The sequence below is a fragment of the Perognathus longimembris genome, chromosome 7 (genome assembly GCF_023159225.1).
Source record: "Perognathus longimembris pacificus isolate PPM17 chromosome 7, ASM2315922v1, whole genome shotgun sequence".
Classification (NCBI taxonomy): domain Eukaryota; kingdom Metazoa; phylum Chordata; class Mammalia; order Rodentia; family Heteromyidae; genus Perognathus; species Perognathus longimembris.
In genome coordinates, this window is record NC_063167.1 from 25,113,657 (window position 1) to 25,675,400 (window position 561,744).

The 561,744-nt window shown below is 43.5% G+C and overlaps 7 protein-coding genes, 2 long non-coding RNA genes, 3 other non-coding genes and 2 pseudogenes across 32 annotated transcripts; 9 read left to right on the plus strand and 5 right to left on the minus strand.

The window, feature by feature from the left end:
* The first annotated feature begins 22,074 nt into the window (after window positions 1-22,074).
* On the plus strand, window positions 22,075-22,180 carry LOC125355876. The gene has a single exon (XR_007211797.1). It is a non-coding gene; the product is annotated as a U6 spliceosomal RNA (small nuclear RNA).
* Window positions 22,181-24,116: 1,936 nt separating this feature from the next.
* Window positions 24,117-41,162, plus strand: Akirin1 (akirin 1). Its single transcript, XM_048350949.1, has 5 exons — window positions 24,117-24,508; window positions 29,599-29,739; window positions 34,915-35,049; window positions 38,312-38,383; window positions 39,644-41,162. Exons 1-5 carry the CDS (start codon window positions 24,292-24,294, stop codon window positions 39,652-39,654), a joined length of 576 nt encoding a protein of 191 aa, XP_048206906.1. The 5' UTR covers window positions 24,117-24,291; the 3' UTR covers window positions 39,655-41,162.
* Window positions 41,163-51,413: 10,251 nt separating this feature from the next.
* Ndufs5 (NADH:ubiquinone oxidoreductase subunit S5) lies at window positions 51,414-56,792 on the plus strand. The gene is made up of 3 exons (XM_048350951.1): window positions 51,414-51,496; window positions 54,951-55,168; window positions 56,605-56,792. The coding sequence occupies exons 2-3, from the start codon at window positions 54,953-54,955 to the stop codon at window positions 56,707-56,709; spliced, it is 321 nt and encodes a 106-aa protein (XP_048206908.1). The 5' UTR covers window positions 51,414-51,496; window positions 54,951-54,952; the 3' UTR covers window positions 56,710-56,792.
* A 31,315-nt stretch (window positions 56,793-88,107) lies between these two features.
* Macf1 (microtubule actin crosslinking factor 1) lies at window positions 88,108-445,510 on the plus strand. Of its 17 annotated transcripts, XM_048350958.1 has the most exons (101): window positions 88,108-88,161; window positions 88,871-89,141; window positions 224,572-224,633; window positions 238,359-238,448; window positions 243,014-243,091; window positions 247,116-247,208; window positions 267,047-267,213; window positions 268,418-268,530; window positions 268,630-268,736; window positions 269,278-269,397; window positions 269,542-269,637; window positions 270,603-270,730; window positions 270,817-270,910; window positions 271,109-271,263; window positions 273,032-273,305; window positions 274,589-274,717; window positions 275,500-275,577; window positions 277,362-277,523; window positions 279,387-279,491; window positions 280,045-280,140; window positions 281,352-281,477; window positions 284,065-284,217; window positions 286,732-286,886; window positions 290,449-290,575; window positions 291,458-291,641; window positions 292,024-292,193; window positions 296,729-296,907; window positions 297,586-297,724; window positions 298,331-298,524; window positions 300,512-300,674; window positions 301,697-301,780; window positions 303,040-303,147; window positions 303,360-303,458; window positions 305,125-305,277; window positions 306,131-306,219; window positions 308,325-308,460; window positions 312,424-317,787; window positions 318,635-318,784; window positions 319,886-320,101; window positions 320,201-320,350; window positions 320,851-321,084; window positions 324,151-324,300; window positions 325,866-326,099; window positions 328,007-328,231; window positions 330,418-330,936; window positions 331,624-331,800; window positions 332,052-332,175; window positions 333,097-333,305; window positions 333,695-334,012; window positions 336,362-336,528; window positions 338,043-338,199; window positions 340,158-340,275; window positions 345,787-345,849; window positions 346,453-346,694; window positions 347,585-347,714; window positions 349,084-349,283; window positions 353,250-353,745; window positions 354,392-355,863; window positions 386,042-386,203; window positions 386,390-386,560; window positions 388,126-388,292; window positions 389,923-390,082; window positions 390,648-390,974; window positions 392,486-392,570; window positions 393,082-393,323; window positions 393,998-394,204; window positions 396,048-396,167; window positions 396,850-396,957; window positions 397,934-398,152; window positions 399,275-399,478; window positions 400,286-400,294; window positions 401,199-401,430; window positions 402,175-402,401; window positions 404,208-404,330; window positions 404,429-404,530; window positions 405,997-406,098; window positions 406,191-406,364; window positions 406,456-406,611; window positions 407,026-407,223; window positions 407,641-407,769; window positions 408,417-408,590; window positions 411,272-411,427; window positions 411,531-411,737; window positions 411,870-411,989; window positions 412,666-412,835; window positions 414,101-414,260; window positions 414,942-415,136; window positions 415,469-415,597; window positions 417,311-417,454; window positions 417,816-418,004; window positions 420,186-420,306; window positions 420,906-421,069; window positions 422,454-422,616; window positions 424,201-424,355; window positions 425,538-425,612; window positions 426,944-426,961; window positions 431,664-431,781; window positions 439,449-439,660; window positions 440,127-440,237; window positions 443,150-443,279; window positions 444,053-445,510. In XM_048350958.1, the coding sequence occupies exons 2-101, from the start codon at window positions 88,922-88,924 to the stop codon at window positions 444,307-444,309; spliced, it is 22,533 nt and encodes a 7,510-aa protein (XP_048206915.1). In that variant the 5' UTR covers window positions 88,108-88,161; window positions 88,871-88,921; the 3' UTR covers window positions 444,310-445,510. The 17 variants fall into 17 exon arrangements, with proteins under 17 accessions (XP_048206915.1, XP_048206924.1, XP_048206921.1 ...); XM_048350960.1 differs by lacking the exons at window positions 88,108-88,161; window positions 88,871-89,141 and adding an exon at window positions 107,453-107,721; XM_048350962.1 differs by lacking the exons at window positions 88,108-88,161; window positions 88,871-89,141 and adding an exon at window positions 162,211-163,129.
* Window positions 404,664-405,866, minus strand: LOC125354960 (annotated as a pseudogene).
* Window positions 413,095-413,587, minus strand: LOC125354961. The gene is made up of 2 exons (XR_007211573.1): window positions 413,462-413,587; window positions 413,095-413,188 (listed from the first exon to the last, which is right to left on the minus strand). It is a non-coding gene; the product is annotated as an uncharacterized LOC125354961 (long non-coding RNA).
* Window positions 421,421-421,526, plus strand: LOC125355766. Its single transcript, XR_007211703.1, has one exon. It is a non-coding gene; the product is annotated as a U6 spliceosomal RNA (small nuclear RNA).
* A 5,407-nt stretch (window positions 445,511-450,917) lies between the features above and the next one.
* LOC125354277 (bone morphogenetic protein 8A-like) lies at window positions 450,918-478,205 on the plus strand. Of its 2 annotated transcripts, XM_048349882.1 has the most exons (8): window positions 450,918-451,248; window positions 464,605-464,794; window positions 465,169-465,317; window positions 474,545-474,739; window positions 475,148-475,227; window positions 475,738-475,857; window positions 476,417-476,443; window positions 477,376-478,205. In XM_048349882.1, exons 1-8 carry the CDS (start codon window positions 450,918-450,920, stop codon window positions 477,523-477,525), a joined length of 1,242 nt encoding a protein of 413 aa, XP_048205839.1. In that variant the 3' UTR covers window positions 477,526-478,205. The 2 variants fall into 2 exon arrangements, with proteins under 2 accessions (XP_048205839.1, XP_048205840.1); XM_048349883.1 differs by lacking the exon at window positions 476,417-476,443 and having other exon boundaries at window positions 475,738-475,848.
* Window positions 466,571-468,133, plus strand: Oxct2 (3-oxoacid CoA-transferase 2). Its single transcript, XM_048349881.1, has one exon. It carries the CDS (start codon window positions 466,571-466,573, stop codon window positions 468,131-468,133), a length of 1,563 nt encoding a protein of 520 aa, XP_048205838.1.
* Window positions 478,206-488,569: 10,364 nt separating the features above from the next.
* LOC125355658 lies at window positions 488,570-489,752 on the plus strand (annotated as a pseudogene).
* A 4,119-nt stretch (window positions 489,753-493,871) lies between these two features.
* On the plus strand, window positions 493,872-500,669 carry LOC125354964. The gene is made up of 3 exons (XR_007211574.1): window positions 493,872-493,884; window positions 494,175-494,180; window positions 500,545-500,669. It is a non-coding gene; the product is annotated as an uncharacterized LOC125354964 (long non-coding RNA).
* Pabpc4 (poly(A) binding protein cytoplasmic 4) lies at window positions 495,820-509,524 on the minus strand. Of its 4 annotated transcripts, none has more exons than XM_048350970.1 (16): window positions 508,815-509,524; window positions 505,870-506,063; window positions 504,980-505,095; window positions 503,638-503,777; window positions 503,380-503,474; window positions 502,856-502,993; window positions 502,328-502,423; window positions 500,617-500,889; window positions 500,044-500,131; window positions 499,818-499,937; window positions 499,293-499,379; window positions 499,071-499,198; window positions 497,616-497,709; window positions 497,239-497,369; window positions 497,019-497,120; window positions 495,820-496,121 (listed from the first exon to the last, which is right to left on the minus strand). In XM_048350970.1, exons 1-15 carry the CDS (start codon window positions 509,005-509,007, stop codon window positions 497,031-497,033), a joined length of 1,983 nt encoding a protein of 660 aa, XP_048206927.1. In that variant the 5' UTR covers window positions 509,008-509,524; the 3' UTR covers window positions 495,820-496,121; window positions 497,019-497,030. The 4 variants fall into 4 exon arrangements, with proteins under 4 accessions (XP_048206927.1, XP_048206928.1, XP_048206930.1 ...); XM_048350971.1 differs by having other exon boundaries at window positions 499,866-499,937; window positions 508,815-509,316; XM_048350973.1 differs by lacking the exon at window positions 499,293-499,379 and having other exon boundaries at window positions 499,866-499,937.
* Window positions 502,054-502,187, minus strand: LOC125355808. Its single transcript, XR_007211740.1, has one exon. It is a non-coding gene; the product is annotated as a small nucleolar RNA SNORA55 (small nucleolar RNA).
* Window positions 509,525-538,210: 28,686 nt separating the features above from the next.
* Heyl (hes related family bHLH transcription factor with YRPW motif like) lies at window positions 538,211-556,215 on the minus strand. Its single transcript, XM_048350974.1, has 5 exons — window positions 556,062-556,215; window positions 547,433-547,499; window positions 545,894-545,977; window positions 544,005-544,086; window positions 538,211-539,243 (listed from the first exon to the last, which is right to left on the minus strand). Exons 1-5 carry the CDS (start codon window positions 556,139-556,141, stop codon window positions 538,591-538,593), a joined length of 966 nt encoding a protein of 321 aa, XP_048206931.1. The 5' UTR covers window positions 556,142-556,215; the 3' UTR covers window positions 538,211-538,590.
* Window positions 556,216-561,744: the final 5,529 nt, after the last annotated feature.

Below are 561,744 nucleotides of genomic sequence, written 5' to 3' on the forward strand. Positions count from 1 at the left end.
ATGTGTGAGCCACCAGCACTGGCTGCCCCTGAACTTTTTCCTCAAGGCTGTTGCTTTATCACTTGAGCCGCAGTTCCACTTTCAGCTTTTCGGTGGTTAATTGCAGACAAGTCTCATAGGCTTTCCTGCCCTGATTGGCTTTGAACCATAATCTCAGTCTCCTGAGTAGCTAGGATTACAGGTATGAGCCACTGGTGTCTGAAAGATGTTTTGTTTTGTTTTGGTTTTTTTGCGCTGGTACTAGGATTTGAACAAAGGGCCTGGGCACTATCCCTGAGCTTTTTTGCTCAAGGCTAATGGCTCTAGCACTCGAGCCACACAGCTCCACTTCTGGCTTTTTGAGTGGTTAGTTGGAAATAAGAGTTTCACAGACTTCCTCAGTTCTCAGCCTTCTGAGTAGCTAGGATTATAGATATGAGCCACTGGAACCTAGTGATTTATTTGTTTGTTTGTTTGCCAGTCCTGAGGCAAGGCCTGGGCATTGTGCCAAGCTTCTTTTTTCTTTTTCTTTTTTTTTTGCTCAAGGCTAGCACTCTACCACATGAACCACAGTGCCACTTCCAGCTTTTTATGTGTATGTGGTACTGAGGAATCAAACCCAGGGCTTCATGTATGCTAGGTAAGTACTCTACCACTAAGCCACCTTCCCAGCCCTGGTGATTTATTTTTGAAGCCAGGTGCTCTCTCTGGCCTCAAAATCCATCTCCAAAGTGCTAGGATTTCAAGTATGTGCCAACATGCCTGGTGATTATCTGTTGTTTTCTTTTCTTACAAGGTTCTCATGATCTTGCAAAGATTTTTTATCTCTAAATAAGATTGCTGGGAATATTACGCTCCGTGAATCACTGCTGTCTGGTCAAGTGTCCCAAATATATTCACAAGATTATTTCTCACCAGATTATTTCTCACAAGATTATTTCTGACATAGGATTTCTTGCTTGAGTAAGTTTGAGAAAGGCTTCATATTGCAACCCTCTTTTAAGGTCACTACAGATGCCAGTGTACCCTGATGCCTCTAAGAAATCTTGCCACAAACAAGTCGGTTCAACTTTGCTTCACCCAGCACTTCTCAAACTTGTCTGACCTCTTTCCTGTAATTCTTGTTGTCATGCCAGTGCACAGGCTCATCCTATGATACTGGCAATGCCCTCTAGAAATAGATGATGCACTAAATAGGATAATTCTTGCTCAATTTACTTATAAGTGTACTATGCTGGGTGCCAGTGGCTCATGCCTGTAATCCTGTCCTAGCTACCCAGGTGGCTGAGATCTGAGGATCACTGTTCCAAGCCAGCCTCGGCCAGGAAGGTTTGTGAGATTCTTATCTGCAATTAATCACTAAAAAGCCGAAAGTAGAGCTGTGGCTTAAGTGGTGGAGCAGCATCCTTGAGAGAAAAAAAACTCAGGGACAGCACCTGGGCCCTGAGGTCAAGGCCCAGGACAGGTCAAAAAATAAATAGATAAATAAATGTGGTCCTTAATAAAACCATACTAGATAATTTTGGAGACAATCATTTGGTTATATTAATATAGGCTATATATTATAGTTACCTTTTCCTTGCTTGTTATTATTCTTTTTTGTTTTGTTTTTGTCAATTGTGGGGCTCAAACTCAGGACCTGGACGCTGTCCCTGAGCCTCATTGAGCTCAAGGCTAGTGCTCTACCACTTGAGCCACAGCACTACTTCTGGTTTTTGAGTGGTTAATTGGAGATAAGACTCTCATAGCGACTTTTCTGCCTAGGCTGGCCTCAAACCACCATCCTCAGATCTCAGCCTCCTGAGTAGGATTACAGGAGTGAACCATCGGCACCCAGCTCTGCTTGTTATGTTACAGCTGGTCATCAGTGGCTCATGCCTGTAATCCTAGCTACTCAGGAGGCTGAGATCTGAGGATCACAGTTCAAAACCAGCCTGGGCAGAAAAGTCCATAAGACTTTTATATTTAATTAACCACCAAGTGAGAGAGAGCCATCCTTGAGCAAAAAAAGCTAAGCAAGAGCTTGAAGCTCTGAGTTCAAGTCACAGGACCAACATATATACACACCCATACTATATATATATATATATATATATATATATATATATATACACACACATTTATATACATAGGTGTATATATGTACATATAGAGAGAAAATAGAGACAAATATACACAACATATAAAATATACTATACAACATATATATGTTATGTATGTGCATCTTGAGCTTGCAAGAAAGGTGTTACATCACTTAAAGAATGCCTCTAGCCCCTTTTTTGGTTGGCTATTTTTTTTTCAGCATATGATCACTTTTCTTCTTTGAAGAATTTTTTTTGCCAGTCCTGAGCCTTGAACACAGGGCCTAAACACTGTCCCTGGCTTCTTTTTGCTCAAGGCTAGCACTTACCACTTGAGCCACAGCACCACTTCTGGCTTTTTCTATATACGTGGTGCTGAGGAATCGAACCCAGGGCTTCATGTATGCAAGGCAAGCGCTTTACAACTAAGCCATATTCCCAGTCCCTTCTTTAAAAAACTTGTAAGGACTGGGAATGTGGCTTAGTGGTAGAGCATACAGGTTATTCCAATCTGGGCCAGGCCAAGGACACCACCCTTGGTCCCCAAGGGACAATAGCCCCTCACCCCCCCAGGTGGAGCATCTCACTGTGGGCTTAGCCAAGGACATCGCCCTTGGTCCTTAAGAGATCATAGTCCATTTTTAGTTTTCTACTTCCTTGTTAAGCACTATAAAAGTCCACCCCAAAGTCCAGTCCCCAGGCACAATCTCCAAACCCCTGGGAAGGTCTGTGCCCTTCACTATTCCTCAAACAGTCCTTGCCTGTTGATGATCAAGTTCAGAATCCAGCCTATTCCTTTTCCATTTTCCTCCATTTTCCCAACAGTTACAGCCATTTTTTGAGTTCTCACTTTATACCCAGCTCATGCTGGGCTGTGACCCTCCTACTTCTGCGGTGACAGACATATGCCACTGTACCCAACATGCATCTACCACCATGCTCAGCCATTGAGTGAGATGGAGTCTTGCAACTTCCATGCCTGGACCAGCCTTGAACCAAGATTTCCCTGACTCCTGCCTCCCAAGTAACTATAATTACAGGCTTAAGCCAACATACCAGGTCCTTAAAAACAAAAATTTTAAAAAAAGGAAAAGTCTTTGCTATGGTATCCAGACTAGCCTCCAATTTCCAGGCTCAAGTAATCCTCCTGCCTTGGCCTCCCATGTAGCTAAACTACAGATGTGTAATGTAGTATGGAGGTCAGATCTGGCCAGCACCATCATTGGTCACATGGAGAGTTGTTGTACTTTCTGACATCCTGTCTTGATGAGTGTGCCTGAATTCCTAGAGACAGGGATGTACACTTGGTTTATAGGTTACTGAACCTGTCAGTCAAGTGCCTGGGACTGGGAGCTTCTTATGACTCAGTCCCCTGACCTGACCCTATTTAGGGCCAGACCAGGCCAGACGCCATTATGCCATGACACATATCTCTGTCTCGGAGTCCTGTGTCCTATCTCCTGGTGCCTCCAGTGACCATGGCTTCCCAAGTCAGCTCTCTATTGGAGCTGAATTTTTTTTTTTTTGGTATTGCTTTTGTTCTATCTCTCCTCTCTGGTGTGTTTCCTGACAGTGTAAAGGGTATTTGTGGGCTGCAGGCCTTTGTAACAATTGGCTGCCTGCAGACTGTTAATGTTGTAATAAAGACTCCAAGATTTGATCCTTCAAAATGTGGCTTCTTGGATAATCTACTATATAGCAGTACAACCACACCGAACTTTTTTTTTTTAAGCTATAGATAATTTAATGGAGTCAATTATGAGCAGCTCATGGGAAATAAATATGAAGAACAATTCACAGGCGGGAAAGCTGAGACCTACACAGAAAATGGTAAATACTATGCCAAGCTAAATTTCAGAATTACTGTAGACAAGTGACTGCTTTGTGACACTCACTTTCCTAGCTCTCCTCAGGCACAAGTATCTGTCATGGTTATCTTTTTTTTTTAATTAATTGGACATAAATTTTTTTACAAGGTGTTGTGCAAAGAGGGTGCAGTTACATAGTAGGGCAGTGTGTGCATTTCTTGTGATATCTTACGACCTGTTTTTCTATCCCTTGTCTAGGTCAGGTTGACATATATGCAATATACAATGTATCAAGAACATATACAGTATTCACAGACTTGGTCTCTACTGTCTCTCCGTCTCCCTTTGTTAACAGTCATATATCAGGGAGATCATGCCCCTTTGTTTTCTGTGTTCTAGGCTTGTCTCACTCAACATTATTTGTTCAAGTTCTGACCATTTCCCTGCGAATAACAGTATTTCACCATTCCTAATCGCTATGTAGTATTCCATTGTGTATAAGTACCATATTTTTTGGATCCATTCGTCTGTGGAGGGGCATCTGGGTTGTTTCCATATTTTGGCTATTGTGAATTCACACTGAACTTTTTAACTCTAATTTTTTCCAGACTATATAAAGGCACAATTTACCCCATCAGGCACTTAGAAATTCTGACACATGGTTTTAAAATGTTACAGTTCTAGCTGGGGAGTCATCTCTATTAACAGTATTAGTTACTTCAACCAACATCCTACCTAGGAGGCAACTTAAAAGATAATTTAGCTGGGTCTGTAAATTAACTTCAAGCTGAGAACCCAGCCCTCTGACTTAACTTCTGTGCTGTTTGATCTGAACTGTTCCCTGCTGCAGTCACTTTACAATCACCTTGGAATTAAGGAGAGATGGGATTCACAGATAAGCTAAACATCTTGGGTAAAAAGGCAAACGGCCCCCTCTTAAGGCAATACTTTCTTATCCTGAAAACAGCCAAAAACTTAGGAGACCATCCAGCACACAACTTGTTCCCACTCCTCTCCATTGAATAACAACCATAAGGACAAAGACTGAGATAATAGCCAGACAGGCCACAGCTGTGACTCCAGACACTTTTAACCAAGCAAGCCTGATTACCTCCTGCCCCTAATTCTCTCTATTTAACCTGAGGTTGGATTTATTAACTAGCCTTCACTGGTCATAAGTCAACACAGATTTCCATCAGTCCTGGCCTGCTCTACATTTTCCCTTATTATCATAACATGGTTGATATAATGTTACTTTACACTTGAGCCCTACATCAAGTCCAAATGCCTCCTAACCAAATTGTAACTATAAGATTATTACAGGAAGGTCAGCAGAGCTATCACTTTCTTATACCCTTGAGAGAGGAATTCAGGAAAGATGTGAAATGTAGTGAAAGTGATAGGAAAGTTTCTTATGAAAGGAATACCTTCAGGGCTAGGAATGTGGCCTAGTGGCAAGAGTGCTTGCCTCATATACATGAAGCCCTGGGTTCGATTCCTCAGCACCACATATATAGGAAAGGCCAGAAGTGGCGCTGTGGCTCAAGTGGTAGAGTGCTAGCCTTGAGCAGAAAGAAGCCAGGGACAGTGCTCAGGCCGAGTCCAAACCCCAGGATTGGCAAAAAAGAAAAGAAAAGAAATGGATACTTCCAAAAAACTGGAAGCAAGTCTCCCCCAGGGTGAGATTTGGGGATTTGGAATTTACTAAACTGACCATGAGAAAGTCCTAGTCTCGAGTCCAACCCATGGGACTTCCTGAAGTTTCTGTTGAACAACAGTATCTGGAGGCTGGGGAGGTTTACAGAATTGCAAAGTATAAAGGAGTATCAGGTCCTTGACTTCAATGGTATCTTCAGGGAACTGTTTTTAATGCACCCCAGGCTTGAATAAAGCCTTTGTTGTGCCAAGTTGCAAGACCACCCCCAAGAAGACCACCGAGATTCAGACACTCCGAAATGCAAAAGCAAGGCAAGGCTTTATTTAACGAGCTGCCAACTCGGGCCTCGTCCTACCCACCGACACAGCGGAGGTTAGGAGGAAGCCCCGAGCTGTGATTACACAGGGCTTATAAAGGCAAAGAACAAGGTTACAACAATCAGCTGTGCAAGCAAGATTAGAACACAGGTACAAATCTGATTGGCTCAGGGTTCGATTCTAAAATGGGGTTCACGTGGTGGGGCCTGACTTCAAAGTCTGGCACCTCATTTCCCCCTTTTTCTTTTTGGTACATGGGAGCCAATCATGGCTCCATTCTGTCCATTTCAATCGCTTGCATGTCTAGGGGATGACATAGAGGTAAGGCATGGGCCAGTAGGGCCCAATGTAGTAACCAAAGGACTTGTCACAATTTCTTACAAGAATAGTCTCTGTACCTCTGTTTTGCATGTCTCTAGTTTATCCTGCCTCATCTTCCCAAAAACAACTCTGGTCCCTTGATTTTAAAGGGGGGCTGATGGGTGAAGATCATCCATCTTCTGTAACTTCTTCAGGCTGACTCAGGGGCGTAGACCTTACCTAGCCAGGAACCTACAACCTTAGTCTCAGTCTTGAGGCGAAGGCAAAGCGGCTAAGTTGGGTGCTTGGAGACCTCCCATGTTCCATCACGGTAGTTGTCATCCAGTGCAAAGGGGTCAGCTGGCCTGGCGTGGAAGCAATGAACCCAAGTGGCGATGCCGTCTAGGGTCCCTTCCACCGTGGTTCTTAGGATTTCAGTCCCCTGGTCTGAATAAATGGGGGGGGGGGGTAGGGACAGAAGCAGAATTATATACATTATTTCAAAAGGAGTAAAGCCAAGCTGATAGGGAGAATTTCTTACTCTAAGCAGAGCAAAAGGAAGGAGTGACACCCAGTCTGCGCCAGTCTCTAAGGCCAGTTTAGTTAAGGTCTCTTTTAGAGTCCGATTCATTCTTTACCTGTCCTGAACTCTGGGGTCTATAAGCACAATGCAATTTCCAATCTGTCCCCAGTGCTATCCTCTCATTTGACAAACTTACCCTTACTAACCATTATCACAGATGACTGGCAAATTCCTGCCCAGTAGACAGACATGGGCATTGGAAAGGCATGCTTATGAACTATTCTTCTAGGACTTCCCGGCTTTAACTTTTGAAAGGCCAACAGTAGTGACTCTAGGATCTGACACCATCTCTGCCATCCAAGCAGCGGCTTACTGCCTCTGGATGCTCCATCACTTTTGTCCCAGGAGGAGTGACTTTCGACTTGGACTCAGGGCCTGAGTGCTGTCCCTCAGCTCTCCAGCTCAAGACTAGCACCCTACCACTTTTGAGCTCCACACCACTCCGTTCCCAGCACTCTGCTGGCTAATTACAGACAAGCCTCTCGCAGGGACCTTTCTTTGCCCGGGCTGGCTTCGAACCGCAGATTCAGATCAATGAGTCTTATAAGGGGCCACTTTACTCCAATTATAAGCAACAAGGTGGTCCACACAGAAGTAGTTTTTAAGCATGCTCTCTTACCTGGAACTTATTAAGGGTCAGTATTAGATCTTGACAAACTTGTAGGAATCACCTGTGCTTCTCTGTGGGCCTGCTGGAAACTGTTACAAAAAAACCTACAAAGAAGCTGGAATGGCAATTAAACATTTTGGTAGCCATAATTCTCCTTTTCTCACTTTGCAATAATTATTTAGGACAATTTTACTTCCAAATTTCTTCCAAAAGGCTACAAAAACAAAACAATTAATACAAAAGGAGGAAAACACACAGGCCTAAGAAAAGTTACGAGTTGGAGATCTCCCAAGCTGGCCCACAACCTCCTACAAGGGTGGAGAAGGAATGGACCCGAGTTGGCCCACAACCTCCTGTAAGAAGGAGTGGACCCGAGTTGGCCCACAACCTCCTGCAAGGGTGCAGAAGGAGTGGACCCAAGTTACGAGTTGGAGATCTCCCAAGTTGGCCCACAACCTCCTGCCAGGGTACGGGAGGAGTGGACCCAAGTTGGCCCACAACCTCCTGCCAGATAAGCAGAAGGAGCAGACCCAAGTACAAGGTGGGCGGGTTGAGTCTCGTTTAGGAGGTCCTCCTGGTCAGTTCCGGCCAAAAACCAAACTGACTCGCGCCCTACAAGCAAAAGCAAAACAGACAAATTACAGGACAAGACAAATGAACAGTGCTGTTTTCTTACCTTCGGAGTCTGGGATCTCGGGGTCTCTGGGGCTATCCCGGACGAAACCCCAAATGTTGTGCCAAGTTGCAAGACCACCCCCAAGAAGACCACCGAGATTCAGACACTCCGAAATGCAAAAGCAAGGCAAGGCTTTATTTAACGAGCTGCCAACTCGGGCCTCGTCCTACCCACCGACACAGCGGAGGTTAGGAGGAAGCCCCGAGCTGTGATTACACAGGGCTTATAAAGGCAAAGAACAAGGTTACAACAATCAGCTGTGCAAGCAAGATTAGAACACAGGTACAAATCTGATTGGCTCAGGGTTCGATTCTAAAATGGGGTTCACGTGGTGGGGCCTGACTTCAAAGTCTGGCACCTCACCTTCAGTTAGGTGGGTGGGGAACTGAAAAACTTCAGGTGGCATCCCATGACTTTGGTAGCTTTTTTTTTTCCCAGTCCTGAGCTTGAACTCAGGGCCTGAGAATTGTCCCTGAGACTCTCTGCTCAAAACTAGTACTCTACCACTTGAGCCACAGAGCCACTTCTGGCTTTTTCTGCTTATGTCATAGCAAGGAATCGAACCCAGGGCTTCATGCATGCTAGGCAATCACTCTACCACTAAGCCACATTCTTGGTCTTTTTTTGTTTTTCTGGCAGTGAGGCTTGAAATTAGGGCTTAGGCACTGAACCTGAGCTTTTGTGTTCAAGGCTAGTACTCTACCAATTTGAACCACAGCTCCACTTCTAGTTTTTTAATGGAAATAAGAGTCTCATGGACTTTACTGCTTGGGCTGGCTTTGAACCGTGACCCTTGGATCTCAGCCTCCTAAGTAGCTAAACTTAGTGGTGTGAGCCACCAGCTTGGTAGCTATTTTGATCTTGTCATCTGTGAGTCTCTCTGAGACTTTGGATTCTTCTTGTCATGGAAACCCCTTATGTCTATCTGCTATATAACATTTTTCTCTTTGAGGACAGGAGGCTGTAAGACCCCTTCATTTCAGTTTACCTTTGCTTATTCTGGTCCATGAAGGCTAATGGCTACCTACCAAGTTAAATAATCTGGTGTCAATTGGGGCCCTTGCTAAACAAAGGGGAAATGCAGTTAATTCCTTTCTGAATTTGAGTTAAAGAACACAACAGTTGCAAGTTATCAGTCCTGAGTACCGGGGTACTTCTGTACAGCTGAAATGACATCTGGAAGTGCTGAGGCTGTAAGTAGTACAATTTCCTTTAAGTTGTTGTAAGGTAAATCAATCATGAAAAACAGAAGCCACATTTTGAGAGGTCGAATTTGTAATGTTCGGAGGAAAGAGACCGCCATATGGTTCAGGCAGAAAGTTTGTTGGGGGGGGGGCGGGCAGGAAGAGCAAACTGCCAACCCACACTAGATGGAAGTGTGCGGAGAAGAGGGGGAAAAAAAGGGAGGGGACTGTAGGTAAGTGGAATTATATAGGAAAAAGGGGAGGAGGTGTGTCCACAGTGGATGTAGAAGTGATCTCAGAGCCTAGGGAACCTCTCTCACAGTCTAAAGGTGTCATGACCAAGGCGGTTCAGGAAGTAACCTCAGCAGATGAGGAAATGATGTCAAAGCCTGGGGTCCTTAGCTGATTTAGCCAAGTGATTGACAGTCAGGTGATTACTGGTTTCAGGCAGGTGAACAGGAAGAGGGGAGGGGGCTGTTCTCCTGGACAGACCTAACAGAATTGGGAGTCTTTATTGAAGGCCGACGAATGCAGATGGATTATTGCCTCAAAGACCTGCAGTCCCTCAAACACACTTCACACTGTTAGAAAACTGAGCCATGGGAGCAGAAGACAGAAAGAACAGAAAAACAATACCAACAACCCAGATCAACTCCAATGGAGAGCTGAAGTGGGATGTCATGGTGATGTGAGGAGAGCCAGGAGACATGGTGTAATGGCACCTGGGCTGCACCTAAATAGTGTCAGGGGCAGTGGGCATGTTTGCAAGAAATTCCCAAGTTCAAGGCACAGGAGTGACATGCCCAGTAACATATGGTCCAAGTCCCTGCCTCTGCCTCTTAGAATTCAGGCACACAGATCACCTGGGAGGTAAGACTTGACCTTCCTCCACCATGAAGACAAGATGGTACCAGTTAAGCCCAATTCTCTATTGACCACCTGGCCAAAATGGCACCAGCCATATTCTTGATAGATGAAGGTAAAGTCCCACCCCCAGGGGATGGGTGTCCCTGAATTCCTAGAGGCAGGGGTGGGGACTTGGACAACAGGTTTCTGGGCCTGCTAGTCTTGTGCCATTAACTTGTGAGACTATTGAGCTCCCTGTGACCCTGCCCCTAACTGTAATATGGAGGTCAGATCTGGCCAGCACCATCATTGGCTGTTGAAGGGTATCATATTGACTCCCATCTCAGATTAAAGAGAGCAGAAGCTGACTCCATTTTCACCAAGATCTCCCCTTCCCTATCCAGGGAAGTTCCCCTTCACCAGGATAAGATTATGTAAACTACTTGACCACCTGAGCTGTGGAACGTTCAAGGTTAAACCAGTGCCCTCCCATGAGTAGGCGTATCCACCTGCATCTTGTGAGCCCCGCCAAACCCATGCACCAAGTCTAACTAGAATGATAGGTTGGTTCAAACATAAACTATGAGACAGACTGTAACTCTATTGGCCACCTGCGTGTGACCTGGCATGCTCTGTAATTGTTGTAACCTCATTGGCCACCTGTGTGTGGCAGGCTTGACCATGTGGTGTTTGCCTTTATAACCCGACCCCGAGCATGGCCCAGGTCTGCATGGTCCCAGCTCCCGAGTCTGGGCTGCGACCCTGCTGGCCAGTGTACTTTTTACTTCTCCAATAAATCCATCTTTTTACTTGAGATTGTCTCTGAGTGGTGGACTCTTGGAGGGATGGGAGATCTCCTCCCCTTGGACCCCACTACATGTGGCCCCCTCCTTGGAGGGACCCCATTACAGTCACCATGTGGTTCCTCTTCAGCTCTCCATTAGAGTTGATCTGGTTTATTGAGATTGTTTTTCTGCTCTTCTTTCCAGTCCTGGTGAAGTGCCAGACTTTGAAGTCAGGCCCCACTTTACCACACAAACCCCACTTTACCACATGAACCTGAGATAAGCAGGGCCTGTGAGCAAACCTAGGACAAGCTCATTAGGGCCCAGTCGGTCTAGAACTCTAACTGCTTGGAATGCTTAACTCTGACTGCCCCCAGAATGCCTCAAGCCCTGAGCCAATCAGATTTGTACTGTGTCCTAATCTTGCTTGCTTGAACACCTGATTGTTGTAACTTTGTTTTTTGCCTTTATAAGCCCTGTGTAATCGTAGCTGGAGGCTCCCTCCTAACCTCCTCTGTGTCGGTGGGTAGGACGAGGCCCGAGTTGCAGCTCACTTGAATAAAGCCTTGCCTTGCTTTTGCATTTCAGAATGTCTGAGTCTCGGTGGCCTTCTTGGTGGTCGTCTCGCGACTTGGCACACACTAGGGCTTGAACTCAGGGCCTGGGCACTGTCCCTGAGCTCCTTTTGCTCAAGGCTAGCACTCTACCACTTAAGCCACAGCACCATTTCTGGTACTTTTTCTGTTTATGTGGTGCTGAGGAATGGACCCCAGGACTTCATGCATGCCAGGCAAGCACTCTACCATTAAGCCACATTCCCAGCCCCACTTTCTGCTCTTTCTTTACTCTCCTGTCCTCATGGCTCAGTTTTCTACCAGTGTTAAGTGTAAGGCCTACACCCAGGAGAGCACTAAGCAGATGCCCGAGCCTGTTCAAGTCTGCACCCAGTATCTGCCTTATCTAGGAAACTGGCACACCTGGAGGCAGTTACCTCCCCCTGCTCTGAGGTCACATCCAATCCACCTGGCCATACCTCCCGCCCTGCCCTAGATAAGGCAGGGCCTGGAGGTGGTTCAGCCCTTCTCTCCAGCCATGCATTATCTGGGCCACAAGCCAGCAGTTGGGGAATAAACTTTTCTCTCCTGCCTGAATACCATGTGGTGTTCTCATTTTTTGGCAACCTACCTTAATAAACCTTACACTAAGTATATTCAAGGCTACAAGTTTTGGGGAGGGATGTGTCCCCCTGCAGTTGCTGGCTTTCTAATAAGGACTCCTAATTTGGTCTCTCAAAATGTGGTGGCTTCTCTATATCTTGCGACTAAATTCCCAAACAAGAGTTCCTCTGAGTGAGCTGCTTGGCCTTTTTACCCTCACACAGATTGTTAAACAGAGGGTTTGTTGTATCAGTCCTACAGCTTCTAATGCAACATTGGTTAAAATGATCATGTCTTTCTGGCCACCAGGGACTTTGAGATTTTTTTTTTTGGGGGGGGGGCCAGTTCTGGGCCTTGAACTCAGGGCCTGAGCACTGTCTGTGGCTTCCTTTTGCTCAAGGCTAGCACTCTGCCACTTGAGCCACAGCGCCACTTCTGGCCGTTTTCTGTATATGTGGTGCTGGGGAATTGAACCCAGGGCCTCATGTATACGAGGCAAGCTCTCTTGCCACTAGGCCATATCCCCAGCCCGAGATTATTTTTTTTTTGCTGTTTATTTTGCTAATATCAGGGTTGGAATTCAGGGCTTTGTGCTTGTACAGCAGGTGCACTAGTGGTGCTCTTACCACTGGTGTTAGCATCCCCTACCTCCTTCCTTAGGTCGTCAGCACCTCCCATTAGCCCCCAGATCCATCCATCATACCTAAACTCGCTGCCCTAGAACTATAATGAGCCACTCCTATTCACCAGTAAGACCTATCTACTTCCCCTTTAGCCCCAGAGAAGCTGCCACCTGAGTAAGGTACAGCCACTATGTTGCTCCTGTAATATGGAAGTCAGATCTGGCCAGCTCCATCATTGGCTGTAGAGGGGTGTCAGATTGACTCCATCTCAGATTAAAGAGAGCAGAAGCCTACTCCATCTTCATTAAGATCTCCCCACCCTATCCAGGGGAGTTCCCCTTCACTGTGATAAGATTGTAAATGCTCAAGGTTAAACCTGTTCCCTCCCATGAGTAGGCGTATCCACCTGCATCTTGTGAGCCCCGCCAAACCCATGCACCAAGTCTAACTAACATGATAGGTTGGTTCAAACAGTTACTATGAGGCAGATTGTAACTCCATTGGCCACCTGCCTGTGACCTGGCATGCTCTGTAAGTGTTGTAACCTCATTGGCCACCTATGTGTGGCAGGCTTGACCATGTGGTGTTTGCCTTTATAACTAGACCCTGAGCATGGCCCAGAGCACGGTCCCAGCTCCTGAGCCTGGGCTTTGGCCCTGGATGGCCAGCCTGCTTTTTACAGTCACTGTCCTAGCTCCCGAGTCTGGGCTGTGACTCTGGCCGGTCAGTATACTTTTTACTTCCCCAATAAATCCATCTTTTTACTTGAGACTGTCTCTGAGTGGTGGCCTCTTGGAGGGATGAGGGATCCCTCCACCCTCGGACCCCATTACATTGTGGTCCCCTCCCTTGGAGGGGACTCCATTACAGCTCCCTCTCCCATGGGAGATATGCCCCCACTAATAAACTTCTGTATAAACCTCCTGTCTGTGACTATCTCTGCATGGTCCCCTAGGATGGCTGGGACATATCCTTTCAACTAGGACCACACTTTTAGACCAATTTTTGCTGGTTATTTTGGAGACAGAATCTGACCAGGCTGACATTGAACCCTCAGTCCTCTGAATTTCAGCCTCTTGAGTATCTAGGATTACAGGTATAAGCCACCCAATGGCCTTTGGATTGTTTTAGTTGCCAGTATGGGTTTTAGTGGCTCCCATTTATCACAGATGGCCTGAAAGTGGACCAACCCTCCCAGCCTACTGTTTTACAACTTCAAGTAAGGGGAAACCACCCCATGAGTCCCCACCACTTCCTGTAACATTTGTTCCCAAATCCTAATTTTCACATTTTACTAACGTGAAGGATAAATACTAAGTAAGAAAGTTAACCCAATAGCGTGTTAAAGTATGCATAACTTCTAGTCACTCAGAAGATTGAGATCTAAGGATCATGATTAGAAGCCAGTCCAGGCAGGAAAGTCCTGAAGATTCTTTTCTTTTCTCTTCTCTCTCTCTCTCTCTCTCTCTCTCTCTCTTTCTTTCTTTCTTTCTTTTTTGCCAGTCCTGGGGTTTGAACTCAGGATCTGAGCACTGCCCCTGGCTTTTTTTTTTTTTTGCTCAAGACTAGCACTCTACCACTTGAGCCACAGTGCCACTTCCAGGTTTTTCTATATATGTGGTGCTGAGGAATCAAACCCAGGGCTTCATGTATGCAAGGCAAGCACTTTACAACTAAGCTATATTCCCAGCCCCCTAGAGATCCTCATAACCAATTTACCAAAAGCCACAAGTGGAGCTGTAGCTCAAATAGTAGAGGGGTAGTCTTGAGCAAAAAAGCTCAGGAACTTAGTTGGACACTGGTGGCTCATGCCTGTAATCCTAGCTACTCAGGAGGCTGAGATCTGACAATCGAGGTTCAAAACCAGCCTGGGCAGGAAAGTCCATGAGATTCTTACCTCCAATTAACCATCAGAAAACCAGAGGTGGCACTATAGCTCTAGTGGTAGAGCACTAGCCTTGATCTGAAAAGCTCAGGGACAGGGCCCAGGCCCAGAGTTCAAGCCCACAACAGACAAAAACAACAACAAAAAAAAAAAAAACAAAACCCAAACTCTGGAACTTCCTGTCCCCATAGTTAAAGCCTCAGGACCCTCACTAGATAGATAGATAGATAGATAGATAGATAGATAGATAGATAGATAGATAGATAGATAATGAGGAAAAGCTAATGGGAAGGGAGGGATGAAAACTGGGAGGGATGTCAAGTCTTTCTGGAAAAGGGTGGGGAATTTTCCAGAAACTCACACTCCAACTATTTTTGTTTCTTTCATCTTTCAAATTAGCATCACAACAATTGTCAACTGTCTGATGCTGGAGGGTGTGTCTTTTAGCATGCCTGAGGTACTATAAAAACATTAGAGATTTTCTGGCTAGCTGTCAGCACTTCCTGTATCCAACCCACTTGGGCCAGCCCACCTGCAGAGGTGCTTCTATCCCCCAAAGATAAACAGGATTAGGGCAGACAGAAATTCAGGCAGATCACATAGGCAGTACACTCCATAATTCTTCCCCATGGATGCAGAGCTTAGCTTTGAACCCAAGTGTTCAGGCATCAGATTTCAGCCCCACCTTGGCAAGGGTTGGTGTAGGTTTTCCAAATGTTTAAAATAGGAAGCATTGGATGCTATGTCAGATTAACGATGGTTTTGCTCCACTCTCACTGAGAGATGAACCTATTTCCTTCCTCTCTTCTCCTCCCCTTCCCCTCCCCTCCTCTCCTTTCCTCTTCTCTTCTTTCTTAAAACTGAGTATCAAATCCAGAACCTTGCTAGCTCTACCACTGAGCCACTCTATCCCCCTCAAATCTGGACTGGCCCTGTGACTTGCTTTGACTCCGAGAATTTGGAGGATTTGATGTCATCTGTAGCATCTGTCTTCAGGTCATGCGAAGGAGGATCGCCTTGGACAACAGACAAAATCAATGAAGCTAAAGATTTCCTTGAAAGCAGCTGAGAATGTGGCTTAGTGTTTGAGTGCTTGCCTCGCACGCATGAAGCCCTGGGTTGGATTCCTCAGTACCACATAAACAGGAAAAGCCAGAAGTGGGGCTGTGGCTCACGTGGTAGAGTGCTGGCCTTGAGCAAAAGAAGCTCAGGGACAAGTGCTCAGGCCCTGAGTTCAAGCCTCAGGACTGGCACACACACACAAAAAAAGATTACTACAAAAGACAAGCTAAAGAATAACAAATGTCTGGTGAATTTTAAGTTCATATTTGTGTGTATAAATACCAATGTTTTGCAATAAAATGCCTCAGAAAGATAATTTTTTAATGATATAGTATAATCTAAAAAAAAAAGTACATTAAAAACCTTCAACAGGATTTTAAAGATTTTTTTTCCCCATTCCTAGGACTGGAGCTCAGAGAGAGCCTGGGGGCTGTCCCCGAGATTCTTTCGCTCAAGGCTACCTCTATCAATTGAGCCACAGTTCCACTTATGGCTTTTTCTGAATAGTTTATTGGAAAGAGGAGTCTCAAGTCTTCCCTGCCTGGGCTGGCTTGGAATCCAGATACTGAGAAGCTAAAATTACAGGCTGCAAGCCATCAGTGCCCAGTTATGTTTTTGAGATAGGATTTTACTGTGGCTGACCTTGAAATTAAGCTCTTCCAGATTCAACCTCACAGACATCATAGGCCTGTGCCTGTTGTCTGGATATTTCTTTTCCTTCCTTCTTTCTTTTTTTTCCCCCTCTTTCTTTCTTTCCTTCCTTCCTTTTGTTTGTCTTTTTTTTTTCTTTCTTCTTGGTGGTATTAGTATTTGCATTCAGAGCCTTGTGCTTGTTAGGCAGGCACCCTATCACTTCAGCCACAGACCTAAACTCTGTGTGTGTCTGTGTAAGCACAAGCAAGTGTGCCAGGACCTAGAGCGCTCCGGTTTCTTGCTCACTGCTGGTGCTATAGCACTTGAACTAAGGCTCCACATGGAGTCTTGCACACTTTTCTGGCCAGGCTGGCTTCAAACTTAGTCCTCCAAGTGTGAACCACCCCAACCCTATTTACAACTGCGCACCCGGCAGATGTAATGATGAGCACATACCAGCTGCCAAGCTATTGGTTAAGAATGGGGTCTCACTACTTTTGCCCAGGTGGACCTCCAACTACAATCCTCCTGATCTCTGCCTCAGGAGTAGCTGGGATTACAGTATGAGCCACTTACACCAGGTTGCTTGTTTATAGAGCTGTGTAGCTCAGATTTGCCTAAAACTGGAGGTCCCCTGCCTCAGCCTCATCGAGTACTGATTTCTAGGTAGATGCCACCATATACAACTAGGATTTGTTTTTTCCAATTTACTTTATTGTTATTTTTATGAGTTATTCTAGTGAATTATCAACCCCAAAGAACTTTGGGAACCCCCAAATTAATAACTAATAGGTGGCCCTGGGATGCCTGAGGGTGAGTAGAATCTGAAGTAAAAGCAGTCTAGTTGGAACCAGGCCCAACACTCTGTGACCTTTGGGTTAACTTAGGAGGTTGGTGCTAGAATTTTATTACAGTGTATCAGCTGGTGTCAAGATCAAAAGATATAATTAAATTAAGGATGCGGGCTGGGAATATGGCCTAGTGGTAGAGTGCCTCGTATACAAGAAGCCCTGAGTTTGATTCCTCAGCACCACATATATAGAAAAGGCAAGAAGTGGCACTGTGGCTCAAGAGGTAGAGTGCTAGCCTTGAGCAAAAAGAAGCCAAGGACAGTGCCCAGGCCTTGAGTTCAAGCCCTAGGACTGGCAAAAAAATAATAATAATTTATTTATTTATTAAGGATGGGCTTCTTTGGGGAGAGGATTGTTTTTGTGTTTGTATGTGTGTATGCTAGTCTTGATCCTTGAACTCAAGGGGTAGGCACCATCCATGAGCCTTTTTTCTCAAGGCTAGCACTCTCCAGCTTGGGGATATAGCTCCCCTTCTGGCTTTTTTCCTGGTTAAACACAGGGTGGTTGGCTTCAAAATGGGATCCTCAGATTTCAGCCTCCTGAGTAGCTAGAATTGCAGGCATGAGCCACTAACATCTGGCTGTTCCTCGTGTTTTGCTTGTTTGTTTGTTTGTTTGGGTTTTTTGCCAGTCCTGTTCTTGAACTCCGGGGCTGGGTACTGTCTCTGAGTTTCTTTTGATCAAGGCTAGCACTCTACCACTAGAGCCACAGTGCCTCTTCCGGCATTTTGTGTTTATGTGGTACTGAGGAATGGAACCCAGGGCTTTATACATGCTAGGCAAGCATTCTACCACTAAGCCACATTCCCAGCCCCTATTCCTCATATTTTTTGAGACAGTCTCAACTGTGGCCACAACTAGCCTGAAACTCACAATCCTCCTGCCTCAGCCTCCTGAGTGCTACAATAACTAGCGTGTACACACCTGGCTATAAGTTAAGGATGTTGAGATGAGGAGTTTCCTCTTTACTACCCAGGTGGATGCTAAGTATAATCACATATGGGTCTTTAGTGTTTGCTGTTGTTGTAGCTAAGATTATAGGTGTAAGCCACAAGCACCCAGTTATATATAGCATTCTTTGATCTCCATCCCTCAATACCCTTTTCTGGTCGCCCTAGACAGCCTCCTTTGTACACTCCTTTCCCAGCATTATCATCACCATCATCATTTTAGGTCTAGATTTTATATATAACCGAAAATAATTCCATATCTGGCTTTTTGACTGGCTTGCCTCAGTCAACATGATGATCTTTATTTCCATCCATTTTCCTGAAAATGACACAATTTCATTCTCTTCTGTGGTTTCTCCATCGAGTATATATACCACATTTTCTTTACCCATTCATTAGCTGCTTGGCATCAGGCTAATCCATAGCTTAGATGTTGAAAATAGTGCAGCAATAAAAGTGGGTATGCAGGAAAACACTGTTTATTTATTTGCCAGTCCTGGGGATAATCTGAGTGCTACCCCTGAGCTGGGGCTTCAGCTGTCCCTGGCTTCTTTTTGCTCAAGGCTAGCACTCTACCACTTGAGCCACAGCGCCACTTGTGACTTTTTCTGTTTATGTAGTGCTAACCCACATTCCCAGCCCTCTTCATGTATTTATTAGATATTTATACTTCTGAGAATATTCTGTTTATTTTCCCTTTATTAATCGGATTATTTGTTCTTTTGCAGTTCAAACTCCTTCTATATTGTAGATATTAATCCTTTACCCATTGAATAGCTGGCAAAGATTTTTCTCTTAGTCTGTGAGTCATCTCCTTTGTGTGCAAAAGCTTTATGATCCATTTTTTAAAATAGCTGCATTAAATGCAACACAATTCATTGGATCACTGCTTGAATTATACATATTCTCTTTAATTTCAGTGTTCAACCACTGTGAACAATGCCACAATAAATGTCCTCGAAGCTATCCTTCTGTGCTTTTATTTATTTCTGTTGGTTGTGGGTCTTGAACTCAAGGCCTGGGGGCTGTCTCTGAGCTCTATTGTTCAAGGCTAACATTCTACCACTTTGAACCACAGTTCTATTTCTGGTTTTCTGGGGATTAACTGGAGTTAAGAGTTTCATGGACCTTTCTTGCTTGGGCTGGCTTTGAACCATGATTCTCACATCTCGGCCTCCTGAGTAGCTAGGATTACACACCTGAGCACCAGCGCTCAGCTCATCTGTCCTTTTATAATATGCTTACATTGAAATGGGATTTTTTTTAGATGAAATGATACATATTACTTATTTTTGCAAGTGCTACAGTTTGGAAACAAATTTATACTTGCTAGTCAGGTGCTCTACAGCAGTTATGCCCCCAGCTCGCACTCTCATTCTCTTTTGTTTTCTCTCTCTTTGTCTCTCTCTCTGTTTCTGTCTCTCTGTCTCTCTGTCTCTGTCTGTCTCTGTCTCTGTCTCTGTCTGTCTTTGTCTCTGTCTCTCTCTCTCTCTCTCTCTCTCTCTCTCTCTCTCTCTGTCTCCCTCTCTCTCCTCTGGCGCTTGGACTCAGGGCTTGAGCACTGTCCCTGGCTTTTTTTTTTTTTCTCAAGGATAACATGCTACCACTTGAGCCACAGCTCAAATTAATTTGTGCAAATAATAAAAAAGGTCCAGTGCCCATGGCTCATGCCTATAATCCTAGCTACTCAGGAGGCTGAGATCGGAGGGTCTCACTTCAAAGCCAGCCTGGGCATGAAAGCCCATGAGATTCTTATCTCCATTTAACCACCAAAAAGCTGGAAGAACAGTGACTCAAGTGGCAGAGTACTATCCTTGAGCATCTACCAGTGCCTTTTCATTGTGATATTTACATACATATTTTTAGTTCTATGCTCTCATCAGATCCTGTCCTTCCTAGTATTGGTTACATAATATTTAATAAATTTAATATTTAATAAATATTTAATAAAATATTTGTGGTTGTCATTGATTCATAACAGTCATTTCTAACAGACTAGATGTCCTATGAAGGCAGAAAGCAAGACTTATTTTCTTTCGTTCCTTTTTTTTTTTTTTTGCTGGTCCTGAGGCTTGAATTCAGGGCCTGAGCTCTGTCCCTGAGCCTCTATGTCCTCAAGGCTAGTGCTCTACCACTTGCACCACAGTACCACTTCCAGCTTTTTCTCTTTATGTGGTACTGAGGAATCCAACCCCGGGCTTCGTGCATGTTAGGTAAGCACTCTACCACTAAGCAACATTCCCAGCCTGCAAGACTTATTTTCTGTTTTGTTTTGTTTTTGTTTGCCAGTCCTGGGCCTTGGACTCAGGGCCTGAGCCCTGTCCCTGGCTTCTTTTTTGCTCAAGGCTAGCACTCTGCCACTTGAGCCACAGCGCCCCTTCTGGCCATTTTCTGTATATGTGGTGCTGGGGAATCAAACCTAGGGCTTCATGTGTGGGAGGCAAGCTCTCTTGCCACTAGGCCATATCCCCAGCCCGCAAGACTTATTTTCTATTGAAGTATCTTTAACTGCAATACTATGATACCAATCTAGGGCTTAGCTTATAAGGGGGTCCTCAGTTAAAGAATATGTGGGTGGGTGCATATACATGACTTTCTGTATCAGCAGAGCAAAGTAAATCCGGCCTGTAGTGCTCTCATAAAATGACACAACACTGAGTGGCCCTTTCAGGACAGCCCATTTGCTTCTCTCAAAAACCTCTCTAGGTAGGACAGTGTCATCTGTAGCATATAATAGGATATACTACCTACTCCGCAATGTGGTCCATCAGCTTTCAGAGATGGAGAGAACAATAACTGCCATTTATTCATTTGACCAATATTTATTCTGTGCCTATCCCAGCTATATTCAAACACTGTGCTGGAAATGGGGAAACTCATATGAATAAGATCTGGTTATTATTTTCAAGAAATGTATATTTTGAAGCACAGACTTATAGGCAAATTACAGCTTCCTCTTTTAAAAGACTAATATCACAAGGCATGCTCAAAGTTTTAAAGAATCACAGTGAGTGACTATCAAAACATGTAGCAAAACCCTAGTTAAAAGAAGTACTATTTAAGCTGGACACTGTTGGCTCATGCCTGTAATCTTAGCCATTCAGGAAGCTGAGATATGAGCATCAGTTCAAAGTCAGCCCAAGCAGAAAAGTCTGTGAGACTCTTATTTCCAATTAATGCTCTCAAACCCGTGAAGTAAAGGTATGGTTCAAGTGGTAGAGCACCAGAGAAAAAGCTAAGGGATAGAAAAAGACCACCATTGGCGTTGATTTTGATGCCCTTGGCTTTTATTAGATGAAAAAAATCTCAATATGCATTTTATTTTTACATTGTTGCACAAGTCAGCTCTTCCATCATATCATTCAATTTTTCCTAATAAATCCATATGAGAAACTACCTTTAGAATTTAGTAATACAGAAAACAAAGCTATGTTCTGTTTTCTTTCAGATGAGTTCCCTGGCATTCAAGAAGCTAGAACTAAACTTTATGCCATATTGGTTACAGATATACTTAACTTCAGGATAAGTAGATCTCAATGTTTTCTCGGCTCTAATGTTGCATTTCTTGTTTGTTTTTTTAAATCTGTCCTATTGTAAACCTCCTTTACTTTCTTATGAATAACCAATGGGCTAAAATAGATATACCTGGGTTTGAGCTATAGTTCAAAAGGTATAGCTTATGCCTAGCATGTCCAAGACCCTGGGTTCACACCCAAACACCACACACACACACACACACACACACACACACACACACACACACACACTATATATATATATATATATGTCGGTTATGAGACTTGAACTCTCTGGGCCTGGGCGATGCCCCTGAGCTCTTCAGCTCAAGGCTAGAGCTCTATCACTTGAGCCACAATGCCACTTCTGGTTCTCTGGTAGCTAATTGGAAATAAGAGTCTCATGGACTTTCCTGCCTGGGCTGGCTTTGAACTGTGATCCTCAGATCTCAGCCTCCTGAGCAGCTATGATTACAGGCATGAGCCACCGGCATCTGGCAAAATAAATAAATTTAACATTTGGTGGGTTCCATCATCTTAGAATGATTTCTACTACTGTAAAAAAAAATAAATGTGTGCTTGCTTTGGCTATACATATACTAAAATTGGAACCATATAGAGATTAGCATGGCCCTTGCACAAGGATGACATGCAAATTCGTGAAACATTCCATATTTTTTTTTTTTTTTGCCAGTCCTGGGACTTGGACTCAGGGCCTGAGCACTGTCCCTGGCTTCTTTTTGCTCAAGGCTAGCACTCTGCCATTTGAGTCACAGTGCCACTTCTGGCCATTTTCTGTATATGTGGTACTGGGGAATCGAACCCAGGGCTTCATGTATACGAGGCAAGCGCTCTTGCCACTAGGCCATATCCCCAGCCCACATTCCATATTTTTTGAAAAATAAAATAAAATAAATGCAAAAGTACATGACCTATGCCAGGAGGGCTGGAGACATGGTTCAAGCCATGAAGCTCCTGTCCAGCAAGTACAAAGCCTTGAGTTCAAACCACAACACTGCCAAAATGAAATTTTTAAAAATTTGGAAGAAACTAAAGAAGACCCAGAACAAATGCACAGGAAAGAAACCAAATGGAAAGAACAAAATGGAGCTGGAGATAATGTGTGTCTATTTCCAAGTGAAGTGTTGGGCACTTTTAGTGTCATTGTGGCTAGTGGAGAGTCTGGCATTTGGACTGTTCCGGAAAGCCAATCATAGAGATATGTTGAAGACAGATCCCAGGAGACAAAGGCTTTAACTTTTCCAACACTGATTCCTCTGATGACCTGTTGAAAGCACAGAAACTGTTCCCAGGGAAAAAACAAGCACAGTTTCTGACAACAGAACCTTCCTCTGTCCTATTCATCTTTCCAGGAAAATAAAAGCACTTTTCAATTAACACTGCAACAACATTTCAGACAGACTTGAAGTAGAACCTGCCAGAATTGCCAAAAGCAGAGGAATAGACTGGCAAATCTTAGATCAATTTCCAACTAATATCACTCAGATGATTTAAAGCCAACTGGGTAGTTTTCTGGTGGTTTTTGTTTTGTTGTTATAAAGGTGATGTACAGAGGGGTTACAGTTAAATAAGTCATGTAAAGAGTACATTTCTTCCTTTCTTTTTTCTTCTTTTTTTTTTTTTTGTCATTTGTGGGGCTTGAACTCTGTGACTGGGTGCTGTCCCTGAGCTCTTTTTACTCAAGGCTAAGTGCTTCCCCACTTTGAACCACAGTGCCATTTCCTGTGTTTGAGTGGTTTATGGGAGATAAGAGTATCATGGACTTTCCTGCTCATGCTGGCCTTGAACCAGGATCCTCCTATCTCAGACTCCCGAGTAGCTAGGATTACGGCGTGGGCCACCAGCCCCGGGCCAGAGTTTACATTTCTTTTGGGATAATAGCACCCCTTATCTCACTCCCAGTAGGTTTTGATTTTTTAAATAACTTTTTGTAAAACAGATCCATTTGATGAGTTGATTAATTTATGTGTCAACTAGCCCTGAAACCTCTACAACATAATTTTCAGCGCGTTTGTGGGCTTAAACTCTATCTTGATTATACTTCTTTCTTTCTTTCTTTCTTTCTTTCTTTCTTTCTTTCTTTCTTTCTTTCTTTCTTTCTTTCTTTCTTTCTTTCTCTTTCTTTCCTTTCTATCTACCTACCTACCTATCATCAATAACAGTTGAGTGCAGGTTTCTCTGGACTCAGCAGACCTTCAAGAATCACCTCCTCCTTTATCCTAAGAACAAGGTGTGGGGAATCTCCCAGAAGGAGGTCACCAGGCCACCCGGAATTCCCAGCCCCCCTCGCCGCCCCGCCCCGCCCCGCAATCTCTCACCCAGCCACTCCAAACTGTCCCCTCCCCCACACCCGTGCCGCGCAGGTGCGAAAACCTAAGGGGCCACCCCGGCGCGACCGCCCTGGAGGGGGGCGGGGGGACGCTGACGGAGGGAACTGGGACCCTGGGAGGGGCGGAGGCGCGGGTGGGGGGGCCCTCCTCGGCGTTGCCTGGCAACCGCCTCTCCTCCCAGACCGTTCCACTTCCTCGGCGGGGGCGTCCCGGGCCGGGCGGTGGCCGACAGACCTCCGGGAGCGGCCCTCTTCCGGCTTCTCCCCCCTCTGTAGGGCGGTGGCGAGTGCCCGTGACGTCACAGGAGGCGGGGCCAGCGCCGCTGCCGGGTGCTGGAGGCGCCATTGGAGCCGGCTCGGCTTGTGAGCCCCGGTGAGCAGCCTGAGCTCGGGCCACAGTTTCTGCCGCGTCCGCTCCTGGTCCCTACCCCCTCAGCGGAATGGCGTGCGGGGCGACTCTGAAACGGCCTATGGAGTTCGAGGCGGCGCTGCTGAGCCCCGGCTCCCCAAAGCGGCGGCGCTGCGCCCCTCTGCCCGGCCCCACACCAGGCCTCCGGCCCCCGGACGCCGAGCCGCCGCCGTTTCCGACTCAGACCCTGTCGCCGACTCTCCAGCAGCCCGCCTCGCCCGGCAGCGAGCGGCGCCTCCCAACTCCGGGTAACCTGCACCGCTGCGGGCTTGGCAGGAAGCCAGCCTTGGGGGGGGTGGGGGCGGAGAGGGTCATGGACGCCCGGGTGAATTCCCCCGCACGGACCCCTTCGCTTTGAGAAAAGGGAACTGGGGTGCCGATGGGCCTGGTTGCTTCCGGGGACGCGAGATATCCGGGAGGGTAGTGGCCCCTCCGTGCAGACGTTCGGTTTTCCTGGAGCTAGCCTGGCGGGGTGGGCGACGAGAGCTAGCCGGGAAAGCCCTTCAGCACGGGGCCTCCGCGTCCCCTCCCGCTTCTGCTGCACTGATCCGCCCTGTGGATCCAGTGGGCCGTGGGAAATTGGATTCTGCTCACGAACTCGGCCTTGAGGGGGGCGGGGGACGGGTTGAGGCGGAGAGGCGTGAGTTTGCCACCCAGCCCCGGGCTGTGGCTGGTACAGCACCCACCCTACAGCTTCATTTCCAGAAATCTTTAGGGACCCCAGGCCGCAGGAACCGTGGAATCCGATTTCCACTAGACCGTTTCTAAAGGACTGGCCCTGTTTTACTGTATGGCTATTGTCTTGTACCATATATGGCTTGAAAATGGGTTATGGGTTATGCCGTTGGCCAGAACTTGAGAATCCTTCAACCTACAAGAGGCTTGGTAGCAGGAATTCAGCTCTCTAGCCCAGGGACTCTCCTTCAACAAGGCGTTCCACTTCAGCCAAGGAAAGGATTCATGTGACGGTGAACATACCTATCATATTGCAGGAGTAGAGGGAGGGAGTGCATCAGCATTAATATTCAGCAGTTTCAAAGGGCTTCCAGAACGAAGGACTCTCGAAAGTGAATGTTGGCAAGTGATTTCTTTGTTGTTGGTTTTTCTCCCCTATTCTCAAGCTAAGCGAAACCTTGAAGATTATTCTTTAGTCACCTCATTAATTAAGTGGTTTTTACATTTTATTTCCTCGTCTCTGTACATCAACTATGCAGATTTCAGGCCCTTCTCACACCAAGATCCTTGCAGTGAATTTAGCTCTCCCTGACTTACATATTTTCTTTAAATTGTGTCTGCTCTTTACCCTGGACCCACTTTTTTTCCCCCCTTTCTGTTTGCTAATCCCCAAGAGTCATTGACTTATTACCTAACCTATCACGTAGGAACTCTGTTCCTTAAAATTCCATGGTCATTTAATGTTGTACATAGTCCATACACATAATGAGGTAACACTTGGAAAAGTGTTTTTGTAGTGTGGGGGTGCGGTTAGGCTGTAGTTGTACTAACTGGGGAGACCGAGAATTGCAATTGCTTGAGTCCAGGAGTTCCACACATGCCTGGGCAACAGAGAGCCCATCCCGTTTCACAAAAGGGGGGAGGGGCAGGGGCACAGGTGTCCACTTGCAGTGATGTTACAGGTTTTATGTAAGTCTTTGTTTCCTTAATACTCTCTTCCTAGACTAGTTTCTTTGTGGTTCACATGAGAAATTATTTGGAAGCCTAAACATGGCAGTGCTGTAATGAGGGCATTGGGGGATGAGGGGGTACCCATTGGACATTGAACTTAAGGCCTCTAGTATGTGTTGGAGGAGCTATCCCCAAGCCCTCTTAGTTATGTTTCTTAACATTTTCTTTGTAGTGCTTGAGATAATACCCCAGGGCCTCATGCTTGCATTCACTTCGCCACTGAACTATACCTCCAGGCCTATGTTTCTTAATGCTTACTGGAATTTGGTTCTCTCTTGAAAGAAATATAATGCACTAAATAATTCATTATTTGATGCTTTGGATTTAAAACAATGGGGGAGAGAACATCCAATGCTATACAGTTAAGAATAAAGTCAGAAAATCGAGTTTAACCATCTGGCTTCATTTTGTAACATCCCAGTATTATCTTGAGGATTGTAAACTTCTTCCAGAATTAGTCAAGACATTTTTTACTTCACTTTAAAGAAAGGATCTGTAGGGTGGGGGATGTGACTCAAGTGGTAAAATGCTTGCCTAGTAAGTGGAAGGCCCTGAATTAAAATATCAGGACCATCACTGGCCCCTTGCCCCCCCCCCAAAAAAAAAGATATATAAGAGCAGCTTTTGGGGAAACAGCCTAAGAAATGAACCTTTCAATGTCTTTATTTCTTTTTTCTTTTTCTATTCTTTTTGTATTTTCTTTTTTGGTACTGGGGATCGAACCCAGGATATAGCACTTGCCTAGGCAAGCACTTTGCCACTGAGCTACATCCTAGCTTGTAATTAGATTTTTAATAAGTGGATACCCATCAGGGAGGGGCTTGCCATCTCCAGAAATGGTTTTGTGAGTGTGGAGTGGGCACAGATATTAAAGTTAATTGATTATGACTTTAGAGTTGGAGAATACCTACTAGATTGAGGTATTTGGGGAGTAGGGGAGAAGGCTGGTGAGAAACCTTTTTAAGATCTTTGAAGCATCATATTCAACCTTGTAAGGGCATCAGGGGTGAAGGAGTTTTGTTGTGAAGAACTGTTCCTTTTCTTTGGACTCCTTTATATTGTTGCACTTAATCAGTCTTTCCAAAAGAAAAAATATTGTCTACTGTTAAAAAAGGAAAATTTTAGTGTTTGCTTTTTTATGTGGCCTTTTTTATTTTTTGTTTGCTTGAGGGGCTTGAACTCAGGGCCTGAGTACTGTCCCTGAGCCTTTTCCGCTTAAGGCTAAGGCTCTACCACTTTGAGCCACAGTGCCACTTTGGTGAGTAGTTCGAGATCAGAGTTTCATGGCTGGCTTCAAACCGTGATTCTCAGATCTCAGCCTCCTGAGTAGCTAGGGTTGTAGGCATGAGCCACTGGTACCCGGCTATGTGACCTTTTTCAGAGGAAATTACATCTCTTCCTTTTTATTCTGTAGATACTATTGGAGTTGGTAGTCCTACTAGTTTCATGGTTGTATCTTTCCATTTGTTCATGGAGAACCTGAGTCAGTTAGAAGTTTATCAAAGGCCTTCTGTTCTTAGGATCATTGTCTTTCATACCTGTTCTTTCTTGTTTCAAATCATTGCAGTTCCTTACATCCTTGTATTGAGTCTGGCAAGTATTTACTTGAGAAATCTGGTTTTTAAAAATGGAGCTTTACAAAATCAAGGATATAAGAAAACATGAACTTGGCTGGGGATATGGCCTAGTGGCTAGAGTGCTTGCCTCGTATACATGAGGCCCTAGGTTCGATTCCCCAGCACCACATATACAGAAAATGGCCAGAAGTGGCGCTGTGGCTCAAGTGGCAGAGTGCTAGCCTTGAGCAAGAAGAAGCCAGGGACAGTGCTCAGGCCCTGAGTCCAAGGCCCAGGACTGGCCAAAAAAAAAAAAAAAAAAAGAAAACATGAACTTTGTAGCATTCTTAGTGGAAAGCATTGTTAAGCATTGTTAATCTTATATTCTAGCATAGAGGATTGAGAGGACTGAGGTGTAAGAAAAGTTACCTAGGTATGGAGGTACTTTGAGAATTCATATTAGGTTCCTGGGCCATACAACTGCTTGTTAAGTCATGTTAATATTACTAGCAATATTAGTATTTTTATTTTGATTCTCACAACCTAATCAGGTATTTGAAATTTTTACTGAAGAACTAAAGATCCTAAATGACTTCCCAAAGTTAGTTACATAGAGGTTGGGGATTAAACTCAATGGAAGACTACTTGCCTAGCAAGTGAGTGCCTAGCCCTGAGTTTGGTCCTCAGCTGGGGGTGGGGGGAGTTAGTTACATAGGTAGTAGGAAATAATAATAGTTTCTACCATTAAGTATAAAATGTATACTAGAATAATTTGAGTAGGGAATAAAAATTTTCTGAGTTTACTTTCATTTATTTGTTTTTATTAAGGAAAATGTAATATTTATACTACAAAAATGAGTAACTTGAAAAAAAAATCCTTCCAGATTTTTTGTTTTTGCTAGGAGTATACTTCAAGGTAGTTAGTAATTGGTGTTTCCTGGACTCTGTTTAATAGCATTACCAAATTTGGTTGTGATTACCTTGACTCAGAAAAATCTGAATCCTAACAAATATTAACTCTGGTAGGATAAGAAAATTCTTTTCCAAGTCCTGATCATCAATTTCAAGCAGTAAATCTGAGCTCCAGATTGTGAACATAATAGTTTTTGTTGTTCTCGTAAGAGCCTTATGAGAAATAAAAGCTTCATTCTAGAGAGCTTATTCATCCTTTAATACTGTAGTTTGTGAAAATGTAAAACTTGCAGATTGGTGCTGAGCACTAATCCTAGCTGTAAGGCTGAGATTGGGGATTGGGGTTCTAAGCCAGTTTGGGCAGAGAAATCCACAACACTATTATCTCTAATTCACCAGCAGAGCTGCAATTTGAGGTATGGCTCAAATGGTAGAGCAAAAACCCAAGTGAGTTCAAACACCAGCACTGGCATTAGAAAAACAAAAATGACTTTATAAACAAACCTTACAGATCAATAGTGCGGTTTCTTTTACTGTAAATTGACAAAAATCTCCCTGCATACAGCAAATCTATCATCCTTATCTTCCTTATAGGAAGACAAATGAAGAGAACTGTCTGGTGGCTTATGCCTAAATACCTGCTATTCCATGCATTTCCGAAGTAGTGGCAATAAGAATACACCATCTCAGTGGCTATAAAAGGAATGTTTTGTACAGTATAAACGTTTACTCTTTAATATTTGTTTTTTTTGGGTTTTTTTTTTTTTTTGGCCAGTCCTGGGGCTTGGACTCAGGGCCTGAGCACTGTCCCTGGCTTCTTCTTGCTCAAGGCTAGCACTCTGCCACTTGAGCCACAGCGCCACTTCTGGCCATTTTCTGTATATGTGGTGCTGGGGAATCGAACCTAGGGCCTCATGTATAGGAGGCAAGCACTCTTGCCACTAGGCCACATCCCCAGCCCTACTCTTTAATATTAATAACATGTAGGGAGAGATGGAGACCTGCATACTAAAGGGATTAAAGGCGAGTAAACATGTCCTCCTTCATTAATGATGGAGCTCAGTGGTAGAGGATTTGCCTTTGACCTCCAATGCCATGAAGAAAGTGCTTTATTTCACCTTCTAGAGAAAGGCTGAAGAAATGACATGATAAAATAACTGCTCAATTTTTTTATTTATTATTAGAACAAATTTTTCAGAACATAAAACAAGAATATAGTCGTTTTCAGAAGTGGAGACATTTAGAAGTTGTTCTCAATCAAAGTGAAGCTTGTACTTCAGAAAGCCAACCTGTCTCTTCCACACTCACAGCACCCAGTTCTCCAGGTAAGTGTGCTTAAATGTGTTTATAACTATATAACTGCCATGAGTCCATTAGCTATTTAAGTTAAAGTTAACTAAAGTAATATATAGATACACAATTACCATTAACCACATATGGATGATGTTCTCTTTGGTTTTGTTGTGTGCCAGTACTGGGGTTTGAACTCAGTTCTGGGGCCTAGGCTATTTTCCTTTTTTGCTCAAGGCTAGTGCTCTACCACTTGCCACAGCTCTACTTCTGGATTTTTGGTGGTAATTGGAGATGAGTCTCACAGATTTTGTTAGGGCTGGCTTAAAACAGTGATCATCAGATCTCAGCCTCCTAAGTAGCTAGGATTACAGGCATGACTGTTGTATTGAGCACGCAACTCGAAGACATTTCCAGATTGCAGAAACTTTTTTTTTTTTTGCCAGTCCTGGGCCTTGGACTCAGGGCCTGAGCACTGTCCCTGGCTTCTCTTTGCTCAAGGCTAGCACTCTGCCACTTGAGTCACAGCTCCACTTCTGGCCATTTTCTGTATATGTGATGCTGGGGAATCGAACCCAGGGCTTCAAGTATACGAGGCAAGCGCTCTTGCCACTAGGCCATATCCCCAGCCCTGCAGAAACTTCTGTTGGACTTTTTTTTTTTAAGTGTTTTTTTATTTTTTTTTCCGGGGGGGGGGCAGTCCTGGGCCTTGAACTCAGGGCCTGAGCACTGTTCCTGGCTTCTTTTTTGCTTAAGGCTAGCACTCTGTCACTTGAGCCACAGCGCCACTTCTGGTCATTTTCTATATATGTGGTGCTAAGGAATCAAGTCCAGGGCTTCATGCATACGAGGCAAGCACTCTTGCCACTAGGCCATATTCCCAGCCCCTCTATTGGACATTTTTCAGTGTAACATCATTGAGATGCTGGATGTAGAGGATATGTGCTCAAAAAATAAAATTTCAGCAGGGTGCTGATGGCTCACGCTTATAATCCTAGCTACTTAAGAGGCTGAGATGTAAGGATCATGGTTTGAAGCTGGAGCAAAAAAGTCAGGAATGAGACCCATCTCCAGTTAACTACCAAAGAAGCCAAAGGGGAACTATGGCTGAAGTAGTAGAGTGCAGGCTTTGAGCCAAAAGAAAAAAAAGCTCAGGGACAGTACTCAGGCTCAGAGCTCAAGCCCCAAGACACATGCACACACACACACACAACACACACACACAACACACATCTCCAAATTGGAAGGTGTCTTCATGGTTATTTAGTGAACTGGCCTGCCTACCATACAAATAGTAAACTGGTAGTCATTGTTTTGAATTTATTTAGTGGTAATGTACTTCCTCCTTTAGCAGTAGAGGAATTTGTTCCCTCAAAAAGTATTCCATGGCTGGGAATATGACCTAGTGGTAGAGTGCTTGCCCGGTATACATAAAGTCCTGGGTTTAATTTCTCAGCACCACATATACAGAAAAAGCCAGAAGTGGTGTCGTGGGTCAAGTACTAGCCTTGAAGGAAAAGAAGCCAGGGAGGCCTAGTGGCAAGAGTGCTTGCCTCATATACATGAAGCCTTGGGTTTGATTCCCCAGCACCACATACATGGAAAATGGCCAGAAGTGGCGCTATGGCTCAAGTGGCAGAGTGCTAGCCTTGAGCAAAAAGAAGCCAGAGACAGTGCTCAGGCCCTGAGTTCAAGCCCCCCAGGACTGACCAAAAAAAAAATTATCATGGGGGCTGGGGATATGGCCTAGTGGCAAGAGTGCTTGCCTCGTATACATGAGGCCCTGGGTTCAATTCCCCAGCACCACATATACAGAAAACGGCCAGAAGTGGCTCTGTGGCTCAAGTGGCAGAGTGCTAGCCTTGAGCAGGAAGAAGCCAGGGACAGTGCTCAGGCCCTGAGTCCAAGCCCCAGGACTGGCCAAAAAAAAAAAAAAAAAAAAATTATCTCCAAGGTTGAGCTTGACTGTGGTACATTATATGTGTGTATAGAAATGTCACAAGGAAGCCTCCCCTGTACAACTAACCATGGTAATAAGAAAATCTAATAAAAAATTGTCTCCAAGCAGGGTGCCAGTGGCTTACACCTCTTAATGCTTTGTTTATTTGTCTTGTTTTTGTTGCCAGTCCTGGGGCATGGACTTCAGGGCCTGAGCACTGTCCCTGGCTTCTTTTTGCTCAAGGCTAGCACTCTACCTCTTGAGCCACAGCGCCACTTCTGGCCTTTTTCCATATATTTGGTGCTGAGCAATCAAGCCCAGTGCTTCATGTATATGAGGCAAGCACTTTACCACTAGGCCATATTCCCAGCCCCTACAATTGTAATTCTTGTTGCTCAGGTGATCTGAGGATCACAGTTTGAGGCTAGCTTGGGCAGGAAAATCTGTAAGACAACCACCAAAAAGCTGGAATTAGAACTATGGCTCAAGTAGTAGCATTGAGTAAAAAAAGCTTAAGGACAGCACCCAGCCCCAGGACCAGCATAAAATTTTTAATTTCTGGCACCAGTAGGTCACACCTGTAATCCTCTTGAGGCTAAGATCTGAGGATCGCAGTTCAAAGCCAGCTAGGGCCTAAGAGTCCCTGTGAGACTCTTATATCTAATTAACCATTCAAAAACTGAGATGTGGATCAAGTGGTAGAGCACTAGCCTTGAGCACAAAGAGGTTCAGGGCTGTGTAGCACCCAGGTCCTTAGTTCAACCTCACAACCAACAACAACAAATTTTTCAGTTGTCTCAAGGGACATGTGATATATACCTATAATCCCAGCGGTCTTCTAGCATTTGGGAAACAGAGGCAGAAGGATCTCAAGTTCAGTTTGAAGACAACCTGGAGTAGAACACAATGAGACCTTGCCTCAGAACAAAACAATAACAACAACAAAAATTCTGTCTTCCAGACACAAACAGGTGCTTGCCAGGAGCTGGAGGCTGGGGAGAAAGTACTTAATGGATAGGTTTATTTTTTAGGGCATTGGGAATGTTTTGAAGCTAGATGTGATTGTTGCACAACATTGTGACTATACTGAATGCTACTGAATTGCTTTGAAATGGCTGATTCTCTGTTGTGTGAATTTCAGCTTAATAAATTATTGTTCTTTTCAGTCCTGGGGAGATAGCATCCCAGAGCCTTGTGCAAGCTAAGCAAGTGCTGTACCTGTGAATTCTACACTGTGAATTCAATAAATAATAAGTATTATTAATATTATTATTTATTTTGAATAAGCCACAACTTCAAAGGCTTTGTTTTGTTTTAAGAGGTGATACCTTTAGCCATGTCCATAGCTCTCACATCTGAAATCATAGCCATCAAGAAAGTGAAAAATGTAGTTCTGAGTTTCCTATATTCTACTGGTAAAGAAACAGGGGAGACATTAGAAAGAGGTTATAACACATATGTAAGCAATGGATTCTATCATGTTACCATAGAAAGACATTCTGGTTCTAATGATAGGTTTCCATGTTTCTTTCCCACCATTCCAGTGGATGTTTTGGTTTCTAACGTGACTGTTTCATGAACCTTTAATTCTTTTCACCCTAGATTCAAAGTCTGTCCACTTCCTGTTTTATTGTTGGTTAATTAGAGATGAGAATCCCAAGGATTTTGCTGCAGTCTGGCTTCAAGTTGGATCTCAGCCTCCTGAGTAGCTAGGATTATGGGTGTGAAGCCACTTGTGCACAGCAAATATTTTGAACAATTCCCTTGGTCTCCTGGGCCTTAAGCTCCCCCAGACTCTTACCAAAATCAGCTATGAAGCCTAAATAAAAGATGCCAAGCTCTGCTGCAGAATGTATGTTTCTTTGTTTTGTTTCTTTGTCAGTTGTAGGGCTTGAACTCAGAGCCTGGGCACTGTATTTGAGCCTCTTTGTGCCCAAGGCTAGTGCTTGAGCCACAGTGCCACTTGTGCTTTTTGGGTGGTTAATTGGAGATAAGAGTCTCACAGGGACTTTTCTGCCCAGGCTGGCTTCGAACCATGATCTCAGATCTCAGCCTGCTGAGTAGCTAAGATTACAGGCGTGAGCCACCAGCGCCTGGCCTAGCTAGTATATCTTTTATATCATCTTTAAATGTTTTGTTCTTGTTCTTTATGACGTGAGCATAGAGTATGGGCTCAGAATATCATGGCATCAAAACTGTTCTTTGGTATGCAGGTCAATTGGCACACCTGGATACATGTTCCTTTTGCCTCTGGCTTTGCTTTATAAAACAAAGATTAAGAAGCAAGTGTGATTCACACCTGCAATTTCGAGACTAATGGTAGCACTCAGGAGGCTATGGTAGGAGAATCATAAGTGAGGCTAGCTCAGGCTGTGTTAATAAGATTTTGTTTCAAAAAACAAAGTCAACAAACTTTGGTGGAAGTATTCCAGGTAAGATAGTGAAAATTTTTTTTCCTGAATAGGTGTTGTTTTTCCTGTTTTTGGCTTTATTTTGGTGCTGTTCCTGAGACTTGAACTCAGGGCTTGAATACTATCCTTGAACTTTATTTGCCCAAGGCCAGCACTCTATCACATGTCATAATTCCACTTCTGGCTTTTGGGGGGTTAATTGGAGATAAGAGTCTCACAGAGGGCTCAGAATGTAGCTTAGTGGTAGAGTGCATGCATTAAGCCCTAGTTTCTATTCTTCAGTATCACATAAACAAAAAGAGCCGGAAGTGGTGCTGTGACTCAAGTGGTAGAGTTCTAGCCTTGAGCAAAAGAAGCTCAGGGACAGTGTCCAAACCACTAAGTTCAAGCCCCAAGACTGGCAAGAAATAAATAAAAATAAAAATGTCTCACAGACTTTCCTGCCCATTCTGGCTTTGAACTGTGATCCTTAGATCTTAGCCTCTTAGGATTAGAGCATAAACCACCAGTACCTGCTTAATTCCTGAACAGTTTTTCTATATTTTGAAGACTTTTTTGTTTTGTTTTTGTTTTTGTTTTTTTGCTGGTCCTGGGGCTTGAACTCAGGGCCTGAGCACTGTCCCTGGCTTCTTTTTGCTCAAGGCTAGCACTCTACCACTTGTGAGCCACAGTGCCACTTCTGGCTTTTTCTGTTTATGTGGTGCTGAGGAATCGAACCCAGGGCTTCATGCATGCTAGGTAAGCACCCTATCACTAAGCCACATTCCCAGCCCCTGAAGGCTGTTTTTAAAACACAGTTTCTGTTTTGGATCATAGAACTGGGATATATTATATAAATTAAATGTTTATCTTCTGGCCAGGTTCTTCTTGGATGAAGAAGGACCAGCCTACTTTTACCCTTCGACAAGTTGGAATAATATGTGAGCGACTCTTAAAAGACTATGAAGAAAAAATTCGGGAGGAGTATGAACAAATCCTCAATACCAAATTAGCAGGTGGGCTGAGAACAATCACTGTGCTGTTGTTTTTAATAGGATTCAGTATGAGTGAACCCTCAGTTAAATAAAGAAAGCAAGCCTTTAGAAAAGGATAGCTTTCCATAAGAGGGGTTAACTGAATTGTGAGCATTGAGGTTACTTTTTGGTGGTGGTATGCAGGTTATTTACATATTATACGGAAAATTTTCTAATTTGCATTTCTGATGCATAAATCAAGCTCTTCATGTAAGAATCTTCCATATGAATAAACCCAGGCATTGCATAAGCCATTTGAGCTAGCCAGCTGGTAAACAAGTGGTGGAATATGTTAGGAATCTCTCAACAGGTGTTTGGGAAGAGTGCAGAATTGTCATCATACTCAAACTTCTGGTGGGAGTTACTTTGTAGATGTGGGAAGTTGGGCATCCTGTGATTAGGAAGTTGTAAAATAGAATAAAGCAAGGAGAGCCTAGCTAAGACTAGAACAAAGATAGTGATTAGTGGTGGCAAGAAGTAGAGCTTTATGTAAAAGGAAGGGATCTGAATCATGAATAGGAAGTAATGCATGTTTTAGCCAGGTGCTGGCAGCCCGAACTTGAAGTCCTAGCTATTTGGAAGGCTGTGGTGGTTCTTGTTTGGAAGCCAGCCGTGGTGTGGTGGTATGTGCCTGTTATCTCAGCTGCATGGGAGGCTGAGATTCCAGGCCAACCGGGCAGAAAATTCTTGAGACTCCCATCCCATTGGGAGAAGCTGGGCATGGTGGCATGTGCCTGTCATCCCAGCAATGACAAGAAACCTAATAAGTTAGGCAGATTTCATTCCAGACATATACTTAAGTAGGAAGTAAGACCCTATCTCAAAAATAACCAGTGCTAAAGAGGGATGAAGGTGTGACTAAGCATTAGAGTGCCTGCCTAACAAGCACAATAATGCCCTAAGCTCAAACCTCATTACCACTAAAAGAAAAATGCAGATTTAGTGAAAGAGAACAATGTTGGGAGTAGAGAGATTTTAGGGAACATATTTTACACTGATCTGGTGACCCACGTAACATGTTTTGTCAGAATACTCATAGATCTGCTTCAAATTGGGACCTGTTGATGAGTTGGGAATGTGGCTTAGCGGTAGAGTGCTTGCCTAGCATGCATGAAGCCCTGGGTTTGATTCCTCAGCAGCACCACATAAACAGAAAAAGCCAGAAGTGGTGCTATTGCTCAAGTGGTATTGTTTGCTTTGAGCAAAAGAAGACAGGGACGGTGCTCAAGCCCAGAGTTCAAGTCCCAGGACTGGCAATAAATAAATAAATTGGGACCTGTGGGGTTAAGCGAAGTTAAATAGGTTTGCTTATATAGGACTAACTAGATCCTTTATTAACTAATAAAATAAGGAGATACTCTGTAATCACTCCCTCTCCTACTCCTTACCCAGTATTTATTCCTATCAGTTGGCTCTTAAGTCACTTCCTTGTTCACAGGAATAGGACACCTTCTGTCTTTCTAATAGTTTCTCTCCTTAGAAAGTATATTTCTGCCAGAAGCTGGTGGCTCATGTCTGTAATCCTATCTACTCAGGAGCTGAGATCTGAGGATTGTGATTCAAAGCCAGTCAGGCAGGAAAAGTCCCTGTGAGACTCTTAGTCCAATTAAGAAGTGGAACTCGGGCTGGGAATATGGCCTAGTGGCAAGAGTGCTTGCCTTGTATACATGAAGCCCTGAGTTTGATTCCTCAGCACCACACATACAGAAAAAGCCAGAAGTGGCACTGTGCCTCAAATGGTAGAGTGCTAGCCTTGAGCAAAAAGAAGCCACGGACAGTGCTCAGGCTCTGAGTCTAAGCCCCAGGACTGGCCAAAAAAAGTAAAAAAAGAAGTGGAGCTCCAGAGTGGTAGAGCATTAGCCTTGAGCAAAAGAGCTCAGGGTCCCAGTGCCCAGGCCCTGAGTTCAAGCCCCACAACCCCAAAACAAAACAAAACAAAAAATTGGTTTATTTCTGTGCAACTGTCTTCATTTGTATTTCTCTTAGTTTTCTGGCCATCTGACTGTTTCCACTCAAGCTTTTCTGTTTATTTCTGTCTGTCTGTGCAGGGGATTGAATCCAGGGCCTTGTTTATGTTAGGAAAGTGCTCTACTATATGAACAACATTCACAGCCTGTCTGTCCATTCATATTTTACAGTGTATGCACTGAATTTTTTGTGTGTGTGTGTTTGTGTGTGTAATAGTCCTGCGGCTTGAACTCAGGGCCTGGGCACTGTCCTTGAGCTTTTTTTGCTCAAGGCTATAGCACTCTACCACTTCAGACACAGCGCCACTTCCAGCCTTTTCTTTGTATGTGGTACCAAGGAATGGAAACTGGGACTTCATAAATGCTAGTCAAGTACTCTACCACTAGGCCACACACTCAGCCTGCACTGAGATTCTTAGCAAAGAAACATTTCAAAACTTCATCTTTAGGAGATTTGTGAAATTTGTTGGCTTATAGTAGTAAGCACCAGTCTGTGTTGAGGCCATTAGTTTATGGTAATAAAATTACAGCATGAGAAAGGTCATTGTGGGAATTTAGTGTGCATGCATTCACTCGCATGCCAGTCCTAGGGCTTGAACTGAAGGCCTGGGCACTGTACTCCAGCTCTATTGCTCTGCTACTTGAACCACAGCTCCACTTCCAGCTTTTTACTGGTTAACTGAAGAGTCTCACAGACTTTTCTGCCTGGGCTGGCTTGCTGGGATATAGTCAGTTAGTGAACAACAAATCTAGGAGTCAAGGATTTGGATCTAAAAGCAACAGCTCTCGTTGTCATGTCTAAGGAATATTTGAGAAGAGGGTAGAAAACTCAAAGTAGGAAGATAGCTCTCATCTTTGACACTTTGATTCTTGGAAAGTGGCTGGGAGAAATGAGGTTTGGGGATAAGTATATACTTCCGTGTGTGCATGCGTGAACATGTGTGCCAGCATGTGCGTGCCAGCACTGGGGCTTGAATTCAGGGTCTAGTTTTTGGTCCTTTAGCTCTTTTCCCTCAAGGCTGGTGCTCTACCAATTTGAGCCACAGTTCCATTCCAGGTTTGTTGGTTAAAGATAAGATTCTTGTCTGCCTGACCTGGATTTAAACCTTAATCCTCAGATCTTAGCCTCCTGAATAGCTAGGAGGACTATAGTAGTGAGCCACTAGTACCCAACTTAGAGTGTGTGTGTGTGTGTGTGTGTGTGTGTGTGTGTGTGTGTACGTGTGTGTACGTGTGTGTGTACGTTCTTTGATTTTCCCCCCTTTTTCCCATCACAGAACAGTATGAATCATTTGTGAAATTCACACATGATCAAATTATGCGGCGATATGGGACAAGGCCAACAAGCTGTAAGTATGCCAAGTTTTTCTTTGATATGTTTAAGATCTTTTTATTTTTTGCCAGTCCTGGGGCTTGAACTCAAGGCCTGAGCACTGTCCCTGGCTTCTTTTTGCTCAAGGCTAGCACTCTACCATTTGAGCCACAGTGCCACTTCTGGCTTTTTCTGTATGTGTGGTGCTGAGGAATCAAACCCAGGGCTTTCATATATGCTAGGCAAGCACTCTACCATTAGGCCACATTCCCAGCCCAAAATGTTTAAGATCTAAGAACAAGATTTTCATTTGAAATATCTTGTCTCCTTAGAGCAAAAATCCCCTGTGAGATAAAATAATAGCTATGAATACTTAAGTGCTCAAAAGTACTGTTATGCCTTTTTTTTTTTTTTAAATGCCAGTCTTGGGTCGTAAACTCAGGACCTGGGTGCTGTCCCTGAGCTCTTTTGCTCAAGGCTAGTAGTGCTCTACCACTTGAGCCATAGCTCTACTTCTGGATTTTGGGTGGTTAATTGGAGATAGAGTCTCATCGACTTTCCTGCTCAGCTTGGCTTCAACTGTGATCCTTAGATCTCAAGCTCCTGAGTAACTAGGATTACAGGCATGAGCCACCAGTGCCCAGTACTAGTAAGCCGTTTTTGTTTTTGTTTTTGGCCAGTCCTGGGCCTTGACCTCAGGGCCTGAGCACTGTCCTGGCTTCTTTTTGCTCAAGGCTAGCACTCTACCATTTGAGCCACAGCGCCACTTCTGACCTTTTCTATATATGTGGTGCTAAGGAATCGAACCCAGGGCTTCATGTATACGAGGCAAGCACTCTTGCCATTAGGCCATATTCCCAGCCCTAGTAAGCCTTTTAAGTCTTTACCAAATATGTTTTCCTATGGTGTAACCATGTGAGAAAGGAACTATTTACCCCCATTTTTATATGTAAGGCTAGTGGTTAGAAAAGTTATTTGCAGAATCTTTTATAGCCAAGATTTGAAGCCTGTTTCTTCTCCAGAAAATGGTTCCAGTTACTGATCAGTTCTTTGAAGTTCATTTCTTAAGCTATCTTATCAAGTGTGTGGTCAGAATTTCTTAATTCTAAACATCTTGAAACTATCAGCTACTGAAAATGTGAATTATATAAATAGTTTGTCTAACCTTGAGCCAGGTTTCTTAAATTCTTGAAGTTTAGTACCTTGTGGTTCAAGCTGTTTATCACATTTACTATTAGTGAATATAAAAAGAATCATGAAACTACTTATTTCAGTGGGCTTGTCCTTTTATTTACAGATGTATCCTGAAGCTCTTTTGCATATCTGGGTACCAGGTTTGACCTCAAGAGATGGCTGCTGTACACTTTTTGCAACTGGTTTGATATCACATTTCGCTCCAACTTTGCATCCTGAGAACACTTCAATGTTTCTGCAGGCCCATTTTATACAACTTGAAAGACCTTAAAACTTTCTGGTTGCCACAAGCATATCTTTCTTTTCTGCTCATCCAATAAACAGCTGTGCCCTACTGTGATAGATTTTACAAACAAAAATACCTGGAGCAGCAGTTTAGCAAAATATGCCTTTGGTGGCAGTCAACAAATGGAGTTTCCCCAAGCACAGTTCTGTAAGAAGTGTGTGAGAGAATGTGTGTATGTTTGTGTGTGCGTGTGTGTGTGTTTTAAGTTATTATTTGTATTGTGCAAATTTTTTTTTAATCTTGGGGATTCTGGCTGTGAATTTAATGCACGACAATTATGGTTAAAAACATTTGCTTGGTCTACAGAAAAGCATTAATGTTTTGTGACCATATAAGTTGTAACAGTGGATTGTTTTATGTGTAGGTATTATTGTTAAAAACAGGGACTGTTTCCAGGCACAGAATATGAATCTTAAGTTAGAGTGGACATTAGATGTGATTATGATGAAATAGCGAAGGTCTTCGGTCCTAGATCTACAAGTGCGTGGTGAGAAGTTAGAACAAATTGGAGATTGGCCGTGGACATATGGACTCTGGCTAGCCGTATTAGAAAAATACTTTGACTCCAAGCCTTAAAATACCCTGTGGAGTCTGTGCTCACCTCATTCACAAAGAGCTCCCTGGCCACCGAACCTCTACAGGGATAAGGTCTCCCCTGGAGCAGGAGCATCAGAGTTTACTCCGGAACATAACATAGGTGAGCTCCGGGCTGGGCCAGGCCCTGGCAACACTGCTACTTGGGACGAGCCACTTCACCTTTCAGTTATTAAAAAGAGAATTTGGATCCTTGCATCCAAACTTCTGAGGTGTCCATATTCAACTGCTTGAGCTTTTTTTTGGCAACCCCCTGCCTGAAGTTGCTTATATAGACTGTTCTTCACCTTGTTTCCAAGGCTGTGGAACAGAAAGTAGCCTCTGTTTTGAGGAGGTGGAAGTTAAGTATGCATTTATTTTTTACTGTGACTTGTTCAGGACCACATTTTACAAAATGCCTTGTTTCCTTTGCTATTGTTTCTGGAAAGGAAAGTTCTATTAAAATTGTTTTAGTTTGAATATAGAATAGGTTTTTTTAATTACGGCTTATTTTGAAGAAATTCTTGAGTTATAATTCAAATATATGCCAATACCTTCCAAAAGTAAGGTAATATTCAGAGACAGTTGTTCTGATCAGATGGCTTAGAGAAATTTCTGGGATGTTCACATTCAAAGATTCTTTATTGATGAATGTCTTTGACAAATCTAACCAAAAACTGCAACATTATTCTTTGTACATTTTCATTATATAGTGTTAACAAGCTTAGTTGCAAACAAATAAAATACTTAAGCTATTTGTTTACCTTGCTTTCTTAATACTGTGATAATGTTTATTCAGATAACTTAAATGAAGCTGCTATAACTATTTCAACATTGCATTCAACATTTGACCAGTTCAACATTGCACTGACAGTTTAGGTTTATCAAAAGCCCAACACTGATTTTTAATAATTAAAGAATGATTTTATTTCATGTTTGAAGGGCATTTTTTTCCCCTAGGGTAGCTATTTGTTCCTGAAAGAGACACAGAGCAGTGGCTATAATGCTATAGTAGGTAGTCACACCAGAACAAAGACAGGAGGATGATTCAAGGTGGGCATTTCTTGGGCTCATTAAAAGCCTTTTTTTTTTGGCCAGTCCTGGGGCTTGGACTCAGGGTCTGAGCACTGTCTCTGACTTCTTTTTGCTCAAGGCTAGCACTCTGCCACTTGAGCCACAGCGCCACCTCTGGCCGTTTTCTGTATATTTGGTGCTGGGGAATTGAACCCAGGGCTTCATGTATACGAGGCGAGCACTCTTGCCACTAGGCCATATCCCCAGCTCCTCATTAAAAGTCTAGACGGCTGCCTGCTTCATTGAAGATTTGCAATAGGTTACTTTCTGTTGCAAGCGTCAACCCCAATTACTGTTGAGAAGTAAACTCTGAGTTTTTTGTTGTTTCGGGTTTTGTTTTGTTTTTTGCTGGTAATCAGTGTTTTAACTCAGGGCTTCAGATTGATTGACCGGTAATTCTGCCACTTGAGTCATGTCTCCAGCCCAGGCTTTTTGAAGATAATTGTGGAGATGGAGTTTCACTTATTTTGCTGCTAGGGTACCCTTGAATTTTTTTTCTTTTTCTTTGCTTTGGTGAGTTTTCACATAGGGTCTAGAGTTTTATTAGGGACCAGCCTCAGATGGTGATCTTCCTAGTTTCCTACCATAGTTGGGATTTACATATGCTTACCACCACTATATCTGGCTATAGTGAGTTTCTCTTAAGAAAAAAATTACACTTTCTGTCATGGTACCCACCCTCTTGCTTAATGTGAAATATCTTCTTGGATTAAGAAAAAGTTGCCTCCTGAAGCCACAGGGTAAAATAACACTGGCTAGATTTGGACATCGCTTATAAACTACATTCATTTACTGTTTACAATCCAGAAAAAAGCTGGAAAATGGGGACCTGATATGCAGTAGATCTCAGACTAGCTAAAGAATGATTTCCTCAATCTTGATTTCTAGGGTTTTGAAGAAAGAAAAGAAACAGCCTCACCTGGTGGCTCCTGCCTCTAATCCTAGCTACTCAGGAGCCTGAGATCTGAGGATCATGGTTCAAAGCCAGCCCGGGCAGTTAAGACTCATCTCCAGTTAACCACCAAAAACCAGGTGCTGTGACTCAAGTAGTAGAGCACGCTAGCCTTGAGCAAAAGCTCAGGGACAGTGCCCAGGCCCTGTGTTCAAGCCCCAGGACTAGCAAAAAAAAAAAAAAAAAAAAAAACATGGATTTTGCTGCCCAGCTGGATTCAAACTGCCATCCTCCGCCTCCTGAGTAGGTAGGATTACAGGTGTGAGCCACCGACACCCAGCTTCTAGTGACGTAAGTGTAAAAGGAATAGAGTTGTCTATGCCTGAGTCAGAGGACTAAAGGGAAGATCACAGCTCCTGGGGCAATGATAATTTCAAGAATTAGATTAGGGGTGTAGCTTAAAAGTGGATATCTACATTGAAAGTGCCTGTGTTTTCTAGTACCTAACATCTACAAAAAATACAGGTAAGTAAAAATTTGGAGCCAGGTGCTGTAGCTTACTCCTGTAATCTCCAGAGGCTGAGATCTGAGGGTTGCCTTTAAGAGGCCAGCCTAGGCAGTAAACTACCTGAAAAAACCAGAAGTGGAGATAGCCTTAAGGAAAAAAAAGCTCTAGGGACAGTACTCAGACCCTGAGTTCAAGCCCCAGGTCCAGCAAAAAAGAATTTGCGTACATCTTACATGGTGATTTTATCTGCCTACTATGGAGGGTTGGTGGGCTAGTATAACTCTTAAAAGAATGGATGTGTATAGCCTTGAAATTTCACCCCTGCTATGTGGGTGATTTGTTAATGTGAACCATAGTTAACTGTAAAATGGGGCTTAAAGTACAGCATTGTCTTTTCTTTTGTCGGTTGTGGGGCTTGAACCCATGGCCTGGACCCTGTCAGGATTGCAGATATGAGCCACTGGCACCCCGCTAGCAGCCTTCTTTATAATGAATGGGCTTCCTTAGATCTAAAGATAAGCACCTCCTGTCCTCAATAGTTATTTTCAACTTCTCGCATGTCCCTTATCAACATCGTCTCAAAACTGCAGCTAGGTATGATGGCTGAGACAAGTGGATCACCAGTTTGAGGCCAAACTAAGCCATATAGGCCTTGTATCAAAAAGTATTTCAATTTGTTCTTTTTAAGACTTTGAGTAAGGAAACAATAGATGAGTAGCTTATTAACTGATCACTTTCAGTTGATCTCTGTTCATTATTGTAGTCAGATCTGGTCAGAGCTATCGTTGGCCACATGGTGATTTGTACTATCTGGTATTTTGTCCTGATGGATCCCTGGAGACAGGGATCTTGGTCTACAAGTGCCTGTGACTGAGAGCTTCCTCTGACCCTATCCCCTGACCTATTTAGGATCAGACCAGCCCATGTACCACTAGCCATGCCATATGTCTCTGTGTCCATGTCATGTATCCTGTGTCCTCATCTCTGGTCACCATGGTGTCCTAGTTCAGCTCTTCATTGGAGTTGAATTGGTTTGTTGGTATTGTTTTAGTTCTTTCCTCCATGGCCTGTTTCCCAACAGTGTTAAGGGTATTTGCGGGCTGCAGGCCTTGTGGGCTGCCTACAGACTCCTAATTAATGCTCTAATAAAAGATAACAAGATTTGATCCTTTAAAATATGGCTTGTCAGTTAATTTACCATATAGCATTTTATGTTATATGCTGTCTTTGTAGTGGAAGTCAATGAGCTAAAAGTTCTATGGGAACTCCTCTTGAGTATGTATAACATAACGTCCTAGCTTTTTTTTTTTAAAGAAAATTGAGCCAGGTGCTGATGGCTCATGCCTATAAATCAAGATCCTTAGGCTGCGATCTAGGATCGTAGTTCAAAGCCTGCCTGGGCAATTAATCACCAAACTAATCACCAAAAAGCCAGAAGTAGAGCTGTGGCTCATTTGGCTGAGTGCCAGCCTTGAGTGAAAAAGCTAAGGGACAACAACCCTGTAAGGTCCACCCAGAGAGAGTTCCGGGCAGATGCCCCCACCTGGTTAAGTCACCACCCAGTTACATGGGTAATAAGCATACCTGGAGGCAGTTACCTCCCCCTTCCCTAAAGTCACATTCTAATCCACCTGGCCACACCCCCCTGCCCCTGCTACTTAAGGCCAGGCTGGATAGGGGTTGCCCCTTCTCTCTAGCCAGCTGGGTGGAGGTCACCCCTTCTCTCTAGCCATGTATCACCTTGGCCACAGGCCAGCAGTTTGGTAATAAGCTTTATCTCCTGCCTGAATACTGCGTAGTGTTCTTTATCAGCGACCTACTTTAAAAGCCTGACAAACCCAGGCTCTGAGTTCAAGTCACAGCAAAAAAAATTAAATTTATTATTGAACAAAGCAGATGAGGTGTGCTTAAAATTCTTGTGAGACAAGACAGGCAAACTAGTAAAACACTTGTAACATCAAAGAGTTGAAAGTGAATAAAATGGCAATGCTAGACAGTAGGTGTCTATTCGATTATAAAACTTCTGAAAAGTCTGTTGGGTTGTAAGACTGCTCTGAAGAGTACATCATGGCATATTTTGCACTTATCAGAATTAATGTTTTTTGTACCACCTTTGACCTATTATTGCTAGCCTTGTGTATTAATGATGAGTGACCAAAGTTTGGAGTACTGGGTGCCAGTGACTCATACCTGTAATCCTAGTCAGGAGGATGATGATTCGAAGCCAGCCTCTGCAGGTAATTCTGAGAGACTTCATGTTCACCTGAAAATTGCCAGGCTGGAGGCTGGCTCAAGTGTTGAGTGCTAGCTTTGACCAAGAGCATGAGGTCTGAGTTCAGTCAAGCCCCCAGTACTGGCACACACACACACACAGACACACACACACACACACACAACGTGACTGGTCTTTGTTCATTGTGCTGCCTTAAAAACTACTTGGGGATCATTTTAAGCCCAGCTTAGGTTTGCTCTTGGCAAGCCAAGCTAAGCATGTTAGTCATTGCCCTAGAGAAGCTCTGCCTGTTGGACAGAAGTGTAATAAAATCCCTCTGTTGTATTCTGTGCTGGTGGCAGCTGGGTATTTCTTAGGTTGCTCAGCTTCCCAAGCAGGTTCCCTTTATCATTTAATTACTCTGATCTCAGGAATACTGACTCATTAATAAAGCCATATTAGCTTATAAAAACATGCTCCACAGTGTGCTAACTTACCACGAGTATGTAAGGCCCCTCTGGCCTTACCCCAGTGTGTTTTGTTCATGTAATCATGCCACTTGGGAAGCCTAATTAAATTCAAGGCACCTCCATATTTCAAAATGGAGTGCTAGGGACGGAATGTTTGATTTACCTCCTGTTATGAGCTTGGCAGTTTTCCCTGTTCAGTGATGCTTTATTTATTCAATTTGACGTTTCCTCCATCCCCCAAATAGCACGCCCGTAGTCAGCTTAGAAGGGGACTTGTTTCCGTTCTATTCCAGTGAAGCACACACTTTTTCTTTGGATTTCCATTGCTTCTCTGGCTGTATGCCGAGGGAGGGGTGGCCCAGCGCGGCAAGGGACACAGCCCTACATACAGTTCAGTGTGCCCAGTAACAGACGACATGTGCGTGGAGGCTCCCTCAGCTTACGCCCGGGGAGTGTGGGCCGGAAACCGTTCAGGTCGGGACTGAACTCGCTGAATTAGATCCCTAAAGGGACGGCTCTGTCCGTCAACAACCGCGGGGCTCGTTCTCAAGGTGGAACCGAGGGGGTCCTCGGCCGGTCCGTGGAGCCCACCCCCATCCCAAGTCCCACTGGAGACCGAGCAAGGCCACGCGGGGAGCAGCTGTGAACGCTTTCAGAGGATGCCCTAAAGCTTACAAGCTAAGATGGAAGGCGTGACGGCTCGGGCTTGTTTTTCTCTCTGGTTCTTTCGCTTCCTTATTGGTTTCCACCCAGTTCAGGACGCACCGGGCGCGGGAATGAAGCGGCTGGGGAAGGGGCGGGTGGGGGAGTTCCAAGCCGCCCCGCTGCCCGGGGTTATATCCTCGCCACGGAAGCCTAAGTTTCCCAAGTCCACGGGGGCCATGGCAACGGCGTTGGCCCGCTCTCCGCATGGGATTCTGGGAGTTGTAGTTTCTCGGCCTTGGCGTGGAAAAGGGACGTGACCCCCAGGTGTCCTGCGGACCGCCCTGACCCCGAGGCCGGCGCCGCGCGCCCCCGTCCCCGTGCCTGCCATGGAAGTTTTCCGGCGCGGCCGGACCTCCCTGGTGCCGCGGAAGCGTGCGAAGTTGGGAGACGTTCTCTGATCGGCTGAAGATGGCCCGATAAACTTGTGTCGTCGGCTGAGGCGTGGGCTATGGTGGGAAGCCAGACCATTCCAGAAGTAACGGTGCCTAGAGCCTGGGAAGCGCGGAGCGGCTCGGCTCGGCCCGGCCCCCCACACCAGGGTGGCCGTATCCGAGGATTCAAGGAGGAAGACGTGAATGTCAGGAAGCCCCGCGCCGAACAGCCAACTCACTGCTTCGGGTTATCCTTGCCTCCCCGATGAGCTGGCCTTCCGCCCTGGCGGCCTATCTGCTCTAACAGGTCACACCCACCGCCGCCGCCATCTCTCCATCTCAGGAACTCAGCTAGGGCAACGGCAAGCGGTAGGCAGCTGTTTTCATCCATGAGCACATTTGACTTTCAGGAAGACTGCACTCACAAAGCCTTCCGTTTTGTTTTGCTTTGTTTTGGGGGTTTTTTTTTTGTTGTTGTTTGACCTCAAGTTCTGCTCCAGGTTGCTCTACCACTTGAGCCACACCTCCCCTTCCAGCTTTTTGCTAGTGAACTTGGATTTTCTTTTGGTCCAGCTCGTCTCCAACCATGATCCTCAGATCTTAGTCTTCTGAGTAGGATTATAGGTGTGGGCTCCAGGTACCCAGTTTCTGTTCCCATTTAATCAAAAATCTAAGAATTGGTAGCTCAAAGATCATTTGCAATCCGGGATTTGTTTGGCCAGCACTCCCCTTTCCCCCTTTCTGTGCTGGGGATTAAAACAAAGATCTCACAAACTAGGTAAGCTTTTCACTATAATCTCAGTCCCTGGGTTAGCCAGCACTTAAAAACAAAAATATGAGATACTCTATTTTAAAATGTGAGAAATCACACGTCTAAACACTAACAGAGGCTGGATATGTTTGCACTCACCTGTAACACTGACCCTCAGGAGACTGAGATGGGAAAATTGAGAGTTTGAGGTCAGCCTAGGCTACATAGGATGACCCCATCTCAAAAAGAGCAAAGATTTAAAAATAAAAAGGAAGAAAAGGAAACATTATTTGCTTCTCTTGAAAACTGGGCCAATTTGACAATTTAGGGCCTTGATTACAATTTGGAATCTTAACAACACTTATGAGCTGGAGCTGAGTGGCTGCTGATTCCTTTGGATAGAAGCATACAATTTTCAGTTTGTCCACTTTCTAATAGTAGTTCTGTTTCTCAAACTGAGGCCAGTTAGCAGTTACCATTTGTCATGAACTTTTGTTGATATTTCCTTTCACTGAGCTTTGTTAGCAGTTGACTTGCACAACTTTGTACTCCCCCCACCCCCAGTTCCTGGGACTTGAACTCAGGGCTTAGGTCACTGTCCCTGAGTTTTGTTTTTGCTCAGTGTTTAGCATTCTACCACTTGAGCCACAGGTCCACTTCTGGCTGTTTGGTGGTTAATTGGAGATGAGTAATACAGACTTTGCTACCCAAGCTGGCTTTAAACCAATATCCTCAGCTTTCAGCCTCCTGAGTAGCTAGGGTTAGAGGTGTAAGCCACTGACACCCAACAACTTTGTGTTCTTTATACATAGTGTTTTTTTTTTCTTTTTGAAACTTATTACAAAGCATGATATCACAAGATACATTGATTTTCAGTTCACATTCAGTCATATCTTTGGGGTACAGACATGAACACTAGGTATAAAGAACTAGGCACAGGGTATGTATGGTACTTCTGAGGAGTAACAATGAAGTTTGTATTTAAGAGTGACTTGTCATGCAAGAAAACAATCATGAGGGCTGGGAATGTGGCTTAGTGGTGGAATGCTTGCCTAGCATGCACAAAGCCCTGGGTGCCATTCATCAGCACCACATAAACAGAAAAAGCCAGAAGTGGTGCTGTGGCTACAGAGGTAGAGTGCTAGTAGCCTTGAGCAAAAAGAAGCCAGGGAAAGTGCTCAGGCCCTGAGTCCCAAGCCCTAGGACTGGGAGAAAAAAGGAAGGAAGGAAGGGAGGGAGGGAGAGAGAGAAAGAGAGAATGAAAGAAAGAATGAAAGCTGGGAGATAGAAAGTAACAAATAAATTGGAAACTTGTTGAATATTTGATACACAACTCCAAAGTTGCCTAAGTAACTTGGAAGATGTTAGCACCAAAATCCAAGAAATTGGGGAATGCTAGGGGGTATTGCTTGTGATATGAGTACATGCCTAGTATATGAGGCCAGGGTTCCATCTGCAGCACTGCAGAAAACAAGGAGGAGCAGAAGAAGGAAGAGGAGGAGGAGGAGGAGAAGGAAGGTAGGCATATAGGGCGAAAAGGGGGGAGGAAAGGGGTGAGAACTGGGAAGTGTGATGATAATACTTTATCACTAGTACTTTCTGGGCAGAAGCCATGACTCACCAGTTCCATACACCAGTACTGAGCATGCACCAAGCACTCATAAAGCTAGTTGAAATGAGGTCTGGATAGAGTTGAATTGCAAAAGCCAGTTAAGTTGTAGCTCTTAGGATTGTTCTCAAGAATGAGAGATCTTTGGCTTTGGAGACAATTAACCCATTTGTGGAGAATATCTATACAGAAGTCCTGTAGCAAGCCAGTTGTGTATAGAATGATTCAGGCCAGGCTGGGATGCATAGACCATGTTTAAGGAAAAAGTCCTCTGAGGCAAAGCAGAAATTAGGACATTAGGTAGAATTGTTGGGCAATAAGACCCGGAAGGTTGGAAGGATGAGTAGGTGAGTGTGTGTGTAATGTGTACTAGGGCTTGAACTCGGGAATCCTGCTCTCATTCTATCTGAAGGATGGCTCTCCACCGCTTGAGCAACACCTCTAACCTGGCTATTTGTTGTTAGTTAATTAGAAATGGAATCTTGAGGATTTTTCTGCAGAGGTTCCTTTAAACCTGCATCCTCAGATTTCAGTGTCCTGAGTAGCTAGGATTACAGGTATTAGCTACCAGCACTGGAAAAGAAGGGTAGACTTCTCAAAATGATTTATTTTCATAGTGCATCACTTAATAGAGAAGAAAATATTTAGCCCCAATCCACTAAATATTTATTTATATGCACAACTATCTGTATTGCACACTCCATAAAAAAATGTACATGATAAACCAGATGCTGGTGGCTAATGCCTGTAATCCTAAATACTCAGCTGAGATTTGAGGGTCGATTTTCAAAGCCAGCCCAGGCAGGAAAAATCTGTGACTCTCATCTCCAGTTAACCACGGAAAAAGCTGGAAGTGGAACTGTGGCTCATGTGGTAGAGCACTAGACTTGAGCCAAAAAGCTCAGGGACAGCTTCAAGGCCTTGAGTTCAAGCCCTAGAGCCAGACACACACACACACACACACACACACACGCAGTAGAGTGGGGGCTCGCTACAATGAAACAGGGTTCCCCCCCAAGGGAGGGGATTCCTGGTTCCCCCAAGAGTCCACCACACATTCTCCAGCTACAAGATGACAGAAAGACAGATTTATTGGGGAAGTAAAAAATGAACAAAAAGTGGACCGACCGGCCTTGGTCACAGCCCAGACTCGGGAGCTGAAACTGCCGACCACGTGTGCAGGATCAGGGCCCAGACTCGGGAGCTGGGACCGCCGGCACGTGTGTAGTCCAGACTCGGGAGCTAGAACCATGCACACCTGTCCAGACTCGGGAGCTGGGACCGCGTGTCCGGACTCGGGAGCTAGAACCACGCACACCTGTCCAGACTCGGGAGCTGGGACCGCGTGTCCGGGTGGCCCTCCAGCCTAGTTATAAGGCAAACATCACAGACAAACTTGCCACACGCAGGTGACCAATGAAGATACAACACTTACAGAGCATGCTAGGCTGCACGCAGGTGGCCAATAGAGTTACAGTCTCTCTCATAATAGCTATTTTTTTTTTTTTTTTTGGCCAGTCCTGGGGCTTGGACTCAGGGCCTGAGCACCGTCCCTGGCTTCTTCCTGCTCAAGGCTAGCACTCTGCCACTTGAGCCACAGCGCCGCTTCTGGCCGTTTTCTGTATATGTGGTGCTGGGGAATCGAACCTAGGGCCTCGTGTATCCGAGGCAGGCACTCTTGCCACTAGGCTATATCCCCAGCCCTCATAATAGCTATTTGAACTAACCTATCATTCTAGTTAGAATTGGATTTAGTTAGATTTAGAATTGGATTCTAGTTAGAATTGGATCTAGTTAGAAATGGATTTGGCGGGGCTCACTTGATGCAGGTGTATACGCCTACTCATAGCAGGTTCCCTTGAAGCTCCCAGTCCTCAGGTGGTCAATCTACATAATTTATCATAATAAAGAGGAGGACACAGGTTCCCTTGAAGCTCCCAGGCCTCAGGTAGTCAATCTACATAACTTACCATAATAAAGGGGAGATTCCCTGAATAGGGTGGTGGAGGGCTTAGTGGAGATGGAGTTGGCTTCTGCTCGTATCTGAGCTGGAGTCAACCTGTAGTCCCTCCACAGTTAATGATGGCACTGGCCAGATCTGACTTCCCTATTACAACACACACTACACAATATTTATAAAACAGGTAAAAATACATGTATATTCTATTTTCTTTCCACATTCCAAGGTATCATTATCACAGACACTTGATGTGTGCCCTCAAACATACTCGTCCGAAAATCGGATACAAGAGGGGTGGAGGGGTCAAGACAGTCGTGCAAGCTTAGGCCACAGTCAGGTCCAGGAACTGTGACTGTCCCCTGAGGACAAAGAGATGGGCGCGCAGGCGTAGAGAGGTGGGTTGGTTTCCATGGCCGGAAGCGGGCGGTTCCCGGTGTCGCCCTGCAGACGTCGCGCTGCGGGCGTGCTTTGCGGCAGGCAGCTACGTCGCCTAGCAAGTCCTCCATTCACGTCCCCGAAGGAGACCAAGGGCACTGCGGCAGACGGTAGGATCCGTTTCTTGTCTGCGCGACACTTAAAGTTTTAGTTTGACACACTTACGCTTAGGGTGTCCCCTTCCTCCTGGACAGAGCTCCGGTTGTGCTCTCTGCTTTCCTAGGCCCCTTTAGTCTCAGGGGTGAGGAGGCGGAGTCCTGGAGGCCGCACCTGGGTCGCGTCTCCCCGGCTTGGCTCCCCCCTCGGCGGGATCGAAGCTTTGGCCTTGTGGTTCCTAATCCGGAATCCGCGCTTCTCATCCGGGTACTCGCGGTCCTGGCGTGGCTCCGCTCCGCGAGCTTCTCGGCGTGCCTCGGTGCTGCAGCGCCCCTAGGCCTCCGCGGCCACAAACCCAGCCAGCACCTCACGCCGCGGCCCTCGAGGGAAACAGAGGCCGAGCCTCGCTCGGCATGCCTTTAATCCTCCTGAGGGGGAGGCGCCTCCTCCACCCCGCTGTCACCCACCCTCCCAGGCTCCTTCCAGAGGGCTCTGAGCAGGCCTCTGGTGCTTTCCTCCATTCCTACTGCAGTATCCTGGCCACCCAGGACCCGCACCCACGACGAGAGAGTCACCAGCACTCAGTCATTCGGGCTAGGAGTCTTTATTTAGCTGTGCTCAGCGCCTGCTCTCCACCATCGCCATGGGTAAAGAATAGCAATGAGCCACCGCAGGGCTGGCTTTTTAAAGGTAGAGGCTATGCATTCTACAGCAGGTGGTCATGTAGCATGCTTGGATGCGGTTGACGCAGGGGGGTAAAAGCAAGACCCAAATGGGTTGACCTAATATCAACTTTATTTTAACTACTGTTACCATGTCCCCTAAGATGAACTGAGCAAGCAAAAACAATCCAACACTCAGTCATAAGTGGACCAGCCTGACAGTCACCATGGCATTTCTGTATCTACTATTATGGTTGCTACCTAGATGCAGAGAGGAACAGGGGCTACATATATTTTTAAATGCCAAACTACAAGGAAGTAGTCTCATGATTGGGGGTACAGGCCTCTAGCATGGAGTTATAGAAGCTGGGTAAAGTCTTAAGACAGTGAAATTTTATAAGCCCTATTGTTTGTAGGAGCTGTGAGGGGGCTACACTTTTCCTTGGTTTTCATACTTAACCTAGAACGTAGCAGCTCACAATAGAAATTAAATCCACCAGTAAATCTGCAGTGCATACACCATTGTTTTGCATTTGTGTGTGCGTGTGTGTGTTCAAGTCTTGGATTCAGAACTTGATGCTTGAATCATGCCCCCAGTCCTGTTTATTTATATTTTGTTTCTGAAGGAAGGGCTCACTAACTGTCCAGACTGCCCTCAAACTCCCTCACAGTCCTGGTGTTAATGTCTTACACCATCATCCCTGACTCCCAATTTTTCTCATTTTAATTTTTATTGTAAAGACAGTGTAGAGAGGGGTTACAGTTACATAAATCAGGTATTGAGTACATTTTTAAGTGTCACCTCCTTATTTTTTTTGAGTCTTCCCCCCACCCCCATTTTTTTTACCTTTGGGATTTTTTTATTTTTTTATTTTATTATTATTATTATTTTTTTTTTTTTTTGCCAGTCCTGGGCCTTGGACTCAGGGCCTGAGCACTGTCCCTGGCTTCTTTTTGCTCAAGGCTAGCGCTCTGCCACTTGAGTTACAGGGCCACTTCTGGCCATTTTCTGTATATGTGGTGCTGGGGATTCAAACCCAGGGCTTCATATATACGAGGCAAGTGCTTTTGCCACTAGGCTATATCCCCAGCCCCTGGGATTTGTTGTATCATATCTCTGTCTCTTCCTTTCTCTTTTCTTCCTCCTCTGCCACTCCCCTCCTTTTCTCTTTATTTATTTATTTATTTATTCATTTATTTTATTTTTGCCAGTCCTGGGCCTTGGACTCAGGGCCTGAGCACTGTCCCTGGCTTCTTTTTGCTCAAGGCTAGCACTCTGCCACTTGAGTCACAGCGCCACTTCTGGCCATTTTCTGTATATGTGGTGCTGGGGAATCGAACCCAGGGCTTCATGTATAAGAGGCAAGCGCTCTTGCCACTAGGCCATATCCCCAGCCCTCTCCTTTTCTCTTTAACATTAGATATTTACCCTGTGTGTTATTTCTTTTTCCCCCAAGATGTGCTATCTTCGACTGAGCACCAGAATTCAATTATCCATTTCTTTTTTTTTTTTTTTTGCCAGTCCTGGGCCTTGAACTCAGGGCCTGAGCACTGTCCCTGGCTTCTTTTTGCTCAAGGCTAGCACTCTGCCACTTGAGCCACAGCGCCACTTCTGGCCATTTTCTGTATATGTGGTGCTGGGGAATTGAACCCAGGGCCACATGTATACGAGGCAAGCTCTCTTGCCACTAGGCCATATCCCCAGCCCCAATTATCCATTTCTTTACTGTCTAACATTCAAGGGATTTGAGGGTTTTATTTGGGGGGGGGGGCAGTTGTTTTTGAGCAGTTGCTGAGCCTCTGCTTGGTCCCTGCCCCCAAAGCAGTCATTACCCAACATGGGAACCATACAATTAAATAGTCCATTTCAGTGATATAACATATACCCTGATGGAAGTTGAGTGTTGTGGGACCTCAGATTCAGGGGTGCTTCTTAAGAGAAAGGCCGTTAAAGTTGATTGAGTAGAAAAATAAAGAAAAATTTTGTACTTTTCAGTTTTCTTCAGTCTTTTTTTTTTTTTTTTTAAGAATTGGGTTGTTTGAGACAAAACATAGGGTTTGTTTGTTTTTGTGCCAGTAGTGGGCTTGAAGAGCCTCTTAGTCTCACTTGACTTTTTCGTTCAAGGCTGGAGCTCTACCACTTGGGCCACAGCTCTGTATCTGGCCTTTTGGTGTGGTTTATTGGAGATAAGAGTCTCATGGACTTTCCTGCCATGGCTTCAAACCCTCATCCTGAGATCTCAGCTTCCTGAGTAGTTAAAGTTATAGGTGTGAGTCACCAGTCCCCATTAAAGCAGTGTTTTTGACAAGAATGACCTTACCAGCTGAGTGCTGGTGGCTCACATTTGTAATCCTAGCTACTCAGAAGGCTAAGATCTGAGGATGACAGCTTGAAGCCAGCCAAGGCAGAAAAATTTGGAGATTATCGCCAATTAATCAACAAAAAGCTGGAGGGGTGGTTCAAGTGGTAAAGGGCCATCCTTGAGTAAAAAAGCCAAGAAAAAGCAAGAGGATCTAAGTTCAAGTCCCAGTACTCACACACACACACAAACCAAAAAACAAACACCATACCAATATGCAAAGAATTTCAGTATATTTGTTATTTCTAATTTTCGTTTCCTTCAGAATTGTTCAGTTGCCACAACTGAGAAAACAAACCTGTCAGTGAACAAGTTTGGTGAAATGAAATTGAGAGAATACTGCTTCCTGGAAGGCTTATCATGATTAACTATCTTACTTTGTTCTTAGAAATGGCACATTTGATTGCACTCTGTGGCATTGCTCTCCTGTTTCTCTTCTGTTACAGACATGCCCTTATTTGACCTGCAGAAAAAGCTGGGCATTAGCGTAGATCGTCATTTGTCAATCCAGAGTGCTGAGCAACCCTTCAAGATTGCTTCTCGATGCCATGCTTTTGAAAAAGAATGGATAGAATGTGCACATGGAATTGGCAGTACCCGGGCACAGAAAGAGTGCAAGATAGAACTTGATGATTTACAAGAATGTTTGCAACGAATGAAAACGGTGAGGAAGGGCTGGGGATATGGCCTAGTGGCAAGAGTGCCTGCCTCATATACATGAGGCCCTGGGTTTGATTCCCCAGCACCACATATACAGAAAATGGCCAGAAGTGGCACTGTGGCTCAAGTGGCAGAGTGCTAGCCTTGAGCAAAAAGAAGCCAGGGACAGTGCGCAGGCCCTGAGTCCAAGCCCCAGGACTAGCCACAAAAAAAAAAAAAAGAAAGAAAGAAAACTGTGAGGAAGTGATAGAGATGTGAGCTAAACAAAGTCCTTATCTTTGAGTATACTTTTTATAAAGTGTGTGTGCACACCTGTATCTCAGTACTAGAGCTTGAACTCGGGGCCTGGGCACTGTCCCTGAGCTTCTCTTGCTCAAGGCTAGCACTCTACCACTTGAGCCACAGCGCCACGTAGGCTTTTTCTGTTTATGTGGTACTGAGGAATCGAACCCAGGGCTTCATGCATGCTAGGCAAGCACTCTACCACTAAACCACATTCCCAACCCTCCCTAAGCTTTCTTGCTCAAGGATAACAATAGAGTCACAGCTCCACTTCCAGCTTTTTGCTGTCTAACGAGATGAGAGTCTCATGGGCTTTCCTTTCTGGGCTGGCTCCAAACCAAGATCCTGACCTAGGCCGCCTCAGTTGTCTGAATGTGCCAATCCTGGGGCTTGAACTCATGGCCTGGGCACTGTCTCCAAGCTTCCTTTGGTTTGAGGTTAGCATTGTAACACTTGAGCAACAGCACCACTTCTGACTTTTTCTGAGTAGTTTATTGGAGATAAGAGTCTCATGGACTTTTCTGCCCCAGCTGGCTTTGAACCATGATCCTGAGATCTCAGCCTCTTGAGTAGTTAGGATTACAGGTATGAATCACTGGCTCCCAGCTGAGTTCACTCTCTTTTTGAGGGGAGTCCTGGGGAGTACTTGGGATCTTGTGCTTGCTGGGCAGGTACGTACTCTACTGCTTAACCGTACCTCCAGCCTTCTTTTTTATTTTTTATCTTTTGTGGGGCTTGAACTTTGAGGCTGGGCACTGTCCCTGAGCTTACGGTAACACTACCACTTGAGCCAGTTTCACTTCCCGCTTTTTCTGTTTATGTGGTATTGAGCTTCATGCATGCTAGGCAAGCACTCTACCACTAAGCCACATTCCCAGCACTTATTTCATATTCTTTAAAGATGGACTTGAGGGCTTAGAGCATTTATCTAGCATGTGCCAGGTCCTGGGTTTGATTCCCAGCATGTGCGTGCGCACACACAAACATACACACACAGGAAAGAAGGAAAAAAAAGATAGATTTTATGTCAGTGGCTCTCTTGAATGAAAAGCCATCCTCCAAAGTTTAAGATGAAACCACAGTCTTGTTTCTCCTGTCCTCTCTGGCATACATTTCTCTTTTTTTATATGTTTGTTTGTTTGTTTTTCCTTTTGACAGATAAAGCGAGTGCACCGCATCCAGAGGCAGCGGGCTAAGCTAATTGAAGAAGGGAAATACACTCCTCCACCTCACCACCAGGGCCAGGGGGAGGTCAGGCCCTGAGCAGGTTCTCTGTATTCCTCTGGGAAGATTGCTTGCTGGAAATCTCTTCCTCATAGTATATAAAATAAATGATTGCTTCACTTTATTCATTTTATTTTCTCTTGAATCATACTTCTTGTTTTTTGGGTTTTTGGTGGGTTTTTGTGTGTGTGTGTGTGTTGTTTTGTTTTACCAGTCCCTGGGGCTTGAACTCAGGGCCTGAGCACTGTCACTGGCTTCTTTTTGCTCAAGGCTAGTACTTTACAACTTGAGCCATAGCACCACTTCCAGCTTTTTCTGTTTATGTGGTTTTGAGGAATTGAACCCAGGGTTTCACGTGTGCTAGGCAAGCACTCTACCACTAAGCCACATTCTCAGCCCCTGTATGAGATACTTTTATGTTTTACTTTACATTAGCCTGGTTAGGAGGTCACAGTGCTTTCTTTTGTCAGTCGCAGGGCTTGAACTCTGGGCCTGGGCACGCACTGTCCCTGCGCTCTTCAGGTCAAGGTTAGCATTCTAACACGTGAACCACAGCATCACTTCTAGTTTTCTGGTGGTTAATTGAAGGTTAGAGTCTCATGTACTTTCCCAATTGGGCAGGCTTTGAACCATGATCCTAAGGTCTCAGCCTCCTGAATAACTAGGATCACAGGCATGAGCCACTGGTGCCCAGCATAGTGTTTTCTCCTGCTTCCATTCTGGCTTATTTCTGCTACACAGACAGAGTATAGGAGGCATGGGGAAGACAGTGGTGGTTTAGTGGGGCCATAAAGCCTAACTTCAAGGCTAACAAAGTGCCAGCTTCAGATAATTTATCTTTTTTTTTTTTTTTTCAGGCAGAAAGTTTATTGGTGGGAAAGCAAACTGCCAGACCACACAAGATGGAGGCATGGAGGAGACAGAAGGGAAGAAAGAAGAGCAAAAGAGAGAAAGAGGACAAGAGAGAAAAGTTAGGGGGAAGCAAGAGAAAGTAAGAGAAAAGGAAAAAGACCAGATAATTTGTCTTCTTTTTTCTTGCCAGTTCTGAGGCTTGGACTCAGGGCCTGAGCACTGTCCATGGCTTCTTTTTGCTCAAGGCTAGCACTCTGCCACTTGAGCCACAGTGCCACTTCTGGCTGTTTTCTGTATATGTGGTGCTGGGAAATTGAACCCAGGGCTTCAGGTATGGGAGGCAAGCACTCTACCACTAGGCCATATTCCCAGTTTCCCGCCCCACTCTTGTCTTTTTTGAGAAAAGGTTCACTATATAGCCCAGGCTGTCCATCACATTGTGATGACAGAAATCTCTACCACCTGCAGGCTGGTATTAAACACGTGCAGGTACTACATTCCTTTTTTTAACTAAGTTTCAGATGGGTTTTCAGTCACTTGCAATGAAAAGAAATTCAACAGGATAGCAAATACATCAAGGGTAACTTTTTAATCTTAAATTATTATTATAAAGGTGATACACAAAGGGATTACAGTTACATAAGTCAGGAAAAGAGTACTTTTCTCTTTGGACTGGGTCACCCCTTCCCTCACTCAAAGTTTACTGGTTTGACTTTAGGAAAGCTTAGATGAAATGACTTACCTGGTATCCAACAGTGGAGACACTAGAACCAGAATGTGGATCTAGGTCCGGATTTACCCTCTGATTTGGATTTTATACAGGCCTTGGACAATACCACTGTACTTTTTCATGGGAATTACAGAATAGGTATATGCGAGAACTCCTTAGCAAACTGAATTCCAGAGAGAATTTATAGGTGAATGGGAAGCTTGGTTAGCTTCTAATACCACCAAAAATTAAAATGGGAGAAGGGACAAGAGAGGCAGAACGGTGTGTGTGTGTGTGTGTGTGTGTGTGTGTGTGTGTGTGTGTGTGTGTGTGTGTGTGTGTGTGTGTGTGTGTTATGCTGATCCTGGGGCTTGAACTCAGGGCATGGGCAAGGTCCCTGAGCTGTTTTTGCTCAAGGCTAATGCTCTACCACTTGAGCCGTAACTGCATTTGTTTAACCTTCCTCCCTGAAAGGGATTCTTTAAGCCTGTGTATGAAGTCCTATGTGAAAAATAGGCAAACTCTTGATTGACTCATGTGTGAAACTGAATAGACCATACCAGAACTAACAGAGCTTGTGAACTAACATGGTGGATTACCATGCAGGTTTTCAGATTTATCTCCAGTAGCACACGAATGAGGCAGACCAGAATAGCATTGCAAGCATTTTGAAAAGGAAATTGTCTTTGCAATGACAGCCTACATAATTAAATCAGGACTGGAATTAAACCAAACAGTGCCAGCTAAAATAGAAAGTTTAAGTAGGATGTAAAGTCTCATAACATGCATAATGTCCAAGTTTCAATACAAAAATCATGGCTTGAGTGAGAAAACACAACATGCCAATGCAAAGATGATTCAGATGTTGGATTATCTGTCAAGGATTTTCCTTTTTTTTGGGGGGAGGGGGCGGTCGTGGGTCTTGAACTCAAAGCCTGGTATCTGTCCCTGAGTTCTTTTTGCTCAAGGTAGCACTCTGCCACTTTGAGCCATGGCTCTGCTTCTGGTTTTCTGGTGATTAATTGGAGATAACAGTCCTACAGACTTTCCTTCCCAGGCTGTCTTTGGACCACAATCCTCAGGTCTCAGCCTCCTGAGTTTCTAGGATTACAAGCATGAGCCACCAGTATCTGGCCTGTCAAAGATTTTAAAGCAAAGTAAGGCATCAGTGATTCATGCCTGTAATCCTAGCTACTCAAGAGGCTAAGAGCTAAGGATCACAGTTTGAAGCCAGCCTGGGCAGGAAAGTCTGAGACTCATCTCCAATTAAGCAACAGAACAGATGGAAGTGGAGCTGTGGCTCAAGTGATAGAGCACTATCTTTGAGCAAAAAAGCTCAGGGACAGCATCCAGACTGAGTTCAACCCCAGAACCAGCAGAAAGAAAGGATGGAAGGAAGGTAAGTTAAAGCAAACAAAATTGCTTCATTGAGTAATTACAAGTTCTTTTGAAACAAATGATTTTTTTTCAATCTCAGTAAGTAGAAAATATTAAAAGTAGGAACTTATTTTTAAAAATTCGGGGTTGGAAATGTGTCTTAGCAGTAGAATGCTTGCCTAGGATGCATGAAGCTCGGGTTCAATTCCTCAGCACCAAATAAACAGGAAAAGCCAGAAGTGGAGCTGTGGCTCAAGAGGTAGAGTGCTAGCCTTGAGCAAAAAGAAGGCAGGGTCAGTGCTCAGGCCCTGAGTTCAAGTCCCAGGACTGGCCCAAAAAATAAATCAGCCATGCACCAGTGGTTTAGTAGACAGAGATTTGAGGATCACAGTTTGAAGCTAGCCCAGAGAAGAAAGCTTGTGCAACTCCTTTCTCCAATTAATAACTAAAAAGCTGGAAGTGGAGTTGTGGCTCAGATGATAGACAGGTAGCCTTGAGCAAAAAAGCTCAGTAAGGGGCTGGGAATATGGCCTAGTGGCAAGAGTGCTTGCCTCCTACACATGAAGCTCTCAGTTCGATTCCCCAGCACCACATATATGGAAAATGGCCAGAAGGGGCGCTGTGGCTCAGGTGGCAGAGTGCTAGCCTTGAGCAGGAAGAAGCCAGGGATGGTGCTCAGGCCCTGAGCCCAAGGCCCAGGACTGGCCAAAAAAAAAAAAAAAAAAGCTCAGTAATAGCACCAAGGCACTGATTGAGTTCATGCCCCAGGACCAGCACAAAAAATCAAGTTGGGGCTTTGGCTCAAGTGGTAGAGCACTTGCCAGTATGTACCAAGCCCTGGGTTAGATTCAATCCTCTAGTATCACCAATACAAAAGACAGCCTGAAAGTAATTAAAATGAAAAAATCAGAATTGAGAATTCAGTGTGAAAATGAGCAAAAAGAGTCCATGAACTTGGAAGACTGAGCAGCAATGCTGTCAAATAAGGACCAATCTGCCTTTTTGCAGTAGTCCAAAAGTTATTGAGGGCTGGGAATATGGCCTAGTAGCAAGAGTGCTTGCCTCATATACCTGAAGCACTGGGTTCAGTTCCTTAGCAGCACATATGTAGAAAACAGCCAGAAGTGGCTCTGTGGCTCAAGTGGCAGAGTGCTACCCTTGAGCAAAAAGAAGCCAGGGACAGTGCTCAGGCCCTGAGTCCCAAGCCCCAGGACTGGCAAAAAAAAAGTTATTGAAACAAGTTTTGTAAAAGTTTATTCACAAGGCAGCCAAGCATGTGGAGACAGGAGCAAATGTGCCTCCTCAATAGCTAATGTGGTTTCTGTGGGAAGTTAGGTCATTGGGGTTATCCAGTGAAAGGGTCACAGATTTTTCTGCCCAGCTGGTTTTGAACTGCAATCCTCATATCTCAGCCTTCTAAGTAGCTACAATTACAGATGTGACCCATTGTCACCTGGCTTTTGCAAGATTGATTTATTATTATTATTATTATTATTATTATTATTTTGCCAGTGCTGGAGCTTGGGGCTGGACCTGAGCACTGTCCCTGGCTTCTTTTTGCTCAAGGCTAGCACTCGACCACTTGAGCCACAGCGCCACTTCTGGCTGATTTTTATATATGTGATGTTGAGGAATCAAACCCAGGGCTTCATGTATATGAGGCAAGCACTCTACCACTAGGCCATATTCCCAGCCCTGCAAGATTTATTTTTGTAGTTGTAAAAGTACAAAACAAATTGGCAGCCAATTTATGTCTAAGTAGCAAAAGACCCAAATAGATATTTCCATTCTCAGCACTGCAAAATAATTTTTAAAAATACCAGCTGAGATACTAGTGAAGCACACACATGGGTGATGGGAGGGAACAGCCTTGGATGTGAGGCCCAGCATTTCTAGGGGAGGCCACTCTGAGGTCCCTGCCTGGAATCGTCCTTTCCCCATCAGCCTGGTGGACACCTAGAGGACCCTTTCAATTCCAGTGACCACTCAAATTCCTGGAGTTGGTACCTGTCATTTGAAAGCCAAAGATTTGAGCAGAAATGACCTAGGTCAGGATTACGTACCTTTTTTTTTTTTTTTTTTGGCCAGTCCTGGGGCTTGGACTCAGGGCCTGAGCACTGTCCCTGGCTTCTTTTTGCTCAAGGCTAGCACTCTGCCACTTGAGTCACAGCGCCACTTCTGGCCATTTTCTATATATGTGGTGCTGGGGAATCGAACCCAGGGCCTCATGTATAGGAGGCAAGCACTCTTGCCACTAGGCCATATCCACAGCCCCTACTTACCTTATTTTAATGCCAGTCCTGGGGCTTGACTCAGGGCCTGGGCATTGTCCCTGAGCTTCTTTTGCTCAAAGCTTGCAGCTACAGCACCACTTTGGGCCTTTTCTGTTTATGTGGTGCTGAGGAATTGAACCCAGGGCTTCATGCATGCTAGGCAAGCACTCTACCACTAGGCCACATTCCTAGCCTAGGCTTACTTACCTTTAATCTGCATGTCATATGGAGGCATGTACCTGCCAGCTTTGGCTGAAAATCCCAGCCAATCAGTGGTCATGGCTCCTGCTGCCCAGACAATAACTCCAGATATGAAAGGGATACCAAAGCCAGGTGCTGGTGTCTCACACCTGTAATCCTAGCTACTTAGGAGGCTGAGATCTAAGGATCTGCATTTTGAAGCCAGTCCAGGTAGGAAGGTCCATGAGACTCTTATCCTCCAAGGAACCAGAAGTGGAGCTGTGGCTCAAAGTGGTAGAGCACCAGCCTTGAACCAGAAAGCTCAGGGACAGCATAACTGACAAGGAAGGAAGGAAAAAGAAAACCACCAAGTTGCAAAACCTTATTTGGAGCCACCAGTTCAGTAGATGTGTCACTTGTATCATAATATCAAAACTCCCAAGTCCCAGCCTGGGCCCACCATGGAATCTCCCTTACCCAGCATCCATCCCAAAAGCGAGACCCAAGCACATCCCCTGCCCACCCAGGAATTAGAGTGTGGGGAGCAGCTCCTAGCTGCTTCGGCCAGAATGAAGTGGTTGATGACAAGGACACCAATCATATTCCCTTGTGTCTGTCTGGGTAAGACCTGGTCAGCATTCTCAGTGAGTAACGGGCTGGCCTGAAAATCTAGCCAGGCAGAATATTATCAGCTGTCCCGGAAGAGTCCCAATAGTGAGCAGATGGCACATTCAATTCAGGGTGATTTGGAGAGAATTTAGGAAAGGAAATGTGTGCAGGAGTGAGGCAGAGAATCTATAAGGAGGATGCAGTACTGTGAGGCCTGAAGAGATGGGGCAGGGGAGCAGTCATAGTGGAGACCAGCTGAGAGACAATGACCTGTGGCTGGGCCAGCCTGCAGAGAAGAAGCTGCAGCAGTTAAGTACCCAGGCTTCAAGTTCCACCCACCTGGACTCCACCAGCCAAACAACCAGAAATGGAGGACCAGCAAGCCCACTAATGTCGTCTTATCAGTCTCCTAGGGTACAGGATGAGAAGCCAAACTGGAGGGACCAAAGGAACACTGCCAGCATAGAAGCAGAAAGATCTGGATTCAAAGCCATTCTGTCTCTTTATAGCTCTCTGGTCTTCAGCAACTCACATGCCCTTTCTGAGCTATAATATCCTCAATTGCAAAGTGCAGATCATTTGAATTACATCAGATTCCTCTGATAATTAACCAAACACACAGACACACACACACACACACATACACACAAATATACACCACTTAATTCAGAACTACTTTGTATAAAATAAACACTCTGTAAATAATAGTTTCCGCTGTTGCTTTTCTCTTCCTCTTATTTTCTTATCTCCTGCTTGTTACTGTTACTAGATTATATATGCTCAGGCCCTCTCAAAAGATCTCTTGGAAATGGGTTTCTTCCTGTCTGTTCAGTGCCCTTGTCTCCTCATGATGCATTATGGCCAACACATCTTGCAGGATATGTTAAACTGGAGTCTTATTTTTTTGTAATTTATTTATTAATTAAACACAAATTTTTTGACAAGGTGTTGTGCAAAAAAGGTACATTTACATAGTAGGGCAGTGTGTACATTTCTTGTGGTATCTTACACCCTGTTTTTCTTTCCCTTCCCTGGGTCAGGTAGACATATATACAATACACAGTATACCAAGAACATATACAGTAGTCCCGTGGCCTACACCCAAGAAAATTCGCCTAGGGCTTTAAATGTAATGTCGATATTAGACAATATGTCAGCAGTAGTCTTATATGAACGTACATACATAGCTTTTGAACTATTGTATTGTATTCCACTGAGAGGTCAATTTTTGACCTTTATATGTTGAGTAGTTGTTTGGTTTTAGTTACATAATGTTGGGTCGCTGACCCAGTCCTGTGGGAAATACCATTTGACAAGCAGTTTTTGGTTTCACAGACCTGGTCTCTACTGTCTCTCTGTCACCCCTTCTTTTTTTTTTTTTTTTTTTTTGTTCTTTTTGCCAGTCCTGGGCCTTGGACTCAGGGCCTGAGCACTGTCCCTGGCTTCTTCTTGCTCAAGGCTAGCACTCTGCCACTTGAGCCACAGCGCCACTTTGGCCGTTTTCTGTATATTTGGTGCTGGGGAATCGAACCCAGGGCCTCATGTATACAAGGCAAGCTCTCTTGCCACTAGGCCATATCCCCAGCCCCTCGTCACCCCTTGTTTTTTTTTTAATTTCTTTTTTTTTTTTTGGCCAGTCCTGGGGCTTGGACTCGGGGCCTGAGCACTGTCCCTGGCTTCTTTTTGCTCGAGGCTAGCACTGTGCCACTTGAGCCACAGCGCCACTTCTGGCCATTTTCTGTATATGTGGTGCTGGGGAATTGAACCCAGGGCCTCATGTATATGAGGCAGGCACTCTTGCCACTAGGACATATCCCCAGCCCCCGTCACCCCTTCTTTTTTTTTTTTTTTTGGCCAGTCCTGGGCCTTGGACTCAGGGCCTGAGCACCGTCCCTGGCTTCTTCCCGCTCAAGGCTAGCACTCTGCCACTTGAGCCACAGCACCGCTTCTGGCCGTTTTCTGTATATGTGGTGCTGAGGAATCGAACCTAGGGCCTCGGGTATACCAAGGCAGGCACTCTTGCCACTAGGCTATATCCCCAGCCCCCCGTCACCCCTTCTTAACAGTCACATATCAGGGAGATCATGCCCCTTTGTTTTCTGTGTTCTAGGCTTGTCTCGCTCAACATTATTTGTTCAAGTTCTGACCATTTCCCTGCGAATAACAGTATTTCACCATTCCTAATTGCTATGTAGTATTCCATTGTGTATAGGTACCATATTTTTTGGATCCATTCATCTGTGGAGGGGCATCTGGGTTGTTTCCAAGCTGGAGTCTTATTGACAGATCAAATCATTCTGTGTTGGTTTCCCAGGGACTGAAGGCCTCAAAGAAGCCTGGGCTGGGCAGGGACAGAGGGCCAGCTTCCTGGGCATTTCTGTGCTTTTTATCAAAACAGCAAAGAGGAAAGAGAGGGCTTGTCCTTTCTCACATGTGGTCAGAAGCAGTGTGGCTACTCCTTGGCCCAGAAGACTAGAGGTGGTGAGCTGGGACAGGGAGTGGTTTGGATTAGCAGCAGAGAATTGGTGGCTTCCTCTGGATCTCTCTGGGAAACATCCTGATGTGCGCTGAAGCAGAGGGACTAGGTGGATCACAAGGCCTGTGTCTGAAAACACCTGCCTGGAGGTGGAGTCTGCTGCTTCTCTGTGCAGATGGGTTTCAGAGTTGCTGAGGCAGAGCTGGCCAGGTGAGCAAAACATTAGAATTTACGAGGAGAGGGAAAAAACCAACTGCTATCATCTAGATCTTGAATGTCCCCTAAAGACTCATGTGTTAAAGGTTTCATTGTCAGTCTGTGGCACTGTTGGGAGATGGTGGGACCCTTAGGAGGTTGGGCCTGGAGGAAGTGTGGTCACTGGAGGGGTGTCCTTGTGATTGTATTGGTGCCCTGTATTCTCTATTTATCTGTCTACCTGGCCATCTCTCTCTTTCTTTCTCTTGCTCTCTCACTCTCTCATTCTCTCTCCTGTTTCCTGGCTACCATGAGGTGAACAGGCCTCTTCCACCACATGTTCCCACCATGATACACTGTGCCACAGCACAGGCCTAAAGCCACAGAGACAAGTGACCATTGACCGAAACCTTTGGAACTGTGAGCTAGAACAAACCTCTCTTTAGAAGTTGATTATCCCAGAGTCAAGAACAGTGGTATACATCTGTAATCCCAGAGCTCAGGAGGCTGAGGTACGAAAATAGAGACTATGGCTAAACTACATAAGGAAACCCTGCCTCCAAACAAAACAAACAGCACCTAGAAAATCACACACATACACACATATGTTTTCTCAGGTATTTTGTCATGGTGGAGTGCTTGTCTTGCATACATGAAGCCCTGGGTTTGATTCCTCAGCACCACATATATAGAAAAAGCCAGAAGTGGTGCTGTGGCTTAAGAGGTAGACTGCTAGCCTTGAGCAAAAAGAAGCCAGGAACAGTACTCAGGCCCTGAGACCATGTCCCAGGACTGACAAAAAAAAAAAAAAAAGGAGCCATGTGTGCAGTCTCTCTCTTAGCACCCTGTAGGTCTTTCTACTGCAGCTTCCACAATACTGGGTTCTGGCTGGAGCTATCTCTACAGCATCGTTGGCTGTTTCAGAGCACAGAGCACCTCCCCTTGGGGCTGTGTATGCAGAATCCAAGGCTTCTGCTAACTTCCCTGGGTCTGTGGGCCTCTGGCTCACTCGGCAGTGTTTCTACAGAAAGAGGTCAGTAGCCTTAGTCATGATTAGGGGTTTCTCAGGAGTAGAAATTAGCAGGAGGAAAGGTTGTCTTTTTTTTTTTTTTTTTTTTTGGTGTTGCTCCAGAGTTCTACCACTTGAGCCCTAGCTCTACTTCTGGCTTTTGATGGCTAAGTGGAGATAAGAGTCTCATGGACTTCTTGCCTAGGCTTCAAACTGTGTACATTCGATTTCATCCCCCTGAGTAGCTGCATGAGCCACCAGCATCTGGCTGGGTTGTCTTTTTAAATTGTGACTGCTCAGAACAGTATGTGCCAAAGCAGAGATTTTATGCTGGGCAAGACAGAACATTTCTGCAGTGATGTAGTAGAATCCTTTAAGGATCCTGCCAATGGCTCCCTTTCTCTTCTCACATCCAGGCTTTGCTATGGCCAGCACTTCCTGGAGATGACACAAGCTTGGTCAGAGGTGACAAATTTACGCCCCCTGGCTGTGTAAGGATTGGTGAGACAGGTTTGGAAGTTAGCATAAGACACTGGTGGCTCACTCCTGTAATCCTAGCTACTCAGGAGGCTGAGATCTAAGGATTGTGGTTTAAAGCCAGCTTGGGCAAGAAAGCCCGTGAGACACTTATCTGCAATTAATCACAGAAAAAGCTGGAAGTGGTGCCATAACTCAAGTGGTAGAGTGCTAGCCTTGAGCAAAAGGAGCTTAGGGACAGTGCCCAGCCCCAGAATTCAAGGCTCAGGACTGGCAAAAAATAAAATAAAATTCCCATCTATAGGGCAGGAGTACCCCTCCCTCCCTCCCTCCCTCTCTCCCTCCCTCCCTCCCTCTCTCCCTCCCTCCTTCCCTTCCTCCCTCCTTCCTTCATTTATGCCAATTCTGGGCTTGAACTCTGGGCCTAGCATTGAACATTTTTTCTCTCTCCAGGATCGAACTCTACCACTTGAACCACAGCTTTTGGTGAGTTTTTGGAGATAAGACTCACAGACTTTCCTTTTCGGGATGGCTTTGAATACGATCTTCAGATCTGGGCGTCCTAAGTATTTAGGATTATAGGTGTGAGCCACTGGCACTGGGCTCCAAGAAAATTTTCTTTTGGTAACACTGGGAATTGAACTCAGGGCTTCATTCATGCTAGGTAACCACTCTACTCCTCAGGCCATGGCCCTAGCCCTTTTGTTTTTATTGGGTTTTTGAAATAAGGTCTTGCTCACTGCCTGGGCTAGCCTCTCATTTGAGATCCTCCTCCTGCGGAGTAGCTGGGATAACAGGCATGCACCACCACATCCAGCTTAAATTTTTTTTTTTAATATTGTCTTTAAAAAGTACATAGACAGTGGAGCTTCCTGGATACTGATGAAGGTGAACTATGCAACACATGGGTGGAGATGGGAGGGAGGAGCTGGCAGAGAATGAGTGGACGGAAGACACTACGAAAGGAAATGTACTCATTACCTGACTCATGTAACTGTAATCCCTCTGTATATCACCTTTATAATAACAATAAAGTAGTTTTTAAAAAGCATTTAGAATAAGAATATAAAAATATTTATATAGCCAGGCAACATGTCTGTGTTTTAAGCTGTTAATACAAATCAAAAAAGTTTTCAAAAGTAAGTTTATAAGTCAAAGAAGTTAGAGGGCTAGCCTCAAACTTGAGGTTCACCTGCCCCTGTCTCCTGAGTGGTTGCCTAACATGCCTATATCCTGGGTTCAGTACGCAGAATTGTCAAAACAAAACAAACCACTGAGGGCTGGGGATATAGCCTAGTGGCAAGAGCGCCTGCCTCGGATACACGAGGCCCTAGGTTCGATTCCCCAGCACCACATATACAGAAAAACGGCCAGAAGCGGCGCTGTGGCTCAAGAGGCGGAGTGCTAGCCTTGAGCGGGAAGAAGCCAGGGACAGTGCTCAGGCCCTGAGTCCAAGGCCCAGGACTGGCCAAAAAAAAAAAACAAACCACTGAGGAGGTTAAGATTTGAGGATTGCAATTCAGTGCCAAGTCTAGGTAGGAAAGCCTGTGAGACTCTTATCTCCAATTAACCACCAAAATCCTGGAAGAGGAGGTGTGGCTTAAGTGGTAGAGTGTCAACCTTGAGTGAAAAAACTAAGGAACAGTACCCTGGCCCTGCGTTCAAGCCCCAGTACTGGCATACAAAAAAAGAAAGAAGTAAAGCAAGAAAGGAGGGAGGGAGGGAGGAAGGGAGGGAGGAAGGGAGGGAGGGAGGGAGGAAGGAAGGAAGGAAGGAAGGAAGGAAGGAAGGAAGGAAGGAAGGAAGGAAGGAAGGAAGGAAGGAAGATAATCTGTTAACTTGAAATCCTGCACTTCCTGAAACAATGAGGGGAAATGAAGACATTTCCTTGATGAGGGGGCATGAATGGAATTTGTCATGAACAGACTTACCCTATAGCAATTCCTGAAGGCAGTTCCCAGACAGGAAGGAAATGGTAACAAAAGGAATCTTAGAGCATCAGGTAGAATTAAAGGAACAACAGAGAATAGTCATCGTTTGAGTATTTAAAACTATGTTTTGTTGTTGTTGTTGTTTTGTTTTGTTGCCAGTCCTGGGCCTCGGACTCAGGGCCTGAGCACTGTCCCTGGCTTCTTTTTGCTCAAGGCTAGCACTCTGCCACTTGAGCCACAGCGCCACTTCTGGCTGTTTTCTATATATGTGGTGCTGGGGAATCAAACCCAGAGCTTCATGTATACGAGCCAAGCACTCTTGCTGCCAGGCCATATTCCCAGCCCCTAAAACTATGTTTTATATTTGAGAGAGATAGCACTGATGTGGCCGTGATTATTTGTAGGTGAACTATTTCAGACAATTACATTACCAGTAGGAAGGCCAAAGGGATAAAAGTAAGGAGTCTACAGTTCATTTCATTTGTTGAAGTGTCAATGCAAGTAGAATATACAATGATATGTGTATATAATGTAATAACAGAAACCACTGAATTATATGAGGAGATGTGCTCAAAATGCTGCAGAAAAATAAAAATGCAACAATAAGAAAAAGTTCTTTTGGCACTGGTGGCTCAAACTTGTAATCTTAGCTACTCAAGAGGGTGAGATCTGAGGATCATGGCTTAAAAACCAGCTCTGGCAGGAAAGTCTGTGAGATGCTTATCTCTAACCAACCCTAAGCTGAAAGTAGAGGTATGGTTCAAATTGTTGAGTTCTAGATTTTAATGGAAAAAACTAAAGGACAGTGTCCAAGCTCTCAGTTCAAGCCCCAGTGCCAGTACATAGATGGATGGATGGATGGATGGATGGATGGATGGATGGATGGATGGATAGATAGATAGAATGATCCAGTAGGTCAGGCACTGATGGATCACACATATAATCCTAGCTACTCTGAAGATCTGAGGATCCCAGTTTGATCCCAGCTCAGGCAGACAAATCACAAGACTTATTTCCATTTAACTCAGCAAAATGCTGTAAGTAAAAGTCTGGTTCAAATGGCAGAGCACCAACCTTAAACAAAAAAGCTGAGCCAGAGCAAGAGGCCTCAAGTTCAAGCCCCAGTACTGGCACTAAAGATTGAAAATGAAAGGATCGAAAAGGTATAAAGGGCTGGGGATATAGCCTAGTGGCAAGAGTGCCTGCCTCGGATACACGAGGCCCTAGGTTCGATTCCCCAGCACCACATATACAGAAAACGGCCAGAAGCGGCGCTGTGGCTCAAGTGGCAGAGTGCTAGCCTTGAGCGGGAAGAAGCCAGGGACCGTGCTCAGGCCCTGAGTCCAAGGCCCAGGACTGGCCAAAAAAAAAAAAAAAAAAAGAAAAGGTATAAAAAGCTTAATCAAAGAAAGGGAAAGAAGAATGACTCTAAGATGAGGTAAGTAGACTTTGTAATAAAGAAAATTACAAGGGCATTGCATAAGGAAAGAAGAGACAGCCAGTGATGCACATTTGGCAACATAAACGCGTATATACCAAACAACAGAGATGCAAAATAACTGAAAGGAGAAAGACAAATTCATGATTAGAGTTCAGTGCTAACACTCCTGCCTCATAAATTGAAACTACTAAAAAGTCAAGAAGACTTTAAAGCCCAATTCCCACCATTACTCCTAAAGGATATAATTGACACTTATAGAATATTTCAGGGCTTAGCGGCAGAGTGTTTGCCTTGCACAAAGCTCTGGGTTCGATTCCTCAGTACCAAAAGGGGTGCTGTGGCTCAAGTGGCAGAGTGCTTGAGCAAAAAGAAGCCAGGGACAGTGCTCAGGCCCTGAGTCTAAGCCCCAGGACTGGCAAAACAACAACAAAAAAAGAATATTTCATCCAAAAGCAGCAAAATCACATTCTTCCTGAAGCACTCATGGAGACAACACCAATAATTAAATGCCATAATCTCAAGAGTTGAAATTATGCTGAAGTAAGGAGACTGGGTCTGTGCTTCCCCTACATAATTATCCCTTGATTTCCCCTGATTGTTTTCCTAGATGCTTTGCTTTTTTATTAGGTTTTTATTTTATTTATTTATTTATTTATTTTGGCCAGTCCTGGGCCTTGGACTCAGGGCCTGAGCACTGTCCCTGGCTTCTTCTTGCTCAAGGCTAGCACTCTGCCACTTGAGCCACAACGCCACTTCTGGCCGTTTTCTGTATATGTGGTGCTGGGGAATCGAACCCCGGGCCTCATGTATACGAGGCAAGCTCTCTTGCCACTAGGCCATATCCCCAGCCCTTTTTTATTAGGTTTAAATGTCCTCATCTGGTTTGCTTTGCTTATGTATAACACCTTTTTTTGTTTTTTTGGTGTTTGTTTTTTTTTTTTTGTCAGCCGTGGGGCTTGAACTCTGGCCTGGGCATCATCCCTGAGCTCTTCAGCTCAAAGCTAGTGCTTTACCACTTGAGCCACAGTGTTAATTCCAATTTTCTGGTTGTTAATTGGAGATAGGGTCTCATGGAATTTCCTACCTGGGCTGGCTTTGAACTGTGATCCTCAGATTTCAGCTTCCTGAGTAACTAGCATTACAGGCCTAAGCCACCAGCACCTGACTCATAATTTGGCCTTTTAAGTGGTGGCTTCTGTTTCTCAAGATTGGGTTTCCTTACAACAATGCAACAATGCAAACTACAAATTCATAATGGAAATTCATTACACAAAGGCAACCACCATGAAAAATCTCTAAATACTTGAAAACTAAATTAGTTTTCTAAATAATCTATAGCTCCAATTAGAATTCTCAGAAAGAATATAAAAATACATAAACTCAACCAGGTGCCAGTGGCTCACACCTACTGTAATCCCAGCTACTCAGGAGACTGAGATCTGAGGTTTGCAGTTTGAAGCCAGCCCAGGCAGGGAAGTCTGTGAGACTCTTATGTCTAATCAACCACAAAAAAGCTGGGAATGGAGCTGTGGCTCAAGTGATAGAGCACTAACCTTGAGGAAGAGGAAAAGCAAAACAAAACTCAGGAACAGAGCCCAGGCCCTGAGTTCAAACCCAAGGATGGGATACACACACACACACACACACACACACACACACACACACACACACACACACTTAACTTGCCAGGTGATGGTGGCTCATGCTTATAATTCCTGCTTGCTACTCAGGAAATCTGAGGATTTCAGTTCAAAGCAGCCCAGGAAGACATATCTGTAAGACTTATCTCCAATTAACCAGCAAAAATCCAGAGAGATATGGCTAAAGTAGTAGAGCACCTGCCATGAGTCAAAAGGTAGAGCAGGCGCTTCAGGACCTGAATTCAAGCCCCATTACTAGCACACATATGCACACACCCAGATCACCGAGCACATCCGTGCAAGGATTCCATTGCCTCCTCAATGCTGGGTGTGAACTAGAAGTAGGTATATGCATATCAAATAAAGATGTACATAGGACTGCGGGAAAAGTGATACTATGGCCTATAGTCTAACAGACATCTTTAGATTGAATCTTACTAACATCTAGGGCCGTTCACTCTTTTTGTGGCCCAAGTAATAAGCATATAAAAGTATCCATGTCTTTCTTATATTCTTACCATCCTAGAGAGGAAATGTATGAAGATATCAGCGTAGGAATTCTGGACCTGAGGCAATTGTTCTGCAGCATGTGCTTGGTACTCCTCTTCCTGTATCCTGTTTTCTTATTAGACTGTGAGCTGGAGGACAGGGGCTTTTATAGATTGTTACAACCCTCTTAGTCCTAACAGGTCACCTGCATTCAGCAGCCAGCCAAGCATTCTGCACCAAAATGCATAGCAATTAGTAATATGAAAGAAAAGTTCATATTTCAGAAGGAAGGAAGAAAGGAAGAAAGGAAGGAAGGAAGGAAAGATGAAAGGAAGGAAGGAAGGCAACATCTCAATTGACTTGTGCTTGTTCACAAGCTCTGTCCCCACAGGTTTAGGGAAGCCTGAGTTATCCATTGAAGTCCCAGCTTTAGTTTTCTCCCTACAATCAAGCCTTACCCTGGGCTAGTTCCAAGCATCTAGTTCCTGTTTTGTCCTTTGGTCTCATTTTAAACACTTGGGCTACAGCTCACTCACTCAATATTTATTGAGCAGTATTATGTGCTATGCTATTTTCAGAACTATGAGTAGAAGTAGAAAAACAGTAAGAATCTTTGCCCTCACAGACCTTACAGTCTATACTTTTCCCTTGAACCTCATCTCCATGGCTGATCCTCATTTTTCATTGCTTATATCACAGGCCTTTGTCCCAGTAAGAAATGATCTGCAAAGCCTCTATGGCTGTCATCTTCAAGACCGTGCGGCATTGCAGAGCAAGTTCTGTGCTTAGAACAGACAGACCCATCAAATCTTTCCTCCAGCTCTCTCTAGCTGTAAGTGAGAACTTACGCAAGACAGCCATCCTCTCCAAGCCCTGATTTCCTCATCTGTAAAATGGGATGATGACACTATATGGCCGGAAGGATACTGAGTATATGAACAAAGCATGTGGCCTTGAGCCTAAATAGTAAGAGTTTAGTGAATGTGCCCGTGTTGAGTTTTGTATATCAAAGTCAGGAGGCTTGAGTAGAAGGCTCAGGAAGGAGTCTCAGTGTGCACATATAGAAACACAGAAATGGAAGAGTTTATGAGCCAGGAGCTGGCAACTCACACCTACAAACCTAGCTACTCAGGAGGCTGAGATCATAGGACCAAAGGTCAAAGGGCACAAGGGAAAGATGTGATACCATCCTGTGTGCTATCAGTGAAAGCCAGCTGGGGAACCTGCCTGCCATGCTGGCTGCCCAGTTCCAAGGAGCCCCTCCAGCACCAGAGGCCAGTGCAGGCCCACGAGAAAACCTGGACTTCTGCCCTTCCTGGCAGTGACAAGGCTGTACCCCTGTTTTCCCCCAAAGGGCTGTGTTGGAGGAGACCTGCTCAAATACAAGGAATGAGCAAGATGCAGAGTTTTCCATATCTAAAATGACTGAGCCTCAATCAAAAATCACAATCTGACTTGAATAAGAAAAAAAAATCAATAGGCACCAACACCACAATGATAGGGCAATTAGAATCATTAGAAGAAGATATTGAAGATCCATCATAAAAACAAAACAAAAAAAAAGCCTCAATGTGTAGGGTGTGTCCAAATAGGAACATCCTTAGGAAATGAAAACAAAACATGTAAAAGCCAGGTGTTGCTGGCTGACACCTATAATCCTAGCTACTCAGGAGGCTAGAGAACCAGTGTTCAGAGCCAGCCCAGGTAAGAAAGTCCATGAGACTGATCTTCAATTAACCACCGAAAAAAAAAAAAAAAAAAAAAAAAAAAAAAAAAAGGAAGTGGAGCTGTGGTGGAACACCAGCCTTGAGCAAAAAAGCTCAAGGACAGTGCCCAGGCCTTGAGTTTAAGCTCCATGACTAACTAAAAAAAAACTCTAAAACAACCAACTTAGAGTTTCAGCCTGGCAATGGTGACTCATACCCATAACCCTAGCTACTCTGGAGGCTGAGATCTAAAGACCAAGGTTTGAAGTACCCTGAGTAGGAAAGTTTATGAGACTCTCATCTTCAATTAACCACCAAAAAGCCAGTAGTGGATCTGTGACTCAAGTGGTAGAGGGCTAGCCTTGAGCACAAAAGCTCAGTGACAAAGCTCAAGCCTGTCCCAGGACCAACCCCCCCCCCAAAAAAATCAACCCCTAGAGTCTCAGGGAAGAAATATAAAGTCTCAACAGTCAGTAGAATACTATACGAAAACAGACAAACAAAAAACAAGAAGCAACAACCAAAAAAAACCCTCAAACAGCAAGTAACATAAGATACTCATCTCAAAGGAACAACAAAAAATAACAACAAGAACAACAACAAAAAAACCCTAGCGAACAAATAAGATTCCCACCTCCACATTTGTCAGCTACCACCCTAACCGTTATTTTCCTTCCCTTTACTTCTCCATTCTTAGCTCCTCACAGCTTGGTTCTAACTCCTCACCTCCACCCCAATCCTCAGTGCCTGCCAGTGCCCACTCACTGTGCAAACCTTGCTGTTCTGGTTCCAGCCCGCTTGCCAATGTGACTCTGTGAACAGACAGCAAGTACAGCGCAGGATGTTGGCCTTGCACTGCCTCCCCCATCATTAGAAACACCATCAACAGAGCCAGCACCTGCACTGCATTCATGTCACAAGAGACTTCATATGACCCTCACTTGGAACCCTTCAGCAGTTTTCAAGTCACACTTAGAACAAATCCCAAGAAGCTTTGCACAGGCTTTACGGCAACCATCGCATCTTCTCCTACTCTGCCCACCTACAACCAGTCCTGCCTTGAAACTTCTGTACTTGGATTTCCTATGCCTAGAACATTCATCTTCCACTACCCAATGTCAACTACCAGCCATACTCAGCCGTTGCAAATGGAGGTGCACCATATGTATGAAATGCACACTGGACTAAGTTCACACACACCCAAAAGTACTGAAGTGTTTTTTCACATTGATATTATTTTCCCCAAGACAGAGTTTCCACTATGTTGTACAGTCTGGTTTTAACTCGTGGGCTCAGTGATTCTCTTGTCATAGCTTCCCGAGTAGCTGGGACTTCTGAAATGTACCAACCATGTCTGGCTGATAGCATTTTGAAATGATATTTTGGGATATGTCGGACATATAGGCTTATCTCCAGGATTGAATATGCTGTGAGTTTCTGTATACTTGTCCACACAAATGCACAACCACCCCCAACATTAACTACACACACAATAGTGGTACCTTTGGTACCATTTGTGAGCTTACATTGAGTGATTGTTATTGTCCAAAGTTCATAGTTGATATTAAAGTTCACTCTTAGTGTTGTACATGGTGTGTGTGTGTGTGTGTGTGTGTGTATGTGTGTGTGTGTGTGTGTGTGTGTGTGTGTTTCTGGAGAAGGAACTGAGGGCTCTACTATGCAAACACTTTACCACTGAGCCAATCACTAGCCCTACATCTCCCAGGTTTAAAGTATATAAAGCATATGCATTGTTGTAATGTCATCAGCATAGTTTCACAGCCCCACAAGTCCTCCATGGTCTGCCTGTTCATCCCTTCTTCCCCAACCCCTGGTCACCACTAATTTTCACTTTTGCAAAAGTGCCTACTAGAAATTTCTTGTGTGTTTGTACTGGTCATGAGTCTTGAATTCAAGACTTGGGTGCTGTCCCTGAGCTGTTCTTGCTCAAGGCTAGCCCTCCACCACTTGATCCTCAGCTCTACTTTCTGCTTTTTTGGTGATTAAATGGCTGGCTTTGAACCGTGATCCTCAGATCTCAGCCCACTAAGTATAGAAACAAATTTAATTGCATATGTAGTTTGTACTATTTTTCCAGGCAGCACAGTTCTACCTGCACCCAGGCTGCCTGCCTTCTTCTGTCCAGTTCTCCGCTTAAACCCTCCTGAGTGATGTTTCCTCAAGCCATCCTGCTGCTCTCACTGAGCTCCCTACTTCTGTGTCCTTTCTCTGGTGCTCACTGATAACCGCATCCCACTGCACACTTGAGGTATTCATGGAGTACCTGTCTCCTATAGTAGATTTACCTCTCTCTCTCTCTCTCTCTTTCTTTCTTCTCCTTCCTCCCTCCCTCCTTCCCTCCTTCCCTCCTTCCCTCTTTCCCTCCCTCCCTCCCTCCCTCCCTCCCTCTCTCCCTTCCTCCCTTCCTCCCTTCCTCCCTCCCTCCCTCCCTCCCTCCCTCCCTCCCTCCCTCCCTCCCTCCCTCCCTCCCTTCCTTCCTTCCTTCCTTCCTTCCTTCCTTCCTTCTTCTTTGTCTTTCTGCGGTTGTGAAGCTCAAACACAGGGCTTTTCAACATGCTAAGCATGTGCTTTAACAGTGCGCTCCACCGCTCAGCCCATTAGATTTTAAATGTGTGACAATGAAGACTTCCTTCCTTCCTTCTTTCTTTCTTTCTTTCCTCCCTCCCTCCCTCCCTCTCTTCCTCCCTCCTCCCCTTCCTCCTTCCTTTCTTCCTTCTTTCTTTCCTTCTTCCTTTCTTCCTTTTCTTTCCTTTCTTTTTCAGACAGGGTTGCAATATACAGCCCAGGCTAGTCTTTTAACGTGCTGTATAGCCCAGCCATGAACTCACAATCCTCCTAGCTCAGCCTCCCTGTTCATTACAGGAATGAACTGCCACCCTGTCTACCCCTATCTCTCTCTGTGCTGATTCTGAACTTGGTTGACTTTCTTCAGCATCCTGTACTCTCGTTCAACTTCAGGTCTTTGAGGACATTGATCTCTGCTGGTCAGTCTGCTCCCAGCTGTCCTCGCTCACAGCGTTCACGCACTCTCTCACTCAAGTTTCCATTCACTAACAGTATCTCACTGAGGGATACAGAAGGGAAGAGCACAGAGAGCATCCAATTCTCATAGAGTTTACTACCTGATGGGAGAGTCCAAAAGTAAATAGGTAAAGAAACAAACAAGATAACAAAGGAATATTCATTACGAATGATGCAGGAAGAAGGGGGGGTGCTCAAAAATAAAAGGCTTCTGTGAGAAAATAACTGTGCAGATGAGTCCCAGATGATTAAAAAAAAAACACTAGGCTTGCAATGACTTTAGAAAGAATATTCTTTCTTCTTTCCACTCCTCCCCGCAAACTAGGACTTGAACTTGGTATCTGATGTTTGCACTCACTAGCAGGTGCTCTACCATATGAATCATGCCTTCTACATTTAGTAAGGACAGTTCTGCCAACCTCCAGGATGGAAATAAGATTCACTTACCAAAGGAATAGGAGGAAAGCCTGGGTTGTTGGAACCCAATGAGCAAAAGGCTCTGAGATTAGGTCTAAGAGATAAGTGAGGGACAGATTCTAGACCTTTGTAAGATGTTTATATTCTAGTCCAAGTGCTAATTGGAACTGTATGTGTGGTGACATGGCATGATTTATATTTTAAAGGATTTACTCTTGGTTACCACATTGATTAGAATGGATGAACAAGAATAGAAACAAAGGGTTAGGAGTTGTGGATCAGGTGGTAGAGTGGCCTAACAAATGAGGGCTTTGAGTTCAAATGAAGATTATAAGAGAAAATGTGAGCCAGACACAGGTGTCTCCTGTCTACAATCCTAGCTGCTCAGGAAGCTGAGATCTGAGGATTACAGTTTGAGCAGGAAAGTCCATGAGACTTTTGTCTTCAATTAACCACACAAGTGGAGCCATGGCTCATGTGGTAGAGTGCCAGCACTGGGTGAAATAGCTGAGGGGATCCAGACCCTGAGTTCAAGTCCCAGTATTGGTATAAACCAAAATAAATAAATAAGAATTCAGGCAGAAGCTAAATGTGGTAACTTGTGCTGTAATCCCAATTCAGAAGGCCGAGACAGGACAATCAAGAATTTGAGGCCATCCTGGGCTGATTCTGTAACTATGAGTTCAGGCCAGAAAGCCTAACTTGGAGGATTTCATATGTTTGGCCATGTACCTCAATATGCAAAATAAAGGGATGATGGTGAAGGAAAGAGGAAGATTAATTATGTGGTACAGGCATACCATGGGAAGAAGCAAAGTAAGCATGTCGGCCCATCTTCCAGGTACAGACATGAGCTTTAGGTTTAAACAGAGGAAGAACTGGGGCAGGGGAGAGAAGTGTAAGTAATGAAACAGGCCAAGGGTGGCCTGGCTGACCATTATTTCAGTTTTGGCTCTGCTGGGTTTCCAGAGACATGGTTATCCCTGGTATCACCTGAGGGGAGCAACCTGGTGTGTGCTGAAGCATCCCTCCCATTAGAGCATTCCTCCCACTCCAGGTGCAGCCTCCTCGTTTATTTGCCTCATCTGTGAGGCAATTACCCTCATTTGGAGATGTCTATCCTGTGGGACATCCTGTGAGATACTGCTGGTCCTTCCCTTGGAGGCTGTTTTGGTCCCTTGTTATAAAGATGTAATCAGTCAGTCCTGTCCTCTCTGGATTCCAATATGGCTGAATTGACTTGAGAAAGAAGGACTCAGAGCAAAGAGAAATACAATATGGCAGCAGGGATGTCAAGCTTTTATGCTGCTTCCGTGTAACTTGTGGGCCCACAAAGGAGTCAGTGCTTTAAAGCCAAAGTAGGATTTTCTTTCAAGTTGTATTATTATTATAGACGTGATGTACAAAGGGCTTACAGTTACACAAGTCATTTCTTTTGGAACAATGTCACCTCTTCCCTCTTGCTCTCTCCCAGTTTCCCTCCCATCCCTACCCACAAGTTATATAGTTCATTTTCAACATGATGTCTAGTAAATACCACTGGCAAAAGCAGTTTATAAATACCTGTTATAGCTTCTCTTTGAACACCTAGCACAAAATTTGGCACCTGCACTGAGTCAATGCTTAATTAATGCTAGATGAATGGGGAATCATCCTCCTGAAGCAACTGGAAAGTGCAGGCTGGAGGATCAGGTCAGGACTCCAACAGTCATGATGGTAAGAAATTGTTCTGGCCCCTCCAAGCCCAATAAACCAATTAGGAAATGGGCAAAGGAGTTAAAGAGAGACTTCACAAAAGAAGAGATAAACATGGCAAAGAAACATATGAGGAAATGTTCAACATCCCTGGTAGTAAAGGAAATGCAAATAAAAACAACCCTGAGATACCACCTCACTCCAGTTAGAATGGCCTATACTCTGGACTCAAGCAATAACAAATGCTGTAGGGGGTGCGGGGAAAGAGGAACCCTTCTCCATTGTTGGTGGGAGTGCAAATTAGTACAACCACTTTGGAGAACAATATGGAGGTTTCTCAAAAAGCTCAATATAGACCTACCCTATGACCCAGCCATACCACTCCTAGACATCTATCCTGAACAACAGGTCTTAAGATATCAAAAAGACATTTGTACTTCCATGTTTATCGCTGCACAATTCACAATAGCCAAAATATGGAAACAACACAGATGCCCCTCCACAGACGAATGGATCCAAAAAATATGGTACCTATACACAATGGAATACTACATAGCGATTAGGAATGGTGAAATATTGTTATTCGCAGGGAAATGGTCAGAACTTGAACAAATAATGTTGAGTGAGACAAGCCTAGAACACAGAAAACAAAGGGGCATGATCTCCCTGATATATGACTGTTAAAATGGGGTGATGGAGAGACAGTAGAGACCAGGTCTGTGAAACCAAAAACTGCTTGTCAAATGGTATTTCCCACAGGATTGGGTCAGCGACCCAACATTATGTAACTAAAACCAAACAATTACTCAACATATAAAGGTCAAAAATTGACCTCTCAGTGGAATACAATAGCTCAAAAGCTATGTATGTACGTTCATATAAGACTACTGTCGACATATTGTCTAATATAGACATTACATTTAAAGCCCTAGGCGAATTTTCTTGGGCGTAGGCCACGTGGCTACTGTATATGTTCTTGATACATTGTATATTGTATATATGTCTACCTGACCTAGGGAAGGGAAAGAAAAACAGGGTGTAAGATATCACAAGAAATGTACACACTGCCCTACTATGTAACTGTACCCTTTTTGCACAACACCTCGTAAAAAAAAATTTTGTTTAATTAATAAATAAATTACAAAAAAAAAAGAAAGAAATTGTTCTGTAGCTGGGCACTGGTGGCTCATAATTGTAATCCTAGTTCTTCAGATGGCAAGATCTGAGGATCATATTTGAAGTCAAGAAATTTCATGAGTCTTATCTCCAAATAACCACTAAAAACCAAGAAACGGAGCTATGGTTCAAGTGGTAGAGTGCCAGCCTTGAGCAATAAAGCTAAGGGACAGTGCCTAGGTCCTGAGCCAAGCCCCAGTACATACAAGCACACATGCACACACACACACACACACACACGCATACACATATACACAGAAGTTATTCTGTGCCCTTCCAAGACCTTAAGGGCACCCTGCTCAGATGTTTGAGATTTGAGATTCCAAGAATGCTTGCTTCTGAGGGCCTGGCCTTGGTTGGGGAGGGGAGGAGAGCCCTCAGTAGGCCTAGAAGATGTATGGAAGGAAGCCAGTGATTTCTAAGTGCCTGTCACCTCTATCAGCCCCCCAAATACGCAAGGACAAAGACTTGATCAGATTCATTTCCATGTTCCCAACAAAACCCGAGCTCTTCCCAGAACATAGTATTCCTCAGTAAAAGATTGCTGAAATGAACTGAAGCCCAGTAGTTCAAGGTCACTGGTAGGCTGCCAGCTACAAAGTTCTTGGCAAATCTCACCAGTAGCTCAATCCTAGGGTAACACAGTTGTAACTACAGACGCAGCCCTGGGATTCACAGCTGAATGTCCTAAATCCAGAAACTTCCGGAAGCTCCAACTTCTAACAGCTTACAGCATGAATAATTCAGAACAGGCCTTGTGGTCAGATTTGCGAAGGGCATTGAGGTGGAAGAGGAAAACCTTCCAAGGTCTTCTAAGCAGTGGGTGGATCTTCAGGCTTCTTAGGTGACTTGGCAGCCCTTCTCATGAGCCCTGGCAGCTGGCACTAACTACTGAGACCCTGCCCACTGCTCCTGGCAGCCGGGCAGAGGTTCACTTTCATGCTCAGGCTCCTTGTATTCGGCCAAGGCTTTCAGCCCTAGCTGCTCTCTCACCAGGGAAGGGCCCTGGCCCTCATTTCTAAGATAAAAATGACTGTCTCATGCCTCTGTACCTCTTAGCTTTTCCCATAGGAACCTTAGTGTTTAAATTTTTTATTTAAATATATATGTATGCGTGCATACATGAATACAGCCTTTGGGATGAAATCTGGGGCCTTGCTTACTCTAAACTAGTGTTCTGTCACTGAGTTACAATCCTAGTCCCTAAAACTTATTTTTAACTGAGGAAAGTTACATGTAGTCAGCATTTACAATATAATGGGTGGGGGGGGGGTAAAATGGTTACTGGGGTTTCACCTCAGGGCTTTGTACTTGCTAAGCAGGTTCTGGTTTGTGTTTTGGGGAGATAAGAGTCTCAGGGTGTCACTATGTAGCTCATGCTGCCTGAACTCATGACCCTTCTGCCTCCACATCTCCAGTACTGGAATTATAGGCATGCCACACTATCCTTGGCTCTCTAGTTGTTGTTGTTGTTGTTGTTTGTGCTGTGGATCAAACTCAGGGTTTCTGGCCTTCCAGGCAGATGCTATACCATTAAGCTATGCCCTGAGGCCGATCATGATGTTTTTTAAAAAATATATATATATGGTATAGAATCACTAAATCAAATTGCAATGTATTACCTCATGTCATTATTTTGTGTGTGGTGAGAATGCTTAAAATGTACCCTTTTAATAATTTTTAAAAACATGCAATTTTTTGGGGCTGGGGATATAGCCTAGCGGCAAGAGTGCCTGCCTCGGATACACGAGGCCCTAGGTTCGATTCCCCAGCACCACATATACAGAAAACGGCCAGAAGCGGCGCTGTGGCTCAAGTGGCAGAGTGCTAGCCTTGAGCGGGAAGAAGCCAGGGACAGTGCTCAGGCCCTGAGTCCAAGGCCCAGGACTGGCCAAAAAAAAACCAAAAAACAAAAAAAACATGCAATTTTTTTTTTTCCAGTTCTGGGCCTTGGACTCAGGCTCTGCACTGTCCCTGGCTTCTTTTTGCTCAAGGCTAGCACTCTGCCACTTGAGCCACAGAGTCACTTCTGGCTGTTTTCTGTATATGTGGTGCTGGGGAATCGAACCCAGGGCTTCATGTATACGAGGCAAGCACTCTTGCCACTAGGCCATATTCCCAGCCCCAAAACATGCTATTTTAAAAAATAGTACTGGGGTTTGAACTCAAAGCAAGTACTCTACCACTTGAACCAACCCTCCAGCCTATGCATTATTTTTTTTTAATTTAGATAATACTTTATTAGTTTCTGTAATCAAATCCATGTGGATAAAATTTTTATTTTATTATTATTAAGTAATTGTGCGTGTAAGTATTCTGCTTTCTGGCTAGCTCGTTTTTTTGTGTTTCTCATTCTTATTATCATTTTGCCAGTCCTGGGACTGGGTGCTGTCCCGGAGCTTCTTTTGCTCAAAACTGGTGCTCTACCACTTGAGCCACAGTGCCACTTCCAGTTTTGTTTTTTGTTTTTTGAGTGTTTATTGCAGATAAGAGTCTCACAGACTTCCTGCCCAAACTGGATTATACATACCATCCTAAAATCTCAGCCTCCTCCTCCTAGCTAGGATTACAAGCATGAGCCTCCAGTGCTCAGTGCACTTATTTTTATTATCTGTTGTTACTATGTTACACAATAGATCTCAGAAACTTGTCCCCTAACTGAAATTTTGTATCTTTTGGTCAATACATTCTCTTCCTCACCAGCCCCAGATAACTATTCTCTGCTCCTATGAGTTCAATTCTTTTGGACTCTACTTAGCAAGGTCGTGTGACAGTTGTCTTTCTGTGCCTGCCTCTTTTTGTGATGCACTTTTCAAGTGAGTCCATATTGCTGAAAATGAAAGGACACCCCTTCCCCCATTTTTTCAGTCCTGGCTTGAACTCAGGGCCTGGACACTGACCTTGAGATCTTTTGCTCAAGGCTAGCACCCTACCACTTTGAGCCACAGTGTCACTTCTGGTTTTCTGGTGGTTAATTGTAGATATTGGTCTCATGGACAGCTGCCTGGACCCGCTTTGAACCATGATCCTCAGATCTCAGTCTCCTGAGTAGCTAGGATTACAGATGTGAGCCACTAATGCCCTGCATTTTTTTTTAAGGCTGAATAATATTCCATGATTAAGGAACTTAAGTCTCATAGGAACTTAAGAACCAGACTGCAGAATTCTCTTGGTCTGAAGCCACTGCAGGTTTCTAAGGAGAACATATCACAGAAGGAGCCGGCACTATTAGCTCAATACAGTTTCAGTTATAGTTGTGGACCCCCAATATTTCCCCAGAAGACTCAGAGGTACCTGTGGTCTAAAGAAAAGAGCCTAGATTCATTTCTTGGCTTTAGGAGGGTGCAGAGCAATGTTTATAGTGTGAGATTTGGCACCAGATAGGCCTGGACTCAAACACCAGCTCCAACATGAGTTTCCTCTGTAGGTTTTAGTAAGTTGTTTAGCCTCTCAAAGTCCCTGTTTCCTAATTTGTATAATGAGGATAATAAAGATAGCTATGACAGAGAGTTTGGGGTATGGGTCAATGACATACACAAAATGCCCAGAACATTGTCTAGCACTTAAATGTTTTGGTAAATGGTGCTTCTTTCCTTTATTTATTGTGGAAGAATGTCTGCAAACCCTGAAACCCAGTAGGCAGAGAACCTCCCGTCCCCTATCCATTGTTGGTCCATGGATGATTCAGAACCTTGTAATGTGTGTGTGTGTGTGTGTGTGTGTGTGTGTGTGTGTGCACGCGCATGCATGCGCAAGTATGTGTTTGTGTGTATATGCTCTCACTGCACACATTGGCCTACTTACTGTGCATGCTGCATGTAGAACCCAAGGTCTTGTACACACCAGGTAAATGCTCTACCACTGAGCCACACCTCTTGTCCCTGAGCCTCATTACCTTTGCCAGAGACTACTGCAGTAGTCTTCCTATGCAACCATCCATATGAATCTTATACCAGCCTGTGACTTACTTTCCCCATTGTTACTGTGTTTTTTAGACAAAATCTTATTTTATAGCAAGTTGGTCTGGAACTCTTGGTTTTCTAGCCTCTACCTCCTGAAGTGCTGGAATCACAGACATGCATCACCATGCCTGTTTCACTCTTCTACTTTGGTACCTTCTTTGGCTACTCAAATTGCAAATTTTAAGGGCTGGGAATGTGGCTTAGTGGTAGAGTGCTTGCCTAGCATGTGTAAAGCCCTGGGTTCGATTCCTCAGCACCACATAAGCAGAAAAAGCCAGAAGTGGTGCTGTGGCTCAAGCAGTAGAGTGCTAGCCTTGAGCAAAAAGAAGCCAGGGACAGTGCTAAGGTCCTGAGTTCAAGCCCCAGGACTGGCAAAAAAAAAAAAATTTGCAACATTTAGGCCAAATTTCTTAGCTTGAACTTCAAGGACTTCTGTAAATGCTCCAAACAAGCATACCATACCCACCCAGTCTTCCATCATTACAGTAAAAAGAGCACATGATATAGATTAAAAAAAAAAAACAGGGCTCCAGTCCTGGGCTCACTTTAACTCTTGATGTGTTTGAATAAATCATCTAGTCTTGGTCTACTTTTATAAATGAGAAGTCGCAATGCTATTCCCCGAGTTGCATTGTAATTCCTAGTTCTCTTGTTGGACTGCAAGCTCAGTAGAGCCCAAGGGCAGGGATCCAATGTGTCTTATTCTCCCTAGCATGGAGCGGAACACATAGCAGATGTTCATTTGTGCATTTCGTTAATGGATGAATGAATAAGGTTGTGAAAGGTACTGAGGTTTGAACTGAGGATCTGGACACTGTTCTTTAGCTTTTTGCCTCAAGGCTAGCATTCTATTACTTGAGCCACTTCTGGCTTTTTGGTGGTTAGAGAGAAAGGTCTCAGGGGACTTTTCTTCCTGGGTCTTTCTTTGAAGTGCAATCTTCAGATCCCAGCCTCCTGAGTAGCTAGGATGACAGACAGACATGAGCCTCCACAACCTGGCTGAGGATTAAATTTGACACCTCCCAGGTAAAGTACTTTGCAGGTTAGCAGGAGACATGCCCACATGGTAGTTGTTTCTACGCAGGTTATCAGTGAAGTTGGAGAAATGTCCTCCCTTTCTGGACATACTGGTTTATCTGTACCATGAGAGGCAAGAAGGCACTCCTGGTTTATTTTCTGTACCATCAGCTCATGCATGCAGGAGTTCAATAAATGCTATGTCAATGGATGATACTTCTGAGATTCTACCTGGAAGTGGTTATGTTTAATCCAAGAGTGTGAATTCCCTCTTCAGGCCTGGTCCCCCTATTCCATTTATTCCCGGGGAAGATGAGCCCTCTCTGCATTCAGTTCCCGCGGGGCCCCAGGAGTGGGGACCCAGTGAGTTTAGGGGCAGTGGGCAGGGGGGGAGGGGCTGGCAAGGGTAATTCCAGAGCATGGGGCCGGGGCAGAGGGACAGCCGGCGGCCTGGGGCCGGCGGAGAACGGCTCCCAGGAGGCAGGCCGGGCAGGCTGGCCAGGGTCAGCGCGCGGCCGCGGGGCAGGGGCGGAGAGGTCGGTTGAGCAGAGGGCGGGGAATGTGGGGTGTGAATTGGCCCTGGGGACACCAGTGGCCTCCAGGAAGGAGCCGGTAGTAGAGACTTAGAGAGAGAGGACCGCGGGGAGCACGAGAGGACGCAGGGTCAGCGCGGAGGGGGGCGCGGGGCGCGCGGCGGCGCGGGGGTGGGGTGCGGGGCGGGGAGCGCGCGTGGGGGGCGGGGGGCGGCGTCGGCGCTGGGGGTGGGGTGCGGGTTGGGCGGCTGCGCCGGCTTCGCTTCAGCCGCTGCCGCTAGGGCGCGGGGGGCGGGGGGCTCGGCGCCGCGAGCTCGGCCATTGTGGGCGCCGCTCCCCTCCGCTCCGCGGTGCTCCCCTTCTCGGGCTCCAGCCCCGGGCGCGCCCCGCTGCAGCCGCCGGCCTCCTCCTCCGCCTGCTTCCGCTCTCGGGGTAAGGCGCGGGCGCGGGATGGGATCCGGGCTCCCTGCCCGGTGCGATGCGCGGGGTGCGTGGAGGCGGCTGGGGTGCGGCGGTGGATCGCGCGGGGCGGGCCGCACCCCAGCCCGGGGCAGGGGCTGGCGGGGGTGACCGGCGAGGACACCGGGGCTGTGCCGGGCCCCGCACCTGCAGTCTCCCGCGACCGGCCGGCTGCGGGGATGGCGTGGAGCTGGGGCTTCCCGGGCGGGCGCTGCCCAGACCAGAGGGAGGCGTGTTTCCTGGGAAAAGGAGGCGCTGGTCCGTGCGCAGACGGCCGGGGGTCCTGCCCGAGCGGGACGCTCGCTGCCCGGCTGCAGGGCTCGGCCGCTGGCCCTTGCTCCCCTGTCGGTCCTCGGTCACGCGTCCCCGCTCTTTGTCAGCCACGCGCGCGCAGCGGGCACGCGGACCCACCCCGCGCCGCCGCCGGCTCGCGGCGCCCCTCCCCCGCCGTGGGGAGGGGGCGGAGGCCAGGTGGGGAGGGCCGCGGCCGAGGGGCGTCAGGTCAGGTCCCCAGATGGCCTTGGCCAGGGGCCTTGCGGGGGGGGGGGGGGGAGGGGGGGGAGGGCGGGAGTGTGGGTGCGCGCTTCTGTGAACACGAGATGGATGGAGTGACCTGGGTGACTGAAGGGTGACATGCGAGGCCACAGGCCAAACAGGTGTGTGTGAGGGGCCGGAGGCCCGGCCGGGCATTGCTGAGGAGGGGCCGGGTCTCCCTGAGGTGGCCTCGCAGGAGCAGGAGCGGGCCTTTGTAGTAAAATGGGCGTCTAGGAAAGGAATGGGCGGCTCTGACACGAAGCAAGCGGTCTGAGAGGAGGAGCGTTTTCCTGCCTGTGCCTGAGGTCAGATGGAAGCACAGCCTGAGTTTCCTGAAGCCTGAGGCTGTCCCTTCAGCCCCTGACCTGGCCTGAAGGGGAAGGTGGGCACCAGAAGGTAAACGTGGGGATAGGAACCAATGCTAGGATAAAGGGCAAGGCTGTGCTAGGCCCTGAGCCCTCTCCTTTCTACCTTCTGTGGCTGGATCCCAGCTTGATGTTTCAGGGCAAGAGGACCCACAGAGCTCCTGGCACAAGGAGTCGCTGGCAGGGCTATTCTGTCTCTTCCTGGCTGGGTCCTCCTGCCCCGTTTGATGTTGCGTTTATTATTTCTTAGTTCTGTGTTTATGGCGAGCATCCATCTACCAGTGACCCAGGACTGGCTGTCTCTGTTCCTTGCTGCCTCCAGGCTGAGATTCCCAGAATCTAGAAACTCTGCTAGAAATCCATGGGGTCCAGCCATTTAGTCCAGTTTCCCCGCCTCCACTCAGCCCTTACATGCAAGTATTCTCCTTAAAGGGAAAGTCAACAGCTCCTGATCTTCTGGACCTTAGAGCTGAAGTGAGAGCTAGTTACCTGGGCTGTGTTTGGGGCCTGAAGGAAGGCTGACAGCTGAAGGTATGCGCCATCTTGGCTGTGGTGGAGCCTTTAGGGTGGTGGGCCATGAGTAGCAGATGGTTCTGGGAGTGAGCTTGGCCTGGTTGGGGGAAGGTTGCCCAGTCTGGCTGGTGGAGTCCAGCTGGCTTCAGAATGATTGTGCTTCCACTCAACTCCCTCTACTCACTAAATGGCCAGTATCATCTCCTCCACCCCATGCTTTACAACTTATTCCCACACAGACCTTGCAATGAGCCAATGGATATTTTATCTAACACTTGCTATGTGCCATCCATGGCACCAGTTCATTTTACTATGTTTTTAAAATGTCCTCTAAGGTGGAATATCATCTCCATTTTGCAGATGATGACACCGAGTCTCTGAGAGGTGGAGTGATTGCCCTTGATTACACCAATTGTAAGTGGCCAAACCAGAATTTGTACATAATTGTATCTACTGTACTTTAAGTGTAGTACTTTATCCAATTTACCTGATGGAGAAATCCAGGAATGTGTGTCTATTATAGAGCACATACTTTGTTTCCTGTCTGCCATTGAGATTGTTTTAATTTTTCAAAAATGCTTTTTATCTGTTACCTCATTTGTTGTTTTTGGTCTAAGACCAGAACTCAAACTTGGTACCTGATGCTTTTGCTCATTGGTTAGTGCTCTACCAACTGAGCCACGCCTCCAGCTTTTCATTTTATCCTTATAGCCTTTCTTGAGGAATTAAAAAAGTTGTTATTATAAAGCTAATGTACAGAGGGGTTACAGTTCTCATAAGTCAAGTCATGAGTACATTTCTTTTTCTGGAGGAGTTTTTTCCTGGCTAGTTAGAGGTGCAGTCTTGAAGACTTTTCTGCTTGGGTTGGCTTCTGATTTTGGTCTTCTAGATCTCAGCTTCCTCAGTACCTAGGATTACAGGTATGAGACTAATCCTATTTTTTTAATACTATCCCCAAACCCCAAGAATGGTTGTATTATCATCATCATTTTGCCAATGAAAAGCTGAGATTGAGATTGGTAAAGGTAAAATCAGTGGCAGAGTTAGAACTAGAATCACAGTTCCCAAGTCTCAGGGTGCTCTGTGTGAACCTTTCTATTCACATTCATTTTCTTTCCTCTAGATCCCTCTTCCTGGATTCCCAAGTCCTCTTGCTGCAGCCCCTGCCTGGGCCATGTCTTCCTCAGATGAAGAAACGCTCAGTGAGCGGTCCTGTCGGAGTGAGAGGTCATGTCGGAGTGAACGGTCTTACAGGAGCGAGCGGTCCGGGAGCCTATCTCCCTGTCCCCCAGGGGACACCTTGCCCTGGAACCTGCCCCTGCATGAGCAGAAAAAGAGGAAAAGCCAGGATTCCGTGCTGGACCCTGCAGAACGAGCTGTGGTCAGAGTGGCGGGTAAGAAAAGTCCCCCACAATAAACTGGATGCTGTGGGTATGAGGGAAGGATGGGCCATCGTACTTGGCGTATGCTGGTGGGTAGAGAACCAAAAGGTCCTTAGGACCAACTCAGCAGCTATCTAAGTTGTTATTGCTCTTGTAAAGATCCAGGAAAAGCTTGAAAGAGAAAAACTTATCCCCAGATGCTACTATGACTCTGTTCTCAATCTATATCTCCTTCCCTTCAGTTAGTTTGACCAGTTCCCTTCATGGCCTGTCCACCATAGTGCTCTGACTCTTCACTTACTCTTTTCTTCTTTCTTTTTAAAAAAAATAATTTTAATTTTTTATTGTGTGTATGTGGTACCAAGGAGTTGAACCCAGGGTCTAATGCATGCTAGGCAAGCATTCTACTACTAAGCCACATTCCTTGCCCTGCTTATTTACTCTTTTTCATTTTGGTGATACTGGGGCTTGTACTGAGGAACTTGTGCTTGCTCTGCTGGTACTCTACCGTGAGCCACTCCTCCAGCTTTGCTTTTGGGGATGTTATTTTAGAGATGGTGTCTCACAGACTTTTTTCTTTTTTGGCCTAGGCTGGCTTTGAATTATGATTCTCCTGATCTTGCCCTCTTGAGTATCTAGGATTACCAGCTTGTTACTTTTATATTGGAAAGGTTTGTTTTTTGTTTTTTTTTTTCAAATCACATCTCAGACTTTATAGTTATTTTTAAAGGCCATGTAATATTTCATGACTTTCTACATCTTCCATAGTAGACAGTGTTACAGTGAACAACCTGTTTAAGAATAATTTTTGACTTCTGTTGTGTTATTCCCTTATAAGGAAGTCCTGGGGAAGCTGGTTCCACTCCTTTTTTTTTTTTTTTTTTAGTTCCACTCTTCTTGCCTCCTGACAGCATGCACACCTTCTCCTGTGACTCAGTGTGGGATTGAGGATTGTTTCTTTCTGTGCCTGGAGGTGCCCAGTTCTCTCCCACCAACCTAGGCAGTATTTATTTATTTATCTATTTATTTAATTTATTGCCAGGACTGGGGCTTGAACTCAGGGAGGCTGGGCTCTGTCTCTTAACTTTTTTGCTGAAGGATGGTACTTGAACCATAGCTCTACTTCTGGCTTTTTGGTGGTTAGCTGGAGATAAGCATTTCAGTCTTTTCTGCCTGGGCTGGTTTGAACTCAGATCTCAGCTTCCAGAGTAGCAGGATTATAGGCATGAGCCACTGGCACCTGTCTTGGCAGTGCTTATGAATACAGGCTTTGGAGTCAGAGAGGTAAGATGCTAGACTGCTCCCTGCCACTGACCAGTCTGAGCTCTTATCCTTTCTGAGTTTCAATTTCCTTGTCTTATGAATGTCCCTGTGCAGGGATACCTTGAGGATTAGATAAGATCAAGTGCAGAAAGCCCCTGCATGGTTTTGGGTTCAGTAAAGGCATAAATAGCTCTCCCCCCCCCCACCCGGGGTGTGCTCAGCATCTCAGCACGCATCCTCACAGCCCAGGGAGAAAGATAGAGCAAGGTTGTGGCTAATTCAATGATGTCACTGGCTTTCAATCTATCACCAAGGCCTGTCCTGAAGTATCCTTTGTGTCTTTCAGATAATGCACCCATTCCTCTACTTTATTATCTCTCCCCTGGACCTTCCAGTTAATCTCCTAACAGTTCTCATCCTCTCAGTTTTGTTACCTTTCCTCCATAGGACTGACAGAATATTTTATTCTAAAATGCAAACCTCAGGGCTGGTGATATGGCCTAGTGGCAAGAGTGCTTGCCTCGTATACATGAGGCCCTGGGTTCAATTCCCCAGCACCACATATACAGAAAATGGCCAGAAGTGGTGCTGTGGCTCAAGTGGCAGAGTGCTAGCCTTTAGCAAAAAGAAGCCAGGGACAGTGCTCAGACTCTGAGTCCAAGCCCCAGGACTGGCCAAAAAAAAAAAAAAAAAAAAAAAAAAGCAAACCTCACTCTATGAGTGGACTGCTAATAAAACAGGTTTGGTTCCTCATTGCCTGTGTGGAGTCAGGACGTCAGCATAAACACTCATCCAAATCAGATCCCATTTCTACCTGTTCTCCTTTACCAGCTGCCACCTCTGTGCCAGCCCTGTGACAATGTACTGTAATTTGCCCTTCAGAGGTATGCAGCTTGCAAGATCAAACCTCCAGCCTTTAATTTTCTTCTCTGCAAGATACTGGTAACCCCTCCTCCTCTTTTAAGTGCCACCTCCTCTGTCCCTAACATCCCCGACAGTGCCCAAAGCTTCCTCCTCCACTCTCACATTCAGACTCTCCTCCGTGTTCCTTTGCACACTGGAGCAGTTACTCCCCAGGGAACCCATCACTCCCTTGGGACTGTGAGCAGTTTGGGACTGTGACTTGCTTACGGGTTGACCCCCAGTGACTTATACAGGGCCTTGCGTGTGCTAGAGATCAACCAATATTGAATGACTGAGCAGAAAGCAAGGAATGTTTAGAGGATAATATGTGACAGACTGTGATCCAGGAACAGGCAGTGGGCTCTAAGAGGAACTTAGACAAGGAGAGGGTTATTGTGGGCTTAGGAATTGGGAGTGGATTTTGGCAGGGGTGAGCTCCATCATGGTGGAACCTGGCAGGTTACAGTTTGAACTCCTGGTGGGCAATTAGGGATACCTCAGAGGAAGTCTCAGGCCCTCCCTTTGAACATATAGCATCTGCCAGTAACAGTTTCAGAGCTGTCCATAGGGTGCCAGGAGGGCTTTACTTGTCCCTAATCTTGAAGGGCCGTGACTCAGGGGCCTCTGAGTCACAGACCTTCCAGTCTCTGAAAGGCAGAGTGGCTGCTTCCTTCTCCCTCCCCTCCCCTCCCCACCCCTTCCATCCCTTTCTTTTTGCTGGTACTGGGACTTGAACTCAGGGTCTTGTGCTCTCATTTGACTTTCTCAAACCTGGTGTTTTGCCACTTGAGCCATACTTCCACTCCTGCTTTTTGCTAGTTAGTTGGAGATAAGAGTCATATTTGTCTGCCAGGACTGGCTTCAAACTTTGCTCTTCAGATTTTCAGCCTCCTGAGTAGCTAGGATTACAGGGCTACATTCTCTCGCCTACCCTCCATAAGTTGTGCTCATTTCTAGATTGCTTTGTGATGATTTCCTCTTCCTCCAGTCCTCCTGGAGGAGGCCTTGCTATCTAAGATTCTGAGTCTAGGTTAAAAATTGAGTGGATACAAGGGGCCTTAATTCCCAAGCAGTGTCTCAGAACCCTGTCTGGTCAGCTGAGAGAAGGGCCAGGTGACTGCTGGGCTGTGTTTCTGGCATGGATGCTGATCTTTGCATCCTGACACTGCTGAGTGTCTGTCTTGAGGAGGGGGCTGGGCCAGTGAAGCTGAAAATGGGGAGATTGCCATGGTTAAAAATAACTGTGTGCTGCAGTTGGGCGTGTTTCTTTCACAGGAGAGAAGCAAGGCAGCTGAGACGAGGCGGGACTGCTACTTTAGGGTCTGGCTAAAGTCTCCGTGTGGTTTTAGATTCCGCCAATCTGATGAAAAAGGCAGCCTTGCCTCTGTGGGAACTCCTTCATGTAGGCGCAGAAGGGGCATGGCTGCAAAGCCCTGGATGCCCTGAAGTTCTGTTAGCAGATCTTTCCTTCTGAGAGGAAATGAAGTCAGGCTCTCACTGGAAGCCAGCTGTGGCCTGTGCAGTTTTCTCTTTCCTCTGGGTCTGGGTTGTGAAGCTAAGTGGGGTGTCAGGATCAGCTTCGCTAAATACAGAGACTTCCTTTTCCATGGCTACCTCTAGTGTCCTGAGCTTGAGAGGCCTGATGTGGGCACACTGCGGGTCACCCGTGTCAGAGGAGAATCCACATATATCAGTCTGCAGAGTCAAGACTCCACACCTGCTACAACGCTTCTTCTTCCTTCTGTCTCTCCATTTTCATCCTTTCCTTCATTTACTTCCTCCCTCCTCATCGCCTGCCCTATTTTTTTTTTAACTCCCTAAGCCTAGCCACACTGAAGTGTTCCAAGCGTTACTTAGGACAATGCTTCGCTTCCGTTCATCAGGCTTTTGGCTTCTGCAGTGACTCTCTAATGATGCTATGAGCTAGGCAGGACACCTGCTAGCATCTGAGGCCTTAAGGTTGTTGCCTGTCATCATACAGGATTGGCAGACACAGATCTTCTAACTCTAAGCACATGGCACTTTTCATTCCTCAGGCAACCAGGCCAGTCTCCCTTTTCTGCCTCTTCGGCAGGGTGTGATGGAAAGACTTGCTCTCCAAAATCACTTGAGAGACCTTTTGGTCACTTCTGGGAGAAGCCATGCCATCTGGCCTATGGGGGGAAAAGGAGAGGGGAGTGAGTGACAAAGATGGAGCATTGGTTCTTCCTCCTTCCCAGGCTATTTTTGTTGAGTATAAGAAGTAATATCCTGGGGCTGGGGATATAGCCTAGTGGCAAGAGTGCCTGCCTCGGATACACAAGGCCCTAGGTTCGATTCCCCAGCACCACATATACAGAAAACGGCCAGAAGCGGCGCTGTGGCTCAAGTGGCGGAGCGCTAGCCTTGAGCGGGAAGAAGCCAGGGACAGTGCTCAGGCCCTGAGTCCAAGGCCCAGGACTGGCCAAAAAAAAAAAAAAAAAAAAGAGTAGGAAGGAGAGCAGGAAAAGGTGATATTCCTGGAGTCTGTAGGGAATGGATGAAATACAGGGTGCAGGATAGGTTTACAACTGCACACCTCTAGAGGGCATCACTCACGTGTGTTCCATTGTAGATTTGTATATTTACTGTGAGAAATTTCCTGCAGATGGCAGAAAAGTCTCTAGTTTCGGCTTGGGCAAGGATGGGTAAGGATTCACCATCTAACCCACCAATCGGATTCATCATCTAACATCCATATGCAAGCTCTGCTTGGTTTGTTTTTGTTTGAAAAAAATTATTTTTTTTTCTTTTTGCTAGTCCTGGGGCTTGAACTCAGGGCCTGAGCCCTGTCCCTGAGCTTCTTTTGCTCAAGCTTAGCACTCTACCACCCACTTGAGCCACAGCGCCACTTCCAGCTTTTCTGTTTATGTGGTGTTGAGGAATCAAACCCAGGGCTTCATGCCTGCTAGGCCAGCACTCTACTGCTAAGCCACATTCCCAGCCCCTTGTTTGAGTTTTTTTTTTTTTTTTTTTTTGGTGTTTTTTTTTTTTTTGGCCAGTCCTGGGCCTTGGACTCAAGGCCTGAGCACTGTCCCTGGCTTCTTCCCGCTCAAGGCTAGCACTCTGCCACCTGAGCCACAGCGCCCCTTCTGGCCATTTTCCATATATGTGGTGCTGGGGAATCGAACCGAGAGTTTCATGTGTTGGAGGCAAGCACTCTTGCCACTAGGCCATATTCCCAGACCCCTCGTTTGAGGTTGTTTTTTTTTTGGCCAGTCGTGGGCCTTGGACTCAGGGCCTGAGCACTGTCCCTGGCTTCTTCCCGCTCAAGGCTAGCACTCTGCCACCTGAGCCACAGCGCCCCTTCTGGCTGTTTTCCATCTATGTGGTGCTGGGGAATCGAACCGAGAACTTCATGTGTAGGAGGCAAGCACTCTTGCCACTAGGCCATATTCCCAGCCCCCTTGTTTGAGTTTTTGAGACAACAGCTGGCTATGTAGTCTAGGTTGGCCTCAAACTTAGGATCTTCCTGGCTCAGCCTCCTGAATGTTGCCCAGCTCCTTCCTGTTCTTGTCATTAATATTTAAAAGATAGCTGAAGATGTGGTTCTTTCTTATGGAACTCAGGATAGAAGCCAAAGATTAATTACATCCTCCTATGCATTGTGGAGCCTAGGAGCACAGGATCTCAGGCTGGATGGATCTTCTAGTTAAGCACCCACAGGATTCTTTCTTGAGAACCCTCAGAAGGTGTTGCTGAAATAACCATACCAATAGCCACTCTGTTGGGGCCTCCCCCAGGAAGCCCTCTTTGACCTCTCTAGGCAGACAGCAGTTTTATCTCTCCCCTGCCCTTATCAGTTTTATATTAAAGTTTTCAGTTGCCAAGTTCATTTTCCTCTATCAGATGTGCAGCTCATTGCAGTCAGGAGTCCCATCTTTCATTTCTGTCCCAGGCAGACAGCCCTGAGCGAGTGGTATGCAGTCAGAGGAGGAATCCTGCTCTTCCCCTTTGTCTACAGGTCTCTCCTCCAGGAGATACCACTGAGAAGATAGTGACAGCCACTTGTCCCTCCCTTCCTTCTTTCCTTCATTTATTCAATTAAAAAATTGTGTGAACCCCATTCACGTTCCAGGCACTGTGAAGTCAATTAGATCAGAGGTCAGAAAGCTTACACAAAGTGAACTCACTTTTTGAGGCCTGGATTTCTTTGCCTATACAATAGAGGTAACAACACCAGTTCCCAGTAGCCTTTGAATGATCAGAACCTGCTGGACAAACGTGGGTTCATATTCATGTTACTGCACTTAGCAGTCATTCTTTGTAGCTACCCAGGCAACCAGGGGAGGCCAGCAGTTTCCCAGGCCAGCAAGGAAGGGGCTCAAGCCTGTTAGTTCTGTCCCTTTCCTTTGTTTGTTCCAGGGCTTTGTCGGAGAGCAGATGAAAGTGGTTTATCATGGCCAAACCATGGGTGGGAAGAAGGAAAGGAAGGAGTGAAAAATGGGACTCTAAAGACAATTCTACAGGGAACTCTAATTCCTTAGCAGGCAACCCCCCCCCCCCCCTTGTCCTGGCTCTTCCAAGCTTTGTCCTTTTCTGAGCTCTCTTCCTCTTCCTGGCAGTGTGCTCAGAGTCCCTGGCCCAGTCCTGGAGCTTGGTTTCAGTAGCAAGAGAGAAGGAGAGGCTCTGGAAAGTGGGACAGAGTGAATTGTAGCTACATGCCACCAGCTCAGCTGCAGCTCTTTGAAAGCAAATCTGGGTCACATTAGCTGCAGGGATGGAAAATGACCACGTGGGCAAAATCTGCCATGCGGGTGACAGAAAAGACAGCCAATCTATCCTTTCTCTGAAGTTTAGGGTCCCTGTGGGATGGAAGCTGTCAGGGGAGGTGGTTGCTGTGTTGCAAGGTACAATGCTGGCCTTATCATCTTTCCTAGTGACTTTCAGGTGATGCAGAGTCTGCTCCGGAGGCAGGAATGCAGAAGAAGGACTGGTTACTGTGGGAACCGTGGAAGGCTGTCATTTCTCAGTCCCATGGGCTCAAAGATTAGATGTCCATAGAGGAGCTGTTGCTGCAGCAGGATCTAGGGCTGTACTTGTCTTTATTTCAGCTATCCTTCCCCTGGGAAGGACTGTGGACATACCGGAATGTAAGCATTACTAATCCATCATCACCAAGTGCTATACCCAGCTGAGGTCTATTCCTGTTAGCTCTAACTGGGACCTCCAGCTAGGCCTGGCCCTGTGACTGCTGGTTGCCACTGTCAGTTGAACCTGGCCAGCTTCCTGGTCTGTCGTGGCTCTCCTGTAGTGGGATAAAAGTGTACTACTGGCTGGAATCTTTGCCTGGACTGAGGATGCTGCTCCAAAGATGCTCTGGAGACCCTGTAATTAAAAAAAAAAAAAGTATCATGGGGAGGTGATTGATTGTGCCCCACCCCTGTCCTGAAAGTTACTAGGCATTTGCTTTGTGGTCAAGGGGAGGATTCTTCCTACAACCTTTCTGGATATGTCTCTGGGCATGCCCCTCCTTCTGATACCCTCACTTGCTCCTTTCCACAGTGGCTTACTCTTCTACTTATTCAGGCAGGAGAATTACTTCTTTGAGAGTCAGTTGGAGAAGCTGGGAATATGGATTAGTGGTAGAGTGCTTGCTTTGCATGCATGAAGCCCAAAGTTCAATTCCTCAGCACCACATAAACAGAAAAAGCTGGAAGTGGCGCTGTGGCTCAAGTGGTAGGGTGCTAGCCTTGAGCAAGAAGAAGCCAGGGACAGTGCTCAGGCCCTGAGTTCAAGCCCCAGGACTGGAGAGAGAGAGAGAGAGAGAGAGAGAGAGAGAGAGAGAGAGAGAGAGAGAGAGTGTCAGTCAACCAGAGTCATCATTGTTTGTTATTTATTTTTCTTTCTTTTCTTGTGCTTGTAATGGAGCTTGAATTCAGGGCCTGGGCATTCAAGGCTAATGCCCTACCATTTGAGTCACACCTCCACTTCCAGCTTTTTTGGTGGTTAATTTGAGATGAGTCTCCTGGACTTTCCTACCTGGGCTGGCTTTGAACCATGATCCTTGGATTTTAGCCTTCTGAGTAGTCAGGATTATGGGCATGAACAACTGGTATCTGGCTTGAAGTTCTTGTTTTATCACTTGTCACCCTGGAAAGTTGCTAATTTTACTGAGCCACACTTTCTCATAGTTAAAGTAGAACAAGAGAGCTGCTTCACTTGCAGAGTGGATTAAATGAGATTAGTGCAAGTCAGATAGTAGGCTTTATGTCTGGTATGCAGGAAGCCTTGATATGCATTAGCTATTCTTGACTATCATTCATTCACTCACTCACACTTCTCTTCCGTGGTTTATGAATGTGCTGATTTACTCTCTTGCTCATTCAGTGGTCACTGTTTGTTCACTTAAACAGTCATAGGGCTCCTTTGTTCTAGACTCTGACTGGGCTTTAGAGGCCAGCTCCTTCCTGCCTGTGAAGGAGTGATGCCCATAAACAAGAAAAGGAGAATTTTAAGGAGGTTCTGAGAGGCAAGGGCCTCCTGCTTCTGACCCTCTGCAGCTTAGAGCAATGACAACATTTGACCTGGCACTTGGAAAAAACAGGAATTTGCCAGGACCCCCTGAAAAGAGAGGGCACATCCCTCTTTCTTTTCTTGTTCTCCTTTCTTTGGCCACTGGAAAGAAGCAAAATGGAAAGAGAACAGCTGATGGGAGTTAGGAATTAGTGAATGAGGAGGCTGGTTGAGGAGTTATCTGTAGACTCAGTTCAGGAGCTCCTGAGAGTTCATGTCATCCAGAATCCCCTAGTAAGTAATAGATGAAAAGAAATTATTGTGTAGAATCCTAGATGCATGCTGGTCATTTTATATACACGACACCTAAGTCTCCCAGAACCCTGGGAAGTGGATGCTGTTCTCAACAAAATAGTTGCGGAATTTGTTAGGTTGTCTAGTTAGCAGTGATCTGGGATTCAACATTCCCCAGTGTACATAGCGCCCCCTGGAGCCTCATATGCACATTACACCTTCCAGAGTTGTTCAGTGCTGTGCTTCAGTTCCAGCAGACAGCAAAGCTGTTTGCACTTTTCAGATATGCACTGAAGTAGGGAGAGCAGTATTTTTTTTTTTTGTGGGTTGTGGGGCTTGTACTCTGGGCCAGTGCACTGTTCCTGAGGAATTCGGCTCAAAGCTGGTGCTCTACCATCTGAGCCATAGCTCCACTTCTGGTTTTCTGGTGGTTAATTGGAGATAAGAGTCTCACAGACTTCCCTGCCCATGCTGGCTTTGAACCACAATCCTCAGATCTCAGTCTCCTTAGTAGCTAGGATTACAGGCACGAGCCACCAGCACCTGGCAAGAACAGTATTTTAAATACCCCCCAACAAGAGTTATCTACCAATTGTGGCCAGTTTTATTTTATCCCTACTTCAATTCTTCCTCCCTTGTTATGTTAAAAAAAAAAAGTTCATCTGTGCATAGGTGGCTCAGGCCTGTAATCCTAGCTACTTGGGAGGCTAAGACTTGAGATTCAAAGCCAGCCCAGGCATGAAAGTCTGTGAGACTCATCTCCAGATAACTACTAAAAAGCCAGAAATGGTGCTATGGCTCAAAGTGGTAGAGCACTAGATAGCCTTGAGTAAAAATAAGCAAAGGGACAGTGCCCAGTCCCTGAATTCAAGCCCCAGGACCGGCACACATGCACAAAAAGTTCAGGTAATCAAACACTTTTGTTCTCCATGCCTTTTTTTGTTTTGTTTTGTTTTGTTTTAAGACAAGGTCTTGGGCTGGGAATATGGCCTAGTGGCAAGAGAGCTCGCCTCGTATACATGAAGCCCTGGGTTCGATTCTCCAGCACCACATATGTAGAAAACGGCCAGAAGTGGCACTGTGGCTCAAGTGGCAGAGTGGCAGAGTGCTAGCCTTGAGCAAAAAGAAGCCAGGGACAGTGCTCAGGCCCTGAGTCCAAGCCCCAGGACTGGCCAAAAAAAAAAAAAAAAAAAAAAAAAGACAAGGTCTTATTATGTATTTTAGGCAACACCATTTACTAGTTGGGGATCCTACAAAGTTACTAACTTCATTGAGCCTTTTTTGTTGCTAAAACAGAGGAGCATTGCTAGGTAGATCAAATGAGATTGCAGGAGTAAGATGCCTGGCCCTATGTCTGCTATACAGTTAGCCTTGAACTGTGATCCTTCTGCCTCTCAGTCTGTCTCAGAGGTGTTGGGATTGATTACAGGCATGTACCACCCCACCTGGTTCCTGCCTCATTTTAAAAAAATGTGTGTTTTTTGAGAGGGGTACTGGGGTTTGAACTCAGGGCCTCAAAGCAGGCTAAGCAGGTACTCTGCCACTGAGCCATGCCTCCAGTCCTGCCTCCCTTTTTAACCATTACACTGTTCTTTCCCTAGTAGTAAATATATTCGTTTGTCTGATTCAGAGTTCTCATTTAAAGACTGGAGTTAGTGTCAGTTGGCTCACTGCCCAGAAGCTTCTTGAGGGATTCTAGCTCTAGTGCTGAGCTCCAGGGACAACATGACACATCTAGTGTTGCTCAGCCAGTCCTCTGGTCCTTCCAGCTGAGGTTCATGCTCTGCTCCCAGAGCACAGAGCGAAGCTCACAGCATACTTGCTCTGCAACTGAAAGCTGAGTTTTCATGATGATTGTGGTTTGTTTCGCCTGTGACACTTCTAGCTTGTGGATCCTGGTACTGAACTAGGAGTCTGCTACTGTGATTGGGGAAAGTATCCCCAAGAAATAGATTTTAAAGATGCAGTTTCAAGAATCTGAAGTTAAGATTTTTGAAATCACGGAGGAAGGGAAATTTGTTCTTGTGAGGATCTTTTTGTCCCAGACCTGCCTTGAAGCTGGTGACTGTAATCTCACTGAGAACAATGGCCACCACCCTTTAGGGCTCTTGGGGCCTCAGGGATTTTGTGCTTAATTCCAGTCTGCCTATCTGACCCTTTAGAAGCTAAGGTGGTATTGGGAGGAGAGATGTTTCAAGTGGAAGGAAACTTCATAGGTAAATAGCAGGGAGCCTCCCTATGCCCCAAAGAATGTAAATTGACCGTGCTATTTAGTGGGAACCTCAGTGGCCCCCTACAGGATGAGACCCTCTTCTGTCCCAGAGTAGGAAGAGAGATTGGGTGTAGTTAAGTGAGGCTCCTGATAACCTGATCTCTCTCTCTCTCTCTCTCTCTTTCTCTCTCTCTCTCTCTCTCTCTCTCTCTCTCTCTCTCTCTCTCTCTCTCTCTCTCTCTCTCTCTCTCTCTCTCTCTCGTCATTCCTAGGTCTTGAACTCATGGTCTGGGCACAGTGTCCTTGAGTTGTTTTGCTCAAGGCTAGCCCTCTACCACTTTGAGTCACAGCTCCACTTCCGGTTTTCTGTAGTTAATTGGAGATGAGAGTCTCATAGACTCTTCTGCCCTGGCTGGCTTTGAACCATAATCATCAGATCTCAGCCTCCTAAGTAGCTAGGATTACAGGTGGGAGCCACCAATGCCTGGCTTAACCTGATTTCTTCAAGAAGGAAAATAGGAGTTGTACTCCCATACATAGAGCCTCGAGACTGGAGAGGGACCAGTAGCTTCTCTAACCACTACTGATTGTTCTGTTCCAAATGCAGGCTTTGTGCTTAGTATGTTACATGTTGTTTTAGACTCAATTATCAAAACAACCTTAGGGGGCAGATGTGCTACACTAGAGGAGATTGATACCTGCAGAGTTCTGTAGCCTGCTTGAGATCCCTAGCCAGTAAAGGCTCAAATTGGACCTGGCCTTTGCTCTGCCTAGGGAAACCCATTGCCTCTCCCATTATAAGGCACAGTAGGGTGATTACAGCTAACGTCTGTATTGTACTCAAGGTTCATCGAGTCTTCACACCCATTACTTCCACTGTGCCATATGAAGCAGTGGGTCATGTGGGATAGTTGCCTATCAGGAGTCCACCCTCTGTTCATCTTCCCCACAAAGGACAGGGGATTCTCTGGTTTTGGCTCTGACATGCCAGAGAAGGGAGATGATGAGACTTGGCCAGTTACTATGGTTACCCAGATGGCTGGGTAACCATTTTGAGGGTTGCTATAGTGACAGGCTGCCTGGTGGCAGGGATTTTGTCTTCTTGGGTGGCTGGCACCCCATGTAGTCTTCTTAAATTAGAGATGTTACACTTTCCTAACGGAAGGGGGCAGCATGAGAGTGGGCAAAGTCCGCTTGGGGCAAAGCTTAGGAAGGGTTTCCAGGAGCTAAGAAGCAGGGAACTTTGGCTGGAATTGGCTATAGCTTATGTCCAAGAGGCTGGAGAAGCTGGGCTTGAAGGCAGGACTGTTGCAACTGGAATTAGGCAATTATTTTTTTCCCCAAGTGGGGGCTAAAAGATAACACTAAGCAGCCTTTGCAGAGTCTGACACCAGCTACTGTGGGGAATGTAAAAGATACAGAGGCAGCCTACCCATGCAAGGAGGGATGGAGAAAACACACACCCCTTACTAGCAAGAGTTATTTATAAAACTTCAATTAGCACATGAAAAATAGTGCAGCATGAGCCAAGTGGGAAAAGTGCTGGGAGCAAGGCTCCTGAAGGCTGGAGAGGAGCACTAGCAGGAGGAATGATTTTGCACTCTTCTCTCTCTCTCTCTTTTTATTTTTTATTTTTGCCAGTCCTGGGCCTGAGCATTGTCCCTGGCTTCTCTTTGCTCAAGGCTAGCACTCTGCCATTTGAGCCACAGCGCCACTTCTGGCCGTGTTCTATATATGTGGTGCTGGGGAATCGAACCCAGGGCTTCATGTATATGAGTCAAACGCTCTTGCCACTAGGCCATATTCCCAGCCCCTCTTTTTCTCTTCTGTCTGCACAAGAAGTTCCATTGACTTGGGTTCTCAATTATCCCCTATCACCAGATCCAGCTTCTACCCCCAATCTCCATGCTTCAGGAGGCATTACCCGTGTAAATCTATTTGTCTGTCTGGCTATCTGCAGCACCAAGGAAGCAAATATTTATTGATCATCTAGTTAGGCTCTCTGATGAAGATGAAATAGATGTCTGTGCCTTCAAAGCCCTGAGGAACAGGGAGGCTGAGGAGACAGGCGTGCAGCCACTCACAGTACAGATTGTGGGAGCCCCAGAAATACAGGAAGGAAAGTGCAGTTGGGATTTTGAGAACCTTTTTTATTTGGGTTGATTAAAAATAATTTCATGTTGCAGATGCTGGTGGTTCACACCTATAATCATAGCTACTCTGGAGCCTGAGATCTAAGGATCCAGTTCAAAGTCAGCCTGGGCAGGAAAGTCCATGAGACTTTTATCTCCAATTAACACCCCCCCCCAAAAAAAAACCAACAACCTCTAAAAACAACAGCAACAACAACAACAAAAAACCCTGAAGTCACTGGGTGCTGGTGGCTCACACCTGTAATGCTAGTTATTCAGGAGGCTAAGATCTAAGGATCGTAGTTTGAATCCAGTCAGGGCAGCAAAATCCATGAGATTTTTTTTGTGTGTGTGTCTGCCAGTCCTTGGGCTTGAACTCAGGGCCTGGGCACTGTCCTTAAACTTCTTTTGCTTAAGGCTAGTGCTCTACCACTTGAGCCACAGTGCAACTTCCGGTTTTTCCTGTGTATATGGTACTGAGTAATCGAACCTGGGGCTTTATGCATGCCAAGCAAGCACTCTACCACTAAACCACATCCCAGCTCCATGAGTCGCTTATCTCCAATTAACTACCGGAAAACTGGAAATGGAACTGTGGCTTAAAGTGGTAGAGCACTAGCCTTGAGCACAAAAGCTTAGGGACAGTGTCCAGGCCCTGAGTTCAAGCCCCACAACAGACCCCCCCCACACACCCAAAAAAAAGAAAAGAAAAAAGGCTTGTAGTGGAACTGTATGGAACTCAAGTGTTAGAGTGCAAGCCTTGAGGGGGGAAAAAGGCTCAGGGACAGTACCCATGTTGAGTTCAAGACCTAGGGCAGGCACATAAAATGAAATAAAAATAACTTCATGGGGCTGGGGATATGGCCTAGTGGCAAGAGTGCTTGCTTCATATACATGAGACCCTGGGTTCAATTCCCCAGCACCACATATACAGAAAATGGCCAGAAGTGGCGCTATGGCTCAAGTGGCACAGTGCTAGCCTTGAGCAAAAAAAAAAAAAAAGACGCCAGGGACAGTGCTCAGGCCCTGAGTCCAAGCCCCAGGGCTGGCAAAAACAACAACAACAACAAAAAAAACAAAACTTCATGTTGGTTTTTCTTTGTGAACTTTTGAATAGAACTTCAAGAGATGGAGTTGGAGGAGGTAGTCCTTTCAAGCAAAGACTTGGGGTTTGATTATAGGGAAAGATGCTTTTTATGAGGGTATCATGGTGGATCAGCCTGAAAAGGAAAGTAGACATCAAAATATGGAGGACTTTGAATGCTAGGTTGTAGATAAAGTATTCTGTGAGTTACAAATCTTACTCTTGTGTGTATGTGTGCTCATGCATGCTTGACAGGGATTAAATCTAAGCCTTGTGCATTCTAAGGATTCATTCATTAACTATATTATCCCCAATCTACACTATCTTGTGGAATACTCTAGCTTAGTCAAAAGACACAGACAACTAAATATTTTGGGATCATCTGGTTCACTCATTTGTGCACTTAATCAACATTTTAAGCAAATATTTAATGAGTCCCATGTATATGCTAGGTTCTTTACCACATCTTAAGGGTCCCATAGTGAGAAAGACAGATAAGAGTGAGCTCTGGGCCTTACAGAGCTAAGGAGTTAGGAAGGATGAATAAGCTGAGTTACATAGCAAGACTTTGTCCACACCCTCAAAGAAAGGATGAAAGACACTGAACTATAATTTCAAATATCATGAATATTATAGAGGGGTGCAGGAAGACCCAAGGGACTAAGGAAGGGTTCCCTGCAGGAGTTTCCATGTGTGGAAGTGAGGCAAACTAAGAAAGGAGAGTGGCAAAGGGTTGTAGCCTGAGAGAGAAGCAGGAGGGAAGGCCCTGAGATGAGAGAGCACATTTGAGGGAATGGAAGCAGGCAGGGCTTTAGGGAGAAGGGTCATTGAACAGTAAGGAGAATCCAAGGGCTTTATTGCCTTGTGTTACCATACTCTACCACTAGATGTCCTCCTGAGTCCATGCCACCTCCTGTTTCTTCCATTGCCACCTCTTTAAAAACGCAACTGCAGGCTCTCACCCCTCAGGAGCAAAGGAAAATCATAGGCCAAAAGGAGAAAGCCTCAGACCTTCCCAGTTGTGTGGTCTGGCTATAAATGTAGACTCTGCTTGAAAAAACAAAATGAAACTTACCCTTGTGGACTTCCTTCTTCTTCCCATTACCCCTCCAGGCAGCTTTGTTCCTCCAGGCTTATAAAATTTTCTCAGCATAAAACAGGAACATCAGCCAAACATGTGGACTTCCCCCTTTCCATTTATTAGAAAAATACTTAACTCCTAACTCTCATGGAAGTATTTAAGTACAATTTTTGTCAAGAGAGCAGCTTGATTCTGAGAGGTATCCTAGCCACAACCCAAACCAAAACTTTTCTTCCTGGATTACTTTATTTATTGAGACAAGAGGAAGGGTGTCTCACTATATGTAGTCTAAGTTGGCTTTGAACTCAAGATTCTCTTGCCTCCGCTTCTTGGGTGCTGGGATTAAAGGTACACACCATTATTCCTGGCTTTACCCTATTTATTAATAGGAATTTCAATCTCTTTGCTTTCTCCTTCCAGATATCCAGGTCTTTAAGACAGCTGTAGTCACAGAGTAGACTCAATTCTTTCCTATTCCTGCTATTTATTCAGCTTTGGCAGGTTCTTGAAGAACCTGCTCATATACTGATGCTTGTACCAGACCCCAGAGAGAGATGGAGGGTTTTTTTTTCTACTGGCTGCAGTGAAAATGAGGCAGCAGATGTCTATAGGGGATGAGGGTGGAGGCGTGTGTATATTGTGCATTTGTGTATTTGTGTCTAGGCCTTTTTAGCCCTACTGGTATAAAATAATCTAGGAAATGCAGTGACTCATCACTGATCAAGAGCCTCAGAGTTAGCATTCTGTGTTCTCTGCTGTTTATGAAAAATGTGCTTGGGCCATCAATCACCAACTTCTTCATCCTGCATTCTCTGCTAAAAAGAAAAACTCTTTCATTTACTTAAAAATGAACCTCAAAGGTATCTAACCCCCCCCCCTTTTTTTTGGTACTGAGGTTTGAATTCAGAGCCTTGTGTTGCTAGGCAGGTTCTCTTCCACTTGAGTCATGCCTCCGGCCATTTTTTGCTTTAGTTGTTTGTTTTTTTCCAGATGGGGTTTCATGGCTTTTTATCCCCCATAAGTGGGCCTGAGACCTTAATTTTCTTACTTATAACTCCAAGAAGCCGGGATTTCAAAGGTGTACACCACCATGCCTGGCACCTTATTTCCTTTCTTTTCTTAGACTGAACTCATTTTCAGCTGATGCCAAACTGTGAACTAGGGTTTTTCCCCCTAAGCACTGAGGATTAAATGAGAAAGAAATAAACATTTGTCCAAGGATCTTTCCTGTCCTTCTTCAGGCTTACCCTTATGATGTTGGGCAGTCTCAGCAAAACTTGATGAGGGAAGATATGATTAATGACTTGCTCACCCAATTTCTGGTTGTGGTGTGATGTGGAAACCTATTACTGAGCCTATTAATGCAAAGCCTCATTTGTTTTTCTTGTTATTAATGTGCTGAGCATTGATTGACCAAATATTTGGCAGTAATCAGTAAGTACTAAGATACAGTCTCTGCCCTGGGGTTAAGGAGCTCCTCCTTCAAAATTCTGAGAATGAGCCCAAATCCCAATTTTGGCTGCTCAGTGTTACAGGAAAAATTTCCCCCCACTTGATCATGTGCCCAAGTGAAATTAGCCACTCTAAACTTCTAGCCACAACCACTTCCCCAATCCCCTGAAAAAAAAACACCTAGTTAATATGGGAGGATAGAGGTCGACTAAGCCAAATACAGGCTAAAAACATCACCTACATATGTCACACTTCTTCATTCACTGCTTTTGATCTCAGCACAGTCTGTGAATATTGCCATATCCAGTGATATACAAGTGAGTGAAGGATCCAATGAAGCTGGGAACTCCTCCACCAGAAAAAAAATCCCTGACCATATGATTAGTTTTCTCTCCTCACTCTTTCCCTTCCCTGGTGATGGAGAATAATTGGCTTCCTTCTTTCTGCCCTGACCAGTTAAGCTCCAGAATCCTTTCTTTGTTTCCTAACAAGTCCTGGTTCAGTCTCAGGTTCCTCTATTTCTCTCCTTTGATCCAAGTCCGTCTGTTCAGATGGCTGTCACAGTTTAGTGATCCTGTTGGTTCTATCCCCTGTAGATTTATGTCCTCCTGTCTCTCTCATTGGCCCCACGGGACAGTCACAATCCTGTTTTCACCTCCCTCCCGGTTGTCATTTTCAGGCTCTGCTCCCTGGCCTGGTTTCCTTCTTGCTTAGGGGTCTTGTCCCCACAGCTTCGGGTTCCGTGTCTGCTGTCGGTGGACGACCCTTTGTTCTGGGACTCTTTGTGGAGTTCCCTCCGGCTTCACACCGCAGTCCCGTCTGGATCTCGCACCCCAAGCTCCCTCTTGTCCTGGCGTCGCCCCGGTTCTAGCTGTGGCCCCGGGAGGCCAGGCATCTGCAGGCTCCCCCGGTCCGCCTTCCCCCAGGGTTTCTCTGGGCTCTCCTCCAGCAGCCGCCCGGGCCCTGCGCGGCTTTTCCCCAACGAGAGGGGGCTCCCCGCCTTTGTCCCAGCGCGGGGTGGAGGTCAGCTCAGCCAGGGTGGCTGCCGCCCACCGGGCCGCGTCTCCCGGCCCCTGCGGCCCGCCCTGCCTTTCATCCCGAGGCGCCGGGGGGGCCTCCTACCGGCGGGCCTCGCGCCGGGGCCGGCCTCCCGCTTTCCCGGGCCCGGGGCCGGGCGGTGGTCGGCAGCCCGCGGGGACACCCCCTCGGGGCCCAGCCGGGGGGCCGAGGGGCGCGCGGGGCGGCGAGGGCGGCGGAGGCGGCGGGCCGAGGGGCGGGGAACCGGCCGGGCCTGGCGCTCCTGACAGGAGGAGCCGCCGCCGCCGCGCCGGGGCGGGCTGAGGGAGGAGCGGAGCCGAGGGGTGGGGAGGCGGAAACGCCGGCCGGGACCGGCGGAGCGCGAGCGGGCTGAGAGGAGCGGAGCCGGGCCGGGAGGGAGCCGAGAGCCAGAGCCAGCGAGAGCCAGGGTGCCGCCGCCGCCTCACAAAGGCCGAGCCTGGGGCCGCCGCCGCCGCCGCCTCCTCAGCCTCCTCAGCCTCAGCGCGCGGGCCTGGAACCGGCGCCCCCCCCGGGGCCCGGGGCGGCGAGCGCGGCGCGGGCGGCCATGGCCGGCTACGTGCCGGGTCAGCAGCCGGCCAACCGCAGCCAGGAGAAGGAGTTCGTGCAGGCGTACGAGGATGTGCTGGAGCGCTACAAAGGTAAGGCCCGGCCCGGAACCGGCCGGAGCCCGAGGCCCGCGGACGGGCGGGCGCGGCGGCCTGAGCTGCCCGGCTCGGCGGGCGGCAGGTGGGGCGATGCGGCGGTGGCGGCGGGCGGGGTCGCGCCCACCCCGCGCCCCGCCGTGGAGCCGCTTTTATTTACGGACCCGACCTGGGAAATCGTCTTCTCGCGGCGGCCGGCGCCTGCGGATCGCCCTATTTATTCACCGGCTCCGGCTGGAAGCAAGGCGAGACGCCGGGGTGGCCGGGGAGAGCCCCGCTGTTGTGGGGACGGAGGAGGAGTTGGGCGCGAGGGCTAGCCACCCGTTCTGGGGTCGTCCAGATCGGGACCCCCTGCGTGCCCGCCCCGGGTCCTTCGCTCGCCCGCTTTTGTCTCCTAGGACTCGCGTGCAAGCCAGGATGGTGAAGTCGTGGGGGGCGAGTGTGCAGGGTTGTGTGTGTGTGTGTGTGTGTGTGTGTGTAGCAACTCTCCCCTCCCCTTCATCTTCACCCCCCCCCCCCCCCAATCCTGGAGGTCTGTGCCTGATCAGGGCCAGGGTCGATTTCTTTCTGCCCCTCAGAAATCATGATTGGTCTCGGAGCTCGGATTTCAGCCCCTGGAGGCGGTCTTGAGAAGCAGTTGTGCGAGTTAATGCCTAATCGGATCCTTGGGTGTAGGCAGAGAAAGTTTGACAGGCCAGAGGGCTTGAGGGCTGCCAGTTCCTAAACTGCTGTGGGTGCCCTGGAGTGGAACTCCAGCATGGAGACTGGTCCTGGGAACTCCCCTTCCCCTTTGATCTTTAGCCTTCCAGCCTGGGATTTTTGCTCTGGGCGGCAGTCTAGTTGTGCTTACCACTGGGGTGGAGATTTTCCCGGAAACTCCATAGGTAGCACTTTTCTCCTGTTTTATTTTAGCTCTGGCCCTTGTGACTAGCCTTGCGTTTCTTTTCATAAGGAGGGGAAACTTCAGCCCTTTGACTGGGTCCAGCTTACTTGTTTACGACACCTACCCAGTGAAGGGAAACTAATGAAAAAGCTGTAAAGCCTCTCCCCTCCCTCCCCTTTTCTTTTCTTGTGGCATTGGTGGCTTGGGAAATGCAGCAGGGAAAAAAAATAGATGAAATGTTAAAATGGATCTGCTAGGGATTCTGGCTTGTTCCCTTCTGCACCAGCTCCTGTAAGCTGTCCAGATTTTCCTGCCTGCAGCAAGTTTTCTGTCAACCCCCTGTGGTCTTTCTTTTTAAGAAATGTGGTTCATTTCAGAGCACAAAGAGGTTAGATTGTGCTGTTGAACTTCATTGAAAAAATACTGCTCAGTGAATGGTTCCATTAAGTTTCTTTTGCTGGCTTTGAGAGGGAGGAGACATTGGGGCTGTCCCTGGCCATGACTGGTTTGAAAACCAGCAAAATTCAAACAAAAAAATAGATGAAGGAATCTCAGAACCTCTCTGAATCAGATTGTGGTGGCCTCCAGCTGAAAGGAAGTTGGACTCCCACCAGTTGAGACCTGGAAAAAAAGGGGAAGTAGGGCTTGTTCCCCCAGAGGCCGCTGGTGTTCTGTCCTCTTTAGCTGTCTCACTTACTTTGGCTTTCCTCTGGAGTTTGATCAGGTGTATAGGAATTTGATTATTTCCAGATACAGCCCCTTTGCTGGAGGGGAGGAATGGTTGGCTGAAGTCAATAGGTTTGAGCTGTAGGAGGGGGTTGTGCAGTGTGCTTTCTGCTAGGGGCGGCACAGTCTCCCCTCATTGCACCAATCTCACCGGGAAGTCAGAGTGCCTTTGTTACTCTGCTGTATGGAATTCCTGCATTTTCCCGACTTTGAAATCCTCTTACTGCCTTAATTGGAGCACTGTTTGCCTAAGCCTGGGAATGTGCTGTAATCTATTAGAGTGACTTGGGTAGGTAGTTTGTGAGGGATAATGCCAAGAATTAGTTTCAGAGAGATGGGGGGGGGGTAGATATTAATGATGATTCGTAGATATAAATAGATATTAATTAATGATTGGGTGGCCTCCAAATTACTTGGTTCTCTATCGCTCTCCTACTAATTTGTAGTCACTCCACTCTACAAAGTAAAGGGGAGTTTTCATACACAGAAGGGCTCTGGTTTTCAGCTGGAAAAGCTGCCCCTGGGAGGGGCAAGGTGAGATAACTCGTGTATTCATGCTGTGAAAGGGAGCCGAGCTATGGATATTGCAGCTGCATTAGGGATGGTTGTCAGGCATGGATTTTTTGAAACTGTACTTGGCAACTGTTTCCCTGTGTATTGGTAGTGAGCATGGTCCTGGCAGGATGAGATGATTCAGCATGGACATAAATGCTCTTCCTCATTTCCTAAATACCCCCAAAGGCTCTTTCAGCTAGATGTCCAGTAAACAGGAGGCATTAGATGATAATTGGGGACCCTAACATTTCACAATGGGCAACAATCAAGAGAACCAGGGTGTATCCTTCATCAAGGATGAACTCTGTATTGGTTGTGACTTGGTGTTAGGCATGGAAGATGCTAGAATTATGAATGAGATCTGGTTCCTGTTCTTGGTATTCACATGTAGCAAAGGAAAGATGTATGTGAACAAGTAGATATGTATAAAATATTGTAGAGAAAAGAGGAGGGGAGAGTATCTCTATGGGGTTCCTTGAGAGGCTTAAATTTTTTTTTTTTTTTTTTTTTATTTTGAGATGAGTTCTTGCTATGTAGCTCAGGCTGGCCTCAAACTCAAGATCTTCCTAATTCCCCCTCCCCTCCTGGGATCCCCTACTAGGTATGCATCACTATATTTGGCTTAGTTTGTTGTTCTTGCTGTTGAATTATTTTTCTTTTTTTCTTTCCTTTTTTCCTTCCCTCTGTCCCCTTCCTCCTCCTCCCTTCCTTCCTCCCTCCCTCCCTCTCTCCATCTCTCTTTGTGTCTCTTCCTTCAACTCCTACAAACTTAGCTAGTATTTACCACTGAGTTATACCCAGCCCTACTGGGAGATTTGACAAAGGAAGTGGCACTTGAGAGCTTTTAGGGATGAACAGGATTTAGCCAGATAAAAGAGAGTGGGGTGTAGGGGGAAAACAGAGGGCATGAGTGCCTGCCTCGGATACACGAGGCCCTGGGTTCGATTCCCCAGCACCACATATACAGAAAACGGCCAGAAGTGGCGCTGTGGCTCAAGTGGCAGAGTGCTAGCCTTGAGCGGGAAGAAGCCAGGGACAGTGCTCAGGCCCTGAGTCCAAGGCCCAGGACTGGCCAAAAAAAAAAAAAAAAAAAAGAAAACAGAGGGCATAAACAGCGCATGCAGTATGTTTAAGAGAGATAAGTAATTGGATGTGACTGAAGAGTTTTGGTGGGAGAGCCTAAGGTCCTGCTTGTAAAGAATCCTTCACAGCTTCTTTACATGGGCCATGGGAGAGTCACTGAATGCCAGTTTTATTAATCATGGAATTGTATCCTGTGGTGGATACTCACATTGCTGCCTGGACACTTTCCTGAACCAATGTGCTTATGGAATGTAATGATCAGAAGGTTGCTGACTGAATATGAAAATGAAAGATGGACCATTTTAATGAATATTTCATCTAAATGACAGTAAAGTTTTTGTCTCTGGATTTCCTCTTTGGTGTTCTTAAAGATGCCAAAGGAAACTAAAAAGAAGAGAGAGGTAGAACTAGGATCTGCTTCCTTTCATAACATATATTACAAAAGGAGGCCACATAGGACCAAGTTTAGTTTAGATTTTGGAGAAGAGGTTTAAAAACACAATCTGGAAAAAAAATAACACAGTCTGGGCCCATGATGGTTGGTTAAGCAGAAAGAAAAATAACATACATTGGTTTAGACAGAATTAAGTTTTCTGTTTTCACAAAACTTTGAAGGTTAAAGAATCTTAACATGCCAGAGAACATTCACATTTCATCACTGGTTATGTTGACTATCTGGTGCTTATAAACTTCAGGGTTTGAGCCCAATGCCTATGTCTCATACCTGTAATCATCTCTACCCAAAAGGCTGAGATCTGAGGATCTCAGTTCAACATTAGCTGAAGCAGGAAAGTCCGTGAGGCCCTTATCTCCAATGAACTACCAGGAAGCCAGAAGTGGATCTGTGACCCAAGTGGTAGAGTGTCAGCCGTGAGTGAAAAAAGCTAAGGGGCAGCATCTAGGCCCTAAGTTTAAATTAAGCTCCACTACCAGCACACATACACATGCACTCATACAACTTTTCAGGATCCTTGGTAGATGCTATGAATATGTAAAACTAGTTAGAACTGATGTTTATAATACCAAAGGAAAGAACTTACAAAACAGTACACTAAGAATTAATTATGTACCGTCTATATATTAATACATACAACTAACTAGGCAGTTTGACAGTAGTAAAAAGGTTACTAAAGCTGGGCACTGGTGGCTCATGCCTATAATACTAGCTATTCAGGAGCTGAGATCTGAGGACCATGGTTCAAGGCCAGCCTAGGCAGGAAAGTCCAGGAGACCCTTATCTCCAATTAAACAGCAAAAATCCAGAAGGGGAGCTGTAGCTCAAGTGATAGAATGCTAGCCTTGAGCAAAAAAGCTCGAGTTCAAGCCCTAGGACCAGCAACTCCTTTCCTTCTCACTTTGCTACTAAAGCAAAACTAGATTTCTTCAATCTTGGGTTCCAGTCTTGGTCCTTAGGAAGCTTGCTTAACTTAAGCTTAATGTGGTGGTACAAACCTGTAATCTCAGCTGCCTGGGAGGTAGAAGTAAAAGAATCAAGGTTAGAGGACAACCCAGGCAAAAAAAGTTACTGAGACCTCTCAAAAAACAAGCTAGGTAATCCTAGCTATGCAGGAGGCTGAAGTATGAAGATCACAGTCATAGGCTAGCCTCAGGGGTGTAGCTCAGGTAGTGGCATTCTTACATACAAGGCCTTGAGTTCTGACTCTGGTACGGGGGGGATAAAAAAAGGAAGGTTGCTTAACCTCTCTGATCTTCAGGTTTTTCATCTGTTAAAATAGACATGATGCCTGTAATCCTAGCTACTCAAGAACCTGAGATTTAAGGAACAAGGTTTGAAACCAGCCCAGGCCAGAAAGTCTATGAGACTCTTTATCTCCAATTAACTACCAAGAAGGCCAGAAGTGGAGCTGTGGCTCAAGTGGTAGAATGCTAGTCTTGAGCAAAAAAGCTAAGGTACAGTACCTGGTCCCTGAATTCAAGCCTCCAGGACAGGCATATATATACACACAAAAAGAAATGATGAGCCAAATGCTGGTGGCTCACACCTGTAATTCTAGTTATTCAGGAAGCTGACATCCAGAGGACTGAGCTTTGAAGCTAGTTCAGCCAGAAAAGTCCTTGAAACTCCATCTCCCAAATAACCAGCAAAAAGCCAGGCCAGAGGTATGGCTCCAGTGGTAGAGTGCCCTCTGAGCAAGCTCGCCCATCAAGCTGGAAACCCTGAGTTCAGACCCTGGAGCCAGCAAGAGAAAAAGTGGGGGAGGGATGCCAGTGAAAAGGAGGAAGAGTGAGCAAATGCAGTCAGTATATTCAATGTACATTATATAAAAATTGAACTATGTAACTTGAGAGTAAGGATGGGAAGGCGGGAAATGGGTGACAGTGATCACCCGATTTAACAGAATCGAAGCCTCTTTGTACAATTACTTAATAAAAAATAAGGATAATAATGCTAACTTCTGGAGATCCACAAGTATATAAATTATATAAATAAGGTATTAGGCTATTATTATTGAAAACATCTTTTTTATGTATATAATGCTTTATATTTGATATTTTGCAAAGCTGTTTCATGTTCATTATCTTATTTGAGCTTTATGATATTATACAGATAACCGAATAAAAGCATACAAGATTAAATTTTCTTGTTTATTTACAATGTTTCGGACTTCTTGATGAAGGTTCCACATTGTATCACAGAGGGAAGTTTTACAATGAGAGCATTGACGTAGGTTAAGTGAGATAATTTCTGAAAATGTCATTGGATTGTAATTGTTAGTAATATGGTTAACTTTTAGTTTCAGGAGTACAGGCATACTCTTGAAGTGGCTTACATTTCTACATCTCTGAACTGTGAAGACTTCTTCCTCTTATTATACAGGAAATTCCATGGTATATACATTATTGAACCTTCTGTATAACTGTGATGTAGCGTAAAGTGATGAGATTTTGCTAACAGTGTTTAGGAAATATAGACTGAGGACATGGGGTTGTTTAAGCATGATATAATGCTCTGAGGAAACTTCTTGGTTAAATGTGACTCAGTTTTGAAGTTCCTTTTAGAACAAAGTCCTAGAGTTGGAGTGGATTCCTTCTAGACAGAACAGTAGGGTAATTGCTACTTCTGGACATGGACACTATTAATTCAGAAACTGAGTCAAGCCCATCTGCTGGGAAATCACAAGCTTTGGCCACATCATGCTGCTGAAATAATAAAATGTGTGCATGTACTAACTGCTTTTGGAGCTTCTGCCTTGTCTTGGACTTGCTTGGCAAGTGATATAATACAAGCCAGGGAAATGCATCAACGAGGTCTGTTATCCTGGTAGTTTTCAGTGCCATGTCCAGGAGTTAGAGATCTTGCTGGGAAGAATACTTCACAGTGTGTATCTGGAGATAAGATAGAAATATCCTAAAATAAAAAGTCCTGGCCCTTTCAGCTTCTCATAATTTATTATATACATTGAATTTGATTACTGATATTAAGTTTCTTTTCTTTCTTTCTTTCTTTTTTTTTTGGATGGGAGGATGTTAGGAGGGTGCTAGGGATTGAAGTTAGGGTCTCCTGGATACCATGAAACTGTTTTACCTTTGAAACCCTACCTTCTCTTCTTCTTCTTCTTCTTCTTTTTTTTTTTTTTTTTTTTTGAGATAGGATTTCCTGGTGTAGCCATGGCTGGCCTGGAAAGTCATAACCACTTGCCTCCCAAGTGCTAGGATTACAGGTGTACTGTGCTATGCCAGCCTTCTCTCATAGTTTGGTTGGAGTTGAGACTTCTTTTGTATAGATTTTGCCGGGGGGGTGGTGGTGAAGGGGAGTTAACTGATTTCCTGGCCAAGAAGAGCCATTTCTGGCCTATTAGCTTGGCTTATAGTATGTTGGAATGTTTATTCCAAACTTGTAGTTTCTGGGCTGAATTATAATGACACTCTGATTCTTTGTTTCCACCTGTGAAGGATTTGACTTGCCCTGGGTACCCAGCTGCCCCCGCTATTATTGCTCTACTCCAACTGGACTGGCCATAGCATACTTATCCTCCTTCTCATTCCTGATTTTGTGCCTGCCTTTATGTCTTCTGGAATGCCTTTCCCTTTCTGATTATTCAAGTCTCATTTCTCTAGTATTAAAGCTAACACATCCGGCTTTCTCTGATTAAATGTCTTCCTTCTCTCATCTCTCTCACAATATTTACTTAACAGTTTGGTTCCATTGTATACTGTTAAAGGAGGCTTGTATTGTCTCACACCTGCTAGAAGTGTTTCTTTAATGACACAATGCTTTTCCAGTATAAGGAAAATATAGAGCCTTTCTAAAAAGTTGAAGTACAGGGGATGGGATTCAGGATTTCACACTTTTTGCCTAGGCTGGTCTCCTAGGTAGTTCACCTTAGATGTGAACCACCACTCCCAGGTTATTTGTTGATAACTTTTGCCTCAGCCTTTTGCCTGTGATCCTTCCATTCTCTGTCTCTGAAGTAGCTAGGATTACAGGCATGAGCCTGCAGAATCCAGCTTGAGACGTTTACTTACTTAATTACTGTTATTATTATTATTATTATTATTTTTGGCCAGTCCTGGGCCTTGGACTCAGGGCCCGAGCACTGTCCCTGGCTTCTTTTTGCTCAAGGCTAGCACTCAGCCACTTGAGTCACAGGACCACTTCTGGCCATTTTCTATATATGTGGTTCTGGGGAATTGAACCTAGGGCTTAATGTATACGAGGCAAGCATTCTTGCCACTAGGCCATATTCCCAACTCAATTAATTAATTTTTTGAGGTAGAGTCTATGTAGTCAAGGCTGCCCTCAAATTCATTGGGTTTGTATTTGTCCTCCTGCCCCAAACTTTCCAGTGCTAGATTACAGGCATGTACCACCATGCCTGGCTGAGTAGGGGATTTTTACTTCTCTTGGGTATTCTGTTGATTAGTAGGGAATTTCCTTTCAAGAGAAATGTTTTCACTTATATTTAATTTTTTCTTTTCATTTTATAGAAGTAATATGCTTACTTGTAACAAATCACAAGAGTATAGAGAATTTCACATACTGTTTATATGTGTGTGTGTGTCGTTGGGATGAAGAGGAAGATAGATGTGCTCAGAGATAGCTGTGCTGGGAGAGAACAGAGAATTCAAGGACAGACCCTTTGGGTCTGAGAATTTGTTCTAGCTATGTAAAATTGTATTACAGTGTAAATATGTGTTCCTAGCACAGGCACGTGCATTCTGTACTCTAAATCACTTTCTTCTGCATGAGCATGTATCAGTCATCAGGGATGATTTGGCTAGTCGCCTAAGACTAGTTAATTAATTGGTCAGTAATCATCCTTCTTTTGGGCAAGGGCTTTGCCAGCTGTGTTGCACATTTCTATAGTGATTGTTGTTCAGGAAAGGTAAACATAATTCCTTTATTTTTATTTTTATTTTTAGTTCAGATGTTTTTCAATCCGCAGAAACATGCTGGATTGAGACACATAGGAAATGATTTTCTTTGGCTGTGCCTTTTAAGTCAGTCAACAGTAATGAATACGCCCACAGTGCACTATACTTTGGTAGTACCTGGGTGCTCATGGCTCATGCCTGTAATCCTAGCTACTTGGGAAGCTGAGATGTGAAGATCATGGTTTGGAGCCAGCTCCTTAGGCAGGAAAGTCCATGAGACTCTTATCTTCAATTAAACACCAAAAAGCTGGAAGTGGAACTGTGTCTCAAGTGATAGAGTGCTAGTTTTAACACAAAAGGTCAGGGATCAAGCCAAGCCCCAGGACTGGTACTTTTGAAGTAAGTAGTACTGGGAAGATGAATGGGTTACTTAGAAGTATAGTGAGAATGATATTAGGATTAGGGATAGAAGAGGAAGGTCCTGAAATCAGTGTAAAGAAACCCGTGTTTCATACAATGGGCAGGGATATTGGGCAGAAGATGGATGGAGCCAGCACGGGAGTAGTCATGAGGTTAGGTTAAGAGATGAATGATTACGAGAAGGTGGTGGGGCTGGGAATATGGCCTAGTGGTAAAGTGCTTGCATCGTATACATGAAGCCTTGTGTTCGATTCCTCAGCACTGCATATATGGAAAAAAGCCGGAAGTGGCGCTGTGGCTCAAGTTGGCAGAGTGCTAGCCTTGAGCAAAAAGAAGCCAGGGACAGTGCTCACGCCCTGAGTCCAAGCCCTAGTACTGGTAAACAAACAAACAAACAAAGAGTCTCAAGAGGTAGAGTGCTAGCCTTGAGCAAAAAGAAGTCAGGGACAGTGCTCAGGCCCTGAGTCCACGCCCCAGGACTGGCAACAAAAACAAAACAAATAAAAAAAAAAAGAGAGAGAGAAGGTGATATATTTGAGACAAAATAGAATTCTTTTCCTTCTTGTATAAAAGGGTGTTTTTTTTTTTTACTTTTAATATTTAATTCTTTTTTTTTTTTTTTTTCTGTCTGTCCAGGGGCTTGAACTCAGGGCCTGGATGCTGTTTCTGAGCCTGTTTGTGCTCAAGGCCTCTTGAGCCACAACATTATTAGTTTATTGGAGATAAAAGTCGCATGGACTTTCCTGCCAAGGCTGGCTTCAAACCACCATCCTCAGATCTCAGCCTCCTGAGTAGGATTACTGGCATGGGCCATCAATGCCCAGCAGGATTTAACTCTTCAAATTGTAAGATAAGATAGGGCTGTGCATTTGAGCCTATGACTAAAGATCATGTTCTTTGTCTTCTCATCTAAATTAGCAAGTGCGGAGTGCCCCAGGACACCAATTCTACCCATTGCTTATGTGCTTCTAGCAAGCAAGAATTGCACAAGAAATCTCCCAAATCCCCTCTGAAATCTTCACTTGTATCTTCATTTACTGATCTCTCCTTGTCAGGGGCTTTGTTTGGAGGATCCATTTGTATACTTAATTATTAAACATCTATTGAATTTAGACTCTGAAGCAGAGAGTAGGCAAATTGTTAAGGAAACCAAAATACTATCCTTGCATCTCTGATCTTACAGCTGAATGGGAGAAACACATTAGCAAACTGACAGACATTACCTGTTGTAGGGATTGCTGTGCTGTAGATAAATGCTGGCTATAGTAGTAATAAGGGGGTACCCACTACAGCCAAGGCAAGGAAGGCCAAAGAAGGCTTCTAAGAGGAAATGAAAGCCTGGGCTGTTACCTGAAGGATTTGAGACTCTTTGGGCAAAAATATGGGTAAGGGGCATTCTGGGCAGTGTGAACAGAAGTATGGGAATGAAAGAGCTTGATTGTAGAGCCCAAGTGAGGCTGGCATTTAAGATGAGAGGGAAGAAGAAATGTTGTGAGGTAGGAGAAGTAGGTTGTGAGGTAGGAGAAGTAGGCAGGCCTAAAGTATTGACTGGATTTTTATACCTTACTGTATAGTGTGGACTTTTTTCTAGATACTTTTGGTAGCATTAAAGGCTTTTAGGCAAGATGACTATGGTTAGGTTTACATTTTAGGACTACTTCCTCTCTGGGAGCAGTGTGAAGTGGGTGGGCAAGAATGGTGACAGGCCAAATAGGAGACACATAAAGTAATTGAGGCAGGGAGTGATGAGTTTAAAGTCTGTTTAAAGGCTGAAAAAGTAGAAGAGTGGCAAGTGAAACTGTGCAGGGGTAAAATCACTTGTTAGATGACTAGCTGGATGTGTGATGTATGATGAAGAGAGGGAAGAACCTAGGATGACTTGCAGGCTCTGGGTTGGGTGTCTGTGGGTGGGTGGTATCATGAACTAAAATAGGGACTATGGGAGGGGGAAGGTTATTTCCAGAGGAATGGCAGCCACAAGATTGCAGAAACTTCTGAGTTCAGTGAGGCTGTGTTGAGGTTTCAAGGGATGCTGGGGAGTCCTGACGTAGGCGACAGGTGCTGGAGAGTGGGAGCTCATGAGCCTTGTGAAGGAGGCAGAAGTCAGCTTATTGAATCAAAGCCATAGTGGTAAGGAAGGTTACTTCAGGAGTAGGTATAGAATGAGAAAAAATTGAGTATAAAAACTTGGGAATCTTCAAGGGGAGGGTGATTTAAGATGATGAGGAAGAGTGTCCTTGGAAGGAAATTATGTGTAGGGAAAAGGAATGGCCAGAGAAGTTGGAGCAGTGGGAGTGACATGAGTTTGTAGGAGAAAGGTGTGGTGGGGAAGGTGTCTCATCATGTCAGAATATGCTGAGGTCAAGCCAGATGTGGATTTTAGGTGTCAAATCTAGAGGTCACTTTAGGAAGAAGTTTCTCATTTTTGTTAAAGGAAAGTTGTGGGACGTGCTGAAGCAGAGTCAGTGAGCTTTGAAACTGGACTTTGGAAGAACAGAAAGGAGGAAGGTCTCATAGAAAGGCAGATGTAGTGTGGAAGGAGTTGTGATAATTGTAACTTAATGAACACACTTACCATGTTGAAGTGTTGTTAGGAAAGAGCTAGTAGAGATGAGATATAATAAAATTCAAAGAAAGGATAGTACATGAAACACAGGATCAGAGGCAAAAGATACATGACTTTGAGAAAGGTCAGAGTGAAGAAGAAGGCAAGAATGAAAGCGGCTGAGTCAGTCTGCTAGAGGCATAGGAACTTGAGAGAATTTCTCCTGATACTCTTATTTTCTCTGAAATAGTGGCAGAAGTCATCTGCTGAGAGGAGAAAGAAGTGTGTGTGTGTGTGTGTGTGTGTGTGTGTGTGTGTGTGTGTGTGAATGTGAGTGTGTGTGTATTCCTTCTCTTTAGACCCAAAGGACTTAATAACCTATGTGAAGATGATCAGGGAGACAAGTGAATTGATCTAAGAACAGTTTTCTAGTACAGGTTTGATACAAGAGTAAGTAAGGGGCCAATGCTCGTGGTTCACACCTATATACCTAGCTACTTAGGAGGTTAAGATATGAGGATCCAGGATTGAAGCCAGCAAAGCAAGAAAGTCCACCAGACTTTTACCCTTCCCTCCGCCCCTGGCCCCATTAACCAGCCAAAATCTGGAAGTGGAGATATGGGTCTTGTGGCTCAAGTGGTAGGGTGCCTGTCTTGAGTGAAAAAAGCTAAGGCACCCAGGCTTTGAGTTCAGGTTCCAGTACTCTCTCTCTCTCTCTTCTCTCTCTCTCTCTCTCTCTCTCTCTCACACACACACACACACACACAGAGAAAGAAAAGAAAAGAAAAGAAAAAGGTCATTGTAGTTTTCCTAAAAATATAGCATCTCCTTGATAATCCATAGTTTGTATGATTCTCTAGATGGCTTGTACTTTTTAGTTCTAGCAAAATTGTTTGCTCCTTCAGGAAGAAACCATGTATGATTTTAACAAGTTCTGAGCAGAAACTAATTATATATTTGTTAATTTAATTGGACTTATATGGGCAGGAACATCCATCATCCTTCTCCTCCTTACTGCTAGGGATCAAAACCAGGGCTGCACATGCTATACCACTGGCAATCCTAGCCCCTGAGAGGAGCACCTAGACTTTTGACAGAGAAAGAATCTCTCCATACCTGTGTTCTTTTCTTTTTCTTTTTTTTTTGCCAGTCCTGGGGCTTGAACTCTGGGCCTGAGCACTGTCCCTGGCTTCTTTTTGCTCAACGCTACCACTTGGGGCTTTATGCATGCTAGGTAAGCACTCTACCACTAGGCCACATTCCCAGCCCTTCCATATCACTTTCTGATATGAAGAATAGAATATTCTTTTATTTGAGAGTGAATTCCAGCCCTATGTTCCACACAGACCCCATAGGCTACTCTTCCCCAGTAGTTGGGTTTAGAAACACTTGTGGGCTTTGCTTTCCCATGAAGATTACAGGATTAGAATACCCCTGTTCTGTGTGGACCAGGCTTGTGAAGACCCGGTTCTTTGCAAGAGCAGACAGAGGGGCTATTGTGGAAGATACAGCCTCCTTCTTGTTTTTGTTGGCAGACAGAGGCAGCAAATGTGATGGATTTGTACTCATGACTCAGAGCCCTCTCTGCCTTACCTTAGCAGGTTCAGTTTAATCACAACCTTTCAGATGGTGAGAGTGTCCTTCAGAGTTTATCTGACCTTTATATCTTAAAAGAGTATTAAGTTTCCTTTGTCCTCTATTTGGTTGTTGTTTTTTTCACCTTTAGTCTACTGTAGAGGATATTTCCTAATATTTGAGGCCCAATTCAGAATTGACTTCAGTCTTAACTGTATTTGGCATATCCTACATCCTTTTGTTGTAAGTTGGCTTGTTCCCCTGAGTGTAGCTTGCTTTCTGATTCTTGTTTTGTAAATTTGGACTCTGTATCTGATAAATTTGTTGTGAGTCACTACGGGGTGTGGTAGGTAGTATCTTCACTAATTTAGATTATCTTTGATTCTTGCTTTATCCTGTGCCTTTTCTCTTTTGGTGTGTGTGTGTGTGTGTGTGTGTGTGTGTGTGTGTGTGTGTGTGTGTGTGTATCCCCAGGCTCTGGTTTCATTTATTGCTGTGGATGGTTGGAGTGGGGGTGCTGCCACTTTGCATTTGTAGATTCCCTCTAGTATCAGCAAAAAGGTCTTTATTAGATGGGTGCTAGTGGCTCACGCCTGTAATCCTAGCTACTCCTGAGGCTGAGGTCTGAAAATTGTGGTTCAAAGCCTGGGCAGGAAAGTGCAGGAGACTTTCATCTCCAATAAACCACTAAGACAAAGCTGGAAGTGACGCTATGGCTTAAGTGGTAGAGTGCTAGCCTTGAGCACAAAGAGGCTCAAGAACAGCACCCAGGCCCTGAGTTCAAACTCCAGGACCTGGAAAAGTCTTTATTAGCAGATTTTGAATATACTGTAGTATATATAACATTGAATAAGTAAAATTTATAACCCTCTGTCTGCCTCTGAGGAGTTTACAGCATACAGCAGACATTACAGATGACAGAAGACAATAAATAACACATAAGTGGCTAAATAAATGATGGATAGTTACTTCCCATTTACTTGTGTTCACCATAGAAGGTGTCTTAAAAGAGATTTGGTAGGGGGCAAGAGAAAAGATAATCTTTTGCTCTAGCTAGGATGGCAGGATGCTGCTTCTCATGTCTCTTTGGTGCTAGGCAGTTGCTCTTTGAGATCCTTTCTGATTTGGTCTTTTTTTTTTTGTTTGTTTTGTTTTTTTTGGCCAGTCCTGGGCCTTGGACTCAGGGCCTGAGCACCTTCCCTGGCTTCTTCCCGCTCAAGGCTAGCACTCTGCCACCTGAGCCACAGCGCTCCTTCTGGCCGTTTTCCATATATGTGGTGCTGGGGAATCGAACCGAGAGCTTCATGTGTAGGAGGCAAGCACTCTTGCCACTAGGCCATATTCCCAGCCCCTGATTTGGTCTTTTTTTTTTTTTTTTTTTTGCCAGTCCTGGGCCTTAGACTCAGGGCCTGAGCACTGTCCCTGGCTTCTTTTTGCTCAAGGCTAGCACTCTGCCACTTGAGCCACAGCGCCACTTCTGGTCTTTTCTATATATGTGGTGCTGAGGAATTGAACCCAGGGCTTCATGTATACGAGGCAAGCACTCTTGCCACTAGGCCATATTCCCAGCCCCCCTGATTTGGTCTTATAGGATCTTTTCACCATGTCACATTTCCATATAGCCAGGACAGGATCCCAGTAGGGCTCTCATTCTGTTGTGCCTTGTGGCTGAAGAGGTAGGCTCTAGTTTCCTTCCAGCAGGGACAGCTCTTAGAACACGTGGCTACTCTGGCACAATGATCTTTGTAACATGAGGACTTTTATTCTAGACCTACTGCAAACACTTGTGTGCCCACAGATACCACCAACTGAACAGCAGCCAAGGCTACCTCAGCCTGAGCATAAGACCTTATGTTGGTTAAAGAAGCTGGCTCATTCTACCTTTAGCCACCTCTCTAGGGCAAGAATGAAGGATATGTTCCAGTCTTGGCTGGTTAGTTGCTCACATAGAAAACAGGGACCAGACTAGTGGTGCTTTGAGATCCTTACATCTCTTAGAGGATTGGTTGTTTTTAATTAGTGTTATTATTATATAATAACAATATTTGTGTAACACTGTAATATCAGGGGCTGGAATTTTCCTTTTCTTTTCCTGTAGGAGAGACAGAAGGAGCACCAAGTTCCCATCTTTCAGGTTTCCTGTCTTTGGTATTCTGCATGCTTCCTTGTAAAGGGTAAAACAGTAGAGGGAATGGTCCAGGCCATGGCATGAATATGCTGTTGTGAAGGAAGGGATGAAAAGCAGATCTGGTGTAGCTGTAGCATAGATGCTATGTTAGTAACTGAAGATAGATATGTGGCTGAGTTAAGGGGATTAACGGGCTGAAAATGTTTATGTCCTTAGTTGCTTCCCTTTGTCTACATATGTTAAGAGAAGAACCTGAACCCTAGAATTCTTTTTTCTTCCTCTTCTTGATTGCATCCTATTTTCTGACTTGGAAAGGTGTACAAACCTCCAAAAATAGGCTTCTGGTGATATGGAAAGTTAAATAAACAAAAGTTCTATAGATTGGAAAGGTAAGTAGTGACTTGATTGTGGTGTTTAAGTATAACATGTGTTTTCCTTGCAATTTACCACAAGTCAAAGCTACCTACCTTACAGCATTCATTACTTAATTCTTTGTGTTTATTGTTCATATTTGTCAAAAATTCCCAACTTAAGCATAGCCGCTTTGAAGGTCTACATTGTGTCAAATGAGATACATATGATACACTGAATGAATAGTGATGGTTGTAACATGCCTAACTTCCAGCATATTTCATAATGGGTTTTTTCATGTGATAGTACCACAGACATTGCAAACTTGTTATGTCTGAAATGAACGTTATTGGCCCTCTCCTGGTTCCCAGATCTGCCTCTTGTCCTGTATTGTCTGTTTCAATCAAAGCCTGCCTTGTTCATCAAGTGGTCTGAGCCAGAAACCTGGGCTCCATTTCTGTGTCCACCCTGTCCTGCAGCCTGCCCAAGCAGCCAGTCTTTCACCAAGTCCTGTAGATTCCATCTCCCAGGTTTCTCTTCATCTATCATCTCCCCACCTCCACTGGTCATGTGTAAGTCCAAAGCCTTATTATTTCTTACTTGGACTGCTGTGTAAGTTCTATTAGCTGGTTTGACTTCACTTTTTATTCTCCACCAGACTTCCTTTATCATTTCTACCAGAAAAAATGTCTTCCAGAGCACAAAATTAACCATGTCTATACCCTGCTTCAAAATCCCTCAGTGGGGCTGGGTGCCAGTGGCTCACATCTCTCATCCTAGTTACTCAGGAGGCTGAGATCTGAGGATAGTGGTGTGAAGCCAGCCTGGGTAGGAAAGCTTGTGAGACTCTTACCTCCAATTAAGTGCTAAAAGAGCTGTAAAGTGGTGGCCCAAATGGTAGAGTGCTAGCCTTGAGCAGAAAAGTTCAGGGACAGTGCCCAGGCCCTGAGTTGAAGCCCCAGAAGCAGTGCTGATACCTGCATGCGTGTGCACCCCCCCCCCCCCATACACATGCATATATATGCACACATACACGCATCTCTCAGTGGGATTTTTGCTTGTGTTATTTGCTTCATTGCCTATAGGATAAACTTCAAGTATGAAACAAACAAGCAAAAACAAAAAACCTGTGATGCTTTAACCCTGCCTGCTTTTTTTTTTTTGGTGGGGGGGAGGGTCGATCATGGGGCTTGAACTGAGAGCCTAGGGGCTGTCCCTATGCTCTTTTGTTCAAGGCTAGTACTCTACCACTTTGAGCCACAGCATCACTTTCAATTTTCTGGTGGTTAATTGGAGATAAGAGTCTCAGACTTTCCTGTCCAGGCTGGCTTTGAACTGTGATCCTCCAGTCTCAGTCTCCTGAGTAGCTAGTAATATAGGCATGAGCTACCAGTACCTGGTCCCTGCCTGCTTTTATAACTTAGTTTTCCTTGTATTTTTCTCTTTATCAGTATGATGCTATGTTCAGCTTCCTTAACATGCCAGACCTGGAGACTGTCTCTGTGGCTTTCCTTATTCATGATTTTCTCTCTGCCTAGAATTCCTGTTTCACTTGTAAACCTAACCTCTGCTTGCAAATTCGTTTACACTACCAAGCACGGTTGAAACAGTGTTATTGTTAGAAGCTTTTCCTGACCTTGTCTTCTCTTGTTAGTTTCTCTCCTCCCTGTAGGTTATATATTCTTCTGATAAGCATATCAAAGAGTATTGTTGCTTGGTTGGTATGTGATTATCTCCTTTCCCTTCTCTAGTCTTAGTACAGTGCCTACTATGTATAAGTGCAGGAGAAATGTTTGGTGAATGAATGGTACACACATAGATTTGCTATAAATATTTTACACTGCATGAAGTCATGTCTAAAATGAGAACATAATGCAGGCCAAGAACAGCCTCTTTCCTAAATGTCTGGGATCAGAAGTGTTTTATTTTAAAATTATTATTATTATTTTTTGCTGGTCCTGGGGTTGAACTCTGGGTCTGGGTTCTGTCCCTGAGCTTCTTTTGCATAAGACTAGTGCTCTACCACTTGAGCCACAGTGCCACTTTTGGCTTTTTCTGAGTAGTTAATTGGAAATAAGAGTCTCATAGACTTTACTGCCCAGGCTGGCTTTGAACACAATCCTCAGGTCTCAGCCTCCTGAGTAGCTAGGATTACAAGCATGAGCTACTAGAGCCCAGTTCAGAAGTGTTTTAGATTTCAGATTTTTTTTCCAGATTTTGGAATATTTATATATGCATAATGAGATATTTTGGGACCTAAGTCTCAATTCATTTATATTTTATATATACCTTACATACATAGCTTGAAATTTGTTTTATGCTTTTTTAATTTTATTTTTAAAGACTACTTTGATGCTGGAGATTGAACTTTGATTTCTCTTATGTGCACACTTAGTACATAATACCACTGAGTTACACCCCCAGCCATATACAACATTTTGAGTACACCTGCATATTTTGGCTGAAATTTGTAACAGGAGGTCAAATGAAGAATTTGCACTTGTGGCAGCATGTTGATGCTCAAAGAGTTTAGATTTGGGAGCATTTGAAGTTTCAGCTTTTTGTGTTATGGATACTTAAACCCGTATTAAATAGTAGAAGGAAAAATTACACTGACTCTACGGGATTAGATTATGAGATGCTACATAATTTTTGTTCCTCAAGAACTTCAACTTGGGGGCTGGGGATATGGCCTAGTGGCAAGAGTGCCTGCCTCATATACATGAGGCCCTGGGTTCGATTCCCCAGCACCACATATACAGAAAATGGCCAGAAGTGGCGCTGTGGCTCAAGTGGCAGAGTGCTAGCCTTGAGCAGAAGGAGGCCAGGGATGGTGCTCAGGCCCTGAGTCCAAGCCCCAGGACTGGCAAAAAAAAAGAACTTCAACTTGGGAGGTGAGGGCAGGAGTATGTTGAGCTCAGAGCCAGTTTGGAAGGGTACAGTAACTTATTCAAGGTCATGTTGTAAATAGCAAGTTGTAAAAAAAGAAAGTTTCATGAAGAAGGCTGTTGAGTACTCTCATGAAGTGCCTTATTTCTTCATTTACCCAAGACAGGGGGCCAGATGTTCTTCTAGGGCTTAAATTAAAAAAAAAAAAATTATTGTCGAGTTGATGTACAGAGGGGTTATAGTTACAAACGTAAGGTAGTGAGTACATTTCTTGTTACCTCCTTCCTCATTTTTCTCCCACCTTTCCTCCTCCCTTCCTCCCCAATTCCCCCCCCCCACTTAAAAAAAAAGATATCTGACTCTAATTTGAATGTATGGCTAGCTTACCATCTGTTCAGGGTTCAGTATGACATGCTTGTGTGCTGTGTGCTTTATGTACTAAATATATAAGGGAGCCTTTTTCAGAGTTTTAAGACCAAAGTAATTTTTTTTCCTTTATTGTCAAAGTGAATTACAGAGGGGTTACAGTTTCATATGTAAGGCAGTGAGTACATTGTTGTTCAACTTGTTATCTCCTCCCTCATTTCCCCACCTCTCCCTCTCCCTTTCCTTCTCCCCACCACGAGTTGTACAGTTGGTTTACACCAAATGGTTTTCTAAGTATTGCTTTTGGAATTGTTTGTCCTTTTATCCTTTGTCTCTTGATTTGGTATAACCTTTCCCTTCCCTAGTTCTAATACACGCACACACACACACACACACACACACACACACACTCATATACAGTATCCAGGGTATTAAGATCAGATACAGTGATAGCGGGGGTGAAACCACAGGAAGGGAATACAAGAGAAAAAAAAGGTATGGTTTCACATGACATGTTGAAAATAATAACAACAATGATATAACACTTGTTTCCATAATGTGGAGTTCATTTCACTTAGCATCATCTTACGTGTTCATAAGGGCATAGATATTGGGCTATTGTGATCTTCTGCTATGACTAGCCTAAACATGTACTAATTATTCCCTATGAGGGAAACCATAGAAACCTGTTTCTTTAAGACCAAGGTATTTTTATCCGATAGAGAATGATAATGTTTATAATAAAGTTTCCTATGCCATTTTCTAAATTCCATCTCAGAATTTCAGAAAGACATAGGTCATCACACCTCTATTTCTCAAACTCATTTTCCCTTTTGGAATCTTAAAATTTTACTTCATTCCTGTTCATATTCTGTTTGTTTATTTGTTTATTGTGTTGTTCCCATGGCTTCAATTCAGTACCTGAGCCCTGTCCCTGAGTTTTTTTTTTTTTTTTACTCAAGGCTAGCACTTTACAACTTGAACCACAGCTCTACTTCCATTCTATTTTGGTGTTTAATTGGATATAAAGAGGCTTCTGGTCTTTCCTATTTAGACTAGCTTTGAACCTCAGCCCTCAGATCTCAGTCTCCTAGTAGCTAGGATTACAAGTATAAGCCACCAGCACTCTGCTTATTTTTCATTTTTTTGTCTGAGTCTTCCTCCCACCTAGAGTACAGATGCCTTAAAAGTGTAGATTTTTTGCATAAAGTGTAGCCCTGTAATCCCAGCAGATCTAGAGATCAAGGCCAGCCCTGGCTTTGCCAGAAGATCCAGAATGATCAACAACACTAGAAGCTAGTTGCAAAATGATTTGCAACCTGGAACTTCATAATGACGTGAAAAGCAGAATAAAGATATATTCAGATAAGCAAAGTCCCCCAAATATTTATTTACCTCTCATATATCTTTTTTCAGGAAGCTACTCAGTATTTATTAAATGAATGAACTAGAAATGATCAATACAGGTCACTCTTGTTCCAGATAAGGAAAAGAAGCATGGATGGGCACAATATTTCACTCAAGGTCACATAACCATTAGTGCTAAATAAAACCCAATCTGTTTACTGTGTGGTGTTGTAGTATTGTTAGAGAGATGGAGCTGTGTAGCACAGACTCGCTTGGAACTTGTGATCCTCCTGCCTGGCCGCCTGAATATTGGAGATGCAGGCATGTATCTTAAGCCTGATGCTTACTTTTTTTTTTTTTTCCCCCCTCCCTGTGTTGGCACTAGGGCTTGAACTTATGGCACCGTCCCTTGGCTTTTTCACTCAACATTGAAGTTCTACCACTTGAGCCTCAGCTCCACTTCTGGCTTGTTGGTTAACTGGAGATAAGAGTGCCATGTACTTTCCTGCCCAGTCTGGCTTTGAACCTGGATCCTTAGAACTCAGCCTCCTAAGTAGCTAGGATTGTAGGCATGAGCTATTGGTGCTTGGATCATTTCTTTCTTTCTTTCTTTCTTTCTTTCTTTCTTTCTTTCTTTCTTTCTTTCTTTCTTTCTTTCTTTTCTTTCTTTCTTTCTTTCTTTCTTTCTTTCTTTCTTTCTTTCTTCTTTCTTTCTTTCTTTCTTTCTTTCTTTCTTTCTTTCTTTCTTTCTTTTTTAATAAAGTGATGCTTAATTCTAGTTTCTTGGTGATTTGCTATTAATGTGTACTATGTGCCTGTGCACTTCTTTGTTCAGGGATGGATGAAGGCAAGGGAAAGAAGCAAGTCTATACTGAGGCCTTACTAAAGACCATATATTTTTTTCTCATTTGACCATTACAAACAATATCCCATAACACTCCAATGACATCGGTAAATTTAGCAGCTGAGGAAACAGAAGCTTAAGGTCCTAACTTCCCTGAGGGTCTAACACCTAATGAGTGATGGAACTGAATTTTTAAGCCAGTCTGATTAACTCCACTTGTCAGTAAGCCTTGTTGTCTTAAGGCACAGCATAGTTTTTGGATTTGACTGAGCTGCTTTTGGATTTTTGCATTAGACAGCTCTTGAAATTGGTCTGATTTGAACCACTCATGTGATATTGCGGAAGGTGATTGCATTAAGAGAAATCTATGGAACAGTGGGGTTGTAGAAATAGGAATCTGTAGAGCTCTTTTTTTTTTGTACTTAGGGTCTGGGTGCTGTCTCTGAGCTTCTTTTGCTCTAGACTAGTGCTCTACCACTTGAGCCACAGCGCCACTTCTGGCCTTTTCTGAGTAGTTTATTGGAGATGAGAGTCTCATGGACTTTCCTGCTAGGACTGGCTTCAAGCTATGATTCTCAGATCTCAGCCTCCTAAGTAGCTAGGATTACAGGTGTGAGCCACTGGTACTTGCAATCTGTAGGGCACTTCATACAAAAAGTAATACTATGCTAGTCACCTTGCAGTCAGTTATAGCACATATAATTCAGTTTTCAGATTTCCTTTTAGACCCAGGTTCAGAGCAGCTATAGAAAAGTAATCATAGGGCTGGGAATGTGGCTTAGTGGTAGAGTGCTTGCCTTGCATGCATGAAGCCCTGGGTTCGATTCCTCAGCACCACATATACAGAAAAAGCCAGAAGTGGCGCTGTGGCTCAAGTGGTAGAGTGCTAGCCTTGAGCAAAAGGAAGCCAGGGACAATGCTCAGGCCCTGAGTTCAAGCCCTAGGACTGAGAAAAGAAAAGAAAAGTAATCACAGTCACACTCTTGTGCATGCTTTTCAGCACCAAGAGCACAACAATAAAACAGTATCTGATGGGGCTGGGAATATGACCTAGTGGCAAGAGTGCTTGCCTCGTATACATAAAGCCCTGGGTTTGATTCCTCAGAACCACATATATAGAAAAGGCCAGAAGTGGCACTGTGGCTCAAGTGGCCGAGTGCTAGCCTTGAGCAAAAAGAAGCCAGGGACAGTGCTCAGGACTGGCAAACAAACAAAAACAGTGTCTGAGATGTAGGACAGAGAGAGTGAGAAAGGACCAAGCCCAGATGAAAGTAGCTGTTTCGATAGTAAGTAGGCAGATGATAATTACCTGTGTTGCTCAGAGATCAGAACTGAGAGTGGAGGTGGAATGGGTCACACCCATTATCTTTGGAGGAATGATGGGAGTGAACTCTTAGTTTCCAGTTTACTTCAGAAGCATTTGCTTACTTACCATTGAGAGCCACAGAGGGAAAGTCACCTTTGAGTTTGTGCAAATTATCCAAGCATAAGTTTGAGATTTTTTTCATCTTTTGAATCTTTGTTTATTAAAGACATGGGATTTAGCAAATGTCCTACACAGCTGTGTTTTTTTTAAGTTATTAGAAAAAGCTCTTTAGATTCCATAGCCAATCTTTCTTAACTTCTCGCTAACTTCTCAGGTAGCCTGTCTTAAATAGGAGTGTGGAAACTGAGTAGAGAGATAGAAGAGGGATTAAAGTAGTAGAGAAATAAAGGATGAATTAAGAGGTCTCTTTTATCTTCTTGGAGTTCAAGTCCTTTTTATTAACTAATTGCTGAGATCAGGGGTAGAGGTAGAGATACAGCAGGAGGATAGGTGACAGGGAAGAGAACAAATTGGTCCTTGGTGGTAGTCCAAAACCAGCAGCATTGATACATGCTACAGCACCTGAGAGCTACCACAGGCCTGCTGAATTAGTCTCCATCTTAGCTGGATTTCCAGGGGATTCTGTGAGCATTAAAGTTGAGAGGCACCAAATTTGTGATGAATTGGTTAAGGGCAAAGGACTTGGGAATGAATCTGACATACCTGGTACACATCTCCCTACCCATACTTGGGGAATTGGTTGGACCCAAGGCCTCATGAATGCTAGGCAAGTACTCTACCATTTGAGTCATGCTCTCAGCCCTTTTTCTATTTGGTTTTTGAGGTAGGGCCTTGCTGTCTTTGCTGGGGTTGTCCTGGTACTCTATCCTGGTTCTGCCTCCTGAGTAGCTGTGAGTATAGGTGTGTACTGCACCACCAGACCTGGCATTAAAAACTGATTTGGCCATTGATTAGCTTTGTGACCTTGGACACATTGTTCAACATCTTTGTGCCTCAGCTTTTCATCTGTGGAACATAGGAATTCCCTACTTCATTGGGCTCTTTCATTGATTTATTATATTACTATTAGTGCACTGGGGTTTGAACTTAGGACATCTTGCTTTCTAGGCAAGCAACCACTTGCATGGTACCTCTAGTCTATTTTATTATTTTGTTTGAGTGGTTCTGGGGATCAAACCCAGGGCCTTATGAATACTAGGCAAGTACTGTACCACTGAAGTATACCCCTGTTTACCCGTAGGGCTCTTGAGAGTAATGAAATATTGGTAAACTTAGTAATTTGTGTCTTAATTTTAATGGTAATAGTAATGTCTATAATACATGAGTGAGCCTGCAATGGAGTAAATAGTAAGCATTATTGCTAAAAATTAAATTAGATAAACTTCAAGAAATAGCCTCTTTTCTCTCATTGTCTTTGAATGAGTACATTCATCTGCATTTTTCTGTATCAGAGTGTCTATACTCTGTGTTTTGCCTAAAATTATCTTGTAATGGTAGTCTGGGCTACAGCAATAATTAACACATACAACATCACAATGTACCAGGCACTATTTTAAGTACTTTATACATTTATGAATTCATTCACTCATTAGAGTTAACATGTAAAATAAATATTATCTCTATCTTTGGATGAAGAAACAGAACAAAGATGTTAAGTGACCATGGCCATAAACAACAGAGCCAAGATTTGAACTGAAACAGTCTGATTCCTGTATCTGCTATTTTTGTATATTGCCATTGCTCTTAAATTTACGTGATGTCACAGAAATGACACTTCGGTTGGCTACTTGATTCTGCCAATAAGTTATTTGTGATCATAGTCAACTAACTTTTCTTCTTTGGGCCTGTTTCCGTAGTGTAAAAATGGAAGGATTAGATAAGATTTATAAGGTCTCTTTAGTGATTCATTTAACATTCAGTGATTTCAATAAAAAGTTTGGAAGAAAATCATATCTTGGGAGTTCGTTCAAAATTACTTGTTCAAGCAGGTTAGTTTAGTTAAGAACATGGGGTTTGAACCCTAGCTAAGCCATTTCCTGGTTGTATGACCTTGGGCAACTTACTTAGACTTTCTGAATTTGGAATCTATTCATTACTAGTGGGAAGAATAGTTCATACCTTGCAGGGATGTCATGAGATTTGAATAAGATAATGTGTATTAGCACCTAGTATGTATGAGGCAACTACATATGGGTACACGTGAGTTTCTTCCATTCTTCCAGAAGAGGGTTGGAGAAGCAGATATACACCAGAATCAAAGGATTTCAAATCTCTGTCCTGCTGTCTTTTCTGTACTGATGTTCTCACTGTTGGGAAAATGAGTGCCAAGAAGTATACTGTTTTTAAATAAATATGATTTACTTATTGATTGATTTTTGAGCTGCCACAAGAAAGTACCACAAACTGGGCAGCTTAAATAGAAATTTATCATTTTACAGTTTTGGAGGCTGAAGTTTGAAGTGAAGGTGTCAAAAGGGTTAGTTAGTTCCTTCAGAGGTCCTTAAGGGAGAATCTGTTTCATGCCTCTCTCCTAGCTTCTGGTAGCTTCAAATGTTTCTTGGCTTATAGATAATATTTTCTAGTGCCTTTACATCAGCAGTAGGAGGACTCTATCTGTGAGTAGATGTCCCTAAAAAATATTGTAAGAATTCCTGTCTCATTGGGTTAGAGCCCACCATCTTAACTCTCTTATTTGTGAAAACCCTATTTCCAGATACAGTCTTAAGCCACAAGCCAGGTATTATGGTATGTGCCTAAACTAGCTATTTGGGAGGCCGAGGGAAGAGAATCACTCAAGTCCAGAAGTTCTAGGCTAACCTAGGTAACACTTGAAGCTCCACCTCAAAAACACAGAACAAGTCACATTCATGGTTGCTGGGAGTTAGGGCATCAGCCTGCCTGCCTTCCTTCCTTCCTTCCTTCCTTCCTTCCTTCCTTCCTTCCTTCCTTCCTTCCTTCCTTCCTTCCTTCCTTCCTTCCTTCCTTCCTTCCTTCCTCCCTCCCTCCCTCCCTCCCTCCCTCCCTCCCTTCCTGATACAGTGCAACCTATAACAGATGATTTAAGCTAACCTGAGAAAAGGTGCACATGCGACACTGACTTTTGCTGGTCCTTTAAAACTTATTGCTGAGATTGTGGATACAGGTAGAACCCAGGTTACCCACTGTCCTGCTAATTCTATACTTTGGTTTAGCAGCATTTAGAAGGGAGCTCAGACGGACCTGATTTGTAGTTTGGATGTAAGATACTTCTCTTGTCTGGGCTGAATGCATTAATAATTCTAATAGTGCTTGTTATAGTTGAGTGGTGTGTGTGTGTGTGTGTGTGTGTGTGTGTGTGTGTGTGTGTGTGTGTTGATCACTGGTCTTGGTGCTTGAACTCAGGGCCTGGGCACTATCCCTGAGCTTTTTTTGCTTAAGACTAGCACTCTACTACTTGAGCCACAGCCCACTTCCAGGTTTTTAGTGATTAATTAGACATTAGAGTCTCTCAGGCTTTCCTGCCCAGGCTGGTTTAGAGCTGTGATCCCCATATCTCAGCATCTTGAGTAGCTCAGATTACAGGTATGAGCCACTATCAGTGGGTGTTAGTTGAGTTTTGCCACATGCCAGGTATATGTTAAGCAATTTACACATTACCCCATTTAATTCTTACAAGAACCCCACAAAATAGGTTATTATTATTATCATCATTATTATTTTTACATAAGAGGAAAGTAAGGCTGAGCCAGTGAAACAGCTTGCCCAAAGTCACACCTACTTAATTGTAAGGCAGGCATTCAAGTCTAGCTTTGTTGGACTTCAGAACTTTAACTCTTAACTACAGTATTGTTTCCCCTTCACTTCCTAGAATAGAACTGTATGGCTTAAGCCTCCTTTTTTCTAAAAACTTCTGGTTCTGGAATCCTGCCAACTAAAGGGGTTAGGGAAATGACCTTCACTTGCATGTTTGTGAGCTCCTATTGTATATGAGTGGGAAAGGGAGTATGACTTCAGTTGACACTTTTTGTTTAGTTTTGCCAGGGGTCCTTAGTCATACTTGAGCTACTTCAAAAGAGAAGACCCTAGAATTTAAAAGGAAAACAATGCAAACCTACTATGTTTATCTATCTGTATTATTATTACAAAATCATATGCATTCATTGTAATACATTTAAGCAGAAAGTACAAAGAAAAAAGTATAAAAAGTGAAATTTCACTTCTTAGGTTGCCCTCCCCCCCTCACCTGGTTAGGGTCACCACTGTGTGTATTCTTCTAGCTCTTTGCAATGGCTGGGTACCTCTTTACTCTTTTTTATTTCCCCCCGGTCATGAGGCTTGAACTCAGGGCCTGGACACTGCCCCTGAGCTCTTTTGCTTAAGGCTAGTGCTCTACCATAGTGCCCCTTCCAGTTTTCTGGTGGTTAATTGGAGATAAAAATCTCACTGGGACTTTTCTGCCCTGGCTGGCTTTGAACTGTGATCCTCAGATCTCAGCCTCAGATCTCAGTAGCTAGCGCCCAGCTCCTCCTTATTCTTTCATCTTGTTTTTCCTCTTTACTCAGAAGAGTGCCCCCCCTCCCCTAGTTGTTTTTTGGCAGTACTGGGGATTGAACTCAGGACTCCACACTTGCTAGGGAGTAGTTCTACCACTTGAGCTATACCTCTAAGTCCTTTTTGTGTTGGTTAGTTTTGAGGCAAGATCTCTATTTTTATGATTGTGCCATCCTGGGCTGTGATCCTACTACTTGTGCTTCCTTACATCACTGGGATGACAAGCCTGCACCACAGTACCTAGCCATTGAGTGAGAGGGAGTCCCATGAACAGTTCTGCCTGGGCTGGCCTCTAAACTTCAATCCTATCATTTCTGCCCCCCACATAGCTGAGATTATAGGCTTCAGCCACCACACTAGTTGCCTTATTTTTATTGCTTTGTGTCTAGCTTACTTTTTATTTTCCATTTCATTAATAAGATTTATGTCTTTGCTCATTACTCTTATGTCTTTATTCTTCCAGTATGAGCCTTGCCTCCCCCACCTCATAGTAAAATCCTATCTACCTTTGAGTTCAGTTCAAACCCCATTTTCCTTTAATCCTTTGCAGTCCATCTAACCCGTGATCAGTGATTCTGCTTCTGAACTCACAACATGCATTTCTACTGCCAGTTGACCATGAAATACTTCATATCTTTATTTGTGTTTTATTCTTTGTTATTTAACTTCTCATGTATTTATCCAGTTAGATGGTGCTACTGGGGCTCATGAACTATTATTTCTCTTTCTATTCCTCAGTTTGTCTAGCACAGTGCCCTATATTCAGCAAGTATTCATCAAATGTTAATGTGATTAGATTTAGCTAGTACTTCACACCCTTTTAAAGATCTGGTGCCCAGTGCCGGAAGCCCGAGGAAACAGCCCACTGACATCATTTTGGCTGCCTGTCAGGATGGGGTGTGTGCCTGAGAGGAGTATGACAGAGAAATACCTGTGCATCAGGTTATGTTTCCTTCTCTGCTGGCTGGGTGTCAGATTCCACACTGAGGAAGAAAGATACTAAGTGTGGGAGGAGGGCTGGGAAGGGGATAGATGGGAGGATGCTAGCTACATTGTTAGACGTGAGGATTTGGCTTTATTAAAACCATAAATGAAAAGATGGTGCAATACAGAGGAGCCTCTTAGAACCGGTAGGCTAATTTGACAAACTGGCTTCTCTGGTTGGTGCAAACCAGTTATTAATTGCCAGTTATTATTGTTATTTTTTGCAATAAAACTGTACCACCCAGTTATTTACTTTCTCATTAAAGTGAGTCTGGAGAAATGACTTAGGTTTAAATTGAGAAATCTGAAACAGGCAGGATAGTCAAAGTGGAATAAGGGATGGTATAATGCTTTTTCTCATTTGTCTTAACAGTTGGAGTAGATGAGACCTCCCTTGCATCTTATCAGTACAGATTTGTACTGGAGTGACATAAGACTTATTTTTAGAGCTATTACCTTCTTTTGCCCCAACTTCCTTCCATCTTTTACTCACACTGGTCCATCATAGACTAAACCAGGTATCATTCTAGTCCTTAGGTTCAAGTGTATAGTGGACCACCCTGCCTTTAGCTAACCAGGCTATAATCTAATCCATGTGTCTGTTTCCCCTTCTCACCCCAAATGATTGGAAGGCAGAAAAAATAGAATTTCTGTGCTTTAGGAGTTGTAACTCTTCTGTATTTTGTTGCTTGATTTAGGGTCTTAGAACCTGCTAATATGTCTATTCTCTCTCTCTCTCTCTCTCTCTCTCTCTCTCTCTTTCTCTCTCTCTCTCTCTCTCTCTCTCTCTCTCTCTCTCTCTCTCTCTCTCTCTCTCTCTCTCTCTCTCTGTGTGTGCGTTTGGTCCTGCGGCTTGAACTCCGGGTTTGGGTACTGTCCCTGAGCATCTTTTGTTCATGGCTAGCACTCTGCCACTTGAGCCACAGCTCTACATGCAGCTTTTTGGTGGATAGTTGGAGCTAAGAGCCTCATTCTGGCTTCAAGCCATGATTCTCAGATCTCAGCTTCTCAAGTAGCTAGGATTATAGGCATGAGCCAGCAGTGCCTAGCTTTGAATAATTTTTTGTTTTGTTTTGTTTTGCCAGCCCTGGGGTTTGAACTCAGGGCCTGAGCACTGCTTCTTTTTGCTCAAGGCTAGCTCTCTATCACTTGAGCCACAGCGCCACTTCTGGCTTTTTCTATATATGTGGTGTTGGCTTCATGTATATGAGGCGAGCACTTTACCACTAGGCCATATTCCTAGCCCCTTGAATAATTTTTGTACATCATTGAACACTTGACACTGTCTTTGTAGGGAGAATTTTGGTCAATGGGAACAATGTAGGTTTTGATGTCTAATCCTTTCTTTTCAGATAAGTCCTCCTACGTGTCCCTTTCTCTGGCCTTGGGAGGGACAGACAGTTGGGAAAAGTTAATATACTCATCTCATTGTTCAGGTCAACTTTTCTGGGTGTGGTGTAGAACTTCCTCTGAAAGCTGACTCAAGAGTTCTTTTCCATTGTGGAACTGTTCTTGTTCTTACATGTCACTGCAATTTACTGGCTTGGAATTTTGGGCAGCATCATTTAGAGGTGTTAAGTTGGGAATGAGAAAGATAAAGCCTCTTAGAGGTTCTCTGTGAGAAAGGTTTGTTTCACTGGTTAATCTAAGTCTCCTGAGATGCTATGAGAATAACTGCACAAGTCTAAACACACACACTTCCATTTTGATGTGACCCATCTCTCTGAATAAGTTAATTTGCCTTTCTGTCTAACATAAGACTGAGCATTTGATGGGCTGGGAATATGGCCTAGTGGCAAGGGTGCTTGCCTCGTATACATGAAGCCCTAGGTTTGATTCCCCAGCACCATATATATATAGAAAACGGCCAGAAGTGGCGCCGTGGCTCGAGTGGCCAAGTGCTAGCCTTGAGCAAAAAGAAGCCGGGGGGTGGGGGGGCTGGGGATATGGCCTAGAGGCAAGAGTGCCTGTCTCATATACATGAGGCCCTGGGTTCGATTCCCCAGAACCACATATACAGAAAATGGCCAGAAGTGGCGCTGTGGCTCAAGTGGCAGAGTGCTGGCCTTGAGCAAAAAGAAGCCAGGGACAGTGCTCAGGCCCAGAGTCCAAGCCCCAGGACTGGCCAAAAAAAAAAAAAGAAGCCAGGGACAGAGCTCAGGCCCTCAGTTTAAGCCCCAGGACTGGCAAAGAAAAAAAAAAAAAAAGACTGAGCATTTGAAATAGAGCAGGGATAGCATGTCATTCATTTTTGTATCACTGATGTTTAGCATAATACTAAAGGTAAGTGTTCATAACTGTATATTGACTTGAATAATGAAGGGACACTGTAAATATGTTGACTTTAGACAGATGCATGCTAATCAAACTGAATTGGGAGGCAGTAGGAGAAAGTGGAGCTAGATATAAAAGAAATAAGAAAAGCAGTTTCCTTTTCTTTTCTTTTCTCTTTTTACCCAAGAATTTTTAAGAAACAGTTGTGCAGCTCCTTTTTATGAAAGAGCATTTAGAAGTTGCAAGTGTTACTTCCATATCTCTAGCTAATGACCCTGGACAAGCCTTTTAGTTACTGTGACCTTCTTTGTAGCAAGGACAAAAGATAACCTGCCATTTCCTCTCAAATGGAGGGATGGATAGTTTTCAACCAAGGGAGGGACTCAGAATTAGATTGGGATTGTTGGGGTGAGTACTGATCCCCTACCAGGCAAACATTATAGAAATATCCAACTGTTAATATGATTTCTGTTAGCAAATAAGATAGTCTCAGTTGCTTGTTTGGCTTGTTGCCCACACCTAGTCACAACCTTAGGTTGGGTGGATGCAGAATTTAAGTATTAGAGTCACATAGCTCTTAGCAAATATCCCTTGTATTTCTCTGAGTATTGTGCAAACATTATTCTTTGGTTCTTTTCCTTCTTTCCATCAGCAAAAAGTAGGAAGTTTGTGGGATGTGCTTTTGGTAGACATTAGAGCATAAGGTACTTTGCCCAGTTAACTGGTAAATGACCAACAAGATGGCCTCGTTCAAAAAGTACTAGACTTTTGCTCCTTACCCAAGAAGGGAACAGGGAACTTGGCTTAGGTTCTGATCAGCTGATTTCCTGTCTCTATAAGGATGATTTCCCACCCCCACCCCCTTCCTTCTGGAAGAAATGGATATTTTTTCATTTCCTGTTTGATAGCATATTTTGTGAATACCAGGAGACACTTGGTGCCTATAAATCACTTTGGGTGTGGGGTGGGAAGGAAGGAGGCTGCTTTTGTTTTCAGCAGAACAACTTTGACTTGAAGCATATCCATGAACCTAAGCTCCTGTCCCCCTAGGAGACTCATAGACATAAGAGGATTGTTTTGAATCCTTTTCCTGGACTGTGCTTACTTTACCAGTATTGCTGGAGCCCTCATTTTCTCCACCTTAGGTCAGGAAAGCTCAGTTCTTCACAGGACCTACATGTTGTGGATTATTACAGTCTTTTTTATTATTATTAAATTGTATTGATCAGGTGATGTGCAGAGAGGATATAGTTACATAATAAGGTAGTGAGTACATTTCTTGTCATATTTGTTACACCCTCTTTCATTTTTCTTTCCCTTCCCCAATTCAGATAAGCATATATACAATTATTACAGTCTTAACCATGTCCTGTGGGTAACTCTTTTTGTAACTAACTCTGTTGGGAAGCAACTGTCAGTCCCTGGTGGAAGTGACACAATCCTTGGGATGGCACCTGACAGGATGCTCCCTGAGCCTTGACTGAGCTGGGTTTAGAATCTGGCTGTCCAGATTTCCTGTCCTCTCTCCTCACTAGCAGACCTTTATTGCTTCCTCTCCTGGAGGGGTTGGTGGGGAGCTGGTTGATTAAGGAGGAGCGCCACCTGTGGACTTGCATAGCCACTTCTGTTTTCCTAAGCAAGAGCTGCCTGTCCAGTCTGGCTTGTTCCTGATGCATCTGGGCAGAAAGTGGAGGACTTGGAAAAGAGAAGCAGAGAGGCAGTCATTGTGATCCCCTTTGCTTGTAGTGAAGCTTTGCATAGGGTTTGGAGATCTAGTTTTGAAATATAGAAACTCTGTGTGTGTGTGTGTGTGTGTGTGTGTGTGTGTGTGTGTGTGAGTGTGTGTGTGTGTGTTTCCTCTTGGATCATGGAAAAGTCCTTTAAAATTCTCACCTCCAGAATAAAGAGGCTAAGCGAAATTGCATTTTCCGGTTTTGTGGGTATTACAAGCAGCTTTTCTTGCTGTTTTAGAATTCTGCATCTTTGTCTGCTGAGTTTATCAGTGAAGTTAAAATGGATGTCCTTAACTTCTAACCAAGACATTTTCCTTTCATCTCTGGCTACCATATTCCTTTTCTAATAGAAAATTCTTATTTTTATTCCTGCAGCTACCAGGTACCTTTGCTCCTTGCTCCTGGGTTTTTTTGTTTGTTTGTTTGTGACTACTTTGGAGTATCAGATAAATTTCCCCTGGAAGGTGAAAAGCAGTATCTTACAATGGAGAGGAATTCTGACTTTGGAATTCTGATCTCTGTGACTTTGGATAACTATTTAATCTCTTCACTGAGTATGCTTCATTGAATCCTTCATTTGAAAAATGTTGGTGTTAATCATCGGTAGGATTTTTGTTATGACTTTTTTTTTAAGGAGTGGTGTGGGGATTGGACTATGGCATTGTACTTGCTGGGCAGAAACTGCCACTTGAACTACCCTTAGCTTTTTTTTTTTTTTTGCTTTTGGAACTTAGGACCTGGACACTGTCTCTGAGCTTTTTTGTGCTCAAAGCTGGTGCTATACCACTTGAGCCACAGCTCTCCCTACTTCCAGCTTTTTTGGTGGTTGATTGGATGTTTTGTTTTGTTTTTTTGGCCAATCCTGGGCTTCTTTTTTGCTCAAGGCTAGCACTCTGCCACTTGAGCCACAGCGCCACTTCTGGCCATTTTCTGTATATGTGGTGCTGAGGAATCGAACCCAGGGCCTCATTTATACGAGGCAAGCACTCTTGCCACTAGGCCATATTCCCAGCCCCTTGGTGGTTGATTGGAAATGAGATGCTTACAGACTTTCTTGCCCCAGCTGGCTTCACACACTGATCCTCAGATTTTAGCCTCCTAAGTAGCTAGGATTATAGGCATGAGCCACTGGTGCCCAGCTTGCTTTAATTATTTTGCAAATAGGGTCTTAAATTTGAAATTGTCCATGTAGGCCTCAACTATGATCCTTCTGTTGCTGCGTAGCTGATACCACAAGCACACATTACCATGCCTAGTTCTTTTTTTTTCTCATGAACTTTTTGCCTAAGCTGGCCATATCTTCCATGTAGCCTGAGCTACATAGTGCAACCATGTTCAGAAAAGCTTCATATTTGTGCTTTGTTGAAGGTCACTATTGAAGGTGTAAAAATGAATTTTAAAACCAACCGACCAAAAAGAAAGTCACTTTAGGGAAACATAGATTAAATATGAACGACAGTAGGGGGCACTTGAATGACTGTGGAGTAAAGACAGGCACAAGCGTGTTCAGTTTGAAATCTGAGCTTGTCCTTGTTCCTTGGAAAGTTCAGGTTTTTTTCCTTGTGCAACATTATGCAAAACTGACAGATTTTAAAATAAAATGCTTCAAGTGACCAACAAATTCTTTTTATTCTTTAAAAATGGACTGCTTTATTACTTGACTTACGAAATGGTAGCCTCTCTATATAGCACCTTAATAGTTAACAATAAAATTATATAAAAAAGAACTTCCTTCACAGTGGGTTGTGTTAAACTTGTTTCTTTTATTTTCTTTTAAAATTATTAACAGTATAATAAAGCTAAGTGCTGGTGGCCCACACCTGTATCCTAGCTACTCAGGAGGCTGAGATCTGAGGATTGTGGTTTGAAGCTAGCTGGGGCAGAAAAGTCCACAAGACTCTAATCTCCTATCAACTACCAAAAATCTGGAAGTGGAGCTGTGGCTCATGTGGTGGGCTTCTAGCTTTAAGAGAAAAAGCTAAGGGACAGTATCCAGGCCCTGAGTTCAAGCCCTAGTAACCACATAAAAAACAACAAAACAAACAAAAATAAATTATTTAACATAAGAACTTTTAAAACTTTCTGTTTTGGGGCACAGGTGGCTCACACCTGCAGCTCATCATGAGGCTGAGACCTAGAGGATGGAAGTTCAGAGTCAGCTTTAGGCAGGAAAGTCTGGGAAACTCTTATCTCCATTTAACCAGCAAAATACTGGGCTGGAGGTATGGCTCAAGTGGTAGAATGCAAGCCAAGAGCAAGCAAGCCAAGAAAGAATGCAAAGCCCTGAGCTCAAGTCCTAATATCAGTCTTGAGAACAAAAACAACAGAAACCTTTGTGTAAAACAGTCTGTAGGAAGCCTTACTTTATTTATTTGTGATGCCAGGGATTGAACCATGACCTTGAACAGCTAAGCACCGGGTCACTGAGCTACATCCCCAGCCCTTTTACCTTCTGTATTGACAGATTTCTATTACCTTTGGTTATGTGCTGCCTGCCAAGGATCTTGCTGAATCCTGTGCAAAAACAATGAGTGTAAAGAAAACAGAACAAAGCAGAAAGGAGTGTATGTCCTAATTTATTTGCATAGATGGCCCAACGTATACTTACTTGAGCAGTGACCAAGAAGGTTGAATCCTTTTCTCTTTATTTTACAAGCCAGTTAGACAAATTCAGACTTTTCTCTTATTTGAATAATGATGGTCAACAAAAGCCAAAACAATCCTTAAGATCTGTCTCTTTCATTTCCTGTGAGAAGCTTGGATAAGGAATAACAGTATCATTTTTCAAGTTGGCCATGGTACAAACTATATAATTATAGCATTCCATGTTCAATGCATATGATGTAGTTAGCTCTTAATCATCTTGTGGAAATGAAGTTCAGGATATGCTGAACACATCGGATTCACAGATCATTCCTAAAACCAATCTCATCCAACTGTTTTGTTAATGACTTCTACTTGGATTATTAACCATGCTTGGTGGGAAGAGAAAGAGATTCTTTTCCTTTTGTTCAGTCTTTGCTTTCTTTTTCATGTTGTCTCCTAGTATTGTCTTTATGCCAGCATAACTAGAAGTCTTCTTGTACATACACTAGCTTTTCCCTCTTCTGTGCATTGCTCATCCTGTTTACTGTATCTGGAGTTGTCTTGCATTTCTGCATCTTATTTGCTTTTCCATGTCCATTTCAAATGTGACCTTTTGGGGTTTTTTTTTGGGGGGGCTGCCTTTTCTAATTAATGCAGGTATTGTATTAAATCATATCTTCCTGAACTTTCATAATAATGAAAAAATTCACTTAAAAGCAACTTTAACAATAGTGGACAAGTAGTGTACATACAGCCTTTTACAAAATACTTTCATATGTATTCTTTTGGACCTCACAGATAGTTTAATGTTCCTGATTTGTGGCTGAGGAAATAGGCTCAGGAAGGTAAGTGATTTGTCTGAAGTTGCTCATAGTTGGAACTGAATCTAAAGCATAGGACTTCAAACCCTGTTTCTTTTTTGCTGGTTTGAACTCAGGGCCTGGGCACTGTCCCTGAACTTTTTGCTCAAGGCTAGCACTCTAGCCCTCTACCATTAAGCCACATTCCTAGCCCCAAACTCTGTGTTTCTAAGCCTAGAATGGTATGATGTGCTGTAATACTGGCTACTTGGCTATAGGAGAGTTGCAAGTTAGTCTAGACAACATTGTAGGAACCCATCTCAACAACCAAACAAGAAAAACCAGACATAAAATCCCATATAATATCTGGTCCGTTACTTTGTGCTGATCTTGAAGGAAGGGTTAATGCCTTCTTGTGCCCTTTCATCTCAGGCTATTGTGCATAACAAGGTAATTAACATTTGAAAGGCTGATGGTGAGTTGGGAAGATGAGAGCATGTGCCTAGCATAGCACCTAGCACATGCGTACATATGTACACGCAACTATAATTGCATATAACCAACTATATATAGATATAACCAACTTTAGTTAGTAAGAGGTTATGGCATTTACTGTGTCATAAATAATAGGCAAGTTCTTTTTTTTTTTTTTTTTTTTTTTGCCAGTCCTGGGGCTTGGACTCAGAGCCTGAGCACTCTCCCTGGCTTCTTTTTACTCAAGGCTAGCACTTTACCTCTTGAGCCACAGCAGCACTTCTGGCTTTTTCTTTTTATGTGGTGCTGAGGAATCAAACTCAAGGCTTTGTGCATGCTAGGCAATTTACCGCCAAGCCACATTCCACCCCTCCCTCCCCCTGCCACATGAGTTCTTTACAGGTGTTTTCTTCCTTCTGCAGTACTAGAAATCAAACCCAGGGCCTTACTCATACTTACTATGTTACTGGGTTACACATTCCTAGCCTGATATTAACCTATTTAATTTGGATAACCTATCTCTATTTCACACTTTTTGAAGTGAAGAAATAAAAAATCTAATGACCTACCCAAAGACACATAGCTGATTTCATACTGACAATCAGTCTGGCTGTAAGTACACACACTCTCTTAACCATTATGCCATAATTAGTTGTTCAGATGCTTTTACATTATTAAGGTCCTTCTAGTCTCCTCTCTGTGTTGGGTGGGGCTCAAATATAGAAAAGGTGAAACAGCATAGCTTGAGAATATACTCTTGTGGTTCTCAAACTTGAGTCTGCATCAGAATCACCTGGCAGGCTTGTTAAAACAGATTGCTAGGTCCCACCCCAGTTCTGGCTCAGTCTGCACTGAGTTTGGGGTGGGGCTTGAGAATTTGTATTTCTAACAAGTTCCCAGGAGATGCTGATGCTGTTGGTCTGGGGACCACTGGTGTAGAGTAGTGGAGTTAAGAACATGGACTCAGGCTGCCAACATTTGAGCCTCGGACAAGATCTTATACTTTTGTGTTCTTCAGTTTTCATCTGTAAGATATTTTACCAATAGCATTTATATCATAAGTCTTAATGAGATTGAGTGAGATGATATGTGGAGTGCTTAAAATGGTACTTGGAGCATTTTGTCTTTGCTACAGTATAGTGATAAGACACATTTTTTTCTTTCCATGAAGGTTTTAGGGGCTGGTTATTAGACTAAATCTAATAAATAATAAAAATTCTGAAATTGCCTGATGGCTCACACCTGTAATTTTAGCTAATCAGTAGGCTGAGATCTTAGGATACCAGTTTGAAGCCACTCTGGGCAGATAGATCTGATGAGTCATATCCAATTAACTAGCAAAAGCTGAAAGTGTGGAGGAGGTGTGGCTTAATTGGTAATGGCACATTGGCCCTGAGTTCAAGACCCAGTACTACATACATAAAATAACTTCTAAAAATCAAGCATGACATGATGTAGTTCTGATCCTGAAGTACTTTAGATTCAGAGAGATGAAATGTGTATATGGTGAGGTGCAGGGGAGGCAATGGGGAAGCAGTAGTAGAAGTGTATGGGACCAGAAAACAATGGAAATTTTACAGTGAGGATTGAGAAAGGTTGGGGTTGTGTTTTGGTTTCACTTCCAGAGAGCTTGAGAAAGTAAGGTGCCTGTTCATGGTTTGCAGGAGAGATGATGGCTTGTCTTTCCCACTCATTTGCCTCTGGGATCTGGTCTTAAGGTGAAGTTCCTGACAGCATTTCCTTTTTTTTTTTTTTCCTGTGGGAAACAGTGCCAAGGAAGTAGTTTGCTCCTTGCTTCTGAGCTAGGCTGTGCAGCCTTTCTCTTGTACAGCTGCCACACATATTTCTGATTCTTGCTGAGAAGGGCAGTTGTTAGGTTTGGAAGTCTTTACATTCCAGAGCCAGCTGGACAGCTGACCCTCTGGTAGCTGTTTTCCAAGCTGTGAGCTCTCTGTGGCGCCTCATCTGCCTGGGCCCCTTCTTACTGACTTTGAAGCAAGATTCTATATTTAGTGAGCTATCTAGTTAGAAGGTTGAAGGGGGAGTCTCTCCTACCTTAAAATTCTGGATGGAGTATTCAGGCCTAGGATAAGATGAATCAGTTAGAAAAATTTAATCCTTTCCTTATACTCAAATGACAACGTACAGTGCTAAGAGTGCACCTTTAACTCAAAAGTAAAAGGCAATGTTTATTTTTGAGTGTCCTAAAGAAAGTATATTTTGGGGAAGGAGCCATTCAGGCAGCTCCATTTATGGTTGAGCAATGCTTGGTATTCTACCGAGGGAGCAAAGAAACAGTGGGGAAGAGCTTAACATTTGGAGTTTTCACCTCTTGATCTCTTCATTCAGAGATGATTAGGGACACCTCATTAGCCATCCGAGGGGAACAAGTATTTCCTGGACTTATTTGAGCCTCAGTCCACATCCTGGGCGTCTTCTGTTCTCCCAGGCTGCTGAATCACCACCTAGGAATGGCAGTAGCCAGGTTGCCGCCTGGAGCACCTGGAGCGCTGTTGGCATGTTGTGCTGTTGACTGGTCTTGGTCTCTTAGACACAGTTTGGGCCTCTTCTCTTCTGGCTGTTGGAGTGATAGGCTGAGTCTTAGCTCTTTCTCCAGCTTGTTCCACAAAGCACTGACCTACTTTTCAGGGACAATTAAGTGTTTGTGAGCAAAGGAAGGCGGTGACCTGAGTGAAGGTGAAGCTGAGCTGCATTTAGCAAACATTGGAGTTACTTTTTCCATCTCACACAGCAGGGCCCATCTCAGTCCAACAGCAGGATGAGACTGATGTGGGGGCCACATTCCAAGATGCTTATCCAGATGGCCAACCAACTATTGAATTCTTACTCTTTTTATCAATGGACTTTACTATTAAAAGTTAAAGTTACCTTTCACGGTCATTGCACTCTTTGTCTTTTGAATGATAGGAGAAAGGTTGGAAGTGAATTGTCAGTGTGAGCCACTAGTAGTGTTCTGTTAATTTGTAACATCTGAGAGGATTTGAGAGGGTTTGAATCTTTTTTTTTGTACTGGGCTGGTATTGTAGGTTAGATGGGAGCCCTGATTTTTAGGGAACCAAGTAAGTAAACAGCTTATTTAGGTTTCCTGTACTTCAGAGGCAACAAATAAAGGATTAGGTCAATCATGTTTTTTTTCTTCTTTCCCTTTCCCTCTTTTTTTCTTGTCTGTCTGTCCTTGCTTACTTGCTCACTCACTCGCTTACTTTTTCCCTCTGTCTCTCTTCCCTTCCTTCTTTTCTTTTTTTCTCCCTTTTCTCCTCTCCCCCTCCCCTTTCCTCCTCTCCCCTTCCCCTTTCTTTTTAAAAAAATTTTCCTTGGGCTGGGTATGGAACAAAGGGTAAGCACAAGGGTGCATGCTAGGCAAGCACTCTACCATGACACCTTCAACCTTCCAATTTTCAGTGAAAGGAAGTGAACCCTCTCATTCTGATGCTGGGTATTACTTACCTTATTAGCAGGCTCCTGTTTTTGCTTTGCTGTTGAATTGTGATTATTATGCTGGAGTTGTTCTTCCTGTTGTACCTTACCAGTGGGGGCTTCACAGAGTCCAGGTTTAAGGCCTTGGGGGAAAACAGTGACTCTTGTCCTACATTGACTGACCCAAGATGCTGTGGGAATTGCCAAACTAGCAATTAAGCAGTTTCTTAAACTTTTGATTTCAGCAACTCCACATACATGAGAATGTTCACCTCTGTTAATTAAAAGAAAAATTATTGACATGTCCAGCAAAGCACATCAGATCTCAAAGCATAAGAGACCGCCCCCCCCCCCCCAGCATTGGGATTACTTCTATCAATCTTTGAAGTGTCAGCTCCATTTAAACAACCCATTTTCTATATCAAACATGGCCTGGAAAGTGAACCTGGCATCAGTCCTGGTCATACAGATGGCCACATCTTCTGGGTGAAGGGTATTTTAAATGACCTGAAATTGCTCTATTCCTCCTAAAAACCCAGATTCTGTGCACAACCCCCTTTCTTTTACTTTTTATGTTCTTTTTGGTCTGTGAGATCTTGTATTTCCCAATGCTGTCTACCACACTGTTTCTGGGGTTGATGCTTCCTTGATCTAGTGTTTTTTTGTTTTTTCTTTTTCTTTTCTTCTGCATACTCCTTCCCTTTCTTCAAGGCTGGATCCATATTCATTTTTTGCACTGAGCTACTGGGTGCTGCATCATACTGCTGACCAACTCCTTTATAGATTCATGAGTGCCAGCCACAGCTTGGCTTACCCTGCCCAGAAATCTTTTTATTCTTTTGTCCTACAGCAACTATTCCAGATTGCTTCCACTGTCCTCAAACTCTTCACTGCATCTCATCTTGTAAACTCTCAACCAGTTATTCTGTTTTAGCCCCACATTTTTTTATGTATCAGTTTACCTGTAGCCTTACTGACTTTACTTCATTCTCTCCAAGTTTAGAAGCAGGTTCTGGAAGCATGTATAGATATTACTTTATATACTTAGTTTCTCCTCTCTAGTGACTGTTTATAGGTTTGCTTCGCCCTAAGAAAAAAATTTTAAGTTTATCTCATTTTTTTTTTTGGCCAGGCTAGCACTCTCTAACACTTGAGCCACAGCGTCACTTTTTGGCCATTTTCCCTATATGTGGTGCTGGGGAATTGAACCCAGGGCTTCATGTACACGAGACAAGCACTCTTGCCACTAGGCCATATCCCCAGCCAGTTTATCTCATTTTTTAAAAAAAGCCCTTCAACTCTAATAGCCTCTCACATTTTTTTAGTCTTCTTGACCCATCACAGCCAGGCTTTGTGCCCATCATGTGAAAAAAAAAAAATCCCTGAAGTTGCTATCACTTGTGATGACCCACTTGCAGAATTCAGTAGCCTCTTTTTGGTTCTCATGCTGTGTGGCCTTGTCACAGTATTTGATATCTTTGGGCCCCCTTTTCCCCCCCTCAGTCTGCATTTTAAAAAATGATTTCCCCCACTTTAAAACCTACAGAAATTCAAATGTATCCCATCCCAAACTGAACTTATGGGCTGGGAATATGGCCTAGTGGCAAGAGTGCTTGCCTCCTACACATGAAGCTCTCAGTTCGATTCCCCAGCACCACATATATGGAAAACGGCCAGAAGGGGCGCTGTGGCTCAGGTGGCAGAGTGCTAACCTTGAGCGGGAAGAAGCCAGAGAAGGTGCTCAGGCACTGAGTCCAAGGCCCAGGACTGGCCAAAAAAAACAAAACAAAACAAACTGAACTTATCATCATCTCCCATTTTGCCTATACCCAAACCTGCTTCTCTTCCTATACTCACTTGGGATACCAAGCCACTCTCCACCTGTTTGCCCAAGCTAGGAAATTCAGTTTTGTTTGTGCGCTCCAGTTGGATACAAAATTCTGTTTGTCCAACCCAGAAAAATCTCAGCAACCGTCTTTTTCTGGCTGGACCTACTGCCTATTCCAGATCTTCATCTTCTCTGGCTTTTGCCAGTGATCATGCCACATCCCTTAAAAAATGCATTCTTACTTTCATCTTTGGTTTGTGCTGCTTCTTCGACCTTGAGTGAACTTTCTGCTTTACCGGCCTCACATGCTTCTTCATACTGTAAAGCAATCTTTAGCTCTGATGAACTGGTTTTTATGGTATTCTGCTTCCTGTCTGCCACAACTTTACATCTAGTTCTTAGGGTGCTTTACACATTCTTTTGTATTTTTACTTATCATCTTATTTGCAGTTATCTGTTTGTCTGGCTCTTCTAGACAGGAGTTCAGTAAAGGAAGACTATACCTTTTTCATCTTGGCTTCTTTGGTTGCATTGTGTTTCAGTAAAGTTTTTATCCCCAGATAAAAACTGTTGGATATTAGTTGTAATAATCTCCACCCTCCCTGTGTGTGTGTGTGTGTGTGCACATGCATGTGTGCAGTCGTGAAGCCTGAACTTGGGGACTGGGCTCTGTCCCTGAGCTTTTTTCCTCAAGCTAGCACTCTTACCATTGGAGCCAAGTTCTGTTTTTGGCTCTTTTGATGGTCAATTGGAGATAAGAGTCTCATGGATTTACCTGTCCAGTCTGACTTCAAATCACAGTCCTCAGGTCTCCGCTTTATGAGTAGCAAGAATTACAGGTTGTGAGCCACCAGTGCCTGACCCACTCTTCCTTTTTATTTTACAAAATGGTCATGTTTATTGTGGGAAAAGTGTAAAATAAACAAAAGCATAAAACTAAAATAACCTACTGTCCTACTATTTATAACCACTGTAAACTTTTTTTTTGGATTTGTATATAAGCCCTTCACATCTGCATATAGAATTTTGCCCACTGTTCACAATTTGCCTTAGCTATCTAAGGAACTGCTTCTGATGCTCCACCAGAAGTTAGTTTCTAGTTTCTTAAATGCTAATGATCTTTTGTTCTGTATAATTTATATTTCATATTAGCGTCCTATTATTATGAATTCACTGTTTTCCTCTACAGGATTGGAAGCTCCTATAATTTGGGAACTTTCATAAATTTTTTTTACCTCATTAGTTTACTATTATGTATATGTGTCCAAAATTATTTAGTGATTTCTGGCGTGAATGGAACCTGCTTTTATTTATTTTATTTTATTTTTTTGCTGTACTGAGGTTTTAATTGAGAGCCTCATGCTCACTAGACAAGCACTTTACACATGAGTTATGGCTCCAGACTTTTTTTATATTGGTGTGCACTGGTTCTTTTCATATAGGTTCTGTGCCGGGGCCTGTGTCTAGACCATGATCTGCTTATTTTATGCTTCCCATCATCATAGCTGGGACGATGTATGAATGTCACCATGCCTAGCTCCTTCTGTTGGTTGAGATGGAATCTTGCAGACTTTTTCTGCTTGGTTGGATTTAAACTGCAATTCTCCCCACCGCAACCTCCCAAACAGCTACAATTGCGAATGTGAGCCAACAGTGTCTGGCTGGATTCTACTTTAAAAGTACTAGCATAACACATTAATAATTATTGTATACCTAACACCTAATAAAATTTTTGCTTATTTTATGTTCATTTTCCTTTTTATGCTTAATAATTAAGATATATTATGGGAGGGGAAGGGAAAAGCAAAGCAGGAAATGAAAATTCCCTTTCATGGCTATTTTTTGTTAGTCTCCAGATTCTTTTCTTTTTAATTTATTTTTATTAATTTACTTTTTATTATTATAAAGGTGATGTACAGAGTGGTTACTGATTCATAAGTTAAGTAATGATACACTTCTTTTTGGACAATTTTCACCTCTTCCCTTGTTCTCTCCCAGTTTTTCCCTCCTGTTCCTACCTACAGGTTGTATAGTTCATTTTTAGCATTGTGTCTAGTGAGTACCACTGCTACATTTATTCACCTTTTGTCCTTCCATTTCTGTTCCTTCTCAAAGACAGATAAGCGAACAAACAAGCAAATAGAAAAAGAAAAACAACAACAAAGAGAAAACGTGTTGTTTCCATTTCCTGGGGTTCATTTTGATAAATATTACTTTATATGATCAGAGGCACATAGGCATTGTGCCTTTGTGTTCTTCCCCTAAGAGTATCCTTCACTGGTCTCACTGTGTGTGAATACCTAACAGTTCTGTGTAATTTATCATGTCTCAGTTTTCCAGACTCTTTTTTTCTTTTTTACAGTCCTGAGGCTTGGACTCAGGGCTTGAGCACTGTCCCTGACTTCTTTTTGCTCTACTACTTGAGCCACAGCGCCACTTCTGGCCTTTTCTGTTTATGTGGTGCTGAGGAATCAAACCTAGGGCTTCATGCATGCAAAGCATGAAGCCATATTCCCAGCCTCTTTCCAGGTACTTAACAGTGAAGTATTCCTGTCTAGCTTCCATCCAGCTCCTTCTGGTCTGCTGAAATTGTTGCTGTCAAGATCATTAATCACCATCTAATTGCCAAATCCAATGGCAAATTTTCAGCTCTAATCTTCTTGACCTTTTTAGGCACCTAATACTGTGAAACACTCCATCTTTCTTGAAAGTTTTTCTCCTTTTATATAATCTTTTGTGATCTGATCTCTCCTAGTTTTCTTCCTTCTTTATTTCCTGATTCACTTTCCTTTACTGAACCATTAAATAAAGATGCTTTCTAGAGCTGGGCTCTAGTCTTAGGAGGCTGAGATCTGAGTATTGTTTGAAGCCAGCCAAAGCATGAAAGTCTGTCACTCTTACCGCCAAAGTGGTGGTGTGGAGCTGTGGCTCAATTGGTAGAATGACACCCTTGAGCAAAAAAGCTAAGGGACAGCACCTAGTCCCTGAGTTCAGGCCCTAGTAGCAATACACACATGCACACACCCATACACTTTTGTCTTTGGCCCTCTATATTTTTTCTTAAGGAATCTCATTCATATTTATCTGCTGTGAGGACTCTGGACCAGGTTTCCTTTTTGCTGTTGTTTTTGGTCATGGGGCTTGAACTCAGGGCCTGAGTTTCTTTCCTGAGTGACTTTATCTTTGAGTACCAGAGAGCTTCTTTTGGATGTCTTGTGGGTATCATTTACTCAATATTTTACACACTGAATCTTTATCTTCACTCTGGTAAACCTTTTTTCTCCTATTTCTTATTTTATTTAAGGCATTACCTTTTACCTAGTTGTACACATGAGATATTTGAGAATCACTTGACAATCTTCTTTCTTTTTTTCCTTCTACCCTACTCCACCCAACTCAAATAAAACTGTGATTAAGTATGGTATAATTCTCCTTCATATCTCATATCCCTTCATTTCTTCTGATCTCAGTGTAGCTTTCTTTGAGATTATATTCTTTCTCAGCATGACATTATAAAAGTGTCCAAACTGATCTCCTGCCTTTTTCCTTGCTTCTACCACTTTCACTCCTTCCAGAATATTCTTTGTAAAATCAAAATCTGATTACAAAGAAAGTTACACCCAAACTTAAACCCTTTCAATGTCTTTCCATTGTTTTTTTTTTTTTTTTTTTGGCCAGTCCTGGGCCTTGGACTCAGGGCCTGAGCACTGTCCCTGGCTTCTTCCCGCTCAAGGCTAGCACTCTGCCACTTGAGCCACAGCGCCACTTCTGGCCGTTTTTTCTGTATATGTGGTGCTGGGGAATCGAACCTAGGGCCTCATGTATCCGAGGCAGGCACTCTTGCCACTAGGCTATATCCCCAGCCCCTCTTTCCATTGTTTTTAAGGGTGAGGAATCGAATCCAGGGCTTCATGTATACGAGGCAAGCACTCTTGCTACTAGGCCATATTCCCAGCCCTTAGGGTGAATTCTTATTTCTTTAGTGTGGCATGCAATGCTTTTATGTATTACCATCCCTCCAAGGTAGAGAGCACCCTACATTCCAGCCATATCAAATGATTTCATGCTCCTTAAATACATAACATTCCCTCTTTTCCACTGTCTGAAGCACTTCTGTTCCCGTCAATCTCTGAGGTTGTAGTTAAGAATAATCTTCTTGAGGAAGCCTCCCCATGCCATATATTTAGCCAGTACCCTAATAATGTGCAGTTATGATATTAGAAATCTTTTGCTATGTAAAAATGCTACAATGATGGGCTGGGGATATGGCCTGGTGGCAAGAGAGCTTGCCTCGTATACATGAGGCCCTGGGTTCGATTCCCCAGCACCACATATACAGAAAATGGCCAGAAGTGGCGCTGTGGCTCAAGTGGCAGAGTGCTAGCCTTGAGCAAAAGGAAGCCAGGGACAGTGCTCAGGCCCTGAGTCCAAGGCCCAGGACTGGCCAAAAAAAAAAAAAAAAAAAAAAAAAAAAAGCTACAATGAGTGGCTGAGTGTGGTGTCTCATCCCTATTGTTAATTCTAGCTACTTAAGAGAGGAAGATTGGGACCAAGCCAGGAAAAAGTTAGTGATAACCTCATCTCACAACCAAACTTGGTATAGTAGTTCACACATGTGATCCTTGATACAGAGATGTACAGAGGAGAGTATGGTATAAGAGCTCCCTGGGTAAAAGTGAGATCATACCTGAAAAATAAACTAAAAGCAAAAAGGGCTAGGGGTGTGACTCAGATATGAGCGCACCTTCCTAGTAAGTATAACACCCTGAGTTCAAACCCCAATATTGCCAAATAAATAAATAAGAAAATAAGTAAAGCTACAATGAAAACTCTTGTATGTGTGTCATTTTGCCTATTTGTATCCTTAGGGAAAACTTTTAGATGTGGAATTGTGGGGTCAAAGGCTATAGATATTTATAAATTTGATGAATAGATCAATCTATTGGTACTGGTACTGAGGTTTGAATTCTTGTTTTGCTTTTTTGCTCAAGGCTGGCATTCTATCACTTGAGCCACACCTGTACTTCCTGCTTTTTACTGGATAACTGGAAATAAGAATCTTCTTGGATTTGTCTGCCTGGGCTGGCTTTGAACCTGATTCTTAGCTCTCAGCCTTCTGAGTAGCTAAGATTACAGGCATGTGCCACTGGTACTCAGCTACTTTAATCTTATAAATTAATATTGGAAGTATTCAAAATGGAGAGACAAAGGATAAAAGACAAACCAATGCAACAGCAATACTTACAAAACTATATGCTGCAAACCAACTGTACAACTCATTGGTGGGGGGAGAGGTGGGGAGGTGAGAAGGCAGGGGGAGGGGGTGGAAATGAGGGAGGAGGTAACAAGTTGGATAAAAAATGTACACACTGAAACTAACCCCTCTGTACATCACTTTTGTCGGGATCTCTGAGGCCCCTTCTCCTCACTTCTCCGGAGGAGATGCTCAAATGTTGGGGTCTCGAGGACCCCTCCCCCCCCCATCTCCCAGGGGGAATGCCTGAACCTCGATTCTATGGAAGAAACTCCGCCCTACCCCTCATACCGGCAGGAGTAAGGCGTGTCCTTTCTGGACTGCTCTAGGCTGAAGTGGGATGCTGAAATCCCTTCCTCGGCCCCCCATAATGTGTCAGGAACCGCAGGACAAAGATAACGGGAGACGGCTGGATGGTTGAATGAGTCTCAAAGGATTTAATTGGGAGGGGGGTTTATATAGCGGTAATGGCAGGAAAGGGAAGGACTTGGGCCATTGGCTAAGCCGGGCTGCCCATCAGGTGATGTCATGAAACTTCCGTTGTGGGCTGGACAACCCTATCATGGTGGCACGCACGTGTTCACCCCCCAGGGGTGGGGGGCTTCTTTTCTGGTTGAGGCCGGAAGGTGGGAGGGGCTCCCTCCCACACTGTCCCAGGGCTGGGGGAAGGGCAGCGTCTCGCTCTTGGCGCCCTTCCCCCACCAAGGCCAAAACTGAGTCCCCAACAACTTTGACAACAAAGAAATAAATAAATTTAAAGAGAATAGAAGTAAATAGATAAACCTTAAAAAAGAATGCCTATTAAAGGTTAAGAAGTGTTCTTTTTTTTTTTTCCCCACTAATCCTGGGCCTTGAACTCAGGGCCTTAGCACTGCCCCTGGCTTCTTTTTTGCTCAAGGCTGGCACTCTACCACTTGAGCCACAGTGCCACTTTTGGCCTTTTCTATGTATGTGGTGCTAGGAATCAAAACCAGGGCTTCTTGTATACGAGGCAAGCACTCTTGCCACTAGGCCATATTCCTAGCCCCTTAAGAAATGTTCTGAAAAAAATATTTGAAGCATATACAAGCACAGCTATAGGAGATACAGATGTGCCCATTATTCATTAAACTGATGTTGATGTTCTCATTGAGATTCTATCAGGAATTTTTAGCACTTAGGTAATTTATGGTGGTGCTCTCCTACAAATTTCTCAGAACTCATACTTTTGAGTTACCATTATACCCTGTCTTGAGCTTTTAAAAAATAGTGTCCGTACTGGGAATATGGCCTAGTGGTAGAGTGCTTGCCTTGTATACATGAAGCCCTGGGTTCAATTCCTCAGCACTATATATATAGAAAAAGCCAGAAGTGGCGCTGTGGCTCAAGTGGTCGTGTACTAGCCTTGAGCAAAAAGAAGCCAGGCACAGTGCTCAAACCCTGAGTCCAAGCCCCAGGACTGGCAAAAAAAAAAAAAAAAAAAAAAAAAATAGTGTCATTGTTAGCAAAAAGCAGCTTCAAAGGAAAATTCCATTATACTGTTTTTAGAATCAGGAATCTGAATTCTTAAAATTTGTTTATTTTGTCTCTTTCCTCTGTTCAAAAACAACAAAAGAATGCTACTGGAAGTTGGTGGTCTTTTTTTGAATACATGTTTGCTTTTCTGGCAGAGGAGTCCAGGTGAATTGAGCCAGCAAGCTTTATTCTCCTAGGTTTGTTAGAATAACCAAATGTGATTTTCCTAAAAAGGCAGCTTATCTTTTTCTGACTTGGAAGCACAGCTGTATCCTCTGGAAACTGGCAGAGCTGATGATTGATACTGTTTTTAGAGGAGTGTGAAGCTGTTGACTTGTTATACCTGGCTGCTGAACTGTTTCAATTGTTTTGTTGAAATAACTTGCCTGCCTTCTCATCTCTGCTGGTGGTTCATAATGTCATCTTGTGGATGACTTTTTTTTTCTTTTGATGGTACTAGGGATTGAACTCAAAGCCATGTGCTTACTAGGTAAATGTTCTATCCATTTGAGCCACACCCCTGTTCTTTTTGGGGTTTTTTTTTGCCAGTCCTGGGCTTAAACTCAGGACCTGAGCACTGTCCCTGGCTGCTTTTTGCTCAAGGCTAGCACTCTAGCTCTTGAGTCACAGCACCACTTCTGGCTTTTTCTGTTTATGTGGTACTGAGGAACCCAGGGCTTCATGCATGCTAGGCAAGCACTCCACCACTAAGCCACATTCCCAGGCCCCCCCCCCCCATTCTTTTATTTTTAATTTAATTAAAAAAGTTTTTGATTGAGTCTCATGGGGACTATTCTGCCTGGGCTGGCTTCAAACCTTGAGCCTCAGATCTCAGCCTCCTGAATAGCTAGGATTATAGGCATGAGCCATCAGCATCCAACTTGTTTTCTTTTCTTTTTCCTTCCTTCCTTCCTTCCTTCCTTCCTTCCTTCCTTCCTTCCTTCCTTCCTTCCTTCCTTCTTTCCTTCTTCCCTCCCTCCCTCCCTTCCTCCTTCTCCTCCTCCTCCTCCTCTTCCTCCTCCTCCTCCTCCTCCTCTTCCTCCTCCTTTTTTTTTTTTTTAATAGGACCACAATCCTCCTACTTGTGTCTCCTTTGTAGATAGGACTACAGGTATACCTTTATTCCCAGCTTACTGATTGAGAAAGGGGGTCTGGCTGGCCTGGCCTCTCAAGTAACTGGGATTGAAGACAGGAACTACTGTGCCAGACCTGGTTGATGACTCTTATCTCTCTGATCTTTTTCTTAGGTCTTCAGGATCCTTGACAGTGAGACTTTTAGGTTATTTTATCATTTTATAAACAGAGGGAACTTTAGTCTTAGGTAGGGCTGCCATCTGAATTCATGTAGATACAGGTTCACACCCTAGTAGTTTTTTTGTTTGTTTTTTGCCTTTTCTACTTTGCTCAGTATTCCTACTCTGTTCCGTCTTATTCATAAGCAGTAAATGGAAATGCTATGGACCACATAGCCAAAAGGAGAGTGAGCTGATTGGAAGGTGTGTGTCCTAAAAGCAAGGGACCTCTTTAAGGTTATTGTCAGGGGCTGTGGTATAGTCTGGCCTAATCTACACCATGTATCTCTGCAGGCCTGGGAGGGGCAGAATTCACTGAACACTTTTGGGCATACCTTCCCTTTAGCTACTTTCTCTTCCCAATAAGCATGATACATGAATTCTTCTGTCTTCTCCTCATTGCCCCATGTAGAGGTAGCATTGGCTTTAGGACAGTCCTTTTTTTCATATGGTGAACTCATTTTTTTCCCAGCTGACCAGAGTACCACTCTATAATCCAACCCTTTCTCCCTGTCCCTATTGCCAGGGGGAAACAATGAAGAAAGTGATCTTTGTTGTTCCCCGAATAGGTCTCTGAACCTGGCACTGCTCTTGTTACTGAAAGTAACTTCTGAAGTCACTAAGCACAATTTTGCTCTCTTCCTAGGTCAGCAGCTGCTTTTAGGTAATGGTGAAAATGAGCTGTCAGGGGTCAGTTGTGCCTCAAAGAACATTGTGTATTTATATGATGTGGTACTGTGTCTTGAAACCTCTTTGGGCTTATCTGAGAGTGAGCAGTTGGGGAGTCAACTGTACACTTAGCTTAGTTTTCCTTTTCTCTTTTTCTTTCTTTCTTCTTCTTCTTTTTTTTTTTTTTTTGGTTAGTCAGAGGGCTTGAACTCAGGGCTTGGGCACTGTGCCTGAGTTTTTCTGCTCAAGGCTAGCTCTCTACCACTTTGAGCCACTCTTAATCTGGAGATAGGAGTCTCCCAGACTTTTCTGCCCTGGCTGGCTTTGAACTATGATCCTCAGATCTCAGCTTCCTGAGAAGCTAGGAGTATAGGCATGAGCCACCAGTGCCTGGCTCATGACCTGCATCTTTGAGCCCCAGGAGACATTTCCATTTGTTCTTCCTCCTGCATTTTGTTGATGTTGAGTTCTGTGTCCCTGCCACCTAGGCCAGTGCCTGGTACCTGGTGAGTGTGAGAATGAGTGATTGGGCAAATTTCTTAATCTGGCTGTTCAGACTTGGTATCTCTGACCTAATATACAGGTGCCCAGTGGAAAGCACTGATTTCTAAAGACGTCTTAGGGAACTATGAGAACTACAAGTAAGGGTTCTTTCTCTTTTCCTTGCCCTAGATCCTTCTTAATTCTGCTGGCAAGCTTGTGTTCTTCTTTAGGAACAGTATCCTGAACCTGACTCAGGCCTTCATTTCAGCTCATGGCTCTTGTCCTCTCTGGAAGGACAGGGTATTTCTTTTCAGTAATCACCCCATCACTAAGAGTCACAAGCCACAGGACTATACCTCATGCACTGTAGTCTGGACTTCCTGATCTGGCTGTGTTCTGTCAAGTTCCACTCAACTATTAGGTGTCTGTGCCTTTGTAAGGGCTGGTGGAAACAGCAAAGCCTGTTTTTCCCCTCTGTCAGCAGCTGGCCAGTGAGTGCCTGTGGTTTGCCAGATCTGAAGCTGTCCATATTTTTCTGTATCAAACATTTAGGTCAGAATCTCTGTTGCCACCTGAGAGTACCTCTCACCATTCACCCTTGTGGGTCTTACTGGAAGATAAAAGATGAGCAGCCATAAAGAGTGTACAGAGGTGTTTGGATTATCGTGCTTTGAAATGCTGTTTCTGGGACAGTCTCTGTCACCAAGAATGCAGCTAGTGTCCAGCTCATTGCAGACCCCCCCCCCACCCCCAAGTTGGAACCGTCACTCATTCCATTATTCTAAACATCCTTGTTTTTGTTTATTTTTTATCAGATAACATGCTATTCAACAATTTTAATGGTGAAATACACAGGAAATGACAAACCAACGTGTGTTATCTTTTAAATACACTTAGTTCAAGTGGCTATTTTAAGTCATTTGTTCCTGCAGTTAGATTGCTGTTGTCTAGTCTGCTTTCCTACTTGAGGCGGGAAGAGTCACTGGGTAGACTTCCTGCTGAAAGTCCCAGCTCTTCTCTCTTTGGTCAGTCATTCCTTTATGCTTTATTCTTTCCAGCACCTGTCTTCAAATTGCACTGTGTTAGTTGCTTCCAGATCATGACACAGAAGAGATTGTAGAGATCAGCCTTGAGGGTTTTTTTGGGCCAGTCCTAGAGCTTGAATTCTGGGCCTGGGTGTTGTCCCTGAGCTCCTTTCCTTGAGCTCCTTTCATTCAAGGCTAGTATTCTACGACTTGAGCCACAGTGCTACTTCCATTATTTTTTTTTTTTCTGTGATTAATTGGAGATAAGTTTCACAGACTTTCCTGCCCAGGCCGGCTTTGAACTGTGATCCTCAGATCTCTGCCTCCTGGGTAGCTAGGATCACAGGCATGAGCCACTCACTCCTGGCAGTCCTGAATTCCTTCCTTCCTTCCTTCCTTCCTTCCTTCCTTCCTTCCTTCCTTCCTTCCTTCCTTCCTTCCTTCCTTCCTTCCTTCCTTCCTTCCCTCCCTCCCTCCCTTCCTTCCTTTGTTGATTTTGGGGCTTGAACTCTGGGCCTGGGCGTTGTCCCTGAGCTCTTTAGGTCAAGGCTAGTGCTGTACCATTTGAGCCATAGCACCATTTTCTGTTTTCTGGTGGTTAATTGGAGATAAGAGTCTCATGGATTTTCCTGCCTGGGCTGGCTTGGGACCGAGGTCCTCAGATCTCAGTCTCCTGAGAAGCTAATATTATAGGCATGAGCCATCGGCACCTGGCAGCCCTGAATTTCTTTACTTGAGGTTACAAAAGTTTATATATAAGTGAATATGCTCCTATATTCTTATTTTTAATCACATTCTCAGTGGAGCTTGTGAAAAATGAATTAGCATTTTATAAGAATTTTGAACAGGGGGGGCTGGGGATATGGCCTAGTGGCAAGAGCGCTTGCCTCGTATACTTGAAGCCCTGGGTTCGATTCCCCAGCACCACGTATACAGAAAATGGCCAGAAGTGGCACTGTGACTCAAGTGGCAGAGTGCTAGCCTTGAACAAAAGGAAGCCAGGGACAGTGCTCAGGCCCTGAGTCCAAGGCCCAGGACTGGCAAAAAAAAGAAATTTGAACAGGGGCTGGGGATATGGCCTAGTGGCAAGAGTGCTCGCCTCGTATACATGAGGCCCTGGGTTCAATTCCCCAGCACCACATATATAGAAAATGGCCATAAGTGGCGCTGTGGCTCAAGTGGCAGAGTGTTAACCTTGAGCAAAAAGAAGCCAGGGACAGTGCTCAGGCCCTGAGTCCAAGCCCCAGGACTGGCCAAAAAAAAAGAATTTTGAACAGTTCACATTCTAGTAGCAAAGTTAAATTTTGAGACAGAGTTTGAGTCTATATATTGATTCTATAACTGAAGTTCTTTCCACTGAACTTTGCTTATCTGTACTTTTCCTGGAGAAACAACTAGAATAACCTCAGGAAAAAAAGCAAGATCTGAATTTTATTTAGTATTTGTCTTTCTCAATCTACAGCCTTATTTCTTAGATGAGGAATCCAGGCTCCATGTGTCATTCTAATAGCAGTGTATCATAGAATCTCTATTTGACTTTTTCTTTTTTTTTCTTTTTGGTGATAGCCCTGGGGCTTGAACTCAGGGCCTAGGCACTATCCCTGAGCTACTTTTGCTCAAGCTAGTACTCTACCACTTGAGCCACTGCTTTACTTCTGGCTTTTTTTTTTTTTAAGGCAATTTATTGGAAATAAAAGTCTCACATCTTTCTACTTAAGTCAGTTTCATGATTCTCAGATCTCAGCCTCCTGAAGTAGCCAGGCGTGAGCCACTGATACTTTTTTTTTTTAATGAAAAACTATGTCTTACTACCTAAATTCTGTTCTTGAAGCATTAAACTCCTTTTTATCATATTTATCTTGCCCATTAAGTTATTTGTCCTTTCTTTCCCTCTCTCTTCTCTCTCTCTCTCTCTCTCTCTCTTTCTCTCTCTCTCTCTCCCTTTTACTGGGGTTGAAACTCAGGACCTTGTATTCAGTGGGCAAATGATTTACCACTTGAACCACACCCCCAGCTCTTTTTGCTTTACTTTAATTTTCAGATAAAGTCTCATACTTTTTTCTCAAGATCTGTCCCACACTGTGATTCTCCTTCTTGTGCCTCTCAAGTTATTCTTTAAGAAAAGCAGTCACAGAGCCAGGTATGATAGATGGTGCATTTCTTATAATCCCCGATACCCAGGAAAACAGAGATCATAGTTGTAGGACAGCCTAGGCTAAAAGTTAGCAAGAACTTATCTCAAACAACAGACTGAGTATGGTGGTCTCAGTTACATGGAAAATAGAGGTGGTATAATTATGGGCCAAGACTAACCCCTTAGTAAAAAGTATGAGACCCTACTTGAAAAATAAGCTACTAGAAAAAAGCGTTAGGGTGTGGCTTAAGTGTAGAGTACTTTCTAGTGAGTGTAAGACCCCAAGTTCAGACACAGTACCACGAAAAGAAGAAAAGGAGAAAGAAAAACCCCAAAGTATATATTTACATTCTCATGACTTCTTCTCAGATTTGTACAAAGTAGCATAAAAGCTTGGATTAGGGTTGTTTTTTAATTAAAAAAGATTCCCTTTTTTCCTGGTTCTGGTGGCTCATGCCCATACTTCTAGCTATTCAGGTGATTGAGATCTGCAGATCCTGGTTCAAAGCCAGCCTGGGCAGACGAATCCAAGGAATTTTTATCTCCAGTTGACAAAAAAAAATTATATATATATATGAAATAGAGATATGGCTCAAATAGTAGAGTTCCATCTTTTTTGGCGGGGGAGGGGCACTGGTCCTGGGGCTTGAACTGGGACCTGTCCGTGAGCTTCTTTGTGCTCAAGGCTAGTGCTCTACCACATGAGCCACAGTGCCACTTCTGGCTTTTTTTTTTTTTTTTTTTGCGTAGTTTATTGGATCTAAGAGTCTTATGGACTTCCCTGCCCAGGCTGGCTTTGAACTGCTATCCTCAGCTGTCAGCCTCCTGAGTTTCTAGCATTACAGATATGAACCACTGCGGCCCAGCTTGTTGTTGTTTTTTTGTGCTGGTGTTCTGAGGCTTGAACTCAGGACCTGGGTGCCATCCCTGAACTTTTTTCTCTCAAGGCTAACACTCTGCCACTTGAGTCACAGTTTCCCTTCTGGCTTTTTGGTGATTCATTTGAGATAAGAGTCTCATGGACTTAGCTGCCTGGGCTGACTTCAAATTGTCATCCTCAGCTCTCAGCCTTCTGATTATTTAGGATTACCGGCAGGAGCCACCAGTGTGCAACTGAGTGCCATTGTTGAGTGGAAAAAGCTAAGGGACAGCGTCTAGGCCCTCTGTTCAAGCCCCATCTTCAATAGCAGCTTCTTATAACAATAAAACAATTTGAAAACAAATCACCTGGTTGAAATAGTACTTCAAAATGGGGGTCACCCAGTGATGTTTTGGCAGCATTTTTTCTCCCCAGTTGTTTAGAAGAATCCTGGGTGTTATGCTTCCAGCATTTAGTGATGAGCCTGACAGTTTCAGCTGTCTTCCTCTCCCTTCCTGGGACTGTGTTGAAATGCAGTGCCCTGCCTTGTGTGGCTGTATTCCAGTTTATAAACATGACTTCTGTAAGAAGGGAGCAAAGTTAGCTGTTTATTTTGTCAAACCTGGCCCTTCGTCATGTGATATTTGCCCAATAGCTCCTGTTGTAGTGACATTCTTGTGGTAAGTGTGGCCCCTTAAAAAACTTATTTTTCAATGTTAAATGAACTTCCAGCTGGTGTCCTGAAAAACATTTAAGCATCTCTCTCTAGAATTTAATCAAGAGAAGCAGTAATACTACTGGAGCCTGGGCCTGGGTCTAGAGCGGAGGTGGCAAATGATAGGCAGGAGCTGTTGTGGTCTCTGGGCTCATTTGCACAGAGGAGGAGCTGGCCTTTCCTGGGGAGGTATTTCCGCTCACTGCAACAAATGAGCGCACACAAAGGGTTGTAATGTAATGAGGCTTCTCTGGTGATGTCACTTGTAAGTGTGGTCAAAGTCCAGTTCTTGGGGTCTAGTAGAAGCAGGAGTAGAGATCAGTTGGTTTGTGTTCTCTCACTTCCCGGCTGTCATTGCACCACACTGCCTACTTCAGTCACTAAACCAACCCAGCCCGGCTGGCCATGAACGCTTATAAGTACCAGAAGTTCCTGGAGGGACTGAACAATCTTAGAGGTATTACAATTTTACTCTGTTCTTTGTCCTTGCTGATTGTATGAACGTTTGTGGTGTGTGTTATGTGAGGGGGTCTTTTATTTTCTATCAACACCTTACAGGCTTAGGAAAGCCCTCCTACTCTTAGCTGACTGTATTCTTTATGTGTTCAGGTAATCATGCAGACAGAATAATTTATAAATGCAATCCTAGGTGAGTAGGAAAGAATACCCGTATTTCAGCAGCAGTCTGTTCTCTAGCTTGAAGGGGCATCTAAGAAATGTCCCTTACTCTCTTGAGCTCAGCAGGGCTCTGGGCACTCCCTTTTTTTCCTAAACCAGCTGGGTGGTGTGGGTGGAAGGCTCTTGCCATGGGGCCCTGCATTCCCACCTATGTGTAGCTAGATTTCTTGGGCAGGGTTGTCTAGTTACCTGTGTCTACAGTGAGTCAGTTTGCCCTTTAGTAGAAAACAGGGAGTGGGAAGAGGGATAGAGGGAGGAGTGCAGGTTGATGGGCTATAAATGCTTTTTGTAAAATATAAAGCAGTGATTTTGAATTGCATAGTTTTTTGAGTTAAAATAATGTTTAAAGGAAAGAATTTTTATTCTTTTTATCATCAATGAAGTCTTCACTGACCATATATGAGTAGAATACTATCAGATAGGACAGTGAAGGATTTTTTTGCCATTGAGAAAAATTACTGAAAATATTTTCATTTGTCTTCTTTAAAAAACAGATGGGCTGTTTCTGTGTGCAGAAGAGGGTGCCCAAACTATCTCTTTCATTAGCAGTGAGGATTCTAGACTCAGAACGTACATAGGGCATGAAGAGAGTGGGAGAATGTAGAGAGTGGGAGAATGTAGAGGGAGGAAAAGAGTAAAAGTGTTGTTTTTTTTTCAGGAATGAGATGAATGGTAGACAAGGTGTGGGTAGGAAATCTGGATTCACTTTCTGCTAAAGTTTGTAGATGCTTAATTTCCCTTCTTTTACTAACTTTTGAAGAGCTCTGTTTCTAGGAAACATGAAAAGCTTTGTGTACTACTAAGGGATATACATGCTGAGCATTCCTTAGTCAATCATCCAAAATCTGAAATCTGAAACTTAGAGAGTGCCATGTCAGCTTTCAAGTTTAAGATTTCTGAGTATTTCAGTTCTCTGGTCTTTGGACTAGGGATGCTCAACCAGTAAAGTCTATGCATATATTCCAAATCTAAAAAGATCTGAAGCACTTCTGGTCTTGAGCATTTCAGATAAGGGATATATCAACCAACATAACCATAATAAAGTACTGCTCTGTTAAGTGTCTGTCTATCTTTTCTTCCTCATTCTCTCTCTGCACCCCACACAACTGTTTCAATTTTTTTATTTCTCAAAAACTTCCAACAGCTGGAGCCAGTCCCTTTTAGGTTCATGGTTCTATATTCTATAAGCTCATCATGTATCAAGTGGGTCTTAGTAAGAATGAATGACATTAACTGTTGCTCTCACTTCCCTGTCAACAGAAGGTTTAGAAGGGCAAAAGGTCTGGATCCTTAATCCAGTCTCACAGGGAAGCAGTGGGAAGAGGGGACAGCAGCTCTTCTAGTTCTTGAGTCTTGTTACGGACTGGATATGGGGAGGTGCTAGAATGTATACTTATCCCATATAAAGGCCCTGTTCTTTGCCATTTTTAGTCTTAGAGAGATCCTTCTGTATTTCTGGGCATGATTATCAGTTTTTTGTGTTTTTTTTTTTTACCAGTCTTTTTTCCTTTTTTGTTTATAAAACACATTACAGGGGCTGGGGATATGGCCTAGTGGCAAGAGAGCTTGCCTCCTATACATGAGGCCCTGGGTTCGATTCCCCAGCACCACATATACAGAAAACGGCCAGAAGTGGCGCTGTGGCTCAAGTGGCAGAGTGCTAGCCTTGAGCAAAAGGAAGCCAGGGACAGTGCTCAGGCCCTGAGTCCAAGGCCCAGGACTGGCCCCCCCCCCAAAAAAAAAAAAAAACACATTACAGAATTATTGAACACAGCCCACATATCTTTTCAGTAGAAGAAGAGGGTCAGAGTAAGAATCTTAAGCTTTGCTTAGGATTTTAGCTTCTTGGTGTAATTTTTATAGCTTGTTATCTGTGCTGTCATTGTTTTGGTAGAAAACTGCTAAGGCTTTCTGAGGATGAACAGGTGGTAGAATGTATGATGGGGGTCCTTCTTGTTCTCCTTTTATAAAATATGCATGGAGGATTGAACCTTTTTTGGGAGGGTCAGTCACGGAGCTTGAACCCTGGACCCTGGGCCTGGGTGCTGTCCCTCAGCTCTTCAGCTCAAGACTAGTACTCTACCTCTTGGGCCACAGTGCCACCTCTGGTTTTCTGGTAGTTAATTGGAGATAAGTGCTTCTTGGACTTTCTTGCCTGGCTGGCTTTGAAACGCGATCCTCAGATCTCAGCCTCCTGCTCCTGAGTAGCTAGGATTATTTCCATTAGCCACTGGTGCCGGCTTTTTTTTTTTTTTTTTGCCAGTGTTGGGTTTTGAACTCATAGCTTAGGCTCATAGCTTAGGCACTGTCCCTGAGCTTCTTTTGCTCAAGGCACGCACTGTACTGCTTGAGCCATAGTGCCACTTCTTGCTTTTTCTGTGTATGTGGTACTGAAGAATTGAACCCAGAGCTTCATGCATGCTAGGCAGGCATTCTACCGCTAAGCCACATTCCCAGCCCTGAATCCTTTTTTATTCCCTAATAAGAGTGGTCTTATTCCCCAGTTTCCTGTGCTCTCCTGACATTCTCAGTCTTGGCTTGATCCTCTCAGGCAAAAAGGTTTGAAATCACACCAAAAGGTTATTTTTTGTTTTTAGAATGATTCTACTGAAACATATTTGACAGTCATGTGATTTTCTTAGTCCACATAGAAAGTGGCTGTTTTTTTTGTTTGTTTGTTTGTTTTTTTCTTTCTCTCTCCTTTGCCCCATTTATGTTAGGAACAAACAGGAAACAGACAAGATGTTAACATACTGTAAGAGTCCTTTATGGTGTTGAAATCAGAGAAAAGACCACAGCACAATTCCCCCTCCATTCTCCCCACTCTAGACACTGGAATTCTACATTATGTCCTCTGGCTTTGTCTGTACCTCTTAAACGGGACTCAGAAGCACTTATTGCTATGGACATTAAACAGGAAGGTGTGTATGGGGGGAGTGTGTGCATGCATGTATGCTAGTACTGAGGCTTGAACTCAGGGCCTGGCACTGTCTCTTAGCTTTTTCACTCAAGGTTGGCATTCTGCCACTTGATCCACAGCTCTACTTCAGGCTTTTTGATTCTTAATTGGAAATAAGAGTCTCACAGACTTTCCTGGTTTGATTTTGAACTGTTGTCCTCAGATCTCAGCCTCTTGAATAGTTAGGGTTATAAGCATGAGCTACTGGCACATGGCTGCATATTTATTAATATTATGAAATAGGGCTGGGAATATGGCCTAGTGGTAAAGGGCTGGCCTCGCATATATGAAGCCCTGGGTTTGATTCCTCAGCACCACATATATAGAAAAAAGCCGGAAGTGGCACTGTGGCTCAAGTGGTAGAGTGCTAGCCTTGAGCAAAAAGAAGCCAGGGACAGTGCTCAGGCCCTGAGTCCACACCTCTGGACTGGCAACAAAAACAAAACAAATAAACAAAAATATTATTATATAGGTTTCTACCTTGTTATTTATTATTTTGTGAGCATACTTTATGATCTTTTTCTGCAGCATGATTTTTTTTTTTTGTACTAATACTGCTCTCACTTTTCTTTTTTCACTCAAGGCTATATAGTACTTTACCACTTGAGCCACACCTTCACTTCCAACTTTTTTTACACAAGGTGATTGAGGATAAGACTCTCATAGATTTTTCTGCCTGGGCTGGCTTTGAACGTTGATCTTCAGATCTCAGCCTCCTGAGTAGCTGGGACTGCAGGCATGAGCCACTAATGTGTTTTAGTAGCTAAGTAGAGTTCTGTCGACAGCATGACCATTTGTTTAACATTTCTCAATTGTAGAGTATATATCTTTCTAACTTTTTATTTCTATAGATGATAATGTACATACTTGTAAATAAAATTTTCTTTGCTTTAGATAGATTTCTAGAAGTAGAATTATTCGACCTTTAGTGTTTTTAGGGCTCTGGACTTTTTTTTTTTTTAAGCAGTATCACTCTCACCATGTAGCCCATGCTGGTGTCCAATTCATGCACCTTCTGCCTCCACCTCCCAGATGTCATGATTATGAGTATGTACTTCCATGCCAACTTTGGATGTCCATTTAAAATTTATTTCACTTCTAAGAGCTACTGAGGGTAAGAGTTTGCAGCAGTGAATATTCCTCTGGTAGCTCCCAACCCTTTCTTCAGGCTTAGTGACCAGCTGGCTCAGATGTTTTTATTGTCTACTTAATTTCATGGGGCAACAGGTGCCAAGTTTCTCTCTCATTTAGTCAGCAGCTCCCACATGTCTTCATCATCTCACTGCACTGTTGTACTCCAGTGTACTCCCCAGCTTCCCTCCCGTGCTGGGGAGATGCTGACTGGGAAACTGTAGTACCAAGAATGACCTAGCTGGCTGGGCGCTGGTGGCTCACACCTGTAATACTAGTTATTCAGAGGGCTGAGATCTAAGGATCGTGGTTCTAAGCCAGCTCGGTCAGAAAAGTCTGTGTGAGATTCTTATATCAAAAGCCAGAAATGGAGCTGTGGCTCAAAGTGGTAGAGCTAGCCTTGAGCCAAAATGCTCAGAGCTTGAGGCCCTGACTTGGCTGACAAAAGAAAAAAAAAAAAAAAGACGAAGAATGACCTAGCTAGTGCCATGTGGAAATCTCACAATGGAACCCAGATTGGTACCATATTGAGATTGTCTTTGTATACCTTCTGTTACTGAACTTGCACTTAAATTGAGCTACTTGATGTGATAGAAATAGGTTGACAGCTCAGCTGGGCCAATACCCAGGCTCATGATAGGTGCCTGCCTCTGGAAGAAATGGTGCTTGTTCTATGTTTAAATGACCATATTTAAGTCAAGTGCAAGTGGGATTCTGTTGCTTGAGACCAACAGCCTTAGAGTAGAGTTGTGATGAGAGTACCTTCTTGTTTCTGCCTTGGAATCTTGCAAACAATGGGAGGCTTTCTAGCTGTTTGGAGATGAAGCACACGTGTGGGACTTAATTGTGCAGTAGTCAACAAGAACGTCTCCACAACAGCCAGAATAGTGGAACATGGCTTGAGTCACCCACAGTATGGCATCCTTCACCAGTGAGAACTATCTGCCTCTCCCATTCCCAGAGCCCTGAAGGAAACTGTCACAATGGTATGATTCTCTTTCCTTTAGGGACTCTGCTGGTCTGCATACTTCTGGGGTGAGGCCTGTCATCTACTTTTACTGCACCAGGCATCTAATAGCCCTGTACTTGTTTGAATGCATGGAAGTTTTGCACTGCATTTTTTTTCTCCTTTATTGTATATATTTTAGGCTTATTGCATGTCACCGAGCTAGAATGGGACACCAACTCAAGTTCACTTTGGGGCTAGTTTTGTTACTGCTGGTAGTGTGTTGGGGTAATCATGTGCTTTTTGTTACAACTGGGGGTGGTTGTGCACTATCCCTTGTGCACTATTGCCTTCACCCTGCTTGCCTTTTCTGTAAGTCTAGCAGTGTAAATTGCTGTGTCCTCGCATCTTTTGCCTTGTGTTTTTGGAAGTAGGTATTAGTATTGCAAGGTTATGGTCCTCGTCTGGTACTACTTGACCATAGTATCTATTGTCTGTTCTATTAGGAAGCTCAACTGTATGTCTGCTATTCATCACAGCAATTGCAGGAACAGACCCTCTGAATGAATATGCTACTAAATAACAACTTTTGTTCACTACAGGTGATGGCAGGAACCTTTTGTAATTTACTATATCTTGGATTCCTTTGATTTGGAAGATTTTTTTTTTCCCTGTACTATGGTTTGAGCTCAGGCCCTCATGCTTGCTAGGTGAACACTACTGCTGAGCCACATTATCAGCAGCAGTATTATTATTATTGTTGTTATTATTGCACTGACATTATTATTATTATTATTATTAATTATATAACGGCCCTGGGGCTTGAACTGGGGCAGGGTGTGGGCACTGTCTCTGAACTAGTTTTTGCTCAAGGCTAGCATTCTACCACTTTGAGCCACAGCTCCACTTCTGGTTTTTGAGAGGTTAATTGGAGACAAGTCTCACAGGGACTTTTTTCCCCAGGGTAGTTTCCAGCAGGAACTCAATCCTCAGAACTCAGCCTCCTGAGTAGCTAGGATTACAGCTTCTGCCTCCTCCCCCCTCCTTTTAAAGGAACTTTTATACTACAATCTCATCTTTACTTTCCTCACATAATTTCCTAGAACACCTTCAGTCCAGACAAATTCATCTCCTCATTGTGCCTCAAGCATCCCTCATTCATTCTCCCTGCTTGCCTTTTCTTCCTTCCTCCCCCGCCCTTTTTTTTGCCAGTCCTGGGCCTTGAACTCAGGGCCTGAGCACTATCCCTGGCTTCTTTTTGCTCAAGGCTAGCACTCTATCACTTGAGCCACAGCGCCACTTCTGGCCATTTTCTATATATGCGGTGGTGGGGAATCGAACCTAGGGCTTCATGTATACCAGGCAAGCACTCTCCCACTAGGCCATATTCCCAGCCCTGAAAGTTCTATTTCTTTAACTCTCACAGTGCCTAGTTTATGCCTACCTAGCTTTAAAGGGTTATTACTGAGCCCTTATAAAGTGTAGGAACCAAAGCAAATAATTGTTTGGTTCTACAAATATGTAGGACCACCTGCCATGAGTACTCCACTGGGCATAGGATCCAGCAACAAACATCACAGTAACAAGACTGGTTATACTGTACATAGCAGACACTAGGCAAATATTTGTTGGTAGATTCAATTTGAGGAAGCCAGGCAAATGACAAGAAGTGAGGGACTTTAGAAAGTAGGCATAAATAAACAACTTACAGGAGAAAGACATTTAAAGGGTTTATTCAACATCAGTTTACTGTGTGAGGGATGTATTAGCAACTATGACAAAGCCTCTCCCTTGTAAAACTTACGTTCTATCATTTAGATTTTTTTTTTTAATGAAAAGTACTTAGTGTTAGATGAAGTCCATCTGTAGGAAATCAGCAATGAAAGAGTTAATCTGTTTCTGGGTCTTTAGGTTTTGTTGAAACAGATGGTTTCTTTGCCTTAGGGAGTGTTTCTAAGAGAGATTAAAGGACTGGTCTGAAGAAGGCCTGAGACCTCTCTTGCTTACCCCATTGCACACACACCTGCTCTTGTGGCGCCTGGTGGGCTATGTGACTTGTCTCCTACTTGATCGGCACTTGTTTGCTGGCTTGCAATTGTGGCTATAGAGCTGTCTGTGACTCTGCTTTCTTGATTTTTATTTATTTTCAGAAATCAATGAAGTCTTATTTTAGTTTAACAGATGTTGGGATTGTCTTCCTTTATGATTTACATTTACACAATTGCAATCCTTGTGGTGTGTGTACATATATATAAATATACACACATATGTATCTCCCTGATTTAATTTTTTATTGTAAAACACACATCAAATTTACCACTGTAACCATTTTAAAGTACACGATTCATTGACCTTAAATTAGTCACAATAATGTGAAATCATCTTGACTATCTAGTTGAGAATGAAGAACTTTTCATGACCATAGATGAATCTTGTATGCATTAAACAGTCTTTGCATATAGCCCTAGTCCCTGGCAGCCACTATTCTGCTTTACAATTTGCTGATTCTGGGCATTTTCTATAAATGGAATCTTTGTGGCTTCTTTCACCTGGCATATACAAATATGTTTATAAACCTTTTTCATGTGACATAAGATCTTTTTAGTGTTTGCTTGCAGCCATATAATTTTATCTTGTTGATAATGGTTTTCACCTAGCCATTCTCTTATTACTGAATATTTAAATTGTTCCAAGATATTACAGGTATCAGAAAAATACTATAATGAAGTTGTATACGGGCAGCTCATTCCTGTAATTGTGTGTGTGTGTGTGTGTGTGTGTGTGTGTGTGTGTTCAGGATGATCATAGTTCAAGGCCAGCCTCAAAGACATTATAAGACCTCCTTCTCAGTAGCTTGATGTGATGGTGCACACTTTTCACCCCAGCTGCATGGGCAATTGAGATGGGGAGGATTGCATTTGGGAGACCAGCCAAGGGCAGAAAGGTTCATTAGACTCCCTCTCAAAGGAAAGAAGTTGGTTGTGGTTGTGGTAGCATATGCCTGTCATTCCAGCTATACAAGAAGCGTAAAATAGGCCTAGCAGAAAACAAGACCCTATTTCAAAAACAGTCAGAGCAAGAAGGACTAGAGGTATGGTCCAATGTTATAGTGTCTACCTGTTGAACATAAGGAAAGGCCCTGAGTTCAAACCTCAGTACTACCAAAGGGGGGAAAATGCTACAGTGGACATCTCTGACTAGTCACTGCTTTTTTTCACAGGACTCTGTATGTTGGATGTCAGTTGCAGAAGAGTCATTGTCCCTGACTCAGGATGGTTTAGCTAGTTATCCACTTCTGTGGATAAACAGCCAAGTAGTGAATTTTATTCTTTGCATGTAAGATCTTGATGGTCAAGGAATGGCAGGGAAATTTTTTTCTATTCTAGAATTCTTGACACTTCTTTCTACCCTCTAGGTATAGAAAAGAATTGATAGTAACAGTTGAAGTTGTTTTTTTTTTAAATCATTTACTCATTCAACAAATAGTTGAGAATTTACTTATATGTCAGATATTTGAAACTTGGTGGTGGGTTGGTTTGGCTGAACAATGCCTTTTGTTCATGGACCTTTGATATTGCCTTGGAGCAAGTCTAGCACCTACTTCCATGGTAATGAGAGAGGATCCAGAGGCTTGAGCCACATGGGGCCTTATTACCTTATGGTATAATATCTCAAGGTTTGGTACTATTATAGACACCAATCACCAGTTTGGGCTGTTTACTCCAGGAGATTTCAAGGCCAGGCTGACTTCATAGAGCTGTTCTTGTTCACTACTCCAAGAGAGTACAAACAGGCTGTGTGATATGCCTCTGAGCCTGTGACCTACTTATAGTTTTGTTCACTAGTTAAGGCAGCAAAGAGAAGGGGCTTGTTGTTGGGGTATAAAGGCTCCAGAAACTTTTCAGTAGTTACATTGCTGTGTTCATTGCAAGGGGTGAAGTTGGAATGTCACATTTTGAGTTTATCCCAGGTATATCTGGGATTAGGACTTCTTGAAGCCTTTTAAATATTTGAAGCCCATTAAATATTTGTTTACTTGTTGTGCTAGGGATTGAACCCAGGTCTTTATAAATGCTAGATGAGTACTTTGTCAGTAAGCTGCATTTCTGGTTTTGTTTGTTTGTTTGTTTTTTGCCAGTCCTGGGGCTTAGACTCAGGGCCTGAGCACTGTCCCTGACTTCTTTTTGCTCAAGGCTAGCACTCTGCCACTTGAGCCACGGCACCACTTCTGACCTTTTCTGTTTATGTAGTGCTAAGGAATTGAACCAAGGGCTTCATGCATGCAAGGCAAGCACTCTACCGCTAAGCTATATCCCCAGCCCCATTAAGCTACATTTCTAACCCTGGCAAAAAACTCTTTAATTTCTCTGTAACTACTGGGAAAATGTAAACCACCCAAGGCTATTCAGGTGGAGAAAGTCCTGAAATAGTGGAAAGTGTTAAATTGCTGAATTGTTGATTTGGGATGAAAAGCTGAGAGGCTAGAAAGAGTGCCAATAGTTAGGCCTGATGGCTGTCCTCCTCCACCTCCCCTTGTTGCTTTCCCCCCAATAACCAGAATTTGATCTTCAGAAATACATCTTCCGATTTATTTTTTCCCCATATACTTGAAAAACTGTTGAAAATCCCCTCTCAGGAAGACTGCAGAGAAAGGAAGGGATAGCCAGTTAGGAGCAGGACCTCTATTCTCTCCACACCCAGGATTTAACCCAAAGGCCTAGGGTTACAGTGGGTGGCTGTGTTTATTTTCCAATGGGCTGCCTTTACTGAGTGGGAAACAAAGGCCCAGTGCATAGACCATTTGCACAAGCCTAACATTTTCATATTTTTTTCTCTGCCAAAGAATCTTTGGTTAGTGTTAAGAATAACTAGTCTGTCCATGGAAACACCAAGGCCTTTTGTCTGCCACAAGAAAAGGGCTTTTGATTAAGGCTCTTCTCCCTTTCTCCCTGTCTCTCTCCTTTACCCCCCTCTTCTTTTCCTTAAGCTGTTGTGCAAAGCCTCAGAAGGTGCTGTTTGTGGGAATTGGTTCTTTGTGCTCTGCTGTGCATTCATGCAGAGATGAACTACAGTGAAGTCTGTTCAACTTTTGATGATTACTTTTACCAGCCTTCCTTTCATCTTTCATGAAGACCATCAAAACCATAGTTCCTGCAGGACCTGCAGTAGTGATCTGACCTTGATTTCTATATTATCACTTAGTATGGTTTTGATATACTTAATATTCTTTTTTTTTGGTCAGTAGTGGGGCTTGAACTGTGGGCCTGGGCTCTGTCCCTCAGCTCTTCAGCTCAAAGCTAGTGCTCCAAGCATCACTTCTGGTTTTCCGGTGGCTAATTGGAGATAAGAGTCTCATGGACTTTCTTGCCAAGGCTGGCTTTGAATCGCAATCCTCAGATCTCAGCCTCCTGAGTAGCTAGGATTACAGGCATGAAGCACTGGTGCCCGGATACTTAATATTCTTAATCTGACTCATTGGATCAGTTTTGTAGCTATAAAATGAAAAACTTTATTATACCATTTGATAGCATTATGAGAATTAAATGAGTTCATATGTAGGAAATACCTAGAAGCATGCCTATCACATAGTGTCACATCAGTATTATTACTACCAGCCACAGAATATGGCTTTTATAAATTAGTTAGCTAATATAATTTTTCACAATGCTGGGAATTGAACTCAGGTCTTCATAAATGCCAGGCAAGCTTTCTGATCTATTCCCTACATAGTAACAATCAATTTAATAATAATAATCAGTTAAATAGTAATAATGTGTTATCTTACTGATTACTAATTACATATGTGGCAATTTGCAATTAATAGGGCTTTTTAGAGTGAAAGGAGGCAGATGTTCCTAGTAGTCGTCGTCGTCGTCGTCGTCGTCGTCGTCTTCTTCGTCTTCTTCGTCTTCTTCTTCTTCTTCTTCTTCTTCTTCTTCTTCTTCTTCTTCTTCTTCTTCTTCTTCTTCTTCTTCTTCTTCCTTTTCCTTCCTTCCTTCCTTCCTTCCTTCCTTCCTTCCTTCCTTCCTTCCTTCCTTCCTTCCTTCCTTCCTTCTTCCTCCTCCTCTTCCTCCTCTCTCTCCTCTCCCTCTCTCCCTCCCCCTCCTCCTCCTTCTTCTTGCTAGTCCTGGGGCTTGAACTCAGGGCCTGGGCCATTGTCACTGAGCCTCTTTGTGCTCAAGTGCTCTACCACTTGAGCCACAGCCCCACTTCCGGCTTTTTCTGAGTAGTTTATAAGTCTTGCAGACTTTCTTGCCTGGCTGGCATTGAACTGTGATCCTCAAATCTCAGCCTCCCGAGGAACTGGGATTACAGGCATGAGCCTAATCTTCTTATCAGCAAAGAGAACGATTCATTTTCTGTGTGGACATATCTCAGAAGTTCAGATTCTCAATTGAGTATCAGCAAGGGAATCTGCTTTATTGTGAGGAACTTAGTCTTTGGCTACAAAGAATATTTGCAAGGGAGAGGTGGTCATGACTTTCTCATGGTTTTTCTGAAGACTATGATACTAATTGTGCCACATAAGAGCTTGAGCCATGGCTGGGAATGTGGCCTAGTGGTAAGAGTGCTTGTCTCATATACATGAAGCCCTGGGTTCGATTCCTCAGCACCACATATATAGAAAAGGCCAGAGGTGGCGCTGTGACTCAAGTGGTAGAGTGCTAGCCTTGAGCAAAAAAAAAGCCAGGAACAGTGCTCAGGCCCTGAGTCCAAGCCCCAGGACTGGCCAAAAAAAAAAAAAAAGAGAGAGAAGAAGAGTTTGAGCCAGATTATAAGGAGAGCTCCCAGTCCTGCAAATCCACGGTAGTAAAAGAAAAAGGAGGCATCTCAAGTAAAGAGAGCATCCATGGGGCTGGGGCTGGCCCATGACTTCCACAGGTATAGGAGTGTTATTCATGGAAGTTAGAGTAAGTACCTAGCCTAGATTTCCCTGGCCACAAAAAAGAGGCATTTGGGGCTGGGGATATGGCCTAGTGTTAGAGTGCTTGCCTTGAATACATGAAGCTTTGGGTTCGATTCCTCAGCACCACATATATAGAAAGAGCCAGAAGGGGTGCTGTGGCTCAAGAGGTCGAGTGCTAGCCTTGAGCAAAAGAAGCCAGGGACAGTAAGTAGTCAGGCTCTGAGTCCAAGCCCCAGGACTGGCCAAAAGAAAAAAAAAGCATTTGGATGATCTTCCATAAGCCTCTGGGCTGTTTTATGAACTGCCACCTCCTTTACCAAGGTACTAGGGTGGCCTAGGAAGTGACATGGAAATTTTTGTCTTGTCACTTTCTGTATTGTCCTTAGTTTTTAGAAAGGGCAATTTGGTTGGCTTTCCCTTCCCTTTTATCCTCTCCTGCAGTGTGATCTCATTTTACTTTCCTGCAGGAGGAGGTTAGGTTATAAAGTAGGATTGCAGCCCAGGCTGGCACAGCATAAAACAAGACCCTATCTCAAAAAATAGCCCATGACAAAAAGGGGCTGGAGGAGGTGTGGCTTAAGTGGTAAAACCCCAGGCTGGCAAGCTTGGGCAAGTCTGTAGCCCTGAGTTCAATACTGAGTGTGAAGGCTGGGAGAGGGGTTTACAAAAGACTCTTGTCCAAAGCTTTAAAGGCAGGCAACCACTGTGATTTGGAAGAAAGGCAGTCAACTATAAGAGCTCAGTTCCTATGTTTTACTGTGTCAAAACTAGCTGTGTGATCTGAGGGCAAGAGTAGAATCAGTTTTATTTTTTTATGATACTGTGAATTTAGGGTCTCTTGCTGGCTAATCGCTAGTGTTTGTGTAGCAGGAATTTTCTGATCCGTGAAGTCGTCAAATTTTTATTACTAAGGAAGCCTCCCTCCGACCCACACCCATTTCTAATTGGCATTAGTAATACAGATAACATCTTTCGGAGTCAGCTTTAAGTGGTGAATTTGGGAAGCATCTCAATTTTGCTTCATGTACTGCTTACTTTGTTTACTACTACAGCAGCTGTGGTAAATGGAGAGTCATGGCCTTCTACAGTGCCCTTAGACAATTTGCAGTGACCTCAAGTCTTGAGAAACATTTGTGTGAGAATAATGCTGAAATCCTGTAGCTATTTGGCTCCAAAGAAAAGCTGCACTGCCACGGTAATAAAGCTCCCCATTGAATAAATAAAATGGTAATTTCCAAGAGTCAGAGTGGTAATTATTTCAATCAAGTTGAGATATGGGATCACCAGTAGAGAAGGGGATTCCCGAAGAATCTAGAATGTCAGGGAAACAGTCATTTCCAACTGGTCAGGGAGAGCATGAGGCTTTTAGGTTGTCTCTGTCCTCAATAAGACAGGGAGTCCATAGAGATTAGCCACCAGTGCACTACTTCACAGTTATAACTTTTTCCTTTTTTGTGTGTGTTCTGGTCCTGGGGCTTGAACTCAGGGCCTAGGCACTGTCCCTGAGCATTTGTGCTTAAGCTCTAGCACCCTATCACTTGAGCCACAACTCTGCTTCTGGCTCTTTGGGGTTTAATTGAAGAGTCCCATAGACTTCTCTTCCCGAGCTGGCTTTGAACCTTGATTCTCAGATCTCAGCCTCCTGAGAAGCTACGAATACAGGCATGAACTACCAGTGCCTAGCTTATAAATTTTTCTTTTTAAAAGTACTTGAAAATATGGAACAAAAGTTTAATGCCTCACAGAGGGTGCACATGTATCAACTTCCTTCCTAGAATCCTAAATAAAAGAAATATATAGGTGCATTTTCTCCTGGGAAAGTCAATTGGGATTTCCTTTGCCCTTTTGTCATACCCTACTCCTTGAGAGGTAGTAAGATCATTTCTCTTCTTTCTTCTTCCCTTACAGTTCATTCCAGTGGGGCAAAAAGTCACTGGACTTGGCGACATTCTTTCTGCAAAGATTCTTGAGGCATGAGGGGTCAATGTGGTTTATTTTTAAATTCTAGTTCCTGGTTAAGGGACTGCAGTTGTCTTTACTGAATTCCCCTGGGGAAGTTTCCAGTTGCCCAGGACATGGCCCCTCCTCCCCTAAACCACCATGTCTTTGCCCAGTACATTCCAGCAGTCTTCAAGTTCTCTCAAGAGTGAATTGCTGGTCTGGTGGCCCTCCTAGCCCTTCATAAGACAAAGCCATGGCATGAATTAGGTATCTACTTGGAAGGCTGAAGGAACAAGTGGCCTGTGACCTTAATATAAAACTTCCAACTGATAAAACGGTTTTGTAGTCTTATGTATATGCAAAGTTTCCAGCCAGCCATCTGTGGTTCATGCCTATAATCCTAGCTACTCTGGAGACCAAGATCTGAGGATCAAAGTTTGAAGCCAGCCCTGGAGACAAATCCAAGAAACTCTTATCTCCAGTTACCAACAACAAGCTGCAAAGTGGATGTGTAGCTCAAGTGGTAGAGTGCCAGCTTTGAGCAAAAAGCTAATAAGCAAAGGCTTGAAGCCCTGAGTTCAAGCTCCAGTACTGGCACACAGAAAAGGAGAAAGTTTCCATGTACTTTCTCATTAGCTTAATTTATTATTTTGTGTACGTGTGTGCGCATGAGTATGTGTGCATGTGCGTGCATGCATACGTGCACATTGATTTTGAGGCTGGATCGTAGGGCTTCATGTTCTCCCTCAGCTTTTGCCACTCAAGGCTGGAGCTTGATGACTTGAGCCACATCTCCACTAAAAGTTTCACAGCAGGCCGCTGGTGGCTCGTGCCTGTAATCCTAGCTGCTCAGGAGGCTGAGATCTGAGGATCATGGTTCAAAACCAGCTAAAGCAGGAAAGTACGTGAGACGCTTATTTCCAATTAAACACCAGAAAACCAGAAGTGGCGCTGTGGCTCAAGTGGCAGAGCACTAGCCTTGAGCTGAAGAGCTGAGTGATAGCACCCAGGCTCAGAGTTCCAGCCCCACGACCGGGGGGGGGGGGGGGGGGAATCACAGACTTTTCTATTCCAGCTTTGAACTGTGATTATCGGATCTCAGCCTCCTGAGTAGCTAGGATTACAAGTGTGAGCCACCAGTGCCCTGCAGTTTAAACTGTTTTCTTTTTCTTTTTTTTTTTTTTGGCCAGTCCTGGGCCTTGGACTCCGGGCCTGAGCACTGTCCCTGGCTTCTTCCCGCTCAAGGCTAGCACTCCGCCACTTGAGCCACAGCGCCGCTTCTGGCCGTTTTCTGTATATGTGGTGCTGGGGAATCGAACCTAGGGCCTCGTGTATCCGAGGTAGGCACTCTTGCCACTAGGCTATATCCCCAGCCCCTTAAACTGTTTTCTTGATGGTCTCTTTAAGTAGTCTAGAGTTTTCTGGGAACTTACTGGAGACATTCAGAATATAAGGAGTTAAGCTGCAGTGAACTTGTAGAGAATGATTAAACAGTGATTAGGTGATATTTTAACTTGTTTCAGGGAAGAAATGGCAGTCATCAGGAAAAATAAAAAGACTCCTTTGCTGTTTTGACTCAAATCATCTTGGTAGTCCAGGTCTATCTGCCCTTAATCAGTTTCATTTTTAGCTGTAGAGTACATTCCCCCTCCCTTTTCTATACTGATTTCCTTCTTAGTCTTATATTTTGTTGTTCCATTTTATTCTAACTTTTGATAGTTTTGAGCCTCATGCTTGTTAGCCAGGTAGTCTACCACTTTTGAGCTACACTCCTCTAGTCCATTTTTATCTTCTTTTGACCAATCCTAGGCTGGAACTCAGGATCTGGGCACTGTCCCTGAGTGTGTCCTCCCCCCCCCCCCCCCAGTCCATCATGGGGCTTGATTTTAGGGCCTGTGCACTGTCCCTGAGCTCTTTTGCTCAAGGCTAGTGCTCTGCCACAGAGCCACAGCTCTACTTCCAGTTTTCCGGTGGTTAATTGAAGAAAAGAGTCTCAGGGCCGGGGCTGGGAATATGGCCTAGTGGCAAGAGAGCTTGCCTCGTATACATGAAGCCCTGGGTTCGATTCCCCAGTACCACATATATAGAAAATGGCCAGAAGTGGCGCTGTGGCTCAAGTGGCAGAGTGCTAGCCTTGAGCAAAAAGAAGCCAGGGACAGTGCTCAGGCCCTGAGTCCAAGGCCCAGGAATGGCAAAAAAAAAAAGTCTCAGGGCCTTTCCTGCCCAGGCTGGCTTTGAACCATGATCCACAGATCTCAGCCTTCTGAGTAGCTAGGATTACAGGCATGGGCCACCAGTGTCCAGCTTCTCTGAGCTTTTTTGTTTAAGGCTAGTGCTTTACCACTTTCAGCTTGTGTGTGGGTGTGGGTGTGCATGGGCACATGCACGCTCATGCATATGATAAATTGGGTATGAAAGTCTCTTGCCCAGGCTGTCTTTAAACAGTGATCCTGAGGTCCAAGCCTCTTGAGTAGCTACTATTATAGGCATGAGCCGTCAACAACCAGCTTGGTCTGGTTATTTTTTATTTTATTTTTTTGGCCAGTCCTGGGCCTTGGACTCAGGGCCTGAGCACTGTCCCTGGTTTCTTTTTTTCGCTCAAGGCTAGCATTCTGCCACTTGAGCCACAGCGCCACTTCTGGCCATTTTCTGTATATGTGGTGCTGGGGAATCGAACCGAGGGCTTCATGTATGGGAGGCAAGCTCTCTTGCCACTAGGCCATATCCCCAGCCCCTGCTCTGGTTATTTTTGAGGTAGACTCACATTTTATCCAGACTGGCCTGGACTAGGGTCCTCCTATTGTGCTGTAGCTAGGATGACAGATGCATGTCACCTGTTGTTGAGATGGGGTTTTGTGAACTTTTTGCCTAGGCTGGCCTCAAACTGCCTGTTTGAGTAAGCAGGATTGCAAGCATGAATTCCTATGCCAAATTCCTATATCGCTCTAGTTGGTCTAGGAAAACCTGTTCCATTGAATAAATTTGGAGTGGGATTCATATGCACTACTGACAATTGTTTCTTAAAGATGTAGAGATGAAGCTGGAGTGTTGGAAAGTCATGGGGCTAGTGGGAAAAGCACCAGATAGAGACTTGAAGAGACTTGAGTTTGAATTTCAAATCTGTTAATTAATGATGTGATCTTGAACAAATTATTTAATCTCTATAACTTTCAGTTTTCTATTTGTGTAAAATGGGCTGATGATTCCAACCTGTTAGAGTAGGAATTAGAACTGTGTATGCAAAAGCATTGCCTGATGTACATTATTAGACATTTGATTATGTTTGGAAGTAACTTTCCTGTGTGATTGAAGAGGTCAGAGTTGATGGTTTAGATTGTCTTTGACTAGCTTTCTCTCATTATGACAATCCATGGTACTTATATTTTAGTATAAAACTGTGCTTTCTTTTGTCTTTATCAGCATTTAATAGAGAACCAAAGGAGTGAGTTTCTAGTCCCTGTAATCTCCATCACCTTTTCCATTTGTTTTAAACAAATTGAAGTAAAAAATGTTTGCTAAATAAACCCAGCATTTAGGATTAATATTGCTTCCCTTAGATCTCTAAGTATTTAATAAGCATAAAGAAGTTTTGAGTGTTTTAGCTTCAAAGTATCAGTAAACAATGACTGAGATTGCCTTTTCTTTTATGTTCACACATTGGAATATGTAATAATTATATCCCAAACTGATGTGCTGCAATTCCTATCAATCTCAACTGGATTCCCCTCCCCCCGCCCCCCCACTAGAAATTGGCAAGCTGACCCTAGAACTTAAATGAGAATGTAAAAGAGGACTCACATTTTCTAATTTGAAAATTTATGTTACAGTAATTAGAATAGCGTGGTAATGGTATAAGAGTATATTGATCAGGGGCTGGGAATGTGGCTTAGTGGTAGAGTGCTTGCCTAGCAGGCATGAGGCCCTAGGTTTGATTCCACATACATAGAAAAAGCCAGAAGTGGGCACTGTGGCTCAAGTGGTAGAGTGTTAGTTAGCCTTGAGCAAAAAGAAGCCAGGGACAGTGGTCAGGCCCTGAGTCCAAACCTCAGGACTGGCAAAAAAACAAAAACAACAACAAAACCCAAACAAAAGAGCTTTATATATTTATAGTTTGATAATTTTTGATAAAGATGCTGGGATAATTTGATGTGGGAAGAATGTCTTTTCAACAAGTAATGTTGAGATAACTTAATATCATTTCATAAATCAATGAATTTGGACCTCTATTTTATGCAATATATGAAAGTTAGCTCAAAATGAATCATAGAATTGGGAATGGTGATACACACCTTTTATCCTAGTCACTTAGGAGGCAGAGGCAGAAAAATTGTTAGTTCAAGGTTAGTCTAGGAAAAGGTAGTGGGAAGACTTGTCCTAGAGAGAGAGAGAGGAAAGGAGGGAAAAAGAGGATATGGGAAAGAAGGGAGAGTCTTAGACCAAGGAAAGGAAGAAGTAAAGAAAGGAAAAAAGGAAGACAGACTGGGAATGTACTTCAAGTGGTAGAATTCTTGCCTAGAATGCACAAGGCCCTATATCCAGTTTGCAGTAATATGCACACAATTATAGACCTACATGTAAGAGTTGTAATTATGGAACAATTAGAAGAAAATTTAGGAATGAGTCTTAGATTAGGCAGTGGTTTCTTGGATATGACCCTGAAAGCATAAACAACAACAAAAAGGAAAAGAAATACATTATACTAGACCAAAATTGAAAACCTCTGTGCTTCAGTGAACATTGTGGTTTTAGTGAACATGAAGAGGTAGCTGGACATCAGTGGCTTTCACTTGATTTTTTTGTTGTTGTTTGGTTTAATTTTTTTAAATGTTATCTTATTATAAAGGTTGTACAGAGGGGTTACAGTTACATAAGAAAGAAATTTGTACAATTCTTGTTGAACATTGTTATCCTCAGGCTTTTTTTTCCTTCTCGGTTGTGGGGCTTGAACTTAGGGCCTGGGTGCTGTCCCTGAGCCTCTTTGTGTCCAGGGCTAGTGCTCTACCACTTGAGCCACAGTGCCACTTTACACTTGTAATCTTAGCTACTCAGGAGACAGATCTGAGTATCACAATTTGAAGCCAGCCAGGTCAGAAAAGTCTGAGAGACTTATTTCCAATTAACCAGCAAAAAGGCAGAAGTGGTGATATGGCTCTAGTGGTAAGCCAGCCTTGAGTTGAGCAAAAAAGTTAAGAGCCCTGAGTTTAAGCCCCATTTCTGGCATTACTGACATGAATGTAAAATAGTGCAGCTGCTTTAGAAAACAGGTTCCCAAAAAGTTAACATAATGTTACTATTATTTCCTAGCAACTCTATTCCTAAATATATACCCAAGAGAATTAGAAACATATTTGCAGAAAACTCTTATACAAATGTGCATAGCAACATCATTCATAATAATCTCCTAACCCAAATAACACCAACTGACAAATGGGCAAACAAAACATGTCATCTTTATACAATAGAATGTATTTTGGAAGTAAAAATGATCATTGCTAAAGTAGATCCACTGTGGGACTTGTAGGCTTAGTAAAAGGCAGACACAAAAGACTGAATATTGTTTGATTCCATTTATAAAGAATAGACAAATCCACAGAGACAATAAGTAGATTAGAGGTTGCTAGGGGTTGGGGGATGGGGAGCCTGCAAGTGACGGCTAATGGTGGGGGGTGATAAAGTGTACTAAAATTAGATAATGGTGATAGTTGCACACCTCTGAGTTGCAGAGTATATGCTAACACTCATTGTAACTGTTAATAAAATAGGAATGTCACCTGTATGTATGAATAACATTTTGTCACTTTTTACTTGGCCCTTTATTCCTGCTACTGTGAATCTTGAAGTTGGTTGGCTTTCTTGAGGCAGATTACAGTTGATCAAAACCTCAGGTTTGCAATCATCTTGTAAGAAATAATTGATGGAGAAGAGTTGATAGCATGTTGTCAAGAATCAACCCTTTGAGGTAGGTGCTCTGAGGCTGAAGCCTCTCCACCTCAGAGTTGACTTTACCTTACTCTAGTTCTTATTTCATTCTTTCAATTATAGGTCCTTCTTGAGTAGCCTGTTTTTTGTTCTGGTTTGCAGCCACATTGCCAGCTGCACCAAGAAATATTTTTTTGAAATTTTTTCTGCCATTCTTCTGCCAGGCTGTTCTTTTGGGGGAGAGGTATGGAAGAGCAACTGGAAGAGCCGCTGGGTGGCGCCCTGCCCCCAGAACATTTCTGGAAAAGAATGGCATGCCTGGAAGAGGCTCAGGCCTGTATTGGCAGGAAGAAGTGACTCATTTTTCATCAAAGGAATTTCAAAGAAAATATAATGACAGGATGATGTCAGAAAAGCAGGTGGAGACAGGATCTTTGATTCAGGTGTTAGAAGGAAGTGCTGAATGGTGTGGTTGCCTGCGCATTCAGAATGATTGACTGGCATAGATCATGGGAAACATCACTGCCTTTTAATTTCTTGCTCAGGAGCCCTGGTGTGGGCAGTACTTGACGTTCATGTGCCCCCAGAGTATGTGGTCAAGTCTGTGCATGTGCTGGGTGTGTTTGTTTGGATCACAACATCCTGTTGAAGTCATAGACTTCTTTCATATTCATTGTGCCATAAGTGGGTTCTTGTGTTCTGTACATCATTTCCATGTCTAACAAGGTCAGTGTTTTGGAATCGAACCTCATCTTCTCATGGTGCTGGTAGAGAGACATGGCATTTTTCTTGACATATTTAGATATGGAAACTTGCCTTAGTATCAAAATACCAAATCTTAGCGACTTGACTCTATTGCCCAAGTACTCTGATTCCTTCTAGTATTTTTGGAAAAAGGTCCACCTATGGTCTATCACATACACTCCTTCCTTCCTTCCTTCCTTCCTTCCTTCCTTCCTTCCTTCCTTCCTTCCTTCCTTCCTTCCTTCCTTCCTCCCTCCCTCCCTCCCTCCCTCCCTCCCTCCCTCCCTCCCTCCCTCCCTCCCTCCCTCCCTCCCTCCCTCCCTCCCTCCCTCCCTCCCTCCCTCCCTCCTTCCTTCCTTCCTTCCTTCCTTCCTTCCTTCCTTCCTTCCTTCCTTCCTTCCTTCCTTCCTTCCTTCCTTCCTCCTTCTTTTTTTTCCAGTCCTGGGGCTTGAACTCAGGGCATGGGTATTGTCCCTAAGCCTCTCTGTGCTCAAGGCTAGCACTCTACCACTTGAGCCACAGCACCACTCCTGGCCTTTTCTGTTTATATGGTACTGTGGAATGGAACCTATGGCTTCATGAATGCTAGGAAAGCAATCTACCACTAAGCCACAGTCCCAGCCCCACTCTTTCCTTTGGAGTAGAAGGCCCTTGTGGAGTGTATGTATGTACGAAGCTGATAAAGTGCAAAAGGAGTTAAAGTCAGAAGAAAGGATAGTAGGTTTTGATATCTTTATATTTTGAAAAGGAGTAAAGTTGAATATTAGGCTCCCATTAATGTTAAAATTGTGAAAGAGACTCCCTGTTATCCCTGTGCCTTAGAATCTACTGGCATGTGTGTGGTTTTAAAGTTAAGAGACTTACACAAGAGAAAAGTTAAAGTTTATTATTAATGTTCTACTTCAGGTGTTAGTCTTCTTAAGGAAGGTCATGGGCAAGATGGCTTAGTGAGGTCAGTTGTTATTTTGGGGATTCTGGAATCAAATTGTTCATCTTAAAATGCAAGGAGATAGAGACTTTTAGACCACATAGGACACTGATGCTACCAAGAAGCAGAAGGCATTATTACTTCTCTAAGATTTATCATAAACAAGACAGAAAATTTTTTTAAAAAATTGAGTTTGAAAATGATGGAGGAAAATTAACTTCTTGACACGGTCTTGCTTCTTCCTGGTTGATCATGAATTCTGTTTTTATATGGTATTACTAGGTGCACCTTGGGATAAAAACCAATCACTGAGTTTGGGTTAGTAGGAAGTGAGTCAGGAGGGACTGAGTCAGATAACTAACTTCTTGGAGAAGGGTACTGGACTACCTGAGCTTTGAGCCAGTCCTCATCCCTGCCAGCTGGGCTTCTCTTCATCTCTGTGAAATAACAGATCATTAGCAGAGACTTTTCACTAAAGTGTCAAAGGACCAGAGAGAAATAATCCTTAGAACAGGCTTGATTTGGAGCCTCCCTGAGGAAACTTTGTGATGCTGTTTCATAGATTCCTCTCTGACTCATTGAGTCCTATGATTATGAATAGAAGAAGCCATCTTGACCTGAACATGTTCTTGTACCTGCCACATGAGATAGACAGATTCTTTCTTGCTTTGGTTATGGGCCAAAGGCCTTTAATTATGAGGTGGAACAGTGGCAAAAGAGAGATAGTCTGAAATCCTAGTTAGCCCAAATGTTAAAAGAATCCACATGAGGGCTAAGATTTTAAATCTACTTTTTTTTGGTGGGGCAGAAAAAATTATCCTAAATAGGATAAAATCTAAACTAATCTTGTCATTTAAATCTCCCATAATCCAGCCCAAGTTTCTTTAAAACGAAAATCTCCCCTCCCACTACCACCAAAGACATAGTCTCACTATGGGGCCCTGGCTAACTTCTAGATTCTCCTGCCTCAGCTTCCTGACTACTGGATTACAGGTATAAGCCATCATACCCTGCTTAAAACTGTATGTAGCTTCTTGCCCCTTATCCTTGTAGGATCAAACCTAGTTCCTCACAAATGCTAGGCACATTATCACTGAGCTATACCCCCAGTTGTGTCCCACCCCTCAATGATTATTATTATAATTGGATGTTTTGTGTTGATGTCGTACAATAATGGGTTTTAGTTCTTTGTCCCCATATCTTTAACACATACACTTTGACTTTCCCCTTCTTCCCCTTATCACAGATTATTTTGGTAATGCAAAATATTGCTTAGCTGAGCCAAGTAGTATATTATGATCATACTTTCTTTTTTGACCAACCTTTCATTTTTCCTAGAATTAATGATTATCTCGTTTTGTCATTTATGGTTCTGTGTATTCTAAGCTTTCCCAAAGGGATTCTAAGGCTCTTTGTCTCAGTATGCTAAAACATACCAAATAATCTTTGAGTCCTCTGTGTGTGTATGTTTGTGTGAGTGACATATCCTCTAGAAGCTTTCTCTTATTACTAAATAACTCTAGACTAGGACTAGGTTGCTGTCCATGCCTTTATTAAATCTGTCATCCAATGGGGGAGGGACATATTAAAGAATAATAGAGGAGGTGACTATGATCAAGGTGTATTATATGCATATATAGAAATATGATGAAACCCATTTCTATGTACAATTTAATATTGTACCTAAAAAGCTAGTGACATTGTCCCTGCCTGCTGGGCTAGATTTACCTCCCCTGGTGCGGTGATGCTAAGCTTACTCCCTTATCAGTGCTCCCCTTTTCACCCTCTCCCCTGGGCACCCGACCAGCGGGCAGCCAAGGTGGAGCAAAGGGACACTGGCTATCCTAAGGTGCACGTGGCCGAACGAGATCCCCTTTTCCTCCCTCCTTACCCACCAAGGAAGCCAGGCGCAGGCGGATCTCAGAGATGCTTCGGAGAGCAATCCAATTTAATCGGGAGGGGCTCACAGTAATATAGTAGTGATGACGAGGATTGAGCATGAGCTGGCGATAGGCTGGTGAGCTTGTCCATCCAAGAGCAGCTCCCAAGGACCTCCCTCATGGGCTAAAGTCACTTCCCATAGTACCGCCCTGTGGGCAAAGCCCGTGAAAGGAGAACACTTGTGCTCACTAGCGCAAGGTGGGGGATGGTCTCAAAGCTACCCCTTCTGGTTCTGGACCCAGAAGGAGATAGGTGTGGCTCACTTCCACACTGCCCCAGGGCTGGGGGAAGGGCGGCTTCTTGGGAGTGCTCTCCTCGCCCTTCCCCCCTTAAGGCCAAGATGAATCCCCAACACCCGCCCCAAGAAAAATGTCCTCATTACATGCCTTAGGAAACAGTAAACCCTCTATATATCACCTTAATCATAACAAGAAAAAAGGCTGTCATCTTGGACTTCATCATCCTAGGAAATTTCTTCCCCCTCTCTTCCTTATTGGATCTAATGTTTGTGGACATTGTTATACTTTGTGGTTTATTCTATTTTTTAGTTGGGGTCATCATATCTTCGAGTAGCTTCCTGAGAAAGGATGTGTAGGAGGAAAATAGTATTGAGACTTTGGTGTGTGTGTTTTGGTACTGGACCTTAGACCCCTTGTTTAACTTTTTGCTAAGAGCTACTGCTACGAGATCTCCCTACCTCTTGTACTACATCTTCAAATTTTGCTACTTAATTGGAAATGAGAGTCATGAATTTGTCTTCCCAGGCTGGCTTAGAACCACAATCAGCTTTCTGAGAAGCTAGGATTACAAGTATAAGTCACAATTGCTGAAGATATTTTTATTCTCCTTTTCATGTGATTAAGAGGTTAGGTATAGACTTTGGATTGTGCCCCTCCTGTTTTCAGTGTTGCTCTCCAGAAGTCTAATCCATTCTGGTTCTTGTGTGTATTTATCAGCACCTGGCCTTGAATTCAGGGCCATGTGCTCTCATTGGAGTTATTATTATTACTACTGTTATTATTATTTTTGCTCACAGCTAGCACTCTACTACTTGAACCACACTGGCAGTGACCAGTGTTTTGTTTTTTAGAGATAGGTCTTCCTATGTAGCCTAGGCTGGCCTTGAATTTGTGATCCTCCTTAGGCTAATATTTGACATTTAAATTTAAGAGACTCTCTAATCTGAAAGATGGCCACCAAACTGTACAGAAGGAACTTGGAAGAAACAGATACAATAGTAGATGTCACAGGACACTTTTTTTTTTTTAAGTGAGGGGGAAGGACAAATAGGGAGGAAGAGAGAGAGCACAAGTGAGAGAAAACAAACATCCTCAACAGTCTTAAAAGGCAATATTGGGGCTGGGAATATGGCCTAGTGGCAAGAGCGCTTGCCTCCTACACATGAAGCTCTTGGTTCGATTCCCCAGCACCACATATATGAAAAACGGCCAGAAGGGGTGCTGTGGCTCAGGTGGCAGAGTGCTAGCCTTGAGCGGGAAGAAGCCAGGGATGGTGCTCAGGCCCTGAGTCCAAGGCCCAGGACTGGCCAAAAAAAAAAAAGAAAAGGCAATATTGGCATAAAATGAGAACAAGTACTATATAAAAAACATTCAGAGAGTAAGAAAACAATGATCAGAAATGAGAAAAATGATAGCACAAAACAATTCTTAGCCAATTAGTAATATGGGCCTGTCATCCCAGCTAGGCTGGGATGTGTGTTAATAGGAAGATCATGATCCAAACCCACCTGAACATACACCCAGACCCTGAAGGAAAAATAACCAAAGCAAAAAGATCTGGGGGTGGAGGTGGGGGCTGGGGATATGGCCTAGTGGCAAGAGTGCTTGCCTCATATACATGAAGCCCTGGTTTCGATTGCCTAGCACCACATATACAGAAAACGGCCAGAAGTTGCACTGTGGCTCAGGGACAGTGCTCAGGCCCTGAGTCCAAGCCCCAGAACTGGCAAAAAAAAAAAAGAAAAGAAAAGAAAAAGAGCTGGGGACTCTCTTGGCAGAGCACTTGCCAGGTCCTTCATTCAACCTTAAGACCAACCCTTTCTCATATATACATGCGCACACACACACACATACATACACACACACACACGAACATACATATATACATACAGATGTGTGTGTGTATGTGTGCACGCAGCATTTGCATTCACACATACATTTTAAATAAAAAAAACTAGAAGAAAGCCATGCATGATGGTGCACTGCACACACTTGTAATCCTAGCACTCTGGAGGCTAAGATAGAAACCTCTGAAGTTTCTTGGTGATCTTCATATTTTATTTGTTTATTTGTTTTGTTTTTGTTGCCAGTCCTGGGGTGTGGACTCAGGGCCTGAGCACTGTCCCTGGCTTCTTTTTGCTCAAGGCTAGCACTCTACCTCTTGAGTGAGCCACAGTGCCACTTTCGGCTTTTTTCTACATATGTGGATGCTGAGGAATCGAACCCAGGGCTTCATGTATACGAGGCCAGTACTTTACCAGTAGGCCATATTCCCAGCCCCATCTTCATGTTTTAGAGGTAAGTCCTAAAAGACTAATTAATGAGACTCTTTGACTGATATGTTCTTAATGAATAACTAGGTAGAGGAGATTGGTTTCCCCCTAGAGGAATTGGCCAGTTTCCTATCTGGGGCCTTTGAAGCCTGGCAGCCAGAGTTTTGACATTGCCAAGCAGGGCAATGGGGCAGTGGGGAAGAGGCTATTGTCCACTTTGCCAAAATTTGGTTAATGACATTGTTTTCATGAGACATTTCTCTTGCTCTTGACCTTATGTGTGCCTGAAGACTTACTATAAATTGATCTTATTTTCAGCTTTTTAGCTTCGCCTTTCCTTTCTCTTCCTCTCTTAAGCCTACCCGATCTTTATGTTGTTCTGCAGTACAGTTTACCTCAAATTCTTCTCCTTCTCTTCTCCCCACAGTCCTGGGGCTTGAACTCAGGGCCTGGGCATTGTCCCTAAGCCTCTTTTGCTCAAGGCTAGCATTCTACCTCTCGAGCCACAACACCATGTCTGGCTTTTTCTGTTTATGTGGTACTGAGGAATTGAATCCAGGGCTTCATGTATGCTAGGCAAGCACTCAACCACTAAGCCACATTCACAGCCTACCTTGATTCGTATTGCATCTTATTCCTACCAGGCATGAATTAGAAAGACATGCTGAAATTTAAAAACAAAATGAATTAAAACAATTTTTTTTGTAGTGCTGGGAATGAACCCAAGAAATTTAAATGTGTGATTATTTGTTCATCTACCCTCCGGTTTATCAAACTTGCCTAAGTTTCTGAAGACTGTAGCATTTATTTACCAGCACTTTTTTGAGGTTTCAGGAAGGAATAGAGTTAACTAAAATTATTTAGAAGTGAACCTTTTCACTTTTCACCCCCCAGCCTCCCCATGCACAAATCCGTGTTCTGTTTTGTTTCATTTTGGTGGTACTGAAGTTTTGAAATCAGGCATGCTACTAGGTAGGTGCTCTACTGTCCCAGTCACACCCCCTGCCCTTTTTGATTTTTGTTTTATTTTTCCCAGAAAGGTTCTTGGTTTTTTTTTTTTTATCAGTGCTATCCTTAACCACATCGTCCATCCTATGCCTCTCTCTACAGCATTGCAACCATGTACATACAGTCTGTTTTTTGATGTGATCTCCATGACTTTTTGCCTTAGCAGCCTTGAAGCTAGATCTACTCAGTCTGTATCTCCTGGGTAGCATTTGTACTTTCTCTTTTCCATTCTCTTCCTTGCACCATCTCTCCTTGAATGTCTGCTTTTTAGACTATTGAAATCATAGATATTCTTCCAGACCCAGATTATGTTGCTTATCCAATGAAGCCTTTTACTAATTCCTCCAACTGGAAATGACCATCTCATTGACTGAATTTCTAAAGTTCCATTCCGGAGTTCTGTAGTCTTGCCAAACTCATGACAAAGTATATTATTGCCTTATATTAAAACTTCTTGGGCTGGGAATATGGCCTAGTGGCAAGAGTGCTTGCCTCCTACACATGAAGCTCTTGGTTCGATTCCCCAGCACCACATATATGGAAAACGGCCAGAAGGGGCGTTGTGGCTCAGGTGGCAGAGCGTTAGCCTTGAGCGGGAAGAAGCCAGGGATGGTGCTCAGGCCCTGAGTCCAAGGCCCAGGACTGGCAAAAACAAAAACAAAAAAACTTCTTGCATGCATATTATTTCTGTAGAAGATTTTAAGGGGCAGTTTAAAGGCTGGCTTTGTATTTTTTTGTTGTTGCCAATAATAGTTAACATAATATGTAGGCAAATAAATATTTCATAGAACCATGGGATTTTAGAGCTTGAAAAGAATTTAGAGGTCTGGAATGTCAGCTTGTTTCATGAATGGGTAGATAGATACAATGTGGTTATGTATATTAAGCTAGGGACAAAACTGGAACTATAACCTCATTCTTTAGTTTTTTTAAATTGCCAAATGAATCAGTAAAATCTGATAGATGCTTAACTAGATAGTTTGATTAATCTAAGGTTAATCAGAGGGTACTTTTTGACATTCATTTGTTCATTCATTCATTTATCTGTGAGTGTTTGTGGGTCCTAGGGTTTGAATTCAGGGCACTGTCTCTAAACTTTTTTTTTTTTTTTTTAAATCAAGGCTAACACTCTTGAGCCACAGCACTACTTCCAGCTTTTTGGTGGTTAATTGAAGATAAGAGGTTCACAAACTTTTCTGCTCAGGTTGGCTTTGAACCGTGATCCTCAATTCTTAGGCTCCTGAGTAACTGGGATTACAGATGTGAACCACTGGTGCCTACCTTTATTTAAAATTTTTATAAATTGAAAATTTTGTAAATATATTTTTGGCATTAATAGTTAGGTTTATATTACAAGCTTGTATATTCTGAATTGTGTCAAAATTCTCAGTTCTGTCAAAACTGACTAGACTCTCGCAAGGTATACCAGTATTAGAGAACCATGGATTATAGGTAAGAAAAAAGTGTAGGCAGTTGTACTGAAAGGACCCTGAATTCAAGAGAACTTGAAACAGTTTTGGGGATGGTGTTGGATTTATTTACCTAACAATAGAGTGTAGACCTAGTTGTGTCCTATTTAACTAAATGTTTGCTATTTGACAGTTCATCAATTATTATTGCTTAAAGAATCTTTGAAGTAAAACATCTATTTCATTCCCCCCCCCCCCCCCATAGCTCTCTACAGTGATTTCTAGAATGTTTGAGCTAGCGGCTACAGATTATTTCAGGGTATCAATACTCCTGGTATTGCTGTTTGGAGAAAGTGGAGTTTTAACTACTGTGTATATCACTGAGTATAAATTGCTGAGGATCAAGTGTACCAGTCACTGATCTGTAAAGCCAGATGCTGTCCTTGTCCCCAATCTTATTGTGGACACTTGAGGGTGGGTGGACAAGTACTAGAGGCTGCTCCCTTCCTCAGAGACATAGACAACACCAGGGCTTTGCCTTACAAGTTTTTTTGGCATATGGTCTGATAATGGGGCAGCTTTGTAGTCTCCACTAAGCACAGTTGTTGCTAATGAAGCGTTCTGTGATTGAATGAACCCTGACTTCCAGGCCAGGTTGGGTCCTGCCTCATGCCCATCCCTTTTGGTTTTCTCCAAAGCAGAAGCTGTAATCTGCAGATCTTAGTGAGAAAAACATTTATTATCCTCCTTGCTACTTCTGCCTTTGTCTGTTTCTTCATTGCCACCTGGCTGCTGTTAGAGGGAATCCTCTACAATTCTTGGGTCACTGCATGCTAGCTGAAAGGAACTATTGAGAGGAACCATCTCTGCTTCCAGAATGAGCCATGTGTTCTCCTTAAAACTGAAAACTGCTACCCAGATTTCCTTTTATGACTTGTTAAGTCAGAGACAGCTGGAAGGATGCAATGGGGAAGCATTACTCATAGGCACACACAGTGGCCCTGACTGGAGGGGGGTGGGGCGGCGGTGGTGGTGGTGGTAGTCTGGGTTGTGCTGAGTGTCAGCTCAGGAATGGGAAAGTCACAGGGCATTGTGGGTAGAGGCTATGTGCCAGTGACTACGCCTTCTCTGTTCTACCCCTTCCTCCACAGGACTCATCAGAAAGCCACACACACTGGGATCCACAAACACAGTTGAGGCAGCCATTAGACTAGGTACCTTCATGGTGACACTGTTCCTATGAAAGGATTGGCTTCCTATGTCCTGGGTGTAGAACATCACTAGAATAAAAATAACCCATGGCTATAACATTTAGTCTTTTTAGCCAGGTGCCAGTGGCTCAGGCCTGTAATGCTACCTATTCAGGAGGCTGAGATCTGAAACCCTTATCTCTATAAGGCTGAGATCTGAGACTCTTATTTCTATAAATAACCACCAAAAGCAGGAAGTGATGCTGTGGCTCAAGTGGTAGAGCACTAGCCTTGAGCAAAAACGCTCAGAGACAGCACCCAGGATCTGAGTTCAAGCCCCACAACCTGGACAAAAATAAATTAAAAAAAAGTCTTCTCTGTCTGTCCAGTAGGGGTCACTGGAAGATTAGGCTCTTAGTGACAGGAACTGTCACTAATTGTGTGAAGGACAGTCAGATTCCTTGTCCTTATCAGGGCATCTTTGTATATTAAGTACTGTCTTATACTCTCTCTCTCTCTCTCTCTCTCTCTCTCTCTCTCTCTCTCTCTCTCTCTCTCTCTCTCTCTCTCTCTCTCTCTCTCTCTCTCTCTCTCACACACACACACATACACACACACACACACACACAGATCACACTCTGTACTAGGAACAAAAATTGTGAACTTATATTAAGAACTTGGTGGCCGGGTACTGGTGGCTCTTGCCACCCTGGCTCATACTTGCTACCCTAGCAACTCACGAGGCTGAGATTTGAGGATCAGGGTTCAAAAGCCAGCCCTGGAAGGAAAGTCTTTGAGACTCTTTTCTCCAATTAACCACCTAAAACCTGGAAGTGGAGCTGTGGCTCAAAGTGGTAGAGCAGTAGCTTTGAGTGAAAAAATTTAGGGTAGTGCCCAGGCCCTGAGTTCAAGCCCCAGGACTGGCAAAAAAAAAAGAATAACTTTATAAACTTACCAAGTATTTGAAGAACAACAGATTATTTCAGATTCTAGATATTTGTAATTTAGTCTTGTTATGCTGCTGCCCAGACTGGTCTCAAATTTGTGAGCTTAATTTATTCACAAATGCTAGGATTATAGATGTGAATCACCATGTCAGAATGAATCACCATCCAGATTCTAGGTGAAGAATGAACACCAAGGCTAAGATAAAATTGGTTTTATTAATAAGATTTAAGGGGCAGTTTTTGAAGAAAGAAAATTACTAAGTATCTAATTATGTGCTCAAGTAATTTACAAATATGAGTATTCCTTATTTCAATTTTATAACCATTCTAAGAAACAGATTTTTTTTATGTACATTGTATGCCATGAGTACCTGAAGTACAAAAATAGTAAGTGGCTTCTCCTGAGTTTCCATAGTCATGGGATGACATTACTAGGGAGGGTTCCTGTTTGATTTGATTTTGTTTGCTTTTGGTTTTTAGACTCCTTGCCAGGGGACATGAGGACAGAAGGTTTTATTAGACAATAAGCAGAGCCTGGTGGTAGATTCTGCCAATAAAAAGACTAAAATAATAGTTCTTCCAGGGGTCAGCATGTGGAAAGAAGTTGGAGATCTATCTTTGTCATCTTCTTCTGGTTTAAAAAATAATTTCATTGTTATTATTAAGGTGTTGTACAAAGGGGCTACCATTTTATAAGTCAGGTAATAAATACACTTCTTTGGACAATGTCACTCCTTTCTTAATTCAAACTTGGTACCTGATGCTTTTCCTCATCATTTGGCACTCTACTAACTGAGCCAGGCTTCCATCTCTAAAGGTTTTTTTTGTCTTTGTGATCAAGTGGCCCATTCTTCCTTCTCTTCCTTTAGGGTTGCTGCCAGGATCTAGTAAACTATCTTATAGAGGTCTAAAATTGGCTATTTGTTGTGTGCAAAGCCTGGTTTCCATGGATAATTTGCTTTTCTATTGTTGGCATATTGGCCTGGGCTACTCAGCGTATTGTATTGTATTTATTTATTTATTTATTTATTTATTTATTTATTTATTTATTTATTTTTGTGGCACTGGGGTTTGAACTTAGAGAACTGAGTCATGTGGAGCCATATCTGCAACTTTTGTTTTGTTTTGTTTTTTGCATTAGTTATTTCTAAGATAGGGTCTTTATTCCTGCCTGGGCATAAGCTTGGATTGCAATTCTCCCCCTTCAGCCTGCTGTAACTAGGATTACAGGTTCACACCACCACATGCAACTTCTGTTGAAATGTGGTTTTCTGGACCTTTGGTTTTCTGGACCTTTCTGCCTGGCCTGTTTTGGAACTGCATCCTTATCTCAGTCTTTCACTAGCTGACATGACTAGTACACATCAACCATGTCCAGCTCTTGGTTGAGAAAAGGGATCTTGTGTGTATGCCTATGCTGGGCTTGAAGCATAGTCTCCTGATTTTACAGTAGCAGCTATAGCCATCATGGAGCTGAGATTATAATCATGAGCTCCTAGCAGCTGGTTTTCTTCTGAGCTTTGAATATGGCTACCTTCTGCTAGATAACAACCCACCAGATTATTTCATTGTTGAGGTCCTCACAACCACTTTGTCATCTGGGCAGCCATAGAAGAGCTTCATGTCCTTTCACACTCTCCCATGTTCAAGATGTCTCAGGAAAACTGCTCCTAGCCAGTCCATACTAAAGATATTTCCAACTAAGAATGTTTTTTCCTTTTTATTTGGAAAAACATTTTTTTTAGATTGTACAGGGTACTGTTCACTCACTGTAAATGAGATATATTTCTGGACAAAAGTAATGATCCTTGGCAAGGTTCAGGAGCAGTGTCTATAGACAGGGTTTCTTTTTCTTGTTTCCTTTTCTTCGTGTATTTAAGAAGTTGACTACCAGCGTTTCCCTGAGGGGAAAGAATTAATACCTGGGTCTTATTATTTTGTTGGAGAAATGGTCAGAATTCCAGAGAAGAAAGATTACTTAAAACGGTAATGTGGCTAGGTAGTCACCATTTTATTTCTGAAGCAATGCTTCTGAAGTTTACTTGCACTTATCATTGAGTTGATGGCTTAGAGCTGTTAAATATCATATACTTTACCTTGACTTTCCTCTTAGCATTGACCACTAATAAGCACGGATGCTGCTAGTCGTAAGAGCAATAGTTAACACCAATGGGTTAATATTTATTGTCTTTCAATAGTTAATGCTTACTGTGTGCCAAATATTCCACAAATTTTCTCATTACGGTAGTACTTATTGTCCCCATTCTACAGATGAGAAAATTAAAGATTAAAGGGATTAATTGATTCTAAGACACTAATGGAGATTGTAAAGTCAGAATTTGAATATTAACTTTGGTTACCAGATTATGTTAATCTTATAGTCTTGGGCAGAGAGACTACTAGCTCTTGAGTTTAAGAGTAAATTTTACAGCCAGGTGCCCATGGCTCATGCCTATAATCCTAGCTACTCAGGAGCTGAGATCTGAGGTTTGTGATATAGAGCCAGTCCAGGCAGGAAAGTCCCTGAGACTGATCTCCCAGTAAACTACTCAGAAAACACTGGAAGTGGTTGCTGTGCCTCATGTGATAGAGAACTAGCCTTGAGCACAAAGAAGCTCAAGGACAGTAACCAGGCTGTGAGTTCAAGCCTCAGGACTGCCCCCCGCCAAGTGAAATTCACAAGTGTTATAAGTGTTATTCCAGAGCATCTTTCACTGTATTTTCTATCCTTGCTCTTTAGCGTTCCTTTTATTGGGGTGGGGTGGGGAAGAGGGGGGAGTCCCTTCTCAAGGTTGTACACTCTTGCGGAGACCATTGCACTTTAGATTGTTGAGCTGGACAAGAAGGCCACCAGTTTGGATCTAGGGTAGAATTTCTGAACTATAAATCATCTTCTCTCCAGCTCAAAGAAAAAGCAGCCTTTATTTATGTTCCAGTCACTGTTATAAAAAATGCTCTCCAAGAACCATTGGTGTCTACCACAATAGACACAAAAATAAAGAATTGTCTCAGCAAGGCAAAATTCTGGAACACAAGCACATAGAGTATAGGTAGGCTGCTCCTCTATCACTCACACAGCAGGCACTGCCCCTTTGCTCAGATTGATTGAGCTGGAGTTCACATTCTGCTCCTGATTGACTAGTTTGAATAGGGTAAAATGTATTTAAGGTGACTTTGAAATAAGATTAACAGCACCCTCTGCTGTTTTTTTTTCCTCTGCTATTTCTTGATCAGTCGGAGTTCTGATTTGATCTTAAAACCAAGTAAGACAAAACCCTTACATTTGAAAAACCCTTCTTTATCCCCAAACAAGAGCCAAGCCATGGAAATTTTGTTGTTGTTGTTGTTCATGGGGCTTGAACTCAGAATTTAGATGCTGTCCCAGGACAGCATTTTTTTGGTGGTGGCCGGGGCATGGTGGGGAGGGGGGGTCAGTCATGAAGCTTGAACTTGAGACCTAGCTACTGTCCCTGAGCTTTTTTGCTCAAGGCTAGTGTTCTGCCACTTTGAGCCACAGCTCCACTTCCAGTTTTTAGGTGTTTTTTTTTGGAGTTAAGAGTCTCATGGCCTTTCCTGCCCAGGATGTCTTTGAACCAGGATCCTTAGATCTTAGCTTCCTGAGTAGCTAAATTACAGGCATGAGCCACTGGTACCTGGCTTAAAGCAAGAACTTTTATCTTAAGAACACACTTTGAGGGCTGGGGATATGGCCTAGTGGCAAGAGTGCCTGCCTCGTATACATGAGGCCCTGGGTTCGATTCCCCAGCACCACATATACAGAAAACGGCCAGAAGTGGCGCTGTGGCCAGGGACAGTGCTCAGGCCCTGAGTCCAAGCCCCAGGACTGGCCAAAAAAAAAAAAAAAAAAAAAAAAAAAAAGAACACACTTTGATAGAAAAGACAGTTTTTCTCACTTCACTTTCCCTTTAAACTTTCAGGTAAATTGGATCTTGAACTCAGGCCTAGGCACTGTTTGAGTCAAGTGCCACTTCCCATTTTCTGGTGGTTAATTAGAGATTAGAGTCTCCTGGGCTTTCCTGGCCGGGCTGGCTTTGAACCATAATCCTCAGCTCTCAGCCTCCTGAGTAGTTAGGACTATAATTGTGAGCCACCAGTGCCCAGTTTAGAAGTTTATTTTAAAGTTATTTGGCCTGTGTGTGTGTGTGTGTATGTGTGTGTGTGTTTGTGTCTGTTTTATCCACTAGGCTTGTATATTAGTCCTGCTGCAAGATGAATGATTTTCCAGATATGTTTCTAGGTATTCTACTGTATATTTTGATGGTCAAAATAGTTACATTCCCAGAAAAAATTATAAACATTCTTTATTTGTGGTTTACTGGACTCAGTTTCGCTCTTTTTAGTTTATATCCCTATATATTTCCTTTTTATGGATTTATTTATTTATTTATGCAGTGCTAGGGATGGCACCCAGAGTTTGCATATCTCTACCACTGAGATATATCTATATATCCCCAAGCCCTTGTAACCTACTCCTTAGACCCTCTTTTTCAGCAATTATGTACTCACTCATCCTGCAAATGGTCATTTAGTAACCAAGACTTTAGCAAAGGCACGCAGGCATTCATCTAGCTTCAAAAATTTAATCTAGTGAGGGGCTAAAAATATGTATTCAGCAAGGTGAGGATGACTCACACCTATAATCCTAGCTACTTGGGAGGCTGAGATCAGAAAGATAGCGGTTTCAGGCTGAACTAATAGATTGTGAGACCTCTTCTCAACCAGGAGCTGGATATGATGGCCCCTGCTTGTTATCCCTATTATCACAGGAATGGAAAAATAGGGAATTACAGTCTAAACACCTGCCTGGCAAGCTGTGAGACTTTGTCCCGAAAAGGCTGGAGATATGGTTCATCAGTAGAGTGCCTAACTAGAAAGTGTCAAGGCCCTGAGTTCAAACCTCAGTACCACTGAAATGAAACAAAACACTACATTATAAAGTACTAAACACCATGCATGAGAAACAGATTAAGTATAAATCAAGGGAAGGAGAAATCTATTTCTAACTGGGGTAGAGGGAAAGACAAGGGAAAATTCTGTTCAAGTATTAGCTTCTTTTTTTCCCCTTCTGGTTCCAAGACTTGAACTCAGGGCCTGGGCACTGTCCCTGAGCCTCTTTGTGCTCACAGCTAGTGCTCTAGCCCTTGAGCCACAGCACCACTTTGGCTTTTTCCTGCCCTGGCTAACTCTGAACCTGCAATCTTTGGATCTCAGCCTCCTGAGTAGCTAGGATTACAGGTATGAGCCACCAGCACCTAGCAAGTATTAGCTTTAAGTTGGTGCACAACAGTGAGATTTTGAGAGAGTTTTAATTAAACTGTCATATGTGTATCTGAAATAGCATAGTGAAACCCCTTGGTATAATTAATATACACTAAAGAAAAAAATAAATCAGGGCTGGTACTCTGGCTTACTGGTAGACTGCTTGTCTAGCATGCATGAAGCCCTGGGTTCGATTTCTCAGTACCACAAGCAGAAAAATCCAGAAGTGGTGCTGTGGCTCAAGTTTTAGAGTGCCAGCCTTGAGCAAAAAGAAGCTCAAGGATAGTGCCCAGGCCCTGAGTTCAAGTCCCAGGACTGGCAAAAAAATGCACAAAAGTAAAACAGATGTGAAACCCATTGAAATTGTTTTAGAAGAGGGGAGATGGATAGACAGGTTAAGTTTGAACAAGATACATTGTGTGCATGTATGTAAATATAAAAATGAATAATGTATGTTAATTGATGAGGTAGAAACGAAAATTATTCAAGAACAAATGAAGGAGATATAGTAAAGCCAGAGTGTTTTCGATTTTAAGTGCTGATAGGAGATTGAAAGTTCTAGAATGAATTTACAAATAAATATTTATGAGCCATGCATGGGTAGTGGCTTATGCCTGTAATACTACCTACTCAGGAGGCAGAGATCTGAAGACCACAGTTCCAAGCCAGTCTGGGCAGGAAAGTTTGTGAGACTCTTATCTCCAACCAACCACTAGAAAACCAGAAGGAGAGCTGTGGCTCCAAAATGGTAGAACACTAGCCTTGAGCACAAAAGCTCAGGGACAACTCCCAGGCCCTGATTTGAAGCCTCACAACCCACAAACAAACAAATAAACATTTATGGAACATTTAAGATATACCATGTATGTTGCAGGGAGATTAGTCTATGAATGAGGGCAGGTTCAACAACTGGGAGACTGGATTAGTTAGATTAGTTAGGCTATTGATGTAATAAATTACCAGTTTCCTGAGACTTTGTATAGTCTAAGTAATAGTCAGTGATCCTTGCTGCTTCTCCAAATAATGAAAATAGCCAGTAGTTACTGGGCAGATAGTAAATGCACTAAGTCATTCAATCCTTCATATAACTCTGGGACAGGTACCCCCCAATATAATGATATATAATATGTACAATATATACATATACAATATATAATATGTATAATATATTATACATGCTATAATGTACAATATAATATATAGTATATATTATATATGTGTGTATACGCATACATGTGTATATATGTGTACATACATATGTACACACATATGTCTAGATTTGAACCCCAGCTCACTGGGCTTATAATTATCATGCTACTATAATGCTAATGTATCTACTTACTATTGGGAGGTTTTATTTGATTGTATTAAGCAATACTTGGGCATGTAGATAGATTCTCTGGGCCTTTGCATGTTTATCCTGGTCTCAATACCACTTTTCCTTTCTTGTTCTTTTTGTTCTTCCTTTTTCTTTTCTATTCCTTTCCTTTCCTACCCCTTTCCTCTCCCTCCCTCCCTCCCTCCCTCCCTCCCTCCCTCTTTCTTTGTTGTTGTTGGTCATGGGGCTAGAACTCAGGGCTTCCGTGCTGTCCTTGAGCTTTTTGTTCAAGGCAGTGCTCTGCCACTTGGAACCACAGCTCTACTTCCTCAGTACCACATTTCTAAACCTTGGGCCAAATCATGGCTATCTCTTAAATAAGTTCTGTGAAGCCTATCTCCTTTGTCTGTTAGCAGCTAGGTGCTATGTGCTCATGGGAGGAAACAGATAACAATAATTTTAGAATCAAGCTTTGATATCATTCACAGAAATCCAAAGTGCAAGATCCTATCAATCATATGCTTCTCTCTTTACCAAATTTATAATCATACACACACATATATGCACCCTTATACATATACATACACACATACATACTTTCCCTTTGTAAGTATTTTTTTTTACCTTCTATATTTTAATTATGGAAGATGTTAAAAATTTGGTCTTTGTCTACTGAAGTTATGAGTCTTATGGATAATAGTAAATAAATAAAACTCAAAGGCACTTTAAAAATGAAACATGCGGCATATCTTCTGGGCTTGCTTTGGTCAAACATTAAAGATGCTCTGGAGTGTTGCATAGTTTGAGATTTCTTGCAGGTAGTAGGTATGGGAGACCATCTTAATTGCTGTGGGTGAATTAATCTCAAAGTGAGGCAGGTCTAAGGTCTTAATGAAATTCTGAGCTAACCCATCTTCTTTGGTGGTTTGGTTTGCCTATTTGCTGTTAGAAAGAGATTTCCTGGGGGTTGATAAATATGACTTTAAATGGCCTGTTCTTTGCATAATAAATGATCTCTAAAAGGAAAACTAGTCATTCTCTTCTCTAACCACTTCCTGTAAGTAGCAGCACACAGATCCATCTTAATTTCTCTAAATGAAATGTATTTCTAAATGTATTTAATCTTCACATGTGCAGTTCCTCTGCCCCTTCTCTCTTCATACACTTTACCTATCATTTGCAGAAGTGATATTTTCAAGTATAACATGCTATTTTAAGAAAATCTTCAGTCTAAATTCCTTTTGATCTCTTACTGTCTTCTCTAGTAATAAGGGTAGATTCTGAATGTTTCTTGATAGTTGAGCTTTGGATCTTTTCCCTAAATTTTTTCCAGGTATTTTTGAATGAAACAGATATGGTATATGCTTTTTTAATTATAACAGTTTTATAATGGCTTTGGTAGGCAAAATAGGCAAAAATGACATTAACAGTATGAATTAATGGCAAAGACAGCATTGCTGTGTAATGTGTTGACGTTGAGATCCCTCCCTCTCCCTCCCTCCCCCTCCCCCTCCCTCCCTCTCCCCCTCCCTCCCCTCCCTCCCCCTCCCTCCCCTTCCCTCCCTCCCTCTCCCTCCCTCCCCTTCCCTCCCTCCCTCTCCCTCCCTCCCTCTCCCCCTCCTTCCCTCTCCCCCTCCCTCCCCCTCCCTCCCTTCCCTCCCTCTCCCCCTCCCTCCCCCTCCCTCTCTCTCCCCCTCCTTCCCCCTCCCTCCCCCTTTTCTGTTTATGTGGTACTGAGTAATAGAATCCAGGGCTTCATGTATGCTAGGCAAGCATTCCCACATTCCCAGCCCAACCTCTGAGATATTTATAGGGATTAAATGAAGTAACATATATGAAGGTGCTTTATTGTAGCAAACTAATAAATAAGTTTCCTTTCCAGTCTATCTTTGGACATCATAGCCCAGAGGCTTCTCTGCTTCTTCACAGGAAAGGAGTATTGTAATCGTTTCCTTGTCCTCATGTCTTGCATTAGACATAAGGCATTTTTTCTTTTCCTTTCTTTTTGTCAGTCCTGGGGCTTGAACTCAGGGCTTGGGCACTGTCCCTGAGCTTCTTTTGCTCAAGGCTAGCACTCTACCACTTGAGCCACAGCACTACTTCTGGCTTTTTCTGTTTATGTAGTACTGAGGAATCGAACCCAGGACTTCATGCATGCTAGGCAAGCACTTTACCATGAAGCCACATTCCCAGCCCTGTTTTTTTTTTTTTGCCAGTCCTGAGCCTTGGACTCAGGGCCTGAGCACTGTCCCTGGCTTCCTTTTGCTCAAGGCTAGCACTCTGCCACTTGAGCCACAGCGCCGCTTCTGGCCGTTTTCTGTATATGTGGTGCTGGGGAATCGAACCTAGGGCCTCGTGTATCCGAGGCAGGCACTCTTGCCACTAGGCTATATCCCCAGCCCCCCCAGCCCTGTTTTTTAATTCACTGAATGAATGAACACTCCATTTCATGAAAGAACTCTCCCTGCTCCTTTTCTTTTTCAGTTTTGAGAACCGAACACCCTCACACAACCTAGGCAAATGCGGCTACCAGTGAACTATATTCCAGTCCCTTTTCAACTTTTTATTTTGAGACAGGGTCTTACTAAATTGCCCAGGCTGCCCTCAAACTTGAAGGCCTGCTATTTCAGTTTCCTAAATGACTGGGATTATAGGCATTGGCCACTACCCCATCCCTGTTTTTTAACTGAAGTACTCTGTTTCATAAGCAAGAGTTCCAGCTGTGTCTTTAGTGAGCTATATCATAGATTTTTCCTTTTAAGTGCTATTCCTTTCAGCAGACATTTCAGTACATTTTTATACCAAGAAGAGTTCTGGACATTTCCTCCCTCTCATTGTTCCTTTTTACATTTTACATTTTACATTGTTCCTTGAAAGAATTGTTTTTATTTGTTGTCATTGTTTTCCTCCCATTTGCTCTTGCATTATTCTGGATGCTATGAGTTGGCATTATCAGTCCTTCCTCTCTCCCTTCCTTTCTTCTCTCCTCTCTCCTTCCTCTTCCTCCTCTGCACGCGTGCGCACACACAGACACACACACATGCTCCTGTACTCAGGCTTGAATTCAGGACCTGGGCATTCATTCTCTTAGCTCTTTGCTACAGGCTGGCACTTTAGCTCTTGAGCCATACCTCCATTTCAGGCTTTTTGGAGATAAGAGTCTAATGGACTTTTTCTGCCTGGGCTGACTTCAAAGTATATACAGCCCTCAGATCTTAGCCACCTGAGTAGCTAGGATTATGCTTGTGAACCATTGGTGCCAGGTTCCAGTTTTCTTAATTTGAGCCATTATAGCCAATGTGTCGTGGTGAAGTGGGAACATTTTTTCAGTTGCTGCTTTACCATCTTTGGCACATTTTCATTAGTGACCAGGCTCTGGTTTTGTGGAGTGATTGTTTTCTGCTGTGACTGAATTCCTGACGGGTAGCTAGTGGAAATCATCTGGCAAAATATTCTGCCCTCAAAAAAAAAAAAAAACAAACCCAAACCAACACCCTCCAACTGGACGTGTAGAGCAGTTTGCTTTTCTGGCCCCCAAGCTTCCAGGCTTGTTTCCTGTGGGTCCTGTCTGTGTGGGTCCTTTCTAAGTGACTATGGAAGGGTTCCCCTCTGGCAGTGCCAGGGTACTTGTGGTACTTGTACATCCTTGTGTAATTTGCCTCCTCCCTGCGAGCAAGTTTTCTTAGTGCTTCTGTGACTTTTTTTTTTCTTCTGGCTACATCCAGTGAGGCTGGAACAGAAAGTTAAGTGTGACATCCTCTGACCCTCTCCCTTCTTGTAGAAGGGTCTGAGGTTTGTTTGTTTAAGCTCAACGGAGGATGCCAAAGATAGAGGTTTGAGTCATCTTGACACTGGCTTAGACTCCTTTTCACTCTCCTCGTTCCTCCTTCTCTTTCCCTTCCCCTGCTGGCCAGTTGTTTCCTGGGTTTGGTCTGTGAAACACTGTACAGTTTTAGCCCCAGCTGCTTGCTGAAAACAGTCAGAGACGAGATGGAGGAGAAGCTACCAGGAAGTTTCTGACAACTCTAAGCTACCGCCTGTGCCTCTGAACTGATTGTACGGGACAGCAGTAACCTCAGGAGAAAGGCATCCAGAGGCAGCTCTGAGCTGGGCTTGTGGCTGACTCAAGGGAAGAGAAAGGACAGGCCTGGAAATGCCTCTTTTAGATTCATCTTATTTGCCACCAACTCTCTTTATTTTGACTCATATTCTTGGAATTGTCGGTGTTCTGTATTGGAAGAGATGTGCCAGCAGCAAAGCAGGTAACTGGTGCCAGTGGTCTTTGCTCTGCTGTGGGGCTTTGAGGGTTGAGGGCAAACAGAGATCTTCCTACTTGCTTTCCTTAAAGGGATACTGTGCTTTTCAGCTGGGCGCTGTCAGAGTTAAGAATGTGTTTGGCTGTACTGATTAAACGGGGTAGCCCTGAGTTACTTGGGGACCCAGACTCCTCCTTGTTCCATAAGGCTGTCTGGCAGCAGGGTGCTGGTTAGATGAGGTGATGTCTGAGTTCAGAGCTGGAGGGAAGTGACTCCTGTGCTGCTTAATGTCCTTCCTCAGAGAATAGGGCCCTTCTTTCTTTACTTTTTCAATCTCAAAGTGGATTTTTGGATCCTTGTCTTTAATGGAACATACAGGAAGTCTGTCACTATTCCCCAAATATACATGTGAGACAACTAGTGGAATTGAAGAAGTTCTTGGATTTGGTATATTTTTGGTAAGAAAGACAGAAGGAAAGAGTCAATTGATATCCTGCTAAGGTGAATCCCAAAACACTGGGGTCTTTGTGTTCTCATAGATTGATACTGTTCTCCTCTGGGAGAACTACATAGTTTAGTTCTGCATACCCAAACCATCCTGTTCAATACTAAGATATCAATTGTTCTGTTTCCTAGAGAATCACATTATGCTAATTAACAAAAATAAAAATTAATGCCATTAGAACTCTTTGCATCACATATTGCTATCAGTTATGTTTTATTTCATTGACTTCTAACTGTCCAATATGGGAATCAGCTTCAGGTTGAGCTGATTCTAAATTACCATAGCTGAGAATTAGTAAGATCTGACTTTGCTTGTGTACACCATTGGGTCTCAGTGATCAACTGACCACCTTCATGCCAAAGTATCTAGTAACTTGTATCTTTGTCCCTTACAAATTAAGATGGACTTGATGATTTATTACTTAATTTTCTATTAAAAGTTCATGAATGCTTGACAGAATTAGTATTAGGTCCAGTCATTTCCCACTGCCCCTTCCAGTAAGTCCTAGAAAAGCTTTTGACTAAATGTGCTGGTTGCAGAGTGTGACTGTCAGTGGGAACAGACATAGGAATTTTGAAATATGTTTGCTGGTATAGCGGTGTGTTTAAAAAGGTACTCCTTTCCTGTATTTGAGCTTAGAAAGAAAGAGATAGGCAAGCTTGAGTGTTTTGGTCTTATTATTTCTTATATGAAACAAGAAAAGAAATATTTTGATAGAGGCTCTTGATATTTCTAAACCCGTAATTGGTTTAGAATAGCTTAAAATTTTATCTTCAGTATAGAATTTTCTATAGAATTTAAAAACCATTGCCTGTATTTTAAGTGCTTTTATTTTATGTTATAGAAATATTAACTTTATAAACAACAATGAAATACTTGAAATAAAAGGGAAAATGTAAGTGCTTTTTATTATTTGAAATAATTTTTACTCTGATACTTAATAGGTTTGTTAGAAATGCACTATGTTCCACTTATCTGTAAAATTAGAGCAGTTGCTTTTGGTTAGAAATCAGGGATGCCAAAAGATTCTGAAGTTATTTGTATTTTAATTTCAACTTGGAAATGTATTTCATCTATTAATATTTTTGTTTGTTTTTGCCAGTCCCCTCACCTATTAATTTTTATGAAAAAAAAAGATAAACTATTGCAACATGCCAAATTGGACATGACTAGAATAAAATTACTCTACCATCTCTGCATATGTATTTGTACTACTCACAAATACATACATAATTTAAAACATGAAAATGATCTCTTCTGATTTTTTAAAAATCTTTTTTCTTTTTGTCTTCTGGTCTTTTTGTTGTTATTTTCTTTTGGTGCCAGTCCTGGGACTGGAACTCAGGGTTGCTGTCCTAGAGTTTCTTTTTGCTCAAAGCCAGTACTCTACCACTTAAGCCACGGCTCTACTTCCAGCTTTTTGGTAGTTTAGTGGAGATAAAAGTCTCTTGTACTTTCCTCAGATCTCAGCTTCCTGAGTATTAGGCTTACAGGTCAAAGGCACCTAGCTTTTTTTTTTTTTTTTTTGTTGTTGTTGTTTTAGTTGGGACACACAGAACATAGGTCTTGTACCTAATAATTTGAATAAATAAAATTGACTTACACCATTGAGTTTTGGTGTCTTCTATTTATTCAATTCAGTATATAATTTGTCAGAATGTTATGACAGTTGAATATTGGTGGACTAGATAATCTTTAAAGTTTTAGTGCTACACTTTTGAGATACGGGGTTCTAATAAATCCTCTGTGTGTGTGTGTGTGTGTGTGTGTGTGTGTGTGTGTGTGTCTGTGTGTGTGTGTGTGTGTGTGTGTGTGTGTGTGTGTACCTGGGACTTGAACTCAGGGTCTGGGTACTATCCCTGAGCTTTTTTGCTCAAGGCTAGTGCTTTACCATTTCTGTTTTTGTGTTTTTTTAAGAGGGTGTTAATTATAGATAAGAGTCTCATAGACTTTCCCAACTAGCTGACTTCAAACCATGATCCTCAGACCTTAGCCTCCTAAGTATCTTAAGATTTCAAGGGTGAGCCACTGATGTCCAGTTTATGTGTAAATTTTTTAAAAACCTATGTTTTCCCTTAAAGGTTGCAACATATTCTGTTTTGCTTTTAGAATTGGAAGGGTCCTTACACACTAATGGGTCCTTCTTCCTACTTAGTACTACTCTGTCAAAAGTCAGCATTTTGCTTGAAGGTATGATTATAGCTTATATAGCCTATGGACAGTTGGTTGTGTTGGCAACAGAAGAAGGTGTGTGTGTGGGGGGCTTGGTACAGGGGCTTGAATGAACTTGGGGCTTTATACTCTCTTAAGTCATACCTTCAGTCTAAGAGAAATTCTTTTTTAAGCTGAAAGTTGCTTATCTATAATTTATACCTCTTTTTTTTTTGGCCAGTCCTGGGCCTTGGACTCAGGGCCTGAACACTGTCCCTGACTTCTTTTTGCTCAAGGCTAGCTAGCACTCTGCCAACTTGAGCCACAGCACCACTTCTGACCTTTTCTATATATGTGGTGCTGAGGAATCGAACCCAGGGCTTCAAGTATACGAGGCAAGCACTTTACCACTAGGCCATATTCCCAACCCAACTTATACCTCTTTATCTAAATTCTGCCCAGCAAAGATCAAGTCTGCTCCCTTCTCTAGGCATCAGGATAGCTTATAAATAGTTGACATTATGATGTGTGATTTTATAACTGTGTTCTTGTACTCCCTTTGGACAGTTAACTGTATTACTTTAACAGTTAACTGTTTTACTTTGAAAATGTGGTTTGGCATGTGTGTGCAGAAAGGTAAAGTAGTCACTGGTAGTGATTGATGAAATCAGGTTATATGATTCAAGTATGTGGGTTTTACCATCACATTCCCAAGTCACCATCTCTAGCAAATGTGAACAAGATGTAGAAAATCATAGCAGTTTTTACTGAAACCATAGGATAACTTTGACTGGTATTTACAATTTTAAATATTAAAAAATTTTAGGGGCTGGGGATATGGCCTAGTGGCAAGAGTACTTGCCTCATATACATGAGGCCCTGGGTTCGATTCCCCAGCACCACATATACAGAAAATGGCCAGAAGTGGCGCTGTGGCTCAAGTGGCAGAGTGCTAGCCTTGAGCAAAAAAGAAACCAGGGACAGTGCTCAGGCCCTGAGTCCAAGCCCAGGACTGGCCCCCCCCAAAAAAAAATTAAAAAATTTTAAAAGCCTGTCGAGGGGTTGGGAGTGTGGCCTAGTGGTAGAGTGCTTGCCTAGTGTGCATGAAGCACTGGGTTCGATTCCTCAGCACCACATACACAGAAAAAGCTGGAAGTGGCGCTGTGGCTCAAAGTGGTAGAGTGCTAGCCTTGAGCAAAAAGAAGCTCAGGGACAGTGCTCAGGCCTTGAGTTCAAGCCCCAGGACTGGCAAAGAAAAAAAAAAAAGCCTGCGTTCATATAGTAATCTCATCCTTAAAATTTCCTACTATATTTGAGTCTTTTGAGATTTTCTTTGCTTTATGGCTGTTGAAATAACTTCCTTTCCCTCCCATCTTGTCTTCTAACTGTAGCCAGAATGATCTTTCTATGACAGAAGGTTGTCTCTGTCATTCTCTTTTTTAAAATCCAGAGAGTTTGCTACTGTTTGAAGAAAGGACAAGCTCTTTATCATGACATACAAAGGGGTTTCTATGATCTGTCCTCTGCTTGGTTCATGAGCTTCATTTCCTGTCTTTGCCAACAAACACCCGTAGATTTCTGCCAAAAATGTCTACATCCTCTTTTCGACTGGGCTGCTTGTGTTTGTCTTTGAGGTAAGCAGTTAATTGCCCTTTGACTCTGGAAAGTCTTTCTGGACTAGAGCAAAAGTGTGCCTCCTTATGATCCTATAGCACTCTTGGTACGACTTCTTCAAACCTATATTACCATCTTGCTCAGCTTCTCTTTCCACACTAAGTAGACTATGTTAGACTAAGACCTTTGAGAATAGGGACTCTTATTCATCCTAGCATCTCAAGTGTCTGAGACACTTGGTATTGGTCATTATTATTTGATTAAACAAATAAAAGAATTAACTAGGCATAAGCTGTAGCAGGAGCCATGTATATTTAGAGGGCTTAACTTCATTTTATGTGTGGCCTATTGTGGATAGTGTATATTGTTTAAATGAATAAGTATTAATGAAAAGTACTACATTATTTTATTTTTGTATAGAAGAAATACATTGTTTCTTAGCTATAAAACTACTCAAGTGTATCTGATAATTTTGCAAGAAATATTTGAATTTTTTCTGTATTTATAAAAGGATAAATTTTCCTTAATTTGTGAAATGAAAGCTTTGAAAATCTTATCTCTTATGGTTCTTCCAATTTCCAACATTTCTCTAGGAGGACCAGCCAAAATGTTCTTAGTCTCGACCATGTAAAGTGTGACCTGATATTGCATCATAAATGACTCTGGCAATTCCATCACTGTGTTGGGTCATATAAAACTATAAATCAATTCAAAATGAGCTAGAAGTTATTTATCTTTGTTCAAATTACTACAGCAGTAGATTTATCATTTATTTATTATTTATTTACATATTGTGCTAGTACTGGGGTTTGAAATCAAGGCCTTGTGTTTTCACTCTAGCTAATGCTTTATCACTTACATCACACCTCCAGTTTTGGCTTCTTGCTGGTTACTTGGAGATGTGATTCTCTTGGATTTGTCTGCCTAGCTGATTTTGAACCTCAGTGCTCAGATCTCAGCCTCATGAGTAGCTAGAATTACAGGTGTGACCCTGGTCAGTATTAGATGTTTTAATCTTCCTTTTTCTATTCCATCCTCTAATCCCTTTTTTTGGTAGAAAGACTATCAACCTTAGCATCAGAAGATGTAGACTTCTGACTCTTTTTCTTACTACTATGTAAGGTTGGAAAGGTTACTTAATTCCTATGGACTTCAAATGTCCAGTCTATCTCTTTTAAGTTTCTATGATTCCAGTTGCTGCAATAGCCTGGTTTATACTTGAAGGTAGTTTAGAATTATGGTGAGAGAAAGTTTACTACCTGGAGTCAAACTCTATTTTTGTTTAACATAACTTGTACTTATTATTGTTATTATTTTATGGTTAGAACCATTTTTAACTGTCTCCCTTCCCCCCCCCCCCCCCACACACACACCATGGGCTTGAACTTAGCTCTTTTGCTCAAAGCTAGCTAGTGCTCAATTGGAGATAAGATTTGTCTCACAGACTTTCCTGCTTGGGCTAGCTTTGAACCTTGATCTTCAGATCTCAGCCTCCTGAGTAGCTAGGCTTACAGACATGAACCAATAGCACCCAGCTTTAGCTTCTGTTTTCTCATCTGTAAAATGGGTTTACAATGTAGTGTGGAGTCTTGTTCCTTTTAATGTTAGTTTCACTGTGTAGCCTAGTCTTGTTTCAAATTCCAATTTTCTTGCCTCAGACTCTTAACTGCTGAGGTTATAGGCATACATTACCACACCAAGCTGTTCATGGGTGAGTTCTTAGAATACATTCTGCACATATTAAGGACTATATAATTTTTCTATAATTGGTATACATTTTCATGAAAAATATCATTGAAGACACAGTACCTTCCTGTGGGCTACTGGGATAAAGTACAATGTTATAGTGAATTAGAATTGTAACAGAAATCAGTGAGGGAATATATTAAAAAGTTAGTGATATATTATTAATTTCTGTCTCATAGAAGAATAATACCTGCATTTGTTTTATATTCTTTATTATTATTATTATTATTATTTTATTTCTGGTTCTGATGCTTGAACTCAGGGCTTGGGTGCTGCCCTGAGCTCTGAGCTTTTCTCCCCCCACCCCTCCCCCCCGAGCTTTTTTGCTCAAGGCTAGAGCTCCACCACAGCTTTACTTCTAGCTTTTTTGGTAGTTTATTTGAGATAGGAGAATCATTGACTTTCCTGCCTGGGCTAACTTTGAACCATGATCCTCAATCTTAGCCTTCTGATTAGCTAGTAGTACAGGCATGAGCCACTGGTGTCTGGTTGCTTTATATTTGTAATAGTGGGTGGTTTAGGCATTTTAGGAATGAAATTAAATATATAACTTCAATTATCTGTAATACTGTAAGAAAGCCAACAGCTATCATTTCTCAGGTAACTTCCAGCTACATGTGGAAATACTGGATTAGACTTTTTCCCTCCACTCAACCTTTTTAAGATGAGTGGTAGTAGCCTTTTCCTACCTGGACCCAGTGAAATGATGAGAATGGTCTATATAATCACTATACCAGCCCATTTCTTCTGGAGAATTTAGAACTGGCTGTCCTATTCCTAGTCCTGTCTTCTGTCAGTAGTAGCTTCTGTTTTGAAAACCAGAATCTACTGGGAACACAAGGAAAGGCCTTGTGTGAATCCTCAGTGGCTTCTTGGAAAGTAGGTTCAGCGTGGCTGCCAGGGAAGTGAAGAGATGGCAATGTTTGTTCACTTTCCTAAACTGTACTAGTAATGATTACATTGATTTTTAGAGACTGCAAACTTACTTTTTATTTCTAGAAGTTGTTTCATGTATTCATTTGGAGGGCTATGCTCTAAATCTCTAGTCAGCAATAGTTGGGAAGTTTTAGTTCTTAACCTAGCTAAGAATATTTTGGGGAAGGGATATAGTATCCTGTTGCCAGATTGTTTATTCAGATTTAGATTTCTCTTAGAGGCAATAGGATATAATAAAAAGCACAACTTTGAAACTGGATAAGTAAATGTGTAATTTTGATCAAATTGCTTAACTTTTTATTTCATAGCATATTTTGTTGCTAGAATGGAAACATTAATATCTTTTAAAGAATTGTTGAGTTTCGATGAAGTTGAATTGTACTTAAAGCTGTTAACACATTATCTGTGAATGGTTATGGTAGATGCTCAGTTCATTTTAACTTAGATGATTTTGTGTTAGAAATTGGGGTATGGAGAAAAAAAGTTCTTAAACTCAGTGAAATTCAGTCTGTCAAAAGAAGAAGGTTACTAAGTATGAATTCAGAAATGTCCTCTTTTGTTTTTTCTATTTCTTATGCATTCTTTTTACTAGGGCAGGTATCTTCTAGGTAGAGAGGACCTTTCCTTTCCAAGGCTAAGGGGTGTCTAATGGGGTAGACACACTGTGGACCACTATCACTGGTTACTAGGGTAAGCAAGAGCTTAGATAAAGATAGATAAAGTGAGCTGTGAGGCTGACTTTCTTAGTAAGCAGGAACGGGATTATTAGCAGCAGTTAGTAGGCAGAAGCAATGCCCAGTGTGACTGAAGGAAGTTGTCAGGTGACTGAGAAGGTCACAGAGTTTGCTAAACTGAGTGTCTAGGTAGACAAGCTCTTGTTTACATTTTTTTCTCTTAGAGTCTTTTGGGTTAATCCCAGGAACCTTGCTTTTCAAGTTGTTTCTCTCCCCTCCTCCCACTCCTACCCCCCTTTCAGGAACAGGATTGACATCAGTATTAGCCTAAAGAAGTCATTCTATTTAGAGAGCTAGGGCAGAGGGCCAGTGATTAGGCCCTTATCGGCAGCTGGGCCTGTTTCAGTGGTGGGGAGCAGGACTAGAGCATGTATCCTGACATCCACAGAGGCAGAGGCTTTGCTCTTCTGTCCCCTGTTTGGGTCAGAACTGTGAAGAAGCAATAGATAGCTTGGGCCTTTTGAATGGAAAAAGCCGTTCATTGTGTTTCTTCAACATTCCAGTGTCTGGTACAATTAGCCAAGACTCGGAAAACAAGTTGGACAAACAAGCAAGCAGTCTTCCACTGATGGATAAAGGGATTTCTGACACAGTTGAGTTAAGTGTACTGACTGTAAAGACAAAATGGGAGGGTCTGGGAAAAGGAAGGAGGTTTTGAGATGTCATTTTCTGACTGGATGAGGGGAAAGAATGGAGCAGTCAGCAAACAGTATTTTTGAAGCTGATGAAATCTGTTGAACTAATTTGTGTGTGAGGCTGGCTGGGGTGCTGGGCAGCTTTGTAGACCAGATAGAACCTTTGGAGAGAGATTGTGACTCTTACTTTTGGGAAACTGTAAATGTGGGGAAATGAATCTCCTTTTGAATCTAGAAATGTCTTGTCAGTGGACAGCATGGCAAGACCTCAGTTGGCTAACACTTTAGGTGTACCTCTGCCTGACAAAAGGCAAGCCTGAGGAGCAGGTTGTTGGGCAATGGATGCACTGTTCTTGACTTGGCAGTAAAGCTTTTTAGTTCACTAGTTCTTCTACAACTAAGATTGATACAAGCGTCTGTTCTTCAAATGGAGAATAACCCCCAAACTAGCATCTGTCTGCTTATTATTACCTTGACTGGAATTTTGCAAGTGAACCTCCCAGCTTTGCTCATCTGGAAACTTGAGTTGATGCCATTTGTGAATGGTGTGCTCTCTGCCTGAAGACCTGAACCTAAATTTTGAAAGCGCTCCAGGGAGGAGCTTGCTCTCTGACCTCATGGGAAGAGGAGGTCAGTAGGAAGTTGTGGGTGGAGCCACTTCTCTATTCTACTCTGTTCATCGCTCACAGCCCTTCGCTGTGTTTCTGTTCACCTCATAGACTCTTTGAGAAGCTGCAGTTTCAGCCACTATCTAGCGACTCTTTGGGACCCCTTCCTTTTAGGTGAGGCCAGCAGACTCTGGGCGCCATGTGGCCCTGTTACCAAGATGAACACGAGTTCAACGCCCGCCTGGTTTGCCGCATGTGCTGCATGGGTTAGTATGTGAAGGTTTTCCCTTGCCTGGGCCTGAGGATCCTAAATAACCCTTGCTTTGTTTTGTTTTTGACTCATAGGAATGCACAGTCTTTGAAGCCCTGTAGGCATTACAACATGTGAGCTTGTTAAAATGTGGTGTGGAATGGACCAGGGTTCCCCACTTCCTGGGGAACTTCTTTCTCTTGTAGTGACTGCCAGTTAAGAGCCCAAGCTTTGGGTGTGGGAGTTATTTTTATAGAAGCTGAATTCATGCTCATGCTTCTGCTTGTGTCAGGAAGCTACTTTTAAGTTACTCTTGTATAGTGTTGAAAGTCCAGGGTGTATTTTTAGCAGAAGTTGGTTGGTTAGTTAGTCTACCTCTGAGCAGGCTGGGTTGGGTGGTAGCGGTGGAAGGGAGGAGTCATGGCCTAGGTTTCCTCTTTGGGGACTATTGCTTTTTTTTTTTTTCCTGCCAGTTGTGGTGAAAAGAAAAAAGACTTGAAGACAGTCTTAGGACAGGCACCTACTGAAAAGTTAGAGGCTGGGGAGAGAGTCCTTAAATTAAATCTTCCTTGATAAGAGAGGAAGATTTATTTAAATAATGTTCTGTAACTGAGCAAGTGACTTAACCTTTTTGGCAATAGATTTCCTGGTTGTCAAATTGTAGTCTACTCCATAGGATGTGCCCATTCATTGGTTTTGGCTTCAGGCATCAATTCATCCATCTTCTCCAAGAAGAGGAAAAAGAGAGAAATGTGTGTTTTTATTAAGCTAAAAATCACTTAAACAATTGTTCTTTATCTGAAATTGGCCTTCCTACTTAAAAAATGTAAAATAACCTTTATTGTATGAAAGCATTGTTATTAGATGATAGTTTCTAGATATCTTTAGCAATATAAAAAATGATAACACGTTCAACTTCTAATGTTCTGTTTTGGAATGTCTGTTGGTCTGTGACATCTAAATTTGGGAACCAGTGGATTAATAATCTAATATCTTTTGACTTCATACTTTGGAGTCAAAGTTTTATACTTTGGAGAACAAAATTTTGACTCAGATTAGACAGCTCTCTCCTAACGTAGGAATTGCCGGTGGTTTGAGCCTCAGAAGAAATCTAGAGGAGCAAAGCTGTATTTCTGATGTTGCTTAGGTTCTTAATGCTGCCAAATACGGAAGTGCTTTTTTTCCTTTCTGGACACAAGGAAGGGTAGTCTTAGTCTGTTGCTGCCTTGCCTAGCTTTTTATTTCTTGTATCATTGTAATTTCCTCTGTGGAATCAGAAAGATCATCTGCATCCGAAAGTGTTCAGAGATATGACTGTGGGGCCCCAGTGCTCTTTTTTTTTTTTTTTTGGTCAGCTACTGGGAAGTATAAGGAAGGTTATTTATTTTTATGTATCTATTTATTTTTTGGTGTGGATTCTGGGGCCTGGGTGCTGTCCCTGAGCTTCCACAGAGCCACTTCTGACTTTTTCTGTAGAGATAAGAGTCTCACAGATATTCCCGCCTAGGAGGGCTTTGAACTGTGGTCCTCAAATCTCACTCAGCCTTCTAAGTAGCTAGGATTATAGGCATGAGCCACCAGCATAGCTTGAAGTTTCTTTGTTTTAATTCATTAATTATTTTGGTGATGACTGGGGCTTGAACTCAGAGCCTGGATGCTGTCCCTTAGCTTTTTACTAAAGACTTAGGCTGTACCACTTGAGCTACAGTTCTACTGCCATCATTTTGGGTTGTTAATTGAAGGTGAGAGTCTTTTCTACCAGGGCTGGCTTCCAACCTCAGATCTCAGCCTCCCAAGTAGATAAGACTATAGGCATAAGCAACCAGCACCTGGTGGAATTGCTTTTTGAATTGCAAAGGTGATACACAGAGGAGTTTCAGTTACATCAGTCAGGTAATAGGTACATGTCTTTTTGAACAGTTGTCACCTCTTTTGTCATTTTCTCCCAATTCCCCCTCCCCATTTTTATTGAAACTTTCAAGGCAAAAATCATATACCCCACAACTCCTCCTACCCCATTTAATCTTCAAAAGACCTTGTAGCCAGATAGTTAAGAAAATGAGTCTTGGTAAGAACTGTCTGTAGACACCATGTCTGTAGTGATCTTACAGATAGTTCTTCGAGCTATAAAAACTGGCAAAATATCTTAACCTTTACGTGTCTTGTTATACTCATTTGTTAAAAGGAGACTGAATTGAGACTTCCCTACTGGAGTCATTATGAAGAGTATATACTATTAAGGCATTTAGCTCAGTGCCTCCCACATAATAAGTTCATAAATAGTGTAGTAACATGTGAAATATAATAAAAATCCAGTGCTAGTCATCATCAATTCTTATACATCTGATAGCTATACCTGGTTTGGTGGAGTGAGGATTCCTTTGGGCATTATTTATTTATTTATTTATTTCATTGGGGGAGGGGGGTATTACCATGGCCATGTGCCTGATCCAACTCGGCCAGACACAGGACTGCGTCTTCTTTCTGGAAAGTAAGGCTAGCTGTAGAGAAGTTAGGCCTTCTTCAGAAATGAAACTGTTACTCTTCACTTGCTTGAAATTGTCCTTTTTTTTTTTTTTTTAAAGCCCTTCAGGTAATTTTGATGTGGCTAGTTCACAGACTGGTATTTAGCAACCTTTGGCTAGTCCAAACACTTAATTTTATAGATGATACCCAAGCTCAAAGAGGGAGGGGAAAGTATCATAAAAAGGTTAAAAACCATAGGCTAGAAACGGGGAAATCCAAGTTATAGATTTTGTTCTGAACTTGTATGACCTTGCTTCAGTTTTCTATAATCTTGTACCTTCATTTTTTAAAGATAAATTTTAAAGACATTTGTTTAGTGTTTGTTTTTTTTTTGTTTGATACCTGCACAGAGGTTTGAACTCAGGGCACTTGCTTAGCCTCTCACCACACCCTCCCTCTGAGGCTGGTATTCTACCTCTTGAGCCACACCACCGCTTCTGGCTTTTTTGCTGCAAGAGTTAGATAACAGTATTTGTCTGTCAGAGCTAGATTTGAATCATGATCCTCAGTTGTTAGCTTTCTGAATAGCTAGGATTATAGGTGTGAGCCATCCATGGTGGCTCAAATTTGAAGTTTCTTAAAACTCTGGCTCTATCTACTTTGCTTTTCTGAATGTAATCTATCAATGAATATTCTAGAAAATTTTGCTCTCTCCTTCCTCTTTTGTTCTCCACTTATGGTTCTCTATATCTATGCTTCTCTTTTGCCACAGTGCATACTTTTGGCTTGTTCCTCCCTTCCCTTATTTCTGACTTCCTCCCTCCCTTTCTGCTCTCTTTTCTTCCCCTTAGTCTGGTCCTGCCTTGAGGGATTGAACTAAGCACTAGCTCCACAATTCTTTTCTTCTTTTTTCCTTTCCATTCGCTGTCCTTGTCCCTTCTCCTTCCCTTCCAGTATATCTCCCCACCCTTCATGCTCTCCTTTTCTTTCCTTTCTCTGATTTGAACTTGGTGCCTCAAAATTGCTAGGTAACACCCCACTGCTTGAGCCACTCCACCACTTGCTTTACTTTTTCATATAAGATTTTGCATTTTTGTCTAGGACCTTGTCTCTTCATACCTCTCTCTGCCTCCCAAGCAGCTGAGATTGGGGAGTGTGCCTACCAGATCTTTTTCTCTACGTTTCCTGATTCCAAATAGTTCAAAGAATTATTATAAATGTAGATTAGGGTTTTCTAAGAAATAAAGTACATTTAAAATTTTGTATTGATGATTATCTAGAGTTTTCACTTCTAAAATCTCAAGGAGTCTTCATTGAGACTTTGCTAGTCTACACCACCACTTGATGATAGATGCTTCTTGTGAATCTGTATTTAAGTGATAGTTTCTCTTGATTATATAGGACTATGTTGAGTTCTCTTAGTAATAATTACACGGAGGCAGCACAATGTAGTGGTTATGTGTCCTGATTTAGAGTCTGTTAGACTTGGATTTAAATCTCAATTCTACTACTTACGGTGTGGTTTTGGAAAAATTATTAAAAATTTCTGAGCCTCAGTTTGACTAAGTGAAATGAGAATGAGAATGCATACTTAGATTTGTGAGTGTTAAGTAAATAATAAGATGGCAAGGTCTTCCTGTCGTGCTTGACACGTTAATAAATGAAGTTTCATGTTGATCTTATTTCCCGAAGTAAACTTAAAGCTTTCTAAAGATAAGACTCATTTAAAATGCTGGTATCGCTTTATTGCTAAATACATTTTAATTGTAGTATCTCCAGTGTAGTCCATTTCCTTTGAGCAAGCATGGAAGTATTAATAAGACAAAGTTTTCTGGTTTTTGTTGTTGTTGTTTGATAGTTTTGCTGGTCCTGGAGCTTGAACTCAGGGCCTAGGCTCTGTCCCTGAGCCTTTCTGTGCTTGATCAAGGCTAGGGCTCTACCACTTGAGCCACAGCACCACTTGCGGCCTTTTATGTTTATGTGGTACTGAGGAATCGAACCCAGGACTTCATGCATGCTAGGCAAGCACTCTACCACTAAGCCACATTCCTAGTCCTACACAGTCCTCTGGATTCAGATGTGACAAGAATAGTTTAGGAAAGCTGTAAGAAGGGACGTCTGATTGGGAATACATGCTACCTCTTAAAAGTAGTCCTTTAACTATCATTTGAGATCAATTCTTAGTCTGACTTTGAAAATATCTTAATGTGCCCTTGTTGACAGAACTTAGGCACATCTTGAGCTCTCGATATGTATTTAAGAATGAATACCTTGCCAGGCTCTCGTGGTTCATTCCTGTAATTCTAGCTGCTCTCTCCTATAAATTCTAGCTGCCCAGGAGGCTGAGACCAGGAGGACTGAGGTTCAAAGCCAGCTCAGGCAGAAGTGAGGTGTGAGATTTTATTTCCAGCTAACCAATAAAGAGCCGGGTTTGAGATTTTGGCTATAGTGATAGTGCACCTGCCATGAGTGAAATGTGTCCCTAAATCAAGCCAAATGTGTCCCTAAATTCAAGCTCTGGTACTGCACAGAAAATTAGAAAGAGTAAAAGAATTTTTATTCTTTGAAATTGTTTCAAGAAGGGAAAGTGTGGGATAAGAGAGAGTGATAAGTGGAGTGAAGATGCTGGGGATACACTGGTTTACATGTGTGAAAATGTGAGAGTAACTACTACCCTCCATGTACAACTAATACATCTAAAAATGAGTATTCTTGAGTTCTAAATGTTGATTTTTTTGTGTGTGGGAGTGTGCCAGTCCTAGGATTTGAACTCAGGGCCCTGGGCACTGTTCCTGATCTTTTTTGCTCAAAGTTAATGTAAGGTCCACCCCCGGGAGAGCTCCATGAAGATGCCCTCCTCCCCCCCCCCCACCCCCCACACACCTGTTTAAGTCTGCGCTCAGTATCTGAGTTACCTAGCTAACTGGCACACCTGGAGGCAGTTACCTCCTTCTCAGAGGTCACATCCAACCCACCTGGACCTGGCCGTATCTCCCACCTTTTCCTATATAATCTGGCTCAACACGGTCCTCGCTCTCCTTTTCTCTCTTAAGTCTCTCTTGCTCTTTTTCCCTTCTTCTTTCCCCAATGTCTCCCCATGCCTCCATCTTGTGTGGGCTGGCAGTTTGCTTTCCCCCCAATAACTCCTTTCTGCCTGAACCATGTAGCTGGTTTCCTTTCTTGTGAACCTTATAGTTAACACTTTACCACTGAGTTACAGTTGTACTTCTGGCTTTTTGGTGGTTAATTGGTTAAGAGACTCATGGACTTTACTGCTCAGGGCTGCCTTTGAACCACAATTTTCAGACCTCAGCCTCCTGAGTATCTAGGAGTATTAGGGAGAGCCACTGGTATCTGCCTAAATGTTGAATATTTAAATTGGGGGGGCAATGGTGCTGGTTACTGGGCCACTGTCCCTGAGTTTCTTTGTGCTCAAGGCTAGTACTCTACCACTTAAGCCACAGTGCCATGTCCTATTTAAAGAAGTATAAAACATAGACTTTGGCTCCAAAGAACATAGTTCAGATAGAGAAATGGGACTTACATACAACGATCTCTAAAAATAGGCACAGACTTATTACCAAGTACATTGGGCAAGCTTTTAAGGGCCAAAGGCATCCAAATGTTTGAATCTTAAAAAGAGGAGGAGTAGGTTGAGAAAAGTATGTTTGAAAACTCTGAAATCAGACTGATTGTAGTTGAGTTAGACAGTGATGAGTCTAGTTAGAGATAACATTGGAAAAGTGTAGAGATTGTAAATTCCTGCAGGTCAAAGGCCAGGTCTTGTTTTTGTTTCTCTCGTAATCATAAAACTTAATGAATAAGAACCAGAATTGAATTTCATAAGGTTGTAGGAGATTATGAATATGAAAACTAAAGAGCTGGACTTGATCTCTGGTTCTTAGGGAGTCATTAAATGATTCTAAATAAAGGAGTGGCATGCGTATTGTAGTATTCAGATTTGTTGAAATCAACTCTCTATTCTTGCCATAGCTCTAGACATCAAATCTGTATCTTCAATTCTTATAGCTTTTATGAATTCTAGTCTTAAGATTTCAGCTGTCTGCAAGGAGATCCTAACACTTTATTACTTATCTTCTACTTTACCCAACTTGTTCTCAGCAAACCTATGCCTCTTATTTTCATTACGGAGGGAGGCACCACTCTCCACGTGTACTTCGGCTAGAAAAAATAGACTTATCTTGAACTCTCCCTTTCCTTATCCCACCAAATCATTAGTTACAGGCCTTCCAGTCTTGTGCTACTTTATCATGAAGCTCTGCTTGCGCTCTTTTCATTCCTGTTTCCTCCATGCCTTAGTTCAGGCTATTAAATTGTTGGATTAATTGTTGGAATTGTTGAATTAAAGCTCCCAAGGAGATGGAAAAGGTAGGGTACAGATGTCAGGTAGAAGGATAGACTTAGATTGTGGGGAAGGTCATCTCTGCCAATGAAGGTAAAATAAAGAAAAAATTAGGGAAGATACTGGTAGCTTCAAGTGCGAGACCTGTAGTAGTAGTCTCTATAAGTTGAGAACAAGTATTACATCCTTCTAATTAAATACTTCTAATTCAGCAACCCTTAAGGAATTGATGTCATTGGTCCCTGAGGTGTTAAGTCCAAGAATTTGCTATCTGTTTGTAGCTTTTGCTGGGGCTGATATGATAAGAACATCAAAATTAATTTTACCTTTGACTGTTTTCTTCTTTTTGAAGGGTACTTTCTGAGAATTATATCCTTGGTATGAGGTAGAAAGATTTTGGCTGGTCCTGGAATTGAAGTAGAAATTTATGTGTTGGAAACCAAACCTAGAACTTATTAAATAGTTTGAAAGTTTGAGCTGTTTGGAATATTCTTAATGTCTGGAGTATTCTTAAAGTCTCAAGTTTGTTTCTTGGCTTCCTCAGTGAATTTCCTCATAAAATGTTAAGAGATTGAACTTTAGACACTGAAATATTTCTTATCCTGATATTTAAGTCAGGGAAGGACTTGCATGAAATTGATTTGTCAACATAGGATCCTAAAATAGTGCCCTCTAGCTCTTAGGGGCAAAAAGTCTATAAAACCCTTTTTTCTGAGGAGCTTATGTCTTAGCTCTAAGCTGTCCAACTTGTCTTACAGAGGGCTTGTAATCAGGTAGCCTTTATTAATAACAGTATTCAGAAAAAGTACTTTAATCTTTTTCTTCCTGAACAGAAAGTCAGTTACTTAGCTTTTGGAAGTAACTGGTAAGGCCACCAGGTTTGCCTTATCTTCCTGGAAGAACTTAAATGAAGGAAATAACTTGGTAGTTGTAAAACTAAAAAGATTTACATCTTCAGGTCTAAAAGAAAAGAGGTAGTAGACTAAAACCAAATGCATCCACCTCTTCAAAAATATTGACTAGTTTAAAAGAAACATCTGTATACCTTTCTGTTTATGAATTATTTGACATCTACAGCTAACATGTATACTTTAGAAATTTTAAGAATGAATGAATTCTAAAAATGAACAAAACTTGTATCTTTAGAGTAAGAACTTTGTGAAAGTAGAATTAGACTGTAAGTGCTAAAAAATTTTGGAAGACTGAGAGACTGTTGGGAACTTGAGTTGTCAAGAAAGATAGCCAGAATCATTTTTCTCAAAATACAAATCTGATAAAGCCATTCTCCTATTTAAAGTCTTTCAATGCTTCCTCTTGCCTATAGGAATACTTTGGGCTTTTTATTCAGCTTGTTATGAAAGGTCATGATTTTGTCCACTGCCATTTTATCTAGTTTTAAGTTTCATTGCTACCTCAAAAACATCCCATCATCCAATCATCCCTCATTCTGTGCAGTCTTATGAACATAAATTATTTCTTGTCTTCATGTGTTTTACATTCCATATAACTTAATGTCACAAATCTCTTTACTTCCTACTTAATGTCTAGTCTTTTTGTTTTGTGGTCCTAGAGATTGAATCTCAGGACCTTGCCCCTAATAGATAAGTGATCTACCACTGAGCTACAGTCTTCACCCCTTCCACTCCCTTTTTGTGCTGGTTCTCATGCTAAAACTCAGGTCCTGGACATTGTCCTTGACCTTTTTTTGCTAGTGCTCTACTACTTCAGCCACAGATCAACTTCTGGTTGCTTGTTGGTTACTTGGACATAAGAGTCTCTCATGGATTTTCTCGCTTGTGGTTTCAAATTGTGATCCTCAGATCTCAGCTTCTTGAGTAGCCAGGAGTCCCTAGCACTTGGCCCTAGTCTTTTTGTTGTTGTGGTGGTGGTGGTGGTAGTAGAGCCTGAACTCAGGGCCCAGGCATTGGCCTGGCTTAAAGCTAATGCTCTACCACTTTGAGCCACAGCACCACTTCTGGTTTTCTGGTGGTTAATTGGAGATAAGAGTCTCATGGGGACTTTTGCACTCGGGCTGACTTTGAACTGGAGTCCTCAGATCTCAGTCTCCTGAGTAGCTAGGATTACAGACACCTGGCACCTGGCACTAGTCTTTTTTTTTTTTTTTTTTTTTACGTGAGTTACTCTTCTATGAAACTTTTACTACCTTCCGTTTTTTTTTTCTTTCCCTACTCAGGTAGGCTAAAATACTTCTGTATGAGAGTTGTGCTTCAAAATGCAGTGAAATTACTTTTTTTCTTCAGTTTTGAAGGTAGGGATTGTGACATTGATATTTCTGTTACCAAAGCCTAGTTTAATAAAGACTTTATCTGAATAAAAAGTGAATAAACAATGTCAATTTTAAGGAAGAAGTAGCATTTGGAGAGGTGGGGAGAAGGAGAAATACCATGCAAGGAAGAAAAATAAATAGTATGGTGTTAGTGATTTAGATGAAACTATAGTTACAGGTTGATATGATTCAGTCTGCAAATGACATGAAATGAAAAACGTTGAACAGTAGTAACTTAGACGTAGATGTTAAGTTCACAATGAACATAGCAGTGGAAAGTTAGACAGCAGGTGAGAGATCCTGGGGTTAGTGAGGGAAGCTTTGAATTACTTAACCAGGTTTGCATAACATCAACTTCAGTAATTTTAGCTGCCCTTAACAAATAGTATACAATAAGAGTGAGTGATTGGGGCTGGGAATATGGCCTAGTGGCAAGAGTGCTCATCTCCTATACATGAAGCCCTTGGTTCAATTCCCCAGCACCACATATATAGAAAACAGCCAGAAGTGGCGCTGTGGCTCAAGTGGCAGAGTGCTAGCCTTGAGCAAAAAGAAGCCAGGGACAGTGCCCAGGCCCTGAGTTCAAGCCCCAGGACTGGCCAAAAAACAAACAAACAAAATAAAGAATGAGTGATTGAAGATCAAGAAGATAAGGTAATGAGAGATTAATGAATATGACTTCTGAATAAATATGTCTAAAGAAGGAATGAAACTCTGGTATGGCATTTCTCCTCCTCTCTCCCCTCCTCTCCCCCTTCCCTTCTTCCTATCTGTCCCAGGATTATAGTTTGAACTCAGGACCTGTCCCTTAGCTTTTTCACTCAAGGTTGGCTCTCTATCTCTTGAGCCACAGCTCTAGTTTCATCTTTTTGGTGGTTAATTGGAGATAAGAGTCTCACAGACTTTTCTGCATAGGCTGGTTTTAAACAGTAATCTTCAGATCACTGTCTTGTGGAATAACTAGGATTATAGGCATGAACCACTGGCATCTGGCTATAGCATGATGTTTTTTCTTTATTGTCAAAGTTATAGATTCATATGAAAGGCAGTGAGTACCTTTCTTTTTCTACTTGTTACTTCCTCCCTCATTCTCCCTCTTTCCCCCCCTTCCCCTTGTGGCATGATTTTTGAGGCACATGGTTCTGTCTAATTAGTAAAGTGGCAATATTGTGTGTTTGTTGTTGTGTTTTGTTTTTGTTTTGGTGGTGGAGCTTAGACTTAGTGCCTGGGTCCTGTCCTTGAGCTCTTTTGTTCAGGACTAGTGCTCTACCACTTTTATCTACAGTCCTACTTCCAGTTTTCTGGTGGTTAATTGGAGAGAAGAGTCTTACAGGCTTCCTGCCCGGGCTTTGGACTGGAATCCTCAGATCTCAGCCTCCTGAGTAGCTAGGGTTACAGGCCTGAACCACCTTCACCTGGCATCAATATTGTTATAACCAAAGAGAAAATTTGTATAGGTCAAGCTTTCCTAACAAGTCATTGTCAACCCTTTAGAGAGATCCTAAAGAAAGGAGTGTGTGCAAGGCAGAGGTTTGGGACCTTGTTGCATGCATAGCACTAAGCCAATTGCCTTCTCTGTTTCCTTTGCAGATGAGCGGGACCGGGTTCAGAAGAAAACGTTTACCAAATGGGTCAACAAGCACTTGATGAAGGTAGAACTCCTTCATATGCTCCTCTTACTGCTCTTTTCCTTCTCTAAGTTCAAATTTCTTGCTATGGGCATGTCTGTAAGGATTTGCATGTGACTTACTCTTTCCCTCTCCTCTGTCTCTTCCTGTATAGAAAAACAGTATTAATATGCTACTATCTCAGAATCGGTTGAGGATACCAGAGCATGATACCCAGGATTCTAAGAACACAGCTCCTATTTAAAAAAAAAAAAACAAAACATTTAATAAATGATTTCTTTTTCATTTACTGCTTCCTTTCTCCACTTCCCTCCTCTTCCCCCCCCCCCCCCTTCCTCTTCCCTGTTCCTCCATGGGAAGTAGAGTTCGTAGGATCTAAGTTTAAAGTCACAAAAATGCTGCAAGAACCTACTTGCAAAACAAACACTTAAAAAGGACTAGGGGTGAGACTCAGTGTTACAGCATTTGCCCACCAAAAAGTAAAATAAAGTACACAAATCTTTTCGGGGGCGGGGGAGGTAGGGAGGAAGCACTACTAAGATTCCCCCTCCCCCCCCCCCCCCCCCCCCCCGTACTGGGGCTTAAACTCTGGGCTTGGGTGCTGTCTCTGAGATCCTTTTTGTTCAAGGCTAGCACTCCACCACTTGAACCACAGCACCACTTCTGGCTCTTTTTTCCCCCCTTTTTCTCTAATTAATTTGGAGATAGTTGTCTCATGGGCTTTCTTGCCTAGGCTGTTTTTTTTTTTTAACAAAAGTATTTTATTTATTTATTTTTTTTGGCCAGTCCTGGGCCTTGGACTCAGGGCCTGAGCACTGTCCCTGGCTTCTTCCCGCTCAAGGCTAGCTAGCACTCTGCCACTTGAGCCACAGCGCCGCTTCTGGCCGTTTTCTGTATATGTGGTGCTGGGGAATTGAACCTAGGGCCTCGTGTATCCGAGGCAGGCACTCTTGCCACTAGGCTATATCCCCAGCCCAAAAGTATTTTATTTTGAATAATGTGTTATCTTAGCTTGAACTGGTGGCATGGCTCTAGTAAGTAAAGAAACAGAAACAGAAAAAGAAACAGAAAAAGCTGATGATGTGAGACTGGAGTATAATCAATTAATCAATCAATCAATCAAATTACACCTTCTGTTTGCCAACAAATCTCAGTAGGTAGGTACATGCTTTTTTTTAATTTTTTTATTTTTTTATGTGGGGCTTGAGCTCAGGGCCTGGGCACTATCCCTCAGCTTCTGTGATCAAAGCTAGCACTTTACTAGGCTGGTTTTGAACCATGATCCTCAGATCTCAGCTTCCTGAGTAGCTATGATTACAGGTGTAAGCCGCCAGCACCTGGCTTGTACTGAATTTTTAACTCAGAGCCTTATGCTTGTTAGAGAGGTCCTCTACTTCTTCTTCTTTTGGTCTGGTTTTTTTTTTTTTTTTTTTTTTTTTTTGCCAGTCCTGGGCCTTGGACTCAGGGCCTGAGCACTGTCCCTGGCTTCTCTTTGCTCAAGGCTAGCACTCTGCCACTTGAGTCACAGTGCCACTTCTGGCTATTTTCTGTATATGTGGTGCTGGGGAATCGAACCCAGGGCTTCAAGTATACTAGGCAAGCGCTCTTGCCACTAGGCCATATCCCTAGCCCTGGTCTGGTTATTTTTGAGATAAGGTCTTGCTTCCTAATATGGTACCACCTGGATCATGAACTATTTTAGACTTCTCCTTTCATAGGATGACAGTTGTATGCCATCAGTTGAGAAGAGGTCTTGTGAACTTTTCTGCCTGGGCTGACCTGGAACCACGATCCTTATCCTAGCCTTTCAAATAGCTAGAATTAGAGCTATAACCTACTGGTGCTTGGCCAAGTAAACACATTTTAAGTCTTCAAGTGATGGGTGTCTGCATAAAATTTTCCACCATGGAATTGAAATGACACAGAATATTTGCAGAACAGCTAGTATTGGGGTAAATTTTTGTTGTTAAAATCAAGTCAGAGATTGATTACTAGTGGCTCATGCATGTAAACCTAGCTATTCAAGAAGCTGAAATCTGGGGCTGGGGATATAGCCTAGTGGCAAGAGTGCCTGCCTTGGATACAGGAGGCCCTAGGTTCGATTCCCCAGCACCACATATACAGAAAATGGCCAGAAGTGGCGCTGTGGCTCAGGTGGCAGAGTGCTAGCCTTGAGCGGGAAGAAGCCAGGGACAGTGTTCAGGCCCTGAGTCCAAGGCCCAGGACTGGCCAAAAAAAAAAAAAAAAGAAGCTGAAATCTGAGGATCACAGTTCAAAGCCAGCCTGAGCAGGAAAGTCCATAAGACTCTTATCTCCAATTAATGACTAAAAAGCCAGAAATAGAGCTGTAGAGTGCTAGCCTTGTGCAAATAAAGCACCAAGACAGTGCCCAGGCCCCGAGTATAAGCCTCAGGACTGAGACAGACAGACAGACAGACAGACAGACAGACAGACAGACAGACACACACACACACACACACACACACACACATCAAGGCAGAGGCATGTTACAGTGTTGTCCACTATGGCATTCAAATTAACATGAAGTTTGTGAGTTCTAGTAATTCCTGCTGCTCTAGGAAAAGCCCATGTTTCTTGATCCACTCTCTCAAACCGAATCTATGTATCCCAGACCAGCTTCAAGCTTACAATCTTATTGCCTCTACTTCCTTAGTGCTGGGATTATAGGTATGAACTACCATGCCCTGCTACATAAGTGATTTCTTAATTGCCACATTCATTTATATAATTTTAGCTTTCCCTTACTTGACTTCTTTGTAGCATTTGACACTTTTGTCTATGCCTTGAAATCTTCTCTACTGTTGACTTGTATGTAGAGTACTGTTTTTTCCTGAATTTCTTATTCTTAATGTCTGTTTTCTGCCTCCTTTCCTGACTTCTCTTCCTCTGACTGAACTTTCCATGTTGATGTTCCCCAGGTCCTAACCTGGACCATTTTCTTATCTTGTTCTCTGTATTCTGGAGCATTGTCATTTTTAGTCCTGGGAATTGTTTAGTTACCAAAATGTAAGGAAGCAGAAGTAGAAATGGATACAGGACAATCTCACAGAATCTCATCTTGATGCAGTTGGGTTTTATGAAAATGAAAAAAGTTATCAGACTGCTTTCTGTTTCTATCTTTATGAAGCCTCATGTTCTTTCCTCTTTTTGTATGTCTCACACAATCATTTTCCTGCATTTCTTCCATGTTTTGTGTGATCTGTAATGTTGTCCCTCAGTTGGGACACCCCTGAAGCCACATGTCTCCAAAGGAACAAGTAACAAAATATAATTGGTTGTGTTATGTCAAATCACGAGCAGACCACCAAGAAGGCCACCGAGACTCAGACATTCTGAAATGCAAAAGCAAGGCTTTATTCAGGCGAGCTGCAACTCGGGCCTCGTCCTACCCACCGGAGCAGCGGAGGTTAGGAGGAAGCCGGAGCTGCGATTGCACAGGGCTTATAAAGGCAAAAAACAAAGTTACAGCCATCAGGTGTTCAAGCAAGACAAAAAACAAAGTTACAGCAATCAGGTGTTCAAGCAAGCAAGATTAGGACACGGGTACAAATCTGATTGGCTCAGGACTCAAGACATTCTGGGGGCGGTTAGAGTTCTTGACCGGCTGGGCCCTAGTAAGCTTGTCCTGGGTTTCCTCACAGGACCTGCTTATCTCAGGTTCTCGTGGTAAAGTGGGGCCTGACTTCAAAATGGCTTTAGTCTGGCTCTTCAGTTGGAGTTTTCTTCTTTTTTTTCTTTTTTTTTTTTTTTTCTGGCAGTCCTGAGGCTTAAACTCTGGACCTGGGTGTTCCTGGGCTCCTTTTGCTCAAGGCTAGCTCTCTACTACTTGAGCCACAGTGCTACTTTTGTTTTTTTCTGTGGTTAATAGAGATAAGAGTCTCACAGATTTTCCTGTCGGGGTTGGCTTCAAACTGCGATTCTCAGATCTCAGCCTCCTGAGTAGCTAGGATTACAGGCGTGAGCTGCCAGCACTGACAGAGTTTTCTTTTTCTTTATAAGTAGTTGTCCATCATGGTTCAGGAAACTGTAATCCAGATGGTTATGTAAATCACACGTGGCTCCGTAGGGCCCCTTAGGACTGAGGACTGCAAGTTGGGGTGATTTTCAAAGTATAAGACCTGGATTTAAAAAAACAAAACAAAACAGTGGAGCCCTTTTCTTAATTCTTACCCAAAACAATGATGGGTGTTTCTCAGATATACTTTACATATTCATCTGGTGTTCTCAGGAGTATTTTTTTGTTTGACACGTCTAAATATTTCCACTTCTGTATCTAGTTTTCCCAGTTTGGTGGATACCTTGATTTAGTACTTCTGGTAACCTGTCTCTTATTACCAAGTCAGGTAATGATGGATTGTTTGCACCCCAGAAAGAGTGCTTGGATCTGTCTTCTCTATCACCTCTGGTCTTGTTTCGTGCATTTTCATCTCTTTCCTTGACCACCATAATGGTTTTCTAACACAATGTTCAATAATAACAACTACAATAATACTGTCTGTAGAGCATATTGAGGGTTTCCTACAAGTCATTCTATAACAAGTCTTTTACATGGATTATTTCATTTAATCCTTCAGTGACTTTGTGCTGTAAGTTCTATTAATAGCTTTATTTTATCAGTGAAGAAATGAGGTCTAGAGAGGGTGTATAACTTATTCAAGGTCACACTCCTAGAAAGAGGCAGAATGAAACTTTAGAATTCAGGCAACTTGAACTTTATAACACATGCTCTTAACCTGTAATACTGGCCCTGGTTTCTGCTTACCTTTCTAGACTCATAGTGCCAAATCCCCCTCATACCTTAAGCTCAGGCTAAATTATGTGGCATGCTAGTTTATGCTATATCTATGTCCTGCTGTTCCCTCTGCTTGTGGTCTTGTCCCAAAGTGTGGTCTACCTACATAATACCAACTTAACTGTTTCAATAAATACTTTTCTAACCTTCCCATATGGGATCAACTACCCTCTCTTTTGTGCCCTCTGGTATTTCTTTGTACTTACCTTATAACATTTACTAATTTAGCATCTTTGTGCTAGGCTGTAATTTGAATACAAATATTGTATTTTAGTTTTTATAGTGTAAGGTTTAATAAGGATGGAAGAGAGACAGGGAGAACAAACTAGCTGTAAATTCCTTCGGTGGTAACTGTTGGCTTTAGTTGATGATAGATAACGGTCATGATGTAGACCCTTCACAATCTGGTATCAACTTACCTGTCCAATGTCATTTCCAGATTCTCCTGTGTAACCTGTGCCATAGCCATACTAGTTAACTCTCTGCTCTCTAAACCCTGTGTACCTTTACACCTCATCGTATTTTCTCTCTCTCCAGAATACATATTGCAGTGGGCTGTTGCCCACTAACTCTTCCAGGATGAGCTTCACTGTAACTTTTCTGAAACTCTGAGCTCCATCCCACTTCCTAAACCATTTTTTTCCCCATCTCTATTCTACATGACTTTGAATTGATGCCTATGTTCATGTAGCAGTCTCTGAAAATTGCTTATACAGGGCTTGGACAATATTAGACTACTTTCTCTGTCAAATACTGCATAGGGATATGAGAAGTATCCAGTAAGTGTTTGTTACCTTGAGTAAATAATGGTTTTGAAGTGCATTTTATCTGACTTGATTCTTACAATAACATCAAAGGAAGTGAAGGTTTTTTTTAATCTTCCCAATTTTTACAACTTATGGAGAATTCGAAAGGTGAAATGACTTTCCTAAATCAATCATGAGTCTAGTGATGAAAATTACTAGCTCTATACCTCCACTTGCTTTCCTTTCATACCATTCTCTAACAGTGTAAGAGTTGAATTGTCCTCCCTCAGTCTTATTCCCTAAACTTTGTAGTTGAATTCAAATGCGCCGGTTCCCCCTCTGAACGTTTGTAGCTGATCCTGCCTGTTGGATCTCAGCATCAGTACTGTGTGATGACAGGAGGCCCAGGGGTGGGGAAAATAGAGGAACACATCATAGCATTGTTAGAAATTGGCAGCCAACCAGAGCTTTACTTAACCCTTGACTATTTTCCATCTCTTCTCAGGCTGTCAGCTGCATGGCTCAAACAGCATTTGTTCATCTTGTGATATTTAGAGAAAGATTTGCCACTAGTCACAGTCATTGCTATAAACTTGAATTCTTTGAGTGTTAGGTTAAAAGATAGGGATCAGGGTTTTGTGTTGTGTTTTTTTTTTTTTTTAACTCAAATGTCCTTGGCTTGGTTGTCCAAGTATACCCATTAATGCTATCTTTGTCAGATAAACCAATGTAAGATTAAAACTAGTTAAGCCTCCCAAGTTTTAGTTAATTTTGTATCTCCCAAATTTCTTTGGGAAAGTTTGTTCTGGAATAAGAAAATGTATTCCTCTTTATTAATTGAGAACATGATTGATCCAGTCTTTTAAGAGTTTTGTTAAGGATGTTAGCATCTGAAGTATGTAAACAGTCTAACTTCGAATGCAAGCCCATGGACCCAAGAAAGAGTTTAGTGTACCCTAACCATCAAAAAAAGAAATATTAGAGTTTTAAATGAGATCTTATTTAAATTATTAACATATACATAATATATAGACAATAAATCTTTAGGTCCTGATAGTTTTGCTGTCTTTCCAAAGATAATATTTTTAAAAATAATGAGAGGTCCTCAGGAGGAAGAAAAAGGCTTTTCTGATTCATTCTTATTAACTTAAGAGCTTAGAAGATGTGATATTTAATGTAGCAAATGGAATGTTTCTTTTATTTCTAATTCATGTGTGTATTCTAGAAGCCATTGGCTTTCTTGGAACTTTTAGTAAGAATTTAGGATACCATCGAAGGCTTTCAAACTCCATGTACTCTACTGTTGCTACCTTTTCCCTTTATATTTGGGACTCTAGTTGAACACAGGGTAACACTGAGACTCCCAGAAGACTGCTGAGGACCATTTGCCTACTGCTACCCAGATAGTACAGGGCCTTTTACACCTCTCTATTTCTTCATGTTTACGGGAAATATCAGAGGAGGTTGGCAAGGGAGTTTATGAGAGGGGTGCAGCCTGCTGGTTAAAGTGTGCCTTTGTTTCCCATGTTGATCCTGTGCAGATGGCTCTGTGGTCATCAGTCTAAACTTGGTGACTCAGGACATCTCAGCCCTCACTAAAAGTTTTGGGCCTACATTTGGACTTGAGATTTACTCTGAATTCTCCATGCTCTATGCCTAAAGTGCCTGTGTACTAAGTAGTTATCTTTTGTGAATTTTATAATCTGCCTCATCTTCAGAGAATCTCTGTAAATCAGGGTTTGTTGGTACTACTATTGGAGTCCACAAATGTTAGAGGATTTTCTTTTACATTTTGTGCTTGTCCTGAGGGCTTGAACTCAAAGTCTAGGCACTGTCCTTGAACTTTTGAGCACTGTCCTTGAGCTTTTGAGCCACAGTGTCATGTCCAGCTTTTTGGTAGCTAATTGAAGATGGAGATTGAGAGCGTCTCAGGGACTTCCCTGCCTGGGCTGACTTTGAAGTACAGTACTCAGATCTCAGCCTCCTGAGTATCTAGGATTACAGGCATGTATTTCCCCCCCCCCCCTTTTAAGGTGAGGTCTTACCTTGTAGCCCAAGTTGATCTCAAACTTGTGAGTTCAAGTCATCTTCTATTTCAGCCTATTGAGTAGCAGGTATGTACACCATACTAGGCTCTAGAGACAGAATTCTTCAAAGAGACTTGCCCTTTGTTCCTGCTCATCCTGTTCCTGTTTATTTTACTCCTGCATTTGAATACAGGTCTCCAGAGTAAAACGTTTAGGACAAGTATAGCCTGATTTTTAGTGTTTGACTTTCCTTGAAAAACGTTTGGAATTTCTTCTTTATAGTTCAGAAATCCATCCAAACTACTCAACTCATTCTTCATTTTCTGTACTTTATAAAGTATAGAGGAGAGTAAAAAACATACTTCCCTCTTGAAACTTTCCTCTGACCTATTTATTTTTCAACATAGTTTGTTCAAGGAAATTGAGCTCTCTGTGTGTATGTGCGCGCACATGCATGCATGTGTACACATGTGTGCCAGTACTGGGGCTGAACTCAAAGACTCACCTTTACTTGGCTTTTTTGATTGAAGCTGGTAGTCTATTGCTTGAGCCATAACTCCACTTCTGGCTTTTTGCTGTTTTATTAGAGAGAAGAGTATCTTGGATTTAAACCTCAGATCTCAGCCTCCTGAGTAGTGAGAATTACAGGAATGAGCCACCAACATCTGTTTGTTGTTGAAATCCCTTAAGGGGGAAAACTGAAAATCTCTCCTCATTTCCTCTTCTGTTATTTTTGTGTATTTTTTGTGGTAGTTTTATTTTTATACTTAATCGGTAATTATAGTCAAGCAAACAAAGATTGAGAGACATAATAAGCTAGTACTCATCGAAATGCTTTAGAATGTGTTGAATTTTGCTATCATAGGTGTAAAACCAAACTGGAATTTTGAGAAGTCATTGAAGCCTTGATGTGAAATTAGCTTCACACTTAGATGTTTCCTTTTAATTTGCAGTCTTCTGTGGTGTTAATATCCTAGTGATAACACAGTTACACTTGGCTCTCAAGCCCTACTGTAATTTATTGAAATAATGATTTAATGCCCACTTCCAAGTTTTATACCCTATGTGCAGGTCTTATCAAGAATAAAATCTCTCTGTTTTTTCCCCTTGCTTAACTAGAGCTTTTTTTTTTTTTTTGCCAGTCCTGGGGCTTGATCTCAGGGCCTGGGCACTGTCCCTGAGCCTCTTTGTGCTCAAGGCTAGAACTCTACCACTTGAGCCACATCACTACTTCGGGCTTTTTCTGTTATGTGGTACTGAGGAATCGAACCCAGGGCTTCATGCATGCTAGGCAAGCACTCTACCACTAAGCCATTTCTCCAGCCTAGAGCATTTTTTTAAATGGAAAAAAAATACAGCCAGTGTAATTACTTTTGGGAGAATAATGTCAAGTACAATAAAACCTGTAGGGGAAGCATATATCTGTGTTCCCAGCTTGTTAGGAGGCTAAGCCAGGAAGATCTCTTGAGTCCAGGAGTTTGAGACCAGCCTTACCAACATAGGAAGCCCTTGTCTCATTTAAAAAGAAAAGAAAAGCAGGTAGATAGATGGTGGTGGCTCACGCCTGTAATCCTAGCTATGCAGGAGGCTAAAATCCAAGGATCATGGTTCAAAGCCAACCCAGGTAGGAAAGTCCATGAGACTCTTAAACCAAATCTCAGGTGGTAGACTGCTAGCCTTGAGCAAAAGAGCTCAGGGACACCCTGACTTAAAGCCCCATGACTGGTGGGGTGGGAGGGAGGGGGGAGTGGAGTGGAGAGAAAAGTAGAGGAATCGTGTATACCAAGTTATTATATTGCTTTTCTTTGGGGAATGAAATCATGATTGTACAAATACGTACCTTTGAGTATATATGCATTGGTTATGGTTTTTAAATTTTTGAGAGGTGGTCTTACTCTGCAGTTCATGCTGTTTTCAAACATACAATCCTCTTGCCTCAGCCTTCCAAGTGCTAGGATTGTAGATATGTACAATGCTGCCCTGTGTGTGTGTGTGTGTGCGCGCGTGTGTGTGTGTATTTCTTTTTTGGTGGGTTGTAGGGCTTGAACTCAGGGACTGGGCACTGTCCCTAAGCTTTTTTGCTTAAGGCTAGTGTTCTGCCACTTTGAGCCACAGCTCTCCTTCTGGTTTTTAGGTGGTTAACTGGTAATAAGACTCTTTCCTGCCTGGGCTGGCTTTGAACAACATTCCTCAGATCTCAGCCTCCTATGTATCTAAGATTACAGACGTGAGTCACCAGCTCCCAGCTTACATGTATCATTTACTGCAATGATAATACCTGAATTATGGGTGGTGAAGTGTGTGATCTTTAAAAAAATAAATTATTCATTTTCCCTAGTTGTCTCTCCTTTTCTTAACCCTTAATGTCAAATAGTTAACTATTTTTCTGATTTTTTAAACCTACCATTTATTTGTGACATGATTTGTGTTACATCACTCTTGAAAAGTATTCCCATTTTTACTTATTTATAGGAATACTCAAATTTTCCTCTTCTTCCTCCTTCACCCCTCTTTTAGCATTTAGTGCTACTAGTATTCCTGTGTTCAATTGGTTGTTTCCTGTTCTTTGCTAGTTGCTTTTTCATCTCCTGCCTTCTAATTTGAGCTACTCCCCAAGGCTCAATCCATAGTTAGCACTCTGTTCTTTGTTGCTTCTCACTAAGAAGCCCAACATTTCCCATGTCTTTAGCTAACACCTCTATGTATGACTTCTATGACCTAGGATCTCAGCTGACCCAGATCAATTCTGATGTTTCCAGCTATTTCAAGAACATTTCCATTTGTAACTCCTTAACTGCTATCTTAAAAATCGACATTTAAAATTGGACTTCTCTTATCAAAAAGACATTTGTACTTGTTTATTGCGGCACAATTCACAATAGCCAAAATATGGAAACAACCCAGATGCCCCTCCACAGATGAATGGATCCAAAAAATATGGTACTTATACACAATGGAATACTACATAGCGATTAGGAATGGTGAAATATTGTTATTCGCAGGGAAATGATCAGAACTCAACAAATAATGTTGAGTGAGACAAGCCTAGAACACAGAAAACAAAGGGGCTTGATCTCCCTGATATATGACTGTTAACAAAGGGAGACGGAGAGACAGTAGAGACCAAGTCTGTGAAACCAAAAACTGCTTGTCAAATAGTATTCCCCACAGGATTGGGGCAGCGACCCAACAGTATGTAACTAAAACCAAACAATTACTCAACATATAAAGGTCAAAAATTGACCTCTCAGGGGAATACAATAGCTCAAAGGCTAGGTATGTACATTCGTATAAGACTACTGTCGACATATGGTCTAATATCGACATTACATTTAAAGCCCTAGGCGAACTTTCTTGGGCGTGGCCACCTGGCTACTGTATATGTTCTGGATACATTGTATATTGTATATATGTCTACCTGACCTAGAGAAGAGATAGAAAAACAGGACGTAAGATATCACAAGAAATGTACACACTGCCCTACTATGTAACTGTACCCTTTTTGCACAACACCTTGTCAAAAAATTTGTGTTCAATTAATAAACAAATAAATTTAAAAAAAAAATTGGACTTCTCAAATCCAGTTCTTATCACCTGCTTATTTCTGTGAGTGGTGAGTTGTTCAACATCACAAGCTTGAAATGTTGGGCATCTTTGAGGGGGGAGTATTGAAATCTTGAGCCACTGGTGTGCAGTAGAGCAGCTTATATGGACTCATGGGAGGCACACAATACAGCTTCAGTAGTTTCATGAGCTTACTAGGCATAGTGATTATTCAATTATATAAGTTATAATTAAAGTATACTTAGAATAAAAGTAGGGAATAAAGCTCTCCACTTCATAGGTATTTTAGTGCATGTTATTTTTTATGCTCTTGATTAATTAAATGCATTATATCTTCGATGGAAATGCTACATATACAATGTCATGCTATTATACATTTCTTATGTTTATATAATGGGAATCAATAATAGCTACAAGTCTGGATTAGGTGACTTTTTGTTTGTTTTAGGAGTGTGTGTGTGTGTGTGTGTGTATGTGTATGTGTGTGTGTGTTTTTGTGTGTTACTGAGGTTTGAACTGAGGGTAGGGATGTTGTCCCTTAGTATGTTCCCCTCAAGAGTGGTGCCCTACCATTTGAGCCACAGCTCTACTTCCTGGTTTTATGGTGGTTAATTGGAGATTAGTGTTTCAAAGACTTTCCTTCCTGTGATGACTTCGAACTGTGATCCTCAAATCTTACCCACTTGAGTAGCTAGGATTACAGGTTTGAGCCACTGCTGCCTGTTTGCTCATTCTACTTAAAACAACAACAAAGACCCTCCCCACAAGTCTTTATGGACCTATATTAGCGTATATTATTTATATAAATGGGGTGTTTTATGACATTTCCATATATGTATACAATATATCTGGATCAAGGTTACTCCCTTTGTTATTCTCTTCTCCCTTCTATAACAATTTTAACATGTTTCATTGTTCTGTTTTCATATTTGTAAATAAGCTACTTTAACCATATCTGTCCTCATCACTCTCTCTGTTCTTCTTCTCTCACCTGCTGTTTCACCCCCCTGCCCCCCACGCCCCTCCTCTCATTAGGTCACTGAGCCAGGCCTTAAATATGATCCTCTTGTCTCAGCCTCTGGATTACTGGGGTTCCATGAAGGCTCTGCCATACTTGCTAACATTCTACTTTGAGTACAGAATGGAAATCAACTTGGAAGAACCTTTACATATAATTTTTTAATCATTGTAGAAAAAACCCAAAACAACCCTCAAATCTCAGAAACATTTTAGTGAATAGAAACGCTTTTTCTAGTGAGCAGCCTGCAAATGTAGTTCTATCAATGGTATATTGGTCCATTTTGTTGGGTTCTCAGATAATAGCCTTTACTGCTTGTTCTGTTAGGTGTGAAGAAGAAATTCAAGAGATTATTAAAGATTAACCCTTAAAATTGTTACCTAGAAAATTAAATTTTGTATATAATCATTTTTTTTTCTTTTGATGGTCATGGGACTTGAACTCTTGGCCTGGGCACTGTCCCTGACCTCTTCAGCTAGTGTTCTACCACTTGAGCCACAGTGCCACTTCTTGTTTTCTGGTGGTTAATTGAAGATAAGAGTCTCAAGGACTTTACTGCCCAGGGGTTTGGCTTTGAACTGCAGTCCTCAGATCTCAGTCTCCTGAGTAGCTATGGATGAGGCACTGGTGCCTAGCTATTTATGTGATTCTCCATCATGTTCTGCCCTTTTTCTCCAGTCTGTTCTGTTTCTGTGTTGTAAGCATCGCCATGGAGGTATTGCTAGATTTGGAAAGAACCATAAGACCTGAGCCACTGTGTGCCCTGGTTTCTCAGAGCCTCAGCTTCCTTATCAGTTCCTTCTGTAGAATAGGGTAATAAGTAAATAAATGTCACAAGGCAGTAGTTTGGGTTTAATAAGTAAAACAAGATCCTGGCTTATTACAAAGCATGGTAGTCCAAAAATCAGGCAAGTTGCTTCATTTCTGTATCTTGTTTCCTTCTGTGTAAAATGGAATCATACTAAGACATATAAAGCATGTATTTCAGTGTTTCACATTAATCACGCTCTTTCCCCCATAAGGTGAGGTCTATTTTCCCTTAATTTTAATTAGAAAATTGGAATTAATTTTCTCACAAGGAAAATAAATCTCAAGTTCCTTAGTAGAAGTACTTGGTAAGAGAGGAGTTAAATCAGAGGCCCACTCTATGAAATGTATGTGCCTAATACTTAGATCCCTTTCAGCACACCACAAAGCTGGACATGGGCTAAACTCATATGTTCCCTATTAACCATACCTTCCTATTTTGGCTCGTAGTAATTCCTGAGAAATTTTAGGTCCTTCTGATCCCTATCTCATTGTCCAGAATATGTATTAAATATGTATTCTTTTATTTCTACATGCTGACTTATTCTTTTTTCTAGACACTGTTGCTTAGTGTGCGCAAATTTGAAAAACACAACTTTAGATTGTTCCCATGTCATGTATATTTTATTCCACTCAGAAAATTCAGAATTTTATAATCTTATTAGTGCCCTGGTTTCAAATTCTTTATAGTTATGTAGAACCAGAAATTCTTCTGAGGATAATAAAGTACTTGCAGATCAAATGAAAACCAGCCTGTTTTACTCTCCTCTGCAGGTCCGTAAACACATCAATGATCTTTATGAAGACCTGCGTGATGGCCATAACCTGATCTCTCTGCTGGAGGTCCTCTCAGGCATCAAACTGGTAAGCTTCTTCTTCTTGTAAATGAGTGGCCTACAAATGTGGCCTTAGTAGTGGTATCTTTATCTATCTTGTTGAGTTCTAGGACAGCAGCCTTTACTGCTTGCTCTGTTAGGTGGAAAGAAGTACAAGAGGTTGTTAGTAGAGTTTATTTCGAATTCAGAGTTTACAGATGATATAATATTGTCAGTGTATGTATTATGCATTTTCATCTTGACAAAAATCAGGAATCATCAAATATATATTTTATTTCTGTATACTGTCTTATTCTTCATCTTTTTCTAGACACTAGGATTTCAGGAACATTAGACTCACACTTAAATGTTTTTGAGTAAGTTTTGTTTTTTTTCCTGGTCTATGTAGACTCCTCATTTTCCCATCTATTGTGATTTGTTTTCTTTCCTAATTTCATGCATTTAGCCAAGGACCTGAAGTTTACATTTAAAAGTTTGGGCGTTTAAAGTTAAATTTTTCTTTTTTCTTTTTTGCCAGTCCTGGGGCTTGGACGCAGGGCCTGAGCACTTCTTTTTGCTCAAGCCTAGCACTCTACCACTTGAGCCACAGCACCACTTCTGGCCTTTTCTGTTTATGTGGTGCTGAGGAATCGAACCCAAGGTTTCATGTATTTTCCAGGCAAGCACTCTACCACTAGGCCATCTTCCCAGCCCCTAAAGTTAAATTTTTCCTAGTTCATTTCACTTTCTCCCTTCTATGATTTGTTGAGTCTCATCTCACAGTTGTACAGAGGTGCTAAAGTTATTGCCTGAGCATACCTCAGAAAGCAGGACATGTGGGCTTCTTGGATAATTAGATATGCTCACTTTGTCCTAAAATGTACTAGAATTAATGATGAGGAATGCCTTCATATCAGAAGCCAAATTCTGGCTCATCCTCTTGGCTTGGCTTATCAGATGTCAGTTTTTTGGTTTTTTAAGTGTTGGGTTTTAAACTCAGTGTCTCACACAACTCTAGGCAGGTGCTATACCACTTAAGCAACCCACAGCCCCCTTTTATGCTTCAGTTATTTTTCAGGTAGGGTCTAATATCTGATTAAATATAGGCCATTGAATAACAGATTGAAGAAGGGAGAAATGGAGAGGAGAGAGAGAGAAACATTTCCCGCTCCCCATTCAGAAAATAGGGGTTGAAGACTCCTGTTGTTCATATTCTTTCTCTTGTGCCATAGACAATTTTAAGTTTTATTTGGAAAAGTTTGGTTTGAGTATTAGAAACATCTGTGGGGAAAAAGAGACCTGAAAATGCACACAGTTTGAGCAGTCTGTGAATCCTAGCCCACTCGCTGCCTTTGGCAGATTCTTAGTCATTGTTTGTTGTGCTTAAAGAACAGAACTTGGCACATTAGAATTCACCGCTGAAGTGATGCTCCATTCCTTCTAGGATTTGGCTTTGGTCTCCCTGGGCCTTTCATTTGGGTTTCGTATCTTTTTTCTGTTTTTAAACCTTTATAGTACAGTTAGCTTTATACTTTTATTTGACAAAAATTGACAGAAACTTTTTTTTCCTTTTTTGGTGCCAGTCCTGGGCCTGGAACTCAGGGCCTGGCCACTGTCCCCAAACTTTTTTGCTCAAGGCTAGTACTCTGCCATTCGAACCACAGCTTCATGTCCAGCTTTTTTTGGAAGCTAATTGAAGATAGGAGTCTCCTTCCTGGTCTAGCTTTGAACCACAATCCTCAGCTCTCAGCCTCCTAAGTAGCCAGGAGTATAAGCGTGATTAATGTAACTAATACATGTTATTTTTGGTTTTCCTCTGGTCTTCATTTACAAATCTAGTAAGTGATCATAATTTTATTTTCACCATGCTAGATGTTATTCTTCAGCACTTAAAATCATGTTTTGGACATTAAGGGTGTTATATTTGATTAACTTATAGTGATTTTGTATTGTAAAGTAAACCTTTTCAGTGACATTGTTTACAAAAGAAGGTAAAAATACTGCATTCTAATTCCCTCTGAAAACCTTCATGTGTTATAGATATTGTCATACCATCTTTTCTACAAATAGCATCCAGGTAATTCTCAGTTCATCTCATGATGTGTTTTTCCCTTAGTGGAGTCACAAAAGCAGAGAGTCTCTTAGGTGGCACAGACAACTGAAGTGTGTTTCAGTATTCAAAGTGTTCCATGTGACCACCTGCTTTAATTTTGATTTGGTTTTGTATCTCTTTTTGGAGGTGTGAGGATATTTTTGTTTTTATTTTCACCTTAAAAAAATATTGCATTCATTTCCATCTCATCTTTGTCTTGTGAATTGCCTGTTCCTCTGTTGTGTCTTTTGCCTTGGTTGGTGATTAAAGGAGCCAGCAGGGCTGAAGACCCTCCGTCTGGTGAGCATGCCCTCCTGGCGCCATACAAACAGCGAGGATCAGGAGGAGGAAGATGATGATGATGTAGTAGGTCCTCCTGGGGATGCCAACATCCCCACTGGCACTGCTGACACTGCAGGGACATCAGAGGCATGGTTCTCTAGGTCTCCAAGTAGCTCAGTCACCAATTGCTTTCATCTTTTCCACCTGGGAATATGGGTCCCAAAGAAAGTGGTTAAAACTAATTGTGCTCCTTGCCACTGCTATACAATCTTAGAGTGGGAATTGTTTTGTTTGTCTGAGAGTGATTGGCACACAAAAAAAATCATGGTGCCAAGACTCTTTGTGACCTGGAGACCCATCGCTTTCTGGTGCCTTGTTGTGTTGTCTGAGTCCAGATTGCAGAACTGTGGATAGTTTAGCTGACAGCATGACTGTTGATTGCTCACAGCTTCACAGTCCAGACTAACTGGTACTTTCTGTATATCTCTCTGGCTCAAGGTTCTCACCTTGCACCTATCATTTGTTTTCAAAACAGCCTGATGTTTGCAAACTCACTGCATGGAAATACTCTGGGTAATCTCTCTAATTGCTGTAGAGGATAGAGATATAACTTGCATGTTCTGAAGTTATTTGTTTTTGATGGAGGGCACATTAGAAGTAAAGTTAGTATGTTTAAAAAAGACTGTTTTCTCCTTAAGAGGCCCTTAATTATATCTATATGTTGTTATATACTATATCTAAATCATATCTATAATTTGTCTGCAAAAATGGGTTAGGCTATATCCTTCCCTATTCTCGGCCCCCTTCCTTCCTCCCTTCCTCCATCTCTCCCTCCTTCCCTTCCTCCCCCCCCCCCCCCCCCCCCCCACCTTTTGTGCTGGTCCTGGAATATGAACTCAGGGCCTGAGAGCTGTCCCTGAACTTTTTTGCTCAAGGGTACCACTCCACTACTTGAGCCACAGCTCCACTTCTGGCTTTTTGGTGGTTAATTGGAGATAAGAGTCTCATGGTCTTTCCTGCCTGAGCTGGCTTTTGACCCATGATCCTCAGATCTCTGCCTCCCGAGTAGTTAGAATTATAGGCGTGAGCCACCAGTGCCTAGCTCCTCCACCTTCTTGAAGTCATATCTTCATCTCACTGATTCTTCATCTGATTGCTTTAGAATCTTGTTTTATAGACTGTCCTCCTATAAGCCCATTCACAATTAGTTGAAATGACTACTAAAAGGATTTTTCCAAACCTTTTTAAAATTTAATTAATTTATTTTTCTAAGCCTTTGACCTAAGAAGTTATCCTACTGCTCAGAGAAATTGTAGCATCTGGTAGAGTATTCTAAGTATAATCTAATGAGAGAGATGTTCCAGTCCAAGTTTAGTAAGATAAAAACATTGGAAAATGAACAGATAAAAATTTCAGAGGCAGATTTCTGTACTACCAGGAAGACAGTAGACTTTTCCCTTTCTAATAGGTCAATACTTAAGTCTTGGACAAGCAACCAGAGGTACTGGTTGGAGAAAGCTTCTCTCCCTTAGGTTGTATTATTACATAAAGGATGAAATGATAGAAAACAACTTTCTTTAGAGTAATTAGTTGAACATCCCCTTATCATTATTTTGTTCTGGGATAATGGGTGACTTTCCTATAGGGACACTCATCTCCCTGGGAGATTAGTTACTTCAGATTTTTGCCTACTGTTGTGGATTTTTTTCCACTTTTCTTGAGCATGTGTAACATCTCATTTCTGTAGTTAGAAACTGGGTAATGCTTGTCAAACTATTATGGTCAGGATTGTGATAAGGTTGCCTCTGTCCATTATTGCACAGTATGTACTTAGGGCTTTCTACCTTTTACCTATTGTAGCATTTAACTGTGATTTTTAGAAGCTGTAGAGCCAGTCTGTATTCCCATTAACCTCACATCTAGAATCAAGCTCTGCCACATACTACAGAAGAACACGATGGAGATGTCATGACACTGTTTGAGCATTGGTGCCCAAATAACGTGTGTGTGGGGGGAGGGGTATGCAGAGTGGTGCAGAAGGCATTTGGGGACTGTAGAGAACCTAGTGAAATACATGTAGACCCTGCTTTTAAAATGGTGCTTTATGTAATGTTCCCATGTCTGGCTTCGGCCATGAGGAATTTTTGTGTTGTCTTTTAATCCTTGAAATGAAAGAGGGAAAGGACATGTGTGGGTAAACTGATATATCTAAAGTTAGCATATCTTTTCTTCCTTTGCAGCCTCGAGAGAAGGGCAGGATGCGTTTTCATAGGCTGCAGAATGTGCAGATTGCTCTAGACTTCCTAAAACAGCGACAGGTAAGACCATCCTGTTTTCCCCATTCTGGTAGAGAATGTTGACATTGGGACATAAGGGTGTTTTCATGCCCCTAGTAATAGTAAGGCTCTCAGTAGATACTAAATCTGGCCAATTCAGTTCGGACTCTTTTTTTTTTTTTGGCAAGCTTGAGGCTTGAACTCAGAGCCTGGGCATTGTCCCTGAGCTTCTTTTGCTCAAAGCTAGTGCTTGAGCCACAGCGCTGCTTCTGGCCTTTTCTGTTTATGTGCCCATCTTTCAAGTTCTTTTTTTTTTAATTAATAAGTAATTATTTTGAGACAAAGTTTTGCTGTGTAGCCCAGGCCAGCCTCAAATTTACTGTCTTCTAGCCTCAGTTTCTTGACTGCCAGGACCACCACACATACCTAGCTAAGAGGACAATTTTAAGAGAAAAATATTTGGAATACAGTAGACCTAAATGTAAAATGGGGAGAAAAAGTTATCTCATTCTTAGATAAGGAGGATATGACTGGGCGGGGGGGCACCAGTGCTTGCAGCTAGCACTCTACCACTTGACTCATGCCTCCAGCCTAGCTTTTTGCTGGTTAATTGGATATGGAGTTCCACAGACTTTTCTGCTCAGGCTGGCTTTGCACCTCGATCCTCTGACCTCAGACTGCTGAGTAGTTAGAATTACAGGCATGAGCCACCAGCACCTGTCAAGAAGATAAAATATTTTTAAACACAAGAAGGGAGAAGCAGAAAGATACTGTAGAGATCCAGTAGTTCAGATTATTCAGAGTTTTAGATAACAAGACTGAGACTTGGCTGAAATGACCTACTCCAACCACACATGTAGAACAGAGCTGAGGCTTTTAAATTCCTCTCTCCTGACCTGTGGGCCACTGTCCATGCTGGTTTCTCCACACCTTCCTTTCTCCCAATTCTTTTTTTTTTTTTTTGGCCAGTCCTGGGCCTTGAATTCAGGGCCTGAGCATTGTCCCTGGCTTCCTTTTGCTCAAGGCTAGCACTCTGCCACTTGAGCCACAGCGCCACTTCTGGCCATTTTCTGTATATGTGGTGCTGGGGAATTGAACCCAGGGCCTCATGTATACGAGGCAAGCTCTCTTGCCACTAGGCCATATCCCCAGCCCTCTCCCAATTCTTATGATGGGACCTAATTCGGGGTTTGAGAGATAAGAGCCAAAGCACAATTGGTATGGTTGCCTTTCAAAGGAAAAGGAAAATCCTTATTCTGAGACACAGGGAAAAGGGCAGAAGCAAGGGCAGGAGCATCTCTATAGAGATGGTTTATGGTATGGAGAAAGAAAAATGGAAAGGAAGTGAATGGTCTAGCTCCTCAGAGTGAGTTGTACAGAATGATTTGGAGCTAGGATTGCCAAGCAACAGCAAGGGTCAACATGACATTACACAGTATATGTATTTTTAGAGTCAGAAATTCTTGGCAACTTGGGAAATTGTCTTTCTCTGAGATTCCATGGTCATTTTCTAATGTAACATTTATTTATTGGTATTTCCCTATTTTCTCCAATACACTGTAGGTTCTATGAGGCCAGGGAACATGACCTAACTTAACATATAGTATCTGTCCTAATGAGTAGTCCATAAATGCATTTATTAAGCACTAGTTGGAATAAATTAACAAATGAGAGGAAGGAGAAGTGGATGCGGGTATTTTGGATGCAAGGAAGCAGCATTGATATGTCTGTGTGTGGAGTTAGAGGAGCCTCAAGGGGGCCTTAATGGACAAGGCAAATTGAGAAGAATTGATTAGCTGCAAGTATAAATAGGGACAAAGAGTAGGTTTCATTACTATGATAGAATGAAAATGTTAACAAGTAAGACCCATGGATTCAGATAATAGTGGGGGGGGGGGGGGGGGGAGAGGAGCTCCAGAGCAGCTCCCAGTAACTCAAGTTGCAGTTATACAGGTAACAAAAGTAGAGCAAAATGACAATCTTTGGAATTGAGAAGGCAGGCAAACTGTTCAGATGGGGTGTTAAAAAATTGCTAAGAAATATAGCAGACAAAAAGCAAAGAAAAGAGAACAAGAGTTAGCTACAGAAGTCATTGAGGAACAATTAATTGATGGAGATACGGACTTGGCTGGTGCTACCCACACACCAATTGTTTTTTGTTGTTTTGTTTTTTATCTGTTGTGGGGCTTGAACCCAGGGCCTGGGTGCTCTCCCTCAGCTCTTTTGTTTAAGGCTACTCTACCACTTTGAGCCACAGCTCCATTTCGCATTTCTGGAGGTTAATTGGAGCTAAGAGTCTCACAGACTTTCCTGCCTGGGATCCTCAGATCTCAGCCTCCTGAGTAGCTAGGAGGATAATAGGCTAGAGCCACCAGTGCCCATCCCCACCCACCAATTTGTCAGTGACTACTGACTAGAGCAACTAAATTCCTAAGTTGGAAGGACTCTTCTACCTCCATGCTCACTTCCAATGTATGAAGATAAGGCTGAGTTATGTGTAAAAAAGTAGAAGAACTTACCCAAGTGGTCATTTGGATAAGGGAGAAGTGAGACTTCTCTGTGGGAGATCATAAGGATGCAGTGGAAGAGATAGAGGAATAACCTGTCTTTCCATCTGTCTTCAGTTGAACAGGGGCTCTGTGAGGATACGATAGGAAAAGCTAATAGGGTCAAGGAAGAATGGTTTACCTGGGACACTAATTTTAAAATCCTGTATCCCAGGAAACTTCTGAGGACAGTTGCTCACCTTAGGGGAAGGGAAGGCCTGTATCTCTTTGCCCATTGTGTTCTTAGGGGAAGTTAGGAGTAAAAAAAGCAGGGATAGAAGGCATAGCAGGGTCTGAGGGATATCTGTGACAAGGAGGAGAAAATGGAAGTGAGGGAGAAGATGAATCTCAGCTTGAAAGAGAAAAGAAAAAGTCAGAGGCTGGGGATATAGACTAGTGGCAAGAGTGCTTGCCTCGTATACACGAGGCCCTGGGTTCAATTCCCCAGTACCACATATAAGGAAAACGGCCAGAAGTGGTGCTGTGGCTCAAGTGGCAGAGTGCTAGCCTTGAGCAAAAAGAAGCCAGGGACAGTGCTTAGGCCCTGAGTCCAAGGCCCAGGACTGGCAAAAAAACAAAAAGTCAGCACTCTGCTGAGTTAATTTTAAAAAGTAACTGGTCAGGCACTGGTGGGTCACACCTGTAATACAAGGAGCCCGAGGTCTAAGGATTATAGTTGGAAGCCAACCTGGGCTAGGAAAGTTCATGAGACTCTTATCTGTTATTAACCACCAAAAATCTGGAATTGTAGTATGGCTTAAGTGGTAGAACACTAGCCTTCAGCTCAGGGACATCACTTTGGCCCTGAGTTCAAGCCCTAGGAACAGCACCAAAAATAAATAAAAGTAACTGACAATACCATGTGCTCGCAAAGTTGCTGATGGAAATACAAATGGCACAACTCTAGAAAATCATTTGGGAGTTTTTGTACATCATGTGACATAGTAATATCACTCCCAGAAATTGACTCTATAAAAATGAAAACATGCTCATGCGTAGCTTGTCCATGAATGTAGGAGCTTTACATAATTGCTTTAAACTAGAAACAGTCCGCAAGCCCTTCAGTGGATGAATGCATGGACACAGAACAGTAAATATATCTATACAATAGAATACCAGTTAGCATAAAAGGAGATTGATTCATTATAGAACTTGGTTGGAGATCTCTAGGCTATTAAGCTAAGTTGGAAACAACAGCAGCAGCAACAACAACAACAACCAGTTGCAAAGGTTGCCTGCTGTGTGATTTCACTTACTTGATATTCTAGGGGGAAAAGTGAAACAAAGGTCCAGAAGCAAATCAGTAGTGGTTAGGAGCTAGAAGTAGGACAAGGTTTGACTGTTAACAATGGGTACAATATAGGGTACCTTTTTAGAGTGATGGATCTGTTTTGTGTGTTGGAATTCATAGAATTTAGACAAAAATTAATTTAACTGTATGGATATAATAAAGGCATATAAAAATCAAATCAAAACAGAAAGTCCCAGAGTTCTAAAACTGGCTTTCCTTCTTTTTTCAGGTGAAGCTAGTGAATATTCGAAATGATGATATTACAGACGGCAACCCCAAGCTGACCCTGGGCCTGATCTGGACCATCATTTTGCATTTCCAGGTAGGATGTGTGAAGTTTGAGACTCCCGTTGCTTGGTTTTTATATAGTCTGGAAAGTTACACTGCCTTATCTAAGCAGAATTTATGCCTTTTTCTCTGTATTTGGCAAGGTGGATGAGAGTTGGAAGGGAAAATTCACATTGGTCTGGAGATAAACTGCTGTATCCTAAACCCAGAACTTCTTAGTTATTTGCCTGATGAATTGGAGGGCATTTTTTGTTTCCTGTTTGTGGCTTGACCCTGTCCTTGACAGTCTGATATAAGTCTGTTTGCTCAGCTAAATCAAAACTGGACTTTTTAGGGACTCAGTATGAGAGGTAGGAAGTGATGTTGGTTTTAATGCTTTAGAAAGGTAGCATGAGATTAATAACCTGATTTGATACTGACTTTTCCTTATCTGAATGATATGTAAAGAAACACCTTGGTAGCTAGAATTGAATATGTGAATAAGCACAGCCTTGTAGCAGCTATATTGAAATCAGCGCCATCTTGAAGTGTTTATATGGTCACATGGCCTTCCCATTGCACCTCCTTCCTGAAATGCAAATTCTTTCAAAGTCAGGGTTGTTATTGGAACAGTTCTATTTTTATTCAAAAGCCTGCTTGTTTTCATAGCACTTTTAGGACAGCCAAACAGAACAATTTTTTTTCCCCAAACTGCTCTCCAGTACTCAATTCTACCCACTAGACTGATGGGTTCAGTTGGTGGGAAAAGAAGGCTACTACTATATAACTCAAGGTACTGATTTCCAGTGTGAGGCCAAGGTGACATCCTATCTAGAGAGTTAGCACCACCTTCTGTTTGAAGACAGAACAGCAGGCGTTTCAACATTCCTAAGCCCCTGAGAAAATGCTAAGAATGCATGCTTGTTTCTTGGAACTCTGGTTTGAAGCCAGCACTGGCACTCTGAAGCATGGGTTGGGTTGGGTTGGGTTGGGAGTATGTAGAGGTAACATTATTTTGGTGGGACCATAGGGTGTCTTGAGCTAGCTCTTAAGTATAGGGATAACAAGAACATGAACCTGGTAAGCATACCCTGGTAGGATGCATCTCCATTTAAGATTAGACTTACCCCTTGGAACTCTTAATAAACAGAGGAGAGGGTTGGATTTGTTGTCCATTTGTTTGCAGCATTGGGGTTAGAATCAGGGTCTCTAGCATGCTAGGTAAACAGTCTACTACTGAGCTGCATCCCCAGTTGCCAGAGGTGGTTTCTTTTTCTTTTTTTTTTTTTTTTTTGCCAGTCCTGGGCCTTGGACTCAGGGCCTGAGCACTGTCCCTGGCTTCCTTTTGCTCAAGGCTAGCATTCTGCCACTTGAGCCACAGCGCGACTTCTGGCCGTTTTCCATATATGTGGTACTGGGGAATTGAACCCAGGGCTTCATGTATACGAGGCAGGCTCTCTTGCCACTAGGCCATATTCCCAGCCCCAGAGGTGGTTTCTTTAGAGAGATTTTTCTTTGATTTTTTGGCCCATAAACTTGCTTTAAAATGAGGATAAATTTAGGGGGTTACAGAATGAAAATTGAATAGGTTAATTAAAACTGCTGGGAGCCAGGTACCAGGTAACTGGTACACTTACAGTCCTAGCTACCCAAGAGGCTAAGATCTGAGGACTGAGGTTGGAAACCAGCCTAGGCAGACAAAACTGCAAGACTCTTACCTTCAATTAACCAGCAAAAATCCAGAACTGAGTATGGCTTGAGTGGTAGAGCTCTTAGTCTTGAGCAAAAAAGCCAAATAGGAGCATTAGGTCAAGTACAAGCCCCTGAGCTGGCACAAAAGCAGAACAAAACAAATAATCAACAACAATAAAACCTTGCTGTGACATGGGCGGGCAACAAGGAAAATATTTGTCTCTGTTTAAAAATATGTTACGGGGCTGGAGATATGACTTAGTGGTAAGGGTACTTGCCCAACATGCCTGAGGCCTTGAGTTCCATCTCCAGCACTGCAAAAACAAACAAAAAAAGTGTGTGTGTATGCACACACACACACATATGGTAATGAAAACATTCAAACATTCACAAAAGTAGAAAAAATAGTATGAAGAATTACCATATAACTTGTCATGTAGCTCAATAATTTATGGTTAATTTTTTTCCCACCCATATCCTATTCCTGTCCTCAAACCCCAGCTGGTTATTTTGGAGGAAACCAAGGATCTCATATAATAGCTCTGAAAGATAAGTACTCTTTGTTTAACAGATCACAGTATCACACCTTAAAAATGAATACTTTTGATTTGATCCTCAACACCACAGAAAAAGTTCATTTTTTTGTAAAACCATCAAATGCCTAATCAATCTTCAGATGATCCTAATTATCTTACTTGAAAAATAGTGGGTTTTTTTGGATTAGTGTCCAAACAAGATGCACATATTGCATTAAATTCTGCTTCCCCTGCAGTCTTTTGTCTTAGGAGGCTTATTAAGATGCCAGTGGCACCTCTGAGATGTTTTTCAGCAGTGACCTCCATTCCTTGCATTGTATTGCCCAGAAACTGGTGGTTTAGATCTAGGGTTCAGTCATACTCAGTTTAAAAATTTTTGCAAGGATAGTGATGTGTGTTGGGCACTTTTAGTGCTGCACGTGAGGATGGACATATATCTGTTATGTCTCTAGTGAGGACTGTAAAATTGATGTATGGGTTCAGGTGTCATCAACCTGATCCATCCCTTCTACATCTCAGTTAGTGGTTCACCTAATAGTTTTATTAGTTACTGATTGTCAGTTCCATTATTTTATTAGAGGTTGTAAAATGGTGATATTCAAATTCCGTTAAATTGTTCTTTACTATTTAGTTAGGATATTTCTGTAAGGAATTCACCTCGTCAACCATCCTGAGAGATAGTTCCTAGTAAAGAGTACATGTTGACATCTTTCCCTCTTTTTATCATTTTCAGAATAATTAGCTCCCTAAGATTCTCCAAGTGACCACTGAAAGTTTCTTTATTGAACTTATTTTTATGTATTTTTGTAGTGTCACTGTGATTCATGGAGTTTTAACAGACTTAATGTCCCAATCATCTATAAATACTATCATATTGCTACATCTCTGGCCAATGTTAGTCTTTCAGGTTAACTCTGAGGCTTTTGACTTGATCCCAGTATCTGATGATTCCTACCCCCTTCCCTTCTCTTTGTGTGTGTGTGTGTGTATGTGTATGAGTGTGTACACATAGATGAGCATGGGCTAGTACTGGGGTTTGAACTCGGGTCCTGGGTGCCATCCCTTAGCATTTTTGCTCAAGGCTGGCACTCTATCACTTGAACCATAGCTCTGCTTCCAGCTCTTTAGTTGTTAATTTGAGGTGGGTCTTATTAACTTCACAATCTTCAAATCTCAGCCTTGTGAGTAGCTAGGCTTATATGCATGAGCCACCAGCACCCAATATTTCCTTGATTCTTGTATGTGAAAGACTTTTCCCCCCCTCAATTTCTGTAAGGAACCAATTCTTTATTATTATTATTTTTTTTATCACAGTCTCAGTGCAGGTGGGTTACTCATTGTTTCTAGACTTTATCTATGGAACTACATATAGAGTATATTTAAAAAATGAATTTATATTGATTTTCCATATTCAAATTTAGGTTCTAGGATTTAATTTAATTCTTTGACTTTGTGTTTTTTCTTGACCCTAACAACAAAAATGTAAATCACCACCTTTTACACAAACATACACATGCCTAATAGCATGTATTTATGTAATGGACATAAATTGAACTAATAATGTCAATATTACTATTAATGAATTATCACTTAGAAATTTGCAATTTTGTTGCAGTTCTTTTTGTTCTTAATGCATTTGAAATATCTTTGTGTGTTGTTAAACCACAAATTCAATAAACAATAAGTTTCATTTATTTTTATTTTCAGTTTTTAAGGATTGCAATTTTTTCAGTTTTATTTTACATTATGTATATCATTTGCATTATTCCAAAGTGAATACCACTTGAGCTATGTTACAGTCCTTAGAAGTTCTTTAGAGTCAGATTGTAACAGAATTAGTTTTCCACCTGTCTTGTTTGTAAAATGCCATTGTATGTCTGGCAAACTGAAATCTGGAAAAAACTCATATTTGTGTGGCTTTATTGTTACTTAGTGCTTAGAATATAGCTGAGGTACCAATCACATTTGTGGAATGAACGAATGGATATGCAAAGTTTTTTTTTTTTTTTTTGGCCAGTCCTGGGCCTTGGACTCTGGGCCTGAGCACTATCCCTGGCTTCTTTTTGCTCAAGGCTAGCACTCTGCCACTTGAGCCACAGCGCCACTTCTGGCCATTTTCTGTATATGTGGTGCTGGGGAATCGAACCCAGGGCCTCATGTATATGAGGCAGGCACTCTTGCCACTAGGCCATATCCCCAGCGGATATGCAAACTCTTTAACCCTGACCATCCATATGGGAAAACTGTGGACAATAAACAGCTAACTGGAAAAGACTGACCGAAAATATGTGAAGAATGAGTAGATGCTAAAGGTCTGATTCTCTGGAAGCAGCAGACTATGTGTTTAGAATGCAGGCTAGATGAGAAGATGCCCCAGAGAAAGTTCTATGATCAGGAGTAACTTAATAGGAGTAACTTATAGGAGCTAGTATAAGAAGGAAAAACCTTGGAGCATATCTCCTTTCCTTAGAGTCCAGACAAAAGAATGTATTTGGATCTCTGAGAGGGGATTAGGATGTCTCATAACATTTAGTTCCAGAAATAAATGGGAAGAAAAGACATTTTATTAGCTTTCTCTACAACTAAGTAGGTGGAAGTGTTCACATTTTGCAGGTAAAGTAATGAAGTCTACCTAGTTAAATTAGTTGGGTCACTGAGCTTGTTTATTAACTGAGCTGAGAATTTGAACATAGTTCTACTCTGCTAAAAATCTTAGAAGTAAACTTAGCCAGAAGTGAGCCAAATGAGTTATACCAGAGCCCTGATTTGTTTTAAATGTCTTTCTCTGCATCTGTTGCCCCAGTGGGCTATCCAGAGGGCACGAGTGTAATCAGCTCCCACCAAATGAAGTATCTATCAGACATAGCCCAAGGTGCTGACTGCTGGATGGGGAGTTAGCATCAACAAAATAATTTTGCTTATTAAAAACATAAGTGTCTACACACACACACACACACACACACACACACACACACATATCTCTGTTCCTGTTCTAGACCAGTTTCTCTCTGGAGCAGAAGGAAATGAGGAGCTGACATAGGCAGACGTTGAAGAAAAGAATAGGTTCACAAACATAAATATGCTTCAGGAAAAACTGTGGAGCATACTAGCTGTTTTGAGCAGCTCTCACCTCTCAATATCAATTGCAGGAATTTGGTTTACTTTTATTTCATTAATGAAATTCAAGCTCAAGCCTTGGAGGGGTGCAGCTTCAGAGTTCCTTGGTTTATGTCTTCATTGCAGGAGAAAGGCTACCAAGAGAATGTCAGGTTGTTTGTTAATGAAATGATTTGCTGTTATCTCTCATGTCATAAGATGGCGCTGCAACTTTGCAGTCAGCTATAAAGAACAGACCTAGGGGAAAAGCATCTACCTGCCACAGTTGGGAGGCCATAGACAGCCTCAGAAAGGGGTGTGAGTACTTTAGGCTTCTTACTAATTTCCTTCTGTGGAGGGCATGTTTTAGGTCTCCAGGAATACACAGAGCCTGGCCAGTTGCTTTCCTCTGCTGCATAGTCTAGATCTGTGTGGTATAGATAAATAGCTGTTGCCAGGCATGGTAATACCTGAGGCAGGAGGGTCCTTTAGGGGTAGAAGTTCAAGACCAGCCTGGGCAATGTAGTAAGACTCTTGTCTCAGAAAAAAGAAAAAAAGAAATCTGAACAGAAGCTGGGTGCCCCTTGCTCATGCTTTTAATACTAACTATTCAGGAAGCTTCCAGATCTTGGTTCAAATCCAGCTGAGGCAGAGAATCTAACTCCAAAATAACCAATAAAAAGCCAAGCTAGAGTCATGGCTCAAGTGGTAGAGCTATCAGCCTAGCAAATAAACCAAGCAAGCATAAGGACCTGAGTTCAAACCCTGGTACTAGGAGAAAAATATAGCTCAGTAGAAATTCTTGCCTAACATGCACAGACTCCTGGATTTGATCCCTAGCATTGGTAGTTGGGGATTAAATAAGTGCAATAGTGAAGAAACATTAACTTCATTTGTGTGCTGGTTTGGGGGCTTGAACTCAGAGTTTGGGTGCTATCCATAAGCTTTTTTGGTTCAATGTTACCATTTGAGTCACAGCTTCACTTTCAGCTGGGGGGCAGGGGGAGTATATTAATTGAAGGTAAGCTTCTCATGGATTTTCCTGCCTGCTCTGGCTTCAAACTAGGATCCTCAGATCTCAGCCTTCAGAGTAAGTAGTAGGATTACAGACATGAGCTACTAATGCCTAGCCATACATAACTTACTCATATCCCTATAAAAATTGAGCAGAGGAACCCTATTGCTCCCACAGGATGAGTGTTTTTTTTAGTCCCCAAATCTAGTTCAGATTTCCTTCCTATTTATTTGTTACTGTTTTTTAGTAGGAATCACCAGGGTCTCATTTTATCAGCTTCTTTTCTCTCTACTCCCACCCTCTCAATTAGCAGCTGCTTCTGTTAGTCCATGTAGAATCTAGTTGCCATTTCAGATCCATAGAGATTTATGCAGCTGAGTAGAGATTTTCATTCTGTAGTAGTTAGAAGGTGATGGGACATACATGCTGTTAAAATCAAAAGTCTTGCGAGGAACTGGTGACTCATGTTTATAATCCTACCCACTCAGGAGACTGAGATCTGAGGATTGCAGTTAGAAGCCAGCCTGGGCAGGAAAGTCCATGACATTTTTATCTCCAGTTAACCACCAAAAAGCTGGAAGTGGAGCTGTGGCTCAAATAGAACCAACCTTGAGTAAAAAAGCTCAGGGAATAGTGCCCAGACCCTGAGTTCAAGAAGAAGAAAAGACAAATATAAATTGGCATCGAGTCTAGAATTGCAATTTACTAGTTGTTTAGCCTTGGGTAAAATCAACTTTCTTAAACCTGTTTCTTTACCTGCAAAATGTAAAGTGGTAATTTTGACCTCACATTGTTGCTATGAGAGTTCAGTGAGATAATCTATGTATATATCTTCCTTCAGTGGTTGGTGCTTAACAGGTGTGTAAAAAGGTTAGCTTTTCACAGCAGCATCAATAATCACCGTGGAACATTTATGTCCAATATTGTTGGGGTGGAAACCCTGCTTTGCCTCTCTGTTGTGTTTGGAAATGATCATATCCTCTCCATTGAGCCTTCACATACTGTACTCAAAAAGCTGCTTTCCAGGTTTTTCCTCTACTTTTCTTTTTTGGGGGGGATTAGAGGGAAAGAGGGAAATAAATGCTACAAGAAGCTAGGTCCTCCAAATATGTGTTTCATTTTTTAATGTGAGGGGTAATGTCTAGTGTTTGTTTAGATTTAAAATCAAATTAAGGAAATTGTATTTTGATCTGAAAAAAAGAATCATATGTATTTTGCTTGATAGTTTCCTTCGGACATCTTCATACAATTAAAACATACTTCATTTCGAAGATTGGGAGCCATAATTGCAGCTCTGGCTCTGCTCAGCCCTCCCTTTTGCTGGTTGGCACCAACTGAGCTGGTTTGCTTTTTCCCTCTTTGATATTGTTCTCCTCCTCCTCCTTCCTCCACCTTACCTCTTCCTTCCCCTCCCTTTTGCATGTACTCTGACATTTTCCTCCCTCTTCTTCACCCTCCCCGATTTCCCCCCTCCCCTTATCTTTCTAGCTCCCTTTTTTCGTTCTGTTTGTGTTACTGAGGGCAGTGTTCCAATTACCTCATATTTGGAGAGAGGAAGCTGCAGCCAATCCGGTTTCTGTCTGCTTTTAGGTCAAGTGATTTCTGAACTGCAGTGAGATGCTTTGAATTTGTCTTGTTGCAGCTCTGAGCCTGTAAGATGGCTGTCTGAAACAGCAGCGGCTGGAAGAGACAGAGGCGGGGAGGGAGGGAGAAAGAATTGGAGGGATTGCCGGCATAGTGCATGGTTTTAAATGTGCATCGAATCCGATGAAGCCGAGGTTGGTATTTCTCTGGGATCCCAGGACTGGCTTAGCTGCATTTTTTTGGAGATTAGGAGAGGAAAGAAATGGGAAATTCACTGGGCTGTGTTAAGGAGCCGAAAGAGTCAATAGCTGTTCCTGAGAAGGCTCCTATACCTCCTAAGAAAAGGGTTCGGTTCAAAAGGAAGTGGAGGGGGAAGAAAATCCCTACTCCAGAGGCATCTCACAAGGAAGAACATTTGGAAGGAGCTGGAGTCATTGAAGAGACTGAAATCTTAAGGAAGTTACCAGTGAGTCTCCGGGAGGAGGACAGAGTGGGAGGAGCCCAGTGTCCTCCCTCACACATTTTGCTACCTGAAGACTCAGCCCCTAAATCAGGGGTGGATGATCTGGGAATGATTGTGCAGGTGAAGGAGAGATACCAAGCGGAAATTCAGACTGCTCACCTTTTGTTAGAGAATGAGTCATCATTCGCTGGAGGGGCCTGGGATTCCCTGGAAGAGGGAAAGACTGTCATTGCCCACCTGCTTGATAACCCAGCAGAAAGGAACTGTGAGAAGTCAGTGAGCCAACTGGTGGAATTTCCAAGGACAGCATCCTGCAGCAGCAGGGCTGTGCTGCTGCCTTTGCAAAGAGAGACTGCAGTAGAGCAAAGAGGCACTCGGCTTGGATTTCTGAGCAGCACTTTGCCTAGGACGGACTATACCTCCAATCTAAGAAATCAAGACCAACTTTCAGAGAGCCACAGTGGAAACACTGCCCCTCCAACAGATTCCTGCACTGGCCAACATTCTGTTCCTTTATCAGTGCTTGAACAGTCGGAAGGCCCTGAGCACACAGAGCCTGTCCACGTGGCCCAGCCTCCCCAGGGTTCCAGACTGCCTGCTTCTCAGAGTGATCTGTCTGTCAGTGGCATGACTGTGAGCATTTTGCCCTCTTCATCTGGCTACTGCAGTGATAGGTTGCACTTGCATGGGATCCAATCTGGAGATACAGTACCTGAAAAGAGCTCCACACCCTTCTCAGAAGAGGATGGCACTCTGTCTTTGGAGGCAAGCCATACCCCCTCATGGGGTCTGGAGGAGGTGGGTGGCACATTCATGGATGAATCAATCTCCTATTTGCATTCCTGGCCCCCAGGTGCTTTGAAGTAGTGTGATGATCAATGAGCATCCTTCTCAAACTTACCCTGGTGCAGGAGAGACTGTGAGTTAGTGACTGCTAGGTTTGGCAAGCAGAATCTATTTCAAGCCTATCCCTTGATGCGTGAAACTGAGTCTTGTTGACTCTGGGGAATTCAAGCTTCTGGGTAGCCAAGCAGCTTAACTACTGAAGCTATCTGGTGGGGGTGCAGTGCTAGATAGCCCTTACTCTCAGGTGGGATTGTACCTGCTTTAAGATGTGGCATAGCTCAAGAGTACAGGAAAGCCTTGCTGAGTCTCTGAAATGAATGTGTAAGAGTGAGGGTTGTTAAAGAAGTGGAAAGTGGAGTGAAACAACTGGCAGTCTTCAGTGTGTTATACTTGTTCTTCTCCCTGGAGGGTGATAATCTTACTAGATCTGATGCAATCCCTTTCATGTAGGTGTGTATCTTATGACAGCACACATTCAATGTTTGTATTAGAGGAGAGGAGTACTAGAGGAGGGGTGTAGAGTTATCCAGAGAGAATGAGAGGAGGAAAAGGGAGACAGACACACCACACCGATGGACAGATTAACTCTGAAGGAGAGAGCAATAGATTAGAGCTGCCTGACTAGAAAGTTTTTGTGATTGAACTTATTCAGAGCTTTAACATGGTGTTTGTGAGGTGGTGGCTGCTGTACATGTTCCCAAGGTCCCAGAATGAGGCAAGAATTCAGAGATTTGGACACTGACATAAGGGCACAGTGAGATATTCTGGGAAGTACAACATTTAGTATGTCGGTGGTTGAAAGCTGTTATTCACTTACGGCCAAAGAACTTTATTTAGTTTGGGTGGTACTAAGGTTTGAACTCAGCCTCACATTTGCTAGGCAGGCACCCAACCAGTTGAGCTTGCCAGCCTCTTGGCTGAGGAAATTTCATTGTCCTGTTGGGTTTTGCAGCAGAAAAAATAAGAGCTTTAGAATCTCAAAGTAGCTAGAGAGGTAGAAGATGAAGTAGGGCTCTTTTTTGGTTGTTCTTGATGTAGCACGCCTACTTGTCACCAACAGTGTAGGGCTAACAGATTTTAAGCTGATCTATACTTAAATTTTTATGAGGATAGATTTACCCATGGATAGGCTCAACGAAGTGTCCTGTGTTGTTAAGAGTTTGGACACTCCCAACAGTTAGTAGGAAAAATATCTGTTATATGGATAGTCAGGAGGCTGTGTGGTCTTCATACAAAAATGGATGTTTATGCACAAGCATGTATTCTGGTGGGAAGGAAGACAGAATATTGGATTAGGTATACAAATATTTGAGTTTCACTGGTTAAGAGTGAACACCAAAGTAAACTTTCATCTTTTTATGGAGTAAGTAAATGTTGAGGAGTTGGGATAAAGTCAGTTACTGAATTAATTTTTCTTTTAATACCACTATTACTAAAACTAATATTGTGAAGTCATCTTAAGGGAAAGTACATGCTCATAAACTAATAGTGAGATTTTCAGAAAATTTACAGTACAGACTCTTGGTGGAAATCAGCCCTAGACAATGGACCATAGGTAGCAATGACATTTGTATATGGGCTAGGTCCATCCCCACATTGGGAAGGAAGGTATTGCATAATTTTGTGACATCTTAAAAGACTGATGGCAATCCTTTATGCCGTGATCATATAGCATGAGACTTGATGTTGAGTGTTTGAGTCAAATTGCTATGTGACATTTTCCAAATAGCCATCTTCTGCATCCCTCCCTTTCAGATGTAGCCAAGGCTGAAACACTAAGTGACCATGTCTCAGTGCAAACAATTGGTGTGTATCTGAGGCTCTGTTTATCATTTGATGAGACCATGGACTGACTCTTCTGTGTAAAGTAACTGCAAATGAGTGTGAAATTCTTTCAGAGTAAAAGTCATTAAAGCCAATGGGCCCTGAAACTCTTTTAGTATCTGCAAGAACTGTATCTCCAGGAAGCGGGTCCTTGACTAGCAGTTATTCAGAAGGTAGCAGCCACCAGGATGACAGAGGGCAGCATATTCTGACACTGCAGGCTCTTGTAAATCTCCGGACTCAAGCCACTGTCTGGAATGTGAGCTCTCTGCAGATAATTGAAGTACAGGGCGAATACACAGCTCCTGCCTAAACAGAAGTATGTATATTGCTCAGTAGTACTGATTCTTGGTTTGTTTGTGTTTTTTTAAGCGCTTGGTGGTTGTTTTTTGTTCTTGTTGTTTGTTTTTGTTTGTTTTTTAATTGGTCAGTTGTGGAGCTTGAACTTGGCCTGAGCACTGTCTCTGAGCTATTCACTTCAAGGCTAGTGTCTACCACTTGAACCACAATACCACTTCTGGTGTTCTGGTGGTTAATTGGAGATAAAGAGTCTCATGGACTTTCCTGCCTGGGCTGGCTTTGGACTGTGATCCTCAGATCTCAGCCTCCCGAGTAGCTAAGCTAGGATTACAGGTGTGCACCACCAGTGCCTGGTTTTTGTTTGCTTTTGTGCCAGTTCTGGGACTTGAACTCAGAGCTTGGGCACTATACTTAAGTCTGTCTCTGTCTCTATTTCTGTCTCTGTCTCTGTTCCCCCCCACCTTTCTCTCTGTCTTCTAGCATTTTACTACTTGAACCATAACTCCACTTCCAGCTTTTTGGTGGTTAACCGGAGATGAGAGTCTCATAGATTTTCCTACCTGCACTAGGCTGGTTTTAAACTTCAGTCCTCAGATTTCAGTCTCCCGAGTAGCTAGGATTACAGGCATGAGCCACTGGGCACCTGGCCCTTGTTTTAATATGTAAGAGTAGTAACTCATTTCAGAAAAGAATTCAAGGACAAAGTGACATATGTATTACACTTTGTCTTCTTGTAATGATTAGTCCAGAGTGTATTAACAAGGCTATGGTTAGAAATACCTTTATAATGGGTTTTGATGTTTTTCAGGATATTGAGAAATGAGAGCTGATTCTGATTCTTAATGTTTTGTAAAAGGTTTAGATGATAGAAGATAAGTATGGTCTGTTTTCTGTTTTCCTGCCACAGTTGAAACTTTGTTTGTCAGGATGTAGTTAATGAACAAGCAGGAGCCCAGAGGCCAGGTTGCAAACATTTTTCTGAATACCAAGTAGACTAGGATTTAGAGCTAGAAAGAACAGGCTAATAGCAGTTGTACTTTGTTGTCAGATGAAGGCATTTTCTGGCCTGTTCCTTCTTCCAGGACTCCTTATTTCTCACTGCCATCAATATTCATAAGAATGTGACTCATTTGAACAAGGACAATTACTGAGAATTCCTTCCTTCTCCCATTTTGGCTCTTGCCACCAATTCTCTGCCCATTCTGTTAGTGGATCTCATTGATGGAAGAATTTGGCTCTGTACCCCAGCCCCTATAATTTCAGGTGAGGACTAGAAATGACAAGGAAGAGATGAGTTGGTTTATTACTTGCAGTTTATAAGTGTCCCTTTCCCATTTCTCCCCTAACTCTAGAGATAGTTATCAACTTAACCAGTTGATATTGTTGGAGGAATATGCTAGTTAAAGCTTTGTTCAGGAAAATATTTTCTTTCTTTTTCAAAACAATTTACTGGGGTGGGAATATGGCCTAGTGGCAAGAGTGCTTTGGCTTGTATACATGAAGCCCTAGGTTCGATTCCTCAGCACCACATATATAGAAAAAGCCAGAGTGGAGCTGTGGCTCAAGTTGGCAGAGTGCTAGCCTTGAGCAAAAAGAAGCCAGGGGCGGTGCTCAGGCCCTGAGTTCAAGCCCCCAAAACAAACAAACATCAAAACAATTTACTGAATCAAAAATATTACTTGGGCTGGGAGGTAGCTCAGTGGCAAAGCGCTTGCCTAGCAAGTGCAACGTCCTGGGTTCAATCCTCAGTACCAAAGAAGAAAAGACAAAAAAAAAAAACAAAAACCCAACACCCAAAATATTACTAAAGAGTAATTACTTTAGCTATAACAATGTTTTGTTAAAAAATAGTGTTATACTGAGAATGTGGCTTAGGAGTAAAGTGCTTGCCTAGCATGCATGAAGCCCTGGGTTCAATTCCTCAGAACCACATACATAGAGAAAGCTGGTGGTGGGGCTATGGCTCAAGTGTAGAGCACTAGCCTTGAGCAAAAGAAGCTCAGGACAGTGCCCAGGCCTTGAACTGAAAATCTTCCTGCTTGAGTGTTGTAGTAACAGGTGTGTACCACAACACACAGTCTATCTTCTATATCTTTTCAACCTCTCTTGATTTTAATTATTTATGTACATAGTCTATCTATAATTCTCTTTCTACTTGTCAATTCTATAATATCCTTAAGTATGAGTTTAAATCATACTTGTTTAAGGTTTTTGTTTGGTACTAGGATTTGAATACTGGGCTTCACACTTGATAAGCAGGTGCTCTTACCAATAAGCCATGTCTGCAGCCCTGTTTTTCCACTGATTATTTTTGAGGTAGGGTCTTACTTTTCTCTACATACCCTTGGGAGTGACCTGTCTATGTTAGTTTGGGCTTTAGGGTATATGTAGGATAACAGGCAAGTGCTACCTTGTTCGGATCTCCATTTAGAAGTGATCTTGCAAACTTTTCTGCCTAGGCAGGCCTTGAACTGAGATCATGCTAATCTCAGACTCCCAAGAAGCTAGGATTACAGGCATGCACCACTGATGTCCAGCTTTAGAAGGATGATCACTTAAGGCCAAAGCACATTTCGATTCTACTGGAAATTACTGTAATTATCATGTACTTTGACACTAAATTACATATGACTCATGTGACCTGTTACAAATGACTAGATATAATATGACCTTTCTTCTAAACATTAGCTTTCAGAAGATTGAGATTATCATTGTTTGACTAATTACGAAGTTTTGTTACTGGGCTTGGAGTGAGTTTATAGTTCATTCATGATAAATGATGCAATTTTTTTTTCAGTTGTGGGGCTTGAACTCAAGGACTGGGTACTATTCCTGAGCTCTTTTGCTCAAGGGCAGCACTCTACTACTTTGAGTCACAGTTCTACTTCCAGTTTTTAAGTGGGTAATTGGAGATAAAAGCTTAAAGGGCCTGGTGCTAGTGGCTCATGCCTGTACTCTTAGCCACTTAGGAGGCTGGGATCTGAGGATTGCAGTTTGAAGCCAGCCTGGGCTGGAAAGTCAGTCAGCTGCGGCTCAAAGTGGTAGAGCCCTAGCCTTGAGTGAAAAAGCTCAGAGACAGCACTCATACCCTGAGTTCAAGCCCCACAGTGACCAAAAAATAAACTTTAAAAAATTACTCATATTACTTATAAAAATTGCAGAAGTAGTGGTCACAATGTGAAGATTATAGACACCAGTCAAAGAAATGAGAGGAGAAAAGGAAAAAAAATCCTAATATATGATTAGAGGCCTAGATTATTGTGCTTTGAAAAGAAATTTCCAGAGACAGTATAGACTCAGAAAAGTGCTATTACATAAAAAAAGAAAAATCTTAAAAAGAAATGTAGAGAGCACAAAAAGTATTTACTCTCTGTTTTCTGAGTGCTATGACCCTTCCTGCCATGATGGACTTAAACCTCTAAAACTGTGGTCGTCAGTATTCAACTCTAATGAGAAGTTACTGTCTTTAGAGTCATACTGGGTTAAAAATCTTCCATGTTAATACTAGAGATGCAACTTTTAGCATAGAGAGTAAAGAAACAAATTGGAGCCACGTTTTTCACTCACTTTCTCCAGCTTGTTTACAAAGATGGATTGAATGCTCAGGTCTAGAAGAAAATCAGATGAGTACAATTACAAGAATAGATGTTCAGAGTACACAGGAAGAAAACATACAGATCTCCTTTCATCCTAGTTCTTGATTGTTTAGTTCTTTCAGGTAGTTTTCCATCTTTTACCATTTACCAGTTGTTGAGGAATGAGGAAAACTAAATAGAAGTTGAAGTTAAAGTTAAATGGAAGAAAGGGGGAGAAATTTAAAGCAAGCAAAAACACCAAAATAAAGAATGGGTTTTAATTCCAAGTTTCAAACTTCTAACAGTTCCATCCCCTGTGAGAACTAAATTAATGCTCACTGCCCTTTTCTGATGCAGTTCAAATCTCCTTTGCTCCTGCATACAGTAAAAGACTTTTAGCTGACAAAAAATAAAAAGAAAGAAAATAAGAATAACTGAAAAAAGATGAAGTTTCTAGCAAATTCACTCTGAAGGTAGCCTTATTTGATAAAGACTGTTGGTTGTTGTGTGTGTGTATGTGTGGTTTTTTTGTTTGTTTGTTTGTTTTTGGTCTGTTGTGGGGCTTGAACTGTGGGCTGGGCACTGTCCCTGAGCTCTTCTGCTCAAGGCTAGTACTCTATCACTTTGAGCCACAGTGCTACTTCCAGTTTCCTGGTGGTTAGTTGAAGAGTCTCACGGGCTTTCCTGCCTGGCCTGACTTTGAACCCCAATCCTCAGATCTCAACCTCCTGAGTAGCTAAGATAACAGGCATGAGCCACCAGTGCCCTGCTGATGAAAGATATTGATGTCAAAGATGCATGTGATGTTTGAGTAGTAAGATTTCTTTAATGTAACAGCAGAGAAAGTATTAATACTACATGCATGTACAGGGGCTGGGGATGTGGCTTAGTGGTAGAGTGCTTGCCTAGTATGCGTGAAAGCCCCGGTTCCATGCCTCAGTACAGCATAAACAGAAAAGGCCAGAAGTTATGCTGTGTATGGCTCAAGTAGTAGAGCGCTAGCCTTGAGCAAAAGAAGCTCAGGAACAGTGCCTTAGCCCTGAATTTATGCCCCAGGACTGGCCAAAAAAAGTGTGTACAGATCGTGTACAGATTGTAAGTAAATTTCTATAGGTTTATACATTCAAGAGGACTAGAAAGCTTCCTTCCTCCATTTTTTACTCCCCCCACCCCCGCATCTGTTGTCATTTGGGAAGATATCTGGGATATAGCTTTATTTTAGTCAGATAAGGTATGTTTTAGCCAAGTTTGTAAAGCAAGCTTGTCTTTGTTGTTGCTTTTCTTTTTTTTTCCCCACTTGGTTACCTTGTACTCACTAGAAATTAGCATAAATGCAGTCATTTCACAGAAGTTCCCTGCTAGTTAGATTTACTAGCTTCCTTCTTTTTTAACATTGCACTTTGCATAGTAAATTGCCTTCCTTACCAAATTGCTTGCACTTAAGGCCTCAGGCTGTATTTTATTCCGTGATATCAAGAACTTAAACACTGTTCCTAGAACCTAGTGATTGCTTGCAAAATGATAACAAAAAGAATACGCAGCTTGTGACTTCTTTTATTCTCCATGGTGCCTGGCATAGGGTTAAGCTGTTCAACACATGCTGAATTATTAGGAAACATTAAGTTTCTAGGAATGCTTCAGAGGGGAAGTAACTAGGTACTGGGAAGTATGAGATCGAAGGATATTCAAGTAGACATAAATAGTTGCTGGCATGATATCAAGATTGACTGTGTTCTCTCCAAATGCTTCCTGATTAAAACCTAGATGAGGGAGAAACTTCCCTGAAAGTGAATCTGGATCTCAGTATTTGGGGGATTAGGGAAAGTGCTTCTGCAGAGCCTAGAGGACAACACTGTGCACACATATCACACATCAGTATTACAAAAAGAGATGAGCAAAAGCCAAATTTAATCAGTGAGATGCTTGTGACTATAATCCCATTTTTCACATCCATTTTACAGTCTAGGAAGGGCTCAAGTCCAGATGGCATTTTTTCCCTTCCCTTTAGGGAGCCAAATGTTTTCCTGTCTCAATACAGATGTATTGTAAACTGTTCATTGAAATAGTTTCAGTGCTCTGTGCAGAATTCTGTGATTGGCAGGCAGGAGATATCATCAGAGAGATTTGCTGTCATAGACACAATATTAACTAACTAGATTTCAGTTTTAGTACCTCAAATATTCAGATTTCATTTTTCTTATTCAAATTTTATCCCTTTTTATTTCTACAAATCTATTTCATATGCCTCACAATGTTTTACTTTCTTAATATGTACATGAAGCAGCTATGGTATAAAGCTGGTATGAACTAATGTCAGGTAGAAGATGGACCTCTAGAAATATTGTTAGGGGAAATGAAAAAGAATTAGTATGAGAGGTCTTAGCTTTGTACTTCACAGCTCTCTCCCCACCCTAGTATACTTAGAATCGATAGGATTTTATAGAATTGATTCATACTGGCCACACTTGCAAAAAATTGATGTGAATTAATTTACAAAATGAATTTTAGCTACAAAATTAAAATTTTCATCAGCCAGTGTATTTTGTTGCTTTCGTGGCTCTATATGAAAAATATATAATAATTGAAAGGTTGTCAGGTGAGCATGAAGGCAGAGCAGAAGGGTGGTGAGTGGAGGATAGCTTTATAGGGTAATCTTATTAACTGGCATCATCAAATTGCAATAACCTGATTTCTCCTGTAGTAGTACATGTGAAGGACGTGAGGCCCTTGGGACATGATGCCCTTGAATCTTCTGCTTAGGGCTTTTTTTTTTTTTTTTCTTTGCCAGTTCTAGGGCTTGAACTCAGGCCCAGGCACTGTCTGTGAGCTTCTTTTGCTCAAGGCTGGCACTCTACCACTTGAGCCACAGCACCACTTCTGACCTTTTCTGTTTATATGGGACTGAGGAATTGAACACAGGGCTTCATGCCTGCCAGACATGCGCTCTACCGCTAAGCCACATTCCTAGCCCTAAGATACTTTTACTTTTGCAGGTGTTTATGTAGTACTTCCTGAGTTCCTCTTTGTATACTCCTTGAGTTCCTCTTTTTATATTCAAATATCTTAACAATTTTTATTTTACCCTCAATAAAGTGTTAAAATCCCTAGTCCTGCTTTTTTATGATTTTAAAATATAAAAGCACCATTCTGAGATTGCATCCCAATAAACCCATTGTAACTTAAAAATGCACTTAATTGCTTATAACCTACTAAACATCATAGCTTAACCTAGTCTACCTTAAAACCTTCAGAATACTTACATTCACCTAAAGCTGGGGCAAATTCATCTAACACAGAGCCTTATTTATAATAGCAAAATTTTAGTAACGTGTACAGTTTATTGAATACTATATACCCAAAGAGAAAACCAGAATTTGGAGGTGTCTATAAATACCTGATTACCACCAGGAAGGCTGCTACTTTCCAGGTGCTATACCTGATAGAGGAAATTAAGTGACAAAATGATGTTTGTACTAAAATTGTGCAGGACATACTTGTTTCTCTACCATGAGAAAGAAATATTTTTTTTGGTCACTACCTACATTAATCAATGTAAGGATTCTGTGAGAAAGTTATTATCTTATGGAAACTGTGGAGAAAATGGAGCTCAGTAGGCTTAAGCAATTTGTCTAAAGTCACATTCTTTTTTTTTTTTTTTTTTTTTTTTTTGTCTGTTGTAGGGCTTGAACTTTGGGCCATATCCCTAAGTTCTTTCACTCAAGGCTACCACTCTCCCACTTTGAGACACAGAATCACTTCCAGTTTTCCAGTGGTTAATTGAAGACCCTCATGGACTTTCCTGTAAACCCCCCCTCCAAAAAAAAATAGCCTGACTTTGGGCTATAGGGGCAGACTTTACCCCTAAGCACTTTTATTTTTTTAATATTCATAAGCCAAATGATTATGGGTTAGCACATATTGAAGTCTGTCCATGTGAGTAGCATCACACTCAGTGAATGGGCAGTATTCAGAACTTATCACAGCACCTCTGCAAAGATGGTAGGTCATAATTTTTACAGGTGTCATAGAGGTCACAAGTCTGTGACAACAGAGCCTGCAACTGGACAGGCTGGGATTCAGACCAAGGTATACACAGTTTTCTATCCCGCTCTACCATTGTTCCAAAGTAGGTCTTATGCTATATTTTGGAAATATTTTCTTCAAATAGTTTTTTTCCTATTATAAAAATGTACATGATGTAGAAAATTAGGAAAACATAAAAATTGCCTGTAATGTTATCACACAGAGATAACTATCATTAGTTTTATGTATTTCACTCTTTTATTTACATGAATGCGTGTATCTGTATTATATACATATTTACACAATGCATATATATTACTATAGGGTACATACTTAAATACTATACAATTAAATGTTTTCTTTCATATAAAATTGGAATTATTATATATTATTTCCACTGTTTTCCTTTTAACCTATCTTTGTAAGAGCTACAAAGAATTCTGCCCTGTGTATGTGCTATAATTGATTAACTAGTAATCCCTATTAGTTTAAGCTTTTTGCTGTCATTATTTTTTATGTTTATAAGCATTTTATGTAAAATTTTATACATGTACCTGATTATTTTTATCAAGCTGTGCTTCTTTTAAAATTTATTCATAACTGACATCCAAAAAAAAGGCGATACTCACTTTCATTGTTATGCTATTTATACCCTGACTAGTACACTCTTCCTGTAGGTGATTTCAACTTAAGATATTTTGTCCAGTACTCATTAGCACCATTAAAACATACCAACCTTTCTTAGTTTTGTAGGTGACAAATAACTTATCATGTTTTTAATTTGTTTTCCTTTATTTCCAAAGAAGGTAAGTATATGGTGAAGCTGTCATCACAGTGCGGCCCTCTGTGGATGTCCTTCTCCCTTCACAAACCATGATGTATGGGAAAACAAAAGTTAAAAGGCCTCATCTTATTATTCCATGTTCTGTCTCTTGGCAGATCTCTGATATCTACATTAGTGGGGAATCAGGGGATATGTCAGCCAAGGAGAAGCTACTCCTGTGGACTCAGAAGGTGACAGCTGGTTACACAGGAATCAAATGCACCAACTTTTCTTCCTGCTGGAGTGATGGGAAGATGTTCAATGCTCTGATTCACCGATACAGGTAAGTACAATTCAATTTCAGTACTCATGGAAGGGCTTCTCATTGCATTTATGATTAATTATAATGCCATCTCTGATTTGTTAATTTAAGAAAGGATCTTTGCGTTCCTTCTATTTTGGGCTCTGGGCACAGATAACAGTGAACAAAACAGCAAATGTTGTTGCTCTTATAGAGTTTACCTTAGTGGGGAAAATGGGCCAAAAACAAATGAATACATGCTGGCATGTAGTGACAAGTACAGTGAAGGGTAGAGAGTGACTAAGATGTGGTGATTACAACAAGGGTAGTCATAGATAGTCTCTTTGAGGAGGATGTCAGGGGTTGAGCCACAGAATAGCTCTGGTGCAAAGATGGAGAAAAAGCAAGTTCAAAAGACCTGAAGCAGGTGCTGATCAGATTAGTGGAGAAAAAAACAGGTGGCTTTGTGTGATGTGAATGAGGAAAACAGGAATTTTAATGATAAAATTTTTTTAAAAATTGAGCTCTTAGTGATCATGCACTGATTCTTACTTTGTGCTAGTTTATGATAACTTTTAGAAACTATAAAATCCAATGAACTTATTGTTGTGTTAAGTTCAGAATTAGGAAGCACTAGGCTCCTGATGTGTAATTTAAAATGGAGTTGATGCCAGGTGCTGGTGGCTCACGCCTGTAATCTTACTACTCAAAAGGCTGAGAACTGAGGATCGGGGTTCAAATCCAGCCTGGGCAGCAAAGTCTGTGAGACTCTGAGCTCCAGTTAACCACCAGAAAGCCAGAAGTGGTGCTATGGCTCAAAGTGGTAAAGCACTGCTAGCCTTGAGCTGAAGAGCTCAGTGTCCGGACAGTGCCCAGGCCCAGAGTTCAAGCCCCGTGACTGACAATAAACAAACAAAATGGGATTGGTATTTTTCTAAACTTCCTGCTTCATAAACTTTCTTGCTAATTTAGTTCTTTTTAGCTCTGGGAATTGCTTCTTTCTCTTATTCATCTTGGGGTTGTTTGTTTTTTTTTTGTTTTTGTTTTTGTTTTTGTTTTTGTTTTGAGAGAAGGTCTCACTACATAGTCCAGGCTTGTCTCATCCTGCCTCAGCTCCCTGAATGCTAGGGTTACAGGTGTATACCACCACACCTGTTAGCTCTCAGAACTTTTAAGACATTTTTCTTTCTACGAAATCATGTCTCATGACTAAATGTGGCCTGTGGTGTGCCTTGGACTTTTACAGACCTGATCTGGTGGATATGGAGAGAGTACAGATCCAAAGTAACCGAGAGAATCTGGAACAGGCTTTTGAAGTGGCAGAAAGACTGGGGGTGACCCGGTTGTTGGATGCAGAAGGTGAGGGTTTACTGAACATGAATACGTTTGGTGTGTAATCATGGTTCCTTCTCTTGACAGATTCCTCTGTTCTGACTAAGAAATTTCTTAATCTTTCAGATGTGGATGTGCCATCTCCAGATGAAAAGTCTGTAATCACTTATGTGTCTTCAATTTATGATGCCTTCCCTAAAGTTCCCGAGGGTGGAGAAGGGATCAGTGCTACGGTAAAAGAACACTTTCCTAGCATACCTCTGGCTTTGATTTGCTGGATTAGAATACATTGATTGAACAGTGTTTCTTAAATTCTCATTGTGTACAGAGCACTTTTTGTACAAAACACCTGAGTCTGTATCTTTATCCTATGGCCATTTCTCTGGTCTGGGAATGAGCCTAAATAATGCTTTTTTTTTTTTTTTTAAACCATCTGGCACAGAGCATTTAAGGCTAAATGCCAGCAAAGAATGTCTTTTTCATCCTTAGATTTAATTCAAGATAACACAGTGTTTTTTCAGCCACAGATACCAGCTTGATTAGGATTATATGGATTTTTTTTTCCTGAATATTTTTAGTAGCTTGCTTTGTAGTCTGTTTAGATATCAAGATACTGAATGCTTCTTGAAGAGCTTTGAAACGGCCTGTGAGCATTAAGCTGAGCAGCTGTCTAGGCACTTAGAAGAAAAGAATCGTAAATGGTTTGGTGCCTTTCTCCTGTGCTTGTTCTGGGCAGTGCAAATTGAATATGTGCTATTTATCTTTTGACAACAGGAAGTGGACTCCAGATGGCAAGAATACCAAAGCCGAGTGGACTCCCTCATTCCCTGGATCAAACAGCATACAATACTGATGTCAGATAAATCTTTTCCCCAGAACCCTGTTGAACTAAAGGTAAAGTCATGGGCTTACGTTGTTTGTATCACTTCTTTATAGGCATTTAGACTCAGAGCTTGTTGTATTGATTCTGGATGAGGTGACATGAAAAATAGAGGTTTGTTGTTTATGTTATTCATTCACCAAATTTTAATTTTTTAGGCACTTTATAACCAATATATACACTTCAAAGAAACAGAAATTTTGGCCAAGGAGAGAGAAAAAGGAAGAATTGAGGAGTTATATAAATTATTAGAGGTAAGGAAACTTAACTTTGGCTGGCACTTGGGGTTTGGTGGTTTACATTGATTTTGATTGTTAGGTTCCTATATTCACTTCCCAATTTGTATTAATAGAAATCTCTAGGTCTAGGGGCTGGGAATATGGCCTAGTGGCAAGAGTGCTCGCCTCGTATACATGAAGCCCAGGGTTCGATTCCCCAGCACCACATATATAGAAAACGACCAGAAGTGGCACTGTGGCTCAAGTGGCAGAGTGCTAGCCTTGAGCAAAAAGAAGCCAGGGACAGTGCTCAGGCCCTGAGTCCAAGGCCCGTGACTGGCAAAAAAAAAAAAAAAAAGAAATCTCTAGGTCTAGTCTTGCATATTTGTGGTAAAGTAGCATAAACTCACTCTAAATTTTGTGGGGGTTTTTTGTCTGACTTAAAAAATTTTTATTCATTCTTCAGTTATAAAAAGAAAATTTCATTGTGACATTTCCATACATACATAGACTATACCCCATTAGCCTCATTTCTGCATTCTTAGAACTTACTGACGAATATGGCATACATATATTCAGAAATCTTAATTTTTGTAGATGTTTTGCAGTTGTTAAAGGGAAGCTGAATCTTTTGTAGGATAAAAAGACTTCCATTCACATTTTGAGAGCTTAAAACTGTGAGATGCATATTTAATCTCTCCAGGAATATTTCTAGAAAGTATAGAAAGAATGGAAGGATTTTAGAGCAAGTAGTCTGAATATTAGAGATGATTCTCTACATCCTCTTTTTCCCCGCCCCACCCCCCCACTTACCTCAAGATGAGGTACTATTAAATATTTGATAGTTCTGCCATATTAAATAGTGGGAGTGGGGAAAATTGCTGATTGGTTGAGTAAAGAAGCAAGAGGTACAAGTAATAAGGAAATAAGGAATAAGGAAAAGTAGTAATAAGTAATAAGGAAAAATAGAGTGCGTGACTGTGGGTTCTGGACTCTTTCAGGTATGGATTGAGTTTGGCAGAATCAAGCTGCCCCAAGGTTATCACCCTAATGATGTGGAAGAAGAATGGGGAAAACTCATCATTGAGATGCTGGAGCGAGAGAAATCCCTCCGGCCAGCTGTAGAAAGGTAAGTCCAGAACTCAAGGCTGATCTGATATTCCTTACCAAGCTGCTTTGAGCAGTGCACTTAACTTTAGTTTTTATCTTATTTAGACTGGAATTGCTGCTACAGATTGCAAACAAAATTCAGAATGGTGCTTTGAACTGTGAAGAGAAACTGACACTAGCTAAGAATACACTGCAGGCTGTAAGTCATTACTTTTCCTGCTTCTTATGTCACCTGTTTTCTCTCTTACCCTCAACTGTAAGATCAGAGTTAACAGTTGAGAAATGCAGCTGTGCAAGTTCTCTTTCTTGGGAAGTGCTGAGGCCCTCTTGACTTCCTTTATCCAAGTGGATAGGAACAATGAAGTTTTCCTACTGTTGTTCTCCCTTTTTGTTACAGGATGCTGCTCACCTAGAATCAGGACAACCAGTACAGTGTGAATCAGATGTCATCATGTACATTCAGGAGTGTGAAGGTCTCATCAGGCAGCTGCAGGTGGATCTCCAGATCCTACGAGATGAGAATTACTACCAACTGGAAGAATTGGCCTTTAGGTGAGGAACAGAGGGTTCCACAAAGGACTTGCTTATTGCTAAGGTTCATGGATTGAAAGTGGGTCAAGGTTTAAGAGTGGCAACTCATGCCTGTAATGCCACCTACTCAGGAGGTGAAGAATTGAGGAACATGTTTCAAGGCCAGCTGGAGCAAAACGTTAGCAAAACCCCATCATAAAAAGCCAGACGTGTGATGGTACCTGTCTGTCGTCCTAGCTAGGTGGGAGGTATACATGGCAAGACGGAGGTCCCAAACCAGTCCCAGATAACAAATGTGAGACACTATCCAAAAAATTATCAAAGCAAACAAGGGCTGGAGACTTGGCTCAAGTGACAGAGCATCTACATAACTAGTATAAAGCCCTGTGTATCCAAACCAGTACTGCCAAAAAGAAGGAGGAGGAGGAGGAAGAGGAGGAAGCAGAAGGAGGAGGAGGAGGAGGGGGAGGCGGCAGGGACAGCAGCAGCACCAGCTGGGTGCTAATGGCTCAGGACTGTAATCCTAGCTACTCAGGAGGCTGAGATCTGAGGATTGTTGTTTGAAGCCAGCTTGGGCAGGAAAGTCTGCAAAACTCTTTATCTCCAATTAGTCACAGAAAAGGCTGGGAGTAGAGGTGTGTCTGAAGTGGTAGAGCACTATCCTTGAGCAAAAAGAGCACAGGGACAGTGCTGAGGCCCAGAGATTCAAGCCCTAGGACCAGCAAAGAAAAAAAAAGAAAGAAAAGAAATGAGTCAAGAGTCCAGGCACTGAATTCTTTAATTTATCCTTTTAAAGAAAGGTGTTTTTTTTTTTTTTTGGCCAGTCCTGGGCCTTGGACTCAGGGCCTGAGCACTGTCCCTGGCTTCTTCCCACTCAAGGCTAGCACTCTGCCACGTGAGCGACAGCGCCGCTTCTGGCCGTTTTTTCTGTATATGTGGTGCTGGGGAATCGAACCTAGGGCCTCGTGTATCCGAGGCAGGCACTCTTGCCACTAGGCTATATCCCCAGCCCTAAAGAAAGGTGTTTTGATGGGGATACTACATGTATATATTTGTGCAGGAGGTGTCTCATGGTAGAAATCTGTTTTCCCTTACTGCAGTCCTCTCCCATTAAGTGCCTATAGAATTCTCTCAGTTATCGTGTCTTCTTATAGCATCCTAATATATTTAACAAACAGGGATGGGATAACACATTTGGTTTAGGAACACAGGTGATCTAATGTGCTTGTTGCTTAGAGGAGGAAGCTGAGACCCACAGAGGTAAGAGAGTGTAAAAAAAAAATCACATGACAATCCATTGTTTATTCTATTATGCCATCCAGGAGTTATATAAATAGTCATTGGTTTGTTTCCTCCCAATTAACACTGTAATTTGGCATTTAGCTTGAAGACAACTCCAAACGAGGTGATGTTAAAATATCACCTTGAATTCATCTAACACTTTTTCAAAACACTTTTTCTGATATATCTCATTTTTATTTTTACCATGTGCTTGTTAAATAGATAGTGGAAATTTTATTATTTTTTTATTTTTTATTTTTTATGGCCAGTCCTGGGCCTTGGACTCAGGGCCTGAGCACTGTCCCTGGCTTCCTTTTTGCTCAAGGCTAGCACTCTGCCACTTGAGCCACAGCACCACTTCTGGCCGTTTTTTGTATATGTGGTGCTGGGGAATCGAACCCAGGGCCTCATGTATACGAGGCAGGCACTCTTGCCACTAAGCCATATCCCCAGCCCCGGAAATTTTATTTTAAGTATGTTATAAAGTCTTTTTTTTCTTACATTTCAGGGTTATGCGCCTGCAGGATGAGCTAATCACCTTGCGTCTAGAGTGTACAAACCTATACCGGAAGGGCCATTTCACTGCACTTGAATTGGCTCCCCCCTCTACTTTAACCACTACTCATTTGAAAGCAGAGCCTTTGACCAAGGCAACCCATTCTTCCACTTCTTGGTTCCGAAAGCCCATGACTCGGGCTGAACTTGTGTCTATCTCCTCCTCTGAAGATGAAGGCAATCTCCGATTTGTATATGAACTACTGTCTTGGGTAGAAGAGATGCAGGTGGGTATATTTCCTAAGAGCTTGCATAGTACACTAATGTTTACTAGGTCCAGCAGTTTGTTTATGAAGGCTGGTTCCCTTCTCCTTAAATCTTGATAGGATTAGAATAAATCCTTACACTGAACAGCATAGACATTTCTAATTTGATACCCTTTGGGAATCTGTTCCCTTAAGCCAACTATGCTGTAAGTGGGAGTTTGTGGAGAAAATAAGAATCACTAAATCTATTACTAATTCTGTTAAATTTCCTCATTTGCAGAAAAGTTTGTTTTTTATTTTCTGTTGTGTTAACCCCTAAGTTTAAGAAAGGCCACTCTGTTCTATTATTTCAGGGCCCCATATTCTAGAATAATGTTTCAAGTTTGATGTTATTCTTATTTTCTTAAACCTGCTTTTTGTTGTTTTGTTTATTCATATTTGTTTTTTGAGCCAGTACTTAAACTCAGGATTGCTCACTTTTGCTCTGCATTTTGCTGGTTAACTAAAACTATAATCTCAAGGACTTTTCTGCCCGGGCTGGCTTTGAACCTCAATCCTCCAAGTCTCTGTCTCCTGAGTAGCTAGGATTATAGGCATGGGCTACCAGTGCCTGGCTTTATCTTGCTGTTATATTAAATTCTTCCCATCTACAGATGTGTTCCTGTGACCCAATAATTAACACAGAAGCAAACTAACTTTTTATGCATGTGTGTGCCTGTCCTTGGGCTTGAACTCAGGATCTAGGCACTGTCCCTTAGCTTTTTTGCTCAAAGCTAGTGCTCTACCATTTGAGCCACACCTATACTTTTTTGGAACTTTGTTGGAGATAAGAGTCTCAAGGATTTTTTTGTCCAGGCTGGGTTTGAATCTTGATCCTCAGATCTCAGCCTCCTGAGTAGCTAAGGCTATAGGTGTGAGCTACTCATGCCCAGCTTAAATTTTACAATTATCTTTCATTTGGTAATAATTGATGCCATGAAGAAAGCTAAATAAAAGCTAAATACCATAAAAGGAAATAAATTTCCTGAACATTTTCAACGTGTAGATACCACTTTCTGATTGTGAAAGGAATGTATTCCCATCTGCAGCTACATAAGACCATAGCTATATAAGTATCATTGCTGTAGTTGGTGGCCTTCTTCTTCTGCTCTGGGGGTGATTATGGTGTATTTTCTTAGAAGAAGCAGTGGTTTAAATATCCTTTTGCTGTGTCCTCTATGTCTCGTCATCTTGTCCAGACATTGATTCTGACCTTTTTTTTTATCAGCAGTAAATTAGAATGCATCTACCTTCTTCTCTTTCAGATGAAATTGGAGCGAGCAGAGTGGGGCAATGACCTGCCCAGTGTGGAGTTGCAGCTGGAAACACAGCAGCACATCCACACTAGTGTAGAAGAATTGGCTTCAAGTGTCAAAGAAGCCAGGTTGTACGAGGTACATAGCATTCAGAATCCACATTATGGGAGGGGTGAAGGTGAAGCTAGTCTGGAATGATATGCACCGTGCTTCTGTCTCTAAGGAAAAAGGATGGTTATAAAAAATTCCCTCGTTACTTAATGTCTCTGTTAACCTTTGAAATAACTTTATGAGAAAGATATTTTTATTAACTGACCCCTTTGTACTAAAAAGAAAAGTGATTCTAAATGCTAAAGTTGGAATTAGTAGCAGAAGCAGTATCTAAACTCTAGCCTGCTGCCTCCAAAATTTGTGTTCTTTTCTCTTTTTCTGTATGGCTACAGTATGTAGAGAGCTGGTATGAAGAAACCAGTCACGGTTCCCTCTTATCCCTCACTCATTACGCACACACGTACCTCCTTTTTTTCTCCTTTATGGTGCTGGGAATCAAACCAATGGCCTCACAGTTGCTAGGCAAGTCACTGAGCTATATCCCCAGCTATTAACTTCTCATTTTTTATTTCAACTAGCTTTTTCAGAGAAGTAGTTGAATAGTTGGGAATCATCAGGCATAGGCTTTGCATAGAAGCCTCCTTGAATTGCTGGAAAACAGGACTGTGAGGTTTTGGTTACCATGTGGAGCCGTTACTCAGACATTCATTAGCTAAGCTCCTTTTAGTCTTCTTTTTTATCTCCTTTTATTATCTAAGCTTCCCAGAGCAGCCATTCCTTATGTATGTGCAGACATTTTACTTTCATAGTTGGAACATATAGGTTATTCTTTCTCTGATGTGTTTTTATTTGATTTCTTTCATTATCAGGGAAAGATGTCCCAGAATTTCTATACCAGTTATGTTGAAACTCTTGGAAAGCTGGAGACACAGTATTGTAAATTGAAGGTGAGTTTTAACTAATTAACTTATGTTCTGCTTGTGGAGAATCTGGTTCCTTCAACTCTATTCCATAATGCAGAAAGCTTCTGGTTTGACACAGATTTATTAAGTTGTATCACTGTGAAATTGTTCTTATGTATTATAACATTTTTCTCCATTTTCTTTTTCTGTCTTTTTTTGTTTGTTTTTGCTTTATGTTGGTACTGAGGTTTGAACTCAGGGCTTTCCTTTCTTGCTGAGTTGTTTTTTTTTTCTCCCAGTCAAGGCTGGTACTCTACCATTTAAACCATACATCCACTTATGACTTTTTTGCTGGTTGTTTGAAGAAAAGAGTCTCTGAGATTTTTTTTCCTGCCCAGGCTGGCTTTGAATTATGATCCTTAGATCTCGGCCTCCCAAGTAGCTAGGATTGCATGCACAGGCCATTGGTACCTAGCTTGCCTTTAAAAATAATAATAAAAAGTATATGTAGCCCAAGGTAGCCTCAAATTCATGCGTCTGCTTCAATCTCCTGAGTGCTAGGATTAATAAATGTGTGCCACTATGTCCTGTTTCTTATTGATTGTAGTGGGGCTTAAACTTAGGGCCTTGCACTTTGCTAGGCAGACACTTACACTGAACTATATCCCCAGTCCTCTCCCCTCTTTGGTTATTTTTAAACGAGGCCTTGCTTTTTGTCTGGGCCCTGCACTTGAACTATGATCCTCCTATTTTCTGCTTCCTGTCATAGCTGAATTGACAGACACATGCCACCATGCCCACCTTCTTCAATTGAGATGGAATCTTAAAAACTCTCCTACCTAAATTGGTCTGAAACCCCTATCCTTCTGATCTTATCCCTCCCCTGTACTTGAAATGACAGGTGTTATGCCCAGCTACTGGTTGAAAAGAGGACTAATGAGCTTCTTGCCCCAACTGGCCTTCAACTGCTCTCTCTTTTCTACTCAGCCTCCTGAGAAGCTATGATTATGAGCTTGAACCACTATGCTGGGACCCATTTTCTTAGTGAATCAGAAAACAATGCTTTGGAAAATTTTAAATAAATAGAACCTCTCCTAGCTATGTTTTTTTTTTTTCATAAAGCAGTAGCTTAAGTGCTTTGAAACACCAAAATTGAAAGTTTGAAATGGTAGGATGGGTACATCTTACCTGCCTGTTGTTTTTCATTCCTGTTTATTGAGATTATCCAGAATAGAACATTCCAAGATTATTTATTTAGGGAGCCCCATAAATTCTTTGAGTTTCTTTATCTATCTAAAAATTGACAGTGTCTCTAGGAGTCTTATACCAAATGTTTATAAAACTTGAATCTAGGGCTGGGGACATGGCCTAGTGGCAAGAGTGCTTGCCTTGTATACATGAGGCCCTGGGTTCAATTTCCCAGCACCACATATACAGAAAGCGGCCAGAAGTGGTGCTATGGCTCAAGTGGCAGAGTGCTAGCCTTGAGCAAAAAGAAGCCAGGGACAGTGCTCAGGCCCTGAGTCCAAGCCCCAGGACTGGCAAAAAAAAAAAAAAAACCAAAACAAACTTGAATCTATAGAGAAGATCCCAGAAATTAAAATACAGCATCTTATACCAAATGTTTATAAAACTTGAATCTACAGAGAAGATCCCAGAAATTAAAATACAGCTTAGTGTTTAAAGATATGGTTCAGTGGTTGAACATTTATGTAGCCCTTACTTTTGGGCTCAATTCCCAGCATTGAAAAAAAAAATCAAGCTAAATTAATTTCCTAGTATGATGTCAGAGGCTGGCAATCTAACCTTTTAACCTTTGTTTTGTCTAGGAGACTTCTAGCTTCCGGATGAGGCACCTTCAGAGCCTGCATAAATTTGTCTCCAGAGCTACCGCTGAATTGATCTGGTTGAATGAGAAGGAGGAGGAGGAACTAGCATATGACTGGAGTGACAACAATCCCAATATCTCAGCCAAGAGAAACTACTTCTCTGTGAGTCCCACACAGCAGGCCTTTCATGTTTATTTGATAGCAGGAGAATGAGAAAGGGGGCTAGTCTGCTGAGAGCCTATGTTTCTGAAGTGGCACTCTGGTAAATAGAAATAGGGACCCTGCTCATTGCATGTATATATGTGAGAAATGTAGGTATAAAGAAAGGAGCAATGGAGCCCTAGACTTTATTTATTAAGAATGCATTTAGAAAGGCAGTGCTTTTAGTAAGTAGAGTAGCAGTCTAAATGTTGAGTCATTTTAGAAGCAATCTACCTTTGTTTTTTTTTTTTTTTTTTTTTTTTTTTTTTTTTTTGCGCCAGTCCTGGGCCTTGGACTCAGGGCCTGAGCACTGTCCCTGGCTTCTTCCCGCTCAAGGCTAGCACTCTGCCACTTGAGCCACAGCGCCGCTTCTGGCCGTTTTCCGTATATGTGGTGCTGGGGAATCGAACCTAGGGCCTCGTGTATCCGAGGCAGGCACTCTTGCCACTAGGCCATATCCCCAGCCCCTACCTTTGTGGTTAAGACTTTGAGTATTAGAGTAAGAGAGACCAAATTTCAAATTTTTTCTTTCTCTACTGTGACCTTGTGCAAATCATTTGATCTCTGTGAACTTTTGTAAAATGGGATAATAGCCACTACAAAGATTGAGCAAGACTTAATAAGCTAATTTAAGCAAAGCGCTTTGCAGAGGGTTTAGTATTGCTTAACTAGGATATTCCCTTCACTTTCCACAAATTTCTCAATTCTCTTTGCTTAGTAACATTTCAGCCTTAGTTTCTTAACTTGTAAAATGAGACAAAAAATTTAACATTGAACCACTGGACAGTGCATATTATTCTTTGTTTTTCCTTTTTTGTCAGTTGTGGGGCTTGAACTCTGGGCCTGCATGCTCTTTATTCCTTTTAATCTTATATGAGTAAGGTTATTTATTGTATTTTATTTTTTTGCTACTTTCAGTATTTTCGTACTCAGGGATTTTTATTTTTATTTTTTGGCCAGTCGTGGAGCTTGAACTCAGGGCCTGAGCACTGTCCCTGGCTTCTTTTTGCTCAAGGCTATCACTCTACCACTTGAGCCACAGCGCCACTTCTGGCTTTTTCCATATATGTGGTGCTGAAGAATCGAACCCAGGGCTTCATGTATACAAGGCAAGCACTCTACCACTAGGCCATATTCCCAGCCCCCATACTCAGGAATTTTAAGGGTAATGTGAACTCTATAGAAATAGAGAGGCTTTTTTTTTTCTAGCATTCAATGTAGATGCTTTTTATAGTTCATTAGAATATATGACCCTCTCCTGATTGGAGAAGGCATCTGATTCTTCCAAAGTAAAAAGGAGTGGATAGTATAAAACAGTAAGCAGTCTGTGTAAGAACTAAGATTAGGCTCTGCCAGAGAAAAAGAAAATGCTCTGAAAACATCAAGAAGGGATTAAATCTGATAAGATTTCATAGAAGTGCTAACATTTAAATTAGGTCTTGCAGTGCTGGTAGAATGTAGCATCAGAGGAGGGCACTCTGTGCTGAGCAATGCCAGGCAGCCAGCCAGTGATCCTCCTGCTGCTTTTACCGTGGACTGGTGTGGTGATGACATGAAATGTCCACTCCGGGTTATCTCCTTTCTCTAACTTCATTGCTCATTCTGTGTCCCCTGACTTAACTCTAAGCTGGTCCCCATGCTAGTCTACTAATTCTAACATTTTTGTGCCTTTCTGAAGTCCTCTAGTTTGTGCTGCTCAGACATCTCACCTAGGTGTCAAACTTGTGTTGTGAGCTCCTTCATGTAAGGCAAGGAACTCTTTTTTTTATTGCTGCTCTTTCCCTTAATAGCATTTATTCCATTAAAATGCTATTCAATTTTCAGGAGTTGACAGTGGAACTGGAGGAGAAACAAGATGTGTTTCGGTCTTTACAAGACACAGCAGAACTACTGTCACTTGAGAACCACCCTGCCAAACAAACAGTGGAGGTATGTGACTTGAAAAATGTGTGAAGGTCAGATGCTGAGAAGCTGTTATAAAAATATTCAAATTGAGGACTCTGTTCTGTTGAAAAGCCTGAAGGAAGTATCAGGGATCATTTGTCTTGGATCTTCTCCCTTTTCATCCCAGACTGTTCTGTAGTGCTCAAAACCCTGCATACAGTTTTCAAAGTCTCAGGAGAGTACTAAGCAAAACAGTATAAAAGACTTCACCTTCTGGTTTTTTCAAATAACTGTCCAGGCACATCCTGCCTCTTGTTGCTCAGAGAAGGGAAACTGGAAGAATCCAGGATGGATTTACAGTAGCTCATTTAGTTGTAATTGAATGTGGACAAGACCTTTGCTATGTGACCTTTCCTAACAAAACTATTTTGGATAAAAGGCAGGCTTCTTTCTCATGTGAACCATTGAGCAGGTGTTATCTCCAAGGCTCTTCTTTGGCTTCTGTATCATTAGCAGAGTTGCAACTAGAAGGAGCATCGTGCATATATTTTAAGCCTGTTAAACCTATACTTTCTGTTTCTGTGCTTGGTTGTTGCAGGCATACAGTGCTGCTGTCCAGTCCCAGTTGCAGTGGATGAAGCAGCTGTGTTTGTGTGTTGACCAGCATGTGAAAGAAAATACAGCTTACTTCCAGGTATAATGGTGTGTGTGTGTGTGTGTCTGTGTGTGTATGTGTGTGTGTACACACTTACATCTGTCTCAATTACCTTTTATTGTATAAGTCACCTCTAAAAACTTAGTTGACTGAAACAACAATCATTAGGTCTATTTGGGCTGGGCTTTGCTGAATGGTTCTTCTCATCTTGCCTGTTATGTGCATGGCCATGGCAGATACAGACAGGCAAGGACTAGTTGATACTGAATGATAACATGCACATGAGTTGGCTAAGATAATGGGGTATGAGGCCATGTGTCTCTAGCATCCAGTAGCCTTCTTCACACAGTGGCTGTGTTGGCTGTGTTCTCTGAGCAGTAGGGGAGAACAATCCCCTGTGCACAAGCATGTTTTTTCTACTTCTGTCAGACTGATGTGCCATAGAGCAAAGTAAGTCCTACCTTCAGAAGATAGAGATAAGAGATTCTACCTCTTGATGGGAGAAGCTGTAAAATATTAGGACTTCCCTTCCCCCAAATGTGACAAAATAATACACTTCTTGTTTTCAGGTGAGAGTGGAAAAGGAAATAACTTGCTATCTCTGTTTTCACTCTAAATTAAATAGTATCTTATATCATTTTATAATCACATCATTAAATTAAAACATTGAATCACCCAGCCTCTAGGCTTTTCATGAAACAAATCTTACACTATTACTAGGCAGAAATCAAGAGAGCAGTGATAGCTGAGGAAAGAAATATGAAATGGGCCAACATTTCTATAGTGTTTAGTAGGTTATGTGGCAGTCACCACTAATATTTTTTAGTGGCATCACTTTTTAAGTCCTCCAGTGTCTATTTCTGTGGCCTTTGTGGTAAAATGTCACTAGTCCAAGGGAGTCCAATAGTTTTCATTTAGTACAAGTACAGTAAGAGTCCTTTTTTTTTTTTTTTTTTTTTTTTTTTTTTTTTTTTTGGCCAGTCCTGGGGCTTGAACTCTGGACCTGGGCACTGTCCCTGAGCTTCTTTTGCTCAAGGCTAGCACTCTACCACTTGAGCCACAGCGCCACTTCTGGCTTTTTCTGTTTATGTGGTAGTTAGGAATTGAACCTAGGACTTCATTCATGCATGCTATGCAAGCACTCAACCATGAATCCACATTCCCAGCCCCCAGTAAGAGCTTTTAAAATTAACATCTTGGTGTTCAGAGAGGTATTGAACATGAGCCACCCCTTCCTTATGTTTCTACAGTTCTTCAGTGATGCACGAGACCTGGAGACGTTCTTGAGGAACCTCCAAGATTCTATCAAACGAAAATATTCCTGTGACCACAGCACCAGTTTATCCCGCCTTGAAGACCTACTCCAAGACTCCATGGTGGGTGTTGCCTCAGTGGGGATGTTTGCTTCTGAAAAACAGACTAAACTGTGTCAGCAGCTGCTCTCTATATCCTTGAAAGCACTGGGGAGTGGGGTTATTCTTATAATAAAGTGTGGCTTACATTTCAGTAGAGTTTAGTCAGTTTTGTTCTGTTTCTATTCTGTTTTCTTTTCTTCCCCTAAAGAAGTTGCTAGTGAAATTTCTTTGGGTACTTGCTTGAAGGCTTAGTGTCCTCCCCCTGAAATTCTAGTATCTCCTACTCTCTTTGTATTGTTTCTATTTCAGTGCAATAGTGAGAGCCAAGGATAAAATGCAGAACATACAGGTTTGAAGGGAATTAGCTATTATCAAGTTTCTTTTACTCTCCAGTACAAAAGAGAATTTAAAAGAAATTAAATAGATCTGAGCCAATTTTTTCCTCTTTACTTATTTTCTCCTAGTAATGATGGGGTATTAGAAAAATTGATTTTGATTAAGGCCAATATTAAAATATCATTTAGATATAATGCAATGTATGTCCATTTTATTTCTGTGACAATATTAAGTTTAAAAAATAGCTTTACACACCTAGTACTTAATCCAAATCAATTTGTATTCATTTTTTAATGAATTATTCTTTTAGAAATACTGGGTATAAAATCTGTAGCAGTACTACGTATGTTAACTGATTGCATTACACAAACTTGTAGAATACACCTCAGTTTAAGATAGAAATGTATATGCAATAAGGAAATCACTTTTCCCATATGAGAAGCTAAGGGATTCTCACATCTCAATAGAAGAGTCTAAGTGAACCGAATAACCCAAAATAATTCTTTTATAAGAGTTCCAGCCCCCAGGGCCTTGTATAATGTTAGGCAAACACTACTACTAAGCTGTATCCCCAGCCCAATTTTTAACACTTTCAGGTATAGTAAACTTATGAGTGAATTTACGTCAGTGCTTCACTTGACAAAGTACAGTGTTCATTTAGGTAACTTGTAATGAGGATGAAAATCTGCCTTTTTAGTTGTTATCTTTAAAATGTTTCTCTCAGAGGTATTCCAAGTATAGAGGAGGACTGTATAGTCCTTAGCTATTCTCTCCTCCCTCCCACAGAGTGCCTTCCTGTCATAGGGGATCCTCTACAATTGTCATGTCTTCTCTTCTCGAGGGTCGCTCCTCTCTTCCCTCCTCTCCAGGTCAGGGGCATCGGGTTGGCGGCGTCATCGGGGCATGGAGTCACCTGGGTCTGCTTCTCACCTTGTTCGTCAGGTTCGGGATCATCTGTCCTGACTTCTGGTTCTTTTCAGAACTTTTACCACGCTGAGCACTTGGTCTCTGGAGCTTGACATGTTTGGCTGTGGGTTAGACACAAAATGACATCTTTATTACAAGGAAACTGAAATGGGTAGACCAGCTCTCAAGTATGGAAATGTGGCTGTCTCCCTGATGTCTTCTATTCCTCTTTCTTAACTAATAAGTTAAAGTTGTATTTCTTCCAATCATGCTCCCGGGGACAGGCACAGGTAGTTTAAGAATTTCTTTTTCTTTACTTGCATATTCTTAATTCTTTAATGGCATTTCTTAACATTATTAACTCTTTACTCTCATCACATCTCCATCCATCCTAAGAAAGCCCTCTTTTAGGGACTTGGATGCCTCACAATGAGCTTGAAATATCCTGGCTAGTAGATAAAGGTTATCATTTGTCCTCTAATGGAATTGGTAGTAGATTACTACTAATTTTGTTGACAAGAAGTTTATTAGTTTTTAGGATAATTGAGTTTACAGAGATTTGAGTTTCAGCTTTGCATGACACTTCATTCAAACCAATCAAATTTACATGAGTACAGCATGGCAAGATACTAAAGGTAAATCTGATTCATTTATCATGTCTTCTCCAACAGCTTTTGTTGGCTGGTTGTTGGATGAAGAAAGTAAGATCTATCTCTATAATGCTTGAACCCAATTTAAGAAAGTGATGTTGGAGGCTGGAGGCATGGCTCAAATGGTAAAGCACCTGCTTAGCAAGTGCAAGGCCCTGAGTTCATACTCCAGTACCACCCCCCTCAAAAAAAATAACCCAAAAACAACAGGAAACAAAATACAAAAAGAAAGTACAGTATTTGGAGTAGAGCTTTGGAGATTATGTTAGTTAAAACTTCTAAGTAGCATAATTCTTAACTTCTAAGCAGAAATGAATTAACTGGCTTCTTCCAGTTTGTAATTGAATAATAATAATAATGATATGGTTATTATTATTATTAACTTCTACTCTGAATCATATTTGAGGAAATCTTTTATCAGCTCTACAGCTTTACTTGGCAGCTACAAGTTTGTTCATTATTTATTTTTGCATGTGGCTTTATGGGGCATTGGAAAGGGCATGGATAAAACTGTAGATTTGGAGTACACAAACAACTGAAAGAAGACAGAAACTTTTTTCTTTTATCTTTGCCTAAATCTTTATCTAAGATGGCTCCACCAAGGATCCCTGTTTAACTGAGAAGTGACATTCTCTCAGGGAGTGGAGCACTGAGTTTTTATTGCTGACTTAGATGTTCACCATTAATGTCTCTTCGCTTTTCTTCTCATTTTGTAGGATGAAAAGGAGCAGCTTATACAGTCCAAGAGCTCAGTTGCCAGTCTTGTTGGGAGATCAAAAACCATTGTTCAGCTAAAACCACGAAGTCCAGACCATGTGTTAAAGAGCACCATTTCTGTGAAGGCCATCTGTGACTACCGGCAAATTGAGGTGAGAGAATGGTAGGGTGGTTCTGTATTCCAGAGAGAATGAGAAGAGAAAGGAAGTCATCACTTAGCATTATGATTATAGGAAATTGAAATTATAGAAGTTTTAGAATAAGAACTTGGGTTTGATTATAGATCTCTTTGTCTTGTGTTGTTACGTCAGATTCCTCAGTACATACTTTTTCCTGTCACAGGCATGATCTTTAAAAAAAGAATTATCATACTCCTCTGCTTAAGTCCTACAGTTATTTCTCATTGCTCTTGGGAGAAAGTCCTTAGCTACTTAATGTGACTGTAAGGTCCTGAATAAACTTTCCTTTCTAGCCAAGATATGTTCCATATCCTTTGCACCATTCCTTGGTCACATAGTATATACAATATATATGTTTTTATCTCACCAGGATATATGCAGAATAGATTTTTTTTCTATTCTGTATTGTGTTGTATTCTATTCTCTCTTGTATTGTCTGATTACAGTTGTGCCATTTTCATCTCTGGTGATGTAGCATACTTCCAGGAACATAGCTGGCATTTACTTAAACTTGATTATACAAAAGATTAAATGAACCAAAGACTAGGACTGCACTTTGTTTCAGTATTTTTGTCTCGAAAGTAGTAAAAAAAATAATGTTGAGTACTTGTCTTAAGAGGAAGAATTGGTTATTAGTATTTTGGGGAGTCTGCATTAGATTAATAGAAAGAGCAGGTTAGAAATATCACAAAAGCCATGCTACAGTTTTCTTCTCCCATTTATTTTTGCTCTTAATAGTTTTTGTGAGACATTGTGCTTGGGGTCTTAAAGTCTCCTTAGTAACTCTTACATACTAAGTTACCTGATGTGTAGCAGGTATTTACTAAGTATTTTTTTCCCCTTCATCTATTTGATGTGTTCATGTGGATTTATAAGATCAGGAGCCATCACTAAATGATTGTTGATCTTTTCTTAGGAAATTTTTCTTTGGATGCCCTGAAACTATTTTATAAACACTTCTCTAGAATCTTATAATATTTTTAAATACTAAAAATATAAATTTAAGCTTCTTTATTTTCTGTGAAGCAGCTAAACAATAAAAACATTCAAGAAATATATTATAGTCTAGTTCAAATGCACTTTTAAGTAAAATGACCACTTAAGAGATTTCCCAAAACTGTTTATAAATTAAACAACAGCAAAAGGTTCAAAAGCTCCTTCTATTTAAGATATCTCATATTCTAAATATAAACAGATAAGGTAATATAAAAGAAAGGTCAAAGCTTGGCCTGAGCTGTCTTGTGGTAATTATTATTTGTACTATCTAGTTTGGTTGTCCAAGGACAGAAGCTCCGTGTCATCAACTTTAAATGCCACTTTCCTGAGATTGAAGCAGCTACTGTTCTTGTTTTGTTATTTTTTCTCCCATGTTTGCAGTTTTCCCTGTATTCTGAACAATAAGATAGCAGATAGAACGCCATAAAATAAATGAGGGTGTTCCATTATCCAAACCGAAATGCTGCCTCTCTTCCCAACTCATTGTTTTGCCTTGAGAGATGAATATATGTACAAATCCTTATTTTATTCTCATGAGAAAGTGTGCATGATCCACTGCAAAGCGTACAAATAATACAAAATCTAAACACCTAGTATGTTTATAGGATAAACATGAAAAGTAAACATAGTAAATTGTGAAGGAGAATTGTAGTTTTATTCTTGTAAGAGAGAAGTTACGAGTGTATGATGAAAAGCTCAAGAAAGTCATTATTAAAGTGTGTTGAGGATTGCATGGGGATTACTCAGAGGAAATCTGTGCATATTCATCTTCTTACTCAGTTCCAGATGGTAGGAAAAATATTTCTTTAAATAGTCTTATTTATATTCAGAAAAACAGATTGGATAAATTGAGTAAGTAGATGTTGACCCACTCATTATGAGCAAGTGCTAATGCCAATGATGTAGATTCCATGGGGGGAAAAAACCTGAAAAATGTCCAGGACTGGTGATGTGGCTAAAGTGATAGAGTACCTACCTACCAAATGCAAGGTCCTGAGTTCAAACCTCAAAACTTACAATTTTTTTTGGTCAGGCACCAGTGGCTCACTTCTGTAATCATAGCTAATCAGGAGGCTGAGATCTGAGGATACTGGTTTAAAGCCAGTCTAGGCTGAGATCAGAGGATCACAGTTCAAAGCCAACCCAGGCAGGAAAGTCTGTAAGACTCTTATCTCCAGTTAACCACCAGAAAACCAGAAATGGTACTGTGGCTCAAAGTGGTAGCCTTGGACTGCAGAGCTCACAGACAGTGCGCCCAGGCCCAGAGTTCAAGTCCCACAACCAACCAAAAAAAAAAAGGAAGTAGAGCTGTGGCTCAAGTTAAGGAACAAAGCCCAGGACCAGAGTTCAAGTCAAAGAACTCACATATACACACACACACAAAAAGTTATATTTATTTCTTAAGCATTTCATGACCTTGGGATCAAGAACTAGGTAACAACAGATTATTAGTTTCCCTGTTAGCAATGCTTTGTGACTTTGTCTCTTCAGATAACTATTTGCAAGAATGACGAGTGTGTGCTGGAAGATAATTCTCAGCGAACCAAGTGGAAAGTGATCAGTCCCACAGGAAATGAGGCAATGGTACCATCAGTCTGCTTCCTTATCCCCCCACCCAATAAGGATGCCATGGAGATGGCCAGCAGGTAACTAATTCAATTGCTACTCATCGCTGCACCTCTACTGTTTGCCTCTGGTAATCTGGTTGTAAGAGACTCACATTTTGATCTCCTTGTAAAGAGAGCAAGCTATGGTTCTTCTAAGAAAGACATCTTACCGGGGATATCAAGTCTACCACTATCAGCCAAGGAGATCCTAAATAAATCCTTCAAATGAAATGTATATGGTAACATTTCTTTTTAAAATAATTCTTGATTAGCCAGGCACTGGTGGCTCATAAATCCTAGGGTACTCAGGAAGCTAAGATGTGGAGGGAGCAAGATTCAAAGCCATCTTAGGCATAAAAGTCCAGGACAAATCTATTTCCAATTAAGCAGCAAAAAGCTGGTCTAAAGGTATGGCTCAAGTGGTAGAGCCATGAGCCAAGGAATGTGTGTGAGGCCCTTAGTTCAATGGAGTTCTGCTATAGTCCCCACCCCTGCAAAGAGAGAGAGAGAAAAAAAGAGAGTTTTTGCCAGTGTTAGTGGCTTATGGCATATAATCCTAGCTATTCAGGAAACTGATATCTGAAGATTGAGGTAAAGCCAACCTAGGCAGAGAAGTCTGTTGAAACTCTTTATTTCTGATTAACCAGCAAAAATCCATAAGAAGAGTGATAGAGTGCCAGCCTTGAACAAAAATGCTAAGAAGTGGAAAGCCCTAAGTTCAAGTCCCAGTACTGGCACCCTGCCCCCTCACCCAAAAAGGAATTATTGATTATAAACAGCTTACTCTTGTGTGTGTGTTTTCGGGTAGATACAATGAACTCAGGGCCTCACACTTGTTAGATAGCACTCTACCATTGAAGCTATACCTCCAGACCTTTTTACTTTGGTAATTCTTTGGATAGGGTTTCTCATTTTTTCCAGGGCCAACCTTGGACCATGATCCTACTGTCTATACCTCCCTTGTAACTGGGATTCCAGCAAGGCCCTGAGTTTAAGTTCAGGTACCAGTTTTTAAAAAAGTATCTGGTCATAGTGGTACAAGACTTTATAGTCCCAAGTACTCTGGAGTCTGAGGTGGGAGGATTTACTCAAGGGTGAGAGTTTGGGACTAGCCTAGTTAATTAAGCAAGGTCTTATCTCTTTAAATACACACACCACATACACATGCGTGCATGCATGCATACACATGCACACATACATACATACAATTATCAGTCACCTTCCCTAACCCAGAGTCCTTCTTCATTGAATCAACTGTGTTTAAATCTTTCAGCAGATTTTTCCAGATTTTTCCAGATTTTTTTTTTTTTTTTTTTTGCCAGTCCTAGGCCGTGAACTCAGGGCCTGAGCACTGTTCCCTGGCTTCTTTTTTGCTCAAAGCTAGCACTCTGCCACTTGAGCCACAGCGCCACTTCTGGCCATTTTCTGTATATGTGGTGCTGAGGAATCGAACCCAGGGCCTCATGTATACGAGGCAAGCACTCTTGCCACTAGGCCATATTCCCAGTCCCGTCCAGATTTTTTTTTAAATTGTTTTTTCTTAATTTAAATGTTTCATAAAGATGTTGTACAGAGGGGTTACAGTTACATAAGGAAGTAAGTACATTTCTTGTCAAACATTGTTACCCCCTCCCTTGTTTTTCTCTCACTTTCCCTTCCCCCTCCCAAGTTGTAAAGTTCATTTCCAACATGGTGTCTTTTAAGTATCACTGTTGCAAGTGATCCCCTGTCTTCACTTCCCAAGTAGCTAGGATTATAGGCTTGAGCCACTGAACTCAGCTAAAAACTCCTTTAGACTCCTTGTTTCTGACTTTTGCATATATTTCTTTATGTTCACTTTGTGAATGAACATAAACTAGAAACTTCTTTCAGAGATTGGGAATTCATTCTTAATTTATCTCCTTAGTTATTTTAATTATTCTCATCCATACCTCCTCACACCACCCTATTACATCATTGCTTTCATGAATAACATCAGGCCTCCCAAGCTGATTCTCTAATGCTTTTTTCTTTGCCAGTCCTGGGGCTTGAACTCTCAGGGACTGGGCACTATTCCTGCACTTCTTTTGCTCAAGCTAGCACTCTTATCACTTGAGCCATAGCACTACTTCAGGCTTTTTCTGTGTATATGGTAGTGAGGAATTGAATCCTAGGCTTCATGCATGCTAGGAAAGCATTCTACCACTAAGCCTCATTCCTACCCCTTTAATACTTTTTTTGTTTTCAGTTTTTATTTGCATTTTTTTATTCTTTGGAGATTTCTTTAACTTTGCTAAAATGTCAGTGAAATTTTTGGAGGAAATATTAATGGGTTTAATGTTTCTTATTTAATTGATTTCCTGACTCCTAGCTTTCCATCTTATTTATATATCTCATATTTTCTTTTCAACATCAAAGAATTAAGGTAATTTAGTTGTTTGAGTGTATTTGTGTGTTTGCAGGTCTTCTAGGCATTCAGATCAGATGGAATACTTAAGAAAACAGTCTTCTCAAGCCCTGATCCAATATATTTCATAAATTACTATTTACTCATGTGCATTTTAGCATTTTTCTAATTATAGAGCACACAAATTAATTTTTAAGCACCAATACCATTTTTCAATAGTCCAAACAGAGTTTTTTTATCTAACCTTTTCTTCCTGGTTATTTCTTTGCTAGCTTATTACTTCTCTAGTCTTTTCCTTCCTTTCGTCTTTCCTTTATGCCTTTTTTTTTAAATTGTTTTCTTATTTATTGTCAAAGTTATGTACAGAGAGGTTACAGTTTCATATGTTAGGCCTTGAGTACATTTCTTGTACTGTTTGTTACCTCCTCCCTCATTCCCCCCTCCCCCGTCCCTCTCCCTCTCCCTTCATGCCTTTCTTTCTGTCTTTTTTCTTCCTCCTTCCCCCCTCTTTCTTTCCCTTCATCTTCCCCTTCCTTCTCCTCCCTCCCCCTTCCTCCTTCTATTCTTGGGGCTTAAACTCATAGCCTGGGGACTACCACTTGGGCTAGCACTCTACCACTTGGGTCACACTTCCAGCTTTTTGTTACTTAGAGTTAAGAGCCGCATGGACTTTACTGCCTGGGCTGACTTTGAACCACCTGAGTAGCTAGGATTACAGACATGGACCAGCATCACTCAACTTTATTTCTTCTTTCTTGTAATTCTACTATATTCAGGTAACATTCTTGAGATTGCTAAGTATGTAGAAGCATAATATACATAATACTGTAGCAAACTGAAATTGAAATTGAAGGTCTCAGTTCTAAAGATTCCTGTGCCCATCAGAATTTGTTTTCTCTTGTTTAGCATAGGAGTGCCGTTCTGCTAAGTAGCTATTTTTCCCTATGTCTTTAATACAGAGCTCTATTCTTACAAAGGCTCTAGCCAAGTTCTCTATTTTTTTTTTGCCAGTCCTGGGCCTTGAACTCAGGGCCTGAGCACTGTCCCTGGCTTCTTTCTGCTCAAGGCTAGCACTCTACCTCTTGAGCCACAGCACCACTTCTGGCTTTGTTTGTATATGAGGTGCTGAGGAATCCAACCCAGGGCTTCATGTATACAAGGCAAGAACTCTACCCTTAGGCCATATTCCCAGCCCTGGTTCTCTATTTTTTCTAGGGTGGAACAGTCTTACCAGAAAGTGATGGCTCTTTGGCATCAGCTGCATATTAACACCAAAAGCCTTATCTCCTGGAACTATTTGAGAAAGGACCTTGACCTTGTACAGACCTGGAACCTAGAAAAGGTACGTGTGAAATTATAACCTCAGGCTCCTATCCTGTTGGAAAGCTTTTTCGGAAGAAGCTGTTTGCATTACTGAGATTTCTCCCAGGCCAAATGGAATAAAGTGACCTCAGGGATATTGTTTCAGATTAGGAACTTGAGATTCATAGCAACTAGAATTAGCAGCTTGAGTGGTTAAGGAAAATCCTAACAGAAATAAGTAATAACATTTTTGACAAAGAGAAGGTTACAGTTCTCTCATTCTCCAAGATTAACATCTCCTTTGCATAAAGAGTATATAGTAGATGAAGACTGGCCAACTAGCAATCATTAAGAGTTATGTCAAGCTGGGTGCTGGTGGTTTACACCTATAATCCTAGCTACTCAAGAGGCTGAGATTTGAGGATCACAGTTCCAAACCAACCCAGGCAGGAAAGTCTATGAGACTCTGCTCTCCAATTAAATCACAGAGAAAGCCAGAATTGGAACTGTGGCTCAAGTGGTAGAATGCCAACCTTGAACAAAAGGAGCTCAGGGACAGTGTCCAGGCCCAGAGTTCAAGCCTTAGGACCAGCAAAAAGCAAAACCAAAAATGAGTTATGCCAGGCTGGGCCCTGCTATAATCCCATCACTCATGAGCATCATGAGTTCAAAGCTTATCTGGATACATAGTAAGACTTTGTCTCAGGAAGCACAAAAAAGTATGTCCAGTGAAGCACAAAGGATGCTTCTGGTAGCTGATAATGTTGGTTATATGGGTAAGTTTTGTTTGTGGAAGTCAGTATGTTTGATTTATGAGTCATTTACTGTTTTACATATGCATTGGATTGAGTCATTATATATGGTTGCTTAATTATGGTATTATGTTCCCATTCTTTTGAAATGTCTTCTGGCTTTTCTCTAGCTTCGCTCTTTGGCATCAGGGGAATGCCACCAGGTTATGAAGAACCTTCAGACCCATTATGAAGACTTCCTGCAGGACAGTCGTGACTCTGCACTCTTCTCTGTGGCTGATCGCTTGCGTTTGGAAGAGGAGGTAGAAGCTTGTAAAGCCCACTTCCAGCACCTGATGAAATCCATGGAGAATGGTGTGTATGTTAGCAAGAGTGAGGGAGAATGGTGGAATGGAAGGGTCCTGCCAGACATTCATGTAGACTAGAAAGTAACATCACCTTGAGACAGAGAAAATCTTAGTAGAGGTGAATTCTCAAAATGAAATTGTGGAAGTTGTTATTTTATTTGTTACTGATGATCACCTATCACATTTTCTTGTGAATGTAAAAATGTTTAGATCTGTAAAAGTCAGGGTAGAATGTATAGACTTCAAGTCAGGTACAAGGTTCTCTCAATAAGACCTTGAGATAGCTGGTGAGCCAGTAGTGTCTTTTGTGTAAGGTGGATTCTGTTGTCCGTAGGTTTGTTGATTTCTAATGTGGAGCTTAGTGCTCTTCTGTGTTTGTGCATTTGCAGAGGACAAAGAGGAGACTGTGGCCAAGATATATATCTCAGAGCTAAAGAATATCCGGCTACGCCTAGAAGACTATGAACAGAGACTGGTCAAACGAATCCAGTCTCCAGCCAGCTCTAGGATGGACAAAGATGCCCGACAAGACATTGCATTAAAGATTTCAGAGCAAGAGGTGAGCCCTAAGAAGGAGCTGGATGGATGCTAGTGGCAGAGTAAATATTTTCAGAATTAATTGGATGCCAAAAACATATGGATCCTAAGAGGCAATAGACTCAGGGTAGTTCTAGTCAGGAGTTCTTCTAGGTGGCTTATTAAATGTCTTCTACATGTAGCAAACAGGATTTCAGCTGAATGTGTATTGCCCAATTGTTCTGTTTCCTATGAACCTGAGAAGGTGACAGACTGATAGATTGCTCTAAGCATTGCATTTGGGCTTTGTATTTTCAAATTGCTTTGAATCTGCTCTTCTATTTTTTTGTGCTTGTGTTGATTTCTGTGGCACAGTAAACAAGTCATATGACAATAAATCAACAATTCAGATTCTAGTATGAGCTCTGATATACACTCTGTGAGAAAGTTAACTCTTATCTTTAATTTCCTTTTTCCCCCCTTATAAATGATGATACTAATGTATAAATCATAGAGTTGATTTGAAAGGTGAGTGATGAGTACATGATCACTCCTGGGGCTTGAACTCAGGCCCAAGCACTGTCACTGAGCTTTTGTGCTCAAGGCTAGCATTCTACCACTTGAGTTACAGCTCTACTTCCAGCTTTTGGATGGTTAATTGGAGGTAAGAGTCTCATAGACTTTCCTGCCCAGGCTGTCTTTGAACTCTGATCCTCAGATTTCAGCCTCTTGAGATTACAGGAGTGAGCCACACTGGTGCCTGGCTGCATTGATTATTTTTAAATAGAGTCTTATTTTTGCCTGTACCACAATACTGTTTTATACTTCTACCATAGCTTAGGTGACAGGCACAGCACCATACCCAACTTCCATTGTGATGAAATCTCATGAAGTTTTGGGCTGGCCTGAAATCCAATCCTCCTGATCTCGGTCTGAGTACCTAGGATCATAATGTAAGCCACTATGCCATCTTCTTTTTTTCACTTTACATTTTCATTTTGAAGTAATTACAGACATCTATAGAAGTTTTTTTCTCAGACACTTTTCATATAGAATCCCTAAATACTAACGTTTTTCTCCATTTGCTTTGCATTTTTCTATATCTATCTACATAATATTTTTTATCTTGTAAGTTCTAAACATGACGGTTTTTGTTTGGTTGTTTTTTTTAATCTACTAAATACCACAGTGTGCATTTCCCAAAAGTAAAGATAGTCTCCTACATTATCAGGACACAATGATTACAATCATAAAATTAACATTAAGTATTTCCAGTTTCAGGCCTCATAAATAAAAATTTCAGTTGATGTAATAGTACCCTTTAATATTTGTTTCTCTGTCCCCTCAAAAGAATAATTTTGGTCTAGGATTTAGTACAACTTGGATGTAGTTTCTGTGTTATCTTTAGATTTCTTTAGCTTCCAACAGTTTCTTAGTTTTCATTATCTTCGATGCCCTTAGCATTTTCAAGAAGCACAAACAATTTATTTTTGGAATAAATGTGAAATATTTTGTTCTTGTGTTTATTGAGGTCTCCTCATGTTTAGGTTTGGATCATACCAACAGGCTTATGATATTGATTGGTTTATTTTCTTCATTACTGGTGCCATTGTTATATTATTTCTTACTATTTTTCCCTCTGTAATTACTGTGTATCTTATGTGTATAATGTTATTTTCATCACACTTTCACCAAGTTGTTTCAGTATCCATGTTTCTTTCTTGACTGAATCAATTCTTTTTTTTTTTTTTTTTTTTTGGCCAGTCCTGGGCCTTGGACTCAGGGCCTGAGCACTGTCCCTGGCTTCTTCCCGCTCAAGGCTAGCACTCTGCCACTTGAGCCACAGCGCCGCTTCTGGCCGTTTTCTGTATATGTGGTGCTGGGGAATCGAACCTAGGGCCTCGTGTATCCGAGGCAGGCACTCTTGCCACTAGGCTATATCCCCAGCCCTGAATCAATTCTTAATATCACAGTTGCCAACAATTGATTCTTTTGTATGAGCATACATTTAAAAAGTCATATTCTAATTCTCTTATTCCTTCTACATGTAAAATATTTCTTCAAAGGGAAGTAGTAACATCCCTCCCTTTCCCCCTTCTTCCCTTTTGCTCTTCTCATTTTGGTGTTTATTAATGTCAATATGTTCTCATAAATTTTTATTTAGTGGTGTGTAATTCGTTAGTGTCATTGTCCCTTCATGACCCTTGTCAAGTTGCTGTGTTTAAGTGATCCTCCTATCTCAGCATTTTGAGTTACCAGGACTGTGGGTATATGTTACCACATCCAGCCTGTTTTCATTATTTTGATGATCAAAAATATCCAATTATAATAACTAGGATATTCCTTCAAATTGTTTCTATATCCTTTTATTTTTTATATTTTTCTAGCATGGGGGCTTGAACTCTGTACCTTGCCCTCTTGCAAGGCTTTTTTTACTCATGGCTGGGGTTCTACCACTTGAGCTACATCTCCATGTTCCACATTTTTTTTGTTTTGTTTTGTTGTTGTTTTTTGCCAGTTCTGGGGCTTAAACTCAGGGACTGAGGACTGTCCCTGGCTTCTTTTTACTCAAGGCTAGCACTCTTCCACTTGAGCCACAGCGCCACTTCTGGCCATTTTCTGTATATGTGGTACTGAGGAATTGAACCCAGGGCTTCATGTATACGAGACAAACACTTTACCACTAGGCCATATTCCCCGCCCCTGTGTTCCACTTTTTGCTGGCAAATTGGAGATAAGATTCTTGGATTTGTCTACCTCAGCTTGCTTAGAACTTCATTTCTCAGACCTCAGCCTGCTAAGTAACTAGGGTTATAGGCATGAACCACTGGCACCTGACTCTATGGCTCTTTCTTTTTTGTTGATCATGGGTCTTGAAATCAAGGCCTTAGGTTTGAGCCACAGATCTACTTCTAGTTTGTTTTGTTTTGTTTGTTTTTACTTCCAGTTTTTTGTTTATTAATTGGAGATGAGTTTCATGGACTTTCCTGCCTGGGCTGACTTCATACCACAATCACCAGACCTCATCCTCCTAAGTAGCTAAGGTTACAGGCTTGAGTCACCAGCATGGCTTCTGTGGCTTTTTAACATTTTTTGAGAACCCTTATCACCATGCTGGAGATTGAACCCAGGTCCTTGTGCTTGCTAAGGAAATGTTAAGCAAATGCTATACCACTGAGCTTCATCTTTAGCCTTTGGTCTTTTGTGAATGAGGCTCATTGTGTAGCTCAGGCTAGACTAACTTGCTGTGTAGTCCAGGCTGGCCTTGACTTTCGATCCTTCCTCTTCTGCCCTCCACTTGGGATTATAGACATACATCATCATACTCAGTGAGCATTTATGTCTTTTTTCTTTTTTTTGCCACTCTTTGGACTTGGACTCAGGGTCTGAGCACTGTCCCTGGATTCTTTTTGCTCAAGGCTAGTACTCTGCCACTTGAGCCACAGCGCCACTTCTGGCCGTTTTCTATATATGTGGTGCTGGGGAATTGAACCCAGGGCTTCATGTATATGAGGCAAGCACTCTTGCCACTAGGCCACATTCCCAGCCCATTTCTGCTGCTTTTGGGTAGAGAATGTTACTTAGAAACCCAAACTTGAATGCTGAATGTGCTCATAGTTGTGTCATTGTAGGCATGCTCGGAGATAGCACCCATATACAAGCTTATATGTCACATACATATGTGTGTAGATATATGTATACACATGTAAACATATCACATAGATCAATGTTTTCTTTCTCTCTTCCTTTCCCCCCTTACTACATGTCTTTCTCTTGCACACATACACACATACAACCATAATTTATATCTATCTGTATTCATGCAGTTCCTTACTAATATTCTTTTAACATTTTTCCATCTTGGTAACTTCCTTGCCAAAGAGTAAAAACCGGTTTTATATTATTTATAATATATTTACTTATTGATCAGTTTTGGTATTTATATATAGTAATTTGTGGATTGCTAAGTCATGCTACTTTACTTTTCTTTTACTTTTTTTCTTTTCCTGGCCAGTCCTGGGCCTTGAACTCAGGATCTGAGCACTGTCCCTGGCTTCTTTTTTTTTTTTTTTTTTTTTGCTCAAGGCTAGCACTCTGCCACTTGAGCCACAGCACCACTTCTGGCTGTTTTCTATATATGTGGTGCTGAGGAATTGAATCCAGGGCTTCATGTATACGAGGCAAGCACTCTTACCACTAGGCCATATTCCCAGCCCTCGTGCTACTTTATAAACAATCTACTCATTGTGAATAATACTTATTTTTATCTGTATCTAAAGATGTATCTATAGTCCAGATATTATATTCAGGAATATGTATATGTGTTCTTGCCCCCTTTTCCTCTCAGTGTTACTGTTAGACTTGTTTATTTCTGTTTATTTACATTTTTATCTTGCTGCATTTAATTTTTTGAACTTCAAAATAAACAATAAAAGCAATAGTTTGATTCTTTATTCACCTATTCTATCTATGAGCATTTCCATGACTTTGAATATTTTACTATTCACATAAGGACTTTCCCCCCCTAACTTTGTTCAGTTTTGTTTGCATCTTTGTTGTGTATCTTGTTCCTGACAGCATACCCAGGAAGATTTGCAGCAACTCAAGTCTGAGCTGGATGCTGTTTCCATGAAATGCAACAACTTTCTCCATCAGTCTCCATCTGGTTCAAGCATCCCAACTCTACGCTCAGAGCTGAATCTGCTGGTGGAGAAGATGGACCATGTCTATGGTCTCTCTACTGTCTATCTAAATAAGTGAGTGAGCTGAGGTTTTTAGATTCATAAGTTCACATTTTTCAATGGACTAAAAAGTGGAAGGGCCTAGAGTGTATTCATGAATGTTCTAGAAAGATCGCAGAAGAGCATGTACCTATGATAAGACTTTTTTGGCGTTAGTTCCTGACAACACAGAATGTATTTATTTGGACCATAAGGGACAAATGTCAGTGATACTGACTGGAAGTAAATTTTCAATGTTAGGACTATTTTACCTCATTTTGGTTGAATAGATACCTCTGAAAATAACAAAGACATTAAGAGAGCAAGAGAGACTAAAGAGGTTTCAAGACCTTTATCTAAGTTAGATATTAGAGTTTCAAAGTCTTCCTCATACACACCTATCTCCACTCATGACCTCGAGCAATTATAGCTCTTAGATACTTTGATATCAAGTGAGTTTCTGGCCTCATGTCTTCTTACCACAGTCTACCATATGTGTGCATATCCTAGTGTCACTTAGAACTTCGTTCAGAATTGGCTTAACTTGGTAGCATATATACCCTACTTTCTTGTTTATTCAAAGCCTTGTCATCTAATAATGGTAAAATTGGTCAGGGCAGTTACATTTTGTGAACTTGTCTATAATATTCCAAGTATATAACCCATATATTCAAATTCATGTACTAATGAGAAATGATGATTCTACCATCACAGGTTAAAGACCATTGATATTATAGTACGTAGTATACAGGATGCTGAACTCTTGGTCAACGGCTATGAAATCAAGCTGAGTCAAGAAGAAGCAGTACCAGCAGATCTTTCAGCTCTGGCATCCCACCGGACCACATTGCAGGTTGGTTGCTCGGCTCTACTTTCTTAGCAAGTTGGTTTAATATGTCCATTGCTTTAGATGAGGAGAGAAATGAAATTTTGGTTGAGCTGGACACATTATCATATTAGATATATTTTAATATGTAGTTGAAGAAGGGACTGAGAAATATGTCTAGCTGAAAATAGAAATGTCTGTTTCTACTTCTTCCCTTTTTTTCTCTAGTCATATCATAATTGAATACCACCAAGGGCTATAATGTACATTTGTAAAGCACTTAGATGTTAGTTTATGGGGTGGATAGGGAAAAGATTTTTATTTTGCTTTATAGATGAGAAGAACAAGACTCAGTCTAGATAAGTGACTTATTTTGGTTTCATAAGTTATGTATAGTAAAACCAGGTTTCAGACACAAGTTCTTTGCATGTTTATCTGTATGGTGCGCCTTCTTTGGCTTCCTAGTGTGCCTCTGGAAAGCAGAGACCATGATAACTAGAGACATTTCTAGGGTCTAATTATGAGTCACAGATATAATGTAACCCTACCTCAGATAAAATCCTTGTCTGCTTAGACTAACTCCTTTTTAGTATGGAAATCATTCTACCTGGTATGATGCTTATGTTGTTATAGCATTGGCTTAGTGATGTGAGGGAGAAGAACTCAGTGTTCTCCGTCCTGGATGGGGAAATTACCAAGGCTAAGGCAGTGGCAGAGCAGATGAGTCGCCTCACACCAGAGCGAAACCTGGATTTAGAGCGCTGCCAGGAAAAAGGTGCCCAGCTGCAAGATCGTTGGCATCGTGTTATTGCCCAGCTGGAAACCCGGTAAGTGAGTGGCATTTCTACCTTTTTTCTTTCTTGATAGTACTGGGAGTTTGAACTCAGGGCTTAGCACTTGCTAGGCTTTTGCTATAACCTGTGAGCCCTATCCCCAGCCCTGTTTTCTAGGATAAAATAATGATTACAATTGTATTGCAACTCATCTACTTTAGTCTTCCCATCACCAATGGGACAACAGGCCCTCACCATTTTGTCCAGCTTCCCTCCATGAAACAGTCTTGTGGATCTTTCTGTCTACCCTGGACCACAGTGATTATCCTAATCTCAGCTTAAGATATAACTTGGGTTGTACCCAGCTATTGGTACTAGAATGTATCTGCTTAGGCTGGCTTGGAGTCCCTACTCTCCCATTCTCAGCCTTCAAGTAGCTAGGATTACAAGTGTGAACTACCAGCATTCATCACATCCCACCTTTTTTCCTGTTAGGTTTAGGTACTAAGGTTTAAGCAAAACTAGAATTCTAAAGTTCTTTCTCTGCATGTATGTTTTAAGGCAAGAATTGGTAGGTATAGAAATGTAAACACTCGTATGAATTCTGAACAAGGAATGACGGAAAATCAAAACCGTCAATCTAAGGCAAACCTAAGGCTTGAACCTGAGGATTGAATCCAAGTACTTATATACTCTGCTACAAGGTTACATCCCCAGCTTCAGCCTTATTTTTTTTTGGTGCTGGCACTAGGGCTTTCACTCAGAGCCTGGACACTGTTCCTTAGCTTTTTTTCACTCAAAACTGACACTGTACCACTTAAGCCACAGTTCTACTTGCTTTCTTGGTGGTTAATTGGAGAATAGCATCTCCTGGACATTCCTGCCCAGGCTGGCTTCAAACCACAATCCTCAGATCTCAACCTTCTGCATAGATAGGGTTATAGATACAAGCCAGTAATACAGCTTGTATTAACCCAGCCAGTGTTGCTTTTAGATTAGTGGAGAACATACTATTAGCAATACTTTTCCTGTCTTACCTAGTTAAGTCATCACAGTGGTTGTTTATTAATAAAGACTTGGAAGATCTTTGTTTACAGGAAAACCTGGGGTCTGGATCTTATTCTACTGGTTTTAAATCCAAATATGAACCATTTTGCATAATACAGCTTCGCAGAATTTCTTAATTTTATCACATTTGCTAATGCAGTGTTTTTTGTTACTTGAGATTCTGGTTCTGATAACAGATATGTCATGGTAGAGAAAATGGAACCATTCTAGGGCTAAGATTGATAGGGAATATTCAGGGCCAAGAGTATGCAATTTATATAAATTTGGATTGATTGTCTATATTTGAATTTACTATCTATCCCAAGGCTGACTAGACTAACAAAAGTGAGTAGTAATTATTATGTTTTACTTTTCCCCATTTTCTACCCTATGACATTTATAGAGATTCCTAAGTCATACAAATGGTATTCTGACAGGTACTCTGTCATCAGAATGTCTGTCATCAGAATATAAGTGTTCAGTCACTAGTATCCTTGTGGTAATCCAGGTATAAAACTTAACAAGAATTATCATGGGATAACAATCCACATGGGAGTTTCCAGGACTGTAGGGTACAATTAGTTTCTACTTACTTTTAGGGCACTAGATACATGTACAAAAGTTGTGTAGCCTTGTATTTCTTTTTTTTTTTTGGCCAGTCCTAGGCCATGAACTCAGGGTCTGAGCACTGTCCCTGGCTTCTTTTTTGCTCAAGGCTAGCACTCTGCTACTTGAGCCACAGCGCCACTTCTGGCCATTTTCTGTATATGTGGTGCTGAGGAATCGAACCCAGGGCCTCATGTATATGAGTCAGGCACTCTTGCCACTAGGCCATATTCCCAGCCCTATTGTATTTCTTACTCCTGTAAGTAAAGTTGCATCCTCTGTGGTCAAGCCCAGCTAGAGACCTGGTGGATGAAGATGGAAACTGCTTCATTTACCTTTTTATGTCTATATTAGGATGTGTGATATCAGTTTCTCTTTGTTCCTCTAGCCAATCTGAGCTTGAAAATATCCAGGAGGTTCTGGGAGATTACCGAGCCTGCCATGGAACTCTCATCAAGTGGATTGAGGAAACCACTGCTCAGCAGGAAATGATGAAACCTGGCCAGGCAGAGGACAGCAGAGTACTATCAGAACAGCTCAGCCAGCAGACGGTAGGTGTGGTTGTATAGCAGGTAGTGAAAGTTAACTCAACACAGGAGAGGAGGATAGGATGTTCTAACAAATGAAGCTTCTCCCAAAGAACAATACATCTCCCTTCTTCTTAGAAGGATTCAAACAGATGGGCTCAGGATACTAGTTAGCATTTAAGCTAAAGGGACCTGTTGAGCCCTTTCAGTTTTGAATTTATATGACTAGATATTGAATTCATCAAACAGATTAAATATCTATTTTATTTGGTGATGTCACATTATTTTACTAGGATTGCCTGGGGTTTTGAAAATCTAGGGAAATTTGTGAGTGGAAGAAAATTCTTCCATATAAAGCATTTTGTTTTGTTTTCTTAGGCATTGTGGTTAAGAATTTGAGGTCTAGGGCTGGGGATATGGCCTAGTGGCAAGAGTGCTTGCTTCGTATACATGAAGCCCGGGGTTCAATTCCCCAGCACCATATATACAGAAAACAGCCAGAAGTGGTGCTGTGGCTCAAGTGGCAGAGTGCTAGCCTTGAGCAAAAAGAAGCCAGGGATAGTACTCAGGCCCTGAGCCCAAACCCCAGGACTGGCAAAATTAAAAAAAAAAAAAAAAGAATTTAAGGTCTAAGAGTTTCTAATGCCTGGATTCCAGTCCTAGCTAACATACCTATTACTAGCTCTGAAACCTTGATTACCCAATATTGAATTTCCTTATCTATAACAGACATGGCTCATTATCCATCTAACCTTGTAATCCTTGTTAGAATTATATGAAGTGATACATAAAATACTAAGTAAAGTGATTCTCAAAGTTTGGTCCCCAGATAGCAGGATCAGCATCACTTGAGAAGGTGCTAGAAGTTCAAGGTCTTGGGCCTTAACCCAAGACCTACTGAATTAGAATCTCTAGTGCAATCTGAGTTTTAACCAGCCTTCCTGGTAATTCTAATACCACTGATGCTTGAGAACTGCTACCTTAGAACACAGAAAATGCCCTGCTTTTCAGTGATGCTAATCAGGACTATAATGTGATGTTCCTAGGATCTATTTGCTGAAATTGAGAGAAATCAGACAAAGCTGGACCAGTGTCAAAAATTTTCCCAGCAGTATTCCACTATTGTGAAGGTAACTGTCCCATATCCCAAAAGGAGCATAAAGGATTTGGAGGGGTGGTGTCTGTGGGAAAGAGCGGGGAGGTTGTACCTCACCCATGAAATACCCAATTCAGCAACTTTGACTCTATGGCTCTTTTTTTTTCTTCCTCTTCAGTATAATATGTAGTGTATTTGAGCCAGTGGTTTTAGCATCACCTAAGAATTGGTCAGAATGCAGACTGTCAAATTTATTGAATCAGAATCTGTATTTTCCTAAGGCTCCCAGATGACTTACGTGCATGTTGATCTTTGAGGAACTTTGCTTTACTTCATAGAAATCTTTAGAGTAACAATGTATTATCTTAATGTTTTATAAAAGCTGTTTTGATGATAAGATAAGGAATAAACTAGAGGTTTATTTAAAGACTAAGAGCAATGAGAGTAAATAAGAGGCAATGATCCAATCCTTGTGAAAGATAAAGAGAACCTAGACTAGGACAGCTTTGTCAGGGTTGCAGAGGGAACATAGAATAGCATAGTAAAATGAAAAAAAGTATCGGTGTAGGGATTAGAACATTCTAATGTAGTTTGCCTGTTGAGTTAATCAGGAAAACTCACTTTCTTTCTCTGGGCTTCAGTTTCCTCATTAATAGAATGAAAAAATTGGTCAGCAATTCACAAATTGTAAACTTAGGAGGCAGTAAGCTGTGTCCCACAGGCCACACACTTGTTTAAGTATGGCTTGTGAGATGTGGTTAAAAAAAATCAAGGGGCTGGGGATATGGCCTAGTGGCAAGAGTGCTTGCCTTGTATACATGAAGCCCTGGGTTCAATTCCTCAGCACCACATATATAGAAAACAGCCAGAAATGGTGCTGTGGCTCAAGTGGCAGAGTACTAGCCTTGAGCAAAAAGAAGCTAGGGACAGTGCTCAAGCCCTGAGTTCAAGCCCCACAACTGGCCCCCAAAAAATAATAAATAATCTAAAGAAGAAAAATAAACAATGCTATATTTAAAGGTTATGTTCAGTGCCTGTAAATTAAATTTTATTGTAATACAGCCTTATTCTTTCCTTTATACATTGTCCCTGGCTGATTCACTTAAATGAGAAAATTTCTGATAGTTGCCCAGTATTTTTTTTTTCTGGCCCTTCAAAGGAAAAGTTGGCTAACCTCTAAACTCAGTGAACACTAAAGCACCTTTTAGCAATAAAATGGTGTGATTCTAGTGTATGTTGTCTAAGAGCTATAAAACCCTATGTAAATGCAAAGAAAATCTCTTCCTTTCTCAGGACTATGAATTGCAACTGATGACATACAGGGCCTTTGTGGAATCACAGCAGAAATCCCCTAGCAAGCGCCGTCGCATGCTTTCCTCTTCAGATGCCATCACACAAGAGGTAAGAGGATGGAAAAGGTGAGAGTGTGCCACTGACTTCCCTATTTAAAAAAAAGGAAAGGAAAGGGAAAAAAAATATATGTGTAAGCCTGGTAGTTTGATTTAGGACTTATTAGGTTGGATATGTGACTTCATACAAGTTTACTTATTTTCCACTATTGAAATTTACTTTTCTGCCAGAAAGTTTATCTAAATTGTTCTTTTGAACTATAGTTCATGGACTTGAGGACACGCTATACAGCATTGGTGACCTTAACAACTCAGCATGTGAAATACATCAGTGATGCACTCCGGCGGTTAGAGGAGGAGGAGGTGAGTCCTAAATCATTATGAAAGTACAGTTAAAAATTCTATACATTGGGCTGGGGATATGGCCTAGTGGCAAGAGTGCCTGCCTCATATACATGAGGCCCTGGGTTCGATTCCCCAGCACCACATATACCGAAAATGGCCAGAAGTGGCGCTGTAGCTCAAGTGGCAGAGTGCTAGCCTTGAGCAAAGCCAGGGACGGTGCTCAGGCCCTGAGTCCAAGCCCCAGGACTGGCAAAAATAAATAAATAAAAATAAAAATAAGGGGCTGGGGATATAGCCTAGTGGCAAGAGTGCCTGCCTCGGATACACGAGGCCCTAGGTTCGATTCCCCAGCACCACATATACAGAAAACGGCCAGAAGCGGCGCTGTGGCTCAAGCGGCAGAGTGCTAGCCTTGAGCGGGAAGAAGCCAAGGACAGTGCTCAGGCCCTGAGTCCAAGGCCCAGGACTGGCAAAAAAAAATAAATAAATAAAAATAAAAATTCTATACATTGGCCTGGGGATGTGGCCTAGTGGCAAGAGTGCCTGCCTCGTATTCATGAGGCCCTGGGTTCAATTCCCCAGCACCACATATACAGAAAATGGCCAGAAGTGGCGCTGTGGCTCAAGTGGCAGAGTGTTAGCCTTGAGCAAAAAGAAGCCAGGGACAGTGCTCAGGCCCTGAGTCCAAGCCCCAGGACTGGCCAAAAAATATATATATATATGTACTGAGTAAACTAAAAAGTACACTGGTTCATTGTGACAGCTGAAACCACACCTGGTAACATACAGAAATTTTTGTCATTCTATGCTCTATTGATTTTAAATACTCTATTTCAAATACTCTATTGATTTTAGAGTTATCAATTTTAATGTGTAGACAAATTCTGTATTCATAAATACAGAATCTGTGCATAATGAGGATTTAACATCTGTCACTTCCACTTTAAATGCTTTATCATACAAAGCTATGTGAACAGACATCTTCAGTAAAGTGATTGTTAAAGGAAAATATTGGAAAGTCTCCAAGTTCTGAATAATACTGACACTTAAAAATAATGAAATCATTTAAAGTAAGTTGACATGGAAAGATACTTAATGTCACTGTAGTACATTGTATATAATGATTACTGTAGACAAAGTCACAAAGAGGTATAGAAACAAGGTAAGAAGTATATGTGTTAAAGTACTAGAGAAATAAAATCAAGTACATGTACTGTGTACTTCAGATTTTATTGAATTTGCTGTAAAAACTATATAGTCTTTGTAATTTTGAAAATCATAGACTGGAGGTGTGGCTCAAGTGGTAGAGAGCCAGCCATAACAAAAAAGCCAAGTGAGCACACAAGGCCCTGAGTTCAAGCTTCAGTACTTGCACCCTGCCCCCCCCACCAAAAGTCCTGTACATCTTTGTAAAGTTTCCATATAATCAACAATGATAGAAACACTGTTAAAAACATTAACCATCCTACTTTTTGTCTCTTTAAATTAGGAAGACCTCCTTTCTGACATAAATACCTTATATAATCTGTTATCTTCAGTCTCTTTATCTTTAGATCTAAAAGTTATAAAAATGTGCAAGATATATGTGAAGGGCGGGTAGTTTTCAGGTCTGTTTTGAAACCTAAAGTTATGACAATTTAAAGAGACAGTGACCTGGGTACTGATTTTCTATGTCTTATTTTAGAAAGTGGTAGAAGAGGAAAAACAAGAACATGTAGAAAAGGTTAAAGAACTTTTGGGTTGGGTGTCTACGCTTGCAAGAAATACACAAGGAAAAATTACTTCACCCCACACCAAAGAATCCACAGACATTGAAAAAGCTATTTTGGAACAGCAGGTGAGTAGAAGGTTCATTTCTATCTCTGCCCAGGTGGGAAAACATTGTAATAAACTCCATTCTGAATTAAAAGCCAACTTGTAGGACTTCAGAAGTTGTTCTTCACCTTTTGCATCAGCAATAACACATTGGTAATAACATTTTATCTACACTGTATTTTTTTCCTAGAATGTTTGTATGTGTGTGTGTTTTTGTTTTGGAGGTACTGGGGTTTGAACTAAGGGTCTTGTGCTGGCTTGGCTTGTTTGGCTGACACTACATGCCGATAGCCCTGCTTTTTTTTGTTGGTTATTTTGGAAACAGAGTATCTTGGACTTTTCTGCTTGGGCTGGCTTAGAACCTTGTTTCTCCAGGTATTAGTCTCCTGAGTAGTTAGGATTAGAGGTGCTATTCACCAGCACCAAACTTTTTCCTAAGACTTATAAAAATTTCATTTAGTATGGTACTATTGACTCACATGTGTATTCCTTGCTACTCTGAGACTGAGATCTGAGGATTATGGTTCAAAGCCAGCCTGGGCAAGACTGTTGTAAGAATCTTACCTCCAGTTAAACACAAAAAAGCCAGAAATGGAGCTGTAGTTAAAATGTTTGACCCTTGCTGAGTGCTAGTAGCTCATGGTTGTCATCCATGCTACTCAAGAAGCTGAGATCTGACTCATCTCCACTAAACTACTAAAAGTGCTGGAAGTGGAGTGGTGGCTTAAGTGGTAGAGAACTAGCTTTGAGCAAAAGACGCTCAGGGACAGCACACAGACCTTGAGTTCAAACCCCAGGACTGGTACCAAAAAGAAAAAAAATTTTGACTTTTTTTATTTTGGGGTTTAACTGCTTTCCCTTTTTTCTACTACTAGGTTCTGTCAGAAGAACTGACAACCAAGAAGGAACAAGTTTCAGAGGCCATTAAAACTTCACAAATCTTCTTGGCCAAGCATGGTCATAAGTGAGTATTAAATGTTAGACATTTGGGAGACCTACCATTTCTGGCTAAATCTGAGATGATGAGAATACAGACAGGAGAATTTATGGGAGCAAGAGCCAAATTATGAAGAGTTTTATAACATACTAAAGAATGTTCATTTTACCTTATTGGCTATGAGGAGGAATTTTAAACATACTTAGATTTGGTTTACGGTTGTTATAACTATTTAGCAAAAGCACTCATTTGAGGAAGGTATAGAAGATGAAAGATAGTTAAGAGACTATTGTGAGGGGCTGGGGATATGGCCTAGTGGTAGAGTACTCACCTCGTATATACATGAAGCCTTGGGTTTGATTCCTCAGTACCACATATACAGAAAACAGCCAGAAGTGGTGCTGTGGCTCAAGTGGCAGAGTGCTAGCCTTGAGCAAAAAGAAGCCAGGGACAGTGCTCAGGCCCTGAGGCAAGCTCCAGGGCTGGCTTAAAAAAAAAAAAAAACAACGAATTGATGGGCTGGGGATATGGCCTAGAGGCAAGAGTGCTCGCCTCGTATACATGAGGTCCTGGGTTCAATTCCTCAGCACCGCATATACAGAAAATGGCCAGAAGTGGTGCTGTGGCTCAAGTGGCAGAGTGCTAGCCTTGAGCAAAAAGAAGCCAAGGACAGTGCTCAGGCCCTGAGTCCAAAGCCCAGGACTGGCCAAAAAAACAAAAAGAGGCTATTGTGATAGTGACAAGAAGTGATGGTGGGAGATGAGGAGACAAAGATTTAAGATCTAGTAAAGGTAGATGTATAGGTTTGGTGATACGTAACAGTCATCAGATAGAACTTCAGGGTTTCTGGCCTAGGTGGTAGGGTATATATATATATTGGCATTAACCAAGATAGGAAGAGGGTAAAGGAGTAGGTTGAAGAAGAAGAGCCGAGTATAAAACAACATAGGAGCCAGGCACCAGTGGCTCATGCCTATAATCTTAGCTACTGAGGAGGCTGAAACTAAGAGTATGTTAACTATATTAATCTAGATATTTAACTATTTATGGACTGAGTCTCAAGGACAAAATGGAAAAAATAATAAGAGAAAGGCACCAGAAAGTATGGGAATGTTGAAATTCGTTAATAGAAAGTATAAACTTAAGAGTCAGAACAGTTTTTTCTTTGTATAAGTGGCTGGAGATTAGGAAAGGTGTACATGAATGTAATAAAGGAGCTATAGAGATCAGATTGCAGTTTGATGCTGCAAACCCCCATGTTAACGAACAAGCTGCATGTGGATATTCACAACTATAATTCCAGCTCTATGGGCTAGTTAAGTAGGAGGACCATGGTCTGATGTTGACAAGATCTTGTATGAAAAATAACTGAAGCAAAAAGTATTGGATACATACCTTAAGTACAGGCCTTGAGTTCTGTCATTCTACCTCTCACCAAAATTAATCAAACTTGATAGATGGGTAACAGATGAATGAGAGGTTAAAACATTTTCTTTTAAAATAAGAATAGCTGCTGGGCACCAGTGGCTGATACCAGTAGTCTTAGCTACTCAGGAGGCTAAGATCTAAGGAATGCAGTTTGAAGCCAGCCAAGGACAGGGAAGTTTGTGAGGCTCTTTTATCGCTAATAAACTACTAAGAAAAAGCTGGAAGTGACACTGTGGTTGAAGTGGTATAGCGCTAGCCTTGAGCACAGAGAGGCTTGGGGATAGCACTTGGGCCCTAAGTTCAAAAGCCTCAGGAATAGCAAAACCAAACAAATAAAAAGAATAGCTATAGACAAGGAGTTAAAATACATCAAGTAGAAAGATAGGGTGTAATCATATAGTACCTTGATGAAGTCTAAAGTTTCAGAAGTAGTGTAATGTCAGTGTCCAAGTTTGCTTGTGGTATGAGTAGGACTAAAGGAGAGAGAGGACATTACATTGAAACAGTTGTAGCACTCTAAGCCCAGGCAATACCACACTGACACTACCAATACTACTTAATTTTAGAAAGACAGAAATGAGATTTCATGAATATGGAAGACTGGCCACATAACACAGTCAAGGCCAGGATATAACTATCTTGAAGCAGTAGAGAAGTTTGGAGAATTAATTTTTTTTAAACATCTTTAATGCTTCATCTTCCAGACTCTCAGAAAAGGAGAAGGAACAGATTTCTGAGCAGTTGAATGCCCTGAACAAGGCTTACCATGACCTTTGTGATGGTTCAGCAAACCAGCTTCAACAGCTCCATAGCCAGTTGGCTCAGCAAACAGAACAAAAGGTATTTTTAGTTTTTGTCTTCAAATGTTGGGAGGATATCTACTGAGTGTGTGAAAACAAGTTTGCCAATTGAGAATCATGATCATTAGCTTTCCATGAGCCATGTGACTTAATTTTTAACCTCACCTTAGCAACCATTTGTCTTGTATTTCTTAAGGGGTTCCATGATGTGTTAGTCAGTTAAAACACCAGGGGACAACCCTTTGAACCTTTTTGGTCTTTTATCATTTGGTTGCTGAAAGCAGTCCAGAAGAACCTAAATTTTGTATCATACCTAATCATAGGGCAGTAAGATTACTCCTTTGTGGCTTTCTCACCTCAAAGTTGTTAGCCAAGAGTTATGGATATTGGGAAAGAAAAGCTGTGAACCTTTTCTTCCCTACAATGAAGAGTGAGAAATGCTGCTCAAAGCAAACTGATAGATGAAGTTCACTGACTGAGACACTGGTTCCCCTTACTCATGGCCATCCCATCACATGACAGCTTTACCAGTTCCACTCCATGTTGTTTCCTGGACCATATAAAAGTTGTAGTTTGTTGTTGGTTGTCCTAAGTTTTTCCTGAATACTTACGTGTGTGTACACTTACCATAATATATACATGTGTCTAAAGGTTATATACATATATGTGTGTGTGTTTGCCTGCTTATTTCCTATGTTGTGAAGCAATCAATGGCCAATTTATGTGGGGAAGTCTAAAACTTGAGTCATGTAGAATCAAAGTAGGTTCAAATGATGTTCAAAATAAAGTTCAGCCAAAATAAGCCTTGACTTGGATATAAATTTATGCACCAGGAATTAGAGTTGTAAAAACAGAACCAGACCTGATTTGATAGGATATTCCAAAAAGAATATGCTGATGTGGCATTCTCTATATAAGGTAGCCCACTTCTAATGGCTTGTTGCTTCACCATATAAGGGAGTATATGAAAAGTTTTAACAATTGCTTGCTGAGAACATTCAGTTCTCATTTTGAAAGGTTAAAAAAATTGGGGAGGGGGCCAGAGAATAAAGACAAGCTGCTGAGCACCACTACATTGAGCATGATGTGTCCCTGTACCGTGTGTGTTTCATGTGAAGTATTGTTCTGATTAACTGACATCCTTGCTTACAAGTTTCACTAACCCTTTGGAGTTTACGCACAAATGCACAAAGGGAAAAGAGGACGACCTGTTTGGGGTTCTTTTTTGCAAAAAAAAAAACAAAAAAAAACAGTCGCATGCTGGACGCTAACACCAAGCTTACACTGTGTGTATGATACGGCTGAGCTGCTCCATAAGGCTCTATCTCTTATCTGCCCAAGGCGTGCTCTGCAACTCTGGTAAGTAGAAGCCTTTTATGTTTTCTTTCTTCTTCCTCTGTCTTTTAATGCTTGTTTAGGTCACAATGTCCATGTTTGGTAGGGCCGAAATGCATTTTTTTTCTGGATTACTTCCCAGCTTAGTGCTGTCTGCCTGTCCTCTAGTTATGATGGTGTTGGAAGGATCTGTATAGTCTTTTCTGTTTGGCTAGACTCCACATCTATGTTCAGTGTCCTCATTTCTGAGGCTCAGTGAATCTCACAGAAGAAATGAAAAGTTCTTAACATAAACCTTCCTTTTGTTGGCTGCTAAATAGGCCTTACATGGATTTTCTAAAAGGATTTTTTCAAGTATCTCGCCAGTGAACTTTTCTTCAATTTCTCTGCAGAAGGGACATAGTAGATTTGCATATGTTTAACTTGTACAAATTGAATCCTATAGTCTGGGCTAGAAAACAAGATGAGGGGAATATAGCAAATAATATTTTACTCATTGTGGCAAAGTCTAACAATTGTTCCATCAATTGAGCTCCTTTAGTGAAAGTTCTACTGCTCCCTCATTTGTTATCTTGCATTCTTACGTGTATAGTCATCAGGTTTGAAATCTTTTTTTCTTTTTTAATTTGTCTTGGGGCTTGAACTCTGGGCCTGGATACTGTCCCTGAGCTCTTCAGCTCAAGGCTAGTGCTCTACCCCTTGAGCCACAGTGCCACTTCTGGTTTTCTGGTGTTTAATTGGAGATAAGGATCTTACAGACTTTCCGGTCCTGGCTGGCTTTGAACAGAGACCCTCAGATCTCAGCCACCTGAGTATCTAGGATTACATGTGTGAGCCACCAATAGCCAGCTAGGTTTGAAATCTTGAACATATATTTTAAAAATCTGGTTTAATGATTTTAAGAGCTTTCTTTATCCATTCATTCGCCCCATGTTCATTGTACTATTAGTACTGTCCTTTACATTGAATAGGTGAAGTAGACTTTTGTGGACTTTACTTCTCTCACTAACATAGAATTGAAATTCATTACTTACAAGACAGGAAGGTGATAGGCAATTGCTTCAACAAGATTCTTCATGGATAAGTTGTAAAGAGTTCAATAAGGACTAGAAAGACACTGACCAAAGAGCGGACAGATTGTCAAAGAAAAGGAAGATCATGAATATAAACAAGAAGAGCTGAAAAGTTTTTAGAGTAATTAATGTAATGTTCTATCTGGTCAATAAGCTCTTAAATTATTTAAAATTGAAAAATTTTAAATCTTTCTGTGATAACAGGCTTCTAAATGAGAACTCTTTTACCAATTGTTTCTAGGATGTACAAGGGTGATTTTGACAATGTGTGAGGTTTGTCTTATTCAGCGACCTTAGGGCCTAACTTGTGTGAAACATGACTTAGCTTGTTTTTTGTTGATATGTTTGTTTTAATAATACTGGAGCTGATTGGACAGGAATTTTATAATGTAAGATTTTAAATCCTGACTTGACTTATTTTTGGAACTCAGTAGTATTTTGACCTTGGGTAAGTTAGCTACCCTCTTTGTGGCTTATTTTCTTACTTATAAACTAAGATAAAACCATTTATTTCCTTAGGAACATTTTGAGGATTATCAGTGGTAAATAAACCAGATAAGTGGTTGTTGTCATTATTGCTATTATACTATCCATTCTAGCCTAGATCAGAAGAAAAGATACCAGTGATTCCAGAGGCAAAAGTCTGGTCCCTAGTGTATTCCCCTTTCTTTTCTTTCTTCTTTTTTCTTTGGGGGGGGAGGGGTTGCTAATCCTGGGGCTTGAACTCAGGGCTTGGGCACTATATCCAGCTTTTTCTGCTCAAGGCTAGTGCTCTACCACTTTAGGGGTTTTAGTGGTTAATTGCAGATAAGATGCTCATAGACTTTCCTGCTCAGGTTGGCTCTTAACTACAATCCTCAGATCTCAGCTTCCTGAGTAGCTAGGATTACAGAAATGAGCCACCAGCACCCAGCTTGTTCCTTCGTGTCTATTTCCAAATCCTAGAATAAATATAATTCAGGTTGGAAAATTTAACCTACATCCAATGTTATAGAAAAGCTAGCATCGGTCACATTGATTGTGAATGTCCCACTTGCTTGAGTAGTATACAGGCCCATCCTTAGGATGTACAACTGTCTTGTATCTATTGGCCTGTTTAAATCTCTCATGCCATGGACCACTCCTGCTGTACCCATCAGCAGAGAAGTGCTTCTTCCAGAGTCTTCTGCATGGATTTCAACAATGAGAAGTTGCTATATGAGATTGATTTTTTTTAACTTTCTGCAAACTGGTATGTGTTTTTAAAACTCTTTGTAATGATTTAGTTTTAGAAATCCAACTGTCCTTTCACATTCACAGCTTGCCACTTTGTAGAGCTTGTCACTCAGATATGCTAAATGCCATCCATCATCCTTCAAGTAATCTATGAACTTTTGGCCCTACTAAATATTCTGCAGTTTACAAAACTTTTTTTTTTTTTTTGCACTAACACTACCAGGCTTGCTTCAGAATATTTCCTACATGTTGAGACTTAGCAGAGCTGGGTTTTTCTGTGGTCAGAATTTCATATACTTTAGTTCTTTGAATGACTCCTTTCAATAATTGTTCTTTGCCATTAGTTCTAACTTAGTTTCCTTTTTCCTTTTTTCTTTTAGGGTTTCAGAGCAGTTGCTGGGGTGATTGACCTAGGCACAGTAGAGATGTTTCCCATCTTCAGAGCCATGCAAAAGGGCCTCATTGACCAAGACACAGGCCTTGTGCTTCTGGAATCCCAGATTATCATGTCTGGTCTCATTGCTCCTGAGACTGGTGAAGAGCTCTCTTTGGAGGAGGGCCTTGCCAGAAACCTCATTAATCCTCCCATGTACCAGCAGCTCTGGGAGCTCCAGGATACCCTGTCCTTAGTAAGCAGGCTTACTGAAAACAAAGGCCCCTTTTCTGTGGTAGAAGCAATTGAAAAGAGAATAATCAGTGAGAGACTTGGACTGAAAGTCTTAGAAGCTCACCTGGCAACTGGAGGTTTCCAAGTTTCCCCCGGTGAGAACTATATTAACCTGGAGGAAGCCTTTCATCAAGGCCTCATTCCTGCTTGGCTTCATTCAGCATTAGAGTCGCACCTGAGATCATCCAGGAACTTGATAGACCCCAACACAGCTGAGAAAATAGGTTTACTGGATCTGATGCAGAGATGTATTGTCCACCAGGAGTCAGGATTGAAATTACTGCCTGTCAAGCAGTTGGCAGGAGGAATGGTGAGCTTGAAATCAGACCGGAAAGTTAGCATTTTTCGTGCTGTTCAGGAAGGGCTAATAGATAGGCAAGTCACTGTTCGGCTCCTTGAAGCTCAGCTTTTTGCAGGTGGCATTGTCGATCCTAGAACAGGACACAGACTTACAGTGGAAGAGGCTGTAAGACATAATTTGATTGACCAAGATATGGCCTGTGCTATTCTCATAAGGCAGCTTCAGACTGGAGGCATCATTGACACTGTCACGGGGCGTAGGATAACAATAGATGAAGCAGTGAGCAATGACCTAGTAACAGCTAAAATTGCCCTTGTGATACTGGAATCTCTCTGGTCATTCATGGGGTTCCTATGGCCTGAATCTGGGGAGATTCTCCCAATTACAGATGCTCTAGAACAAGGTATAGTGTCTACTGAACTAGCACATAAAATCCTTAGTAACCGACAGCGTATTGAAGCTCTTTTTTTACCAGCAACCACAGAGATTTGCTCCTGGAAGAAAGCAATAGAAACTAGTATCATGGACAAAGATCTTGCCAACAACTTAAAATTAATTTGTATCCCTGATGTGATGCCTCACATGCAATTAGCAGACTTTTCAGAGAGAAAAACATCAGGCATTACTTTTGGAGCAGCAGCACTACTGTGCAACAAGGGACAAATTGAGGGCAGAGCAAACCATAGAGATAAGTTGTTATTTCAGCTGATGACTCATAGCTATATTAATGTGCACAATGGACAGCGGGTCCTTCTGTTAGATCAAGAACTGATGGAGATCCTGACATCCAGAGATGCATATCAAGCAAGTCCTTCAGAAGTGCTTGAAATTGCACATCATAGACTAGACACTCCTAAGAAATATCAAGAATCAACTGAGAACATCACAGAAACTTTCAGTGATGAGATTACTATGAGATTCCAGCTTTCTTCTCAGAACAAAGAATATCCCCATCAGGAAGATTGCATTGAAGCAAAAGGCAAGAAGACTGTTGTAGGAATAAAATACCCTTCTCTAGAGAACACTGAAAAGGATCTGTCTATAGGAGAGCAAAAAGTGGTTACTGAAAATGTTGACACTTTGAATGTCAGAAATAAAGTCAACTCAGAGTTACAGAGGCAGTTGTTAGATACTGAAAATAAAGACCAAACAGAAAATTCTTCTAGAGAACATGCCAGCAGAGAACTCCTGAAGGTATCTCCTAAGGAAACTGAAGGTGGGCCATTGGAAGTTGACAAATATCTTTTTTCTGTTGAAACAACAGAGGGGAAATGGCCAGCTCCCAGAAAGCCTTCCTTTACAAGTCTGAAAGAACAAGCAAAGACTCATAATACTAAATATATCCCAAGTGCAACTGAAACACCTCTTATAAAATCCCAAAGCAGAAAGTCACAAGTTCAAGCAGAGAAGGCATTAGGCTTAAAATCAGGATTTAAGTCAGAAAGTGATGTAAATATTCATTCTTTGGACAAAGAAAAGGTATTAAGTGAAATGCTTTTGACCAGGGATGGCTGTAAAGAAAGCCACGGAGGCCAAAAAGCTGCAGATGGTGATACAGTGCTAATACAAAAGACTGACACAGAAGATCATGGTAGTGAGACTTCCTTTTCATGCAATCATCCTGAACTGCATAAAGAAGCTCCCTTAAATGTATTGTCTACACAGCTTCTAGATGGTGGTATTTTTCATGGAGGAACAGGTCAGAAACTTTTACTAAATGAAGCAATAGCTCAAGGTATCGTGCCTAGCCACACTGCTGTGAAACTTATGGGAAAACTGAACATGTTTCGGGGCTTCTTTGACTCTCATACCTCTGAGTCTTTGACAACTGAAGAAGTTATTGATGAAGGTCTGATGAATGAGACATTATTACATAACGTTCTCAAGGCAGACAAGGCTATAAGTGGTATCTTAGACCCCTGTACTCACACACTATACTCTGTTAATGATGCAGTGGCAGTTGGACTTCTTCACAAAGAAACTGCCACTAGGATTTTAGAGGGGCAGGTGTTAACTGGTGGAATTGTTGACCTGAAACGAGGCAAAAAACTTTCAGTAACTTTGGCCTCAAATCTTGGTTTGGTGGACAATACTGACCAGACAGAGCTTATAAATCTGGAGAAGGCTTCCAAAGGCAGAGATGCTGACAGAACAGTTAGAGAGAGATTGATTGGTCTACAGATGGAAACAACAGGACTTGTGGACCCTGAGAACAAAGCCCTTTTAACAGTTGTACAAGCCATTGATAGGGGTCTTTTAGAGAGAGAGGAAGCCATTTGTTTCTTGGCTAAGCAGCTAGTCGATGGAGGTATCATTCACCATATATCTGGGATGAGACTGTCTGTTGATAATGCCTTTAAACATGGCTTGATTGATGAAGATCTAGCCAACCAACTCAAAAAAGTTGAGAACTTAAACCTCCATCAGTTTTTTCATCCTGAAACAAAGGAAACCCTTTCTCTCCCTGAAGCTATAAAATTAGATCTTGTTACCCCAGAGATGAAAAGAGAAATCCAAGAAATTCAGGCCTTCAGTGAGAATCTTGTGGATATCATTTCTGGCCAGAGATTGACCTTGGCAGAAGCTAACAAAGAAGGACTGTTAACTAACAAGGCAATGCTAACTCCAGGAATGATGCATGGGGTTGTAGATCCGGAAAATTGCAGAATTGTTCCCTACTCAGATTTGGTAAAGAAATGTAAGATTGATATTGAATCTGGATTGAAATATCTAGAAGTAATTCCCTTCTCCGACATTAAAGATGGGGTGAGCGGCAAAGTGCTTACATTATCTGAAGCAATTCAGCTTGGAAAAGTAGACTTTCCATCTACACTGAAGGTTTTAGAAACTCAGGCAAACACTGGTGGAATCATAGATACAGCCACAGGTAAAAGGCTTACATTAGCATTAGCTTTGGAACAAAAACTAATGGATGAAGACATGACAAGAATTATTGCATCTCATCAGGTATTAAATGGAGGAATTATTGACATATTTAATGGTCAAAGAGTGAGTGTACAACAAGCGGTTGAGAGAAGACTTATCAGCCCTGAATTGGCATCTGCTTTAGAGGCTCATGACCATGGAGCTCATATTGAAAAGCAAGTATGTGAGTTAAATAATGAATTTCTAACTGCTGAAGTAAGTTGTGAGAAAGGAGAACATGAGAGATTCTTAGAAATTGAAAGCCAATCTACACAAGGAAAAGTTAGAGATTCCGTTGGGGAAATGACAAAAAGAAGCAGGAAGATTTCACCGAAGGAAATGGACAGTAAAGATCAAGATGAAGGAAGAATTGTAGATGCTAAAGGAGCAATCAGCATCATTATTCATGGTAATCTTAAAGGTAAATCCTCAGACCAAGTTTCAGTGATGCATCCTTACTCAGAACCTTCTGATCTGACACTCGATGAGGTTGCTAAAAATCAAATGGGAAAATGTACAGATATACAGCAGGAAAAAGTAGTGTCACCAATAGAAATGGTCATTCATATCAAGCAATCCACTTCCGGCCCAGATGCTGAAGAAACAAGAGGAAGTCAAAGGGAAGTGGCTTCCAAAGTACAAGAATCAAATCAGAAGATATCAGGTAAGTTGCTGAGTGAGCAGCCAGTGAGTACTAAGGCGAAAAGTAAGAGAGAGAAGAGGGAGATGACTGTAGAAGAAAGTGCCCAGACATGTAAACCAGCAGTTCTTTCTGAAGCAAAATTGAATCAGAAAACTACCGTTGGTGATGAGTGTGACTTCCAGTCTATAGAAATGAATGGAGGTGAAACAGGGAAAGAAACTGATAGAGAAATGGAGTGTTCCGTTACTTGTAAAACTGAAGACTCTTGCCAAATGACAACTAAAGGAATTTCTGCAAGAGACCAAGATGTTTCAACATTCTTCAGCTCTGAACGAGTCAGTGAGGGAGAAGTAAAAAGAGTAAGCCTCTGCTCTACTTTAAAACCAGGAGAAAATTTATTTCAAGAAACCACTAGTGGGACACATAGTGAGCCATTTTCTTCTATGACTCCCAGACCTGAAATATTGTGTAAACAAAAAACAGTTGTAAAAGCTCAAGTTACAGATATACCCCAAACTTTCAAAACAGACACAACTGTCCAAGAAACCACCAGACAAGAAACCAATGATTATCAAGATTCCTGTGTTATTTCTAAGACTAGGGAAACCAAAGATCCAATTTCCACATCTAAAAAGTGTAAAGAAAAGTCCTACCAAGAAGTACCTTCTGATTCAACAGGAGCTCTTAAACTGAAAGAAATTACAGTTTCTAGAGTACATGCTAAAGAGGCTGGTTATCTAGAATCCTCAGAAAGAAAAGACTTTCATCATCAGGACAGCAAAGGTAATAATGAACTTGGTAGTGGAATTCTCAAATCTAAAGTAGTAACAACTCAAGAAACAAATGGAGAGAGATTTTTAGAAATGGCAAGCCCTATAGTTACGGGTTCTGAAGTAGGATCTCTTGAAGGCATAGTGATTCAGAAAGGTCCTGGTGTTGTGGTATCTCTTCTCCCAGAAAAATTGCTCAGAGATAAGTTGCAAAAAGAGAGTACAGGACTACAGGATGCTATCATTAGTCCCACTATTTCTGAGCTTAGTGAAGAAACAACTGTGTCCCAGATGTCATGCACTACAATTAAGATGGATCAGAAGAAACCACAGAAAAGGCTGAGAGATAGCCCAAACAATGAACAAGCTCCCTTCAAAGCTATACCTGGAGGAAAAGGAAGTGAAGGAATAAATCCTGAGGCCTTCAGAGCAACTCAAGTAAGTTTCTGTGTGTGTGTGTGTGTGTGTGTGTGTGTGTGTGTGTGATACAACGCATCCATAGTTTAAATTCTTAATTGGATGCATAGGTCACATATGTAAAACTATGCATAAATACATTTTAGAATACTACAGAATTCTCTAAGATAATTGTAATATGTAATTTATAATAATATAAACTAGGCATGAAATCTGAATGTCTTTCTGGAATTTGTAAGGGCTTTATTTTGTCTTGCTGTTTTGTGGTTCTGGAGAAGGAATCCTGAGATTGCTAGGCAAGCATTGCTATTGTATATTTCCAGCCTAGGAGGTTAACATTAGAAACTAACATTGGAACTAATTTGAAATACTGAGATGATGCTACTTGAAATTAGAGTAACCTTTGGAAATGTTCCTAGAATAATATTTATTTATTGATAATTACAACCTTCTGTTCTCCGAGGAAATAATATCACTTTTGTCTATTGTGTTGAAATGATCTGATAAAATAATGTTTTATTGTATTCTGTCTTATGTTAGGAAAAGTTTCTTGTTTCTGTTTGCCTAACAAGAAACCTTGCCTGTTTTAAAAGCCCATTTAGGGGCTGGGAATATGGCCTAGTGGCAAGAGTGCTTACCTTGTATACATGAAGCCCTAGGTTCGATTCCTCAGCACCATATATAGAAAAAAGGCCAGAAGTAGCGTTGTGGCTCAAGTGGTAGAGTGCTAGCCTTGAGCAAAAAGAAGCCAGGGACAGTGCTCAGGCCCTGAGTTCAAGGCCCAGGACTGGCCAAAAAAAAAAAAAAAGCCCATTTAAATAAAAATTACAGAAGTGAATGACTTTCTTTTTTTTTTTTTGCTCCACAGAAGGTGTTTAACCGGCAACTGTGTTTAGAACATGATGAGAAACTGGTATCCTATCTGTCTCTGTTACGGAACATTGAAATGAGGACCAAACAGATTCAGCCTTTGGAATTTAAACTGACAGAACTACAGAATCTGCTGTGTCAGGCCAAGGTAGGTTCCCAGAGACTTCAGTCAGTTTGATGGCTTCAAGATAGCCAGCTCTATTTTTCACAGAAGATTTCAAGGCTTAAGTGAGTCTGGGCACTGATGGTTCATGCCTATAAATCCTTGTACTTGGGAAACTGAGAGCTGGAGAATCATGATTATGCCCAAAGCCAGCTTGGTAAGAAAGTGTCTTCTAGACTACATCTCTTAATGAAACAGGGGGGAAAAACAGAAATAGTGACATGACTGAACTGGTACAACATCAGCTGAGCAAGCAAGTTGAGCCATCATAAGGCCCAGAATTCAAACCTCAGTACCATTAAAATAAATAAATACATATATGCATGCATGTATACATACATACAGAACCTGCTTGATCTGGGTGCTGGTGGCTTATGCCTATAATTCTAGCTACTCAAGAATCTGAGATCTGAGGATCATGGTTTGAAACCAGTCCAGCCAGGCAGACAAATCTGAGAGACTCTTATTTCCAATTAACCAACAAAAAAACCAAAGAGGAGGCAAGGCTCAAAGGGTAGAGTGTCTTCTGCGATCAGAAAAAGCCAAATAATAGTAAGAGGTTCTTAGTTCAAGCCCCAGGGTAGGTGGGGGTTGGCAGGGATATGAAGACATAACGTATAGTGTCAGATTTTGTTATGTACTTATGGAATACACACACACAGACAGAATGTTGTAACAGGCTTGAAAAGACTTTGGATAGATGTGTTCTTTGTATGCACAAGGTAAGTTCAAAAGATAGTGATTGGTTACTAAGATAGTGATTTGTTAGCAAGAAATACTGAGAACTATAAATTGGATATAATAAATTCGATAATATAATCACTATTATTTTCCCCAAACTCTAGTAAAACATCAAGAAAATATAATTTTTAAACACACATAAACTCAGCCAAGTATAATGGCATATGCCTGTAATCTCAGCCCCTAAGAGGCTGATGCAGGAGGCTTGTGAATTGGACTGGTTACATAGTAAGGATGAATGTACATAAAAACATTTTCTAAGCCCTGTATCCTATGTAGACATGATTCCCTGATGGCAAGTTTGCTTGTCTTTAGTTTGGCAGTAACACCAGTCTATTTCCCCAGGTGTTAGACAGGGAGTTAAATGATCTGTCCAACTTGGTGAGTCAGGAATTGGAGTGTGTGGATCAGATTATCAACAGCCAGCCCCAAGAAGTCCCTGCTCAGCTGTTGAAGGCTCTGGAGAAAGATGCCAAGAATCTTCAAAAGTCTCTCAGCTCTGTAAGTGACAATTGGAGTTCCAGACTACTCCACCTCCAGAATGCCATGGAAGTCAAAAAGGTAGTATCTTGTTTTTACTCAGAAAGACTCACAAAACTTGGGCACAAAACTTCACAAAACTTCAGAGTTTTATAATCTGACTTGAAGTTTATTTTTCAGACTACAGTGTTAAATCAACACATGCAGCTAGAAGGCAAGCTTCAAGATCTAAGAACTTGGGTTGGCAATGCCACTCTTATTCTAAAGAGCAAAGAATGTGACAACAAAACAGATGTCAACAGCTTGAATCACTCTCTCCAACAATATGAGGTAACCCACTTCATTCATACCAAGGATGTTTTATTTGTCCTTTGGAGTTGAGAGTGTAGCTTAGTGGTATAACAATTGCCTCACATGTGCAAGGTCCTAGAATGCAATGCCAAAAGAAAGTAAGAAAGGCAGGCAGGCACATGCTAGTTGCTCATGCCTGTATCTCCAAGCTACTTAGGAGGCTGAGATGTGAGGATCACAGTTCAAAGCCAGCCCAGGCAGGAAAGTCTGTGAGACACTTAGCTCCAGCTAACTACTAGAAAAATGCTGGAAGTGGAGCTATGGCTCAAGTGGTAGAACACTAGCCTTGAGCATAAAAGCTAAAGGACAGTGCCCAATCCCTGAGTTCAAGCCATACAATTGAAGAGGGGGTGGGGGGAGGAAAGGAAATTAACCTCTCCTCGATTCTAACCAATAGCTTGTTCATGGATAGAGAAATTGAAGATCTCTCTCTCTCTCTCTCTCTCTCTCTCTGGTTACCTTTTCCCTACTTATTTCAGGATATACAGCAATCTGTGGCTGAAAAGAAATCTCAGTTGGATACTCTTGCTTTTGATATTCAGCTCTTTATCTCTGAGCATGCACAGGACTTGTCACCTCAGCAGAATCAAAAAATACTGAGGCTTCTGAATAAACTGCAGAGCTCCTTCCAGGACCTCATGGAACAAATAGCATCTCAGATGGATGAGTTGCAGGCCCATCTTCAACAAAGGAAGCAGGAAGCCCAGGTTAAGGTCAGACTGAACCAGCAACTGGGCTCAGTTTGTCTTTTGAAATATCCTCTGTTTGGGGGGCTTCTGGCCAGCATCCATTTATTTATCCAGGAATCTAGGTCCAATTCTGAAATTTCATATCACTTGGGCCATTGTGGTATTGTTCCAACAGGCAGCTGTTATGTTTTTCTTGCCATGTTTTTGTTTTGTGTGCATGTGAGGGAATCTATGTGTTACTATGATTGCATGTGCAAGTGTTTTCAACTTAGTGAAATGCTACTGTCCACTGTCTCATTCCCTTTCTTCATATTACTTCCTCAATATTGTTTTTGAGAGCTAAGAAGACATCTATATGCTGTGAAATTGAGAAGAATGATTCTAGAAATCACTTTTATTCCGAGACTTTTCAAGTAATTTGCAAAAAGATCCCTTGACAACCTTCAGACTACTGACTTAATTTAAAATTATTATAATTTTCTAGTACCTCTTTTCACACAGTAGTGCCTGGTACTAAAATCAGTTTCTGAAAGCAGGTATGATACATTAAGAGGAAAAAAAAATCTAGAAAACAGAGCTGTGGCTCAAAGTGGTAGAACACTAGCCTTGAGCAAAAGAGTTCATGGACAGTGCCTAGGCCCTGAGTTCAAGCTCCACAGCTGAAAAATAAAAAGTAAAAGAATTTATTAGCAGAGTACTGGTAGCTCGTGCCTATAACCTAGCATCTCAGGAGGCTAAGATCTGAGGATTTGGGTTCAAAGCTTAGCCGAGGCAGGAAAGTCCATGAGAATTTTCCAATTAATCACAGCAAAAGCAGGAAGTAGCGCCATTGCTCAAGAGGTACAATGCCACTCTTGAGCAAAAGGAGCTCAAGGAGAGTTCCCAGGCCTGGAACTCAAGGCCAGGACCAGCAAAAAAGGAAGAAAAAAAAAAAAAGAAATCTAGTTATCACTCATCACAACTCTCTTCTTAAAGCATTCAAAGGCAATATAATTGTATTAATAGTAACAGCATAACCTTTGAATATCTTGAATGATGTCTATGCTATTTCTCCTGTTTGAATAGTAAGTTGATATACAGCAAGATGATAATAGAATTTGCTAGTTGTCACCAGCAAATATCATGGGCTCCTTTTATTAAACATTATACAAAGTGTAATTGAGCTGTTGAGTCAGACTTAAAAGAAATTAGGAGCCAGGTACCAGTAATCCTAGCTACTCGGGAGGCTGAGATCTGAAAATCTCAATTCCAAGCCAGCCTGGGCAGAAAAGTCTGTGAGACTCTTAACTCCATTTAACCACAAAAAGCTGGAATTGGAGCTGTGGTTCAAATAGTAGAGTGCTAGCCTTGAGCCCAGAAGCTAAGAGACAGTGCCCAGGCCCAGAATTCAAGCCTCAGGACCAGTGAAAAATATAAAAAAGAAAAGAAAGATTACTTAGTGGGCCATAGCCCGACAACTGCTTATTTACAGCTTCAAATGTATTATAAGCAAAATAAAATCTTAATGAAATAATGGTTTAGTGTATACCATTGAACATCCTTACTTAGGTGGGTTTTTTTTTGTTGTTTGTTTTGTTTTGTTTTTTTGGCCAGTCCTACCTAGGGCTTAAACTCAGGCCCTGGGTACTGTCCCTGGCTTCCTTTTGCTCAAGATTAGCACTCTACCAGTTGAGCCACAGTGCCACGTCTAGCTTTTTCTGTTTATATGGTGCTGAGGAATCGAACCCAGGGCTTCATGTATGCTAGGCAAGCACTCCAGCGCTAAACCACATTCCCAGCCCCAGTATTTTTCTTTTTGAGACAGTGTCTTACTATGTAGCCAGGGCTAGCCTCAAACTCATTAATCCCCTCCCAAGTGCTGAGATTATAAGCAGGCACCACCAAGTCCCAGCTTTCCTCACTTAGTAATTTAAAAAGCACAGGATAGCCTGTGGGTAATTAATGAAGTAGATTGGTCAGAACCACCTTAAGACCCAGCCCAGATCCAAGATAGGCCCCTTAGTTTTCAGCAGATAGAACTGTATGTTACCATTCTCCATGAGTACCGTAATAATTCCACAAGTGTTTATTAACCTTGTTATTGTCAGAAATACTGTTTCTCTCAATTAGCTCTGAATGTGTGTGTATGTCTGTGTGATAACTTGTTTGCTTTGCCTTTTTCAGATTCAGTCTGCACCTATCCTAACCCATGAAGATCGTGTTTTACAGCTGAAGAGCTCTTAGGAGTTCTCTTCAAGTGCTCTTCTATTTGTCCTAAAGAGGGGGAGAGAGGGCCAATGTGGGCACCTGTTTGTAAGTGCAGGTGACTAAAATGCCATCAGAAAGCACTAACTGGTGGAAAGTGGTTTTAGAAGGATTGTCAGGAGAACACATCATGCTCAATTGCTCAATCAGGTGCTTCAGTGTCATACAGCTGAGATGAGATCTGGGGATAGGATCAGGCACAGAAACATATTCCCTCTCTCTCCATGGGCCTGGCTTTTCCTATGACCACAGTGTAGATATCCAAACAACTAAGCCAAGTTTCTGTTCTTGGGCAGTTTACGCCAAATAGCCAAGCCAAGCTACATGCCTCATATATAATCATTCTATTTAGTGCTTCCCTGTAGTGAGACATTTGGTATTTAAAGTCAGCTCAAATTACTGATAAACTTAGCTTACAAATTATCCATGTCCTTGATTTTTTTTCTTCTCCTACTTTTTCATGTTTTGGCTTAGTATTTAGCAGATCCTTTGGTTCTAGAGGAATTCATCAGATTCTGATTTTTCTCTCCATTATTAAAGATAGTAATAGATTCCAAAGATAGTAATTGCCATCCAGCAAAAGAGCTCCCAAATTCAAATCTGAAGCAGGATTACTCCCTGCCCAAAAGTCACCTCTGATATCATCCCAACAACAGAGCCAAATGGCCAGACTGCCCATATGAGGGGAGCTTCCTGAATCTGATTTCTGTGTCTTTTCCTGTTTTAGTTTTCCATTGACTTTTCCCTCTTTGACAGAAAATCTTCTGTTTTACATTTTCAGGGAGCTACACATATTTGTAAAAGAGAGATAATAATTGTCTTTTGACTCCTTTGCATTTTAATTAGACTCTGCAGAAACAACAAAATACCTGTCATCAGAAACTGGAGGACCTTTGCAGCTGGGTAGGACAGGCAGAAAAAGCACTAGTGAGCCAGCAGGGCAGAGCCTCCCCTCAGGATCTCTCTGCTTTGCAGAAGAACCAAAGTGACTTGAAGGTCAGTGTGAGCTAAACTATTTCTTCATTTCTTTAAAAAAAATGTTTATAAAGTCTTTCAATGTACCAGTGCTTAATGTCCACATCATGAAAACAGTTATCACCCTTCCCTTGTGAAGTTTAGTCTGGTAGGAAAGACAACAGATTAGCTCTAGAACAAGCATTTAATTATTAACCATTACATCTTTAAATGTAAAGTCATTTGAAAACACAGGCCAGAGAGATACAGCCTAGTCGAGGGTGTCAGAAAAGGTTACTTGAAGAAGTGTCACTTAAACTGAAAAGTGAATGTTATACCTGTATAGGGATCAGTGCATGAAGTAGTAAGAGAAAGAAAACATACTAGGCAGAGGTTTATACATGAGTTAAGAGGCTAGAATGGGATTGAGCATAATATATTTAAAGAACTAAAAGAGCTGGTTCCGTTGGGCCAGAAAAAGTAAGAGAAAGTTTAATAAAAATGAAGCTGGAGAAATGGGGAAACCCCGCATACTGCTTGTTGTAGGCCACATTAAGGAGAATAACCAAGAGAGTGCAGTTATCTGTGCTCTCTGCCAAACTGTAAAGGAAAGAATAAACACTTTTTAAGACCTCATTTGATGCCTGAAGCCACATGTAATAGTGAACCCTATATACTGTTTTTCTGATGCTTACAAACCTATGATAAAGTTTAGTTTACAAGTTAGACATAGTAAGTGGTAGATAACCATAACTAATAATAAAATACAACATAATAACTATATAGTATTATGAAGAGAATCAGTACACTTGTGCTTTAGGGACATTATGTGAAATAAGGATTCCTGGATTAAAAGCACTATGATACCACAATAGATGATCCCATAACCAAGGCATCTACAAAGTGACCGATGGGTAGTATATACAGTATGGATACTATGAACAAACTAATGATTCATGGTCCCAGCTGAACAATGCTATTTGGAATAGTGCATGATTTTTGAACTTTAGGAATTGTTTATCTCTGGAATTTTCTGTTTAATGTTTTTGGACCATGATTGATGATAAGAAACTAAAACTTCAAAAAAGAAAACCATGGGCCCAGGCACTAGTGCCTCAAGCCTGTAATCCTAGCTAATCATGAGGCTTGCAGTTTGAAGCCAGCCCAGGCAACAAAGGACTGTGAGACTCTTATCTCCAATTAACCACCCCAAACCAGAAATGGCCATGTGGTTCAAAGTGGTAGATAGCCTTGAGCATAAAAGCTCAGAAACAGTATGGACTACTGTATAAAAGACTAGGCTTTGACTGTGCTGGAAAATGCTGTCAGCACCTCTTTATGCAATGAATAATCTCTTAGCAGGTAACTCACTGCCGAATTAAAATCTCTGGTATTCACTACGTGTATGGACAGTTTCTTTTTTGTCTATACTAAATATTGCTGAGAAAGTGAAATATTTTGAAATCTTCATTGCACTGGTTTACAGGTAAACTTAAGTAAATTATAAGTTGAGCTGAATACAGAAATGTCATCCTAGCCATTTCATCCTATACATTAGAGGATGTGGAAATGCTAAGACACTGCTAAACTTGTTTTCTTGTATTCAGGATTTACAGGATGACATTCAGAACCGTGCCACCTCATTTGCTTCAGTTGTCAAAGATATTGAAGGGTTTCTAGAAGAGAACCAAACCAGACTGAGTTCCCAGGAACTGACAACTCTTCAAGAAAAACTTCATCACGCTAAGGAGCAATATGAGGCTCTCCAGGAACGAACCCGAGTGGCTCAAAAGGCAGTGCAGGAAGCAGTGACCTCAGCTTTACAGCAGGAGACTGAAAAGGTAACCAGACTGCTATGATACTTGATAATTTTCCTAAATGACAACTTTCCAGTTACACAGAAATTAGGGGAAACTTCCTTATAGACAGCATAGAATGAGAAAAAAGTAACTGCTTCAAGAGTAACCTTTGCTTTTATAAGAAATATTCAGAAGGACTTCAGGTTAGAAGTAGTTGCTAAGAGGTACATTTTACAGGGCTGAGGGTATGGGGGGCGGGGGAAGCTATCTGTATACTCAGGACTTAACTACTTAATTAGGGTATTACCCTGGGAGGAAAAGCAAATGGTATACTTCTTACTTGAATCTAGACTAGTGATCTAAGAATGTTAGAGAAAGTATCTCTGGAGTCTTAGTAGGTCACAATCTTCAGGCAGCCTCTATAGTTAATGAGGTAAATCATGGCACCTAGAGAAACAAAAGAGAAAGTCAAGTCTTGAATGATTTTCTGCCCCCATTCAGCACTAGCAGATTGAATTGAATCCTTTGTTCTTTCTTGGGATCTGACAGTAATAAAAGACACAGAGAACATGAAAGAAATAACTAAGTTGCCTGAAGCTGAATTTTGCAACATATGATGATGTGTAACTTGGCATATCATAGTCAATTAATTAACGTACTTGGAAGTTGAAGAACTGTTTTGTTTGGCCAAGATAAGAACTAGAGGGGGCTGGGAATATGGCCTAGTGGCAAGAGTGCTTGCCTCATATACCTGAAGCCCTGGGTTCGATTCCTCAGCACCACATATATAGGAAATGGCCAGAAGTGGTGCTGTGGCTCAAGTAGCAGAGTGCTAGCCTTGAGCAAAAAAAAAAAAAAAAAAAAAAGCCAGGGACAGTGCTCAGGCCCTGAGTTCAAGCTCCAGGACTGGCAAAAAAAAAAAAAAAAAAAGAATTAGAGGTCTACTTCTCCATATAGCAGCCAGATCATTGAATGTGACCAAACTCTGAGTCTACCAAACCAGTGTGTCACTTTTCAATAGCTAGAAAGAATTCTGTGAGATCTTGTTGGGCAGCAGGACCACCTATTGCTTTAAAAACTGAAATTTGTCCTTTTTTTTCCTTGTAAGCAGTAAAATATAGATGAAATCTAGAGATTGTTCAAAGTAATTAATGATCACTTTTTCTTTAGTCTGACCCAGTGCTTTGCTTAACCTGTGCTTTGTATTTATCTCTAACATATGTATGTATGTATATACACAAATCTACAAAAGTGTGTGTGTGTTTGTGCATGCACATGTGTGCTAGTTCTGGGGCTTTGAACTCCAGGCCTTACTCTGGTTCAACTTGTTTCACATAGCTGGTACTCTACCACTTGAGTTATACCTCCACTTCCAGCTTTTTTTCTGATTTAATTAGAAATAAGAGTCTTTTATAATCTGATTGTTTGGGCTGGCTTTGAATCATAATCCTTAGATCTCGGCCTCCTGAGTAGCTAGGTTATAAATGTGAGCCATTGGTACTCAGAAGAAACTTTTTTTTTTTTTTTTTTTTGGCCAGTCCTGGGCCTTGGACTCCGGGCCTGAGCACTGTCCCTGGCTTCTTCCCGCTCAAGGCTAGCACTCCGCCACTTGAGCCACAGCGCCGCTTCTGGCTGTTTTCTGTATATGTGGTGCTGGGGAATCGAACCTAGGGCCTCGTGTATCCGAGGCAGGCACTCTTGCCACTAGGCTATATCCCCAGCCCTCAGAAGAAACTTTTAGAAAGTATTTTTTAGGATAAATTTGGAGATTTTTTTTTTCTCTTTTAGTGCTTAGGTGTTGAACTCAGAACCTCTTGTTTGCTTAATAAGTCCTCTACCACTTGAGCCCTACTGCCAGCTTTTTTTTAATTAAAAAAAAAATCTTCCAGAAATTGTAACTTGTGATTTTTGAGTACCTAAGGCTTTTTCACTGGATGCTTGGCTTTCAGAGTAAAGCAGCAAAGGAGCTGGCAGAGAACAAGAGTAAGATTGATGCCCTCTTGGATTGGATGACTTCCATGGAATCATCTGGTAAACAGCTACAGACCAAACTTCCGGGAATGGAACAGCTCTCTGCAGCTACACTGGAGAAAAAAGCCTTTGATACCACTGATAGTTACATGGGGATGAACCACGCCCCAGAGAAACTGGATAGGCAGTGCGAGACAACAAAGGTGAGGATGGTAGCTTGTTCTCACTGAGCTGGAGGAATCTCCTCTGCCCAGGGCAAGTTATCACATCTTCTTGCCCCCAATCTAGTGAGCATTTCTCAGTTTGTGTTGTCTTTGATGTACTTAGTAGTTCTAGTACTGTAGACCATTCTTTTTGAACTACGTTCTTCCTTGGTTTCTACAGCACCACTTATCTTCCTTCTTTTCTTCTGATAACTTTTAAACACTATTCCACTTCCAGGAATACCTTAAGCCTTCCTCTTGTCTTTCAGAATATTCTTTCCTTGGGTAGCCTTATCCACCTACAACACTTTAGTTACCAGTTGTACTATTGTATTATTGTACCTTCTATTTCTTTCTCTCTGGTTCTGATGCCACTTCTAAGCTTCAAATTAGTATATATAAGTCACTCTGATCATTTCCAACCTGGAACCACAAATATACCTCTACCTTAACACAGAAATCCCGTAATACATACCAATACTTCCCTAGCCGTACTCTCAAAGATGTTCTTCTTCCTTTATATCTACTTAGTTATCTCAGTTTGATACTATCCTTAATTATTCTCTCTTCCTTACTTGCTCATGTGAGGGATTTGAAATTTTAGTCATCAAGTCCAATGCTTCTAAAATCTCTTTTGAAGTCATCCCCACTGCTTCACCGCCACAGAGATATTATAATTTAGGCCATTATTTCTATTGCCAATATATAGTCCAAAGTCTTTAATGTGGTTTACCAACCCTACAACTACCTTCCCACAGATTGTACTCTTCCTTATGTGGTCTCATTGTTTCACACATGAGTCTAGCTACTAATCCCTTTCAGTTCACTGATTGTACTGTGCCCCTCACTCTACTGGACCTGCGCATGCTCTTGGAATTTTCTTGCCTCTTTGGTGTAAGAAATGAAAGAGAGCCCAGTTCTTGGTTAATTTTCACTTATTCTTCAGGTCTAAGCTTAGATTTTATTTCTTCTAGGAAGGACTTCTTTATGCCTCCAAAATTAGCATATCTCTCCTATATTTAGTATTCTTCACTTGTATTGTTGTTTTGTCCACTTGCCTCTTAAGACAGTGGGCTCAAAAGCAGAAACTATTCTTGCTCACCATTTATCTCTATTCAGTGATTTATTCACAAATACTGAGTATCTGCTGTATGTCAGACATTGGAAGTAAATCAGAACCAATAAAACAAATCATCTAGGACATTAACTGGCATGTGCAAGCACATTATATTGAATGATCAAAAATATATTTAAAACACTGTAAAACACATGGATCACATATGTTAATAGGCACCTTTGTAACAAAGATGATTTAGCTCATCAGAAATAGTGTTGAACAACCTATTTGGGTATTGCTTTATTTTGTACTAATAGGATTTCTGCCCATTACATGCCACTTCTCTACCACTATTATGTCTCCCAAAGACCTAGAAGTCTTGAAACAGTGCAGTGCAGAGAGTTTCTTGATTCTTCTTACTGGCTACATTCACCCTAAGCAAGCAGCATTTATCTCAGGAAGGATACTGCCTTATTGTTAGAGGATAGGTTAGAGGATGAGATTGGGGACACCTGGTCATATACAGAAAACTGCTCTCTACTGGCTATTTGAGCAGGATCTGTTTGTCACTGTAGCTTTCCTAAGATAACATGAAAAGCTGAGACTAGGATGTTGGTACATGCTGAAACTTAACTGAAGGAAAGTACATTTGTGGCTCTTCTCTGGTAGTTGCATAAGAAGAAAACAATCCCATGACTATCCTTTAAGACATACAAAGTGCAGATTGCCTATATTAGCCAGAATGTTTATTATATTTGCATTGTCATACAAACAACTTACCAGTTACTTTAGTATTGTAGAAGTTTTCAGTTGGCTGTTATTATAGATTTTTGAGTCATAGACATAGTTAATAGAGTTAGGTTTAAATCACATTTCTGAACCTTTACTATCTTAATGACTTTAGTCAGGACATATAACTTCATTTTGGTATTCATGTATGCCATTTTTAATCCAGGTATTGTCTGCCTACAAGTAGCATGGAGATAGAGGATGTGAGGGTATCAGGCTATGACATATATTACCCCATTAATCACGAGGGTTGAAGTAGAGGTAGAGACCACTTGGAGACATAAGCACATATTTAAGTTTTCCTATTGATTGTCCTATGTTTTGGGGGGTTTCTCACCAGGCCCGTCACCAAGAATTGCTGTCCCAACAACAAAATTTCATTCTGGCCACCCAGTCAGCTCAGGCCTTCTTAGACCAGCAGGGCCACAATCTCACTCCTGAGGAACAACAAATGCTGCAAGAGAAGCTAGGCAAGCTTAAGGAACAATATGCATCTTCCCTGGCCCAGTCTGAGGTGGAACTAAAGCAGGTACAGACTCTGCGGGATGAGCTGCAGAAGTTCCTTCAGGACCACACCGAGTTTGAAATCTGGCTGGAACGATCTGAGAAAGAACTAGAAAATATGCATAAAGGAGTCAGTGGCCCTGAAGCCTTACCCTCCCTGCTAAAACGTCAGGGAAGCTTCTCAGAAGATGTCATTTCCCACAAAGGAGACTTGAGATTTGTGACTATCTCAGGACAGAAAGTCCTGGACACAGAAAACAACTTTGAAGAAGGTAAAGAGCCATCCACAACCAGAAACTTAGTAAAAGAGAAGCTGAAGGATGCAACAGAAAGATATACTGCTCTCCACTCAAAGGTAAGGGTAGATCCTAGAAGCCTATGTAAAAGTGACCATGGCAGCCCTCACACAACAGTGGGTGGTTTCTGAGACTCAGAAAATGAACCCTAGACAGGACAAAGTGTATGAGCTATATGTGGACCACAGGTAGAAGGTTTTAATGAACTATGCAAAAAATGCAGAATGTGTGGGCCCGTGGTCTATGTCTGGTCACAGAAGTATTGGGAGCATGTCTTACCAATGGTGTAAGTGTAGCTGCTCACCTTCCTGTATCTTGATCAGCATCTTGGGCTCCCAAGAGATGCAAGGAAATGTAAGCTAGCTACAGTCCTTAGCCTTTGACAGAAACTCTAGAAGGAACCCTTATCTTCTCTCAATCCAAAGAGTTTAGGAATCTAGCCACTTTTTTTGCCAGTGTCTCTAATCCTTTCAAAGAGATTCCTCAACCTTTTCCCAGGATTTGATGTATAGTATATTTCTTTCGCAGCATATCATGCAACTTTTAAAGTCTTTCTGGGTATTTAACAAGGATAAGATGAATAATAAGGAACAAAAAGTGAGGCCTACTTGTAGATGAGTGTTACCCATCTTTCCAGAGTCCCAAGCACAATACCTTTATGTGATGTTACAATGAGTTCTTCATGACAGGACAGGACTCTTTGGCCTGACCTTACCAGATGTGTTATCCTTTCTTTATTTGCGTAGTGTACACGATTGGGCTCTCACCTGAACATGCTACTGGGCCAGTATCAGCAATTCCAGAGCAGTGCTGACACACTGCAAGCCTGGATACAGACTTGCAAGGCCAAAGTAGATAAGCTCCTCTCAGATACCATTGCCTCTGACCCTGGAATCCTTCAGCAGCAGCTTGCAACAACAAAGGTAAATTTGAACTTGGGCAGTGTTGGGCTTATATTATGAGGCTTAAAACCCCCAATACTTGCAAAATTCAAAGCAATTGTTGGGATATTTTGGGTAAGATCTGATTCCTAAACACTATTCTAATGTCTATGGCTATAAACTGAGAATTATTCTACAAAGCTGCCTTATTCTAAATCCCTGCAATTACCTTTGGTTATTCAACTTATTTTGTTTTTGTGTATGTATGTGTATGTGTATGAACGTACAAGCAGCAGTTACAAGAGGAACTGGCTGAGCACCAGGTACCTGTAGAAAAGCTCCAAAAAGTAGCTTGTGACCTCATGAAAATCGAAGGAGAGCCAGTCTTGAATCCTCAACGTGTTCAGGAAACTACAGGTATGAAACAGCAACAATAGTCTTGCTAATTCCTAGTATGAACCGTTTTTCTGGGTTTCTGTAGAACATATTCCTAGTACCAGTATAGCACTTACAACTTTATAGTTGTGATGTATCTTCCTCTGCCTATCCTGTTTGAAGTCTTAAGTTTATTAAGAGCAGGTACTTTTAATTTTGTGGGGTTCCTTTCATTTTGGTGTGTGTGTGTGTGTGTGTGTGTGTGTGTGTGTGTGTGTGTGTGTACGTACCACTATGGGGCTTAAATTCCAGGCCTCTTGCTCTCTCTCAGCTTTTTATTTTTCGCCAGTCCTGGGTCTTGAACTCAGGGCCTGGGCACTATCCCTGAGCCTCTTTGGCCTCAAGGCTAACATTCCACCACTTGAGCCACAGCATCACTTCTGGCATTTTCTGAGTAGTTGTATAATCAGGGTTTCATGGAGTTTCCTGCCCAGGCTTTGAACCAAGATCCTCAGCCTCCTGAGTAGTTCAGATTACAGGAAAAAGCCACTAGCACCCAGCTTTTCTCAGCTTTTTTTTTTCCCTCATAGCTGATGCTCTACCATTTGAGCCACACTTTAACTTCTGGCTTTTTGCTGGATCATTAGAGATAGGAGTCTCATCCATCTGTGTCCTGGCTGGCTGGCTTCAAACTACAATTCTTAGATCTTACTTTCTTTAGTAGTTAGGATTATAGACATGAGCCACCAGCCCCCAGGAAGACCTTATCTTAGTTATCTTTAGTCCTCAACATCTCACAGAATCTTGGTAAATAATGCTTATTGAATTTGGCTCTGATACTAATGCATTTATTTTTCTTATTGCCAAGAATTAAAATTAATATAGCCAATTTAAGTATATTAAGTTGAAAACATAATACCAAAATAGTAACTACTTTCTGTTTTCATGGCCTGGATTGTCCAGATTCCATACTCAGCTGCTTCCAAAGCCTTTCCTGTAGCTTGGCAGAGCGCTCTGCACTGCTACAAAAGGCAATTGCCCAGTCTCAGAGTGTCCAGGAAAGTCTGGAGAGCTTGTTGCAGTCCATCGGGGAAGTTGAACAAAACCTCCATGGGGAACAGGTGGCATCACTCTCATCAGGAGTCATTCAGGAAGCCCTTGCCAATAATATGGTAAGACCATTTGCCATTAATTATGTAACTTAGAAAAAGTAACTGGACTCAAATTCACGTTCATAATTCCTCTAAAAAGGGTTAGCAGTAATGTCTAATCATTATCATAAGATCCTGGTTCCATTCCCAACACCATAAAAGATAAAGATATTCATCTCCAATTTCCATACTATTGTTGAAACTAACCAAAAGTGATAATAGCAAAGTGATTTTGTGAAATGAGAGAAACCTAAGGAATAAGATATGTAGCACTGTTTAGAGCTATTGCATTCCTCCAGCCCCTACACCTTGAAGAGATGGGCATAAAGTTACTAGAAGATTTTTAACAGGTGGCTCAGGTTTCATGAAATAAATGAACCAAAGCTGACAGATTTTTTTCTTGACAACAGAAGCTGAAGCAGGACATTGCTCGGCAGAAAAGCAGCTTGGAGGCCACCCATGAGATGGTGACACAATTCATGGAGAAAGCAGACAGCGGCACAGCAGCAGTACTACAGGGCAAACTGGCAGAAGTGAGCCAGCGCTTTGAGCAGCTCCGGCTACAGCAACAGGAGAAAGAAAGCACCCTGAAGAAGCTCCTGCCCCAAGCAGAGATGTTTGAGCAGCTCTCTGATAAACTGCAGCAGTTTATGGAAAACAAAAGTCGAATGCTGGCCTCTGGGAATCAGCCAGATCAAGACATTGCACATTTCTCTCAGCAGATCCAGGTGAGGCTCTGTTGACAGAATGAAGAGATAAAAAGGGCAAGGAGCAAACCAGCATTCATTCATTCATTCATTTATTTATTTTTGGCCAGTCCTGGGCCATGAACTCAGGGCCTGAGCACTGTCCCTGCCTTCCTTTTGCTGAAGGCTAGCACTCTGCCACTTGAGCCACAGCGCCACTTCTGGCCGTTTTCTACATATGTGGTGCTGGAGAATCGAACCCAGGGCTTCAAATATATAAGGCAAGCTCTCTTGCCACTAGGCCATATTCCCAGCCCCCAAACCAGCATTTATTTAGTGCACATTATCTATCACTTTATTAAAGTTTTGTCTGCATCATCTCAGAGAATGATCAATGACCATCCTTGATTTACTTTTCTCTCATACTGCATGTTCGAACCAGTTCAGCAGACATACTCGGCTCAGTCTAGCCATCCAGGGATGAGTTGAGTCTTCACCCTGACGATAGCTTTCATGATTTCTGTTACAAGGGAAAGAGAACACAGCAGAATCATTTACATTTCATTAGTCAAAGTTACATATGTCCACACCCAATTTTCAGAGGGATTGGGAAATGTCATCTTACTGTACCTAGGAGGTACAGATCTAGAACATTTGATGAAAAGTGTTAATAGCTATCACAAATACATAGCCAGGAGTAGGATTGCCACATCATCGTATATTTATGTACTTAATTTGACTATGTAACCGCCAATTTAAAACTTAATAATGACTAAGCCAGCACACCTTGCCCCCTGCAGTACCTCAGTATCTCTATTATTATTTGTTTTATCCAGCTTTTCTTTTCTCAGTTTTCAAGTGGGATCTTACAGTTCTGTTTCCTAAATTTCTCAGTTTTGCTTTGAATAATTTCAAACTTTGTAGAGAAATAGAAGGAAAAATCCAATAAATAACTGCATATACTTCACCTTGATTCACCAACGGCCAATTACTTTATCCCTCTTTATAAGAATACCAAGGGCTGGGGATATGGCCTAGTGGCAAGAGAGCTTGCCTCGTATACATGAGGCACTGGGTTCGATTCCCCAGCACCACATATACAGAAAATGGCCAGAAGCGGCGCTGTGGCTCAAGTGGCAGAGTGCTAAGCCTTGAGCGGGAAGAAGCCAGGGACAGTGCTCAGGCCCTGAGTTCAAGGCCCAGGACTGGCCAAAAAAAAAAAAAAAAGGAATACCAAAAAGGGGCTGAAAATATGGCTTAGTGGTAGAGTGCTTGCCTTGCATGCATGAAGCCCTGGGTTCAATTCCTCAGTACTACATACATAGAAAAAACCAGAAGTGACACTGTGGCTCAAGTGGTAGAGTGCTTTCTTTGAACATAAAGAAGCCAGGCACAGTGCTCAGGCCCTGAGTCCAAGCCCCAGAACTGGCCAAAAAAAAAAAAAAAAGAGCTAGAAATATGGCCTAGTGGTAGAGTGCTTGCCTCGTATACATGAAGCCGTGGGTTCAGTTCCTCAGCACCACATATGTAGAAAATGCCAGAAGTGGCACTGTGGCTCAAGTGGTAGAGTGCTAGTCTTGAGCAAAAAGAAGTCAGGGACAGTGCTCAGAACCTTTGTCCAAGCCCCAGAAATGCAGCCTCCCCCCCCCCCCCAAAAAAAACCACCCAAACAGAGACAGTTTCATTATGAGCCTCTATATTCATTATTCTTTATAACATGCAAAAGTTTCTTGGAATTTGGTCAAAAGATAACAATCCTCTACAAATTGGGCCCTCAGTTTTTGCTGCTTTTAGTTTACTTCACCTTCATTATATGCTCGGGAGCTGCTAATGTGTTCGATAGAATGCTACCAAAGAAATATACATTAGGTCACAGGTGAAGGTAAGAATTTAATGAGATTTAATTTTTTTTCCTTTTGAGTATTAAGAGATGTTGACAAAAAGCATAATTTCATTGGTTAATATCTTTAACTACAGTGTTAAACAATGATAGAGATAGTAGATTTGCCTTATTTTACAGATGAGACCGGAAGCTTTGAAAACTTAAGTGGTTTAAGATTACAAAATAATGAGCAGTACAGCCGTGACTGAATTACAGATCTTTCTGATCCTCTGAAACGTTTTATTCTTGCCATTCTGTTATGTTGCCTTCTTCTAAAGCTTCAAACATTTTTGTAAAGGAGACAAAATTTCTTTGTGATTCCTAGTCACTCTCCATTTGATTAGAGAAAATCTACATTTTTATTATTTTGCTGTAGCAAAGTAATTTTTTTTAATTCTCCCTCTTCCCACAGATTAACAAGAATTTTCCCTGGAGTTGTAGATAGCTCTCATCTTTCTGTATATATTCATAAACTTCAGGGATTTTAATAGGTTTTCTTTGCTGTATAGGAGCTCACTTTGGAAATGGAAGACCAAAAGGAGAGCCTAGATACCCTTGAGCACCTAGTCACTACACTGAGTTCTTGTGGCCTTCCACTAGACTTGTCCCAACACCAAGACAGGGTACAGAACCTCAGAAAGGACTTCACATTGCTGCAGAAGACAGTTCAAGAAAGGTGAGTTTTCACTTGGATTGGTTAATGTTAGAGACCTGTTCTTTCTTGATATGGAGAGCAATGATCTTCTGCTTCCTCCTTTACCAGAAAAAATAACATCCCTAGCTCTTGTGTGGAGCCACAGGAGGCTCAGAAGTGCCTCTTTGAGGCAAAACTATTCAATCCATTTGATACTCTGTGGATTTTCTCTTGCCAATTAGGAGTTCCTTCTCAGTATTATGACTGCCTTCTTCTCTGTATGACTGGAAACCCTGATCACTTGGACAGATAAAACAAATTGGGGGCAACAAGTAGGATTATGACAGAATTTAAAGAAAAGAAAGATTAAAGTTGACTTCCCAGAACTGATTAAGGGTCATATTTATAGTCTTCATGCTTGTTTGGACCACATTGAGTTGCTGTTTGAGAGAAGTGCCTAGATTCGTCTTTGTGGGCCAAAAGAAGGAATATATGGCAAAGACTGATTGATTTTAGCTTACTATTAAAAAGCCACAGTTCCCCATGAGAAGCCACATAAGGTTTTAAGAGTGTGAGCAAGACCTCTTGTCTTGATTTAGCAGACATTTGCCTTAGCTACTAGAGAAAAATAGTTGTCACACCAACACTTATCACTATTTATTAGTGGAGGGGGATAAAGACAAAGGCTTCTCTCATGCTCAGTGTCTTGAAGCTGTTTGAGGCAGACTCTGGGTTGATATCTGATTATAGATACTTTTTTCCTCAAACGATCTTTTTTTCCAATGGTGGTACTGAGGTTTGAACTTGTGTTTTGTAGGCAGAAAGCTCTACCAATTTGAGCCATGCCTTCAACCCTTTTTTGCTTTAAGTATTGTTTGGATAGTCTCACATAATTGCCCAATGCTAGCATAAATAGAAAGAGGCCTAAGTAGAATGATTGAGGATGGTACATGCCTGGGGTAACATAGCAGACATGCTCCACTGTGATTAGTCTATTTTGATGAAATGAGGTCTTGCTAACTTTTTGCCTGTGCTGGCCTTGCACTCCTCCCAGTCTCTGCTTCCCAAATAGCTGAGATTGCAGGTATGCATTGCTACTCTCAGCCAGAAGTTTCTCCTTGGTTTATTTTATTTCTGTCATACTAATCTTAGGACTACCTTGCTAACTTAACTGAACCTCCAATTCAGCATTTGAGTTGAGCCTTGAACAGGGCTGGACTGGAGACCCAGAGCCTGCATTCTTTCCATTGTATCATAGTACCTAAATAGCAGGCTCCTTTAAGCTTTCTCACTTTCACTTTAGCCTACCCTAAACACTTCTTTCTGTAGAAACTGAACACTTTTTTTCCACATAAATGTCCAAACAAGGGCAGCAGATTCCTTAGTCTGCTGCTTTCCTACATTATATGTAGTTATTCAGCCAGGTTTACTGTGGAAAACATTATGGAAAGAAAGGCCCTGTTAGAAAACTGATGCCTAGAGTCCCAGAGTGAAACTACTTTTGGTTCATTTTACAAAGCTTAGTCTGGCAAATAACAAAACATCTTTGTTGACAGAGAGAAAGATGCATCATCTTGCCAGGAGCAGTTGGATGAATTCCGGAAGCTGATTAGGACCTTCCAAAAATGGCTGAAAGAAACTGAAGGGAACATTCCACCCGCAGAGACTTTCATCAGTGCTAAAGAGCTGGAAAAACAGATTGAACACTTGAAGGTAGGTAAAGGAAAGTGTCTCCACAAATCCTGCTAGAATAATTGGAAGCTATATAATTTGGAAGCTGTATGAACTGATTTCCAGTTATAATGGGAAGTGGTATAAGAAATCCAAATTGTTCGTTTATATTAGAATAGAAATCCCTCCATTCTCTTCATTTGATTTCCATCTAACCCTACCTAGCACTAAGCACTATTACTTCTCTCATGCTAAAAATGGTTAGTCAAAGTCCAGTCCTTGAAAAACTTATACTCTTTAGTATGCTTGAGGATTAGATAGGTACATGTGAACAAGTGACTAGGTACAGATGGTCAGGAAGCCAAGGAGAAAATAACTAGTTCTATTCAATCTCATAAAGGAAAAATTAGAATCAAATGGTTGAAAGATACCTTTGAAGGTTGGGACCAATCTTTTTCCCACTCTGTGCAGAATCTCTTCTATACCATCTTTATTTAATTCATAGTCTTCCAGTCTTTGCTTATGCCTCTGACAAATCTCTTTTCTACTGTTGTTGAGATAGCCACATGCATTAGTCCATACTTTCTCAGAAAAGCAAATTGTATCTTAAGCAGATGAAAAGTTAGTTATTTCCAGAGTGGAAATTCTGTTGGAATTCTTAGGAAAAAGATTCTCCAACTTCCTTGGCTCACAATGTCGTTAATGTTTCAATAAATCTTAATAGTACCTCACTACCACCACTAACACCAAAAACAAAGCAAAACAAAAAAAAACACTAGTATTTGTACATGATAACTATTAATGTCTAAACAGCTTCACAGTAGTCATTCACATGATGTCACTGTATTTCACTCAAAAACTTAAAGTACCCCACTTGTCAGTTTGGGGATTGTGGTCCTTAGAAGTCAAGAATGATTAATGAAAGATTTGAAAGGCAGTGACTGTGAATCATTTGAAGTTAGGCCACATGAGCTGACAAGATGTTGTTTCTATGTCTTTCTCTGCTTTAGCAGCTGTATAGCTTAGATTCAGTAAATTGTCAGGGATATTGGTTATGGAACTAGGGATAGGGACTGAAGGCTAAGATAATGTCCCTGGTTTGGGATGAGTCAAATCCTATTATGAAAAGTCTCACTTATTAGAGACTTATCTGGCTACTTCTTTTTTTTTTTTTTTGGCCAGTCCTGGGCCTTGGACTCAGGACCTGAGCACTGTCCCTGGCTTCTTCCCGCTCAAGGCTTAGCACTCTGCCACTTGAGCCACAGCGCCGCTTCTGGCCATTTTCTGTATATGTGGTGCTGGGGAATCGAACCTAGGGCCTCGTGTATCCGAGGCAGGCACTCTTGCCACTAGGCTATATCCCCAGCCCTACTTCTTTTATCTCAAAGCAGATTCTATTGTTTCCTGATGGAGAAAATAACTAGTACTGATGGCTTTTAATGATATGTCCAGTTCTTTCTCAAATCCAACATAAGGTTCCCTTGATAAATCCAAAATATAGCCTTTAAATGTACTTCAGTACATGTTAATATATAGCTTTTCACTATCTTCTAGTTATCATTTTTCTTTTCATATACACTGTCCTATTTTGTCCATGTGGCAATCAGATGTGTTTCTTCATATGCTTTCAAAATTCATTGACTGTCCATATGTCTCTAGTAACATTCAGTTGGCTATCTGAGCTCTTAATTGTATCATAACCCTATTTTGAATCCAGTTGTTCTGCATGGTGCCTGACTTACATACTCAATGTTTTATGAATATGAAGAAGCTTCTGGAAATTCCAGGACATTGTTCTCCCAGAACTTAGCTAGTTAAACCAGGATCTTGAGATTTCTCAAATATATGAGCATGAAATGCCTGAATATATATAAGCATAAAATGAGCATGAGTCTGTTAGCACTTGTCAAAACTTTAGGGGAGTACATGTATAAAAGTTATCCCTGTTGAAGAATTGAAGGACCCCAGATGTTACATTTAGCAACTTGTTATTTAACCAGGGTCTCCTAGATGACTGGAAAAGTAAGGGAACTTTGGTGGAAGAAATCAATGACAAAGGCACTTCTTTAGAAAGTCTCATCATGGAGATCACAGCACCTGATTCCCAGGCCAAAACAGGTGAGTACAGGCTCCTGAAAATTTGGAAAATAAATATTCTTTGTTTTTTGGCCTTTGGAGATACCTTTTTATTAGTCAAAAATCAAAGCTGAGTATGAAAAGAAAGGGGTTCCACAAAACATTCTTCCTTTCAATCTGATATGTTTCCCTTCTTTGCTATATAACATTGCTTCATGTTACAAAATTTCTTCCTATGATAGGTAAATGAACTAATGGGCCCCTGTACAACTGTCAGATACCATGGAAGAGTGAATTTTTATCTTGAGTTTTTCTCTTTTGAATGGGTGAATGGGATGAATATGCATTATATTTTTTGGATTAGCCCTGGATGCTATAAGCTTGATATTCAGGGAGAAGCTAGATACTTTGGAATCAGTACTAGTACATTCTCTAATGGGTATACGTCTTCAAAGAGAGAACAAAGATTGCATGCAGGTGTTTGAATAATGTTTAGTGATATAATAAGAGTTCAATGTTGATTATTGGTTGTTATCTGGGATCCCATTGGTTTTAATACTAGTGATAGCATACTCCTGTAGAAACCTAAATACTTCCAGAAAGTTGAGCTGAGCACCCGTGGCTCCTGCCTGTAATCCTAGCTACTCAGGAGGCTGAGAGCTGAAGATTGTGGTTTGAAGCCAGCCTGAGCAGGAAAGTCCATGAAAAAAATCTTATTGCTAGTTAACCACTAGAAAACCAGACGTGGTGCTATGCTCCAAAGTGGTAGAGTACTAGCTTTGATTGAAAAAGCTCAGTGATAGTGCTCAGGCCCTGATTTCAAGCACCACAACCAAAAAAAAAAAAAAAAAAAAAAAAAAAGAAGGAAGGAAGGAGCGAGGCCAAAGAGGGAGGAAAAAAGAAAATTGACTTTCTTCCCTCAAAATAGTATAAACTTTTGTGTGTGTGTGTGTGTGCGCTTGTACTGGGGTTTGACCTCAGGTCCTTGTGACTGCCTCTTAGCTTTTTCATTCAAGGCTATTACTCTTATTCTTGAGCCACAGCTTCACTTCTGGCTTTTTGGTGATTAATTAGAGATGAGTCTCATGGATTTTATTTCCTGAGCTGACTTTGAACTGTGATCTTCATATCTCAACCTCCCAAGTAGCGAGGATTACAGGCATGAGTCACTAGCAGGTGACTCAGGGTTCTGTTTCATATATGCAAATAAACTACTTCAACCATATTACATCCTCATTCACCTTTTCTCTTCTCTCTTGCTGGTACTCTGCTCCTGTCCAATAACTTTCTACCACTTTCCACGGTGCCCCTTCTGGCTTTTTCTATATATGTGGGGCTGAGGAATCGAACCCAGGTCTTCATATATACGAGGCAAGCCCTCTACCATGAGGCCATATTCCCAGCCCCTTTATTGTCATTTTTTAAAGTACATCTTTTCTTCTCTTCTTTACTCTAAAGTTTAAAGACTTCTTAAACTATCCAAAAATAACAACATTTGAGAGAACTGATTATTCTTATACTCTAATACATAAACTTCTAAGTCCAGTGAATTATTAGTCTGTAACTAGATCAGGAGTCTATAACTTTTTTCCTCTAAAGGAAATTGTAGGTACTCTAGGTTTTCAGGTCATGTGGTTTCTGTCATAATTCTATACCTTAGCTATTAAGACACACAAAAAAACTATAGGAAATATATAAATACAGAAATAGACAGAAGGTTAGTTTTGGCCAGTAAGTAACAGTTTGGTGACTACTGATCTAGATCAGTCATTTTTTATACTTTTTAAAGCACAATAGTTGTTTCTGAGTTTAGGGGCTTTGTGGGAGTTTTGGTGCTAAGGAATAAACCCAGCACTTTGTACAAATAAGGTATAATATACTCAACCATGTAATCTTTCTAAAAAATAAATCTCATTAAAACCCTACCACAAAAGTTAAAATAGTCTCACTAATGAACCATTTAACAAAATGAATACCAGGAAGATGAAATATGTTCTATTGGGGGGGAGGCACACGAATGGAGGGAGGAAGAGTGAACAAATGCAATCATCATATTCAGTGTATATTATCTAAAAATTGAACTCCATATCTTGAGGGTAGAGATGGGATAGGATAGATGAAGAAGGACTATGAAAGGGTAGAATCCATCAAGATGCATTGTACCCATAACGACTTTTGGAATTGAAACTCCTTTGTACAGTATGTAATAAGTTTTTTAAATTGTGGTAAAAATTTCCCTTAGAATTTGAAGAACTTATTAGGAAATCTATTGGGTATCTATTAGATATTTTACATAGAAATTCAAAAAGGAGGGTTATTGGATGTCAGTTTTACCATATGATTTATTTCTAAATTTGGTTTGAAATATATCCAGAATAAATATATGGTTCACACAGGCAGGTAATTGCAAATGATGACAAATGTTAGTAGTACCCAAGTGCCTGTGGCTCATGCCTGTAATCCTAGCTACTCAGGAAGTTGAAATCTGAGTATCATGACTTGAATCCAGCCCCGGCAAGAAAATCCTTGAGACTCTTAAATTCAGTAAACTACCATAAAAGCTGAAAGTGAAATTATGGCTCCAGTGGTAGAATACTAGCTTTGAATAAAAGAAATTCAGAGACAGTGCCCAGGCCCAGGACAAGCACACACAAAGAACAGTTAGTAGTAATTATTTATGGTAAAGGTATACTTGCCGAGCAAGTGTGGGGCTCTGGATTTAATCTCTAGTACCACACACAAACACACACACACACACACACACACACACACACACACACACACACACAAAACTCGGCTTTACAATTTTAAAGTACTCTATAATAACTTGAAAGTTAAAAGTGAGGCAATAAGTTCTTGTTTTCAAATTAAGCAACTGAGAATACTCAATGAGTACTTTAATTCTGTTATTAAACGTAAAACATCTAAAATTGACATTAAGGGCTACAAGACATCTAAAATTGACCTTAAGGACAAAATCTATCCCTAAACTGACATTTTCATGACACTTAATGTTATTATACAATTCTTGTCTAATGAGAGTTTGTTAAATCTTTTTGTAAATATACCTAACACTTATTATTTTATTTAATATTATATATATAATGACTGTTTTGTGCAGACATATAGGGATTGTTTGTATATAGCTTTCAAAATTATAAAATACTAGCAAAGAGCTATACCCGTTATAACTAGTCACACTCAAAAAGGAGTTTGCAGGTCTGGGTGTGTGGCTCAAGAGTTAGAGTGCCTGCCAAACAAGCCTGAAGCTCTGAATTCAAACCCTATTACTTAAGGGAGAGTGGAATTAAAAAGAATTTTAAAAACACTAAAAAGGAGATTGTAGAAGTTGTTCATCCTCATACAAAAAAAGGCATGAATTGATTGTAGATAGTATACTAAAATGTGGCATCAACACATATTTTCTTGCCATTTACAAAAAAATTTATCTAAAAATTTAATTTAAAACAAATATTTGCAGAGTCCCTAAAACACATTTGTTGGGTATTTTGAAAATATCTATCCTGAGTTGTCTCAAACTTACCTTCTAATTCTGGAAAACCATAAATATTCCAGTTCCTTATAGTCCTATAACGCTTATTTTTCTTTGTCTTATAAAATGCTTTGCAGTAATCTCAAGACAGTTCTTATCCTCAAGAAGAGACATCTGTGGCTAGACAGACATAGATGAAGCCTCACATGCTGAGTATTAGGACCTTCTCTTCTGTACAAGTCCAGTGTGGGCTTTACATTGCAGTATTTTCCACATTTCAATGGAATATGATTTTTCTGTTTGATCCATTTTTAGTTGAAAGCACAAGAACATTAACATTTAAAGATTTTATAATTACTATCCTAGCAACTTTTTTTTTTTTTTGCCAGTCCTGGGCCTTGGACTCAGGGCCTGAGCACTGTCCCTGGCTTCCTTTTTGCTCAAGGCTAGCACTCTGCCACTTGAGCCACAGCGCCACTTCTGGCCGTTTTCGGTATATGTAGTGCTGGGGAATCGAACCCAGGGCCTCATGTATACGAGGCAAGCTCTCTTGCCACCAGGCCATATCCCCAGCCCCCTAGCAACTATTTTTGTACATGGCTTTTTGCAAAAAAGCATTATACCTGCCCTTTTAGCATAACATTATATCATAAATATTTATCATATTTATGTATTATCTTTATAATTTCATATCTTAACTTTTACTTAACTTGGAAAACTCCTATGAAATAGAAATAACTAACTTAAGAATGTAAGTTTGTGGGGGCTAGGTGGTAAGTGCTTGCCTCATATGCATGAAGCCCTGAGTTTGATTCCTCAGCACCACATACATAGAAAAAGCCAGAAGTGGCGCTGTGGCTCAAGTGATAGAGTGCTATCCTTGAGGAAAAAGAAGCCAGGAACAGTTGCTAGGGTCCTGAGTTCAAGCCCCAGGACTGGCAAAAAAAACAAACAAGAATGCAAGTTTGTGGTTATTAAGAGACAGAACTGGGGCTGGGGATATAGCCTAGTGGCAAGAGTGCCTGCCTCGGATACACGAGGCCCTAGGTTCGATTCCCCAGCACCACATATACAGAAAACGGCCAGAAGCGGCGCTGTGGCTCAAGTGGCAGAGTGCTAGCCTTGAGCAAAAGGAAGCCAGGGACAGTGCTCAGGCCCTGAGTCCAAGGCCCAGGACTGGCCAAAAAAAAAAAAAGAGAGACAGAACTAAAGCCCTAGAACAGATATATGGGAATGCCCATGAGGCACATTTATCAGCACTTAACTTTTCTGTTTTGTGGGAAGTTAGAGAGAACCAGAAGAGGTCATGAGTTTTACTTAACATTGCAAGAAGGGCTTTTAATTAATGTTGCTTTTTGTGTATTTGTACTTTTTGTGTGCGTGTGTGTGCTGGTCCTGAGGCTTGAGCTCAGGGCCTGGGCACTGTCCCTGAGGTTTTTTGCTCAAGGCTAGCACTCTACCACTTGAGCCACAGCTCCACTTCTGTCTTTTTGTTGGTTAATTGGAGGTAAGAGTTCCAGGGATTGTTCTCCCCAGGCTGGCTTTAAATCCTAATGCTCTGACCTCTAACCTTTGAGTAGCTAAGACTGCAAGCATGAGCCATCGGTGCCCCATTCTTTTTGTCTTTATTATTAATCCTCATTCTTATATTTGGCAGTACTTGCTTCACATCATTAGGAAAGGGTTCCAAGAATCCACGTGGGAAATTTAAAAAGGGATAGAGCAGAGCTTAAGTTGTAGAGTGCTTGTTATAGACTTGATTTCAAACTCCAATACCATATCCCTCCCCCCATCAAAAAAAAAGGGAGAAGAAAAGAGAATTTTAATTTCCCCTAGAAAGAATTAATGACCTTTACTGCTAAGGAGCCAATATACCCTAAGTGATACATTGTCACCTGGCAGCTAATATGATCTGTCTCTTTCATAAGTACATTGTCTTGTGCTGTGTTTAACTTCCTGATACCTAAGCTTAAAGTGACTGCCAACAAACAAATGCATTGCTTATTTGTATTCCTAACACGTTGGTCTTGCCCTGTTTGTCTCCCTGTCCTTCTGCTCAGGTTCCATACTGCCCTCTGTAGGAAGCTCTATAGGCAGTGTAAACGGATACCACACCTGCAAAGGTGAGAATGCCATTTCTCAACAGTGCCTCTGTGTTGAGTGTGTTTATGTTTGCATCTGTGTGTGTTTCAATATGTGTGGAAGAACTGCTGCCCAAAATGGTGTGAGGAAGAATATCTGGGGAACAAGTAACTATGATATCTGTTTGCTGGCTTTGGGCTAAGCAAAGAGATAATACAGTCAAGCAGGGTGACTTCTCTAGTTTAGAGAAGAGGGAAAAGAAGAGCTCCAAGTCTGTTAATTCCAACAGTATGCTAAAGTTAACTCCTTGCTTTTACTTACCTTACTCTTGTTGTTTCCATGTTGAGCAAGCATTTTAAAGTTTACATCTGAGTATATAATGCCAAAACAAGAAAGCAGTTTGAGAGCTCTTTTGCTTTGTGTGTTTATACAACAACTTTTCTTTTAGTTTACATTCGTTATACAGAGCAGGATTTCATTGCTATATTTCCAAGAATAAACAAGAACTTTTATGTGATTTGGGAGAAAGAGAATCACTTATTGACTACAAGAAGTAGGAGAGCTACGTATACTGTCAAGTACTTTAGGAGTGAGAAACCAAGAGGAGAATATTCCCAACCTGATTTCTATTTCTATGATACTAGATCTGACGGAGATCCAGTGTGACATGTCAGATGTAAACTTGAAGTATGAGAAACTTGGGAGAATGCTCCAGGAACGTCAAGAAAACCTTCAGACTGTCCTCAACAGAATGGAGGACATTCAGAAGGAGACGAGCTCAGTGTTGCAGTGGCTGGAATCGAAAGAGGAAGTTCTGAAAGCCATGGATGCCTCTTTGTCTCCAAGCAAGACAGAAACTGTGAAAGCCCAAGCAGAATCTAACAAGGTACTGTGTTGACTTAAGTTAAATCCCAACATTAAGGGGAAGTGTCCCTGCCTTGGCCTAGAGACCTGAGAATGAGACATGGCCAATTCTCCAGGCTGAAATGAACAGTATATTTGACTTCCAAATGTTTAACATGACTTCTAAAGAATTGTCCTACCTGTATGATTAGAAATGGTAATGAATCGGATTCAGAAACAAAACCAGATATGTTTTCAGGAAGTGACTAGCCCAGTCCAGAGGCATCAGCTCATTGAGAATGAGGTCTAATTTACCTGTAATGCTACAGGACAGCCAAGCCATTCTCATCTAGGCATCTTTCCCAACTCTTGGGAAACAAAACTTTTCAACTCTTGAGGATCCTAAAACAGGACTATTATAATTCATTATTAAGATTGACCTGTGGAACCAGAAAAAATGTCAGAAGATAGGAGACCATAGAAGATCCTATGGGAAATTTTCTCCTTTTATTTATTTTGTAACTATTTCAGTTGAGCATAACACATTATCTTCTGGAACTACCAAAGCATTGCTATTATCATATCTTGGCAGTTTTGGATTTAGGTGATAATTATGATTCCACTGATATATTGTACTTAAACTCATACAATGTACATGTACATTTTCATTTCAAAGTAATTATTAAATTATAAAGGTTAAAAAAATAGTGTGGTACTGGGAATTGAACTTAGGGGTCTTGAGCTTGCAAGTACTCTTACCACTTGAGCCCCCATGGTTAAATATCTTAAAATCAAAATATAAGTCATTCATAAATTCAGAATTGAGCCTCTAATTGGCTCATTCAGTCTTCTAGGTCTCCCCTCCCCACCCCCAGATACACAGCTTTCTTTCTGTCTACAACTTTATGACATGTGTGATATTCTTTCTTCTAGGCTTTCTTGGCTGAATTGGAACAGAATTCTCCAAAAGTCCAAAAAGTTAAAGAAGCCCTAGCTGAATTACTAGTGGCATATCCCAACTCACAAGAGGCAGAAAACTGGAAGAAAATGCAGGAGGAACTCAGTAAGTTGTCACAGGGGTATCACATCTTCCCTAAATTGTTTGTCTCCAAAGCAAATAGAAAATCTCTGCACATCCTAGAATCTGGATATTGAACCCTTGCTCCTTCTAGTCATGTCATTGGACTGTGCCCCTAGACCTTTAGTTTTCATTTTGTTTTATTTTTATTTTATTTTTTGCCAGTCATGGGGCTTTAACTCAGGGCCTGAGCACTGTCCCTGGCTTCTTTTTACTCAAGGCTAGCACTCTACCACTTGAGCCACAGCACCACTTCTGGCTTTTTCTATATATGTGGTGCTGAGGAATTGAACCCAGGGCTTTATGTATACAAGGCAAGCACTTTACCACTAGGCCATATTCCCAGCCCCTTCATTTTGTTTTTAAGACAGAATCTAGATAGCTTTGGGCAATGACTGGCTCTGAACTCATCATCCTTCTGCCTCTGCCTCCCAAGAAACTGGGATCAGCTAGGTTTTTTTTCACTAGTACTGAGAATTAAACTCAGGGTCTTGCGCTCTCCCTTGTTTGTTTTTGCTTATGGCTGGCATTCTACCTTTTGAACCACACCTCCACTTTCAGCTTTTTTCTGGTTAATTGAAGATAAGAATGTCTTAGGTTAATCTGCCTAGGCTGACTTTGAATCTCAATCTTCGTATCTCAGTCTCCTGAGTAGCTAGGATTACAGGTATAAGCTACTGACACCCAGATTAATTTTTATAAACAAGATGCCAATCCTCAAAGGATCAGAGAGTAAACCTGAATACGAAAACATTTTAGAAATTCCACTCAGAGTTAGTCAATTTGGCTTTCTAGGTGGAGTCAGACTGACAAACTACTTCAATCAAAAACTAAAGAAAGATTGGGGAGGTTCACACCTGTAATCCTAACTACTCAGGAGGCTGAGATCTGAGGATCATAGTTCAAAGCCAGCCTGGGGAGGAAAGTCCATGAGACGGTTATCTCCAATTAACTACCAGAAGTGGCTCTGTGGCTCAAGTGGTAGAGTGCTAGTCTTGAGCTGAAGAGCTCAGGGACAGGACCACCACCACCACCAACAAAAAGAACCACAAAACTTATCAGCATGAAAAAATGTTCATAGTATAGTAACTTTTATCAGATTATAAAACATATAGTGCTTTTACATGCACTCTGTGTGATTCTCTATAGTTGTTTCATATTTGTAGTATGTAACCACCACCCCCAATAAAGATACCAAATTGTTTTTGTTACTTAAGTTAAATTTTTTTAAGGTTATTCTTAATTTTTACAAATGTTAAATCATGGCCCTTGGGTCATTTCCTGTAATATATTAACAGCCAGGCCAGTTGCTAATGAGAGTCAAGGACTGACTCCTCTTATTTCCTCTCTATAGATTCCCGGTGGGAAAGGGCTACCGAGGTGACAGTGGCTCGGCAAAAGCAGCTAGAAGAATCTGCAAGCCATCTGGCCTGCTTCCAGACTGCAGAATCTCAGCTCAGGCCCTGGCTAATGGAGAAAGAGCTGATGATGGGAGTTCTGGGGCCCCTGTCAATTGACCCCAACATGTTGAATGCACAGAAGCAGCAGGTCCAGGTAAGCCATAAACCTTAATGCTTTAAAGTAAAGAAGGGGCTGGGGATTTAGCTCAGCAGAAGAGCACCTGCCTGGTGAATGCAAGGCCCCGAGTTCAGTCCTCAGCTCTGGGGGAAAAAAAAAAAAAAAAAAACTATAAAGAAAAGAGAGTCATGTGAATCTGGGTTTGAATACTGTTTTCAGCCAGCAGATTTCATATGACTAACCAGAGTTCAGTTTCTTCAGTTGTTTTTATATTTTTGCTTTTGGGGGCTCTGAGGATTTGTTTTGTTTTCCTGTCTGTCATGAGGCTTGAACTTAGGGCCTAGGCACTGACTCTTAGCTGTTTTGCTCAAGGCTAGTGCTCTACCACTTTGAGCCACAGCTCTACCTCCAGTTTTTGAGTGATTAATTGGAGATAAGAGTTTCTTGGGGACTTTTCTGCCTAGGCTGGCTTCAAACCACAATCCTCAGCCTCCTGAGTAGCTCAGATTACAGGCATGAGCCAATGATGCCTGGCCATTTTCTTCAGTTTTGTTTTAGTTTTTGCCAGTCCTGGAGCTTGAACTAAGGGCAGGGGTACTGTCTCTGAGCCTCTCTGTGCTCAAGGTTAGCTCTCTACCACTTGAGCCACAGTACCACTTCCACTTTTTCTGAGTATTTTATTAGAGATAAGAGTCTCAGGGACATCCTTGCCCTAGGCTAGCTTTGAAGCACTATTCTCTGATCTCAGCCTCATAAGTAGCTAGGATTACAGACTTGAGCCACCAGTACCTGGCCATTTTCTTCAGTTTTAATAAGATGTTTGTGAAGTGTTTATCATGGTCGTTATCAAGTAGTAAACAATTAATGAATATTACTAACATCATTAGTAGAAGATGTAAGATGAGTGGATATGAGAATGGGAAACTTTTCTGGCTAAATTCTAGAATAAATTTTATTTTTAATCACCAGTGGTAGTGATCCATATTATTTAACCTCATACCTTGTATATGCTGGCTCAACTTAAAGATTTTCTTCTGGTTGACCTCAAAAAAGTTGATTTAAATGCCTAATATCATAGAAACTTTTGGTGTCACAATTGTATCATTTCTCATGAAACACTGCTCGAAATATTTCCCTCATTCTACCCTTCCCCTAACCTAGTCAGTTTTTTAATCCTCTCAAATATTTCCCTATGATAAGATCTAAGACTGATTTTTGAAAGAACATTTTCTTTTGACCCCTGCCTCCAGAGAATTACTGAGCCCTATTTAGTCTACTTACAAATATTTTTTCAAGAGTTTTCAAAATTTTTTGTCTCGGGGCTGGGAATATGGCCTAGTGGCAAGAGCGCTTGCCTCCTACACATGAAGCTCTCGGTTCAATTCCCCAGCACCACATATATGGAAAACGGCCAGCAGGGGCACTGTGGCTCAGGTGGCAGAGTGCTAGCCTTGAGCGGGAAGAGGCCAGGGACAGTGCTCAGGCCCTGAGTCCAAGACCCAGGACTGGCCAAAAAAAAAATTTTTTTTTTTTTTTTTTTGTCTCAAGCACCCACTTTTGTGCTCTTGGAAATCATTGAGGTTCATAAAGAGCTCATGTTTATTAGTGGTATTTATTGATACTTACAGTATGTGTGTATGCGCATATATACACAATATTTTAAAATAATAATAAAAGCACCACAAGACCTTGAGTAACATGCTCAGCCTTTTAAAACATTTAATGTTAAGTAGCTTCTGGTAAATTTAAGCATTCATGAGAAAAGAATTTGAAAAGTCAGATTAGTGTTGTTATGAAAATAGTTTGATCTCCTGGGCTTCTTGATCTAGATACTGCAATATCCTTGAACCATACTGTGAAAATCATTGTTCTGACCTCCTTTTTTTCTGAAGGCTTAATATCTGGACTATAATAGCACATATAAGTATCAAATTTTGTCCTTAAGAATATATGAGTATATTAAAATTCCTAGTGGCTCTTAGTTGCCTATTGAAGGAAGTCAGCTAAAGATGGTATTTGAGGCCTTTTTACACTCTTGTTTCAGCTTGTTTTACCAGCTTCATTTCCAGCCCTGCCCCTCCCTATATGCCCTTGTTTCTACCTATATCAGATAGTTTGTTCTTTCCTAACACCTTCCAACAGCTCTATGCTTTTGCCTAATCTTAGGCCCTCTTGAGTAGCTAGGATTACAGGTATGAGCCACCAACACCCAATTATTTATTTTTTACTGTCATCTCTGGGGTGGTTTTTCTGATTTCCCTCTTCTACCTCATTATGTCCAATAAACTAAATCACTCTTACTCCATGTTTTCACATCATTGTGCTTTATGTTCATGTCAGTATTTATTTTTACTTTTATTACATTTTCTTATAGTTTATTGTTTACACATCTATTTTTTTTCTTGAGGTCATGTCTTATTTATATTTGGATAGTGTAAATGCTCAGTACTTTTCCTAAATTATCTCCATTAGTCTTTTTTCTTTTTTGAATAGTACTGGAGTTTGAACTCAGGATTTTACACTGGCTAGACAGGCATTCTATTACCAGCCACTCCACCTGCCCTTTTTGCACTGGTATATAGGGGTAGGGGTGTTGTTTATTTATTTTTGTTTACTTATTTTAAGTGGTTTTTTTGTTGTTGTTTTTTTTTGCCAGTCCTGTGGCTTGGACTCAGGGCCTGGCCTGAGCACTGTCCCTGGCTTCTTTTTGCCAAGGCTAGCACTCTGCCACTTGAGCCACAGCGCCACTTCTGGCCATTTTCTGTATATGTGGTGCTGGTGAATCAAACCCAGGGCCTCATGTATATGAGGCAGGCACTCTTGCCACTAGGCCATATCCCCAGCCCTTATTTTAAGATTTTTTAATGTCATATTTGCAGTGCTTTTTTTTTTGTCATGCAATTTGAACTCTAGGCCTGGGCACTGTCCCTGAGCTCCTCAACTTAAAGCTAGTGCTCTACCACTTGAGCCACAGTGCCACTTCTAAGATTTTTTAAGTACCAGGTTTTTGTTTTTGTTTTTTAAGATAAGGTCTTGCTTTATGCCTAGGTCAATTCTCCTATTTGTGCTTCCCTGTATATATGAGATATGCCTTTGTACTTCCTCATAACTGGGGTAACAGACATCATTTATCTTTATAACAGCCAAGGTAATTATTTTACTATCCTAATTGTAAAGATGAGAATCTACGGTTAGAAGAACTTTTGAAATTTACCTAGTGCTATACAACTAGTGATAGAGCCAGGATTTGAATATATAATCCTAATTTCTTTGATGAGAGCAATGAAAGATAGAAAGTAAGTTAATTGAAGGTCATGGTCCTTGCTTTAAAGAAGCTCTTTGTCTAATTATAATATATTATGATGTAAATATCTTATGCACTATTAGAATTCCAATCAAGAAACTAAGAAGAAACTGTGACTTACATCTATAATTCTGGCTATTCAAGAGGCTGAGATCTGAGTGTTGAGGATAGAAACCAGTTTGGGCAGAGAAGTCTGTAAGAATCCTATCTCCAGTTAACCACAGAAAAGCTTGAAGTGGAGCTGTTGCTCAAGTGGTAGAGTACCAGCTTTGAGCAAAAAAGCTAAGAGATAAAGAGAGGAGAGAACAGAGCTAAGAACCACTGAGAGTTGAAATGAATAGCCCTATTGGTAAGATAACTGACACTGAAACAAATCAGAGACCTGATTTGTTCATTTGTTGTCTGATGAATGCCAAAATAGTTTCCCACCCTAGACTAACTTTAGTAACTGACACTAAAGCAAAGTGAGACAAAGGGGAAAAATGTCAGATAGATATAACTGATTACTTAAAAATAAATTTTTATTTAAGAATGAAACTTGTCAAAGTAATACTTCCTTAGCTTAGTAGTCTGATCCCTGGAGTTTCCTGGCTTATTTTCAAAAGAGGATTGGCACAATCCAAAATCAGTTTTTGTTTTGACACTGTTTTTAGATCTGTTTTCTCAGTCCAAACATCTTGGTGTCATTTCTGTTTCAGTTTATGCTGAAGGAATTTGAAGCACGCAGGCAACAGCATGAGCAGCTGAATGAGGCAGCTCAGGGCATCCTAACAGGCCCTGGAGATGTCTCTCCATCCACCAGCCAAGTACAGAAAGAGCTCCAGAGCATCAATCAGAAGTGGATTGAGTTGACTGACAAACTTAATTCCCGTTCCAGCCAAATTGACCAAGCTCTTGTCAAAAGCACCCAGTACCAAGGATTGCTCCAGGACTTATCAGAGAAGGTGAAAGCAGTTGGACATCGACTAAGTGGCCAGTCAGCCATCAGCACCCAACCCGAGGCTGTAAAGCAGCAACTGGAGGAAACTAGTGAGATTCGATCTGACCTGGAGCAATTAGACAATGAGATGAAGGAAGCCCAAACACTATGTGATGAACTTTCACTGCTCATCGGTGAGCCGTATCTCAAGGATGAGCTGAAGAAGCGTTTGGACACAGTTGCCTTGCCACTCCAGGGTTTAGAAGACCTTGCAGGTGAGTTAGGGTGAGACTAACAAGTAGTCCCAAGTATCCTTTAAGATCAACTTTAGTTTGCTTTCGAATTTAGAATAATGTTAACCTATCCCTTATTACAGTGACTGAGAATTGCTGTGGTTATTATTACATACTGAGCTGCATATACTGTATGGAGTTCTACATAACAGGGTCCTAGATATTAAAGCTGTAACACAAAGTCCACAGGTAGACATGCCCATAGATGTACTAATAGGTGGAGTTAGTTACATGTCTTTTCACTATTCGTATTCACTTATTCTTTGGGTGCTATTCACTTATTCTTTGGGTACATACACCCTTACCATGCATATATGCAAAGTTAGAATATATTCTGGACTTCTTTTGATGACCTTATATAAGAAAAAATAATGTCATTTCTTTATTGTTTATTTTTCTGGAATTATTTATGACTTTCAGTTTTACTAGCTGAGAACTCTCAGGTCACCTTATAAGGTTGATATGAGATTTAAAGAAGATATCATATGTATACAAGTCTAGTTTATGCCTCTTCTATGGTACACTCTCTATTTATTTCCTTCCCTTAAGATTAGACCTTTACTCCCAGTAAATATTTTACATGCCATGTTCAGGCATGATTGATTTCGATTTCATTTTCTCATTTCAGCCGATCGCATGAACAGACTCCAGGCAGCTCTTGCCAGCACCCAGCAGTTTCAGCAAATGTTTGATGAGCTGAGGACCTGGTTAGATGACAAACAAAGCCAGCAAGCAAAAAACTGCCCAATTTCTGCAAAATTGGAGCGACTGCAGTCTCAGCTTCAGGAGAATGAAGAGTTTCAAAAGAACCTTAATCAACATAGTGGTTCCTATGAAGTGATTGTGGCTGAGGGGGAATCTCTATTGCTTTCCGTGCCTCCTGGAGAAGAGAAGAGAACTTTACAAAACCAGTTGGTTGAACTCAAAAGCCACTGGGAAGAACTTAGTAAGAAAACTGCAGACAGACAGTCTAGGCTCAAGGACTGTATGCAGAAAGCTCAGAAATATCAGTGGCATGTGGAAGACCTTGTTCCTTGGATAGAAGATTGTAAGAGCAAGATGTCTGAGTTGCGGGTTACTCTGGATCCAGTGCAGTTAGAGTCCGGTCTCCTGCGGTCAAAGGCTATGCTGAATGAAGTAGAAAAGCGCCGCTCCTTGCTGGAAATACTAAATAGTGCTGCCGACATTCTAATCAATTCCTCAGAAACAGATGAGGATGGTATTCGGGATGAGAAGGCTGGTATCAACCAAAACATGGATGCCATTACAGAGGAGCTACAGGCAAAAACAGGTTCACTAGAAGAAATGACTCAGAGGCTCAAGGAGTTTCAGGAAAGCTTTAAGAATATTGAAAAGAAAGTTGAAGGAGCCAAACACCAACTTGAAATCTTTGATGCTCTGGGCTCTCAAGCATGTAGCAATAAGAACCTGGAGAAGCTAAGAGCTCAACAAGAAGTGCTGCAGGCCCTAGAGCCTCAGGTGGACTACCTAAGAAACTTTACTCAGGGGCTTGTAGAAGATGCACCTGATGGATCTGATGCCTCCCATCTTCTCCATCAAGCCAAGGTCACCCAACAAGAGTTCTTAGAAGTAAAGCAAAGAGTGAATAGTAGTTGCATGATGATGGAAAACAAGTTGGAGGGGATTGGCCAGTTTCACTGCCGAGTCCGAGAGATGTTTTCCCAATTGGCAGACCTGGATGATGAGCTAGATGGCATGGGTGCTATTGGCAGAGACACAGATAGCCTGCAGTCACAAATCGAGGATGTACGGCTGTTCCTTAACAAAATTCAAGCCCTCAGGTTAGACATAGAAGCCTCTGAAGCAGAGTGCCGACAAATGCTAGAAGAAGAGGGGACTCTGGACCTACTAGGTCTCAAAAGGGAGCTAGAAGCCCTGAACAAACAATGCAGCAAACTAACAGAGAGAGGTAAAGCTCGCCAGGAACAGCTGGAGCTGACCTTAAGTCGAGTAGAGGACTTCTATAGGAAATTGAAGGTTCTCAGTGACGCCACCACAGCTGCAGAGGAGGGAGAGGCGCTCCAGTGGGTAGTAGCCACCGAAGTGGATGTCATCAACCAACAGCTAGCGGATTTTAAAGTAAGTGTTGCTCTTCCTTTTTCCTTTTCCTATCTCATACTTGTAGTTTTACTTGGCTGGAATTGAGATCTAAATTTCCACTCTTAACCGTGGTTTCCATATTCTCACTTACATTGCCACCGAAGCACACTGTTAGGAGATGGAACAGTCTCTTGGATGTACAATAAGATGGTTTGAGCTTTTTCTACCAGGCTTTATTTTAATTTTCATTATGAAAGGTGTCTAGCCTAATTCTTATCTAAGAATCTCAGGAGGGCTGAGAATATGGCTTAGTGGCAGGAGTGCTTGCCTCACATACATGAAGCCCTGAGTTCGGTTCCCCAGCACCACATATATAGAAAACGGCCAGAAGTGACGCTGTAGCTCAAGTGACAGAGTGCTAGCCTTGAGCAAAAGGAAGCCAGGGACAGTGCTCAGGCCCTGAGTCCAAGCCCAGGACTGGCAAAAAAAAAAAAAAAAAAAGCATCTCAGGAGTTCTTGAGATTAGCAAATTAACTAATTTGCTAACTGCAGTGAAGACATCTTCATGGCCCTGTTTTCAGATTTACCTACGAGAAGTCCAAAGATTAAACATGGTTCACGGGCTGGGGATATAGCCTAGTGGCAAGAGTGCCTGCCTCATATACACGAGGCCCTAGGTTCGATTCCCCAGCACCACATATACAGAAAACGGCCAGAAGCGGCGCTGTGGCTCAAGTGGCAGAGTGCTAGCCTTGAGCGGGAAGAAGCCAGGGACAGTGCTCAGGCCCTGAGTCCAAGGCCCAGGACTGGCCAAAAAATAAATAAATAAATAAACATGGTTCACCTCCTAAAGTGTTGATCTCAATGCAAGGGAAATTTATAAGTATACTAAGGAATAGGAATAAAATTCTGATTAGTTATTAAGTGAAACATGATGCTTTAAAGAAATTCCCCACTTACAGCAAGGAGCTTACTAATGCACCCCAGATTCCTTGAGCACATGTTCTTGGCCTATAGGAGGTTTGAGAAGTACTGTCTTGGTTTACTTTTTATTACCTGTCAGAATTCCCAATCCTAAGATTTTGTGAGCCTAAATTAAAAGAATGCATGATGAGTTACCAGGACCCCAAAGTGTGGATTTGCTGGCCAGGGGATTTCTGTTGGGTTTTGACTCTTGCTATATACTCAAGAGCTTCCTTTGTGCTAACTACCTAAAAGTGCTGCATTCCGCCACTGTGACCTTCATGGTACATACAATTGATTTGGAAAGGATACTACTGGCACTTCCTTTTCATCACTAATGTTAATTATTCCCACTTACACTTATATAGTTAAACAGTAAAAAATAATTGTTCTGTCAGAGCCCCTACCCATCAAATCTAAAAGCCAGCATGGTGGTACTTCCCTGTAATTCCAGCACTTGGGAGACTGGGACAAAATGAACAAGACTTTGAGGCCAGCCTGGGCTACACAGCAGATTCTAGGCCAGCCCAGATAATATAGTAAAACCCTGCCTCAAAAAATAAAAATAAGCCAGACCTGTAATCCTAGCTACTCAGGAGGCTGAGATCTTAGGATCATGGTTCAAAGCCAGCCCAGCCAGGAGAGTCTGTGAGACTTTTATCTCCAATTATCCACCAGAAAACTGGAAGCTCAGTGGCTCAAGTGGTAGAGTGATAGCCTTGAGCTGAGGAGCTCAGGGACAGGGCCCAGGCCAAGAGTTCAAGCCCCACGACTGACAAAAAAAATAAAATAAAAATAAAAAAGAATGGGGAGGGCATTGACACTACATCAAAGCCACATAGTCTTTAGAAAGATGACAGCTTTGTAGGCAAAGATCCAAGTATAGAAAGTGGCCCCTTTATAAAGGACCTAAGGGACATTCAGCATTGAAGTGGAGTATAAGGCTCCCTTACCATGTTTGGAAATAATACCATCTGGATACCACCTTGAGATAAAGAGGTCAGGGACAGGGCCCAGGCCCAGAGTTCAACTACCACGACTGAAAAAAAAAAAAAAAATATATATATATATATATACATATATATATATATATTCTACAACGATATTCTCAAGGATATCAGAAACATTTGGGATTCCTTTGTAGTACATGTTCCTAAATTATTATGCAGTTTGAGTACTGTGTTGAAATACTTGTTTAGGACCTCTGCCATGTTGTACTGGTTGAATCTGCTTTGTATATATGAAGTCAATAATTTCTGTTTTCTGTGTGCTCAACCATCCACAGATTAAAAATATTTCAGAAGAAAACATAAAGCAACAATCAAAAATAATGATAATGGAAAAACAATGTAGTATAAATATGTACTTAACATTTACATCATATTAGGTATTATAAATAATCCAGAGAAGATTTATACTATGCCATTTTCTTATGATTAGTTTGAGTATACATGGACTTTACTACCCATGGGGGTTCTGGAACCAGTCCTGGAAGGATACCAAATATGTAACAGTCACTTTTCACTATGAGAGTCTGCTATAGCAGTTTGTCCCTCCCTTCTAATCTTCACTGAGCTAGAAAAGGAAGTAAGTCTGTTAAAATTGTATAAAAGCCAGTCAAGGTGAGACATGGCTACAATCCCAACACTCAGGAGACAGAGACAGAATCAAAAGTTCAAGATCAGGGGCTGAGAAGGTGGCTTAGTGGTAGAGTGCTTGCCTAGCATTCATGAGCCCCTGGGTTCGATTCTTTAGTACCACATACACAGAAAAAGCCAGAAGTGGCGCTGTGGCTCAAGTGGTAGAGTGCTAGGAAGCTCAAGAATAGTGCCTAGGCCCTGAGTTCAAGCCCCAGAAATGCCGGGCTGGGGGGAGGGGGCTCAAGGGCAGCCTGGGCAACTTAGTGAGACCCTGTCTCAAAACAAAACAACAAAACCTTAAATATGAGCTAGACTATAAGAAACTCTAGGCAGGTATAAATTGTGTTTGGATTTGATAATAAGTCATCCCTCCTTTCCCCTCCTCCCCCATTTCTAAAGGCACTCTGAATTTTGATGTTGCTGGAAGAGTTCAAGAAATAACTGAGCATTACAATATGTTACTTGTATCAAGTATATTGCTTCTTAGTGCTTAGACCCTACTAGCTGCTTAGCTGTTTTCTATAGCCACCTAGTTTCATTGGTCTCTAAGAATAAGATTCCTACCATGAACACTGTGAATATGAAGGCTAGGAGCAGACAGTCAGCTGTGGGCTCATGTTGACAAGACAAGCTTAGATCAAGGGGGGAGTGGGGGTAGGTGCTGGTGGCTCAAGCCTGTATGTAATACTACAGACTTCATTTCCAAAATAAATCAAAATGCTGAACTAGAGGCATGGCTCTAGAGAGAGAATGCCAGCTATTTAAAAAAAAAATCAACAAGAGTACAAGTCCCTGTGTTCTGCCCCCGTGTGTGGGGATAGAGTGGGAGGTGAAGTGCCCTGTTATGGCCCATTTTTGTTGGTGGTGGTGGTAGTGGTTGTGGGGCTTGAACTCAGGGCCTGGGCTCTGTCCCTGAGCTCTTCTGCTCAGGGCTAGTGCTCTACTACTAGAGCCACATAGCCACTTCTGGTTTTCTCATGGTTAATTGGAGAGGAGTCTTACAAGTAGATATATAAAATAATCACTGTGTTCCCTGAAGTTAGAGGTGCAAATTAGAAGCTTTCCCACTAATCCACCTACTAGGGAAGTCAAAAGCATTGGGAAGTGTTTGCCTCCTTCTGGAGGGGAGGATGTCACCCCTGGTTTAGCTCATGCTGAGCTCATGGGAAGTGAAAACAATGAGAGGGAAAATTTCTGTGTCAGTTCCACAATCCCCTGGAGGCTAAGTGAAAAGATTTTGTTGGACTCATTCTGAGGACTGAGTCATTTTTCTGATAGGAGTACTGGGTTCCTGACTCATATGCTACAGTCAGAGTAAACTAATTCCCTATCAAAGCATTAACTAGAAGAAAATATGACTTTGCTTTCAGATTCTAATTGTTTTTATGAGGAGTAAAATAGATGAAGATAAATATTTTATAAAAGAAAAACAACTTTAGCTTTAAGTTTTGAGCCCTTTTCTGTTTTAATGGACTCACACCATTAGTACAGAATGTGTTTTAGAGCTAGATGCTAGTGGCTCATGCCTGTAATCCTACCTACTCAGGAGGCTGAGATCTTAGGATCATGGTTCAAAGCCAGCCTATGTAGGAAAGAAGATGAGACTCTTATCTCCAACTAACCACCTGAAAACTGGAAGTGGAGCTGTGGCTCAAAATTGTAGAGTGCTAGCCTTGAACAGAAAGGCTCAGGGTCAGCACCCAGGCCCTGAGTTCAAGTCCTACAACCAGGGGATGTGGGGGGGCACAGAATGTATGTGTGTAAGAAGAGGATTTGAGTCTTTGAGGTAGCTCAGGCTCTGCTTTGACCTGGCTAATGCCACTGGGAATAGTCGCAATAGATGAGTCTAATCTGCAGAGAACCCCCAGGGTTACTTGAGACCGTGCGGTAGTGTTGATAAATCCATGAAACTACACTTAGGGAAAATTATTATCATGAACATGGTAAAATTATTTCTCAAGGCTTTCCATTGGTTCCTTCTGAATAATTCATAGAATCTAGTCAGAGAAGAATGGCAGAGAGTCCTTCTAAGCAGTCAAAGATCTCAGCCTTCCTGAGTAATGGCCTTTCCTGGGCTCCCTTCTATGTTGGAAGTAGAAAGGAAGAAACCCTTCCAGAAGTCATAATCAGAATATTGAGATTAGACTTTGCCTAATCTCTTCAGGAAATTCCGTTTTCCTGAATGAAAGAGTCTGTGGAGGAAAAGGAATTGTATGTACCTAATAGGAGCCCAACAAGAAAGGAAGGGCCTTTTTAGTCTTGAAACTTGAGCCAAAGAATTTCCCTAGTGTGACCTTTTTAGGAAGGGTAGAGGGAAAACATCTGATGATAACAAGAGACTCCTATTGGAAATACTGTTTAGAATTTTATCCTGTGGGTTTTTTTTGTTGTTGTTGTTTTGTCTTGTTTTGTCAGTTATAGGGCTTGAACTCAGGGCTTGAGTTGTGTCTCTGAGCATTTTTGCTCAAGGCTAGTTGCTCTATCACTTTGAATTTTAGAATTTTACCTTTTATTTATCAAGAATGGAAACCATTCTGTGTCTTAAGTCTTGTCTTCCACATTCCCCCACTGTTCCACCCTCACCTCTGCCATGAGAACCATGTGCACTGCCCAGACAGAAAGAATGTGGTACTTTTGGCATGATACCCAAGAGCAGTATCAAGAATCCATATGTGCCTTCATTCACGTTTGTGTGCATGATTTAGGCAAGGCTTTGGACTTGGCTTTCTAGTTCTTAATGACAAGAATAATAGGAAATGGAAATCCCTTCAGGGTCTGTTGAGTTTCTCACAGTTAATTCGTATCATCTAAGGGTACATTGCAGCATCTGAGCTAATCAGTCTTTTCTGTCCTTGTCTTATATCTGGGCTAGTAGGATGTAAGTGCAGCAGTATATTTATGGGATTGTTCTTTCCCTAATTCAGGTTAAGCAGAATTCAGAACCCGGTACAGTACATTGCAAAATTTGCCTGGGATAGCTAGCTAGATAGCATCCTATTAATTTTTTTAATCCTTTAGGCCTCTTCATCTGATTTTCCCCCCTCATAGTAAATAAGCTTAGACTGTCCCATAAGCACATATGAAATCCCTTGGAAAGCAGGACCCAGCATGAGCCCTGAAAGATTGCCAGTTTGCACACAGGTAATTTGCTTCTTCCTTTCACATGTTATAAAGCCAGTATCAGCTCATCTAAGGTTTTGCCACTTAGTACACCTGCCTGAGAATGAGTCACCAAAAGATAAAGCAAATGAGGTCAGCATTATTTACCCACCCTGGGAGAGAAGGGAAATCAAACCCTGGAACATTTATCACTTGGAGGTTTAAATAACCCCAGCTTTACAGCAGCTAAGCAGCACTCTCCAAACACATCCCTTGCGCTGACCATTGGTCTATCTTGGATTTTTCTTTCCCCTTCCTTTCCTTCCCCTCCCTCCCACTCCCCTCCTCTACCTCCCCCCCATTTCCTCTCTCCTCTCCTTCCTTTCTCCTTCCTCTTCTTCCCTTCCCTTCCCTTCCTTCCTTCTTTCCTTCCTTCCTTCCTTCCTCTCTCCCACCCTTCTCTTTTCTTCTATCTTTTTTTTTTTAAATTTTTATTGTCAAACTGATATACAGAGAGGTTACAGTTTCATAAGTTAGGCATTGGATACATTTCTTGTACTGTTTGTTACCTCCTCCCTCATTCCCCCTCCCTCCCTTCTATCTTTTTAAAACAAGACTGCTACAGTGAAAACTGGAGTCCAAGGGACTGAATATACCCTAGAACCCAATTTCTCAACTTCAGCACTACTGACATCTTGGAGTGGGTAGTTTTGTTTGTTTTGTTTTATTTTCTTTTTGGAGGAGAGTTATCTTGTGTTATTGTAGGACACTTAGCAGCATATCTGACCTGTAATTACTAGCAATAAGAAATTCCCAGTTAAAAAACCCAAACTTCTCTCCAGATACTGCCAAATGTCCCCTGGAAGGCAGAATTACCTTCCTGAAAACCACTGCTCTAGATGCCACCATTGGAATAGGTACAAGTTGAGTAAGTTAAATATTGTACAACAAATAGCCACCTGATAATTTGATTATGACTCTGTATAGCAGTAGCAACTGCCTCTAAGTCAGCCTTCCTTTAGGCCAGCCCCTGGATATCTTATTTTCACCAGTGATAATCTGTGTGTTTTTAAATCCTCCTAGTCACTTTTCTAGCATGTGAACATTGCTTACAATTGTAAGGTGCAGGTGTTTGGTTGTTAATGCATTTCCAAAGAAAATTGAAACTTTCTTTGTGGAGATACTTCAGAATGCTTCCTTGTTCTGTGACTTTAAGAGGGTACTACAATATGTCACATGTGTACTGCAGCCAACTCAGTTTGGCCACTGATATTTATAACCCTATGTGACCCCCCCCAAAGAATTCTAATGCTCTATAATAATCTTCCCCACCCCCACAATACCAACTGGATAAGGAAACTGGGAAGGAACCTTTGAGGTATTAAAGCAATTAGGCTAGCCCTGGAGTTAAAGAAAACAGCATTGCATGCCTGTTGTCCCAGCTACTCAGAAGTCTGAAACAAGGAGATCACTTGAGGCCAGGAATTGGAGGCGGACCTCGGTCACATAGCAAGACCCAGTCACAAAAAAAGAAGAAAGTATACTAGGTACTTTGAAGCTGACTGGCTAGTTCATGAGCTATAAGCTGTGAGACTCTGTATTGTTACATTTGGCTACTTCTTGAAGAATAAAACTGAGTTCCACAGGTAACCTAATCATGTAACTACAAGGCATTACTGCTCCAAAGGGCTGTCCTCCTGCCAAGTGGATTCCTAGTCTCAGCTGTCCTAGTTGGAAAAATGTAGCTACGAGGAGAATGTGCTTCCTCCCCACCTTCCTTGAGATTTTGCCAAAGCGAAGTACTTTGCAAATAGAGTTTTTGGTATTGATTATGAAAGATGACTAGGACACACTGTTTTCCTGACATGAGTTTCAAATGTGATCTTTCAGAACTTTGATCTCCCTGTGGTTGAGAATAAGTGCTATGTGGTGAAATGTTCCATGGTTCCCTTCTTGGAAGTTAGTAATATGGAAGGAACTCCATATTTCTTTGATCCATCCTTACTAAGCACATGTTCTGTGCCAGTACTTGGGTAGGTGCTAGTATTTCAGATCTCTAGTTAACACTAGGGAAATCAGCACCAAAAAAAAAATTACAATTATGTAGTCACTTAAGTGAACCAAGGAGAGGCCTCAGTCTAAATGATCCCTAGAAACCCCCAAATCCCAGTTTGCAAAGAAGAAAACTGAGGCCTAAAGAAGTTAATGTATTTTTGTTGTTGTTGTTGAAGCCACATAGTAAAAAATATCTGAGTTGAAATTGGAAAGGTCTCTTTGGCTCCACAGCTCGCACTATCCCTATGATCCTCACCTGGGTGCTACTTGAGGGACATTCAGAAATTTTTTATTGTCTGAAGCAGGGAGGCTGCTTGTAGATGAAATAAATACACTGGACATTCCTTTACAATATAAAGAATTACTCAGGGGCGGGGAAGGGAAGGGAAGGGAGGGGAGGCGAGGGGAGGGGAGGGGAAGGGAAGGGAAGGGAAGGGAGACACAATCCAAAAAAAGAAGGAAGGGAGGAAGAGAGGGAGGGAAGGGAAGGGAAGGATGGACAGTGGATTTGATTTTTTTGCTTCTTCAGATTCAATGACACATAATGTATGAACTAACTGATGAGATAATTCTGGAATGCTTCCTAAAGAAGCTTCCATGGTTTTCCTCTCCTTTTTCAAAAATTAGTTAAGAAATAGGGCTGTTTCTGAGAGAAACATTTACAGATTTGTTGAATAAAGTCAGAATCTTTGTGAACTAATTTTGAGTTAGTGACTAAAGAATTCACCCCATATTTGACCAGTCCCTGCCCCGCCCTGCCACAAGGCTCCTGCTGTGGAAATCAATCAGCTGTGTATCTCCAGCTACTTCCTGTAGCGTGTGTAGTGGAATGGCATCAGCCCTTGCACCAGCTGGGAATACTGATCTCTGTGACTTTATCAGACTCTGTCTCTTGAATCTAGCTGTTTGGAACAAAAGACCCTTCTGTTAGAAAGACAGAGAGCTGGTGTGATTGCACAGTCGCTGCATACACACATAGTTCCCACGAATAAACACACATAAATTATTTTGTTGCCTTCTAAAACTTGCATCTCGTGATGGATTCCCCAAACTTCTGTCTGTATTCACCCTTTCTGTGAGTATGTATCATTCCTCCAAACTAGATGGAAGGAGCCATCTGATTTGAATAATAGGCTGTTGGGAACTGGTCTGTTTCTGCACCCTAGGCTTTTTCTTCTTCAATCTTGGGTTACATATTTGAGCCCCATTATCTTTCCCTTCCTGTTTCCTATATGGACTGTTCCCTCTAGCCACTGTAGACAATCCTGTACTTTTACCTGTTTTGATTTCTACCCATACTTGAAGATATAACTCAAGTCCTACCTCGTTAAAATGCTTTCTAGCTCATTCCATCTTCTGACCACCCAAATCACTGAATATATGTAAATCATTTGGTCCTTATTACATATTGCCTAATTTGGGCACTTTATGATTAAATGTATTTGTCTATCCTTTTTCTCAATGAATCCTTTTTTGTGTCCCTCAAAGTAAATAGAATATTGGTGTATAAATAGTTGAAGACAAGTGAATATTAGACTGGTTGGATGAAGGCCCTTTATTTTCCATAAGCCATGTGAGCCCTAGGATTCCAAGTGTGGTCTACTCTGCTGCACTTAAGGTAGATGCTTGTATACTCTTAGCCTGGTTCCCTCACCTTTTCATCATCTATGTACCTGTTCTCTGCTATTGCTTAAGTTAAGAGCATACATCACATGTCAGTATTAGCCCAAACAGCAAAACTAAGACAGAAACTTGCTACTCCATATGCACTTGAAGATTATTTTGTAATACACATCACTTTACTGCTATTGTCATCTGTACAATTAATAGGCAGTAAAACAAGAGTCTTCATACTTCAGCCTGGTAAAAGTAGAAAAAAAAGTAGAATCCACATTCAAGTTTGACTACTGGCTCTGTTATTACAAGCTGGAAATATCTATGTTTGGGTACTAGCTCTGTGATTACAAGCTCAGTGACCATGTAGAAAATTAAATTCTCTGCATATTGATTACTTAAGTGTAAAATAGGAACAGTAGTAAATTATACCTTCAGGGTTTTTATGAGAATTAAATGAGGTTATATAGACCAAAGCACTGACTTATATAGGTACTCAATAAATCATAATCTCTTAAAGAAAACACCTAAATATACAAATTAGAATATTGTACAATATTTTAATAAGATCAGTTATACCTTTTTATGCCTAGGGATGATCTAAGACTCATCTACCACTACATTAAATCTTTATCTTTTTGGAAAAATGGAAATTATAAAGATGAAATAAAATCTGTCTATAGCAGCAATGAAGCATATAGATAGTCAGACAGCCTTCGTGAACCGATTTAGTAAGGCTTATTTCTGACTCTAGTATAGCAATACATAGGCAGATTCAGGTTATGACTCCTTAGCACAACTTAAAATACCTTTTTATACATACATAAATATAGGTGTTTATTCATTAATTTATTCGTTTCTATCAGAATCCCAAAGCCAGCAACTATCCTGAGATCATTTTGGCCTTGGCTTACGAACTCTACAAATAAATGTTATTTTCAAATCATTAACCACAATTAACCAGAAGCCATTACCAGCTCAGTGACTTCCCTAGCCATGCATTTGCCCATCGTATTAGCTATAATGATCTCAGAATCCTTGGCCTAATTAGCTATAGCTTTTATCATAGACCATATTCTGTCCTCCATTGCCAAACAATGGCAAGTACTAAGTCAGCATCTTTAAGAGAGATATCTCTTAATATTAATAACTCCTAAAGCATAAAGGTATAAGGGGGGAATGTCAACTTAGTTTCCAAGCACAAACACAGATAAAATTAAAAACTCAAGTACATTTCATCTCTTTCAGTCTCATACTAGGTTGAGATGTTTTACAAAAGGCCTTTAATTTTTTACAATTTTAGCAAATATGAATGTCTTGTGTGTAAAAGTCAAGGGAGATAATTCAAAGAAATTAAACTTAGGATTCTCCTTCTTGAATCTATGGTCTCCACTCTAGTAAACCAAGCTATGTTTGATTTTTTTTTTTTTTTTTTTTTTTTGTCGGTCTTAGGGCTTGAACTCTGGGCCTGGCTGCTTTCCCTGAGCTCTTTAGCTCAAGACTAGTGCACTACCACTTGAGCCACAGTGCCACTTCTAGTTTTCTGGTGGTTAACTGGAGACAAGAATTTCATGGACCGGGCTGGCTTTGAACCACAGTCCTCAGATCTCAGCCTCCCAAGTAGCCAGGATTACAGCCACTGGCACCAGCATTGATAAGATTCTTTAAACTCAAACTCAAATTATTTCTCTGTTTGTGAACAATAGCAAGAATGCTTTAGTGACCCTTGTCCATTTAGCCATAGTGAGAATTAAAGCAGTGTCCCAGGCACCTACCTATCCATCACTTCACAGCCATTGTCATTTAATAGTGTACAGTTAGCAAGAGTCTTCATTCTTCATTCAGCTGGGTATAACAAGGGGAAAAATAATCTATCTATATAACAGCAGTGGCTTCTCAAGCCCTCAGGAAGCTGCTTGGTTTTTCCACCTCTACCATTAATACTATGTCACTTTTATCAAAGAAAGCCAAAATAAGTATGCAGGAGGGAATCCAGTGTGTGTATGCCCAACTGCTAGGTGGCATAAAGGAATTGGAGAATATTTTAGACTGGCTTCTGAAGATTCTGAAAAAGAGAATAAGAGGTCCCAGGGAAGCAGCGAGTTAGAAAAAGCAAAAAGAAAAGTAACTTAATCACACAAATATTGAAAAAAGCACAAGATTTTCTTATTCATCTTTGATGCCTCATTTTTATTCTAGTGCCAATATAAATTTTGTATCATTGGTTTTGTTAAGTAAGCATTTAATTGTACAAATTATACAAATATGATAAAACTTAGTTATTCAAAAGTAATTAGTTGGCTGGGAATGTGGCTTAGTAGTAGAGTGCTTGCCTAGCATGCATGAAGCCCTGAGTTCAGTTCCTCAGTACCACATAAACAAGAAAAGCCTGAAGTGGCACTGTGGCTCAGGTGGTCCAGTGCTAGCCTTGAGCAAAAGAAGCTCAGGAACTGTGCCCAGGCCCTGAGTTCAAGCCCCAGGACTGGCAAAATAATAATAATAAGCAGTAATAGCAGTAGTTATGAAATTAGAGAACTTGTAACGTTATGGTTACTTATTTAGTTTAATATTTATGGGCAGGTGATTGTTGGAATAGGGCCATATTTTTATTTCTCTTATTTACTTTGAAGAGCACAGTTAGCACAGCTAGACTTCTGCATGTTTCAAAAGAGATATACTCATTAACTGACTTGTGCAATAGTAACCCCTCTTTATAACACCTTAATGATAACAAAATTATATTTCTAAAAAAGCACAACTAGAATTTTGTACATTAAAAACTTGGGAATAGAGGCTGGGAATATGGCCTAGTGGTAGAGTGCTTGCCTTGTATACATGAAGCCCTGGGTTCGATTCCCCAGCACCACATATATAGAAAACGGCCAGAAGTGGTACTGTGGCTCAAGTGGCAGAGTGCTATCCTTGAGCAAAAAGAAGCCAGAGATAGTGCTCAGGCCCTGAGTCCAAGCCCCAGGACTGGCAAAAAAAAAAAAAAAGTAATTGAAAAACTTGGGAGTAATTAAATTTAAACTATCGGGTTTTTTTTTTGTTTGTTTGTTTTGTTTTGTTTTCTTTTTCGGAAAGAGAGCCAAAGATGTAGTATTGAAAAACTTAAGATGCATATCTTTTCTTCTTAGAAAGTTAAAGACAATTTGATCTTAAGAGCTTAAATGGGTGATAATCAAACTTTAAAACAACAATCAAGAGATAAAATACTAGCATAGAGTTGGGAAAAAATACTCCATAAAATACCTTAAAAGACCTGGGTCAACTGGGTACCAGTGGCTCAGATCTGTCATCCTAGCTACTCAAGAGGCTGAGATCTGAGGATTTCAGTTCAAAGCCAGCCTGGGAAGGAAAGTCTGTGAGACTCTTAATTCCAATTAATCACAGAAAAAGCCAGAAGTGGCACTGTGGCTCAAGTGGTAGAACACTAGTCTTGAACAAAAAGGAGCTCAGCAACAGCACCCAGGCCCAGAGTTTGAGCCCCAAGACCGGCAAAAAATAAAAATAAAAAAACACCAAAAAAGCAAAAATCTGGGTATCAGTGGCTCACATCTAGAATCCTAGTTCCTCAGGAGGCTGAGATCTGAGGATTGTAGTTCACAGCCAGCCAGGGCAGGAAAGTCTGTGAAACTCTTATCTCCAATTAACCACCAAAAAACAAAAACAAAAAAAAGCAACTAATTCAGATTTAGCACCCAGGCCCTGAATTCAAGCTGTAGTATCTGCATATACACACGTATACACACACACACACACACACACACACACACACTTAAAAAAGAATTTCGCATTTTTCTTGGATAAGCATTTGAGCTTGTACTTTTAAAGTTATATATTGGTAAATCAAGCCATACGCCTAGAACTATGACTAAAGACCTTAGAATTTCATTTTTCAAGATATCCAGTGGTATAAATACAGAGGTGGGAATAAAATTATTTGTTAAATGATCTTCTTACTTCCTTATACCACTTTTGCTCACTGGACAGCCTTCTAGTTTTCAAAATTATCTGTGTTTTGTGAAATTGGTTTCAAACAAACACTTTTTTTCCACATGAAAAAATAATTGCTTGGGCTAGGGATATGGCCTAGTGGCAAAGAGTGCTTGCCTCCTATACATGAAGCCCTGGGTTAATTCCCCAGCACCACATATGCAGAAAGCAGCCAGGAGTGGCGCTGTGGCTCAAGTGGCAGAGTGCTAGCCTTGAGCAAAAAGAAGCCAGGGACAGTGCTCAGGCCCTGAGTTCAAGCCCCAGGACTGGCAAATAATAATAATAATTATTATTATTATTATTGCTTGATTAACAAAATGCAAGAGACAGGTTTCAAATACTCCTTCTCTAAGTCTTTATTTTATTTTGTCAGTCATGAGACTTAAACTCTGGGCCTGGGCGCTCTCCCTGAGCTCTTTGCTCTACCACTTTGAGCCACAGCTCCATTTCCAGCTTTTTGGTGGTTAACTGGAGATACCAGTCTCACAGATTTATCTGCCCATGCTGACTTCAAGCTGAAAACCTCACATCTCAGCCTCCTAAGTAGCTAGGACTATAGGCATGAGCCACCAGTGCCTGGCCAATAATTTGGCAGTTGAATGAGTTTCATATACTTAAGAAACTTTCCACACAACATTCAGTTTATAATATTCCTCCATAAATTTCAAGTAACTAAATCTTAAGGTAGTACTATTTCTCCGAATAAAGGGCAAATTCCATGGCCTGGCATTCACAAGCCCTGCTGAACTAGTCTTGAGCTTACTTGCAGTTCTAACCTCTTACTTCACCCTGCCACACATTCTTCTTCGGTCATTCTGAATTAGAATTTGCTTGTTTAAAAATGTTGGTTTCCTGTCTCTAGTTCTTCATTTGGAAATACTTGTCTTCACCGTCTCTGCATATCTATATCCTAATATGTAACTGTGAATCCCTCTAGGAGTCTTTCCTGATTCTCCCTGCTTTCTGTCAGATTCTTTTTTTCTAATTTGCAAAAAAAAAAAAAAATGCTTTTGTCATCACCAGATGTCTAGAAACAGGAAAGGGCTTGCAGAGGTCATGGGAGTTCCTGCAGAGTGTGTGGAAAGTTTTCTCTTGGGTTCAAAAATGCATAAGTGCTCAAATAGCTTTGAAATCCTTAGTTTCCCATTTAAAACAAACTCTACACCATGTTGTGTTACTTTTTGAAGCACTCTGTAGCCAACTTTATAATAATGAGAGCACAAGAGGATGGTATTGACTGATGCCTAACAGGTACAGGCTAATACTGTGGAGTTTCCACTTGTAAATAAAGCATGTAAAATCTCGATATCCTAAGATGAAAGACATTCTGTAGATCTAAAATGAGCAAGATCCAACCCATATCCTATGTCCTCTTCTATTTCAAGAGAGCGTTCCCATCAAGGTAGATAAAAAGGCCTTTTAGAACCTAAAGAGTGGATGTAGAATCGTAGACTGTTCTACTGGGCTGGCAGTTCAGATCTGAAGCAGACAAAGGCAAAGTGCCAAGTCCACAACTTGGAAAGGGGAGCTGTGTTAAAGTGTGAGGAGACTCCACCCAGCTGCCTTTAATTAAGAAGACAGCAGGAAGGAGCTAAAAGAGCCAGGATTGTTCTTTCTTCTAGGTTCACTGAAGGAAAATCTGACACCAGATCCTGTTCTTAGGAATTTCAAAATAAGTATGGAATTCTTTGAGCTCTATAATCCACTAACTGGAAACTAATTTGGAATGTGGCTTGAGCACATACATTTGTGGTTTCAGGGGTAGAGAAAGTATCTCAAGAGGTACTCTGGAACTCTTTTTAAGGAAGCTTCTCTTTAAAATAAACAAAAAAAAAAACTTTACACATAGCATGTGAAATTCACAGATGCTTATTTTGTTTTAGCTATCAGAGTACCAAGAGGCTGAAAGTTGTATCAGGTATTTATTTCAGTCACTGAGATGGCTATTGGCAGAGTTCCACATACCAAAACTAAAGAGAAACTCATGAACTGATAAAAAGAAAGAGGAAAGAGACCTTATGCTTTCTTTAAAAAATAAATAGTAATGAGGGGGAGAGAGCAAAACACTCAGAAGGTTGTTTGTTGTAATGTACTGTCCTGGGGCTTGAACTCAGAGCCTGGGTGATGTTACTGAGTTGTTGTTTTTTGTTTGTTTTTTTTTTAACAAAGCTAACACTCTACCACTGAAGCCACAGCTCTACTTCTGGCTCTTTTTTTGTGGTTAATTAGAGATAAGAGTCTCACAAACTTTCTGGCCTGGGCTGGCTTTGAACTGAGATCCTCAGATCTTAGCCTTCTGTGTAGCTAGGATTATAGGCATGAGCCATTAGCGCCCGGCTATGTAATGTCTTTTTATAGGTTGGCCATGTTTCAACTTATCAGGAGTTTCTAACACCTTAATTAAGAGTATGACTAAAGATGAAAAGTAATTTGAATCTGAACATCAAAGTTGCTGGAGTGATCTATTTTACTGAAGTACTAGATGAGATGGGTAGAATAATTTGGATAAGATGGGGTGGTTAATTAAGAAAAAGACTAAAGTGATTGGCACCTGACTTGGTGAGGAAGCAGGAAAGGAATTTCTAGCCATGAAGGTTGTGATTACACATCAAATCATTCTTTATAACAGAATAACCACCCACACTTAGTCCAGAGCCAGAATTCCTCAGATTCTTCCAACCAGAGGGCCCTTGGCATGCTAAACAGTCTCTTACGGTATCTGAACACTTAAGTAAACGTATTTGGCTAGCGATAAGCAAGTGAAATGGATCTTGTCTTCATTGGGTTTTTCCAACTGTACTGACCAATTAAAATTAAAATTTAAACATAGATTTATCCAACTGTTAAGTTCCAGCTCTGTAAATTGATCAATTCTTAGGGTCACAGAGTTAGGATGGGCTTTAAAACATCCTGAACAAACTAGAGAAATTTGTGAATATATATCTCCAAATTTCTTGCTTGAATTTCTCCTCAAATACCTGTGGGGTCAGAAAAGTCACCCTAAATAAGGGACACGCTTTTCTTTGAATAGCTGCCAGAAAGTTCTTTGTTGGTTTGAAATCTGCCCTGAATTTTAGTATGCCAGCCTAAGGAGACATTTAGAACAATTTTTTTCCTCCCACGTACCATCTCCCCAGATACTTCATGTTGATCACATCTCCTGGAGCTTTATTTCTTAGGTCAAGTATTCTTGTTTCTTCCTACTGTGTGTTCATTGGTTAAGATTCCTACTGTCTTGAAGTATAGACCAGTATTTCACAGGATCCTGAGCTACTCCTTAAAATTTTTAGAACTAAAGAATATTAAAAGTAAAAACGCTGTGGAAACACAATCTAGTCTGACTCTCTGTACTCTCAGTTTATAGATGAGAGGAGTCTTTTGTATCTGAGTGGGTAGAATTTGATCAGCAGATCAGCGATGAGAACTGATCATTCCTTTTGCCAGAGAAAGTGTGTTAATTCCGCTCACTAGCTTCAACCCATTCTTGTCAAAGATCACTCTGGCCCAAGCAAGCCCAAGGCTCAGCTTAGGGTTTCACTGCCAGATCGACATCACCAACTACTATTGGCTTCATTTACTGTTTGTGTCAGGGGTAGGAATAACTTTTCCATAAGTTTTATAATCCGTGTTGACATACGATCCAACAGCGATTCCGACAGTTTAATAGACTTTCTTTTTTCCTTCATAAAACTGAAGAGTGACCGTCATCACAAAGGCATCTCTGAGATGCAGCTGCCTCTGGTGAACAGCTTCCTGGATTGCCCTTTGTACTTGCTTTGTGTAACTGAAGGTAGCATTTCTAAAACCCAAAAGGTTGTGATTGTGGAACATGTTTCTGTAATATTGTCTTTTCAGGGGTTTGAAATACAGACCCATGCTTTTCCTCTTAGTTCTAAGCAGATTCTGGTTTCTGCGTAGCAATAAAGGACCCCAGGTGTCTGGAGCGCGGGGTACTGCGCCCCCTTGTCGATTGACACCGCTAAGGTCCAAGTGGAGAAGTTCATTCAGGTGGATGTAAGAGCTGATCAGCTTGACAAGGGGAAGACCGGTAGCCTGCCTAGAGTTTACTCGATAACTTGATCTCTTGGCATGACAGACTTCCTTGGGACACCAGCGAAGTTCTGGGTTTAACGGTGGAGCGTTCTTCCTCTGGCATCAGGCGTGCACAAGGTGACAGTGGAGGGACCAGGGAAAACCTTTGGCGGCCGAGTGGGAGCCTAGAATCTTGCCGGCGACCCGCCCACACTGCGCTACCCTGCTGGCAGATGGGGGCCCCGCGTGGCCCTCGCCAGAACCAGCTGGCAGCGGGGAGGCAGAGGCGCCCCTTTTGGGTTCGTTCGCCCTTGGGCTGGGCTAGGAGCCGACGCACGAACGGGGTTGAGAGGAGGCCGGGCCAGCGGAAGGGGGCGGGCCTCCCTTTGTCAGGGGATTTGTGCGGCCTGCGGAGGCTCCGGTTGGTGCCGCGCGCCCTCCCAGGGGGCGGGGCTTCCCCTACGGCCCCGGGGCGCGTCGGGCGTGGGCTTCCGAGCCTTGCGGTTGGCGCCCAAGATGCCTCATTCCGAACCTGGTCGTAGCCCCTCCCTCGGCGCCTCGGCCTCCAATCCTGTCCGCCGCCCCTCCGGGGTCGCCTCTTTCCCGGGCCCGCCCCCCTGAGCCCCGCCCCCGCCTCCTCCCCGGGCTCTGGCGAGGCGAGCTCCCCAGCTTCGAGGGGGGGGGCCTGCCCGGGCGGGGCAGCGCGGCGGCGGCGGAGCGGGAGCCGGAGGAGAGCCGCCCGCCAGCCAAGCACTTCCAGCGAGCAGCGAGCGAGAGGGCCTCGCCGCGCTAAGCAGGCGGCTCGTCCCCCGCCCGGACAGAGCGGAGCCTTTTGTTCCCAGCCAGAAGTTTGCATGCCGTGACAGCTGCGGACAGGGAGGACGACGGGGCCGCGGGCCGCAGCGCGGTGGAGAATAGAGGCGGCTGCTTGTCATGCAGCCCACGGCACCGAGGCTACGGGCGGGGGACTGGCGGCGGCGGCGGGGGAGGCGGCGCCCACAGCACTTGGGACCCAGCTGCCAGAGGGACAAACTAACTTCCTGAGCGCGGAACCAGAGGCCGGCGCGATCCGAAGCCACCTGCCCGCCTGCGGTGAGGTGACCCTGGCCCTTGGGCGCGCGGCAGGCTCGGGAGGAACGGGTGGTGCTGAGCAAGCCCCTCGGCGGCCCCTTGTCCGCAGCTGCAGCTCATCGGCTTCCAAAAGGCCCGGCGCGGGGCTCTCCACGCGCCTTGTTTTGCTGCCACAGCGTAGGGTTGGCCTGGAAGCCGCAACAATGCCATGATGTTTTGGAGACAGGAAACCCCAAACTGGCCTGGAACGAAGGACTTCCTGTGTTTAAAGTTGCAGGAATATCCGCCGACCGGCCCAGTTCAAATGCAAACACCCCAACTAGGGAAGACGAATGTCTTAATTCAGACCAGCTGGACTCTCCAGAACTGGAATAGAGGATAAATGAAAGGAATTCTTAGCTTGGGCCATACTTGAAGACTAGAGGCTGTGGCATTGTTATTAAAGGACAAGGTGTACATTCACTGCTCCCAACTCTGTTTTGGTGAAAAGTGAATGGAACTAGATACTGAATAAGACTTGTCAGAATCAAATACTTTTTGCTGACTGAATGTGAAAGAGCAGTGCTCCTTAAATAAAAATTTAAAAGAACACACCAGAAGCCATACAAGGAACTATTTTATGCTTGTTGATTAAATCATACTGTTTATCTGTCTGTAACTATGAAGCTGCTAGCCTGTGAGGAGAAAACTGTTTGTCTTAGAGCTTCTCTCAGAATGATTTTAAAGTATAACTCCCAGGTCTTTCTGGGGAGCAGATGCAATTGGTGGTTTGAAGAATAAACATGTGAAAGGACTTACAATTCGTGTAGAATGCATTTTGAGGAAACCTGTCGAACAACTTTTGACAAGAGTGAAGGTTCATCTTGACTGAACCAGTATGGGTAAACCATTGAGCAGGCCAGACTGTTTAAGGCGGAACCCTACCTGCCTGGGGAAGGGGGAGGATGAGGATGGCTATATAGAGGACTGCTATGTTCCACAGCGGTCTATATATGATACAATGAGGATAAATGAACAGATTGATCAGGGGTCAAAGCTTAATCAGACTTCAAAAAGTACCATGGAAAAGATGGAAGGAAGTACCATATCCAGCAATGGTACATTAGGAGCAGCATCGAATGTTTTTGAATCTAGAGCACCAGAAGGCAAAAAGCTGGATGAGAGAATAATATTTGATGCCTTAAAACTAAGCAATGATGTGCAAAAGTCAGCACCTGTGCCACCCAGAAGGCGGCCAAATGCAGAACGCAAAGACAATGTTAACCGGAGATCATGGAAGGCCTTTATGCCACCTAATTTCCCAGAATTTGCAGAAAGGATGGAAGCTTCCCTCAGTGAAGTTTCAGAAGCTGGTGCTTCAAATCCTTCATTGCAGGAGAAGAAGGAATCCAACTCTGCATTGACAGAAAGCTCTGGTCATTTGGGCCACAGGGAGCCTCAGTCAGAGTCAGTAACTTTGGAACATGTGTCCAAATCCATAGCTCTTCCAGAAGTGCTGGATGTGAAAAACTTAAGTGGAGACTGTCAGGACTTCAGATTCCAGCAGCACAGTGAGAGCTCTCCACATGAATTCCAACCTCTGGTATCAGAAGCTGCATCGGCAAGTGGTAGCACAGATGTAATTCAGGAATACAGATTCTCAAGTGCAACCTGGCCCAGGGCTGTGAAAAGTTCTGCTAAGGGAGGTTTCAGTGATAAGCTGCACCCGCTTGGGGATCCAGTCTGCACTGTGGAAATGCCACCCCTTTCTCCTTGCCTGAGTGAAGAGCTGTTAGATCCAACATTACCTATTCTCATAACTCCCAGCCTGAGAGAGAAAACAGAGTCTGAACTAAAGTTTGAGGAGGATGAGCGGTGGATCATGATGGAGGCTGAGGAGGAATGGGAGGAAGAGAAACTGACAGAGACAGGAGCAAAGACTCTTCTAATGGCAGATGAGAAGAACAGCCTGACAGATATTTTTGAAGAAAGGGAACCAGCAAACACAATAGCAGTGGTGGAGGCCAGAGCTGATTGCTTAGCTGCTGTCTTGGAGACTTTTGACCCTGTAGCTATTGATCAGATTTGTTGCTCTGAAGACTCACAGCCAGCTGGAGAACAACAACTCGCTTCTTTTCCCAAGGATACACCCCTGGATTGCAGTTGTGTTTTCGCAGGTGAGGGTACAATTGATGAGATGAAAACCAGAACTGCTCAGGAGCTAAAAGATCTTGTTTTAGAATTAGAATGTCCTGTTGATACAGAGCAGCTCTCTGACACAGATTCAGTACAGATGTTTCTTGAACTTGAAAAGGAGTGTTTATGTGAAGAAGGAGTAACTCCTTCAGATGAACTACAGAGTGGAGCCTCTTCTGAAGGGCCGGCCCTATCCCAGAATGCAGAAAATTCACTTGTAATCAGTCATTTTTCAGGGGCTGCCTTAGATAAGGAACAGAACATAGACCTTTTAAATGTAAATGTAAAGGACCATGATACTGGATTGGGTTGTGAATATATTAATACCCTGGATTCTTCCCAGGTACCTAATGCTGTGGTATTTACTGCCTATCCTGATATGAGGGACATTTGCAAGGACTGTGAAAAAGTGCCTTTTAACCTTGAGATTGTAGGGAAAGATGAGTCTCCAGGTGATCTGGAATCACTGGGCGAGCTAGACACAGTAGGATTTCTGAACTCTGATCATAACACTTCTTGTGAAGAAAAATTATCAGTCTTTTTTGCTTCTGAGGAAGCCAAAGAAAATGGCAACTTGTCCCAAGTAGACTACATTCAAACTGAGGGGAATGTGGTAGAGAATATTGAGAGGATCTCCCTTAGTTTTGCATTTAAATCTGACCTAAGAGATGTTACCTCAGGACCTGAAGTAGAGGTGTTGTCATCTGATTCTAGTTTATTAACAGATGAGATGCATTTGAAAAGTGAGAAAGAAGCTATTGATCAAGAAAATAACAATGTGATGTGCTTGGGAAATATGGACTCATGCATATTGTCCATGGAAAACGTTTGTGATGAGGATAGTGAGGCAGAAGAGCTGGATTATCAGGCTAAGCTTTTGGGGAGTGGAGACTTCCCAGAGCAGGTCTTCCAGGATCTCCAGAGAAAATCTTCAGAGTTAGAAGTTCTGAGTTTACACTTGCTTACTGGAGAACTGACACATAGCAGAGATGGAGTGGAAACCATGAATTTTGATAAGCCTGAGCTAGACCTGGCATCATCACAGGGAGAGAAGATGGAAATACAAGGTTCAGATTCATGCCTGAATATCTCTCCAGAGGAACAAGTTGTCAAAGCTAGTAATACTGATCCAGTTTTAGAAGAATGGACATCCAACCAACAGATACCTTCCCAGATAGCTACAGTACCCACCCCAGAAGACATCTCAGTTGTTGCAGTGTCTGCCTCAGAGGGGCCTGATGTCTCAGCTGCTTCTATAGAGACCTCAGAGGAGGACATCCCAGTTGCCTCAGTGGCCACCATAGATTCATATATCCCAGCGGCTGTCATGGTCACCTTAGAAGAAGATGTCACAGCTGCTCCAATACTAGCCTCAGAGAGAACTGCCACCCTAACTATTGCAGTGCCTGCTCCTGAGGGTACTGCTGTAGTACCCTCTCTAGTGAAGACTGCTCTAGCTGCTGCAGCAGCCATCACAGAGGAGGATGTGTCAGCTGTTGCAGAGTCTTCCCTAGAGAGGACTACTCCAACTGCTACTGTACTCACCACAGAGGAGGATGACACACCAGAAGGGCTTGGCACTCCAGCTGCTTCAGGGCCCACCTCACAGGATCCCAACTCTCCAGTTGCTACAGTGTCTGAACCAGATCCTTCAGCATCAACTGCTGCAGAGGAAACTACACTGCCAGCTCTTGCAGGGCCCACCACCCCAGAGGAGCTTGTTGCCCCAAATACTGCAGTGCCCACCACCCCAGAGGAGCTTGTTGCCCCAAATACTGCAGTGCCCACCACCCCAGAGAAGCCTGCTGCCCTAACTCTTGCAGGGCCTTCTACCCCAGAGAAGCCTAATGCCTTAGCTGCTGCAGTACCCTCCCCAGAAGAGCCTGATACTACATTTACAGAGTCTACTGCAGAGGACTCTGCAACCCCAGCTTCTGCAGAACCTACCCCCACAAAGCCTAATACCCCCGCTGTTAGTGTATTTACCCCAGAAGGACCTGCTATCCCAGCTGCTGCAGTGCCTGCTATGGAGGAGGTTTTCACCACTGGTGGACCCTTCCAGGGAGGTACTGCCCACACTGATTCAGTGCCTTTCTCAGAAGAAGAAGCCTCTTTTCTTGAGGAGGCTTCCCTCACTGAAATGTGGATCAAGGAGGACCTTGATTCTTCAACATTTGGAATAAAAGAAGTGACTGGCACAGCTCTACATGAGAAAGTTCCTTTGGCTGCAACTGATGGATTAAATTCAAATGAGGTAATTGTTGCTCATTTTGCTGCCAGGAAGGATCTAAAGAGTAAAGTGAGATTTACAAGTTCTCTAACTTGGTGTTAATGAGAAATGACATACCTAGTCCTCTCTTTTGTTCATTTTGCGCCCTGGGCTTATAATTTCTTTATTTTCCTATTGAGTTTAGGGGGAAATGTGTCTTAATTTTGTCTGGTGAAAAGCTCTGATTCATACACCATTTTTTATTCAGATAAACAACAGTGGCAACTGTGATGTAAAAAGTTGTAGATTTACATTTTTAAAAAGATTATTGGCAGCAAAGTGTGATTCTGCCTTTGTAATACATGGGTAGTTCTTTCCTTAATCAGGAAACATGAGTACTCATTGGTGATATCAGTAGTTAGGCAGAGGCCAAAATGTGAGCTTTGAGTGAGACCTGGATTACTATTTAACCACTTAGGGAAAATTAGTTAGATATTCTGAGTCTTCAATTTCCTCTTTTGATAAGGTATGAGGATTGTAAGGATAAAATGACAGTGCATTTAAAGCATTAGGTGTGTAAGGTTTCAATCACTGGCTACATTCTTCCATTTCCCTTAAAATAGATACGTTAGTTAGCTAGAATTCACCAAAGCAGTTTGGGTGAAAGCAGTACAAAGATGCATGAGTAAGAGCTTTTTAAAGGCAAATGGGTATGTTTCTTAAAGCTGGAGGCATAATACTTATGAAAAACTAAGAGATACTTTAATCATCTTGTAAAATTGTCTTTGTGTCCTTAAGTCATTTTCTTTCCCTGGAGCTCTTATTTTTTAGAGTCTATAAAAATAGAAGATCCTCCTGGATCTATTTTCACTCCTAAGATTTTTTGTTTTTGCCACAGGGTCTAGCTTTTACCTGGAACTCACTCTGTAGCCCACACTGGTCTTTAACTCTGAGATCCTTCTGCCTTAGCCTCCTGAGTGCTGGGATTACAAATGTATAATTACATCTGGCATTTAGTTCTAAGATTCTAAACGTTAGATGACAAAATCTGTTAGGAAACAGTTGAAAATGGTGTGTGACATCAACGAGCCCTCCTAGTCAAAGGAATTTGAAATCAGCTACTTTCTGCTGCCAAGTGTCATTTGGATCACTGGTAAAGAGTAAAGGGTTCAGAGGTTGAGTCTGATGCAGTTAAAGATAACTGAGAGTTGTTAGGGCTTACTTTATTCAAAAGACCCCAAAACATGGTAGACGTTCACTGTTGACTGAATGGATGACTGTCAACATCACTTGTACATTCTATAATAACATCAGTGGACATTACAAAAAAAAAAAAAAAGTAAGTTACCTACCTTATTGCAGAACCCTTCAGGACAGCTTTAGACTACTAGAATGCCAATTAAAAATGGAGGTGGGTCACACTTGTAATCCTAGCTACTCAGAAGACAGATCCTCAGAAGACCTGAGGATCTGCCAGTCTGGGCAGAAAGTCCATGAGATTACCATTGTCAGTTAACCATCAAAAAGCTGGAAGTAGAGGGCTGGGGATATAGCCTAGTGGCAAGAGTGCCTGCCTCGGATACACGAGGCCCTAGGTTCGATTCCCCAGCACCACATATACAGAAAACGGCCAGAAGCGGCGCTGTGGCTCAAGTGGCCGAGTGCTAGCCTTGAGCGGGAAGAAGCCAGGGACAGTGCTCAGGCCCTGAGTCCAAGGCCCAGGACTGGCCAAAAAAAAAAAAAAAAGCTGGAAGTAGAGCTATGGCTCAATTAGGAAAGTACTAGCCTTGAGCAAAAAACCTCAGGGACAGCACCCAGGCACCAGGATCTGCACAATAAACAATCTCCATAAAACATACCTTCCAGAATGCTTCAGAAGGCAGTTTTTTTTTTAATTTATAGGATTTCTACCTCCACTTCTGTGCTTTGTTGACTGCAATTTCCTTCTACCTTGTGTCAAATGATCTGCTGCTGAATTTTGGCAATCTGAGTGTCAACAGGTCCTAAGTTGGCAAGCTTTTTCACTGTGACAGATAAGAAATCAGAAATAGGCTCAGTTGTCTCATGGAATTGTTTGGCCAGCATCAGAATATCTCCCAGCTGTTTTTGCCTGCACAAATGTGTGTGTGTGTGTGTGTGTGTGTGTGTGTGTGTGTGTGTGTGTGTACGTACGTATGTACGTACGTATCCTTCTTTGGTAGTAGTAGAGTTTGACCTCAGACTCACACTTGCTAGTCTGGTGCTGTACCACTTGAGCCATTCTTACAGCCTGATTAACATAAACTTTCCAAATAGCCAGTAACAGTTTGGCAGCAAATTGCCAAAGCTAGTTTGCTATTTCTGTAGTGGGATCTGAGCCCACTAAGAGCAATCTGTGGTTATTTACACCCACTTAGAGATTCCAAATCACTAGTTGAAAGGAAGGGGTGAAAAAAGGGTTTTGTGCACAGTATAGGGGTTTTATAAGATTAAGTTTTACCAGTGGAGTAATTTTAAGCAAAAATTAAAGAGAACCACACCATCAGTTCTATCTTTGATTGGCTTTTTTTTTTTTTTTAAACTCAGGGCCTGTACACTGTCCCTCAGTTTTTGTGCTCATGGCTAATGTTCTTCCACTTTTGCCGCAACTACACTTTTGGCCTTAATTTTGGTGGTTAATTGGAAATAAGAGGCTCACAAACTTTCCTGCCTGGGCTGGCTTTGAACTGTGATACTCAGATATCAGCCTCCTGAGTAGCTAGCATTACAGATATAAGCCACCAACACCTGACCAGTTCAATGTTTGAATGCCTAGCTGATCCACAGAAGTTTCATGGTTTGATTTGCCTTCCTTAACACCATTTCTATGCAGTCATTCATTCATCAGATAAATACTGAGTGCCTACTCTGCCAAATCCTGGCCTCCTGCAGTGAATACAATTGGTATGGTTCCTGCCTTGATGGAACTTAATAAGGGGAGACAGACATTTAAGCAAAAAACTATCTTTCTCACAAACTATGAAAAAATTTAGAATTAAGAAGAAAGATAGCAGTGGATTTGAAGACAACAGATGGAATAAAAAGTATTTAGGAAGTAGAACAAGACTTGATAATGGCTTTTGTGTTGGGGTTGAAACAGAAAATTATCAAGGATAACTTACATATACTGGTTTTGTAAGCTGAATAGATATTTAGTAAATTGTTGATTGAAGGAGAAGAAATTTTAGGGGTAAGAAACAGAGAGTCCTGTTGTATTTTGGAACTATTAGGTTCAAGGTCTGAATCATTTATATAGAAATAATAAGAGAGCAATTGGATATAAAAGTTTCAAGCTAAGAAAAAAGATAGAAATTTGTAATTATAAGCATTTATTGGCGTTACTATTTAAAACCATAAAGTCAGGCATGGGTGGTCCATGTCTATAGTTCTAGCTACTCATGAGGCTAAGATCTAAGAATTGTGATTCAAAGCCAGCCTAGGCAGCAAAGTCCTTGAGACTCTTATCTCCAATTAACCATCAAAAAGTCAGAAGTAGAGCTGTGGCTCAAGTGAGAGTGTGCTAACCTTGAGCAAAAAAATCTCATGACCAGCATCCAGGCCCTGTGTTCAAGCCCCAAGACTGCTCCCCCCCCAAAAAAAAATAAAGTCATAGATATGGATGAGATTGTTCAGGAAGGATATAGAAAGAAGGCCTAGGGCTAACATCCTTCCCTCATCTCCACCCCCAGAGACTCCCAACACTTGGAGATGAGGAAGAAAATGAAAAAAGAACAAAGGACATTAAAAAAAAGATCAATGAGGGCTGGGAATATGGCCTAGTGGCAAGAGTGCTTGCCTCATATACATGAAGCCCTGGGTTCGATTCCTCAGCACCACATATATAGAAAATGGCCAGAAATGGCCCTGTGGCTCAAGTGGCAGAGTGCTAGCCTTGAGAAAAAAGAAGGTAGGGACAGTGCTCAGGCCCTGAGTCCAAGCCCCAGGACTGGCCAAAAAAAAAAAAAAAAAAAAATCAATGAAATGGGGGATGGTGGCTTACATCTCTAGTCCTAGCTACTTAAGAGGCTGGATCTAGAGGCTTGAGCTTGAAAGCCAATCCAAGCAGAAAAATCCGTGAGATTCAACCTCCAAATATCCAGCAAAAGGCCAGGATGGTGGTATGGTTCAAGAGGTAGGATGCCAGCCAAAAGACTCAAGTCAGCTTGAAACTAGAGAATATAGTATCACCAAAGATAAAAGTATTTTAAGAAATTCTTTGATAGATTTTCTATTTTATGTCCCTGTTTCATCTTACAGTCCTAAAATAATTCTGCAAGTATACTACTCTGGAAAATGTCATTGCTACTTAGTTAAATAACATGGCACAGCCCAGTTTCATTAACTGAAATGGGAAAGAATAGGAATTTTAATGTAGCTAAAAGCAACAAGCTGTTTTGCAAAAGAGCTCTATTTTGGAGCTAACAGAAGAGAACAAGTGTTTTCAGATTTACTTTCATTAATATTCTGTGTGCTTATATTAAAAACAAATATGTGGGGAATATTTACTTAGAAGTACATTACTTTGTTTTTCAACTTCCGAAAAATGTTGAGACAAATACTTGTTGTCCCAGTCAACTTAATCTAGTCTGGAGGTGGAAAGTGAAGGAATATCTAGTACTTTGATAGGAAGTACTTATAAACAGAAGGATTGGTTTTTTTGTTGGTACTGGGGTTTTGATTCGCTGATGGTACCTCGGGCCTGCCACTTGCTATGCAGGCAGTTTGCTACTGAGCCACACCTCCAGCTATAAACAGAACATTACAAGAATTAGCTCACTATTATGAGAGAGGTTGATTATTAGGTAATTTAAATATATTTTATTTTCTGTATCATTTTTAGCACTATCCAATAGAATTACCTGCTAAGGTAATAATGTTCTCAGTTACGCTGCATGGTAGACACTAGCCACATGTGGCTGATGACCACATGAAATATGACTAGGAATGCAATTTTTAACCAGTCCTGGGGCTTGAACTTAGGCCCTGAGCACTGTCCCTGACTTCTTTTTTGCTCAAGGTTAGCACTTTACCACTTGAGCCACAGTGCCACTTCTGGCTTTTTTCTAGGTATGTGGTGCTGAGGAATCGAACCTAAGGGCTTCATGTATGTGAGGCAAGCATTCTACTACTAGACCATATTCCCAGCCTACTACAATTTTTAATTAAGGTTTAGTTTATTTAAACTTAAGTAACTATAAGTAGGTTATAGGCTTTTATTGCCAGTTGTAGTATGAGACAGATTTGATTACTGGGTAAAGGGGGCTCTTCTGTGTGGACTTGATACCTTTTCTATGTTTCATTGGTTCTTTGCCTTTCAAATGTTCATCACCTCCCGTCATCATTTTTATCACACCAAAACAACTTGAAATTTCATGGCCTTTTCTCCTTCTACAGATTTTCCTTCAGGGTATTTCTTTTTTTCTGCCAGAATCCTGGGATTTGAACTTAGCCTTCTACCTCTTAAGCCATACCTCCAGTCTTGTATCTTGCTGGTTGAGTCTCACATCCTGAAGGTATCAGCCTTCTGAGTAGCTAGGGTTAGAGGCATACGCCACCAGTGGCTTGGCTAGTATTAGTAATTTTCAAGGTAGTATCTTGATATGTCTGGGTAGGGCTGGACGGTGATGGTACAAAGTAAAGATCACTGGTAATTACCTTTGTATCTTTACTGGGGCTTTCCTTCTCTGCTTACTCACCCAACCATACACATTCTTTCCGGGTTTTTTTTTGGGGGGGGGGAGGGGTGATGCTGATCCTTCTGGTGGGGACTGACTGATTAAGGCTAGTGCTCTACAACTTTGAGTCATAGCTCCATTTCCAGCTTTTTGGTAGTTAATTGGGAATAAAGAGTCTCGTGGACTTTCCTGCCTGAGTCAGCTTTGAACCATGATCCTCAGATCTCAGCCTCCCAAATAGCTAGAATTAGAAGCATGAGCCACAGCACTCTACTCAACCATAATCCCAGTGTGGTGGTCTGTGGTCCCATACAGACTGAAATTAATCTAACCCAAACTTAGACTTTTATTTTATGTTTATTTTTTAACCTCTTTTCTGTCAAGCCTTAATTGACTCACCTCTCCCACCAATTTTTTTTTCTTTTTTTTTTTTTTTCTTTTTTTTGCCAGTCCTGGGCCTTGGACTCAGGGCCTGAGCACTGTCCCTGGCTTCTTTTTGCTCAAGGCTAGCACTCTGCCACCTGAGCCACAGCGCCACTTCTGGCCGTTTTCTGTATATGTGGTGCTGGGGAATTGAACCCAGGGCTTCAAGTATACGAGGCAAGCACTCTTGCCACTAGGCCATATCCCCAGCCCCTCTCCCACCAATTTTGAGGAAATTTTAAATGGAAGAAAATAAGAGTGGAAATATATTCAGGCTGGTTTCTACCAGTTTCATCTGGTAATTGAGAGAATTCTTTACTTCAGGACATGTATTTATTTCATTCTTCACTTTTAGAATGGTAGTGTAATAATAAAAGTACCATTTTCTTCTGACTCTGTTTCCTTTTAGAAGTGTTCGTGTTGTAACTGTAGTAGAGAAAAATAGGCAGTTGGTTGTTACATTTGTTCACTGTTCTAAAATTCCATGATGAACATGATACACAGTATCTTTTAAAAATTATTTTATATATCTGCATCTTAGCATATGTGTGAGATTGTTAGGGACATTTCTAGGCCCTTTCCCTTTGTAATCAGCAAAGTACTGTTTCAAGATCATTAGCTATGTGTGATTCCACGTGGCACTGAAATGGAATAAAGTTAAATGGCCATAAGAGAATTAAGCTATGAAGCTGTCATTTGCATACTATTAATGTTTTGACTGAGCTATATTCATCCTAGTCAGAGAAGTGCATTGCCGATTATCAGTGATCAATTGACACTAATTTTGAAAGTATTTTTAAATGCTCATTATTTATTGCCATTCTTTTTTTGGATTCATATATATTGCACTTACTTTCTGGTATTTAGCACTCTATCACTTGAGTCACAACACCACTTCCGGCTTTTTCTATATATGTGGTGCTGAGGAATCGAACCCAGCGCCTCAGGTATACGAGGCGAGCACTTTACCACTAGGCCATATTCCCAGCCCAGCAACTGATTTTTTTTAAAGTGAGTTGTTGTATCAGAGATGTCAGCAGTGCCATAAGTCTTGCTCATTACATGTCCATAGAAGGACATATTGAAATATGAAAACATGTGTTCTTTTGATTCTTTACCATTTAAGTGGCTTATTTTGTTCTTTTCAATTCTTTGTCATCCTTCATGAAGTCGTAAATCTCTCAAGAATACTTGCTCATATACTTATTATATTGTGTAAGGTTACATCTTGGTTTGCAATTATTCAGATGTTTCAGAAAGAACAAGTGGATCCTCTTCAGATGAAATTGCAACAGGTGAATGGACTTGGCCAGGGATTAATTCAGAGTGCAGGAAAAAACTGTGATGTGCAGGGCTTAGAACATGACATGGATGAGATCAATGCTCGATGGAACACACTGAATAAAAAGGTAAGTGACAAGCAGGTAACAAGTATGCTGGGACCAGAAGGCATAGAATCTAAAATTTCTAACTCTGAAGTTTATCTAGAACCTGAATGGAATAAAAACTTAGTGCTTGCGATCTGTGGTTTTAAAGGGGGTCAGTAGTAATTTAAAAGTTCTTTTCTCATAATAAGCTTCCTTTCGATGACACAGGTTGCACAAAGAATTGCACAACTACAAGAGGCTTTGTTGCATTGTGGGAAGTTTCAAGATGCATTGGAGCCATTGCTCAGTTGGTTGGCAGATACTGAGGAGCTCATAGCCAATCAGAAACCTCCATCTGCTGAGTACAAAGTGGTAAAAGCACAGATCCAAGAACAGAAGGTGAGAATGTGGCAACAGTGAACTGAAACAACCATAGGGAGTGACAGACAATACATTTGCTTATACTTTAAAGAGCAAGTCAAGAGAATCTTTACCTACTATGTGTCCTCTTGAAAAGTGGAAGTTGAACCAGACATGGTAGTGCATGCCTGTGTACATGCTAGCATTCAGGATGTAAGGAAGGAGGAATGAGTTCAAGGCCAGGAAAGGCTACATAGTGAGACAATGTCTCACTAAAAGAAAAAAGGGCAAGTGGAAATTGATTTTTCCATCTTGCTTTAAGCTACTAGCTTGCTACGGTGTATATTAGATCAAACTAGACTGAACGATTTCAAAGTCTCATCCACAGCTTTATGTTAAAGTTTTTCTAATGTTGTAGGATCAGCAATATTGTAAATGATATAGAATGTAAACATTGAAGGGTATTTTTAGTTTAATTTCTATATTAATGTTTCTATCTAATAATGTTTACATAAAGGAAGTTTTTCCAGCCTCATTGAGGCATAATGACGAAAGTTGCACATATTAACAATAAGGCAATGTTTTGCTATTTATATGCATTATGAAATGATTGCCTCAGTCAAGCTAAGGTATTTTTCACCATACTGATGGTATATGTTTATGTATCACACTTGCTAGGCAGGCTTTCTACTGCTGAGCCACACCTTCACCCATTTCTTTCCCACTGTTTATTTTTGAGGCTGGACTGCAATCCACCTCTTCCAGGCTTCCTGTCATAACAAATAATCAGTACACACCACTATGCTCAGCTATAGGTTAAGAAGGGGTCTCTGATGTATGCCTCCCCCCAAGCCTCCCAAATCTCAGCCTCTTTTTTTTTTTTTTTTTTTTTTGGCCAGTCCTGGGCCTTGGACTCAGGGCCTGAGCACTGTCCCTGGCTTCTTTTTGCTCAAGGCTAGCACTCCGCCACTTGAGCCACAGCGCCGCTTCTGGCCATTTTCTGTATATGTGGTGCTGGGGAATCGAACCTAGGGCCTCGTGTATCCGAGGCAGGCACTCTTGCCACTAGGCTATATCCCCAGCCCAAATCTCAGCCTCTTAATAGCTAAGATTATAGGCGTTAGCCACCAGTGCCCAATGTGTCTCATGTTTTTGCCCAGGGTCAAGCCCAGTCTACAGGGATCACAGGAATGTGCCAACATAGCTAACTTATTCATTGAGTCAGTCTTACTTTTTGCCCCAGCTGACTTCAAAACTGATCTTCCCCATCTCTGCCTCCGAAGAAGCTGTGATGACAAATATGAACTACCTTGTCCATCCCTATACTGATTTTTCAATGTTCTTTTTAATTTGTTCAAACAAAAAAAAGTTCCTGTTTTTATATAACAGCAATCACAAGCACTATTTAAAAACTGGAGTGTAAAAACCTTATAAGAGGTGGTTGGAACTGTGCTGTGTTCTCATGCTTTTGTCTCAAGGATGGACAAAAACACATTATTAAGCCTAGAATTTGGTGAGAAGGATTATGAATTTTTCTCCTATTTCAGATTTGTAAATGACCCTATATTGTCACTTTCCATTCTCTTTAAACATGTATACTGTAGTTGCTCCAGAGGCTCCTAGATGATCGAAAGGCCACAGTAGACATGCTTCAAGCTGAAGGAGGTAGAATAGCTCAGTCAGCTGAACTGGCTGATAGAGAGAAAATCACTGGGCAGTTGGAGAGTCTTGAAAGTCGATGGACTGAACTACTCAGCAAGGCAGCAGCCAGGTAAAATTAGAGGGGTTTTGATGAATGTATCAGAAGTTGTTTTGTCTCGTGTTATATTCATATTCCTGAAGCACTTTTAAAGCTCCTTGATGATTCATGTACTGCTTTGGAAGGTGGTTAATGGCTGTTATTTGAAGAGTGATAAGTTTTTAGACATGTTCTTCATAGCCAGAATCACTCTGGAAATGAGCTTCTGCTACTCATAAATTTCAGAAGACTTACTGATCTGTGTAGTTGTTCTGTTGTAGTACAGTTGCAATTCCAAACAACAGATTTAGGCTCCTACATACAGTCCAACCAGAGTAGTTGGATTTATTTTTTGGTTTTTGCGGGGGAGGGGGAGTTGGCGGTGTTGGTTGTAGGGCTTGAACTCTTGAACTCAAGGCCTGGATAATGTCCCTGAGCCTCTTTGTGCTCAAGGCTAGCACTCTACCACTTGAGCCACAGAGCCACTTCCAGTTTTTGACTGGTTAATTGGAGATAAGAGACTCACAGGGACTTTGCTGCCTGGGCTGGCTTTGAGCCATGATCCAGATCCCAGCCTCCTGAGCAGCTAGAATTACAGACATGAGCCACCAGCGCCTGGCTGGTTTGGGTTTTTGGTTTTGGTACTAGTCCTGGGGCTTGAACTCAGCATTTAGGTGCTATCCCCAAGCTTTTTTGCTCAAGGCTAATGCTCTACCATGTGAGCCACAGCTCTATTTGTGGCTTTTTTGCTAGTTAATTAGAGATAACACTCTCAAGAACTTTCCTAACCAGGTTGGCTTTGAACCACTATCCTCAGATCTCAGCCTTCTGAGGAGCTAGGATTACAGGTGTGACCCATCAGCATCAGGCAGTAGAGAGAGAGAGAGAGAGAGAGAGAGAGAGAGAGAGAGAGAGACTGTGTCCCTGTCCGTCCCCCCTGCACCTTGAATTCCAGGACTTTAACTCTCACTCAGTTTTTGTGCTTGTTATTGGCATTCTACTACTTGAGCTGTGCCTCCAGTTCAGTTGTATATGTGTGTTTTCTTGTTCTCCCTGCCTTTCTGGTTAATTGGACATAGTGTCTCAGTACTTTACTGTTCTGGCAGCTTCAAACCATGATCCTCAGATCTTAGCTTCCTTAGTAGCTAGGATTCCAGGTATGCACCACCAGTGCCCAGCCCCAGCCAGAGTTTTTGGTATTTATAAATAATACCTTTGATATTTGTAATTAAAATTGATTATGCTACTCTTTTAGCATACCTTGGTATTAGATGTTTTCACCTTCATGTCATTTGTAGGTCACATGAATGTCTTATGCTTTTATCTTACACTGTCCTTAATATTTAAAAATAAATGCCAGCTAATCAGAAATAAATTAAAGTAGTACAGTTGATTGTTTAGCCTTTCAGTTCCTTGGTAGTCAGTGACAATCTTTTTTTTTTTTTTTTTTTGCCAGTCCTGGGCTTGAACTCAGAGTGCTAGCCTTGAGCGGGAAGAAGCCAGGGATGGTGCTCAGGCCCTGAGTCCAAGGCCCAGGACTGGCCAAAAAAAAATAAAAATAAAAAAATAAACGATACCTAGTAAAGACTTAATCATATCTGATACTAGTATGAGTCATAATGTAACTTCGTGCTTACGAAGTTTGTTTTATGTATTTATGTAGGCAAAAACAGCTGGAAGATATCCTGGTCCTGGCCAAACAATTCCATGAGACAACTGAGCCTATTTCTGACTTCTTATCTGTCACAGAGAAAAAGCTTGCCAACTCAGAACCTGTTGGCACTCAGACTGCCAAAATACAGCAGCAGATCATTCGACACAAGGTAGGAGGGAATTGTGGTCAACAAAGCACAGAAGTGGAGGTAGAAATCCTAGGACTTAAAGAACCACCTGCAGCATTCTAGATGTATTTCACGGGTAATTTATTTATTTATTGTGCGAGTCTTGGGCACTGTCCCTGAGCTTCTTTTGTTTAAGGATAGTGCTTTACCACTTGAGCCACAGCTCCACTTCCAGCTTTTTTATGGGTAATTGGAGATAAGAGTTTCTGGACTTTCCTGCTCAGGCTAGCTTTGAACCTTGAATCCTCAGATCTCAACCTCGTGAGAAGCTAGGGTTACAGGCATGAGCCACTTGTGCCTGGGTTTTGAAGTTTAATTTAAAATGGAGTCAACTTATTGAAACACCCACATCATTGAGGTAAAAGTAGAAATTGACTAATAGGTTGCCATCAGTAAAATACAGCTTTTATTTCACTTTTTGTTATTTTTACTATATAGTAGGTGAACTTTTTAATTTAATTTGTAATATCATTTGTTATTCATTGTTTTATGTTTGCCTTTCATTTATTTTGTTTCTGCTGTTTATTTTTTCCATCTGGATTTCCAGGCTCTGAATGAAGAAATAGAAAACCATGCCACAGATGTGCACCAGGCAGTCAATATTGGGCAGTCTCTCTCTTCCCTGACATGTCCTGCAGAGCAGGGTGTTTTGTCAGAAAAGCTAGATTCACTGCAGGCTCGATACAGTGAGATTCAAGACCGGTGCTGTCGGAAGGCAGCCCTGTTTGAACAAGCACTGTGCAATGCTAGACTGTTTGGGGAAGATGAGGTGGAGGTGCTCAACTGGCTGGCTGAGGTTGAGGACAAGCTCAGTTCAGTGTTCGTAAAGGATTACAGACAGGATGTCCTGCAGAAACAGCATGCTGACCACCTGGTATTTGTGTTTTCCATTCTTATTGGTTATGTTACTAAGTTATTTTGTCATTTTGATGTGTTTCTCTTCATTCCTTTTTTCTTTTATTTTCTTTCTTTTTCATTCCAAATACTTTGTTTTATGAGTATGTACATAGTTCACTTGGTGCTAAATACTGATTTTTTTTTTTAATCTGTCCTGGGGCTTGAACTCAGGGCCTGGGCACTGTCTCTGAGCTTTTCTGCTCAAGGCTAGTGAGGCTTGAGCCTCAGTGCCACTTCTAGTTTTCTGGTGATTAATTGGAGATAAGAGTTTTTGTGCCTGAGCTGGCTTTGGAACCATGCTCCTCAGATCTCAGCCTCCTGAGTAGCTAAGATTATAGGCATGAGCCACCAGTGCCCAATAGTACTAACCCTGTTTTAAGTGAAAATTCTTGTGTTTAATAACTGAATAATTCTAGATGATACAAAGTATTATCAGGTCCCATTTCATCTCCTCCAACTCATGGTTTACTCATTAGATAATAGAAGACCAGGGTTCTATTTCAGCAGATTTATGGAAAAGAATATATTTGAGAATACTTCAATGGGCTTGGAGTCAGGGCCTGAGTACTGTCCTTGGCTTCTCTTTGGTCAGGCTAGCACCCTATCACTTGAGCCACAGCATTACTTCTGGCTTTTTCTATATATGTGGTGCTGAGGAATCGACCCCAGGGCTCCATATATTCAAGGCATGCACTCTACCACTAGGCCATATTCCCAGATCCCACACTGGCTTTGAAATGCAGTCCTCAGATCTTAGCCTCCTGAGTAACCAGGATTACAGGACTGAGACACCAGTGCCCAGCTTTCCATGTATTTTTATGAAAGCTCTTTGAGAGTATTAAAAATAGGCAAAGTGCTTTTTAAGTAATGTAATGTTATTTTTGCTTTATCAACTTCAAATATGGAGAGTTTGAACCTTCAAGTTGGCCTGTTTATTTTTTTTTTTACTTCTGTTGAACTTTTTGTCTTACTCTTTAATTAATTTACTTATTTATTTTAAATTTATTTTGCCAGTCCTGGACCTCGGACTCAGGGCCTGAGCACTGTCCCTGGCTTCTTTTTGCTCAAGGATAGCACTCTGCCACTTGAGCCACAGCACCACTTCTGGCCATTTTCTATATATGTGGTGCTGGGGAACCGAACCCTGGGCTTCATGTATGCGAGGCAAGCAAGCACTCTTGCCACTAGGCCATATTCCCAGCCCTTATTCTTTATTTTAGATGTAGACATTTTTGGTGAATTTTGCTTCTACCTTTCTTATGTTCAGGCTTGGTTCGATGGTAAACCTGATTTAATCCCAAATCTCTTACTTAGCATGAAAGTATGACTAAAAAAATCCTGTTGTATTTTGAATAAAAGTTGGATAATCAAGGAGATATTAAATCAAATATCTGATTTCAAATTGGTATACATCTCTTTAAATTTGTTCTTTTATAGATTTCACACTTCTTTCTTTGTTGTGGAACTAATGATATTCTTTCCTTTTAGGCTCTAAATGAAGAAATTGTTAATAGAAAGAAGAATGTAGATCAAGCTATTAAAAACGGTCAGGCCCTTCTAAAACAAACTACAGGTACTTTGAAAAGTGGGTCTGTTAGCATCTGTTTGGTCTCAAAGACAGTTATATATCCAGTGAAATAAGTATCTTGCACTAGCCATTTCTCTTTCATATATAAAAGTTCAGTGTTTACTGGTTTTATTTCCATGTGCTCTTAGGCAGGCTGGTGACCTGTGTTTTTGTTTCCTGCTAAGTCTTTTGAAAACTATTGTACTTATCTGTCTCATATATAGTTATAGATGATTGATTCCTCCTGCCTACCAGTAGATTAAATGCTAGCAGTAACTGAAAAGTGCTAGGACTATCTAGAAACACATGCAGCCAAAGGTAGACCTGAAGCTCAGACATGGTTTCTTCTGTCAAGTTCAAGATTTATGTCTCGCATAACCCTTAGTAGGAGATGTTAGGTAAATTCATAACCACAGGGAGAAATGAAATTGAGCTCCAGTTTGAACACAGGGCATTGGAGGAACACCCTCATTCTCAGATCTCGTAAATATGAATAATTATATGCTTTTCTCTATAGGTGAAGAGGTGTTACTTATCCAAGAGAAACTAGATGGTATAAAGACCCGCTACACAGACATCACAGTTGCCAGCTCCAAGGCCCTCAGAACTTTAGAGCAAGCCCGGCAGCTGGCCACCAAGTTCCAGTCTACATATGAGGAACTAACGGGGTGGCTGAGGGAGGTGGAGGAGGAGCTGGCAGCCAGTGGAGGACAGTCTCCCACAGGGGAGCAGATACCCCAGTTTCAACAAAGACAGAAGGTGAGCTGTCATTTCACACTGTAGAAAGGGGGGGAGGGGGAGGACTCATTTTTGTCTGAATTGTGTTTCCTCACCTTTACCTTAAATCTAAATCAGAAACTTCTGCCTGCCTCTTATCTACTAACAGCAACAAAATCTGATATCAAGATGGTGTGGGTGTGGGTATGAGTGTGCATATCTATTATACTTGTTGCCTGAAGAAGAAAGAAGTTAAATCTCATGTCCCTGGGACATTTGCTTGCTGTATAGCATTTTTATACTTAATCTTCATGATTCATTCTCTGAAGACTGCTTTGTAGTCTTCATATTTGATTCTCCTGCAGGATCTAGTGCAGTTCTAGATGCACAGAAATATTGTGTAGGTATTTATTAGGTTACATGCCCATGATTAAGCCATTGTTTTCAAATTCTCGTATGTGGAATGAAGAAAAGCGCATTGTTTGTTTTACCCACAGTCTGGCTCAGGTATTCCAGAAAGTTCTAAGTAAGCAACAGCTAAGCCTAAAAGTCAGGCTTCAAAATAATTGAAAAATCTGAAACAAGAAAAAAATAACTGAAGGAAGGAGGTCAGTACCCTGCTGGGATGTGTAGAAGAGATAGCACTTTCTACCCAGCACAGCTGCTCATGTTCTTTATTTAGCAAGATATGGCCTGAAAACTTTTTCCTTCCTTAGGAATTGAAGAAGGAGGTCATGGAGCACAGGCTGGTGTTGGACACAGTGAATGAGGTGAGCCGTGCTCTCCTCGAGCTGGTGCCTTGGAGAGCCAGAGAAGGGCTGGATAAACTTGTGTCTGATGCCAACGAGCAGTACAAACTGGTCAGTGACACTGTTGGACAAAGGGTGGATGAAATTGATGCTGCTATTCAGAGATCACAACAGGTAATGTTTATAATACCTAAGCCCTAGTATTTTAGACAGTGAGGATAGATGTGTGAGGTACAGTACTATGACCTGCATAAATACAGGCTCAAGAAGAAGAATTGTGAAATCAGCATTAATAATGGTGCAACAAACATTTCAGTGATGGAAAATGATTGGGTAGAAGTTTGTGAGGGTGAATTCAAGTTTGACCCAAAATACTTAGACTCTTTGAATAGACAAAATCCCATAGAATCAATGTGAGGTCTTTCCTTAATGACTTGACCAGTTATGATAGAATCCAAAAAGTTCAGTGTATCATAATCTTAGTTTGAAATAATCAGCTGTCTTAACATTAGATGGAAGAAAGGATGGAACTAAGAACTATAATTATTATCAAGTATGTAAACCAAAATACCAGAGTCATCCAAAATAGAATCTTCTCAGTAAACGTAGGTGTCATTTCCCTTGATCTTTTTTCCTTCCTGCTTCTGGAGGGAAGTTATTTGCTTTTCTCTGTAGCTGATTATCCCCTTCCTCTTTCTTCTTTTTTTTAAAAACAATGTTCCCCTATATAACCCAGGCTGGCCTCAAAGTCCTGTTCCCTCAGCCGCCTGAGTGCTGAATTACAGGCATAATATTTACATGACTCATTGAATTCATAATATCAAACTAAGCAAATGCTTTGTTGTGTTATTGTTGGTTGTGGGATTTGAACTCAGCCTAGGCACTGTCCCTGATCTCTTTTACTTAAGGCTATTGCTCTGTGGCTTTGAGCCACAGCTCTACTTTCAGTTTTTCAGTGGTTAATTGGAGATAAAAGGTTCATGGGAACTTTTCTGCTCAGGCTGGCTTCAAATCAAGATCCTCAGATCTCAGCCTCCTGAGTAGCTAGGATTATAAACATGAGCCACCAGCACCCAGCAGCAAATGCTTTTTGAGCTATGCAAAAGTTTGTTCTGATTCCCATGACCATCCTTCACCCCAGTGTGTCCCCAATGTGTCTTTTGAGTTATCTCTAGTCTTGGCTTGATATTTCAATATGCAACTTATTGTGCTTAGGGAGAAGCTTACTTTTCCCTTAAAAATTAAACATCTAAAACTTAAAAAATGTTTAGAATGCTGGTAAATTTCAAATATTCAGTGTTACTAGTGCTAAACCAATAAAGTTGGGTGTATAAGTATTTCAAAATCTAAAAAACTAACATTACAAACACTTCTGTTTCGGATGAGTACAAAAACTATATTAGCATAGGTTGGCAAAGAGATAAAAGATTGAGAGAGCCTCATGACCAGCATCCATACAGAACATGTTTTTGGTTTTTATTATTGCATAGCCATTTACAGGTCTAGTGTTCTTCTGGGAGCTTACACTTCTTCAGCTATAAGTGAATACTTCCAAGTTAACTACTCAATTCTCTGCTGCTATTTTAAGTTCATGTTTAGAAATCTAAAAACTACTGCTTGGTCTAGACCCTGAGTTCAAGTCCCACGACTGGCTGGCAAAACAACAACAACAAAAAATCTACTGCTCAGTGTTGAGCTAGGAAAGATGATTGGTAGAACGTGCAGCTTTACAAAAGCATCTAATGAGAAGCATATTTCTTTTGAAATATGTCAGTTTCTGTTGTTTCTAGCTATAAACCTACTTGCTAGATTCTGTAACTGCTTTTAAAAGAAAATATGATCAACTCTTATTTGTCTGTATTGATTCGTGACTTAAGAAATTCTTCTCAGTTTTGACTTGATGAGATATAAACTGTTAGTAACAATCCAGGCCTTACCATGTTGGATAAATTACAGTTCTAGCAAAAAGACCTTGGCTGTTTGTAACTTGTTCATTTTCTCCCAATATGTTTTTTAGTATGAGCAAGCTGCTGATGCAGAACTAGCATGGGTTGCTGAAACAAAACGAAAACTGATGGCCTTGGGGCCAATTCGACTTGAACAGGACCAGACCACAGCTCAACTTCAGGTACAAAAGGTAAGAAAAGATAAAATACCCCCTTGTGTCCTGAAGTAGTAGAATCATCAATAGCTTACAGTGACTTGAGGATAGCTTTTCTATATACTTAGTTGGTGAGTATGGTGAAGAAAAGTTTGGGTTTGTTGTTTGCCTTTGGTTTTTTGTTGTGGATGTTTTGTTGGGTTTGGGGGGCTTGGGGAGGGTTTTTGCTTTGTGAAAAATGTAAGTTGGTCCATGGATCCAGGAAAGAATAAGCAGTTTCCTGAATGATTTTCAGAGGGAAACATGTTTTGGTAAGCTACTAAAAGGAACAGCATTAAAGATGTTGGATAGGCAAAGTATTAAACTTTGTGCCTTATCTTTCACTAACACAGGTTCAGGATACTTTTAACTTCTTTTTTTCCCTTTTTAAAAAGTGTGTGTGTGCGTGTGCGTGTGTCCTGGGAATTGAACTCAGGGCCTGGGTGCTGTCCCTGAGCTTTTTTGCTCAAGGCTAGCATTCTACTACTTGAGCCACAGCTCCATTCCAGCTTTTTGCTGATTGATTAGAGATATGAGACTTAGGGATTTGTCTGCCTAAGGCTGACTTCAAACTGTGATCCTCAGGTCTCAGCCTCCTGAGTACCTAAGATTACAGGCATGAGCCACCAGCACCCAGCAACTTTTATTTCTAGACTTAACTACTGTTTACTTTTCAAAGGCTTTCTCCATTGATATCATTCGTCACAAAGATTCAATGGATGAACTCTTCAGTCACCGTGGTGAAATCTTTGGCACTTGTGGAGAAGAGCAGAAAGCTGTATTACAGGTGAATTACAGTTATTATTCACCTTATTATTCTTAATCATGGTAAATTAAGTACAATCAAACATATTTTCAAATGCTTTTTCTTGGACTTGTCAATGTTTATTAAAATCTATGTCCTAGAGAGTTTTAGATCATGGCCTTGTATTCACAAATGTCTAAACAACAATAATAATATAAACTATATTGCAAGCCCATCTTCATTATGACAGAGGAATTGCTTCTTTAGTCTAGAAGAGTGAGCTTTGACTAATTTTTTAAGATACTTATAATATGCTTTTCAAAATCATGTAAGTACTAATTCCTTCATATCATAAAGGCATTACCTGCTTTCTAAAAGATTGGGCAAGGCATTTTTTATACTGGTTTTGTTTTTTTATTATTAACAATACAGTTAGGGCCAAGAATGATCATATATACCCTAATCTCAGCACTCAGAAGGCTGAGGCAGGAGAATCACCACAGGGGCAGGCCAACTATGTTACATAGCAAAAGCTGGAAAAATAAAGCATATGGTTAGTCACTATTTCTTAAGGAATTTCCATAAATTAACTCCTCACCTTAAACATTTAAAGTATAAATGCTAATTGCGAGAGACTTATTTTTTGTTAGCACTCTATCATAGATTTTGAGACATTTAAGTTTATTGTAGTAATGGTCTGTTATAGTGATGTTATAATAACGCTTATCATTATTTTGTATCACTGCTAAAAAGTTAATTATTGGTGCTTGTGCTATTTTACTACTGCCTTTTAAATTAAATTTATAGTTTTTATATAAATATCCATAGGATAGGAAAAATACTAGATTTGAGTAAATTTAAATGAGAAAAAAATCACTTCTCTACTAGATTAGCCCATATTTGCTAGAAATTTAGTGTTTGTTCATAGAGACATGTAATTCTTATATATTATATATATGCTGTTTTTGTCTTAGAACTGTGCATAACAATACTTTTTTGTTTTTACTTGGACTCATAGGAAAAGACAGAATGTCTAATACAGCAATATGAAGACATTAGCCTGCTCAATTCAGAGCGTTATGCCCGCCTTGAGCGGGCACAGGTCTTGGTAAACCAGTTTTGGGAAACTTTTGAAGAGCTCAGCCCTTGGATTGAGGAAACTCGAGCACTAATAGCACAGTTACCTCCTCCAGCTATTGATCATGAACAACTCAGACAACAGCAAGAGGAAATGAGGGTAAGGAGCATGACAGCTTGTATTTTGTTGCCGAATGAAAATAAGCTGGAATTTATTAAAAAAGAACATATTAGTATACTACTAAGTTTTATGCTGTAAAACTATTTTTTCTTTTCACAAAAGTACAAATTAAATTGTTTCCTTCATTATTTAATATGAATTAATTGATGAATGTAATTATACAAGTGCATTAGAAAAATAAAGGAAGAATTAACTAGGTCTTGGGAATGTAGCTCAGTTGCAGAGCATATGCCGACTAGTATACACAGGCCACAAACTTGACTCCTAGTACTATAAAAACAGTACTAAATAAGCTGAACATTTTTATACATTTCTGAGGGTGACAGGGTGTTAGAGTTAAGGCGTGGTTGGACCTTTCCAATTGGTGAGGTACCTAAAGTACGAGTCGTGAAGAAATTATCAGAAAACATTTGCTGCATGTAATTGGATGAAAAAGAAATTTATAGATATTTTAACTATGCTAATAATTACTGACAGTAGTGTTTTTTAAATGTTGATTGTACTTATAACCAGCTCTGTTTTCCTGAAAGTAAGGGATATGACCTGGAAGTTGCACAAAAGTGAAGAGTGGTTGGATTGCCAGAATGGTTGCTATTCAAAACATCCTATTTGGTGTCTCAATCTAAGTGGTGGATCAGTATTAAACCATGTAAATTAAAATATAGTTCATAGAAATATTTGTACCCATAGAAGAGATGGGTTGACTGGTATGACATGGGTGGCAGGGAGGGGAGAGAGAGAGAGCGAGAAAAAGAGATATGTCCAAGAAGATTTTGAGGGTGATGAGACATCTAAACTGGCTTTCAAAAATTAAGAGAATTAGTTAACATTAGAGCCCAAGACTTAGGTGTTTTTCTTTCTGCATAAATAGTGAAATGCTAGAACTTTTAACAGTTTTAAGTGTTTTTCCTTTCAAAGTTGATATTAGCTCTGATGAAAGTATCTACACAAATAAACTCATACAGAAAATATTTTTTTTGTTTGATTTTTTGTGTGTGTGGTGCTAGGAATCTCATCCTGGGCCTCAAGCATGCTAAATTTGTGCTCTTCTACTGAGCTATTCCCTCAATCCCACTCATTAATCTATATTTCTTTCTGTAGCAATTAAGGGAATCTATTGCTGAGCACAAACCTCATATTGATAAGCTTCTAAAGATAGGCCCACAACTAAAGGAATTAAACCCTGAAGAAGGGAAAATGGTAGAAGAAAAATACCAGAAAGCAGAAAACATGTATGCTCAAATAAAAGAAGAGGTGCGCCAGCGGGCCCTGGCTCTGGATGAGGCTGTTTCACAGTCTGCTCAGGTATATGTTTGTCTTACACTCTTAAAGCTTTCAAATGCACACTAAGCAACAGGTCTGTGTGTCTGGTATGAGTCTGTACAGATGAATGTTGGGCACGTTCCTGATAGTGTAGGAAGCACAGTAATAGACTGTGGAGAATTTTATGGAGAATAAGATGAATCTTGGAGGCTATATGTAATTTGTCTCTTGATAGTTTGTAGATCCAGAAGCAATGGTTACCTCAACAAAATGCAAATTCCTATTGCACCTATTACTTTTGTTAGTTTGTTTTTGTTTTTGTGCCTGTCATGGGGCTTCAACTAAGAGCCTGGGTACTGTCCATGAAGTTTTTTGCTCAAAGCTAGCACTCTACCACTTGGGCCATACCTTCACTTCCAGCTGTGGTTAATTGGAGATAAGAATCTCACAGACTTTAAGCTTGGGCCTATTACTTTTGAGATTTAGAGTGCACAGTTAGCTTTCTTAAAAAGCAACCAATTCAGACAAAAATGCTTCAGTAGGGAGAAGTAAGCCAAGAACAGAAACATAAGCCACCAGAAGTGGAGATAGAAGCATGTAACTACATACTTTTCAACTAATAAATAACTGTTAGTGGTACTTTTTTGTCATGTCTGGGTATTATAGTCCTATGTTTAGTCAGTATTCTTGGTTAATATTTGTACTTACTCAAGTTTTTCCCTTCACCTCCCTCCCTTCCCATCTCTCACTCACATTGTGGAATGTGTTACTTTGTGTTGTTGCTGCCTGCTCCTGTCCTCCCCACATCGTCACATTTCATTGTTGTGTTGACTGCGCCCACCATTGCAGATTACAGAGGTAAGGTACCCAGCCCCGTTGCTATTAGGTTGTAATTAGAATGAAAATTGAGGGCATTACCTCTAAGGAAATTTCCCTAATGTCACTAGATAAATTTGATTAGTGAAGTTTATGTGACACCTTCATTAGGGGTAGAATCTAGAAGTGAGGGAGTGATGGGAAGTAAATTTGTTTTAAAATTTTGTTTCCTATTTGACAATGAAAATTGGTAAGCCTTATTACTCAAATTAACCAATAGTGCTTTAAGGAAGCAAACTTACTACATCAGATTATAAATGAGAATTTTATAATTATATTCAGGTTACTCAAAGTGCCAGAAAATTGGAAGGTAATTTTTCTTTTAGAGTAAGGTTAGATTTGGCCTTAATTACTTTTCATCATGCCAACATTTCACTCTTACTGTTCCTTACAGTGGATTGTTCAATTGCATGCCATAATACTTTCAAACTCCAAGTCGTGCAGCATATTAAGTTCCCCATCTATTTACACAACTCGTGGTGGGCATCTAACTTGTTGGTCTAGTCTGTTGCATGCAACTGTCATCTGAGATGTTGACATACTGACTCTCACCAGTTTCATAGTCTTGTCCCTTTCTCGTCATATTAGTTGGAATAGGAGAACCATTGTGAAAGCACTAATGATTCAAGTTGATATTTTGCATATTGCTATCTTTTGACTCTTAAAGTAAAAGCTACCTTTTTTTTTTCAAATTGCCCAGATCACTATATAAGTTCCAAATTGTGTTTTAGCCAAATGCAAGACTTAAAAGCTATTGGGCTAGGCTAAGCACAGCACTATCTATCCTAAACAGTAATGAGTTTATACCTTATTCTTATGCCCTAATGTTTCTCTAAAACCCGTGATGAAGTATTACAGTGCTGGCTAATGTTCCAAATTTATTTAGTTTCATGATAAAATCGAGCCAATGTTGGAGACTCTGGAGAACCTTTCCTCTCGCCTACGTATGCCACCCCTGATCCCTGCTGAAGTAGACAAGATTAGAGAATGCATCAGTGACAATAAGAGTGCCACCATGGAACTGGAAAAACTGCAGCCATCCTTTGAGGCCCTAAAGCGCAGAGGAGAAGAACTCATTGGGCGATCTCAGGGAGCAGACAAGGATCTGGCTGCAAAAGGTGTTTGCAGGAGCTAATTTATTTTTGTTGTTTTGTTTTGTTAATGCTGTTAGGGTTGAACTCAAGGCCTCAGACTTGCTACACAGGCATTCTACTGCTGAGCCACAGCTGTAACCCTGATCTCATTATTTTCGAACAAAGTCATTTATATTAACTCCAGGCTGTGGTTATTATCTAGTATTATATTAGAGGTATTTCAATGAATGTAAAAAACTGTTCCCACATATTGGCAAATGAGTATTCTTGGAAGTCATTTGGAAGTCATTTAAAATTCAGACCGCATTTTCCCTTTGAAACAAGATTACAATTGGTAGCTAGATTCCCAGGCTTGGAAACAAATGCTCCTTTTAACCCCTAGTGTGAGTAAGCTACAGTATCAATGGTGGATAGAACATAACTACCTTTTATAACACTTTCTTTGGGAAATGTAGAAACAGAGAATACAGGAAAGAAGAGTTCTCTACTCAGCTCTCTTGCAAGCTAAGAATTATCCTACCAGTACCTTTATGTTAGAAATTTAAAAGATTACTTCTGTGATCCCTTTATGTGGGAAATATGCATAAGCAAAAAAAAATGCTAGCATAGAACTATTAGAAATAAAGCTGAGGCAGAAAACAAGTCATCAGTTACAAATTTTAGAGCTATTTTAAAACATAGTTTCATTGGGAATGTCAGATGGAATTTCTGATGAGATTGATATCAGATACTTAGAGAAGTCCCATTCACATCTGTTTACCTCCTCAGAAATCCAGGACAAACTTGATCAAATGGTATTCTTCTGGGAGGACATCAAAGCTCGATCTGAAGAACGAGAAATTAAATTCCTTGACGTCCTTGAATTAGCAGAGAAGTTCTGGTATGATATGGCAGCTCTCCTGACCACCATCAAAGACACCCAGGATATCGTCCATGACTTGGAAAGCCCAGGCATTGACCCATCCATCATCAAGCAACAGGTTGAAGCTGCTGAGGTAAGAAGGAAAAAATAAAAACCCTACATGTGTCCTCTAGCTGAACAGCTTATCTAACTTTTGTTTTGGGGGTAGGAGTTATTGGATGTTTATTTGTTCTTACAGCTCTAGGGATTAAACCCAATTTCTTTTTTTTATTGTTTGTATTGTTATTTTTTGTTTGGTTGGCTTTGTTTTGTTTTGTTTTGTTTTTTTGCCAGTCCTGGGCTTAGACTCAGGGCCTGAGCACTGTCTCTGGCTTCTTTTTGCTCAAGGCTAGCACTCTGCCACTTGAGCCACAGGGTCACTTCTGGCCGTTTTTTTTTTTTTTTTTTGGCCAGTCCTGGGCCTTGGACTCAGGGCCTGAGCACTGTCCCTGGCTTCTTCCCGCTCAAGGCTAGCACTCCGCCACTTGAGCCACAGCGCCGCTTCTGGCCGTTTTCTGTATATGTGGTGCTGGGGAATCGAACCTAGGGCCTCGTGTATCCGAGGCAGGCACTCTTGCCACTAGGCTATATCCCCAGCCCTCTGGCCGTTTTTTATATAGGTGGTGCTGGGGAATTGAACCCAGGGCTTCATGTATACAAGGCAAGCATTCTTGTCACTAGGCCATATTCCCAGCCTCTATACCCAATTTCTTTTGTGCATGCAGGCAAGAACTCTGCTGTGTTTGGGGGAGTTATTTTTGCAAACTGGGAATTTAACTCTGGGCCTCATTCATGCTAGGCAAGCACTTGACCACTGAGCTAACCTCCCAGTCCCTAAACATATTGTATTAGCTGCTTAGGCAGATTGACTGAGCTGAAAGATTTGTTTTGCTTTTTAAGTTAGCATTTTTTTCACTTGGAAATAAAAATATCTGTTCACTATAGGTGTCTTTAATGTAGAAAAATAGTAAAAGAAAAAAAACAGTTTTGGGTTTATCACTCAAATATAACAATTGTTACTTAAACATGCCTTTTTCTAGTCTTTCTGATGAGTCTAGTTTTTATTAGATTTACTCATCTCATGTTATCCATTTAGCACAAGCCAAGCTTCTCATGTTATTATCTTTCTTGTTTCTTTAATTTTCAGAAACTGTCCCCATCCTTAAATTTTCTCATTGTCAATCCATGAAACCAAATTTTGGGATCTGGCATAGAACTTACTTTTTTCAAGATTACATAGCCCAGATAGCCCAGCATTGGTGTGGGCTGGGTAATGCTGGTTTGTCAGCATTGACATTTATGACTTACACTGTGTCATTTAATCCTTGTTTGTGTACTTCTCTGTAATAGACCTATTCTGCAAATTGTAATCTTGGAGGCAGGCAAAGATGAGCCATTGGTAAATTATTGACAGTCATTCCACTTTTCCTGTTCTGTCCTCTTTTCTCCTTTTCCTGATTTTTTTTTTTTCGGTAGTGGGGTTTGAGCTCAGGGCCTGGGCACTGTCACTGAGCCTTTTTGCTCAAGTTTTCTCGTAGTTAGTTGGAGATAAGGGTCTCACAGACTTTCCTGCCTAGACTAGCTTTGAACTATGACTCTCAGATCTCAGCCTGCCGAGTAGCTAGAATTTTAGGTATGAGCTACCAGTGCCCAGGCCCTCCTGACATTTTTATCATCACTATGTGTTTTTCATGTTTATGTGAACATATACATGTATAGTACACACTTGTCAACAACAACTGCCTAGAATAGACAGATGCACTGTCCAAATAAAATACATGAGCACTCAAAACATTTTGTGAGTTTGATGGTTCTGTTTGATGTTTGCTCTCAATGGGCATAAGTTGCATTGGGAAATTTCTGTTCTACTTTGGCTTATGTTCTATTCTTTTACATGTAGACTATTAAGGAAGAGACAGATGGTCTACATGAAGAATTGGAGTTCATTCGGATCCTTGGAGCAGATTTGATTTTTGCCTGTGGAGAAACTGAGAAGCCTGAAGTAAAGAAGAGCATTGATGAGGTATGGAGATTAAATGAAGCGTTCTGATGAAACGTGAGTGGGCCCTGACTGGAGAGGGGTATATAATAGAACAATCTGATTGAATATTTTTCTCCTAGATGAATAATGCTTGGGAAAACTTAAACAAAACATGGAAAGAGAGGCTAGATAAGCTTGAGGATGCCATGCAAGCCGCTGTGCAGTATCAGGACACACTGCAGGTAAGAGGCTGGTGCTGACCACCAAGAAATACGAGTTCTGTTTTCCCTTGATCATTTTCCAAAGTTGGTGCTGTAGTGGATCATACTGCTACCACTCCAACATTCTCAAACCTAAGACAGTGCTGTTTCCACATTCTTTTTTTTTTTTTAAATACTGAGTTTATTTCACATGTATATTTTGTATCCCCACCATTTCCACATCTGACCATCACTTCTACTGCGGCCCATCATAACATTCCATATATACTTAAATCCAAGCACAGGGTGGAGTTCCGTCTTTAAAAACTAAATGGGCATTTTGGACAACACGTTCTTGGCAGTGGAGCCTACACAACATTTATCAAACACAGCAGGGGAAGTTCTCACTTCGCATTATAAAAAGGACAGCCAGATATCAACTCTTACAGAAATGAAATAAGACAGAAAATTTCAACAAACAGCCCCAACTACTCTTAAAGAGATTTCCTCCATTGCCAGAGATCTTGAATAGCCTCCTGGTCAGTCATCCAGAAGCAGTTCTTCACGTAGTTGATGAACTTGGCTTCCGCTTTGGGGAGAGAACCACCCTTTTCTACACTTGCTTGCATTTTTGCTTTAATGTCTTCTACTGAACTAGGTCCTTTTGGTGTTTTAGGAGCTTTTTTCCTGTTTTTTGAAGGATTCTTGACCTTTTGACCTTGGTGTCGTTGGTTTCGAGTCTTTTCCATTCTGGTTTGATTTCTGTGCATTTTTGGCTGGAGTATCTCATATAGATTTCTTCACTGGAACTTTTTCTTCTGCTTCCTCGTCATCAAAATCATCATCATTATCCTCTTCCTCCTCATCATCTTCATCCTCCTCATCCTCATCTTCCTCAGCAAGTTTTACTTTTTTCTGTGGACCCTTGCTACCACCTCCAGGGGCAGACCGCTTTCCTGATACACTCAGGAGTTTTACATCCTCCTCCTCTTCATCTTCTGACTCTGCATCCTCCTCCATAGCAACTAAGTGCTGTCCACTAATGTGCACAGGTCCCACCCAAGCCACACTTCAGCCTCAGGACCATAGGTGGTGTGATTTCAAAGCCCCCAAGGGAAACCGTTGGCTGCACAGACATTTTCAAAGTTGCCAGTATAACTTTAATTGGACTTCCCTCATAGTTCATTGCCTCTGCCTCGACAATAAGCAGTTCATCTTTTGCACCAGCCCCTAAACTAACTGTTCTTAATGATAACTGGTGCTCATTTTCATTATTATCTACCTTAAAGTGATCATCTTTATCAGCTTTTAGTTCACAACCGAAAAGGTAGTTCTGGGGCCACAGCAGGTTCGTGTCCATGTCCATCAAGTCCTCCATGGGCGGGCACGGCAAAGGCGGAGATTATTGTAAAGGCCAACTTTGGCATTGCTAGTCGTGACACTTCTCTCCCACTCATATGTTTTTGATTTTTAACTTTTGTTTCTATGTATTTGTATTTTTATTCCAGGCTATGTTTGATTGGCTAGATAACACTGTGATCAAACTCTGTACCATGCCCCTAGTCGGCACTGACCTCAACACTGTCAAAGATCAGTTAAATGAGATGAAGGTTTGTATCCAGGAATGATTTTAGAAGAAGAGTTATTTTTTTTAGTTATTAAGGATTTGTTTTGATTTTCACATTAAACCTATATTTTATAGGAGTTCAAAGTTGAAGTTTACCAACAGCAAATTGAAATGGAGAAGCTCAATCATCAGGGTGAACTAATGTTAAAGAAAGCTACTGATGAAACAGACAGAGACATTATACGAGAACCACTGACAGAACTCAAACACCTCTGGGAGAACCTGGGTGAAAAAATTGCCCACAGACAGGTAAGGCAAGAGATACAGTATATACGTGAGCTGCAATATGCCCATTTCTAATTTTCTAACAATTGCTCCCTTTCTGTCTTGTTCTGAGCAGCATAAGCTAGAGGGTGCTCTCTTGGCCCTTGGCCAGTTCCAGCATGCTTTAGAGGAGTTAATGAGTTGGCTGACTCACACTGAAGAGTTGCTGGATGCTCAGAGACCAATAAACGGAGACCCAAAAGTCATTGAAGTTGAGCTTGCAAAGCATCATGTAAATACTTCCATTTCTCATTTATAATTTTTGTGGTTGTTGTTATTGGGGTTTTTGTTTGTTTTTTGCCAGTCCTGGGGCTTGAACTCATGGCCTGGGCTCTGTCCCTGAGCCTTAGGTACTCAAGGCTAACACACTCCCACTTGAGCCATAGCACCACTTCTAGCTTATTTGAGTAGTTTTTTGGAGATAAGAGTCTCACAGGGACTTTTCTGCCCAGGCTGGCTTCAGATCTTAGCCTCCTGAGTAGCTAGGATTATAGGCATGAGCCACCCGCACCTGGTTCATTTCTTACTCTGTTGGATAGAGAACAGAACATATTGCCATGGAAGCTTTTTGATGTTATGTAAGTTAAGGAACAAGACTTGATGATATTTGTCATAGAGATGATTTATATTATTAAACACTTTTTAGGTCCTAAAAAATGATGTTTTGGCTCATCAAGCCACAGTGGAAACAGTTAACAAAGCTGGTAATGAACTTCTTGAATCAAGTGCTGGAGATGATGCCAGCAGCTTGAGAAGCCGTTTGGAAACCATGAACCAGTGTTGGGAGTCAGTGCTACAGAAAACAGAGGAGAGGGAACAGCAGCTTCAGTTGACACTGCAACAGGTATGTGGATCCCCCCAAGTTAGGAAAAGCTGTGTAGATGACACCACTCAGGAAGGCCCAAGTCAGAGAGAAGAAATCCATTTGGGATAGAACTCCCTGTGAAATTGGTGTAAAAGAACAGCTTTGGTTGGATGGGTTTTGTTGGGGGGGGGGGGGGGAATTGGTTTGTAGCTAAGTCTCTTTATTTACCATTATAAATTCGCAGGTCTTCTCTCATATATGGCATCTATACTTGGTTATACTGAGGTGTGAAGCATTCTGCTAAACCCCTAACAGATTGTGCCAACCAGAAACGGTCTGCCATTTAAAAGCAGCTCCAATCCCTCCCTCACTATAAATTCCTCATAGGATCATTAGAAAGTTTACTTTTGAAGCTGAGAATAGACTACTGACACCATTAATATATCTTTTTCTTAGGCCCAAGGTTTCCACAGCGAAATTGAAGATTTCCTCTTGGAACTGACTAGAATGGAGAGCCAGCTTTCAGCATCTAAGCCCACAGGGGGACTTCCTGAGACTGCTAGGGAACAGCTTGATACACATATGGTAACAGTGATTTCTTTGAGTTGAGAGTATAAATATCACACATTCAGTAGCCTCTCTGGGTTCATGATGATGTGTATATCTTGGAGTCTACAAAGTAGTGCACTTTACCTACCTCAGGCTTTGCTGTTCATCTATAGGCTTTAATACCTTACCATGAGTAGCACTAATAAAGGAAGAAGTAGCTCAGAATTATTTGGTAAGCTGGAAAGTTTTGAGTTCTTCCATTTGGTAAGCATAAGAGTATTGCCTAGAAATTGGGAGCATTACCCAGACAAATACATAGTACAAATGTTTTCATTTAGGAAGACTACTCAGTGGAGGTCTAAGAAAATCAAAGAGATTCTTAGTTTCCCAAGAAAGCATAGTGAGAACAAAAGACAGCATAATTTCTGTGTAAATCCTTTAGGAAATGAATTACTATGGAAAGTTCTTTAAGTTCTTCTATTTACTTGATCACAAAATTATTTTAGTATTAAGAATAATAATGGTCTTATTCCCTAACAGCTTATTCATTGAACTGAACAAAAAAAGACTTTAAATCAAGATGAGGTCTTCCTAGATTTTCCCAAATGGTTCTAATGAATCTGTGGGGAAGTGTCTTCTGGGGAATGAGTATTGTTGATATCTTTTCCTATTTTGTCTTTCAGGAGCTCTATTCCCAATTGAAAGCGAAAGAAGAGACTTACAATCAGTTGCTTGATAAGGGCAGGCTCATGCTCCTAAGCCGTGATGATTCTGGGTCTGGCTCAAAAACAGAACAGAGTATAGCACTCTTGGAACAGAAGTGGCATGTAGTCAGCAGTAAAATGGAAGAAAGGAAGGTATCACCACAAAACACTTTATTTGAGAAGTTTGCTTGATTTGAGCAGTTTACTTTGCTTTTCTCCATCTAACAGTTGAGTCATTATCATTATGGTTTAGTGATGGACTTTATAGACCATATTAATCATCAGTTCATTGTGCCGGAGGTTATGACTTAAAAGGATGTAGTTAGGACATGTAAGGAGTGTGACTATGAGATCTCTTTAAGAAACTTAGATTCAACTACAAATGTGGCGTGCAAAAATTTACTAAACAGGAGCTGGGAATGTGGCTTAGCTGTAGAATGTTTGCCTAGCATGCACGAAGCCCTGGGTTCGATTACTCAGCACTACATAAACAGAAAAAGCAGGAAGTGGCGCTGTGGCTCAAGAGGTAGAGTGCTAGCCTTGAGCAAAAAGAAGCCAGGGACAGTGCTCAGGCCCTGAGTCCAAGCCCCAAGACTGGCAAAAAATAAAATAAAATAAAATTTACTAAACAGGAGAGAAGTAAATCATATTCTCTCTTCCCATTATTCCTTAAAAACGGAGTTACCTTTTCTATAATAGCAGAAGAAAGTGATAGGGGGTCAAAATGTTTTCCCTCCTCCCCCATTGCCTCTTTATGAAGAGAAACTAAGCTAGAATCTGTCTCATAATCAAGAAGTTTCCTTGGGCTGGGGATATGGCCTAGTGGCAAGAGTGCCTGCCTCGGATACACGAGGCCCTAGGTTCGATTCCCCAGCACCACATATACGGAAAACAGCCAGAAGCGGCACTGTGGCTCAAGTAGCAGAGTGCTAGCCTTGAGCGGGAAGAAGCCAGGGACAGTGTTCAGGCCCTGAGTCCAAGGCCCAGGACTGGCACAAAAAAAAAAAAAAGAAGTTTCCTGACTATATGTGGCAGCTTACATCATTATCCTAGTACTTGGAATCTGAAAGAGACCTTGTCTACATAATGAGACCCTGACACACACACATACACAAAAAATTAATTGTAGAGCCAGTATCTCAAAATATAGTCACTTATCATCAAAACTGGTCAAGCAAAGCCAGATGCCTACAATAGCTATTTCTGATTTTGTAGAAACATTACGTTTCAAGATCAGGAAAATTATTTATTAAATGTTGTATGGTGCCATGTTAAGGAGTCCATAGATATAACAATGTGGAAAGAATTCTTGCCATCTTGGAATATAACATTTCTGTGATAGATTTGTGATTTGCTTTATTTTCTACCTGATTTGTTTAGGTTGGGTTTCTTCTTTTTTTGTGTGTGGTGGTGGGGATTAAACCTCACTTACATTAGGCAAGTGCTTTACCACTGAGCTATATATATATCTCCAGTCTTAAATGTTTTTATGACATGTATTAAAAGGTTTGGTTTTTTTTTTTCAGTGATTCCAAAAGTAACCTGAAATCACAAAGAGAAAAAATAAAAGTCATGTATAACCTAACCAGTTATAATCAGTAGCTGTTAACTAACATTTTAGGGTACATTTAGCATTTTTCTACACATGTATTTGTTTTTAATATATTTAATTTATATATTTAATGTATGAATCCATTTTAAATATATTCATTTTTAATGGGTATATCCATTTTTTATAGCCTGCCATTCTATTTTGTCTGCCTGATGAGTGGGTCAGAGGCAGGAGTGATCACTTAGATTTTGGGGCTTAGGGGTCCCTGAGTAAGGAGCTTATGGACTCTAGAATTAGATTGTACTCATGGGCAACAGTAGCGCCTCTGAGTGAGCCATTATTTTTTGCCTTTGTGATTTAAATCAAACTATCTGAAAATTTATTTACAGTCTGGTTAGATTTTTGCCCAAAATGTCATCGATTCTATTACAAACTTTGGTGTTTGTGATACATTTCAGACACAGGCATTTCATGTCCTGTATTTTCTGAAAATATGTATTTAAACTGAGAGTCCTACAGTGAACATCATCTGTATAGTAATGTGCTTTTCATTTAACCGTCTTTATACCACAAAAATGTATACAACAGGAAACTGAGACCTTTCCCAGGGCAAGTTGTACATTCTTCAGCTGTTACCACTACAGGATATGCTCACTTAAATTTATTAAGTAGTTTTACTCTTCTTAAATGTTCCAGGAAGTAGAGAGTGGCCAAGAAAACTTATTAGTCACTGATTATCCTCTTTCCCTTTCTTTCCTTTCTTTCATCTCTCCTTCCTTCCTATATTCCTTCCTTCCCCCTCCCTCCCTTCTTCCCTCCATACCTTCCTCCCTCCTTCCATCCCTTCCCTCTTCCCTTCCTTTTTCTTCTGTGCCAGTACTGGGACTTGAATTCAGGGCCAGTGCACACTCCCTTAGTTTTTTCACTCAAGTCTAGCACTTGAGCCACAACTCCACTTGATTTTTGCCAGTTAATTGAAGATAACAGTGTCATGGACTTTTCTTCTCATGCTGGCTTTGAATTGAGATCCTCAGATTTTAACCTCCTGAGTAGTTAGGATCGTAGGCATGAGCTACCAGTGCCCAGTTTGCACTTTCTATTTCTGGGTACATAGTTCCTATCCACTTGTTTCAGTGTCAGACACTACCATTAAATGTCCCCTTCCTCATGAACAAAGCATGTTTGGAGAAAATTTCATTGCATGCAAATTCAAGCCTTTGTCATCGAAACTATAAATGAAGCTATAATTTCTTTGTGTGTGTGTGTTTTATTTAAAACTCAGTCAAAGCTGGAAGAAGCCCTCAACTTGGCAACAGAATTCCAGAATTCCCTACAAGAATTTATCAACTGGCTCACTCTAGCCGAGCAGAGCTTAAACATTGCTTCTCCTCCCAGCCTGATTCTGAACACTGTCCTTTCTCAGATAGAAGAACACAAGGTAACTGTGACTTGTGAGATTATCTTCCTTTTAGAGGGATTCATGGAAAGGGGTATTCCTTTACCTTATTTTAAGCTTAAAAAGAACAATTTTGTTTCCTCAGGTTTTTGCTAATGAAGTAAATGCTCATCGAGACCAGATCATTGAACTGGATCAAACTGGGAATCAGTTAAAGTTCCTTAGCCAAAAACAGGATGTTGTTTTAATCAAGAACTTGTTAGTTAGTGTCCAGTCTCGGTGGGAGAAGGTTGTCCAGCGATCTATTGAAAGGGGTCGATCACTAGATGATGCCAGGAAGCGCGCAAAGCAAGTAAGTTTTGAAAGAATGATAGCAATTTATTGGACAACTTTGGGCTACACACCTTGGATCTCTAGAATAGAGACAAGTCGTGTAGTTTGCATATTTACTCCTGTTGTAACTTTTTTTTAAATTTAATTTTAGTTCCATGAAGCTTGGAAAAAACTCATTGACTGGCTAGAAGATGCAGAGAGTCATCTGGATTCAGAACTGGAGATATCCAATGACCCAGACAAAATCAAACTTCAGCTTTCTAAACATAAGGTAAACCAATTACTATAGAAATCAGAGCTAGTTCTTAACAAAAGACAAGGAGCCAGTGGCCCATGCCTATAATCCTAGCTGCTTAGGAGACTGAGATCTAAGGATTACTCTTCAAAGCCATCCTGTGTAAGGAGGTCAGTGGAACTCTTTATCTCCAATTAACTACTGAAAAGCCAGAAATGGAGGTGTGGCTCTAGGATAAAGTGCCAGCTAGCTTTGAGCAAAAAAATCTCAGAGATAGTGCCAGGCCCTCAGTTCAAGCCCTAGGATTAACACAAAAGAAAAAAAAAGAAAAGGGCAAGACGATGAAGCCAAGGTTCCTGCTTTGTTTCCTTGATTATGGTTCTGGGAATTAGGTCCAGGGCCTCATTCATACGTGCTAGGTATGTGCTCTGCCCCTAGCCTCAAGATTCCATTTTATACCCCGACACTGTCTTACCATGGTATCTGCTCTTTTAAATAACAATTCAAGAAAAATGATTTGAGGAGTAATTAGCTAAAGGTTTAGGAGTTTACATTTACTTCCATACATGGCATAAACAAAAAACTATAATTTTACTTAAACATAAGCTATTACCAAGAATCTTTTTTTTCTTGGTGTTGGCAGTTATCCCTGGACTTCATGTCATCATCTGGTCTTGAACATGTCTTTATTCTTTTCTTTCTGGAAATCTAGGAGTTTCAGAAAACTCTTGGTGGCAAACAGCCTGTGTATGATACCACAATTAGAACTGGCAGAGCACTAAAAGAGAAGACTTTACTTGCTGATGATACTCAGAAACTGGATAACTTATTAGGTGAAGTCAGAGACAAATGGGATACTGTTTGTGGCAAGTCTGTGGAACGGTAAGCATGAGGATCCTCTTCAAAGGTCTTGATGACATTGACATACCACAGTAACTGTTACTGAATTAAAATGCTGTTAATCTTAATGGATCAGTATGGATTTTAAATTTTAAAGTAGTTATGATACTCGATAGTAAAATTACTTGGTTTAAATATTCTTGGTTTAAACCTGAGCCTTACTGAATAGCAGGGGATAGGCTTATAAAATAAGGCGACAAGTAGTAGATTAGTGACTCTTGTTAAATATTTTTAAATTGCCAATTTGTAATATCAGTACCTTATTACTAAATGTTTTTACCTACATCCTGCTCAGTGCAAAGCCTCTGAGTGCATCTAACTATCTAATCTCTGACCTTTTTTTTTTTTTTTTTTTTTTTTTTTTTTTTTTTTGCCAGTCCTGGGCCTTGGACTCAGGGCCTGAGCACTGTCCCTGGCTTCTTTTTGTCAGGGCCTGAGCACTGTCCTTGGTTTCTTTTTGCTCAAGGATAGCACTCTACCACTTGAGCCACAGTGCCACTTCTGGCTGTTTTCTATATATATGGTGCTGAGGAATCGAACCCAGGGCTTCATGTATATGAGGCAAGCACTTTACCACTAGGCCATATTCCCAGCCCCTAATCTCTGACTTTTACTGAGAAGTTACACTGAATATGTGTCCAACAATGCCTACTAATAGTGATCCTCATAAAACCAGTGAGATACTGCTACTATTCACATTTTGCAGATAAAAAAAAATCACAAAGAGATTTCTTAATTCCCTCAATATTATTCAGCTTCTAAGTGGCAGAGCTTGAGTTTGAGCCTATACAGTTTGGTACTAAAGTTGTACTTTTATCCACTATACTCGCTACACTATGCTGCTTCTCCCAAATCTTTTGATGAAGAGGTAAACAGAAGGCCTAGGAACACATAACTGGTAGAGAACCAGTTGAACTCCTGACTCCAGACAATCACTGAAACTGTCATCCTCTGCTAAACCAACTGTAATTAGTATAGACATTGGGTTGTTAAAGTATGTCCTTGTGTCATTGGACTATAAGTTGTCAGAAGAACATTCATACATGTCCCCTTTATTACACCTAAGCCATCTAGAGAAGGTTTGATTAAACATGTCTGGGCATCTCTCTCCGTCTCTTTTACTGTATTTCTAACTATTCTAACATGGGTGTCACTCTGGATAGAATTCAAGCAATATTCCTTTCCAACAGTTAGAATTGTGAGCATAAAAAGAGTCCATAAAAACAATGTTTACTTGCTTTTCTTAGGCAACACAAGTTGGAAGAAGCCCTACTGTTTTCAGGCCAGTTCATGGATGCTTTGCAGGCCTTGGTTGACTGGTTGTATAAGGTAGAGCCTCAGCTGGCCGAGGACCAGCCTGTGCATGGAGACTTGGACCTTGTCATGAACCTCATGGATGCCCATAAGGTGAGGACATCATGGAAAGCAGAACCCTAGGGTCCTCTGTGTGTGCTCTTTGTCTTGTTCTAAGGTCTAGAAGAGAATGAAAGCCTGGCAGCTATATCTTTGTTCAGAGGCAGCCCTTCATTTTCTGTGCTTAAACCAACTATTACAGGGATTCTGCCTCAGTCGCAAAGGATTTACCAAAATTGGTTTGCTTCAGACCTGGCAATGTATGCACTTCACCTTGAAATTCTCCCTCTTCCTATTTGTCTCTGATTGAGTCACCAGTTGAATTAAATTGAGATGGATACCCTTATAAGATACATTCCACTGAGGCCTAAACTGGAAATGAGATATTAATTTTTAACCCATAAATCTAGCATTGCACACCACTGAGTAGTATAACCTATACCTGCCATATTGAGCTGCATAACATCCTGTTTCAGCACAAGGAATTTAATTTTACATTGTACCGAATTCTTATTCTTTACAGTAGGTATGGTTTTATTTATGTCTCATAATTCTGGAAATATAGATGAGGAAACTGCGATTCAAGATAAGCACTTTATCCATCTTCTTTCTTGCACATCATTCTGCCTTCCTTACTATATTAAAAAAAAAAACCATGATTAGACTATCCCAAGGAAATTATCACTTTCTCTATGGTTTTCCTCCTTGGACTTATTCTCCTATCTCCTTATCTAGGTTTTCCAAAAGGAACTTGGAAAGCGAACAGGTACTGTTCAGGTCCTAAAGCGATCAGGCAGAGAACTGATTGAGAACAGTCGAGATGACACCACTTGGGTAAAAGGACAGCTCCAGGAACTGAGCACTCGCTGGGACACTGTGTGCAAACTCTCTGTTTCCAAGCAAAGTCGACTTGAGCAGGCCTTAAAACAGGTAAGACACATTTGTTGAATCAACAATCAAGCCAGGGATTCTGAGCAGATGAATTTTATTTTGTTACTAAGACCAGTTCTAGTCAGTCTTGAACATGAAGTTGAAAATTGATACTCTAAATGTTCTAGAAGACCTGAACAGTCACTTGTTTTAAAGACATAAACTCAGCTGATTTCAAAGGTCTAAAAATGAAAACTTTGTGGAGCTTTGACCTGGGCATCAAGTACCTATGATAAACTAAAAAGTTTGGTCCTAGACCCTTCCCTGTTTTAGGACCTCAGCTGGACAGAGAGAAAGAGAGAGATTCAATCTTTCTTGGTTGGCTATTTCAGGCAGAAGAGTTTCGGGACACAGTCCACATGCTGTTGGAGTGGCTTTCTGAAGCTGAGCAAACACTTCGTTTTCGGGGAGCACTGCCTGATGACACAGAGGCCCTACAGTCACTCATTGACACCCATAAGGTAATCCAGCCCAAGTGTTTGGTGACCTACGCTACCCACCATGATGACAAAACTGCCTGCCACTGAAGGAAATATTAGGCCTTATGTGAAAAAAAAGCAAAACCAAAGTGTCATGCTTGTTGGCTTAACACAAATCAAAGGGAAAGTCATTTTTGTAATACCTTGAGTACCTCAATTTTATAATTCATTAAACAAGTAAGACCATGTAGTATTCTCTTAAAAAAAAAAAAAAGCAGACCATTTCCCATCCTCTTCTCACTTTCATATGCCTCTGTTTGACTTTCCTTATGTTACTAGTGTTGGTCTCTAGACTGATCCCCCAGAACCATTTAGCAAGCTGCAGAATATAATAGAGTATCTTGGGCCTCAGTCTGCCCTAATGAGGTAGGAAATATTTTCTTTTTTAATTTCAGAGATTTTAATCTCAGTTTTCTCATTCTATTGTGGGTATTTAAGAAATACTATACTTTACTGCTGCCATTGTATTTACAAATATAGAAATGAATAAAAATAAGACTTTAAAAACAGCCAGGTGGCTATGGCTTATGCCTACAATCCTAGTTACAAGAAGCTGCGACCTAGAAGGTTCAGGTTTGAAACCAACCCAGGCATAAAAGTCCACAGGTCTCCATCTCCAGTTAGTAAGCAAAATGTCAAATTGAAGCATGGCTCAAGTTGTGAATGCCAGCTGAAAAAAAACTGAATGAGAGCATGAAGTCTCTAAGTTCAAGCCCTGGCACTGGTACAATCACAGTCAACTTTTTTTAAAATTTAAAACTTTCTTTAAAGAGACTAGCTGGACACTGGTGGCTTATGCCTATAATCCTAGCTACTCAGGAAGCTGAAATCTGAAGATTGTGATTCTAAGGCAGTCCAGGCAGAAAAGTCTGTGAGACTTTTTTTTTTTTCTTTTTTTTTTTGGCCAGTCCTGGGGCTTGGACTCGGGGCCTGAGCACTGTCCCTGGCTTCTTTTTGCTCAAGGCTAGCACTCTGCCACTTGAGTCACAGCGCCACTTCTGGCCATTTTCTATATATGTGGTGCTGGGGAATTGAACCCAGGGCCTCATGTATACGGGGCAAGCACTCTTGCCACTAGGCCATATCCCCAGCCCCTCTGTGAGACTTTTATCTCTAATTAACTACCAGCTGGAAGTAGAGCTGTGACTCAAGTAGTAAAGCACTAGCCTTGAGCAAAAAAACTCAAGGACAACACCTGGGCCCTGAGTTCAAGCCCAGGACTGGCACACACACAAAAAGAGAGACTTTATTAGGATAGGAAAGGGGATATATCTCTGTGTCCTTAGTCTTTTCATTACCACTAGCAAAGAAAGTTGTTCTTGTATGGAAATCTCGCCTTCCCAAATCTTTAAAACTAGACAGAAATGTCAGAGGCTCCTAGATAACAGGTTTTTAGAGGCATGTGTTAACACATATAAACGGGGAGGGGGGTGTTCCCTTTTCAATACAAATAGTGCTGGTAGAGTGGATTTTTTTTCTTTTGGCCAGTCCTGGGGCTTGAACTCAGAGTCTGAGCAATGTCCCTGGCTAGCATTCTACCACTTAAGCCACAGTGCCACTTCTGGCTTTTTCTATATATGTGGTGCTGAGGAATCAAACCCAAAGCTATATGTATGCAAGGCAAGCACTCTACCTCTAGGCCATATTCCCAGCCCCTAGAGTAGATGCTTAAGTTTTTGATTTCTGTTTATTTAGGAATTCATGAAGAAAGTAGAAGAGAAGCAAGTGGATGTGAATGCAGCAGTGGCCATGGGAGAAGTCATCCTGGCTGTCTGCCATCCTGATTGCATCACAACTATCAAACACTGGATCACAATCATCCGAGCTCGCTTTGAGGAGGTGAATCATCATGGAATCACAGTGATGAAATATTACAGATTCTCCTTTTCTTTGTCCCTCAGATGAAGAGTCTCCCTCATTATGAATCGCCAAAATTAATTTTGTATATTAGTAAACTTCTGGGTTAAGAATAATGTTGATACAGTGATGTGTTAATTAGTGGCTTCCATTGTTTGGTTAGCTTCCCTCCTTCCTGAGAAGCCCTGTGTTTAACAGAATGTGCTGTATTTACCTTCAGGAAAGCTGACTGCTTGAGTGATCTTTCCTCTAAATAGTCATTATTTAGATTGGATGAAAGGGGGCTTTGAAACAAAGGGATGTGCTTCACTGAAAGAGACCATGGTTTCTTTCTCCCTCTCAGGTTCTGACATGGGCAAAGCAGCACCAACAGCGCCTGGAAACAGCCCTGTCAGAACTGGTGGCTAATGCTGAGCTGCTGGAAGAACTTCTGGCATGGATCCAGTGGGCTGAGACTACACTCATTCAACGAGACCAGGAGCCAATCCCTCAGAACATTGACCGAGTTAAAGCCCTTATTGCTGAGCATCAGGTATCTCATGGGTGTTTTCTGAGTAGTGGTAGAGCCTATTCCCTTTGCCCTGTGAATTTATATTTTAATTGCTACTACACATATTATAATAGACTAGCTAACTTAAAATAGCACTCTTATTTTTCTTTGTTTCTGTGGATCAAGAGTCTGGGAATAGGTAAGCTGAGTCTTCTTAGGGTCTCTCACCAGCCTGAAATCAAGGAGTTCTCCAGTTCCGTAGGTCCCATCTTCTTACAGGCTTACTCAGTTTGTTAATTTAATTCAACTCCTCACTGGATCGAAGACAGTTTTCTGTTTTCTTTCTGGCTCTCAGCCACTGGAAGCCATCTTCAAATCATAGCCACAGAGTACTCTTATTGTATCTCAAAGCCAGCAGGAAGCCGGGCACTGATGGCTAAGATCTGAGAGTCTGGCTAGTTGAAGCCAGTCTGAGCAGTTTAAAAGACTCTGTCTCCAGTTAGCCAGCAAAAGAAAAGTGCACTGGAGGTGTAGATCCCGTGGCATAGTGCCACGGGAGTGAAAAAGCGAAGCAAGAGTTAGAGGCCCTGAGTTTAAGCTCTGATGTGTGTGTGTGTGTGTGTGTGTGTGTGTGTGTGTGTTTTCTCTCACGCATGCTTCCGTGTGCTCTCTCTCTCCCTAACCTCTGTGCCTCTGCCTTATTTTTCTCTCATCTCCCTAATTGCTCCTTCTCCATCAGCTGTTTCTTTTTCCTCTGAAAACTCATTGATACTGACATTTGCTCAAGTTCCATTCTTGACACTGTTCACTCACTGAGATTTATCTAGTCCAACAGCTTTAACTATCCTTTATACAGCATAATTATCTCCCTCAGTCTAGACATAAAGCAAACTAGAGGTAGTTTGAAATAAGCCTTCATTTATCTTTGACTCCTGACTGGGTCCTACCTCTCTCTTCCAAACCTGCCTCTTTCCTTGAAATTTAGAAACCTGTGATATGTCTGGGACTCTGCCTTTCCTTCATACCCCACATCTAATCTATCACTAGGTCTTACCTGTTCCGTGTGTGTGTGTGTGTGTGTGTGTGCACATGCTCATGCATGTGTGTGTACAGGCATACATGTGCCCACGCCAGTCCTGGGGCTTGGACTCAGGGCCTAGGCACTGTCCCTGAGCTTCTTTTGTTCAGCGCTAGCCTTCCACTTGAGCCAGAGCTCCACTTCTGGCTTTTAGGAAGGTAGTTTATTGGAGATAAAGAGTCTCATGAACTTTCCTGCTCAGGCTGGTTTCGAATCACAGTCCTCAGATCTCAGTCTCTTAAGTAGCTAGGATTGCAGGCTGAGCCACCAGTGCTCAGCTCTTTTTTTAATTTAAAACACGGTTTCACTATGTAACCATAGTAGGCCTTGAACACATGATCGTCCTGCCTCTGCCTCCCCAGTGCTGAAAGTACAGCTATGTGTTTTCACCTACTTGCAAAATGCTTCATGGCTCCATCTTTCTTTCTCTGGCTCATATCTTTGCTATGTTTTGCCTAAGTTACTACAGTGGGTTGCTAACCTATCTCCTCCCTACTACCAGTCCTTACCTGCCTCTGTTCTCCAATCACTCTGCCTTCTGCTCTAAAGCATAGAACTGATTATGTCTTTTCCATGGATCAAATTCCTACAGTAACCCCCTAAAATTCTCAGCATATCTCAGTCTCTTAGTCTGACACAAGCCTTTTGGGGTCTTCCTGTCTTCTAACTCCACCTTTCTATTCCTCTGACAATATTCTCTGCTGAGCCAGTGAGTGGAAAGATCCTAGTTCACAACAATATCAGTCTCCCTCGGCTGTATCCTCTGCTAGAACTGTCCCCCTTCCCCCCTCAAGTTTTTTGCTGAATTCTTCATCCCTCAGTAACTCAGCTTAGACATCAGGTTCCAAGCAGCTTTCTTAGCCACCTCAGACTGTGAGTTACTTGTCCTATAGGGGTCTTCCCTTGGCATCTATATGGCAATCAGTAGTATGAATTCTTGATTTTATTACTTCACTATGAACTCATTCAATTAGATCTTAATTGCTGGTAAAACCACTTAGTCACATTTCTTGAAAAGAGTGAAGTAGATGCAAGGCCATCTGTTACTTAAGCAATCAGTTATGGCTTTGCCCTTTGTTAGAAGTTTCATATTTCCATTTTAAAATTTAAAAAATCCTCAACTCTCATTTTTTTATGTTTAACAGACATTTATGGAAGAAATGACACGTAAACAACCTGATGTGGACCGGGTCACCAAGACATACAAAAGGAAGAATGTAGAGCCTGCTCATGCTCCTTTCATCGAGAAATCTCGCAGTGGTAGCAGTAAGTTTCCAGCCCAAATGTGCTAGGATGCTTCCTTCCTACTAATTGAAAATGAGTGTTCCACCCACAAGGAAAGGGAGAAAGAGAGAGCAAGGGAGAGAGAAGGAAAAAGATCACTTTCAGAGTGCCTATCAAAAGAATTACCATTTGATTTTCAAAAATGTACTGGATTTTAACCAAAATCTTTTATTGAAATTCACTCTTCTAACACCAACAGACCAACTATACTCCTGTTTTCTCAAATTAGCATGAAATTGCAAGGTACTTTCCATAGTTGTGGTCATTAGTTTTAGCTATTTACGTTTGGTTTAGCTATAACAAAAATCAGCTCCTATAGAATTCCCCTGCTTCTTTTGTTGAGTTGACATGTCCTCTGTTCACCAAGTAGGACAGAGTTGGTAGAGATAAAAATGTAGGAGACAGATAAGTACTTCTAGGCTGGAAGGAGGACCAATAACTTGGGAATCATACCTTGCCAAGTCCCATGTTTCTTTTCTCAGTTATTGATTGGATATCATTATAAAATTCACACATATGGCTATTTCCCTGTGAACTGACAAAACCAATGTTTCTAATCTTATGATTGTTTTTGGTTTTAGGAAAGTCCTTAAATCAGCCCACACCTCCTCCTATGCCAATCCTCTCACAATCTGAAGCGAAAAACCCACGGATCAATCAGCTCTCTGCCCGCTGGCAGCAAGTGTGGCTGTTAGCGCTGGAACGCCAGCGGAAACTGAATGATGCCTTGGATAGATTGGAGGAGGTAATGTCCCTAATGAGTGGTCTTTAAGTGTTGTTTTTGATGACCTTTTGGTCTGATCTGTGTGCCTCTACTTATTCAGAAGTAGAATCTGACCTGTGCCAGTACTCCTTCCTTCAAGCCCACAAGTGAGAATAGATACTTGTAAGAAAACCTTTCACAGCAGATGCTCTAGCATCTGCCTGTGGAAAGCAAGAAACCACAAGTCCCTATGAGGGTCAGGCCTGTGGCCCAATCCTCAAGACACTGCTTGCTGTGTCTGAGGATGAGGAATATAACTGTGTAAAGCATATCACAGAAATGACCATTATTAAGCCATTTATGTAAAGACAGATATGCTACATGTAAATTTTCATTGTGTTCAGCACCATATCTACTAAAATTAGAACAATACAGAAAAAAATGAGTATAGTCCCTGTACAAGGATGACATGTAAATTTGTGAAACATTCTTTTTTTAATTAATTGCTCACTATCTTGTTACTGCTAGTCTTCAGTAGGTCTATTTCTAAGTGTCATTATCCAATAATTTTTTTAAATATGGTAATACCTAGTTTCTGAAACAAACCTTTAATGTCTTTTATATTCTTTTATTTGTGCATATCAAAGCAGCTATGCCTGGAAGTGAGTGTTTTGTGTTCTTTTGTTGTTACTTCTGTAGGCCAGTTGAATTTTAAGGATATTTGGTTCTTGGTGCTTTGTTTCCCCCATTCCTTCCAACTTTGAAAGACCAGGGGAAAATTTCCAATATATGCTGGTGAATCTCAAACATTGTCAAAGTAGCTCAAAATTGCTCTCCTCACTGCATAGGCCAAACATTTAACAAAGATGTCAGGTGGGCAGTTCCCCCTCTGGTACCATTCCAGACATGCTTGGATACAGGGTTGCATTCCTAATGCTTCCTGTGTTCAACTCAGATTTTCTCACAAAAGTCTCAGAAAATGGTGGGAAATACAAGCTTCCTGATGTGGGCTGTATGTGTGACTGACATGCCTTTCAAAATAACATGAAAGCGATGTGGTGAGATCTCTCTTCTAGGATAGAACCCATTCCCTTACATCTGAGATGATGACCTTTGGAAAAGTCCAAAGGGAAAGCAAGGCTGACTCCACCCATTCTCAGTCTATGTACTTTGTATTTCCCACAATGTTTTCTCGGTCACTGTTTCTCCTGCTATTGCATTCTACCACAACTCATGTAAATGGTCATTGCTTTACATGAAGAAACCAGATGTGCCTTCACAAATGAGACAATGTATAGATAGCATTGTTGGTGCTCCCTAGAAGGCCTGCATGGCTTTACCAAATGTCTGAGAGTTTGCGTATGCTCTGGGAAGCTTTGAAAGCCCAGAACAATAGATATTACTGACAGTTCTGATTTCTTCCTAGTTGAAGGAATTTGCCAACTTTGACTTTGATGTCTGGAGGAAAAAGTATATGCGTTGGATGAATCATAAAAAGTCTCGGGTCATGGATTTCTTCCGGCGCATTGACAAGGACCAAGATGGGAAGATAACACGCCAGGAGTTTATTGATGGCATTTTAGCATCCAGTAAGTTTAGTCATAATTCCAAACATGAGTCATACCTCAATTCTTTGCACTTTTGTTTGTGTGTGTGCACATGCGTGTGCGCACATGCGTGTGCATGCACATGCACCAGTAGTGGAGTTTGAATTCTAGCTTGATTTTTTTTTTTTTTTGCTCAAGGATAGCTTTCTACCACTTGAGCCACATCTCCACTTCTCTTGCACTTACTTTGTAAAAGCTATAATATTCTGATAGAACAGTCTTTAAGCAAAAGTCAGGATGAGGTAATATAGCTACATTCTAAATGTGATCAATAAGTAACACACTAAAAAATAGGTTTTTCACCACACTCAGGATGCTGAGGCAGGAAGATCACAAGTTCAAGTCTAGCATATGGTCTATAGCAGGATCCTAACCAAGAAAAAAATAAGCTTTTCACAAAACAAAGTTTTTTATAATGAAATATAGATGTTACAGATTTTAAACAGGAAACATGAGTAAGGTATAAAGTATTTACGTGACTTGTGAAGACCGTCACATGGGGTGGTCAAGGAGAGCTGTTTGTAGAGGTGATAGCTGAGCTTCGATGTATATGATGAGATCCTGACACATGAAGATTGTGAGAAGAGCTTGAGGCAGAAGGACCAGAGGGTTCGGAAGATGGGTATGTGTATGGATTTGACATATCCTAGAAGTGGAGTGGCTATGTCATAGCATAAGAGGAAGGTGGAAAATAGTGAAGGTGGAAGGCTAAGCAACAACCAGTTAGTGCAGGGTCCTAGGGACCATAGCAAAGAGTTTGAATGTCACCAGGCACTGGTGGCTCACCCCTATAATCCTAGCTACTCAAGGAGGCTGAGACTTGATGATTGCAGTTCAAAGCCAGCCCAGACAGGAAAGTCTGTGAAACTCTTACTTCCAATTAACCACCTGAAAACTGGAAGTAGAGCTGTGGCCCAACATGATAAAGCACTAGCCTTGAACAAAAAGGCTCAGAAACAGGACCCAGGCTCTGAGTTCAAGCTCTATGACTGGAAGAAAAAAAAAAAGTTTGAATGTCATTCTGTATTCACTGGACAGGAAGAGGTTTCCAGCTGAGAAACCCTATGATTTTGTTTTGCCTTAATCACTGACTACTGTAAACATTCAAAGTAGTTTGTCAAGAATCTAAGATAGTATTCTAAGCATAGAAGAGAAAAATAAAAACCAATGCTATTTATTCCAAAGTGTCACTATTTTGAACTAATGACTAGTCTGAACATCCACAATAATGAAGTAGATAAGTAAATTCTTAAGATGAGTGGCAGGTCTACAGGGGGTTGTAATATTTTACACCTTTTTTGGTATATCTGAAATCTGAAATACTATTTTGTTTCTTTGATTGCATAGGGGTAAGAGAATATATAAGCAGATATGCTCACGTCATTACAATGAGTAGTCCTTGGTATTATCGTTTTGGAATGAGTTTTAGCTGCATAATTTATATTTCCTGACTTTTCTTAAGTAAGCTGTTGATTTTCAGGTTATAGTGTTTTTTCTTTCAACTGTTTACATACCAACTTGCTATATAAGTCCTTTTAATGTTTCAAATTTGTTTCCTTTTTCCAGAATTCCCTACCACCAAGTTAGAGATGACTGCTGTGGCTGATATTTTTGACAGAGATGGAGATGGCTACATTGACTACTATGAATTTGTTGCTGCTCTCCATCCTAACAAAGATGCTTATCGACCAACAACTGATGCAGATAAAATTGAAGATGAGGTATAATGACTTTGACCATATTTTTTTACCATAGATTTATTACTCTCCTGAATTACATTGGGTGCAGTTACCATAGCAATGCTTAGACTCATCTATGATTATTTGGAATTCTGTGTCAAGTTTCAGGTGTTAAGTCAAAGAACCCCAAAGTGTCTCTGGCTACCAGGTTCTACCTTGGTCTAGGCTAGATAGAATTACCATTGTATCTGTGCTTCTCTAAAGTCCACACAGGACCTTTCCCGGGAATTACTCTCTTCCTGGTTCACAGGTACCACCATGTCACTTAGGATGGATTTATCCCAGTCCAGAGTATCCTATCTCGGAATCCAGGAATGTGGTTTTCAGTGCAGTATAAAGAGTGATATGTAACACTTTAAGATGGTATGAATCCACTAAGCATTTTCCTAATTAAAAACTATATCTTGTTGAAAATAGCAAATTTGCAGGGCACCAGTGTCTCATGCCTATATAATCCTATCTACTCAGGAGCCTGAGATCTAAGGATCATGGTTCACAGCCAGCTCAGCCCAGTTTGTAAGACTCTTATCTGATTAACCACCAGAAAACAGGAAGTAGCACTGGCTCAAAGTGGTAGAGCACTAGCCTTGAACTGAAGAGCTCAGGGACATTGCCCAGACCCAGAGTTCAAGTCTTATGACCAACAACAACAACAACAGCAACAACAACAACAAAAGAAAGGAAAATAGCACATTCGTTAGCACATAGAAATTTCAACATGTATTATGAAGGGAAGAGAGTTGGAGAGCCAGTTTTGGGAGTAGCTTGGTATATACCAATGCTAACTGCTTAGGAAAATTTAATCAGTTCATATTAGCTTTATTATAATTAGTTGTAATTTTATTAATCACTTGAATTTCATGTAGACATATTAGCACTCTCCTCTTAAGGAATTTTGAAGCAGGATAGGAGAGTATTTTTTGTAGTTACTGGGAATTTTCCTTGATGTGTTTTTTTCTCTCAATGTTGCTTTCATTTCAATAAAAAATGTTTGAGTAAAAGATAAATGCATGTGTCAAGGACATGAAATGCCTAAAGAATAATGAATGGCTTTATTCATTCTATTCACATGTTTTTAAAAATATTCTAGTTTCTCTGACTAGAAAGTTTTTCTTTGCCCTTTACACTTCCTTTTTCTTTTCTGTTATTGTTTTCAACCAATAGGTCACAAGACAGGTGGCTCAATGCAAGTGTGCAAAAAGATTTCAGGTGGAGCAGATTGGAGAGAATAAATACCGGGTAAGGAATGGGGAAGAAAAGCCTCTCATAGTAGTGGGTTCCCTCTTGTGCAGTCCTTAAAAGCAACCTGACATACAGAAGACAGATAATTTCACCTTCTCAGCTGGTATGCAGAGCCCATAGACTATAGAGATATAGCCACTGTCTTACTCTCATCTCTGGATGTCAAATGTCAGGTATCCACTAGTGCTTTACAGAGTACCATCTGAAAAATTACCATACCTGGCTAAATAGCTTTTGACAATAGGAAGGATTTCAGAACCCTTGCCTCACAGCCAATTGAAGTCTTCAGGAAGGGACCTTTAGAAAGCACTTTCAGAAACAATTATACCAAATGACTGACTATTGAACCCCAAAGAACTAGTCTTTATGAACCTGAATGTCTTCCAGGATCAGATGGATAGGGAAACTGTTGAGATTCAAAAGATGCTCTGCCTGTTCTGAGCTAGGCTACAAATGGGGAGCCAAGCTCAGTGGTCTTCTCTGGAAAGGCCTGCTTGGTTTGGCCATAACTGATCGTAAACGTGTATGTGTGTGTTGTGCATGTGCGTGTGCGTGTGCGTGTGCGTGTGCGTGTGTGTGTGTGTGTGTATACTCAGGGATTTAGAAGGGGAACCCAAAACAGAGCCCCTAATGTATATTCAACAGTTTGTTAGGGTTCCTTAAAGTTCTAAGAAAAGTTTATGATTGGCAAGGAGGATTTACATGACCATTTTGATTGACATACACAGGAAAGTCCAGATTCCATTAGTACCTCAAAAATGTTCTTAGAGTACATCAGGTAGCTGGCTCTGTGCTACTAGCTAAAGAGTGTTGAGGGCTGGGGATATGGTCTAGTGGCAAGAATGCTTGCCTCGTATACATGAAGCCCTGGATTCAATTCCCCAGCACCACATAAACAGAAAATGGTCAGAAGTGGTGCTGTGGCTCAAGTGGCAGAGTGCTAGACTTGAGCAAAAAGAAGCCAGGGACAGTGCTCAGGCCCTGAGTCCATGCCCCAGGACTGGCAAAAAAAAAAAAAAATACACATAAAGAGTGTTGAGTGACTGTCTTAAATCTAACCTAGTGCATTTAGTTAGAGCTCCAAATAATCCTATACTTCCTCATTGGGTTTTCTTATTTGTTGTTTGTTTTCTTTTAATTACGTAAGAGAAATGAGTTGACAAGAACAGCAGAGTATTGTAAAATCATGTTCCTATGGCAGGTGCTTGGTAAGAATATGGTCAGTGTATATTTTTGGAAGACTAGTAACATGATATGATTTTTATTCCTTAGTGTTTGACAAAATGTTCTCTTTTTTTTCCTCCATCCTTTACTCTTACTGTCTGTAGTTCTTCCTCGGCAATCAGGTACAGTGTGCCTTGCAATGTCCTTCTCAGTGGATATGGTCTTGTAGCTGATGCTGCCTGTTCTTTGCTGTGGGGAGAGGACATAATCTGAAGCATGCCTGGGTCACATCTGGTGGTCTTACCAAGTGGAGAAAATGCTAATAGAGCTGGTATCACAAAGCTGCCTCAACAGCAAAAGCATACAAGCATACTTTTTTTAAAAAATCAAGACAAAAGTTTTTCATTCAAAACTAGGTTAACTAGAGATAATACTGTGCTTTGTTGAGTTATAAGTTATATGATGTAGGAAATTAAGCCTATGGCCCAATCCATTCCACTTCTAAAATGAGTCAGAAGTCCTTGTTCTTCTATATTGTGAGTCAGAGAACCCTCAACTAAGTTCTGATTCATACCAGTTTTTGACAGTTAACACAAGTATTTTTAATTTACACAGAAATTCCTGGAGTACTTTAATACTGTTTAAGTACTTCCTTAATATTTATATTATATAGAGTTATATTTTATAATGATAAGGAACCTGACAAGTATGGAATGTAAATCATAATTGGCCATGGCTTGAAGTCTACTAATATGGCCAGCCAGCCAAAATCTAACAGAGCCTACTTAGACTTTCATAACTATTGGAAGCCTTGACTCCACTTGGTAACTCAAAACTTTCAGATCTTTTTGAGGTCTCTGGGGTGCTGTGTCTTCAAATGTAAAAGAAAATTGCATGAGTAAAATCTGTCTCTCTGATGTGACATTAGAAACACTAAAAGTTAATTTGAGGCTCTCAGTAAATGTTAAATTCCAGTCACTGGAATAATCACTAACTACAGTAATATTCTGGGCCAGTGGAAAGAACAGGGGATAGAAAAATTTAAAGATGAGAGGAGTCAAGTTGGTTTTTAAAAAGACCATTGCAAGTCAGGCAAGATGGCATGAGACTATCATCTTAGCTACTTAGGATACTGATGCAGAATTGAAAGTTAGAAACCAGCATGAGGCCCTATCTCAAAAACAGAATAGTTGCTGGGAGCTAGTGGCTCATGCCTTTAATCCTAGCTACGCAGGAAGGTGAGATCTGAGGGTCATGGTTCAAAGGCAGCCCAGGCAGAAGTTCCATGAGTCTCTTATTTCCAATTAACCAGCAAACACCTGGAAGAGGAGGCATGCGTGATGTGGTAGAACACCAGCCCTGAGCAAAAAAAGCCCAGTTAGAGTGTGAGGCCCTGAGTTTAAGCCCCAGTACCAGCACCAAAAATAATAATAATCGGGCTGGGAATGTGGCTTAGTGGTAGAGTGCTTGCCTAGTATGCATGAAGCCCTGGGTTCGATTCCTTAGTACCACATAAACAGAAAAGGGTGGAAATGGTGCTGTGGCTCAATTGGTAGAGTGCTAGCTAGCCTTGATCAAAAAGAAGCTCAGGGACAGTGCCCAGGCCCTAAGTTCAAGTTCCATGATTGGCCAGAAAAAAAAAAATCATGTTTATCTGGGTACTGGTGACTCATCCTGTTACTCAGGAGGTAGAGATCAGGATAGCAGTTCAAGCACAAAGTTTACATGACTCCATCTCAAAAGAAAAAGCTGGACATGTAGGGGACATTCCTATTACCTCATATATTGTGGGGATCATAAGTAGGACAACTCAAGCAAAAGATGAGACTCTAATCTCAGAAACTTAGAAAAATTTAGGGCTGGTGGCATGGCTCAATCAATAGAGCACCTACCTAGCAAGTGTGAATCCCATTACCACAAAAATAATAATTATTAGTGCTAGTATTGTAGCTTGTTGGTAGAACACTTGCCTAGCATGTGTGAAGTTCAGGGTGTGAGCACCAGTACTGCTAATTAAACAAACATTGCAGTCGTGTCCTGATGGCTACATGGGTGTTTGGGCCCCTCCTCCACTGTGTCATTGACCAGGAAAGGGCCCAATAAGGTGTCCTAATATTCACAGCTCAGACATCACATGCCACTGTCAAACAGCTGATAATCGCAGCCAGTATAAAAACCCACGTTCCTATAAGACTAGGAAACGGTGGTTACTGGCCCGCGGGACCCTGGTTCAGAGCTCTCTGATTTTCTTACACCCTCTTCTTTACGTCCCATTTTTAGAGGTGCTATAATTCTTCTACACTCGTCACTTTGGTCTCAGTTTCTCGAATTGCAGCTGTTCTGACCTCAAATTCCTTGGGTCAAGCCTGCATTTTCTAGAGCTCAGTGAATATTTAACCAAACCTTCACTGAGAAATTAAAGCAAAATAATTATGAGATATATGGAGTAATTCACCACAGGACACTATTCCAAGAATAAAGAACTCCAGGGTTTTTGTGTTCCCTCAGGAGGTCACACAAGTGCATATCCTTCCCTCCCCTTGGCTGTCCAGAAAAAACCCTAGGCAGTGATTCAACTTGGGTGTCACTGCACTTAGGTCTGAGGAAATCTCAGTAACCCCTAGGCCTGCCCCCTCCACGGCAACAGCTCCTTTCCTTGGAGAAGCAATGCTGTGGGTAATGGTGCTTCTCCTGCTCCATGCTTTGACAGTGGTCCCTTGTATAAAACTTTCAATGATATAATTAGACTGAGGAGATAGCTCAATGGTACAGCACTTGCTTACCTTTCTCACCTAGGAGTGAAGAATGTTGAGTAGATAAGACCCTTGAAATCACTTGGCACATGATGTGACAGACACAGTCTTCTCCTTGGCTGCCTGCAGATCATCTGACTGCCAGTACTGATAATTTTGTATAATGATGTTATAAATATCCAAATGGCCCTTGGCAAAGAAAAGGTTCCCCACCCCTGCTCTAGACCCTTGATTTGATCCCCAGGACTTCCAAAATTTAAAAATTCCTGTCAAATGAATCATCTAAGACTGTTTTAAAAATATATGGCTAGAGAGAAAGGACAGTGTTTTTTCGTCTCCTTGCCAATATAAATAATGCATTTGAGTCAGCAGCAAAAGAATATGGAGAACTACCACCAATTTATTAATACTGAGGAAGGATGTTATGTGCTTTCTCAGACATCCTTTCTCACATTTTCAGTTATATTTTCAATTTTTCTGCTTTGTTTCAAAGTTACGATTCTGTAACTTTGAAAATCCTAACTAGATGATTAAATAGTCCATTCATAGCCTTTCTAGGACCATTCTTTTTAAATTAACCTTAAAAATTGCATTTTGGAGGGTCGGTTGTGGGGCTTAAACTCAGGGCCTCAGTGTTGTTTCTCAGCTCTTTGGCCCAATGCTAGCATTCTACCACTTTGAGCCACAGCTCCACTTCCAGTTTTCTGGTGGTTAATTGGAGATAAGAGTCTCACACACTTTCCTGCCTTTGAACTGTGATGCTCAGATCTCAGCCTCCTGAATAGCTAAGATTACAGGTGTGAGCCACCATACTGGGCTTTTCTTTTACCATATGTTTGATGTTTGTTTTGAAATCTTAGTATATTTGTCTTTTGTTCCTTTTTACTTCATTTTGGAAAGAGGGTGATTTATACAATGAGAAACACTGGTATTAAGGTAGATCTGGGAAGTAATAATGTTAGGCAAGAAAAAAGGAAAAAAAAAAATACCAGAAGAGCATGCATGTGAGCCCAGTGTAGTGGCACATAACCTGTAAACCCAGTACTCAGGAAGCTGAGGCAGGAGGATCTAGAATTCAGGGCTACTCTGGGCTACTTAGCAACTCTTGTTTCCAGAAAAAGAAATCATGCTTGTTGTAAGATACTAAGAATGATTATCGTCATGATGGGAGATTAAGCTTTTTATTTCTTCAACTATGTTACCTAATCATTTGTCCAGCTGGAGAAACTTTTTCTGCTGGTGCTATCACAAGTAGAAATACTTAGGTTTACTCTGAAAACTAGATGCAGAAACTTATCAAATTTTCTCCTAACCTTGTAATGATGCTTTTGCAAAGGTTTTCTTCATGCTTGATTCAATATTTACTTTTCTCCATTTAATTTTTGAGCACACTGTATTCAGAAGTTGATACACACATATACCCTTTATTTTAAGTAAACAAAGTAGCATTACAACATGGTGTGCTACAATTTGGACAGAATCTTTTAAAAGAATAAAGTGAGCTGTTTGATTTTCTTCCTCTGTTTGGTAACACAGCAGAGGTATGACAATCCAAAGATGACGTCTTAGTGGAAAGTATTTTAAATATACACTGGTCTGAACCACACTCTGTTTTTCTTCTTGTGTTGAGGATCTAGCCCAAGGCCTTACACATTAAGAAGCAAGTGTTTTATCACTGAGCCACATTCATAGCCCTCAACAAAGCAGAGTATAGCTTGGTATTTCTGCTTTTATATTTGCCAACCCTTTGGTGAAAAAATGTAAAGCACAGACATACACAGACACAAAATAGAGTTTAAAATTTTTCTCAAAACTATCACATTGGCCAGGCCAGTGGCTCTTACCTGTAATCCTGGAGGCTGTACTCAGGAGGCTGAGATCTGAGGATTGCAGTTCTAAGCCAGCCCAGACAGGAAGGTCCATGAGACTTTCATCTCCAATTAACAAGCAAAAAGCCAGAAGTGGAACTATGGCTCAAATGATTGAGGAGGGGAATTAATTAATTAAAATAAAAAAATTCAAACAAGCTGTCACATTGTCATTTCTGTCTGAATACAGTCTGCTTTGGGGGAGAAAACATAGGTATGCCTTAAAGCATACTCATAAACTAAGCTTCCCCTTTATTCTACAGTTTGGGGATTCTCAGCAGTTGCGGCTGGTCCGTATTCTGCGCAGCACCGTGATGGTTCGAGTTGGTGGAGGATGGATGGCCTTGGATGAGTTTTTAGTGAAAAACGATCCCTGCCGAGGTAAGAAAGCATTCAGTTTATTGTTCTGTGGCTACGGTGTGCAGATGTCCTCTCATCTATCACAGGGCTTCAGGAGAACACAAGAATGAGAACTATGAGTGTATTTGTATCACCCATATTTTTCAGTGTGGAGCATTATGTTAACACCAGCCTAGGAAGGAGCCTGACAGTCCTTTAGGTTCTTCTCTCACAGCATCTCAGGTGTCTTGGGTGTAATTCCTATGGCTGAAAATCAGGGAGAATATTGGGTCCTTCCCATGCAAAAAAAGGACCGGTTAGCCCCCTTGACCAGGAGGAGGTTAAAAAACATCTACCAGCAGCCCAGATACTTCTAAGACACATGGTTGCCTAAGCGAGATTAAGAGACACCTTCTGGCTAGGCATGAAAAGGTACCCACCAGCTTAAAAAAAAAAAAAAAATCCGCTTAAATCCTAGAAGCTAGGGCTGCAGCAGGGCACGAACAACTAAATCCTGCTCAGCTACATCTTCTCCTTTCTCCTGTTAGCAGAGCTGCATGTGGGTGTACTGGAGGCTCCCCCACTCTGCCAGTTTGTATTTCTTGACTGGTACTGTGTTTCCTGCTCTCTCTGTTTCTTTGTGTTTACATATTTTTTATTCTAGTTCACCATCCTGGGAGTAAAATAAAGCGCTCTGATTCCAGCTCTTCAGTTTCCAGCCAGTCTCCCATAGGTTGGCTCTTATGCTGTGTCCCTCTCCCTCCTACCCCTGCCCGTTGAGAATGGCTTTTGCTTTCTGAACTGAAACAACTTGGCTCTGTGATAACCTGCTGCCTTGGTGAATGCTTGAGATAGCCAAACCACTGCTTTTCCAACTGCTTTGTTGACAGAGGATGAAATATTCCTACCTAGACAGCATCCACAGAATTTGTTTTTGAGTTCCTATTAATAAATACTTCTATTCACGTAGGTGTCACACGCAGTTATAAGCATTTTAAACATTTGTGCCTCATACATATGCCTCACTACCCTAGGAGGTGTAGTGTCTCTTTTATAAAATAGGAAAATGAGGTGTGTAAAATTTAAATAAGTTGCTCAAGGACAGGTAGCCAGTAATAGCAGAGGTAAGATTCAAATCCAAGTCAGCATACCTCTAGAGTAGGTCCACCTAGCCTCCATGCTGTGCTTCTCAGAGGCTCATATACCCCCTTATTGTGTGTATACCATTAAACCAATCTGCAGAATTAAATATTAGCACGTATTTATGAACTCAGTAGAAGTAAATATTTTCAGTACAGTTATTATATAAACGTCTTTGGAAATGGTTTCTAGTCCTAGTCTAAAACATTTAGAGAACAGAGCTAAAGAGTAGAGTTCTCACCTGAATTCAGAAAACCCATAAATTGTTCTTCAACTCATTCTGAATTTGCTCCAGTAATCCAGAGTAAAAGATAAGCTATAATAATAAGAATTTTTTCATTATTTTAAATGAGAAGCAATATTGATATCATTTTATCCTTAACTCAGTTAAAATAGCATTATTCCTTTCCAAATCTATTATAAGGTCTTTTTCCTGTCATGTATGATTGGACTAAACAAAAGAGATAATTGCATGTGGCATTTTGGAACCCTTGGTTGCCTGTTTATTCTATGCCTGCTCTATTTTAAGTACATTATGTTGCTGGCCAAGTAGAATACTGCTTGCTTTATCCTATTACTATCTAAAAATTGGAACCTCAAGGAAATTTGGGAGGGCCACCTAGTAGTTATTTTCTGTGGACCATGATAGCCTTTTTCAGCATCCTTCAGAGCAAGGTAAGACTTTCCTCTGTCTCTTTATGAGTGCCTCCTAGGAACTCAGTAATGACTTCCATCCCTTGACTCTTAGAGTAGAGAATTCCTCAGTAGTTTCAAGTGTCATGATTCTTGCAGAAATGGACAGGGTGAGTTATTTCTAATCAACTAAGTAGTGCTAGGTAGAGGGCAGCTAAGGACTGAGGTGGATGGCAGTGAGTTGGAAGGCTATGAACATCAAAAAGAGAAGTTAACTTGCCAGACATGTTAATGCACCAGTAATCCCAGCTACGCTGAAGACAGGCAAGAAGATCCCAACTTCAAGGGCAGCTGAGCTACACAGTGAGACCTGGTTGAAAAATAGACAGGGCCTGCCCTGGGAAAGTAGCTCTCACCTGTAATCTTACATATTTAAGAGGCAGATATCTAGGGGGCTGGGGATATGGCCTAGTGGCAAGAGTGCCTGCCTCGGATACATGAGGCCCTGGGTTCGATTCCCCAGCACCACATATACAGAAAACGGCCAGAAGCGGCGCTGTGGCTCAAGTGGCAGAGTACTAGCCTTGAGCAAAAAGAAGCCAGGGACAGTGCTCAGGCCCTGAGTCCAAGGCCCAGGACTGGCAAAAAAAAAAAAAAAAAAAACAAGAGGGAGATATCTGGAGGATCATGGTGCAAGGCTAGACTGGAGTCATCATGGCTCAAGTGGTCAAGTTCCAGTCAAGCAAGCATGGTGCCCTGAGTTCAAATCCCAATACTACCAAAAAAAAAAAAAAGAAGAAGTTGGAGACATCTAGAGTTCTGTAGGATTGATGTAATGTGGCTTCTAGAAACACACTTATGTTATGTTTCCTTGGGTGCCTGTAGAAAATGTTATACTGAAGATGGTACATGATTTATGACAAATATTTTTGTTTTGGGTTTAGTTGGTTTGGTTTTTTCTTTTTTTTTTTGTCAGTCATGAGGCTTAAACTTAGGGTCTGGGTGCTATCTCTGAGCTCTTTTGCTGAAGGCTAGCATACTCTACCACTTTGAGCCACAGTTCTGATGGTTAGTTGGAGAGAAGACTTTCCTGCCCAGACTGGCTTCAAACCACGATCTTCAGGTCTCAGTCTCATGAGTAGCTAGGATTACAGGCATGAGCCACCAGCCCCCAGCTATGACAAGATTTTTAATACTAATTAATTTCTTATCTCCTTTTCAGGGGTGGGGAATATCAGCCCATTGGATCATAAAAGACCTGAAAAATCATTTAGCATCTGATAGAACAGATATCTATGTTTGTTGTCAGCTGCTTGTACTGATAATTTTTTAAATTTTTTTAATTATGCAAGTTTTTTATTTTGTCGGCCTTGGGGCTTGAACTCAGGGCCTCGGCACTGTCTCTTAGCTTTTTTGCTCAAGGCTGGTTAGTCTGTACTGATAATTTTATATGACCCATGAATGACATTATAAATACCCAAATGGCCCTTGGCAGGAAAAAAGTTTCTTACCCTTGTTAGCTATTGAAAAAGAGAAAAGACCTAAAACTGTGCATTGCTATAGCTAAATGTGAAAGTAAGAATATACCACTAAGTAGGTTGCTAATTATACAATAGCTGGTATTGCTCCAATCATAGTTTCTAAATTCATCCTGGCAAAGGAAATGTTTTGGGTGGAGATAAAAATACTCCTTCCAGAAAAATGAGCACTCCTGTTCCAAAAATAAACTGTTTTTGAGTGTTAGACATATTACTTCCATCAAGCAAGTGATGATCTAGGAATTTTCACTTATGAAGATTTTAAAAATGCAATTTATTTTAGAACTGGTCTCTTTGTAAAATACACAAAATGGTCCATCCTAACTGTAAGTGTATAGTTAACATTCACACTATACTATGCACCCACAAAACTGTATCTTATAAAGTCAAAACCTTGGGCTGGGAATATGGCCTAGTGGTAAGGTACTTGCTTCATATACTTGAAGCCCTGGGTTTGATTCCTCAGCACCACATAAACAGAAAAGGCCAGAAATGGCACTGTGGTTCAAGTGGTAGAGTGCTAGCCTTGAGCAAAAAGAAGCCAGGGACAGTGCTCAGGCCCTGAGTTCAAGCCCCAGGACTGGCAAAAACAACAACAAATAAATTCAAAACGTCTTGTTTTCATTAAACAATAGCTTATAACAGAATATTTACTAGTAGGCCATTCTTATTGTCAAATGGCCCTTAGGAAATGATGGCCTTATTGGTGGTTGAAGAGTTGAATTTGAGGCAGCTTCCTTTAAGATCTGACACCTGTTTTGTTTTGTTTTGTTTTGTTTTGTGAACAAAATGAACCATTTTCCCAGCATCCTTCAGGTGCCCAGTTATGCCCCTGCCCCACAGCAACCTCTGGGTCTAACACTACCATGACATAGGAGCTCACATAGCATCCTGTAATAGAATTGAACAGGTCCTCAGACCACAAAGTACAACCATAAACTGTGTCCTTGACTGTGTTTTTGATAACACTGGATCATCTTCATTTCCTACAGAAAATTATTCTCTCTGCCCTTTTTAGTTGCTCTTTCTCTTCATATTCTATCACAGTAGGTCTTGGTAGTCCTACATTTAGCTGTGTGGCGTCAATGAAAACTCCTGGCTTTGCATGTGGCTGGTATCCGCACTGATGCCCACAGCTGGGCAAAGAAGGTCTGGCAACTGTGATAGAGGTGATGGGTGCTAGGCCACCGAGTACTGGTTGCATTTATTATATCCTATAATGCCACTTGCTCCCCAGGATGCGGTCCTTAGGAAAACAAAACCATGGTCAGATGCATTTGGGCTTCAAGGAGGCCTGCAGGGGACAATAATGTTCACCAAACCCCTCTGTCAGGAAACCACTCAGAAACACCAGTCAGAAATTTTGCTTGAAGAGATGAAATCCTCTCTACATAGCAGATTTATCTCTAGAAACCTATTCTGGAGAGTGGGTGAGAGCAAGTGGATCATGACAGGAGGATGAGGAAGAGCTCAGTAGAAGCCACTACCGTCATCCACAGTGGAAGAGACATGCATGCCCACAAGTGAGGGGGATGAAAGGCCTTAGAATGCAGAAAGGTTCTGGGACAGAACGACCATCAGGAGGTTGGGACGTGTTTCCAGGCTTCTGGCTGTGATGGTATCCAGTCAGGCTTCAGAAGTAACTTCTGGCATCCAGGAAAGTCTGCTCTGTAAACTTGGTGCCTGCTGTGACTTTGAGGACACTCAAGTGTCAGGGGGAATGAGCTACCTATGTGTCCACACTTGGTAATACAGAACAGAGTAAAATAAGATTGTAAAACAAGGGGCTGAGAATAGGGCCTAGTGGTAGAGTACTCGCCTCGCATACATGAAAGCCTGGGTTTGACTCCTCAGCACCACATATAGAAAAAGCCAGAAGTGGAGCTGTGGCTCAAGTGGTAGGATGCTAGCCTTGAGCAAAAAGAAGCCAGGGACAGTGGTCAGGCCCTGAGTTCAAGCCCCAGGACTGGTAAAAATAAAATAAATTTTTTAAAAAATTAAAAAGATTGTAAAACATCCCCCTTTTTTTTTTCAGTACTAAGGATTGAACCCAGGGGCTTTGGGCATGATAAGCACTGTACCACTTGAGCAACATACTTAGCCTTTTGTTGTGAGGTTTCTTTTGGGGGGGGGGGGTAATACTATCTTGGCTGATCTTACTGTGACTAACCTAGAACCTTCCAGGTGACTACAAGTATAGAACACCAGCCCAGCTTTGTTCTGGGTGTTGGTTTTCTGCTTTGAGACAAGATCTCTATGTTGCCCAGACTAGTCTCAAGTTCCTGGACTCAAGTGATCCTCCTGTGTTAGCCTCTTGGGTAGCTGGGACTAGAGGTATACACTACCACACACATCCAGTAGTCTCTTTCTAAAATGGAGCTATTCACAACTGAGTTACCATTTCAAATCTTCTTGTATCCTCTGAGGATTTTTTTGCTGACAGATTTTACCCAGAAGTGAATTATCAAATAGATTAGATTCAGACCATAAATGCAAAGTTACAGCATTGGATCACAAACAATTTTTATGGATGCAAGCACAGAAAAGCACTGAAGGCTGAAAAATGCAGTCAAAAATTGCCCAGGGAAAGAACCTGGAGAGTCACCAGACGTGGGAAACATCTGAACACATCAGGAGACATTGGATCATATCTAGGCGAGCTTGACCCTTGGAGATGACAGCCAGGTCACTTCTGGCGAGGCTGAGGATACCACACCCCAGAGTAGAGGATCTATCTGGTGGCGGAGCCTGGGCTGAATCCAAGTTTTGATGTCCAAGTTAGTGCTTTTAACCTGATATCTTGATAGTTGTGTCAACATTATAAGCCTTTGGGAAGAAAAAAAAAGGCACGTATTTTGTTTGTAATGGTTTCCTTTTTCAGGCTTCCTTGGCTTTCATGTTTGTTCAGGTAATAACCTACTGCATTAGAAAAGGGAACAGTATAGGGAGGGTTCACAAGTATAGTAACCTATCTTTTATGTTTTGTTTTGTTTTATTTTCAGCTCTGGAATTTTACCTCAGGGCTTTGTGCTTGCTAGGCAGGCACTCTGCTACTTGAGTCTTTTTGCCGAGCCTGGGCTTGAACTCAGGGCCTGGACATTGTCCCTGAACCTTTGTGCTCAAGGCTAGCATTCTACCACTTGAGCCACAGTGCCACTTCCAGATTTTTCTAAGTAGTTTATTGGAGATAGTGGTCTCATGGATTTTCCTGCCCTGCTGGCTTTAGACCACCATCCTCATCTCAGGTCTCAGTCTCCTGAGTAGCTAAGATTACAGGTGTGAGCCACCAGCACCTGGCTCTTGAGTCTTTTTGTTTGTTAGTCTGTTTGTTTGTTTGCTTGCTCTGGGCCAGCCTTTACTGTGATCCTTCTATCTTACACCTCCCACCATAGCTAGGATTATAGTTGTATGTCATCACACTCAACTTTTTTTCCATTGAAATAGGTCCCTCAATCTCCTTTACCCAGGCCGACCTGGAACCTTTCCTCCCTCTCTCTGCCGCCCAAGTCCCTAGAATTACAGGTGTGAGTCACCCACACCTAACAGAGTATCTGTGAGTGAGAAATAATCAAAAGACATGCTTGAGGGGAAATACTTTATTTAAATGAGTACTGTCTTTCACATTTAAAAGTTATATTATTTGTACTTTATCTTCTGACTGAATCTCATCCTTCAGCTCCAGAAAGTCATGGGACAGCACCTATCTGGCCTTCAATACTGGTTCCAGATTCTTACACCTAGATATCCCTCTCCTTGCAGTTTCCCCTTCAGCTTCTTAACTGCTTTCAGTTTTTGTCCTAATGGTTTCTCACTGGCAAGTTTTGTGCATGGGCTTGATCTTTCTCTCTCTCTCCACATGTTTACTTCGTAATGATTCTGTCCTCTTTTTTTTTTTTTCTGTTCTGACTCCCTCAATCCCTTTCTTTAGGATTATTATTGACTGAACTCAAATAGAAGAACCTAGACAGTGTGATTTCACTAATGTGTTTTTTCCACTATTTCTTTATCCTGCAAAAATTGAGTAAGAAGTATACATGTCCAATGAGAGAGGAAAGAGGGGTTTTAATTAACATCAGACTCTGTGGACTATTGCATCTGCTTTACCTTGAGAAGTGTGCTTACCCCAGGGGACAGTGGCAAAACCAAACCATGGCTATAGAATGGGATGGTACTCTGTACATGTAGGATCTTGTTAATCAATGTGTGTATTGTGGGCCAAAATCATGACAGAGCTGGTAAGTCATGGATTTATCTACTCATAAAGAACCCACAAATGATACTAAAACTATATATAACTTAAATGACTGTTACCATGGGGTCAAGCAGCTGTATAACCATCAACAATGTATTTTTAAGATGAACTGATATTGTATATGTGTGTTTTTATTCCCTTTGTAGCACGAGGTAGAACTAACATCGAACTTAGAGAGAAATTCATCCTGCCAGAGGGGGCATCTCAAGGAATGACCCCTTTCCGATCACGAGGCCGAAGATCCAAACCATCTTCCCGGGCAGCTTCTCCTACCCGCTCTAGTTCAAGTGCTAGTCAGAGTAACCACAGTTGTACATCCATGCCATCTTCTCCAGCTACCCCAGCCAGTGGGACCAAGGTATGTGCTGGCCTCCTTTCCCATTTCCATCTTGACAGACATTTATTGCTCAGGAATCCCCTGCAAGACTCCAGAGAGAAGAGGAACTCTGAAACATACAGACCAACTCGATCTATACCAAGTATGGCCAACCCCTAGCAATACTCCAGCCTTAAAGATGATTACCAAAGACTCGGGCCACTTACATTAGGAAGATTTCTTATTCCCAGTTTTGAGTTTGAGGATACAGAGGTACAGGTTATGAGAATCCAGGCACTGTCTGAACAGATTGGCTTGCTGTTACATGGGGTTGTGTATGAAGAATACTGTTGCCTTTCTGCTTGGCCCTTCTCATCCCCTTGAACTGATGTACATTTTATTTTGTTTCCTGTTCCTTTAAAATTGTATATCTACTGTTTTTTTTTTCTGTTCCCAATTTTTCATTTTCTATTGTTCCCATCCTTCCCTTTGGATTTCCATTTCACAGACTCTGTTTCAGTTATCTCGCTGTTATGACAAACCCTGGTTGGTAAACAGTAAAGCTGGCACCCCTGTCAGGGACAGCCCTTGTCCTGACCTCCAGCTGCTCAGCCCTGAGGTAGAGTATAGCTTTGCCAAGGTCACGAGGAGGCACTTGCTCATGCCAAGAACCTACCCAGCTCTTCTTCCTGACATGAGCCCATCTTTCTCTTCCATCTCTGCGGTGCTTGCTGACACAGCTGATTCATCTGGTCAAATGTTTTCAGGGGTTTCTAACTCGGATTCACCAAAATTGGAGTGAACTAAGAGATACCTAAAACAATAATATTCAGAGTGGTTCCTAGTGGTCATTCCTGGTTGTTTGTGGATACTGTTTATAGTCGGACCCCTTGGGGGCCTCCAAGTATTAGTACACCTACGAGTTATTAACACTTGAAATGCAACTACAGCGCATGTTTTCTAGTGTGCTGTCTGCTTATAACTAGAGGATGGTTGGCACCACCCACCTTGAAACACCTCCACAGGACGCTTGGTACTGCTGTATTGGTCCAAGGCATGGGCACTGCTGATTGCAACCAACACAGTGTCAGTGAGCACTGTCTCAAGGACTCAGATTTTACCTTCTGAACTCCTTGGTCCAGACTGGAGCCAAAGAGTGAGATGTCTCAAAAAAGAAAGAAAGAAAAGGAGCTAGCATGGCTTGTGTAATAACATGCAATTGCATCCTAGCTCTTACAGGGAAATGGTTGGGTTCTTGTGCCTCAAAGCACAGTACTGCCTGAAAAGCTTCGGCCAGACAAGCTGGAGAGGTACAGAAGCCAATGGCTATGAATAAGCTGCTGCTTTGGGACTCATGCTACTCCCAGCTAAACTTCCAGTTCAGAAATCTATCTGGCTTATTAGAACATGATCTGGGGACCCACTGCCACTAAAACCCCAAGAATCAACCTGTCAGTCTTCTTTTTTATGCTTCCAACTTCATGGAAATCTCCAAAGTTCTAAAATTGTTACATCTGATTTCAACCTTTCACCTTCTCTAAGTATTGGTGGCCACTAGTCCAGAGGCTGCAGGGCTGCGGGTTTCCAGCAGCTGTGGGTTCCCAACAGCAGTGCTCAGGAAGGATAGCTTCTGGAACCGGCACTCCTTCTAGGTGGCCACAAGAGTCCCTGCTTGAGTATTAAATCACTTCCTGTCGCTTTTGCTTTTCCTTTGTAAAGAAATGAAGCAAAAATAATGAGATGGGTTGGTTGCTTTACTCTCCTGTGCATAAACATCTTAAAGGTCCTGGAAAACAATCTCCATAGTGACTTAAAAACAATTACAGTAGTCACTATGTCATAGGTAATATTTAAAACAAACCTTAAAATATTCTTACTTCTCTAAGTCTACCATTATCTCAGGAAGGAGGGAAGAAGGGAAGGACCCTATTCATAGGAAATGTAGCACCTACCAATACCAGTAATAATAATCTACAACTGCTCCCACATAGAAAATGCTTCTACACATTTATTCAGTGAGCTCTTGTCACTTGATTTGGACCATTTTTGTTTTGTTTTGTTTTGTTGCGGGGGGAGGGGGGGCGGCCCTGGGGCTTGGACCTAGGGCCTGAGCACTGTCCCTGGCTTCTTTTTGCTCAAGACTAGCACTCTACCATTTGAGCCACAGTGCCACTTCCAGCTTTTTCTGTTTATGTGGTGCTGAGGAATCAAACCCAGGGCTTCATGTCTGCTAGGCAAGCACTCTACCACTAAGCCACATTCCCAGCCCTATCTCTTGATTTGGGGTTTGGGGATTTTGTTTTTTATTTTTTACCTCGGCCTTGCATTTGTCAGGCTGGTGCTCTGCCACTGGGGCCACACCCCAGCCCTTCAAAGATTTTATTAAATCCCTCCTGTGCTAGACAGTTTTAGATGCAAAGTTGTGAATGAAAGCTCCTACTTTCTTTTTTCCCACTGTTGGGGAAAGAGGCAGCAAGGGAAGTATAGCATACATCTGACAGTACTATACAGAAGCTGATGGAGCAGGAAGAGGGTAGAAATTTGCAAGTGGTACTGAAGGGGGAGATGGCCTCAAGAGATCCATTCAGCAGAGCCCCTGAAGGAAATGATGACTGAGCCACATGTGTGCTGGTCAGGGTGTATCTGGCACAGTGAGCAGCAAGGAGGCAAAGACTGAGGACCTTCCTGGGTCATTAGACAAACAGCCAGGAGGCCCGTGTGGCTAGAATGGACTGGATGAGAGGAAGTGTGGGAGTGGCAGTATTCATCCTTCACTTCTGAGGGAAAAGCAAAGACACAAGCTACCTCAATTTAGATCAGTCACAGAGCCTAAAGGTGAAGCCAGGTCTCCCCACAACTCCTGCACAGCTTTGCTCCTGACAGTCATCAAATCGCACCTCAGTTACATGACCCCCAAGGCAAGTCATCTTATCTATACTTTACCAGTGAGGAGATGCACTAAGAGATATTGACTAAAGTACTGGAGGCTCTGTATTAATAGCCTAAATTTCTAGCCCCAAAAATGGACTGATAAAAAAGAAGCCAGGGACAGTGCTCAGGCCCTGAGTCCAAGCCCCAGGACTGGCAAAAAAAAAAAAAAGAATAAACATGGCTGCAGTCTTGAGTTACAATCTCGAGATGCAGACCTCCCGTAAAAAAAAAAAAAAAAAAAAAAAAAAAATGGACTGATAAGATTATTTAGATTTCTTTTTCTTTCTCGTTTCTTTCCATAATTTCTGTTTGTTACAACTATGGCAGTATTTCCAGTTAAAGATTTTTATTCCATTTATAATGAAATGTGTCAGCAGCATAAAAGGTATTAGATGACATTTTGAAAGTTTTAATTGGAATTTTAAAACGTTTGAGTCACAAAAAGCTATGACCTCAGACATTTTCAAAATGAATCTTTGTTTTCCTGGACTTTTAATTTGCTTATCAAATGATCAAATCGGAAGAGGTCTTAAGTAGACTTTTAAAGCTAATTTCTATCAAGGATTCATGGAGTAAATGTGATCTTTTATTGTTTTGAAGGTTATTCCAACAACGGGCAGCAAGTTGAAACGACCAACACCAACTTTTCATTCTAGCCGAACATCCCTTGCCGGGGATACGAGTAACAGTTCTTCCCCTGCTTCTACAGGTGCCAAAGCAAATCGGGCAGGTAAGTACCTTCCCACAAAGCATGCATTGGACTGAAACCAGATCAGGAAACGGGAGTTGGCAGGTATGGATAGTGTGTCACTGCTCCGCAAAGAGCCGATGTTGAGAACAGCGTTTAGTGTGACGTCCAGAGGGGCAGAGCGAAGGGATTTCAGGTGATCTTTGTTTCTCTTGTCACTGCAGCAAGAGCAGGTGCTTCCATGCCCAAAGCAGGGCTCTGTTTTCCATCAGAAAGGATCCTAGGTAAACGTGTGTAGAAGGAAGACAGGACCAGTCCAAAGTTGCAGCACACAGTTGGCTATTCACTTCTCAAACACCTTGTGTTTGTTATGGCTGTTGGTGAGCTGAGGAAGTACAGGAGTAGTTCTCTGTGCTTACCCCACAGAGCCTCCTCCTGGGAACTTGGGGATTTGGCTTCTTTCTCACCTCCACTTCCCATCCTTCACCTCCATTCAGCAGATTGCCTCAGTCCTCACCTATCTGTGCTGAGGTGATTGAGCAACACCTACAAGCCCCCTGAACCCATTTGGGGGATCAGGAAATAAACTGCTGTTAACAACTGTCTACTGCCCTCAAGAAGCAAGCTTCACAGGAATCCACAGGCTTGGCTACTTTTGTGTAGACAAGGAAGCCTCAGTCCAGAAAGGCTGTGTGAGACTTGCCCATGGCCACCCAGCGAATCGGATGGCATCAGAGTTGGTACCTGGCCTCCTATTATCTCTGCCTCCATCCGTGCCTCTCTGCTAACTCTTCTGCTTTATTCTTAAATTTCAGACCCTAAGAAATCAGCCAGTCGCCCTGGGAGCCGGGCTGGGAGTCGAGCCGGAAGTCGAGCCAGCAGTCGGAGAGGGAGTGATGCCTCTGACTTTGACCTTTTAGAGACACAGTCTGCTTGTTCAGACACTTCTGAAAGCAGTGCCGCAGGGGGCCAAGGCAGTTCCAGGAGAGGGCTAACCAAACCTTCTAAAATTCCAACCATGTCTAAGAAAACCACTGCTGCCTCCCCCAGGACTCCAGGTCCCAAGCGATAACACTGTACAAGCAAGCGCCCCACACCACTGTCCACTTCAAATCCTGCTCCATACATTGGGTGTATATTTATTCCAAACGGGAGAAGTTATATTGTTAAAAGTGTAAAAGAATAATTGTGTTATGAAGCTGCCTTATTTTTTTTTCCTTTTTGTAAGTTACTATTTTCATGTGAATATTTATGTAGATAAAATTTGCCTCCTGGTAACCCAGTAATGAATGGGACCCAGAAATGAAATATTTGAGGAAAACAAGTGAAAAGGTCAAAATACAAATGTGTATTAAAAAAAAAAAAGAAAAGCCTCTAGGGTTTCTGTGTGGTGCAGGGTTGTAAACCTGCTTTATCTTTTAGGATTATTCCTAAATGCATCTTCTTTATAAACTTGACTTGCTGTCTTAGCAAGATAAATTATATTAAAAAAAAATAAGAATCCTGAAGTGTTTAAGGAACTCTTTTTTTGTAAATCACAGACACCTCAATGAACAAGAACTGAGGGGAGGGCACTTATAATTGCATTTCCATTGTTTTAATGTTGTGTGATTTTAGTCAGAGAACCTCATGTAGGTAGTGTTTGCACACAATACAGAAAAAAAAAAGAGTTCATTGCAATACTGTCTTGGGTTACTCAGTACTCGGTGTTTAAAGGACACATAGCTGCTAGAATTCAGGGTTCAATGTAACTGTTCAAAAACGTCAGAACATTGGGATTTTAAACTGATTTGTAACAATCCAGCCCAGCCACCAGTAACTTCTATGCACCCCAGGACCCAGATCCTTGGCAAAGGGAGACTTTTTTGGTGGCATTGTGAATCACAGATTTGTTTATCTACATTTTTTCGCTATTTATTGAAATGGTCGATCAACTTCCCACAAACTTGAGGAATGAATTCCATGAGCCTATCTGAAAATGTGGATCTAAAACAAACACTTGCTCGTCCTTTAACGGAGTTCACCAGCACACTGTTCACCCGTCCCGTTTGCTCCCGTCTTTTTCTGTGTGTAATAAAGTCAACTGACCAAGTGACTGCAACGAGGGGCTGTCTGGGGCTCCTGTTCGTTAGCTGCTCTTCCTCTTCAGCTCCGACCATGTTGCTGTGTAATTATCTCAATTGGTTTTAATTGAGGCAGAAAACTGAAGCTCTACCAATGAACTGTTTAAAAACAAGACACACTTTTGTATTAAAATTGCTTGCAGTAACTAATGTTTTGTATCTCCTGGTTTTCTTCTCCGCCACTACTTTACTTAAATGTTGTAGGTACTTAAATACAATATTCAAATCATGCTATCTCAGTGGGTAAATTATTTAGCTCAGTAGATTTTTTTTCTTGCTTATTTTACTCTTGGTAATTTTGTTTAGCAAGGCAAAGTTACTGTTAACACAAATATATAGGGTATTACAGTTCCCTGACTAAACATATACCAATGTAGAGGGAGGGTTTTTGTATGTTAGAAATCATACCTCGGATTTGAGCTAATGGGTCACACAGTATGCTGAAATCTGTTTAAAGGATAGGATTTCAGAGACAGTAGCAAAACTTCACCAAAAGCAGTTCTTGCTACAATATGGAAACTAATTGACAGGCAGAGCAATAATAAAACTTGATTTTGATAGGCTAGCTGATTAAAAGATGATGGGGATTCTTGCTCTCAAGAACAATCATTTGGGAGGGTGATATGGGAGATGGGTGATTGCAGACTACCTTCTCACAAGTAGAGATTGGGGAACAAATGACATACATCAGACCGTAATTGTTTAGTCACCAGTAACACAGGTCTAAAGAACAAAGACCCCAGTATACAGCTGCCATCTGCTCTCTGGAGGCTGAGGCAGGAGGATCAAAAGTTTAAGGCTAGCCTCAGATACACAGCAAGATGCTATCTTAGCAAAGAATGTAACTCAGTTTTGCAGCCCTTACCTAGCATACAAAAGGTCCTTGGTTTGATAGAATATGGCTTGTCACTAGATTGCCCACATGCGGTTCCTGATATACTAAACAGTAAACTAACTAGTGTCTGCCCTGAGGTCTTGTTGCAAATCACTATATTCATGGTATTAAGAGAAAATACTTCATCTGGTCATTGTGGGGCTCAATTGTGGTCATTGTGGGAGTCAATTGAATCTAGCTCCTGTTTTACAATGGAGGATGTGATGTCTGTGATATCACAGAATGCATGAATAGCAGAAGTGGACCTTGAGTCCCTATTCATATCCAGCACTTTGACTCTCTATAAGGCCCTTAGTTGGCTTTATAGTGATCAGAATAACAATTCTAACATTTTAAAAAGCTAGAAAATGTGAACAGAGGATCCTAAACAATAGCATCTGTATCAGGAAACTGAAATGTGTAGCAATGCGTGTTTGCCAAAGTAGCTTGGGCCAGTCAAATGTCCAAATTAAAGGAATGTGCAGTTATGGATTCTGAAAAGGAAGTGCTGGGCTGGGAATATGGCCTCGTGGCAAGAGTCCTTGCCTCCTGTACAAGAAACCCTAGATTCACTTCCTCAGCATCACATATATAGAAAAGGCCAGAAGTGGCGCTGTGGCTCAAGTTGGCAGAGTGCTAGCCTTGAGCAAAAAGAAGCCAGGGACAGTGCTCAGGCCCTGAGTTCAAGCCCCAGTACTGGCAAAAAAAAAAAAAAAAAGGAAATGCTTACTCTCTTCTCCAGGCAACTGGATGACCAGATCTGGATGCCAGATCTCTGTATGGAACAGTATTTTTGCCCAAATTGGTTTCTGCATGTAGTCCTGGCAGCAGAAGCATGCTGAGACCAGATGACCTCCATCTTTCCAGAGACAACTGTGGTCACAGATTTTCCTTACAAAGAGATTCAGATTTCCCTGTTTTGTTTTTTTTTGTGTTTTTTTTTCCAGTAAAGCTCAAGTGGTTGTGGCACCACAGGAAATTTATTTCGATTCAACAAGCACGTGTGTGTAAATATCATTTTCACATAGGAAACAAAAAAGGTTATAATTACAGTTGAGATTAAAGTGACAGCAAACATAAATTTGGTGTCTTCTACAGTGTTGAGTGATGTAATAACAATAGGTAACCTTTACTGAGTGCTTGCTCCTCCATGGGGATTGGCAAGGTGAGAGATTAAGGTTGCCAAAGTCATCAAGTGGCAAGGGAATGCCATATTTTGTTTCATGTCTCATTTTTAACAAACCAAAGTAAGTGTTTTGGGAAGGACACAATGTGTTCATTAGATACATGTGTAATCTGGGTAACGAACAAATCGGGCTAATTAGTATATGCGTGTGATCTTGAATATTTATCACTTTATTTACTTTATTATTTTAGAAGTGATACATCAGGTAGTAAGTACAGTTCCTTTCGTACACTGTCATCTGTGCCCTCATTCTCTCCCATTCCCTCCCTCCCATCTCCACCCACAAGTTGCACAGTTCACTTTCATCAATGTCTAGTGAGCTCCACTGCTGCACTTTTTTACACTTTTTCCTCAGATTCTGTGACACCGCCCCCCCAGATGTGCATGTGAATAGACTGTATATAAAGAATGCAGAGTCATCAAAAAAAGAACAAATTAAGAAAAAAGTCAGGGGCTGGGAATATGGCCTAGTGGCAAGAGTGCTTGCCTCCTACACATGAAGCTCTCAGTTCGATTCCCCAGCACCACATATATGGAAAACGGCCAGAAGGGACGCTGTGGCTCAGGTGGCAGAGTGCTAACCTTGAGCAGGAAGAAGCCAGGGACGGTGCTCAGGCCCTGAATCCAAGGCCCAGGACTGGCAAAAAAAAAAAAAAGAAAAAAAGAAAGTCCTTTGTTTCCATATCTTTGGAGTTTGTTTCAGTATGTATATTATTTTACATACATGGGAAGAGGCCCTTGGGTATTCCACCTTTGTGATTCTTTCCTAAGGTTCTTTCAGTCTCACTGTGAGGTATCTAGAATCCTTTATAATTTGTCCTATCCCAGTGGGAACACCCCCACTTGAGTTCCCTTCCATCCTGCTTTCTGGGTTCCACTCACATGGACCCAACCTCACTTCCCAGCTCCTCTGGCCTTCCAGGCACTATATCAGCAATTCGGAGAACATAGTTTTCATTCTGCCTTGTCCCCCACAGCTACTCCTGTGGGAACTACTCAGGGGTAGGGGCTTGTCTGCTTCATCTCTGGTTTAGGCCCCAACACAGAGAAACCCACTGGGGTGGTTGCTGAGTTGAATCGTGGGCTGAAGTCTTTGGGAGGCTACAACCCACTGTTTGGGTTGGCAGAAAAGTGAACCTGCTGAAACAGATAACTGTCTCCACTCATTCTAAATTGAGAAGAAAAATCTGTCTCCGCCCTGGGCTGTCATAAGAATCACACTGGGTTGCTTGTAGTCTAACAGAGACTGCAGCATAGCCCAAAACAACCAGAGCGCCCAGGATGCAGGCAGGACCATGAAGGGGATATGGTAAGAAACAGAGCCCCTAACCAAGCTGACATGGATAACTCCTTGATAGCCCTGTCACAAAGCCCTGTGGATTCCACCTCCCAAAAACTTTCTGACCCTCCACCTTAGCATCATCAGAGGCTCAACTAAAGACCCCGATGCCATTGCCATCAGCATCCTGGCTCTGTGCTCACCTTGGGCTAAGTAGAATCCTTAGTGTCTAGGGGACTTACAAGGTGGAAATTACCTGCGAAGGAAGAGGAGGGGGGAGGGGAGAGGAGGAGGAGGAAAGAGAAGAAAGAAAGAAAAGGAAGGCTAGAAATATGCTTTATAAAGCACGGGCAAAAGAAATTATTTCATTAAAATTTGAGTTGATACTTAAACTTTGAAGTTTAGTAGCATCAAATCCCTATTTCGGGGATTTAATTTTGAATCCACATGAGAAATATTACAAATGTTAGATGTCCAAGGTCCTATTCAGCACTCCTTGACAGCCCCTCCAAACGTTACCCGTTCGCTCCTCGGCTCTCGGACTCCACTTACCAGCTAACCTGCAGATGCCCACCTTCCCCAGCCCCACCCCACCTTGTGCAATTTGAGGAATATCCCTCTGTTCATGCTTATAATAACAACTTCCCAGGAGGCTGAGGTCTGACCACTAAGTGGTTCAAAGCCAGCTGGGGCAGAAAAAAAAATCTCCAATTCACCAGCAAAAATGCTAGAAGTGCAGTTGTGGCTCAAGCAGCATAGTGCTAGCTGAGGAAAACAAAAAACACAAGGCATTGAATTAAAACTCGGTTTTAAATTGAATTAAACGCTGGTTCTTTTTCTCTCGCTCCTTCCCTCCCTCGCTCCTTCCCTCCCTCCCTCCTTCCCCTCCTTTTCCCTCAACCTTCGTTTCCTCATCTGTTAAAAAGAATCAGCTCTAGCAAGGCCCCATAAGAAGGGTGGGTGCGCATTTCAGAACTTGGTAAATGCTGGTGTAGTTAGCTTCTGGTGACCTTGCGTGTCTTTCGGAGCCCGTTTGTCCAGCCTCCGGGCTCAGTTTGGGACCCACTTCCACCTAAGCCTTGAATGAATGAGCCGCTAGGGAAAGGCAGGAGTGCACTGTGGCCGAGTCCATCGGGGCATTTCCGGGAAGACCCTTCTGCAAGCAATTGAGAACATGCACCAAGTGGCTCCCAGGTGTCTGTGGAGGGCCTTGAGTTAATTGATCCCGCTGGAGGCAGGAGGCTGGAGGCCGGCGCGCAACCCTAGGCCGCCAAGCACGCGGGAGCCGCAGGCAGGGCGCCGCGGGAGCAGCGGGGCGCACTCGCCAGAGCAACAGGCGTCCGGCTCGGGACACCTCAGAGGACCACTGAGGGGACCCAGCTGCCGCGGGCGGAGGAACCTGCCCTCGGGGCGTGGCTGAAAGCGCCAGACACACCTGCATGGCGTGGGGCCCTGCAGACACCCGCGCGCCAGGCGAGGCTGCGGGTCACGGGCTGGCGGGACCAGGACTCAGCTCCCCGCCGGGGCACCCGAGGACTCGGTCTCCCGGAAGCGCAGACTCCGGCTTTCCAGGGACAGGAGAGGCCCCGGGGCCTCGGAACCGAGCCCCGCGCAGCCCCGCAGTGGATGGATGAGGGACCCAGGCCACCCCTGACGGCGCTAGCTTGGGGCTGCCGACCCCTCCTCGGCTCCAGAGGACGTCAGTCCCTCCACCGTGCAGATCCCGCTCGGGGTAGCGATTACCTGTCACCGGAGACCAGGCGGGGGTGGGGGCCGAGCGTTAGCCACGCCCCTCGCTCCCATTGGTCCTTCGGGGAAGGGGCGGGGCCCGATGTGGAGCCGCCCACTGCCCGGACGGCTTCGCACCGGCTACTCGCGGGTCCGAGCCCCGGGATCCCCACAGAGCTCGGCCGCTGCCCCTGACAGCCGCGCGGTTCTCGGTCTCCGGAGGACTGGCGGACCCCGCGGCCACAGACGGATTAGCCGGTAGCCCCCAAACCTGAAGTAGTGCCTGCTCCTCGTGGTGTCGACCGCCCGTGGCGGAGCCCACGCAGGCGCGGGGCGCCGCGGGGACCCCGCTAAGGCGGGAGGAGGCGCCCGTCCCGTCCCTCAGGCCGCGGAGCCCAGCGCCCACTCGCCGTCGGGGCGTCCGCCGGCCTTGGGTTCTGGGCCGGCTGCGGAGCGGATGCGCGACCGCTGAGCGCTCGGCCGGCCCGCCATGGCCGCGCGCCCGGGGCCCCTGTGGCTCCTGGGCCTGGCTCTGTGCGCGCTGGGCGGCGGCCCCGGCCCGCGACCCCCGCACGGCTGTCCCCAGCGTTCCCTGGGCGCGCGCGAGCGCCGCGACATGCAGCGCGAGATCCTGGCGGTGCTCGGGCTGCCCGGGCGGCCCCGACCCCGCGCGCAGCCCGCCGCCGCGCGGCTGCCCGCGTCCGCGCCTCTCTTCATGCTGGACCTCTACCACGCCATGGCCGGCGACGACGACGACGACGGCGGCACCCCCGAGCGGCGCCCGGGCCGCGCCGACCTGGTCATGAGCTTCGTCAACGTGGGTGAGTGCGGCGGGGGCGGTGCGGGGACCTGGGGTGGCGGGGCGCCCGCCCCCGGCGTCGGGGCGCCCACGGCGGCCTCGCGTGACCTCGGGCAGCCGCGACAGGGCGCATCCTTGGGCGGTGCCAGCCCCGGGCCAGGACGGGGAGTCTGGGTGCAGGGGCACCACCACAGGGGCGTGGGGACCGCGGTGGAAGTGTGAGGGGCAGGCGCAGGGCTCCCTGGGCTTTGGGGTCCACCTGACCCCAAACACACCTGGGGGAAAGTCTGGTGAGGTCCGGGCCCACCGGGGTGGCACCAGGAAGACAGTGGGTCCTGAGGAGAGATGAGTAAACACCGTGATAAGGGCAGGCCTGAGAAGAGGGGCAAAGGTCAGCGTGGAAACCTGTGGTCACATCATCAGAGTGACCAGAGCCGCCCCACAGGCCCCGAGTCCACGGCAGGCTCTGCCTGCACGGCAGGAAGCCCTGGGTGGGTGGGGCGCTGTCGGGGAGGGCCGGGGAAGGAAGGACAGACAGCTCCCTGCGGCAGCGACTGTGGGCTTTTGTCTGCAGGAATCCTTGTACCTGGGCACTGCTGGCTTGCGCCTCTGAGTTACCAGAGGGAAGGATTGGACCTTCTTCCTCCAAGGCAAAACTTGGTTCTTCCTCCCCGAGAAACTTATAGAAACTGAGGTCGAGTGCTGTTTTCTCAACACTGTCATCTAGAGCCACAATTACCTACTGTGGGACAGGTCCCCATGCACTTCTCCTCCTGTCTGTCTAGTGACAGGCAGGGTGTGGTTGGGCTGGACAGCAGGCTGGGTCTGGGGACCAGGCAGTGGGGCTGAGAGTAGGGAGAAGGAGGAGTCCTTGTCATGGCCAGGAGCCCTTCTCCCCAGAGCAGGGTTTTTATCCTTCCAGCACCTCTGGGAACAGCCGTCTCTCTCTCTCTCCCCAGCTCCCAGGTGAGGATCCCAGGTGAGGACATGGAGGCCCAGACAGGCAGTGGTACCCTGAATCACGCAGGGTCTCTGTGTCTACTCCCTGTGCTCAAGGTGGTGACATTTCTGCCGGCAGGCCAGGCTTTGGGGATGGACAGTTTCCTAGGTGATGTAAGCAGAGGAATTCAAGGGACCCAGCACCAGCAGAGCTTGTGAGTCCTTAGCGTAAGACTCACAGGCAGGAAGAGGGGACAACCAAGCCTTTGCTGTCCCAACCCAGAGCAGGTTGAGGTTAGGGAGCTCACAGCCAGAGAAATCAGTTAACCAGCGCTGAAACCCCAGGGCCAAAGCCAGCCCTGCAGCCAGCTGGATCTGGATGCTGCTTTCCTGCTTAGAGGGCAGGGTGGGGACCTAGAATAGAGGGGGCCAAATGTGGGACAAGGACTGGAGTTCCATCCTCAGGACAAGCCAGCTGGGGCCTCAGAATCAAGAACTGAGGAGGGAGTTGCTTGAGAATGTCCTCAGCCTTCTCCCTTTACCTCCTACCCTGCCCTCCCATTCTTTCTGGTATGGCTGGTCTTGGTGGAGACTTGTATTGTGACCCCCACGTGCACATAGGAACCTAGAAACAGATTCTAGAAGGTGGGCACTGGTAGCTCATGCCTGTAATCCTAGCCACTCAGGAGGCTGAGATCTGAGGATCACAGTCTTAAGCCAGCCTGGGCAGGAACGTCTATGAGACTCTTTTATCTCCAATAAACTACTCAGAAAATGCTAGACATGGCACTGTGGCTCAAGTGGTACAGTGCTAGCCTTGAGCATAAGAAACTTGGGGACAGTGCCCAGGCCCTGAGTTCAAGCCCTAGGAAGAGCAAAGCATGGAAGGAAGGAAGGAAGGAAGGAAGGAAGGAAGGAAGGAAGGAAGGAAGGAAGAAAGGAAGGAAGGAAGGAAGGAAAGAAGGAAGGAAGGAAGGAAGGAAGGAAGGAAGGAAGGAAGGAAGGAAGGGAGGGAGGGAGGGAAGGAGGGAGGAAAGGAAGGAGGGAGGAAGGGAGGGAGGGAGGAAGGAAGGAAGGAAGGAAGGAAGGAAGGAAGGAAGGAAGGAAGGAAAAAAAGAAAAGAAGGAAGGAAGGAAGGAAAGAAGGAAGGAAGGTAGTCTAGAAACAAGTGGATGTTTGTACATCCACTCATAAGATCAACTATCTTGAACTTCCATGCTTCTATTCCTCACCTAGTCCTGGCAACAGTGTGTGCAACTGTTTTGCTGGCTCCATTTCAAGGGCTCAGAGCAGGAGATGGCCAGCCCAGGCCACACAGTGCATCCAGGGTGACATCCAGGGCTGTGGATTCCAAATCCCATTTCTTCCCACACTGGCTCTGCATGTTCCATTGGGATCTGGGCCTCAGACGCTGTGGGATTAATAAGCAGGCCTTTGTTGGGTGGCAGCAGCTGTGGGCGGCACCTTCAGAAGGGCCCTCTTTATTCTGATGGGCACTTTGCACTGGTACAACTCCCTTGGCCAGAGTAGTTTTAATTGGTAATTACCCAGGCTGTGTGTGGGGATTTATACTCATACCAATCCTGAAGGTCAGGGCCCCAGAAGCAGCATGGGGTCTAAACAGTAGAGTGCCTGTGGTCATGACTATACCTGCTTCTCACAGCTGTGAGCTTCAGCTGCACGTTTCCTGTGGGCCTCATCTGGCCTCTGGGAAGCCAGGCCTCTGGCTGTTGATGGTCACCTGGAGGGCCCGGAGCCACAGGTCCACCCCAGACCTCCTGCCAGGGCTTGTGCCCATGTGGAGCAGGTGCCTTAGGAAGCATGGTTTGCAGGGCCTGTGTTGGGAGCCAAGGCTGTGGTTAGAACCACTTGTCCTGCCTGGCTTGTCTTTCCATCCATCCCAGACCAAAGACCATCAGGCCCGCTCAGTCAGGGTGCAGTGATGGGGCTGTTACCATGTGGAGCAAATGGGTCCTGTCCCTCATCTCCCTGTGCTCTCTGAGCTGAGCTGATGTCCTGAGCACAGCACCTGCATTCTGATCCTCACCCCTGGGCCTTCCTTCAGTTCCTGCTCGTTCAGGTGACATGGATGGTGCCAGGAAAATGAGGCACCTCCCAGCCCTGACCCTTAGCTCCTCATCAGAGGCCCTTGCTCACAATGCTGTCCCATCACCTGGGCAATCAGGCCTGCCTGGCCCTCCTGAGGGAGGAGGCAGGAAAGATTAACTGCATGTGCTCCCTGCATCCTTTCCCTCATCAGTGGAAAATCAAGTGCAGTTGCTCCAGACTAAAACTGAGGCAACAACAGTGCTAGCAGGCAGAAGTGAAGGCAGGATCTTCATCTTTGTCCTGACCCTTAGCTAAGTCTGACTAATGTCTTCAGTGCCTGAGGACAGGGATGGTGCAGAGCTGAGGCTTTGGGGTCTGGGAGGATGTGGGCTGAGTGGGGACTGGAGTTCTAGCCCGGTTCTTGCTCTGACATTCCCAGGCCTGAGACCTTGTAGGCTGATGCTTTCTCAGAGTAGGTGTTTTTCTCAAGGCCACATAGCAGATCATCTCCTGACCTCCACATCCTGAGTTTGTCCCCTACACAGCCAGCAGCCCCTCTCCCTGCAACCTGAGGCCTGACCCATCATCAGATGCAGCAAGTGCTGCTGACTTGGGATGAATATGAATGCGTGCTGCACACTGATGATCTTGTTCTGACTATGCCATTACTGTTTTGAGATTTACAGACCTTTCTCATGCTCATTACATAAAACTCAGAGCACACAAAAACTGAATGATAGGGGGTGTGTGTGGCTAGGAACCCTTGTCCTGCCTGCCACATGACTTTCTATCACTACAGCTTGGTTTGGCCTGTGTTAAACTTTATATAAATGGAATCATAAAGGGTAGAATCTCATGTCTCGTCTTGTAACATAAATCTTGAAATTCATCCATGGTATTGTTGCTTCCGTACATTTGTTTTATAATTGAGTATATTCTATTGCATATGTAGGTCATGATTTGACCTTATTAATTTGTTGTTGTTTGTCATACATATTTTTTGAACTCAGAGCCTGGGTGCTGTCCCTGAGCTCTTTTGCTCAAGACTACAGCTCTACCGCTTTGAGTCACAGCTCCACTTCTGCTTTTCTAGTGGTTAATCAGAGATGAGTCTCACAAACTTTCCTACCTGGGCCAGTTTTGAACCACAATTCTCAGAGCTCAGCCTCCTGAGTAGCTAGGATTACAGGTGAGAACTACCAGAGCCTGGCTGATTTGTTCTTATTAGTGGGCATTCAGATATTTGTAGTTTGGGGTTGTTAAGAATAAAGCTGCCCTGAACGTGTGTGTGTGTGTGTGTGTGTGTGTGTGTGTGTGTGTGTGTGTGTGTATTTGTCTGTGTGGTGTTATGAATCAAACTCAAGTCCTTGCCCAAGCTGTGCCCCTGAGCTACACTCCCAGGGTAATAGACAACAAACCCCTCAGTTTAATATATCCTTCTGTGGATATATTGAATCTGGATTTTAATCCCGAATGCACTGTGAATTTTGAGGTCTTGGCAGTTGCTTAAAGTCTCTGACCCTCCATTTCCATACCTCTGAGACAAAGGAAGTGAAGCTGCCACCTAGGTTTGTGTAGGACAAAGCAGATGTGCACAGTGGCCATCTGCATGCAATACATAGAACTCATATTATGTCCCACTTCAAGTGCTTTTGCTCACTTTGTACCCCCTGCCAAGAATACCCTTACCTTCACTCCTTTTCTGTTATTGTTGGTGGTGGTGGTTAATGGGGCTACTGTCCCTGAGCTCTTTTGCTCAAGACTAGTGTTCTACCACTTTGAGTGAGAGCTCTTCAGTTTTCTGGTGGTTAATTGGAGATAAGAATCTCACAGACTTTTCTGCCCAGACTGGCTTTGAATTAATTGCACTCCTCAGATCTCAGCCTCCTAAGTAACGGTGATTACAGGTGTGAGCCACCAGGCTCTGGCTCATCTTCGCTTCTGCTTGTCAAAACTCCATCCCTCTTTCAAAGGAGCTGGGAGTGTGGCTTAGATAGTATAGCACCTGCCTAGCAAGTGCGAAGTCATGAGTTCAAACCTAAGAACTGACAAAAATAAACAAACAAAAAGAGTTGGACTAAAGTTTCCATAATCTGATGGGTCCCTTTATCCAGGTAAGCAGATTCCTTGGCACTTACATCTTGTAGTATCCAGGCTTGCTCTGTCTATCTAATTTAGTGACACATCCAGCCCCTCATTCTCCTGGCCCTTAGAAAACTGAACCACCTAATAGGAGGGACCAAATCTGGTTCCTCATGGCACCCCACTCCTCCATGTATCCCAATTTCTGCCTGCAGGAGCCCAGGGCAGATGCAAAAGTGATGGATAGGTGCAGTAGGAGGCCCAAGGAGTTCAGAGACAAGTGACAGGGACTGGACTCAGTCAGGTACGGCAGAAGTGTTCCCATCTTTGTGGTACCACAGTGTGCACAGCATCTCTTCAGGCATCCACTGTGACCCTGAGTCACACAGTGTCCTGAATGGAGGAAGGCGTTTCTGCTGACACTGGAGGGGCCTTGCTGACAGGTACCCAACACCCCAATATCTCCCCACCCCACCCACCCCACTGAAGTCTAGGACCACTCATTTCACATTAGCTCCAAGTCCACATTACAGGACCTGAACCTCTCATGTGACCTCCACAGTCACTTACAAAGCATCTGGGCCTCAGTTTCCCCAGCTCTGCAGTATTGCTCTAAAGCCTTCTCAATTTTGATCAAAGAATGTGCCCACACCCTGCCTGCTGATGGGGTCGGGAGATTCACCAAGCCCATCTGCTCACAGAAGTCCCTCTCTATAGGCAAGAGATGTGTCATCATGCCTGTGTCTATCTGGAAAATTCCCACAGTTCAAGTCGTGCCCACTTTGCAACAGGAGGAATTGCATCCTTCTTGTTCACATCCCTTGGGACTATTTTGGGCCTTGGCAGGTTTGATGTGGTGGCCTGGGTGGGTGTTCCCTTTTAATTTAGAGTCTGAAGCCATCTAAGGCCTGGACCCATAATTATGTGTGCAGAGTCACTGAGGAAAGGGCTCTTGAGGAAAGTCAGTACTGAGCCTGGCTGCAAACGCCTCACAGTGCACCTGGGCCTCCTGCCTGCAGCGTGGGCTTCTGTGGGAGAAAGGCCTCCAGGATGCTCGCTGCCCAGTCACCAGGCCCTCAGCTCTTCCTCCAGCCAGCAGGGACTCTGGAGATCAGAGTCTTGTTTTGATGGAACTGGGGCCCCTTGGCCTTTGTTACTGGTGAGAGTAGCCAGACAGGCTCAGCCTGTCCCCTCCCAGGTCCCTGGGGAGCCTGTCCCCACCCACAGGGGTCAGGTGAGAGAGGAAGCAAGTCCCACAGCAATGTAAGAACCTCAGTGGCGTCCAATGGAGATGCTGCGATGTGATATTGCGGGCTACTCCCAGACCAGCCAAGGGGCCGTGAGGCTGGACCCAGAGCTTCTGTCTTGGGACAGGCAGCCCCAGGGAAGGACAGGTGGTGCCCCTGCTGTCTTGTGGAACACAGGGGCTTGATGAGCAGGCTGCTGAGAGCAGCCCATCCACCACACATGTTCTCTCTAAAGTGTGTGTTAGAGGCCAACTAAGCCAGGGACTTCTGGCCCAGGGAAGAGGGGCAGACCAACCTCCTGGCCTGTGAGGGGTGGGAGGGAGATGAGGAGACTCCTCAGCTGCACAGAGGGGAAGTCATCTTTTTTTTTGTGGGGGGGGGAATGGGCAGAGGGAGTGCCATTGGACAGCATAGCCTCAAAAAGGGGGCGCTGGTTGTGAGCTGTCGGTACAGCCAGTGATGTGTTTCGGAACCTGTAATGTATATAGCATGATGTATGTTTTATCTTACAGAATACATCAATTGTATATTTTTGTTCTTTTTTTTTAAAGGGGGGTGCGCTGGGGGGAAGGTGGCTGCAGAGAAGAGGGCACACAAGGGCACTCAGTCTCAAGGCTAGGACATCTGGAAAAGGGCCTGGGACACAGGCCTGAGCCTAGGCTCCTCTCAAGGCCCCAGAGGAGGCTGGGCACAGGGTTTGAGGGGAGGTTGGACAGGTCAGAAAGCTAAGAAGATCTAATTGTCCCATCAGCCACGAGGAGGAGGAGGAGGAGGAGGAGAAGGAGGAGGAGGGCTTTAAAAATCTCTTTTGGTCAGAAACAAGACAGATTTTGGTCTTCTGAGTGAGTCTGATTTTTGTCTAGGGAACAGATATAACCAATGCTTTGTTGGTGTTGAGCTAATGGACAGAGTTTGACATCTGGAGGTTCAGTCTGTAAGTGACAGGCCTGGGCCCCGAATGTGAACAGACAGAATGAAGACAGTGCCATAGCTGCCTTCTACCCACAGTGGGTCTTTTCTGGAAGCATGGGCTCCAGAGTGGCTTTATCAGACACTGGAGAAGGATGCTGAGGGTGATTCATGATTGTCTATTTTTCTCAAAGCCACAGTGAGGCAATTCAGAGTGCTAACTTTTGTGTCCCTGGTTGGAGCTCTCTGTGTGTAGCATTGTGTCCAATGCCGGTCTGTGTCTCTGTAGCCCTATGTAGGCCTCTATGGAGCTGTCTGACCAAAGTTCCTTTGTAATGGAAGCTCTAAGGTACACTTGGCCTGATGGCACCTACTAACCTCCAAAGCCATGTACCCTCGCAGCATCAGCAGCAACTGAACTGAAAATTCTCCCTAGATCCAGGGCTTCTTAGGACCACTGTGCTGAAGTTTTTAAGGTGAGGAAAATGATTTCCCTTCTTTTGTCCAAGGCTAGGGCTCTACCACTTGAGCCATAGCTTTGCTTCTGGCTTTTTTGGTAGTAAACTGGAGATAGGTCTCAAGGGTGGGGGAAGGGAAGTGGGGAGGGGGGAGGCAGGGGAAAATTGAGGGAGGAGGTAACTAGTTGGATAAGAAACGTACTCACTGCCTTATGTATGAAACTGTAACCCCTCTGACAATAAAGAAATGAAAAAAATATCAGTCTCATGGACTGTCCTTCCTGGACTGGATTTGAACTCTCAGATCTCAGCTGGTTGAGTAGGTTAGGATTACAGGCATGAGTCACTGGCACTCCGTGTTGTTGTTGTCTGTTGAGACAGGATCTCAGTCTGACTTCCAGTTCTTTGATCCTCCTGTGTCTTTGAATACAGGGATTACAGACTACACTTGCTGAGTTTACTGGTTGGTTTACTTTCTTGAGTTCTGTCCAACTTCCCATCAGACTATAAACTCCAAGGGGCTGTCTTGTTACTGCCGTGTTCCCAATACCTCTGTAATGACTCTCCAGCAATTCACACCACTTCCTGCTGCCAAATGTGTTAAGAAATGAATTAGTAAATATTCTTGGATGTGACCAGGAAAAATGAGAAAATTAAAATAATCTTATAACACCTTTAGAATTTTTTTTTATTTTTATTTTTTGGCCAGTCCTGGGCCTTGGACTCAGGGCCTGAGCACTGTCCCTGGCTTCTTTTTTTGCTCAAGGCTAGCACTCTGCCACTTGAGCCACAGCGCCACTTCTGGCCGTTTTCTGTATATGTGGTGCTGGGGAATCGAACCCAGGGCCTCATGTTCATGTATACGAGGCAAGCACTCTCGCCACTAGGCCATATCCCCAGCCCAACACCTTTAGAATTTAAAGAAGGAAAGTCAGGAATCTTCTCCCCAAATTCCCCAAAGTGAAATTATAGGACCTACACAATTATTATTAATTATAAATGAGGAAAGTAAACCCCCCTTCCAAAAAACTGTCTCCAAACAATGGTCCCTCCTGGAGCCACTTAGAATGGAGGTTCTTGGAAGGATGTTTCTCATATGGTCAGGATGAAAGACGGTGGCCAGGAAGGGGACACATCCCGATCTGATTCTGCCAGGGACTCAGGGATGAACCTTCTAGCACCACAGCCAGCAGCATGATTGCACTGAGGAATTTCAAGAGATCATGTTGCACAGACCTAGGCCTTTCCGGACATTTGCCATGTGGGCCCAGGAAGCCAAGCAGTGGTGGGAAGCACAGTGGGCTTGGGCTGAGCATGGGGGTGACTGTCTTGATTTGGGCCATTCCCCAATTTTGTTTTGGTGGTAGTTTTCCAGCATCATGCAGTGGTGGAAATGGCTTAGTCCCATACAAGAACTAGGACTCCAGGTTTCTGTTCCCTTGTATGTACAAAAATGTAGATCAGGGGCTGAGAAAGTGGCTTAGTGATAGAGTGCTTGCCTAGCATGCATGAAGCCCTGGGTTTGATTCCTCAGTACCACATAAACAAAAAAATCCAGAAGTGACACTGTGGCTCAAGTGGTAGAGTGCTAACCTTGAGCAAAAGAAGCTCAGGGACAGTGCCCAGGCCTTGAGGTGCTGGTGGCTCATGTCTGCAATCCTAATACACAGGAGACAGCCTGGAAATCCTGAGACTATTATCTCCAGTTAACCACCAGACTACCAGAAGTGGTGCTCTGGCTCAAAGTGGTAGAGCACTAACCTTGAGCAAAAGAGCACAGGTGAATAAGAGGCATCTCAAAGTCATTCAAGAGCCTTTTAGTTGAACTAATATATTTTCATGATGTAATTCTGCTTAGAAAAATGAAACTTGCCAGGCACTCGTGGCTCACACCAGTGGCTACACTCCTAGCTACTCAGGGAACTGAGATCTGAGGATCACAGTGCAAATCCAGTCCAGGAAGGAAAGTCTGTGAGACTCTTATCTCCATGAAACTACCAAAAAAGTCAAAAGTGGTAGACTGCTGGCCTTGAGGAAAAAAGCTCAGGGACAGTGCCCAGGCCTTGAGTTTGAGACCTAGGATTAGCACAAGAAATTAAAAATTAATAATAATAATAAAGATCTACACCTTCACCTGTGCTGTCAAAAAAAGCTGAAGTAGGACAAGGGCCAGGCCGTATCCCTGCTTGAATAAAGTCTTGCCTTGCCATTGCATTTCAAAAAAAAAAAAAAAAAAAAAAAGCTGAAAGTGGAGCTGTGATAGAGCACTAGCCTTGGGCAAAATAAGCTCAGGGACAGTGTCCAGGTCCTGAGTTAAAGACCCAGGACCCCCACCCCCACCGCAAGAAAAACAAAAATTGAAGGCCTCTCTTCCATCCTCCCTGCCTTTCCTGTATGGCTTTTGAGTTTCAGACATAGCCTACTAATGTGACTACTTGGAACCCATCATTTATAGTCATTAAGTTAGGAAACTAGAGGTCAGCACTCCTAAGGAATGGCCATCCTTCCTGTCATTCTATAGACTTATGTAGAAAGGGTACTAGAATCCCTACATCACAGAGAGAGATAGAGAGGCCACACAGGGGAAGCAACTAGTGGATGAACAGGTGAGAACTGTGACCGAGAGAACTAGCTTCTGGCCAGACCTGACCTCTCAGTGCTGTACTTGTGATTAAAACAGAGACAGCTCTACCAAAATCCACTGCAGGAGAAAATCAGGCCCCAACAAATGCTCCTCCACAACACCAAGCCCAAAGCTACAGCCACTCAGAATTCTGCAAAGAAAGGGAGCACTGCCAGGCGCCAGCAGCTCACACCTGTAATCCTAGATGTTCAGGAGGCTGAGACCTGAGGATAATGGTTCAAAGCCAGCCCAGGCAGGAAAGTCCATGAGGTTCATGAGAGTCTTATCTCCACTTATCCACCGCCAGACTGGAAGTGGCACTGTAGTTCAAGTGGTAGAGCACTAGCCTTCAACAGAAAAGCTTAGGAACTGTCGAGATCCTGAATTCAAGCCCTGAATTCAACCAGGAAAGGAAGGGAGGAAGGAAAGGAGGGAGGGAGGGAGGGAAGGAGGGAGGGAGGGAGGGAGGGAAGGAGGGAGGGAGGGAGGGAGGGAAGGAGGGAGGGAGGGAGGGAGGGAAGGAGGAAGGAAGCAAGCAAGCAGGCACTCTCATTATCCAGTATCAGTAATGTCTGCATCATTGCTACTTCCTGCCAAGAAATGTTGAACCAGTTTGGATCAAAGTCATTATTTTCCTTACAATCTCCCAATATCTAGTATTGCCTGTAACATCCATGGCAGGCAGCTTCTGAGGCTAGAATTCCTGGGCAATTGGTTGATGTCACTAACCAATGACACAAAAGTTTGGAAGTAAGAGGGCAGGGAGAAGTGCATGTCCATAATCCTGGCTACTCAGGTTGGAGCAATCAGCAGGATCTCAGTTTAAGACCAGCCTGGGCAAAAACAGCATGATCCCATCTGAAGCAAAAAGGTGAATGTGTGACATACCTGCAGCCCCAGCTACTCTGGAGAATCATGGTTTAAGGCTAACCATGGACAAATAGCTATTTCCTACCTGGAAATAGCTAAAGCAAAAAGGCTAGAGACCTGGTTCAAGTGGTAGAATGCCAAGGACAGAGACCTGAGTTCAAACCACAATACTGCCAGAAGAATATGAAAAAGAATAACAGGAGGATGAAGAGGAAGAAGAAGACGGTATTAAGAAGTGGCCAGTTCCGTTTATTTTTACTTAGAAATTAAAAGATCGCAACATTTAGAAGAATGACATTGTTTTAAGACAGCTTGTATGTATGGGACACACAGGTCACTGAGGGAGAGTGGCCACAGAGCTAGCGGGTTATAGTTTGTTCCTTCAGTCCCCAGGTCTGAAATGGAGACCCCAGAATATATCTGTCATCCTTATTGAGCCCTAGGGGAGATGCATAAGATACTTTGGAAGAGGTAGGGACAAGGTCACACAGAGAAATCTCCTTTTGATCTGTGCCACACACTGTGACCACCAGCAGTCTGGACCTACTTTATCCTGCTAACCAGGACTGTAACACATTCACAGAGCAGAAATCTTGTGAGGTCTCTGAGCCGAGTGAAATTGTAGTGGGTGGATTTTCATAGCAAGAAAACCACCTAGAAAAGGTCCATAACCTGCCCTCAATGCTTGCTCCTGGGCAGGTGAGGGAACAAAGACCACGTCTCTGTCACACTGCCTCCCAGGCAGTCTGGCTCTCAGATGGGCATACACTTCATGCCCAGCACCATGGGCTACTACAGAACATTGCTCCTCCATTTCTCCTCCTCCCTGGCCTAGGAATGGTGCCCCCAACCTGCTCCTGCCCAGCAGGCCTGTGCCCTGTCCCTCCTAGCACAGCTGTGTGCATGTGTTCATCCCTGGACGCTGTCCCCACCACTAGGACAGGAAGTGCTTCCCACATCCGCCTGGCTGCACAGCCTGGTGCTTTTTAAAGCCTGACATGTGGTCCCTAAGGCCAGTAGTGAGAGATGGTTTCTAAAAGACACCCACACTATAACTAAAATCTCAGTGTTGGGGTTGGGCTGTTCCCACCCCTGCCATCCGGAAACACAGATTGTTGGTGTTTGAAAGTGACAGGAGGCTAAAGTGACACTTTCCTAAATATACCATCCTAGGCATTTCTGTGCAGCTGGGCAAACATGGGTGTATTCCACAACCTTGACCTTTGCCCAGACAGCTGGGCCTGTCCCAGCCTGGTCCCCATCTTGGCTTGCACCCCATGCCTGTCCTTCATCCTCACCCTCACCTCCATGTGGCCTCTCAGATCACCATGCTCCACACTGGCCAAAGGCCCAGCCTCCCTCCCAGCGCTGGATTCTGGCTACCTGCAGGCAGGCCCAGCCAAATGCACGCACCATGCACACCAGCTCCCCTCTTTCCAGAGCACCCCTGTGCTTCCTCCGCCAGCAAGATGCCTTCCCAGCCCTCAAGATTGGGATGTCACCCCCTCCACCCTGTGACTTCCCTGGCCCTTGAAGGCCTCTCCAGGAGCTTGTCGTCCCTACCTGGTGTTCCTGTTCTCACCTCGCTCCTACCTCATTCCTGTTGACACCTGAAAAGAACTCAGGTGCTCTGGGATCCGTGGCATGGTTCTCCCCGCCATCCTCAGCTCCTCCACCCATGGCCTTGCTCTGCTGAGCCATCCTCTGATTGCCTTCTCCCTAAACACAGGCAAATCTACACTCAGCCTCTGTAGGCAGCTCAGCTGCCAGAGCTGAGCTCCCTCTTCCCCATCTCCCAGTCTAGGCACAAGGTCAGGCTCTAGGGTGTCCTCTGTCCCCTTGAAATGCATCAAATGCTGGGCCACCCACCAAGCGTTCCCCCCCCCCCCACACACACACACTGTGTCCTTTTCTGCCTTGGCTCCAGTATCTGTCTCCCCTTCAGTTGTCTCTTCTGTGGGTCCTGGGCCAGTAGAGGACTCCAGGAGACTCACAAGTGGGGTTTGGGGCTCAGGGCCTGTTGAGAATTCATGGAGTTCTCACTACAGGACTTCATGGAGTGCTGTCTATACCCGAGTAGAGCCTGGAACAAGCCAGCTTGTAGAGGAGGAAGCTGGTCCCTGCCAGGCTGCCGGGGACCCTACTCGGGCCCAAGCCATGTGGGCAGCTAGTGACTGCCTGGCTCCGGCTTTGTCTTCCAGTGGAGCGAGACCGAGGCCTGGGCTTCCAGGAGCCCCACTGGAAGGAGTTCCACTTCGACCTGACCCAGATTCCTGCCGGGGAGGCGGTGACAGTTGCTGAGTTCCGGATTTATAAGGTGCCCAGCACCCACCTGTTCAACACAACCCTCCATGTCAGCGTGTTCGAGGTGGTCCAGGAGCACCTCAACAGGTACCCTCTCTTTACCCAAGCAGCTGTCCTTCCTCAGGGGCTCAGGGTCAGGGTCTGCCAGTGTGTCTTGCCCCAGCCATGGTATTGGGGGGGAGGGAGGATGTGAGGAGGGGAAGTTTACTGGATAACAGCCTCAGAATGGAGAAATGGGCAAGATACTTAGCCAGATGTCCTCACCTCTCATTCTGGCTCAGGGACTTGGATGGGTCACTGAGCCTCAGTTTCCTCATCTGTACAAGGGTTTTCATGATGCCAGAGGACCTAGCCAAACCAGGGCAGGGTGAGGTCCCAGGAACAGACCCCAGGAGAGCCAAACGCACAGAGGCTTGGTGCCAACCCTGGATGCTTGGTTAATTGTTCTTTCATGTCCACAGGGAGTCTGACTTGTTCTTTTTGGATCTTCAGACGCTCCGCGCTGGGGATGAGGGCTGGCTGGTGCTGGACATCACGGCAGCCAGTGACCGCTGGTTGCTGAACCGCAACAAGGACCTGGGACTCCGCCTCTGTGTGGAAGCTGAGGATGGTGAGGCTCAGGGCTTGGCTGGGAGCTGCCCCAGGACTCCAGGGAGGTGGTTTCTGCAGAGGCTGCGGGCAGAGCGGCCTCTCTTGGCTTTGAGCCCTGTGAGGACTCCTAGGTACTCCTTGGGTAGAGTGAGGTCCTCATAGGAAGTCCTGATCCAGGACTGCAGCGCACTGGGGCCAGTCCCTGTGGCCTTTCCCAGGTAATGGCGCCTGTCCCTGTGCAGCAGCCTGAGTACTGGGAGGTTCTGCTCTGGAGAACTGTAGGGGGAGGGGCTGCACCTTCAGGCTCTGAATGCCAGGGCCCTGGGTTAGGATCCTGGCTCCGAGGTGACCTGACTCAGGGACCCAGGCAGTAGTTACTGCCCTACCTAGGCCCAACTTTCCCTCTCGTCAGCATGCAGTTCACTCATTCACACACAGGTGTTTCAGTAGCTTTTTTATTTGCCAGTCCTGGGACTTGAACTCGGGGCCTGGGCACTGTCCCTTAGCTCCTTTTGCTCAAGGCTGGCACTCTACCACTTGAGCCACAGTGCTGCTTCCAGCATTTTCTGTTTATATGGTACTGAGGAATCCAGCCCAGGGCTTCATGTATATGAGGCAAACACTGTACCACTAAGCCACATTGCCAGGCCCATGGGTGGCATCTTTTTTACACCAGGCGGGGAGGATGGAAAGGCCAAGGTGGGCACAAAATGGGCCTGTGGTTCCCCCAAGAGGCCACACGGAGGAGCGGAGGGAGGGAGGGAGGGAGAGGTGACAAGGCAGCAGCAGAAGTCACTCTTTGAGTTAGGGTCCCTCTGACATGGGCTGGGCGTTTGGAGCAATGGGATGACTCAGATTTCAAAAAGAACCCTGTGAATCCGAACCAGGAGTTTCGGGACTCAAGGCCAGCCCAGGCAACACGTTAGAGCCTCTGTCAGCTAATAAAAAGTGTGGCCCTTGGTGTCTGATGCCCACACTCCGGATGGTGTGGGTCGGGGACCGTGGTCTAAGGCTGGCCTCAGTCTAGGATACGCGCAAATTAGAAGTGGAGCCTTTGGGTCGCCGGTCCGCGTCCAGGAGCTCCAGCGGGCTCCAGCAGGTGGGGGCGTGGGTCCCCACCGGCCCGGCTCGCGGTGGGCGGCGGCCGGTGAGGACGCGGCCCCCTCCCTGCTCTGTGACGCGGCGAGGCCCGGGCGCTCTCACGGGGGCACCGGGCGGCACGCGGCCTCTCCCCGGCCTGTCCCCACCGCCCAGGCTGCGCACGGACGGACCATGGCGGCGCTGCGGCTCCTGGCGTCGGCGGCCCTCGGGCGGCGCGCCCCGGCCGGCCTCTGGGGACCGGCGCTGTCCCGGGGCTGCCCTCGCTCCTTCTCCACCAGCCGTCGCTCCCTCGTCCAGATCTACACCGACCCGGTGGAGGCGGTGAAGGACATCAAGGACGGGGCGACCGTCATGCTCGGGGGCTTCGGGCTGTGCGGGATCCCCGAGAACCTGATCGGGGCGCTGCTCAAGACGCGCGTGAAGAACCTCAAGGTGGTCAGCAGCAACGTGGGCGTGGACGACTTCGGCCTGGGGCTCCTGCTGGCCTCCAAGCAGGTCAAGCGCGTGGTCTGCTCCTACCTGGGGGAAAACGCGCTCTGCGAGAAGATGTACCTGGCTGGTGAGCTGGAGCTGGAGATGACCCCGCAGGGCACTCTGGCTGAGCGGATCCGCGCCGCTGGGGCCGGCGTGCCTGCTTTTTACACGCCCACCGGCTACGGGACCATGGTGCAGGAAGGGGGTGCGCCCATCCTCCATGGCCCAGGCGGCCACAGGCTCACCCTGAGTCAGCCCCGAGAGGTGCGGACTTTCAATGGCCGGCACTACCTGTTGGAGCAAGCCATCAAGGCAGACTTTGCCCTGGTAAAGGCCTGGAAGGCTGACCGCTCTGGCAACGTGATCTTCAGGGGGAGCGCCCGGAACTTCAACGTGCCCATGTGCAAAGCCGCCGATATCACTGTGGTGGAGGTGGAAGAGATCGTGGATGTGGGCAGTTTTCCCAAAGAAGATGTCCATGTTGCCAGCATTTATGTAGATCGCGTGATAAAGGGGCCGAAGTTTGAGAAGAGAATCGAGCGTTTAATCACACGAAGTGAGAAAGATGATGCCAAAACCAAAAAGGGAGATGACATCAGGACCCGGATCATCAAGCGCGCAGCTCTGGAATTCGAGGATGGCATGTATGCCAACCTGGGCATCGGGATCCCGGTGCTGGCCAGCAACTTCATCAGCCCCGACATCACAGTGTTTCTGCACAGTGAGAACGGGCTGCTGGGCTTGGGCCCATTCCCGTTAAAGGAGGAGGTGGACCCGGACATCATCAATGCAGGCAAGCAGACAGTCACCGTGCTCCCTGGGGGCAGTTTCTTCGGCAGCGATGAGTCCTTTGCCATGATCCGAGGGGGCCACCTGCAGCTGACCATGCTGGGCGCCATGCAGGTTTCCAAATATGGGGACCTGGCCAACTGGATGATCCCGGGGAAGAAGGTGAAAGGGATGGGTGGTGCCATGGACTTGGTGTCTAGTGGTCACCAGACCAGAGTTGTGGTCACCATGGAGCACTGCTCGAAGGATAAAAAGCCCAAAATTCTGGAGAAATGCACCATGCCGCTGACTGGGAAGAACTGTGTGAACCGCATCATCACTGAGAAGGCTGTGTTCGACGTGTGCAACAGCAAAGGGCTGGTCCTGAAGGAGCTCTGGGAAGGCTGTTCCATGGATGAACTCAAGAAGTGCACAGCCTGCGACTTCGCCGTGTCTCCGAAACTCCGGCCTATGCAGCAGGTGTCAATCTGAGGGTGGAAGCCCTGGGCCTGGTGTGGATTTTGGGACTTCCTCTGCTGAGATCACCTGGGGAGGATGTTGGGACACCTGGACTTGCTGCTGCCTACTTCAGGCTTCTGCCACTAGGCAGGCTGTGATCCGTCAGGAGTCACATGTGTTTGATTAAAAGTAGAAGGAAACTAAGCTCAGATCCTGTGTCCTGGGTGCTGCAGAGCCCCTGCCATACTTGCTTCCCCACTCTGCAGTTTGTCGTAATCACGTGCACTGCAGAGGGTGCCCAGTCCCTTTGCCCTCAGTGCTTCCCTCATAACTGAACCCTGCCATGGAGGGAAGTGGCGAGGCAGAAATCACTTCAGGTCCCATTTGCTGCTGCTATAAAAAACAAGAAAGGTCTCCCCTTCAGCCCCCCAACTTCTCTTCTAGGCTCACATTTTTTTCCTAATTTGATTTTCCTGAATCATGCCCTCCAGCTTGCTCCTCCCTCCATAGGGCAGGACCTGGTAACTGCAGAGCCCCAAGGAGACAGTGCTGTTTGAATTCCGTCCAGAAGACCCCTCCATAAATAATCTGCTTCCAAAGGCTTCAGCTTACCATAGGGCGAGTCTTAGAAACAACCCACGGCCTGCATGACATGACCCGCTCAGTCCACACCACACTGACATCCATCTATTCCACAGCCCCAGAGGCCTTGCATGGAATGTTCCCTCCTAACTCAACAGGGGCTCTGGGGCATGTGGGCCTCCTGAATTCGTCTCACGGCTAAAGTGAAAGCAGAATTTGTAGCTCCGTGTGTGGTGCAGGGTGCACTTGCTGTGTGCAGCTCCAGACCTCAGTGCCATGGGAATGCTGCTCAGAGGAGATTCCAGCAACTCTCATCCTGAGGAATGGCCAAGTCCCAGTGGAGAGACAGGAAGGGACCGCATGGGTGCAGGGAAGTGACAGGGACCATAGCAGGTGGGGTGGATGGAAGATCACTAAGCGCACAGCCCAAAGCTTTCTAGGCCTTCTGGGGTACCTGCCGAGCCTTGTGGGTCAGAAGAAATCTTCAGAATTGGCAAGGAGAGCCAGGGGGTTCCAGGATGGGGAGAGCGGGTATCTACTAGGAGAGTAATTAGGAAAGGTTGGGGGTGGGGGGACATGGTCCACTGGCAGCCAGTGACTCCACCTGAAGTCTGAGGTGAGGCTGGGGCTGCAGGAAATGACCAGCTGGCTCCACTACCAGGCCCATCTAGGCCCCACAGCCAGCTGAAGACAGGAGCCTATCCGTGGATAGAGTGCAATGGGCAGAGCTGTAGGGAAGGGGGAGCTCTGGGTTCAGCAAGGGTGGCTTTCCTAGGCCTGGCAAATGCAGGAAAATGGTGACTGTCCCCTTGCCCTTCTGCCCCTAGACCCTCTTTTTGGACAGGATACAAATACGTTGCTTTGCAAGTGCTTGCTTTGGGCCCTTGAACACATGTTGCTCTCTGGACTTCTCTTAAAATATGCTTGTGTAAAATGGGCACCTTAGATTAGCTACCTCCAAGGACCTTCTGTGCAATTTACTGACACAGGTTCCCTGAGGCAGTATACACCCAGGCAGGTTCCAAGGAGCTCTCCGAAGGCCTGCTGTATAACTGGCCTAATAAGTCATCTCTTCTGTGTCCAGCAGACCCCAGAAGACCCTTGAACACAATGTGGAAAAGAAACATACGGGGGGGGGGCAAGTAGGGGCACTTAGGTCCTCCACAGCCAGGTGGTATCTAGGTCACGGGGCTGTTCAGGAGACAGCAGCAGCCCTCACAGGCCTAGGGGCTGCCCCAGGTCTGAGGCTGCCCTGTGTGTCAGCTGGTCTGTGGGGCCATTTCTTGTGCCTGGCGCTGACCCTCATCCTCCATCCTGCTTACAGCTGCTCCATCTTCTGCACAGGGCTCTCTGCCACTCTTTCCCCTGTGACTGACTCAGCCTCACAGGTATGGCTTCCCTATGGCTTTCCTTGCATGATCTCTCAGCACCAGTCTTGCAGCTCCCAACACTGTCCCCGAGACTGTCACATTCCTGAGATGAGCCTCCAGGGCCCAGTGCATTTGTTGGGAGCAGCTGATGTCATAAGTCAAAGGTTGGTGTCTGGATTAATGAGTTATTCCATCAATATGTCAGTGGACACACCTGGTCTGAGGCCTAGGTGCTAAAGGGCTGACCTTTGAGAGGACTGTGGGTGGAGCAGGCAGTGGTCTGGTGCATAGCAGAGGATCTGGTAGGCTGCCTGTGGAATAAACAGACCTGAATATGTAATACATTTGTGAAAGAATGTCATATAGGAAAAATGTGGATGTATACCTGTGTGTTGGTGCTTGTCATATGGACGTACAATGTACGTCAACTGTACAGTCAACTGAGTGATGGTTCTATCTAAAGAATCATAAAAATGCCCAGGCCTAGGAATTGATACTTGTAATCCTGCTACTCAGGAGGTGAAACAGGATGATTAAAGTCAGAAACTGACAAGGTGAACAGCAGACCCTATTTGAAAAACAAACTACAAAGGATTTGGGGAATGGCTCTAGTGGATGAGATGAGCATTTGCTTAATAAATGTGAGTGCATGGGTTCCATCCTCAGTACCGAAAAAAAAAAAAATGAGTAGCATTGCTGGGCACTGGTGGCTGACACCTGTAATCCTAGCTGATCAGGAGGCTGAGATCTGAGAATCATGGTTTGAAGCCAGAGCAGAAAGGCCGGTGGAGACTTATCTCCAATTAAAAGCCAGAAGTGGAGTTATGACAGAACACTAGGATCTTTGTCCTCATCTCTGTAATGAATCAGAAAACAACCTGATACATAACAATAGCACCTCAGTAAGTGGGGAATATCTGATTACGGTGGTTTTATGCACTGGAAAAAAATATTTTTGTCTGGGTACTGGTGTTGGGGATTCATCTTGGCCTTAAGGGGGGAAGGGTGATGAGAGCACTCCCGAGACGCCGCCCTTCCCCCAGCCCTGGGGCAGTGTGGAAGTGAGCCACATCTATCTCCTTCTGGGTCCAGACCCAGAAGGGATAGCTTTGAGACCATCTCCCAACCTTGCGCCAGCGAGCACATATGCTCCCCTTTTCGCGGGCTTTGCCCAGAGGGCGGTACTATGGGAAGTGACGTTAGCCCATGAGGGAGGTCCTTGGGAGCTGCTCTTGGATGGACAAGCTTGCCAGCCTATCTCCAGCTCCTGCTCAATCCTCGTCATCATTATATTACTGTAAGCCCCTCCCGATTAAACCGGATTGCTCTCCGAAGCGTCTCCGAGATCCGTCTGCGCCTGGCTTCCTTGGTGGGTAAGGAGGGAGAAAAAGGGGATCTTGTTCGGCCGCATGCACTTTAGGCTTGCATGTGTCCCTTCGCTCCACCTTGGCCGCCCGCAGGTCGGGCGCCCAGGGGAGAGGGTGAAAAGGGGAGCACTGATAAGGGAGTAAGCTTAGCATCCCCGCACCAGGGGAGGTAAATCTAGCCCGGCATACTGGAACTCGAACTCAGGGCCTTTCATGCTTGCTTGGCTTTTTCACTTAAAGCTGGTATTCTATCACTTGAACTACAGCTTCATTTCTGGCTTTTTGCCGATTTATTGGAGATAATCTCTAATTTGTCCACCCAAGTTAGCTTCAAACTGAGATCCTCAGATTTCAGCCTCTTAAATTAAGAATTGCTCAGCATTACAGGTGTGAGCAGCCAGCACCCACATGCATTTGAAATGTTTATTCTGGAGACTAATATTAAAAACAGGAGAAAAGTTTATGTTTGAAAATGTAAAAGAACTATTCACAGTAGCCAAGTTATGGAAACAGCCCGGTGCCCTACAATAGAAAAGTGGGTCAAAAAATGTGGTACCTATACACAATGGACTTTTACATAACCATCAGAAAGAACATTATGTCATTTGCAGGAAAATGGATGGACCTAGAACAAATCATGTTAAGCGGGGTAAGCCAAGCTCAGATAGACAAATGGTGAATGTTTTCTCTCATATGTGGAAGCTCGATCTAAAATATGCTGGGATGATAAATTTTACAGGACTCTAGGAATTCACACACAGTCAGACCAAAGGAGGATACTCTTAGAGAAGGAATACATAGGTACAATGCCTATGTGCCTCATACAAAATATTCATCAAAATGGAAAAAAGGGGGCTGGGGATATGGCCTAGTGGCAAGAGTGCTTATCTCGTATACATGAGGCCCTGGGTTCAATTCCCTAGCACCACATATGCAGAAAATGGCCATAAGTGGAACTGTGGCTCAAGTGGCAGAGTACTAGCCTTGAGCAAAAAGAAGCCAGGGACAATGCTCAGGCCCTGAGTCCAAGCCCCAGGACTGGCCAAAAAACAAAAACAAAAACAAAAGCAAAATGGAAATAAAGGCTAGGAATGTGGCTTAGTGATAGAGTGCTTGCCTAGCATGCATGAAGCCCTAGGTTTGATTTCTCAGTATCATATAGTCAGAAAAAGCCAGAAGTGGTACTATGGCTCAAGAGGTAGAGTGCTAGTCTTGAGCAAAAAGAAGCTCAGAGACAATGCCTTGGCCTTGAGTTCAAGCCCTAAGACTGGCAAAAAAAAAATCCAAAACCTCTTTATCTGATTTATAAAACTAGAACCCCTTTGTATATCACCTTTAAAATAATTTTAAAAATAAAAAGTGGGGGCTGGGATTATAGCTTAGCAGTAGAGTGCTTGCCTTGCAGGCCTGAAGACCTCGGTTCAATTCCTCAGCACCACATAAACAGAAAAGGCCAGAAGTGGCTCAAATGGTAGAGTGTTAGCTTTGAGTAAAAATAAGCCAGGGACAGTGCTCAGGCTCCAAGACTGGCAAAATTTAAATTAAAAAAAAATTGTTTCAAGTGAGCTGAGCGTGTGGCTTAGGGGTAGAGTACTTGCTTAGCATGTGTGCATTCCTGGGTTTGATTCCTCAGCACCACATAAACAGGAAAAGCCAGAAGTGGTGCTATGGCTCAAGTGGTAGAGCGCTAGCCTTGAGCAAAAAGGAAGCCAGAGACAGTGCTCAGGCCGTGAGTTCAAGCCCCAGGACTGGCAAAAAAAAAAAAAAAAGATAAAAAGAATTACAGACTTCTTTGTTATAAATGTAAAACTTAAACAAACTTAGTGAAGTAATCCCAAAAAAGTAAAAATGAATACATAAGACTTGGAGAGGTACTTTATGGATGACAGTTTTTCTCTTTTTTTGTGTAGGGAGAGGGAAGATTGAACTCAGGGCATCTCACTTCCTAGGCAAGTGTTCTTTTTTACATATGGTCTCACATTACTTTTGCCCAGGACTGGCCTCAGATCTCAACCTTCTACCTATGTGTCCTTTGTAGCTGGGATAACAGACATACCACAATCATGTACCAGTTGTGGTGACACCTGGCTTGTTGGTTGCATTGAGGTCTTGCTAACTTTTTGATCTACCCTCTCTGGATCTCTGCCTTCCTCATGTCTCATTACAAGTCTGCCCTATCATGCCTGACATCTCAAAGGTTTCTTCACAGCCAGGCGCCAGAGGCTCACACCTGTAATCCTAGGGAGTTAGGAAGCTAAGATCTGAGGATTGCAGTTCGAAACCAGCTCAAGCAGGAAAGACAGTGAGACTATCTCTAATTAAAAACAAAAACAAACAAACAAAAACACCAGTTTTGCAGCTATGACTAAAGTGGTAGAGCACTTACCTTACCAAAAAACCTCAAAGATAGCACCCATGCCCTGAGGTCAAGACCCAAGACCAACAAACACAAAAGTTTCTTCACAGCAGTTATCTCTGCTTTAAAAAATAAAAAGAGCGGGGAATATGGCCTAGTGGTAGAGTGCTTGCGTCACATACCTGAAGCCCTGGGTCCAATTCCTCAACACCACATATATAGAAAAAGCCAGAAATGGCACTGTGGCTCAAGTGGTAGAGTGCTAGCCTTGAGCAAAAAGAAGCCAGGGACAGTGCTCAGGCCCTGAGTCCAAGCCCCAAGACTGGCAAAAAAATAAATAAATAAAATAAAATTTACTAAACAGGAGAGAAGTAAATCATATCTCTTCCCATTATTCCTTACAAAACGGAGTTACCCTGCTTCTGAGCATCGCTGCAGTGGACTCCACGCATCACTGGTGACTCTGCTGTGGTTGCCCTAAGGACCAACCCAGGTAACAGTGGGACAAACGCTGAGGCGGCCCAGAGCTTCACACACATCCATGTTCCTAGCAGTGATGGCCGCATTCCCCGAGGCCTCTGTTCTGCTGCTGCCTCCAACAGCGGCCAGGGGGCTGTGGCCTCACTTGGGATTCCTGCTCCAGATGAGGACCCTGATGTGTAGGGATCCCCACAGGACCCCAGCCCACAGCTGCTGCTGAGGAGCAGAGGCCTCTGCCAATCCCTGGCAGGTCTGCCGCCCATGAGTGACCCCCTCTCCTCTGTCTCAGGGCACAGCGTGGATCCTGGCGTGGCCGGTCTGCTGGGGCAACGGGCTCCACGCTCCCGACAGCCGTTCATGGTCACCTTCTTCAGGGCCAGCTCCAGTCCTGCCCGGGCCCCGAGGGCAGCAAGACCCCTGAAGAGGAGGCAACCCAAAAAGCCCAATGAGCTGCCGCACCCCAACAAACTCCCAGGGATCTTTGGTGAGGGCAGGGGCTGGGGCTGGGCTGGAGCCTTCTTCCCAGGGAGGAGCCCTGATGCTGGTCTAGACGGAGCCCCTGGACCCACAGATGGGCCTGGCAGGCGGGTGACTACAGGCAGGAGGGAGCGAAGCCATGGGATGGCTGAGTGTCCAGTGTGGCATGGCGTGGAGGGCCTGGAGCCCACAATCCGCAAGGCAAGGGACAGGCGCTGAACACAGGGCCCATGGAGCGGCCGGGGCCAAGGAGGTTGCTCAGCGGGGTCACAGCCCAGGCAGGGGCCCAGGGATGGGTTGTGACAGCCAGTGGAGGAGTGTCCTCTCCCTCCTTGATTGAACAAACATGCCCCACTCCATGGCAACTGCACAGCGCAGGAGCCCCAGAGCTGACCTGTGCTGTCTGTCCCCGCAGATGACCGTCACGGCTCCCACGGGCGGCAGGTTTGCCGTCGGCACGAGCTGTATGTCAGCTTCCAGGACCTCGGCTGGCTGGTAATCTCTGCCTCCCCTCCTCCCTGGGACATTCCCCCACTTCTCCCCCCCACCTCCCACCCCCCCACCCCTCACCCCAGACTCTGGGGAGGGGTGGGCATCTGAAGGTCTCCTGAAGATTTTCCTTCTGGGTTTCCCAACTTTTCTACTGAGAATAGGCTGCTTTCACCGTGTGAAAGTCATTTTTTAAAAATAGTTGGAAACAGGGACGACCTCAAGCCCCCAGCCAACTAAACTGCCAACTTGGCTATGGGGAAACTGAGGCAGAGTAGGCAGAGCCTGGAGCATTAGCTCCAGAGAGGGGGTGTGACAGGGACACAGCTCTGGCCCAGGCCTGCCTGCTGGGTCTCCGGGTGGACTCAGGTCCTGGGGTGGAGGCTGCCCGGGAGAAGCCAGAGTGGGGCGCTGGGGCTCAGGGAGTGTGGGGCAGCCCCAGGCGTCCTGCATCAGGCCGAGGGAGGGGGGTGTGAAGGGCCCATGTGGACAGGACTCACCTCTCCCATCCCCCAGGACTGGGTCATCGCTCCCCAGGGCTACTCAGCCTATTACTGTGAGGGCGAGTGCTCCTTCCCGCTGGACTCCTGTATGAACGCCACCAACCACGCCATCCTGCAGTCCCTGGTCAGTACTGCAGCCCTGGGGGCAGGACCCCGGCCTGGGGGTTGAGGATGAGGCCTCTCTGCCAGGATGGTGGGGGGAGCAGCTGCCAGGTGGCACTTTTTCCACCGGACTTGCCATGTAGCCCACGGCCTACTCTGCAGATGCACCTGGCCAACCACACAGACACGTGCACACCCTGTCCCGTGCACTGCACTTCCCCTGTGGGCTGTGGTGACCGTGTATGGGGTGCACACCCACAGGGGCACGGCCCTGTGCTCACATGCTTGGTAGCCAGTGCTCTGCAGGGCACCTGTGTGATCTCTTAAGTGCACACCCTCGCTACACTGGCCAGGCCTTCCTACCCTGTGTGCTGGACCTGTTTCACAATGGCAGGGCCCTCGCTGCGTGCCAGCTGCTGAGGTCAGGGAGAAGTACCCAGGATGGCCATAGGGCGGCCCTGCCCTGATGCCCCAGGTGGGGAGGCCCCTGGGGACCAGTGCCGCCCCTTCCAGAGCTCCCCCTCTGCCCCGTACTGCCTCTGCGCAGGCCCGCATGGTGGCCAGGAAAGTGAGCGTTCATGAGCTGACAGTCGCTGGGCTGTGGGGAGCTGTGGGGAGCACCTGGCAAGCCAGCGATGAAGATGCCCTAAGACCAACAGGGAGGCTGCGAGGCCTCTGCTCTGCGGGAGCCGCAGGGGTGAGCAGCAGTGCAGAGGCCCCAAGACAGGAAGGGGGTCCTGGAGGGTCCAGGTCAGCAGGGGAGGGCAGGACATGAGGTGGGGCAGGCAGGGCTGGCTCCCTGGGGCTGGGCTCCCTGTAAGGAGGGCGGAATTGATTCCCAGGTTACTGAGAAGCTGTTGGGGGTTAGCGCAGCAGCATCATGGCAAAGCTCCTCTCTAGACACCTGTGTGGCAGGGCGGAGTCCTGGGGTGGAGAGTGGAGGAGGCAGGGAGGCCGGGTAGGCCGCTGTGGCAGGACAGGAGGCAAGGAGGGATTGGTGGGGTGTGAAGGGGGCTGAGGCCTAAGAGAAGGGACAGGGGGAGGCTGCGTATCCTCTCCTCCTGGCTCAGGGTTTAGTAGAGGGAAGGAGGAGGGAAGGAGGGGAGTCCAGGAGGCTCCAGTGGTAGCTGAGTCCCTTGTAGGATGAAGGTGCTGTTCAGAGGTTGAGAAGGAGGATAGAGACCCCATAAGGACGCGACGGCGGCACTGCTGCCGAGGTGCCCTGGGCAGGGGGTGTGGCGGAGCAGCAGCATGGTCCCTGTCTGTGCAGGAGGGGGCACAGGTGTGGGAGAGGATGGGCAGGGTGCTGGGCCTGGACAGCCATACCAGGCTTCCCAGCCCACCCTGAGGCCAGTGGCAGGCGCATCTGCACTGTGGAACCTGCATTGGCTGCAGGGGGGGAAATGACCCGAGGTGTGGCCAGGGCACTGAGACCTGAGGCAGGCTGGGGCAAGCAGACAGAGGCAGGAGCCGGGGCCATTTGGGATGGGTGGGTCCCCAGGGAGACCACTGGGCTCATGGCCTCTGCATGTGTCCCTTCCCTGGCCAGGTGCACCTGATGAAGCCAGACACGGTCCCCAAGGCATGCTGTGCGCCCACCAAGCTGAGTGCCACCTCCGTGCTCTACTATGACAGCAGCAACAACGTCATCCTACGCAAGCACCGCAACATGGTGGTCAAGGCCTGTGGCTGCCACTGAGGCCCAGAGGCCCCACTGACCCGCTGGCCCTGGGCCAGCCTCCCCTCCCAGCAGGCAGGCCCCTCTCAGAGGCAGGAAACCTTCAGGCAGAGGTGATGCGGGGCCCTCTCGCTCCCTGTTCACTTCATGCTAGGCTTATCTTTTCCAAGCCACCTTTCTGCACCCGTGAGGTGTAGAGCAATTGTGTTCTCCCACCCCCACCTCAGCCTGAATACCTGGGGCAGCTCATAGTTGTGCTGGCAAGTGCTGTCTGGGGTCGGTGCTTAAGTCCTACACTAGGATCTGACTGTGAACATCCCTGGCCCAGACTGTGGCCAACACTAGCTGGTCTAGGGTGCCCCCTGGAGCCTTAGGCTGGAGGATCTAAACTCTGAGCCATTCACCACCAGTCTGAGCATGGGCTGAAGGGCTCCATCCTTTCCCACACGTACATTTGGGCATTTTTGAGGCATAATGAGACATGCGCAAGTTGCCAGAATGGTGTGCTATTGGATTCCTCTAACTTGATTGGATCAGCAAGCTGTCTGGGCCTTATGACTCAAGGCGTAGCCAGTAGGGATGTCTTCCCTTGCCCCGAGAGCTCCCTTCTGCTGCCTGGGGAAGAGATGTGACCCCTCCCCCAGAGATGCCAAGAAGTTTGGGGGCTCATGGTTCCTTCCACCACCTCTCCATACTGATCCATTGGGGACAGCACTAAGACAGAGTTAACTCTTACTAGAAACAAAGGCAGCAGCTTCAGTGGCAGGCACACAGTAGGTGCCTTGCCCATGGCCTCCACCGATGGCCCAGGTACTTCACCTTCTGTATCCAGAGAGGCTGCCCACATCCTCAGCAGACCATCACCAGCTGCTCTGTGGCATAAACTTGGCTTTTTCCCCCTCTGCTGAGCTGTCATCTATCTCTCTAGGGCCTAGTGACTGGGCAGCCTCTTGTTAGGCATAGAGTGAAGGTGAGGACTGTCAGAATCTGCTTATGTCTGGAAACTAAGAACAAATAGGTCACCAAAGTTTGTGTCACTCTAGGGACCTGGAAGCCCTGTCCTGTTTCTGAGGGGGCCTGTGCATCAAAGAAAAGGTCCTGGTCTCAGGGGAGTGACAGGTGGTAATTAGGCTGAATTGGGAGGGGAGGATTATCTTACTGTTCCGGGAAACAGTGCTCCATTGGGGCAGCCACTGGGAGTGGCAGTGTTTATTTGATTTTGGCCTCATGAAGCCTGTCATTTACCTGCAGGAACAGACAGTCCAGCTGTGTGAACTGTGTCATTAAGAGCAGGTCCTGGGCCCGCCCACGGGGGCACACCCAGCAAGTGGTCCCACCCAGAGGCCCAGGGATGAGTTTCTCCGATTCACAATACACTCTTGGCTGAGCCTCAGGGAGGCAGGTCTGGCAGCAGGGCTGTGGCTGGGGCCTTGCTGCAGGACAACAGCTCCTCCACCTGGGTCTGGGGGCACCTCTGTAGTACAGAGGAAGGGAGTCTCCCATGGACACAAAGGTCATGCCCAGACTGGAAGGTGGTGAGTTCCCCATGAGCCTACAGCTTCAAACAAAGGCTAGCAGGGTACCAGCCTGAATGTCAGACGTGACTTGTTAGTATCTGAACAAGTTCCCTTTCGTATCCACACTTCACAAAGATACAGGTCTGGTAAGTTAGCTTTCTGTTACTGTAACAAAATATCTAATATAATCAATTTATAAAAAGGAAAGGGTTTGGGGCTGGGAATGTGGCTTAGAGGTAGAGTGCTTGCCTAGCATGCACAAAGTCCTGGGTTCGATTCCTCAGCACCACATAAAGAAAAGGCTGGAAGTGGTGCTGTGGCTCAAGAGGTAGAGTGCTAGCCTTGAGCAAAAAGCAGCCAGGGACAGTGCTCAGGCCCTGAGTTCAAGCCCCAGGACTGGCAAAAAAAAAAAAAGAAAAGAAAAGGGCTGGGCACCAGTGCCTCATGACAATAATCCTTGCTGTTCAGGAGGCTGAGGTCGGAGTATTGAGGTTCAAAGCCATCCTAGGCAGACAAATTAGAGACTCTTATCTCCAATTAATCAGAAAAAAGCTGGAAGTGTAGGTGGGGCTCAAGTGGTAGAGCACCAGCCTTGAGCAGAAAAGCTAAGTGAGATCTCAAAGTCCTGAGTTGAAGCCCCACTAAATAAAACAGTAAATATTCATAAAAAGTTTTGGCTCATCCTTTCAGGTTTGGGTTGTGGTCAGTTTCCCTCACTGCTTTTGGGCCTGTGGCTAAGTAGCAAGTCATGGCAGGGAGTCCAAAGTAGAATGGAGCTGTCCACCTCATGGTGGCCAGGAAGCCTAAGAGAGGAAGAGGCAGGGCTTGGCTCCCACTTCCCCTCTAAGGACTAGATTACTTCCCACTAGACCCCACTTCTTAACATTTCTACCACCTCCAAGTATGCCAAGCAGTAGATCAAACTTTTTCTGTTTGGGCCTTTGGGGGACATTTCACATTCAAATCACTGTAGGACTTTTATTCTAAAGTTCATTCATAGCAGCACTTGTCTACCATCTTGGCCATCTTCTCTCCCAAAACCACAGAGCTTGACCTTGAACACCTAAGGTCTGACTGGATACCACCAGGATTTATTTTATCAAAGAAACTACTGGGTGCCTGGTGGCTCATGCCTATAATCCTAGCTACTCAGGATCACAGCTAGCTCTGAGGATCACAGTTGGAAGCCAGCCTGGGCAGGAAAGTCCATGAGATTCTTATCTCCAATAAGCTACTCAGAAAAAGCCAGAAGTGGTGCTATGGCTCAAGTGAGAGTGCTAGCCTGGAGCATAAAGAGGCTCAGGGACAGTGGTCAGTCCTTGAGGTCAAGTCCTCCCCCCCCCCCAAAAAAAAAAACATTTGAAAAAGAAACCATCCAGGACCCTCAAGTGACCCAAGACAGGCCCCAGCAGCAGAGCCTAGGACAGCCAGTGGCTGGGCACAGCTGCCCAATAGGGAGAACACATGTGCTGAAAAGAGCCCAGACAAAGTAGGTTGAAGCCATGCTACAGAAAAGCTGCTCCTGAGAAAGCCTACTTTACCCTTCTGCTGTACAGAATGCCCTGAGTGCTGGTGCCCCAGGGGTCTCTGTTCCTACCAGGACTATCAGGGACCAAGCCACAGAGGGGAGCAGAGAATACTACCTCACACTTGTACTCCACACAGTCAACAATTATCACCTTTTGCTTTGAAGTCAGAATGAAAGCCTCCCCTCTCTGGCCACAGAGCTCTCTCCAACCCCCCACAGGGCTGTGTATCAAGGGCCTAGGCAAGGATAGAGCTACTCCTGACCACCCACCTCAATCTGATGCAGGACATTCAGGCTTTCACTGACCTGACTGATGGTAGACAAGAGTCTCACAGACCTTCTTATCCAGGTTGGCTTCAAACTATGATCCTCAGATCCCAGCCTTCTGAGTAACTAGAACCATCAGCATCCAGTGGAGCAAAATTCTATTAACAACAACAACAACAAAAAAAAAAAGCAAAAAGGAGTGGAGTGTGGCTCAAATGATAGAGACCTGCTAAGCAAGTATGAGGCCCTGAGTTCAAATCCCAATACAGGAGAGTGGGTAAATGGTCTGATAACAAGAAAATCTGCTTTAGAGAGGTGAGGATAGGCTGAGGTGGCATATGGGTGCAGGCAAGGTAAGCTAGAAGACTTGAAGATGGATGGATGGGATGTGTGGATGGCACAGGAGTCATGGATGAGCCCCTGACCAAGAAGCAAACTAGACGGTGGTGTCATTTATTGAAATAGAGAAGATGGGAAGGAAGAGTTTGAGGAAAAAGAGCAAGAGCTGTTTAGGACACCATGAACTTTGAGGGGCAGCAGGACAACCAAGGGAAGACCGCAAGCCGGGCAGCTGGACAGGAGTCAGAGTCAGAGCAGTCAGTCTGGAGGTTCAAGGGTGGACAGGTTCTCAATGGGGTATTACTGCCCCCTAGGGGCCATTTGGAAACTGCAGTGTATATTTTCTGGTTGTAGTACTAGATGTCTCTGGCATTAGGGAAAATGAGCAGAGACTCTAGGCGCCTGACAATGCCTTTTCTGTTGGGGTTCAGCTTTGGCCTTGAGGGGGAAGGGCAGAGGAGAGCACTTCCCAGACGCTGCCCTTCCCCCAGCCCTGGGGGAATGTGGAAGCAGGCCACAATTCTCTGGGTCCGGAACCAGAAGAACTGGCTTTGCGAACAGCCCCCCAACTTTCTCAGCCCATGTGCTCCCCATTTTCGCGGGCTTTGCCCATGGGGTGGTGCTATGCAGGTGACGTTAGCCCATGAGGGGGTCTTATGACAAGCTCGCCAGCCTATCGCCAGCTCCTGGTCTATCACCCCTTTTCTTGTCACCCCTACTATATCAACTGTTAGCCACTCCCTTATTAAATCAGATTTGCTCTTGAAGCGTCTCCGAGATCTGTCTGCGCCTGGCTTCCTTCATGGGTAAGGAGGGAGGAAAAGGGATCTCGTACGGCCACGTGCACCTGAGGTCTTTCCTGAGCCCCCTACTCCACTCTGGCCTTACCTGCAGGTCAGGTGACCAGAGGAGAGGGTGAGAAAGGAAGCGATTAGAGTAGAGCCTGACACCCCCATGCCAGGGGAGGCGACCCAAGCCCGGCACTTATCAAATGGAGAATTGCCTTAAATTATCTTGACTTTCAAATTCTGTGACATTTACATCAAAATCTGTTTATAATGATCTAGGTTTTTCCCACCATAGAAATCCGAAGAATTACTTTTTTTTTTATATAAACAGCATCTCAATTTGATTCTCCATTTTCAGTGCCTGGTCCTTTTTATTGTTATTATGAAGATAAAGTACAGAGGGTTTACAATTTTTTGTGTGTGCTGAATTTTTCCAGTAATAGGTTTCTCACATAAACTAAGGGATCCTTTAATTTCCTTTTGTTCAGAAACTTAACGAAGATGCTCTCACTAATTCACATCACTGTGGCTGCCATACTGCATACTAAGCCAGTCCACAGGACTGTTGCTCTAGACAGAAACAGATACACATTGAAATATTTTACATCCACAGCTGTGCCAAGCATTTGCATGATTTCCTTGGGTTCTTAATTTTTTTTTTTTTTTTTTTGGCCAGTCCTGGGCCTTGGACTCAGGACCTGAGTACTGTCCCTGGCTTCTTCCCGCTCAAGGCTAGCACTCTGCCACCTGAGCCACAGCGCCACTTCTGGCCATTTTCCATATATGTGGTGCTGGGGAATTGAACCGAGAGCTTCATGTGTAGGAGGCAAGCACTCTTGCCACTAGGCCATAATCCCAGCTCTCTTAATTATTTTTTATATGTCCTTTATACAGCAACAATGGTGTAACCCTAGGATTTTAAATTTTTTATTTATTTATTGTCAAAGTGGTGTTCAGAGGGGTTACAGTTTCATATGTAAGACAGTTAGTATATTTCTTTTCTTTTCTTTTTGCCAGTCCTGGATCTTGAACTCAGGGCCTAAGCACTGTCCCTGGCTTCTTTTTGCTCAAAGCTAGCACTCTACCACTTGAGCCACAGCACCACTTCTGGCTTTTTCTATATATGTGGTGTTGAGGAATCGAACCCAGGGCTTCATGTATGCGAGGCGAGTACTCTACCACTAGGCCATATTCCCAGCCCCTTGTTAGTACATTTCTTATCAAACTTGTTACCTCCTCCCTCATTTTTCTCCACCTTCCCTCTTCCCCCAACCCTAGGTTTTTTTTTGTTTTGTTTTGTTTTGTTTTTGGCCAGTCCTGGGCCTTGGACTCAGGGCCTGAGCACTGTCCCTGGCTTCTTCCCGCTCAAGGCTAGCACTCTGCCACTTGAGCCACAGCACTGCTTCTGGCCGTTTTCTGTATATGTGGTGTTGGGGAATCGAACCTAGGGCCTCGTGTATATGAGGCAGGCACTCTTGCCACTAGGCTATATCCCCAGCCCAACCCTAGGTTTTTTTTATATGATGTTACAGAATGACATCTTAACTATGACCTTCATTCTAGCAAGGAAAAGCATTTGCTCTAAGAGGTGGGTGCAGGGCTAAGGTTATGAGTCAGCAAAGTGAATCTGCACACAGAGAACCCGAGGTTGGGCTTCTGGTGCTTCAAACAATTTAGAGATGGGAAAAGGGGCAGGGCAGGCAGCTACACAGAGGAAGGTACCACGAGAGTGTAACTGACAGCACCACCCATACTAAGATTAGGAAAGGTGAGATTTGACTACTGAGAAGAAGTTGGCATCTTTTCTATGACTTTTTTCCCAGTACTTGAGTTTGAACTCAGTGTGATCTACCACTTGAGCCCTGCCCCGGCTCCCTGTGCTTTAGTTTTATTTTACATAGGATACTGTCTTGCATTTTTATCAGGGCCAACCTAGATTGCTATCTTCCTCTTTATGCTTCCTCATAGCTTCTATGACAGGCCTACACTCTCATGCCAAACTTTATGGATTAAAGTGGGATTTCACTAACTTTTTGCCAGGCCTGGCCTCAAATTGTGATCTTCCCCATTTCTGCCTCCTAGTACTTGGGATTATAGACAAACAAGTTACCATGTCTGGCTTGTTGATATCTTTCAGAGAGAGAGAGAGAAAGGCAGGGCAGAGAAGGAATTCTCTCTCAAGGACCTGAAAAGAGGGAGAGAGGCAATGACTGCTTTAAGAAATTTTTTTTTTTTGGCCAGTCCTGGGCCTTGGACTCAGGGCCTGAGCACTGTCCCTGGCTTCTTCCCGCTCAAGGCTAGCACTCTGCCCCCTGAGCCACAGCGCCCCTTCTGGCCGTTTTCCATATATGTGGTGCTGGGGAATCGAACTGAGAGCTTCATGTGTAGGAGGCAAGCACTCTTGCCACTAGGCCATATTCCCAGCCCCTGCTTTAAGAAATTTTGGTAGAGGTGAAGTTCAAAGGTAGAATACTTGCCTAACATGCACAAGACCCTGTATTCAACTCCCAGCACTGTAAAAGCAGTTTCACTAAAAAAGGGATCAATAAAATGGGATGGCAGCTAGAGGGGTTAAGGAAAGGCTTTTGTTTTTGACAGGCTGCCATGCTGAATGCCAAGAGGCATGAGAGTGAGTGCCTGGTGGGGGGGGGCACTGGTAGATGCAGGAAGAGGGGGTGGAAGCAGGGTCCCCATGCAGGGGCTAGTGTTCCATAGGAGGTGAGCAAGTTCACTGTCACAGAAGGAAAAGCAGAGGAGGGAGGGGAGACATGGGCAGAGCAGACGAACTGGAAGCCAGGAGACAAGATAGTCTGTACTATGTGAATGAAAACCAGGACCAAGAGCTGGGGGTGAGGAGTGGGGGTGTAAAATGCTGGAGGGCCAGGGAGTAGAGAAAAGGCCTTTCAGATTGTGGGTAACAATTTGATGTGGCCCGTGATGAGTATGTTATATGCATTACTTTTGTTTATTTCTCAAAGCATTCCTTAAACTTGACTTAGTTCTTTGTTTTGTTTTTGTTTTTTTTTTGGCCAGTCCTGGGGCTCGGACTCAGGGCCTGAGCACTATCCCTGGCTTCTTTTTGCTCAAGGCTAGCACTCGGCCACTTGAGCCACAGCGCCACTTCTGGCCATTTTCTGTATATGTGGTGCTGGGAATCGAACCCAGGGCTTCATGTATACAAAGCAAGCACTCTTGCCACTAGGCCATAGTCCCAGCCCTGACTTAGTTCTTTGATACTCTAGTTAGAACACCATGATTTGGAGAAATCAAATCAATTCTTAGATTGGTATGGTGTGGAACTGGAATTTCAATAGCTGTTTTCTTTTAAAGCCTCCACTCTTTTTTTGGCCAGTCCTGGGCCTTGGACTCGGCCTGAGCACTGTCCCTGGCTTCTTTTTTGCTCAAGGCTAGCACTCTGCCACTTGAGCCACAGAGCCACTTCTGGCCATTTTCTGTATATGTGGTGCTGGGGAATTGAACCCAGGGCCTCATGTATACGAGGCAAGCACTCTTGCCACTAGGCCATATCCCCAGCCCAAAGCCTCCACTCTTAAAACATCTAAAAACAATGCTTGTTTCTTCCAGTCAATTAAAAATCTCTATTTCAGTGTCTGTTGAATTCTTAGAACTTAGATCTACAAGTACAAAAGAATGGTACTAACTGTTAATGAATGAAGCTACTTTAAAAAATCTATACAAAACTTCCATACTTGCTGAAAAGGTTCTTTTATTTACTAAAGCTACTATGTAAGTTTTTAAAAAAAGAAATTGATGTGGCAATCTAGGAGGATGGCTGGGCACTGCTTAAAGCCCCCTTAAGACCTGTGCTGCCAAGTTGGCACTGGTATCTCACACCTGTAATCTCAGCTATTCAGGAGCTGAGGTCTGAGGACTGAGCTTTGAAGCCAGCCCAAGCAGACAAGTCTGAGAGATTCTTTTCTCCAAGTAACCACCAAAAAAGCCAGAATTGTAGATGTGGCTCAAATAGTGGAGCACCAGCCTTGAGTAAAAAAGTACCGAGGATCGGAGTTCAAGTCCCAGCACTGGCACAGGACAAAAAAAAGAACACACACACACACACACACACACACACACACACACACACACACACACACACCATTAAGGGCAGGGTCAAAAGTTTGCATAGTAGGTTAGAAATCTGGAAGGAAAGAAAGTTAGGAACTCTGAAGTACCAGCTGAGAAATGACATCCTGTGAGAATGAGTACAATTGTATCTGAAATCAGGAATTATAGAGTGCTGTGCTCTTGGGCATCCAGGAGTCAAGTTGTGGTGGTCCTGCTTACCACTCACTTCCCTTCCATTCTCACAACTTAGGGCCCTGAGATTTCAAGGCCCTAGCACACTTTCACTAATGGAGACATCCACAATTCCAGTAAACTATGAATTATGCCTGTTGCTTTGATACACTAGGTAAATTGTGCCAAGAGGCAAGCAGGTGAGAAAAGGGGCTGCCATCTTGGGAAGATAATGGACCCTGACTATCAGGAGGTAAGTGAAGTGTTTTATAATTGGGCTGGGAAGAAAATGTTTGATACTCAGAGGTCGAGTAGGGTGCCTCTTCTAGTCCTCCGCCAAATTCTGACAGGTAGCCATGGCCTGGAAAGAATATGACCAGGAGCTCAAATCCTCATGGACAAAGGTCTAGGACATCCCACCATGTGAGAAGAGAGGAATCTGGAAGGCATAGTAAGGAGGGAGGTGATGACTATTGGCGAGAGTTCTGGGACCAACAGCAGCAATGAGGACTGTAATTCAGCCCAGTAGCTGGCCAGCATCCTAGAATAGCCATTTCCAAGAGATGTGAATGGTGAGGACAGGAAGACCACTGAAGATACTCTGCTATACCTTCACATCCTGAGCCTGACCAAGCCCATCACTCCCTCAGTTTCCAGGACTGACAGGCATTCTCAGGCCCAGAATGAGACCCACTCATTGAGGAAATCTCCTTGGCCACAAGGAACTGCCCACTCGGGGAATCAATCAGTCAGAACCATGACTGGTCCACAGGAGGATACACAGGTCTGGTCCCCACACCTCAGTTCAAGACAACTCTGAACTGAGTTTTGATACCAGCCCCAGAACTCCTCCTGGGATCACCTGAGGCTTCAGGGTGATTGCTCAGAAGTTCCCCCATTGCTTTCTGTCCAATCTGCTTCCTTCCTTCTCATAGTTGTCCTCAAGATCATGCCTCAGCTTCCTGCCCATAAATCTTCATGAATCAGTTTCCAAAGGGCTGACCTGAAACAGTCAAAAATTGAAATAAGCCAGGCACAACTAGCTCATCCTGTCTACTCAGGAAGCTGAAACCTGGAGGACCACAGTTTGAAAACAGCAGACAGAAAAGTCCAAGAGATTCTATGTCCAATTAACCAGCAAAAAAAAAAATGGAGGGCTGGAGGCCTGGCTCAAGTGGTAGAAGACCAGCCATGAGGGAGAGGTTGAAGCCCTAAGTTCAAGTTTCAGTACCACCCCCCCCCAAAAAAAACTCAAACACCCACCAAACAAAACAAAAACTGAAAAAAAATCAAGCAGTAGTAACATGGGTAAAACTTCCAGAGACAGAGCAATAAAAACTGAATTAACTAAAAGAAAGAAATATTGCCTCAGAGAGGCAAATGTTGGAAGGGTGGGGAAGAGTGTCATTTTTTTTCACACTTTCTTGTTTTGTTTTGTTTAGCCAGTAGTGGGGCTTGAACTCAGGGCCTGAGCACTGTCCCTGGCTGCTTTCTGCTCAAGGATAGCACTCTACCACTTGAGCCACAGAGCTACTTCTGGTTTTTTCCATACATGTGGGACTGAGGAATGAAACCCAGGGCTTCATGTATATGGGGCATGCACTCTTGCCACTAGACCATATTCCCAGCCCCTCACACTTTCTTTAAACTGTGCAATTTTGGGGCTGGGAGTATGGCCTAGTGGCAAAAATGCTTGCCTCATAAACTGTGCAATTTTTATTTGGACAGACAAGCTAGATTGCTACCAAGATGTGGGGACGAAGTGAGGCGTTCTGAGGTAGCAGGGAGGGCTGAGGGGGCTTAAGGTCTCATCAACATGGTGGCTCTTAAAAAGCTAGCTTGCAGATGCCATCAGCAGACGCTACGTAGATGAACTCGGCAACTTGTGGCCCAAGAGGTATGGGGAGGGGACAGGAAGGGGTGACATTCTCCAGGAGAGAAATGTACGCTTTACCTGAACTGTGAAATGGTCACTGCTGTGCACAGCGCCTTCATACTAACTATAAAGCCAGATGTTTAAAAAAGCGAAGTGCCTACCAAGACACAAGGACGGAAGTGGGGTGCTCCGAGGTGGCTGGGGGGAGGGGGGCGCTGAGGGCGCTTCCGGCCTCACCGATGCCAGGAGGCCGCGCATCTGCAGCCCAACTGGAAGAGAGAGAGAGAGCACACGAGGCGGGGGAGACGGAAGTCAGCAGCCAGAGAGGGGCTGGCCACCCAGAAGAGGGAGGGCACGAAGACCGGAAGACACCTGCCAACAAGGGCTGCCGGTGCCTCAACCGGAAGAGAGGGAGCACGAAGACCGGAAGCGGGCAGGTGGTGGAAGCGGCCTCGGAAAGACCAGCTCTGCAGCCCCGGCCACTCTCGGCGAGATGGAGGGGCAGCAGCCGAAGCAGAAGACTAGGCGGCGCAGGTTCACGTGAGCGCAAGTGGTGCTTTGTGGGGGGGAGGACCCCGCCGGCAAGGCTGTGGCCCGCATCACCTCAGCCGCTACCTTTCCCGTCCTCCATGTCAGGTACGCCCGCAAAGCCAATCATAACCAGCTGATGTCCAGGCTGGCCAGGTATCTGAGGGGCAGGTGGACGACCAGCCGAAAGGCCCTGGCACCCACGGGCGGCCACCTTAACACTCAGTCCATGACCCAGGCGGTCATCCAGAGTGCCCTCACCGGGGCTAGGAATATGGCCTAGTGGCAAGAGTGCTTGCCTCGTATACATGAAGCCCTGGGTTCGATTCCTCAGCACCACATATATAGAAAAGGCCGGAGGTGGCGCTGTGGCTCAAGAGGTCTCAGAGTGCTAGCCTTGAACAAAAAGAAGCCAGGGACAGTGCTTAAGCCCTGAGTTCAAGCTCCAACTGGCAAAAAAAAAAAAGGCTCAGAATGCTTTCACCAGCGATGCTACAGTTGACACCAAGGCTCTTAGGCCCTACTATACTTATTTCTTCAGCCTAGTAGTGGAAAATAGGAAAGGAGGCACCACATCCTGGTCTGCAGCTGCCCTTGTTACCAAGGGCAAGCAGCCCCTCCCTGCACCGGCCACTCTTGATGATGTCATCCCACTCTTGATGATATCATCCCAGGAAGTGCTGGAGGGGGTGTGTGTGTGGTGGGGGAGAGCCTGCAGTCATTTGTCTCCAGGAGCCACCCTTATTACCCAAAGCCAAGGTCTCCCTGGACAAGAGGAGAAACACAGGATTCAACATAATAAAATGGAGCCCTGCCACCAAGACAAGAGCAATAACTGGATCCTGGAACTGACCAAGATCATTCCATGCTCTGTGGAATACCTCAGGTCTGGCCCCAGTAAAGGTGGAATTCTACCCAAAGCCTGGGAATGTGTCCAGGAGCTTCGGCAGAGTAACCAGTGGTTGTTTGAAGAAACTCAGGGGCTAGATCAACCACAGCTGGACAATGATGACTTTCCACAGCAGGTAGAAGATCTTAAAACCAAGAATCTGCTGCTACGAGCTCAGTTGAGACACCGTGGATTAGCAGTCACCATCAAGAATGACAGCAACTTTCAGGATGTCAGTTCCAATGGCTCACGCCTGTAATCCTAGCTACTCTGAGGATCAGAGTTGAAAGCCAGTGAGATCTTCATTTAACCACCAAAAGTGGAGGGGTTGAGTGCTAGAGCACCAGCCTTAATGAAAAAGCTAAATGACAACATCCAAACTCTTGAGTTCAAGCCCAAGTACTGGCACACACAAAAAAAGAAGCAACTAACAGAATTCAGGTGCCTTGGACCTGAGAACTGGAAAAAGCAGCAACACCCCTTTCATTATCCACCTCTGCGTAGGACTTGGGGACTTTGTAATGTGCCTGTGGTGTGGTAGCCTGTCATAGTGTGGAACTGTTTATGTGAACCTTGCCTGTCTGTGGTCCTCATGCAGTCCCTGGGCTCCCATTTCACTGTACATGCGCGGTCTCCATGATGGATACTGGACACATTAAAGTGAGATTGCCCAGCAGAACTTTGCTGCCAGTTGATTCTCTGGCTTGCCCCAGGATTCTGGTGCTCCAGTTAGTTCTTTGAGGTTTACGTGCGTACCTGGCAACTATGGGGAGCAAGCTTAATCAAGAAATGGGGCGAGAGTGCTTAGCAGTGGCTGTTCTCCTGTGAAAGGGTTGGTCCAGCAAATTGCCGAAGCCTATACAGAAGTTTCTAAAAACAAGCAGGAGCCAGCTTGTCACCTTTTCACTTATGGGGGTGATTTCCCCCCCCCCATTTTTTTCCTTTAAAATTGTTCTGAATCAAAAAAACAAAAAAAAACAACAACCTGGGCACTGGTGGCTCATACCTGTAATCCTATGGAGACTGATACCTGAAGACTGTGGCTTAAGGCCAGCCCAGATGGGAAAATCCATTAAATTCTTATCTCCAGTAAGGAAGTGGAGCTGTGGCTCAAGTGGTGGAACACCAGCTTTGAGCAAAAAGAAGCTGAGGGACAGTGCCCAGGCCCTGAGTTCAAGCCCCAGGACCAGCACACAAATAAACAAAAAGCTAAAGACAAGAAGGGATAATGGGTATAAAAGATCTTGAGGAGGGCTGGGAATATGGCCTAGTGGCAAGAGTGCTTGCCTCGTATACATGAACCCTGGGTTCAATTCCTCAGCACCACATATATAGAAAAGGCCAGAAGTGGCACTGTGGCTCAAGTGGCAGAGTGCAAAAAGAAGCCAGGGACAGTGCTCAGGCCCTGAGTCCAAGGCCCAGGACTGGAAAAAAAAAAAAAAAAGATCTTGAGGAAAATAGAAAAACCAAAATTTTCAATAGTAGGAAATAAGCTGGAGATAAAGGGAAACAATTACCTCTTAATTTATACCTTTAAAAACTAACTTTTGCTGGGCATAGTGGTGCTGCCTGTAAATCTCAACACTTGAGAGATAAGATTTATATTTTGAGACTGCCCTATATTTGTCTCTCTGTCTGTCTCTCTCTGACACACACACACACACACACACACACACACACACACACACACACGCTTTCCAGCAGAGAAACTTGGCAGACATCTCCATTTCCTTAACCAACTGATTAAAGATAGCATCATCATCCGTATTTGAATTGCCATCATGTCCTGGGACGTAGTAACCACATTACTCCTGTGGTGTTCCTGCCAAAAGACATAACTTAAATGCAATCATGAGTTTAAGTATCTGTGTGTACAAACTGAGATACAACCATAAACATAACTGTCCTGTTCCTTCCAAAAATGTCAAGATCAAAAGAGTCAATGAGCCAGGCACTGGCAGCTCTCACCTATAATCCTACCTACTCAGGGGGCTGAGATGTGGAGGATTGTAGTTCAAAACCAACTCAGGTAGAAAGTCTGAGAGATTCCCATCTCTAAAATAACCAAAAAGCTAGGCTGGAAGCATGGCTCAAATGTTAGAGCAATAAAGCCGAACAAGCAAGTGGCTCTGAATTCAAACCCTGGTACCAACCAGTAAACAAAGATAATGAAAACCCTAGAGACTGTTTCAGAGTAAAAGAAACTAGACTAAATACAAGGTATTATTATCCCTTGTCAAGGAAAGACAATAGCTGAAATTACTATCAAGTGGTGATATGTGGCCAGATTACAGTGTTGTGTCAATGTTAAATTCCATGATTGTTACTATGGCTCTTTGGTTATATGAGGGAACAAGTGTGTGTGTGTGTGTGTGTAATTTTGTGCTAGTCCTGGAGCTTGAACTCAGGCCTCGGCGCTGTTCTTGAGCTATTTTGCTCAAGACTAGTGCTCTACCACTTGAGCCACAGCTCCACTTCTGGCTTTTTGCTAGTTAATTGGAGGTAAGAGTCCCATGGACTTTCTTGCCCAGGCTGGCTTCAAACCGCATTCCTCAGATCTCAGCCACCTGAGTAGCTAGGATTAGAAGCATGAGCTATCAGTGCACAGCTTGAGGGAATATTCTTGTTTCTAGGAAATATACTAAAGTATTTAGGAATAAGGGGGCATGGTATCTTCAGTTTACTCTCAATTGGTACATGGTGAAAAATGTGTATATGTGTATGTATGTGTATGGACATACACATGATTGTACACTATGTACATAGAATAAAAGCATGGGGCAAAAAGTGAACTGATAAATGGACTAAAGGATGGAATTCCTTGGCTTGAACTTGAGGCCTTGGGGCCTTGTGCTCTACCACTTGAGCCACATAGCTTGGCTTTTTGCTGGTTAACTAGAATGGATTTGTCTGCCTGAGCTGGCTTTGAGCCTCAATCCTCAGATCTCAACCTTCTGAGTAGCTAGGATTATAGGCACAAACCATCAGTGCCCAGCTCTTGAATTCTTCTTATAGAATTCTTATTGTCTTTTAAGTTTGAAAACACGTCAAAATAAAATTACCAAAGAGGGGAAAGGTATACTGTATACCTGTAGTTCAGTCAGGAGACTGAGGCAGGAAAATTGAGTTCAAGGTCAAACAGGACTCCATAATAAGACTCTGGAGAAAAAGAACAGTTTATAACTACCCATTGTTTACTCTCAAATGATTCTAGCTTTTACGGAGCTTCAAGAATGCTTGCAGCGTAGGCCTCAGACACAGAATTCCAGGCAGCTTTCTCCACCTGCTGAGCCACCAGTTTACCAGTGCCCTCCTGTTGTCATGAGACAGAGCAGGAACGCAGGAGCATGTGGATGGGGCCAGCCGGCTTATTCCCGATCTTGATGTCCATGTACACCTGAGGATTTGACCAGGCCTTTTTTGCAGCGGGCTCTCCTTAGGTGCAGAGGAGACTGCTAGTTAGTGGGAACTCCCAACTACACAAGTAGAAGCATGAGTTCTGCACATTTCCAAAACACTACCGAACAGGCTAGACAAAGGTGCCCACAGGGAAGGCTGTGGCCCTGACAGCCCAGCTGCACACCAGCCAGGTGACAGACCTCAGCACCAATCGGGGTTCTACTTAGTGTCTCCCCATGTTCACCCACAGATGCAAGCTTACTTCTCTCTTCCCTGTAGCTAGCTCGGAATACTTTTTTTTTGGCCAGTCCTGGGCCTTGTACTCAGGGCCTGAGCACTGTCCCTGGCTTCTTTTTGCTCAAGGCTAGCACTCTACCACTTGAGCCACAGCGCCACTTCTGGCCGTTTTCTATATATATGGTGCTGGGGAATCGAACCCAGGGCTTCATGTATGAGGCAAGCACTCTTCCCACTAGGCCATATTCCCAGCCCTGCTAGCTCAGAATACTTAGATCACTCAATCTTGGATTTGTGAGACAAATTGAAGACAAACTGGCTCAGGTAAGCAGAAACCAGGCCTCCACTTACAGGGCTAAGCTTCTGCTATGCTGCTTAATAGCACAGCCAAGAAGGGAAATCTGCTGCCCACAAATGGTTCAAACCAATACCCCAACCTTTTTCTGGGCTAGGAACATGGATCAATGTGATAAGAGCCCAGCCTAGCAAATGTAATGGCTCTGTATTAGAATATAGAAACAAATATTATATATATGACCCAATACACACACACACACACACACACACACACACACACACACACACACTTAATTTTTTTATCCTGAGAATTCTTTTCTTTTCTTAAGTTTTCTTAAGTTTTGTTTTTGTTGCCAATCCTGGGGCTTGGACTCAGGGCCTGAGCACTGTCCCTGGCTTCTTTTTGCTCAAGGATAGCACTCTGCCACTTGAGCCACTTCTGGCCTTTTTCTATGTATGTGGTGCTGAGGAATCGAACCCAGGGCTTCATGTATACGAGGCAAGCACTTTACCGCTAGGCCATATTCCCAGCCCCCTATCCTAAGAATTCTTACAGTTGAGTATCAGCCAAAATGCTATGAACCAAGATCTCTTTTTCTTGTTTTCCTCAGATTGGATCATCTGCGTAGAACAGTATGGTTTATGTAAGCCTTCAAGGCTGGGAATGTGGCTTAGTGGTGGTAGAGTGCTTGCCTAGCATGCATGAAGCCCTGGGTACGATTCCTCAGCACCACATACACAGAAAAAGCCAAAAGTGGCACTGTGGCTCAAGTGGTAGAGTGCTAGCTAGCCCTGAGCACAAAGAAGCCAGGGACAGTGCTCAGACCCTGAGTTCAAGCCCCAGGACTGGCCAAAAAAAAAGCAGAACTTTGTTCACTCCTTCCAGCAGTTTACCCGCAAACACACCATGCGTTTCAGCATAGGGATGGTGTTGTGAGCACAGGCAGAGGATAGACTCCACATTGCTGTTACCTGGACCCTACCCAGTCTCTAGATTTTTTATTTGTCCCTGGCTTCTTTTTACTCAAAGGTAGCACTCTACTGCTTGAGTCACAGCACCATTTCCGGCCTTTTATGTTTATGTGGTGCTGAGGAATTGAACCCAGGGCTTCATGCATGCTAGGAGAGCACTCTACCACTGAGCCATATTCCCAGCCTCCCAGTGTCTAGTTTTTCCATGTTTCCAGCCTGGGCCTCTTGCTTTGACCCACGTTTTGCTTCTGGGTCCCACCTGGGCTGCCTGATCATTCAAACCCATCTCTGGCCTCAACCTCATTGGAGTGCTCAATTCTTGAAACCTCTATGTCAGTCTTTGTCCCTCATGGGCCAAGCATACAAATTGCTATCTTACTGGTCCCCAATCTACAGTGAGGCTATTTCCACTTGTATGATCTGACTAAGGGGCTAAGGCTGTGGTATTTACAGAACAAAAGGGAGCCATTTGGAATGAGGTCTGAGGTTTACAACAAACTGTAGACACCTCTGAGTCTTGGCTCAGGCCCAGTGCTGGCGAGAACCATCCACAGGCATAGGGTAAGACTGTATGCCATGGTCATGCTGTCTCCTGGACCAGTGTCCATTAAAATCCTACACTTCATATGTCACTGTGACCTTAGAGGAAACCACCCTGCTTGCTCCCCATGTTTCGGGCAGTCTCAAGCCCAGCACCCAGAACCTTGAGGGCTTAAGTACCTTCACCAGCACTACCAACACCCCCAAAGCTTATTTTAGAAGGGCAGATGTCAACCAAATTTACAACCACACAAAAGATATGCCTGCCAGGAAAGAGACCTACTTTTGGGAATTTTGGAGCAGTTAAGTCTAGCCCTTAACTGAGAGGAGCCTGCCTAGGGGAAAGAAAAAAAAAAAAATCAAGTGGGGCCTAAGGGGAGCCTGGCCAGAGGACAGCAGGCCATAAAGGTAAACTCTGCCAAGGTTGACTGGCCCTAGCCCTGGCCAAAGTTCATTCCATGTCACAACAGATCTACCTCCTGAGCATTTTCCCATGTCTGGGGGAAACCTTAGTTGCAAAATGGACTTAAACTGATAGGAGAGGTGAAGTCTAAGGAGAGCATGAGGAGGTGGGGTGGGAGTGGAGCCAATCAGCCAGCAGGCCTTACCAAGTGTCCTTGAGGTGTTAACCCTACCGAAGCTCTATTTTCCCAAGCCAGACTCAAGGCCTGCTGAGAATACCAGATTTGAACACTTTGTTTCTTACCATAATAGAACACAACAGGCATTGTTTTAACTGATCCTATGTAATTGCTATGCATATCTTTTTACAAACAGTTTATCTGCACCACTTGACATCCTAAAATTACTTCCAGTGGAAACAGGAATTAAAGTAGACTAAAACCGTGGTTGGCTATATGGATAAGACACAGACAATTTCATGGGTTTTTTTTTTCCTTTATTGAGAAACTTAAGACTTGGTTACGTCAAATAAAACCAATTTCTGGAGGGAAAAAAAACCAAAACCCACAATAGAAAAAAAAGTTAACACTGCCTGGGCCATAGAACCCAGAGAATAAATTCTCATAATTGAAAAATTCTAGGTGCATCATAATTGACCTTTTGATACAAAATGACCTATGACATTTGCAACTGTAGTTCTTGGTGTTGAGGTCCATAGGACAAGCTAGGAATCTTCAAACCTCGAGCTGAATTCCATGAGGGGTTATTTGGCTTTTGACTCCTGAAAAGATAAGCACCACCACTATTAAATACATGTAAAGAATTCTACATATGCATTGATAAGACTAGCTGACAGAACAGCAATTCAGCACTGTCCTGTGCACACACCATCTCTGGCTTAAGACTCCTTAGACTTTTAAGAAGCTGGGCTTTCACCAAGTTGACCTCTACCAATATACCAGCCCAGCCCCTAGATCCCCTTTCCCCACGCAGAGATACCTACCACCTCTTCCCAGTGAAATTTTGCAGGCAGAGTCCATAACCTTCCTAAGTCACCGAACAACACTGTGCCTGTACTGTTAATTCAGGTTTTCTCTTCTCTTACTAGATGACAGCAGGCCTATCTTGCTTTACAAGCATTATATTACCTCACCAATCTCAAGCCAAGCTAGGAAGACACTAATGTGCCAGCACTGGGGTTTAGGGTTTTTTTTTTTTTTGCACTTAAAGCTGGTGCTCTTACCACTTGAGCCACAGCTTCACTTCTGGCTTATGGCTGGTTAAATTGAATATAAAGCTCACGAACTTTCCTGCCTGGGCTGGCCACTCCCGAATAGCTAGAATTACTAGTGTGAGCCCATCAGCAATAGGCTCTCCACTGTAATTCTTCCCATAGCAATTAACCAGGTGATAGAAAATAATCCTAGCTACTTAGGAGGCTGAGCTCTGAGGATTATGGTTCAAGGCCAGCCCAGGCTTAAGTCTGTGAGACTTTTTATCTCCAAATAAACTACCACCAGAAAACCAGAAGTAGCACTGTGGTTCAAAATGGCAGAGCTCTTGCCTTGAGCAAAAGCAGCTCAGGGGCAGTACCCAGGCCAAGAGTTCGAGGTAGCCTGAGCTGCAGCTGCAGTTAAAATGGACTCAAAACAGGTAAAAAATAAAAAGCTCAACGCACGTTTTTCCTTGTCTAGGAGGTAGCAGCAGCAACAGCGCCCACCTTCTGGGCAGCTTCTTTCTTGGCATGATGAGCCTGTAGTACGGCCACAGCTTCATCCACCTGTGAGAAATGTCCAGGTGGTCAGTGATTTATTCGGGGAAAGGGCCTCTGCCCACCTGTGCCCCAGGTTCCCCGGTCTTCCCTGGCTAAGAAGCCACAGGTGTGAGCCATAGCTCACCTTGGAGCGGAGGGACTCCGGGGACTCCAGCATGTGCAGCAGCTCTGAGTTGTCAATCTCCAGCAGCATTCCTGTGATCTTTCCAGCCAGATTTGAATGCATTGTTTGAATAAGGGGAAACAAACGTTCACCTGTATGTAGGGTAGAGCCAAAAATGTAAGAATGAAACACACAAAGTGGGGTGCTGGTGGCTCCTGCCTATAATCTCAGTTACTCAGGAAGCAGAGATCTGTGGCTTTGAGCAGACAAGCTCAGTCAGGAACAGTGCCCAGGTCCTGAGCTCAAGCCCCACATTGCATCCACACTCACACAGACACAAACTCTACCGAGCAGATTTGTCCAGGTCAGCCCTCTCCTGAACGCAGTGGGACACTTACCCAGCATCTGTTTCTGTTCCTGGGGGGGCGCTGCAGCCAGCATGGAGGCTGTTAGGGGCTCTTGCCCCTGTACATGGACTGCAGGCTGGGGTGCCTAGAAACAAAAAGCAGGCCAGTCAGCACTGAGAAAGGATGCTCAACCACATCTGATCACACACTGATACGCAGAAGCTGCAGCCCTTGTTTTCTTTTTGGCCAGTCCTGGAGCTTAGACTCAGGGCTTGAGCACTGTCCCTGGCTTCTTTTTGCTCAAGGCTAGCACTCTGCCACTTGAGCCACAGCGCCACTTCTGGCTTTTTCTGTGTATGTGGTGCTGAGGAAACAAGCACTCTACCTCTAGGCCACATTATTCCCAGCCCCTACAGTCCTTGTTTTCAAAGGACCAGTTTTGTTGGGGTCAGGAGTGGGGCTCAGGTGAGAAGGGGCTAACAAATCAATGGCATATTTTCAGAAGGAGAAAGTGGAAGGAATTTTAAAAAGCAGCTCTACAATGCTAACAAAGTGCATTATGACATTTCATTTGAATTACCAAGGATTTTATCAGGCTATGGACTTTACCCGAAAAAATTTCTAATTCCTGTACAGATTTGGTGTGAATTATCAGTGAACAGCAAAACACAATTGATCCCCTTATTTTACCAGACATAGTTGTGTTTCTATTATACCAATTGATGGTGGTGTCATAGGCCTAAAATATGAGGCAAGCAAGCACTCTTGCCTATAATCCTAGCTATTCAGGAGGCTGAGATGTTAAAATCATGGTTTGAAACCAGCAGAAGCATAAAAGTCCATGAGACTCTCATCTCCAATTAACCACCAGAAAACCAACAGTTGGCTGGGAATGCGACTTGGTGGTAGGCAGAGTGTTTGCCTTAGTATGGATGAAGAAGCCCTGGGTTGGATTCTTCAGTACAACAGGAAAGGCAGGGAGTGGTACTGTGGCTCAAGTGGTAGAGTGCTTGTTAACCTTGAGCAAAAGCAGCTCAGAAACAGTGCCCATGCCAGTTCAAGCCCTACAACCACCAAAAAAGGGTAGGGCCTTACATCAACTCTGTCTGGGAAATCCAACTTGAGAGAACCTGGAGAACTAAAGCCAACTATTAAACATCTCGTGGGGCCTGAAGGCTGATTGGGCACGGTCAGTGATGGCCACAGAACTCTGAATCTATCGTGGCTTGTTCTCCTCAGCACTTCACATCAACCTTGGTTTCAAGAGAAGCAAAGGATCAAGCAGGCCACCGGATGGATGCAAACGTGACCTGGAGGCTCCAACTGAATGACATGTGTGTCACAAAAGGAGAGAGCAGGAAGCTCCCACTGCCTCTTGGGGAGGAGCACCCAAGTGAACTGTGCCCAGACAACCAGAGCACACACAAGCACAGTACCAGTTTGGGGCAGCAGAACAGCAGTCTTATAGCACGTAGGACAGGGAGGAGCACTGGCTGGGGGCCTCACCTGCAGAGGCTGTATGGCAGGGTGGGGGCTGCGGACGCTTGAGGCATACTTGTAGGGTGCAACAGCCCGAGGAGCAGCAGCAGCAACTGCAGCACGAGGTGCTAGGTTCGGCACAGCTGTGGGAACACCTTACAGAAGGAACAAGTTTAATTAAAGCCCGTCAGTCTGGGCACAGACCCGTCAAATCCCATCTTTCCCCCTTCTGTGTGCACCCAATACCACCTCCAGACTGGCAGCTGTCAGTCAGCCCTTGCTGGGCGGCACCAGCCCCACCAAAGTCCATAGCCAAGCGGTCCGGGCACTCAGACCCTACAACAGACCAGCAAATGCACATCAGTGTTGGCAGCAGATGTCCAACTGGCCACGTCCCACGGAAGGAGAAACTCCAATGCATGTCCGCAGTCATGTCACGCAGGGGCCTACCACTACTTTCAAGGATGAGCCAAACGACAACACACAACTCTCCACATTTTGGAATACAGGACATATCTTGTACCCTGCCCCACCCGGAAGGAATAAGCGATCTCTGCAGTCATCCAGTAAGCAAACCGTACAAGTCACCAGTGAGCAAAGAACACTGATCAAAACATCGGGATTCACGCTGGCTCTGCTGCTAAACATAGTACCTACCTAATGCACAGCTAAGATGGCAGAACCAGGACTCCAATGAGCCCACGAACTGACCCAGAGGGCAGAGCTAGTCATCCTGACTCCCTCCTCCCCGCTCCTACAAGCCAGTTTGCTCACCGACTCTCTGAGTGGTAGTAGGGAGGCCACGAGAGGGCGGAGCATTACCAGTTGGAGCCAGATGGCGAAGTGTTGGACGAGGCCCAGACTGGCGAATGGCACTTGGCAGTCCTTGGAAGCCTGGTAAAGAGACAAAAAATTGTTCCACAAAGACAAGCAATGGAGAAGTGAGCGGTGTCTTGGGGGACATGTGGGAAAAGTAGGTAGAATTGGTCTCTCCACCTACCTTGAGGTCTCCCGCCTTGCTGCCAGCGTGGGTTAGGCCTCATCTGTGCTAACTGGTTAGGGGTGTAATATGGAGGTCTTCCCTGAGCCTGGAAGGAAAGGGTGTCCAAGCCTTTATTGCAAGGACTAAAACCCATGCCAGCAAATCTCACTTGATTCATCACTAAGCCCCAGGTTATCATGTGGAATCAAGGCTCTCTTGATACAAAAATGGTCAGTTGAAGGACCACAGGTGAAATTCCTTCTCACTCTGTGCTGTTCCACTTGGGGTTTGAACTTGGGGCCCGGGCGCTGCCTGAGCTTTTTTGCTCAAAGCTAGTATTCTACCACTTGAGCCACAGGTCCACTTCTAGCTCCCTTTGGGATTTAATTGGAGATATAAGTCTGACAGACTTTCCTACTCAGTGCCTGGTTTTGAACCTCAATCCTTAGATCACAGCTTCCTGAGTAGCTAAGATTATAGACACCTCATCATTTTTGTTTTGAAGGCTTTTTATGCTAGTTCCCTTTCCCCAGCTATTACCGCAAATGGGAGCAGCTGTCATGGCATGTCTTGGTCATGTGGCAGACCCACCTGTGGGACTGCTGGCACAAAGTAGCCACCAGCTGCAGGCTGGAACTGATTCAAGATGGCGTTGGCAGGGAGCGCTCTCATTCCAGCCACCCGCTGCATATACTGGTTTGTCAGGTGAGCCTTTCTTTCTTCCTTCCTCTGGGCCAGGGCAACATACAGAGGCTTGGAGCCGACAATGCGTCCATTCATCTCAGTGACGGCTTTGGTGGCTTCTTCAGGAGATGAGAAGCAGACAAAGCCAAACCCTTTGCTTCTTCCGTCCTCTAGCATTACCTAAAATGCAAGAATGACGTCTTCAGAAAAAGTGCAGGGGAGGAGCAGCTGCCTAGGTAAACCAAGAAACCTGGATTTGGGGGCACAAGTTACCAAGCTGGGCCAGGAGCTCAACACGGACTAAGAAAGCACAAGTCCTAACACACCCTGCCGTTTTCTATTTTAAGTCTTCAAGGAGGTACTAATACTCTTCAAAACCATGTGATTAGTAGCATAACCAGGAAGCCGAAGATGCTTCCTGATACCTAAAAGCATGTCTATGAGGTATATGTTTTAATATTGGAGCTTGAACTCAGGGCCTCGGGCTTGCTAAATACACTTCATTTGGGTCACGCCCCCAGCCTTCCACAAGAGATCTTGACAGGCATGTTGAAAAATGTATTTGCTGAAGCTTATTTATAGGACTCACCTGGTCCAAAGTTTGAACAAGTTCTTAGCAAGATTAGGATAATGCTTTTGAAATATCAAATGTGAGCAGTTCTAACTTGGGGAGACAGAGGGCCCAGTCATTTTTCCTGCTCTCTGAGCCTCAGTTTCTATGACATATTCCCAGACAAACCACATAAGCTACTGGCCAAACAGTATCTTTTAAAATAAACCAGTTCCTAGGGTCTTCATCACTTTTTCTGCTGTCTTGAGTGTGCTGGGCACCATTTTGTATGTATTAGTTCTCAGAAAAAAGGCATATGTGCACCCACAAGGTGGATCAGGAAGATGCCTGCTGGCGCCTTAAATATGGTCCCTCAGGCTGCAAGCCCAGCTCAGGGGAAACTCAACTGGCAAAAAAAAAGCAAGAGTGACAGAAGTGCAAATCTCAGACAAAAAAAAAAAAGCCAAAACTGCACCTCAAACACCAAATTTCCTACTGTACAAATAAATCAAAGGGGGGCAGGATCCCTTGTGCTAAATAAATAGGGGTACAGTCAGAGGTGACACCAAGAAAAACTGGGCAAACTTAAACCAAAGGCGAACTCACCACCTCAGTCAGGGCCATCAAGGTGACCAGCCCACCCACCCTCACATCACCTAAAGGACTTGTGTAACAAGCAAGTGATAACATACACAACGCAAACTATGGAAAAGCAAACTTTCCACTTCCCCTTTTTTTCCACAAAAGGTCCCAACTCTAGCTCCAAGTCTTCACAACACCTTCATTCTCAGGAGAAATGTGGCAGAGTTGTAGAGACAGGCTCCAGGACAAATGGAAAGCAGCCCGTCTGGATATGCTCTGCGCATCGTGTGGCACCCTCTGTCCCCACGCCAGCACCGCACAGCGGGCATGGGAAAGATGTGAGTGCTGTGGGGAGCACTGGATTGATCCATACTGCATCATGGGGGGACAGGGCAAGAGGATCTGCTGGAACACTACACCTATTGTCAGAGCTAGCCATCTCATTTAGATACAACAAAAAAGTGCCAAAATCTTATAGTAAAATACCTTAGCACTGGTGATTGAACCAAAAGGAGAAAATTCTTTCCTTAATTTCTCATCATCAATGGTATCATCCAAGTTCTTAATGTAGAGATTCACACCCTGAAAGGGAAATACTTTTAGTAATAACATACCTCTGCAACACAAAGAAAATTCTTAGCAAATTCCCAACTAAATGAAATCAGGCAAGAACCTATAGAGGACTGGGACCCAGTGTTAAGTCCTCAGAGGATTCTGAGCATACTTAAGAGTACTCTAAAACTACAGGACACCACTCCAAAAACATATAATCAGGGGTGGGGGGGGGGGGGAAATCACACACACAAAAGAGCAATAAGCCAAGAGCCCCAAATCATTTGCCCCCAGTTCAGTAATTTCGCAACATATGTGGATGGTGTACATCCTTTTAAATGTGATCTTCTCAAGAAATAAGTACATGCAGATGCCAAGTCCCCAAAGACAAGGCCTGCTGCTACCCGCAAATGTGCTCTTGATAATTCCCTTGGCCCGGCCACCTACCCAAGTCCACCTCACCTGGTACCGGCTAATTCTCTCCTGTTTCAGCTGTTCAAACTTCCGTTTTAATTCAGCCTGCCGTTCTACTTTCTTCTGTGCACGGCCTACAAATATAGCTTTCCCGCTGATTTCTTTTCCATTCATTTCTTCCACAGCCTAGAGAGGAAATTCATGTCTTTAAGCCACATTGCAGAGGCAGACCTTGATAAATCTAACCAACTATTTGTTCTGAGAAAAATCTTTACTAAAGGACTAAAAATTTCATGCCATCTCTGAAGTCTGTTAAATCCAAAATTCAAGCACTTATCTTTTTGGTGGCTATTAAGTTACACCCATACTGCTCTCTGGGCTTCAGTCCCCTCACCTGATCATGGAACAAACACCTACCCCATGTTTTTCAACAGCTGAGGCGACTGTGTTATGCAAATGCTGGTCAACAGTTAGATACACAAGCTGTGTAAGCCCCTGAGGAAGTGCATCCCTCCTGCTCTGCCCACACTCTGCAAGCCACTTCCTGTGTGTTCCAACACTGCTGTACTCACCTTATTGGCATCCTCGTGCTTTTCGTAACTCACAAAGCCAAAGCCTTTGGATTTCCCGCTGGGGTCTCTCATCACCTTGACACTGAGAGTCTTACCTATTAAAAAAGGACACACTGGTCACACCACTCTATGGGCAAGGAAAAGACTCTCAAGGAACCTTGTTGAAGCAAGTTGCTGGTGAACCCAGATGGAATCCAAGACAGAGAAAGCACTGTTTGTCTTAGAATGGGGACAATGTGGGTTGTGATCCCAACTTACCGAACTGGCTAAATAGCTCTTTCAGATTCTCATCGTCCACCTCTTCCCCAAAGTTTTTGATGTAAACATTCGTGAATTCCTTGGCTTTGGCTCCAAGCTCAGCTTCGCGCTCTTTGCGAGATTTGAATCTGCCTACAAACCTACAAAGAAACAGTGAACAGTGATCACTTCAGGAAGCAAAAAGACTTCTAGGGGCCCAAAGGTTAAAGGCTCACAGGAGAGGTTAAAACATGAGGCCCCCATCCACCAGCAAGAGGAAGCTCAGAGGCCCGATATCCCAGCAGAAAAAGAAAAGAGGCAGGACTACCCTGCAAGGGAGGACCAGCCCCGGGGCTCCTGGCTCAGACCAGGGCTGCTCCTACCACATCACACTGCCTTCGTGAAGAAACCTGACGACCAGGTTTTTAAAACGTTCATTTCTGTGCATCTATGTAAATGCAAAGGAAAAGAAAGGTCTGGAAGGATATAAACCAAACTGTTAACAGCGGTTAGTCCTAGAAGATTACTAGAGATTGATTATTGTGCTATCAAAAAAAAAAAAGGAAAAAAAACATTCATACTATCTATATAGGAAAATATGCACTGTGAACTTCCTATTTCTTTCTGGTAATACCTGTACTGTAGATCACATTGCTGGGCACAGATATCAGAAACACAAGTCATCCTCTGGTTTATTCGATGCCACAAAGGACAGAAATAACTTGTGATAACCAAGGCATGTGGTCCCTCCTTCTCCCCACATGGCTCTGCTCAGTCCCCTCTTTCCATTACACAGGAGCAAACACACCAAAGCATCACTTAAGTAGCTCTGGAAAGACTGGGTTTTCCATCCTAGCCAAATGATTACCGGGTAGCCTGCCTTGTACTGATCAGAGTCCTGTGTTAGAGCATGGAGAACTAGAGGGACAATCTGGCATCAACAATTCGCAGGAGACTCAAGGAGACCAGAGTCTGATGAAAACCAAGGTCACTTAGTACACAGCTCCTGGTCAGCACAGGGCCCTCTCCACTCTGCCACTGGCCAAGAACCCCTGCTCAGAGTAGGCTTAGAGCTGTCTTCCAGCCAGCCCTAGTTGCTGGTGCTCACAAAACCCACAGAAAAATGCCTTTAAAAGGGAGAGGCAGCAGGCAGGCCATGGCTTGGGCAGGGAGCCCACCCTGGCGAGTCAAAAGGGCTGCCACGGCTCGGGCAGGGAGACTCACCAGCCCTGGAGTGGAGAGGTAGGAGCAAGCCACACTTGGGCCGAGAGAACCAGTAGCCGCCTTGTGTGTGCCAGTTAATACCGAGGTGGGACCACAGCTGGCTCATGCGATGGTTGTTGCTCCGGACTGGGACACTCACACTTTGCGGTCATTGAGGAGCATGCCATTCATCTTCTCGATGGCCTTGTCAGCAGCCTCTTGGGTCTCGAAGTGGACAAAGGCATAACCCTTAGAGCCGTTCTCATCACACACCACCTGCCAAACGAAGGACAGAGCGCTTCAACATCACCGGCCAGCTCCAGAGACACAGCCGTGTGGTCGCAAGGCAGCTGGCTAACTGCCCTAACTGTGTGTTATCTCCCTAATAGTACGTACAGCACCAGACACCTAGAAGGCATCTTTCCTTACAAATGGTGGTTACCACCAAGCAGCTTCTAGTCATATTTTCTTAGTAAAAGACATTTAAGAGATCTGAGCAAAACCCAGTGCTACAGAAAGACAAACTATTTTCCAAGTCACACAGGGATTTTAATCTAGCTGGTGTCAGATAGTAGCTATGCTGAGTGCTTTGTAAAACTTACAAGGCATCTATGCATCAATTGCTCCATACACAGAGCTATAGCTCACACCTGTAATCCTCACTACTTAGGAGGTACAGTAGTCAGAAGCCAGCCCGGGCAGGACGAAGTCCTCAAGACTACCTCACCCAGTCCTGTGGGTTTCAACTCAGGGCCTGGGAGCTGTCCCTGAGCGTTTTTTTGCTCAAGCCCAGTGCTCTACTTCTGACTTTTTTTGGCACTTAATTGGAGAAGAGGAGTCTCATTCTATCCTGCCCAGGCTGGATTTGAACTGAAATCCTCAGGTTTCACCCTCCTCAGTAGCTAAGATTATATAAGTGCCCAGCACCTACAGAATTTTTTTACTGAGATTCCATTTCTTGACATAAAGCTATTGTCTCCATTTCTAAAGTAGTTCATTTGGTCAAGATTCAGGTAATTTTTCTGCTGAAATCATTTAATCAATGTTTACCTTGCAGGACAGAATGTTTCCAAAAGCGGAAAACGTATCATAAAGTGCCTTGTTATCTATAGATTTGTCCAGGTTCTTGATGAAGACATTTCCCACACCCGACTTCCTCAAAGAGGGATCCCTCTGAGACCACATGATTCGGATTGGCTTTCCCTTAATCACATCGAAGTTCATGGTGTCCAGGGCCCGCTCCGCTGTGCAAGAAAAAACATAATTTGAGGGTTCAAAATAACGCAGGTAGGTTACTGCCACCATCCAATGACTTCACTTTTCAAGGTAATGGCTTTTGTAGCATCATGATTCCAATACTTTACCTCTGACAGAGTTCTACCATTTATAAGACATTTTGCAGCCTACTATCAATCCAGGTGGGACAACTGAAACAATCCACTTTATCCCTGAGCACGGGTGGCTCAGGCTTGTAATTGTGGCTACTCAAGAGGCTGAGATCTGAGGATCACAGTTCAAAGCTAGCATGGACAGGAAAGTCTGAGAGACTCTTATCTCCAATAAACTACTCAGAAGAAGCCAGAAGTAGAGCTGTGGATCAAGTGGTAGATAGAGCCTTGAGCAGCAGAGGCTCAAGGACAGTGCCTAGGCCCTGAGTTCATGCCCTAGGACTAGCAAAAAAAAAAAAAAAAAAGAAACGAATATCAGGTTTTCTACTTCGGCCCAATTACTTATATTTTCAATTCTGAAGCATACAAATTGTTCTTAACAGAACTGAAGATGTAGCTTAGTGGTAGAATGCTTGCCTAGCTTGCATAAAGCCCTGGGTTTGATTTCTCAGTACCACATAAACAGGAAAAGGGGAAGTAGGGCTCAAGGGGTAGAGTGCTAATCTTGAGCAGAGACTTAGGGACAGAGCTCAGGCCCTGAGTTCAAACCCCAGGAGCCCCCTCCCCCATAGAAATTGTTCTTAACATCACCAGGGCAAGGATAAACCCACCTCATCTTTGCTCCAGAGTAGAGCAGTCGTCAGGCCTGCTCCTGGTGGTATCCAGGCATTCCAAAGTTTTCATCTGCGTTCAGTGAATTTTAGGAATTTGACTATCCTAGACTCCTGTGAGCCCGCTCTCCATCTAGTGGAGTGGGGTGTCTCCTACCCAAATTCAGAGGTTCACTGCAGTCATGGAAAGGATCGGGAACACTGCTCTTCACTAGTAGCAACAAGGACACCCCAATCAGGTGACCACTTCTTACATTATCTCATCATAATGACTTCACTGCTACAATGACATCATGCAGAACCTCCCCTAGAGGAAAGCCTATGCCTGCTAAAAGGGGAAGAGAGCTGAGGGACACAGATAGAGCATGTGTCCTAGCACATTTCAGACCTCGGGTCTCATCCCCCCACACCCAGTTCCACAAAAACAAAATTTCCTAAAACTCTGCCCAAATTATTGGCTGCCTAATCAGCCAAGAATTCATTTCCACTCCCTCATCTCCAGTAACTTTTCCTGAGGTCTATGGGAAGGTATGGACTGGGCAAAGCTGATGACAGGACATATACCCACCGAGTCAGGAAAAGTCCAAGTACAGAGTTCACCTGTGGTGGCCATGGACCCTGGGCCTTTAGCAGTGAAGGAGCCCATTCCCACCTTGCTCCTAGTCTATTTCCAGACAGCACTGCACAGGCCCAGCCAGCTTAGTCCGACAAATCTGGGCACTTATTTATAGCAGGGAGAAGTCCTGCAGAGGTATGCGTTGGCAGACACACTGACCAATGGCTTCTGCTATCTACAAGTGACTTGTTGGTGAAGGCATAGGCAAAAGCCAATGCAACCCACACTCTTCCCCCCCAAAAGCTATACATGGCTACCTCTACCTTCTTTTGTGATCCTGTGGCCAGAGACAGAAAGAACTCAGCTCAGAGCACACTGGACTGACAGGAATTTATTTAACCAACCTTGCAACTAGTCAGTTACAAATGTCCAAATAACATTCTCTGCTGCATGGGCAGTGAACAAACTGAGGATAAAGTAACAGGGGACCTGGAGGTCCTCTGCCACAAAATGGCTTGTGTCTTCCAATAAAGGACACCCTAGTTGTTTCCCTTTAAATCTGGAGGCTCATGCAGCTGGGTAAGGTTTCCTTTGGGCTCCCTCCTCTCACACTTGTGGCACTCATGTCCCATGTGAAGGCTGCAATCAGGTACTGAGCACCTGCTTGGTGTCCCAACTTTCTGCAGTTCCTTTCTTTGTTGGAGTCCTACTTTCTCCAGATGGGATGAAGTAAAACGGTTTTGACAAGCATAAAAGCACCATTCACAGGTGAAGCAAATAGCTGCCACTAGCCCAGTGGATTGAAGTGACACTTCCCTGGCCAAGCGCTGAGCATGCCACACGGTAGCCAACAGCAGGCAGCTGGCCCTGAAAACTTCTGATAGCGTTCACAGTCCCTTGAATATGCTGCACACAACCAACTCTCTTATCAGCCCCAAATCAAAGAATCTTAATCCAGGTTAAAGGTGGTGGTGGTGGAGGAGATGCAGGCAGTAGCTTTGTAGTCTTAAAAAAACAACTTTTGCAGGGCCCAGTGCAGTCCTTTGAGGAGCCCACGCCCAGGGTCGGAGCCCTAGGGTCTGCCACAGGCCCCACCTCACCTGCGCCGGACCCCAACACACCGGAATAACAAAGTCCCTCCATTCAACGTGTGGATTCACAGCCTCCCAGCGATCCAGTCCCCACCCCCTCTTCCCATTCAGTAGCCCAAGGTCATCCGGTTAGCAAGTGGCGGAGGCAGCGGGGCTGAAGCGGAGGGGGTGGGGGAGTGGCGTCACCGCACCACCTCGGGCTCCCTCCACACCTGCGTCCCGCTCCCCGCGGCGACGTCCGTGGCTGCCTGCGTTCGTGCGCCTCCTCGCCACCCCCCCACCTCTACCTAGCCATCGGGCCCACCCCGGACGGCGAGTCCCCGGGGGTGCCCCGCGCTCGCGCACTCACCGTCGGCCGGCTGCTGGAAGTTGACGTAGGCATAGCCCAGGGAGCGGCGGGTGATCATGTCGCGGCAGACCCGGATGGACAGCACGGGCCCCGCGGGGCTGAACTTTTCGTACAGCATGGCCTCGGTGACGTCCGAGTGCAGGTCGCCCACGTACAGGGAGGCCATGGGGTAGCTGCTGGCGGCAGCGTTCATCTCCCCGCCCCCCACCACCCCGAGCCCCGCCAGGAGGACTTCTGACCGGGGACCCACCGCAGGACAAAAGGGGGCTCCTCCCGGGGCCGGGGCCCGCGCCGCGGCTCACAGGTGGCAGACACCGAGCGACGCCGGCAGAGGCGGGGCGGCTCGCCGGGGACCGCAGAGGAGAAATTAGAGGAAAAAAAATCTGTAATCCACCCTCCAGACAAAGGCTTTCCAAAAAAACCAATATGGCCCTTCCCGGGAGTTTGCGGTGCACAGCTGTCCTGGCGTCGGAAGTCCGGATTGGAAAAAGCAAGCGCACGCACGCACAAAAAGGGGCGAGAGCGGGGGACCCCCCTCCGGAAGGAGACCGGCGAGCAGGGGCTGCGTGCGGCGGCGGCCCGCGGGCCACGCGTCTCCCGATAAATATAGGCCCCGGGCTCCCGGTGGTTTAAGATTACAGCGGCCCGGGCTGGGGGGAAGCTGGAGCTCTGCGGGTGCGGATCCGGCCGGGCGGCGGCGAAGGGCAGCGCGGACACGTGGTGCGCCGGCCGGCGGCGCGGGGGGCGCGGGTGCCACGCGGCGGGCTGCGGGCGGGCGGGCGGGCGCGGGAAGAGGCGGGCCGCGCGGGCCGGGGGCGGCTCAGCACCGCGCGCGAGCGGGCGCGGCGCGGGGGCGCGGGGCAAGGCCGGAAGCGTGCCCAGGTGACTTCCCCGCGGACGGACGCCGCGCCGCTCTCGTGCCCCCGGGCTCCCCGCTCCTCTTGCTGGCGGAGGCTGGTCGGCGGCGGTCCGCGCGCTTCTCCTCGAGTGTGCAGATTTCTTTTTTTTCCTCCTCCTTCTTAATCTTTTTCTCTTTTACTGGCTTGCGGCGGCGGCGGTGGCGGCGGGGCCTGGAAGCGGAGCAAGCTGCGGCGACCCGGGACGGAGAGAGGCGGTCGGAGCAACCACCGCTCCATTTATACCCGCCCGCCCCAGGCGCTGCTGGTCGAAGGGCGCCTGGCGACCTGGGCGCAGTCGTGCCCGCCCACTCGGCCCGGGGGCCCGGGGCGGGGCGGCCACGCGAGAGCGACCTGGCGCGGCCCTGCGGCGCCACAGCGCCCCCTGGCGCCCGGAGGACCTCCCGGCCCGCCCGCGCCCGAGCCCGCCCAAGTCCCCCAGGGCCTTTTACCCGTATAGGTAAGTAGAGGCGCCGCTCCCCCCCCACCCCGCCACGGGGTCCCCTGTGAATACAATCTCGAGGTGACTTCACCCGCCTACCTGATGCTTAATGCATCCATGGGATGCCTTAGTGTGAATGACACTACCGTGAAATAATAGGTGGCTCGATTTGGGAATGTTTGGGCCCCAGTACAAAAGACAGATTGAAGTTTGGGGACCACTTATGACCTTGACGGAGAATCCAGGAGGGCGCTAAAAAATACTAGTAGTCTCCACGGGTGATGGGATTTTTCCCGGGAAGAGGAGAAAACTTGGGCAAAGTTTTCCTGAAGCAGGACATTGTCACCCTGAGTCTAATCATACTTCAAGGTGTAAAAAAAAAAAGGTTTTGATTTCTACTTAAAAAGGAGTGTGTCTAGGCTAAGATTGTGAAATTACAAAAAAAAATTTTTTTAATGTACACCAGGCTGCCAGGTCATTTGAAAGTCATGATGTCTCATGGGACAATGACACGTGGAACTGTTCCCGGTGGCTCTTACTCCATAAATGCCAGGAACCAACCTTGTTCCTGAGACAAACCAGAAACAAACTTACCAGAAAGCACACGGACACACCCCTTGAAAAACACAGGTTTAATAAATGAATGAAGAAATGTGTGTATTTGTACGTTTTTTCACTCTAATAAATGATTCCCCAGAGCCTTTCTATGGCAGTTCTAGGGGTAACCTGGTGGGTAAGACAGAGAAGTCCCTCCTTCTTTCTGGAGTTTACAATCTAGTGAGTGTATTAAGAAGGATTTATTAGGCTTAGGAAGGTGGCTCAAATTGTAGAGTGCTAGCCTTGAGCAAAAAGAAACTCAGAGAAGTACTCAGGCCCTGAGTTCAAGCCCCAGGACTGGCCAAACAAAAGAAAAAAAAAGGGTTTATTAGCTAGGCGTAGTATCTTATGCCTGTAATTCCATCTACTCAAGAGGTGGAGCCTAGGAAGATCTTCTTGAAGGTCATCCTAGACAAAAAATTCCCCCAAATCCTATCTCAACAAATGAACAAATGATCTGTTCTGGTAGTCATTTGGGAAGGCCCTAAGTAGGAGGATCTTGGTCCAGGCTAGCCCTGCAGAAAGGAGGAGAGAGCTGGGCATGATGGCTCACACCTGAAATCCTAGCCATTCAACAGGCTGAGATCTCAAGATTGCAGTTTGAAGCCAGCCCAGCAGGAAAGTCCATGAGACTTAGCTCCAGTTAACCTCCAAAAAGCCAGAAGTGGAGCTGTGACTCAAGTGGTAGAGTGTTGAGCCTTGAGCTCAAAAGCTCAGGGACAGTGCTCAGGCACTGAATTCAGGCCCTAGGACTGGCACATACAAAATAAGTACAAGATGGCTTCACTGTGACAGTTCCACAGATGCACACAGTGTACTTAGAGTTCATTTAGACCCTCAGACTTCTGCCTGTATCCTTAATAAAGCCTATTAATACCTAACTAGGAGATCATGGAAATCAGCTAATAAATACAAACACACAGTTATTGCTATCGAATTATATCTGAGGGCAGAGAGGGGTGGTTCTGGACACAAAGGAAAAAAACAATGTGTATAAAGCCCTTGAGGCAGGCTGTTGTTGAACCTATAGGACAGACTGATTCTGTGGGTGACAGAAGAGATGGCTTGTGCTTAGATGACTAGAAATGCTTCAGACTTTATCTTGAGGTCAAAGGACAAAGCTGCAGGAATGTAAAAAACTGGCTTAAATTTTACTTTAAAAACAAAAGATACTGCTGGGGCACATGGCTCCAGTGGTAGAGGGCCTGCCTAGCAACTGCAAGGCCCGGAGTTCAAACGTCAGTACAGGTCTGGGAATGTGGCCTAGTGACAAGAGTGCTTGCCTCATATACATGAAGCCCTGGGTTCGATTCCCCAGCACCACATATATAGAAAACGGCCAGAAGTGGCACTGTGGCTCAAGTGGCAGAGTGTTAACCTTGAGCAAAAAGAAGCCAGGGGCAGTGCTCAGGCCCTGAGTTCCAGGCCCAGGACTGGCAAAAAACAAAACAAACATCAGTTCAAACACACAGAAAAGGACTCTAATCTTAGAGTGGTGCCCTTGATGTCTGGAGGCATCACCATGCAGGCTGTTGAACCCTGCACGGTGGTTATCATATCTAGAAGCCTACCCATCTGACAGATTCAGGCTTTTCTATTGTTGTTCTGTGCTGGTACTGAGGTTTGAAGTCAGGGTCTTAGGGTTCTTGTTTGGCTTTTTCTACTCAAGACTAGCTCTCTATCACTGGAGCCACAACTCCCAGCTTTTTTCTGGTTAATTGGAGGTACAAATCTGAAGGACTTTTCTGTCAGGGCTGGTTTTGAACCCTGTGCCAGGCTTCATTTAAGATTTTTTACGAAAAGGACCCATGTCCTGGGAATATGGCCTAGTGGTAGAGTGCTTGCCTAGCATACATGAATCCCGGGGTTCAATTCCTCAGCACCACATATATAGAAAGGGCCAGAAGTGGTGCTGTGGCTCAAGAGTGCTAGCCTTGAGCAAAAAGAAGACAGGGACCGTGCTTGGGCCCTGAGTCCAAGCCACAGGACTTCCAAAAAAATAAAGAAAGAAAAGGGCCAAGGCCAGGCACGCCTGTAATCCTAGCTATTCAGGAAGCTGAGATCTGAGGATGGAGGTTCAAAGCCAGCCTGGGCAGGAAAGTCTGTGAGACTCTTATCTCCAATTAACCACCAAAAAAACTGGAAGTGGCCCTATGGCTCAAGTGGTAGAGCGCTGGCCTTGAGCTGAAGAGCTCAGGGATAGCACCCAGGCCCAGATTTCAAGCCCCAGGACTGACAAAAAAGAAAAGGGCCAATTACAAAGTGGAGCTGTGGCTCAAAGTAGTAGAGCTCTAGCCTTGAGGGGAAAAAAAGCTCAGGAATAGGGTCCTGGCCCTAAGTTCAAGCCCCACAACCACCAAGAACCACCTGATGGTGGTTCCTATCCTTCCCACATGGAGACCTGTGAATCTGCTACTAGACTTTTGCTGCCTTTTACAGTTATTCAGAAAATGCTAAGAATTTACAGTTTAGGAAGCACTCCCCAAACAGTAAGATCAGCATTTTCTAGTATAGTTTTCCAGTTTCAAACCAGGACTGAAAGAGTATCATGACCAAAAACCAGGTTATGAAAGTTGGAACAGACCTAAAGAATGAGGATTTCCAGGTAGAGCACCAGCTTTGAGCAGAGGAGCTCAGGGACAGTGCCTAGGTCCAGAGTTCAAGCCTCATAACCAACAGAGAGAGAGAGAGAGAGAGAGAGAGAGAGAGAGAGAGAGAGAGAGAGAGCGAGCGAGAGAGGGAGAGGAAGAGAAGAGAAGAGAGAGATAAATGAGGATTCCTGTCTTCCTGATGGAAGGGATCCAGGCTGGCCACTGGCCACCAAGATGGACAAGACATCATCCCTTCTCTAGAACTGGTCACAATCCAATGGGAACAACTTTGACTTCCAGGTCACTGATTACATACATAGTAAGGCCTATGAGTATTCCAGACAGGGGAATCAGGCACAGGGAGAGATGATGATGATCAGGGCAGGCTTCCTAGAGGCAGTGGTAACAGAACTAGTCCTTAAAAAAATGTAGTGTTTGGGGGCTGAGGGTATAGCTCCACAGTAGAGTGACTGTTGAGCATGCCCAAGACCTTAGGTTTGGTCCCCAGCACAAAAACTCAGACAAGATAAGCTAGAAGAAATTTTGTTTTCAAAAAAGATGTCAGGTTGGGCTGGGGATATGGCCTAGTGGTAGAGTGCTTACCTCACATACGTGAAGCCCTGGGTTCAATTCCTCAGCACCACATACATAGAAAAAGCTAGAAGTGGCGCTGTGGCTTAAGTGGTAGAGTGCTAGCCTTGAGCAAAAAGAAGCCAGGGACAGTGCTCAGGCCCTGAGTTCAAGCCCCAAGACTGGCAAAAGAAGAAAAGATGAAGGAGGAGGGGGAGGAGGTAGTGTTTTAGAAAGCAGATATAGAATGGAAACCGAGAGAACATTCTACAAACAGGTCAAGGTGAGCCAGCCACTTAGCTGGCTAAGTTTTTCCACAGTCCTTCATCTCGGTTTCCTCATCGGGAAATAGAAATGATATACATATATTGTTTGCACATATATAAACGATATAAACCTGGCACACATTAAGCAAATGATTGGGATGGGGACAGTACTAGAATTTGAACTCAGGGCCTTGTAGTTTCTAGGCAGGCGCTTTTCTCCTTGACCTATGCCCCTCGGTGGTTCTTTGGCTATTTTTTTTTTTTTTGCCAGTCCTAGGGCTTGGGACTCAGGGCCTGAGCACTGTCCTTGGCTTCTCTTTGCTCAAGGCTAGCACTCTACCACTTGAGCCACAGCGCCACTTCTGGCCATTTTCTATATATGTGGTGCTGGGGAATCGAACCCAGGGCTTCATGTATTCGAGACGAGCACTCTTGCCACTAAGCCATATTCCCAGCCCTCTTTGGCTATTTTTTGAATGGGGTCTCACCTTTCTTGCCTGGACCTCCTTTTTTGCACTTCCTGCATAGCGGGGGTGACAGTGGAACACCACTTTGTCCAGTTACTAGTTGCCATGAAATCTTGCAATCTTTTGTCAGAACTGGCCTCAAATGATAATCCTCCACATTTTCCCCTCCTGCCGAGCTAGGGTTCTAAGTGTGATCCACTGTGTCTGCCCTGCATTTGGCGTATTGTTTATTTTTTGAGATAAGATCTTGCTATGTAGCTGGGTTGGCTTGTCCTCCCATTCTCCCGCCCTCCTTTTCTTTTTTTCTTTCTTGTTTCAGGGTTGTTAAGCAAGCACTCTTACTATCAAGTCTTGCCTCCAAAGTCCTGGAATTACAGGAGTGAACCACCATGCTTGGCTTACAATAAGCTTTTGAAAGGTAATAGATTATGCTGTATTATTACAATGTGACATTTTCAAGGTTGCTGTGAGCAGCTAAATGAGCTACAACGTGTGTGTGTGTGTGTGTGTGTGTGTGTGTGTGTCTATCTGTTTCTATTTGTCTGTCTGTGTAGTGGGAATGGAGACTGCAGAGATGAGATCTTGGAGGGGGTCTGGGACACCAAGCTTAAGTGTGACATTTCTATAACTAATTGATCTAATTCTAATAACATTAGACAGGCAAGATTACAGTACTGCTACATGCCAGACACTAAGCCCTGGAGAGTCCCTGCCAAGATCCTAAAACTGGCAAGGATAGGTTGAGACTTAAGAATATGCCTAGTGGCTCAAATAGAGTGCTTCCTTCACAATGGCCAAGTTCTGAGTTCAAACCCCAATACCACCAATAAAAAGGAAAAATAGCTACAAAGAGTAAAGACAAAGAATATTCCTAGCTAGGCACGGGTGACTCATGCCTGTAATTCTAGCTGCTCTGGAGGCTCAGATCTAAGGATTTTAGTTCAAAGCCAGCCTGGGCAGACTCTTATCTCTGTGAGACTCTTATCTCCAGTTAACCACCAAAAAGCCAGAAGTGAAGATGTAGTTCAAGTGATAGAGTTCCAGCCTTGAGCACAAAAGCTAAGGGACAGTCTTCAGGGCCTGAGTTCAAGTCACACACACACACACACACACACACACTCACTCCTGACTGTCAGGCTGCCTACTGTGACACTAATAACAAGGGCTGGCAGCTACTATGCAGCATTCCATCGAATGCTCAGGATAGTCAGGGAGCAGAGTTACTTCATCACCACCTTGCACAGGGGGACAGTTGAGAGGCTGAGGGACATGACCTTGGCCTGACCTCTGGCAATTGGTAGAAAACAGTGGCAGCCAGGAGGATGTGGGAACTAACTTCTTTAAGAGAACCTGTTGTGGGGAATGAAGTTGAATGACGGCTGTCACTCTTTTGGATCCACTCTATTCTTGTAGAGGCCAGGCCTCCCCGGGTTGCTCCAGCCAGTGTCACTCGTAGTGGCAGTAGGAGTGGTAGGTATTTCTATATGGCATGGGACTCAACTATAGATATATCCTTTTGAGAATTCCCTATCTACCTGGCTAAGATCTTTTCAAGACTGTATTAGAAGCAGACACCGGTGGCTCACACCTATAATCCTGGCTACTGAGGAGGCTGAGATCTGAGGATCATAGTTCAAAGCCAGCCCAGGCAGGAAAGTCTGTGAGACTCTTACCTCCAATTAACCACCAGAAAACCGGAAGTGGAGCTGTGGCGCCCAAGTGGTAGAACACTAGACTTGAGCTGAAGAGCTCCGGGACAGTGCTCAGGCTGAGTTCAGGCCCCATGACCAACCCCGCCCCCCCCCCAAAAAAAAGACTGCATTGTAACTGGTCACTGATGGCTCAGGAATGTAATCCTAGCTACTAAGATCTGAGAATCTTGGTTCCAAGTCAGCCTGGGCAGAAAAGTCTCTGAGACTCTTATCTCCAATTAAGCAGCCAGACTGTGGAAGTGGAGGTGTGATTCAAGTAGAAGAGTGCTAGTCTTGAACCCAAACATAGAGCAAGAACCCAAGGGCCTGAGTTCAAGCCACCTGTCCAGTATTAAAAATATGAAGCGCTGTTCAGCTGATCCTTCCTGCTTCTCAGCACAGCGCTCAAATGCACATGGTGCTCTGAAGGCTTTCCCTGCCTACCTCTCACCCTCCCCTTCATTCTTCTCAGCCCTGGCTCTTGCACATCTAAGTCCATCTTAGTGAAGAGGTGTTAGCGTCTTGGAGGGTCCAGACTGACAGCCCACCAGGTGCTTGTACGTACGTACTCCATGATTGTGCTTCCTATGAATGGCCCTTGAGGTCAAGGTTGACAAAGCCTGTGGATGTGGAACTTCCTTTGACATCCATGGGAAGTATTCAGAAACCCAGTCCATGAGTACCTAGAAACAGGAATCTCATTATGCCCCAGCGGCCAAGCCAAGGCGCCAGTAGCTCATGTCTGTCATGCTGTGTAGGAAGCTGCCCAGACAGGAGACTCTTCTCTCCACTTAACCACCAAAAAGCCGGAAATGGAGCTGTGGATCAAGTGGTAGGGTACCAGCCTTGAGTAAAAAAGCTCAAGGACAGTACAGGCTCTGAGTTCAAGCCCCAGGACTGGCAGAAAAAGAAAGACTTTTTTTTTTTTTAAAGCTGAGGGGCCATGGCAAGGAGAAGAATATCCAGGAAGAAAGGGAAGATGCCTGCTTCCAGGCTGAGCCCTGTGGGCTGGTGGCGCTGCTTCCTGATCTGTGATCTGACCCTGACCCCCAAGAAAGGCCCAGGGAAAGAAGTATAGGAGGGCCTTGTAATCAATAGTTTCTCTCTTGTCTCCTTGTGAGTTGCTTCTGCATTAGCTTATGGCTACCTTTTCTTCTCTTTAAAGCCTTTCTATTTCATGCCCTGTATGTGCTTCTTCTCTCTGCTTAGGTGCTCCCTGGAGTCCTTTGCTCCTCCACCCCACCCCACCCCTCTCTCTGGAGTCCTTTGCTCCTCCTCCTCCCTCCTTTCTCTGTCTCTCTGTCTCTCTGTCTCTGTCTCTCTCTCTGTCTCTCTGTCTCTGTTTCTGTCTCTGTCTCTCTCTCTCTCTCTGCATCTTTCTAGTTCTTTCTTTGAAATGAGGTCTCACTGTGTTGCCCAGGCTGGGTTTCAAGCTCATTTGCATTCACCTCAGTCTGCTACATTGTTGGGATTACAGACATGAGCCATCACGTCCAGATTTATTCTCATTCTTTAGATGCCCATGTCAAATGACAAAATTGCTAAACTATTTAGTTTAGCTATCTTGATTGGTTTTATTTTTGCTTCTAGAACCAGGCAACATTTCTTTGCACAAAACTGAGTGTTCTGATAGGCTAAGCAGAAAGCTGAGAGAAGCAGAACAAAAACACATTAATCCTTTCAAAGTTACTTCTTCCACAGAGAGGAGAGAGATAAACAGAAAAGAACTGGTTAGCTAGTTTTTCACCCGGTTACCTTTTGTGTAAGGATTAAGGTGGAGGGAATTGAATAATTATCCCACTTTCTGAAATTGGCCTGTTCCAGTAACCCTGCTATCTTTCTGAATGATTTCTTGGAAAGGTCAGATAAATATCTTATAAATATCAGCAAGAGTGAATATATATACATATATATATATATACATACATACATACATATAGAGAGAGAGACAGACAGACAGACAGTACTGGGGCTTGAACTCAAGGCCTGGATATACAGTACTTAGTTTTGCCACTCAATGCTGGCACTCTACCACTTGGACCACAGCTTCACTTCTGGCCCATTTTTTACTTTTTCCAGTCTTAGGGCCTGAACTCAGGGCCCGGGCACGATCCCCTGAGCCTCTTTGTGCTCAAAGGCTAGCACTTGATCTATAGCACCACTTCTAGCTCTCTGTAGTTTACTGGAGATAAGAGTCTTACAGACTTTTCTGCCTGGGCTGGCTATGAACTGAGATTCTCAGAACTCAGCCTCCTAAATAGCTAGGATTACACGTGTGAGTCACCAATGCCTGCCTTGACTTTTTAAATTGGAGGTTAAGAGTCTCATGAACTGGGAGTGGATTTTCCTGCCCAGGTTAGCTTTGACCCTCAATCCTCAGATCTTAGCTTCCTAAGTAGCTAAGATTATAGACATGGGCCACCAGTACCCAGTTCCCATTTTGATTTTTGTTGATCTCAATGCAGTTTAGTCCAATACAGTGATCTCCTGTACTTTTCATAACACCTGTGACATCACCTCCCCCTATAGGATATTCGTGACAGTCCTGTCTACTATGGTATTGTTGCCACTGTGCTGTTTTCTTCACAGCCCAAATTGCTGTGGATTCTAGTATCTCTGTCTTCCAGGACTATAAACAGTACCAGGTGAGAAGCATAGTCTTGGCTAGGGGCGTGGTTCCAGGATAGAGTGTGTGAGTAGCATACACAAGATAATGTCTTATCTGCCTTCTTTCTCTCCGCCATAACACAATGTCTGGCCTGGAGTAGTTGCCTCAGAAATTTTGCCTGTGGAGAGTGGGAGGAGGGTTTTATGAAGTTAGGGCAGCTCAACAGATGACATCAATTTTCTGGAAAAATCGGGGGGCTAACGTAGATAAGGAGCACTCAGTTCACAGTATTTGTCTTTCTGGACTGTTTGATACCTCTGAGAATACAGGGGTGTCAACACAACATGGCTCCTGCCCCCCTGGGAGGACAGATATTAATTACACCATGATATCACACTGTAAGATCAATTTCCTTTCCTTCTCTATTTGACTCCCCACCCCCTTTATTTTTTGGCCAGCCCTGGGGCTTGAACTCAGGGTCTGGACACTGTCCCCAAACTTCTTTTGCTCAAAGTTAGCCCTGTACCACTTGAGCCACAGTGCCACTTCTTGGCTTTTGCTGTTTATTTTGTATTAAGGAATTGAAACCAGGGCTTCGTGCATACTAGGCAAGCACTCTACCACTAAGCCACATTATCACCCCTCTACTTGCTCCTTCTTAGCGGAAGTTCTTTCTCTGTCTATCCTTTCTATAACCAACAGCCCCACAATCTCCAGGGAAGTTGTGGGACTACTAAAACCAACCTCTATCCTAGTCACACCCTAGGAAGTTCCCTGAGTCCTATCTCGCCCCTAGTGCCCCCATAGCCAATAATAATTGATGGTTGGATTTCACCCTAGAGGGTCAGCCCCCTCCACCCACCCCAGTTCTAACTACACTGAAGCACTTGCACAGTAGAATCCTTAGCATTCTGCTGCTTAGGGTTTTATGCAGATGCATTGCATCTCATACATACATATACTTAATTCTATGGGATGGCAGCTTTGCACATGCTCAGATGGCTACCAAAAAATCTGCTAAATCATGATCTTTCAGTTCCCTAAGGCCATCCACTACTATTACCAGAAACTTCTCTCAGAAAACTGACAATTTTTTTTTCTGTTTGAACACAGCTTATTAAATTCCTGACACAGAGTAGGTTATCAGGATGGTTGCTTTCTCTCCTGCATTTCAGACTTCTTCTCAGTGTACCATGTAAATTTATAAAATAATTTCATTTGAGTACATCACAGTATCTCTTCCTGTATTTGGCCAGAACTTCTTATCTTCACTAGAATAAGATCTATTTGAAATATTCTTTTTTATGATCAATATAATAAACATCCGGGTATTAAATACTTGAATTGGCATAGAATAGTTGTAAAAAATGAAAAATAATAAATGTACGCACTGCCTTATGTATGAAACTGTAACCCCTCTGTACATCACTTTGACAATAAAGAAATAATTTTTTAAAAATGAAAAATAAAGTGTGAACTATGTAAGGCTCACCCTTGGGAGGGCTCCATGCAGACGCCCCCACCTGTTTAAGTCTGCACTTAGTACCTGCATTACCTACATAACCGGCACACCTGGAGGCAGTTACCTTCTCTGAGGTCACATCCAATCCACCTGGCCATATCTCCCGCCTTTCCCTACATAATCCGGCTCAACTTGAGTCCCCAACTCTTCTTTCCTTTTCTCTCTTACCCTCTTTCCTTTGCTCTCTTTCGTGCTCCCTTTCTCTCTTTCCTTTTCTCTTTTTCTCTTCCTCCTTCCCCGCTGTCTCCCTGCACCTCCATCTTGTGTGGGCTGGCAGTTTGTTCGCCTCCCAATAAACTCCTTTCTCCTGACCATGTGAAGGGGTTTCCTTTCCAGTGAGCCTTACAAATTAGTTTTATAATCTATATGTGTGTCTGTGTTTTGTTTTGGTTTGGTTTTTGCCAGTCCTGGGGCATGAACTCAGGGCCTGAGCACTGTCCCTGAGCCTCTTTTGCTCAAGGCTAACACTCTACCACTTGAGCCACAGTGCCACTTCTGGCCTTTTCTGTGTATGTGTACTGAGGATTTGAACCTAGAGCTGCATGCATGGTAGGCAATTACTATACCCCTAAGCCACCTTCCCAGCCTGTGTCTGTATTTTTAAAAAATTATTTTAAAAATTCACTTTATTATAAAGGTGATGTACAGAGGGATTATAATTACATGAGTCAGAACTCAGGTCCCAGTAGCTCACACCTGTAATCCTAGCTACTCAGGAGGCTGAGATTTGAGGCTCATGATTCAAAGCCAGCCCAGGCAGGAAAGTCTGTGAAACTCTTACCTCCAATGAACATCTCAGAAAAAGCTGGATGGTGCTATGGCTCAAGCGGTAGAGGGCTAGGCTTGAGCAAAAGAAGTGCAGGGACAGAGCCTAGGCCCAGAGTTCAAGTCCCAGGACTGGGAAAAACAAAACAAAAACAATGACATGAGTCATGTAAAGGGTACATTTCCTTTGGTATAGTGTCTCCTTCCCTCACTCTCTCCCAGTCCTGCTGGGTGAGTGAAAACTGACATTTTAACTACGTGCTTGGTTTGAGCCACCTAGCTCAGGCTGCCATTTTCTTAAGGATGTGCCTTCGCTCTCTCCATTAAACTCTTGCCACTTTTGTGTGTACATCTATTCAATTCTTTCTTGGAGCTACCAAGAATCTGGGATCTTCACCTCTGCAACCACCACTGGTACCATCAAAAGCTCTCTCCATAGACCTGACTAACCAAGCCAGAAGAAGCGGCATCCCCCTGCCTCTCTGTTCACACCCACTGGCCCATGAAGCAGATCACCTGCTGACTATCATCGGCTGATTTGCTGCAGATCCTTCCGGCTTCATCTTCAGACGGACTCCAGTTCTCTCACCAGCCCAGCTGGCCACAGCCTCTGTCTGCTGCTTCATCAACCCCTGCAGCCTGGTTCTCCTGGGATTAATCCATTAAATGACTATTTTCTCCAAAACACACTGGAAAGGTCCAAAGGCTGTTTTTCTCTCCCTCCACATCCACAGCCCCCTACCACCTTCCAGCTTTTTGAAATCTTCAGTTGGGAGTGGCCTGTTTTAGAAAGTCTTTCTTCCCTTCTTTTGTTCTTCCTTCCCTTTCTGGCACTCATCTGTCTCTACCCTTTGGAGGATAGCTAGGGTGTGTGTGTGTGTGTGTGTGTGTGTGTGTGTGTGTGTGTGTGTGTGTGTGTGTGTGCGTGCGCGCACGTGCCAGGGTCTCACTGTACAGTCCAGATTGTCCTCAAATGCAAGATCTTTCTGCCTCAGGCACCCCTCCCCCTTATCTGCTTCTCATGCTGGGATTATAGATGTGAACTACCACATCCAGTCCAGTGTCGATCTTGTTTACCTCTGTATGCCTGGCTTGAGTGGCTGTAGCTCAGGGTGGCATAGAAGTTTACTGTCCTCCTGTTTCCACTCCCAGCCCCTCTCCTGCTTTTGATACATGGCTGGTAGGCCGGAGGAGTAGAGGGCAGGTCTTAAAAGAGGAGAGCTGGAACCTACCACTGATGGTTAATCTCAGGAGGTCGCCATCTCCGGAGTAGCTAGGATTGAAGTTCAAAGCTAGATAGATACTGAGACCATCTCCACAAATAACCACCCAAAAGCTGAGCTGGAGGTGTGGTTCAAATGGTAGAGTACCAGCTGAGCAAGCAAGCTGAATACTCATGAGTTCCTGAATTCAAAATTAGAACTAGAAAAGAAAGAAGAGGAAAGGGGAGAGCTGGTTGTGGTGGCACTGGCCTGGCCTGTTTATCCTGCCTCTCGGGGCAGAGGCAAGAAGAGGCTTGAGGCTGCACCCAGCCCCATGAGCCCCGTCCAGCCTTCTGAAGGCAGGTTTGGGAGGGGGCTGGGCCTGAGGCTAAGTGGAGCTTCAGGCTGGACTTTGGAACCATATAGATGAGATGGGTCAGCATTTAGGCAGCAGGAATCTTGTACCCCAGGTGCTGAATGGTCCTTCCATGGAAGCTTTTGTTGCTGGCTCAGAGGCCACAGAGCCTGACTGTTATGACCTCCATGTCTTCACTGATCTGCCTGAGCTGGCCTGGGAGCTGGGCTCTCTGTGAGGACATGCTGTCCTCAATTCTGGCCATTCTGGAGTTCCTACGGAGACGGGAGGATCCCAGAAGTTGCATTCTCTGGACTGGCCTTGAGTTAGCACAGGGAGATAAAGGGAAGGAGATGTGGGTCTCTATGAAGGACAGGACTTGTGTAGGCACCATAAGGAGGGTCAGCCCACTTAACTCTGCCCACCTCTCTAAGTCACATCTCCAAGGTTCCTCTCTCCCAGTACACAACTTCCTGCATCTTTAAAAAAAGATGTGTTTTTTTTTTGGGGTGGGGGGGGGCTGTCCTGAGGCTTGAACTCTGGGCCTGGGGTACTGTCCCTGAGCTTTTGCTCAAAGCTAATCCTACCACTTGAGCCACAGTGCCACTTTTGGCTTTTTCTGTGATTAATTGGTGGTAATTGGTCTCCTGGAACCCGGGTGCCAGTCGTAAATCCCAGCTTCTTAGGAGGCTGAGATCTGAGGATTGAGGTTCGAAGTCAAAACCATCCCAGGCAGGAAAGTCTGTGAGACTTTTACCTCCAATAAACTACTCAGAAAAAGCTGGAAGTGGCATTGTGACTGAAGTGGTAGACTGCTAGCCTTGAACACAAAGAAGCTCAGGGACAGTGCTCAGGCCCTGAGTTCAAGCTCTAGGACCAAGAAATAAAAGACTCCTATAGACTTTCCTGCAGACTTCCTATAGACTTTCTTATAGACTTGCCTCCTGAGTAGCTAGGATTTCAGGTATGAGCTACTGGTGCTGGGCTTCCTCCATCTTTCTGTGAACCCCTGGCCTACTGAACTCTCTGCTGCTAGAATCATTTATCAAAAATATAAATGAGTCCAAATCACTAGCCTCCCTGCCCCCCAGCTGAGATGATGTTAGAGTTTTTCCAGAGAGGAAAAGATGGGAGCAGGCCAGAGGACTTTCCAAACAGGTGGGCAGGGGAAATTGTGGCAGATAGACAAGGAAAAATGTTTAAAATTTCAGCTGAGGATTAAAGAACTACAAATGGCATGTCATTCTTTTGATCCCAAGAGTATTCTTGCTTAAGAGAAGAACCCAAAGGGAGCCAATTATGTATGCGTATGCTGGTAGTAGGGGCTTGAACTTGGGACTTGGGCAGTGTCCTTTAGTTTTTTCATTCGAGGATGGCACGCTACCACGGCACTCTACTGCGTGAGCCACAGCTCCATTTCTGGCTTTTCACTGGCTAACTGGAGATAAGAGAATCTTAGGGACTTTTCCTGCCTGGGCTGGCTTTGTACTGAGACCCACAAATCTCAGCCTCCTGAGTAGTTAGGACTGTAGATGTGAATCCCAGGCACCTGGCTCTAAGGGGAGCCTATTTAAAGAGAATATTAAGAAAATTAGCCCAAGTCGAGCCCTAGGTAGGGAGTACCCAACTGAGACTCAGGACATTGGGCTCCTCTTCAGTCCCATTTGGGTTCTCGGTCTCTGTCCCTCCCTCCTTGACTGTAGCTCTACTGACCTGGCAAGTCCTTGAAGAAGTTATGCACTTCTCTGCCAGGAATGTTCCAGAATGCTTTCCCCAGCCTCACCCCCACAGTACTTCCCCCATCTTCTGCTAAGATAAGCACACTTGGATGTCTGCTCCCACAGGAGGTTCTGGTCAAGGCTCCTGGTGCTATTGTCTCCCGGGCCCCTCTGCTTTCCCTTCACACCCCTCGCTGCAGCGAGGGTGTCCGTTTAGTGTGTCTGTGATGACATCTGTGTTCTTACTGGAGTGGAAGCTTCTTGAAGTTTGCTTGCATCTTGCTTCCTATTGAATGCCCTAAGGCCTAGCACAGTGTCAGGCACACACACTAAACACAAATATTTTCAGGAAGTAAGGAATGAAGGAGACACTCTCAGTGGCTCCAGCATCTGGCCCTGGCCTGTGGCCCTGTTCAGCCACTCTCCCCCCCACCCCCAGTTAGTAATTACCTCGGCACCAGCCTTTGAACACCCATTCCATGTTGTCCATTTGCATAGGGTTCACAAATGATGTAGCTGATCCTGAGGGGAAGTGGAGAGGGGAAGAACCAAGTGAGGACAAGGTGTGTGTGAGAGGGGTGTGGCCAGTTGCTCCCAGAGCATGCTGGGAGGAAAGATGGAGATGAGGGGTTGCATTCTCTGTCTCTCTGTCTCTCTCTGTCTCTCTGTCTCTCTGTCTCTGTCTGTCTCTGTCTGTCTCTGTCTCTGTCTGTCTGTCTGTCTGTCTGTCTCTCTCTCTCTCTCTCTCTCTCTCTCGGGCCAAGCCCTGGTTCTGTAGCCAGTGGTCATGGAGATCACATTTGGGCCCTGTTCTAGTGGCCCCAGGACTGCCATGAGGGGCAGGCCTCAGGGGTTTTAGCCCCTCTGGACCCTCCTCATTGGCCTTGAGCTTTTTTTGCCTCTTCCACCCAGCCCTCTCCACACTTCAGTGTTTGCTTATCCCAGACACTAGTGTCCCATCTTAGCTACAGGAAGATTTAGATCCTGCGCGTACATTGTTTTATTGTCATTAATTAATTAATTTATGCCAGCTGGGCTTGAATTTAGGGCGCACTGTCCTTTAGCACTCTACCACGTAAGCCAAAGCTTCATTTCTGGCTCTTTGGTGGTTAACTGGAAGTAAGAATCTTGCAGACTTTCCTGCCTGGGCTGACTTCAAACCATGATCATCAGAACTCCAACCTCCTGAGTTGAGTAGCTGGGATTACAGGCTTGAGCCACCAGCACCTGGCTGTTTTAACTACCTTTAAAACACCAGAAAGCTCTAGACTAACATCAACAAATAACTACATGCTCATTACCCAGAAAAAAAATACAAAAATTTTTGTTTCAGATATATTTTATATACAGCAAATAGAAGAATACAGATAAAGCTGAGATCTCCTTTGTTCCTCTACCCTGCCCAGTTGCCCTCCCTCCCTACCATTCCCAAGAGCAGTGGTTACTATGAATCTGAGGTGTATCCTTCTAATCTGTTTCTATGAGCAAAACAAAACATGATTTCTTGGTGGCATTATCCCCTTCTCTCCTTCTCCCCTCCCTCGTGGGAGCAGCCCTGATGCCTACCAGCCGATGAATTCATGAGAAAAAACATGCCGCATGAATCCAAATGGCATTTAGCCATAAAAATGAAGGAAAGGGCTGGGAATGTGGCTTAGTGGTAGAGTGTTTGCCTAGCATGCATGAAGCCTTGGGTTCAATTCCTCAGTACCACATAAACAGAAAAAGCTAGGCATGGTGCTGTGGCTAGAGAGGTAGAGTGCTAGCCTTGAGCAAAAGAAGCTCAGGGACAGTGCCCACTCCCTGAGTTCAAGCCCAGGACTAGCAGAAAAAAAGAGAGAGAGAAAAGGAAATTCATAGCTAGATGCCAGTGGTTCATGCCTATAATCCTAGCTATTCAAGAGGCTGAGACCTGAGGATCACAGTTCAAAGCCAGCCTGGGCACAAAAGTTCTTGAGACTCTTATCTCCAATTAACTATGGAAAAGCCAGCAGTGACGCTAGTAGCTCAAGGGGTAGAGCACTAGCCTTGAGCTATAAAGCTGAGAGCTTGTGGCTGTGAGTTCAAGCCCAAGTCTCAGCACTATATAAACAAACAAATAAGTGCTTATTACTTTGCTAAAGTGGACCAGGTGTGAAAACCTGAGAGGAGCCAAATGAAAAACACAATTATTTATATATTATTTGATTTTATTTATGCAGATTCAGCAAATCTATGGAGAGACAGGAAAACCTTGGTGGTTGGGCTGAGGAGGGGAGGGGAGGCTGCCTTGGGGCTTCTTTTTAGGATGGTAAGTATTCTGGAATTAGGTGGTGGTTATTATCTGTCATGGTAGTCGTGAAACTGTTAGATATACTAAAAACCCCTCCATTATATATTTTAAAGTAGTGACTACTATGTATTTCCTTTTTGTGTGTGTGTGCTGTTCCTGGGCTTTGATCTCAGGGTCTGGCTACTGTCCTTGAGCACAGTTTGGCCCCATGGAGTGTGGTCACAGGAGGAGGTTCTGTCCCTCAAGATCCCGTGGCCGACGGGAACTGCTTTCTCCTCACTTCACAGCTGCTGGGATGTAACCACTCTGGGAAAAGATCAGAACTCAGACTCCCCAGTGTGGTTTCTACCAAACAGATGCCATCACAAATTAAGAAATTAAGAAGTCTTATCTCCAACCCCCCTCCCGCCCCCGTTTCATGTCTACCCAATGGCTCACTCATGCCTGCCAGGCAAGTGTTCACCTGAGTCACACCCCCAGTCCTTTTTGCCCTAGGTATTTCTGAGATAGGGTCTTGCCCTTTTGTGTGTGTGTGTGTGTGTGTGTGTGTGTGTGTGTGTGTGTGTGTTTATTTTTTGTAGGCCACGGGGCTTGAAATCAAGGCCTGGATGGTGTCTCTGTGCTTTTCTACTCAATGCAAGCTCTCTACCATTTTAAGCCACAGCTCCACTTTCAGTTTTCTGGTGGTTAATTGGAGATAAGAGTCTCATGGCCTTTCCTGTCTGGGCTGACTTTGAAGTGTGGTTCTCAAATCTCTTGAGTAGCTAGGATTATAATTGTGAGCCACTTGCTGCTACTTCCTCCTCTCCTTCCCCTTCCCCTTCTCCTTCACCTCCTTCTTCTCCTTCTTCCTCTTCTACTTCTCCATTTGTTGTTATTGTTGTTACTGTTTGTTTGTTTGTTTTTGGTATCAATCCTGGGGCTTGAACTTGGGACCTAGATGCTGTCCCTGAGCTTCTTTTTGCTCAAGGTTAGCACCTGAGCGACAGCACCACAGCCTTTTCTGTGTACGTGGTACCGAGCTTTGTGCATGCTAGGAAAGCACTCTCCACTAAGCCCCATTCCCAGCCCCCCTTCATTTTTGGACAGGACGGATTTGGACTGTGATCCTCTATTTATGCTTCCTACATGACTGGGATGACAGGCATGTACCACCACTTTTAGTCACTGCTGGGGATGGGGGTCTCATAAACTTTTTGCCTAGGTTGGCTTTGAACTGTCAGCCCCTCAAATCTCTGCCTCTCTTATTTTCCCATGGATAATGTCACTGCAACTTGTTTACTCATCCTATACCACTATGCATACATGTGGTTCTTTTATTTATTTGTTTATCTATTTATTTATTTTGCCAGTCCTGGGCCTTGGACTCAGGGCCTGAGCACTGTCTCTAGCTTCTTTTTTGCTTAAGGCTAGCACTCTACCTCTTGAGCCACAGCACCACTTCTGGCCTTTTCTGTTTATATGGATGGTGCTAAGGAATGGAACCCAGGGCTTCGTGCATGCTAGGCAAGCACTCTACCACTAAGCCACATTCCCAGCCCTACTTCTTTTATCTTAACAGCCCGATTGTCTTTTATTAGAGGAACATGATGTGACAAATTTTCCTACTGGAAGACATTACACTTGATCCAATTTCTCTTTACTAGCAGTGTTGCTGTGAATGATTTTGACAGCATCTCCTGGGGCTCCTTTGGGGAGACTTTCTCAAGGGTAATAGCACCACAGGGTTGGAGGGAATGCAGCTTTTCAAGATGTTGGCAGATCCCCTCTAAGAGGTTGCCTCAATTACACACAGCTCCACCATTGCCACACTGATTCTTTTGTCTGTGCTGGGGCTTGAACTCAGAGCCTCTGGCCTCCTACTTGGTTTCTTTTATGAAGGCTGGGGCTCTACCACTTGAGCCATACCTTCACTTTCTGTTTTTTTGGCGTTTAATTGGAGAATAAAGAGTCTGATAGAGTTTTCTGCCCAGGTAGGCTTCAAACCTTGATCCTGAGATCTTAGCCTCCTGAATAGCTAGAGCCTGAGATCTGAGGGTTGCGGTTCAAAACCAGCCGGGGTAGGAAAATTGGAGCTGTGGCTCAAAGTGGTAGAACAAAAGAGCTCAGGGACAATGACCAAGCCCTGAATTCAAGCCCTGTGACTGACACCCTCCCCCCCCCCCCCCAAGCTAAAAACCAAGACTACCTCCTCCCTGGTCTCTCTGGCTTGCTGTCTTGTCATGTGATCACTTCTTCTCACACATGCTCCCCCACAATGCCATAAGGCTGAGTAAATGGGACTCTCTGATCTTAAGTTCCCAGGTTCCAAAACTGTGAACGAAATAAACTCCTATTCTTTGTTCATTTCCCAGCTGCATTTTACTTAGTAATACGCATTTCCATTTTCTCCATGTTTTATGACTTAATAGCCGCTCCCCCCCGCCCCCCCCCCCCAGTTAGTCTGCCTGTCTCTGGTACTAGGGACCAAACCCAGAGCCTTGCACATGCTAGGCATATAATCTACCACTGAACTATACCTTATTTGTTTATTTATTTATCTTAAAGAATTGGCTTGTGTGATTACATCATCCTGGGCTAACAAGTTTCAGGATGTGCAGACTGGAGCCCCAGCAGAGCAGACAAATGGCTCCAGTTTAAAAGCTGGAAGAGGCCTGGGACGCAACTTTCGTGATCAAGTCCCAGGAGCTCCCTCTTACCTCACCTTCAGCTGGTTGGATGAGGACCACCCACCTTAAGAGAACAATCAATTTTCTTCAGATTACCAATTTCAATGTTAATCCTATGTTGTTGTTTTTTAAAAAAAAGCCCACCATGGTGGCATTGAAGAGAATCAGCTGGAGGATCAGGAAATCCAGGTGAAGTCTGGGTACAAAGATAGACCTTGTCTCAAACACATGCATGAACACCACCAACACCAATACCAACAGCAACATCAACAACAGAAATGAAAAAACACCCTCATAGAACACATCCAGAAGAGTGTTTGATCACGTATCTGGATACCTCCTGGCTCAGTGAAGTTGATACCTGACATAGATCATTCTATAGATCGTTCATAGGAACAATATGTGCTTGAAAAGTCTGGGAAATTCAACTGTAAAACCCGCTGAGCTAGTTATCTTTAATTTTTTTGGTTAGGGCATTGTTTTCCTGGAGCCCTTCTGTCCCACAGAGTCCCATATAGACTCAGTCCTTTTTGGTCCCTTTTAGAGAAGCATGCTATCTTTCATTTAGTGCTTTGCTGGTTCTGAACTATTGTTTGAAGATTTTGTCCTGACAGCCCCTAACAGGTTTAACTTATGACTTTTTTTTATGTGCCAGTCCTGGGGCTTGAACTCAGGGCCTAGGCGCTGTTCCTGAGCTTTTTTTGTTGTTCAAGGCTAGTGCCCTACCACTTGAGGCACAGCTCCACTGAAGGCATCCTTTGGTATTTAATTGGAGATGAGTCTCAGGGACGTTCCTGTCTGGACTGGCTTGTAACCATGATCCTCAGATCTCAGCCTTCTGAGTAGCTAGGGTTAAAGGCGTGAGCCACTAGCGTCCAGCATAACATGACTTTGGATTTCACAATAGCGTAAAAGTGATAGGAATTTAGTAGAAATCTGTGTGTGTGTGTGTGTGTGTGTGTGTGTGTGTGTGTGTGTGTGTGTTAGTATTAGGGCTTGAATTTGGAGCCTAAGCACTGTCCTTTACCTTTTCCCACTCAAGGTTAGTGCTTTATCACTCCAGCCACATTTCTCTTTCTTTTTCTTTTTTTTTTTTTTTTTGCCAGTTCAGGGGCCTGAACTCAGGGCCTAAGCACTGTCCTTGGCTTCCTTTTTTGCTCAAGGCTAGCACTCTGCCTCTTTTCTTTGCCAGTCCTGGGGCTTGGATTCAGGGCCTGGGCACTGTCCCTGGCTTCTTTTTTTTTTTTTTTTTTTGCCAGTACTGGGCCTTGGACTCAGGGCCTGAGTACTGTCCCTCTGCCACTCAAGGCTAGCACTCTGCCACTTGAGCCACAGCGCTGCTTCTGGCCGTTTTCTGTATATGTGGTGCTGGGGAATCGAACCTAGGGCCTCGTGTATCCGAGGCAGGCACTCTTGCCACTAGGCTATATCCCCAGCCCCCTGGCTTCTTTTTGCTCAAGGCTAGCACTCTACCACTTGAGCCACAGCTCCACTTCTGGCCTTTTCTGTTTATGTGGTGCTGTGGAATCGAACTCAGGGCTTCATGCATGCTAGGCAAGCACTCTATCACTAAGCCATATTCCCAGACCCCCCCTTTTGTTTGCCAGTACTGGGGCTTGAACTCAGGACCTTAGCACTGCCTTTGAGCTTCTTCTGTTCATGTCTAGCAGTCTACCACTTGAGCCACAGCACTACTTCTAGCTTTTCTGTTTATGTGGTGCTGAGGAATCGAACCCAGGGCTTCATGCATGCAAGGCAAGCACTCTACCACTAAGCCACATTCCCAGCCACTTGAGCCATGTTTCTCCTTCTAGCTTTTTTTTTTTCTTGTTAGTTAATTGGAGATAAGAGTCCCACAGACTTTCCTCCCTGGGCTAGTTTTGAACAGTGATCTTGATATCTCAGCCTCTTGAGTAGGTAGGATTATAGGCATGAGCCACTTGTGCTGGGCTCCATAAAGTAAATTTTGAACTTTGGTCTTTTCCTACTCTAGGGATGGATGGTCCCATACTTTGTGCATGCAAGAGAGTAGCAATCACCTGTATCTTATACTCAGTCATCAATCATGGAACAGCTAACCCATACTCTTCAGCACATTGTATGCTCAGTGACAGTTTGAAGCAAGTTAAGTAAATCAGGGACTTGGTTGTTTGGCCATTCCTGGAACTTGAACTCTGGGCCTGAGTACTGTCCCAGACGTTCCTTGGCTCAAGGCAAGTACTATACCGCTGGAGACATCACTTCATTTACAGCTTTTTGATAGTTTATTGGAGATATTGGACCTGCCTGAGCTGGCTTTGAACCATGATCCTCAGATCTCAGCCTCTTGAGTAGCTAGGATTATGGGAATGAGCCACCAGTACTTTGGGACATTTGTATTTTAAATAGTAGTTATTGCATTATTTTTGTTGTCCACGAGAGGGCAGTAATAGATAAAGGACGGTATAGTAAATGGGCAAAAACAGCTAAGGAGGTAGATAGATAAAAGGTAGATTCTTTGCCAGACACCAGTGGGTCCCTGGCGGCCTGCTCACACTTCTAATCCTAGCTACTCAGGAGGCTGGGATCTGAAGATCACAGCTCAGTCCAGCCAATGTAGGAAAATCTATGAGACTCATCTCCAAAGTGCCAAAAGTAGAGCAGTGGCAGAATGCTAGCTTTGAGCAGAAAAGCTCAGGGATAGTGCCCAGGCCCTGAGTTCAAGCCCCGGTACCAGTTAAAAAATAAAAGAGGGGCTGGGGATATAGCCTAGTGGCAAGAGTGCCTGCCTCGGATACACGAGGTCCTAGGTTCGATTCCCCAGCACCACATATACAGAAAACGGCCAGAAGCGGCGCTGTGGCTCAAGTGGCAGAGTGCTAGCCTTGAGCGGGAAGAAGCCAGGGACAGTGTTCAGGCCCTGAGTCCAAGGCCCAGGACTGGCCAAAAAAAAAAAAATAATAATAAAATAAAATAAAATAAAATAAAATAAAATAAAAGAGGGGGGTCTGGGAATATAGCCTAGTGGTAAAGCGCTTGCCTCGTATACATGAAGCCCTAGGTTCGATTCCTCAGCACCACATATATAGAAAAAAGCCGGAAGTGGTGCTGTGGCTCAAGTGATAGAGTGCTAGCCTTGAGCAAAAAGAAGCCAGGGACAGTGCTCAGGCCCTGAGTCCATGCCCCCAGGACTGGCAACAAAAACAAAAAAACAAAAATGAATAAATAAATAAATAAATAAGGGTACATTGTTCCAAGTGCTTTCTGCTTATGAGAACCTGAGACTTAGAAAAGCTAAGAAATTTATCACAGTCATGTGTTTCAGTAGATTCCAATCAATAGCAAGTTTGGATTTTTAACCTGAGTTTGCTTGATCCCATAGTTCATTGATTTGGGTATAGATACAAATAAACAGTTACTTTTCTTTCTTTTTTTTTTTTTTTTTGTGTCCAGTCCTGGGGCTTGGACTCAGGGCCTGAGCACTGTCCCTGGCTTCCTTTTTGCTCAAGGCTAGCACTCTGCCACTTGAGCCACAGCGCCTCTTCTGGCCGTTTTCTAGATATGTCGTGCTGGAGAATCGAACCCAGGGCTTCATGTATACGAGGCAAGCTCTCTTGCCACTAGGCCATATTCCCAGCCCAGTTACTTTTCTTTGGCTCATTTTTCTTAGTTGCTCAGTGACTTGAATGCAACAATGCAAAATGGCTATGAATTGAGTCCCTAGATTCAGACATTTAGGCTAAAGCTCTGGTTCCCGCTCACAGCACTATTGTGAAGGCTGTGTCTCCATTGCTTCACCCGCACCTGTGGATATTTGTACCAAAAACATGCAAAAATGAATTAAGTGATTAATGAAAAAGTTATAAATAGGGGCTGGGAATGTGGCTTAATGGTAGAGTGCTTGCATTGCATGCATGAAGCCCTGGGTTTGATTCCTCAGCACCACATAAACAGAAAATGGCCAGAAGGGGCGCTGTGGCTCAAGTGGCAGAGTGCTAGCCTTGAGCAAAAAGAAGCCAGGGACAGTGCTTAGGCCCTGAGTCCAAGCTCCAGGACTGGCAAAAAAAAAAGTTATAAATAAGTAACATTATTAAATCCATGTACCAGCTAGGTGCTGATGGCTTATACCTATAATCCTAGATACTCAAGAGGCTGAGATCTGAGGATCACCATTCAAAGCCAGCCTGGGCAAGAAGGTCCATGAGACTCTTATTTCCAGTTAACCACCAGAAAACTGAAAGTGGAGCTGTGGCTCAAAGTGTTAGGGTGCTAGTCTTGAGAAAAAGAAAGGAAAATAAAAAAAGAGCTCAGGGACAGTGCGTATGTCCCAAGTTCAAGACCCAAGACCATCACCACCACCACCAACAACAAAAAAAAAGCCTGTACCAGTGGCTCACATCAGTAATCCTAATTGGTTAGGAGGCTGAGATCTGAGGATTGAGTCAGCTTGGGTAGACAAATCCAAGCAACTCCTATCTCCCATTATCTAGCCAAAAAAAGCCAGAAGTGGAGACAGGGTTCAAGTGGTAGAGCACCAGCCTTGAGCATCAAAGATAAGAGTGTGAGGCCCTGAGTTTGAATCCCAGTACTGGCAGACACACACACACACACACACACACACACACACACACACACACACCTCGTTCCAGGTGCAGATGGTAGGAGCGGGAGGACAGCCATGTTGGTCTGATCTCTATGAGGGTGTGGGTGGTAGGGTGTGGTCATCATGGCAGGAGCATATGGTCACACAGATCTCCAAGAGGAGCTAAAAGACAGAGACTCGTGTCCCAGTCAGCTTTTTCTCCTTCCTTCCTTCCTTCCTTCCTTTCAGGACTGGGGCTTGAACTCAAGGCCTAGGCAGTGTCCTTTAGCTTTTTTTTTGTTCAAGGCTAGCACTCTACCACTTGAACCACAACTCTGTGTTTGGCTTTCGGATAATTCATTGGAGATAAGAGTCTCACAGGCTTTCCTGCCCTGGCTAGCTTCAAATCATGATCGTCATATTTCAGCTTCTTAAATATCGAGGGTTACAGACATGAGCCACGGATGTCTGGCAGCAGCATCCCTTTTTTTTTTCTACACGGGATGGGAAAGTTTCAGCTCAAGTTTGTCAAGGAACTTCCTTAAGGCCAACACTTATTAATGAGGGCCTGAGGAGGATGTGCCCAGGCTAGCCCCACCCCCACCCCATGAGGAGGATGTGTCCAGGCTAGCCCCACCCCCACCCCCCTGTGTACACAGCTCAGTGCCAGCCTCTTGGCACTACAGTGGTACGTTCCCTTCATCCTCCCCCAAAAGGGCGCCCCCCCAGGCCACTCTCTCCAACACCTCACACTGCCTCTCAGACTTCTCCTCTGACCTCTCTGCTCCCATTGTGCCAGCTCTCATTTAGGCAGAAGGATATGCCTGGCTCAGAGCGACAATGTCCTTGTCACCTGTGGCTTTGCCAGGCTGGGCTGGCACAGAGCAGACCTCTAGGAGTGTTTGTCGGGTTTGTTGGGAGCCAACAAGTGGAGAAGTGGAGATGAAGGTGCTGGCAGAGCTGGCCTGCCTGCCCTCGGCTCTCAGTGTATGTTCCAGGGCCAACACCGCTCACTTGAGTTCCCTTCTGGCCCAGCCTCCTGACCCTTCTGCCAGAACGTCCAGTCCCCACGCCCTGGCTCTCACTTTGCTCTCTCTAGCCTCCTCTCCAAGCTGGTCATTGCGGTGGGGGTGGGGAGATCATGCACAGAGGGCCTGTGCCAGCCACAGCACAAGACCAGACCCCTCAGCTCAACAAGGATCCAGAGAGTGACAGAGAGCCTGGCACCAGGCTCAGAGCTGGGTCCATACTGAAGAGCAGAGCAGGGGTGGTTCTGTGGCCTCACAGGGCTTACAATCTAGGTAGGGGTAGGGGGCAAATGACAAAGTCTCCATGAAGGGAAACAATGTTTTGAGTCTGGTAGTCAGGGAAGGCCTCTCGGAGGCGGTGACCTTGACGGCAAGCACTGAGGGGCTGAAGAACTCATCCGTGCCAAGAGGGAGGAGGAGCATTTGGGCCAGAGGGAGCAGCAGATGTGCTGTCCTGGGGGTGAAAGTGAAGTTGGAATGCTACGGAATGAAGACAGGAGGGGAGCAGGGAGCCTGGAGCAAGGTTGGGACTGGCAAGAAGTACGTCTAGAAGTGGAATTGGGACCACAAAGAGGGAGGACCTTGTTGTCTGTAGAATAACAATATAACAAGGGAAGGACTGGAAGCCAGAACGGAACCACGTGCTCTCTGTTTTGGGTTCTCTAGGGTTGCTGCTGGGGACTGATGGATGAGAGGAAGAAAGGAGACCATGGAAGCTGGGACCATAATCTCGGGAGGCATGGCGTGGCCCTGCCCTGGTGGTGGCTGTGGGTTCAGACACAAGTGGACAGGCTGCCAAGATAAAGCAGCAGAACTTAAAGCTCCCACCTGTAATCCTAGCTACTCAGGAGGCTGAGATCTGAGGGTCATGCCAGCTGGGGCAGGAAAGTCGGGGAGATTCTCATCTCCAATTAACTAGCAAACACCCGTACTAGAGCTCGAGGAGTAGAGTACCAGCCTTGAGTGAAAAAACCGAGGGACAGCACCCAGGCCCTGAGTTTAAGCCCCAATACTCGTAAAAACAAACAAACAAACAAGAATTTATTATGGGTTTGCAGGAGAACAAAACACCTTTACTGCCTGTCAGGGGTGGGGGGGGTAGGTGTGATTTAGGGACACAGGGAAGGCTTGAGACTAGGAACAGGAGGCCTGAGTCCCCAGCCAAGAGAAAAAACACACAGCCGCTTGCCTTGGTCTCCTGAAGAAGGAAGCCAAGACCAGCGGAGCTGCTGACATCTGCGGGGAGGAGGAATCACCTCACTTTCATGGTATGAACAGTCTGTGGTGGAAACATGGCTCCCTCAGCCCCCGCTCTGACTGAGGGCTGGGTTCCCAGGATAGCATGTTGTCAGCCCTGTGCAATGCCCTGGCTTCCTAGGAACAGCTGGAAATCAGGTGAGGGGAAGAAGAGGCGGGAGAAGGCCGGAAATGAGAACTGGAATCAGGGAGACTGGGAAGTTCCTCTTCCTGCACTGGGTGCGTCCCTTCCTGAGAAAGGTGAGGCTAGTCTGCCATCTGTCTCCTTGTCTGTCCCTCTTTCCCTGACTGTCCCCCCCACATGGATCTGCTCAGCAGTAGCACCTCCTCTCCTGGCTGTGTGCATTTCAGAGGGTGGGAGGATCTACAGAACTGTGTGACTGGACTAACTGGAGGGGGAAACCACTTTATCCCTCCTCAAAGAAACAGCCTGTCCCTACAGGTTTTCTGGATCATGCAAATGACCTCAGCCCTCTGCCCCACTTCTCTGACTGCCCTTTATCTCCAGTGTTTTTGTCAATTCTACTTTTGTGCCCGCAGAGCCTCTTCGCGGCAGCCTCTAGGGAGTCTGGTTCCACCAGATGCTGGGTGTGTCTAGGTGAAGTGGGGTGTGGGGAGTGGGAGGGGAGGGGGGAGATCTTCACCAGAGATTACATTGGACATTTTCTACCAGGAAGTGGTGGTGGGGGCTGAGCAACAATACATGACCAGTTCCAGGACCCCACAGCTTCGGGTGTGTCAGGCGTTAACCAGATCGCAGGACGGGGAGGTGGGGGAGTGCAGGTGGTAGAGGAGGCCCGGAGGCTTTTGGGGTGCAGATGGTCACCCGGGAGGGCAGAAGTGTTTCTAAAAACACTTGGTCCATTGACATGGCGATCCTGGATGTCAGCCCGTTCACTGCTGTTCCTCAGGGAACGGTGGGCTGGCTGCTTGGTTCTCCAGGAGACGAAAATGGCCCGAGGCAGAGCTGAGGAGTGACATGGAGCCAAGCCAGCTGTGTGGAATCTGGGTGAGCAGGATCTCAGGCCCTCCACCACGGGGTGACCTTCGCCTCACAGTCCCCCACCCCCCTCCACATAGTTATTTTTGTCCAGCCTGACAGCCCAGGGCTGTGGGATGCAAACCAGGCAGCTCAGCTGTCTGGCGCTGTATCCCAAGGGGCTGAGGCCTCTGGGTGGCAGCACGCAGGGCCCTGCTGCACCCAGCAGGGAGGACAGTGTGTCTAGAGCTGTGACCCACACAGAGAGGCCAGCAGCCGGGCTCCCCACCGCTCCATGCTGGCCCTGCCTGGTAACTTGTGGAGGCCCGTTTGTGAGGATTCCCCAGCTCAGAGCTTCTGCTGACACCCAGAATCCTCCCAGCCATGGGCAGTCAGCCAGAGGGTGGTGTCTGCAGCTTGATCCCCAATATCCAGGCCTGGGCTGTAATGGACGAGGGCTCTGCCCTGTGGGTCACTGGGAAGGAGTGGGCAGGGGCAGGCTGGGCACCGGTTTCTCTGACTCCTGGCTCACTGTCTCCAGGAACTGAGGCAGGCAGTGTGTCCTACCCCTTGGCCTGCGACGGCTACAGCCTGTTATCATTCCTGACTGCCATCTGACCTCTCCAGGGAAGCAGGCTGCTGTGGGGCCATAGTATCCTTTATTCAATTCAGTGTATGGGGGTGGGGGGTGGGGTGGAACTCAATTTGAATTCAGGAGCCTTGTGCTTGCTAAGCAGGTGCTCTACCACTTGGTCCATACCTCCAGTCTTTCTTTGCTTCAGGCTACTTTTCAGATAGGGTCTTGTGCTGTCTGGGGACCAGCCTCAAACCACAATTCACCTACCTATACCTCCCATTTAACTGGGATTGCAGGTGCAAACAACCACATCTGGCTTGGTTGAAATGGGAGTGGGTGGGTATCTCTCTTGCTTTTTATTTCTCTTTTGCTCTAACTAGCCGCAAAGTTCAATCTTCCTGATGTCTACTTCTCAAGTAGCTGGGACTACAGGTTGTGAGTTGCTGCCTGGCCTCATGCTATTCTTTCTATCTCAGGTTCATGCATACTGGGCAGGAGAAGGTCTCGCACAGTTCTTAGGGGCTCATGAGGCAATCATGGGGCATTTGGTCATGTGAGAACCCAGACCAAGCCTCTGTGGTCAGAGGCGCTCTAGAGGAGCCGTGAAGATGAGCTGCATCAACGGTGAGAGAAGGGGCCTCTGACGGGTGGACGCAAAGCAGAAAATGCAGTGTCTGCTTCAGTGCTCCTGGGAGAAGAACCTTCCTTACTCCTGAGGGACATGGTGGGGATGGGGAGCCCACTCAGAAATCCCCAATCTCAGTGATTTCAGACACCCAGCTGTGGTAGAGCACAGCATTTGCAGGCCTGCCTGCTGGCCCTGATGGGGGAGGGCTGGAGGTGGGGAGGGCTACACAGGCAGTTGTGGGGGAGGACGATGGCACTAGGGGAGAGATGGGACTGCTCCGGGTAGCCCTGCTACTGGGCACCACAGGCAGAGGGGCAGGTGGCCTCTCTGGGGGGCGGGCCCTCGGGGTGGAAGAGACCCCCCGACTGGGCACCACATTCCTCCGGGCTGGCAGGATGGTGCCAGGGGCCCTGCGTGCAGGTGTGATCCGGAGTGCTGGGATGGAGAAAGTGGGAGAGGAGGTGCTGGGGAGGACGGGCCTGGGGACTCGTCCAAGGATGGCAAGCTGGTTGCTCAGGGCCGGCAGCCCCGGACAGCTATGGAAGAAGGACCAGGGCCACACAGGGAAGGCCAGGGAGCCAGCTGGCGTGGGCCAAGGCTCCATCTCAGCTGCGTAGCTGTTCAGGTGGGAGAGGAGGCGAATTCGGACAGGGTCTGCACAGTTGCTGGGGCCTTCCAGAACCCCCAGGTACCGGATGACCTCGGTGAGGCACTCCCGGAAGCCGATGCTACGGAAGTCAACCGCCAGGGCACGGGCATCGAAGAATCCTGCAAGATAAGATGCAATGAGTGGGCTGGGGATATGGCCTAGTGGCTAGAGTGCTTGCCTCGTATACATGAGGCGCTAGGTTCGATTCCCCAGCACCACATATACAGAAAATGGCCAGAAGTGGCGCTGTGGCTCAAGTGGCAGAGTGCTAGCCTTGAGCAAGAAGAAGCCAGGGACAGTGCTCAGGCCCTGAGTCCAAGCCCCAGGACTGGCCAAAAAAAAAAAAAAAAAAAAGATGCAATGAGAGGGGCTGGGAATATGGCCTAGTGGCAAGAGTGCCTGCCTTGTATACATGAAGCCCTGGGTTCGATTCCCCAGCACCACATATATAGAAAACGGCCAGAAGTGGCGCTGTGGCTCAAGTGGCAGAGTGCTAGCCTTGAGCAAAAAGAAGTCAGGGACAGTGCTCAGGCCATGAGTCCAAGGCCCCAAACTGGCAAAAAAAAAAAAAAAGATGCAATGAGAGAATGCCAGGCGGGAGGCACCCAGGCTCAAGGCTGCCAGAGAGCAGTCCCTGGGTGACCCTGGGCCAGCGAGTCCTCAGTCTTCACATCTGTAAAGTGGGGATCCAATAGATGGAGGACAGATAGAAAAAACTAGAAACGTTATACAAGGTAAAGGATGATTTTATCACAATTCACGGTGTGGCCAAGGTAACTCCAGTACTAGACACGTGGGAGGTGTGAAAGGGCTGAACCTACAGAGGTGTTGAATAACCTGGCCTGCGACTGAGAGCAGATGCAGAGAAGGGAAGCGAGGACAGTGTCATGAGAGCCAGAGGTCCCTCAGAGAAAGGAGCATAGCATCCCTGAGAAGCATCGGGACTTTAGAAGTCCATAGAGCTGAATTCAAGTCCTGACGCGGCCATTTAGTCAGCTGGCTGGCCGTCCCAATTCCCTCAGCAATACATGGGAGACATGGGAGGATATGATGCCTGCTTCACTGGTGGAGGGGGGGTCTGTGAAATAAAGCCCAGAGAATGCCCATAAAGGACAAGGGAGTTATCACTTCTATTACTGGCTGGGCTTCTGCTGCATATGAGTTTGTCTCCTGGGTCAAAAGGCAGCCTGAGCCCAGTGGCAGTGGCACACGCCTATAAGCCTAGCTACATACTCTCAGGAGGCTGAGATCTGAGGAGCGTAGAAGCTGCTAGCCTGGGCAAAGCAAACAAAAACATAGTCCATAAGACTCTTAACTCCAGTTCAATAGCAAAAAGCCAGAAGCGGAAGGGTGGCTCAACTGGGTAGAGCGCTAACATTGAGTGAAATAGCCAAGAGAGAGTGCAAGGCCCTGAGTTCAAGCCCTGTACTACTGTGTATGTATGTGTGCATGCACACATGCAGCAAAGATCTCATTCTGGTCCCTGGAGGCTGCCATCAGGCTGGGGCCATCTCTTCTGGCTGATGTCAGTGAGGGACAGCCAGATGGACTTTCCACGTGGTCACCCACACCCTCACCCCTCTCCTTTTCTTTGTTGTTGTTGTTGTTGTTGTTTTGCCAGTCATGGGGCTTGAACTTAGGGCCTGGGCTCTGACCCTGAGCCTCTTTGTGCTCGAGGCTAGCTAGCACTCTACCACTTGAGCCACAGCGCCCCTTTCCAGCCTTTTCTATTTATGTGGTAGTGAGGAATCAAACCCAGGGCTTCATGCATGCTAGGCAAGCACTCTACCACTAAGCCACATTCCCAGCCCCCTCACCCCTCTCTTGACTACCTTCTAAACAAAGCCAGAGCAGCCCTGGGCAGGACTCCCTCATAACCAACCACAGCAGTGGATATCGCATTCTGGTCATGGTTCAGTCCAGAAGGAAAACTTGGCAAAAGACGTCATGGTCCTCGAGTCAGGACCATTTCAGGTGAGACCTGGCTCTGCCATATATTTAGCTATTTGCATATCCTGATACCTTCCTTATTTTTTGGAGGGGATGGGTGGTGGGTTTGGGGTTTGAACTTAGGCCCTGGGCATTGTCTCTGAGCTTTTGTTGTTGTTTTTTTTCCTCAAGGCTATCACTCTACCACTTGAGCCATAGCTCCATTGCTGGTTATTTGGTGGTTAATTGGAGATAAGAGTCTAAGAACCATGATCCTCAGATCTCAGCCCTCTGAGTAGCTAGGATTACAGGCATGAGCCACTGTGCCAAGTTAGGACTGTCATACTAAGAATTTCATTTCATTACTAATAATCCTCATATATACCATCTCATTATTCTCATTAAAGATAGAGAGGCTAAATCATTTGCACAGAGCCTGGATGGGATGGTGGTATGTAAGCCACAACGCCATAGTCCCCTCAGCCCTGAAGGAAAGTGGAGGAGATGAGACCTGCCCCCGCCCCCTCCTGCTTCTTGTGAGAACTGAAGAAGACAACATAAATCCAAGACTTTTGAAAGCTATAAAATGCTGCCCACACCACCCATGACACTACTTTCCTTTTAATGGGATAACGTGAGTGTAATTTGAAATGTCTCCCCACTGGACACTAAGTTCCACCATGAGCAATGCATTCCTCTGCAGAGTTCTCAAAAGGATCTGTGCCAGGGTAAGAGGCCAGACTTATTGTTAAGCTGGCAAACTCCTAAATTCCCATCCAGACCTCCTGTCTCAGAGTATGTGGGGTGACCAGTCACCCCACCCACCCCTACAGGATACTGCTTCACCCTGAGCACAAAGGCCTCTTAAAATACAAATATCCTGGTGGGCGCTGGTGGCTCGTGCCTGGACAACCCCAGTTAGGCAGAAGCTGATATCTGAGGACCATGATTCAAAGCCAACCCAGGCAGAATAGTCTATAAGACTCTTAGCTACAATTGAGCAGCAAAAGGCTGGAAGTAGAGAGATGGCTCAAATGGTAGAGTACCAACCAGCCTTGGATGAAAAAGGCAAGTGAGAGCCCAAAGCCCCAAGTTCAAACCTCAGTATTGTATTGGTACCAAAAACTAAAATAAAAAAGCAATGGTTCTCTTTTAGCGTAGCAAGTTGTCCTTGGGACTTTGGTCTTTGTGGCCACAGCTTGAGACAAAATTTTCCATTTGTCTGGAAGCCTTTGTGTTTTGGCTGTTTCCACAGTGCTGAGGTTTGAATTCAGGATGTTCTACCACTTGAACACCTCTAGCCTTTTTTTTTTTTTTTTTACCAGTCCTGGGCTTGGACTCGGGGCCTGAGCACTGTCCCTGGCTTCTTTTTGCTCAAGGCTAGCACTCTGCCACTTGAGTGACAGCACCACTTCTGGCCGTTTTCTATATATGTGGTGCTGGGGAATCAAACCCAGGGCTTCATGTATACAAGGCAAACACTCTTGCCACTAGGCCATATTCCCAGCCCTAGCCTTTTTTGCTTTTAGTTGTTTTTCAAATAATGTCTCACCGGTTTTGCCTATTCCTCCCTCACATTGGGGCTACAGACACACACCACTACATTTGGCTTATTGATTGAAATGAAGGTCTTACTAACTTTTTTATCTGGGCTGACCTTAAACTATGAGCCCTCCTGACACCCATCTCCCAAGTAGTTGGGATTGTAGATCTGAACCACCTTGCCTACTTGCAGAAGGTCTCACTCCACTTTTCCCCTCATAGCTGGTGCTGTACCACTTGAGCCTTGCTTCTACTTCTGACTTTTTGCTAGTTAATTGGAGATAAGAGTCTCTTGGATTTGTCTCCTAGGGCTAGCTTGGAACCTCAATTCTCAGATCTTAGCCTCCCTTAGCTATGATTACAGGTGTGAGTTACTGGCACCTGGCAAGGAAGTCTTCCTGAAGCTATAGTTGCATGATTTTAAGGGTCTGATTGATTGATTGATTGATTATTTATTTATTTTGCCAGTCCTGGGGCTTGAACTCAGGGCCTGAGCACTGTCTCTGGCTTCTTTTTGCTCAAGGCTAGCATTCTACCACTTGAGCCACAGTGCCACTTCTGGCTGTTTTCTATATATGTAGTGTTGGGGAATTGAACCCAGGGCTTCATGTATGTGAGGCAAGCACTCTACCACTAGGCCATATCCCCAGCCCTTAAGGATTTAATTTAAAATGATAGGATGATCTGTGTTCTACTTCAATCTGGACACCTGTGTGAGTATGGCATGAGGCCCAGCACTGCCCAGGACCTAACAGCAACCCAGAAAGCTAGACAAGGAAGCATATATGGTTAAAATTTTCAGGTGGCGGCTAGGCGTAGAGACTCAAACCTGTAATCCTAGCTACCAGGGAGGCAGAGCTTGGGGGATTATGGTTCGACTCCAGCCTGAACAAAAAGTTTTCCAATCTCCATCTCATACAATGACCAGCAAGGTGGTATATGCCTGTCATCCCAGTGACGCCAGGAAGCATGTAAAGAGGACCAGGGGCATGGCTCTAGCAGCAGAGTACCTGGCTAGCAAGCTAGAGGCCCTGGGTTTAATCACCAGCATGACAAAAATAAGTAAATCAAAAGAAATAAATGCATCAGGTGTTTGCTTTCTGGGTTCAGGCAGGTCTCCGGCGGCAGTTGGCTCATGTAGGTGGCTCCTGAACTCCCTGGAGGCCGGATCCCTGGAACAGTGTCACACGGAGAAAGCTCCTACAAGGCCTGGAAGGGCTTGAAGGATGAGAGGAGGTAGGACACATGCAGACACTGAAAGCAGAGCAGGCGATGCTGAGAGATGAGACACAAGCATGGCAAACCATCAGCAGGATCTGCCGGCTGTGGCTCACTTGGGGATCCCCTGGGGCCCAGCCTCAAAATATGTGTTATTACGACTGACTCCCAAGAGAGAAGAGCATCGGTACCTGTCCCGCCGGTGGCATGGAGCATTTTCAAATGATCCACCGTCATCTGTAAGACCTCGGCTTTCTCCAGTTTGGAAGAGCCCTGTAGGTACAGAAGGCAGAGACGTGCAGGCTCTAGATGGTCCCTGGTACTCAAAAGCCCTGCCTGTCATCAAGGCTCACTGTCTTGAATTGGCGCTCTCTCTCTCTCTCTCTCTCTCTCTCTCTCTCTCTCTCTCTCTCTCAAGTCCTGGGGCTTGGGACTCAGGGCCTGAGCACTGTCCCTGGCTTTTTTGCTCAAGGCTAGCACTCTACCACTTGAGCCACAGCGCCACTTCTGGCTTTTTCTGTATGTGTGGTGCTGAGGAATCGAACCCAGGGCTTCATGTGTGCTAGGCAAGTACTCTACCACTAAGCCACATTCCCATTCCCTTGAATTCTCTCTTGTGAAATGCTTCTGAAGCCTTCTTCCCAGGAAAAACCTGAGCATCTGCCTCACCACAAGAGTTCCTTGGAGACAGACTCCAGGTCTAGTCCATGAGTGGCCCCCAAAAGGTTTTAGCGAACATCTATGGGATAGGTAACTTCTCACCTGTATGCAACCTGTGCTCTGGAGCTTAAGGCAAGAATCTTAGATGCTGTCTGATTTAACCAAATGACTCCCTATTGAATCAGCTCAACAATGTTCAATGACAGAGTGTTCACTCTCAGCCACCCGTTTTACTTCCAAGTAGCTCTGGAAATGTTAGTGGACACATAGCAGAGTTCCTATGCTTCCTTTCTGCTCAGCTAGTTAGTGGCTCAATGTGATCTGGGAGATCTCTGTTCTCTGTGCCTGGCACAACTAGAATTAGCCCCGTTCTCCAGAGTCATTTTTGGGATTCTACTTAAATGGACCTAAAGTTACTATAGCTGAGATACTTCACTAAGTATAAATTTCCTTTTTTTTTAGGTCATGGTGCTGAAATGAGGACCTGGGACCCTGTTCAAGGCTAGCGCTCTACCACTTTGAGCCACAGCACCCCTTCTACCTTTTTTTCTGAGTAGTTTATTGGAGATAAGAGACTCACAGACTTTCTTGTTCAAGGTTGGCTTCAAACCATGGTCCTCGGATCTCAGGCTCCTGAGTAGGTAGGATTACAGGCATGAGCCACCAGTGCCTGGCCACTTTTTTTTTGTTGTTGTTTTGTAGTTAAGTATAGATAAGGGAATTATGGACCTTCCTGCCTGCGCTGGCTTTGAACTGCAATTCTCAAATCTCAGCCTCCTGCATAGCTAAGATTACAGATGTGAGCCACCAGTGCCCCATCACCATTCTTTTTTTTTTTTTTTTGCCAGTCCTGGGGTTTGAACTCAGGGCCTAGGCACTGTCCCTGAGCCTCTCTGTGCTCAAGGCTAGCACTCTACCACTTGAGCCACAGTACCACTTCCGGCTTTTTCTGTGTCTGAGGTGCTGAGGAATTGAACCCAGGGCTTCATGTATGCTAGGCAAGCACTGTACCGCTAAGCCACATTCCCAGCCCCCCAGCCCACCATTTTTTTTTTTTTTTGTACATGCCAGTCAGGACCTAGTGCTCTCACTTAGCTTTTGCACTCAAGGTTGGAACTCTACCCCTTGAACCATACTTCTACTTCCACCTTTTGCTAGTCAACTGAAGAGTCTCATGGACCTGCCCAAGGTGGCTTCCAACCTCTATCCTCAGATCTCAGCCTCCTAAGTAGCTAGGATAGGCATGAGCCACCAGCACCTAGTTAAATTTCCATTCTTTGTCCCCAGGCTACTGACAGCGATACCTAAATGACTACAATCCCTTGTCAGCCAATATCCACCACAAGAGCTTCCATGAGAGATGAACCTTACTTGTCACTAACTCAGTATTTCCTCTGGCTCCGTCAGCAATGTCACCCACCTGTTTCTCAAAGGCAGTGGGGACCAGGCGCCGCAATTCGGAGAGACTACTGTTGATGCGGTCTCGACGTCGTTTCTCTATGATCTGAACAAGAATGACAAGAAATGACCCATACATGCATACTCCTTCACAGTTCCCCGTGCGTCCAGACAGACACTGGACCCGTTTTCCCTCATCAGATTCTCATGAGGAAGGAGGAAATTATGGCTCAGGAATTTGCTTGAGGGCTCACAGCTAGAGAGCACACACCTGGAAGAAGTCACATCTTGTGTCTTGGTCTGTAAGAGGGAGGAGGGGCTTATGAGTACAGGCCTCAGTCAGCCCTGCTTGGGGGGAGGGGGGGAGAGGGGAAGAGAGAGGAGTAGCTGGACCAGTGTGTGTGTGTGGGGGGGGTGCCTTCCAGTGGCTAGGTTATCAGAGGGGCTGCTCTTTCTAACTGTAGAGCCCTTTATTTACATCATTTCCTTCTCTTCTTCCAATCCTGGTAGCGGAATACTCATAGTACAACGGCAGGAAAATAACCTTCCTTTCTTCAGAGAAAGAACATGAATGTGGCCGGGCACTGGTAGCTCAGGTCTGTAATCCTAGCTACTCAGGAAGCTGAGATCTGAGGGTCCATATTTGGAGCTAGCATAGGTAGGAAAAGTCAGTGAGACTCTTATTTCCAATTAACCACCAAAAAGCTGAAAGTCAGCCAGGCGCCAGTGGCTCATGCCTGTAATCCTTAGGCGGCTGAGATCTGAGGATCATGGTTCAAATCCAGCCCAGGCATAAAGTCCATAAACTATTCAGAAAAAGCCAGAAGTGGTGCTGAGGCTTAAATGGTAGAGTGTTAAGCCTTGTACAGTGCAAAGAGGCTCTGGGACAGTGCATAGGCCCTGAGTTCAAGCCCTAGGACCGGCAAAAAAAAAAAAAAAAAAAAAAAAGAACCAAAAGCTGGAAGTGGAGTTGTGGTTCAAGTTGTAAACAACTAGCCCTGAGCAAAAAAGCTCAGGGACAGTGCCCAGGCCCTGAGTTCAAACCCCAGTATTGCCAAGCACACACACACAGTCATGAGTGTGGGAGGGAAGTGGTTTGTCTAAGGGCTCACAGGGAGTGAATGGCCTCTGTCAGATCCTTGGCCTCTGGGTTCCCAGTGTGCAAGCACAGATGTTTCCTGGGTGAGAGGTGGGGCTAGACAAGATGGAGAGGGGAAAGCAGGAAGCCTCCTCATTCTGCCTGCCTCCTCACTTCTCACACATGGAGAGAAACGTTCTAGGCTCAGGAAGGAGACAGGGAGCAGAGAGGGAGGGACAGAGAATAGAGGGGGAGGCTGGAACAAAAGTAACAGATGTTATTATGCACTTAATCTTCATGAGTCCAGCCACATATGGGCGGAAATAAGGCACTGAGAGGAGAAGTGGCTTGCCTGGACTTGAACCCCAGCAAGCTGGTCTGATGTTTCAGAACAGGTTCACAGGCCAGCATCCCGCCCCCTTTTCCAATTTTCCCAATCAGGGAACATTGATTGGACCCCTGCAAGGCTGAGAGCACACTCACCCCTCTGCGTTTCTTCCTGGCTTGCATCTGCGAGGGGCTGGAGGTGGCCAGCGGCCTGGCCATCTGGCTGCAGGGGAAGAAGAGAAAGGCCATTTTCTCAGGATACAAACCCATCTCCCTGGCCTGGACTGATTGGAATGGCTAGGCTGGCGATGGACCCTGGTCTCCCAGGCCGAGGAAGGGCTCCGGGGTTGGCATGGGGAGGGATGCCCCCTTTCTCCCCAGGGTCTCTTTTCACCACCAGCCAAGTCCTCCATGTGCTCTGAGCTTTCTGCCTGCCACCCTGGTTGGTGTCTGTGTGAAGCCGGAGGTGGACTGCCATGTCCCCAAGCCTGCTGGCTTTGCCCCCTGCCACCCCCCTGCACCTTCCCCTTGCTTCAGGGATGGCCACTCTCTCTGCAACCCGATCCCAGGGGTGGGGGTGGGGGGTGGGCTGGCAGGGTATGGGCCTGGCCCAAGCAGGGGCCAGGCGGGGCGGGTTGAGTTTCAGAGAGCCGAGCCCCTGGGAAGGAGCGTGGAAAGAGCAGATGCCGCCGCTTCCCACGGCCGGCGCCACCGCCCTCCGCCAGTCCCGCAGCTGCCGCCTCCTCCCACGCGGCGGGCAGGCGAGGGGGAGGCCGCATCTGGGTCACAGGCCCCTCTTGAGTGCTTGGGGACACTGCCCTGGCCTCCCTGAAGGCCGAATCGGTTCCCCCACAACCCTGGCCTTCCTCTGCAGCCCGGGCTGAATACTGGGTATTTGCCTCCAGCACAAGAGTTCCCATCAGAAGAGGCTGGGGGCGGGATGGGAGAGAGGCTGGGTGGGGGGGGGGGGGAGAAGGGGATGAAATGGTAGGTCGGATGACGAAGGGGTTCCTGCCCCCTTCAGATTTTGACCAGAATAACATGCAGACCAGTGACTGTCCATCTAGACGGCTCCAAGGTATCCTTTATGTGGCCAAGGCGGGAGGCCCTGTTCAGGTCTGCAAGGGTTCCCCTGCTTCCTGGAAAGTCCAGTGCCACACATCTGAACAGGAACCCCACCAGCTCGCCCTCACCCCACACCTGCTCCTCATCCCTTGGGTTTTCCATCTCACTGAAGTCATCCCTAGCTTGGAGTTCTGCATGGCTGAAACCTGGCACTGTCTTGGACCCTGCCTTCATCCTCACTCCACTTCACCCAAACCTGCCTGCTCCAGGTGTCAACTGTGTGTCCTGTCTGTCCTATCGACTTGCAGGGTATTCAGGACCTCCTGTCATCTCTCACATGGGGGCCCACATGGGCCTATGGGGCCCTTCTCTCCTTAGGTCTGTCTGTACCCTCTCTATTCCCACTGCAGGCACAGTGATCATTTAAATGCAAATCTGAGTTTTGTCACTTTTTTTTTTTTTTTTTTTTTTTTTTTGCCAGTCCTGGGTCTTGGACTCAGGGCCTGAGCACTGCCCCTGGCTTCTTTTTGCTCAAGGTTAACACTCTGCCACTTGAGCCACAGCACCACTTATGGCCATTTTCTATATATGTGGTGCTGGGGAATCGAACCCAGGGCTTCATGTATATAAGGCAAACACTCTTGCCAGTAGGCCATATTCCCAGCCCCAAATTTTGTCACTTTTGTGTGTGTGTATGTGTGTGTGTGTGTGTGTGTGTGTGTGTGTTGGTCCTGGGGATTGAATTCAAGGCCTGGGCACTGTCCCTGAGCCTTTTTTTTTTGTTCAAGACTGGTGCTCTACCACTTGAGCCACAGTTCCACTTCAAGCCTTTTTTTTGGTGGTTAATTGGAGATGAGTCTCGCAGACTTTCCTGCCCAAGCTGGCTTTGAACTGCAATCTTCGGATCCCAGCTTCCTAAGTAGCTAGGATTACAGGTGTGAGCCACCGGTGCCTCCTCAGTGGCTTCCTAATCATCATATACACACTTGTGCTCACTAGGGTGTTGAGCTTGTGCTTGCTACACAAGTGCCCTGCCATTTGAGTCATCCCTCAGCCCTCCCAATGCTTTCAAGGTCAAAACCACTATCCTTCAGGTGGCCCAGCTGGCCCCTGTCACTTCCTAGTTCCAATCCTCTTTCACCATGTGTGCTCCTGCCTGTGAACCCACTAACTCCTGTAGTTTCACATCCTGTTCCCCTACTCTAGAATCCTCTGGTGAACACCATCTCTCCATCCCAAACCCCAACCCCTTTGCCCAGTAACTTCAACAAAGACCCTGCCGATCTCAACTCAAATGTCAACTCCTTTAGAAGTTTTTCTTTTTTAACATCTACTCTCCCACTAGATGCCCGTTGCTCTATACAATCCTAGCCTACTGCCAGTTTGTGTTTTATACTTACAAGGTTTTTAAATTAATATTCTTTGTGTATGTCTATGTGTGAGAGAGAGAGAGAGAAAGAGAGACAGAGAGAGACAGAGAGAACACTGGAGCTTGAATTCAGGGCATCACGCTCTCAATTGGTTTTCTTTCTTTTTCTTTTTTTTTTTTTTTTCTTCAAGGCTGGCACTCTCTACCACTAAAGCCACACTCCTACTTCTGGCTTTTTGCTGAGAAAAGAGTCTGATGAACTTTTCTGCTCAGACTAGCTTCGATGAGTCTCAGATCTCAGCCTTCTTAGTAGCTAGGATTATAGGTGAGAGCCCCCAGTGCCCAGCTCGTTTGATTAATATTTATCTCTCCAGCAAACAAGCTCGATGAAGTCACAAGTGACATCAATGTCACTTACCACTGTAGCCCTGGTTCTCAGCAAGTGTTTGGAACACACAGAGTTCATGGCTGAGCTTCAGCTTCCCAATTCGTTCTCTGAAACCACTGAGGAACATAGGTAGGACCACCATAAAGCCTATGTTCTGGGCCTTTATGGAATGAGGGTCTATGTAGCTTATTTAGAGGCTGCCCAGGTGTTTACCCTCATAGCATTTGAGGTTGGATCATTTTCGTGAATACTTCAAATAAAGAAGTTTGCAGGAGAGACCAAATACCATTTGTCAGCTCTTGATGCTATGCCTCTGGCTTGGTCCAGACACATCTGGAAAAGGATGTATCCCACACACACATCTGGACAAGCAGAACTGGTTAGAGGCCTGGGAAAGCTCCTGGGAGGCAGGGCCCAGTGAGGCAGGTCTGGACCTCAGACACCAGATCGTGAGATCTGAGGGGCGGTGGCTTGTTTACAAAGCTTCCCCGGTTCACTGGGGACAAACCCCAGGAGCCAAGGTACATAAGAGACATGGCCTTTGTTCCGCTCACTGGATAAAGCGTTGCGCTAAGTATTGGGTTAGCCTGTGCACGTCACTGCCTCTCAGCCTGATCTCTCCTCAGGGACCATCTCTTGGAGCCTGGCGCACCCACTTCAGGCTAGGCGGCTCTAGGCGCTCTCTTTTTCCTGTCTCTTGCTTCATTCCTCTCAGCAGCATGGTCTCCCCTCCCCCACTCCCCTAGATCTTATTGGCAAAGCTCACTTTCCTTCCTTCCTTCCCTCCCTCCCTCCCTCCCTCCCTCCCTCCCTCCCTCCTTTCTTTCTTTCTTCCTTGTGCTACTACTGGGGCTTGAACTCAAGGCTTGGGCATTGTCATTTGAACTACAGCTCCATTTCAGGCTTTTGTGTGTATGTGTGTGATTAATTGAAGATAAGAATCTCATAGACTTTCCTGCCTGTGTGGCTTCAAAATTTGGATCCTCAGCCTCCCAAGTAGCTGGAATTACAGGTGTGAACCACCAGTGCCTGCTCACTTTATGGTTTTTTTTGGCATCACTGCATGTCTTTCTCTCCTTTGAGCCCTGAGGAAATCCCATTTCACAGATGATGATGCGGAGCCTCAGGGAGCTAAAGCAGTTTGTTCAGCCCACCCAGCTGCTAAGCATGAGAATCCTTGTCTTCTGGCTCCCAATGCAGCATTGTTCTTCTCTCCTAAGTCTGATTTCCTGTCTGTCTGAATAGTCTTCCAGTCTCTCTACCCTAACAGCTCCCAGCCTGGGCTCCCGCAGCCTGTGATCTGGTTCAGATGGTGGGAGGAGGGGTGGGAGCTTCTCCTCTGAGAGTCTGAAAATAAGGCAGAGAGGATATGGTGACTACCAAGAGCTGCTCTGGGGGCCTCTTGGAGCCCCAAGCCAGGATTCCGGGGCAGTCTCTGGGAGTGGGAATAGCTTTTCAGGTGATCTGGCCGTGGGTCCTGACGACCCTTGGTGCTGACTCCGCCTGGGAACTTCCTTGTGGGACTCTTGCAGATGACTGCACTTGAATCAAAGGCAGAATCCTAATGCGCCACATGAAGGGTCCTCAGACAGCACTGAGCCCACTGGTAACATGAGAAAACCCAGAGAAGGGAAGGGACCTTCTACAGGATGCCCAGCCAATGAGAGAAAATCCAGGACCAGAGCTGGGTTCCATGGCTTTTCATCTAGGGCTCTTGCCAATGTGCCCCCGACATTCATCATCGCATCATGACCTAGCAGTACGCTTCGTTCTAGAAGGAATTTCCACATCCATCTGTCTCATTTATTGCACAATAGCCCTCTATTCCATTTTTAGGAAATATAATTATATTTATGGGGATGTGTGTGACAGACACAGAGTTAAGCATCATGCCCAGCAAGTCTAGTCTTCCTGTCAGATCTCTCACTGGTGACCCCTTGGACAGCAGTATTCATTAGACATGACCTTGTGCCAAACCAAGGAGCTATGTGCTACATGTCAAAGCCTCACACGGGGAGAGTCATATCTGCACCCTTATTTTGTAAGAGATAAAACTCAGGTTCAGAGGGGAGTAAAGTCACTTGCAAAAGTAAATGGAATGGGGCTGGGAATATGGCCTAGTAGCAAGAATGTGTGACTCGTATACATGAAGCCCTGGGTTCGATTCCCCAGCACCACATATACAGAAAATGGCCAGAGGTGGCGCTGTGGCTCAAGTGGCAGTGTACTAGCCTTGAGCAAAGAAGCCAGGGACAGTGCTGAGTTCAAGCTCCAGGACTAACAAAAAAAAAAAAAAGTAAATGGCATGGAGAGTCAAACTCAGATCTATCTGACTTCAAAGGAGCCTGATAAATGACAGGTGTTCATTAAATGTTCAGAGATGGGGAGAGAAGAGGTTGTCTTCTGTCTGGACCCAGCATGCATCGGGGAGGGGGGTTATCAGGTTCAGACAGGAGCTCTAAGCATGATTCCCACAGATGGGGCAGGATGCTAGCAGCAGGCAAATGCCCCTTATGACAATGGGGCACACCCTGTTTTTTCCTCTCAAGTCTGAGTGTGTGGGACTGGTGCCCTGCCTCTGACCCTAGGAGGCTGGCTGCCCCAGCCTTGTGGCCCTTGTCACTGTTTATCTGATTTTCTTTGTACATGAAGCGCTTCTTCTCTGAGAGTTCCCTGAGGGCAGAGGCCAGGCAGGATACATCTGGGCTCTGATGCCCAGCCATGGGTCTGGACCACAGCAGGCACCGTTCAGCAGTCCCTGAATTGAAGCATTTATGTCTGCTGGGGGGAGGGCCCTCTGGGAAGTGCTACAAAGAGGCGTCTATAAGGCAGCCTGTGCCAGATGTCCAGCTGCCTTCCCTGCTCAGAGGGGTCTGCCCTTCTGAGAACAGCCTCTAAAGATGGGCTCCAGCCAAAATGACAAAACTCCGTAGAGAAAAGAAAAACCAAACCAGACCTCATTGAGATCACCTTCAGGAAGCCTTCCCTGCTGTCCTTGGTTGTCAGTGAACCCCACCCCACACAGGTGCCTTCACAGGCCACAGGCTCCTCTTTCTATTCTACACATAGTCCTCGCCTAGGCTGACAGTTGCAGAGGATACACCAGCTCTCTGGCATCCGTTTTATGCTCTGGACCCAGAAAGACCAAGAAACATTAAATTTGTAACCCTCTCCACCATCACCACATGCTGTTGGCCACTTCCCCCTGCTAGCAGGCACAGGCTTGGAGAATTGTTTCTCTCAATTGTAGATTCTAATGGGGCTCGAACCTAGGGTAATGTGCCCACTTTGCAAGCACTCTTCTGCTGAGCTACATCCTCAACTCGGATCTGTGATTGAGGCAGGATCTTCCTGGTCTCAGAAAACTAGAGAGCAATAGAATTATGAAATGCCTTCAAGCACATCATTAAGTATTGGGATGGGGGCTGGGAATATGGCCTGGTGGCAAGGGTGCTTGCCTCATATACATGAAGCCCTGGGTTCAATTCCCCAGCACCACATATATAGAAAACGGCCAGAAGTGGCGCTGCGGCTCAAGTGGCAGAGTGCTAGCCTTGAGCAAAAAGAAGCCAGGGACAGTGCTCAGGCCCTGAGTGCTCAAGCCCCAGGACTGGCCAAAAAAAAAGAATTGGGATGAAGTGTGGATCAGAGGTAGCGCACTGTTGTGTAATATGTGCCTGTACGAGAGTCTAGGTTCATTCCCCGGTACTGCAAAAAAGAAAAAGAAAGAAACAAACCCTGATCCCCTTCTCATTCTTTTGTTGTTTTTGTTTATTTGAGACAGAGTTTCACTATGTGCTGAGATTGGCCTCAGACTAGAGAGCCTCCTCTACCTGCTGGGATGGTAGGTGTGTGACACCACACCCAGCTTGTTCCCTTCTAATTCTTGTCTAGAGATGAGCAAGATGGATGAAATAGCTCTTTCCTTCTCACTGCCACCCTCCTTTATTTTGCTGAGGCAGAAACAAGCTTAGACAGGGAAACTAGTAGCTTGAGACTGCATGGTAGTACACGGCTTGCCTAGCATGCATGAAGCCCTCGATCAATTCTTAGTACTGATGGAAATAAAAGAAGGAAGGAAAGAAGAGCCTAAAAGGAGAGTTAGTGGCAGTTACAGGACTGGCCAGCTCTGCAGAGTCTTAGCTTGTCCCTATAGCTATTTTCAGGGTGTGTGCCTGGCACTAACTAAACCTGTTGGGCCCTGAGCTAAGCTCTTGACCTCTCATTTGATTTTTCCAACACTCATTTGAAAATGGTTCTATTATGTGTTCCCATTTTACAGATGAGAACAGTGAAGCTTAGTGAATTCACAGAGCTGGGAGGCAGCAGAATGATTTAAAAACAAACCAACAAAAACAGTGTGCTGCCTAGCACTGGTGGCTCACACCTGTAACCCTAGCAAATCAGGAGGCTGAGATCTGAGGATAGCAGTTCAAAGCCAGCTGAGGAAGGAAAGTCCATGAGACTTTTGTTCTGGTTTGGTTTGGTTAGTTATGGGGCTTGAAGTCAGGGCCTGGGTACTGTCCCTGAGCTCTTTTGCTCAAGGATAGAGGTCCATCACTGAGCCACAGCTCCACTTCCGTTTTTTGAGTGGTTTTTGAGATAAGAGTCTGGCTGGCACCAAAGGTTTATGTCTGTAATCCTAACTACTCAGGAGGCTGAGATCTGAGGATCAAAGTTTGAAGGCTTACAGGCTAGGATTAAAGGCTAGGATTACAGGTGTAAGCCACCAGTGCCCTGTATCCACAAAACTTTTCTCCCCAATTAACCACCAGAAAGACTGAAAGTGGAGCTGCTCAAGTGGCAGAGCACCAGTCTTGAGCAATAAGGGACAAAGCCCAGATATTGAGTTCAAGCCTCAGTACTGGCAAACACATACAAAAAATAAAAAAAGCAGTTTGTTCTAAAGGCTCAAAGCAAGTCAAACTGTTATATCCCAGAAGTGGATGACTTTGGAAACAGTGGTTTGGAGAAAGAGCCTTGGGAATGGAATAGTGGGCCTAGCAAGTCGGCTACCATTGTCTTTAGAACCAAAACCAGAATGCTAAATTTTGCTTTGCTCAAGGAGAATTTTCTTCTCCCTGAAGCTTTTCTTGTACTCGATGAAAAGTACAACAAACTAGTGTAAAATTAGGAAAGTATGGTTATTCTACTTAGTGGGCAGATTCTAGACAGGGCCGTGTGGTATCAACAGACCATGAAGATTTGCTAAGGTCTTCAAGAAAAGCCAGGGGGGCTGGGAATATGGCCTAGTGGCAAGAGAGCTTGCCTCCTATACATGAAGCCCTGGGTTCGATTCCCTGGCACCACCATATATAGAAAACAGCCAGAAGGGGCGCTGTGGCTCAAGTGGCAGAGTGCTAGCCTTGAGCAAAAAGGAAGCCAGGGACAGTGCTCAGACCCTGAGTCCAAGCCCCAGGACTGGCCAAAAAAAAAAAAAAAAAAAAAAAAAGAGAGAGAAAAAGAAAAGCCAGGGGCCAGTGAGTGTGGTTCCTGTCTATAATCCTAGCTACCCAAGAGGCTGAGATCTGAGGGTCAAGGTTCGAAGCCAGACCAAGCAGGAAAATCGGTGAGACTTCAATATCCAATTAACCATTAAAAAAAAAAGAAAGAAAGAAAGAAAAAAGCCAGAAATGGAGCTGTGGCGCCACTGAGTGAAAAAGCCCAAGGACAGTTTCCAGGCCCTAAGTTCAAGCCCCAGAAACGGCCCGTTACACAAAAAGTCTTCAAGAAAAGTCCTCTCCAGTGGCCTCAGCAGGAAGTCCATTTCTAGCCGGCCACCAAGTCCCCCGCAGAACGCCACCTCCGTCCCCGCATGGATGGGCGCGCGCCCGGGAATCCGCAGCGAGCGCTCAGCAAAGGTGCACGCAGCACACGCCCCCAACCTCCGGGCTCACACCTGCGGGCATCTCCGAGGCCCGATGCCCGCTGAGCCCCTCGGGGGTCCCGGCCCCGGCCCTTACCTCCGATCGCCCTCACAGCCCACGTCGATGGGTCCGTCGGACTCGCCATCCGAGCCGCTCGGCTCCCTGGGCCGCTTCATGGTCAGTGCCGGCTTCCTGGGACTCAGCCCCGCGCTCGGGCTCCGAGTCCGCCGGTCGGGCCCCGCCCCGGCCCGCCCCGGCCCCGGCCCGGCCCCGGCGCAGACGCCGCCCTTTCCCAGGGCCCTTCCCCGCACCGCAGTCCCCCCCCCCGGCGCCCTGGCGCCCCCTCGCCCCCGCGGTGACGCGCCACCGAGCGTGGGAAGGCCCCGGGCGGGCGCCGCCCCCGCCGCAGCCCCGCCGGGAGGTCGGGCTCCGGACGGCTCGCTGGCCGCCGCGCGCTGGGTGGCCTTGGGCAGGTGCCCTGGGAGGCCTCTCCGTGAAGCCGGGGTCCCACTCGGTCCCCGGTTCTCCCAGGGCGCGGATGCCCTGTGGAGGCGCCACTCTGGCCGGGGCCCCAGCCTCAGCCAGGCCAACCTCAACCCGGCCGGCCTGCGGGGTTCTGGGGACCACAGACCCCAGGCTGGAGAAGTTGGGGAGGACAGCTGTGACCTGATCTCAGACAAGAATTCTCCAGCAGCAGCTCCCATAGGGGCCAAAGCAGGTGGGGTGTGTGTGTGTGTGTGTGTGTGTGTGTGTGTGTGTGTGTGTGTGTGTGTGTGCAACCATCAGGGAGCCCTGAATCCGAACCCCTTGAGAGGCTTGCATTTCGATCAGCCCTCAAAAGGGATGGCTCTAGTTGTGGCCATGCTGGCTGGGGACCGGCTTGCCAGTGGTGGTGCGTGGGATGTTTCCAGTTCACCAAAGGCATAGCTGTCCCGGCTAAGAAGGCCAAGAGAAGGCTCCTTTTCTAGAAACCTCGGAGTGGGGGAGAATGTGGAAAGGGAAAACATCCTCCACCCTCTCCCCCCATTACCAACTGTGCCCTCCGTGGGGTCTTCCCCTTGCCCCGGCGCAGGTGCTTGAGCTAAGGTAAAATCACCAAGGGTGGTTATTCTGCATCGTGAGCGGACTGGAGACAGGGAAGGATGGCACCAACAAGTCTCGACTTCTTCCAAGGTTTCAGGTAACCTTCTCCCCTGGGGCTTCCCCTACAGCCCTTCACTCGCCAGCCATCAGATCCCAGAGCTGGATGGTGGCCGCCTCCGTCTGGAGGATGGAAATTCAGCAAGGCAGTCTGGTTCTAAAGCTAAACTATGAGGCATTATTATCTTACAGACTTAAACACCACAGCCCTGCACCACGGAAGGACTCAGGGAAGAGAGTCACCTGCCATCCTCATAGGTCAGTATCCCAGAGGAATGGAGGAGGGAGGGGGCGTGTTAAATGATATATGTGGAGATGGTAAAGACTGGAGTGGGGTGAAACACCAGAGAAACCCTTCCCATTGCTGCAGCAGAGTGGGGTGGAGGGTTTGAGAATAACTGCACTTTTACCCTCTAGCAAAATCTGCTGAGGGGCACAGAGCCTGTGCCTCCCTCCATATAGACCATAAACAGCTGCTTAGCCAAGTACACAAACAGGTGCACACAGACACACCCATGCTGACACACCTGGCACGAGCAGTTGGTAGCCAGCCACACATGCAGACTATCCTATTCCAAATGCCCTCAGCACTCATATAACTTCTGTGGGCGCATGCCAGCACAGCGGAAACCTCAACCAACCCAGGGCTTGCACAGTCCCCTGGAAAGGTGGAAATCAAGGGAGCCTCCCAGATACTTGTCCTGTGTGGTTGGCTGAGATAGCAAAGATGAACAGGGGAACAGATTCTCAGGAGCAAGTCAAAGGTTCTATGGTGGGCAAGTTCACAGGGCATCAAAATCTAGTGCCCAGTCAGAGAGGGGTCTAAGCAGGGCGCTGGTGGCTCATGCCTGTAATCGTATCTACTCAGGAGGCTGAGATCTGAGCATTGAGGTTTGAAGTCAGCCTGAGTAGGAAAGTGCTTTTGAGACTCTTTGTTTGTTTGTTTTACCAGTCCTGGGCCTTGGACTCAGGGTGTGAGCACTGTCCCTGGCTTCTTTTTGCTCAAGGCTAGCACTCTGCCAACTTGAGCCACAGCGCCACTTCTGGCCTTTTCTATATATGTGATACTGAGGAATCGAACCTAGGGCTTCATGTATAGGAGGCAAGCACTCTTTCCACTAGGCCATATTCCCAGCCCACTTTTGAGACTCTTAACTCCAGTTAACCACCAGAAAACCAGAAGTGGAGCTTTGGCTTAAAGTGGTAGAGTGCTAGCCTTGGGCAAACAAGTTCAGAGATAGAGCCCAGGCCCAGAGTTCAAGCCCCACTACTGACAAAACAGAAAAGGTGGGCAGGATATTTGGAGAACCAGACAGGATACTTAAATTTGGAAAGCAGTTCACAGATGGCATTTTAAAATAGGAGATCACTTGGAAACTGTGGATGAGGCCTGTTATTTGACTTTTTCCCTTTTTTTCATTAGTTTACTTTAGTGTTATTATAGAGGTGATGTACAGAGGGATTACAATTACATGAGTCAGGTAGTAAGTACATTTCTGTTCATACAGTGTCATCTGCTACCTCCCTCTCTTCCAATCCCTCCCTCCTGTCACCACATATGAGTTGTAGAGTTCACTTTCATCAATGTCCAGTGAGTTCCACTGGTGCTCTTTTTCCTTTGAGTTCTGTGCGCTTCCCCCACCCTCCCAAAGATATACACATACATACATTATACATAAGGTAAATAAACAGAATCATCAAAAACTAAAAAAAAAAGAAAATCTTTTGTTTCCATATCTTGGAGTTTGAGTATGTACTTATTTTATGTAGATATGAAGAGGCGCTTGGGCATTGCGCCTTTGTGTTCCTCTCCTAAGAGTATCCTCTTTTGGTCTCACAGTGTCTATCTAGAATCCTGTATAATTTGTCATATCCCAGTACATTTTAGTTTAGTTTGTTTGTTGCCAGTTCTGTGGCTTGGTGAACTCTGGGCCTGAGCTTCCTTTTGCTCAAGGCTAGCACTCTACCACTTGAGCCACAGCACCACTTCTTGCCTTTTCTATTTATTTGGTACTGAGGAATCGAACCCAGGGCTTCCTGGCTAGGAAAGCACTCTACCACTAGGCCACATTACCAGCCCCCTGCAACTCCCCCCCACCCCCCCAAGGCATTTTCAATCTAACTTCTGCATGTTAGAGAGAACATGTGCCATTTGTATCTCTGAGCTTGGCTTGCCTCACTTAACAGGAAAGAAATCCATCCATTTCCTTGCAAATGACATTATTTTATTCTTTCTAATGGCTGTGTAAATCAGTGTCTCAAAGACTTCCTGCCTGACTTGCTTTAAACTACAATCCTCAAATCTCAGCCTCCTGAATAGCTAGGATTACAGGCATGAATCATCGGTGATCAGCTTTCCCAAGCTATTTTTATTGGATGGTGCAAATCCAGTGCAGGGTTCCTCAGGCTTGACACCACTGACATTTTGGGCCAGATAACGAGGTTGTTCTGTGGTTTGTGGGATGTTTAACCGCATCCCTGCCTCTACCCATTAGATGCAACTAACACCTCCCAAGTGGGGACCATCACAGACATCTCCACACAATACCAAATGCCCGTGGTGTGTGTATGGGAGGGGGGAGAAGTTGCCCCCAGTTGAGAAACTCTGGTTTGGGAAACTCCATGATTTCAAAGTTGAGTGGAAGAGAAACAAGAATAGGAGCAAAAAATATGTTGGGCATGATCCTTTAAAATATCAAGCTTAAGAATATGGCCTAGCGGGTAAAGTGTTCGCCTCATATACATGAAGCCCTGGTTTCGAATCGTCAGCACCACATATATAGAAAAGGCCAGAAGTGGCGCTGTGGCTCAAGTGGTAGAGTGCTAGCCTTGAGCACAAAGAAGCCAGGGACAGTGCTCAGGTCCTGAGTTCAAGCCCCAGGACTGACAAAAAAAAAAGAAAGAAAGAAAAAATATCAAGCCGAACCTGTCACTTCCTGCTCAAGAATATCCATAGGCCTCATATGATGTTCTGAATAAAATGCCAGCAACTTCCTATGGGAATTGTGCAATTTGTCATCTAAGACTGGGCACCTTGGAGAGGGAAAGGAAACAAGGTACTGATCCTACTGGGACCGTCCAGGACGTATGAGGTCCATGCTTCATCTAAGCTTTACCCTGACCATCTCCCCAGCATCATCTCCAGCCTCTTTCATCCCAGAACCTTTTGGCCATTCCACTGGTGTTTCATGCTGGCTTCTGACTCGTGGCTTCCCACTTGCTGTTTGTTCGGCTCCAAATCCTTTTCTTCCAGATCTCAGATCATCTTGTTCCATTCAAGTCTGCTCTAGTGTCACATCTGGAAAGGACTCTCATGACCACACTAACGAAAGTAGCTAGCGCCTCTTGCCTCCCTTTATCTTACACCCCAGCTTCTACCAGTGTCATTGACATTGGCTATATATGTGGACTTACTTGTTCATAGCTCTTGACCCCCACAAGAAGGTAAACTAGTCAAAGGTAGAAATTTGTGTCCTGTGTCCATTGTCGGTTGCCCAGCACCTAGAGCCACACAAGGTGCATAGTACTTACTAGCAGAACACTAGCTTAGAAGCTTGGCTGAGATAGATGTTTGCTTTTGCTTTGTTTTGAAGTGAACATAGATGCCTAACATGGTGGTGCATGCTTGTAATCCCAGCTACAGGCAGCAGAGATGGGAGGACTGAGGTCTGAGGCCGGCCAGCCTGGAGAAAAAAGTTAGGGAGGCTCCATCTGAAAAATAAAGACACACAGCTGTAGTGGTTCATGCCTGTCTTCCCAGCTACTCAGGAGGCAGAAGTAAGAGATTGCTGTCCAAGGCTGGCCCTAGGGGAAAGTGAGAGTCATTACCTGTAAAAAAAAAAAAAAAAAAACTAAAGCAAAAAAGGGTAGGAGTGTGTCTCAAGTGGGTTGGGGATCTATATAGCAAGTGCAAAAGAGAGATAGAGAAAAAAAATCTAGGTGCAGTGGCTTAAGCCTATAATCATAGTAGTTGAGCAATAGAAACTAGGGGACTGAAGTTCAAGGTCAGTTTGGGCATAAAAGTTGAGATACTCTATCTCAACCAATGGTGTGGGCTTGTCTCAGCTATGACAGGAAACAAATAAGAAGATTGCCATCCAGGCTAGTCCAGGCATAAAGCAAGATCATATCTCAAAAAATAACCTACACAAAAAGGGGCTGATGGCTCACGCCTGTAATCCTAGCTACTCAGGAAGCTGAGATCTGAGGATCATGGTTCAGAGCCAACCGGGGCAGGGAAGTCCATGAGACTCTTATCTCCAATTAATTACAGAAAAAGCTGAAGTGGAGCTGTGGCTCAAGTGATAGAGCATGAACCTTGAGCAAAAGGAGCTCAGGGGCCGCACCCAAACCCAGAGTTCAAACTCCAAGACCAGAAAAAAAAGAGAGGGGGGCTACTGAAGTGCCTCAATCAGTGGAGTGTTTGTTTAACAAGGGGAAGACCTGAGTTCAAGCATCAGTACTACCAAGGAAGAAAACAAGCAAAGAAGGAGGGAGGGAGGCAATGAGTGAAGGGAGGGAGTGAGGGAAGGAGGGAGGGAGGAAGGAAGGGAGGAAAAGAGGGAATGAAGTAAGGACAAAACTAAACAAAAATTAGTCATTTTTGTTCAGTTTCTTGTCCTTTAGTACCCAGCAAAGC

Bases quoted from the DNA above. Each gene is read 5' to 3' on its own strand.
- Akirin1 (XM_048350949.1), top strand. From the start codon at position 24,292: ATGGCGTGCGGGGCGACTCTGAAACGGCCTATGGAGTTCGAGGCGGCG. The intron at 29,740-34,914 runs GTAAGTGTGCTT...TCTTCTGGCCAG, and splicing joins CACAGCACCCAGTTCTCCAG to GTTCTTCTTGGATGAAGAAG. The intron at 35,050-38,311 runs GTGGGCTGAGAA...TTCCCATCACAG, and splicing joins CCTCAATACCAAATTAGCAG to AACAGTATGAATCATTTGTG.
- Ndufs5 (XM_048350951.1), top strand. From the start codon at position 54,953: ATGCCCTTATTTGACCTGCAGAAAAAGCTGGGCATTAGCGTAGATCGT. The intron at 55,169-56,604 runs GTGAGGAAGGGC...TCCTTTTGACAG, and splicing joins GTTTGCAACGAATGAAAACG to ATAAAGCGAGTGCACCGCAT.
- Macf1 (XM_048350952.1), top strand. From the start codon at position 255,339: ATGGGAAATTCACTGGGCTGTGTTAAGGAGCCGAAAGAGTCAATAGCT. The intron at 321,085-324,150 runs GTCAGACTGAAC...CATTTTAATTAG, and splicing joins AGCAGGAAGCCCAGGTTAAG to ACTCTGCAGAAACAACAAAA. The intron at 324,301-325,865 runs GTCAGTGTGAGC...TCTTGTATTCAG, and splicing joins AGAACCAAAGTGACTTGAAG to GATTTACAGGATGACATTCA.
- LOC125354277 (XM_048349882.1), top strand. From the start codon at position 450,918: ATGGCCGCGCGCCCGGGGCCCCTGTGGCTCCTGGGCCTGGCTCTGTGC. The intron at 474,740-475,147 runs GTGAGGGCAGGG...CTGTCCCCGCAG, and splicing joins CAAACTCCCAGGGATCTTTG to ATGACCGTCACGGCTCCCAC. The intron at 475,858-476,416 runs GCAGCCCTGGGG...ATGAGCTGACAG, and splicing joins TGCAGTCCCTGGTCAGTACT to TCGCTGGGCTGTGGGGAGCT.
- Oxct2 (XM_048349881.1), top strand. From the start codon at position 466,571: ATGGCGGCGCTGCGGCTCCTGGCGTCGGCGGCCCTCGGGCGGCGCGCC.
- Pabpc4 (XM_048350970.1), bottom strand. From the start codon at position 509,007: ATGAACGCTGCCGCCAGCAGCTACCCCATGGCCTCCCTGTACGTGGGC. The intron at 499,938-500,043 runs GTAGGTGGAGAG...TCTCTTTACCAG, and splicing joins GCAAGGCGGGAGACCTCAAG to GCTTCCAAGGACTGCCAAGT. The intron at 499,380-499,817 runs GTGAGCAAACTG...GGTCTGTTGTAG, and splicing joins TACTACCACTCAGAGAGTCG to GGTCTGAGTGCCCGGACCGC.
- Heyl (XM_048350974.1), bottom strand. From the start codon at position 556,141: ATGAAGCGGCCCAGGGAGCCGAGCGGCTCGGATGGCGAGTCCGACGGA. The intron at 544,087-545,893 runs GTGGGTGACATT...CTGTACCTACAG, and splicing joins CCACTGCCTTTGAGAAACAG to GGCTCTTCCAAACTGGAGAA. The intron at 539,244-544,004 runs GTACCGATGCTC...CTTATCTTGCAG, and splicing joins CCATGCCACCGGCGGGACAG to GATTCTTCGATGCCCGTGCC.